Source organism: Cynocephalus volans, chromosome 9 (assembly GCF_027409185.1).
Source record: "Cynocephalus volans isolate mCynVol1 chromosome 9, mCynVol1.pri, whole genome shotgun sequence".
Lineage (NCBI taxonomy): Eukaryota > Metazoa > Chordata > Mammalia > Dermoptera > Cynocephalidae > Cynocephalus > Cynocephalus volans.
The window spans coordinates 55,540,900-56,117,615 of record NC_084468.1 but is presented as its reverse complement, the minus strand read 5'-3'; the positions used below and the strand labels follow the sequence as shown (position 1 = coordinate 56,117,615).

The 576,716-nt window shown below is 34.5% G+C and overlaps 1 protein-coding gene across 4 annotated transcripts; it reads left to right on the top strand.

Moving 5' to 3' along the window:
* Nucleotides 1–190,846: 190,846 nt before the first annotated feature.
* EPHA5 (EPH receptor A5) lies at nt 190,847–541,267 on the top strand. 4 transcript variants are annotated; one of them, XM_063108760.1, is made up of 18 exons: nt 190,847–191,030; nt 219,227–219,291; nt 264,476–265,139; nt 371,710–371,865; nt 375,921–376,256; nt 451,929–452,053; nt 457,788–457,947; nt 465,047–465,149; nt 493,001–493,066; nt 501,521–501,588; nt 502,902–503,027; nt 503,740–503,925; nt 517,424–517,485; nt 518,952–519,161; nt 521,965–522,114; nt 529,050–529,243; nt 533,050–533,205; nt 541,162–541,267. In XM_063108760.1, the coding sequence occupies exons 1-18, from the start codon at nt 190,847–190,849 to the stop codon at nt 541,265–541,267; spliced, it is 3,117 nt and encodes a 1,038-aa protein (XP_062964830.1). The 4 variants fall into 4 exon arrangements, with proteins under 4 accessions (XP_062964830.1, XP_062964829.1, XP_062964832.1 ...); XM_063108759.1 differs by having other exon boundaries at nt 465,044–465,149; XM_063108762.1 differs by lacking the exon at nt 493,001–493,066.
* The last annotated feature ends 35,449 nt before the right edge of the window (nt 541,268–576,716 follow it).

Sequence of the window (576,716 nt, the reverse complement as noted above, 5' to 3'; positions counted from 1 at the left end):
CACATGTTATTTTGGCAAACTTCTACTTTAATACTCATGTTTGCCCTCCAAAGTCCTTATATAACTTTGTATTACAGTACTTTCATTTTTCTATATATTTGTTTACTTGTTTCTCATGACTTTTAGATTATGAGCTATTATGTGTAGGAAAGCTGTTTTGTTTATCTTTGTACCCCAACAGCCAAGCACAGTACATCGCATGTAAGTAGGTCTTTACTATTATTTGTGGAAAAAAAGAATGAAAACTTCCAGAGTCATCCAGCGAGATCATACAGATCATATTTACTTTTTCACAGCACTAGTGCCTTCTTCTATCATAGAAAATGTTTCCAGGTAATGTATACATATTTTATTGTTCAAGAGTGTATGTGTGTGGGTGCGTGTGTATGTCCTCCATTAGAGAGTGATCTTCTTTGATAAAAACTGTCTTATTTATCTGTTTTATCCAGTACCCGGAAGAGTGCTTAGTCCTAAATAGTTATATGTATTGTTTATTGAAAGATTGCTCAAATTGTCTGATTATTATAGCAAGGCCAATTATAAAGAGCATTATTCTGACATCTGCTTAAATGAGAATCACAAGTTATGCAACAGGCTTTCTTCTTATTTGCTTGTGTAAATGAGAGTCTGAGTTGGACATCTTTTATTTGCACAGTTTTCATCACAATACCTTAGGTTGATTAATTTACATGACCTGCATATATATCAGGCTTCCTGTTCTCAGTAGTATAAAGTAAAATGTTCATGGTACTATAGCACAACTATAGCCAAGTACGTCTTAAAATGAAAAATTTAAATTCTTTCCAAATACAGTTTAAGTACATGCAGAAAACAGACCCACAAAAATGTAAGATAGGCAATATATAGATAAAAGAATCCAGAAATATGTATCTATCTATATATACCCATATAGTTAAATTCTGGCTCTGTCATTTTTTATAGTTCTGTGACTTTGGGCAAATTACTTCATCATTTGTGCCTCAGTTTCCTCAACTATAAAGAGGAAATGATCATAGTACCTACTCTGTTAGCTATTGTATGGATAGAATAGTATAATTCATGTAAAAGGACCTTACAAAACTTGCTCAAAGATAGAAAATTCTCATAAACTTAAGCCATCATTAATTAGCTAGATCAAATAACATATAGGACTCTTGATTTGAAAGATGCTATATGGGAAGATGCTTACTTTAAAATGCTTATTGCATTACCTTAAAAGGAGCACATTTCCTGTTATCAAATGTCATCTTTATCTTTATCAAACACATAAATAAATACAATAATTAAATTTGTAAGTATATAATAGTTATTAACTGGTTAGGTACAACACATCTGAATATAGTAAAAAGGTCAGTAGTGTTGTGTAAAAGATGTTAGTACTTTCACATTGGAAAATCTTTTTATTGCTTGGATTTTTATCGCTTCATAACTGAAATTCTCTGAGTTTGATAAAAGCACTCTAGCAATGATGGCTTAGTATCAAATTTGTAATAAACTATATAATTTTTTAGTTTAAGAAAAAAAAATGCCAAATAGGAATATTGTTTTCATTTGATCAGATTGTGTCAAATTACATCTTACCTTCTTTAGAGATTCATGTGAATTTTTAATGCACAAGAAAAATCCACAAACTAGAAATTAGAAAAGAATGAAGCTAACACTGTTTGAATACACTATTTGCATTATTATTACATATAAAAATATCTTTATTGAGCAGAACAATTAGCATATTCCTAAAATATGTTTAAAATTTTTCAACTCAAACAATTTATTGAATTTTGTGTTAATATTCAAGTCTTGTTTTCTGCAAATTCATATAAATGTTCAGTCAATTGCATACCTTGTAGCAATGAGAATGGACAAATCATAACATTTTAACTTTTACATGGTAAAAGAGAAGTCTATTCTATAGATATCAGCAATATCTGATCATCAACTCTCACCCAAAAGGATGCTTTTGACATATGAAATTAAGAACAGGCGAAGAACTTAATATGTAGAACTGATTACTGATTAGTCAATTAATTTAACATTTTCAAGATACACCATACTATCACTACATCTAACTATGAACTGAGATTAGAAAAAAATATAGTACATGATTTTCAAATTATTGATAAAATTTATTTTTACCATATACCCTTTGTTCCATATAATAGGTGCTTAATAAATAGTATCAGAATATGATGAAACCACTTTATTTTTTTCCTAAATTATGGAGTCTCTAGGGCTATTTTCTAATATTTTGCTTTCTAAGTAATGCATAAATGAGTCTTAATGAGGAATTTGAATCAGGATATTAGGTTAGGACAGTAAGAAAGAATTTATGATCTGAGCATTGGAAAAGGGAACACACAAGTCTTAGAAATAATATAGTAAAGCTGAGTTTAGAAGACAAAGAGGAAAAAAACAAAACAAAAACAAACAATCAAAACTCAGGAAACAATTCTATAGTACAAAGAGAGTAAGAATGAACAATTAAAGTTTTAAAAGTACACAAAATCCATTTAAAAAAACTTATGGAAAGCAGCATAAAAAACAAACAAGAGAAAATAAATTTTTTGTAAATACATTTTAAACTGTTGTAAGAAAATGTGGATATATAGACATTCCAATGATGAAAATAAGAAATGATTAAAACTCATCGAGTAATAAAAGTTAAAAGGGACAGGAAGAGATGGACAGACTTAGGCATTTTCATATGTTAAAAAATCTTGGCTCTATTATATATTCTATGGTGTATTGAGAGATTATTATTATAATAAACTGAAAGTAATGACATGTTCATTAGAGAAAATTGACAGAATTTGGTGTAAATCCAAGTATCCAGATGCAGCATTTAAGTCAATGTTTATAATTTACTTTAAAATCTTTTGCTTTGAGAGAATATTCAAACAATTAAGGGTGAGTTATTTTCTGCATTTATACTTAAAAAAGAATTTCACCTTTGTATAATACTTCATAATTGAAGGGAATAAGTGAGTTTTAATAGCAAAATTAGTCAATTCTTATTCATTCTTACCACAAATGTGGCTTGTTATGATTTTTATTATTAGTTTTTGTGTATGTTTATTTTAATTTTTAGAATGAATCACTTTCGGGGCATTGCCACCTTCAGATAAAAAGGAAATTGTTACTTTCAGATGGAAAGGAAAACTTAGTGAAATCATTAAAGTAGGAAGATAGAAGAAATGATAAATTCTATGTGAGTAATAATTACTCATATTTCAAGTTAATTTATACTTCACAAGGTTTTCATGAGTTTCCCTCAAGCTAGACCAATACTCCATCTAGATTTTTGTAGCAATGCCATTGACAGAAAATTTTTGTCATAGAAAGTTGCAGAATCTAATTCAATCATAATCAGTAGATCTTATTTTTCTTTTTCCCTGAAGACATTTCTTTGCTAATTTTTTTTTTCTTTTTTTAATATTCAGTTTCTTGGCACTTGATCTTTTTCGGGAGAGTGGTCCCTCTTAGGCAGTCTCTGTTCAGAAGGAAATGGCCATCCTCAAGCTATCCTCAATGAGGAGAATATCCACCCCAATGCTTGTAATAAAAAAGTAATAAATCTCCAAATTAGTTAACTCAGAAAAGCCTTGATTTCTCCATCTCTAAAATTAATATTTACCTTCATTAGAGTAATTAATTCACACAAATAAAAGGCCATCTTTGTCCTCTTTAAAGAGGAGACCTCATTAACCTAAAAAGTAAATGTAGAAAGAGTTAAAGCAAAATTATTAGAGGTCAACAGATTTCTAGGTGGAGTCAATTTCTGAAATGATAGCTCCGGAAAAAAATTAAATCTTCTTTCCTTACATACCCTAGTTATCTTCTTGGCTTACTTCCGCAAACAATTCATTTATTGACTGCATCACACAGAGTAAAAAGCAAATGTTTTGGCCAGGGGGTTTGCCACCAATCTACGTTTCCAAACACGTGCTCCTAGTATTTTTTTTTTTTTTTTTTTTTTTTTTTTTTCGTGACCGGCGCTCAGCCAGGGAGTGCACCGGTCATTCTTATATAGGATCCGAACCCGCGGCGGGAGCGTCGCCGCGCTGCTAGTGCAGCACGCTACCGAGTGCGCCACGGCTCAGCCCAAACACGTGCTCTATAAAACCATTAAACATGTTGTTGCTTAAAAATACTTTACATAATTCAACATCTTTGGCTTCTCTCTTAGTGATTCTGAAAAAAAAAAAAACCTTTTTTCCCCCCTTTCTTGAATTTTTTGTGGTAAGATGGTTGGAGTTTAAATCCCTGCTCATCCGCTTACTAGTGTTGTGAACTTGGGTACATTAGTCTGTGTTTTAGTTTTCTGATCTGTTAAATGAGGATAGAAATAGTAGATACATCACATGAATAAATGAGTTAATGCCTATATGTATTTATTATGTATTTTTTATCTATCAAAAACAGAGTATTTTACTTTTTAGAACCTTAAAGAGCAATACAAACATTAGTGGGCCATGAATAGTTACAAATAAGCCATACTAGAAAGAACTGGCCTGGGTTTTTTGACTGAAAAGATAATTATTTGAGCCAGATTCAATGCTGTTTCCATAAGTTTACTACTAAATCAATCATCAAGAGGTTGGAACAATGTATTCCAGATAATGCCAGGTAAAAGAGTGGGTGAAGATCATCATTGGTGCCTCCCCAGTTTTTCATGGAGGTACTTCTCACCCTGTGGTTGTTTGTGTAGCCTAGAGACTAAGAGCCAGAGCCAGGAAGTTCATTGAATTGCGTGCAGCAAATTTGAGAATGCACTCAGGATCTCTATCTAAAATAAAGGGAAGTGAGATTAAGCAGAGGGAGAAGGTTAACTGCAAAGGCTCAGATGATCCCGGGTGGTCTATTGAGTTGTCTGAAATTGAGGTAAATGGGCCAGGCTTTGTCGTTCCTTTAACAAACAGTCATTGGATTTGTGCTGCCCCAGGAAGGGTCATAGCGTTCAGGGTGACAGCGCTGTTTCTCTGAGGGCAATCCCGAGAGGAATGCAATGGGGTTATATAGCCAACCCTCCATGAGCTGGGGAAGCCTGTGCCTCAGTCCTGTAGGAGAGATCTAGTGAAGTGTCTTTGTCTCTTTGAACCACCTGAAGTTTGAATTCTGTGATGACTGTAAGATAATTTCCAAGTTAGAGAAGCCAGAGACATTGCTTTAGTAAATTTTATATAATGTGAGAGGAGACCTGCTCAGAGTTATTTACTTCTTATTTCTTACTATATCATCTAGTTTACAGGGGTCTGTCTATGGCTTGTAGCAGATTAATTTGTGGTGATTCAAAACCAGTAGAAAATGTACAATTAAGGTGTTTACCACTAATTTAATCTGGTGCAGAAGAAACACATTTACATGATCAGGAAGGTAATTAAACAAGAAGATAGGAGGAAGTGAAAAAAAAGGAAGATTTTCCATTTTAACTAGTTTTCCATTTCATCTTCCCCAGTAAATGTATACATGTTTCCTATCACATTCCAAGCTAAGATTGGAGTGATTCAAACAGAGTTAAGCCAATTTCTACACTCAGATCACCACACAAAACTTTAACAAAACTGTAATTGATTTCAGTAGAGTTTTTACATAAATATCTATGGGCAGAATTTAGCCTGTGTTCTCATGTCTATTATAGCTGAGTTTAGTTTACCAATAACTTCAGTGAAGGATGTGATTAAAACATACCTTATATACAGATGATCCTGTATTTATGGTGAGGTTACATCCCCACAAACCCATCATAAAGTGAAAAATTGTAAATTGACCAATCATAAATCAGGAACCATCTGCATGTTTAAGTTGAGGAGAAGTTTTCTCTTCTCTTTCATGCTTATGAAGTGAAATCACTTCATCAGGTCAATCTAATGCATGACAGGTACTATTCAAATATAAAATTTGTAGCTTTAATAAAATTTTATTAGACATAAAAATCCTACTGAAACAGTCCAGGGAGGTTAGAGTGTTTACAAATGGCTGGGAAAGAATGTAAAAGAACAAGCTGCCCTATAACGTTCAAATCTATTAGTTGTGATTTTAACATTTGGTTCCTATATGTCACCTTCAAAGCTAAAAACAAAAGAATTAATAAATAAAGTGTCATAAAGCAGGAGTAAATACAATATACTGTTGCTTTATTTTTGTCTAAGTTTAAAGTTAAACTCTTTTTTGTTTATGTCAATTGATGAGTTGACCACCACATCCCCATTTAAATTACAAAAGCATGAACTGTAGGTTTAGAGAAAGATACTAAACCTGCCCTTTGGAATAATAATCAAAACACATTTTAATTTTAATTTTTATTTATTTATTTATTTTTTGTCTTTTTCGTGACCCCTGCAGCTGGAGCGTCGCCGCACTCCCAGCGCTGCACTCTCCCGAGTGCACCACGGGCTCAGCCCTAATTTTTAAAACTGAAATGGAAATTCCAAGGTGACAGGTCAAAAGAAAGTGGCATTTATTTATTTTTGACAGGTCAAAAGGAATTAGTATTTATTGGTTTATTTTTTAAAAAATTAGAATAATCTAAATATTGTAGTGAACATTCAAATAAGCAGGAGAAACAAAATCTTAAATATGACCTCTGAAGTAAGCACAGAGAACTAATATTACTGACCTTCATACTTAACCCTTAACAGGCATAGTGTGTTAGGTGATCACACAGGTTAGTTTTCAGGAGACTCAATAGACTGAAGGAACTTTGATTAAAACACAAACACATTTCATTTCAGAACACACTTATTTACATTGGAATTAGGATATAACATTTCAGAATCTTAAGATTTTCCAGAGAACTGAATTTTGCTCAATAAATGATTATCATTTTAAAAATACATATAAATATAATTAAGAAGTCTTAATAAAAATGGTTATTAGTGTTTACTGATTAGTATTTTCAAAATATCTACAAGTAAGCATGTAGACCAGTAGAGCTTTTAAGATTCTGCCATTAAAATTTCCTAGAGATGTTTTCCCCCTTAATATTTTCACTAACATTAATTTATTGCCTTCTATCTGCCACCATTGAATCTTTACAACTGCAGATATGTATTATTATCCCAGTTATTTTATAGATGAGAAAACTAAGATTTAATGAGATTAAATAATAACCCCAAATCATACAACTATCAAGCCCAAATGTCTTTGATTCTGCCATGTTCGTTCTTACACATGAAGCAATGTAATGTCCCCCCAAAACTTAATCCCCACTGTAACTATCGAGGGTGGGAAATTCTAATATGGTAGTCGAAGGTGGGTTCCTGAAGAGGTGAGTAGATTGTGAGGACCACGCAATAGTGAATGGATTAATTCATTTGATGGTGTAATGGTGGTTTGGGGCATGGTTCTTCAGGCTTTAAAAGGAGGGCACAGGAGGAGCTCATTCTCAGCTCTGACATTCTGCCATGCGCAACTCCTGCACCACTGTCACCACCAGTGAGGAAATCACTAGATGTATTCCCTGGACTTTGGACTTCCAAGCCTCCAAGAATGTAAGCAATAAATTTCATTTTCTTTATAAATTACCCAGTTCAAAATATTTTGTTATCAGCAACAGAAACGGACTCATGTACCCAGCCTCAATATACTCATATTTATTCTAATAATAACAGTGAAGGCTACTAAATGCCTGCTAAACATCAGGCAGTGTGTCCAGCACGTTATGTTCACTACTCTAAATTTCTATAACAACTCTGAAAAACAGTATTTTTTACATTACAGCTCAAAAAGTTTCATTAACTTGCCCATAGTAGCACAGTTACCTAAGGTGGTGGCATCTGAACATATAAGTTAAAGGTAGTGACATATTATTTAAAAGACTAATAATGATATTTATTTAAAAATAAAATATCACAGTGTTTTATTTAAAAGATAAATGATTTTGGAACAAGAACTAGGACAATGAAAAGAAGAAACCTGGGAGAGGAGTCGAGAAAAGAGAAATAAATCTGAATATAAAATGAGAGGAGAGTTAGGGGAATGATGGAAAATTCTATGAGCTCTTTTTAAAAATTTAAGATTTGAAAATTTACTGTGTGACCTCATAGTCATGTCATGATTTGGAAGTTAAAAGAGCAGAATAATAACAAAGCCACACATGGATATTGTAAAAATGAATTAGATAATGTTAACAGTGTACACTGAGCTCCTTAGAGAAAGGTCTGTAAATGCAACATATTAAAAACAAGTGCACTGAGGCTCTTTTGGTCTCTGACACAATTGATGGGAATACAGAATATCTCTCATTTGCAAAGAAAAGAGAGTAGAGAGGCACTAGAAAAAATGGAGTCTAACACACAGAGGCATTTTCTGTGAGCAGTCTATGTTTGCAGTTAGACCCAGAAATCTGACAAATAAAACCCAGAAAAGAAAAATAGAAAACCAGTTCTTGTGAACTAATTCAGCTAATAAGATTAAGAGCACAGTACTTAAAATACTGTGTACAGGAAGTCAAGGAAGGAAGAAATTGAAAGCAAAGACTTGGTAACTGATAGGAAGCTGAGCCTTCCAAATCAGTGAGCTTAGAGTTTCGTTCACAGTTGTGCCCAGGAGAAGGATTTATTTCTGGCTTTATACTGCCGTTTGAAGTGAAATAAACTAAAAGATCCAGGAAATTTGGGATTGTTAAGGGGGATGTGTGCTGTTCATTTGCAAAACTGGGGCATTATTCAAAATTTTCAGGAGAAACAAGTCCCCAAATTAGGCAGATTGGAAAATATAGATGAGTTTTTTAAAGCCTAAATTATCTAAAACTATAATTAAGGATGTGTGTGTGTGTGTGTGTGTGTGTGCATGCATGTGTGCATATACATACATAATCTGGGTTACCAGATTTAATAAAAATACAGTACACCCATTTAGTTTGAATTTCTGACAAACAACATTTTTTTTTAAAATATAAGTATGTCTCCAATATTGCATGGGACATACTTATATGAGTACTAAAATATTATTTGTTGTTTATCTGAAATTCCAACTTAACTGCCATACTGTATTTTACCTGACAACCAAGATAAAGCATTGGCACAAATATTGGGGAGGAGTATTTTTCAATGTTCATGCACAGAAAGAAATGAAACTTTTAGAAGAAAAAATGTTTTGTTTTATTTGCTTGTTAATTAACACGGATGATTCTTTAAAAGTAAAGATACCCCCCAAAATGATTTATTTTCATCAAATTGACTGAAATTAGCTCAGATCCTCAGGTATCAAACCTGACAACTAACGAGAAATATTTCTCAGGAGCCTGAACATAGATATTATTTAAAAGCTGATGATCTCCCCAAATTGTAGCTCAGTCTCACATTGAATAAATATTATACTAAAAATCACATATAATTGACATTATAGTATGCATTAGTCTGTTTCTGTTGCTTATAACAAAATATCTGAACTAGGTGATTTATAAGGAAACAAAATTTATTACTTACAGTTTTGGAGCCTGGTAAGTCCAAAGTCCACGGAACACATCTCGTGAAGGCCTAGGTGGTGGCAGTGATCAAGGGGTTTCACATGGCAGAAATGGTGGAGCAAAGAGAGAGACTCTCACATACTCAGATTTTAAAGCCCTCAGAACCACGCCCGTGACGGACATTATTAATGCATTCCTTAGAGCAAGGTCCTCAGAATCTAATCACTTCTTCAAGGCCCCACCTTTCAATTATCATAATAGGATTTCCCACCCTCAACATTTACAGTGGGGAATAACCTTCAGTGAGGTTGTAGGGGTGGGGAGGACATCCAAACTACAGCATAGTGCTTGATATAATTTTTATATATGGTGTGGATGTTGACTTATGATGTTAAGCGTATGGTCATGACTGGTCCTGTGTAGAAAACTGGCGGGAGAGGCCCTTAAAAATGATTTGAATGTGGAGCTAGGGAAACGTGATCAAGCTATGTCCCACAGATGCTGCAGACATCACTGAACATATGAGGGAGAATGTATTTGTGGAGTGGGACAATTTGAGTTAATTTACATGGGTATTGTGGAACCTTCCTCATAATAATTCATCCAAGGAGAATAAGAAATTAGCAACACAGCTTTCAAGAGATTTTGAACCATGGTTGGCTGTTACCTTGTGTAAAATGACCTCAGGCATTTTCAACATTATTTTCAACATTAGAGATTATGGGAATTCTTGTTAGAAAATATCGTTAACCTTGAACTGTAAGAGGTACATAAGGATTGTATATGCACTCTCCCTATTTTCTCATTATGTGCCCCTTTTTAACTATGTTTAACAAGATACAGACTGAATTCTGCCACATATACAAACATTCACTAGTAAGCAGGCACAAAAATGGTAAAACAACCTGTTCTGTAATCTAAACAAAGCCTCAACTCTCCATCCTTTTAGGTGTTCTGAGGGTGTCTAGAAATTTTCGCTAGAGGCAAATGCTTCAATATTCTTCAGGCACTATGAACCTAAACTTATAGTCAGAGTCAGGAGGGAAAATTCTCTAAGCAGCTGTACACAGGATTGGACTGAATCCTAATTTAAGAGGCTCATTGCAAAGACCATTGACTATATTCTTTCCTGCAAAAAATAATCCTTATATACATTTTCTACATTTTAAATATCAGTCTTTACACCTATAAAAATAATTTCTAATGTCCATCTTGCTAATCAGTAAAACCTCTGCTTGGTCAGAGATAAAGAGTTCTAAAACCCTTTTGTAGCTCCTTCTGGAATGTGAACTTCTGGTTAGTTTAGGATAGTTCAATTGTTGGCAAACTACTGAAAAGGTATTGATGAAGCATATGTGGCATACATATGTCTACAATGTATTTTAAGGAAAATTTTAGTTACTGAAAAATACCTACATCTAGCCCTGAACATGCTGTGAACAAAATGAAAAGAGAGGTGTCACTGAAATGTGTAAAACCATAAAACCCCAGAAGCACACCATTAACATGACGTGAGGAGGACCATTTTCTGATTTTGTCAGAGCGGCGCTTAGATTTGGCATTTTGTGGCTCTTGGTGGTCATTAACAAAGAAATTTACTACACAAAGAAGCTGAATAACGTCTCTGAATTTAATAATGGCAGCAGCACCCTTCTCTTAGCTTGCGAAGCAGCACAAAGCAGGGACAGCACCTAACCGGACTGGTGTGGAGCAGCAGCACATTGGCACTGCCGGGACGATCCGTACAGAAGAGTTTAATACCTAAGACAAATAGGAAGTTATTCAATGTGAACCTAGCTGACCTGTTAGTAAAACCTTACTAATGAGATCAAATACATATAGACTCTAAAAGCAAAGGAAATCAGCAAGATATCTTGATCAGGAGGACACACTTCATATTTAAACCACTTCTGTCAATCTAACACAGGCATTGTGGGATTTCCACATACATGAGATCCCTTTGAATGCTCCCTCAATATTGAGGGAGTCCATTCAATTAACAATCAGAAGCAAAGTTGGGTTCTATTGCTAATGTGACTTTTTTAGTATCCATAAACAAATGATGCCTTTAAAATTCTAATTACATTTATAAATGTCTTCTGACCCACCAGTAATTTACTAGATATTAGTAGACTCAGAACAGAAATAAGCAACTTTAAATTATTATAATAGTCTCCACACGAAAATTATACATACATTTTTGAATACCATTTGCTCATAAGGCTCTTCAAAACACTATAAAATTAGATTAATAGTTCCGATCCTTCTAACCATGCAGATATATTCTGATGCTTCATTTTTATACATAAATTAACAATAAAGTGAAGAAGGGAAAATTTACAAATAAATTAAATATAATTGTCTTCTAAAGAATATTTTTAGATTTGATTGTCTTCCTCATAGCGAACATATCCTTAAGTGATTCTTTGATTCAAAAATATATATGATAGCTACTTCCTTAAGAAATATTTTTGAATTATTCTTAACATAGTTATGGTTTTTGGTGTATGCGTCTTGGTGTGACTGACTACAGTGTTATGATGTATACAATAGCATTTGACAGAAAATAGATCTGATACGAAACATAACCAAAGATGACTAGAGGTTAAATATCCAAAATTATTTCATTTTGAGAAGGCCTAATTTTAAATTGTCTCATGCCCTATTCATGGAGTTGTGTCAGGGTGAGTCATTATTTCTAAATATCATGGGGGTTTGAAAAATCTATTCCAATAAAGGAAAACATTGCCAATAAATTACTCCCAACTATGTAATATGGATTAACAGAAAAGAGATTTCCTAGCAGATCTAGGTGTTTCTATCTAGCAAGTCAACTTGACAAACAGTACTATAAAATGTAGAAACCAGCTATAATTAGGGTCTCAGGGTCTCTTCTTTCCTTCTCTCCTAGGAAGAAATGAAATTATAAAAACCAGTAGTTGACTAAGTAGGAAACACACACACACACACACACACACACCCCCACACACACACAGAGAGCGTTGGAGAAAATATGCCAGGAAATGAAAAATATGTTTAGATTTTGTTTTCATATTACCCAAAGATATTCCTTGAGGAAATTATTCTGAAAAGATAAATTTTAAGTTTGTCAGATGTTATTCATTATTTTTTACTACAATTGGCTAGACGTGGTTTAGAATGTTAAACACCTACGTTGTAGATAGTGTTAACTAAGTATTTTGGAAGCAGATGATAAAAGAATATCTCTTAATAGAGTACATTACTACAGGAGAAAGTAAAAGAATACTCAAAAGTAAGTGATATTTAATGCTTGCAATACCTGTAGTGAAAGAACATCAAATTTTATAGTCTTAATAGCAAACTCCATAGACATTCAGTTGCCTTATCCTACAATCTCATGTATACCCTTGAATAAAGTGTCTGTTTGTGACTATATATTCTGTGGTGAACCTTCTAAAAACACCACAGAGCATGCACTTCTGTGCACTGAAAAGATTTACTCTGATACAGAGGTGATATTTTTAATTAGGAAGAAAAAGCTATTTAATCCCAAGAATTTACTTGTTTTTCCATTTGTGGGCTAGAAGTTCTTGGCCTCCATTTTTCTTTTTCTAACAAGGGATTATCTTCTCAACATTTCTTCCTGCTGTGCCAGTCATAGATTTATATACTTTGAAAACGTAACAATGTCACATATTATGTAGAGTATATACTGAAATATAATAAAGACAGCCTGAATATTTTTTAAGAACAATAATAACTTGGATTTTTGAAACATTGGAAGACTTTTCCATGTTCGGTTGTGATCCTGTGCAAATGTGTTTGTAAAGACAGACCCTAGGATACGAATCAGGTGGTTATTTTATGTATTTTGGGTTTTTTTATTGCTATTTCAAGTTTTTAGGATTTGAAAAAATTAGAAGATGGAATCCTTTTTTGAATTTTTATTCTTTTTTTGTCTTTTTTTTTTTCTTCCTCATCACTGCACCTGAGATTAATTCAATTCACACCTCTATTGAGCCACTGGGATGTGTCAGACTGGGGTTCAGCCTCTAGGGTCGCAAAAATGAAAGAGATAAGCATGGACTTCAAGGGCCACAAGCTAACAAGAAAGACAGATGCATAAATCTGTATCCAAAATACAGGAATCATCAGAAAAATTACCTCTGGTAACACTCGGTTTGGGGAAAGAATTGCCTTTCATATTTCCTTTTTTTCTTAAGATGAGATTGCTTATTGTGTAGCAAGCTCACCACTAAAACCTTGCAACCTGTTTTCTGTAACCCAAAACATATATAGCAAGATTTTGCTTGCTTATTTTAGACTTCTTTTATAGTGCTCATTTTAGAGAACAAGACAAGAAACTCTTTAATAGACTAACCATGATTAATAGCTATTTATTCAATTGTTATTATATTTGGGGATCAAAGTATTAAAGTGATACAGAAAATGTTCCTTGTAACAGAACATGAAAATTGTCACCATCGTGGAGCATATGCTCTATTTGTGGCTATTGTTCATACAAATAATTTTTAGTAATCTTATTTAATGAATTTAAAAAGTTAATAAAATTCTCCAAATATAAATATAAATATGTAAACATTAACTATATAGACTAAAAATGTAAAACTATTGTACATCTATATAAAGTATTAATAATTTGTACTACTTGCTTCAGATATTTTTAAAGAAATAAAACATTTTACGTAGATTTGAAACTCCATATATTCTCTCATTACCATTTTTCTTTGTTAACATACCCCAGAGATATGAATATGGTGTGAATTTCTCATGTGATATGTATACATATATACACATCTATAGAAAAAATGTAGTATTGTTTGGCATGTTGATTATTACCACCTTTTATGAAAAATATAGTGGTTTTTTCTAGTTTGATTCTATGTTTTGATTTTGAGATATATTCCTTTATGTTATATGTACCTGTTCATTCATTTTAACTAAAGTCCATAGTTTATCCATATTTTTTGAGTTTTTCACGTAGTCTACTTTTTCCCTTCCAGGAGTCCATCTTGTATACCATGTTACATTTAATCATCATGTCTTCTCAGGCTCCTCTTGACTGTGACATTTTTTATTCATTGTTTTCATTGATTTGATTACTTTAAAGTTTTGAGAAGTACTGGACTGATATTTTGTTGAATGTCTCACAATTGGGATTAGTCTGATATTTTTCTAATAATTCGACTAAGGCTATGTGTTTTGGGGAGGAAGATCAAGGAGGTAAAGTGCCATGATCATCACATCACATGGAAGGTACTTACTATCAACATGACATCACCGTTGATGTTCACCTTGACACCTGGCTGAAGTAATGTTGATCAGGTTTCTCCACTGTAAAGTTATTCTAATCTCCCCCACCCTTTCATACTGTACATTTCAGAAGAAAGTCACTAGCGTAACCCATATTTAAACACTGAGGAGTTATGCTCCACTTAATTGAGGATGAAGTATCTACAAAAATTATTTGGAATTTTTCTGCACAGAATGTTTCTCTATTATCCCTCACTTATTTATTCAATCGTTTATTTATATTAGTACGGACTCCTGGATATTTACTTTAAACCTTGAGATATAATCCAATACTAGTTTATTTATTTTGTTGCTTAAATTGTTCCAGCTTTGGCTATTGAGAGCTCTTTAGGTGACTCCTGTGTCCCTTTGATATACATTCATCATTACATGTTTTGTTTTCGTTTGTTGTCTCTTGTAGTTTCCAAGCTCTTTACATGATGGATCTGACACTGGAATTTTTCAACAATGTCTGGATCCTTGAGTAAGATAATCTAGACTTAAGTCCAAACTTTTCTGTATGTTGAATAAATCTATCTCTCTCTCCCCACCCCACCTCTACCATCTGTCTTCCCACCCACCAAGTCTGTCTTCATATGATAAAGTGGAGGTCAACATAACAAATGTTCTCCCTACATCACAGATAGGATTACATTTTTCAAGTATCAAATGCAATGAATTTGTTAGTTAATAACTGTAGTACTTCACGAAATGACTACTAAAAATATTAATAGCACCTTCTATTTATTAAGCACCTCCTACAATCAATTTAATAGCTTATTTACAACATTATCTCCTTTAATTCTCACAAAATTGTTATATATTAATGTACAAGTCCACAAGATATGTTGCAAAGACTCAGGTTGCTTATATATATATATATTGGATATATATATCCAATATATATCCAACAGTAAAACTTTATACTGGTCATCCTAAAACCCTGGGTTGCTGTACAACTTTAAACCAATATATTGTTCTTTGAATCTGATAAATGGCTACAGTTATTTATCCAGATGAGTATTGAGAAAATATCTTAGCAAAAATGAGAGACAAGAAAATGTCATTCCCTGTCTCAGCATGTTCAAGTTGGTGACCAGAAGACTGAATTTGCACTGAAGATGCAATTCTTTCTTTCATTTTTTTCTTCCTTTTCTCTCTTCTACAATATTTTGACAATATTTTAATTTATGAATAGCCTTTGAAAATTAAAAGAATTCACATTAATATTTGGATCAATATCCAAAATCTTGCCTTCTCTTGAAAAGTTAGAAGATCTGGCAAATCTGTACCCACATTTTTTTCCAGCGAAAATCAGTTGAAAATTCTGGCTGTTCTCTCAGGCAGGCCATACGGTCTTCAGTTCACCAGTTTATTACCATTTCCTAGTTTAACATACAAGCTTGCTTCAGTTGTTGATTTACGTTCCTATTCCAGGTAAATACAAGAGTTTTTGTTCTAACATTTCAGTCCTTTGAATTGAAGTTTTAATTTAAGCACCCGTGCCTATTTGAGCTGTCAATCAATGTAACAATGGAAACCATACGCTGATGCCTAAAATATGGCCAATAGCTGACTTTCTTGACCCTTCCTTGCTTACTAGAAATTGGAGCATCAATCATGTAGCATATTTAACCTGACAAATGAGCAATTGGTCATTTTGACTGGCAGCTTTCCAATTCTTCCAGAACTGGCAGAAACAAAGAAACAAAAACTCAAGGAGTCATTCAGATTAGGAACTATGCAGTATGTTTTATCACCTCATCTTCAGAACCCTTTTTCTCTAGGTTTTATTCATCTGGATTCAGAAAGTCAGATCATCAAGAACTATGCGTAATGTTCAAAGATGAGTATGAATGGTGAAAGCCTTTTCGTGTGCTGAGACCACCTGAAACTAGTGGGCCCTCCTACCTGATAGATGTTGCGTTTCTTTAGCTTTATGAGAATCCTTTTTAATTAAATGTAATAAATCTCTTGCTTTTCAAGTGGCAGGTGTATGGCTTGTTACTTTTTTATGTCAGGAATACATAAAAAGGAAAGGACGACAGAGCATTGTGCAAAATTAGGACTTAATCCCTTATTAGGCTGTCAAGGTCTAAAGGAAGAAACCCATGCTGGACAAAGGCTTCTAATGCACAGACCTTATCCAGGAATAAATAAGAATGGTAAATATTATGTATTTTATAGATGTAAACATGGGCTTAGAGAGGCTAAGTGATTTTTTTCCAAGACTACACAGTGGTGGTAGAAAGTACTCATGGGCTTTGGGTCAGTCATGAGCATATATCCCGGCTCCATCATTTATTAACTGTGTGAACTTGGCAAAATTACTTAAATTTTCTCAGGCTCATTCACACCACCTATAAAGTAAGGACAACCATACCCATTCTGTAGGGTTATTCTCATGATTAAGTGAAATAAGTCCTGTAAGCACTTAACCTACAGTTCCTGGCATATTTTTTTTTTAAAAAAGCAAAGAGAAAACATTTGGTTGAATATATTTAATTTATCTTAATTAAACATTTCTTAATTAATTAACCAGTATTTTATAATTTTATTATTCAGACCTATATTTCTTAAGTAAAATAAATAATTAGACATCATATGAAGCTATTACTTTGGATATGGCGTAAAGAGTGTCGCTTATACAAGTGTGTATAAAATGCAAAATAAAACTAAACAAAAACTAAAACCAAATGGACAGGTTCATAAAGCAGCACTGAGCTCATTTTCAGACATACTGTCCAGATGTCAACATTGATGCTCCTACAGAAAGCTGTTAAGTAAATGAGAGAAACCCTTCAAGGGACTGGTAGACTACTGTAGCCTCTGTCTGCTGTCTTAACACAACACAGCAGATGGAAACATTAGAAAATACTATAGTGTGAATATGTTCCTGAATGTCTATGTTAATGTGGAAGCATACATATATTGTAACATGTCACTGTGCCATTGGCAAAAAGTAATCAGTGGGAAACAGAGTGATTCCAAACTGACCATATCACTATTTTAAAAAATACTTTATAGAAAAGATAAATACATGTCTAACTGGCGTGTTGGGATATCAGATGAAAAATGTAGCTTTGCAAGTTTCTAATTCAATTAAAGCTTGAATCAATAATCACCAGCATTTTAGAGTGATTTATATGGATTATTAAAATGAGATTAACCCCTATCTTTATAAATTAGATGTCAAAAGGAAAAAAAGGAAAACCTATGTAAAATACAGAGAAAGCATGACTGCTAAGTAGTCACATATTATATCACATCTTATTTATTCGTGTAAGTATTCATTGATCTATTCCTTCAATAAATATGTATTGTGAACCTATTATTTGCCACTTTTAGTTTCTAAAGATAAATTTGTGAAAACAGAGTCTCTGCCAAAATGGAACATACATGCTGGTAGATTCAGTCAGACAATTAACAACTAAACACTTAAATATATAACATGGATCAGGGTAAAGAGATAAAGATTGTGGGCAGGACTATTTTGATAGGATTATCATGGAGGAGGTAATATATCTAAGCAGAGATAAAGAAAAATGCAAGGGAAGAACAATGCTAATATTCAGAGAAAAATATTTCAGGCAGTGAAAAGAAGAAAAACGTGGAGAAAGAATGGTGTGCTTGAAGTACATCAAGTTGCCTTGATCCATAAGGGCAATGGAGGGAATATTATATGGGGTTAGGGACTTAGGCAGGGGCTGGATTCCATCCAGTCATCTGATCGTAGTGGAGCTTAGATTTCACTCTAATGTGATAGGAAACAATTACAGGTGTGTAAGCATAAAAGTGATATGAAGCAAGTAGTTTTTAAAATATATATATTATTAAATTATTATATGGAGAATTGCCTGTAGGAAGCAGCATTGGAAACCAGGATCCCAGTCTAGAGGCTGTTGCCAGCATCCACATGACAACTGGAGACAGTGCCATTCCAGTGCTCCTCTTCCTGATGCAAACTGGTTTTCATTGTTAATAATCTCTATACTCTTGTAAGAGTCGATTACATTTTTTCAAAAATATCCTCTCATTTCAAGTTAATAGAACTGGTATTACACTTCATTTTGCAAATTAAGAAATCAAGATACAAATATAAGTGCTCTCTCCAAGGATAATTATAACATGAAGACTGTGGCACAGAACATTCTTATGCTTCCTAATTCTCTCTCTATATATATCCTTAAATATATCGAGTTCTAGGTTATCTACAATAACAAGTTTAAGCTATCCTCAATCTAAACTCTATTATTTTACAATATCCAATTTAATACATCTATTGCATGATGTTTAAATTGTATCTGGCTTGCACCACCTAATACTGTACCTCTACATGTTTACTAAAATGTCTAGGAAAACAAGCAAAAAAATGTCAAAAACATAATAAAGCAAATTGAATTAGAGAGGCAATTGATTAAAAAAATTAGAATAGTATAATCTCTATCTACAACAGAATTAAAAATTATGATTGGTTACTGATACTCCCTTTACAGTCTAATATCCTAATACCTTAATACCCCAGGTCCCATAACATCTACTCACTACCCCTAAGACTCCCTAAGATAACGAGCATGCCAATAACTCAGAGCAGACAAACAAAAAACTGAGCACCTGTCTCTTTAGAACAAGTACTGCCATTTCAATCTTCTTTTTTTTCTTCTGCATATTATAGTATGCATGGCATTCATTCTAAGAATATTAAAAGTTTATCACACACACACACACACACACACACACACACAAACACAAATTTAAACAGAACTAAAATGTGGAAAGTGAAAAGTACAGTCCTTTTTCCCAGCCTTCCAAATCATGCTATCTTTCCAAATCATACTATCCATGAAACTGTTAATATTTTTATGTGTAACTTTCCAGAAAATGTTCCATTTGTGTGTGTGTACTCTTCTTCTTTGTGTTGGAATTTTGATTTTTTTAAAAATAATACAGTGAACATCATTGCACATATGTGCTAGTACTTTGCTGGGTGGACCTGAAGGAAAAACTTTTTATAAGTCAATTGATGGTACAAAATATTTTTGCATTTTCTATTTTGTTAGATACCTGAACATTGCTATCTCTTCAAAATATTAAACTTCCAAAAAGAAAATATGATAGTTTCTCTTTCTCAGGATTACCAGATTGATAAATGAAAAACATCAAAATAAGGAATGGATAGTCAAGCCAAAGAGAACAGAATGCAATCCTTATGGTCAAAAGTTTAAATTGCTACTACTATGACAAGTTTAAATGGTGCCACATATATTGCTTTCATTTGCATATCTTTGTCTTTCAAAATGTTTAGTAATAATTTTAATTGATTTCCTGTAAAACAGTTCTTCAGACACTTTGTTCAGTTTTCTATTAGGTTTGTTTGCCTTTTGCTCCTTGATCTGTGAGTAATCTTTTTAAATTCATAAATTAAAGATTTACTCTATCATACATGTTGCCTTATGCAACCTTGTAAGGAAGACAGACTGTTTCCTGTTTCCATTCATCCTTATTGACCCATTCAGAGACTGAAATATCTAACAAAGGAAGGAAACTTGAAGTGACACTTCATTTAAAGTGAGAGATTTGCAGAAATAAATTTTCTTGGAATGCGCAAATATAGGAAGAACACTTGTAGCATTCTGGGCAATGTGGAATTTTTTTATTTGAACAAAACCTTAGGAAAAACAATCAGTGTAGTAGAGCATTGTCTATCCAAATTGTACTTGATTAATTTCCTCTGGACCTGGAAGTTAGTCTAGGAGCTCTGCACCTCAGCCTGATTCCAGGTTGTGAAATTGAATGGAGAATTCCAAAACAACCAGGAACATGAATCCAGGACACACACACATGAAACTGCAATACAGCATTTGCTTATATCATTCTTCATCTAAAAAGAGCAAAGAGAAAACAACTAAACTTTAGGTCTATTGAAAAAACAAACAAAAAGAAAATACTTTGACAAAGGAAGAAGGAACCCATTCTAATGATCTTTCAGAAAATACTTCATTAAAATTAGTTTTAAGAAAACAGTTTGGCATTCTCAGTAACATTCTCAGTAACCAACCAACAAACAAAAAAGTGGCCTCTACTCCTCTATGAAACAGAAGGCAAAAGCCATCCATTTGTTTTTTTTCAAAAATTATGTATTGAGTGCCCACAACATATTCAGGTGGGCATCTGACTACAAAAGTGGACAAAAGCAGACAGGGGGCACCTGCTTTTATGGAGTTTATGTAGGAAGAGTAACAATGACCAAATTATCACAAAAATAAATATTAAATTAAAACTTTAATTAGGAGATCGTACTATGAGTGTATGTGTATAATTGATGAAATGCTTCCCTGAGAAAGCAACAATTGGATTAGGAAAACATCTAAAGTAAGGGTGGGGATTAACTAGGTAAAGTCTAAAAAGAAAAATGACATGTGTGAAGACCCTATTGCAAAATTTGCATAAAGGACTTAAGAAATTAAAAGAAGGTCTGTGAGATGAGTACAGAGAATTGGGAGTAGAGTAGGAAGGGCATTACATGAGATGACGATGACATAGTAGTGAAAGCTAGATCTTGTCAGATATTAAAGAACACAATAGTGATTTCAATTTTTATCCATGAGCAAAAGGATGCCATTTAACTTAAGTACAGAAATGACATGCTAAGATTTGTTTTTGAAAATAATCACCATATTGTAGGAAAAACAGATGGCAGAAGGATGAATGGATGATGAACTATAACAGAAGCAGAGACACCAGAAAGAAAATAATTTCAAGAGACTATGGCAGCTTGCACAAGGATGGTTGGCAGTGAAGCTGGAGAGGTATAGAAAGAATAAGGCATGTTTAGGATGTCAGATCAACCAGAATTTACAGTGGATTAGAGCAAGTTAGAAGAGAGTGTCTGATATGAATGTTAGATCACTGGCTTGCGTAAATAGATGAATATTGGTACCATTTACAGAGATTGGGAGCAGTAGAAGAAATAAGGTTTGTAAATTTTATTTTCCATCAGGGAAAAACCGTTGGTTTGTTATAGGACATAGTAAGTCTGAGCTATCTTTAAAACATTTGAGTGCAAATGTCATGTGGTCATTTAGATACACTGTTCTGAAGCTCAGAGGAAATGTCCAGGCTAGAAGTATAAATTTACATATCATCAGCATATAGAAGGTCATTAAAACCCTGAAATGAATAAGATAATCAAGGGAAAGACAATAGAAGAGAAGGGAAAAGAATATGAAAATAGAGATTGAAAATGCCCCAAGTTTAACAGCTAAGTAGAAGATGACAGTGGAAGAGAGAAAAAAATGTTTGCCAAAAAGGTCAAAAAAAAAGTCTATAAGAGTATATAGGGTTATGAACTCTAAAGAAAGAATTTTCAAATGTAGGGAATTATTAACAAAATAGAATGCTTCTGAAATGACAAGAAATTTATGGAATTTAACAACATGGAGGTTATTGAATTTTGCAAGAGTTATTTGAGGGAAATGACAAGGAAATGAACTCAGAATGAGTCGATTGGTGTACAGGAGCAATAAAAGTAAGGAAACAGAAATGAACTTTAAAAAATTATTTTAGAGAGCATGATTGAGGAGAAAATGTAAGAAGACCAAAGGTTTAGGGAGAAGGTGTGTGTGTCTATGTATGTGTGTTCAATTATTTTTCTTCTATCATTCAATAACAGAAATTTTAGATACTGTAAAATGGAAAGGATCCAGTTGACAAAGGAAAAATATAAAAGAGGGAGAGAAAAAAGAGGGTTGGTAGTATAAGCTTTCTGAGAAAACAGCGTAGATGAGAATCCAGCTGATTTGGAGGAGTCACGAGTTACTCTGTTATAGTAGAACAGAGGAGGAATAGAATGAGTGCATGTATAGATAGATGGAGTTAAGTGGGAGCTGTTGAATTAATTTAGAGAAATCAATGGGCTAAGAAAAATTTGCATAGTATTTCAAGCAAGCTGTAGGAATAAGATTCTGTGGTTATAGAGTGAAATACTTCTTTTAGTCATTTTAGTGTTGTCAGATTACAGCACACTCCACTCTCTGAGCTTGCTACTCAGGGTTAAGTAACTGAGGTAAAGATAGCACAATTAGTTTGGTGCAGGAATGTCAATGACAAAATTGAGGAGCTCTTGTATTGGATGGGTGGTTCATACAGATGATGAAATCACCCATTGTGCAGAGGAAGGCAGGAAGCCATGGTAAGGACTACAGGTAACAAGGAGAGAGGGGTGGATGGTAGAGAGAGAGAGAGAGAGGCTGTAAAAGAATGAAGTTTAAAAATTAATGGAAGAACACATAGTGGAAGCCACAAAGGGAAACGAGAAGACATCACCCCCAACACCTACACCCCAAAAATATAATATGTAGATGAATCTCTTAGAGTAGACACCAGATTAGTTTGAGCCAATGAGGTGAATAATTGTTCACGGTAGAGGATGAGAATAAAGAGGCTTTTGCTGGTTATGGAGTTCCAGTAACAGAAAGCACTGCAATGTCTGGGGGTGCACAGGAGGGAGAGTCACACTTGTTAGCAGTAAGGGAATACAGTGCGTCGTGGAGAATGTGGGAGTGAACTAACTAGATGGCTAGATGTGGAGTGGTGCTGACAATGGATAGTATTGGGCCTAATGGCCAGAGAAGTACTCTTCCTTGTTAATAGACCAAGAAACTGCCAACTCCATAAGAAGCACAAATGTAAGAGAAAAACAGAGTATAAAAATAGAAACAAAGATACTAGTCTGAATGAAAACAAGGCTGGAAAATATCAAAAAATAGGAGAGCTACAGCTAGAGTTATGGGAGAGAGGGGAATATTCACAAAATAAGAAATACGGAAAGCCAAAGATTATGGATTTTTTTGAAATACCATTGTAATAAAATATGTCAAAATTAAAGCAAACTTTTTTTTTTTTTTTACATTTTTAAAGTGTTGAAAAATAAGTAAGAGATCAAAAAAGTACAAGGAAGACTTTTACCTCACTTTTTGCAATAGTAGTCCTAAAAGACAACTTAAGAGCCTGGTAATAGTCAAAATAGCACAGAAAATTATAAAATCAAAATAATTCTAATTTTGTTTAGTAATGAACAGTATGAATCTTAATCTATTAACAAGAAAACATCAAAATATCAAAAAAGATATCTCAGTGGAAATGATTTGTAGATGTCTCATTTACATATTTGTCTATTATCTCAGAATTCTGAAATCAGAAAAGGAGTACTTTTTGAAGTACCCTAATATGTATGTATATATGTATGCACTGCATATATGAATATACAGTATATATTTGCATATATAGTATACATATGTACATATGTATATGTATATCTGTATAGACACATATAACACACATACACACATATTCAGAGACACTAATGAATATGTGTGTATGTATGTGCATTTGTATGTACACATGTTTCTATATACCTAAAAATAGAAAGGATATGTAAATCTGTTAACAGTTTTTATTTCTGTGTAGGGCATTTGGCACTGGAAATCAACTTTCATTTTCTTTCTTATGTAAATTTTAATGTCTAATTGTAATTTTCCACTGCGGAATCATGACACAGTTGATATGAAATTCCAAAGCAAGGTGTCAGAATGCAACTATTTAAAGCAATTGTCAGCCAGCAGGTCATTGTTTAAAAGTTCAGTGGAAAGATCCTGCGTAGAGTGAACTGCTGAAAACCTGCAGCAGCCTCTGGAAAGTTACAGTTGAGGGATTCAAGCAGGGAACAAATGGTTCTCGAAAGAACCCAGCGAAACACCCATGAGAATGCTGTGCTTGAAACATCAACCAGGTCCAGAGTACAAAACTAACTTGGTGATAAGAAGCATGCCTTTCAAGGAAGAATATTATTCTCTGAATTCTTTTCCCTCTTGGTTTCGGAGAATTAAGTCAAAAATATAAGAGGTGATTAAAATGAGAAAATAAGTAAACACAGCCTCTTACCAAATGCAATGATGCAACCAGCAAACAGCAGGGCTTAATGTGCAATAAAAGAAAAAGCTTACCCTGGAATGGCCTGCTAGATTGAAGGAAGATTGTGGAGTCCTTGAATGTCATGCTAAAGAATGAAGATATTATGGTATGACTGTTTGAGTAAGTGGAAAAAACAGAACACAAACTTTTTTCTCTACTCTTACTGAGCAACCTCTCAACACAGAAGCCAGTCTTCTGTGTCCCAATGTGTAAGGATTTCTCCCCACTGGCAAGCAAGCCAGCAATTCTGCAGCAAACACCACCCAGATGCCCTCCAATTCCATTCTGACACCATCTACCTGGAAATAGAGTCAAATCCCACAGGTTGAGGCCTCATTTCCCAATACTGCCTCCCCTGCTTCAGATACTAGTCCCAAGTTCAGGCCTCTGGAACTTCTAACCAACCTGCTACGAATCAGAGTTCCCATAACACCTTCCTTGGGTTTGATTAGTTTGCTTGAGTAGCTCACAGAACTCAGGGAAACACGTACTGTGGGATGGGACACAGAGCTTCTATGCCCTCCACAGGTGTGCCACCCTCCAGGAACCTCCACGTATTCAGCCATCCAGATGTCTCTGAACCCTTTGCTCTTGGACTTTTATGCAGCTTCATTACATAGGCATGACGGATTAAATCATTGGCTACTGGAGATCAACTTAACCTTCAGTTCCTCTTCCCATCTAGGAGGTTGAAGGGTGGGACTTCAAGGTGCCACTGGAAGGGTAGCACCTTGGTCTTCCCTGTGACAACACTCATCCTGAAGCTACCTAGTAGCTGCCAGCCATCATGAGCATAAGGGAAGACTCCTATCACTTTGGAGATTCTAAGCATTTTAAAGAAGTTGTATGTCAGCAGATGGGAACAAAGATCAAATATATTTTTTCACAATATCACAATGACTAACGTGGAAGTCAAGACCATTTTAACATGGAATCACAAATCTGGATTAACATGAGTTTCAGGTTCTCCCCAGTACATTTATTGTACTTTTTAAATTTACTTTTACCTCTATTTCTTATAGCATTTATAAAGTTATATAGTAATTATTAGGTTTTTGTCTTTCCCAGTGAACTGTGAAATTCCTGATGTCAGAGGCTATCTTCTCTGAAATAAGAACAGGTTTTGGAGGATGGAGGAAAAAAGTAAGCTATTATTTGGAAATAGAGGTGGTGCCATAAAGGAGAAATATTGAAATTTAGTAATATTGTGGAAGAGGAGTAATTATCATAAAATCGATCTTGATGTCACACAATTAAGCAAGATTTCTTAGAAAGAATGTGAAAAACAAATAAATAGGTCAAGAATGGAACTCTGAGGTCTACACATTTTTTAAATAAGTCAATGAAAATAGATTTTTTTTTTTGAAGAGTCTAATCATCCAAGTTCCTTGTTACATTTTGTAGAATGTTTATTTCTATCATTCAATGATTGTCAGTGTGGAAAATTAGGTATACTGAAAATATTATAAAACTGAAATTTTACCAGTTTGATAGATATTCATATGTCATTTCAGGTTGGGCCAAAAGTAATACATAGCAACGATGTCTACCTGTATTAAGTGTTTGAGTATACAGATGAGCTCACTTGTGTAGGGTCTTGTTTTTCGCTTTTGGTTTAATGTGTATGCACCATCTGTTTAAAAGCCATAAACTTTTGGCTAAAATTTGTTGTACAGTTGGAAGCACCTAGCACACCCATATACATTTCGACCCACTGAGGGGTATTTTTCAACTTTGACATTCACTTTCGGCCTCTGTGGCTGAAGTCGTAAGACAAACCAGTCTATGTGAGTATAACAAAGGGAGTGAAAGTGCAGAACAAAGCTGTTTTGGGATGGGTTGCTATATTTATCTTCTCCAAAAATACTGGCTGAAGTTCACTGAACTGAGGAAAGAGTCAGTGGGCCCCTCTGCAGTGCTTTCTAGGTGAAGAAGAGGATTGCCATTACAAGCAAGGGAGTGAGTGCTAGCTGCCTAGGGGAGATGTTGACAGAGCTAGTCCGGCATGCCCAGGAGGGACCACCCTGTGCTCTTTGGTGCTTCCAAAGGTAGTATAAAATCTGATTTGCTGACAGATTTAGTCATCAAATTTTAAAATTATTAAATACTCTTATTTATTGTGATTTTCTAGGCATTGTTCTCCTTCAGCTATTTCTTCTTACCAGCTCTTATTTGTCCCGTTGGTTTGTTCATGGAGTAGCATCAGCATTCATTTCCATCTATGATGTAAAGAAAAAGTGTCTATTTTCAAACTGAGCTATTTTTTAGATAGGCTTGTTAGTATGACCTTATAATCATGCACAGTCAAAAGAGGCTGTGATGTTTCTTCACTTCAAAATAAAAGTGGAATTAATCTCTGGGGATTTCAATCCTATTTCCTTTTTATAAATACTTTAATCTCATCCTAGAATTAATTTTCTACCTGTATCCACAACACAAAAAAAGATAGGCTATTGCCTTCTGTAGAGTTAAACTGCTATTAAAAATAAAACAGATAAACAGCATTTTCACTTTTAGCATTAAGAATTTGGATCAAAATTTTTAAAGGTTATTTAGTACCATTACATGGAAACTTCATGTGGCATCCTAATCAGAAAGTTAGAGTATTTTCTCAAAGAACTTTAAAACTTGTTTTACATTCAGGTTTAAAAGTTAGATTTACTTGTTTTTACTTATTTGAGCAAATTTTTTTAAGTGTCTACCAAATTTAGGGGAAAAAAATAAATTAAAAAAGTCATGCATGCAGGTTAGCCCAAAACTAGATGAAGACTGAGCCGTATACATGAGTTGGACACAGCTGAAGTGGCTCTCATATTCTTTCAAATTTTGATTTCCAGGGGGTGAAAATACAAGTTATAATAAGGCTTTGGATAGGAAGAAGAAAAAATTACCTGTACAATATTGTTCTTTTTTACCACTGTTGCTTATCTGTACTCAGAAATAAAAATAATAATAAATTAGAAGAAAGTAATGGGAATGTAAAAAAAAAAAAAAAAAAAATCCTTTCGCCTATCTAGTTTTCAGCATTGCTTAGTCAACTACTATTTCAAAATTATAATTTAGCTATTTTGGGAATTATATTCATATTCAATGTTGTATAAAATGTTGTATAATTGAATTAAAATGTTAATAAGTGTTGGTTTACATGCCCCTACATTTCCCACTTGTCCACTTTTCTTAGTGAAGTAAAGAAATATTAGGGGCAAATGGTGGTAGAACTGTTGACATGTTAACAGTCTGACACATGTTTAGTGAAGCTGTGGCAGTGACAGGCCCATGTTAGAGCAAAGAATGGAGATGGCTCAAAGCCACCTCTCCATTTCATCTCGTGCTGGCTTTTGCGGGTCTTTTCTAGATGTCAGGAATAAAGTGGGGGGAAAGATTAAAAACAGACATGACATTTTCTCTTGCACTGTTGACATTTTAAAAAACCATATTCAAATGCTTCATAAGTCAGAAAGATCTATTCTAAAATTAAAGCACAAAATATCACTTTCTGAGTGACTGTACAAAGAATACAGGGTCTGGTTTTCTTCATATGCAAAATATCATTGAATGTTGGGGATAACTTGCTGCATTGTTCCATTTTCACACTTTCCATAAAACCACTCCTCAGAAAAGGATGAGCTGTCCACAGTAGGATGCCAAGAGAAGTGTTATTACTGTTTTGAAATTCTTGATATTAAGTATGACTTCCATTAATTCATGTTGACTACTTCTTTTATTTGCCAGGCATTGTGCTAATTAGAGATGCTTAATATGGAACACACAATTGCTCTCCTTAAAAAGCTCATTGTTAATATTGGAGAGAGACAAGAAAATTAAAAAAAAATAATTTTATTAAAATGAGATAAGTATTAATAGATTACTTGGTGATTCTTTAGAGAAAGATAAAAAAAATGGAAGATTATTGCACTTCTTCATTTACTTTGTTAAGCGGCTAGTTTTAATGAGTATAGAAGGCAGCATTCTAAGATGCTCCTTCCAAAAAGTCCCAGCACCTGTTGGGCACACACTTTCTCCCAGTTTTTCATTTCAATCAAATGCTAATTTAGGTACTACTTGAAGGAATTTTGCAGATAAAAATAATGTCCCAATACAATTGACCTTAAGATAGGAAAATTATCTGGGTAGGCCAGACCTTATTACATGAGCTCTTTCAAAGCAAAGAGTTTTCTATTCTGGTCACAGAGGAGGATGTCAAAGAACTGTGTTCTAGCTGTTATAGAAGAAAATAAACATCCATATTGTTAACTGCCTATGGCAAGGAATCAAAGATGGCTTTGAGGAGCTGAAAGTGGTCCCTGGTTTATACCTAAGAGGAATATGGAAACCCCAGTTTTACAACCACAAGGAAATGATTATTCTACCAATAACCAAAAGGAATTGGTTATCCTATTAATAACCAATAAGGTTGGAAGAGGACCTCAAGCCCCATGTAATAACTACGGACTCAGCCAGCACTTTGATTTCAGCCTGATGAGACCCTGAGAAGAGAATCTAGCCACACTGTGCCTAGATCTGTAAACTACAGAAACTGTTAGATAACAAATTTGCACTGCTTTAAGCTGCTAAGTTTCTTGCAATTTGTTACTAAATAATAGATAATGAATACAGTTACGTTTTAAGAAATAATACTTATGAGACTATATACTTGACAGCAATTCTAATATTCTTGGTGTAAAAAAGTAACTCATCCATCAAGGGAGAAACTAATTGAAATTTTGCATTAGCAAAAATGATAGAAATTTACTTTACTTATGAAGTGTCAGTAACCTAATAACATCTTTATATATGTCATTATAATATTATGTATAGTATATTGAAGTGACAATAAAGAGATAAACTGCATCTATTTCTTTTTAAAACTGTTCAACTTGATCTTGTTTTCTAAATCACCATCTACTATAAGTTTAGATGATGATATGTACTTAATTTCTTTTCTTCCTACATATCTCCATCATCAATTTTCCAATTATTTTAGAAAAGAAAATATGTGGCCATAATTGAGCACCAAATAGATGAGTCAATCTTTTAGGCAGCAGAGTTTAAGAGGAGAGGTCATGAGTTTGGGTGTTGGAAAGATTAAATTGTAATAATTAAATTTATATGAGCTTCAGTTTTCTTATATTAAAAAAAAACTGCTAAAACTATTTCTCAGTTTGTTGAACAAGTTAAATGATACCTAAAACTCTACCTGTTCATGAACATGATATTACTCAATAGATGGAATAAAGCACATTGGCTAAACCATGACATGAACTAGCTTTAAAATTTAAACTTCATTTTAAAAAACACTAAAAAAGATCCAGTTCTGTGGATTCTTCCTTCTTGATGTTCACGTTCATTTATTCCTGTCCATTCTTACTTTTGCCATCCTAATAGATAATTTATCAATTTATATCTGGATAGTTACAGCCTTATATCCTCTCTCTCTACCTCAGTTCAAACTAAATATATTCTATCCTGTGAAAAATTTTTCTTAATCTGGACTCTAAAGTGTACGTGAACTGCTGTAATTGAATAGGAAATTTTTTGAATTAATGCATGTAGTTATATTGAGAAGAAAAGTCCCTTAACTTTGAAAACATCTCAAAATCTCAAATGAGTTCATGATGTAAAAATTAATCACTGCCTTCTTAAAACATGGCCTTTATCAAGCCATTTCTCTGATCTAAAACACTGGCAGTTCCTCATTATCAACAGATTAAAGATTTTGATCTGGTTTTCTTTATAACTTTTCTAGGGCTGATCCTCACCTATACATTCTCAGGTCTCCTTTCCCTTCAGTTGGAACCACACGTGGGCTCAGACCTCGTGCCTATCACAGTGTTCTGTGAATACAATAATCTGACTATCTTGTTGAACCTACTTTCAAATCCTTAGTGTAGTGCTTTAGTTCAATAGATGTTCATTGACTTTTTCTATGGATCAGGCATTGTACAGTGCTCTTCAGTTTACCTCTCCATATCTACCCATATCTCCAAAGCCAAGATCTGTCTTAGGACCTTGCTTATCATAGCTATTTCATCCAAAATACCACACCTATCCTCTTTTGCAATTTTAATCCAGTACATTATTGTGTTCAATTCACAGTTACTTTATTTATACCATTTCTATCATCATATAGTAGTAACTGTGCCTTCCTTCAAATTTCTAGAGTGTTTACAGTTAATCCTGCTTTGTACTGTTAGTTATTGTTGTTATTAATATGCATATGTCTTACCACAATGACACACAACTAACCTGAACTTGTCATGTATATCTAGCACAGTTTTATACACACAAATGGTACTTGGTACTTGCAGATTTACCCGAAAATAGTAAAATCAATATTGCTCTTAATCATCGCATTTGTCTTGACAGAGTTTCTTTCATTATAAAATAAACAAAATTAAAAAAAAAATCTTTGGGACCCACTGTTTCTCTTTTCTTCTGTTCCTTCATCACACAGCTGTCATTAAGGTCAGTTTCTCCTATCTCTGAACACTAAAATAATCAATAGGACCTATCTGGCTAAACTTAAAAATAAGCCCATGAACTATAGAGAGTTTTGAGTAATGGTTAACTGCACAAACTAAGGTGTAGACAATCTACTTTTAAATTCTATCTCTTCTACTTTCTAAATTTTTGAGATTGAGCAAATTTCTTAACAAGACAGTGACTTAGTTTGCTAATCTAGAAAGTGAGAAAAAAAAAGTCTCCGGCATGATTTAATGTTAGTATCTGTAATGACGACTCCATAAGCATCATTCTACATATACATGGACATAGAATGGTTTGACAGTTTGGTTTTGTTTGTTTGGGAAGAGCCTCCTCTCAGACAACGGTTGTTATAAAGTACATTTTCTCCTACAGGAATAGCTTTTCTGACCGCTTTCCATTTCCAGGAAGCTAAGAATTCTGAAAGATAACTTTCATTATTACTATGTAAAGTGTTCTCATTTTGGTTATTACCACATTTGAAAGATATTGTTTGCTTCCTTATAGTCCCTCTGCACTTACTAGTTCTGTTTATTAGTTTTGGAGTAAATTCAAGATTGTAGCCAGCTTGGCTTAAGTTTTAAGGAGATCTTGCACACCAAATAGAGCATAGCTGATTTACTATATAAAATCCCTCTGTCAGATTACACTTCCCCTAGCCTTTTCCACACTTATTTTTTAGTCTCTGTTTTCACTCAAGTGTATAAAATCTATACCTCTAAGGAAGTAAACATAAAAGCTATCAGAAATGACTTTGCAATTTGTTACGTAAAATACTCATCTCTGTATCAACATCAAGAACACATTTATTATTAAATGTTTATTTAAGAAACTATAAGAAGAAAATAAACACTATTTTGAAAAGCAATCTTCTGGGAGTAGTAATCCTCTTGCCATTAGATAATTCCTTTTAGATTAAATATTACTTCTAAATAAATATTAATATAATATGTTATTTATTGTGATTTGGCAATATCTAGTAATTTTAAACTGTCAAAGTCACAAGACCCATTTGTGAAAGTGTGTTGGAGAACTCTTTGCACTGAGCAGGCAGAATTTGAATAAAAAAGGATTAAAAATTGACTATCATTTTTATAATCTTTTGAGTCCTATAAATTATATTACCTTCTTTAATATTCTAATGGAATTATGAAAAAAGCTATTTTAGATGGTTTCCAAGGTGGAAATATATTTGAGGATTGTAAAGTACATGTTCAAAGTAACATATACTCTATGCGGTAAAATTCAGATGTGAACTCAGCATATTTAACTTGAGATCCTTCCATTATCTCATGCCGAGCATTAGATAGTTACATTCCTCCATGGCTGGGGAATCACTTTCATTTCTATTTCATTACTTTGAATAAATTATGGCCTAAAATGTACTATGTAGGTATGCCCTTAAAGAACATGTTGTATATTCCAAATACAGACACATACCTATACTTCAAGTTGAAGTTATAACACATTATCTCCACTAAAGAAGACATTTCTTCTAATAACTCCCTAGAGACCAAAGTAGTCTATTGGATTTCAATTTGTCCCTATCACCTTGTAAAACATGAATATATGTAGATATAGATTTTTTAAAATAATTTTAAGGATTCAAATGAGACTTTATTTATCTTAGGATTCAAATTATTAGAACCCCAAGAATAATATTGTCAGATTGATTCTTTCTGTATACCAATGTTGTTTGCTACCTTCTCATTCTGTATATTCTCATTTACATATAACATGACTTGAGTTCTTCTCTTGACATGAGAGTATTTGAAAGAGCAGTTCAATCACAGTGCTAAAATTACATCAAAGTTAGACATATTTCCCTTTCTAACATTTCAACTAGATGCTTTTTCTGGTCTTCATTTCTGCTGCTACTCCCCCATTGCTAATGTTTGCAGTTGCCTGAACTGAAATCTGAATGGTAATTGTATGTATTAATAACTTTTGCTTCATGGTTGATTAGTCTTCTCTGTCTGTATTCTACTTCTCACGAGAAAGTTTGGGGTATAGTGAATGTTTAGAAAACTAATCTTTACCCAAGAAAATTATAGGATGTTCAGTCCTATAAAATTCAATGCTTAAGAAACTTATAAATTAAAATCAGTGGTTTCTGACATATTTTTCAAAGTTCACTGTACTTTTAATGCTAAAAAAAATCTATCAAAGCTTGTGGAAAAGCCAACTCTGTAAAATACAGCTATTTTTCCAGTGAATGCCTCCTGTTCAAAACATATTCTTGAGGTTACTTTTTCAAGATTTGATGTCAGTAAAAAGCATTTTGTCTGCTGATTCACAAAAATAAATAAAATAATAAAGAACATATTACCATTTTCGTTAAGTTGTTAAACTAAAAGAGAAAAAAGATATATCTTTGAAGATATAATTAGAGATTTGGCATTAAGTACTAAAGATACTAGTCCTATTAAGTGCCATATGTTGGGATTACTATCTATTATAAAAGAAGTGATTTTGATGTTTTAATTATGTCATTGAGCTGTGATGAGAAAATGCAACAGAACAGAACACTGTATAAAATAGCTAGATAAAAACTATAGCAAACTTCTCTCTTGAAATTTTTATTTAGGATAAAAGAGGAAAAACTGTATTTCGTTTCCAAAGGAGGCAGAGGTCATTTAATGTTGCCTCAATAGAATTAACACTAAGTGACAAGTGCTTTGTTAGACTAGAAGACACATACAGCACTAAAGCTGGCTTTGTTTTTATCATAGACTTAGATATATAAGGAAATGGATTGGGTGATGGGCCAATACTTTATCCATCAGGGTTTAAAAATATGTTTGCATATAGATTCAAGTAGCGTTCAACAAAGGTATAGATAGGATTGTCATTTTAAAAACCTGTACTAGGATGAGAAAATGTTCTTCTATTCTGACTTCTAGGATGGAGGGCAGGAGGTTATAGATGCTGTTGAGGCAGACCTTAAAGGCAAAATTTTCAAACCCAAGTTGTAATGAGATTTATAATGTATCTTGGCAATGAGGAAGATGACTGACATCAGCTGAGAGTTCACACGCTCCTTTATTCATATTCCTCTTCTCTTTGCTTCCCCAGAGAGAGTTTTTGAGAGTTTTTGCATGGTATATTTTTTGTGTGCTGTGGAGGAGCATTGGTTTGGAATTCAGAAAAACAATGGATGTACAGACATTTTCCTCTATTTTTTTCTTCATATGGAAGAAAGGAATAATAATAATAATAATAACAACCTCTTAAAGTGTGAATCTAATGTCTGTGAAAAAAAAATTAAGGTGTTTAATTCATCAGCACCCATCCAGGGGAACAGAAACTCCTCTCCACATATTTACAATAGAAAGAACTTGTTATGCTGATCAAGGAAGATCTATGAAGTCAAACTGGGGATGGTGAAGTATTAGCACCAGCAGAGGACACTGCAGACTCTAAGTGAATTATGAAGTGGGGAAGTGGTAACTGGCACCTTGGGAGTGGGTGAGCCAAAGCCTGCCGGAACCACTGAGGGCCTGTTTAGTCATAGCTGGAGCCAAGGGGGATTATCAGAACTGCCAGAGAAAGGAGGAGAAATACTCTGGCTCTCCCTTAGTTCTACTCTTCAATCTCTCACTGCTGCTTCCAAATGGCTTAACCCAACCACTAAGTCTGCTACCACAGGAACCCGGAAAATGTAGCCTATAGTGTCAACTCCCTGTTATACAGAGCCCAGCACCAGGGAGGTAAGGAATGGATTCCAGAAAAAATACGCAAAAGGCTTGTTCAGGGTTTACATAACATGTGCTTGCTAAATAGTGCATCTCTGATATCTTCTATTACTTAATCTAATTTCATTCACTTTTGAAATATTTGTATAGTATTGTATGTTCCAAAAGTAATTTGTTTTTTTGTTTTTTTTTTTGCCTTTTTTGTGACCGGTACTCAGCCAGTGAGTGCACCGGCCATTCCTATATAGGATCCGAACCCGCAGCGGGAGCGTCGCTGTGCTCCCAGCACCACACTCTCCCAAGTGCACCGTGGGCTCAGCCCCAAAAGTAATTTCTTATTGGTAAATTACTTCCATAGAATATTAATAGATTTTGTGTCAAGAAAAAGTATGTTTTTGCTTAAACAATAAATTTAACAAAGGGAAACAGGATTCTTTATTTGGGGGTTTGGGAATCTTATTCTGAATGTGACTCTTGAAAAACGTAATTCAGTACTTAGTCGCCTAAATTTATTTGACCTCGGAATCTTTTGTCCTTGATTGAGCATTTTGATGGGACTGAGATCTTTACCTGTTCTCTTGTAAGCCCTAGTAAATTTATGCAATTTTGATGTGTGTTGCTTATTTGATGTCACTTTGGAATAGGCCATACCTAATAATACAGAAAGAAAATATCAGGGTTAGGAATTAATTTAAAACCATGTTTGATTCCAAATTCTCAGAGTATTCACTGATATTTAATGGCACCTGTTTCAAAACAATTGATGAGCACACAGAATTGTTTCTGGAATCATCATGGGCCCAGATGGTCAGACTGTGGTGTGGGCTATTTCTACCTAGAGAAATCTAAATAGAAACTGATTCTGACATCTTATTTTCCCAGACTCATCTCTTGCTATTTCCCAGTACTCCTTCAGATCTCCTTTTTTATCTTCATCTTCACTCTTACCACTCTTACCCAAGGATTTCCTTTGACCCAGTGATTTTGCCTGCAGTAATCCCTCTGTTGGAATGCTTTGACATCCCTTTGCACCTGCCACAAGTCAACTAGAGCTTTAATTCTCAATTCAAATGTCACATACTTAGCAAAATCTGTCCAGATGTCCCACCATGCAAAATTAATTGCTCGTTCCATTTAGTTATGATTGTACTTGATATATGCCTCCTATTATGACACTTATCACACTGCATTATAGTTAGCTAACGTAAATCATAAAGTTAGGAATTACATTTTATGCTTGCTTATATCCTCAGTTCTTTGCATAGCAACTGGACTTTGTAGCCACTTAATGAATATTTGTTAAAGCAAGTTAAAGTTTGGCTTGCAAAAGTATCAAAAAACAAAACAAAACAAAACATAGTTTGGAAATTACTATTATGCTGTATTTTCTGGAGAACAACTTGAATTATTTAATTTACATTGTATGTAATGCCATACCCGTGATTACACCTCCTATTAAAATATTATTCCATGGACAAACTCATTTAGCCCTCGATCTCCACTAAGAAAATTTGTTATGCACCTCAATACCTCTATTTTGGTATTCATCTAAGTACTTTCCCTCCTGTGTACAAATGGATAACCCTCTATTTTACCCCCAAGGCATATTCAAGCTTGAAAAGGGCTATAGTAATCCAAAAAGAGAAGTGTACACTGTTCATTCCAGCAAACCATGACTATCAAAGAGAATGCCAAAGGGTGTTATTCATTAAAAAATGAATTAACAAGGCTTTCTGCAATTTTGCTGAAGATTTTTCTTCTACAAAAGACTAAGAGAATGCATGATGCAGTGAATTCAAAAGCAAAAAATACATTCTGGCAACTATTCAAATGCAAATTCAGCTATGCTGAGTGTTCAGGTGACAGCATGGGTATTTATATATTGTCTATCATTGTAACAGTGAAGCACTCAGACAATCTAATTAGGTTATTAAAATTACCTGTTTGAGAGAGACTAGATTTCTCTGAAAAAGCTTCTATATAAAGCCATTTTTTGAATGGCAGAGAAAGGTGTACCAGGATCTTTTATGTAAAGGGAAGACTCATGAAAAACAAAAACAAACCAAAACAAATTGAAATAGATGAACAAAACAAACAAACACAAAACACAAGGAGTTTATTGAGTCAAGAATTATTCACAATTTCTGTATAATTATTTAATTGTGAGTTGAGATTATTTCACTTTAGCCCATATATTATGTTTCAAATTTATGACTCTCCCCACAACACATTAGTAGTTTAAACCATTCTTGCATTTGCAATGGGCTTGTTCTATCAAAATCTATCATGGATCTTTCCAGTGTCCATACCATTATCTTTTAGTGACTCATAGATTTGCCACTGCTTGTAATGCTTTCCGCTACAAACATCTCTAGAAATTTCAATGGTGTCAATAGAAAGTGAAGCATATTCTTAAGAGATATGAGCACTTTCTTCCACCTAAATATCAGATAATATGAATTATGATGAATCCTTAGTGTATTAGTCCATTTCTGTTGCTTATACAAAACACCTGAAACTGAGTAATTTATTTATTTTTTATTTATTTATTTTTTTTGTCATTTTCGTGACCAGTACTCAGCCAGTGAGTGCACCGGCCATTCCTATATAGGATCCGAACCCGCGGCGGGAGCGTCACTGCGCTCCCAACGCCGCACTCTCCCGAGTGTGCCACGGGCTCGGCCTTGAAACTGAGTAATTTATAAAGAAATGAAATGTATTGCTTACAGTTTCAGAGGCTGGGAAGTCCAAAGTCCAGGAAACACATCTAGTGACTGCCTTCTTCCTGGTGGGGGACACCCTACAGCAACTCAAGGTGTCACATGGTAAGAATGAGCTGAGAAAGAGAAAGAAAAACTTCTCACCCATTCTCCTTATAAAGCCATCAGAACCATGCCCGTCATTCCGTGAATGGACAAAACCATTTACAAGGGTATAGTGCTCACAATCTAATCACTTCTTAAAGGTCCCAGATTTCAAATACCGTAACAGCATTTCCCACTCTCTTAGCTCTGTTACAATGGAGCTCAAGTTTCCAAAACATGAACTTTTGGGGGACACATTTGACCCACAGCACTTACAAATTAATTCTCTTTATAGGTTCTACCCAAAGATATTTTTAATACTTGACCCTAAAATTCTCAAGTTAAAAAAACTTCAAGTAAGTTTTGTTTCAGGTAAGGTGGGCCACTAATTCTACAACTCTTAAGGAATGTCTTCTTCCTCTCATCTATTAAAATTGCACAAACCATAGGAATGACAGCAATAGCCCATTAACACTTTCCATTTAATTATGGTAGCTGAGATGGTTTGTTTTCTGTCCAGCATAGTCACTGTGAAAATAAACACTTGTCCACATAACCATGTTCAAAGAGTCAGAAACAAGTTGGAAAATAAAAGTATATATTGGGTCTCAAGGAATTTGGACAACAACAGCGATGTGATAATTAATATGTTCTATGACTTTTTTGTTAATCATCCTTTGTGATAAGGAAAACATTGTAAGAATATTTAGGTAAGAAAACAATATCAAAGTTTGTTTTTGTAAGTGAAGTTGGGGTATTATTTTGGTCCGGTTTCATTTAGAATGACAGGATCATTTGCAATTTATCAATATAAAAATAAGTGGAATGAACATTTCTGGGTTAATGCACATTTTAGAATAGACTGATTTTGAGGGTTATTTTTTATATAAAAATGTATTCATAATTTCAGCAATTCCCATAGTGTAAAGCTGACATTTACCTTCTTGCAATTTGCACAGAAAAGATTTAATAAAGTTTAAGCAACACTGATTAACAGAAATATTTAACCCATGTAAAAGAAGAAATCTTCTTCACGAGTTGGCAGTCTCCAGGCTGATCATCAAAATAATACTGTACAATGGCCCAATCTGCTTTTGCAAACCTGTCTTTTTCAGCAACCTACACATACTTTCTGTGCTTCAGCTAACATGGTGTTTTTGGAATTTCCGGGACACACTATGCATTTAATCATCTTTGCCATTTTGACTTTGCCATTTTTTTTTATTTTAGTAGAAAATAATATAATATAATATAATATTTTCTACTACTATTTTGTAGTTCAACCCTAATAACAAATAATATAAATCATACTAATAAAATAATGTAGTATATTATTTTTTACTACTCTTTTGTAGTTCAACCCTAGTAACAGAGTGAGTGATCTCAATCCTCAATGGGTCAGCAGATGTTTGGCTTTATGTCCCTTGCCTCATGAAAGAATAGTAAGTGTGTGAATATCCTAGGCGATGACACCTTAAGGTATTCTAGAGTTGTTTAGTAAAATTCTAGTCTCAGATAAAGTCCATTTCTATGCTCCTGAAATATCCAGGGAAAAAGACTATCTCATCTAGTCTGATACTCCAGCCACTTGACTTTCTCACTCTACATTTAGTTGTTAAAAGTTTCCTGGTATAAAAGATAACAAAACAATCAACAATTACATATTGATAAAATTGTTATCTCCTTTCCAAATTATGATGAGTAAGGCTTTTTTTCTTTCTTTATAAAGCTGCTTTGATATTTAAATTCTGAACTTACTTGCCTTCAGAATCCATGGAAAGATGATCCTCATTAACCATGAATTTGGACCCAGACATGACGTTTAACCTCTATTTCCTCATTTATGTAATGGGGTTAATAACAGTACCTACCTCAAAAGTTTTTTGTTATGTTTTTAATGAAGAAATAATAGTTAATATTTGTAAAATACTTGGGAAAGTTCCTGGCACACAGTCAAGTATACATTAGTGTTTGCAAAAGAGGGAATGCATTAGTGAAAAGCACACAGAAACCAAAGTTGATAATTTTTAAAAATAGCCAAAAGTAAAATATTGTGCAAGGAAGGAAGTGGAATAATATTCTATTACATGGCTTGACTGAGAGCAGTGTTTACATAGTCATAAAAATATACACACTGAATATTCATCTCACCCCAAATTATAACTACAGTGGGAGAAGTGGGAGGGAAAACCACATGTGTAATGTTTGTGTATGTGGTGGAAGTATTAAAGAAATGAAGCAATAGCTGATGTCTAAAATTGGAAAAAAAAATTTAAAAAGGTTAGTTGATGTTTGCAAAATTAAATTATGAGAAATAGGGCATGTTATCAACTGTCCCAGGCAATGATGTTTGCCATTTTAACTTTTTAAGTGATGTATCAGAAAACTGAAACATCAACATTTTGAGCTCATAATCAATGATCACTTTTGGAAGGTGGATGATGATTTAGTAGTAATGGCAGGCAAAAAATTGCAATCCTCAATCCCATATGACTCTGCAGTTTAGCAATAGGCTCCTGACACTAGCATCTGAAGTTTTCCATATAGAAAGTTTCTTCATCTAATCTTCCTTCTAAATATAAACATACCCAAGACAGGATCACGGATTATTAGTTCTTAATGTAAGTTGCTTACCTGATTGTAATTTTTTTCCACAAAATATAGAAATCCATCATTTATAGCACATGAATGACAGCGAATAAACAATGGTGCCAAATGAAAATCTTGAAGTTGCAAAAGAAAAAAAAAAGACTTATTTTGTCATCTTTACAGTTTGTGTCTTTCAAAAACCCATGCAGACAAATCCACAAGAGTGAACAACAATTTTTGAAGGCCTTTGGTCTATTGTTCAGTTTCCCTGGGAAAGGTCTATGACAAATGCTGTGAGAACAATGGTTTAGTCAATGTGTGAAAAAGAGTGGCAGACTCTGCTTCCTACCCATCACTGGCCAAATTAGGCCACTGACAGCAATAAGCTGGATAGCATATTTTTTTACCTCTTCTTTTCTTTTTTTTATCAACTTCTAAATTAAAATATTCTCTGGATTGAACAACTTCACACAAAACTGATTTGTGCTGAAGAAAAGGAATGTTGACAAAACTGATGTACTAATTGATCCACTATGATGTAGAGAATAAGAATTCTAGCAACTAAATAAATATGTGCCTTTAAGCAAATTAGAATTTCTTGTAGACTTGGTTTCCTGATACATATAATGAAAAGATTGGAATAAAATTTCAGGGTCCGTGTGAGTTCTGAAATTCCTTGATTTTCTGAGTCATCTCCTTAAGCAGGGCCCATACTGGACTTAGGGTCAGGCCTGTCTTTCAGGAGTAGAGGTCACTATCATTAACATCAATGGAAGTCGCTTGTGGTCCTTTAAGCCTGCGTTGCTCAAATATTATATCTTCTGAATTATTCCAAGAGCAGAAGGAACAGTTTGATGTGAATAAGAGGGTAAATGCTAGTGCCATAATTCTCAGATGCCTGTCACAAAAATTAGAGATGGAGCTCATTGCAATCAGGGATGATTTCTGTAAAGGCGTAATAAAGAGAAAAGCTGTCACTGAAAGTGGTTTTGAGTAAAGGAGGAGTCCAGAAGAAAGAAAGAAATATTATTTTGAAATCTGACAGCATTTTCCCTTCTGAAATTCCAGTTTACATTGATTAACTCTGCAGTTTACTTTGTTAAATGTAGGCAGAATAATGAAAGGTATAATGTCAAGGACTAAAGAGAAATACATATAAGACTGTCACATCATCATCATCATCAATTATATTGTTGAAAACCTGAAGAGTGTATGGCACTATGCTATGAATAACAAGTTCTCTTCTCCCAACTTGGCTCGGAATATATTTCCCCGACAGTCTCAGGGGGAAGAAAAAAATCAATCTGTCTTCACTCTTTTTTTTTTTTTTTTTTTTTTTTAAAGATGACCGGTAAGGGGATCTTAACCCTTGACTTGGTGTTGGCAGCACCACGCTCAGCCAGCGAGCGAACCGGCCATCCGTATATGGGATCCGAACCCGGGGCCTTGGTGTTATCAGCACCGCACTCTCCCGAGTGAGCCACGGGCCGGCCCTGTCTTCACTCTTGATACTCTATCCCTTCAGATGATGGGGAATATAGCCTGAAAGTTACCTACCATCCTGAGGAAGGTAAACACAGAAGTATACTTTTTACCTCACCCAGGTGGCTCTTCATTTTGTGATACATGATTTTCTCCCATATTATGTATTGTGAATACAAAATTGTGACAAAATAAAGTTTTACAAAGAGGTTCTACTCCTTTACACATGTATACTATAATCTTAAAAGTAACTGGAAATGTAAAAAAATAATAGTTATAAAAGCCCAGTCAAAGCAATAGTCAAAGACATAGTAGACCAACTTGCAGAATTATTGAAAAGCATAATTTCTTGTATTCAAGATTTAATACCGAACAGGATAAATGCAAATAAACCCATATTTATATATACACTAGTATAAGTGCAAGGGGAAAAAATTAAGTAAATACTTTGAAAAAGTAAAAAATATATATTGCCTGCAAAATATAGGGAAAACCAAACTCTGTTCCTCTTACTATACTTCCAAAACACAATCAACACAGATTTCTGTGACCTCTGGTTGCCAAGAAGTGTGTAGGGATTTCTACCCACAAAACAATCAAATGAATTTGGGTGTCCTCCAATTCATTGCTGAAACTTTCTGCTGTAGATAACATCAAATCCCACAGGTTGAGGGTTTGGTCCCATGAGACTTCCCCCACTACAAACACACTTCAGAGGCCAGTCATAAGGACAGGTTGTTTTACCTGTGCTTCTTACAGATTAGCTATAAATTGGGGTCCCATGGCCCCATCTTCTGTTGATTAATTTACCAGAGCAGCTAACAGAATTCAGAGAAATACTTACTTACATTTTTTGGTTTACTATAAAGGATGTTACAAAAAATACAGATGAAGAGATGTATAGGGCGAGGTTATGTGGGAAGGCGCATGGAATTTGCATGTCCTCTCCAAACTTGCCACCTCCTAGAACTTTCAAATGTTCAAATATCCAGAAGCTAACCCAAGCCCTGTTCTTTAGGGTTTTTACGGAAACTACATTAACTAGGTACCATTGATTCAATTATTGGCCATCAGTGATCAACTTAACATTCAATCCCTCTCCCTTCTCTGGAGGTTGGGGGTTGAGGCAGAAAGTCCCAACTCTGTAATCATACCTTGGTCTTTCCTGTGACTGGCCCCTATCCTGAAACGTTGTAGGGGCTACGAGCCACCAGTCATCTCATTGGCAGACAAAAGGCACTCACTAGTCCAGGAGATCCTAAGGATTTTAGGAGCTAGACAAAAACCAAATGTATATTTCACAATGTCACACCTACAAATAAAAATATTTAGACTGATATCCAATTTCGTGATGCAACAATGAAAGCCAGAATTCAGTGCAGTAATATTTTTAAAGTGTTCAAGGAAATTAATTGTGAGCCTTGAATTGTGTACTGCTGAAATTATACTTCAAAAATAATGGAGAATAAAATGAGTTTCAATCTGAATTTACTATCTGAATTTACAGTCCCTAAAAGTGCAATGATACCAAGAAGATGATTTGTTATGTGAGAAAAAATAAGCAGCAAAGAAAGTGGTAAACATTTATTTTCAGATAATCTACAAAAAAACATAAATTATACAAAGCAATAATAAAAAAAATAACTTGTGGACTTCAGAAAAGAGAGACACAATAAATTAGAAAATAATAACACATAAGCCAGGAAAAAGGTAAAGCTTTCAGAGGTAAAACACTCTAAGATCTTTGCATTGTTCCTGAGAAATAAGATATTGATAGAGACCCCTTCAACCTAGACTGTAGACTGCTAAAAATTCCAAACTTAACAACAAGAAAAAGCTTCCTGAAGTCATTCGAGGGATGAGATCAGTGGGCAACTAAGTAGCCTTAACTCTAAGATCCTCCAAAAGGAGAACCTGAGCCCTGGCTAACCTGTAGCAGTACAAAGGAGGAAAACAGGTCAGAAACCACACAAGAGGCTAAGCAGAATTCAACTATTTTTTTAAAAAATTGATAGAGGCAAAGTGTGGGCTAGTATGAAAATAGATAACTGTGTGAGTCAATGACATAAAGAGAGTTTATACAGACTTGCAAGTCCTTCTCCACCAAAGTTATGAGAAAGACGGGGTACTGGGCAGAAGACTGCAGAAGCCTTCCTTTGGTGATGCAATCCTGCAGGATGGATGCAGCCATTGATTCAAATAAGGAAAGACTCCCCACCCAAAACCATCACCCCAAGAAAAGAAAATCATCATTGAGGAAGAGCAGAAAACTGCATTGTCCCTAAAATACAGGTGAAGACAGAAGACAATGGGGTGGTATCTTTAAAGTATTGAGAAAAAATTAGAAACTGTCAACCAAAATTTTCTGTAAAAAATGAAGATAAAAAAGATTTTTTGAGACACAGAAAATGAAAAATTTATTTTCCAGTAAACATGCATTACAATAAATGTTAAAGTTCTTCAGGCAGAAGGAACATAATGCCAGACAAAAACTTGTATCTACAAAAAGAAATAAAACTTCATATTGTAATTGCTCTACAAATTCATGTATAAAGCAAAAACAGTAAAAATATATTGTGGTATTTACTGGGCATGTAACAGTAAAATGTATGACAGCTGTGACACAAAATATGGGATGGAAGAACTGGGAATATAAGGTGGAAAGTTTCCTATATTATGCATAAAGTGGTATATAATACTATTTGAAGGTGAGATGTGATTAATTCAAGATTTATAGTTTAAACCTTAGGGAAACTTATAAAACAAGGTTTAAATGAAAATATAAATAATAAGCCAAAGATGGAGATAAAATGAAATAATACATTGTTAAAATTATTTTAGCTTATATTAAGTGAAACGAGTCAGACACAGAAAGAGAAATATCACATGTTCTCTCTTATTTGTGGGAGCTAAAAATAAATAAATAAACAAATAAACTCGGAGGGAGGAGGGAAGAAGACACAACAGTTACAATTCCTTGAAGTTGATACGACAAGTGAACAGATATGAGGTTGTTGGGAGGGAGGGCAGAAAGGGAGGTGGGAGGGAGATTTTGGTAATAGGCCCTAATAATCAACCACATTGTATATTGACAAAATAAAATAAAATTAAAAAAATATATTTTAGCTTATTCTAAGTCTTGGTATCTGGTAATGTAAGTCTTCAAAACTTTGTGTACAAGATTTTTTTGGCCAGTCTTTGACCTTTGCATTTCTATATTAATTTAAGAATAAGACTTTCAATTTTCACACCTCCCAAAAAAAAAACTATTAGGATGTTGATTGAAGTTACATTCATATTCAAAAAATTTGAGTAGAATTGACATAATTACAATAGCAAGTCCTCTAATCCAAAAACATGACAATCCTCATTTGTTAAATAGGAAAATACTAAAATTTGTCTTTATAGATTGTGAATAGTAGTAAAAATTGTATTAAAATGTATTTCCTAGCATAAGTTTTAATTATTTGTTAATCTAAAATTAAACAGTACTTGCTTTAAAATGTGACAATTCTGCACTTTTTTGCTTTGACCTTGAAATTGTCTCCATTCTAATATGTACTTGCATATATAAATATATAGAACTTCCTAATTGGTTTTATTCTTCAGAATTTTAATTTTTGGTGATATTTTAAATTGTATATTTTTCATGAATTTCATGTCCTATTTGTTTTTATATAGAAATATAATTGATTTGTTTCTAGGAACCTTGCCAATTCATTTATTAATTGCATTAATGAGTCTGTATTCTCTTTGGAGTTTTCTACATAGAAAAATTATGTCAATTATGAACAATGACATACTTACTTATTCCCAATATGTATACCATTTATTTATTTATTTTACCTTATTTTACTGACTGGAAATTCTGATCAAACATTAAATATATGTGATGATAGCAAAAACCCGCATTCAGAAGAAATCCTGATTTCAGAAGAAAATACTGCAATCCAACATTTTTGTTTTGGTTTTTATTTTTCCCTTGTTGTTGGTGTTGTTAGTTATCTTTTATTAGGTTAAGAGATATCTCTTCTATTCCTACTAAGATTTTTTCATTATGAATATATTTCTCTTCTATTAAGAGAGTCATATCACTTTTCTCTGTTACTTGTTAACGTGGTAAATTACTCTGATTTATTCTCTAATGCTAAGACTACTTTATATTTTTGATGAGCGGATTATATATGTACTCATGTGAGTACATATTCACACTCATCAGTGGTTTTGGAGTGGCAATATTTGTTTAGGAATTTTGTATGAATATTCATGCAGATTATTAGCCTGTATGAGTATTTTTCCTTTCTTGTAATGTTTTTGACATTTTTAGGAACCAAAAATATATAGGTCTCAAAAAATGAGTTCAAAATTCTCAACCAATAAGAAATCCGGCCAGGATAAACATAAAAAGAAAAAAAATAAGGATAAGGAAATATATATTTTTATTAAACTTGAGGACTTCATTTTCTCTAAAAGTCTAAGCTGCCTTGATTTTGTTAAAATTTAAGATATTGAGAGCAAATTTTGCATATTTTATAGACCAATTTATTTTAAGATGCACATTGTAACATCTAGCAAATCTGGCTATAACTATGACTAATTTGAGAGGTGAATTGGACAACAGTGTACATTCTTTGCCAAATGTTTAATGTGTCCTTGGGGCATACTTAATTTTAGTCATGTTCTGATAAGTTTCAGATATTGTTAGGCAACATTTAGAAGAAAATCATATACATTCTTGAGATGCTGAGTTGCCCATCCTATTGACCCTATGTTGAAACATGTTAGAAATGTGGTGTTTTGAAGGTGTGGACATGTTTCTGAGGATGCAATCTCCTCTATCAGGGGAAACCTATGCTCCTGTCCTATGCTGACATTGAAGTGGAACAGGAAAAATTCTCGCAGAAGATTTCAAGTGAAATATTCTAACCTTGAGGAAGAATACAAGTCTTCCTAGCCTTTCTCCCCTCCCAGAGAGATAATTATCACTGATCAAAGCCTGAAGATTGTTCTCCAAAACTAGACCTGGGAGTCACACTCAGTGAGAAGAGTATATTTCTGGCTGTTTTGGAATGGGATGGTACTTTTGACTGTTTTATGTTGCTATTTTCTTTCACATTCTTTCCCCAGTGAGGATGTGCACATCTTCTTTCTTCTTTCAACACTAAATGAGAGAGTGGAAATGTGGGTCACAGAAAGGATAAGTCGAGGAAAATATTATTTAATTTTGGTTGTATATCAGTCTTATTCTAAGGGACAAAAATATTTATTTTTATTTTTATTTTATTTTATTTTATTTTATTGACAGCTGGCCAATATGGAGATCTGAACCCTTGACCTTGGTGTTATAACACCACACTCTAACCAACTGAGCTAACCAGCCAGCCCAAGAATTTTTTTTTTTCTCATACCAATGATCATTTATTTTCCAGAGGTTTCTCAGTCCTTCCTAGACTTTATTTATTTATTTTTTTTAAAAATTTTATTTTGTCGATATACATTGTGGCTGATTATTGCTCCCCATCACCAAAACCTCCCTCCCTCCTCCCTCCCCCCCTCCCCCCCAACAATGTCCTTTCTGTTTGCTTGTCGTATCAACTTCAAGTAATTGTGGTTGTTATATCTTCTTCCCCCCCCCCCCGGTTTTGTGTTTGTGTGTGTGTGTGTGTGTGTGTGTGTGTGTGAATTTATATATTAATTTTTAGCTCCCATCAATAAGTGAGAACATGATATTTCTGATGATTTAATAGTACTTCAGCCTAATTCTCTGAAGAATGCAACTATGTAGTGATTTGGGACTAATACCCCAAGAAATAAACAACAAATTTAACTGAAGCATCTTAGCTGCTAGAAATACACCTCAGATATCTAGAAGGCTGACTTGTAGTAGCTAGGGATATTATCAAATCTTTTTCTATCAAGCACATAGCCAATAACTTGTATTTATTTAATTATAAAATACTGTAGAATACATTTAGTGCCATAAGAGAGTTAGAAATAAAATGATCCAAGAAATCCAAGGAAGAAGAAAGCACAATGAAGAACAAAAGTTAAAAATAAAGGTCTACTTGAGAAGAAATACGTTCATCAATACTGTATTAATTGCATTAAAAATCCACTCAAGATCATTGCATGAGACAGATCATATTCACATAAAGGATAACTGTGTTAAAAGATAATGTTTCTTTGTCATGTACACACATACATACTCATATAACCAAGAGAACTGTGCTGAACTCCTCTATGTGGAAAGAGGAAAATATGGGGAATAAGAGAGAGAGATGCAAGGTCATTGTTGGTGCTAGTGTTATAATGTGTATCAAGTATTAGGACTGAACTTTTAGACTAAGAACATATGTTTATGACTCCCAATTAATTAATGCCTTGTTATCCTTGTGTCTCTAAAGCTTTGGAACAGAATGTAGTAGAAAAATGTAGAAAAACGTCATCTCCTAATCCTCAATACAGAAAAAATTCTTTCCTTCGCTTATAAGACAGAACATATTACCATTATGTATCCTCCAACATAGAGCTTCCTCTAAATAGCATTGTATTTCTTATTAGTAATTGCATGCCCTATAGTACAAAACAGAGTACTTGGAAGCACTAGGCACTCATGAAATATTTTTGAATTAGGCATCGGCAATAAGAAACAGAATAAGCTAATGGCACAAGAAATTATACATTATCTGTGAAGACAATGCAATTTTTGTCTATTTTCAAGTAATCAGTATAGCTTTGCTGTTCTTTTCATTCATTTGCAGCCTTTTTTCCATTCTCTTACTGACTAATTCAATATCCTTTTCACATTCTGATTAAGAATGCTTATAGCCAGTAAAAATGGATAAAAATAATATATTGAAATGTATTGTTGTTCATAAAGGTAAATGTGTTACTTTCTCTTAATTGCCTTCTTTCTTCCAATTTGTATTCATAGAATTATGGTCACGAAATACTTTATTGATTTAATCAGTTAAACAAAAAAACAGATGGTCACTGAAAATGTCAGTCAAATCATTTGCCTTCCTAAATTGATGAGTCAATTCCACTAAAATGGCTATTCTGCTACATAATTATTCATAGAGCTACATTTGTAACTGTAAATGAAATAACTTAAAGCCAAAAGAAGTTACTGAATTACAAGAGTGAATGGCTCTTCCTATACGAATGTAATGTTCTATTTACAATCACATCTGATAAGAGGTTAATTAATTCCTCTATTTATTACTAAGCTGGTTGATGCATAATAAAGTAAAACTTAACTCAGTGCTCCTGTTTCTTGAAAGATAACTGTCAAAGTATATTACTCTGGAAAATTTGATTTGAAGAGATAATATATGAGAGTACTTCAAAAAGTTCATAGAAAGATTCACATTGTCCTTCAATTCTATTTTCCATGAAAATTTAGAAGTACCCTTATATCAAATTTTAAACTAAAATTGGAGAGATAAGTAATATAGAGAATTTTAACTAAGATTTTTAAAAACTTGTCTAATATAGGTGGTTACTCTGGTCCAGTTAAAACAGTATTGTAGGATGCTGAGTGATGTTGAGCATTTTTTCATATGTTTGTTGGCTATTTGTATATCTTCTTAGAGAAATACCTACTTAGCTCTACCATCTCACCCCAGTTAGGATGGCTAAAATCCAAAAGACTCTGAACGATAAATGCTGGCAAGGTTGCGGAGAAAAAGGAACTCTCATACATTGTTGGTGGGACTGCAAAATGGTGCAGCCTCTATGGAAAATGGTATGGAGGTTCCTCAAACAATTGCAAATAGATCTACCATATGACCCAGCTATCCCACTGCTGAGAATATACCCAGAGGAATGGAAATCATCAAGTCGAAGGTATACCTGTTCCCCAATGTTCATCACAGCACTCTTTACAATAGCCAAGAGTTGGAACCAGCCCAAATGTCCATCATCAGATGAGTGGATACAGAAAATGTGGTATATCTACACAACGGAATACTACTCAGCCATAAAAATGAATGAAATACTGCCATTTGCAACAACATGGATGGACCTTGAGAGAATTATATTAAGTGAAACAAGTCAGGCACAGAAAGAGAAATACCACGTTCTCACTTATTGGTGGGAGCTAAAAATAAATAAATAAATTCACACACACACACACACACACACACACACACACACACACACACACACAAAAAAAAAACCCGGGGGGGTCGGGGGGGAAGAAGACATAACAACTACAATTCCTTGAAGTTGATAGCAAACAGAAAGGACATTGTTGGGTGGGAGGGGGGAGAGGGAGGAGGGAGGGAGGTTTCGGTAATGGGCCACAATAATCAACCACATTGTATATCGACAAAACAAACAAACAAACAAACAAACAAACAAAAAAGCAGTATTGTAGGCAAGGAAATATGCACTTGTGTGGACTGATATTTCTTTTGAGAAATTACCTAAGATGTCAAGAGAAACATTGAAGCAGCTTGTGAAGATTGCTTCTAGGAAAAAAAGTTACACCTAAGAATTCAGACCATCTGTAGGGCTAGATCACAGACCCCTCTGCCCTGTCTTGTGTGGGTCCTGAGCCAGGTAGTTGGAAAAAGATTCTGGCAGCCGATAACAGGATAGACATGCTTTATTTCAGACGCGAGCTCCACTGCCAACAGTTCAGAGCTGCTGCCTTATACGGAAAGTACACAATAGTGGCAATGAACCAAGGAGTATATGGACATGCGAGCACACTAACTCTACTCCTATGTAACTTGTTTACAACAGATGTGCTGAATCATACCCAGCTGGATATGAGGCGAGAGGGCCTGACTAAACTAACTCCACTTTCCTCACACCATCTAAAGAATTTTTCCTTGATACAACCATGTGGAAGGGAAAGTCCATGATATGAGTAGGTTAATAGACAGTATCAGTGAGTGTATAGCGTACCAGAACTTTCATAGTTCTCCTTCAAATGTTTTATGAGAAAATGTATTTTTGATTCCTAAAAGTGATTCAGATCATAAGTTTAATTTATTTGTTTAGTAAACAAATATTTATTGAACATGCACAATGAACCAGGCATTGTCCTAAGTTAAAGTAATGTTCTTCCCCAAGGAGCTTAATAGATGCAAAAATAAATTATAAGTAAGCACACAATTATTATACAATGTGATAAGGGCCATTAGCCCAATACTCTACACAGGAAAGCTTAGCTAACTGTCTCAAGAAAATAAGAAAAAAAATTCAATAAAGATTTGTTGTGGAAATGTAGGTCATAAGAATTCAATTAAATTTAAATGATAAATGAAAATTCCCCTTAAAAAGACTAGAAACATTTCAGGCAAAATCAATTATAAGGAGATATAATAAGTAGATGATAGATATAGGTAGGTAGGTAGATAGATAGATAGATGTAGAGATATAGAGAGGCTGCAAAGATCAAGGTGTGCATATCCAAGGTCATATTGCCACCAGTTCACTGGTTACTCACTAAGTGGTTTTATTTACTCCAAACTTAATGAACTTCTCACTGAGACCTTGAATTCGTGGTTTTGAACATGTTTTTGATAGGGATATAAGAGAAGAAGAGGGTAGGATGAAGAAGAGGGTAAGATAGGTAGCATCCATATGTCCATATCAGGTAAATGATTTGCATTTATCTTGTAGAAAATATAAGCTATTTTTATTTTTACTCAAGAAAACAACAAGTTTCTTGAGGAGAAGGGAGCAAAACCAAAGATAGGAGATATGATGACGACAGCTGGAGCAAAGGACTTGTGGTTCTTATAGAAAGCAGGTAAAGAATTTTAGTAAAGTTTCCAAAGGGTGATCGAAAGGATTTAGACATCTGTTGGATTTGGGAAGATCAAGCAACACAAAATATTTTTTTCACAGCTCCTTGTTTTTGCATATACTGTTTTATCCACTGAGAGACTCTTATTATTCAAGTTGTATCTCTTCTTTAAAGAAATTGATGACCACTGAGCCCAAATAATAAATAATCAGGCATTTCTTTCACAAAGAAATATTTTTCCTTTATAGAACTTTTGCTATGTTTCTGACTACATATAAATAAGCATTTTTATGTTTTTCAACTCTATTACTATAATTTAGCATGCTGCAAAGGACATATAATATGCTCTATTTTTTGCTCTGAATGAAATTTATTTAAGTAAATGAAAAATTTCAGGAATTAATGGATGATGACGTACTTTAGGAGGAGAAACAAGCTACAAGAAACAGAAGTTTTTAGTTCTGTATGTGATGAATTTGTTGGATCATTAAAGCAAAGATTTTACATGACCATCTGTGAATACTACCTGGGATATTTTAAGAGTTTTTAGAGTGAAAATATGGATTCAGAAATCACCAGTTCTAAGACATTTGAAGCATGAGGATTAAATGGTATAACAAAAGAAGAACATATAAGTCAACATAATGACAGAGCTTTGGTCAGAACCTGAGTAAAATCAATACAATGAGTTGGACACAAGAAAACATCCAGATACTTACAATGATGAATAGCAACAATTAAAGACAGAGGAGGACAATTGGAGAGAATACTACTCAGAAGAGACTTCAACTAAAAAAACAAAGATTAAAAATGTGTGCTTTGTTGTACTTAGTCTTAAGGACAAAAAATAAATATGTTTTCTGTTATCAAAATTTAGTGGAAGAGGGCTGAGCCCGTGGCGCACTCGGTAGCGTGCTGCGCTAGCAGCGCGGCGACGCTCCCACCGCCGCGGGTTCAGATCCTATATAAGGATGAGTGGTGCACTCCCTGGCTGAGCGCCGGTCACGGAAAAAAAAAAAAAAAAAAAAAAATTTAGTGGAAGAAACGAGAAAGTAAGGAATAAAGTACAATACATATCATGAATTTTAAAATGGTGATATCTAAATACTTAGAAGAAAGAAATTATTTTGACAAGGTGGGTCATGTAAGACATGCCCAAAGTTGTGTTATCAGGATTATTATGTTATATGACCACCAGTTGTCCTGGTAAAGGTGGAGGTTTAAGCAGTGAGGCCCCATGTAAAAAGAACAGGAGCAAGAAAGTCAGAGTTTGTTTAGGAACCCACAAGTAGTTCAGAGTGAATGGATCACAGAGTCTAAGAGAGGGGCCTGGGTGCTAAAAAATTAAGTGGAAGCCATACCACAAGCAACCCTCAGTTCTAAGTTAAGGAGTTTGGGCTTTGTTCTAACAGTTATGGAGAAACATTGGCAAATTTTATGCAGGGGATATACATTGTCAGATTTTCATTTTATAAATACCAGTATGTCATAATCATAAGAGTGAAAAATATTGGAAGCAGGACACATCTTTAGGAGTCTGGCCCTTCTTTCAAGGTATAAAGTCACGAGATTCTAAACAAAGATTGCCAATATGTGGAAACTGTCTGTAGAGGTGCAGAAGAGAGGTCAAATTGTAAAATTTTAGGGTTTTGTATAGTGTCTCTGACAAGTCTCAATATGTCAGAGCTCTAGGATTTTGAGCAAAGCTGTGAATCTTCTGAAAATAACTATACTACTTTAAAGAAACAGCTTTTGGCTTGCCATTGGGCCCTGGCAGGAATCTAAAATTCTGAAAACTGGACTGATCTTTATGAACTTGATGTTATCTGTTCCAGAAAGCCATAAATATCTGAAATACAGAAAGGTTCTGTCATCAAATGGAAGCAATAAGTACAGATAGTCCTTGCTTTGCATGATTCCAATGTGCACAACTTTCAGTCACCACAGTTTAGTTAAACATCAGTCCCCCAACAACACAGCTCAAATTCCCAGTACCATTGCATATTAACTTTGAGTAACTGTATGAAATACAATCTTCACTGCTAGCACTTCAATCCACAAATAGCTTTATAAATAATTGATGTGCATTATGATCAGTGACCAATCGTGCCATTTTTAAAAAAGGTTTTAGTTCTGTATGTGATGAATTTGTTGGTACATTAAAACAAAGATTTTACATAAACAGTTGTGAATTAATGATTGGTCACTGGAAATATGTTATTCAGTTCACACTCAGACAGGAAAGAAAATAGTTATGTTGTCTTCTCATCTCCCAGTAGTAAATCTATGCGACTATTGACAACAGTTGATAGTTAAGAGGGAATTGACCAACAAAGTTGAAAGAGTAACAAAGGAACAAAAAGTGATAACCCTTGAGATGAAACTTGAATGGAACATAAATAGGTGATAGAAGAAATAGCTGAGTGTTGACACTGTTGCACATTGGACAGACCCTGGACATGTAGCCAAAGGAAATTAGCAAAGGTGAAGTCAGCAATACAAAGAGGCAAAGGATGAAAAGGATGATAATTTCCTTGAAAAGAACTATGACAATCTACCAAGGAGTAGAAAAGATGCCCACTCCATATTGTAAGTTACATGACAGAGAATAAAGCGAGCACTGTTCAAACTATTCCTGGGAATTTTTTACTCTACTAATGTTTCTAATGCTTAAGTTATAGTGCACTAAATTTGTATTTTTACTATTTTTTTAATTCCCTGTAGATTCACTACTAACAGTAAGAGTTTTGAATGTTCTGACAAAAATTTAAAGATCACAGAATACTCACAACTTTTCAAGCTGATGAGGTCAGCTTTTAGTCACTTTTACAGTCCTGTATGCACTGCCATGCAAAAATTACTAAGAACTGAAAGCCTTCAGAAATGAAATTTTTGTCACCCCCTGCAGGTAAATAACCCCAAATAGCTGAGGGCAAAAGCAACATGGAATAGGCATTGGATGAATGAAGCAATAAATAGCACCTGGCCTGGCGGTCAGTTCAGAAATGGGGACTCACCAAGGTCAAGGGCTCAGATCCCCATACCAATGAGCCACCAGAAAAATAATAATAATAACAATAATAATAGTGGTAATTGTAACAACACATATGCATACATTAACCAATTAGTCCTTTACCCTCTTCCCTTAATTTTATTTTCATAGAGCTAATGTTTTTGTTGGTTATCCTCACAAATTTGGTTCACAAGAGATTCAGGTTGGGATTGTGACTGAACTCAAAGAGGAATTAACATCAGTTAGAGCTAAAAATAGAGACTGGTGAGACTTTGTGTCTGTCCTCTTTGGAAGAGGAGATAGTGTCTTATACAAGTGCTAGCTGCATCATTTTAAACAGAAATATGTCTTCTTGTCATTGTGCATAATCTAGAATATGAAGAGAAACAAGTGATGAGACTGGAAGAAGTGACATGAATAGATGTTGAGTAATCATAGGTAACTAAGTGGGTCATATGCCTATTTGCTCTCAGCTCTCTGAAGTTGGGCATTGTATAAAGCTATCTGCCTGGGCTAGGGGTGGAGCTCAGTATGTATTTTACTCCTAGTGATTTATCTTCCTTTCTTTTGCTCCCTTAACTTTTCCGAACAATCTGGGAACTGCTTCTCCAACTCCTACCAACCACCAGGTCTCTTATCTATATTGGAAGAGACTATGATTGTACAAACTGCATTTTTCAAGCTTGTTACCAACTGATTTCTCTTTCTATACTGTCAATGGCAACCACTAAAAGGAGATCTGAAGATGTGAAACGCAGAGAAGAAGTGATTCTTTTTTTTTTTTCCCCCTTCTGGGTTTTGTAGCAGACTGTCATGTCTGTGCTGTTTCTACTAGCTCCCAGTGGCAGCATCAGAACTGAGTTGGTGCACAGGCTTCAACAAAAAAAGCCCCAGCTGTCTGGGTTCCTTGTACTCTGTAAAACTATTTATCTTTGTGCTCCTGCATTATTAATGCAAGTGATATTGCCTTCTTTTCTTTTTTTAAAATTTCTTTACTTGAAAAACTTACAGTGTCTTCTGTTTCCTGATCAAATAGGACTGATGATTGCTTGAATACTGGGCTTTGGGAATAAGAAGGAATCAATTTCTATAACAATCTCCTAACTTAACAATTGTCTGGATGGTGAAGAATAGGTTTATAAGTGGTGATGATGTATAATTAATAATGCCAAATGCTGCCAATATTTCAAGCAAACTGAAGACTGTAAGGGAAACATGGAATTTGTAATTAGGCGATCACTTTCTGTATATTTTACCTAAACCACCCTTTTGGCTAGTTCAGGGCTCTCATTATCCTAAGAGCGAATCTGACACTGATTCGGGATTCCTTTTATAATGAAAAATAAATCTGAGTAATATCTTTAAAAAACATAAATCCACGTTAGTAGAAAAAGAAGTTGTAAACCACTCCTTCAAAATTCTGTGATGAAGGAAGGAGATTCACAGGGTGGTATAATAAAATGCAAGCAGAATTACTTTTTGATGATCAGAGATGCGGGAAAAATATGTCATATCTGAAAACAGAAGAGAGAGAATATACAAGAGGGAGAGAATTAAGATGCCAGCAGAAGGAGAAGGAAGATTAATAACCAGTTCTTAAAGGAGGATTGAATCAAGTGCAAAGATGGAGCTACTAACTTTGACAAAGATGGGTCACTTGTTTCTAGGAGACTGTGACAGAAGGAAGGCAGAGGTAAGATGCAGCTGTGGGAGTGGAAATGGACCAAGCAATTCACACAAGGTGAGTTGAGTCTTCATGTAATCAACTTTGTCCATACAAATCACACTTCAATCCAATCCTCATTGAAAAGCAAGGACAGAGTAAATTAAAGTTGGCAAAGCAACAAGAAGAAAATCAAATTCATTGATGATAAGAAAATAGAAGTCTCTAGGAGTATTAACCAATCAGCTTTCATAAACAGTCATATGTAAACCATGAATCTGTCTTATATTAATTAGGGCCAGTGCACATACATATATTGTTCTGTATGTAATATTATATGTAACCTCTAATATCATTTAACTGTTCTACCCATGGTTAGTAGTGTTTTCAAATAGGATAGAAGCAACTGAAAATATATTGTTGTATATAAAGTTTTTTAGAACATTTTTTTCTTAATCTGTACTTTTCATATAAAAATGCATAAACTATACAATTCTAAACATATTTAGAAACATTCTGTTATGGTATGAGAGCACTAGATTGGAGTGTTGTGCCTACCTATATTTATAAAGCTCTAGACAAATCATTTGCTCTGTTAGGTTTCTAATGCTGCTGTAACTAATTACCACAAACATAATGTTTTAAAACAATACAAATTTATTACTAGACATTTCTAGAGATCAGAAGTTTGAAATGAATTTGACTGGGCTAAAATCAAAGTGTTGGCAAGGCTAATTTCCTTCTGGAAGCTCTAGAGGAGAAGCCATTCCCTTCCTCTTTCCAGTGTCTCTAGGCTGCCTGCATTTCTTGACTCATAAGCCCTTTCTCCATCTTCTAAGCCAGCAATGGCCCCATCAAGTCATTTTCACTCTAACAACTACTCTCATGCCCCTTTCTTTTATTTATTAGGACAATTCTGATTATATTGGGCCCATTTGGTTAATCTGGGATAATTTCCTGCCTCAAGATCCTTGGCTTAAACACATCTGTAAAGGTAACAGGTTCTAGGGATAAGGTTGTGAATGTCTTTGGTGGGGGATGGGTGGGACACATTTTTCTGTCTACCACATATTCCTTGTCTGGATTCTTTTTTTTTTTTTTTTCAAATCTGCAAAATAGTATAGGCACATCAAAAGATGTTGAGAGTAAAATGCCACATGTATGCACACACACATATATGTATATGTTCATATGCATTCATATTCAGGTCCTTTGCATATTTTTTCATCAAGTTGAGCTGTATTTAATACCCTTATATATTTTGAATAATAATCCCTCACCAGACATATGGTTTAGAAATATTTTCTCCCCATATTTCTGCCTTTTCATTTTGTTGATTTTTTCCCTTTGCTTAGCAAAGGGATATAGTACTTTTATTTTTGCTTTTGTTTCCTTAACTTTTGATGTAAAATCCAAAAGAACAAACAAAACCATTACGAAACCTTATATCAAAGTTTTATTCTAAGTTTTTTTTAAGAATTTTATGGTTTCAGGTCTTATGTGTTATGTTTAGGTATTTAATCCATTTTGAGTTTATTTTTGTGTATGGTATAAGATAAGGGTCCCATTTTATTTTTTAACATGTCAATGTCCAGTTTTCCCAGAACCATTTATTGAAGAGACTGCACTTTTTCTCCATTGTGTCTTCCTGGTGGTCTTGTTGAAATTAGTTGACCATATATACTAGGGTTCATTTCTGGACTCTACTATGTTTTGTTGGTGTATGGGTCTATTTTTATGGCAATACCATGCTGTTTTGATTACTATAGGTTTATGGTAATTTGAAACCAAGAAATGTAATGCCTCCAACTTTGTTTTCCTTTCTTAAGATTGTTTTTACTATTTGGGGTCTCTTATGGTTTCACACACATTTTAGGATTTTTTTTTATATTTATGAGAAAAAATGACATTGGAATTTGTATAGGGATTGCACTGAATCTGTAGATCACTTTGGGTAGGATGAAAATTTTAACAATATTAATTCTTCCAATTCATGAGCATGAAATATCTTTCCATTTATTTGTGTCTTCTTTAATTTCTTTTACCAGTGTTTTATAGTTTTTAGTATTTTATAGTCTTCACTTTACAGATCTTTCACCTCCTTGGTTCATTCTAAGTATTTTTATTTTTGGAGCTTTTGTAAATGGGACTGTTTTCTTAGTTGCTTTTCAGATAGCTTGCTGTTAGTGTATAGAAACAATATTATTTTTGTTTGTTGATTTTGTATTCTGCAACTTCATTGAATTTGTTTATTAGTTCTAATAAATTTTTTTTTTGGTAAAGTCATTAGGATTTTCTACATATAAGATCATGTCATCTGTAAACAGAGACAATTTAACTTCTTCCTTTCTGATTTCTTTCTCTTGCCTAATTGCTCTGGCTAGGACTTCCAGTACTGTGTTGAACAGAAATAGCTAGAGTACACATCCCTTCTTTGTAACCATATCTTAGAGAAAACCATTTTAGTTTTTCTCCACTGATTATGATATTAGCTGTGGGATTTTCATAAATAGCCTTTATTATCTTAAGGAAATTTTCTTCCATACCTATTTTCTTAAGAGTTTTTATCATGAAAGGATATTGAACCTTGTTAAGTGCTTTTTCTGCATGTATTGAGATAATCTTTTGGTTTTCATCTTTCATTCTTTTAATGTAGTATAACACATTGATTGTTTTGCATATATTAAAACAACCTTCCACTCCAGGGATAAATCCCACTTGGTCGTGGTTGCATTTTTTTTTTTTTTTTCTAATTTGTCTTGAGGTCTCTCTCATGAGAGTGGCTATCCTGATGGGGATTCGGGGATTTGGTCATGAATGTTTACAATGCTCCTTCCACAGGATACTTTTTGTTCCTGGTAGATGTCCTAAATGCCCAATTGTCTGACCTGTGAACAGGTGTCCCTCTCCTGGAAAATTTGTTCAAACTGGCACATGCCCTTGTTACTCTTGCCTGACCTGCATCCAGTTTATTTCTACCATGATAGCTACTCTCTAGGACGGTCCTGAACAAAACAGAAGTTAGGTTTGAGTGAAGTCAGGTAAAACACAGAGGAGGCAACTCAACCAAACACACAAAATAACACAAGCAGTTTATTACTTGCCATACCCAGACAGAAGAGGGTAGTATGCCTCACAGAGCCAGCAAGAAGTGGGGGATCTGAGACATGCATGCTCCACCACCAGATGGGGAGCAAGAGAAATGAAGTCACACTGCTGCAGAAAGGGGAAGCACCCAGACAGGCAGGAGAATAGGTCAGCCATCCACCAGATCACTGACCTACCCATACCAAAGACAGGACCCCATGCCAAATAGGCAAAAGAACAGGCCAGCCACCCACCAGACATCCCCACCCTACCTGTGCAGAAGGCAGAACCCCACACAATGCCACCACTGACAAGGGAGGCAAGTAGGCAGGCAGGAAAATAGGCCAGCCACCAACCCAGCCCTGCCCATGCAGAAGGCAGACCTTGCTTTCCATGGCACTACCTAGAGACTTCACACAGCTTTTGTGGTTATGGTCCACAGTAGCCAGTATCACAGCTAATACTGTTGCAACTAAGGCTTGCTGCCTTAATGAAATCCACAACCATTGTGCAGGTGGCCCACTACACATTTGACTTCATTGACATAAGGAGATCACGAGATGAGCCTGGAAAAAGATGAAGTCTTTCTCCTCACAGTCCACTCCAAAGTACTAGAAGAAAAATCCGATCTATCAGATGACCAGAAATCAATGTAGATATACTAGAAATATGAAAAAATCAGAAAATATGATACCGCCAAAGGGATCCAGTAACTCCCAAGTACCAGACCCTTTAGAAATGACTGAAAAGGAATTCTGAGTAACTATCTTAAGGAAACTTGATGAGATAAAAGAGGACACTGTAAGACAACACAATGAAATGAGAAAAAACATCCAGGATATAAAGGATGAAATTTGCAAAGAGATTAATACCTTTAAAAAATGTAGCCAAACTCTTGGAACTGAAAGACACACTTAATGATTTTTAAAAAAACAACTGAGAGGTTAAGCACAAGATTAGAACAAGCTGAAGAAAGACTATCCAAACTCAAAGATGGTCTTTATGAAATAACTCAGGCAGACAAAAAAAAAAAAAAAGGAAAAAAAGATTTAACAAATAAAAGAATTTCTAAGAGAGCTTGCAGACAACTTTAAGCAAACAAACATCTGAATCATGGGTGTTCAAGGGAAGGAGAAAAATAAAGGCATTGAAAAATCTATTCAATAAAATAATAATGGAAAACTTCCCAAGAGAAAAGTGTCAAGTCACTTATGAAGGTGCTACCATCAGACTAACAGTAGATTTCTCAACTGAATCTCTATGGGCAAGAAGAAAATGGGAAGACATATTCAAAATACTAAAAGAAGAAAACTGTCAGACAAGAATTCTATACCCAGCAAGGTTATCCTTCAGAAATGAGGGAGAAATAGTATATTTCCCAGACAAACAAAAACTGTAGTAGTTCATCACCACACAACCAGTCCTGCAAGAAATTCTCAAGGGATTCCTGCATCTGGAATCTGAAAAACAATAATCACTACCATGAATACAAAAGCAAGAACAAAACTCACCAGTAAAACACAAATGCAAATGAGAAAGACAAAAGAAACTAAATCTTACCACTTCAAAATAAAAAATCACACACCATGGAAGACCAATAATCAAGGGAGAAGAAAGAAACAAATGATACTCAAAACATCTAAACACAAAGCCATAAAATGCCAGGAATTAGACAATATCTCTCAATAACAACCCTAATCATAAATGGATTAAACTCCCCACTGAAATGACACAGATGAATAGACTGGATCAAGAAGAAAGACCTAATTGTATGCTGTCTTCAAGAGATTCATTTCACCAGTAAAGATGCACACAGACTAATAACGAAGGGATGGAAAAAGAGTCCACACAAATAGAAACAAACAAAAAAAAAAAATAAGCAGGAGTAGCTATTCTTACATGGGATAAAATAGATGCTAAACCAAAAACCATAAAAAGAGACAAAGAAGGCTGCTATACAATGATAAAGGGATCGGTCCAGCAAGAGCATAACAATCATTAATATATATGCATCCAACACTGGAGTACCCAGATATATAAAGCAAATGTCTACTAGACCTAAAGAAAGGGAACAAGAGAGGAGAGGAACCTTTGAATCAGAGGCTTCCCTGGTATCTAGGGCATTATTTAAACAGGCTGAGACATCCTTAATAGAATATTAGTAAACCAAATTAGAAAATATATCAAAAGATTGTATACTATTGTAGTGAATCCTTATAATTGAATATATGCTGGACTTTCTAATACTGAAATCAGGGCTTACTCACCCTGGTAAGGTTCTGTGCCTGGAATGGGGTTTTTGCACAACTGTTTCTCATATTTTTCTAACCATTTTGGTGTGGATATTTTCTCAGTTGCCCAGTGTGTGAGTTTCTCGATTAACTTCTGGATTTTTCTCAGAGGGAATTGATCCACATGTAGATGTTTATTCGGTGAATTCTTGAGAAGAGGGAAAGTCAGGAGCCTTCTAGTCTAACCATCTTGCTGACATTATGCTGCACAATCACCCTAGGAGATACTATTATTTGCATTTTAAAGATGAAGAAATTGAAGCCAGAAAGATTAGGAAACTTGCCCAAAAATTCATGCTAGTAGATGACAAAGTCAGAGTTGTAACACTTGTGGTCTGGCTTCAGAGAGCATTGTCTTTATAGCCTTTCTATTGTTACATTAATAGCAAGGTTAAAGAAGACTGGACAACATCCAATCTTAATTCTGATTGATAATTCTTATCAGAGAACTTTGTTACCTTATCTTGACAGTTAAATGAAAAGGGTATCGAATGTTAAGCATTGTTCTTTTGCACATTATCAGTTGTTTAAAGGATAGAATTTGACTGTGAAATTTCTGGTCTTCCTCAATTGTCTGATGACTGCCGAAAAAAAACCAAACACATATTGACTCACTAGAAGAGATCAATAACAGCTGTATAGTGGAGATTACACCATTCAGCAATCAATGTTACATCAATATCTGTAGAAGGAGTTAGACAATACTGTACACTATGTTAGAACTATGCTGTTGCAATCCTAGAACTGCTCTTTAACCAAATCAGCTGGGAACACAGAGTCAGCACAGATGGTAAACAGTGAACACGGTCTCTATCAGCAGATGACTTCATGCCGTGTGCTAATGACACAGGCCAATTAGGAAAATAAATACCAATGTTAAAATATAAGTCTCATAAAATTGGATTAGAAAATAAAATCCAAAGTGATGTTTTGTCTGGGTACATTTGAATAATCAAACATGCATGTTTATTTCTAATAATTCTAGAAGACTCACAGAAATATAATTAAGAAAAAAATATTTGAACACACAGGTTCAAGGAGAATATAAGATAAGAGTAATACCAATAACATTTAAGGAAGGAAAGCAACAAATCATCAGTACCTGACTTAGCAAAGCAGAAAAGCTGAAATCTAAGTGTGTGGGGTTGGGAGCGGTAGGAATCTTGCAAAAATTCAAGTTACAGAATCCCAGGAAGTCTTAGAAATTGTAGTTATCAACTTCTTAAAATGGGACGGAGGGAGTAGAACTGAAAAAAGTGAATTAGTTAAATATCTTCACAATAAGAACTTAGACACTACCATTTTCTCTCCCCCCCAATATAGAGGTAATTGATCCATCTGCACCCTAGTAGAATGTAGGAAGCTTATTACAGAAAGCTTAAAAGAAAGAGATTAGGAAATTGGTCAGATATACTAGAGAACAGAAATAAAGCACTATAATGAAAACAGAAATCAAATAATGTCTGCATAGTGAAAAGGGAAACTTCTTTGTTTCCTTGTCCACCAATCTCCAAAAATATTGTTAGCTAGGCTAATATTTCTCCAGACAAGACAGAAGCTTGGCAAATTGACCTAGGAAAAAATTCTAGAAGTAAGGACATGGCAGGGGAGAGCACCAATGAAATGGTAGGATGCCCAGCTATTAGGTATGGTGGAGATTAAACAGTAAACATTCTCTGCATCTATATTGTGTGCCCCATAAATATCAGCAAAAATCCAAATGTCCTGAGATTAAGAAAATTCTTCAATACGGAAGTCAGAGACCAAAGCTTATTAAAAAAATCCATTGGAAAAAGAACAATAGAACAGTATAGTTGTATATGTGTGTGAACATTTACATATATTTCTAAACATATCACAAATATAGTTTTTGTATATATATACATACACATACATATATATATACACACAAGCACACGTATAACATACAGAGTGAAATAGCCTCAGAGTAATTAGATAGCCTTTTGCACCCAAAGATCTGCAACAATAAGATATATATATATATATATATATATATCTCATATATATATATATATATATATATATATATATATATAACTTTAAAGGTCAAGTAATTTAAATATTTTTAATTAAAAATAAGATAGATTTTTTTAAAATTAGTAAGAAAGTAAAAGATAAAATTGCATTAAATAGAAAATATAACAAAAATGTCAAAATATGGAAAATAAAATTTAGAAACAGGAGAGATCAAATCAAGTGTTCTGGGATTTTCTGAACAAATTCTGTTAAAACTGTATTTTTTGTCATATGTGACCAGTTAAGTTCTGTTTAATTACCTTAGTGGTTCACTAATGACTGGACAGAGATTTCCATGAATGCCTGGAGCCAATAAGTCTGCCAGTCTCTGTTGACTTTGTTGAGGGTCTCTGAGTTTGAATGAAGGCCCATCAACACTGAGCCAGGAAGTTAACACCTATGACCTAACCTTCATTTCTTGCTGATGCCGGGCCTCCAGGTTAGCCAGAAATGAGGGCATACAGCGCTCAGGACATATGCACAGCCCTGTGAATGTATGTGGCCTTCTAGATTCTCAGGAATAGATCAGCATTTTTCAAAGCCTCTGTGGATATCACATTCTTAGATTTTTCTTTCAAGCTTTTTTTTTGTTTGACTATTATTCACCCCGAATATTATTCACTGCCTCAGGCAGCTGTGAATTTAAGCAACAATTTTTTTTTTTTTTTTTTTGACAACCCAGGGCAAAGTCTATTTATACTTGATGAACTCGAAGTCAAATAAAAACAGCCTTGTGAGTGGGGTCTTCCAATGAACCACAAGATAGGTAAATAATGACAATTCTCTAGGAGTGTGGCTCGAAGGACCTCCAACTTGGCTCTGCCTCCTCCAGTGATTACCAGGCTGTTGATTTTTACCTTGATTGTGGGGTGTCTATTTTCATACCTACTGAGGAGCTGAAGGAGGAAAAGAGGATACGACAAGACACAATGCTATAGAACTCACTGTTCTTAAAGAAATTCAACTTTTGGTTTTTTTTTTTCTTTTTCTTTTTTTGCATTGATGCTCCCCAGATTCCTGAAAGACTTAGCATAGTTTCCAGAGTTCTGAAAATGTCGATTGTAATGAAACGATTTTTACAGTGTTCTTACTGCTTTTATGAAGAATAAAGTTTTCGGAGGCCCTTCTACACCACCTAACTGACGACCTCCATATACAGGAGTTTATAGTAATACTCTCAACGTTAGTAATTTTAAAGTAGCTATATTACCTAATGCAGCAAGATAAGATTGATGCATATTATGTCATCTCAGCCAAGGTACCACATTGAAATCTAAAACAAGCCAAGTAAGAGCACAGAAAATCAGAATTTATAGTTGCGGCAGCAGAATGATAGTATTGTGTTTGAATAAAAAGAATTGGTGAAATAGTGACTTGCTTTTATGGTGGAACTCTTGAGGAATAGAAAGCAGGTGAGTAACTAAAATAATGAAATACAGTGTTTTCTTAAAGAGTGTGAAAATGTGCTTTGAGAGACATAAGTAGTAAAAGATAGAACTGTTATATAACTATTGCCTTGGGAAGTAAGTTACTTTATGGGCTATAATTGATTGTAACATAAATCAAGATGATAAGCCAAAGGGCAAAAAGTTTACATATATCAACTATCAATGAAGAGAACAGCTTGTTGATTAGAACAGGATATTGTCCAAAGGGAAGATAGGTTGCATAAATAGCTTCCATATTTTTTTTGAGTCAGTTGGAATAAATAATATGTAATAAAAGTACTTAAAACAAACTGTACAATAACTCTATGGTGTGATTGTAAAAATATGGTATATGTAGTACAGAAAAGAAAAATATGGAAAAATTAAATATAATATATATTATACGTATTTTATACAGATGTGTATGTTTGTATTAATCGTGTCTTTTAATTCTGTATTTTTGATGCTTTGATATCTTGCAGCCTTCTGCATGTGTGCCTTTCACATACAAACCAACCAATTCAGAGCTCATACTCCCAACTACATTCTTTACTGGACTTTTACCCTCTGGCCTATTACTTCCTTACCCTAATCACTCAAGGGCCAGGGATCAGACAACTAGGAACAGAACTATGCTCCAGGGCCCACTAAAATTATTCGAACTAGCCAATCCTAACCTTGCTTACTCTGCTGAGCCCATTCCTTCCTGCAGAAAACTCAATGCAGTCTCCTGCACCTGTATTTCTCTTAATTACTCTGCCACTTGACCATATCTAATTTTTAAAAAACCCTGGATACCTTTAAAATTTATTACATATATATGTAAAAAATTAGTTCTGTGAGTGATTTGTATATAATACTATGGGCCAGTAAATGAAAGATCAAAATAGAGATCTTTAGCTTGGGGACATCATCTGCTCACTTTGAGTATCCAGATTGCTGCTCCAGTTTTCCTTACTGTTTGCATTTGGTATATGTTAATCTGTGAAAAAATCATACATATTCTTTCTCATAAAAAGTATTTAAAATTTTATATTTATAGATACATATTTCCATGAGAAATCTTTTTTTTATTATGCATTTTCATGGGGTACAAAGCTAACCATCAACACCTGTGTCCAAGACGTGATGATCAGATCATTACTATCAGTATGCCCATTACCACAAACTGTCGTTAATTGGTATACACCCCCCCGACGCCCCCCACCTCCCTCTGCCTCCACCCTTCCATCCCCCCACCCGCAGCAACTCTAGATATGTTCTCTTCCTCTGCAAGTCCCAAGCACCACTCTGGTCTTTTCTTCCATCTTTCTTTCTTAGCTCCCATGTGGTATTTTTCCTTCTATATCTGACTTAATTCATTTAACATAATTTTCTCCAAGCCCATCCGTGTTGCTGCTAATGGCAGAATTTCATTCCTTTTTATAACTGAGTAGTACTCTGTAGGGTACATATACCACATTTCTCTTATCCAGTCATCTGTCAATGGACATTTAGCTTGATTCTGTATCTTGACTATTGTAAACAAAAGTACGATGAACATGGGAGTGCAGGTATCCCCTCAACATGATGATTTCCATTCCTTTGGAGATATACCTACAAGGGAGATTGCTAGATCTTATGATATATCTATCAGTAGTTGTTTGAGAAACCTCCGTAGTGGTTGTATGAATTTACAGTCCCACCAACAGTGTAAGAGAATTCCCTTCTCTACACACCCTCGCCAGCATTTGTTATTCTGTCTTTTTGATTATAGCCAGTCTAACTGGGGTGAGGGGGTATCTCAATGTGATTTTAATTTTCAGTTCCCTGATGATAAGTTATATTGAGCATATTTTAAGTACCTGTTGGACATTTGGACGTCTTCCCTTGAAAAATATTTATTCAGCTCCTTTGTCCATTTTTTAATAGGATTATTTGTGTGTTTTTTTTACTGTATAGTTGTTTGAATTCCTTGTGTATTCTGGATATCAATCCCTTGTTGGATGTATAGTTTACAGATATTTTTTCCCATTCTGTAGGTTGTTGTTGCACTCTGCTGATTTTTTCCTTTGCTGTGCAGCAGCTTAGTAGTTTAATATAGTAACATTTATTTAATGTTTCTTTTGTTGCTTGTGATTTAGGGCCCTTATTCATAAAGCCTTTGTCAAGTCCTACTTCCTAAAGTGTTTCCCATAAGTTGCCCATTAATAGTTGTATAGTTTTAGATCTTATATTTAAGTCTTTAATTCATCTGAGCTGATTTTAGTATATGCTGAGAGGTGCAGGTCTAGTTTCATTCTCCTGTATATGGATTTCCAATTTTTCCAGCATCATTTATTAAAGAGGCCTTTAATATAATCTTGGTGCCTTTGTCAAAGATTGGTTGGCTGTAAGTATGTGGGCTGATATCTGAGCTCTCTATTCTGTTCCATTGGTCTAAGTGTCTATTTTTATTTCAGTACCATGATGTTTGGGTTACTACAGCTTTGTAGTACAGTTTGAAGACAGGTAGTGTTATGCCTCCAGCTTTTTTTTACCCCCTCAGGATTGCTTTGGCTATTTGATGTTTTTTCGTTCTTCATATGAATGTTAGGATTGTTTTCTTCTATTTCTGTGAAGAATCTCACTGGTATTTTGAGGGGGTTGCATTGAATTTGTAGATTGCTTTTGGAGGTATAGACATTTTCAGTGTTGATTCTTCCAATCCAAGGGCATGGGATGTCTTTCCATCTTTTTGTGTCATCTTTAATTTCTTTAGGTAGTGATTTGTAGTTCTCATTGTAGATCTCTTTCCCCTCCTTGTTTAAATTGATTTCTAGGTACTTTATTTTGTAGGTAATTATTGTAAATGGGTTAGCTTTCTTGATTTATCTTTCTGTTAGTTAGGGGAATATAAATGCAACTGATTTGGGGCATTGATTTTATGTCCTACAATATTACTGAAGTTTTTAATCAACTCTAAGAGTTTTTTGGTAGAGACATTAGGTTTTTCTATATATAGAATCATGTCATCTGCAAACAAGGACAGTTTGACTTACTCTTTTCCAATCTTGATGCTCTTTATTTCTTTCTCTTGCCTGATTGCCCTGGCTAGTACTTCTAGTACTATGTTAAATAGGAGTGGTGACAGTGGGCATCCTTGTCTTGTTCCTATTCTTAAGGGAAAAGCCTTCAGTTCTTCCCTGTTCAGGATGACATTGGCAGTGGGCTTGTCATAAATGGCTTTTATTGTGTTGAGATACTTTCCTTCTATACCTAATTTATAGAGAGTGTTTAACGCAAAGGGATGTTGAATTTTGTCTAATGCTTTTTCTTCATCTAGTGTGAAAATCATATGGTTTTTATCCTTGATTTTGTTGATGATGTATATCACATTTACTGGCATGTATATGATAAACCATCCTTGCATCCCAGGATGAATCCCACTTGATCATGTATATTTTTGATGTGATGCTGTATTCTGATTGCTAGTATTCTTATGATGATTTTTGCATCTATGTTCATAAGAGATATTTCCCAGTAATTTTCTTTTTCTGTTGGATCTTTGTCTGCTTTTGGTATCAAGGAAATGCTGGCCTCATAGAATAAGTTTGGGAGAGTGGCCTTTGTTTCAAATTTCTGGAAATGTTTGAAGAGAATTGGTATTAATGCCTGTAAAGGTTTTGCAAAATTCAGCAGTAAAGCCATCAAGTCCTGATCTTTTCTTTGTTGGGAGACTGCTGATTACTGCTTCAATCTCTCTGCTTGTTATTGTTCTGCTCAGCGTTTCTATTTCTTTTTAGTTCAGTCTTGGTAGTTTGTATGTGTCCAGAAATTTAACCAATTTTCTCCAGATTTTCAAATTTGTTGGCATATAGTTGTTTGTAATAGTCTCTAATGATTTTTTTTTGTATTTCTGTGGTATCAGTTACAAGGTCTCCTTTTTCATTTCTGATTTTTATTATTGGGTTCTTCTCTCTCCTTTTTTTGTGTTGGCCTAGCTAATGGTTTGTGCATTTTGTTTACTTTCTCAGAAAAACTTCTTCTTGTTTCATTGAACTTTTGTATTGTTTTTTGGTCTCCATATCATTTAGTTCTGCTCTGATCTTAATTATTTCTTTCTGTCTACTAACATTGGGATTGGATTGTTCTTGTTTTTCTAGTTCATCAAGCTTTAGCAGTAGGTTGTATGCTTGAATTATTTCTATAATAATTTTTTTTAAATATAAGCATTCATAACTATGAATACCCTCTTATCACTCTTTTTGCAGTTTTCCACAGGTTTGGAAATGATATGTTGTTATTTTCATTGTCTTCTAGAAATTTTTTGATTTCTTGTTGAATTTCTTAGAGGACCCCTAGGTCATTCAGGAGCCTATTGCTTACTTTCCATGTATTTGTATATAGTCCTGAGTTTCACTTATTATTAATTTATAATTTTAATCCATTGTGGTCTGAAAGTTTCTTGGGGTGTTTTCAATCTTTTTGTAGTTATTGAGATTTGCTTTGTGAACTAGCATGTGGTCTACGTTGGAGAATTTTCCATGTGCTGATGAGAAGAATATATATTCTGTAGTTGTTGGATGAAATGTTATATAGATATCTACCAGGTCCAATTGTTCTAAAGCGCAGTTTAAATCCTGTGTTTCTCTTTTGATTTGTTGCCTGAATGATCTGTCCAATGATGACAGATGAGTGTTCAGGTCTCCCACTATTATCTTATTGGGGTCCGTCTCTTTCTTTAGGTCTAATAGTGTTTGCTTTACACATCTGCGTGTTCCATTTGGGTGCACATATATTTGTGATTGTTGACCCATGCCCCACCTGTGTAGAAGACAGGACCCCCACACCACACCACTGCCAATGCAAGAGGCACCCAGGAAGGCAGGAGAACAGGCCAGAAAGTCATCCAGACACCAGACCCATCCACGCAGAAGGCAGGACCCCATGCCTCACTGCCACTGATGGGGGAGCACCCAGACAGACAAGAATATAGGCGAGCCACCCACCCAGACCCCCACCCAACCTGTGCAGAAGGCAGGACCCCATGTGCTGTCCCACCACAATGAGGCTTCAAACAGCATCCAAAGCAGCCACCACCATAGCTAATACTGTTGTAAGGATGATTCGCTGCCTAAATAACATCTGCAACCACCATGCAGGTGGTCTACCACATATCTGAGTTCATGGACACAAGGGAGTCACTGGAGGAGCCTGGAGAAAGAGAATGAAAGCTTTCTCCTCAAAGTCCACCCCAGAGTAATAGAAAAAGCAACAGGCTTACCAGATGACCAAATATCAACATAGAAATAGAGATATGAAAAAAATCAGAAAATGTAACACCACCAAAGGAATTCAGTAACTCTCAGGTACGAGACCCTATACAACAGGAAACCCTTGAAATGACTGAAAAGTAATTCTCAGTAACTATCTTAAAGAAACTCAATGAGATAAGAGAGGACTCTGTAAAACAATTCAATAAAGTGAGAAAAAATATCCAGAATACAAAGGATAAAATTTACAAAGAGATTAGTACCTTAAAAAAGAATGTAGCAGCACTTCTGGATCAGAAACACATTCAATGAAATAAAAAACGAAACCACGACGTCAGCAGCAGATTAGAATAAGCAGAAGAAAGAATTTCTGAATTCAAACATGATCTTTATGAAATAACTTTATGATCTGTGTGAAATAACCAAAAAAAATTTTTTTTTAAAGGATGAATCTCTCAGAAAGCTAGCAAACAACCTTAAGTGCACAAACATCCAAATCAGGGGTGTTCCTGAAGGGGAGGAGAAAAGTAAAGGCATTGAAAACCTATCCAATGAAACAATAAGGCAAAACTTCCTGAGTAAAGGGAGAGACACAGACCTTCAGATCCAGAAAGCTCAAAAATCCTCAAACAGATCCTCTCGAGGACACATTATAGTCAAACTGGCAAAGCTCAAAGATAAAGACAGAATCCTAAAAGCAGCAAGAGAAAAGTGTAGAGTCACTTATAAGGAAGTTCCCATCAAACTAACAGTAGACTTCTCAACTGAAACTCTACAGGCAAGAAGAAAAGGTGAAGATATATTCAAAATACTAAAAGGGAAAAACTGCCAGACAAGAACAGTATACCCAGCAATGATATCCTTCAGAAATGAAGAGGAAAAAGTGTATTTCTCAGACAAACATAAACTGTGGGAGTTCATCACCACATGACCAATCCTGCAAGGAATTCTCAAGGGAGTCCTGCAACTGGAATCTGAAAAATGATAATCACTATCACAAATACACAAGTAAGAAGAAAATCCACTAGTAAAACACAAATGCAAATAGAAAATGAAAAAGGAAGTAAATCTTACCACCTCAAAAAAAAAACTACAAATACTGGAGACCAATCAGTAATGAAAGGAGAAGAAAGGAACAAATGATAATCTAAACACCTAAACAAAATTCATCAAATGCCAGGAATAAGACAATACCTCTCAATAACAACCCTAAATGTGAATGGATTAAACTCACCTCTCAAAAGTCACAGATTGATGGATTGAATCAAAAAACAAGACCTCACTATATACTGTCTTCAAGTGACTCATCTCACTGGTAAAGATACATACTGACTAATGGAGAAGGGATGGAAAGAGATACACCACACAAATGAAATCCAAAAACAAGCAGGAGTAGCTGTTCTTATATCAGATAAAATAGATTTAAAGCCAAGAACCATAAAAAGAGACAAAGAAGGCCAATAAATAATGATAAAGGGATTGATCCAGCAAGAAGACATAACAATCATAAATATATATGCACCCAAAACTTGAGCACCCAGATATATAAAGCAAGCACTATTAGATGTAAAGAAAGAGATAGACCCCAATATGATACTAGTAGGGGTCCTGATCACCCTCCTCTCATCATTAGACAGATCATCCAGACAACAAATCAACAGAGAAACACAAATCAACAGAGAAACACAGGATTTAAAATGTGCTTTAGACCAATTAGACCTGGTAAATATCTATATAACATTTCATCCAACAACTACAGAATATATATTCTTCTCATCAGCACATGGAAAATTCTCCATGATAGTTCACAAAGAAAGTCTCAATAACTATAAAAAGATTGAAATCATTCCAAGAACCTTTTCAGACCACAATGGATTAAGACTAGAAATTAATAATAAGTGAAACTAAGGACTATATACAAATAGATGGAAATTAAACAACAGGCTCCTGAATGACCCATGGTCATTGAAGAAATTCGACAGGAATTCAAAAAATTTCTAGAAAACAATGAAAATAAAAACACATCATTTCAAAACGTGCATGAAACTGCAAAAGCAGGGCTAAGAGGGAAGTTTATAGCAATGAATGTTTATATCGAAAAATTAAAAAATAGAGGGAATTCAAGTATACAACCTAACACTAGAGCTTAAGAACTAGAAAAACAAGAACAATCCAATCCCAAAGAAAGAAATAATTAAGCTTAGAGTAGAAGTAAATGACATGGAGACACAAAAAACAGTACAAAATATCAACATATTTATGATTGTTATGTCATTGTTATGTTCTTCTTGCTGGATATAGCCCTTTATCATTATATTGTGGCATTTTTTTTTTGTCTTTTTTATGGTTTTTCATTTAAAATCTATTTTATATGATATAAGAACAACTAGTTCTGCTCAATTTTCGTTTCCATTTGTATGGTATATCTTTTTCCATCCCTTCACTATTAGTCTGTATGCATCTTTACAGATGGGGTGCATATCTTGAAGACAACATATAGTTGGGTCTGGCTTTTTGATCCAATCCATCAATCTGTGTATTTTGAGTGGGGAGTTTCTGCCTTCAGTGTAGGCAGGGCAGGGCAGCAATAGTGGGTGCCCAGGTTTTCTGCCTGCCTGGGGCCTCGCTGGCATCTGAAATGGGAGTTCCTGCTTTTTGCATGGGTGGGGCGGGGTGGTGGTAGCAGGTGCCTGGGTTTTCTCTATATGAGAAAACTTAATAGAAGACCGTTAATAACACATAAGTTTTCTTGTATCACTCAGTTGAATATATTTAAAAAGAAACTTTGTTAAGTCACCTTACTAGAAGACATAAGTAATGAAAAAGGTGTCTGTGATAGAATCCTTACTCTTAGGGATCTCAGCAGGACATAAGGCAAGAATGTCAACTATCATGTAGGACATCATAAGTGCAAAAAGAGATGTATAATGTGCTGGAAGAGATCAGATCACTTCCAACTAAAAGGATTCAGAAGAGGTAACAATTAGAAAATAAGATTCAAACTCAACATCAAATAAAGAGTTAAGCCTTGACAGGCAGAGCAACAGAATCAAGAACATTCTAACAGAGGCAGCAATATGACCAAGAATAAAAAGGGAGAAAATGTGGACACAGGTTAGTTATGGTACCAGCTGACTAGACCATTAGCAGATGTTCGAAAAGAATGGTAAGATAATTTTTGAAACTGTGAAGGATAAACTGAAAAGCATCTTGAGAGTCATAGCAAGCTGTTTGAAATTAAGAAAAATATCTTAATGTGGTTACTGTTTTAAGATGAAGACATTTCACTCTCCTTATTATTAAGCTGGAAATTTGTGCTAGATTGACAGCATTCAGGACTTCAATGCTTGCCCTTTTCCTTGAGCCATCATGACTTCTGTCATGATATTTTGCAGTGTGTTGCAGGTTGGATTCCCTGGAAAATAGACATTGAGGTGGAGATTAGGGCAGGAAGTGATTTAGGAAATGCTCTTAGACTCAGCACCAGAGAATGAAATGTTACATGAAATGTAATGAATTGAAACGGAATTGGACAGATGGAGAAGGTGAGCATTGATGCAGTCTTCATGGAATTTTCAACTGACCTTACAGGGAGGCTTGAAAATGCAATTACTTTTCAGAACTATTCTTAGCTGGGTGAAAATGCCAGGCTATAATACTCCTGTATCAATCAGTCACTAAGTATAGTTATCCCTGGAATCCATGAGGGATTGGTTCCATGACCTCTGGCATATAACAAAATCCATAAATGTTCTAGTCTATGATATGAAATGGCTTAATATTTGCATATAGCCAATGCACATCCTCTCATATACTTTAAATCAACACTAGATTACCTATAATACCTAATACAATGTAAATGCTAAGTAAATTGTTGTACTGTATGGTTTAGGGCATGTGAGGAAAGTGGAGTTGGTTTGGCAGGCCCTCTTGCCTCATATCCAGTTGGGTATGATTCAAAACATCCATTGTAAACAAGTTGCTTGGGAATAGAGTTAGTGCGCATGAACATCCGTGTACCCCTGGGCTTGTGCCATGTTGGTGTACTCTTCAGTATGGAAGACAGCAGCTCTGAACCACTGGTTGGTGGAGCTCACATCAAAAATTAAAGCATGTTCACTTTGCTGGCAAATGCTTGGTTTTTCTTTCACTTACCTGACTCAGGACCTGCACAGGATGGAGTAGAAGGGTCTGTGATCCAGCTCAACAGGGCATAATGACAAGAAAAAAAGTCTGTGAAGGTTCAGGACAGACATAATTTTTTTAATATTTTACATCCAGTTGGTTGAATCCACTGATGTGGAACCCAGGGGTACAGAGGGCTGACTGCTAACTGCCCCAAGAAGGAGACAAGACCTTGCTAGGTGGCTCTCTTTAGCTGAGGCAATTCCTAAAACAGACTAACACTCAAGGCTGCCTGCCAGTAGCACTCACAGCAACTTGGGTAGATTATCCTTTATTCCTAAAGTGGGGTCTGAATAGCACATAATACCACCTAAAATACAGTGTCTTCCAGTCCAATTCTGGGTCTAGCCATGTGGTATAATTTGGCCAGTGGATGTCAGTAAAGGTAACAAAAACAGAGATTGAAAAGCACTTAGAGATGTGCTGAAGAGTTTGTCCTCTTGTTCCTCCTACTCTGTAGTTAATGTGAGAACATGCCTGGGCTTGCATGCTAGAAACAAAAGAGTGGCGGATCCAAGTGCCTCAAGCCATCCCAGCTGAAACCATCCTATGTCAGCAGTCACCCAGCTGACCCCCCACGCCTGTGTGAGCCAGGATCTACACAGCCACTTATACAACCATTGGTAGATTACTGCATGTTTATTGCTATATGCTACTGAGATTTTGTGGTTGGTTGTTATTCTGCATTGTCATTGGATTAAAGAACTGACATGTTAGCTAAGTACAAAAAATTATAATAAACTATATTTCCAAACACATTTTGGTGTTAAAATTTCTCTGTGGACTAAGTTCATACATCATTTCATAGGAAGTCTTCTTACAAAGTAATAGATCTCAATAGATCTGTGGATATTTGACCGTGGCAGATAGGGACAAAAAAGTATTACACTTGTTCAGTCAGGAGGTGTGCATGACAGCATATCTGCTCTATATTTCTTCTTTGATGAAGCTCCAAGGATCTATAAATCAGCAGGCAGTCAAATGTAAAGGATAACATATAGGTAGAAACCCAAAGAGTTACTTATTAGGAATCATACATTTTTGTCTAGATGAGAAAACATTAAGTTAATTCAATTAATTCTAAAGTTGTTACCAGGAGGCATATCCAGATTCTTGGTCCATGAAAGAAGACTCTTTCATGGGACTGGCAAAAGGAAAGAAAGAGGACAGAGAAATAGGACATAGGGCTTTATTACCAAGCGAGGGCAGTGCCAGGAGAGTGTGCAGATATTTACAACAACGAGAAATGCAAGCATCTCCAACTTTCTCCCTCCTCTTTCCACAGCTGAAAAACCCTAATGGCCCTATTCTGCCCCTTTTGTTCCTTCTTGCGCACAGGCGCAATGGTATAGCATGCTGATTGGTAGGGTGGTTAAACTGTTTCCAGTGCATTATGTGTCCATTAATCGCCAGATAAAGAGGCAGGCAGTGCCGACCTGGTCTAAGTATGAGCAGCCTCCCTGAGGCATGTCCCCATTCTATTTCTGCTTCAAAGTCATCAGTTTATATTTTCCATTGGATATCCCTGAATTTTCTAAAACAATTAGACTTTACCCTTTCTCCACATTTAATTAACTCAACTAAGTAAACAAAATTATATTATTCCAGTTATTATTCTTTTCATTAGAATGTCAGATTTACTTATTCTAGATTGGGTAAAATACATGACAGAATTCTGAAAAGTGTCATAGCTTGAAAAGAAATTAGTAAGTTAGTTTCAAGATCCATGTTTAGTAATTCAATATGTATCACTAAATTAGAGAGAAATCAGTCAATGCCAAAGTGTCTATCATCTTTTTATATTTGTAGAGTAAATAACAATTGGTTATATCTATGATTATATTACCTTTTTCTTACTAAATGTCTTTAGAAGAAAAGTGATTTTAATTTGCTTGTCAATTTCAATGTGGGCGCAGGTAGTAATCAAATGACTTGTTTATGAGTTCTTTTATACAAACTAAAATTATATAGTAAGTTGCCTGGTTAATTCTTCAGTTTTAATTATTTGACTACCTAAGAATAAATTTGCCCACAGCCCTTCATTCAAGCACATACATAAAGTATTATTTAATGTTTCAAGCTATTCTTTCTATCATAAAAAGTAGTTTATCCAAATGAGATGCTAAAGGTTCCTTTGTAGAGTGCTCTTATATCTTTTTTTCTTTCCATCTAACCCATTCAACCTTATATTGCTAGACACAATTTATTAAATATAATGGTGTCAAAGGCACTACTATTTTTCTTCAGTTACTGGTTTTAAAAAGCTGAACACTGAAGTATTTCCTAAGTTTTAAAATTACATAGTGTAAAACAGTTAAAAATACTGGGTTTGTGCTCTGACTTTGACATTTGTCAGGCTTATTTAATTTTTTTATTTAAAAAATTTTTTTCAATTGACATAATAATTTTACATATTTATGGGGCACAGAAAGATGTTTCAACACATATATACATTGTATAATGATCTAATCAGGGTATTTACTATTTCAACATCTCAAACGTTCATTGTTTCTTTGTGGTGTGAACATTAAAAATCCTCTCTTCTAGTTATTTTGAAATATACTATACAATATTGTTAAATATAATCACCCTTTTGCACAATAGCACATTAGGACTTATTTCTCCTATCTGTAACCTTGTATCTGTTAACCAATTTCTCCCTATTCCCCTGCTCCATCCCACCCCAGCCTCTGGTAAACACTATTCTACTCCACTTCTATGAGATTTAGATTCCACAAATGATTGACCTCATGTGGTTAAATTTGATAAGCAAGTATGCTTCCTTTGTAAAATAAAAGAAAAAACCTACTTCCAATAATTATAGCCATAATTAATGACAGTAGAGTATTTTATAAACTACAAAATATAATAAATACATATATATATGTATATATGCATGTGTGTGTGTGTGTGTGTGTGTGTGTGTGTGTGTGTATAAAACTTTTATTTTGGTAATATAGGCAATTAAGAAGATAGCTACCCACATAGTGATCTGAAAGTCTTCATGTCAGGATTAGATATTGACTGTATACAACACTGTGTTTAGGGAATTCCTAAAAGGAATAGGCCATAACAAAGATCCATACCTTTTAATAAAGCCCTGTGTGGTCTGAGCCTCCTACCTCTCCAGCCTCACTTATGTCACTCTAGGATCCAGTCAGGTCCTCGAGTCCACCAAGCTGATTTCGATCCCTAGCCTTTCACATGCTGGCTGTATAAGGATCTCTTCATTCCTTGGGTTCCAGCTTGAAGCCTCATCTCCTTGGAGAAGGCTTTTTTGACATCTGTATCTAAATGATATCTTCTACCACTTCATGTTTTTCTCATTCCCAGTACTATTGTTTTTCCCTGATTGCACATATTATAATTCATATTTCTTTGCTGTCTTTTTTATTACTCATCTGTTCCATTGGATCCATTAATTTATTGTTGTTATACAAGCCATAAGTATATTACTCAATGCATAACAGATGCTCACTAAGTATTTGGAGAATGAATGAAAAAGAAGAAAGGAACAAAGAGAAAATGGGAGGATTAAATGAAAGAATGTATAAAGATTAAGAATACACAGAAAATCTTCTAAAGTCAACAATAAGTAGAACAATTACAATAATATTTCCAAGTCTGTTCTATTCCAGAAAATAATCAATAGAGATTTGAAGTGTAAAAGAAAAAAAAAAAAAATGTTTGCCAATATAAGAAATTTGCACTTGGGTTAAAAGGAAGAAATTTAAAGGACAAATTGATCTCAGGACCATGATATGTCAGCAATCACCTTTCTGGAGAGGCTGTTGTAAAATCCTCTGACAGTTAACATAGAGTTTGCCTAGTCCAGCTCACCTATTTGAATACATCTATTCAATTTATTCTTCAACCACATCGAGGTCACAAATTCACTCCCATCTCATTAATACTGTTTTATCACCATAAATCTATTTATGTTCTTCTATCTCTATTTGATCACTTTGGATTCATTAATCTATCTTCATGAATGCTGTTCCTACACTGTACACACTTGGGAAAGGCACATTCTATTTAAGTCTAACTCTCTGCTTACTCCAAGTTTGTCCTCTGTAGCTGAATATTGTTGGTAAAAAGCCTACAGCTATGCTGATAATTCTCAATTTTAATTCATGGAATTTTGCCCATGCATCTTAATGGACCATTAATGTGGTCAGCATTGCTACAACAGTTCCCCAGTATATTTGCTTTCCCTCTTTTTCAAAAGACTTTTTTCATTACCTCTTTCTCTCTCCTCAAAACTCATTTACCATCTCCTCCTTTTGTATTCTCAAATGATAACTTTGCTTCATATTTTATCAATGAAAAAAAAAAAGCAATCAATCTCAATCTCTCTTACCTTCCCACCATGAAATCTAATCTATTAACCCATCTCTTAACTCTCTGCCTTCATCGCTTTTCATGGATAACTTAGTGTTAATGATTTCCCACATTCCCATTAAAGGCTGACCTTTTCACTTATTCTGTTGATCTCATCACTTTCCATTTTATCAAAGCTTTGCTTCTGAAATTATCTTCTTTTCTCTATTGCATCACCAGCTTTCCTTCTCTTCTAGAAACATAGAAACAGAATCAAGAACATCCTACTTCTTATAATCATCCTTTGATGAAATATTATCTATATATATCATCTAATTTCTCTGCTCCCCTTCATTAAAGAAAAACTTATTGAAAGAGTTATTTATGGCTGTTGTCTTTACTTCAGGTATCAGGCAGGAAAGCAGAACTGGAAGTGTGTGTGTATGTGTGTTGTATTTGTTACAGGGACTTGGCTTACTCAAAGATGGAAACTTATTAAGTTGTCTCTGTAGGGCTGCTGTCATGAAATCCACAGGCAGGCTGTTAGGAAGGGAAGGTCACTAGCAGGATGGAACCTGTGAGCATGAGCCAGAAATCTACAAAGACACACTGAAATCCGTGTGGTTTCTTGTTACCTCTGTCCTTGGTGACAAGGAAAACCTGCAGAAACTAGAGGCTTTTGTCAAAGAGCTAAACATGTACAGCTGGGCAAAGAAACTGAAGAAGGACTTAGGAAAAAGTAGAGCAATTGCAGGCCCAGCTTCTGCTTCACAACAAAGATGTGAGTCAGCAGATCTGCAGTACGTATGTGAGCTACAAAACGGCCGCTACTTCTCTTCTGCCTTTTAAATCTTCCAAGAATCTCCCTTGCTGCTCACTTTAATGGAAACATACAATAAAGGAAGTTCTGAGAAATACCAGTTTCCAAGAAATTCTGGGAAACTCGGTTGACACATTGCAAAGCTATCACAATTCCCTGTCCACATTTCACACTCAACCACAGGACACGGATAAGGCTTCTTACCTAGCACTACTCTGAACCTGATTTCTGTTCTGATTTTATAAGACCTCTCAGAAGTTTTTGTATGGTTATTGATTTAAGAAATTAATTATAACTTAAATTTTAGAGGGATTCTGGGTATTAGGTTTCTCTCTGATTCTAGGAAACACCCTCCCAATAGCAGGAGAAATGACTGCCAGAAGGAAATTTTCAGCCAGTGGTGCCAGAAGTTATAATTGTCATCAAAGATAAACTAAGAAGCAATGGGACCTCTACCATCTTCCCAGAAATACCCAGAATGATGTACAAGCATATTCTAAAATCAAGAAAATTAATATATTGTACTCCCTTGTTGGAATTAAATACCAAACAACCCTGATCCTGAGAGGTGTTCCTCATAGCAATGGGCTGTGACTAAAGCCAGAGTCATACACCTTCTTTAAAGTCAACATGAGATAATTTGGAGCTAAGATTTTAATTCAGATGTTGCTAGCGGTTGGCATAAAGTTATTTATCAAAATTTTCTTAGATAATGTTTCAAAATGATCTAAGAAAAATAATAAATAATGAGAGGAAGGGGATAAATTGAATTTATCTAAGGAGGTCTATATAGAGAAATTATTATTCCAAAGTATTATCTATTAAATGAAGGCAATGAGAAGCTAACAACTTCTGAATCAAACAATACTTAACTAAGTTTGTATAAAATATGTCACTCATATTATTTATTTTTAAAGGATGTGACTTTTGTATATTATTTGAATTTTGAAAGCATAGATTACTTTTGTATTACAAGTTAATTAATTTCATTTCTAGAACTGTGTATTTCAGAGAAAAATTTAGCAAAAATTAAATAAAACTAAATTCTCTGTGTTTGTGTGTTTGTGTGTGTGTGTATTTGCAATGGGTTAAAATGCAGCCAATAAAAATGCAATATACATTACTAATACTAACCTGGAAAGAAGCTACAATGTATGTGTTGCTCGCAAATATGTATTGCATTTCTTATTTTCATATAAAATATATATATATATATATACAATTTGCATGTACATTAAAATTTTAGCAGAAATATTATAATGTCAGAGAAAATAACTGGTGAGAACTTAAACTGAAGAATAGATTATGAGTCAATAACAAATTTCACATCTTAATTTATATAATTCATAATATAACCTTAATTTCTCATAATAAATTGTAATTATAAATTAAAAATGAAATAAACAATCCAATGTCCTGATTTGTTAAAAACTCAGAGTTCTCTGAGTAAGGTCTTGATCTGTGTTTTCCAATTGGACCAGACTTATATGGACCTATGGGATTCACTGGAGTAACTCCAAACAAGCCGGAAGTGCATTCATTTGAATCTCAGAGAGAAAATCACTGTCCTTAAAGGAGTTTGGTGGATCTGCAGAACTTGGATGGCAAAGTGGCTCTAGGAGCAATATGTAGCCAACTTGAAGCTTTTCTCATTTGCTCCCACCATTCTCACCATCACCCTATGTGTGGGAGGAAGGAAAACTGCCTCTACGATGTGGAATCTACTCCTGAATGAGCTGGTGATGAACATCAGGTATGTCTAGTCATCCAGAGGGTACTTGTAGTCAGCCATTTGAGGAGGTCATCTGTAGAATTCACACCACAGCTGCTTACAATAACATACATTTATTATCTTACAGTTTTTTTGGAAAGGATTCCAGGTGCAACTTCGAAGGTTCCTTTGCTGAGGATCCCAGAAGGCTGCAATCAATCACGTCATTGTCCAGGCTCCATTCTTTTCTGCATTTCAGATTCTTCTTCCAAGGTCATGTGGCTGTTAGCAAAATTCAGTTTATTTCCACCACAGGGTTGAGGTCTCTGTTTTCTTGTTGGCGGTCAGTTGTGGGCCACTCTCAGCTTCCAAAGGCAGCTGCACCTCCTACCAAATGATCCTCTGACAGGCTTTCTCATAGCACCGTAGGTTAATTTTTTAAGGCTGTCAGGAAAATCTCCCCTTCTGTCCACTAACATAAATTCTTATAAAATGTAACAAAATCATGGGAGTGACTAACCTATCACTTTTGCCTTATTTTATTGTCTAAAAGAACAGCACATGTTTTGCAGCACTCAAGGGGAGGAAATTTTGCAAAGCATGATTCTTTAGGTTTCACTGCAGGATATGTCTGCCGCAAGGGTTGACATCAACAAAGTTTAACACAGCATAAGGAGGATAGGATATATAAGCATATAATGTTTTAATTATATGTGAGAGATGGCATCCTTAGCTCCAGTGAATATCTTCTACAATGACAACGGGGACTCATAGCAGGAAAATCTCCTTCCTTCCTTCAATCTGGAGAGGTCTACAGAGTATCCAAAGCGAGACTAGATTTCATTTCACACACACACACATATACACGTGCATGCGCATGTGCGCACAGAAAGAATGAGATTTTGCAGAGTAGAAGTTCACTTTTTCTTTTTCCTTTATATATTTAAATACTGAATAAATATTTTCAGTGAGTATACATTATTTTCTAATCAAAATAATCATATTTCATGTTTATAATACATCCATATTTGTTAAATTATCTTTTACATATGTTAGCAGCTGTTTATTCTCTGCATCTAATGTTTTATCCCCATGAGTATAAGCTGCCTCTATTTTTACTCCACTGTCTTCTGAGATATATCTCAAATTTTGATACCATACTGTGCTAACTAATTTTATAGGTCAACTTGATTGCATCAGAGGATGCCCAGACATCTGCGTAGATATTACTTCTGGGTGCATCTGTGAGGATATTTCTGGAGATTAGTGATTCAGTTGGTGGACTTACTAAAGCAGATCACATCCCCCAGTGTGGGTGAGCATCATACAATCTGCTGAGGGCCTGAACAGAATAAAAGTCAAAGGAAGGGGGATTTTGTGCCCCCCTCCCCTTTTTTCTGTTGCCTTACTGCTTCAGGTAGGACATATCATCTCATCTTCTCTGCCCTTGAACTGGTATTTCCATTTCTCCCCTGGTTCTCAGGCCTTCAGACTCAGACTGAATTATACCACCAGCTTTCCTGGTTCTTCAGATTGCAGACAGTAAATCATGGGATTTCTCAGCAACCATAATCTCATGAACCAATTCCTCATAATAAACCTCCTTTTATATATGTGTAAAGGAGATTATACATATAATTTCCATCCTACTGGTTTTGTTTCTCTGGAGTACGCTGACTGACAAATACATATACAGAGCTCTTAGCATGTCATTTCAGCCTCTAATGCTAGATATCTTTGAAGATGAACCAGGAGAGAGTTACTTAGAGATTTTAAGAACTAAAGGTAAAGGCCCTAAGATTGTTAGATTGCTTGTTTTTTACCTATAAAAGAGCGTGCTGGTAAACAGATCAGAGAAGAGCATTAGGGTGATGACTTTAACTGTATTTAAGTAAATTATCACCCTAACTATAGGACATTACTCAGTTACTTAATTGAGTTTATATCAATTGGAAACTGAATTAATTTTAAGGATTTCTGCTAATAAGAAAGGATTTATATATTATAATGATTATAATATTTATTTTCTGTGTTGTATTAATAGTAATAATTGTAATCATCATTTATTGATGGCTTCTATAGACAAAGCACTATACTAAGCACTTATATAACCTGTATAATCTCATCCTCACAAAAACCTAGTAACGTATCCTCACAGAGTTTAGTAAAATGTCATGAATTACAGGGCTAGAAGCTGCAGAGTCCACATTCAAACACAGGCCTTATTTACTTTTGGTTCGATTCTGAAACTTCTCCATGACTCATTGTGACATAAGAGGAAATATATATTTGGTCTCTGTCCCCAGTTCCTGACACAGAGCTCCTAAAGCACTTGTAATTCCTTGAGTGATATAGGTGACAGAAGCACCTTACACAGAGCTCCTAAATCCTTTGGAATTTCCTGGGTAATAAGAGCATTTTTTGTTCTAATGAAGCAACTCTAGGATTACTTCAGGATCGGGACTGGCCACCAGAAAGATCAAGCTATGATTAGAAGGCAGGAGCTTTCAGCCCCATGATCCATCCTCTGGGAAAAAGAAAAGGGCTGGAAATTGAATTAATAATCAATCATCCTACGTGATGAAGCCTCCATAAAAATACCTGAAGTATGGAGTTTGGAGAGCTTCTAGGTTGGTGAATACATCCACATACCAGGGGCCAAGAGAGTGGCCAACTTCATGGGGACAGAGCTCCTGTGCTTAAAACAGTAAAAAAGCTGTTTAAACTCATAAAGAACACATTACCCACACTAATGTAATCGTTCCACTGAAGTAAAAGTATTATTGACTTAACCTTAGAAGTTTCATCCCTGAATATTTCTTTAGGAATCCAGGTTATGCCAAGGAGTAATTAATTATAATTGCTTTTGAGTTCTGTTAATATATCGTGTGTTTTATTTCCAATCTTTAGTCGTTTTCTTATACTATCATATTACACCAATAATTATAATCTACTTAGACACAAAAAATCTCAGAATTGGCATGAATCTTTGAAATCATCCCATCTAAATCTTTCATCTCACAGAAGAAAGAGAATGGGAATGATAAAGTAAGTTGGAAAATCATGACCATAAGGAAAAAAAGATGGGTGGTACACAGTGCAAGGAGGCAATGCTATTTGTTAAGAGCACTGACTTTGGAACTGGAAAGATGAAAGTTCAATTCCCAGGTCCAATACTTGGCATTTGTGCAACCTTGAACAGGTAACATTTTCTTCCCTTGGATTTCTATCTCACTGGATTGTAAAGAGTTTTGAATAAAGCTTTTTACATAGCAGGAATCCCATAACTATTACCTGCAGGAATGTATTATTGAATTAGTTACAGCTAACGGAAAAGAAATTGTGCTAGATAATTTCCACTTGTCTCTCAGATACCCTGAGATATACTTTCTGATATCACCATTCTTATAGCCACTCTGACATAATATCTTGTAAGAGCTTTTAGTAACTTTTTGTTGTTTCATTATATCTTATTTGCAATCATTCATCCACTTATTTTTAAACTGCTCAGTGAGGAATTACTATGTGCCCGACTTTTTTCTATATTCTGTGGATATAAGTAACAAAACATTGGAAATTCTTACTACTTAACTCTTCCCTGTCTCTAAAGAGTTAGAATTTTATAGAATAAAGCAATAGGTTCTCTTGCCCTTTGGCTTCTGTTTGGGTTGGCCAATGAGCAGTATCAGCAGCTTATCAGGGACAGTAGAGGTACAATGAGGGCTTTTATTTTTATTTATTTATTTATTTATTGTGACCCGTAAGGGGTTGGTGTCACCCACACCACGCTCAGCCAGTGAGCGCACCAGCCATCCCTATATAGGATCCGAACCCGCGGCCTTGGCACTCCCAGCGCCTCACTCTCCCGAGTGAGCCACGGGGTCCGCCCAAAATGAGGGCTTTTATTTTGCAAGTTTCCTCCCTGCTGATAGCTGCATTCCCACAACACTAACTCCAGTTACCCCTACAGGCCTTGCATGGTGACAGGCCTTGCATGGTGACAGGCCCCCACTAGGCTTTACCACTCCCTATTGGTTTTCATTAACCATGTCTTCACTTTTGATATCATCCCTTATATAACCCATTTGAGCATGCTATCTGTCTTCTGCTTACATCCTGATACACACACTTCAAACCTGGAACATGAATTCTCTTACATGCCATGAGATCACTCTTGATCAGGGCCCTCTGGGAGCCTAGGACCCAGTACATTCTAAGAACTAAAACTGTGACTGAGAAAATTTATTTTACTGCCTCTCCACAGTTACCAACATGCACAGAGCTCTGGGAAATACCAGGAATAGGAACGTGCTTCATTTATCTTTATATCTCCACAGTGCTTTGTACTTCTAAAACTTCTGTGCTAAAATCAGTTCTGCTAACCTGTTAACCTCACACTTCGCCTGCTATCCTTCCTTCCTAATGACTTTTTATCACCAGTTCTTTAGTTCTGTTAAAGATAAGACCATTCTCCTAGTCACACAGACAGGATATGTTGCAGTACCTTTTAATAACTTTGTTTTATTAAAATGATGCATTCATTAATTTTTAAAATGACTAATTGACCATTCCTATATGCCAGAAAACTTTGTACGTCCTTAAACATAAGTAAAGACAAAACATGGGAGCTATATCCTAATAGAAAAGTAAGCAAGTCACCAAATTCACGAGCAAGATTGTTTTAGATTACTATATTACTAAGAAGGGAAAAATAGTGATGTGGAAGAGAGAATTGTGAATTGCCATAAAGGAATTTTTAGGTTGATATGTTAGAGAATAAGATGTTGGGGATGAGGTGGTATTATGGAGCTAATATTTGTACTCCCTCCTCCAAAGTTCACATGTTGAAGTCCTAACCCCCAATATGATACTATTAAGAGGTGGGTCCTTTAGGAGGTAATTAGGTTTAGATGAGGTCATGAGGATGGAGCTCCCTTAAAGAGATTAGTACCCTTGTCAAGAAGAGGAAGAGAGAGAAATTTCTCTGCCCATCCATATGCACACACTGAGGAAAGGCCATATGAGCACACAGCAAGAAGGTGGCTGTCTACAAGCCAGGAACAGGCCCTCACCAACAACCAAATCTGCTAGCACCTTGACCTTGGGCTTCCTACCCTCCAGAACTGTAGCAAATAAATGTCCATTGTTTAAGCCATCCAGTCTATGGTGTTTTGATATAGCAGCCTGAACTAACTAAACAAGGCAAGTACTTTAGGTAAAATCATCAGGAAAGGTGACTCTAAAGAGGTAACATTTGAACTAACAAGTAAAGACTGAGCCAGTGCCTGCCATGCAACAAAACTGAAAAGAGTTGCATGTCAGCCAGAGAGATAAACAAATGCAATGTCCCAGAAGTAAGAAAAGGCTTCGGACGCTCCAGAACAGCAAAAGAAAAAAAAAAAAAAAGGAGGCCAGTATGGCTAGACATGATGAGCGTGAGCATATAATGAATTGTAGAATTACAAGAAGCAGACCGTGTTTGGCTTATTACTCCATAGTAAGAAATTATAATTTTATTATTAGTATAATGAAAAGTTATTGAAATATTTACACTGGAGAATTATGTGATTTTAGATAAGTTTTTTGTTTGTTTGTTTTGTTTTGTTTTTTAAGCTGGTAGGGATCAATGGTGGAATCAGAGAAAACAGGTAGGAGGCTATAGCCATTATCCAGGTGAGAAGTCCAGATGGTGCTGTTGAAGATGGAAAGCAGTAGAGAGATTAAGGATCTATTTTAGGGGATTAATTATAGGGGATAAAGGAAAAGGCAATATCTGGAATGACTTCTATGATTCACCTTTGGCAGCTATGAATCATAGAAGTCATTGTTGGTGGCATTAACGGAAATACGGAAGACTGGGAGTTGCCACTTTCTGTACATTTCATTTCTAAAATGTTTCTAACATGTGAATACCTCACAAGCCATTTCCTCAGCAATACCTCAAATATTCTTATATAAAATATTAACACACAGTTAATGTATTTATGTTGCTGAAGTAGAGTTCCAGAAGGTTCCCCAACCCCTACCCTGTACCCAGAAAAACCTACAAAGAATTGCTCCTGGCCTTACAATCATGGTTTCTGAAACTGACTCACGTCTAACCTTATAAACTATTCACATTTCATTATATACTACTACATATAAAAACTTAATGTTATCCGTATTCACATTGCATTTTTCTATATTAATTCTTTTGTACCTCCTTTCTCAGTGTAGAATGAATTTCTAGTCATTCCCATGTCCCCGTGTGCTAAAATCATTCTTATTTTTCAGGGTCCAATGCAAATTCTATCTTTTCTATCAAGAAAGATCTCCTGGAAGTAATTCCCCTCTCCTCTAAGCAGCTGTAACATTTTATTTGTCCCTTTTTATGACCCTTAGCTATTTCTGTTTGTATTACCTTTTATATGATTATGGAATATTCCCTACTGTAATGTATGTTCATTAACAGAATTCTGTCTGATTAAAATTGCCCATTCTACATAGCATTTACCCATAGTAGCCTCTCAAAAATGTTAAGTGCCTAAATAAACAAAACATTAGATGTTTAATAAATCTAAACGTCTCAAATTGAAGCAAATTAATAGTGATGGGTCAAATTAATTTATAATATTTGTTGAATCAGTGGAATGTTATCAAGATATTGGCCAAGGTTGCCATTTTCTTTGAAATTTAAGCAAAATTGGATATTTCCACCTACCTACTTCCTATAGGAAGTAGAACAACCTTCTCAACATTTCTGTGAATTTCTAAAGGCTTCCAGTTAATACAGATATTTTGACTCTGAGTTCCTGCTCCTGCCAAGGACCCAACTCCTTCTGCCCATCAGCTCTTCCTATGGCTGTCTTTTTTGTTTCACAACTCAGTTACATTTTCTTGATTAAAATTAAATACTAAAACAAGCACAAATCAAAACAATAAAAATAGGCAAGTATGTGTGCCTAATTCATCATTTGGGTAAAGAAGAAATTCTTTACAACAGATTGCGGCTCTCTATATCCAGCTCTAGACTTCTTCCCGGTTCCCAGCACCCTTTAGCCCAGAGTATACTGCACCCTAATCTTTGGGATTCTTGCTTCCCATGTTCCCCACCCAAAGCAAACAGAACTCAGATTCCCTCATCTATTATGCAGAAGAGTTTAGCTCATCTCCAGCTCAGCCCCAGACCTTACTTTGCCTATGTGAAGAATGCCTCTGATTGAAGAAAATTGACAACTTTAGCCACACATAAACACCACCGGCAGAGTTTTAAATCTTCAGATTTTCTTTTACTTTCTCTCTCACCAGTCTCTGTAAGTGGGCAAAAAAAAAACGAAGATGAATATTTTTCCCCTGATAAAACTTATGTAAAAAACACGTGTATTTGAATGTACATACATTCTCACTGTCATTTTAGAAGCCAAAAATTTCTGTTCGACAGAAATTTTAAGTTTAACAATTTTTTTTTTTAACTATTGAAGTTCGGGTCTCCCAAAAATAAGGGCTTCCATACTGCTAATTCACCAGTAAAACACCTTACAAAGTAACGTACATAAACCTACAAAAGGAGAAAAATAAGTTAATTTAGGAAACTTTTTATGCATATATTCATTTACTTGATCACTTATTCTGACAAATGTTAATAAGCGTTTACTATATAGTGGACTTGGTGCATGGCACTGGGAATAGAACAGTGACCCAGAGAGTCATGACACTGCTATTCTGGAACTGGTAGTCTGGCAAAGATGACAGAAAAGGAACAAGTAATTAAAAGGTCCTCATAAAAATGGTGGGATAATACTGGAGCATATAAGAGGTAGAAATGTTTTATTCTGGAGGAAACAATCTTTACCTTGAGAGCTACAGAATGAGTAATAATTAGTGAGACTAATGTTAATCTAAACATAATGTGTGTTAAATGATGGGTTAGATAACTTTGTGGTTCTAAATGACTGAATTTTGTTTTCTGAACTTCATTTTATTCATTTTATTTTACTTTTTAAACATTTTATAAGTAAGGTATTTTTCATGCTCTTTTAGTCACCAGCAGTGCCAGCTTTACATTTATTCTAAGGATGTAAAATATACTTTAAAACGTATTCAGGACAGACGTCAGGAGCTTTTGGGATGTAAGGAACTGAGGGCAGCCCATGCTACTGATGCAGACACTGCCACTGCACAGGTGGCCTGCCAAAGCAACTGCTGCCACAAGGGCACCTCATCACCGCCACAGCAGCAATCACTGCCACCATGCAGGCAGCCTGCCAACCACTTGACTTCATTGACACAAGAGTTTCACCAATGGAGCCAGGGGAAAGAGATGAGTGAGCACAGACATGTGACCCAGTGGTCTAAACCACATGGAGAATTACGCTGCCCCATGTGGTAGCACACCTGAGGATAGGACATATATGCACAGCCTACACAACTGCCTTGATTCAGGGAGAGACACAAGTCGAACCCCAGGAGAGTAAGGAGAAAAATTCCAAATCACCACCAGCTCATCTCCCAACTCGGGAAAGCTAGGACCCAGGAGGAACCTCTTCCTATACAAAAGAGGAAAGAAAAACCCCACTCAGAGTCACCCATTAAAACTGAGGAGATTCAGTTTACCCCAGTGTGCCCATCAGGGTCACAGGACACTAACTTGGATGCCAACAAGCTTGCCCAGTGTCACCCACACCAGCCAAAGTGTAACAGGGCACCCATGTGCTTCTCTCAAGAACTCAAGAGCTTGCCCACATTCTCGACAAAGCAAGATAGTGTCACTAATCTCAGCAAGGAATCCATAAGTGCCCTAGTGCCTATGCCATGGAGGTACTCACATGCAGCTTGAAGAACTCATATGGAGACCTCTGTCTGGAACCAATAATAAAACAGCATACTCAATGGTCAATATAAAACACACCTATAGGAGGAAGTGTCTCTCCTTAAAGCCCACTTCAGAGGAATAGAAGCAGCAACTAATCTACCAGATGACCACACATAAATGTAGGGATACTAGATACTAGAAATACAAAAAAAAAAAAAAAAAAAAAAAAAAAGCCAAGAAAATATGATATATGATACCATCAAAAGAATACAATAATTCTCAAGTACCAAACCACATAGAGCAAGAAAACTTTGAAATGACTGAAAAAGAATTATGAACAACAATCTTTAAAAAACTCAATGACATACAAGAAGACACAGGCAACACAATGAAATGAGAAAAAGTATCCAGGATATGAAGAAGGAAATATACAAAGAGATTAATATCTTAGAAAAGAATGTAGCAGAACTCCTGGTACTGAAGGATTCATTCCACAAAATGAAAAACACAACTGAGAGCTTAAAAAGCAGGTTAGAGCAAACAGAAGAAAGAATTTCTGACTTTTTTTGTTGTTATGAATATTCATGAGATACAAAGCTGATTGTCACCCCTCGTGCCCATGATATGAGGGCTGGATTCATACTGGCAGTATACCCATTAACACAAATTGCATTTGCACCCCATGTCCCCCAACCAATTATTCCATCTTCTCTCTCCCTCCCACTTTCCCCCCCACTCCTCTGTGTAGCCCAAGGAATGCTCTCTCACTCTACAAGTCCAACACACTACTGTGGTCTTTCTTTCCTTCCTTCTTTCTTTCTTAACTCCCACATATGAGTGAGTACATGTGGTATTTATCTGTCTGTGCTTTGCTTATTTCACTCAACATAGGTTTCTCCAGGTTCATCCATGTTTTTGCAAATAGGAGTATTTCATTCTTTTTTATGGCAGAGTAGTATTCCATGGTGTATATATACCACATTTTCCTTATCCAATCATCCATTGAAGGACATTTAGGTTGGTTCCATGTCTTGGCTATTGTAAACAGAGCTGCGATGAACATGAGAGTACAGGTATCATGTTGACATGATGATTTCCATTCTTCTGGGTACATACCTAAAGAGGGATTGCTGGATCATATGGAAGATCTATCTGTAGTTGTTTGAGAAACCTCCATACTGTTTTCCATAGTGATTATACTAATTTATAGTCCCACCAGCAGGGTAGGAGTGTTCCCTTCTTGCCATACCTTCACCAGCATTTGTTATTCACAATCTTTTTGATTATAGCCAGTCTAACTGGGGTGAGGTGGTATCTCAATGTAGTTTTAATTTGCCTTTCCCTGATAACTAGTGATGTTGAACATTTTATCATGTATGTGTTGGCCATTTGTATGTCTTCCTTTGAAAAATGTCTATTCAGCTCCTTTGCCCATGTTTTAATTGAGTTATTTGGTTTTTTACTGTATAATTGCTTGAGTTCCTTGTATATTATGGATATTAATCCCTTGTCAGATGCATAGTTAGCAAAAATTTTCTCCCACTCTACAGGTTGTCTTTTCACTCTGAGGATTGTTTCCTTTGCTGTGCAGAAGAATTTTAGTTTGACATAGTCCCATTTGTTTAATTTTTTCTTTTGCTGCTTGTGCTTTCGGGCTCATGTTCATAAAGTCTGTGCCACGACCAAGTTGCTGAAGTGTTTCACCTATATTTTCCCTTAGGAGTTTTAGTTTCAGGTCTTATACTTAAATCATTAATCCATTTAGAGTTGATTTTATTGTATGGTGAGACGTGCATATGTAGTTTCATACTTCTGCATATGGATATCCAGTTTTCCCAGCACAACTTGTTGAAGAGGCAGTCTTTTCCCCAATGTAGATTTTTGAGGCCTTTGTCCAATATCAGATGGCTGTAAGCCTGAGGGGTGATTTCTGGGTTCTCAAGTCTACTCCACTGGTCTGAATGTCTATTTTTATGCCAATACCATGCTGTTTTGGTTACAATAGCTTTGTAGTATAATTTGAAGTCAGGCAATGTTATGCCTCCAGCTTTATTTTTTTTCTCAGGATTGCTTTGGCTATTTGGGGTCTTTTATTGTTCTCTGTGAAGGGTAAAATTGTGTGTTTTTTTCTATTTCTCTGAAGAATGCCATTGGTATTTTGATGGGGATTGCATTGAATCTGTAGATCACTTTGGATAGTATAGACATTTTCATGATGTTAATTCTTGCAGTCCAAGATCATGGAATATATTTCTATCTTTTTGTGTCTTCTTTAATTTCTTTCAGGAGTGATCTGTAGTTCCCATTGTAGAGGTCTTTCACCTCTTTGGTTAAATTGATACCTAGGTATTTTATTTTTTTCATGACAATTGTAAATGGGCTTACTTTCTTTATTTCTCTTCCTATTAGTTCATTGTTTGAGTACATAAATGCAACTGATTTGGGGGCATTCATTTTGTATCCTTCAATGTCACTGATGTTATTAACCAGCTCTAGGAGGTTTTTGATAGAGTCTTCAGGTTTTTCTATTACAGTATCATGTCATCTGCAAATAGGGAAAGTTTGACTTTTTCTTTTCCAATCTGGATTCCTTTTATTTCTTCCTCTTGCCTGATTGCTCTGGATTTTACCTCCAGTAATATACTAAGCAGAAGTGGTGAGAGGGGGCGTCCTTGTCTTGTTCCCATTCCTAACAGAAAGGCCCTCAGTTTTTCCCCATTCAGTATGATACTGGAGATGGGCTTGTCATAAATGGCTTTTACTGTGTTGAGATATTTTCCTTCTATACCTAATTTGTTGAGAGTCTTTATCATGAAGGGATGTTGAATTTTGTCAAATGCTTTTTCAGCATCTGTTGAGATAATCATATGGTCTTCGTCCTTGAGTTTGTTTATGTGATATATCAAATTTATTGACTTTCGTATGTTGAACAATCCTTGCACCCCTGTGATGAATCTCACTTGATCATAGTGTATATTTTTTTAATATGTTGCTGTATTCTGACTGCTAATATTTTGTTAAGGATTTTTGCATCTAGGTTCATTTAGGATATTGGCCTGTAATTTTCTTTTTTTGTTGCGTCTTTATCTAATTTTGCTATCAGAGTTATGTTGGCCTCACAGAATGAGTTTGGGAGAGTAGCTTCTGTTTCAATTGTTTGGAATAGTTTGAGCAGAATTAGTATCAACTCCTCTTTAAAAGTTTGACAGAATTCAGCTGTAAAGTCTGGACCCAGACTTTTCTTTGTTGTAAGATTGCTACTTACTGCTTCAATCTCCTTGCTTGCTATTGGTTTTTTCAGGTTTTCTATCTATTCTTGGTTCACTCTTGGTAGTTTGTATGTAGGTACTTATCCATATCTTCCAGATTTTCATATTTGGTTTCATACAGTTGTTTACAAGAGTCTCTCATGATTCTTTGTAATTCTGTGGTATCACTTGCAATGTCTCCCTTTTCATTTCTGATTTTTGTTATTAGGGTCTTCTTCCTTCTTTTTTTTGTTAACCTAGTTAATGGTTTGTCTATTTTATTTATCTTCCTGAAAAAAACTTCTGTTTTGTTGATCTTTTCTATTGTTTTGGGGGTCTCTATTTCATTTAGCTCTGCTCTGATCTTAATTATTTCTTTCCAGCTAGGTTTGGATTGTTGTTGTTGTTCAAGTTCTTTGAAGCATAGTGTTAGGTTGTTTATTTGAAGTCTTTCCACTCTTGATGTAAGCATTTATTGCAATACATTTGCCTCTTACTACTGCTTTTGTAGTATCCCATGGGTTTTGGTATGATGCATCTGTATTTTCATTAGTTTCTAGAATTTTTTTGATTTTCTGTTTAATTTCTTCTTGGACCCATAAGTCATTCGGGAGCCTATTATTTAGTTTCCACGTATTTGTATAGTTTCCAGAGTTTTGCTATTTATTAATTTCCAATTTTAGTCCATTGTGGTCTGAAAAGATACTTGGAATGATTTTGATCTTTTAAATTTGCTGAAGTTAGATTTGTGACCTAATATGTGGTCTATCCTGGAGAATGTTCAATGAGCTGATGAGAATTATATTCTTTAGTTGTTGGGTGAAATGTTCTGTATATACCTGTCAAGTCTAGTTGGTCTGCCATGTAATATAAATCCTGTGTCTCTTTGTTGATTTGTTGCCTGGAAGATCTGTCCCATACTGAGAGAGGGGTGTTCAGGTCACCCACTGTCAATGTAATAGGGCCTATTTCTTTCTTTAGGTCTAAGAGTATTTGTTTTATGTATCTGGGTGCTCCAGTATTGGGTGCATATATATTTATGATAGTTATGCCTTCTAGCTGGATTGATCATTTTATCATTAGATAGTGGCCTTCTTTTTCTCTTTTTATGTTTTTTGCTATAAAGTCTATTTTATCTGACATAAGAACAGCTACTCCTGCTCATTTTTGGTTTCCATTTGCATGGTATATCTTTTTCCATCCCTTACTTTTAGTCTGTGTGTTTCTCTATTTGTGAGATGGGTCTCTTGAAGACAGCATATACTTGGGTCTAGCTTTTCAATCCAATCTGTCAATCCGTGCCTTTCTAATGGGGAGTTTAATCCATTCACGCTTAGGGTGGTTACTGACAGATATAGTTTAGTTCCTGTCATTGAATTGCTTTTTGTTTAGATGTTTTAAATATCTTTTGGTCCTTACTTCCCTTTTATTTCTCTTCTTCAATGTTAGTTGGATATTTGAGGTGGCGTGATTTATCTTCTTGCTCTTTTCACTGGCATTTTTGTTTTAACAGCAGGTTTTGCTCTTTCTTGTGTATCTGTGGTAGTGACATTCATTATTCTGATTCCAGATGAAGAACCCCCTTGAGAATTTCTTGCAGGGCTGGTCGTGTCATGGTGAACTCCCACAATTTTTGTTTGTCTGGGAAATACACTATTTCTCCCTCAGTTCTGAAGGAGAGCCTTGCTGGGTAAAGAATTCTTGGCTGGCAATTTTTTTCTTTTTTAGTGTTTTGAATACATCATTCCACTTTCTTCTGGCCTGTAGGGTTTCAGTTGAGAAGTCTGCTGTTAGTCTGATAGGGGTTCCTGTATAGGTGACTTGACACTTTTCTTTTGCTGATTTTAGAATTCTCTCTTTGTTTTGAGCTTTGCAAATTTGACTATAATGTGTCTTGGAGAGGATCTTTTTGGATTGAATCTGTTTGGGGACCTTCGAGCTTCCTGGATCTGAAGGTCTGCATCTCTCCCTATCCTTGGGAAGTTTTCTATTATTATTTCCTTCAGTAGGTTTTCAATACCTTTTCCTTTCTCCTCCGCTCCTGGAATACCCACAGTTTGGATGTTAGAGTGCATGAGGTTGTCTGCTATCTCTCTTAGATTTTCCTCATCATTTTTAATTCTTTTTTCTTTTTTCTTGTCTGCCTGGGTTATTTCAAAAAGACCATCTTTGAGATCTTAAATTATTTCCTCTGCTTGCTCTATCCTGCTCCTTAAGCTCTCTGTTGTGTTTTCTATTTCAATAAGTGAATCTTTTATTTCTAGGAGTTCTGCTACATTCTTTTTTAAGGTATTAATTTCTGTGTAAATTTCCTCTTTCGTATTCTGGATATTTTTTCTTGTTTTCTTGTGTTCTCTAATTGAGTCTTTTATTTCTTCAAGCTTTCTTAAGATCATTGCTCGGAATTCTTTTTCAGACATTTCTAGGATTCCCTGTTCTATGGGGTCTGGAATTTGAGCTTTACTGTATTCTGTTGGCTGTGTCATATCTTCTTGTTTGTTCATAAGTTCTAGTATTTTTTCCTTGATGTTTGGTCATCTAGTAGAGGACTTGCTTCTTCTGTTACCCTGGGGTTGGCTATGAGGATAAAGACTTCCCCATCTATTTGCAGGCTCTACTGGTGACTCTTCTTATATCAATGTAGTCAAGTGAGTGGCAGGTTGCCTGTAGAATGTCCCTGGCTGCTACTGTGGTGGTGAACTGTCCTTGTGGTGAAGAAGGTGTGGCAGTATTTCTATTACACCACCTTGTTTCCTGTTCTAGCTTTCCATGGCTGTAGACTGATCCCTTGGTACTGTGCAGATCTCAGCTCACCTCATTGCCTGTTGGGTTGTGTTTGCTGCCCTTCCCCCCAATGCCTTAGACTGAGCCCTGATGCTACATGGGTCTTGTCTGTCCTCCGTGGCTGCTGGGCTGTATGCAAATCCCACTGGGCCTTAGACTGGGCCCTAGTGCCACAATGGTCTCATCTTGGATCACCTCAGTGGCTGCTCAAATTTCTGATCTTGAAGACAGTCTTTTTGAAATAACCCAAGTGGAAAATAAATAAATAAATAAACAATGAAGAAAATCTAAGAGAGCTAGCAGATAACCTTAAGTGTACAAACATCTGAATCATGGATATTCAAGAAGGAAGGGAGAAAGGAAAAGACATTGAAAACCTATTCAATGAAATTATTGTGGAAAACTTTATAGGGTTAAGGGAGAGACATGGACCTTCAATATAGGTATAGGTACAGGGTGAGACATGGACCTTCAGATCCAAGAGGCTCTTAACTCCCCAAACAGATTCAATCCAAAAAGGTCCTCTCTGAGACTCATTATAATCAAACTGGCAAAACTCAATGACAAAATGAGAAACTTTAAAATAGGAAGAAAGAAGCATCAAGTTACCTATAAGGGAGTCTGCATTAGACAACAGACTTCTCAACAGAAACTCTACAGGCCAGAGGACAATGGGAAGATATAACAATATACTAAAAGAAAAATACTGCCAGCCAAGAATATGATACCTAGCAGGGCTATCCTTCAGAAATGAAGGAAAAATAGTATATTTCCTAGACAAAAAAAACTGCATGAGTTCATCACACATGACAAGCCCTACAAGAAATCTTCAGAGGAGTACTGCATCTGGAATCTGAAAAATGATAATCACTACCATAAGTGCACAGAAAGAACAAAACGCACTAGTAGAACAAAAAAGAAAATGACAAAGAGAAAGAAATTATATTATACTACCTCAAAAAATCAACAAACACCTAAGACAAACAATAACAGGGGAAGAAAGGAACAAAGCATATTTAAAACACCTAAACAAAAATCAATAAAATGCCACTCCAATAAGGAACAAGCAGAAAAAGAAATCAAGATATCAAACCATTTACAATAGTCACCAAACAAATGAAATACTAGGATCAATTTAACATAAGAGGTGAAATATCTCTACAACAAGAACTGCAAGTCACTGCTAAGAAATTAGAGGACACAAAATGGTGGAAAGACATCCATGCTCTTTGACTGAAAGAATTAACATTGTGCAGATATCCATACTACCCAAAGTAATCTACAAAGTCAATGCAATCCACATCAAAATACCAATGATGCTCTTCACAGAAATAGTAAAAACAATCCTAGCATTTATATGGAACAACGAAACACCTCAAATAACCAAAGCAATTCTGAGTCAAAAAAAAGCTGGAGGCATTACACTACTTGACTTCAAATGATCCTACAAATCTATAGTAACCAAACACATGGTTCTTGCGTAAAAACAGACACATGGACCAATGGAACAGTATAGAGGACCAATAGAACAGTATAGAGAAACCACATATTTACAACCAACTGACTTTTGGCAAAAGCAACAAGAACATACACTAGGGTAAAGACTGCTTCTTCAAAGATGGTGCTGGGAAAACTGGACATCCATATGTAGAAGAATGAAACTAGACCAGTAACTCTCACCAAATACCAAAATTAACTCAAAATGGATTATAGAATTAAAATAAGACTGGAAACTGTAAAATTCCTAAAAGATAGCACAGGGTAAGCATTTCAGGAAGTAAGACTTGGCATAAACTTTATGAATAAGACCACAAAAGCACAGGCAACAAAAACAAAAAAGTAAACAAATGAGATTATAACAAACTAAAAGGTTTCTGCACAGCAAAAGAAACAATTAACAGAGAAAAAATAGGACATATGGAATGGGAGACAATTTTTGCAAACTACACGTCCAGCAAGGGATTAATATCCAGAATATACAATGAACTCAAACAACTTAACAGTGAAAAAACAAGTAATTCAGTTTAAAAATGGGCAAATCATCTGAATAGGCATTTCTCAAAGGAACATGTACAAATGGCCAGCAGACATATGGAAAAATGCTCAACATCACTCAGCATCAGGGAAATGCAAAACAAAATCACACTGAGACATCATCTCACCCAAGTTAGACTGACAGTTATCAAAAAGACAGAATAACAAATGCTGGCAAGGATGTGAAGAAAGTTCCTACACTGCTGTTGGAACTGTAAATTAGTGTAGCCTTTATGGAAATCAGTGTGGAGGTTCCTCAAACAACTATAGATACAACTGCCATACAATCCAGCAATCTCACTGCTGGGTATGTGCACAGAGGAATGTAATCATCATGTTGAAGGGTTACCTGCACCCCCATGTTTATCACAGCTATATTTACAATAGCCAAGAGTTGGAACCAACTTAAAAGTCCATTGTGTGATGTCTGGATAAGGAAAACATGGTATATATACACAATGGAATACTACTCTGCCATAAAAAAGAATGAAATTCTGCCATTCATAGCAACGTGGATGAGTCTGGAGAAAATAATGTTAAGTGAAATAAGCCAGGTACAGAAAGAGAAATACTTCATGTCCTCGCTCTAAGTGGGAGTGGAAGAAAAGAAAGAAAGAAAGAAAGAAAGAAAGAAAGAAAGAAAGAAAGAAAGAAAGAAAGAAAGAAAGAAAGAAAGAAAGAAAGAAAGAAAGAAAGAAAGAAAGAAAGAAAGAAAGAAAGAAAGAAAGAGATCACAATAATTCTTTGAACCTTCAAAAGAAGAGAACAGAACTGAGCCCATCAGAGATGGGAAAGGGGTAAGAGGAGGGGAGTTCAGTGAGAAATTGGTAAAGGGCTACAAAAAATGATTACATTGTGTAATGTATAATATACTAATTTTCCTGATTTGAGCATTACATAAGGTATACGTGTATTGACGATCAACATTGTACCCCACAGATATGTACAATCCACCACATTTCAATAAAAAGAAAAGAAAAAGAGAGAAAAATAAAAATATATATATTCAATTGTTTTCTTTAAATCCAAGTAAAATCAAAGGCAATTATTAAGTAAATACTATTAAGGGTAGTATAAAACTATTGAAAAATTATAAATGTTATTAAATGGTTTGAAAAATGCTTCTGAGAAACATTGTAAGAAGAGCTATACATGGAAAATATAGAACTTCAGCTTTATCAAAATACAACAAAGTTATTTAAATTTGACATGAAAAATAATTTAATATTTTATACACAATTATATATATGTGTGTGTGCATATATGCACTTACATACATAAATACATGTATATTTAAGACTGTATATACATTTATATTTAAGACTGGGTGCATATAAATCAATATTCTAAAAACACATATTTCAGGATAGTAGACTGAGTTTTTGTTTAATTTGTAGGTTTTTAAAAATATTATTATGGATTTTTTTTATTGCTTTTTCAATCCTATTTCCCTTCAGTGGTAGAAATAATAAAAGAAAAAATAAGTAGTTGTCTATAGGTTTTTGTCTGCTCACACTGCTGTAATAAAACATCTTACACTGGGTGGCTTAAATAAAAGGAAATTTTTTTCTCACTGGAGGCTGGGAAGTCCAAAATGAAGGTGCTGATTGCTATGGATTGAATGGTCCTCCCAATTGCATTGAGGTTTAAATTATTTCCCACAAAGTTCCAGGTATTGGGAACTTGGCCCCCACTGTGGCAGTGTTGAGCAAGCGAGAAGTTCTACTGTGATGATTGAAAGGTGTGTCCTTGGGGAGGTGATTAGATTGCAGGACCATGCCATATTGAATGGATTAATAATGGTAGTCAGGGGCGTGGTTCTGAGGGCTTTAAAAGGAGAGCAAGCGAGAGTCCCTCTCTCTCTCTCTGTTCCACTATTTTATGCCATGTGAGACCCCTGCACTGTTGTAAAGCCACAGCCAAAGAAGACCCTCACCAGGTATGTTCCCTGAACTTTGGACTTTCCAGCCTCCAAAACTGTAAGCAATAAATTTTACTTTTGTACAAATCACCTAGTTCCAGGTATTTTGTTACAAGCAACAGAAATAGACTAACACACTGGCCAATTCAATTCCTGGTTAGGGCCTTCTTGACTTACTGACAGCCTCCTTCTCTCTGTATCCTCACAAGGTGGGGAGAGAATAAGAGAGAGAAAGCTTCCGGTCTCTCTTCCTCTTCTTATAAGGACACTAATTCCATCGTGAGGACCCCACCCTCAAGACCTCTGTCTTAGTCCATTTGTGCTGCCATAACAAAATACCTGAGACTGGATAATTTATAAACAACATAAATTTATTTTTCACTGTTATGAGGCTGGAAAATCCAAGACCAAGGCTCCAAAAGGTTCAGTGTCTGGTGAATGTTCGTTCCTAAAAGATGGTACCACCTAGGTGTCCTCACACGGAGGAAGAGACAGATGCAAAATACATTCATTCCATCCCCATAGCCCCAAAAGATCGTTATTCCAGCATCAACTAAAAAGGCCACAATCCAAAGTCTCATCTAAATCAGTTATGGATGAGATTCCAGGTATGATTATCCTAAGGCAAATTGCTCTCCAGCTGTGAAGCTGTGAAATCAAACAAGTTATGTGCTTCCAAAATACAATGGTGGAACAGGCACAGAATAGACATTCCCATTCCAAGAGGGAGAAATGAGCAAGAAAAAAGGAGTAACATGTCCCAAGTAAGCCCAAAACCCAACAAGGCAAATAACAAGACATTAAGTCTTGAGACTTGGCAATAATCTTTGACTCCGTGTCCCACCTTCTGAACACACTGTGGTGAGGGTTGGGTCCCTAAGGCCTTGGATGGCTTCATCCCCACAGCTTTGTCAGGCTCAGCCCACATGGGAGCTCTCCTAGGCTGATATTACAAGTTGTTGGCTCTACAGTTCTGGGGACATGGGGCTGGCTTTGCCTCCATAGCTTCACTAATCCAAGTCAGGGCTCTCTGCAGTAGTCCTGACCCTACAGCTCCACTAGGCATTGCCTTAAGTTGGAATTTTTTTGCAGCAGCCCCATCTCTGGGGCAGTTCTCTGAGACATCTTTCAAAATCTAGGTGGAGATACCCATGCCTCCACAGTTTTTGTGCTCTGTGTACTTGCAGAGTCATCACCACATGGATGCTACCAAAGCTTACCCTTTGTGCCCTCCAGAGCAGATGTTTAGCTTTTTTTAGCTACACTCTTTACCTCATCTGTGTTCTAGTGCTTGCTCCAGTGATTACAATATTCATCCTTCATTCATCACAGTGTACCTTTACTTGATATTATATCACTCCACATTTAATGTGAGAACCTTGCAACGATATGCTTCCATTACCTCAGTCCTTTGTACTAGTGTACCTTTAACTTTACATGTGCTAAAACTCATCAATGCAATGTTATTATATTTACTGTAATTAATCAATTGTATTTTGAACAAATTAAGAAATGAGGAACAAAATCTGTTACATTTCCCAATGTATTTACCTCCCCCAGACCTCATCCTTCAAATGATCCACGTTTCCTTATGATATCATTTCTGTTTAGCATGATTCACTTACATTCCATTTCTTATAAGGAAACTTTTCTGGTGACAAATTTTCTGAGTATTTTTTTAATTTAAAGATATTTTATTTAGTCTTCATTTTTGAAGGATACATTGAGCATAAGATTCTAGATCAGTTCAGTTTTTTTGTTGTTTTTTTAGCAATTTAAAATGTCACTATTTGCTGTCGTGCTTACATTTTTCTGAAATCATCAATCTTTCATTTTGTTTTCCCTCTGTGTATGAGTATAAGCTGTCTTTTCCCTGTAACTACTTTTACATTTTTTCTTTATCTTTGTTCTTGAAATCTTATTCTGATATGCTTATCGTGGTTATCATTATGTATTTCCAGCTTGGGGTTTATTGTTCTTCTAGAATCTATGTGTTGATATTTTCATCAAATTTGTAAAAACAAGCCATTATTTCTTTAAATCTTTTTTTCTGCTCCCATCTCTCTTCTCTCCTTTGTTTCTCAGATTATATGTTTGTTAACACTGCTTGGTATTGTCCTGTAAGACATGGAGGCTCTGTTCATGATTTTTAAGGTGTTTGTTTGTTTGTTTGTTTGTTTGTTTGTTTGTTTGTTTTTAATTCTGTTCTTCAGTTTGTATAATTCCTATGGACCTGTCTTTGGGAATTTTGCTGTTTTCTATTTCTGTCTAAATACAAGAATTTACTTCTGGAAGACAGTTTTACCAAGTGGCGACTCACCTTGATCCTGACATTGACTTTTACAATCTCCATTCATCTCACAGTTCCCAGGAATTTGCTTTCTGCCAGGATTAGTAGAATCTTGTGCTGGGCAAGTGAAGCTTAATATTTGGCCAAAAACTGAAAAAAGACTCAATAAAACTTTATGTGGCCCATTCTCTCTGTGCAGGTCTCTGCTCCCTAGTACCCTTTTTTTTGTGAATTCCATTAATTTATAAGCAGCCATTAACTCCAACCTCTGTTTCCCCCACCCAGCAAGACCACTAGTCTATGAGATGCACTTCCCTGTGTTGAGGTTTCAAACATGCCCAGTGCAAAAACACAGGATAAAGGTACAGCTCACCTGACATGTTCTCCTTTTCTCAAGGATGGGAATCCTAAGCTGTCTTTTGTTCAATGCTAGAAAATATATTTTGTCCTGTTTTATATTTATTTACAGCAGGGGGCTAAGTTTTATGTTCATCATGATCAGAATGAGAAATTTCAAGTTAATGTTCTGGAAACATCTGGGATGAGATTATAAAGGCCTCATTTATACGTTTTAAAAAAAAGGCAAAATTTTAAATGTGAAAATATTATGCTCATTACAATAAATGTTTACATTCAAAATTTTGTCTCTTTTTATATAAATGAAGCCTTTATAAATTGTTGATTTGGTGCAGTTTGAACAATTTTCAGAAACTTTAGTTACATTCTAATGCAAATACATTTTGTTATTATCTAGTGATATCTTGTTATTTTAACTTGTAATTTTGTGCTAATAGGAATTATAATATGAATGTCAAATTGATCAACACTGTCCCTGCTCCCAATACACTTATAATTACATTTTAAAATATTTTTATTAATTCTTTGAGGGCAGAGGGAAAATTTAAATCAATTATATCACATCTTATTCTTTGAGTACAATCAAGATTTTTTTGCTGTTAAATAATATTCACTTCAATTTTGTAGAGCATATCTCCTCTTTTTGATTCTTTTCCCTTAATTTTAATTTCAGATGGAATCCATGTAATGATAAAGAACAAAGAAAATGGAAACCAGACTAAGAAAAGCTAATTTTAACACATATTCTAATGCAATTAGATGTTCCCATACTATTTATTTGACTTCAAAGCTAGACTGAAAGTCTGATCACACTTGCAAAAAATTTCTCTTATTTTAAAATGTAATTCCATATTTACTTTCACTTTTTTAAATGATAAAAAATTGCTTTTTTAATTACAGAATGTAGGCAACAAAGCAATTATATGATTTGAATTGCTGGAAGGAGATTTATTAGAACATAGCTAATATAGAATCTCCTTCTTTATTAAGTTTAAACCTCAAATCTCTAGAACAAGCCTTGAGCAGGGAATTAATTGAGAATGCTTCTATGGAAAATTAAATATTTTTATAGTACCCGTATGCTTGTCCACTTATAATAAGCACCATGTGAAACTGGGGAACAGACCCCCAGTTTCCCCTAGCTGTTCCTCTGACCCCCATCATAATAGGCCTCGGCTGAGGGAAGGGAGAAGCAGCAAAAGAAAAACTACTTGACCAAGCAGGATAGGCTGGATTCTTCAGTGTAGCAATAAAGTACAGTTAACAATAAGATAGGAATAGTTAGTTAAATGTATACTTTCCTTAGGCTAAAACTTGATTTAAGGTTTAGGATGTTTGTTCCTTAATTGAATGTTCTGTGGCTTATGATAACATCTCTAATGCCAAACTCCAATTGTTTCTGAAGATCACCTGCAACTACAAGCCTGCTTTGAAGTGTATATACCCTGGACCCTAAGGTGCCATGAAAAATACCAGTCAAGATGCCAGGAATACTTGTGCTGACTTCACCCTGAACCAATTAGCTTCCCACATGTATCCCTTGACCTCCACTCATGAGTTTGTTGTATAAATGCTTGTGATTTTAACCTATCTGGGAGTTTGAGGTCTTAAAGCTCCTTCAGCTGCCACACACTCCTTTGGCTGGCTATTCAAATAAATGCTGATCTTTATCACTGCAAAATTTCACATGAGGGACTCTTTATTTTGGCACAGTGGATGATGAACCCCCTCTTGGTTTAGTAACACATGAAGCAAAGCAATTATTTGTTTTTGATTCATCTCCATGCACATCAGCATGGCTTTTCCAAGTATATTATTTGTTAATTCAACAAATAGCTATTGGACACTCTTTTTATGACATGTATGTTAGGCAACAATAATGCAAAGATGAATAAAGTGCTGTCCTTGCCCTCAAAAAACTCAGGGCAATAAGGATGCCAGAAATAAATACTTATTTATGATGAAGTACCATAGTTACAGAAATAGATGAATAAACAGAGCACTGCTGGAGCACAGAAAAACAAACCCAAATCTATGTCTTATGTTTTAATTCAGCAACTCTTGTTGAGAGCTCCCTAGATGTTAGGCGGTGCAGTAGGTATCACATTGCAGCAAAAAGAATGTTGAACTTGGACCATAAGACTAAATTTGATGTCCAGTCCTACTATTTCTTAACTGAAAAATCATAGGGAAATCAGTTCCTCTTTCCGAGGGTGGTTTCCATTATCTACATGATAGGATTAATAACATCTAATTTTAAGTTGATTATGAAGATAAACTTTGATAATAAATGGGTTAACATCAATGAAAACTATAAGCTTTTAGACACCTATAAGATTACGTGGTTTTAATGTAACCATTTGTCTCATTCTACCGTCATATCATCTTTATTTTTGTTTTAAAATACAGCACATATAAAAAGAGTATATAAAACAGAATTATACTGTTCAATGATTTACCACAATGCAAATACCCACGTAACCTCCACCCATGTGAAGACTCATTGCCGGAACCCCAGAAATCATGCTCCTTAACCCCAATCACCCCACTGAAGATGGAACTATTCTTTTATTTATTTATTTATTTTTAGTGTATTTTTAAGTAATTAATAGATGGCTTCTCTATTTTCTTAGAAGATACTAGTTTTTAAAAATACTTAATTGACAAAGATTGTATATATTTAAGGTATACAACATGTATACATATACATTGTGTAATGATTGCCATAATCAAATTAATTAGCATATCCATCTCTACTGTATTAGTCCATTTTCTGTTACTTTTAAGAGAATACCTGAAACTGAATAATTTATTTTAAAAATGAACTATATTTCTTATAGTTTCAGAGGTTGGGAAGTCCATGGTCCTGGTGAGGGCCTTCTTGGTGAGAACTCTCTACAGGATCTCATGGCAATGCAGACAATCACATGGTGAGAATTGCAAGAGCTCTCTAACATGCTCACTTGCTCTCTTTGCAAAGTCATGAGTGCCACTCCTGTGACAACCCAATAAACCATTAACCCATTACTCCAGGAGTGGATTAACTGATTTATGAGGGCAGAGTCATCACAATCCAATCACCTCTTAAAGGTCCCACCTTTCAACACCGTCATAGTCTGATTTCCCACCAAGTGTCTGATTTAACACTGTTACAAATGGGGATCAAGTTTCAATGAGTTTTGGGGGAACATTCAATCCACAGCAACCACCTATGCTGCACCTTAGATCCCCAGAAATTCTCCATTTTAAAACTGAAAATTTTTGTCCTTTGACCAACTCTGCCCTTTATTTTAATCCCTACCATGTTTTTGAAATATTCTTACCAATACAGCATGCATTCCTAAATACTATCTTTGGTTAACTTTTAATTTTAAATAGATAGAATCACACTGTATATATATTCTTTTGTGTCTAGCAAAGATATCTTTGTGAGATTCATCTATATCATTGCATGAAGCTGCAAATAGTTATTTGTATTGCAATTTAATATTCCATTTTATGAATATAACTTACTCATTGAACAGTTGATGAGTATTTGAGTTCTTTTCAGCTGTGAAAACTATGAGTTCACATCAATGTATACAATTCCAATCTAGTACTACACAATTTATTCTAGCTTTCTCCCCCCAAATATTTAACTCTCTTCTCTGACAATAAGAAATCTTGTTCCCATTATCCTTAATAACATAGCTTTCATGATCAAACCCTTTTATGTAACCAAACTCTGGCCACTACTGATACTCTCCATCCTGTCTAAATAACCTCTTCACCTGTGATATTTAATTCTGGGTGTCAACTTCATTAGATTAAGGAATATCTAGAAACCCGGTAAAGCAATTTTGGGGGTGTGTCTAGGAGGGTTTTTCCGGAAGAGATTATCAGAACCTGAGTTGACTAGGTGGGAAAGATCTGTCCTCAATATAGGAGGGAACCATCCAATCCACTGGGGGCCCAGAGAGAATAACAAAGGAAAAGATGAATCACTCTCTCTGTTTGGAGCTTTTATACATTCTGCTCTCCTGTCCGTGGGCACAGAACTCGACTTGCTTCAGCTCTTGGGTTCCAGGACTTACACCAATGGCACCATCAGCTTTCCTCGTTCTAAGACCTCCAGACAAGAACCAAGCCACACTACCAGCATCCAGTTTATGGCCAGTCTATTGTGGGACTCCTCAACCTTCACAGCAGCATGAGTCAATTCCCCTAATAAATCTCCTCTCGTATATGTATATACATATCCTATTGGTTCTGTCTCTTTGGACAACCCTCACTAATATATCACCCTACTCAGATTCCAGCACCCACACTGGTATGTGCCCACAAATGGAAGCCTTTTTCACACCTCCTGCACTTCAATACCACATGGCAGTGCGTCTTATGTTCCAGGGAGTCTCCTTCACCCTGCTTGGACTCTCATACCCGTCTCTAGACCACAGACTCCCCTCATCCTCAGCCACCTACTTTTCTTGGGCCTTACTTAATTGCTTTTGGACAGAAACTTTTAATAAGAAAAGAGAAAGAAAGAAGAAAAAGAGGGGAAAGAAAAGAAAGAAAAACAGGAAGCTAGGCATTTTTTTTCTAATTTAATAGATAATGCAAACTTTTTTAAATGGTTGTACCAATGTCTACCCCAACTAGCAGCACTCCATACAATTTATCCATGTAATTTATAGTACAAATCAGAACACATTTGAAAATTAAAAATTGGCCCTTTAAATAAGCATACTGGGACAACTGGCTTTAGCCAGGATTTTCTTGGGACAAAGTGGGATATGCTTGTCAACCTATGCATTAAAGTTTCTATATTCATACATCCTCTGCAAGACTTGATATTGTGATTAATTTAATGTTAACCCTTTAAGCTGTTGCAGTAGTGATCCCTCATTGCAATTTTAGTTTGCTTTCTCCTACTTACTACTGAGGCAGGCCACATTTTAATGTTTATTGATCATCTGGGTATCTTCTTTGAGAAAAGCATACACCTGTACAAGTCTCATCTATTTTTGAAGTGGGCTGCCATTTATCCTTGATTTTTAAGTGTTATTTTGAAATTCTGAATTACGAGTCTTTCACCTTTATTTTTCAACTCAGAAAAAATTCAGTTTTAGTAAATGCATGCAAGATACATGGGAAGTCCATGAATCACTTTTGGGTGTTTTGCTCATCTAGGATTTTGAAACATGCCAGGCCTGTGGTGCCAGAAATTAATTCAGCCATCATACCCAAGTGGAGAGAACATACTTCATATCTCATCAATCTATTACTGATACATGATGTTGCTGTCGAGGGCTGGCATTTTGCATTAACACAAGCCCAAGGAGTCTTCAAAAAGTTCATGGAGAAATTTTTTTCCATGAACTTTTTGAAATACTCTCATATTGTGTCCACTCTGCAGTGATTCCCCACTGCTCTAATTCCATGCACAGGCCAACAAGATCATCCTCTCTATTCCCATTCTCAGGTTTTGTTGCCCAGAACAGAAAGCCTGGGTCAGGAAAATGGGTTTAGGAGAGTTTCCAGAATTATACATAAGCTACATTAAAACATTTATCCTCTATGATCTTGATCTCTCTGTTTTGAGCCTACTACTTTATGCTAGGTTACCCCACATTCTGTACAGGTCATTTGATTAAAGAAGATTTGTTCTTTATCCTTTCCACTGAGACTTGATTGAGACTGCCCTAGGTCAGCTCAACTAGTGGCTTTAAAGTAATAGAAGCTGGCAATGGTCACCCATATGCCTGTGAACTTTCTGGGTGCTAGTTTCTGCATTTCCAAGGCTAAGGACATTTCTTTTTCCAGAACACTGGAAGGAGGATCTACCTAGAATCATAGCACACAAAAATTACAAGTGAATTAATGCTCTTTTTCTCCCGAGACAGCTCTCAGTACATGACCCCTGGTATACAAAAAATAGCACAGAGATCTCACCCCTTAAGAGAGAAGAAAGAGAAAAATAAAAATCAATTCAATCAAGTGACAGTAACATTTTATATGATAAAAAGATTTGTAATGCCAAAATGTTTGATGTGGATTAATGATATCAATATAAAATAGCTATAGGTATAAAGCATGTGTAGCTCTTGCTACTGTGAACATTAAAATTGAAAAAAAAAATGGTTTCTGTGACTGTTGCCAGCCTTACTGTAATATAATACACTATTATCCTTCAGCTGTCACTCATAATGGGATTTTAATTTAATTTTAATATTATGTCTTATAGACTTTTATTATTCTCTGTTTACTTAGTGAATCCAGCAATTATTTACAATAATGAAACTGTAGGTTTAAAAAATAGCTCAGTGAATAACATTTAGTTAACAAATGCTGGAGTGTTTGCTATATGTTATTCTTGGATCTGGTATAGGGGATCTGGATTAAGGGAAGAATTTACAATACTTCAGAAATAATGTTTAAGTTAGTGAAGCATGCTAAGATTATGATTAACTTGCCAACACCTGGCCGGAATGATGTACAACATAAGTTCACAAATGGTGAGGAAGCATAAATTATAATTTGGTGGGCATTTTTCTTTTGAGAAAACTAAAATTTTAATCTAATGAGTATCTGAAATAGGATTTAGCAAGTTGTATAACTTATATTTTTAAACTACATGCATCTTTATTGGTGTGTGCTTGTGTGTGTGCATGCATGCAAATGTAGCATGATATTAAAACCTGGACCTGGAGTGGGTTGAGAAGAAATAAAACAGAATTATAAAATGCTCTCTTTCCCAATACACAACAAAATTAAAAAAAATATCAAAATAATAATTTCCTATATATACCAAAATCAAATATACAAGAAGGAAAAAAAATGCAGGGAAAAGAGGTAGCTGGCAATGAAAGAAATAAAAGATTTTGGGTCAGGACTAGTTGGCCTCTTCCAAGCAAACAGCAGTGAGGAAAGCAGGTGAATGGAATTAGTCCTGAGACTTCTGACTAATGTATTCCCATCTCAAAGTCAATTGGAATGGACATGATTGAGGTATGAGTAAACTGCTGTGGGAAAAAACAACGAGCATAGATGGTGCTGCATTCTCATGGTACCAGGGAAAATGCTACAATAAATGGCAAAAATGGCTTCTGATCATGCCATTTTTCAGTCATGTTTAGGTATTGGGAAAGTGAACAGAAACTGATTTTATGCATATATATACATATGTGTGTGCGTAAATATATATACATCTCCTTTCTTTCTCTCTCTCTCTCTCTCTCTCTCTCTCTCTCTATATATATATATATATATATATATATACAAGTATGCATAAACATATACATGTAATAGCCTCTATAAAGAAAAAGACTGGAAGGGACATCTCATTACCTAACCTCAGCAATTAGTTCTGCAGAACATAATAAGCATGTCCCCCTAGAATTTTCAGAAGCTGAATTCAGCCCAAACCAAGCTCTTCCATTCTGCAACATGTGCTTTTGGGACATGTAGCTCAGGTTAAAGAAAATCGACTAGAGAGAAACAGTCCTAGTACTGTCCTGCTAGGAAAGATGACTTGCTTCCATTAATGATTCTTTTTTAAAATTATCTTTTTAAGTATGATCTTACTTTAAAATATATTAGTCTGTCTATTTGTTTTTCAACCATCCATCTATTTATCCATCCATCCGTCCACGTATGCATGCATGAATATAGCCATCCTTCTCTACGTACAGAGAAATGTCTGTAATGACCTTCACCAAATAGTAGTAATAGATTTATCCCAGAGATATGTTTGAGTTATTTATTGTTTTATTCTGTGATTCATTTTGTAATTTTAGAATTTATTTATCACTATAAAAGATAAAATAAAATAAAAATAAAATAGACAGACAACTGGATTTCCTAAGTGTTACTGAGAAATAGAGCTCCCAAAAATAATTTCAAAAAGACTGCATTTCCAAGCTTTTTAAAAGAGAAAGAGAGGCTCAAATCTTCATTTTGAGCAGTAAACACAGTAGCAGCCAAAAAACAAGGTGTTTGAAAGTGAAGTGAACAGAGAAATACCGTTTGCTAACCTACTTCTAATACTTATCTTTGCATTTTTTATTCATTGTTTTCTCTATTTTTAATTTGAATTTTCTCTTTTGCTGTTATTCAACTTTTATTTCTGATTCAAATGCAGAAAAGAATTTGTGTTGAGATAGATATGTTGGTTGCATCCCTCCTGGTTGGTAGGATTCTGTGTGTGTGTGTGTGTGTGTGTGTGTGTGTGTGTGACAAAAACAAATCAAGACATTGTTTCAAGGGGTTTTGAAAACAATAGAAATTTACATTTACATTTATAAATCACTATCTTTCAATACAATTGTAGGTCCCAAGAAGGAAACTACCCAGGACTCATGAATTAAAACTTAACTTAAGTAGATTTATTTTTATTAGCTGTAATTCTGTACCTCTACCCACAGATCCTAACAGCTGACAGAGATGTTATGTTATTATATATTACAAAATCATATTTTTTCTATTTTTTTGCTATTGCAAAGTGCATAGAAATTTGTAACATTTTCAATTTCCATCTGTCTTTGAAACTAACCCCTAAACCAAAGTAAAGTTGGATATTATTAATATTCCTTATCAGCAGATATTTCAGTTTTAATGCATATGGCTCTGCAAAATGCCTGTGGCCCATCCCCCAAACCAATATCCATAATCTTTAGTTCTTTCAATAGTAGCCTTAACATGGTGGACATCCACTTCAACATGCTAGATCAGTGTCTATTGCCAAAGTCAGTTCATTTAATTCTCAACCAATATGCCAAACTTTAATGATGTGCTATTATCATCGACTGTAAAAAATTACTATTCACATTTTAAAGTTTGAAAAACAATTTTCTAAAAATTTACTAATGATCTGCCAAAGACATTAATAAATGAAGTAAAGTTGTAATAATACAGAATAGGCTTAAGTCTTTTTGTACTATTAAATTCTATAAAAGAGCAATTTAAAATATTGTTGAATACTTCAGTTGTGCAGCATCTATTTAATACTTCATTATTGTGTGGGTTGGCTCTAGACCTTCCTATATTCCTTAAAGTGTGCATATAAAGATATTAACCCATGCTGTTTTGGTAAACCCAAATTCTAAACCTTCTAAAGAGAAAACAATGATGTTTCCTGGGGTCTTAAATGCTAGTTGTAGCCAGTATTTTTCTTTGATCTGTAGTGAGGAAAATACAACTAATTGTTGCTTGTTAGTTTTGATGAACTCAATTGACAAGAAATTTCCAAAAAGCAGTAAAAAGTGTCAAAAAATGGTTTTGTGAAATTCTTTTGATGATTTACATTCCTTGAAACAATGTATCATAAGTCATTAGGCTGCTCAAAAACTGTCAATGCCGCAGTGTGATCTTATCAACAATCAGAATTTCAGTACTGGCAGGGAAGGAAGCAAGGCTCATCTCCAATCATATTATAGATGTTAGAATTTAGGTTAAATGGTTTTGTTAAAGTATACAATTAGTGATACAGTGTAGAAGAGCTCTAGTTCTCTCATATCCCTTTTCACACCCCTGCATCTCAGATTTAACTTTTTTCAAATCTTGAAAAATTAACATTAACATAAATTAAACTTCTAAACTTTTACTCTGCTTCAAAGCTTCAAACTATATATGGGTCACTGACAAAATATAATGGCAGAACAAAATTAAAACTTTGAACTAATTGCATTGTTTAGTTTTCTGGCAAAACCGAGTGACAGATTGAAGAATAAAATAAACAGACCGTGTAAAATATGCAATAAATTGTTTACAAATAAGAAAGCTCATCATTTAAGGATTTGTTTTTATAGCTCATGTGACTAAATCACATATGTTGATGGTTTACTTCCAAATGTGGTTACTGAATAAATATTAAGAGTAGAGGGCACATGGAGTATGCTCTATTAGAAAAAATACTTCTTATTTTCTACTTTGGAAAATGGCATTAGTCAGTCTCAGCTTGTACTTCTTGCCAATTGCCTTGTGTCAATACTTTACAACTCACACAATGGTGAAATGATCTGTAGAATATTAATTATTTTTATTTATGTTTGTATATATTTCTATTATTATACATTATTTATTAACTTAAAAATCTATTCTGAAAACAAGAATTCACATACAACTGAAGAAGTAAGTTGATTTTGTTGTTTTGCTGTTAGCAAAGCCCAGATGATTAAATATATTTTACCATTACTTTTTTATCCCATACTGTGGGTAGTTATGTAAGACAAATATAAATTATATTACGTTAATGTGGAATTAATAGCAGTAACTGCATTTTCAGGGATTTTTTGAATGCATTGTTATGTCTTTCCATAAAATCGAAATTTTTTTATTATTGTCATTTCAGAAGAACATACTTGACATTACAATAAAAATGTATTTCATATTTAATAATTGTCACAAAACTGGGCTTTCCTAACTAATATACAGTGCCTTTCAGGAGAGAGTTTAGCTGTGGTGTATAAGGACATTCATTCTCAGAATAACTACAGTGATTCTTTCTGGAGTGTCAAGTTAAGTTGGTGGTGATTTTGAAATATTTTCATATTAGAACTACATTGATATGGCACCTGTTTGTAAATATTTACATGTTTTGTAAGATAAAGCTTATTATTTCAAACCCAAATTTTTCACTTGTCAAGGCTGCTTAGGATATGCCTCCAGATAACTGGAGGTAAGCATTTTATTCTCTCCTGTCACAAGAACTACTTTAATGGAAATATTTGAGAAGCAATGTAATATAATAATCCTAGGGTCCCAGTATCCTTATGATATAGAACAAATTTTTCTCCCAAGATTGACCGACAGAAAAACCTTGCATAGAATAGAAAGATTAAAAGTTGATATTGGAAGAACTTTCAAGGAAGATGGCAGCATTTCCTCCAATTCTTACATTTTGTGAAAATGGACACAGCATAAAATGAAGATAGAACCAGGAAAATCTGTTATACATACCAAAATAACAGCAGTATTACAAGAAATATAAATGCTAGACATTTTACTTCTCATCTTATGAACAAGAGCATAGAGAGAAGGATGAAAAGCACTGACACCCAGTATATGACAGAGGGAAGAGGCTGAGCAATTGTAGCCACAGCTGAAGGAATCTGCTCTGCAGAGGCAGAGCCCTGCCAGGAGGAAGCACAGACATCACTGGGCCACGAAACCGGTGTGAATGGCCATGCCAGATCAGAGAAGAGATTCTGCACAGAGGTAAAACTTTTTGTTGAAAATTTTTATCTACTACTTGAAAATCTGTCATACTCCATACTGTAGTTTAACCATTCTGGAATGAAAAATGTGGTTTCTCTCAAATGCCACCAAGCACAATGTTGGGAAAAGTGCCCAGGTCACATTTGAGGTCAGGGAAACCATGTTATGACTTATTAGCAATATTTCTTATTAGAACAAGTGTAGGAAATGACACCAAGTGACTCATGTATTTTATGACTTTGACATAAATTAATTGACTTCTATACTGATTATTTCAATTTAAAATATTTTTTTCTTTTTTCTTTCCTTTTTTAAAAAATCTTTATCTCATTGACATACTTTGTATGGTACATTTGTTTTTCCTTTTGTGGCCTTTTGGGATTTTCTATTTCTTTGTAATAATTTTTTATATTCCCTAAATTCCATTGTAGGTTTCTTTATTATTACTATTTTACTTGGCACGCAGTAGAGAGAGTGAATTTGAGAACTTGAATTTTCTATTTTGAAAAAGTTGTAAGCAATCTTCAACTTGAATCTTCCTTCTCAATTTGCCTTATTCTCTCTTTCTGGAAACTTTATTTAATAGTGAGATCAAAAGTCAACTGATTATGAACTTTAGTCATGTACAGAATATCTTTGCAGCAATACCTAGACTAGTGTTTGATCCAATAACTGAGGACTGTAGCCCAGCTACGTCAACGTATCAAAATACCACCACAGTGAGTCAGAATATTAAGTGATTAAGACCATACTTTCTCTGCAGGAAAATAATTTTGAGAAACCAAATCAATAACAGAAATCTATTTTTACTATAGGGAAGGATTAAACATATATTTAAAATCATCATTGGGACATTTGTCACAGAACTAGACCACTCTTATGACTATTCCGGAGACTTCCTTTAAACCATGCTGAAGCCTCACTGATAACATTTTTCCTTTCTTGTCCTTACTAACAGCTGGATTGTTTATCTTCTTGTTCCTCCTCCTGCACTTCTTTTCCTTCTCTTCTTCCTCCTCTTCCTCTTTTTTCTCTTCCTTCTTCCTCCTCATCCTCTTTATTTATTTATTTATTCCCTTCTTCTTTATTTCAATTTGATGAGTAAGCAAGAACTTTCTGTTATGACATGTTCTTTTAAAATTGTTTCAATAAATTAGATAATAAATGCTTAAAAGAATACCCTTACAAAGTGTACTTCCTTAATGGTGGTGTGAATCACAACATGGGATTCTTAATGATCATTTGGGAGACACTCTATTATTAACCAACTTATTAGAGTGGATTTTTCTGCAGATGGATTCTGCATTTTTGCAGATGGAATCACCATTTTTTGCTGATTCCAAAGTCTGGCATACATTCACACAATACCTTATGCCTCAAAGACATTTCTTTAACATATAAATATTTTATTAAGTAAATAATTGACTTAGCAAATTTTCATGCAAGATATACTTTTACAAACTGGGGAAAATATGTCTTTAGGAGGCTTTTTGCAATGTTAAATTGTTCATTAAAAAATAGATTTCCACTTGCTCAACCAGGTGCTTTAGGAACAATGATCAGTAATAGCATTTAATAATTAAAACTATTGAATACTTACAATGAACCAGGTAATTTGCTAAGGGCTATACATAGATCACCTCATGGATTCTTAACATCTCATATTATCCTATGAGCTAGTGATAAGTAATTTCAGATAAAATAGCAAACATCCTAATAGTACGTAGCCAAGCAATGAGAAAACTTTATAGGACAGTATTGAGTTCACTGAAGTTCAGGAACCGGAATGTGACTTCTATTATTTTTCCTATTTGTAGAGAAAAAACCGAGGCATAGAGAAGTTCAAAGTCCTTCCCAAGTTTGGTATATTTAGAATATGTTCAACCTATAAATGTTCTAAATATATTAACCAACAGAGTCCAAAGTTCCATGTTACCCAGGACTAATCCTAACTCAAGGCAAAATGTCTTTACATGGTTCGTGTCCCACAAACCACGGTTCCAATACCAAGATGACTTTGCTGCTAATTCCGCTTGTCCTGATAACTGGATTTTTGTGGCCTGGATTCCACTCGAGCTACACTTCTTATGCTTTAGTTCAACTTGTTTCAGTGTACTGATATTTTTTACTTGATCCCAGTTAAGCCTGAACTTGACCACGTAAATAAATGTGTTTATGAGTAAATTCCCTATTACTTGAAAGAGCTTAGAAAATGTGGATTGTTTTAAGAATTTATAACAACAAATAAAAACTTTCTTTTCAATAAGGGAATAGGAAGTGCAGATGAATATTAGGGCCATTTCTCTCCATATTACAAATCATGCATTTGTTTTTGCACCTTTAGTTTTAATGCTCATTAATGCTGTTTATAAATAGTAAAATGTTGCATGTTGATATTAACTGGTAGAAAAGATAGTAATCAGAACTGATAAAAAAATTAAACTGTGGTATATATACACAATGGTATATTATTAAGCTATAAAAAGAAACAATATGCTATCATTTGCAGCAACAAGCATAGTGTAGTATATGTATGTACTGAAACAGCACACTGTATCCCACAAAATAAATATAAATAAAATTGAAAAGAAAAGAAAAAGAAAATCTGATTCATTAATTTCAGATATATTGGGTAATTCAAACTTTTCAGGGATAGGAAAAAACATACAGTTATACAATAAACTCATAGGAAATTAAGATTGTATAAAATCCGATTTCTTATAATACTAAAATGGTTTATACTTTGAGACTCACAGAGAAACACTTACCAACATAACTAAATAAAGATTTTTGCACAAGGCCAGAACTTATCATTAGTTTGATAAACTGGAATCAAACAAAAACTCCACAGCTGAACCAGCTCCTTGTGCTTGAGATCGGAGTAAATATGGGCAATAAGAAAAGGATCTAGACGTTGTAACAATATTAAGGTGAAATAAAGGTAAATAAGCTAGCAATAAGGAATTTCAGGCAAAATAGCAAAAATTCCAGCAGATGTATATTGCCCAGCATAAGACATTTTGACTGGGCAACACTGAGCCCCATCACATTTCAGAAACTACACATCCTATAAAAGGGTATTAGGGTCCTGTTTAAAAATATAAACATAGGTGAAGACTTCAGTATTTTGGAGGATAACGGATAAAAGGAAGGTGCAGTGGTCAAATGAAGGAGAACAGTTTACCAAAAGAAAGTTTAAATAGAAATATAATTAAAAGTCAGATTCTCACTGCCTGTGGGAACCAGGCAAATTGGTCTTAGGGAATTTTAGAAAAGACCAGAATGATTAAATGATATTTAGTTCATTTCCCATACATTTTTATTTATTTTTTCCAGCTTTATTCAGGTGCAATTGACAAATAAAAAGTATGTATATTTATGGTGAACAAGTGATGTTTTGATATATGAATGTACTGTGAAATGATTAACACAATCAGCTAATTGACAAATTTTTCACCTCACAAAGTTACCATTTTGTGTGTGTGTATGGTGAGTACACTTAAGACCTACTCTCTCAGCAAATTTCAAGTATAATACAGTATAATTAACTATAGTCACCATGTTATATACTAGATCTCCAGAATTTATTCATCCAGCATAATTGAAACTTTGTACCCTTTATACACTTCTCTTCATTTCCCCCATCCCACCCCTGGCAGCCACCATTCTATTCTTCCTTTCTCTGTTTCTATGAGTTTGACTTATTTAGATTCCACATATAAGTGAGATCATGCAGCATTTGTCTTTCTGTGTCTGGCTTATTTCACTTAGCTTAACATCCTCCAGGTTCATCCATGTTGTTGCAAAAGACACATTATATATATATATATGTATATACATATACACTCTATATAAACATATATATATATAAACATATAGATAAACATTTTGATTCCATATGTTGGCTATTATGAATAATGTTACAATGATATATTTAGTTCTGGTTTTAAATCAACATAAACCCTCAGAAGATATTTTGAATATGATACAAAAAATTGTTTTCTAGAAATAGAAAGGAAAATTGGTTAGTTCAATATATCATTCCTCTGTTAAAGGTAGTCCTTGTTAGGCAAAAATTTTGTTAGTCAATTTGAGTATCCTATAAAGACTCTCCTTAATATCTCACAGTTAAGTAGAAAAATTAGGAGCAAAGTCAGCAGACAGGAATTAATATTTGGGAGTCCCGCAGAGACCACATCCCCATGGCGCCAGCACACGACTGAGCAGGTAGGCCTCAACACCACCGGACCCCCTCCCCAGCCTGGCCAAGTGCATGCTGACCAGAGAGGCACCTCCCCTGAGAGACCTGAGACCCATGGCAACCACACACCTGAGCCACCAGCAGGCGGCCAAGCAGACACTGAGGCAGCCATGCCAAATCAGCAGCACTGTCAGGATCCTAGCCAGACAATAGAGTTGAACCAATGGACTGTGAAATCCCTTGCCACAGTGACTAAACATCAAAGGAAAAATACCAGAAATATGAAAAATCAAGAAAGTATACCACCTAAGGGTTAAAACTCTCAAGCTCTAGATTCTATAGAACAAGAAGCCCTTGAAATGTCTGACAAGGAATTTTGAGTGATAATACTAAGGAAACTATATGAGATACAAGAAAAGTCAGCTAGACAACATGACAAAACAAGGAAAAGTATACAGGACCTGAAAGAAGAAATGCACAAGGAAATAAGTGTCCTGAAAAAGAATGTAGCAGAGCTTGCCAAGCTGAAGAATTCATTCAACAAAATAAAAAAACACGACAGAGAGTTCAACCAGCAAGCTTGCAGAAGCAGAAGAGAGAACTTCTGAGCTTGAAGATGGGTTGTTTGAAATAACACAAGCAGACAAAAAAATAAAATAAAAAAGAATTAAAAACATTGAAGGTAATCTAAGAGAGATATCAGACAACCTTAAGCACTCAAATATCTGAGTCATGGGTATTCCAGAAGGGGAGGAAAAGGGAGATGGCATTGAAAACATATTTAACAAAATAGTGGCAGAAAACTTCCCAGGTAGAGGAAAAGTCACAGATCTTCAGATTCAGGAGGCCCAAAGATCCCCAAACATATTCAACCCAAAAAGGTCTTCTCCAAGACATGTAATACTCAAATTGGCAAAACTCAAAGACAAAGAGAGAATCTTAAAAGCTGTAAGAGAGAAGCATCAAATCACCTATAAGGGAGCCCCAATCAGACTAATTTCAGACTTTTCATCACAAACCCTAAAAGCCAGAAGTGAATGGGATGATATACTCAAAATACTAAAAGACAGAGATTGCCAGCCAAGAATGCTTTACCCAGCAAGGCTATCCTTCTGAAATGAAGAGCAAATAGTATATTTCTCAGACAAATAAAAACTGCAATTCACTACCACATGACCACCCTTACAAGAAATTTTCAAGGGAGTACTGGGTTTGGTACCAGAAAAATAACTAACACTGCCATAAAAACTCAAGAAAAATCAAAACCCACTAGTAAAATAAAAATGCCAACAATAAAGAGAAAAAAAAAAAGTTCATCTACAACCGAAGAAACCAACAAATACAGAAGACAAACAATAAATCAGAAAGAAAGGAACAAAACAAAAGACACCTAAGACATCCAAACAATAATCAATAAAATGGTAGGATTAAATCAACACTTTTCAATAACAACTCTTAATGTAAAAGGCTTAAATTTCCCAATCAAAAGACACAGACTGGCTGACTGGATTTAAAAGGAGGACCCAACTATATGCTGCCTTCAAGAGACCCACCTCACCTGTAAAGATTCACATAGACTAAGAGTGAAAGGATGGAAAAAGGTTTAACATGCAAACAGAAATGAAAAACGAGCTGGAGTAGCTACTCTTATATCTGACAAAATAGACTTTAAACTAAAAACCATAAAAAGAGATAATGAGGGCCACTACATAATGATAAAAGTATTCATCCATCAAGAAGACATAACAATCATAAATATATACACACCCAGTGTCAGAGCAGCCAGATTTATAAAGCAGATGCTATTAGACCTAAAGAAAGAAATAGACACTAATAACATAATAGCAGGGGACATGAACACCCCACTATCAATATTGGACAGATCATCTAGGCAAAATATCATCAGAGAAACACAAGATCTAAACAACACTCTAGAACTATGGGACTTGGTAGATATCTACAGAACATTCAATCTAACAACCTCAGAATATTCATTCTTCTCATCATCACATGGATCCTTATCTAAGATAGATCACACATCAAGTCTCAACAAATTTTTAAAAAATAGAATTATCCCATGTGTTTTTTCAGACCATAATGGATTAAAATTAGAAATCAATAAGAAATGAAATTCTGGAAACTATGCAAACACATGGAAATTAAACAGCATTCTACTTAATGACATATGGGTGCAAGAAGAAATCAAACAGGAAATCAAAAAATTTATTGAAACTAATGAAAACAATGATATATCATACCAAAACCTGTGGGATACTGTAAAAGCAGTATTAAGGGGGAAATTCATCAAATTAAATGCTTACTTCAGAAAAACAGAAAGATGGCAAGTGAACAACATAATACTTCACCTTAAAGAACTAGAAAAAACAATAACGATCCAAACCCAAAGTTAGCAGACAGAAAGAAATCATCAAGATCAGAGCAGAACTTAATGAAATTGAAACCCCCCAAAATGATTCAAAAGATCAATGAATCAAAAATTTGGTTTTTTGAAAAGATAAATAAAATTGACAAACCATTAGCATGTCTAACTAAAAAAAGAAGTGAAAAGACCCAAATAATAAAAATTAGAAATGAAAAAGGTGATATTACAACTGATACTTCTGAAATAATGGGAACCATTAGAGACTACTATAAACAACTATATGCCAATGAATTTGAAAATCTGGAGGAAAAGGATAAATTTCTGTACACAGACAAATTATCAAAACTGAGCCAAGACAATGTAGAAAATCTGAACAGACCGATAACAATAAAAGAGATTGAAGATGTTATCAGAATGCTCCTGAAAAAGAAAAGACAAGGACCAGATGGATTCACAGCAGAATTTTACCAAACATTCAAGGAGGAATTGACACCAATTCTCTACAAACTATTCCAAAAGATTGAAACAGAGGCAATCTCCCAAACTCATTCTATGAAGCAAACATCACCCTAATACCAAAACCAGGTAAAGATAGAACAAAAACAGAAAACTACAGGCCAATATCCTTGATGAATATAGAAAATCCTCAATAAAATACTAGCTAACAGAATACAGCAACACATATGCAAAATTGTACACCATGATCAAGTGGGATTCATCCCAGTGATGCAAGGTTGGTACAATAAATGTGATACACCTTATCAATAAAATCAAACACAAGGACCATATGATCATCTCTACAGATGCTGAAAAACCATTTGATATAATTCAACACTCGTTCATGATAAAGACTCTCTACAAGTTAGGTATAGATGGAAAGTATCTCAACATATTTAAAGCTATATATGACAAACCCACTGCCAATATCATCCTGAATCGGGAAAAGCTGAAAGTTTTTCCATTAAGAACAGGAACTATACAAGGATGCCCACTCTCACCACTCCTTTTCAACATAGTGTTGAAAGTACTAGCCAGAGCAATCAGAGAAGAGAAGGAAATAAAGGGCATCCAGATTGGAAAAGATGAAGTCAAACCGTCCCTGTTTGCAGATGACATGATCCTATATATCAAACAACCTAAAGCCTCTACAAAAAACTCTTGGAGTTGATAAATGATTTCAGCAAAGTAGAAGGATACAAAATCAACACACAAAAATCAGTAGCATTTCTATTCTCCAATAGTGAACATGCAGAACGAGAAATCAAGAAAGCTTGCCCATTTACAATAGGCACCAAAAAAATAAAATACTTAGGAATAGAGTTAACCAAGGATGTGAATAATTTCTATAATGAGAACTACAAACCACTGCTGAGAGAAATTGAAGAGGACACAAAAAGTTGGAAAGATATCCTGTGCTCTTGGATTGGAAGAATCAACATTGTGAAAATGTCCATACTACCCAAAGTGATGTACAAATTCAATGCAATCCCCATCGAAATTCCAATGACATTTTTCTCAGAAATGGAAAAAACTATCCAGACATTTATATGGAATAACAAAAGACCATGCATAGCCAAAGCAATGCTGAGCAAAAAAAAAATAAAGCTGGAGGCATAACACTACCTGACTTTAAACTATACTACAAAGCTATAATGACAAAAACAGCATGGTACTGGCATAAAAACAGACACACTGATCAATGGAATAGAATAGAGAATCCAGAAGTCAACCCACACACCTACAGCCATCTGATCTTTGACAAAGGCACCAAGCCTACACACTGGGGAAGAGACAGCTTCTTCAGCAAATGGTGCCGGAATAACTGGATATCCATATGCAGGAGAATGAAACTAGACTCATACCTCTCACCTTATACTAAAACCAACTCAAAATGGATTAAAGAATTAAAAATATACCCCCAAACAATAAAACTTCTTAAAGAAAACATAGGAGAAACACTTCAGGAAGTAGGACTGGTCACAGACTTCATGAATACGACCCCCAAAGCACAGGCAACCAAAGGAAAAATAAACAAATGGGACTTTATCAAACTAAAAAGCTTCTGCACAGCAAAAGAAACAATTAACAGAGTTAAAAGACAACCAACAGAGTGGGAGAACATATTTGTAAAATATATATCTGACAAAGGATTAATATCCAGAATATACAAGGAACTGAAACAACTTTACAACAAAAAACAAGTAACCCAATTAAATAATGGGCAAAAGAGCTAAGTAGGCATTTCTCAAAAGAAGATATATGAATGGCCAACAGACACATGAAAAAATGCTCAACATCACTCAGCATCCGGGAAATGCAAATGGAAACCACACTGAGATACCATCTCACCCCAGTTAGGATGGCTAATGTCCAAAAGACTGTGAATGATAAATGCTGGCGAGGTTGTAGTGAAAAAGGAACTCTCATACATTGTTTGTGGGACTGCAAAATGGTGCATCCTCTATGGAAAATGGTATGGAGGTTCCTCAAACAATTGCAGATAGATCTGCCACATTACCCAGCCATCCCACTGCTGGGAATATACCCAGAGGAATGGAAATCATCAAGTCGAAGGTATATCTGTTCTCCACTGTTCACTGCAGCACTATTTACAATAGCTAAGAGTTGGAACCAGCCCAAATGCCCATCATCAGATGAGTGGATACGGAAAATGTGGTATTTCTACACAATGGAATGCTACTCTGCTATAAAAAAGAATGAAATACTGCCATTTGGAACAACATGGATGGACTTAGGGAGAGTTATATTAAGTGAAATGAGTCAGGCACAGAAAGAGAAATATCACATGTTCTCACTTATTCGTGGGAACTATAAATAAATAAATAAATAAATATACAAATAAACTTGGGGGGAAGGAAGAAGACATGATAATTACAGTTCCTTGAAGTTGATATGACAAGCGAACAGATATGAGTTTGTTGGGAGGGAGGGGGGAGAGGGAGAAGGGAGGGAGGTTTTGATAATAGGCCACAATAATCAACCACTTTGTATATTGACAAAATAAAATTTTTAAAAAAGAAATTACTATTAGTCTGAATTATCCATTTTCAACAATGTGATAACCCTTAAAACAACACAATTCCTTCATATGTATGCGTATTTATTAAAGAGAAATTTCTATAATTAATTTTTCAAAGTAGAAAAGAGAATAATTAAAAATAAATTTGAGATTATCTTTCATTAATATCAACTCTGAGCAGTTATAAGGGATTAGAGTGGCTCATTCTACAATGAATAATAAAATTAACGATTCCCCCATCACATATCAAAGTAGCTATCCCCCAATGAGGTAGAGAATGCTTGGTGGGAAGTTTTTATGGGCAAGTACTTGGGAAGTGCTGAGTTTGTGTTCATAGCAGCAACACTTCAACATCATCACACTGAAAATACTGTTACTCCAAATGTTCTATTTCTAGTGCTCTTTTAGCCATAAATTCACCCATTTAGCAAATATTTACTGAGTACTTAGTAAAGAGCTAGGCACCATTGTAGGCAAGTGTGTATGCAAGACATACAGTACAAAATTAGAGACAAAAAGAAGATATTTGATAAAACCTCTTAATTCAACTTTGTTTTCATTTTGTTATTTTCCTATTTTAATTATATTTAAAATTTATCTTTACTTTGATGCACAAAGATATTCGTATTACGCACATTAGAAACATTCTTACATGTAGCTGAATTTTTGCTGCTGTCTGAGTGAAAAATGTCAAGGATTTCATTTTCCTGGTGCATATTTTGGAACTTCATTTTTGGTTTTCCTTTAAAGTGAGCTGTTCTTGCCAAGCCCCTTACAATGGCTTTCTTGGGGAAGACAAGAGATAGAAGTGTCCAAGTCACGGTATACGAAAGCAACTGAGCATGTGTTTTACCTGGAGCTATATTTTTCCTTACATAGCCTTCTCCATCTCTCCTTCCCTACAATAATGACGAGGGTACAAATTCCTCTCTAATCAGATTATTTGTTGTGAGTTCTCCAAGGCTCTCTATATCTGCTTCTGCTTGTGTTCACATCAAATTACCTAACTTTAATGCTCTATATAGTAAAATTTTCCTTCTTTTTAAAAAAAGATTATTTATTTATTACTATTATTGTTTTTACATTCTAGGATGTTGTTGTGGAGAATTTGAGGGGGGAGAAGGAGAGGGGAAGGGAGAGGAAGATAGGGTGGGAGGAGGAGGAAGGGGGGGGATGTGGTCAAGGCCTGTGGCACCCCCCTCATTCCAGCAGGGAAGACCAGGGGGCTTCCAGCAGCAGCTCAGGAGCCTGGGATGCTTCCAGCAGTACTCAGCGGTTATTGTTGGGCTGATTGTGGATGTTGGGGGTGTGTGGCTGATGCCCACAGCTTCCCACTCCCTGGCTTGGGAGTCCAGGGGGCTTCCAGTCCTTCTAGGTTTTATAGGTGTTCTTTGGTGAAATGAGACATTTACTAGTTAATATCAAACTTTTTCTCTGGTCTGTGGGTATTCTGTTTTTTCTTTCAATTCTGTGTTGGAGTATTTGCTGTTCCCACCACTTAAACTCTGTGCTGGAACTAATTTGTCGTCCTTTGCTTACTTCTAAATTGGAAGAACTTCCTGTGGGTCCAGCACTTGAGCTCTGCAGTTGAACTAAATTGCTGGTTTGCTGCTGATTCTCTGGGGAAGGCTTTTTGTGCAGCCCAGGGTTTAACTGTTGACGTTTTATGTACTTCCTGGTCTTGTGAGATCCAGTATGCCTGGGTTGTGGAAACTTTGGTCTGGGCCTGAGTCTTTTCAGCAAACTCTACCCCCTGCAGGTCTATATTCCTGACCAGTCTCCTCTGAGTGGTCCTGCACTGATTGGGGGGGGGGGGGGCAGATCAGCTGTCCTTGCTGTGTCCCAGTGTTCTCCTGGTGGGCCCATCTCCCCCACCACCTGTACTCCAAACATTTCCCATGGTACAGGCTGTGCTCTGGTCCCTGTGATGACTCACCAGCCTCTGAGTGGTTCCTGTTTTCAGTTGTTGTGGCTCCTTGCTCCTATGTGGGATCCATGGGAACCCTATTAGTAGTCTTGCTGTCCTGAGGGCCACCAAAGCCCTTTTCTCCTCTGCCACCTCCAAGCAACTTCACAGGAACGGCACAGCCACAGCTTTTGCCAGCTCCTGCTCCATGTTCTCACCAGCTCCAGCACTGAAGTGGCCAGGCTCGAAATGGTGGGAACAATCCTTTTTATCTCTCATCATGGCTTCTCCTGCCTTCCTGCACTCTATAGATCTCTCCTCCTCTTCCCCACAGCTCTAGCAGCCCCAGCTTGGCTATCGTTGCTTTCTAATAGTTATAAATTGGTTGATTTGTGGGAGAGGGTGATGCTGGGGACTGTCTATTCTGCCATCTTGACTGGAAGCCTCTTCCCTTCTTTTCTTTCTTTGAATCTCCACACCATATTTATGAAATAACTATCCTATTCCATCTACTACAATAGGTAACGAGCCTTAGAAATATCCTTTTCACATAAGTTCAAACATTGTTACAATTAACATAGCAAATATTGCTTATATCATCATAGACTGAAGACTTGTTTTTAAATAGTTTTTTTTTCTTTTTCTTTTTTTGCTGGCCAGTACATCTTCTTAAAATAATTTTTATATGACCACTTTAATAAGGTTGATTTTACAAGACTGTAGGAGCATACATTTATTTTTTTCTATGTTAGCTGATTAGCATAAAGGAGGCAGGGCACCTATCTCAGAGATGGTTTTTTATGCTCCACATTTTATTCATACGAGCTAGCACTCTTAAATTGTGTCTTACTCAAGGGTCACTGTGAAATGCTTCATGTAAACTTACAAAAACACTTTTAGCATCCTTGAGATTGATTGAATCATAAATATACAAGGAAACTCAGTCCATAAAACATCACCTGACTGTTAAGTTCAATCTATAACGATTCAAACTCTTACTGTATTTGTACTAACTAGGTCTGTCCATAATACCAAATGTAATTCCAAGAGGTTTTCTTTCAGAACTCAGGATGTTTCAACACAAAGAGGAAATAACTCAAAACATACAATACAAATGTTTAATTAGTAAAAATAGCATAACATTATTATAAATTATCTAAAATCTATTTTCTATGATTCTACAGAATATATTCTCTGTTTTGATTTTCACAGAAATACTGGAAGGTAGACAAAGCAGGTGTTCAGAGATGTTAAAATATTTTCCCAAAGAAATGGAATTAGCATCACAGCCTGATGACTTTTAGTATAATATTCTCTTCAACATATCAAACTTCTATTGAAATTTGATATGATACAATGGTAATCTATAGATAAGATGACATCATATGAAAATATATTATAATGCAATATAGTGCAATTTAATTATATTATGTAATAACTCAAACTATTTGAAGAAGAGTATTCTTTTAGCTGGGAAAAAATGCATTCCACCACTCAGAAAGGAAGAATGCTGGAGATGTGTCAGAAGACACCACGAAACCTTTAAATCTCCTCCTGTGAGACAAAAGAGTGATGAACTTTTCTGCCTCTGTGAAAGGAAGGGAAAATAATAGTTGGATAGTTTGGGGCTGTTTGTGCTCAGTTTTTACAACTCAGGAGAAAAGAAAGGATCACTTGCTTTTTGGGTAGAAAAACTAGTTTAAATATAGCTCTCTGGTATTTAAAAAATATTACCACTTTTATCTATCTGGCATCCCCAGGACTCAGTATACACAATGCTCTTACAAGTAACTGAGCCCAAATAGCACAAGATTAGTTTTGTGAAATAAATTGGGATGGCAAGTCGCAAGTTGTCTGAAGTCATATCAATGACCATGTTCCTGATGTATCTAATATATTGTATACTAATGTCCACTAATTTTATTAAGAATCTTATTTTTGCATCAACCATACAATCTCAAAAAATGGCTTTTGTTGTTATAATTTTATGTCCACCATTTGATAATTTTAATATTAATAGCAGTGGCTGATAAAAGAGTGAGTTTCAGTGACACTAGCCTTATATTGAATAAAGAGGCTGAATAAAATTCATTCAAGAGAACAATCAAATGCACTTACGAAAATCCCCCAAAGCATAGGTTTATGAACAAAGAAGAGGATATTAGTTCAATATATCAAAACATGTGACATATATAGGCAACCAAATAAATTGAAGATATATTTTACACGCTGCTACATATTATGGATGAGATAAGGGCTATGGGTTTGCAATATTTTTCTCAAGATGATGATAAATGAGAGAAGATTATTCTTGGAATCTGTGTATACCATCCAAACAAGAAAATCATCTCCTTGATTGATAGAGAGAATTTTCTACAATGAATAATGATTGATGCCCACCAATTTATTGTTGCACAGGAAGTACATTTGGTAGCCTAAAACAATACAATACAGTGATATATATATATGTATTCCATGTATTTCATATTCCCACACAGCAAAGATAAAAATTAGCAACAGTTTGAAGAGAAATGTTATTCCACAAAATATGAATATTTTCATATAGCTAAAGTGCATAGATATTATGGAATCTATTTACCTTACATCCGGTATGTTGACTAGAGAATAGGGCATTTTGAGTTCAAAACTTACAAAGTACAAATTTGAAAAGAAACTTGTATTTTGGCATGTAGATTCCTTCATCAACTAAATACATTTACCAACTAAATTCATTTTTTAAATATTTTGAAATAAAAGTAATGAAATATTTGCAAACCATGATGTAAATTTGTAGGCTGCCAAAAAACCAATGTGTTCAAAGGCTTGTCATAGTAACATGTCCACGGATCAAAAATTCTTAAGATTAGCATTTCCTACTTTTAGCACATAGAAAGATTGTTAAATTTCTAAGTCAAATATCCAGAGTTAACGACTTACTAAATCTGTAATGGAGCTCAGCAACCAGAATCTCAAGTTATTCTGGTACAATTGCTCCATAAATCAAACTTTGGGGGCGGGGCGGGGGGACTGCCACAGATAATATACCTTCATAGAAAATGTTTATTTGAATAAGTAAAAATAAATTAGATATTAATATTTCACCAGATTTTTCTTCCATTTTTGAGAGAATAGAAAGAGTACCTTCAACAAGATAGGTTAAAGATCCTCATCCTACTGTAATAACCTAGTTATTATGATCACCTTAAAAGACAAGGGGCAAAGTTACAGAGGTAACACAGAGGAAAACGGCCATTTGTGCCTCCTCCCCACAAAGGAACAAATCGGAAAATGTATGAACAAAGAAACAGGAAAAACAAAACAAATAAAGTAAAACAACAGCAAATAGCAAAAGCAAGATTCTTATACTTGAAACTAGAAGCCTACCAGTCACAAAGAAGAACAATTTTATGCTCCTATCCTGTGTATCACTAGTTCCTACTCAAAACCACAGAGCAGATAATATACAATACTTTCCTTGAATCCAATTTTAAGTGCACCAGACTGGCAAGTGCTCTGAAGCAATTTCAAAGGAAAATTTTCAAAAGGTGTAAGAAAATCAGAGTCAATTTTTCTGGGTCTACCTCAGCTTGATCAAACAGAATCTTAACTTGAGCCTAAAGCTCCGCTGGCCCTGTGATCAGTCATGTCTAGACATGAATGGAAGGTCTGAGTCAGTTACCAGCTGTGTGATGCCTTCCATGGAAAGTACTCATCCAAAGAGAGGTAGTCAAGGCTTAGAAGCTTGAGCCAAGACAAAATCTCAGTGCTGGAGGAGAAGATACAGTGAGTACCTTGAGTACATTGTGGAGTCAGATAATATTCTAGGGAAGTTCTCAAGGAATTCATTCAATGATGCACATTTATTCGTGTAACTTTTACAGCATACTTTATATGTGTCCAGACACAAATATTTCTTATTAATTTAGACCCGCTTATCTTTGGTTTAAATTATATGTAATAATACTACTACTACTATTCAAAATTAGATTTACCAATATTTTACTTGTTTACCTTTCTTTTTGTAACAATTTTTCCTCTGTCTTTATTATTTTTCTTGCTGATGGACATCCTTTAGTCATTTATTCACTGAGGATCCATGAGTAATGAATTCTATTAGACCTTGCAAATCTGAAAATTCACTCTTCCTTTCAATAAAATCTCAGTTTACATAGAATTCTGGGTTGACTTATTGTATCTTCAGGCACCTCTTACCTCTGTTGCTCATGATAAGCCTATAATCAGTAGGAGACTTTCCTTTTTTATGGCCTCTGTTTCCTTCCTCATAATTAAAGAAATTATACTTAATTTTGATATTTTGAAGATTTATTACAATGTATTCATCTAAGGATTTGTATTGGAATTACAGATGATTTTTTAATCTGAGAGTTTATGTCTTTTCTCTATTATAAAATAATGTCAGCCACGATGTTTTTCAATTGTGCCTCTTCCCCATTCTGTCTCTCTTTCTGGAACTCCTATCAAATGCAGGATATAGCTTCTCTTTATAGGTGTATCTTCTTATGTTATATTCAGATAATTTCTTCAGATTTTTATAAGTACAAAATCTTTCTCCTGAAAAGGTAGTTCACTCTTGTATTTGTCTAATTTTTTAATGACTATGTTTTTCACTTCTAGAATTTCAATTTGATTTTTTTCTTTCAAATTTACCTGTTTTTCCCCCTATACCATCCTATCAATTTCTTTTTTTTTTTCTATTTTAATACATTTATTTTAAGGTCTATTCTCTGTATTTCTCTGTATTGTTGTATCTATGAACTCTTTTTGTCATTTTAAGTTTTCACTCTATTGTTTTGTAATTCTTAACCATGAGCTTATTTTTAGCAGGTATTTATACCATGGGAATATCACAGACCCTGGGTTATACTGGCTTTTTGGAGGAAGGAGCAGTTTTATATTTGATTCTGCTGCAGTAGTGTCACCCTGGAAACAGCACCCATGTTCAGCTAAAGCTCAAGGTTGTGAGTGCTTAGAGGTTAACCTACTTCAGCTCAGTTTACAATATTGACTGAAGTCTCCTAACTGTGTTAATTTTCTTCCCTATAGCATAAACTCTTGTTGTAGAAAGAATTATCTCTTTCAATTTTTTGTCTGTGTCTTACACATCATAGATACTAAATATATGTAAATTTTCAACTATATTGATTAGTCAGTAACTAAACATCATCAAAACTTCATACAAAAGAAATTAATATTATAAAACTAATGAAGTTGTAAGAGCTCATGGTTTACGTTGTAAATCTTATCAACTAAATAATATTCGAACAAAGAAATTTACAATGCATGTTTAATTTCTTCAATATTTTTAATCTATTTTTTCTTTCATACAAGTACAGAAAATAATACAAAATACACTTGAATAAAAGCCTCAAAGTTAAGCTATTTGTAAGGTATAATGGTTTTGTTCCCCCAAGCCTTCATGCAAATATTTGTTTCCCAAGAAAGCCATTATAGCATACTACTTCTCCTCTAATAAGAAAATGATAAGCTTATACTGAGAGAAAAGTAAAATTCCTAAAGGATAAGGTACATTCTGAGTACATTAATTACAAAAACAGTTTTAAATGCTAATCTATGTATGAAACAATATCCAAAAATGAACCTCCTGTTACATTTGTCCTACAGTGAAATAATACAAGATGTTAGGAAGAAATCAGGCTGTTGCTAATCAGTTCCTGAATAAAGGATCACATTTCTATAGTTTGAATCATCAAAGAAATCTGCGATAAAATAAAACAAACATAGATATAGCATTAAAATATTTTATGCCTGCCTATAGAAAGTGTATAAATGCATAGGCAGGTTTTCAATCGAATAATAAGATGTTTGCTGAGATTCCTTACAGAAAATCCATTCATCCAGACCAGGACTGGATCCTCCGTCATAAAGATGAAACATTAAAATCATAAGCATTTCTTTCCATCAGAATAATTTCAGAGCAGTAGGAAAATAAAATCGCATCATATGGGCCACCTGGACTTTTGAAATAACAAGGGTCTATTTTAGACTTAATCTGAGGGAGAATAATTACAAAATTACTAGTCTTGCTCTCGATATGGGGTGGCTATTATTTGGGCTTCACAGATAACTTAATCTGAGGCACCAATATATCTTCTTTAAAGAAAATAATTAGACATTATACTCTTTGGACTATGATCAGTAGAGTATTTCCCTTAACTTAAAGAGAGTGAAAAATCTCTCAAATTCTCTCTTTCTCTCATTTCTTTATGTAACTACAAAATTAAAGAGTTCCTCTAAGAGATAAACATAACAGATTTGCATAAAACCTAGAAGCACGTCAAGGCTAGACAAAATAAATAAATGTCCATAGTGCTATAGCTCAGGCTCTTGGGTCTGTTTGTCGTCATTCAATCTCCCATCAGCCACTCGCTGCAGGACAGTTCTCTAGGTGACCTTCAGGAAGACTCAGTTCACCCTCCTTCCTTGCTTGTAGTTCTCAACAATAACTGTAAAATGTGCTGCCCCCATGGTATATAACCCAGGGCAGACTGCTTTTTGAGGTCTTTCGGCTGTGGTGCAAGTGGGGCACAGGCAGTCAAGATTCTATTTGCCCCATGCAGCTTTCCTGAGCTTTGAGAGACCAGCTTGCAATGAATCCTAGGCTTCTGTTGTCCCTTGCTGCTTATCTGTAAGTAATAAATCTGCTTCCTGCAACTTGTTGTGTGTGGATGTTCTGTCGCACTGGATTCAGTCAGGTTGATAACCAGTGCACAGTGAACCTGCTTTGCAAAATTGGCACAGAGAGCAGGATCTAGTCTGACAGAACCACGGCTTATTGGCAAAGCAGGAGGGGCGATACTTACCGCCCCCCCCCATGCACCCACCCCCCGTACCTGGCCCAGAGTGGAGATGTTAGCCTGGGGTGCAGAGGCTGGACATGCACAGCACCCAGTTCCCTGATGTTGGGCACTTATGTTGTTGCTCATTCCCAGGACAGTAGAGCTCGGGAAGTGGGTATTCAGATGGAGCCTGAGGCATCTGTGAAGGAATTGACACATGCAATACAGGCTTTCACACACAGGGAGACTCACTATTTAATGGAAAGATATGGAGAAAGGCCAGGGTAGTCTCCGGCAGCCTGGATGATATATTTGTTTGATAATGGAACATTGCAGACTCAAGTGTCTTGGACTGAATGGTGCAGTTAGGGATGGGGCCAAGGTCTCTTGATCTCCAGTGGAGGCCACTGGACCTATATTTCTGTCAAAAGAAAGGGAGAAAGAGGGGAATTCAGGCTTTTCTGATGTTCTTGGCTATTGGAGCCCACATGACAGTATTTGTCCATCTTCTTAGAGGAAAACTAAATTGATGACATCTGGAGGTTTGGGGATAAATGTGGTGACCCATAGCACTTATCTGTTTGTGATGCTTTATCTGTTTGTGGGTGGAACCCTTAGGGCCATTTCAAGTGTTGGTGACCGGGCTTTCCACTGCTGAGTGCCTTATAGGAATTGACATGTTAGCTGCTGTGGCACAGAATATCATTGCTGCCCGAAGGGGCATGCCTCACACAACTAAGAATTCCAACTGTAATATTGGATGTGTTCACTCCTACCTGACACCTAAGCTATCCAAGCCCTAATGGGTTATTCAATAAAAACAGTGCTGCATACTGAGTAGGAAAAATGATATGATTGTGTTAATTCAGGACTTGCTACAGATGAAAAGGGTATAAACCACCCTGTCACAATGTAACAGCCAGTTTGCCTGGTCAAAAAAACCTTCAGGGCATGGAGACTAACAATGTGAACACCAGGCCACCTGGGCTGGAAGCCAAAGAAGTATTCCTGATACCATCAAGCAAAAATTGCTAACCCTGGTGACACCCACTAATAAAAAGGTGGCCCAACAGCTGGTAAGCCTCTTTGGGTACTGAGACAGAATTTACTTTGCCTTGGTGTCCTTTTGACCCCCTTAGTCAAAGTGACCAGCAAATCCACCAGCTCTAGATCAAGCTCTTTGCAGCAGCAGATGTGGGAAGCCATTCAACAAGCTGTGGCCTAGACACCATCTTTTGAACCTTTAAAGCCTGCTACCCGACGGAATTGCACTTGTCTGTAACCTTCCTGCATGCTGACTGAAATCTGTGGCAACAAAAAAACTGCCTCTGCGGTGCACAAGCTGCTCAGATTTTGGATCATAAATTGCCTAAGGCAGCCTTCAGATATACTTCTTTTGAATGGCAACTCCTTGCTTGCTGTTGGGTACTAAAGGAAACTGAGCATCTTACAGCTGGAGTGCCACGTGTGACACTGCAACCTGAACTGCCCATTTTCACTTGGGCATTCACAAACCCCACTAATATAATTGGAAAGGCTGAATACAGCTCAAATGTCAAATGGAAAAGGTACATTCAAGATTGGGCACAGCCAGGACCCCAAGGGACTAGTAGGCTCCATGAACAACTGCCTAGCTTACCGGAAGGGACCAAGCAACCCATAGGGGATGATTTGGCACTTCCTGTGGCTACCTGGAGCCCAAGACTCAGAGACAAGCCTACTGACGGTATGGCATGGTTTACTGATGACTCTGAGAAACAATAAGCAGACAGTTCCACTGGGCTGTGGCTGCCATCTGGCCAGTGGATAGCCATCTTTTGACTGAGAGTGGACATGATGTTCTGCTTAATGGGCCAAACTACATACAGTTGTGATGGCTTTGCAGGCAACCCTCACCACTACGTCTTGCTGCATTGTCACTGACTCATGGACTGCTCTCAACAGCCTAGCCATCTAGACAGGAGAATGGCAATGAAGTGACAGGATTATTAAAAGATTCCCTCTGTGGGGACAAGAACTATGGCAATAGCTTGCTGCCTGGAAGGGCCAAATGTATGTCACTTATGGCAACACTGGGGCTACCATGACATCTTTGAGAGAAACTTATGTCATGTTTTGGAATAACGCATGGGACTTCACTCTGACCAAGAAACATCCATCACTGCCTAATCAATACAAATCGGGACCACTGTTATGGAATATGACAGACTTTCCAGGTACCCTGTCGTCTGCGGGCCAATGGAGCTATCTAATGATGGAACAGCTGACTCACAAAGCAACTTAAGAAAGGATACCAATTTGATTTGCTAATGGGGTGGTATCCAGTCTGAGTACAGCAATATGGACCCTCAACACTGCACTCCAACATGACAGAAACATGGCATTGCAGCACATATTGAGAAACACTGAGTTTGGTTTGGCTCACTAGCAATGAACTTTGGGAAATTTTACTTTTGCCCTCAGTTTTCTCATCTGCATAATGGTGCTCATAGGAATGTTAGGTACATTAAATTGAAAGAGATATTGAGAGAAAGAAAGAGAGAGAGGGAGCATTTCACCTAATCAATGCCTGATCCAGAGAAATCACTCAAATACTTTATATCTTTGCTATTTTTCTTCCAACTGTTATTAATATTGCTGTTGTTTCTATTATTATATGAGAAACTGAACTTGCAAATCCAGCATTATGAAGTAAAAAATTATTTTATAAAGAAGGTCCAATTTAAATGCTTCTATTTTCATGAGGAAAATAACATCAATAAACAACAGTAATTGTTCTGTAACTTGGGCTAACCAACTTCTTTGAGCTATAGTTAAGGGATTATTCGTTCATTTGGTCATTCAACAAATACTTACAGAAATTTGCTATGTACCAGGTCTTGGCTGGATGCTATAGACACAGCAGAGAGCAAAAGAGACTGATCACTTGCAATCATACAGCATATATTATTGGAGGGGAAGAGTGGGTAAACAAGTAAAAATATATACAAACACATACATATATATGATGTTTATTATATATAACATACACATATAATGTCAGATAGTGATAAGTGTTATGGGTAGAAAATACAGCTGGCTAAGGATACAGAGAAAATTGGGAAGTGCAAAAAGAAATTAATTCAAATAGTATGGTCAGAAGAATTTGCTCTGTGGAGGTAATATTTGTAAAAGTGACCAAACGAAATGACAGAAAAGGCCAAGAGAGTATTGTGGGGCAGAACATTTCAGGGAGCATGATAACCAAGGTACAAGTCCTGAGCACAGAGTGTGTTTGGCATGTTTGTTGATTATACCAACCTAACAACTTGGTTGAAATTGGCCAACATGGTATAAGGTTTTCATGTAATGTCTGGCACATATTTAGGCACTCTCCATGTGACAGTTTCTATTATGAAATGATGGGTGAGAGTATGCGCCACATGACAGCATATTTTGGGTGGACTAGAAATAAATGGAGACAGAAATTCTGTAGTATAGAAGCAGTTGAGGGCCCTGGAATATAAGGAAGCAGCAAGAAGAAACAATAGGATATTAAACAGGAGACAAGGAAAGCCAGATTTTAAAAAAATAGTCATTTCACTATCTCGACAAAAGATAGGAGCAGAAATGTCCATCTTCCTTGAGGTTTGTAGGATTAAGCCCATCATGTTTTCCTAAATCAGCTTTCAGCACTCCTAGGCCAGCCTCCCAACAAAATCTTGCATATATATATAACATGTTAAAAATGTACCAGGGATTGAATATCTCCCTCCAAACTCATTGAAGCTTAATCCCCATTGTAGAACGGTTAAGAAGGTGGGAAATCAAACTAAAGCAGTGTTAAAAGGTGGGGCCTTTAAGAGGTGATTGGTTCGTGACAATTATGCCCTCTTGAATGGATTAGTCCATTCGTGGAGCAGTGGGTTAATGATTCAGTGGGTTTTCATGGGAGTGGCAATCATGGCTTTATAAGGAGAGTAAGTGAGCTCATTAAACAGCTCTCACCATCTTGCCATGTGATTGTTTGCAACCCCATGGGACTCTGTAGAGAGTTCCCAGAAGAAGGCTCTCAACTGATGCCACCTCCTGACCATGGACTTCCCAGCCTCCGAAACTGTAAGGAAAAAAATTTCATTTTTTACTCATTACCCAGTTTCAAGTATTTTGTTATGAGCAACAGAAACTGGACCGATACAAAATGCAAGTGTAATTAATGTGCTATACAGATTTAAATAAATATACATTTTGTCTTTACCAAAACCATCTTTAACATTTGGAAATTGAAATCTTATCATTTGTTTCAGGCCTTTAAAATCATTTTAAAACTACCTCCCTCCCCTGAAGCTCCCTTCCCTGAAACCTCTGGCAGAAATAATATTTTGTTGCTTTTAGCTCCCATAATCCTTTGTACCTGTGTGTATATGAATATATGTATGTATATATATGCATTCACATATATATATAACAATATCTCATATTATTTTCTACTCATGCCGTATATTTCTTCTTTTTCCTAAGTGACTGTAAGCTACTTGAAAAGAACCATGAGATATTATTATAACATACAGTTTAAGAAGTTCTGGAAAACTACTTTTAAAACTCAGAAAATTTTGAATTAAATGTCTTTAATGCATTAAAGGCTCTCTGAGCATTGCATACAGGCACATAGAGTTAGTTGTCAATAGTTATGCAACTTAATTCTGATATTGTTTCTCACAGGACAAGAGAATATTCATCCTTCATATTTTTTCATGTCAAATAACAGTAGATAATAGTAACAATATGTCATTTGGAAGAGACAAATTATCCACTTAATAAGAATGACTTATCTGGAAAGGATGACAAAGAATCTCGTTCATACAAAAGGCTGTGATCATTTTCTCTCTGGTTGCTTGCTGTCTGACTGTTCTAGATATATCATTTGCTTAGCACAGAAGTATCAAAGGTATTGTAGGTAAAATAGGTAAGGGAGTTTCTTCTGGTTAGGCCTGGTCTTTTTGTTTTAACTCATGAAAACTACCACTTCACAAAACAAGTAGATGGTATCATTGAGCATGTTCATTCTTCTGTACTGCTGCTAAACTCGGTATGAAAAATAAATAGTGAATCCTCAGAAACTCCTTGTGAGGTGTATTAGCCAAGTTTTACAGAGAGGGGCACTGATGAATGGTCTAAGGCCACATTAAGAGTCTGAACCGGAGCTGTCATTAGAACTCCTGAGCATCTGCCAACAAGCCTGTGTTCCAAACAGGAGCCCAAGTCAGTCTTAATCTTTATGGAGTGACATCATTAACTACAAAGAACACTTTTAACTAAAGGGACTTCTAGGCTACCATCAGCATACGAGTCAAAGGAAAACCACATTTCCTGGTAAAAAGAAAGGATGAGTGGGCCGAGCCCGTGGCGCACTTGGTAGAGTGCTGCGCTGGGAGCGCGGCGACGCTCCTGCCGCGGGTTCGGATCCTATATAGGACTGACCAGTGCACTCACTGGCTGAGTGCCGGTCACGAAAAAACGACAAAAATAAATAAATAAATAAAAAAGAAAGGATGAGTGATGTACAAAGCTAACATTTAAAAATTCCTTCAGAATTACTTTTAAGAGAATTTGTCCAATTAGAATTTAAGGCACAAAAACAGATAAACATATTTTTTGTATCACTGACTCAACCAGCCTTCTGTATTTTCCATGTTATAATTATAAATTATGAGCAGGAATCTAATCTTGAGTCTAATGATAAAGGTATTTGAGGAACAGGTGAAGTGGACCTGAAAGAAATGGCTGAGGAGCTTTCTGGAATGGACTTCGACCCAATTCTAAACAGCCAGCTTTCTTCATAAAGAGCTGGTGATTCTAGAATATTAACACCTCTGATGTACCCTCCATCCCAGTGCCTTTGAGTTCTGTTACGGCATGGATAATAAAATGCAAAAGCGACTTCACTGAAAGATTTATAGCTTGGCTTCCCCTCTGCTCTGACACCGTGTAACTCAGAGGATAGCACAGTGTTCTCTCCCAGTTTCCTCCAAACCATCTTGTTCATTTGGCACCAAGACTCTTGTACACAAACAGCAGCTTTTGGTAGAGTGACAGCAGCTCATGGTAGGAGTACCCAGTACCCAGGAGGAGGAGCCCAGAAAAGCAGCAATACATTTGTAGAGACCCCAAAGGACAAAGTAAAGATGAGTAGAGAAGTGCGAGTGCCCAGAGGGAGGCAGTAGCTGTGGTGGGGCAGTTGGTGGGAGCAGACTTGCTTGCAAGAAAATGTGAGACACTCTCTGAAATACCAGGCAAAGGATTTTGTTGAGCACTAATGTTTTTCCATTTCCTCTAGGGATAAACTTCCAGTGTGATTCCCTATCCACTCACAGGCTAGTGAAACTTAGGGAAAAAAGTTCAAGGTAGATTTAGTGTAACACTGCTGGTTTCTATGTATATATTATGCAATATTTGGAAGTTAACTGATTTTTATATATGAGCTAGTCACATCTTTTGACTTAACCAGCCAGCCCTGACATTAACATTAACAAGTCTATGTGGTACACTATATTCTTAGCATGATGTCAAGGTTATAATTATAGAGCCAGACACAACTATCTTTGTCGGGCCTTAAAAACTAATGCCACCTTAAGTGACATTACAAGTGGCACCATTATGGGCCCACAAGGGCATATTAACGTGGCAGCCTAAGATGGCACCGGGAGGAAGTAGGGTGGGAGTGTCTGCGGGAACCTTGCCTTAGCCCTTATTGGCCAAATACGCACTTCCGCGCTCGCTCGTGAACACTACATGATTGCAATAGCTAGGCATTGAGACAGGATGCATGCTCTCGTAACCTTTAAGCTGATTGGAGGATGTAAAAAACCTCCCTTCCCCATTTGCCTTTAAAAGCAAGTGCTTGTGTAATAATAAACGGAACTGCTCGACAGAACCCCCGCTGAGTCTGAGTGTCCTTTAACTGGGCTGGTTGGGGCCAGCAGCTGTGCTCATCTCTCTTCACGGCTCTCTTCCTCCATCTCCTCTCAACCGGGACAGGGAAAGAGGAATCTGGGCAATCTGCCGGCCCACCAGAAGGGACACCAAGGGAGAGACTGATAGCAAGGCAAGGGCTGTTCGGGTCAGCCGGTGGCGTACCCGACATATCTTCTAAAAGATATGCAGAATCCAATCAAATATTATCTTAATGCCTATGATAGTTGTAGATCTGGCATACAAAAAAGTAAAAAAAGAAAACATGATATAATGATATAATTCTTCCAAAATATCAAAGAGATAGAGCACAATTAAATAGGGATGTAAGGATTCCAATGAAAAGATGTGTCCTGTAGAGGCAGATGGGAAAACATCTTAAATATCTCAAGAAAGAAGAAAAAATGTAAAACGTAACTGAACAGTGACAGTTATATACAAATTTAGAAGTGCTTGAAGGATCATGTGAGTAAATCATGTCGTAAGAACTAGCTGACAGTGTAACTTAAACCCAGGAACATGAGCTGCAAGAACTCCTGCTTCTTAAAGTTAGGAATTCCTTTTTGATGTCACTATACATATGATTTTAAATGTTCCATAGATATCAAGAGCAAAAGCCTCATACTGTGCCTACGTGAAGAGATTCTCTGGTCAATAGAAACTTCAAGACATTAACTTGCTCCAAACACAATAATCACTTGAAATCTGTCTTTATTTATATTTTGGATGATAGGAAGGTTACCCATTTTATGTGTCATGAGCATCGTTACATACCCAGGAATAGAGTGGTAAACAACAGAGTCTGCAACTTCATGGAGTTTATAATCTAGAAAAGAAGATGGAGAGTTATCAATTAACCATAACCATAATACGTATTAGGATATTGTATTTAATCAAATCTGAAATGACATCAATTTCATCATAATAAAGTGTGTTATTTTGTATCATTAAGAAAGAAAAAGACCCACTGATAATTAAACTGTGATACAATGCTTTCTTATCCCTTTGACTTTTTATTTTTTATGTTTTAAAAGGTTTATTTAGGCTGATTTCCATCATATATGACTCTAGATCATACATATAAAAGTGCATCTAAATGAAATCAACTAAATAATGTTTTCTAAAAACATTTTTCTATTTACAGTCAAGCTACTGTCACTGGTGTTTGTGTCACCCACTCCCACAAACACACAAGCACTATCACTCAGATATCAGAAATACTAGTGCTATAGGATTTCTTAAAAATGAAATCCATTGCGTTTCCAAAATTTTTTCCAAGTCACTGTATTCCATTCTGCAACTTTGGCACCGGTAATTTCCAGCTTAGCATGTGAAAGGCAATCCTGGTGCACATAGTTCAGTAACAATAAATAACCTGTCTTCATTTGTTGTTGGTATCTTTCTTTTTCAAGTATCATAAAAAAATTAATTGTTGCTTTACAGGTAAACTTTGAGAAGCAATCATTCCTCCTTTACTTATACTTGCTGCATTAGCAAATCCATACCACACCGTTCCCATGCTTTTCTGCCTCTGCAATGTGCATTTTGTACATTTTGAATAAGAACACCAGTTTAGCTAAGAGAACAACAGACTTTACTATGTTTAAAACTACTGAGATGACGAGTTTAAAAAGGATTTTAAAAATTTATCATGTTCAATGACAAAAGGGCAATAATAAACTTATAAGTAAAATGTTTTGAAGAAGTTATAGTTATATTGTACAGATTGTAATGTGTTTGGGGAATAAATAGCTCTAAGGCAATGGGTTAATAAATGTAGGCAATTCTCTTAACAAGTTTAGCTTTAAAGAGAACAAAAGGAATTCTGCTATTGCTTAGCTATAAGAGTAAGTGGGATGTAGGATTATTTTTAAGATCTGGGGGGCTGAACGCATTGAAATGCCATTAGGAAGGATCTAGTAAAACAGGAAAACTGGCAAGCAAAGAAAACAAAAGGAAAGATCAATACTGTACAATATCTGAGAAAGCTGTAGGTGATGAGTCAGGCTAAGTAGCCATTGTGAGATCTATTTTTCCATTTGAGATTAGGTGCAGAATAATGGTTAAGATCACAGATTCTGGAACTAGACACCCTTTATGAAAATATCACTGCTTACTTCTGGGTGGTCTTGAGCAAGTTAGTTAACCATGCCATGGCTGAGTTTCTTCATCTGAAATATGGAGGTAGATAATAGTACCTATCTCACAGGATTTTTGTAAGGATTATGTAAATTGATATTTGTACATTTCTTAGAATTGTACATAACACATATTCAGTATTCATAAATCTTTGCTTTTATTATCCTCTTAAACACATTTCCATTATTCACACTGAGATAACTTGCTACTTCAAGTTAATGCTTACTATTTAAAGGTTATTGGATCAAACTCATGACGTCAGTGATGTTGAAAGTTGTGGAACATATGCTTACTGGTATTTTTTAACTGAATCATGCCTTTCTTTACCTTCACAATTCTATTACAAATCAAAAAAGCAGAAAAGCAGTTTAATAAACAGACAACTCCAGTCCTCACTTTTGACCTCACCGTTTAGAACATGTGGATTTTCAAAATGTTATATGCTTTGTGGTTTGCAGAAATGATTTTCTGATATTTCTCATATTAAAATTTAGAAATGTACTATATATTCACATTTAATTTTCTTTGAAGGAGTTTGGAGTCCAGTAGAATCATGCATTTGCCATCCAACAGAGTTAGGGTTTGAGTGAAGGTCTGGTCACTTGCTACCCATGTGAAATTGAACAAGTTACTGAAATTTCTTAATCTCCATTTCTTCATTTACAAAACTAAGGGAAAAAGTATTCACTCAGAAAGTTCTTGTGAGCATTAAATGTGAAAATATATGTAAAGCACTTAATAGAGAACGTGATACATTGTAAGTGCTCAATAGTATTTGTTGAGGTCCTCAGTGCTTTTATTAATTTATTGGCAGTGTTTTAAATAATTGATGATGTAAAATATAACAAGGTAAAATCTCCATTTTGTATACATAGAAAGGTCAAATAATATACTATTGACAAATAATAGGCACATAATGCTTGCAGCATAAATGAAAGCAGCAATACAGTACTTACTTTTACCACATAGAAATGTCCCAGTGGCATTCTGGTATATAATCCAAGAGACATGCTTGGGGAAAAAAAAGGTCAGAAGGAAAATCATGTTATTGAATAACTTCAAAGAAGGTTGTGCATCTTTATTCTAAAAGCAATTTTAATTAATTATGGAATAAAATAGAATTCCAAAGTTTGAGATATCATGTACTTGTCTATCTTTTCCTATCCTCAAAGAGAATGTGAAATTTACCCTGGTAATATTTTCCCTAGTCTAAACAGTGTGTGTGTGTGTGTGTGTGTGTGTGTGTGTGTGTGTGTGTGTGTGTGTGTGTGTGTGTGTATCTATATCTATACCTATATCTATCTATCTATATATATATATAACCAGCAAAACCCAAATATTAATATTTTATTTTTGTATCTTCTTAATAACATAATTCTATTAGAAATTATCACCACATTGATATCTTTAATTCTCTAAGGGGACTCAATCATAGAACTGTACATTAAGATATAAAAAGGATATGAATATCGATTAAATCTTGATTTTTCAAAATTAAGGTTAACACTTCAAAATATATGATCTTGAAGTTCCTTTCCAAATTTGAAAGGCTATGACTCTATAAAAATCTATATAATAAATATGATAAAAATGCAATATTATATATTTATAACAATATACTTTTTATTCAGTTTTAAATTTAATCATTAAGGCTGATTTTTAAGCTGCTAGTACTGGACAATTAAAACACAAGTTAAAAAAAATTCACATTTGTTAGTTTACTTGTAGCACTAGCCTAAGAGATACACTAAATATCTCTTTTGCCATCTCTTTCTGCTCTAAGATTTAGGTATAAATTTACATATTCTCAGCAGACTGAATTTTGACAATTCTGCTCTGAAATATTTCTCAAATATATCTCCTTTCTCTAGTCTTGGTCTCACTGTCACTGCCCTCTTTTCTTCCATATAATTTCTCAAAACAAGAACTATAGATAACATCAACGGCAAACAAACCTACAAACAAAATGAAACAAAAAACCCATTGACTTTGGTATAAGAACAGAAGAATATAACATGATTCCGAAGAAAAGAATGCAGCCAGTCCTGGGAACGGCGACTGAGAATGAAAAGGTAAGAGAACCCAGGTAGTACATTTTCTCTTACCTCTTGTGTCCCTATTTGTTTTCCATATTTTTCTCTCCTTCCTCTCTCTGCTTCTCTCCCTGCTTTTCTCTCTCTCTCCACCCCATCCCCCCCCCCCCCCCCGTGTGTGGTCATTTTCTCTGCTCTCCAGTCTTCATAGTGGCATATAACTGTCCAGGATTCCCAGACTTACATGTTATAGTTCCACTGCACAAAGGTTTCTCAGCCCCATAAATTCACGAGAAGAAAATCTGATTGGTCTGACTTGGTCTAGGTAGACACCCTGGGTCCAATTATTCTTGGTCAGGGTATAGAATCATTGGTGTCATTTTCCAGTGCAGTTCCTTGTGCCTATACATTTAATCCTATGGAAGAGAGATTCATTTCCATATAGGGCAGCTTCATTACCCAAAAATGTCTATCACAGCATCTGTGTCCCCAGACCTTCACGTTATAGTGGAAACTTAATTTTCTAGCCTGATTTTTGTATGGTTTAGATATACTAGGAATCTTTTATAAATACCTTTAATACTGAAAGTTTTGAAGTCACGAAGTTGTAGAACTAGAAGTTGAAGAAACTGTATTCCAAAAAGGTGGAAGTGTTTCTCCCCAAGTTGTTCTGATTCTACAGTGGATGTAGGACTTAAATTAATTCTTCGCATTCTCACCATATTATTTCTTGGTAACCTAACTATATCACGTCTTATTAGATAATAGAGCAAACCTAAAAATGTCTCTGTTTCATAAGAATATATTTTAAGCCTTATATTTTATTTTTATTACAACAGAAATAAGCTATTTCATTGTATCACTTTTCTCCCAAAGATTTAATAATGTTTTACAGTCTTCATCTTTCCAGTCACACTCTGAAAATATGTTGGTAACATTTTTTATTTTGTTGCCAGCAGATGAAAATGGGCCAGAGAAATTAAGGTGCTTTATCAAAATTCTACATTGTTTGGCCATAGTACCAAAATTGTTGACACTCAGTAACCAGTAGACTGAAACTTTCAGATGTCTCTTTAATACTTATGCTGTGAATAGGGTAATTCACAAGGCACAGTACTTAATAGTTTATCATCATATAGATATAAAATCATTGAGTGTGTGTTTGTGTGTTTGTTTTCAGAATCCCACTTACAGCTGCACTTCTGAATAGCTTGTTAATAAGCTGATATTCCCCACTGGAAGCCACAATTAACAAAGAGGTTTCAGAGATTGAATTTTTCATAGAAAACTTTTGGCAAAGATTGCTAAAAATAAGTATAGTTTTCAAATGACACCATACTTTTGATAACTTAATTATTTGCATTATTTCAATGTATATTTTGAGCTAGTAGTAATATCCATCAACACCCTTCAATATGCCAAATTGTGATTTGTTAAAATAGTAAACAAGAATAATGGCCTACTTTCAATTAGTTACATTCATAGTGAATGCATTTAAAATTTGATTTATGAGGTAAATTATTAGATGTGATTTGCAAAAGACAAATTAATTAGATTTTTGAAGCTTGGATAAAAAATGTACTGAATGCTATTTATAGAGCTTATTACAATGTTTACTACGCTTTTTTACTCTCTTCTGTATTCCTTGTTAATTTGATACTGAAAGATTATCAATTGAATTAAGAAAACAGCAACAAAAAAACTTCACATTCTTTTCCTCCACTCAAAGCCTGTATATTGCTAATGAATAATGATTATATATGTAAATTATAATTACATTAAATTTTAGAGGATTTTGGAGAGTAAAGTATCTATATGCTTTATTTTGCATTTCTTCATTTTTAAATATCATTTTTCTGCCCTCCTTTTTAAATGATAGCTTACAGATATTACTCTAATCACATGTGATAAATACAGCCATTTAGCTACAGATAAATGTCTGCAATGTATGATGATGAAATTTATAGGTATATTTTAAAATCAATTTTATCAGAGTATAAGTTTATTTTTACTTATAGAGATATTTGATATGAGCTATAAAAATGAAAGCCCTTTTCGAAAGCTTTTGTTTTATATATAAGAAATTAATTTAGCTTACAATTTGAGTGGATTGTTTATTGATACAACCTTACTGCTAGTGGAAGAGGCAAATAATTTTGACCAAAAAATACAGTGAATTTTAATTAGTATTTACAATAATGATTGATTAACCCTCTTCAATGTACAGCATCTTAGTAAGACAATTTGAACTTCTATTTTCTCAATTTTACATGGATTAATTATTGCATTTTTAATTCTCTCATGACCCAAAATAGGAAATGTTGAAAACAAATTTTTCTTCTCTATAGCTTTTTATATGTACAGGAGACACAAACAGAAGGAAAGAAAGGAGGTAATTTTATTCCTTTACATTTAATAAATATAAAGGAATAAAATTAAACATTAATTTAAATTTAAACATTTTAATAGCTTTATTAAAAGTGAAGTTCATGTGCCGTAGATTTGACTGAATGTAAATGTACACTTCAGTGACTATTAGAACCTGCAGAACAATCCTGAAAAAGAGTAACACGAGTACACATCTTACTTTTTTTTCCTGGTTTTACAGGGAAAGCCGTCTTTCGTCATTCAGTATAATGTTAGCTGTAGGTTTTTCACAGATATCCTTTGTGAGATTGATTGCACTCCCTTCATTCCAAATTTGTTGAAGAAACATAAATCAGTGTTAGATTTTGTCAAATGCTCTGAGTCTATTGAGAAAGTCATGTTGTATATTGCAATAATTGATATTCAAAAATTAAACAAAACTTGCGCACCTAGAATAAATCCCACCTGGACATGTTGATAATATTTTTTATATCACTAGATTTGATTTGTTGTTGCTTTGTTGAGGATTTTTGCATCTATATTCAAGGAAGATATTGATTTGGTTTTCTTTGTTATTTTCTTGTTTTGCTTTGCTTTGTTATGTCTTTGTTTTTTATGTCAGTGTAAATCTGGTGTCAGAGAATGAGTTAGAAAATAGTCTCTCTTCTTCAATATTTTTGTTAAGAATTAGTGTTATTTATTTTTTAAGTGTTTGGTAGAATTCACCAGTGAAGCCATCTGGGCCTGGGTTTTTTCTTATGGAGATATTTTTAATTAATTGTCATAAGTTGTGAGAAATTTAAGTTTACAGACTTTTTTATGTTTAAATTTCCTAAAAACATGTCATTAATAATTAAAACATTAATAAAAAATATTAAAGCCTTGAATAATAGTCTGAGTTATTTATAGAATTGGGAATAAAACAGTTATTTTGAAGCTAAAGTAAGTAAGAAGTTAGAGTTTTACGGTACATTAGAGACAATTATTAAGGAACTCATTTTTAATTGAATTAAAACCTACAGAAAGTAACCATTAAATCCTTTCTTCCACTTCTAACAGTGTGCAACATAAAAATAAAATTTCATTTTGTTTTTTTTTTTTAATTTTTTTATTTTATTTTTAACTTTTTTTTTTTTTTTTTGGCAAGAAATGCTACTTTATTTGTCTTACAGTTGGCAAAAATACAATTATTTTGGGTCTGAATCCAATGGATGCTTCCCTTTCTGGTCTTAATCTATGGAAGAGGGACCAGCCTGTAATGAATCAATCAACTTTGGAGGTGACATGAGATGGCTACAGAAGTGTCTGAATTCTGCAGCTGCCAAAATGTGGATGATCTATTAAAATGCAACTGTTGGTTCTTGAAGTAGCTCACTGAGAGAAGTAACTTCTTCCCTCTTCCACTGATTGTTTTATTTTTTAATGTTTCATATGTTGTTGATCATACTGTATTGTGTGGTATATATGCATGTGCTTTAAATAGGAGTTACATTTCCTCTTCTTCTTATGAAGATATAGAAAACCTGGAGATCTTCTTTCCACATTGCAAGATACTTTATGTTTTATTTCTCAATTGTGGTGTTTCTGTATTTACTAATTTTTAATGATTTAGTTAATATTTTATGGAGCCCCACATTAGAGCCATGAACTAAATGTTTATGTCCCCCTAAAAATTCATATGTTGAAATCCTAACACCCCAGGTGATATTATAATAATCTCATAATGGGATTAATGTCTTTATAAAAGAGACCCCAGAGAAATCCCTTACCCCTCTGCCTTGTGACATTACAGTGGAAGATGGCTGTCTATAAGGAAGCGGGCCATCACCAGACACCAAATCTGCTGGCACCTTGATCTTGGACTTCCCAGCCTCCAGAGCTATGAGAAATAAATGTCTGTTGTTTAGCAGCCAACTAGTCTATAGTATTCTTTTATAGGAGCCTAAATAGACGAACACAACTATATATCTACATCCCCAAAGAAATTTAAGGTTAGGTCATTTGAATTATTATAGTTTTGTGCTATGATACATATTTTTCATGTCATGAAAAGTGGTAAGTAACAATTTTTAAAGATGATTAAGCCAAAAATGTTTCAGATATTACAGTTTCTATGCAGTTCTGAAAAGGTATGGCTAAATAGGGAATCCAGTACTGTTGTATATTTATTATTACAAAAGTGAACTTTATTGTTTAAGATGTTGCAAGGTATATTAACAAATAACTTGTGCTACAATATTATTCTGCTCATAAATTGAAGACTTCTTCCCAACTTAATCCTAAATGATAGCTAAGAAGTCATATTCCTTATTTACTGCTTTGATAATTTCATTCAACTTTTCAGAATTACAGCCTTCAGCATCAGGACAAATTTCTTTACTCTTGGACTCCAGTTTTGCTAAATATGTTTAATCATATAAATCTCCTTAAATTGCAGGTAGCTTTGCTGTTTCTCCTCTAGTTAAATTGTGTGAGCAACTATGCTTTCAAAATTATTTATTCTAACTCCTCAGATTTATCTCCCTGAGAACTGACATAAATTATATTCTGCCCTACATATCAGTGAGGGAAAGCGTCATCTGTTCAAAATTACAAATGTATATCTTTGGTTCTCACAAAACCGTAAGACTCAGTTTTTCAACTGAAAACTCTTCACACAAACTAGTCTTTGAAATTTCACTTCCACTCTAGAGTTCAGCTAGATCACAAATAATAAAACAACAAAATAAGCCTTTCTGTAGCTTTTATTTTATGCTAATAATGAAAGTAGCTTAAATTTGTTTAGTGCCAAGTATGTACAAAGCAACAATGTATAGGCAGTTTTATATACAACATATCATTTAATCAGGAAATTTACTTATTATATCCATTTCACAGCAGAGTAAATAAGTTTCACCCAAAGCTGCACAGTTAGTAGTAAGACATCCCCAGTCTGACTGTAAATCACTGTGAATTCATTTTTCTTTCCACCACATTAATGTTACCTATACTTAACCTCTGTTTTCCAAGACCAGAATCATACATGAACTAATTCACATAATTTAATGCAAATCCTAATTTCTTATAGTTTCTTTAAGAAGACTGGGGGTGGGGTTGAAGGGTGGGCTTGGGAATAAGGAAAACAGAATTTTCCTTAATATATATTAAATTTCATGCAATGCACTAACTAGTTATAATACGTTGAGCCTGCTGAATTTTCCTAGTCACCTTTTGAGGTAGACATAATTAATCTCATTTTAGAGTTGAATAAACTGAAGCTCAAAAAGGTTAATTGGTTTGCACAAAGTAACAAAGCTAATAAAGAAGAAGAAAAATGCAAACCTGGTTTTCTCAGATATATATAAGGAGGCAGATATAAATCTATCTGCCTCCTTACTCACACATTGATGCTCCTTTTGATTAGCATCATGCATTAAATAATAGCTAATAATTTTGTATGGTTTTCTCCCCAAGGTTTCCAGTCTTATTCTCCATAAAAGTACCCATTCTTAGCCTTGATTTTCTGCAGTAATTATCACTGTCACCCACTACTCCACACAAATACACATGCTCTACATTATGAAATTCACTTGCGTTAATCTTTTTAAACATTCTAACATGGAAAGTTTCAAACATATACAAAGAAAATAAAAGAGTACAATGAATCCTCATGCCTCCATCGCTCAGCTCCGAAAAGAATCAACATTCATTATCAATATCCTTGTTAATTTATACGTCCACCCACTCCTTATTCTCTCACTCAATTTTTCAGATAAAATTTGCTTTGCATAAATTGAAATGAACAAATACTAAATGTGTAATTTCAATAAATGAATGTACATGTAACTCACGTTTTTTATAAAGATATAGACTACTTTCATCACCCCAGGATTCTTCCTCATGTCCCTTGCCAGTCAATTGCTCTGGAGCCCAGAGACAACCACATTTCTGATTTGTTTCACTATAAATCAGTTTTGCCTGTTCTAGAACTTCCTATGCATGAAATCATAAAGTATGTACTTTTTTGTGTCTAGCTTCTTTGGCTCACCGTAATGTCCATGAGTTTTATTTGTGTTGCTGTGTGTATCAGTAATTTACTGTGTTTTGTTATTCTGGAGGAGAGGTTCTGCATATTCATTCATTATGTGACTATCCTAACCATCATTTATCTATTCTCCAAATAATTGGCACATGGGTTATTTATAACTTTTTGGCTGTTACGAATAAAGCTGTTGTGAACTTTTGGGTACAAGTGTTTTTTGTGAACAAATGTATTCATTTTCCTTGGTTAGATACCTGGAAATGGAAGTGTTATTTTTCATAATTTTTGGTAGTTCTTTTTCTGGACTCAGGTATTTTTCCATACATGCATTCACTGGTCAGTATTCAGCCAATGCTCTACAGAACTCTGGAGGGGTGTGTGTGTGTGTGTGTGTGTGCGTGTGCGTGTGCGTGTGCGTGTGCGTGTGTGTGTGTGTGTGCGTGCGCGCGTACCTTTCTCCTCTCATACTCTGCTCTGTGAGCTTTAGCTGCCTTGGCTCCTTGAGCTCTCAGATTCACCTCCTTTACTCAGAGAGCACTGATTTCTGCTTGCATTACATTCTCCAGACAGTAAGCTGAGGCAATTGTGTAGTTCATCTCATTGCTATCAGGGATCACTTTTGCATTGCAGGATGTGACTCATTGTGTCATTTATTTTGTCTGGATTTTTAGTTATTTCAGGCAAAAGGATAATTCTGGTTCCTTTTGCCCCATTTGGCTGCAAGAAAAATTGGTCTTTTACATTTTACATCTGCACCCTTTCATGTATATTCAAGTCATCATCTGGTGTTATTTCCTTTCATCCTGAATTACTTTATTATTTTTCATATGGAAGTATCTTGATTTTGGTTTGCCTAAAATACCTCTTTTTTCCCCCCTTTATTTTTGGAGATTTTCTAGATATAGCATATCAGGTTGACAGTATCTTATTCCTTGATTTTTTCTTTTCTTTTTTTCTTTTTTCCCAGTACATTGGATATATTGTTCTTTTGTAATTTAACTTCCTTTTTGTTTTTTTCTCCAAATGAGAAGTCAGTTAATTCCTGTGCCTGTGTTTGTAATGTGTCATTTATCTCTGGCCCCAGTTAGGTTTTCTTTTTTATCTTTTGAAATTGAATTTCATAATGATGTGGCTTGTTAAAGTTTTATATCTTACTTTGGTCCTTCTCTAAATTTGTGATTTTTTTTTGCTATAATAATTCAAATAATTTTCTGCACTATTCTCTCTGCCCTCTCCCCTGGAACTCTAATTACATATATGCTAGAGTCCTTAATATTTCTTTTATTCAGATTCAATACTTTTAATTGATTTATCTTCAAGTTCAGTGATGTTTTATTTTACTGCTTCTTCTCTCATCAATTTCATGTAGTAACATTTCATTTCAGTCATTGTACTTCTTAGCTTTGTTGCTATGATTTGGTTCTTTTTCTTAAAAAAAAAAGCTACCTTGGGGTATAGTACAATTCACTTATTTAAAGTATATAATCTGATAGTTCTTAGCATGTTCACAGAGTTGTGCAATTTTCACCACAATCAATTTTAGAGCATTTTCATCACATAAAAAAGGATCTCCATAACCATTAGCAATCATTCCCTATTAGTCCTCCAGTCCCCCAGCCCCAATCACTTATCTACTTTCTGTCAGTATATATTTGCATATTCTGGAAACTTAAAAAAAAATATTTCTTCTATCTAGTGTAATTATATATCCTTTGATCAACATCTCCTGATTTTCCCTAACCACCCATGCCTCATGAAACCACCACTCTACTCTCTACTATGAAATCAACATTTTTAGATTCCACATATAAGTGAGATCATCAGGCATTTGTCCTTCTGTGCCTGTCTTAAATGTCCAAAAGGTTTATGGCAAAAATGCTCAAGATCACTAATCATCAGGGAAATGCAAACCACAACCTCTCGGAGGTATCACCTCACACCTGTTAAAATGGTTACTATCAAAAAGACAAAAGATAACAAGTGTTGGTGAGTATGTGGAGAAAAGGGAACCCATAAATACTGCTTGTAGAAATGTAAATTAGTACAGCTATTAAGGAAAACAATAAGAAGGTTCCTCAAAATTTAAAAATAGAACTACCATATGATCCAGAAATTTCACTAATGGGTATATATCCAAAGGAAATGAAAGCAGTATGTCAAAGAGATATCTGCACTGACATGTTTAATGCAGCACTATACACCATAGCTAAGATATGGAATCAACATAAGTTTCCATCTACAGATTAATGGGTTAAAAAAGTGTGGTATATATATATACAATGGAATACTATTCAGCCATAAAAAGAGAATAAAAACCTGTAATTTGTGGCAACGTAGATGAACCTGGAGAATATTAGGGTTTTTTTCTTTAATAATTCTAATCCGTTGATATTCCTCATCTGTTCATTCATTATGATTACATTTTTCCTTCAAATCATTTCACATATATATGTGTGTGTCAACTGGCCAGTTTGGGGATCCATAACAGTGACCATAGTGTTAGCAGCACTATGCTCTAACCCAGGGAGCTAACTGACCAGCCCCTCACTGAGCATATTTTAAGAGCTACTTTAAACTCTTAGATTGTTAACTGTAATATCTTGATAATTTCAGAAATGTTTCTATTGATTGCATTTTTTCTTCTGTGTAAATGTCATATTTAAATGGCATATTTTTGCATTCTAGTGATTTTTGAATAGATATTATAAATTGTACATTGTAGAGACTCTATATTTTGTTATAATCCTCCTGAGAGTGCTAATTTTTATTTAAGTAGGCATTTTATTTTATGAACTCAAATGGTGTCTCCCCTTTGTGTGTAGCAATTGGAATTTCCACTCAGATCTTTCAGGTTTGAGCTGCTATATTTTTGTCAGGACCCTGTACTCTCTCATGTTTTAAAGTATTTAGTGTTTTATCAAAATTTGTGCAGATTTGCACATTTTTTTGGTTTTTGTCTCCTATCCAACTCCCTTTTTTCTAGTTAACTCCATAAATTTACAAATGTCTTGCCAGCACCAAAATCTGTCCTCTGACAATTTAAACTAATAAAACCATGGTTTTCAACTGCAGAAGCAGTGCTCATTCAGAGCTTACCTTCAGATAAAAATATGCAAACTGAGAAATATTACTTGTTGCAGTTTCTATTTAAGAGCAGACTCCTCTCAACTTTCTGCTAGATTTCATCACTACATTGCCTCTAAATATATATTTTTTCTTTCTATTTTGTTATTTCTATCTGCAGGAGGGTTATTCTAACTAAACTACAAAACTTGAACTCTATTAACCTTTTAAAATATTTATTTACATATAAATTATCCCACATAATTTTGTGAAGCAGGGTAATTTGTGAAGTAAGAGATAAGTAAAATTTTGTGAAGTAAGAGATAAGTAACTATTCTAATTTTTTACCAATCTCTCACATTTTCTTATCTCCCAAATTAGTTGATTGCTTTTCATTTCATGAAGACCAAAACTGATGTTATTTATCATAAATTTTTTCCAAAACCAGGTGAAAGAAGACATACCTGTCTGTTAGCAATTGTCTCTGAAAAAAATTTACATACTACATACATGATTTTATAGGTCCATATAAATATAACTGCATTTAGTTGGGAAACATTTTTTCACATGGAATGGAAAATTTTGTCCCACCTTTTTGCCCAAATGAATGTCATTTATTCTTTAATACTTTATCCAGTGGACTTTTTCTAGGAATATTTTCCCAAACTGTCTCACTTCTACAATAGGTGGTTTACCTTGTCTGTCTTCCTAACAGACTGTGAATTCCTTGAGGTCAGGTTCCTTCTATACACCCATCACTTAGCACAATATCTTTCAAAAGTAAGTGTTTAAATAAATTTATTAAATTGAATTAAACTTTTACTAAGCAGGATTATATCATCTGTTGTGTAATTTCTTATATTTTGTAAGTCAGTATGATAACTTAAAAATGAATATTTGGAAACTTTCAGGGTTTCTCTTGTAAATTCTTTCTTTTGACTACTCTTCTCAAAAATACTGAAGCATCATAATGTAATTTTTTACATTTTTAGCTCATTCCAGTCTTTACTTCATTCTACTGGAACTGGTATAAAATAATAAAAACTACCCACACAGTTTTAAAATTATAAGTGAATAATATCCTATTCAGCCCAATCTGTCATCATATTTATTTCCTTGAAGGTAAATGGGCATTCATAACTGTTTAGTTTTTATGTTATTTGACCATTAAGTTCATTTATTCCCTTACTGCAATTGGGAGCAATTCAAAATACATAAGCATTTTATATTTTGATTAAATGTTTCCTTTTGTGTTCTTAAATTAATCAAAAGTTTTGTCTTCTTTTAGAGTGCAAAATATACAGTACATATAAGAAAACAGCAATTTTGAAAACTATGAATACATTTTTCTAGCAACAATGCATTCTAAAGATACTGTTTAAATAGAGTCATTCAGAATTCAAAATATGTTACTTAGACCATTGTTTAGTATTTGTTGCTTTTACTCCTTCCAAAATTTTTACATATCACCCAAATTTCTTATAACTGATACAAGGTTTTCATTAAAAGAAAATAACCTAATTAATATTGAAGATCAGTTTCTACATGGGAAGAAAGAGCATTTGTTTACCAAAGAAAAAAATAATTAAAGAGCGGGCACCATAAAATAATGCCAAACAGGATAGTTAATTTCTGGATGGAAGATAACTGCTTCTACAAGTATATATTATTAAAGATAAACTGAAATAAATGATGGACTGACAGATATTCAATTTAACTCTTTTTAAATCTACACTCCTACATGTACACAACACATATCCCCAACAGGATTTCAATCATCCTTTTCAACCCAGTGTTTAAACATTAGAGAGAAAAGGAAGAATTAAAAAAGTAATAATAAAAACTATTTGACTATTCATCACGGTCTTAAAGGTTTTGTTTTATTGTGAACCATCTGAATTGCTACCATTTTGGAGGAGGCTGTACTATCTGCTGGGAACACTGCTGTTTTGTTGCCTAAAACACAGCTAGCAGGTGGTAAAAATGAGGAAAAGACAGAAGATGAACGTGTGCCACTTAAGAAAGAATAGCTTGCTCTAGCTAGTTCTAAAAAATATTAAATGGCAATTCCACAATTTCTAAATGGATAGAAAATGATATCCAACTCAACAATGTCTTAAAAAAGTTAAAGTGCATTTTACCAAGAGACTATAAATATTGTTGTTTATATTCTCTACAACACTAAGCTAGTAACATTTAATAATAATTAGTGTTATTACTGAGACCCTCTCACTCTCAAAAGCTGTATAAGCTGGCAAGGTGGATTAGTGACATGTTTCATTTTTGTTATATTGGGACTCTCTGAAATAACATTCGATTCCTGCCTGAGTTGACTCAGCTCTTCTTCTTTCTTCTTCTTCCTCTTTTTTTTTTAAATATAGATAAAATTGCTTGGTCTAATGCTTACTGAAGGCTCTCCTTTGAATGATTCTTTAAATACTCAACTCTAATGTCCTGGGATTTTTTTTTTTTTTCCTTTTTTTCCCGCTCAGGACTTTCTTCAGCCAGTTACCTTGCTCATAGACCTGCGTGTAAGGGGTCTGGTGACCCAGCCTGGCATGTGAAGGGTTTTTGACCCAGTCTGGAAAAGGCTTGCGGGGTCTGTGAGCTCCAGACCCAGCCCTTGCTCGACAATTGGCCCAGTTGGCAGGATTCTGACAGAGCCAGAGCGTCACAACTGGTGTAGTTGTGTAGCTTTACAATTGGCATCAAAACAGTATTAAAAGCCAAACAGAGCGTGACCCTAAAATGTCTTGAAAGAGTGACAGGAGGAAATAAAAAATTAAATTTCAGTGTTCACCACTACTATATAGTGCCAGTCAGTAGACAGATGTTCCATATCCTTAAACATCTAGAGTATTTTTAACAACTATAATCCTACTCTTAGTATTAATTTTTTAAACATAAAAATATAAATGCTAAGAAATCTGGGTGTTAATTTACTTCTGCTAGAAAGATCTTTAATAGGTGCCAAGTGCTAGCACTTGCGGAAAGATCCTTTAATGCCTGTTGTCTTCCAGGTACTGTTATATGTGAGGGTACTTCCAAAAGTTCATGGAAAAATAGAAATAAAAGGTAATATGAATCTTTCCATGAACTTTTGGAAGTACTCGCATATATTCTGAGGCTAAAACAGCAAACTTGCTTTTGTCTTTAGAGAAGTTACAAAAGCGCAGCTCTGTCTAGTTCTTGAATCAATTCCTGAGCAAGCATGTTTGATTAGTATGTGGGGCTAGCAGGAGGTGGGATCTGAAATAAACCTTGCTGCTATGAGCAGCTGTGCTCGATGTGTTCTAGTGAGTTCAAGGTCTTCATTATTTATCCTTGACATGGACTTTTAATTTGGATTATTTTGTGTCTAATTTAGGGTAGAATCTGACCCTAAATTCCAATCTACCTACCTTTTCACACAAGATTCAGAAAGCCTGCTTGACCAAACGTGATAACTCAGAATTATTTCTAGATCTGTCTGGTTCTGAGTACTGCCAATGCCTAGGCAATTTTACCACTTTACTACAATGGTTAGCTCACCTTACCTCACACTCATCTTAATCGTTTAAAGCAATAATCAGCAAATGAAGCTCTGAAGACCAAGTCTGACACTTCCCTTGTTTTTGTAAATAGAGTTTTGGAACACAGCCCTGACCATCCGTTCACATATGGCTGTTTCCAGGCTATGATGGCAGACTTGACTAGTTGCAGTGCAGACCATATGGACCACAAAACCAAAGATATTTATTGTCTGGCTCTTTACAGAGAAGTTTGTTGAGCCTTGCTTTAAAGCTTCTATTTGAACAGTTGTTGACTATAGACATGACCTTTCTGACAAGTAAATTAGGAGTTTTGCTACCAAACATTTTCATTGTTCTTCTGCCCAATGTCTTCCTGTGGTACCAGCATATCTTCCCAGGGAAGCTCACCTAACGTATAACATTAATTTATTTCTTTATTATTCACTGTGCAACGTTCCCTGATAGGCACTTCCTGGCACAATGATTATTATGATGGTGAGACTCACAAGACAGGATTCTCTTCTTCATAGGCACTATCCTATTTCTTTTACTTCTCTGAAACATAGACAATCAAAGTTAATTAATTACTCATGCTAGATTAATAAATCTTTTAACAGAGATAACCTTGTGTCTTTTATTACTCTCTCTACCTGGGATTCTTTTTTGTTATCTTTTTCCTGTTTCAAAGCTCATTAGTTGGAAGTCAATGGGATTAGGTTTAATTTCTAGCTCCATTGCTAAAATCTGTAAATATATTAACATATTGCATTCTGAAATTGTAAATTACTAAAATAAGTTCAAAATAAATACATTAGGTTCAGTCTGTATAACCAACCACACTGACTGCAGTGAGGCTGCTCAGCTTTTTATTTTACATTTTCCAAAGTTTATTTGAAAAATATGGTTTTATATCTCAGGTACACACACATATAAACTTTATGTAGATATGAGCATATATATGACATTTCAAAGCCTGTAAATCATCAGTATGCACTTGCCACACTCAGTATCATCTTTAATACTGAGCACATCCACAGGTCCTGGCACATAATAAAGTGCTGTATGGATGAATCTGGTAACTAGAGTTTTCCCTCCATGCTGGAAACCATGCCATCTTTACTGTTAGTAGTGCTTAGGCAGAGCATGTAAGAGTCCTTTTGAAATGCTGATCACATTCTATCTTGGTTTTTGCTGGAAAAATCATGTCTTATTTTCATGGACCACCCCCAGAGTGACCAAGTATAGTTCATTAAGTATCTCTGATGCTTCATGCACACCTTATAAAGGCTTTTAAAAAAATACATTTTAGAAAAAATTGCATAAAAAAAGATCCATTTGCAAATAGTATTGACCCTGCATTAGATATTTAATAGCATGTTAAAGTTCAAAAATATAACAGTGCAGATATTCCAAAGGAAATTCTAAAAGCGGAGATTTTAAAAAGGAAAGAAAAAACAAGCAAAGAGAAAAACAAGGAGAACAAAGAAAATAAAAATATTCAGGTAAAATTGCAAACATTTGTGATGCTCCTTGGTATGATAAATAAAGCAGTGATTCTGAGGAATTGCAGACCCTTACTTATACTATAGCACATGTATCTTCTAGATCCCACATTTGCATATAAATTATATAAGATGAATATAATATTTAGAAATAAATATATAATATTTATTTAATACATGTAATAGATTACATATAAATAAAACACAGTATTTACCTTAGTGCACTGAGAAGATAAGTCTGTGAGATTAAATAGGATAAGGAGCATGTACGTGTGTGTATGTATCTGTATTGCTTATACAGAGAAATATTGGGAAGGATAGTTCTCAGATTAGTAACAGTGACTTAAACTGAACTGGATATATGGGATAGTTTTCATTTTTTTCTTTATACTTTTGTATATTGCTCAAAATATTCTTTTGAGAATGTGTTATTTATATTGTGAATGTATTATTTTTATAATCACAAAAAGCTATTCTTTCTAAAAATAGATCTGATAGTCTCTTTCTTGCCCTACCAATAACTACATGTTGATTAAATTTATAAAGTTCAGTTGCTTAGTATAGCATATAGTGTCCTTCATGATATGACTCTACCTAACTGCCTAACCTCATTTTCAGACTCTATACCAAATGCTTTAACAATACCAGAACTTAATTTTCCAAAGAGGCCATTTTCTTCATGCTTTCATGACTTTGTTGAGGCTTTTCCTTGTTTCTTTCTCCACTTTCTCACCCTCCAAGCCAGTACTCAAGCAATATTGTCTAGTCCACTCAACCTCTGTGAGAACCAATCCAAAGCCCAGAGAGTGTAACCAGGCCAAATACAGAAAGTAATAATGACTATTCAAAGTCCGCATGTATCCAGTTATATATTGCTACATCTCTCTATTCCCCAGGTCTAAATCCTATCAAGTATAGATCTAAAATTTTTACTCTCTCTTCTCTTTGATCTGATATCTCTGTGAGGTGATAGCTAAGAGGACAAAACAAACACATATTCAAACAAACAGAAGCAACTTCTTTTGATCATGGCCTGATAACTTCTGGCCCTTTGGGTAGTACTACACAGTCTTCTTTCCTACTAAACCTCACTAACCTCCTCACTTCAATTAATTCAGGCAGTCCCCTCTGTTAAAACAGCAATTCACAATATATTAAACTACCGCTTCTTATCAACAAAATTCCCACATTATGGTATCTCTGGAAATGAAGAAGCATTTTTAAATAAATGGATTGCTGTTTTAGTATTATGGGATAGTTCAATTGATAAATAATTCTTAATTTTATAGTATTATATAAAATAATGTGTCTTGCAACCAATATCATCTTAGAATTGATTACATCTTAGCATCTGTGTGTATGTGCGCATGTGTGTGTGTCTGTGTGTGTAGTTGTCCCACGGTTTTTGGTCAAGTCCTGTAGAATATAAACTTCTTAATAAGAGTGAATATTGTATCTCTGGTATACTTGGCATTTACCAGCCATTCAATAATCATTAGTAAAAGATTAAATAACGTTTCATCCACAGAAATGTATGTGGATGCATGTGGTCTCATTGGAATGTCTATACCAATACTTGAATAACCTAATAAAACCTAAAACATTCCAAGATCTGCATCTCAGAAGAGTAGACAATTCTCCAAAGCTGAGTAAGAGCAGGGAAAACTTAGGTCAGCCTATATATTTCTGATTAGAAATGCAAGTAAAAATGAGAAAACTTCAGGAAACCTAAATTCAGGTCTGCCAAGAATTTTGCAAAGAAGCATGATCGGTATTATCAGGAAGCATATGTTTAAAGTCTAATTGATGTGGGGTGGAAAGTGATCTGTTCTGAAGTTACCACCTTTGGTTAACATGACAACAGTGTTTCTGTTATTTTCATTTTTCTCTCTCTCTACTTCTCTAGCTCCTCTATCAGACTTCATAAAAAAAGAAAACTTCTCCTGTGAGTTCAAGTGTTGATATATGTTGTATGCTGAATAATGGTCACCCCTAAATGTCAACATTTGAATCTCCAGAATCTGTGAATGTGTTAACTTACATGGTAAAAGGGACTTTGCAGATGTGATTAAAGTTAAGGACCTTGTGATGAAGAGATTTCCTGAATTATTTAGGAGTGTCCATTGTAATTACAAGTGTCATAAGAAGGAGGTAAAGGGAGTTTGAATACAGAAGAGGAGTGTCAGAAAGGGAGAGGCAATGCGATGAGGGAAGCGGAGACTGGAGTGATGCAGACGTGGACCTAGGAATGCAGGCGGCCTCCGTGGAAACTGCAGAAGGAATCAGCCCTGCAGACAACTTGATTTTTACCCTGTGATACTTGCTTCAGACTTCTGCTCCCCAGAACTGTAAGAAAACAAACTTGTATTGTTATAAGCCACTCAATTTTTGGTAATTTGTTACAGCAGCAATAAGAAAACAAACACAATGTTCTGTACAGTTGTTTTTATCTCTTCTAAAGATCTATATACTCCCCGAAGCGATCTCATCTCTGCCTGAAATTGTAGTCACCATCTGCAAGCAGTTGATGCTAAATTCTGTCTCTGGGGTGAGGCACCTTCACCTTGATCTCACACAGGCAACTGTAATACAAAAGTCCCAGACTGAAATCATCTCTTACTATGACTGTGCCCTTCTTTGTACTTCCTGTCATAGTGACTGATACAATTCAAGAAAAATTCTAGGAAGTTTGACTCACCCTTCCCTTCACAAACTACATTGAATCCATCACCAAATTTGAAATTGTACACCTAAGTTGCTCCTGATGCAAGCTTAATTTAGGCCCTCCACCTCTCTTACAACACTATTGCAACAATATCATTTTTCCAAATTGCTGCAAGAGGAATATTTTTGAAAAAGCACATAGGATTATGTCAATTCCCTGCTCCGAATTATTAATATATTCTGTTATTAATAGAATAAAATTTATGTTTGGTAAGATATTTGCCTTCTCCTTTGTAGTCTTGTCCTGATATGGAAGAGTATCCCCATTTTTTTTTTTTAATGCTATTGACTTTTCCAGGCTGAAACAGCATTATCTTAGAGAATGTCCTACATTCTGGATGTGTGTGATTACTCTCTCATGATGATGTTGGCCTTGTTATTTTATTCCCTATATTTTCTATAAGTGAATTTTAGGCCTGGAATAGATTGAGAGTAAGCGTTTTGGGAATTAATACTTCATAGGTGATGCTGAGTATTTTATATTTCACTACATTATGAAGACCATGATGTGAGGATGTAATTTTATGAGTTAGTTATTCTGTTTGTTCACTTTTCTAAGTTGTAATTTTAAACTTGCAAATAACAATTAATGTATGCAGGGGCTGGCCCGTTAGCTCAGTTGGTTAGTGTGAGGCCTTGTAACACAAGGTTGAGGGTTCAGTTTCCCCTACTGGCCAGCTGCCAAAAACACAAAAACCAAACAAAAACAATTAATGTGTGAATGACAAATATACACTCTGTTCCTATCTTGTTCTCTAAAATATTCTTATGTAATGCTCTTAGAATCCATTGATTATATATGCTTGAATGGATTATAACACAGAGTATTATAAAGATGTTGATTTTCAAATTCTATCATTTATTAGTTTTCATTCCTCTCTAAGGAAATTCTTCCATTATGTTTATCTTTGCCTTTATTATCAACTCATGAGTAGTTATTTATTCAATCTGCTATAATGAAAATGATATATTCCTTTACTGCTTAAATCAATTTCTACTATTTGCCACTGAAATCACTGATTGTTACTGATAATTTGAGACACCTTTATAATTCTAAAATGTTTTGATCTCATGAAACATAGTAAAATCAATGGCTTTAACAAGAGAGAATAAGTGTTCATGATTTTTCTATATCATAGAGGAAAGAGATAGCATCTAAGCACTTACTGTATGAAAGCACTCTTCTAGCAATTCTCCTGTATGTTTTCTTCGGTCAATCCTCACAACGTATTATGATTTGAAGCACTTAATCTCCACCCTTTACCTACTATCTTATTTTGCGAATGAAGTAATCAATACTCTGAAAGGCTAATTAAATTGCTGAAAGACACATAATTAGCTGAAGATGACCAGAATTGTTTTTTTAATTTTTTTTTTTTTTTTGATGACCAGAATTTAAACTCAGGTCTGTTGGCACACCATACTGCTTCTCTAAAGTTCTAGTCACCTTTATTTTACTGTCATGACTCATAATAGTGATCATTGTATTAGTCAGGGTTTTCCAGAGAAAAAGAACCAATGGGATGCATATATATGAGAGAGAAAAAGACAATGCACATGGGGGGTGGGGGGGGGGAGAGAGATGAAAGGGGGAGAGAAATCTATTTTAAAGAATAAGCTTGCACAATTGTGGTGACTGGCAAGTCAGAAATCCACAGGACAGGCCCTAGGCCCAGGGTCGAGGTGAAGCTTCAGTTTAAGTGTGAAGGCAGTCTTCAGGCAGAATTTCTTCTTCCTCAGGGACCTCAGTCTTTTTCTCTCAGGCCTTCAACTTATTGGATGAGGCCCATCCACATGATGCAGGATAATCTACTTTACTCAAAGCCTACTGATGTAAACATTAATCACATTAAAAAATACCTTCACAGAAACTTTAAGACTGGTCTTTGACCAAACGTATTTGTACCATAGCCTAGCTAAGATGACACATAAAATTAGCCATCACAATGATATGCAGTGGATGTGCTAAATTTCTATCTCACTTGTATATGTTTAGAGTGCCAAACCTCACACATTTGATGTCCCCAACAGTCCTAACTGTTTTTTCTCATTGGAATAGATCTCTGCATTTAAGTTCATTAAAATTTTTGTTCGTGTGTGTGTGTGTGTGTGTGTTATGGATTTATTGAACTGTTTCTGTTTGCCCATTCCTCAATGATATGTTTACTATTTATTAAGAGATATATGTTACATTTTAAACTAAAAGCAATAGAAACTATAATGGCTTTAGGTTATAGCTTCAAATTTTAACCCCCAAATTGTCTTTATAGATGTACACTCTATGCTGCTCTTATGCACTCACTCTTAGTGTTTAAAACAATTTTTATAGTAAAACTTATGAGCAGAGACTGTTCTTCCATGAAAGTAATAGTGACATTGCACAGAAAAAAAAAATGTTTAATTGAATTTCTTTCTCCAAGGAGGAACATTGGGCTCTAGAATGGGAATACCAGAGAGGCACAAAACTCCACTCAGTCTTCATTTCCAGTCAATATCTTTAGTGGATATGCTCTCAGAAAGGACAATGCAGGTTTCCAGAAAAGCAGAAAAAGGATAGTTAGTTTCCCTGAAACAGAAACTCCCTGGCTATGAATCACATCTTTGTATCAATTCATTCACTGGGTTTCAAACTGATATCAAATTCCTAAAATCCCCACATTCTTTTATGAATTATTTGGAATCTCCCAAATTTTCCACCTCTAATTCTCCTGCCACTTTACACTAAGGTGATGATTCAGCATATTCAGTAACTGAGAAAAAGTAAAAAAGTGAAAAAACTGAAAAAAGTAAGTGAAAGAGCCTGTAAATCCTTTCTTGGCTATGGCCCAGGTACCACTTCAATTTAATCCTGGCCATTTCTAATTCTTCCCTAATTCTTCCTTTTTTTTAGACCTGCTACTTCCTGGAGACATTTGTATTTGTACTTTAATTCTGTAACTTTGACAGTTAGGGCTATGTCTCAAACTTAGTTCTTCAACTGCTATTTGTTTTTAGTAGAATGTCTAGCTCTTCAAGATTTAATTTCTAATCCTGATTACTTGGCTGGCATTATATTCAGATCTCTTCCAATTCCTTGCATATAAACCTTGGGCACAAACTTGTTCTATAAATAATATAACGACTCACAGAGACTAGTAATGATAGGAATGGGATCATCTGAACATGCATACGACATCTGCAACAGCAACTCATTCCTCTAGTGTGTTTTTAAGAATTACTACTAATTTTTTAAAAATTCTATAATTGTTTATCATTTAATTGGAAGCTTTGGTATTGCTTAGAAAAATTGATTATCCTATTGATTCCGAGGAGCATAGAAACAACATGGTTACTTTTTATTTATATTACAAATACTCAAAGAAAGATAAAACAGATGTGAGGAAAGCCCTATGGCTCATAGTAAATTTGTGTAAAAATGACCCAGTGGCATTACATGTTTGGCATTGCCTCTGACCTTCAATATAGCCTAGAGTTTCAGAAAATATTCTTTCACTAAGAATGAATGAAACTGAAGCATAGAATTTCAAGGAAGAGCTTGAGGCCTCAAGGGATAGTGCACAGATTAATAGGACTGGATGTTGATCAAAGGGGCAGCCACAAGCTTTCTCCTGACCTTTTCCCTTCACTCCATGGCATTTATATGAGCTTAGACTGCAAGTATTCTAGAGATGGAAGAAAGCAGATCTGGGCAGAGCTCAAGCTGCACTGAATTTATTGCTCCAAAAAAATGTAGTAAGTTATTTTTTTCTCTTTTCCCCCCCGACCTCTGACATAGCCAAAAAAAAAGAAAGAAGAGATAAATGAACCACCTCAGAGTAAATATAAAAACCTAACAATGTATTAAAAATTTTATATAGGTAGACATAAATCTAGTTTTTGATACTAAAGTATAAAGCTATTAAGTTAATATGCGTTCAATCCTATTCATCCTAACGAAGAGGACATTCTTCAGGGTGGTTTTTATAGAGAAAGTTTTAGGGGGTACCAGGAAAAAAAAACTACAATGAAAACCACCTCTATATTCAGCAATGGTATTTCCAATAATTTTATTATTAAGAGCTCTTCCTATACAAGTATTGTATTTCTATAGTAGTAACAAAATTAACATACCAAGAGGTATTCTTATATACTATGACTTGTGTAGAACTCATGAATTTCTGAGAACTTTACTCATAATACTTTTTGTTTTCAAAAAATGTTTGTATTAATGCAAAATTAAAGTATGCACACATACACACAGAACATATACCACGCACGCACACAAACACACACACACACGCAAACCCACACACATGTAGGCACTTTGATGCTTGTCACAAAAAGAAAAAAAAATCACTACTGCAGATGCTGTTGACGCCCGTCCCGTATCTTCTCACCCCAACTGAATTCAGCAGTTTCATTAGACAGTTCCCAGATCATCCTAAACCTTTCATCTTAAACCCTTATTCCCTCTTGTCTGTCTGAGGACTTAATTGGCACCTGGAGAACTGACATGGATGCCAGTAAGTTTTAGAGAGTTAATATCCCTCAGGCAACCCTGGAACAACGGGAAATGGGGTGGTTAATGAATAAATGCAAGACCTCCCTGTCTTTGGAGGGATGATTGTGAAGATTGTTCCACGCAGTTTCCTAGAGGGTCCATAGAAGGCAGAGGACCAGTAGCCTACAGCAGTAATCCCACTAACAGAATCCTCCTTTCTCTGCCTCACTTTCTTTACTTTCTTATGTTTCTTGCATCATTTCTCACATACATTACCTGTATCAACGTTCTCATGTCTGAATCTGTGTTTAGGACAACTCAAACTTGGCATAGTGGAACTGAGACAGGATAGGGATAGTCCTGTGAACCAAACCAACTCCATTTTCCCTGCAGAGGACATTTTGCTACTTTTTCACTCCTTAGTCATGGGCTCTCCTGGGTGCATTATTACCCCATGGCCCTGATAAATGTAACTGAAAGAAACCTGTTGGGCAGAACCACCCTGATAAAATAAACTGAGATAAGAGGGGAACAGAAATACACAGAATTGCAAAACCCCTTCCCCAAGGTTTGTTAAAGTAAACTGTTAACTTTGTTTAAAACTTATCATTATCTACCTATTCTTTCTTTTCCCCATAATTGTAAAAAGTTACAGATTAACCTTAAGATCCCTTTAGGAGTTCCTGAATGTGCACAAAGCTTCAAGGTGACCACTACAACAACCCTCCCTGGGTGGCAACTATGAGCAACAACATATTGGGTCTACTGAGCAGGTGTCCCTGACACATACAAGAAGAACAGAATGGACCACCTCCAGAAGCACAGAATGAATGATGCTGGCCTGCACCCCTTGTCCCCATTTCCTATAAAGGACCCTGAACAGCTGGCTTCCCTGTAGCTACCTCCCTTATGCATAAGTCTATCTTCTCTTTTAATATTGCATTGCTTACTTTATTGCCGGGTGCACTGTTCATTTCTATGACTTTAGGAACCAAGAGACTAATTCGGTAACAGAACAAACACATATACTTTGTTCATTTGAGTTACCTCTGTTGTTGAAATAATTAATAATAAAGAAAGAAAAACTGGTCAACTTGAATTCTAGCAAATTGTAAAATGACCAAAATATACTGACATATTCCCCTCTCCCAGGTTTAATAAGGTATAGTAGAGAAATAAAAATTGTATATATTTATTGTGTCTAACATGATGTTTTGACATATGTAGACATTGTGAAATTATTAAATCAAGCTAATTCACATATCCATCACCTCCCATACTTATTCTTTTTTGTTAAGAATATTTAAAGTCTACTGTCTTAGTGATTTTCAAGTATGCATTATTAATAACTATTGCACAGCACGGTGACTACAGTTAATAATGTACTGACTGATTTTCAATTTGATTATATATATATATATAGATAGATAGATAGATCAAAATCCCCACGATATATAACATTACATTAAACCTATCTAAATAAAAAATCAATTGAATAACACATAATTTTTAATGATATAGAATAAAACATAAATTGCATGATAACGATATAATTGGAGGTGGTCTGTTCATTTTAATAAGATTTCAACTGCTCATCTTTGTTAGTTGTTAAAAAATGAAAAGGAAATAATCTTAGTAAATATGCTTATCACTATCATAAGTACTATGTTCTCTCTTGAAAAGTTTATGCTTGGTTTAAATTTCAAAGCTACTTAACTATCTTCAATGAATTCCATTCCCAGTAAATTTTATTTGTCTTTAGTTTCTCTCTTCTTGTCATAAAGGACAAAGCACTTCCCTAAGAGAAAACATAATGGAGGTGATTCACGCTACCTGCCTTAAAATAAATGTCTTTATTTTCTTTTAAATTAACTTGGGATATTTATTATACCCATAATAAAAGATCACTTACAGTACATGAGAGTGAAATTGTGCATTCGGGGTTGCCCACAGCCCAGCTCATTTTGAGTAATTGTAAATAGTAATACCCATGCTTCTTTTCATTGGCTAATGCTGTAAGACAGCATCTGTCACCAGAATCCTCATATAAACTCACCATTGCTACAGCATCTGTTCCATCACACAATGTTCTATTTCTGTGTCTCGCACATTTAACTAGAAAGGAACAAATAGTCTATTTTAAAATAAGTTGCCAATGTTTCTAAATGAGAACTCAAAGCATCTTTGCCAGAAATGTATGTGATACAACAGAAATAAACTCTGACTTTTGACTTTAAGAAATATAAAAAATGAGTTAATCATTTTACTTATATTTAAATATTAGAGTGTACAATTAAAAAATTGGAGAATGATCATTGGATTAAAAATGCTCTACTTTTTAAAATCTTTTTTTATATGTGTGTACTAGTTTTAATTTTGGATTTTAAATCTATTAATGAGTAGCATAAAAGTATGATAAATATTTTTGGAAGTTGGTAGACTTAGCATATTTAATTTTCTGTGTCAAATACTTCTCCTGGCACATAGTGAATTAAAATTGAAATATGAATTTGACCATCTATTCATCCATTAATTTATTCAGTAAATATTGATTGATCACACTATATGCTAGGACATAGGAATAAAATAATAAGGCGGTGCCTGGTTTCATAGAATTTTTCATTCTAGATGAGGAAAGCAGAGTTAAAATATAAAACATTAAAATATATTACAAGGCTTAAGTGCTGTGAAGAGAAATAAAGGAGGATATGGGAGTAAAGTAGCAAAAGAGGGTACCACTTTAGAGAAAGTGATCTAGAAATAAGTTTCTGTCTAAGTGGAAAATACCTCAAGTGAAGTTAATAATTGGAGTCAAAGATTAAGGAAATATACAAATAGTCAATTTCCCTTTTAAAAAAGATAGTTAAAAAACATCTTGAATGGTTAAAATATAGTTATGTACATGTGGCAAAACCAAGTTAGAGAAGTCATTCCAAAGAAGGCAGAAAGAACATGATTCTACACACATTTTCTAGCTACTTCTGCAATCAAAAGGAAACATGTAAAAGTATGTAAGAAAATCTCAAGTAGGCCAGTCCCTAATGGGATCACTATAGTGCTTCAATGCAAGCATTACATTTTGATGCAAACCCTATACATAGCTTACACGACTTAATGGAGGAAAGACTGTTTTTTCTTTGTTTAAGAAATAATGCACCATAAGTTATTATGATGATATTAAATTATTCTTCTTACTGCTTTACAACTATCTGAGAACATTTTGCATGAGAAAAAAATATGTCCAAATATAAAGAAAGCCACCCAATGTGTGAAAGGTAGCAGCATTTTGTGGCACATGGTGTGTCACTCAATGAAAGAAAAGACATGACAAAATGTACTTTAGTCATTTATTTATTCAATTAATTTATTCAAACAATATTCATTTCAGACTAAGCAGATATGCCACAAAATAATCAAGAGCTTTGGGTTTTTATTGCTGTCCACAGAACACAAAACACTGTCATTGTTTCACTATGTGTGCATTTTAATTAAACAAAAACTAGAAAATAGTATTTGATGGGTAGAACGTATGTTGTATATAAGCAGAGCATCATGTTAAATTTAAAGCAAAATTTTAAATAAAACTATATTAAATTATGTAGAATTTACTCTCTGAACAAATACATCAGTAGGTGAGTAAACCAACGGAAATATTGGAGCAAATGTAACCTCTTACTATAATGTTAAGATGTGATCTTTTCTTTCAAAATGTTTACAATCTAGTTATAACAATAGCAAATACTAAAACATTGAGGAAATACTACAGAGGTAATAATTAGGTATTATATTTAGGACTGACTCTACAAACTATCTGCTGGTGTATGTATATTGTGGTAATTACACAGGCTCAGGAATAAAAAGACATAAATATCTATCTGCCACTGCAATTTCATAACAGGATAATTTTGAGCTCATTGTCTACATCTCTAAATAATGAAATATGGGAAAGAGAGAAAGATTCAAAAGAGGTAAAGTATGTGAAAAGTTCCTAATACTCCTTTGGTTTTTGTTTTAGTCACCTTTACCATAGGATTTCAGAAGGATAAATTTATTGATTCCTTTATCTCTTTATTGAAAAGATGTTTATTAAGCCCCAGCTACAAGGCCAGAATTGTTTTGGGTAGTGGACATGTAGCACAAAACAGACAAATCTCCTGCTCTGGGCAAGCTTACATTCTAGGGAAGGGTATAGTAAATTAAGAAATAAGCAGATATAAAATTTCAGATAGTTGTAGGCAATAGGAAGAAAATAAAGCAAAATAAAAAGAGGCAGAATGACAGCCTGTAGGAGAACTATTTTAAACAGGACAATCTGGGAAATCCTTTCTAAGAAATGACATTTAATAAGAGATCTGAATGACATGAGGTTTTAAGGTAAGAGAATTTTCAGAAAGTGCATAAATCAATGCAGACACACCCAAAGTGAGTGAGTGAGTGAGGGGCAGCATAGTGGGAGATGAGATGGGGGCTTGTGGAGGAGTGTCTAATATGTAAAGAGGGTGGGACTAGTCAGAAAAGGCTTGGAAAGAATGCAGAACTTTACCAGGCTCTGGAAGGAAAGCTGAGATTAGTGTAGAGAGGAAAAAGTAGGACTCCATCATGGGGAAACATAAAAAAGTAAGGGAGTAAAACAAACTTATCAAAATATCAAGGAAATTGTGTCATAATGGGAGCTATAATAGAGATAGTGAGCCAAAGAAATAATTTAGAAATAAGCAGCCACTAACCGGCTGTTTGATATAAAAATTATCCTGCAAAAAATAAGAAGGATGGTTGAAAAGATGAGCAACTTAGGTGAGGTCCTGCTAATCAAGTAATGGGTAAAAGGCATCAACAAGATTATGTATTAGCCAGAGTAGGCTAACTGATTTAACAAACTACTAAACCTCACTGGTTTTATATAGGTACTTTATTTCTTGCTTACATCACAGAAAGAACTGAACTTCATGGGGATGCTGCTCCACACAATCATCCAGGCCTCCAGAATCCTTCCAGATTGTGGTTTCACTCACCTCTGAGTCCTAGAATTCTTCATTCAGCCAACTGATGGGAAGAGCATGGCTTAGATATTGGAGGGTGTTTACTGTCTAGTCCAGGAAGAGGAGCAGATTACTTCATATTCAATATGCTGGACATAACTGATGTGGCCACACATCACTACAAAGGAGCCTTAAAAATGTAGTCCATTTGTGTGACCAGAGAAAAAAACAAAACAGATAAAACACAGTCAGAGATAGGCACACATTTTAGATATAACTAGATAGCTCAAAGGAAATGTAATAGAAAAGAATTAATAGCATATATACAATAAGTATTACAAAGAAAGCATAAAATGTCCAATATCAGAGACACTACCTCTTTTATTTTGATGTTTCTATTATAATAAATATGAAAAATTGTCATCATTTATGAAAAAGACTTTGGGCAAACATCATTGTGTTGAAGTATAACAAAATGTTCTAGATTTTATTAAAATATCTTTTGAATTGAATTTCTTCTTTTCTGGTTTTCTACCCACTCGTAGAATACATTGATGCAGATCATGGCACTTGGATAATGGGATTATTTTTAATCATTTGTTTTCTCCATGTTCCCTAAGTGAATAATGCTGCTTCATTATGTCCTCATTCTAAGATGCAATATGTGTATGCATCTGTGTGATTTTTATCTATTGAAAAACTTTTTTTTTTCTTACCAATTAGAAACAAGGAGAGCTTGGAGTGAGAAGGTTTTCTTCCTAACTTAAGGCAGCTATGCTATGAAAACAACAATTTGGGATCTAGAACTATTGGGAAGCATCAATGATAGATTTTTCAATATAAAGTAAAATTCTTTACAGATAATATACTAGTTGTCACTCCAGAAAAGATGTTAAAATCACACATGGCCTTACAAATATGAACAATGTACAGAGGCCTATAATGACCCATAGAAACTGGTCAAATTTCCTGTGCTGTAAACATAATTCATCTACATAAGTAGCAGTAGTAGTAGCAGTAATTTTAATAAAGCAGTTACACTTTACAAAAAAAAATAATTTTGACATTGAAGACTATCCTCAAACACACAATCCATTAGGTAATAATTCTTCTAATCTAGAAGACATAACAGACGCATTGTTGATTTCGTTCAGGAATACCAGTAATTAAGTTTATTTCAGAAAATATCTATTGGTTTTGCATCAAATCTAAAATCCTCCTGTCATTCTCTCATAATCTCTCTCTCCCCCACAAGATACAAGGACACTATTATCTGGTGGCTGAAATATGACTGGATCTTATCATTACCAAGTTGTAATATAGACTGATGTTTTAACAGTAGTTCTCATCTAAAGCAGTTTTTAAAATAATTTTTTCTCATATGCCCCATAAGAATTTAGAATAAAATAAGTGTTCTCAAGAAAGTTTACAGGTTGACGATTAAATTGTAACACTTTAAGATAGCAAAAATATTAAAATTTTGCCTCTTTTAAATATTGGCATTTTAAAATAAACATGTTATGACAGTCTTTCAGTTACAACCGATGGGATCTAAATATCATAATGATTTGATACACAGCTTCACTGATTTAAAAGAAACACATGAACAAAATATATTGCATGTTTTCTTTCATCTTTAGATCATAATTTAATCCCAATTCTTGTGTAGGTTTTTATTCAAATATATATAACACACTTAAGTTTTTGTTGAAAGTATTTTTTTCTAAAAGAAAAGTTACTAAATTCAAAATCATTTAAAAATTTTCCTATGAGCATAAGACAGTACATGTTCTCAAAAAAAAATTATTTTAGCTTGACATATCTTTACTGTCACATATAGATGTATTATGCATCCAAGGATGAGTATTATCTATTGTGAGAAAATGCAGGGTTCAACATCCATTCATTCCCTTGTAGAAACAAAGGAGGTCAGAGCATAAAGAAATTATGTTCATATGAGGAAATACACAGAAGAGATGGACTTGTTATTAGCATGTAACTCAACTCTTTGATTCTTTTCTGAGTTTTGGGTCAAAAATCACATGTCGATTTCCCATTAAAAATATTTTTTAATAATCTGTCTCTGACAACTAAACTTGGTTCTCCTTTGATTTTGTTGAAAAGCATGATTTAGAAAAACACCTGGAGGGCCGAGCCTGTGGCGCACTCGGGAGAGTGCGGCGGTGGGAGCGTCGCGGGTTCGGATCCTATATAGGAATGGCCGGTGCACTCACTGGCTGAGTGCCGGTCACGAAAAAGACAAAAAAATAATAATAATAAAAAAATAAACACCTGGAAAAGTATTTGTTTTCTAGTCATCAGAGTCATTTATTTTCTCAACCCTGATACTAATATCTAGTTTATCCTGTGTACGTCTGTGTGTGTTTGTGTTTCTGTGTGTGTGTGTGTGTGTGTGTGTGTATGTGTATGTGTGTGTGTAAAATTCTGGAAAATTTCACATCCTGGTACAATACAACATAATTAGTGTTAGGATGGGTGAGAAATATTCCTTTCTAGTAAAAAGTAGGAATAATTGACAAAGGGGAGGTATGAAAGGAACTGCTTCACTCAGTAACCATATCAGGCTTAGGAGAGGATACAGATGGAAATAAAGACCAGGAAATGAATTTCCTTAAACCGTCTGTTCTTATGTTTTATAACCCCAGGGTACATATACCCCAGCTGGAAGATATCTAAGGAGGCTATCTGCAAAGCAGGGACAATCCTTTGAAGGGTTTACACACACACACACACACACACACACACACACACACACACACACACATTGATTCCTTGCCTAGCCTAGTCCATTTTCTGAGTGGTCACATGTCACAGATGGCATGCAATGTGCTCTGTGTATAGAAGTTCTATATCCTGAAGAGATTGACAGTGTCACACTTCATCTTTTATTTGCCTCAGCATTTTGTGACTTCTTCAAGTTTTCACACACAGTTGAGTGGACTTACACACTATAATTTATAGTTTTAATTGACTTTACTCACAAAATGGACAAGTGGCTTACACAGATTTTTGCCAAATAAACATGTATTAACGGTAATATAGGCTTAATGATCCAAACATGAGCAAACATGAAAATGTGGCAGCACTTATATTTTTAACCAAGTTCAATATTTTGGTAGGCCACACCTCAAGACAAAACAATGATGGTCTAAACTGAAATGACAAGAGGTCAGCAAAAAGTTTCTAAATCATCAAAAAGACAATTTAAAGAATGAATATACATATTAAATTAAAATAAATTTCAATCGTATTTAACTCCTTTGTATTTTGTGATCATTGTATATAGTGCATGAGCAAAAAAGTAGGGGTTTATAATTTATAAATAAATAAACATGTTTTGGGATATTTGTCCAAAAATATTTTAATGATGGGGTTTGTTATCAAAAAACTTTAGGGCCACTGGGCTAGAGAAAGAGATAGTGTTAGCTTTTGTATATGCTGGAAAGAACAGTAGCCCAGTAACCTACTGTCTAGAAATTTTATCAGCATTATTTTCCCAATATATTTAGCACTAAATGGGAAAAAAAAAGAAGAATCAGTGAGGTTCTGGGATAGTCTATTACCAGTGATGCTTATGACAACTTAATTATGCTGCCATACATGTTTAAATAGTATAGATGATATTACAATTTTCATAATAGTTTATATGTAAATAATTACAGAAGTCATTCTTAAGCAACAGAATACAAAGATTAGGAAAATGTATGGAAATAGATACAATTTTCTTTTAGGAATAGCTAGTTTCTCAGCAACATTCTAAGTCAATGTAAATTCCAATGGAATTCCCATAATATTTGAGTCAGGCTGAACACATCTTTGTCTAAGACTGTTATTCTCACCACAGGGAAGCAGAGGACCGTGCAGAAACAAATAAATAGGTCCTCCCTAATTTCAAAAGCTGGCCACATATATATTCAACAATTCCTTTACAGAAATAGACTTTGCATTTTAGAATTTGTGTATGTCCTGTAGAGCTGGGTGGGTAGTCTGTTTAGTAATTACATTACTATTAATTTATATGCATCAGGTTAATGAACATTAAAGAATTAATATTTTCCTTTCACTGATGACCAAATTATAGATACTTAATTCCTAAAAGATGCATAACTTGACATACCATTGTGTTTTAATATAATCAGTGGGTACCTAAAATGTCTTCCATTTGACTTTCTTATTTCAGATATGAGAACTGCAATCAGACGGGAAGAACAGAAAGAAAGTGCTACACAACTCAAAGCAAAATTTATACAACTTAGAGCACCTAAATACCTGAAAAAGAACCAGAATGAATAAGTGAATTTGTCTGCACTAATTAGCAATTCCCAAGCTATGGGAGATGTGAGAAGACTGGACTCAGGTTGAGGCTGAGACTAACTTGAAAGCAGTTTATAAATCCAGTTCTAGAAATAGTTACAGGAAAGAATTGTAAAAATTGTGAAAATGGCTGTTCATCAGGTATTGAACTTTTCAACCAATCTTGTAAACACAATTAGAGCAATTTTACCAGTAGCTGTGTGTGAATTTGAATAGCAATTAAACACAGGCGTACAGTTTCATTAGAAATTGAATGCATGTCTTTCTAAAATACGTTAACTAAAAGCAAGCTGCTTTTTACTTACATAAAATAGTGAAGCTTATTTCAGCAACTCATCACTAAGACAAGGTTTGGTTTTTGCTTTTGAATTTAGGCTTCTATTAAAAATTGATACCTAGGTTACCATCAAAAGTTTTTCATTAAGCCAGAAGGAAAAACTAAAAACTTACTTCACTAAAAAAAATAAAATAATAATAAAAATAAAAGAAAGAAAAGAAGAAAACACAACATAAATTTAGCTTCAAATTTAGTCTTTAATATCATACTGACTTTTGTGATTTCCTTAAGGTAATGCTAAAAAAAATTTAAAGCATTTCATCTCAATTGTGTCTTCTTTACTAGTTTTGATACTATTCCGAAATAGAATCCATAATAGATTGTTTAGTAAGAAGACGGGAAAGAGCAGAGAGTGGGGAATATATATTTGTGTATGCATTTATATAAATATGTGTATTATTTTAATATAGACTGAAAATATGTATGTCTTCTAAAATGCAAAGATATTTAAAAATCAGCATTTTATTATCAGTATTTTGCAAGTAAATATACTATGACCTTAGAGCTTGAAAATATTCCTAACACATTCAAATATGTATGAATTAGACATAATTCTAATACATAGTGGTTACCACAAAATTACAAAGTATGATAATTTATGAAAAGTTCTTACCTATAAATCGTGAGGTAGAGAACATTTAAAAATCAACTTATTTCAATTCACAAACATAGTTTGAATACATACATATCTCAGAATATTCTAGGCATTGTCAACAAAAATGACTATCATATGTTTTCTGCCAGTAAAGATTTCACATAGTAAAGGAAAGAGTCATCAGACCACTAACTCTAAATGCTACGTTGGAAGAAATACACAAATACAAGGGAGGAGAGTCATTTTTTTTATTAATATGTAATTGACAAAAATTGTATATATTTGTTTTATACAACGTGATGTTTTAATATATGTATATAATCTGAAATGGTTAAATCAAGCCAATTAACATATCATCACCTCACATACTTATTTTTTGCATTGTGAACATTTAAGATCTACTCTCTTAGCAATTTTCAAGTGTACACTACATTAACTATAGCCACTATGCTGTGTAATAGATCTCCCAGACTTATTTACCCTGTCTAACTGAAACTGTACCCTTTGACTATCATCATCCCAACTACTAGCAATTCGTTCTTTAAGGTTAGGGCTTATTGGTAAATGCTTGAATAAGAAGTGATATATAAGTAGTTCATTATAGAATGGAAGAAACTCCACAGACAGAGAAGTCAAAAGGATACAGCATTCCATTTCACTGCGAACACCTTCTTCCATCTTTTCTCCATCATTTCAAATATTATCAAAATTATTTTCAAATTTTCTTATCTGTTAGGTTTTGTTTGAAAGGGCATTTTCTAGGAGAGATTATTCATGAACCAACAATATTAATAGCTTTTCCTGTTATTCAGCTTAAGTATTTTCACTTTAAGGAAGTTCAAAATCAAAGAATTTAAGCTGTTCATATTTATTTCCATAATATTATATTTGAACCAATGCATAGTTTCATTTCATTCTTTTCAAAACTCCTTTTTGTTCCACTGACTTATTCCTTCTATAGTAGTTATAAAAATAGGCTGCTAATTTCAATTCAACTAATTAATTTTGACATATTTGTTTACAAATCACAGGAGTTATATTACTATGAAAACTAAACTGTTTAAGACTCTTTTACTCATTTTTCTTACATTACTTACCTACCATTTTTCTGGGTTCGTATTTAATATATTTTGAGATCACAAACCTCATGTTTAAAAAAATAAATTTATCTCTCCAGATTGTTTAAACTTAAACAGTCTATTTTGGAGTTATGATTAAACAGTTATTTACATTTATTAACATCCCACCTCTAGTGATTTCATACATTTATATTAGTTTTTAGCACTTGAATGTTAATAGCCATTCCTTAGCTCACATTTCATTCATCTCTTCTTGATATGGAAAATTTCTTACAGAAATTTTTAAAGAAAGATATTCTTGGGTTTATTCCTTCGAAGTTATACATGGTTCTGAATGTTTCCTCCACATATAAACATGTCTTTGTTGGGCATAACATTTTTGAGTTGTAATCATTTTTCTATTACATCTTTATTGACTTTATTTCACTGTCCTCCTGCATTTATTGTTGCATCAAAAACAATGAAACCCCATGTTTTCCTTAGGGAAAAGTTACTACAGAAATTTAACAATAAAGTAAATGAACAATTTACTGAGAAACATTTTGTCAAAGGAGAACTATTTTCTGCTTTGGAGAGTTGAATAGCAATGATATTCATCCCTTGTCAAATCTGGAATATTTCAATTGAAAGATTTTACAATCATTTTAGAAGGAATGTTGGCAATATCCAGTTAAGATTATAATGTCCACACTTAACAATCCTTCAATTCCATTTGTAAGTAATAAGCCTACACAAACTCTAACAAAACATGTTCAAGAATCTTTACTGCACTGGCAACAGTAGAAAAATGAATAAACTGTGTATTGATCTATATATCGGAATGCTGTAAAACTACATAAGTAACTGAAAAATATAATTCTTAGACAAAAGAAGAAACTGAAGAATATTACATATAATATGCTAATCACTTACAAAGTATTTTAAAACATACAGTCTGGATTACTTTTTATTTTAGCTTTATTTTTATCAAGGTTATACACAAATGATTGAAGATGCACTTAGGTCTGTAAGATTTTTTACACCGTGGTTCATTATCCCTACCCTGACTCAACTATCTTCAGAATCAACCATTTCAACCATAGCTGATTATCTTTACATACCACACTATCTCTTTAAGTAATGTCGATACTTTAGCATCTCAATGTATTATAATGTTTATGAATTATCTGTTGATTTTGCAATAACAAAAATGAAGATTTCATTTTCTTTCATCATTCCCTTCTATACCCATTTCTTCCCATCCTCCCATCACTTCTATTTATCAAAAGTTTTACTAGATATACATTAACTATTTACATTGATATTACTATGTTAATGCTATTGACAAGTGAATCAAGATGTATCTTATGGTTGTTTGCCCCTTTCTTGAAACTTTGTTTGCCATGAAAAACTGTCTTTATATTTCTACCTATCACTAAAATAATCACAAATTCTTTGTCAATTGTATTAAACTCTTTTCCTTGCATTAAAGAAATCTCTCCAACAACCCCTGATCTTCCCAGTCAGGACTGGTTGATTGGCCTCCAGGCCTGGGGTACAGATCTCTACTTGGGATCATCTTTGACCAAATTCTGAAAATTCTATTCTCCTTATCTTGGTGCTGCAGATATATTTTCTGAATACAATATGTTATTAGTTCTCGGTTTATAACTACGTTTTGATAGAGCATATCATCCAGTACCTTCCTAAGAGAGGTTGAATGGGCAGTACTAAACAAATATACATTTATTCAATTCTCATACCTCATACATACTGATAATTCAGGTGGAGGTAAAATTCAAGGTTGGAAATATTTTTTCTTCTGCATTTTGAATACATTGCTCCATGTGTTATCCAGTGTTGCTGTTCACACACTTAAAGTGATTCTGATTCCTGACTCTTTCTGTATGTCTCAGTTGATGTTTGTGCGTCTCTCTCTAAAAGCTAATAGCATCTTCACTTTTTCATCATTGTTCTGAAATGTCATGTCAACGTCCCTTTGCATCAGCCTGTTTTTATCCATTTACTAATCACTTGATATGTGGTATTACTGGCTTTCAATATGCAAACTCATACCCTTCATTTGTACATGTTTTACTTTAATTATTTTTTTGATGATTTTGTCTTCCATTCTCTTTTCTGTTTCTGGAATTATTATTTTAGAATAATACCATCTTAGAATCTTTTGACCTTTTAACAGGTCCTCTGATTTTCTTATATTCACTCTGCTGTATCCCAGGTTTTTGCCTCCTTGCTTCATTTTCCTCAAGTATAATCAACCCTTTTATTGAATTTTTCATTTCAATCATATATATTTAATTTTTAAAAGCTCTTTTTTTGTATTGATACATTTTTATGTCCTGTTTCTTGGTTGAAAGCGGACCGGGCCAGGAAGGCTGGCAGTTCTGGAGTTCAGTGCACAGAGGCCAGGTGTGTTGGGCACGTGTCTCTGATGATCTCATCTCCTGATATTCATATCCTTGTGACATCCCCTCCCCCTAAGTATGGGCTGACCCAGTGCCTTATTTCTAATAAATTAAGCAGGCCAAAGTGATAGAATATCACTTCTGGAGCTAGCTGCAGCAGATTTAAACTTTTACCTGGCTTGTATATTTTTTCATCTTCTTGGCTTGCTCACTTTGATGAAGATACAAGTTTAAGAAATACATGTGGCGAGCATCTGAGGAGAGCCTCTGACTAAGAGCCTACGAGTTACTGAATCATGCCAACAAGAAAGCCAGTGAGCTTGGAGGTACATCCTTCACCAGTTGGGTCTTGAGGTGACTACAGTTCCGTCCGACACCTTAATTTCAGCCTGTGACAGAGCATGAACCACAGAACCCAGGTAAGCTGTTGCCAGTTTCCAGATCCAAAGGAACTGTAAGGAGATAAATGTGTTAGGATTATTTGTTCTATAGCAATAAAAAACTGACATAGCATATGATATTCAGGATGCTATACTCTTATCTTCATTCTGCCTGAGATAAACTACAATAGAGGCCTTCTGTTTTACTTTTTCAGTGAATAGAATTCCAGTTTTGAATGGGGCAAGGAAGAGGGCAATCTATCTAACTGTAGAGATCAGGGACCAGAGTCTGGAAAAACAATTCTTTTTAAAATACTCTCAACTTAAACTCATTTATTTATTCTATTATTCCACTATTAGAGTTACCTAATGCCATAAATTTCTGAGCTTCCTTGGAACTGGTGGTAAAAATCAAGTTGCTATGTAGTTTTCCTCCTGTTGATTTAGAATTCAACTTTCTTGAACCTAGTAGATTATTTACCACTCATCTATTTGCTGTCCAGCTTCCAAAATTATTTTTCTGTTGTCTCCTTTCCTGTTTTTTTGCTCTTTGTAATTTTGTTTGTTTGTTTTAAAAATTTATTTTATGAGTCATTTTAGTAAATTTTCAGGAGCCATCTAAAATGGATTCACTCTACTATCTTTGCATAATGCACAGATTTATCACTACCTTTTAATGATTTTAAGCAAATATTGAAGTTAGCATTCATACATATGGGGTTAAGGGTACATAAATGTTTAACATGGTTGTTTTCAATTTTTTGTTTTTAATATTTTAATATCAAATTTAAGTTTCAAAATCCTGTTAAAATGTTTGGTCTAGACTATAGAGTTCTTGAGTTTTCATAGTATTACACTGCTTCATGACGATAAATTAAAGTGTTAACCCACTTAAAGCCATGAGAAAATCCCAAATGGGAAGATAGAAAAAGGGACTTCAAGTAAAACTCAATACAAAATAATTAAGATGGTTGATTCTTGCTTGGCAAATGCTTTTTTTTCTTTTTTTATGAAAACAAAACAAAAAACTACACACACAAGTAAATATGATATTTTTTCCACAGTGTGCTTAGAGAAACCAAGTCATAATCCTATGCCCATATGTGTGATGATGTTTAAAAAGAGATCTGTTTCTGTTTCTTCAGACCAGCCGCCTGACATTTCAAAAGATAAGAAGTACTCTTCAGTTTGAATGAACACATAAATATCTCTGCAAATGTATTTGAATTCATCTTTTGAAATATCAGTTTGGGACCAAGCGATATGAGTTACTTATTTGGATATTGGAATACAGTATTAAGAGTCTGAACCAATTTCTTGAAAGAGATAGAATGATGCTGAAGAGTATATTTTGAGTAAATCAAGAAAGTAAAAGTTTGTGTGGGTATTACTTCATTAAGGTAATTTGTTCTTGACTCATTCTTGTTTTAGAATACTTAAAGTTTAAATACAGAAATATGTTATAGAATTTATATATATCAAGATATTCCTTCGATTGTCTGAATTTTTCTCATAAAATTAAAAAAAATTCAATATTCCATTGGCTATTTCACTTTACTGTTTTGTGTACATGTTGAATATTTTTGTGTCCTAATATTTTCTCTTTAAGGAGATTTATTATACAATTGGATCTGATTTATCCTGCTTTTTGTTGGATAAGTTGGAGGTGTAATGGACATGGCTATAATCCCACATCATTAAAACTGATGATGAAAACTAACTTACCACACAGGCTAACAATTATACTCGTGGGCATTTACCCCACAGATATGAACATTTATTTTCACTTAGAAACTTGTATTTGAATATTCATAGCAGTTTTATTTGCAATAGCTCAAAGCTGGAAACTGACCAAATGTCTTTAAGAAGGGAATGGTTAAACAAACTCTGGTACATCCATACCATGTGTCTTAGTCCATTTTCTGCTGCTATAACAAAATACCACAGATTGGGTAGTTTATAAAGAAAAGAGATTTATTTGGCTTGTGGTTCAGGTGGCAAAGTCCAAGGGCATGGAGCCAGCCAGCATCAGCTATTTGGTGAGGGCCTTCTTGTTGTATCATCCCATGGCAGGAAGTAGAAAAGAGTGCATAAAGAAATCCCATGCATCCTTCCCCAAATCTCCCCCCAATATTAACATAATACACATTTACAATACATAATCAAAACCAAGAAATTGACACTGGCACAATTCATAGAGCTTGGCAATTCACAGGAAAGGCAAGTCAGCATATAAGACAGAGAAAATGAGGGCTGACTTTATCCTTTCATCTGGAGCTGACTCCTGTGATAACTAACATACTCATATAACAATGGCAATAAACCAGAGCCCTCATGACCTAATCACCTCTTAACACCTCACAATGGCAATTTAATTTCCACATGAGTTTTAGAGGGGACATTCAGACCATAGCACCAGAGAAGGCTACTCAGCAATAAGAAGAAATGAGCTATTGATATACAAACAATGTGGATGAACCTCAAGGAAATTATGCTAAATAAAAAAAGCCAATCTCAAAAAGATACATAATTCATCATTCCATTTATGGAACATTTGCGAAGTATCATAATGATATAAATGGAAATTGATTAATGATTTCCAAGGCCTAGGTATGGGGGGGTTAGTAAAGTGCATGGATATAGAGGGGTAATATGAGGGAGTATTGTAGTGATGGTACAATTGGGTATCCTGATTTTCCTGGTAGTTACGCAAGCTAAATATGGGATAAAATTGCATAAACACATGTATACACACACATATGCCCTCTCACAAATAAGTATGTGTACAACTTCTGAAATCTGAATAACCTCTATGAATTGTGCTAATGTCAATTTCTTGGTTTTTATTATGTATTGTAAATGTGTATTATGTTAACATTAGGGGAGATTTGGGGAGGGGTGCATGGGATTTCTTTACACATTCCTTTGCTACGTACGTCCTGTGAATCTATAATTATCTCAGAACAAAATGTTCACAAAAAGCTCACTTGAAGTAAAATAATTTTGACAGACAAAACCATAAGAGAAAATGTGATATTGCAAAAGTTTACATTTTGGAATAATGACATTTTGAAGGTACCAATAATATTCACTTCTACTTACCTCTGATGGGAGGTCAGCCTGCAGGAATGCTCCGTACACGTGCCCATGACCAAGAGCTTGGAAGTGTTCTATTTTGTTTGTTTGTTTTTTGAATACTGAAGGGGGCATTTCCATTCTGCCTTTTCTTGGTATTTTTTGGTTAATCTTCATAAACATGGAATGGAATTTGATTGTAGGGTGCAAATAATACTAGAAATAAATTTTGTAAAGGTAAAGAAGAGGAAGACATGTTTTCCCTATGCCTTTTATTCTCTGGAAAAAAAATAATTGTTTAATATTTTAAATATAAATTTTTTATGAAATAACACACATATCAATTCTCATATTTTTTTCATTTAATAATCAAGTTCAGCTTTAATGATAAGAATTATTGGTGGATTCCAAACCGTGGCTTCAATTTATAATTTATGACTCATGCTTAGGCCCATTTATTGAGTCATGTTCTTCCTGAGTGGCCATCAGCACTGATGATTAAATACATTTTAATTTATCAAACAGAAAGGCCTGATAGGATCTTTAATATAATCAGCAAGTTTTACTACAAACATCAGTAACATTTTATATTTGCCTTATGTCCTTTTATCAATTTAAAATAATGATATATGCTTATCCTATCCATATAGCTTTCCATATTTTTATAAAAGTTTATAAATTTAACAAGAAGGAAACATGATGTAAAAAAGTGTTATTTCAGAAGCTTGCTCCATTTTGAGCCATTAGAATTAGGGAAAGCTCTTTATGGATATTTTGGTTTATGATTGCTGAGGATCTGTGGGCAGAGAGAAATTGCACAAAGAAGCGTTTACTGAAGAAAATGATTGTGGAAATCTTCTTCTTGGCTTGGAAGATAAAAATTTAGGAGCTTGAAGAAGGTAGATATGGAGAATGGTCTTCAAAGAGGAAGGAAGCCAGGAAGATGACACCAGGAAAACATCTGATGAAAAATCAATTCTCTGTCATATCTAAGGCCGTGAAACTTTAGACATAAAACTTTAGGGATTCAATTATCAATTTTTACTGATTCTGTCATTCGGTCTTTCTCTCTCTTCACATATTTTAAGAAAATTAGCTATTGAGAACCCACACATATGACTGTAGAGAAAGAGCGATGCTGTTGATTATGAGGTAAGCCAGTATAGAAAGAAACAGGAGCAGAACTGCAGTCAATGAAGTGGGGGTGCTGGAAAATTCAGCAGGAAAATGCACTGAAACATGAGGTGCACAACAGAAATCATGCCTCCCGGAATTTTCAGAATTATTAGAAATGTGATTATGCCACAGAAAATGATTAGGTCAAACAAGTAATTTCCCCTGTTTTTAGATAGGGGCAGAAGCTAATTGGAAAAAAAATTGGCAATATAAAGTTATTCATTATCACCAACTTTCTACTCTCTTCTGTGTCTCTCTCTCTCCCTTTATTGTTTTCTTTTCCTGCTGTGTGTGTGTGTGTGTGTGTGTGTGTGTGTGTGTGTGTGTGTGTGTGTGTGTGTGTGTGTGTATGCTTCGGTGCATACAAATTTTCTTCTAGGATTTCTTTTTACTTCTGTTTTTCTAATGTTATACAAATATTAAATACTAATTATAGAAAATGCAAAAATTAAAAGTAGAAAAATAAATACAAATTATCCCGCCAGTCATAAATGAATGTCATTAATGGCATACAGCTTTCCAAACTTAAAAAAAAAAAAAAGTAGTTTTTATTATGCCTTTATAACTTGATATTTTAGAGCTATTTTTTTATGTACATAAATATTCTTCCAAGCATTTAAATGGTTCTGAGATAGGAGCCTCTCAGTTTCCCTGGGTTTGGGTTCCAGAACAAGCCTCTGGGTTTCAAGGCAATCCTTGAGGTCCCAGGCTCCCTCGTCTAGGTGGTCCCCTGGAGGAAAGCTACTGTTGCAAGTTAGAACCTATTTTCAGAAGGGAAAAATGAGACCACAAGTGGCTGGCTTATGCAAATCTAGTGGCTGAGTATACTCATTAGAGAGGGGCTATATAACCCTGGCAGGCAGGCATGCTCAGTATAGTGGAGTTTATCCTCTGAATGACCTCCCACTAGAGGTGCTAGAGAGCACAAAATGTTCTTGAATATGTCTTGTGCTAGTGATGGGATTTGACCAATGAACGGTCCTCCAGAAAGAGACCAACTGAACATTTGCAAGACCAATGTTATATAACTGGGAACCACCCCCTTAACTGAATATCCATTAGACAGTGAAACTATAAAAGCTGAATCCCAGCAGAAGGTGGTGGGACGGGGGAAGGGGTGGGGGGTGGGGGAAGGGCTGTTGCTCACTCTCCTGGAGCCAGCCTGCACTCTGCCTGTGGAGGGTATAGTTCTTTATTTTTGTATCAAACTTTCAGCAAGCATCTGCTCGTTCTCTTGAGCTAACTTGCTCTCTGTACTGAACTTTAAGTATGTATTTCTTACTTTTGTATTAAATTTGTTGTGGACCCTGCTCAGTCTCTGCAGCAATGCCTCACTCTCTCTGTGAAATCTGTATCTCTTATTCATTATATTAAACCTGTTTGCATTTTCTATGTGACTCTGCTCTTGGATTCTTTCCTGTGGCAGAATCAGGAACCTGGTAAGAGGACAGGGTGGGTTGAGGCTGACTGCCACCCCCGCCACCCCTCCTCTGACATCAGTTTCATGACGTTGTGTTGTATAGATACACTGCAATATATTTACTACTTCTTTTGAAGACTAGAGTATTTCTGATTTTTATCATTTAGCAAATCTTAACTAATTTATTTGCTTAAATTTTAAAAAATGTAATTGCTAGGTCTAAAACTAGCCATATTTTAAAGGTACTTGATGATATCGTGAGACAACCCTATGATGCTCCAGATTAACATTCTGCAGCAGAGTATATGAGTACATGAGATTATCATTGCTAACTTTTATCTAGAAGCCTGTTCCATAGACAAATAACAGTGGTATCAAAAGCCTGGTTGCATATGTGCTCCATTTTCACTTATGCCATTGAGAAAATTTATCAGTTTTTCCCCTTTGCAAACTAATTATTTTATGAACTGTGTTCATGTAAAAATCAATTAGTTATAAACTTCAGGTCTGTATATGCACTGAGTTCAATATAAAATATGAAAACTATTATAGTTTATTTTTCACATATTGGCAAATATTTCTAGAGTCTAGAAGATGGGTTAGAATAGGTGGACTTTTAACTCTCACAGTAGTGTCTCTTCAATATTCTGACTCTCCTGTGCACACTTTTCCTACTTCCCCAGTCACGAGAGTTCAGTGTCCACATCTTCATATGAGGCCAGTTGTCCAAGATGTTGAATGCAAACAACCACAGAACTTTCTGGCAAGCGATTATGGCTCATCATAAACTGCAGCAGACTTGGCCTTACATTATGCTGCAATGTCTTCAATCCCAGCACACTGACATAGGAATGATTAAAGAATAAACCACCACCAACAACCACTGCGGTTCTTTGGCTCACTGTAATTTATTTGAACATCTTGTTCCTTCTTTGCTACAAAACTCCTTATTAATAATCATGGACAATGTGAGGACTTGATTCTATTCTCAGTATTCATAGAAAGGAGAAAAAATAAGTGCTGATTAGGATATCAACATGCTTAATGAGTAAAGTTTCTGCTGAGTAATACTTTAATGTATTAACTAATAAGATAAATTATATATTTAAGTTCTCATTAATTTATCAGAATGCTATTATTCATTATTTTTTAAACTGAACACCCAACTGATAACTGATGAAATTTAAATAAAACTTAATCTCACATTAATAGGTAGACTTATAGGTCTTTAGTAGAGAGAGGGATTCTAGGACTTCAGGAAAAATATGTCTAAGAAACAAACAGAAATAACACCAAACAAAAATTAAAATATTTTCTGTCCTATGTTCATTAAATTTAAATGCAACATATAAAATAATGGATATATTATAGTATTATCTTGGTTTTGAGCTCCAAGGGCTATTAATTGCTTAAATATATTTTAGTCACTATTTACCTTTGGAACCAAAATAATTAACATTACCATACGTCTATTCTCTTTAGCAAATCATAGATCTGAAAAAGTAACTTCATTAGGGTATCTCATAGTTTCATTAGGAAATCTTATAATTTCTCATCTAGAATATATCATGAGTTAAAAGTTTGCTTTGCTTTTGTTTTTCAACAAATTCTCCCAAATAGAGAATACAGATAAGTGTTAAAAACATTGAAAATGATAGTTAAAAGTTGCTAGGATTACATAATATTTTAGGGAAAAATGCTCTTGGGTTAACATAGTTTTATTTAGAATATTTTTGTAAACACTATTGCTTATGTTTTCTACCATGATTTACATGGTTATTGTGTAATCTGCTTGTGCTAGTATTATCTGACCACAGACCTCAATCTTGTTATTTTTTAAATTTGGTCCACTGTCCATTGTACAAAAACAAGCCATATTCATGTTTTCATATTTACAAAAAAGTCTTTTTCTTCAAGTAATGCTTATTTATAAGCCTTAGTTTCTTGTTTTTTTTTTTTTTTTCCTATTCATTTATATGACCCGCACTGTATTATTTGTTACATTGCTTTTGGATTTAAATGAACGTGAAAATTGCAATATTTTTATCTATTAATTGCTCCCATTAATGCAGAATTTTGGAGTGGTTCTCTTTTTCTTTTTCTGTCCAACTGGTTGTCACATATATTCTTTACTTCTGTTACATTAGAGTTTTCTTGAATAGAGCCAGTACCATGGGTTGAACTTCCCATGTCTTACCAGCTGTGAGACTACTCGGCTCACCTAAGCTCATTTTCTCAGTTTTCTTATCATTAACATGGGGATAATAATTACATCAAAATCATGATTAAAGCATCAGCATTAAGTAAAATAATTAATATAAAAGCATCACATAATATTTCACACACAGCAAACCTTCAGTAAATACTAGCAAGTCTTTCAGGAATGGTTTTGTTCTATTTTGAATGCAGTGAAAATATATTCAGGGTTATTAATATATTGAACTTAATTATAATATTAACATTTGTTATGAGGGAGTAAACTTTCAAGGTTCCTTATCAAGGTTAATTTGAATATTCTTCCTTCATGAAAGCTTAGTACTAAATCCATGTTCAAGCAGAGATCTAAGGAGACATCTGCCACTTTCACCTTTTGAGACCATAGTAGTCATCCCAGACAGTGAGAAATGCAAACAATAGGACATCTAAACCAATACTGATGTCCATAGACTTCTGTTATGCAAAGCAATAAGTAGGAAAAAAACAAAACAAAACAAAACAAATCTCATTTTCGTGCAATGCCATAGGCCAGTATAAGTGTGCTAACATAATTTACATGCCAAGAAATCAGCACATGGCCAAATGTAAGATATCCTCTGAGGCCCAAGCCAAACCACCATCATTGCCTTCTCTGATTAACCCTCATTGGACCAAAAAATGGCTTTCACTACTGTTATAGGGGCTTCATGTTGTAACTGTTCATTCTTTCTAACATATGTAATAAATATTATTAAACAGCTACGAGAAAGATGGCTGCTAGTTAAGGAGGAGAATACAAAAGACTTTGCATTCTGTATTTTCAATCATTTAACAAGTTAGCAGTCCTGAGTAGCAGATCATGTAATTATGACCATAATGACTAGTGTCCCAGACTTTCTTTGACATACCTGGCTTAAATTCTGTCTCTGTCCCTTTATATATACTTGGACAATTTTTTCCAGGTTTCCATTAAAAAAATATGGCATTACGTTGACTGACATAAACTACAATCTATGGATACTTTGAAGAAAACCAAGTCATTTCTTGGTGAGAAAAGAAGGAATGAGGCTTGAGTGCCTGACTCCCCTTGGACACTGGGCAGGATTTACATGACAACAATGTGTGCATTGGGGAGAGGAGGATGTTGATATTTTGGGGAAGGGATAAATGTTCTGTAGAATAAAGTGACAGGCATAAAAATCAGAGAGGCATGAGGCAATTTAGAGGAACACTGAGTTGTAAATTTTAGTGTAACATAAAATAGAAAATTTGTTTAAGACCTTTGCAGTAGCAGGCTTTACATTCTAGGCTGAAGAAATTTGGTTATTTTCTAACCAATAGTAAATAATTAGAGATAGATGAGCAAGGAAGTAACACAGAAATGCAAATACTATGGAATAGAAGGGAGTTTGAGGACCTTCTCCAAATCCCTCATTTTATATTGATGAGATTCTAGGCCTATATAAGTAAAGAAACTAGCTCAAAGTCCCATTAAATACCTATGTCTCGTATTAGCTTTATTGTGTATTCCTAGGCTTTAGATATCTTAGTTGATGTTCTGTTTAGATATTTTTGAGTAGCTCAACTATAAATGTCAGGGGGCGGGGGAAGGCTTACACTTTGAATGGTCTTCAAATAGAAAGATAAATTTTAACTTTCTGTCTTACTGTGAGGATTTTGCCAAACTAAAAGACTGATTCACTGCCATTCCTTTACATTTGTTTCATGCATTTGGAGCACGTAATAGAAAGAAGCTGTTTTCAGGCTTTTGGGGCCAAAACATTTTAGTAAAAAAAAAAATCATAATAATAAAATAAAAAATGAGCTTCCACCTCTTTACAAAATTGGGTCACTGCTGCTTTACTCTTTCATCTTTATTGCAAATATATTCAAGAAAAAACAAATGTCGTCAGCTGAAGATTGTGAGAAAATTACTGTGAAGACAAACACAGCTCTAAATATGCCAAAGCTAGTGAGCAGAATTACCTTTATTAGGTTTGAATACAAGCCCAGTCTTTACAGTGGTTACTACACCAATTCAAATGAGATCCCTTTCTTGTCAAATCACACTTTTTTTCTAGATGCTTTCTTTGCAGTCTTTTTTTTTTTTTTGTCTTTTTAATGTCACTATATTAAAACAAACCTTCAGATGTTATCTGTCTGAAAGAATTAATGACTAAATTGAAGGAAAATGTTAAAACAAGGAAAGACAATGGAGGTGAAGCATATAGTTAATTGTCTCAAACTATTTTTTCTCTGCAAGTCTCTCAATACAATAGAACACAAGAAATTAAAATAATTAAAATTTTAGAAAGCCCTAAAAATATTTGACCCATGTTAATTTCACTGGAATTAATCGCATGTAACTGCATATTATATAATCTCTAAAACGCTGAAATATTCCATCAATGACATAAGTGAATTAAATCATCATATCTTAAAGTACCTGGTACGTTACAAATCTCAACAGCTAAATTCTCTGAGTCCCTGAAATCTTAAACGGAGCTACCGCCTCTCTGTTTGGATATTCTACCATTTATTCCTGAATAAAATGTTGAGTAATTATCCCGCTCCAGCCTCCAAGTATTGCAAGAACAGAAAGGGTCAGAAGCAGTGAGCGATAGGGGTGTTTAAGAAACTAGCCACGGACCAGCAGAGGCAGCGAATGCGGGGCTATGTGACGACACGGTTGTTGATGCCACAAGCCTATGAGGGGCAGCAGGCAATATGCCAAACCCAGAAACCCGCTTCTCTGAAGGCTGCCAGCTGAGCTAGGGTTGATGTTCCTTCCCGCCTCCCGGGAACCCCGGTCTTCGCAGGCGTCGTCAGGAGGATTCTGCGCCCTAATTACCCGGGGAGGAAGACGCGCCTTTCCCGGAGACCGCTAGGCAACACTCACCACGGCAGCCTCCAGGTTACTTCCCTCCGTGGGTGTGTGACTTCGTCTAAACAAGTCACACTTACAGTAGATGCTCACTGGCGAGGCTGCGAGCCGCGGAGGGCGGGGGAGCAGAGGAGAGGAGGAGAGGAGGAGAGAAGGAGGGTGGGAGGTGCAGAGCGGGGAGGCAGAGGAGACGCCGGAGCTCCAGACACAGCAGGAGCGCGCGGTGGCGGTGCAGTTTCAAGCTCGCCTTCGCAGCCGCGCACACACACCGCCTCCTCCCAGCGCAGCGGGAACCGCAGCCGCCCCGGGCCGCCGCCGCAGCCGGGCTCGCGCTCCCGCCCGCTCGCCGCGCCAGGGCCTCCTCTCGTCAGCACTCAGCCCGCAGCTGTTTCCTTCTGCCTGCCTCTTTGAACTCTCTGGATCTTTGCTTTTGCTCGCCTCTCTCCTGTTTTCCCCACCGTGCGTTTTCTCAACTCCTCTTCTTTTATCCTTAACCACCCTGCTTTTCCCTCCTGTTTTATTGGGAATTTCGGTTTAAGATGACTTGGCTTCCTTACCTTCGTCAATTTCAGCACTGAGGACTGAAAAGGAACCTTTACCTTTCCCCAGTGGCATTTAAAAAAAATCGCAATCCTTGAAAAGTGTTAAGAAGCAAAGGAACAGGACGCGGGACCCTCCCGTCACCCTTGAGCCCAGTCCAAGAACTGTACCAGCAACCAGAAATAGGATTTCATTTAACTCCACTGAAGGCGAGGGCGAGAGGAGCCCGAGGCAAACTTCAGCCGTCTCAGCGGATCCGTGGTTCCCGCATTTGGAGGATCCACGTGCCAGAAGGCATAGGACCCCACGGGGGACCAGGAGGAGCCCTGAGTCTCCCTCGCCCCCTCCGCGAGGCCGGAGCTGTGGACTGAGCCGCGCGGGACAGCAGCGGCCGAGGAGGCGAGGAGAAGATGCGGGGCTCAGGGCCCCGGGGTGCGGGACGCCGGCGGCCCCCGGGCGGCGGGGGCGGCTACAACCCCAGAACTCATGTGTCCCTGGCTGGCTGCTACTCCGCACCTCGCAGGGCCCCCCTCTGGACGTGCCTTCTTCTGTGCGCCGCGCTCCGGACACTCCTGGCCAGCCCCAGCAACGAAGGTAGGGAAATGGGGGTGGGGACCGACCTGGGGCGGAGGGGCGAGGCGGGGCCTGGGAGTGCGGTCGCGGCGCGCTGGACGCTGCTGCTGGGGACTAAATCTTACTGCACACCTTGAATTAATATTTGTCGTCCGCTTTCGCTGGCCTTTTCCTTTCCTCTCTGCTGTCTCTGGTTGCATTGTTTGACATTAGCTGCGGGATGCTGGGAGAGGAACCTGCATGTGGACAGAGTGCTGGTTGGGGGGCTGGGAAGTTGGAAGCCAGGGAGAAAGGGGGATCTGAGACCCGCGCCGGGAGGTTGGGTGCGGCTGGTTCTCACTTAAGGCACGTAGCGAAGTGACATTTCGGGCTTGAAGGAGTAGGAACTGTTTGAAGTGTAGCGACAAGGATCTTGGGAGCGGTGGGGCTTTTAGAAACCGTTATCCGTTATTTGAGTCCGGTGATAGGAGACGTTGTGGGGGTGGCTGGATGCTTTTATTTTGGGGGAGAGTGCCTGCTGGGAGCTGTTATTTAGGGCATAACCAGCTGCTATTCTGGGGTGGGTGGCAAGAGATTTTATTTCCCGAAGGAGGGGGATGGTGAAGGACAGAAGGTAGCCCACACTGTCGGGTGCCCATCTCTTTGGGGGAGCTCACTGTCACACTCAGGCAAAGGTGGAAGAAGGCGCGAAGGTGGGATGGATGGCGCGGGAGAAGCGGGGGATGGAAGAAGTGTCGCCACTAGGAAGTTGCTGCTGGGATCCACTGGGACATGTCTCCCAGAGGGAAAAGACCTGCTCAGGCCCGAACCGGATCCTGGAGTATCCAGCCCCCCTCCCTACCCCCAGTCCTGCGCTCCGGACCCATAAGACTGTCCCCGCCGTTTCCTGGAAGAGTAGGGTCGGGCGCGGGAGCAACCCCTGTGTCGCTCTCGGGGCTCCGAGGGCCGTGCTCAGACCCGCTACCCGCCCCTGCGCCTCTCGGCCCTCGGCCTCAGCCTGCGGATCCCCTCCGGCTGCCTTGCTCCTGTCTCACACCCGGGCTGCGCTCGCGGAAGTGGGGGGAACAGCGCAGCATTTCAGATCCACATCAGGGCTACTAGGAGCATCAGCTCCACCACGAAAACGTGGAAACCCCACGCCCTTGGCTAGAAGGCTGGGGTTTCGGTTCGGGGCTGTGGATGCGAACCTTGTGGCGCAGAACCTTCAAGACATTCCTTCCACTCCTGGGGCAGGGGACGCTGGACCGGAAAGATGAAGCTGCAGTGGTGTGTGTCCTCGTGACTTGCACGGGTTCTGTCTCGGCTGTAGGAGAAGGCGCTGAGCTGGTACCGAGCCCTGCCAGCTCCCGAGGAACGGTGCCAGAGCAGCTCGGATCGAGATCCCCCCATCCCCACCCCATGAACTTTGTCTCTTTAACCCCTAAATTTATTTTTTAAACTCTGATTAAAGGATGTGTATCTATCTATATCTGCCTATCTATACATATGCATGCAATCTTCCATGCTTAAGCCAAGCGATTTACAATTTCCCTTCCCGGTAAAGTTGAAAAAGTGTTTTCTGGAGTCGTAGACCTTCTATTAACATCTCATGTTAGAGTCATTCTGTTAGAAGTCCTGAGGATTTTAACAGGGTTAGAATCCTTTTAACTGCCTTATTCAAGCGAAAGGGGCATCCTGGTTTAGGTTTAGAAAGGTTTACCAGTGAAATCATTCATCCTTCCCTGTTTCCGTTATATTTCAAGTCTTTTCCTCCAGGTGTGATGGGGGCGGAGAACCTGGAGATAAAAGGGAGTCAGTCGCTACTGGCTAGAGAACGGGAAGAAGAGAATTCTCAGGGAAGGAACAAGGGCCAAGATGGTGCGGGTAGGGGGTAGGAAGAAGTAGAAGCAAATGAAAGAAGCGAGGGAATCCTACGGGTCTCCTAAGGAGTAAGCGGGGCTCGATCCTGTGGAACATGGCCTGGCTGATATTACAGATTTGACACTTAGGGGTTGTATTTTCTTACCCCGGCTAGTAGAACACACAACAAAACTTGGGCTGCAGTGAGATGCGGGTTGGAGAGGTACTTTACCACCCGGTGCTCTGGAGACACCAAGAATAAAAGCATGCCTATTTGGGGCACATTTTGTGATACGTCACTATTATACATAGTTAGAAATAAAATATTAATATCCATAGCTTTATCTAATTCATCCCATCTCTACCCAACACAGTTTTCCATCTTTCCAGTTAGTATCATCCCAGATCTTTATTTTGGTTCTTCTGTGAAATTTACATTCTTTTTGTTTTTCCATGCTAGTGCTATTATAAATTGAGCAGCAAGATATATTAAAATATTTATAACAGCAGTCTTTTAATTTTTTTTTATTTTTTAGTTACTTAAGTATTCAGATGAGAGTTTTTCAGTTTGTTTTTGTTTGTTTCTGGAGGGAATTTGGAAGGTCAGTGTCGCAGAAGGAATTGAGGTATATGCTAAACTCATTAATTTGCTTTCTCTAATCTGTAGATGGTTAGTGATTTTCCAAACTGTCATGTGTATATATGTGTATTATATGAATGCTTCCATGATGTGGGGGGAAAAACCTGCTTCAAAGCAGATAGAAATAAATGTGTTTACCTTCATAATTGGTATTCTAGTCATTTTTTAAATTTAACTTTGATAGACATCAATAAGCAGAATTGAATAGAAGCCAAACGTATATCTAAAATCTTGGATTGATATGAAATTTATTTATTTAGAATGTTAGAATATGTTGGATAACAGACAATAAGAGGAAAATTTACTCTTTAGCCTGAATTCTAAACAATTTATACGATAGATGTATCTTTAATTGCCTTATTATATTAGGCATAAACTACATGTGGAATGAATCTTTGTTCTACAGTATGATATACAAAACTCTTCTATTATAAAATAATTCAGAGGCATATTTATCAAAAGACTTGTCTCAGATTGATCAAGCAGGACAAATATTAGCAAGTGTAACAACAAGTGAAAATTTTAATAAATTTAATAAGTAGAAGAGACGTGTCCACTTTTATGAATTTTGGAAGTGGCCCTGAACTTATTCAGTAACTGCCACTTTTTGCTGTCTGGAGATATATTTGTAAACAAGCATCATTTGACAAGTGCTTTTCGCAGCAGGGATTCTTGGCCAATTACTGCTGAACAGCTCTGCATTGAAAATGATTCACCCGCAGTGAATCAAGCTTAATTCATTGAAGCTACAGTCAGTACTGCCCCAGTAAAGTGCTTCTGACAGTTGTCAGCAGTTTGTGTTTGAAAAGTCCAGTTTCTTGTCTCTGAATGTTTTGCATGTTTGAGAAAGCTGTATGGAAGTTTTCTGGGAAAAGAAACCCATGAGGGGGAAAAAAAAGCTAAACCTCTTGAAAAACTATCATAAAATTGTAAATGTTTTCACTTACAAGAGAGAAAAGGAAAAAAAAGTTTGTTTTAGAATTTTTCATTGTTTATAATAGGACCATGCCCATAAAACAGATTGGAGGACATAATAGATTTGTAAAACTAAATGGCTTTATTTTGTGGCCTTGTCATCCTGTTGTAATTCATTTCCTTTTAGATAAATCTGCAGGACCCCCCAGAAAAAGACAGTAAAATCATTCCCTCACCAGGACACTACTGAGCATGAAAAGAGAGCCATTAGCCCTATTTGAATCATAGATTGTTGGAACCAGAAGGGACCATGAAGAGTTTTGTCTTTTTGCTTAATAAACCATGGAAAGGGGTGGGGGTGGGGGGGACTGTGTCTTGACATTTTAAGCTCTTTATGAGGCTGATGAAGATATTCTTGGGTGTCAGGGTGACAGGTAAGATGATTTCATGTCCTCATATGAGATGGAGAAAAGGGTGGGCAATTCTGCACTTACAGTGGAGATTTCTGCTTGATTGGAAATATTCTTGTAATATTAGTACCTGTGAATATTGTTAATTCTTCGTTCCAATCCACATAGGATATAGTTGTTATGAGAAAAGGGTTCACTTTTGATACTTAGAAATGAATTTATTTACCATTATTTGTATTATTATTCTGCCCTACAAAATGTGACCATTTAGAATGTGTGGTTTCTGTATCTTGACATAAAATATCAAAATGAAATCATGCAGCTATTTACAGACAAACATTCCTAAACTATTTAATTAAACATTTTATTAAACATTGCTACTGTTGAGAAAATGACTGTGGTTTAGTTATTTCCACTACACTTTTGGTGATTGACTCTACCACTTGAATCTCCTTTGTTTGGAGTGCTTTTTCATGTTTGCTTGAATGTCTAATTAATTTCTCTTTCACTTGGAAGAAACCTTTCTAACTGACTGTAAAAATAGAGTATAATATGCATGATTATATTAACTATAGCTATTTTTCCTTTTGTGAGTAAAATCGAAAGTTCTTTTATAAAAAAGTAAAATATGCTGTTCATATTTGAAGAAATAGCTACTGTAAAAAGTACTGATAACTCCTTATAAATTATTTTTTCAATTTAAATTAGCAGATATATTTTCACTTTGTTAATGAATAGTTTAAGTAAGCAGAGGTATCTAATTGTTTGAAGATTGTTATGGCATTTTTAGCAACCAAAATAGTTTTACAATGGTTTTCATAAAGCATCAGAATTAACTGAAGTTTGAATATCAAGCCTTGCTTATTAATCATTAAAAATTGATTGCAGTATTTACCTTTTCTTTTTCTTTTCAGAAAGAGTGAATTGTGATTATAAAAGCAGTATGAAAGCTAAAAATATAAATTGTTACCTTAGAGACTCAGAATGATTCTTGCTGTTTTAATATCTCTGGTGAGTATATCTCAGTAGGAACAGAATGGCTCCTATGATATGCTCTACGGGGTAAATACATATTTGGTTATTTTATCAAAATTTGTATAATCAAAGCATAAGTAGAGATTTCTTCAAAGGAGTTATTCTAGTCTATTGTATACAGACACACACCTAGTGGAATAGTTAATTGACATTAAAAAAATTATTATATGTTCTATTCCAGTCTAACTAGTATACATATGTTTCTGTGGGTGTATATAAAGGCAAATAAAAACAAAATGGATTCTAAAGGCTATGTAACCACAGATTGAAATGGTTTATATTTTTTATAAAACATTTAATAATACACATCTTTAAAACAGTTAACAAAATGTCTTTATTCAGTGAGATGCTTTAGATATAGGAGACAGACAAATAACGGGAGATTTACCAATGTATTCTTAAAAATTTTTAAAGCACTATATAGCAATTGGAAAACTGAAAGATTGACAGTTATTCTCTGTGAAAATCTTGTCTGAATTATTGGTTCCATTGAAAATGCTTATTTCAAAATAAAAATAACCCATTTTTATGTATTTGGTTTTAAACTTCCAAAAAAATTATCATGAGTACTTAGGAGAGGCTCTCTTTATTTTATATTTACTTTTCCCTTTTTAGTTTCTGACTTTCCAGACATTTGTTTATTCAGACTTAATGAAATACATTTTAAAGTGTTTGAACAAGGCAAAAATGGGTTGCAGTATAAGAATTTTAAATATAAACTTTAAACAACAACTCATTTTTGATAATCCCTTTGTTGACATATGCAGAGTGTCCTTGTAATGAAGAACTTTTCACAAAAGTATTAGGATCACTGATGCTATTGTAAATTGTACTGAGAAATAGCTAAGTTCAAATCAAATTACAAATAGATAGTGGTACCTGTATTCTTGAGTATTAAAACTTGATTGGAATTTACGTATTTCTTTTGACTCTGTAGATTTCACATGCAGAATATTTATTTATTCCAATTATTACATAAGTGAAAGATGCTGCTCTAATTAAAAATTCATATTATAATAACAATGGAAAATATTTGACCAAATGGTTTAAAATATAATTCAACTCAATGAATCTCATGGGAAATAGAGAATTTTAAATTCCCACTTAACTTCTTTTATTACCATCTTAAAAATTCTTGCCTGATCTAATCTATTAGTGCAAAGAAAAATAAATAAATACGAAGAAAAAGCACTGTAAGATACTTCAGAAGCTGAATTGTGCCTGATAAAATGTGTGGTAATTTATGGTCTTACTCTTTTTTCTTTTCTTTTTTTTCCTAAAAGCTCAAAATTTTCATCTAGCATCCCTAATGAAAATCCCAGGTATTACAAGGCCGTAAAATAAAACTGTAATATAGTAGGTGCCCCGCTTGGAGTATTTAAAAACTCTGTGGCTTAGTATGATGACATTACTTAACTGACATTTGATATTACTATGATTTTTTGAATAATTTTTGTTTTTATCAATTTAAGGAAACCATAAAGAGTCATTTCTGCTATTTAAAAATTGCCCCCAAATTGTCCAAAAATCCTCTAAAAAATTGTGTGAGTTTTGCCTTTACAGTGCCATTTAATTGTATGACAGTTCAAGTGAACCTAGTAGGTTCTGTTCATAATTAAACTTTCTGGTAGCTCTTCTGATCCTATGGAGTCCAGTACCTTTAGATGAGAGTGATCAACTTATGTGTTACTTTATTAATATCATTCAAATTACAGATGTTCCCGGATTTATGATGGTTCGACTTAAAGACACGCAAAACTTAGTTGAGCAAAAGCAAAACCTAGCTTGTGCCTTCTTTCCTCTGTAGCTCCCAGTGACTTTGTGTTCATGACTTTAATAGTTGTGCTTTTGTTAAGCAGAGTAGAGTAACTTGGCTGGGATGTTGCTGTGTGTGCCCATGAATGTGTTTGGGATTGTGTGTGTAAAGGTTGTGACGAGGCTGGAAGGGTGGACAGGGATGTCTAGGTGATCGCCACAAACTCAATATTAATAAACTGATTCTATGGGTTTTTTTTAACTGTATCTTTAAAAATACTACACCTACAAAAACCTACACAAACATATTCTAATTTTATATTTGTTTTACTCTGACTCTGAAGATATAAACCCCAGCCTAATGAGAAAAATAGCTCTTTAGTTCATTTTGTTTTACACATTTAGTTGTTTTTTTTTTCTTTCTATTTCTCAGTAAGATTTACTGTTTTGTTGAATCATGCCAACCACTTGTGGCATTAGACACCCCGCAGATTAAATAATTGGGATTAAAGTGTCTGTGATAATTCTAATTATGTTTTAGTTGCTGGACTCTTGCCCAGGCCATCTTCTCCACCCATCAAGCTTGTCTTCAGTTCTAAATAAACGGGGCCTACAACTCTATGAAGTAAATGATTCTGGTTAAAAAAAAAAAAAAAAAAAATCGAAGAGCCAAAACCTGAGGGTTGAAATATTTTGCATATGCTTTTTGAGAAAATGTTCCTACTTGGAAACATGTTTCAGGCTAAGTATTGGAAGATTTAGAGAAAATACAGTCTGTTCTTTTACTCAGAGATGGGTAGTGTCTTTTTTCTCTTATAGTAATTTCACACTTTTATTTTCATCTGTGAAGTCTCTCCCTTTCTCTCTCCTTCTCTCTCCCTCCCACCTTCCTCCCCCACAAAGTCAGAACAAGTTAATAGGGTAAAAGCCCAAGCCTGTGATGTTCTAACACCCCTAAGGAAGTCATGATTTCAAATCTGGTGTTAAGAAGACAGTATCGTCTTCTCATAAATAAATCGTGGGACCCAGTTCCTAAAGGTAAAGAACAGATCATGTCAAACCCAGTCATACTTTTTTAAGCTGAATTCATAAATCAGACATACAAGCGTTTAAGACGTCTCAGTCAGTTTTGCCTTTCTTATAAGACAGCTCACTTGTTTGCTTTGCACTGGCTGTACCTTCCCATTCCAGGATGCTTGTTAATGTCTTTTCAAAGGAAAGACAAACTCAGCAGGCAGATCCGGCTGGCACCAGTTCAGCCCAGCAGTCCACAGCAGGAGCTCGCTCTGTGAGCCAAGTCCTAGCTTTCACCCAAAGCCCTGGCCTTGTGTACTACTAGCAGGGAAGGTGAGGCAGACTGCCCAGTCTTGTGGGAGGTGACAATGGACTCTCTTCTCACTCAAGAGTGTAGGGAGGCAGTGTAGTAACGCAGTAATGAGTCTCCTAAAAGGAGATACAACTCGCCTTCCCAGATAGGAAATACTTGAAAATTGCCATGTCTGAAGGATTTTAACCATGTCTAGTTTCAAACCATCCTATTTGATCTTTTGAAGGGAGGGGTGGTGGGAAAAGGAAACAACAGAAACAAAACAAAAGAACTGCTTTAATCATGCAGATTTGGAGTTACTGTTTTTGATTTAAGCCTGTGAAAAAAAGTAGGGGAAAAATTAGGTGCTGTGGAATTAAAGTCAACAAGAAAAACAAAAACTGGTTTTACAATTAAAAACAAACAAACAAACAAACAGGTTTTTGTTTTTATTTTTACTAGTTTCCCTCATTTAGTAATTCTTAATTTTGTGGACTTTTTAAAAAAAAAAATTTAAGTTTATTTATCTGTGATATGATAATAATGGTACTAATTATTTCACATAATTGTTGTGGAGAACAAATGAAAGGAAAGAATTTTCTAACTGGTAGAGTACTACATAAATGTAAAATTCAGAGCTCCAGAGGAAATGCAAGTGTAACTGTCTAAATACTCTCCTTAGCCCATCATGTTAACTCTACAGTTTTCTGGGTATGAATCAAGATAAAAGTTTATACTGTATTATTTGAGGGAACTTCCTTAAGAAAAAGAAGACAAAAATACCTTACGTTAACAGAAACATGGATTTTGTGAACATTTTGCTAAAGGCTCAGGAGCATGAAAGTCATTGAAGTCATGTCACTGTAGGTCCTGTTACAATTTTAATTAACTTCATGGTAGTTGTGCCTCTTACTACTGTGCGGGAGCTCAGAATGGAGAGATATAAAGACCATAAAGCCAGCTCTACCACTTATTATTGATATGGTCTTGAACTATCTGCCTCAGATTCCACATAGTTAAACTGGAGAATTAAAGACATATTCATAGTGTTCCTTCGAAAATAAAATAATATGTACTTATGATGCCTAGTAAATTCCAAGAGTAAAGTGGACATACAACAAATTTTAGTCCCTATCTTTCCCCCAATACTACATATGGGCCATTTGAGATGTGATTTCACAATCACAGGTCATCATCTTCCTTGAATTGGATGATTAAAGAAAATCTGGAATGGGAGAATAATGAAAGGAATGACATATGCAAATTTTCCACATAACTATCCAAGATGAAAATCAACCACATGACATTGTCCTCATTTTCTATTGGTTTTCCTCATTATTCAATAAGGAATATTGGGATTTCATTAAGAAATAAAGGGAAAATCATCAGTACAAAGATCATGGCTTGTGCATCTTACGTTTTATGTCATTTTCCCACAGGTAGACTGGCAGAGGACAGATGTTTTCTATTAGCCACAAAACATATCTAGAGATATCTTCAAGTATTTTTGATTTTTAGTTCCAGCATAGTACGTTATTGGTTTTACCTTAAAAAGTATATACGAGGGGACTTCAGAAAGTTCTTAGAAAGACTCACTATTTTTTAATTCTATTTTTTCCATGCATTTTTTAAATATCCTTGTGTGTGTATATATATTGTGTGTCTATATGTATTTATTATATATATATAATAAATATACATAGTAAGTACACATGGAGAGAAAGTCATTAAAATGATCTGAAAGATACTGCTGAAAGTAGATAGTCGAGAGAATTAAATCCTTAGAAGTTTCTTGAAACAGATGTAAATTACCACCTCTACTTTTAGTTTGTAACATATAGTTTTCTAATCTGTTCAGTTATACACAGTTTAAAATATTCTTTGAAAATATAATTAGGTTTTTATATTTTCAGAAAAGTTTTAATAAAACTCTAGGAGGTTTTTTTTAACATAGGTGAATATAAACAGATATAAGGCAGTTTGGAATGTACTGTATTTAGAGCTGCTTGTGAAATGTATGTGTGTGTTTGCTTGCTCATGAATGTATGCTTACATGTTCATGCTTACACCTGTATACAGTAATCATAGCTAACATTTATCATTGACTCACTGTGTGCCAGACATTGTTCTAAGTGGTTTATATGTGTACTAATTTATGCTCCCCTAAACAAACCTGGGAAATAAGCATTATTATTATTATTAGTGTTATTCTCACCATTACCATCATTCTGTTTTCCACAGGAGGAGAATGGGGTGAGTAGGGAATAGTTACATCATTTGCACAGATTTACAACTGTGAAAGTGACAGAGCCTGCATTAAACCCAGGCAGTCTGACTGCAGCAATGCTTTTACCAACTCTTCTGTGCAAGAGGAATTTATTGTCCTCCAGACCTCCACTCACTCTTGCCTTTGCCATCCAAATAATGGCTTATTCCAAAGACACTGGGAGGTACAGAAAAAGAGTATACAAAATTTCTTGTGGCATTCTGGAGGAATTTCCTGTCATGCTTACTCAGAGCTCCAATTTTTCATTCTCACTAAACACTTGATCGTCCTGCTCTTTCACACTGATTTACCACGTGTTGACATCTCTCTTCCTCATTGTCCAGAGCCCCCCAGCACAAAACAAGATCCCATCCCACATGTTTCTTTCTTTCCATTTTGGAGCATATATTCTTTATCTTTTACATTTTTTTTTCTGTAACTTTAGTATGTAAAAAAGTAAGCTCTCAATCCCTTGCCCAGACTAGACTCTAGATAGATCTTGCTTTGCATTCCACGACCCCACTGGGAAACTCTCCTCCAAAAAAAAGTGCTATCTGTTGCTGATCACTACCTCTTGCTCTATTAGTAATAGAGGGGAGTTTTGAAAATATGACTTTGCCCTAACTCACGACAGGTTACTTGAATTATTATAGGCAACATTACTTCTTATTACAAGAGAGGGGACTAACAGTTTCTGTGGAAAATGTATTCACATTCGTCTCTTGTCCAAGCCAACCCCTTGGGTACTTTTTTCCCTTTTACTTATAGGTTACATTAAATGTTTTATAATCTACTTTTATCTAGTTTATAGTATGGAAGTACATTGTAAACTACTTTTATGTAGTTTATATTATGAAAGTACATTATTCCATGTGAATTTCATAAAAAGCCTATAGGATAGATTAGAGAAAAATCATTATTATAAATGAAGGAAATGAGACAGAAAATTTGATCTTTAAAAAAAAAAAAAGAACTGAATAAGTATCAAAGCCAGTCTTCTAACTGCAGAATCAGTGCAACACTTTTGGAGGCAGTTGCACAGGCTCTGGAGATCAACCACTTAGAATTGTATGACCTTGGGAAAGCTAGAAAACCTCTCCATACTTATTTTTTCTTATCTGTAAAATGGGAATATTAATATAATACTGTTTAGAGTTGTAAAGATTAAGTGTGTTCCCATCAACAAAGTGCTTTGTAGAAGTTTTGGTATGTAGTAAGCAATATAAAAGTGTTGGGTATTATTTCTGCTACAAATAGTGTGGATTGGCACTCTGACATTTAGCAAGGTCTAATTTTCTACATTTGTCAGTGAGTATTGTCTAATATTTACCGTAAATGGAAATACCAGAAAAGCACTTGAATTCAGTTCAATAGCTCAAGCAGCCCTTATTTACTCCCTGGGTAAAACCCTTCAAAGGCCTTCCAGTGCTCTTAAGACAAAAGCTAAAATCCTTGAGCCAGTGTACAAAGTTCTCAGTTATTTGCTCTAGCCCATCTCTCCTGCCAGCTCTTTGTCCCTGTACTCCAGTTCTCCTGTGGTGGTGAACTGCTCTCACTGCAACTGGAGTCTGTGAACTCAGTCAGAAAAACTCACTGTCTTCCTTCACCTGGATAATTTCATCTTTATGCCTAGGTTTGTACAGACCCATTTCCCCAAGATTGCATGTCTATCTGTATTCAGGTGTAGCCTATTACACTGTATTAGTCCGTTTTGTGTTGCTATAACAGAATACCCGAGACTGGGTAATTTATAAAAAACAGAGGTTTATTTGGCCTGCGATTCTGGGACAGCTGCATCTGGCATGGGCCTCAGGCTGCTTCTACTAATGGCAGAAAGTAGCAGGCAGCTGGTGGGTACAAGCAGATCACAGGGCAAGAGTAAGCAAGAGAGAGAGAGGAGATGCTGGGGTCTTTTAAGCAACCAGCTCTCTCCGGAACTAATAGAGTGAGAACTCATTTCTCCCCCAACCTAGGGAGAGCATTAATTCATTCATGAGGGATCTGCCCCCCTGTTTCAAACTGCCACACTGGGGATCAAATTTCCATATGAGTTCTGGGAGGACAATACATCCAAACTCTATCACACACTAAGATAGAATTGTGTTTTTACTTTTCTGTACCTTTTTGATCTTTCATCAGAATAGAAAGCCCTATAAAAAGTAAAGGTTAGCCAGAGAAAAAGTTCTCTTGTGAACTGAGAATTCACTATTAATAGAGATAGCATGATTGCCAACCAAATCAAGTTAATTCCAAGAAAACTGGCTGTAGAATCTCTCTCTTTCTCTTTCTCTCTCTCTTTCTTTCTTTTTGCATTTACCACATGCATCAGTATGAAGAAGGCTTTGCCTGTCTGTAAGCTCATTGAGAGCCAGCTCCAATGCTTGATACTCCATATGGAACATCACTGAAATATGTTATTCTCCACAAATTTACGCTTAATGAACGAATGTTATTAAGTAACTTCTTTGTTGCCTTAAAGTCACTGTTTTTAACCACACTCAGTCTCACCTCATTACTTTATTGCTGTGGAGCCAATATGGCTCTTTTCCTAAATATCTAACGAATAGATTTTAGAATCTCTGGTATTATAGAGTCTCTTCTAAACTGAGAAGCTGCCAAATAAAAGACTGTATGATTTGCCAACCAAAGCATGTTAATACAAAGAGATTTGTCAGTAAAATACTTTAGACTTCCAAAAGTATCAGTGAGAAGAAAGTTCTACTGAGATTAGCAAACTTCTAGAAAACAATTAGTAGATATCCTGTAGTCACTATCTCTTTGTAATTTAATCAGCTACTGCTTGTTTTCCCCCACTTTCTTATGACAAATTCCCAGAATTCGTATAACTTGAGCCACTATCAGCCAACATAAAATTTTTCTGCTTTAAGCATGACTTTCTTTTTACCTCCAGAGAAATAATTAATATAAAACATCTGTTCGTTAATTATTTTGACTGTCACTTATGTTATGAAGCACTTTAGATTTACAACTTGGTAGGAATTCTTAATATTGCAAGGAAAATAGCAGGAAAATGGATGCCATCAAAATGTGAATAGAATGGACTTAAAACAGATTTATGAGGAGAAAGTTTAAATTGCATGATAAATAGCTCTTTAAGTATAGTTTGATTAGTGTCTGGTTAATGTATTTAATTAAACAAAAAATAATGTCTTTTCATTTACTCTAAAATAATAACAAATATATCAAAAATATAGAGGTTTAATATTGCATTCTACTGAGCTATAAGAATTCTTTGAACTGAATCTTTCTCTAGATGGGAAGTAAAAATAACTGCTATGCAGACTATTACCACATAATTTCCTTTAATTCTTATAACAACCCTGTGAGATTGATATCATTATTCCAGTTTATGGAGGGAAATTGAGTTTGGGAAAAGTTCACTTATTTGCACTAGGTCACACAACACGTAAATTGACAGGATAAAAATCAGTAGTGTATGATGCTGGAGTTCTTGGTTGCACCCACTGTGCTAGAGATTACATTTTTTGACTGTGCATAGTATTATTATTTGCATTTTATTTATGTACACCATATTTTAAGGAAAGAATCATGATTTATAAAAATCATATGCTTCATAAGAAAATCAAGTAACATAAGTGTAATAGAAATATATGTATAAGGAAACATGGAAAACTCATATCAAGAAAATCTCATTATTATCAGTGCTAAAGCAATTGAATTAAAAACTTAATTATAAGCTTTCAGTTACATAGTTCTCATTTCCTTGTAGAAAACCTGTCAGTTCTTTATGGAACGGACATTTTTTTTTTTTCTGACTATGGGGTTTGAGAGAAGCTGGTTGCAGGTGTGTTTTTGTTTGGGTATTGAATGATGCCGTGAATAATATTCTTAGTTTTCAAAATTTGCAGAACTGATTTTCATCTAATAGGTTCTTATATAAGTTATTGTGGAAAGCCAAGGACATAATGTTAGCAGAGCCTTTTTTTTTTTTTTTTTTTTTTTTAGCAGCAGAAACTCTCATACAAAAGAAATCACTGTATAAGCCCAATACATAAAAGAGATAACAATAGAATCATTGGATTTCCTCACTAAGTTTTTCCCTCCTCCTTCCCTTCATCTGCTTTGTGTCTCTGAGACATTTCTTTGGTACTTCTGGGATCAATATGGGCCCAGTTTGAGAACCACTGTGTTAAAATATAAAAGGAGTAGGGCCGGCCTTGTAGTTCACTCAGGTGAGTGCGGTGCAGATAGTGATGAGGCCGTGGGTTCGGATCCTATATAGGGATGGCCGGTGGCTCACTGGCTGAGCGTGGTGCGGACCACACCATGCAGAGGGTTGCAATCCCCTTACCAGTCAAAAAAAAAAAAAAAAATATATATATATATACACAAATATATATGTATATAAAGGAGTATTATATAGAACATCAGTGTGATATAATCCTGACTGGGAGCTTTCTAAAAAAGTCTAGCTAAAAACAAATTATAACATGTGGTAAAGTTTACTTTAAACCAACTTTACTCTTAACCCATAATCAAAGCCAACATCAGAACATTTTTAAATATACCATGTCTGGACATAACTAAGCTCTCTGAATGAAAATTTATTAAAGCAAGTTCTGTAGAAATCTATACTTTTAGAACCTGGCAATCTGTATTTTTAGAACATCCATAGATAATTCTGATTTTTTGTCCTTGTTAAACAACCCTTGCTTGGAACAGAGGCGGCACTGGGACTGGTGCCAGTCTATGATGATATTAATATAAAAATGGAGAGTTAGCGTTTAGAGACTGTTGTTGCAGTTTGACATTGCCACAGCAACCTACCTGCTGTGTGAAATGTAGATTCACTTCCTTGAACCAGGGCTTAGCCCAGTTCTAATGTTGTCTAACTGTGAGTATGAGAACCACTGGGGGGGGGCTTTCTAAAATGCAGTATACCAGGCTTCCCATAATATCTTGATTTTGTAAATTTTTGAAGAAGCCAATTTAAAAAAAATATTGCAATTGATATCAAGGTGGATGATAGAAATATCATATTTCAATAAAACACCAAATGGGTGTGTGTATATAGATAAAACATTTATACTCATGCATGACTGATATTCGGATAATTCTATCTAAATGTCTTCTATTATTAATCTCTGGAAAGGGTAATAGGAAAATGTTTTAAGGCTAAAGGTGATGTAGATGATTATCAGATAACACTATGTACAATAAGAAAATACAAGGTGTTAGGGAGTTGTAAGAGCAAATATCAAAGTGCAAAAGGAAAACAATTATAAGTCTGGTTTGATGTATAATCATTGATATAACCATTTATTTCAAAATGGATCCTCAAGATGTATGCTTTGGTCACTATTTCTCCTTTACTTTCCCAAATAATATTAAACTCATTTTGAATGAGTATACATATATATACATATATCCCTAAGTGCCAAATGTTAACTCAGATAATTATACCCTAAGACAGGGGGTATAAATGAAGTATTTGACAGGTAATATAAATTCAAACAAGTTCCTACTCTGGAAGGTGGAGCAAACCGCAAGATACTTCTTATTCACTGATGTATCTCCAGAACTTAGGACAATTTTTGGCACTTAAGTAGATATTTAACAAATATTTGTTGAATGAACAAACCCTTGTTGTAGGTTTTATATATTCCTTAGAACTTGAACAAAAGTTAGGGAAGTAAGTTGCACTTTTTCTCATTTGTTTATATATTGTCTGTATTGCATAGTATTATTTAGGTTACCAATACAACAGTGGCTTAAAAAAATAGAGTTTTTTTTAACAATTTTTATTTTTTAATTTTTTTTTTCTGTTTGAATGGCAGAATTTCATTCTCTTTTATGGCAGAGTAGTATTCCATTGAGTATGGATGAACTCAGAGAAAATTATATTAAGTGAAATAAGCCAGCCACAGAAAGAGAAATATTGCATGTCCTCACTCATAAGTTGGAGTTAAAATAAAGAAAGAAAAGAAAAAGAAAGTAAGAAAGAAAAAAAGAAACAATCACAATAATGCACTGACCTTTCAAAAAGAAAAAAGAGAACAGAACTGTGGTTATTAGAGGGGCAAAGGGGAAGGAGGATTGGTGAGAAGTTAGTTAGGGGTCACAAAGATTGATTACTTTTTGTAAAGATGTAATTATCCTGATTTGATCACCACATTTTTGTACAAATGTATTGATATTCAATTCTGTACCCCACAAATACGTATGATCAATTATGTTTCAATAAAAAAAATGAAATAAAAAAGAAATAAAGGGCCGGCCCCGTGGCTCACTCAGGACAATGCAGTGCTGATAGCACCGAGGCCGCGGGTTCGGATCCTAAATAGGGATGGCTGGTGTGCTCACTGGTTGAGTGTGGTGTGGACGACACCAAGCCAAGGGTTGCGATCCCCTAACCAGTCAAAATGAAAACAAACAAACAAACAAACAAAAAAAGAAATAGAAAAATTAAAAAAAAAATGTTTGAGAAAGAAATTTAAGAGTAGATGTCTGGTGGCTTGGGTTCAGTGGCTTAATGATGTTAGGACAGGAATCTTTGTGATTTTCTTGGCCTATTTCTCATGCCTATTGCCTCACGGTTGCAAGAAGGCTAATGCATCTGCCAGCATCACATCCAATTCAGAACAAGAAGAAGGGAAAGACAGGACCCAGGAACCATGTCAGCTGCATTATTCCTTTAGTTAGGACAATAAAATTTTCCCAAAATCTGGTGAGAAGATTTCTGTTTATATCTCATTGGCCAGACTTATGGAATGAGGCCACCAGATTCAGTAGAGGCTAAGATAATAGAGATATGATTATCATTATTTGCTAAGACCAGTAATGATCCATTGTCTGGTATGGGGCACATTACCACTCCAAACACAAGGAGATTGAGATACCAAGGAAAGAGAAAGGATGTGAGTAATTCATAGGCATAAAATAGTGTCGGCTACAATACCACAGAAGAATGAAAGTACTTTTATTTTATTTTACTTTTTAAAAAAAAAAATTCTTTTCCTTAGTAACTTTTGTAAAAGGACAAATAGACAACTACTGAGGCTATATTTTTACCAAAAATGGATTAAAAGCACCAGGTTAAGTAGGCAAAATTGATTACTACTACATTGATCTTATACCTTGTTAAGATATACAAATCATTGTATTTTAATAGACTGATTTAAAAAAATATTTTCCTGCTATCATGAATACTGGTAGCTATTTTGAGATGGATAATTAGATGTGGGTACTAAATATTTATGTTCAGCTACCAAAAATTATTTGGCATCATATTTGTTGTACTTGTTACTACTTCTGTCTGTATTGCTATATATTTTGGCTGGTTTTCCATGACAAAACATTAACCAAAGATTTCTTGTATATTAGTCCGTTTTGTGTTGCTATAACAGAAATACTTGAGACTGGGTAATTTATAAGGAAAAGAGGTTTATTTGGCATACAATTCTGGGACTGCATCTGGCACAGGCCTCATGCTGCTTCTACTCATGGCAGAAAATGACAGGTGGCCGGTGGGTTCAAGCAGATCACATGGTGAGAGGAAACAAGAGAGAGAGAGAGAAGGTACCAGGGTCCTATAAACAACCAACTCTTGTGGGAACTAGTAGAGTGAGAACTCACTCATTATTCCACCTACCTAGGGAGAGCACTAATCTGTACATGAGGGATCCACCCCCATGACTCAATCAGTTTCCAACACTGCCGCATTGGGGAACAAATTTCCACATGAGTTTTGGAGGGCACAACACATCCAAACTCCATCATCTTGTAATACACTTATTTTCTATTTTAGATAACAAAGAATCATTATGTAGAGTTTATATCAGAATTAAATTTTTAACTAAGCTGCAAGGCTGAGGTGAAAATAATGACTCAAGTTGTCAGCAAAAATTTGGGTCACTTCCTTTATACAAAGGGCTACTGGGTCACTCAGTTGTTTGCTCATTTTGGCAAATGTCATCACCTTAATATACAGACTATGAGTTTGTGAAAGTTTTTGTCTATTTTAGTGCTTGTTCAGATGTAGTCATTGTTTATTCTACCCTGAATGCTGAAAAGCTAATGATTATAGAGACTGTTTTGAAGTTTGATACATTTCAGTGAGGCATTAGTGGGATAAGAGTTCATTCAAAACAAATAATCAGATTTGCATACATGTTCCATTCTTTCCTATTGTTTTTTAATGCCCTTTTTGACTTTAAGGACAAAGTTTGTTTGGACAAATATATGCCTTATTTCACCCCAATTAACATGCTTAAGGCAAAATGAACAACAAAAAATTAAGACCAAAGGATTCATCAGTACTTTGAATCTTATAACTTACTGTTGGAAATTTGAGACTTATCTTCTTCCTCCAGGAAAAGCGAATCTCTGCTCGATATATCTGAAGATTTCCATCTTACATACAATACGATTAGACCACTATTATAGATGCTGGCTTCTGTAATATACTATTTACAATACAGTGATTTAATAATTCATAGATATATAGTAAAGCATTTCAGAGGAGTGAACCAACCTTTGTATTCAGCCAGCCAGACACTGGGGCAAGTGTGATATAGAAGCAAGATCAAAAGCTTTGGAGTGAGACTTGGATTTAGGTTCTAGCTATGTGCTCGTTAGCTCTGGGACCTTGGGACATTGTCTTATTAGCTTTTCTCAATTTCAATTTCCTTATCTTTAAAACGGGGAAAATAACATACTTAAGGATCTTTGCTAGGATTAAGTGATATAAAGTATATTAAGTGCAGTCACATGTAATTTTATTAGTCTCAATCACTGATGTTACAGATATGAAAATTGAGGCTTTCACAGTAAAATCATTTCCTCAAGGTCACATGGTAGAAAAACCAGAATCATAGGACTGATAAGTATTCTCTGTGCAAGGAACCATTCTCAAAGTTAATTGTGAATAAGCACATTTATTTCAAATGTTAAAAACTTAGAATATTTTTTTGAAAGAAATAGCTTCAGCTATTTTCTATATACATGGTGGTGTGAAACTAAGAGAGTATTAAGTGAGAGCATTCTGTGATGTACAGATTTCAAGCCTCCTATGACATCTAATGTTAATTTTTCTCTTTAGAGTAAAAATAATCTGTAAGATTTGACAAGTTTGGTTCCCACACCTGGGAAGGTAGCCACTGAAAACCATATGGTATTGCTCTTTTCATGCAACATGTCCTGTGAACGTAGCAGACTGCTCATTAGTCATAATTTAGCTGTCAGTGGATTTCTGTGTTAGCTATGTCTAAACACTTTGTACAGACTAACCAGTGGATACTAATTCTAAATTCCTTTTGCCATCTCCCTGAGTTTGCACTTTTAGAGCGTATTAGCAATTCAAAATTTTTACTATACATTTCTGATTGATTTTGCTTCTATCACAGTAGTATGCTTCATGGTATGAATATTCTACTGCTTCATTTTTGAAGATCAGTAGCTAAAACTTCATTGTTTATCATGATGAAAAGTATTTTGGAGATTTTGTAACAAAGAATTAAAAGAACTGGTTATTCTTCACAGGCAACAATGAAGCGTAATATATTAATATCGAAAGGGACAACAAAAATTATCACTTTTAGAAATCACTTCAAACAAATAATAAGAGAGTTTAAATGACTTAGTTATGAACATCATTGGAATTCCATGAATAGAATTTTGGAGGTATTAGGACATGATGGAAGGAAAACAGATTCTGTAATGAGAGAGATGAGTTTGCCTTCAAACTCTGCCACTTAGAAGTTGTATCAGTTAGGATGACCCCGTCTGCAAATAACAGCAAATCTCTTCCCTTCTGGACTAAGCAAAAAAACTGATTTTCTTTCTCCCCATTAAAGCAAGTGCCAAAAGAGGCAAGTTTCAAGTTTAGATGGATTAGCAACTCTATAGTATAATTTGCAACCAGATAATTCTCATCCCTTCACTCTGCCAACCTTAATCTGTAGACTTTGCTCTCCTGCCAATTCTCTTTATTTTCTCTAGATGGTTGTATCAGTTCCAGGAGATACATCCATACCCAGTAATTTACAGCAGTCAGGAGTTTTCTTTACTAATGCTTTCTACCCCAAATTCCCTTCCTTTGCAGATCGCCCTCACAGCTCATTGGACATAACTGAATCAACAGTGGGACCACATAATTGGAACTGGAATAAGTTCATTATCGCTAAAATATAGAAATAGAATGAGGAAAAAGCTTGAATGAAACAGGAGAAGAAAATAGAGTAACCCTGAAAGGACTTATATTAAAATAATAAGACACAGTTATAAGATTTGAGGTAGGGAAGTGACATGATCATATTGCTTTAGAAAGGTACTTCTGGATGTAGTATTTTGAAGAAATATTCAAGGATCATGCCTCTCTACTAATAAAACAGTTAGGAAATTATTCAAATGAAAAATTATGGCAAGGATTTGGCTGGACTGGTTACACTGTGGAATGAAACACAGCAGGCAGTTTGGAAAGTTACACATAGGATATAGTTAGAATCGGGATTTGGTCAGTGATTCAATATGGGGGTAAAGGGGAAGGAAGACAAGGGTGTTTCAGATTTCTGGATAGAGGAACTAGTTCTATAGCATTTCACTCACTGAGATAGGGAATATGGGAGGAAGCATCATTTTTTTCTTCTACAGGGAAGATACTTTGTTCATTTTGGAACAGGCTAAATTTAGGGTGACCACATGCTGTGAACTTGTTAATAACCAGCAGGCAATTTTCAAAATTGATGGGAATTTTAGAAGAGAGAAATGGATAAGATATATGGATTTGGGAGGTCATTAACATTTAGATCATGATTGAAGGCTTGAAAGTTCATTAGCTCTGCTATAGAGATCCTTATATGGTGGTATATGCTAATATTAGCTTTAAAACCAATCAACAAACAAAAAATAAACATACTAGGCACTCTCCATCCTTAATAGTCCAATTCAGTATGTATGAACTGGCACCAAGACTTTTGTTTTCTCAAAAAGCTCCTTTTCTTTTCTGATGTTGTCTTAAGAATCATTAGTGTAGTGTGGGGAATGAAGACAATCTACAAAAATATTGATCAAAATCAACATTTAAAGGGTTGGTACAGAGATAGTAGCTTATAAAGGAAACAAGAAGCAGCCAAAGAGGCAGAAGAAAACCACAGTAATATGTTCCATAGAAGATAGAAGGTGAGAATGTTTGTCCATGAGGGTCATGGCCCAATACTGCTAAAATATTAGGCAAGTTATTAGCTCAGAGCTATATGATTACCGTTAGTGAACTTGGTGACAGAGGTTTTGCTAGAATAGTGGGAGTTGAAACCAGAAGAAATAGATAGGGGTATTGACAACTCATTCAATAATTTGAATTAGGAAGAGGACAGATGTTACACTCTCTTTATCACCTCTCTCCCCCTGGGTGATGGAGATGCAAAAAAGGATTACTCAAAGCCCATTTCTTCGGAGCAGTGAGAAGCCCCAAAGGGGTTAATTTTCCAGGAACCCTCAAGAGAGAGGCATTCCTCCTGGGAAAAATAACACCGGACTGGGGTTCTTTCTCAGTATTTATTCTCCAGGCCAGAAAGTTACAGAAAAGGAACATAGGTGGAGTTATGGCTAAGTATAGTTTAACAATAGAATCTGGTAACATCAGTGAAATAACAAAGTGACATTCCATAATGTAATTTGCAAAAGGTTAAGTTGATCCACCAACAAAAGCTTGTTCTTAGCAACTACTGTCTTTTCCTACAGCAATTTCCTTAGTATGTTTACATAACAATAAAGCAACTTTAGGTTACCTTGCACCAAGGATGTCTTTCCTTGAGCCCCCAATTTTGCTGTCTTACAATTCTTTATCTACAACAGAGACTTTAGCCTGGGGAAGGTTTCGTGTCTTTTGCAAGCTTAACATTTCTATATGTAATTTTAAAAGTTAGACTAAACATGAAACTGCAGGGCTTTGGAGGCTAGGCCCTGTGAAATACATTTGCTTTATAAATGTTAGTATCCTCCACAGACAGAGATAAGGCATTCACTGGAAGGGAAAGTGAAGTTTATTTTTCAATGTATTTTAATTAGAATTTTGGCAAAATTCTTTGTGGTTCATGTGCAAGAGAACTAATTACCCAAAGATGGGTTTGTCAGGTAATGTTGATAGCTCAGTTGAGGCCACTGTTAATTTAGGATGGAATCAGTATCTTTGGTTGCATGATTTTTCTCAAGCAGAGTTTGGCAGCCATGGTTCATGTACAAAGAAGATAGATTCATTCATAATTAAGATTTAGTTCTAGTCTTTGGATGTTCAGGGAGATAGGAGGCTGCAATAAAGTGATCTTATGTCCAGGTCCTTAGCGGGGGACTTGCTGCAGGAAACAATAAGTATAACTTAAGGTCTGTCACTAAGATCTCAGTGAAAGTTTCATGCTTTCTTCATGTTGGGGCTCTGAACAGGACTACAACATATCAGTGTTCTTATTGAGCCAATAGGTTTGTTGAGATAATTAAACATATATGAATTGTCTAGTAGAGCACTTGACATGTATTGAGCATTCAATAAGTTCTTTCCCCATATTCTCTATTCTTTTTTTGAAAAAAAGGCTACGCGCATGGGTTGCTCAGAATTGCTAAATAAACAAATACTTTGCCATTTGTTGTCCGAAGAAATTCAGTTGGTTATGGATTCCTGCCTTCCAGTGAGGAGATGCCAAAAATCTATATAATACCCCTAAACCTGTAACATAATTTTTATCAAATATACGACAAGCAAACAGAAAGGACATTGTTGGGGGGGGAGGGGGGGAGGGAGAAGGGAGGGAGGTTTTGGTGATGGGGAGCAATAATCAGCCACAATGTATATCGACAAAATAAAACTTAAAAAAATAAAAAAAAAATAAAATAAATAAATTTACTGATTTACCTTTCCAATGAGAAACACATGTTCTCTCTCTCTGCACTCTTTTTGTCAACTGTTGTTAGTTCCCTGTAGCAGCTATCAAATTATAAAATTTAGGCTGAAAGCAAGAAATCACATCTGTGCTGAATGGGACCATGAAGAGAAGCTGGACAGCTATTTATCTGGGGTTTGTTCCCACAGATTAGTTAAATTTTTGTTGTAATTGAATCTAGTAGCTTTTCTGATATGATTAAGTGGCAATCAATAAACAAGTATCCATCAAAAGTCTATTGTATGCAGTGGACCTTGATTCAATGCCATTAGAGAAAGAGAATGCCATTCTATCTCCTACTAATCCAAACTATTCTTTTCATACTTTGGTGGATGTCTAACTGCCATTATAATTGTGTTTGTTAATGTAAAGATCATGGAAAAAAGAGAAACGATGTGAGAGTAAGAATATGCCTTTTGGCTCTAATTTACCTTCATGTTATCAAGGATGACACATTCTCTTATGGCCTTGCCCCTGATGGTGGTGAGATCAAACATCTTGATCTGTCTTTCGACTCTTCAAAGTCTGAACACACATTAATTCCAATGTGTCTTTTCCCTGGAGAATCCAATAAATTTTCCTATTCATAGTGACTAGTATTAGGAAAAAGCAGTGGAGTCAAAGTGTAGAGCAAGTTGTGATTCTTTGCAAGTTATAATCATTGAATTTTAATCTCTAATTGTTAAAGTGTGTGAAGTTGAAGACTTAGGAGTCTTTTTATGCATATTCCACTTTACCCATTTTGTTTTCTCCTTGCTTCCCTTGAATCCCAACAAAAATAATGAGTTGGTGATCCTCTGCCTTTTGTGAAAGTCTTTAAAAGCTTTTATCTGTTCAAGAAAGCATTGAAAAATTATTAATGTGAAGTGATAAAATTAAAGCATACTTAGGACTATTTTGAGTTAGTTTCTAATATAATCTATTATTTGGTTTGGCAGACAGTTAAGTGATTTTTACTTTTTAAAAAGTTCCCGTATTAGTGAAATTTCCCCCCCTGTATGTTAACTTTAGGAATTTGCAATAGAGCACATACTCATTGACTCCTGTAGAGTTATTACTCCTGGAAAGTCAGTCTTCTTAATTACTGATTAGAATACCAAGTGATATGCACATCTTCTCATAATTATACAATGGCTGAGGGAAAATGACTTTGAAGTCTGTCTCTCAGTTGAATCATGTGGCTCTATTTTAAAATACAAAGAATGGAATAAAAACATTTTCCATAAAATTTCTGATATCTAATTAATGTCTTCCAGAATAACTGTGGTATCAAACATTTCCTCTAATTATATTCATTAGGGGCTTCTCCTGGACAAGTTTTAATTAAGTTGTACAATGAAGATCAATACTCATTGTGTATTCATTGTAATTTACAACGAGCATATGTACTGTTCAGAACAATTTCATTACTGTAATTGTAGCACAAAACATACTTAGTGACTGTGCTCCATTACTGTCAATCCTCCTTTTTAATAAATTTGATAGTGAAATTGGGAAATGAATTTCTGAAAATTCAAATTTATATATATACCTTGTGTCTAAACTTCTGTTTTTTATATAAATAACTTTTTATCTTTTATGTTTCTATTTTTTTATAACTAGTAGGGCAAGTGGCAGAGTGCTTTGTCACTTTGTCATGTATGCTATCATGAATGTGGAGAAATTACTAGAGCGTAAATAAGAATACATGTAATAATTATATTGGATATGTGAAAAATAATTTAGGGGCCTTGTGTAGTCAGAGTATTCTTGTTATTTCCCTAAATAAGACTAAATTTTTAAAATATTTTTTGTTTTCTTAAATAGGCATATTATTTCAGTTCATAAGAAATGCTTCTAAATATGCTAACCTCTGTTAATGAAGATCATGATGCTGCTGATGTACTGCACAAAGAATTATGAAAGTAGAGGTTGTCAAGTAGAATCAATAGGTGTATAACAGGGCTTCTCAACTTTGGCACTTGTGATATTGAGGCCTGATAATTCTTTCCTGGATGTGTTGCTGTGTCTTGCAGGACGTTTAGCTGCATGCCTGACTTCTTCCCATTGAATGCCAGTAGCAAATATTCCCTCTACACCCCAGTTTTTACAGTCAAAAATGTCTCCAAACATTATCAGATATTCATGTTGAGAACCACTGGTGTATCCTGATTCAGCCACACCCTCCTGATCTGCCCACTGACCAGATGATTCATTCATAAGACAAACAACTATTCAGCTGTTCTGTGCTCAGGCTAGGTTCATAGGCATCAGTCAAACATGGTGTTTTTTTAGATTTTTTTGAGATAAATAAGAACTGGGTGCTAATAGAATATTCAGTAATAATATCTAACTCAGAGTTAGAAAAGGGAGGATCAGAGATGGCTTCTTGAAGAGGGTAGTTCCTGAAATATGTTTTGAAGGACAAATGAAAATTTAGCTATTTAGAAGGGGAAAAGGGCATTTGAGACAGCTAAAGCAGCTTGTTCAAAGCTTGGAGATAAAAGAAAGACATGCATTTTAAAATTTGTGTATAAATTTTAGTTACTTTCTCTGAGATATCAAATCCTATTTTTTATGCATTATATGAACAAGATTAAATTATAGTAATCTGAAAGTAATTGCCTAAAACACCTATTTTTACTTTCTTTTCCTCAATTTCCAATTCAGTAATGATATATGTAAATATCTTCTTTGCATTATGAATTTTATGAAATTATTTGTCTCATGGAGGAAAGCAATTTTAGACAGTAGTGGGAAGTGACATACATGTATTTCCTGTTAACCTCCTAATCTGTCTGAAGAAAGCCTTTTAACAAGACCACTAGAAGTAAAATTATATAGATTCCTATTGCGGTTATTTTTATGTATTTTGTAGTATATTACAATATTGAAAACTCCCAATAGATTGTATTAACAGTCACACCAGTATTTTGGGGTTATTCATTTACTTCCACACATGTTTTGAGGGGGAAAAAAAAGGTAAAATGGTAAAAAGAGTAAATGAGATTAAAAGCTAATTCAAGTGAGGGTAACTAAATTTTGAAAAGACATCTGGAATTCTGTTAGTAATAATGAATATTTCAAATCTACATATTACAAGGTCTACAAGGAATGCTGTGTTTCTCATGGCAGGCTGGTTATGAATTCTTAGAATTCCTATGCACATCGGTTTGCCACCACAGGATTAAGTTCAGTTTGACTGCCATCATAGTAACACCCTTAGTTTGCTGATTTGCTCCACTTTATCTAATCTACACAATAGGCTGCTGCTCAATATCAAAGATATATTCAGTGAATCCTTAAGATGAATAAACATAACAGTTCAGGTTCTGCACTCCCCTGATATTTAGTCATGTCTAGACACAACCCTAGTGTCCCAGAAAAACTAAAATGAGGACAAGGACATTTAAGTTTAATGTAGCCTTATTCCCATGGAAACCAGAAAAGCCGACAATAGAGTAAAAAGAGAAGAGGATGGATCTAGCTGAAAAATTAGATCTTGTGGAATGACTGGCAGGATTTGCAAGATCAGTGGGTAGTAGAAAAATTTCGGTTTATTTGTTGTTTTTGTTGTTTTAAATAAGTTTTTCAGTTAGATAATTATCTCTCTAAAAAATTAATAATTTCACAAATTAGTTTACTTATTTATTATTCCATAAAGCCAATGTGATGATGTGTGTAGGCTAAAGATTATATGGCATAGAGAGAGAAATAAAGAAGTATGTTTAGCAACAATTACAAATATATATGTTAATATTATATGGTATTCAGTATGTTTCTGTATTTTCTACAGATTTTAAGTTGTTGATTTGTTTCCATGTTACTTATAGACTTTTAAATTGATTTATAAGAAACTTATGTTCACAAGTGTACATTTGTCTCATAATTTGTTGCTTGTGTGAAATAAAATCATAGATAGTAAGTGTTAAAGGCACAGAATTTCTGTAGAAAATCTCAACTTCAATTATGATTCTGATATATCTTATATTCTCTTAAAATAATGATTTTATCTTACATTCTCTTTAAATATAATTTTATGTTATATTATCTTCAATGTATTACAATACATTTCCTAGCCTATCAACTGTTACTCGTTTAGTACCCCAGGCTTACATTTTCAGATAGAATCATCCTGTTAGGATTGGTGGCATTTCATAATACTGGGTCTCGAATGTAGTTTAAAGTAGCTTTAATTAGGAATAACCCAGGCATTTGCCTTTTGAGTCCATGTGTCAGGTTCATTCAAAGTGGTTCAGTTGTACAGAGACCAAAGTAGATCTATGTGAGTTAGGTATAATAGGTGGGAAAGATAATGATTTGTGATCCAGGTCTAAAGCCCTGAACTATTTTCCAGGGACAGTATATGAAGGTGTGTATGAGTGTGCATGCACGTGCTTATATACTCACGCATGGCTTCATTTTGTAGTGATGGTATTCAGACTTCCATCTTGGGAGTTTCCAAATATCTTAGGATTTCCACACATAATGACTCTGACAGTTCTATTTTAAGCACATTTTAGACTATGGCTAGGTTTAGGTAGAAGATATCTTTGGGAATGCAGTGGACTCAACCATAACAAAAACCCCAAGAACTGCTACAATTTCCTTGTCTTGGTTAAAGTTGTGTAGATTTATTTCTTAATTAAACTTGTAATTTGGGTTACAGATTTTGGTTAATATAAAAAAAATGTTACAAGCTTGGGAACAGTTTACTATTGTTTAGTGTAAATTATTTGTTAATTGCGTCATAATAGGTTTCCAGAAGAAAATAAAATACATCTAGGTACAATTTTACGGCTGCAACTTAATCTCAAGACCTAAAAAGCAGCATAGGAAATTTGTTTTTATGGGCCTTTCTTTCACTCTTTTTCTTTATCTTATTATTAGTTCTTTTTATTTGTCTTTGTTTGGCAAAAAAGCATTTAAGGTAATGATTTATGTATATATGTTTGTTGTAATTGTTCTCCAAGTGTTTATTAAAAATCACATGTTCTCTTTTATACCATAATGTTTTCTTTAAATTATACCTTTTGTGTTCATCATAATGAAAACTCAATCTAATTTTAGTTATGTAAACAATATGCACTTTTAATAACACCATCAAAATAGGGATACACTGTATGTTTCACTCAGTTTTGTGTTCTTTGTCTTTCAGTGAATTTATTGGATTCACGAACTGTCATGGGGGACCTGGGATGGATCGCTTTTCCAAAAAATGGGGTAAGTTTTTATGAAATTTTCTCAAAAACTCAAGCTACATGCATAGGCATCATGCTTAATGTTACATGAGGTTGAAAATTCACTGGATATATTTCTTAAGAGAGGAGGGGTTTGCATGTATTAGGGGTGGGAGGAACCTCAAATTAGTTCTGACAGGGAAAAAGGTAACAATAGGGAAGTGTTTGCAATGACTGAATAACAAACATATTATCTTCCACTTTGACAATTTCTCCACAGAGTAATGTGGAGTTTCCTTCAACATTCAGGAAAATTTCAGATTGAAGCAACTAACAAACTTTCAAAATTAATTAATATAAAAAAGAGTATTTGATTTGCTGCTGATTTGCAATTATCATGGTGATATTATATGAGAAATAAAATTTAACATGTCTATGACCAGTGTTGATTCAAAGCTGGGACCAATTTATTTTTTATTTCATTTTCAGAATTAGGGAGTGAAAATATTATAAGAAATTCCTTTAAATTCCATTGAGATTAAGATTAAAAATTTCTCAGATGATTAGATTTTTTTTTTTTTTCCATTCAAAGGTTGTTTTCCACTTCTTGGATTTTTCTTCACTGAAAACTTTTCAGATAAGATGTTTTTATTGGAAGATTTTTATAATTAACAATATTTTTTAGTAAATAATTTTAATGTGTCCAATAAAAATAGTCTTTTGAGTGAAAATTATATGTAAGTTTATTTTAGCAATATATATCTCAAAGTGTCTATAATACTAAAAATCATACTACCTTTAGATTAAAAAGGTTCCCAATTACCTTCGACTCAATTCACAACACATCCATGTTATCAGATGGAAAATAAAAATATAACTAAAATGTTGTGATATAAGATCATCACATTACACAGAAAATGTTAAATTTATTGTGTGACTTACATTAAAAATCAATTTAGACTTTGAGAGTTTTTTTTACCTAATAAGTTTAGTATTTTAATATTTTCTAGTTTTCAAGCTAAAAGTATACAGCCTTATTATAGAACCATGTTGAGACAAAGGCAGATAATATTTTCTATTATCCTCTTTAAGAAAATTATTTAAACAATTTGACTACTTAAAACTATTATAATATAGTGTATATAGGCAATTAGTTAAAAATTATGCACGCTGATAATATTTTTCATGACATTGGAGGTTAATTTCAGTTTGAGTAATCAAATATTATAAAAAATCTGGTTATAACAACCTGAATAGCTAAAAAATATATATTTTTTTTAATTAATGAGAAAACCAGGTGTGTTAAACAGTCCTTTAGTAAGAAAGTTATTATTAAGGAAGTAAAACAAGTAGTATTGATATTCTTATTCATCATAATATATACAGGAGTACTTCAAAAAGTAGCAAAGAAAAATGGAGTTAAAAGATAATACAAACTTTCCATGAACTTTTTGAAGACCCTTCTTATGTTAACATCTTAGATCTCAGTATACTGTCCTGTTTTTCATCAATTTGATATTTGTTTTAAATTGTTAAAAGTTATGATTATATTTAGAGATACAATATTTAAAAAGCTATACTACTACATAGTTAAGATATTTGAATATAAAGGTAGGGCAAAGGAAAAAACATTGTACAACACAGATACAGTAAGTGTCAATGTAATGGTATATATTCTAATAGTCTGTGCCTCATATCTTTCTTACACTTTTCTTTCTTCCCTTTCTTTCTCCCCCTACCCCCAATTTTTTCTTTCTTTCATCTGTCATTACCTCTGTACAAGTAAATGTCTGGCTAATATCTATGAAAACGTGTGTGTGTGTGTGTGTGTGTGTGTGTGTGTGTGTATACATACACTTTATTTCATGTACCAAAAATGATTTATTGAATAAATATTTTAAAAGCCCTTTCTGAGAAAATGGCTCACATGTTGTGTTGAAATTAATTTTTTAGAATCCTGAGAATATATGTAATATTCTCTTTGAATTTGGTTTTGCCTTTTTCTCCTGTTTCCACTCAGAAGTTATTTAAAAGAATTTTCACAGAGTGTATCTGTGAGAGTATAAATATGATTTTGTAGTTTATCTTGCAACAAGAAATAATTTTGGGGGAAAATTAATCAATTTGTACATGATTTCTGTATAAAACCCCATAGATTTTTCTATAAAAACATAATCACTGTATAAAAAATGGGATCTTTCTAATCATTCTAATACCTACATGCTTTTTTCTTTCTATTGTAACTATTAGTATAGTGCTGATTTTGCTCAGTTTTTTAAACAATGAGTATCTTTTTCAAAATTCTCATAATTTTTTAATGAGTGTGCTCCCTTTGACATAGCTGTATCTGATATTAATATTGAAGAAAGAGATGATAATTTAGAGGAGCTTAGTGAACATGTATTTGTTCAAGTGTGGAAAATGTATGTGGAATCTAGGCATTATATTTTGTATTATTTCACTCAAATGCAAAAATTAAGAAAATAAAAATATATAAACTCCTAATATATTTTAGTAGGCTATACCATTTAAGATTAGATAAGCAACATAATCCTAGATGAAATACAGATCATCAGAATGAGGTCAACAAAATTTGTAAAATAAGGACCTCCAAAAATTTTCACCTCAATGAAGCTATAAGAAAGTGGAAAAAAATTTTCACAATTAACTTTCTCAGAACCATGGAAATCAACCAAAATTTTGGAGCAATATGGGGAATATTAAGTAAAGGAAAAAATGACTGAATCTTGTAAGAATAGCAAGGTTTGTGGCATTTCAACTTCCCCTATATCCTTTCTACCTCTCTAGCTCTGAGGTAGCCTTGAAAAGCCAAAACCTGCTCTCATGGTGAAAACCAGCAGCCTGGTAGACACTGGAGGGAGCAGAATGGGGTAGGAGATACTATAAGTTTTAATTCTAGAGAAATGTCATTATTTGACCTGTCGATATCTTCCTGACGGACTACAATGTGAGACTATCTTGATTCAACCTGACATAGAGCTCTCCCAGTCTAAAAACTTTTCCCCAGGTAGGTATTTATCAAAAGAGAGGCTACTGCCTAACTTTTTGTCTGTCTGAGAAAGTGGATAAAAATTGGGGGGGGGGGGGGGGGGGGGGGGGGGGGGGGGGGGGGACAAATAATAGGCTAGCTAACTGAAAAAACTTGAAAGGAATAGCTGGAAAATGAGATGTTCATTGGGACTTTAAAATATTATAGCATATTATTGAGAATCTAGAAGGCACATGTATAGGGCTGTGCACATGCCTGAGGATATATGTATCCTCAGGAAAGATATGAGAAAGGCCTAAGTTTTTACTGCTGACTGACCTTGAGGATCTGCCCAAGCAGGAACAAGCAGGGACAAGTAGGAAGTGAAGGCTAAGGCAGCATCTTTAGTTACTTAGTGTAATATTGAAAACTTGTTCCACAATGCACACATAGACCCTCAGCAAAGATGTGGACAGTTAATGGTTATGTCCAAGCACTAGTTTACAAGTAAGCACTAGCCATTTGATGGCTACACATGTCAAAGAAAAGGAGTGTACAGAATCTACAAAAGTTATTAATCACCCAAACAACCACAAACCCCCAAAAGTGGGGAGAATCTAATTTGCAGAGTTGTCACACTATATTATTTAATATGCCTAATTTTCCACATAAAAATATGACACATGCAAAGAAGAAAGTGTTGCTGATATGCAAGACAAAAGCAATCAATAGAAGCTGTGCTGAGAATGCTTCAATATTTGACTTTCTAGATGAGGATTTTAGTTGACTATTTTTAATATGCTGAAAGAACTAAAGAAGATGATGTCTAAAAAACTAAAGGAATGTGTAAGAATGATGTTGTCTTATCAAATTCAGAATATCGATGAAGACAGAAATTATTAAAACAAAATTCTAGAGTTGAAAAGTGCAATAACTGAAATGAAAAAAAAATACTACAGAGGCTTAATAACAGATTTGAGCAAGCATAAAAAAGAATCAGCAAACAGGACATCCAATCTGAGGAACAGAAAAAAAAAAAGTAATGAAGAAAAAAATACATAGAACTTCAGAGACCTAAGGAACAACATAGACATAATGGGAATCTCAGAAGAAGAAGAGAGGCCAAAAGGGTCAAAACAAACATTTGACAAATTAATGGACATAAACTTCCCAAATTTGATGAAAAAACATTAATACACACATTCAAGAAACTTGAGAAACTTAAGTAGAATAAACTCAAAGAGATCCACAACTGGACAGTTAAACTGTCAAAAGCCAAAGAAAGACAATTTTGAAAGCAGCAAGAGGGAAACTCGTGTATAAGAGATTCTCAATACTATTAATAGCTGATTTCTCAGTAGAAACAATGGGGCCAGACAGAGGTTGGATGGCATATTCAAAATGCCGAAAGAAGACGACTGTCAAGCAAGAATTCCATACCTGTAAAACTATCCTTCACAAATGAAGGAGAAATTAAAATATTCTCAAATAATGAAAATCTGAGAGAATATAAATTATCAGAATTAAATACTTTCCTCCAGAAATATAATCTTAGAAACAGGTTATACATATTGGAATTCAACTATTTTTCAGAGAAAACTGCATCTTTATTTTCTTTTAAAATTTTGTCTCTTATCCTCTCTACTTCATCTTCAGAGAGAAACATATAAGCTAAGGAATTATGTGTTTTTTCCTCAGGTGTGATAAACTCATTTTAAGAAGTAACAGTTAATTTTAGAATAGTTTATGATATAGTTTTATGATTTGATATAGTATTTTAATAAAGAACACAATGCTTCTGTTTGAATTTCTGTGTTTGTAGATATAAGGCTTTTTAAATCATTTGATTTCAAATTCAAACAGTATGATTTTCACATTAACATAGTTTTCAAAAGTCAAGTATGATTTTTATTAAGTGGCCTTAAATATTGTTTGTGTGCAGATATTATGCCACATTCTGTGATTCATATAAAACTGGGCCAGACAAGGGCCCTGACCTTCAGTGAGGCTAATATAATTTAATCTTATTCCTCTATTCATTTAAGAAATATTTACTGTGTACCAACTAAGTGAAGAATTTTGTTTTAGAGACTAACTGTTGATTCTTCTCTTATTTTATGGGAAACCTTAGTTTTGTAGTATTTCTATACAGTCACCTCTTCTTATCAGAATTCCTAGATTAAACTGAAGCAATCTTTTTCAAATATGTACCTACAGTAATGGGGATATTGCCTAATAAAGGTTCTGTATTTGTAAATATGTATTTAATTAAATTGAATTGGCCTTGTGGGATTTCAAAACTCTTTATGCAAAATAAAGAAGCAATTGTGTGAATATTTGTTGAAAGTGCTATAATTTATTCACTTTTTTTCAGAGCATTCTTCTAAATTTCAGACCTTAGGAATAATATAATTATTTCTCAGGCAGATGAAGAACCATTCCCCAAATCTAGGCATAAGAATTGGGCAAGAATTTAAAGGATGCACCTTATTCATCCCTCCTAATCAAGCACATGTACCATATACTTGTTAAAACAATCATCGCACCTGTAATACTTTTTCTGTATTTGTGTTCTTTATTATATTATAAACTCCTAGACTTCTTGTAGCTATTTCATATTTACTACTCTACAGTGTTTCTAAAACTTGGCTCAGTTCCTGGTTTGTAATAGAACTTCAATAAATATTTATTGGAAGGATAACAATTTGTTGTTTTTAATTAATAAAATGCATTACTAAGGTATAGTTTTGCAATGCAAACTAAGTAAATGACTGAAAAAAATCAAAACAAGCAAACAAACAAACAAAAAGCCAAACAAACCAAATACCTAAAGAAGAATGTGGCCCAGTGTTGGAAATCAGTAAATAGACTCTCTTTGACCTTCTGCTGCATTTCTATTCCCCTTATACTAAGAAATCCACCAGTGCATAAGTGTTTTTGTTTGTTTGTTTTTGCATATAAGTATATGTTTATGAATTCATTGTCAGCACTTAAAATTGTGAGATTTCATATAAAATCTGAATTTCCAGTTTTTCCGTTTAGTTGGGTGTTTCAGAAAGCCAGAGCCAGGAGCCTTTCATGGCCTCAATAGTCCAAAACTGAGTAAAGACTAGCTTTAAGAGAATAAGCAAATTCTTCTGTTTGACTCACTTTCTACCTGACACTCTTCTCTCATTTAAGTTGCCAGTTTGTGATTCTGGCATCAATGAAGAGTCTTTTTTTTTTTTTTATTACACAAGCATCAGTATTTTTTTCTTTTGTATCAGGAGAGACTTTATTTTTTAAAACTTCTCTGGTTATTACATGCTAAAACGGTTTCCATGTAGTCTTCGAGTACTTTACTGTTAACTAGGAAATATCATTAGAATTTGGGCTTCTGCATGTCCATTATAGCCACTACATATGTGATAAGCAGTATGTGTGCATGTGTGCGTGCACACATGTATATGTATGTGTATCTGTCTGTGTGTCTGCCTCATAATAGTAACTATAAGTCTCCTTCCCTTTTTTATCTGGACATATCTAGAAGTACTATGTTATTGCAAATTTTATGCAAATTTGCTGCATTCATTCATTGAACAGATATTTATTGAAAACTGTGTATATGTCACTATTCTAGGCACTCGTGCTGTAACAGTAAAGAAAAAGAAAACAATAATGAAAAAAAAGTAAAGATTAAAAAGATTAATCATGAGAATGATTAATCAAAGAGAATAAGGTGGTAGATTAATTGTTTGCTAGTCCTACCCTTTCTTTCTATATATTTGCAAAAGTTGTAGAGAGGTAACGGTATTTGCTCAAGGTCATTCAAGTAGTTTGTGACACAGCTGGGAAGAGTGTGTGTTCTTTGGTACATGAAGTGCCAAAGCACTCTTTTTAATTGTCTTGCCATGAAAAAATATACTTTCAGTACATAAACATATGTACTAACACTTAGTACTAACAATGACAATGCACAGAGAGATATTTAGTATTCTTTTCATAGATGAGGAAGAGGCTCAGTAAGGGTAAGTGACTTGCCCAAAGTTATACAGTAGGTAAGAGACTGAATCCATTTCAAACCCAGGTTTTCCAGGATACTGATTATTTTAAAAGAGGTGAGCTTTTCCAAATAGTTAGGTCTTCAGAGACATGACTAGGTTCTGGATGGTGCCCAGACTTTTAGTTTATACAGAAGTATTGGTGTTGAATAGAAAATTCACCTCAAAGAAAGTTTTAAATGGATCAGAGTGGGTTGTATTCTATTCACTGAAAGACCGTAAGTGTTGGAACGATATATAGCACATAGGTGCTCAAACATATAAATTACATTTGTTATATTCTTTGTATATATCTATATAATTATAATTACACACAATTAACAGAATTAATTAACTTGTTTCCAGGCTATGTCTGTAATTCACTCTAATTTTCTGGATCTCTGTGAATCTCAGCTTTTCTATCTGTTAAGTGGGGTCGTTGGCTATTTATGTCATCTATCTCACAGTATTGTTTCCAGGATAAAATAAGATAATGCATTTGAATGCTCTGTGTGACCCCGAAGCCAATAAAATAGAAAGGTTGATGGCTTATTTAAAAGTTTCTTCTAAATAGCTTATTTTCAAATATAGCCAGAAAGCAACATTTTGGCAGTTAAAACAACCATTCAGCTACCTGGCGTAAGACTTTTCAATGAAATAAGTAGAATGCAAGAGTGTTCCTACTTTAACACCCCAATATGGGACTCAATACTTCAATTTCACTTTGAATAAAATTAAAGGGAGAAGAAGAGTTTAATTTATATTTTTAATTTTTCTACAACGGGTCTTTAATTCTAAACAGAAACAACAAACAAACAAGCAAAGCATAGACTGACTTTGGGTTTAACTGATGTAAAGTATAGGTGGTTTATCTCAATTCTAAATTTCACTGATTTTTTTGAGTAATTATATTTTCCTCCTCCAGATCAGCCTGTTTTAAAGATCTCATATTGAGATTCTAAAAGTTTTTCAGCTTCAACTGATAAGGACACAGTTTCTACCGATTGTAGTAATGGGGCTAAGGAATGAAAAGGCCTGGAGATTCATTACTTTTCATTATAGACTCTATAGTTATCCCTCCATTATTTATGCTTTCATCAAATTTTATTTAAAAATATTTATACACTTTATTATTATTTGATATATTTAAGTTAATAGACTATTTTTTTGGTTGCCAAAAAATGAGCACAAACTACCGAGAGTTCCTGTATAACAAGTTAACATCTTCTCTACCCTCTTTTCACTACAATTAACATATTCCATTAATGTGGTACATATGTTACTATTGATGAGCCAATATTGATGCAGTAGTATTAACTAAAGTCAAAAGCTCACATTAGAGTTTATTCTCTCTGTTGTACATTCTGTAGGTTTTGACAAATACAAATTGTCATGTACCTACCATTATAGGATGATATAGAACAGTTTCACTGCCCTAAATATGCCCTCCCTCCCTACCTCCTTCCAAATCTTGGAAAATACTGTTATTTTTACTGTCTTCATAGTTTTACCTTTTCCAGAATGTCATATAGTTGGAATCACATGGTATGTAGTCTTTTTAGGTTGGCTTCCTTCACTTAGCACTATGCATTTAAGGTTGTCCTTGTCTTTTTGTGGCTTGATAGAACATTTATTTTTGTTGTAGAATGTCTCTCTATTTTTTTAGATACCAAATTTTGGGATTTGGAGAATTAACTCTGTCTATAAACTCAAGAACTCGATGTCTGCAAGTCCCCACTTTCCCATTGTGTCAAATGTGTAGTAGTACATTTCAAGTCTAGACTTTAGAAAAAAGATTAACAAAGACTTTAAACATTTTTAAAGCATTTTTCTTAAAGGTAGAAGTTGTGCTTTACATAAATCCCACTTCAATTAAAATTTTGAATTATTCAGAATGGATTAACAACTTCATAGCAATAATCTGTTCCAATTTTCTGATCGAATCATGGCTGAATAACAATAGAATCGACAGACTCCTTCTAAAACAAATATTATCCCACTTAAGCCTTTGCTCTCTTTTACTTTCTACCCTTAAAGCTTATAGTCATAGCTTTGCCATCCTATCTGTACACACTCTGAAGATGCATTTTGCTTCCTTCTGATTACCTTAGAGTTAGTTCAGTCACTACCTGGAACATTTAATATTGATTAATATATATAGTCTCAGCATGGATGTGAACATTATTGTTTCCTGGAAATTTTTAGCAAGTGTTTCCAAGGCTTATTCTTATGAGAATAAAATGAATAGTTATGGTATTTTTTTAGAATGGATTATGCTGTTCCGTCTCAGAAATTCCACTATTGCTCTTTTTTTCCATGTGTTATTGTTGTAGATGATCACAAGATACACCTGCCTCCTTCACTGTGGTAGCACCAGCCTTTTCCCCACTGAGTTGTCTGCACTTCCCGCAGCACACAGTGGAGAAGCCTCCACTGTCCCCTGAGCCTCACCTCTAAGTTGTGTTGCAAGTTCTGCTTTTATTTTTCCTCTGTCTTCTTCTCCCAGTAAAATAAAGAGGATAAACATTACTTTAAAATCTTTTCTTCTGCTGATCTTAGAGGCTATTAGGGTTATTCATAATTATTTATTCATTTAAGGGAGATTTCAGAATAGTGACTTAAGTCATATTTGTACTAAAATGGGGACAGTGTAACATGCTCTCTGCCTGGGGGAGAAAGAAAAGGCAATAGCTCTACATGACAGATACTTCAAAGCAAAAGTTTATGGCTTTTCTTGTTTTATTGTCACTTTGTCCTATCTTCTAATTTCTTTGAGACAGAGATCCTGCACACTTAACTTTTAAAGTTGAAAGTAACTCAGGTTTAGATTACTCAAAATGGACTCTGACTACATCATTAGAGTTTTATGGGGGTTCTCCTGAATTAAGACAAACTTAAGCTGGATTTTCTTTTCCAATACTCAGATTTTGGCAAAAGTGTGGATGTAATGTATGTATGATTCCCTGTCCCCCAAATTAATGGAAAATAATGAGGAGAAAAGTTTGGACTCTACTAACCCCTTGTATTTTGGTTATGATCACGGTGAGTTTTGCCAGAACTTTATTTCTGCTTTACTGAAGAAGAGGAAAGATAAGCACAAGCGCTGAGGCCCACGCTGAGCTTGGAGAGGCTAATAAAGATTAAAGTAATGCTGAAGTGGGTAAAAAAGAGCACATCAGTAGATATACAGAAGCTCTTTATTTGGACAGTGATAGAAAGGAATTCTAAAGGGGATGGATATTATAATATATAATGCAAATGCAAGTATAATGAAGAACAAGCCTGATCCAAAGTAGTTTTGTATTCATTATTTTTAGAAAAACAGAAAGCACGCCCAATCTGTAAGGTCATTAAGATAAATAATTTAAGGAATTCATGGTAGTCATTAAGCATACGCTGAAGTTTAGAAGACAAAATTTTGCATCTAGATTTCCCACATGGAAACTTAGCATTTATAGTTCTTTAAAATGTCCAGCTCTGCTTCTGCACATGAGGCAATTGTGTATTTAGTCTCTGATGTATGCAAATAGTTGCTGTAGAATGAAGTAGCAGTAGTCACAGTGTATTTCTGTGAAGGATTGAGATACACATGGATTATTTGTTCATTAGATATCACTCTGATTACACATTTAAAATCAATATGAAATAATGCAAATATTTTCTTCTTTTGAGGCTATTAAAACACTTTCTTCACATTACAGGGAAACTCATAAACGTAAGCTGAAAAATGACCCTTACCCATAATATCCTCTTGTTAAATCCCTTCTTAACCCAAATGCAATTGGCTAGTTAAATGTTCCATTCTTTAGATCTTGACTTAAGTATTATTTCCTCAAGAAAATACTTGTATGGCTCCAAGATGAACTCTGTCCCTCCCTTTTAGCAGCTCATGCTGGAAGGTCCTTCGTCCCTCCATCCCAACCACCATCTATTCCCCCCACCACCAGATTGCAATATGTACAGTTATGTTATCCATACTCATTATTTTGTATAGCTTCGTATCCAGCTCTTAATTTTTCTGATGTATTTCTTATTTGGATTGCTTTTTCCACTTGTCTGTATTACAAGCAGGGAGCACAAATGTGAACAGTTTCAGGACATTTCTAAATAGTCATGAACAAGCTACGTTTACCTTTTAATTCCAAACTGTTTCATATTAGGCCCTAGTATTTTCCTTTCCCCATTATGTATAAGGGGATTTGTAGGTCTCTGTCTAGATTTTTCTCTGCCAAATGACATAGTCCATGCATGATCTGGGCCTATAGTTTTGATATGTGAATATAATATATTTCTTTTTACTCCCATCTTCCCATTCATTAGTGAAGATGTTAAATAAAACTAGGCCTTGCAGTCGTCCCTGGGGCCCAAACACCAGGTATTTTTCCAAGTGGTTTGATTGCTATTTATCATGATGTCTTTTTTTGTTTTTTTACTATCCTTCAGCTGTTTTCAATTCATGTGACAGTGCTCCCATGCAAGTCAATTTGAATTAATTTTGCAAGCAAATGCTTTATGGTTCTGAGTACATAATCTCCCTCTCCCACAGAGAAAAAAATATACTGTAATCATCCAGCATTCCTGTTGATTATTTCCATTAAAGGCAACAGGGGAAGAGAGAATGCTCAAGACTCCTCTCGTATTTGAAGTTTTTTGAGGATTTTGCTATTCATTGCCTTATTCTCTCTCTTTTTCCTTTATGTTATTCAGTACTTGCACCAATGCAGAAAATGATGGTGCAAACTGCTCAGCCTGGAATTTTGGTTCTTCGGAGCCGCACTGCTGCTGTCTTTGTGATGTTATATCCCATCAGACTTGCCCCCAAATGAACTGATTTCTCTCTTTTCAACTCCCCAAAAGATTCATATAAATTTCAATCTCTAGTGTTTTGCACAATTACTTAAAATACATTTTTCTACCCTCCATACAACCTTTTTTAATGTTAATCATTTTTTCCAGGTCCAGCTCAAGTTATACATGAAACCTTTCATTACCCCCAGGTAGGGTGGCCACTTCCTAGGCTGAATCAATATAGCACTTATCGTGTATTGAACACACTGGCAATTAGATATTTGTAGTGTTACCTATTGTTTGTGGGAACACTGTAAGCTCTGTAATGACCTTTTTCTCTTTTTCACTACCATGTTGCTTTATGCCTCAAGTATAAATTCATGTTAACTGTACCTGTCACTAATTAATACGCAATTAGATATCTAATCTTTAAGAAGTAGTGATTGTTTGGACCCAAAAGACTACATTTAGATTTTTAGTTAAAAATGGAATAGTGAAAAAAATATGTCGAAATTTGGGGTTCTTTCCTATTTATTTGTTGTCACACAAGGCTCAGCCAAGAATACTTCTAAGTATATAACTTTTTTTTTCCCAAAAGACTATTATGTGCCATGCACTGATATTACACTGGTAAAAAGGACTCAGGTCCTCTCCTCAACACTTACAATCAATAAATTTTGAATGATGTCCCCTAGAGTTGTGAAGTATAAAACCCATACAAACATATATACACCTCTGGGGACTACCTCTTTATTGAGTTTGACCCAAATTACTAATTTATATTATAATTTCAAAATCTGGCTCCATCCTTTACTACCTGATATGTAGCAAGTTAATCTCTTTCTTTCTCTGTTCCATCATCTATACTTTATGTATACTACTAACTACTGAACAAAATTGTTATAAGGATTTGAGTGAGTTAATGATGCAATGTTTAGCACAATGCCTGGCCCATATAAAGCACTCAGTGTGTAATGTTGCCATTATTCTTGTTCTTGGTTTCTGTTCCAGGTTCTTGTTCTTGCATTTATTCTTCCAAAGAGGTAGGTGGTGGCTGTGATAAACTTATAAGGTCATTATGTTTTGACCATTAACACATAGCTAAAACTTAAAGATGGAAAAATGTATTCACTTGTTAAATTAAGCATGCAGGTAATTTATCAATACAGACTTGAGTGGTTTCACTAAAAGTCACTCTGGCACTTTACTTTGTGTAAAGTTTCTTAAAACATTTAATTCCTTTTCACTGATGAACAATTCAGTTTCACAAATCAAAGCAGGAATGCATACTAATTACAACAAAAGGGAAAATTCACAGTGAAGGCAGAAAATGATTACGAAAAACAGACATTATCACTTTGTAGATTCTTTGATTGTGGGTATACACAAATCTTTGGAAACTTAACACTCTTTGAAAATCTTTTGTATCCATCATTTACTCAGATCTAGAGCAGGGGAACAATGATGGGCATGTACCCGATAATAAACTTGATCTTCACAACTTAAGTGTTATTCTCCTTTTTCTCTTAAATAAGGTATGGAGGGAATATTTGACTTATAAATTATTAAAATAAAATACTGTAATTACAGGGATAGTTTCCAGGAGGTGTTCAAACTTTGTAAGCTGCTCAAATAACTAAGGCTGATTTAGTTATTTATTATTCTGTTGGTAAAATTTCAATTGGTTTCAAGTAACATAAACTGACTTCAGCTGGCTTAAGAGAATGAATAGTATTTATTAATTCCGAGAATAAAAGATTAATTGAATTTTTGAAGTAATGGTACTAAGGGGTTGGGCATCTCCCAAGGACAGGCAGTGGTGGCCCTCTCTCTCTGGTTCCTGCTTCTGACCAGTTATTTCTTCATTCTTCTCTCTGCAAACAACAGATTTCTTTGCTTCACTTTGCACATGGCTTCCCTACAGTTCCACATTTGACCTCCCATATAAAAGAGACGCAGATCACACTGACTGGGAATGTTACAAATTCCACATAAAAAGATTTTATGGGTTCTTCTTGCTTCAGTTCCGTCATGACAGCAAACAAGTCTAACTGGGTTGGGGACAAAGGATGGAATCATGCATTGTAAGTGTGGCTATAACTGTTGGGGGCTATCTCTGCAGTAAGGAGAACAGCTTTAAAAAGAAAGTATTGGGACTTTATCTCACTGAGTGTCTTTTGAGAATTCTGATGAGGAGCATTTCTTTAAGTATAAAGTTATTTTCCCATATAAATTTGATTTAATTATTAAAATAGTTACCAATATGAAATATTTTATTCTCAAAATTTGCAGTGAAATGAGTTGTCTCAGTATATAATTTCCACCATTTCTCTAAAGACCGATCTATACAATATATGAAATTTATCCAGCACTCAATAATCTTATTTAATGGTCTATTTGATTTATTTAAAATCTTAGTAGTAATACTTGCTCCACTGTTTGTATATTTTGGACTTCACCGCAGTCTCTGATTGTGTGTCTTTTAATTATCATCCTTTTTATTTTCTATAACACAAATACCTCTATTCCTCCATGCTATTTTGACTGCATAATAATCACATACTCCTTTCTATATTCAGTTATTATGAGTAGGCGTAAAACTAATAAGATCCTATTAGCTCTTTGTTTCCTTAGAGCCCAAGAAAATCACCCTTGTGATTGCTGACCTGGTTCTGAAAGTCCCTATGCTACGTCTAAAGTTGTCTCTTGCTTAGAAGCAAGTTATAGATGCAAAAATACAGAAACAAAAGAGGAAGACAAACTTTACTCTCAGTTTATATTGCTTTTCTTATGTAGTATTTCTTTACATGATTTTAAATCTTCCAAAATGTTATTATGACTATTTAATGACATAGTTTATGATTCTGAAATTATTGAGCAAATATAATTCAGCTTTATTTTTTAACATTTGCTCTAGAATGTAGTTAATGGAAATGGCGTGCATATACTTCATAAATGTATAACACAATCCTTCATGTAATCCACTCTACATTATATGCATCAGGATAGGACAGGTGCCAAAGCTGTTGGGAGAAGTTTCATTTTAAGCAGAGTTTTGTATAGTTGGGCATGCATGGATTTTAGTCGATTATAACATGCAAATGTACGATAAGCCAGTGAATCACAGCCTCTGCTGTGATTAAAAATTATTCAAATAATGCAAGATTATTCAATTTGTGTCACAAATCCTTCCAGTCTGCACAATTAAGGGCATAACCATGAGTATAATCCTGAGAGATAGTCACTTCATTAAACAAGCTTCTCTGGTTTACTGTTTGCTTTATTTGATATTGGATCAAAAAGTGAAATTTTTAAAAGTAATTAACAGTAGTGATAGTATACTGCATTTACCTCCCCTTATAATTTTTCACTTCTTTTACATTCTTAAAATATATATATCAAGGTTATTATGAGCAAAATGGCATATATTATTTCAATTCTAATATTAGGAAACAACGTGGCTCCAGAAACTGGTATTGGCATGTCATTAACCTGTAACGTTCAAGGCAAGTATCATTTCATCAGATGTGGATAGTGCTTTCTAGCTAGCCAAACATCAGTAATTTTCATGAGAGCATCATTCATTAGTGCACTGAATTTCATTTCTGACCTCTACATATATTGTGTTGTCCTTTGAAAGTAGAAATGGAAATGAAGTGACAATATCGTAAATGCAATCAGTAAAACATTGAAGTGAATTTTCTCCTGTGCAGCTCCCCAAATCTTCAGATGGACAATTTATGACATAGCTGTGAAAAATAATAAGCAAATCATAGGATTTTATAGTTGGGGTTCTTCATAGTATTAGACAGGTTTGGCCAATATATTTCAATACTTTAAAGAGGTTATTAATTCAGATGGTGTAAAACTGAAAACTACCATCACAAAAACAGCATCAGCAAGAAGAGCAAACAATAATGGCAACTTGAGTCTATACTGATTTAAATTTGTGACTTATTCCAAACTTTAATTACCTCAGTTTACTCATCTGTTAAAAAAATGTTGTTGATAATTTTTAAGATTTTTTGTAATGCTCAAAATTTATGCTTTTATTGTTCTGACTTTGATTTGAAGTTTCAAATGATGAACAATTGTAGTATGTACAAAGGTGTTAACACTAGATTAGTTCACAGTTGGAATTTTTGTAAATGTAACGAAGAAATCATTTGTATGGTAAAGTTGGAAAATTGAGGTGTGGATTTGAAGTTTGAGAATTTAGATTCCAAATTACTGATTTCTATTTTTCTAAAGGAGTAGTATGTTATCATATGGTCAGACACAGAAAAGGCAAGGCTCGTGTAGAAGATCTCTCTCTCCTCTTCAAACTACACATGCATTTACTAAACAAGACAAACTTTTAGGATGCAAATAATTAAAGAAGGCTAAAGTATCTGAAGTGATGCCCAGTATTTCCCAAAGTGATGTTTTACTGAAGATTTTCTGGAGTAGGAAATAGGTGTGGTTAAGCCTAGGGGTTCTATACTCAAGTAAGTTTGGAAAATATTTAATTAAATGGAATTAAATGGGTTTCTCTATCTGCTGCATTATACCAAGCCTTTAATATACTAATGGGCACTTAATATACTTAATGGGCACTCAGATTCTCCCAAATTATTTGATCAGGAAACATTTCACTCACTATACTTGGAAACATCATTATGAAAAATGTTCAGCAGAATGTAGGTTTAGGAAACATTTTAATTCAAGCAACAAACTTACTCTCCTTTGAAAACCTCTCTGAATACAGTGATATAGACAAATAGGAGTAAAGGAGCATTTTTGCCACTTTTATCAAAATAGCATATGGAGCGGTACCTAAGAATTACTTTCTTACACATGCCTGGAAATTTTGTCTAAGACATCGTAGAAACATTTAGTTAGACTGCCATGGGAAATTATAGCCTATACATAATTTCTAGTATGTTGGTTGGGCCAGATCAGGCTTGTTCTACATTCCTATTTCAGAGATTCAGTGACCTACGCATGCAAGCCATGTTTAGGGAGGATTTCAAATCTACCTTTTCCAAGAGGGTCAGTGAAATAAATTCCCTTTAACTTGCATAAATGAAAACTAAATAATTTACTTAGTTTACACTCTAATTAGACATCTGTATAATCTCATCTATCGCTCCATGGTTGGACAGAGAAGACAGCTATGCAAAATCCACAGAGAGTTATATTGAACTAATGTCTTCTAAAAAAATGTTTTATATTTTCTCTAAATCTGCTGCATCACACATGGTCAAATGAATTTTCTAAATACAATTTCGATTTGAAATTGTATGTGTTTGCATATAACCTTAGAATTATGCCTTTGAACCTAATTTATTGCTATATAGTTGTGTACTCATTTGTTCATTCATTCACTGAACAAATATTTATCCAGCAAACTATGTACTAGAATTATGCTAGGCACTCAGAATAAAAAAAGGACACAAACATTCACTGAGTTTTTTAAAAATGAGTTCTAGGACTCGAGGTTATATCATTATACAATGAAACACATAAAGCATTACAAATCTTATAAAGATTTATAACAAAATGAAATTTGAACTTTGAATTAAAATGAGTAACATTTATATATTTGATCAAAATAACAAAATAACTAATGATGATATTTTCTATGGACTCTGGGAAACATAGTAAGCAATTCCTATATTCTATGATATGTTAGGCTTCTATTACAGTATTTTTAAAACCTGAAAAGTTCAAAAGTATTTTATATTATTTCATTAAATTAATACATTTTGTTCTTCCATTGCCAGTGATAAATTTAAATATCAAGTCATGTTTTACATAATGCCTCTTTTCTAAATGTAAAATTATTACTCAAGGTGTGACTTAGCTATATGTGATATTCAGTTAACATTTATTGAAATTCAATATTTAAATAAATATTAAAATGACTGCTATAACAAATCTATATGTTGGGATCTGAAAGTTGGTTGTGTTAATAGTGTGATGCCAAAATCAGCTTTATTTATTTTTAAGGGTGAATTAAATCAATTACTATAATATTGTGCAAAATTTCGTATCATGAAATCACAACCACAGTAACAAGATTTTTAGTTAAGTTCATTTTTGCAGTGGCTTCCTTTTATGAATTAGGTCAAGTAGGTCAGTTATTAAATATTTCTAGAGATGAGAACATTGATTTACCTCATAGGAAAACTGGGAAAGAAGTATTATGCACTGTTTAAGTGTTTGCTATCTTAATATTTCTGAATGTGATAGCTGACTCTGTGTGGTAATTGGAGAAGGTGACAGGTTACTTCCTGTATTACATACTGTACGACTGCATCTGCACATAAAAAAAGATGCACATGTAATGAGAAAATATTTTATACATATGTGTTTTCTGTTCCCCTACAACATAGTTCTATGTATTTCTTTTATATTCAATAATTTAGGTACTAGTATGTGCCCTATCATAAAAGACAACTTAAAAGTCTTTAATGTTTTCTTTTATAAATCTTAAAGACTATTAGCTCTGTAGTTAATAATAAGACAAATCATGTTCAATAAACATTGAAATCTTAGATGGTCATTTCATCTATGCCAATTACGATTTTTTTCTATAGCAGTTGATTTAAAATGCCTGTATTGCTTATTGAATTTGTAAGTTCTTTTACTTATAAAATGACTTTCAACAGTTGGTGCCTTTAAAGACATCTATCTCCAATTTATTAAAATATTATGAGAGATATCACAGTAGAATTTATTTTGTTATTACTTGAAAAGGAAATTTACTGTTAACAGTAAATGAAAGTTTTGCTCCTGTCTATAGGCAGCATGTTACAAATCCACCAATGTGTGGCAAACACAGTCCGCAGTGAACTTGCGAATAACTAATATGAAAAATATTGAATAATGACAAATCAACCAAAAAGTGTTGAATTTTTGTTCTGAAGCATTACCAATTTTTTTTGTATTTAAAATAATTCAATAAAATCTTATTATGTCTTGTAATTATTTTATCTTCTCTGACTATCTTTTCCAGAAGTATAACAATTTTTCCTCTTTTATTCTTACCTTCATTATATTATAAATTACTAAATAAATGTCTTTTTTTTTCATTAAATTCTTTTCTCTTCTCTGATCTATATTAAAATTAGCAGTAATGGAATGTGAGATTAGCTGTTAGATCATGGATTTTACCTTAAGTTTTTGTCCATTATACATTAGTTACTGATATTACAAATATATGCATTTTTGGCATTTGCTAATATTTTGCTTGAAATTTAGTAATTTTTTCAAATAAACCTTGAATTTTATTGTTAACTATACTTGCCATAGTGTTGTCAGAGCACATGGTTCATTGTTAAATTGCTTAGTCCATTTATTTATAAAAATAAGATAAATATCCTGTATTACTTACAACTTTTCATATGGTTTCATTAAAAAAATGTTAAATTTTTGTATGACACATAACAATAGATATAGTCTGTTATCACTGTATGATGAGGCAGAGATATTACCATTCAGGCAATCATTAAGTCACTGACTCCAGAGTTTTTATGACTCAGTATCCATAGAGTGGCTATTATGAATATACCTAGAATTCCAAAACCCTGTAGCTCCCTGCTTCATGTAGCTATATTGTAAAGCTGTAAGAGTGCATTTATATTTCCCTTACATCACTTATCACAAACCTGACATCACATCATATCATATCATATCATATCACATCTTCTCACTATCCTATGCTTCCTGTAATAGCATGTGAGGTATAAGAGAGTAATTGTCTTTCTTATTCACTGTTGTGTCTCTATAGTACAGTAGGTAACCAACATAATTGTTGAGTTAAAGAATGAAAAAATAAATGCGAGGTTGAGGTTGGAAGGAAAATTTTAACTCACAGGAATATGGGTTCAGGTCTCTGGGACTGTTGCAAAAGAACTATAAGCATCAGACATTCTCAGTTATAACTTTGAATATGATTCCCATAGAAACATTATATACATTGATTATATGTTATATATATGTTGATAGCCTTTGGTGAGACTAGGAACCTATTTTCTCAATAAACATATTTTATTGTGAAGATGATTTCCAAGTTTCAAATAGGTTATTTACAAATAATATGTGAGTGCTGCCTTTTTATAAACTACACTGCCTAAACCCATGTTATCCAAATCAGTTGATAAAAATTGTCATATAATGAATATGCTCTTAAAGTTAAATATTAATATACTGTTTTGACAGTTCTCAGCTTTGCTGAATCTTCTCTCCATGACATGCCAACCACTCTGCTCCTATTAATAATTAAAGTTACATGAGCTTGAAGTTTAAATACTCTGCACAATTTACCTCAGAAGCCAGACAAAGTTCATTCTAGGAGGCATCGTTTAGTTCTTTTTCACAGGCAAAACCCAATTAGAATCTCCTAGAATTATAGAGGAGTTATGCTGTTTATCTGTCAGCCAGTGATTTAAAAATTAAACACTTGAAATCAAACCCATAAACTACTCTCTACTCTCTATTATCACTATCATTTCATTAAAAAAGATAATCCTCAAACCAAAAAATAAACATATAATTCCAAAATAAATAATAATCTATTAAATTGAAAAAACTTGGTTTTATAAAATACTTATTACATTTCTGTTATTTTCTTAAGAGTTAGTGAAGACTTTATGATGGTCCATTAGCTGACATTTGAAAATGAAGTAAAATTTGTATCTTCATTTACAAATAAGAACACTTGGCTTCCTGTCCAGGGATTTTTCAAATCTGACATATTGTCTCCACCTGGAACATACTTTGGAAAACTCACCTAGGTCCATATGTGAACAAACAGACTAAAGTGTAATTGTTTTTCTAGAAAAACTTTTATAGGGTTATGATGTTTGCTATTATTTCTAACGCAGTGTATCTACCCAGAAACTTGTTGGTAGATCTAATAAAAATCTGTAATAAGTTTACAGTTCTTACTTTACAATAATCTTACTTCGAAGGGTACATCAAATCAAATACTGTTTAGAGTTGATTCCAAACAAAAGAGAGTTACTTTTCTGTAAGATAACAGAAGCTGAACAGAATGCAATTATACAGGACTAATATAAGGATGCCTAGAGCAAGTCGGGCCTGACTAAATAATTTTAACCTTAAGACATTCATTTCAGGTTTAATCATACTTCTTAGGCTTTACCAAAATAGAATCTAAGTGAGACTTTAATGTGAGAACTTACTGGATTGTAGCCTCTCCTTTGAATTTAGAGTAATGATGGTGATGCCCAATTCACCTTTTCTTTGTTTTCCTAAATCTCTAACACACTTAGAAATACATCCATATACAGACACACATAGGTATACATACACACTCAACCTAGTATTGGATACTGAAAAGCACCTAGAAGATGCCCAGGATTAAATCTGTAAACAGGTCAGAAGCCTAATACAGACAGCACATGCTAGAACCCTATGGAAGAGTTTTCTGGAAAACCCAACATTTGAACTCATATCCCAGCTCCAAGCACCTGACTATATTTCTAGTTCTTGATGTTAATTTTTCTCCTGGATTGTGAATTCTGAACACTTCTCACTTTGTTTTTGGTGGCTTCATTCATTTCTTCCACAAAATAACATTTATTGTAAACCTGTTTTGTAGACAGATATACATTGTAAATGGAGAGATAAAAGACAAACTTCCTGTTGCTCATAGTCTAATGAGAAAACAGGCTGTAAAAATATTAATTCATAAACATCATCACTGACTTTCCATGTGCCAGTTACTCTATTGGGCATTAGAGATTCAAATGTGGATATCTTATCATCTCCATTTTCAAAAGGTTTATAGTCTAGTTAAAGCCACTTTGCCAGTATATTTTTTGACTCCATCCCACTTCTGACCACGATGACATTTGCTACTTCTGGGTCTAGGTGTCCTCCGGGTTGATGCCCATTATCATAGCAGATAAATATGAAGAAAGAAGCAATTTGTGCAAACAAGTGATGTTCCTCTATGTTTTTGTCTCATCTTACCTTGTGTAACCTCATTAAAAATCACTGCCGTATTCATTATTCAAATTAGGGCATATCCTGATTAAGGTGAGAATCATTTTTCCAAGACCAATATCTGAGGTTAGCAGTTCTTTCAATTATTTTCCTAGTGAATTTCAGTATATTGTGAAAAAAATGGTGACTTTCTTTATAGAGATACTTATGAACGTCTTTTTAGACACGTGGAAGTATTGAAGCAAGTTCCTCCCTGACTATTCAGTCCTTACTTCCTGATCTTCCTCGTGACTCTCTCTGAGAAGGAAAGACCATAAGATTTTTGGTTTTCCATTCTGCTCCCATAACATGGGGAAAACACTGAGGCCTTTATATGTTTATGCAAATCCATTATTTAGTTCCTCAAATTACCTGGATCATTTCCTGAAAATATTTCTTTAAATTTTCTTTGTTCCAGAAAACTTTAATTTCTTTTCTCTTTTAGCATACCCTTAACCAAACAAAACTTCAGCCAAGACCATGGTCTGTTTCCATTTTACAGCAGTAAATATATAACCTTTCAAGAACTGAAATATCATTTAGAACTTCGATTCTTATAAAAGGAAAGGCTTACATCTACACCTACAGATCATCACACATCATGGAAAACTGCATGATTTTCCATGTGGTGTGACTGCCATAAATAAAATGTAAAGACTAAATAAAAGGTATATATAAAAACTAAAGAAAAAAACAACTAAAATGTAACTTACATCTCTGTAGGCAGGATATGAGAATGGCAATCATTTGTGCAGAGAAGAAAGCCTGAATGGGATTCAGTTATCTTGAAGGAACATTTGTACTGATTTGAGTTTAATATATTTAAAAGAAGAGTGTGAGTTTCAAGATGGCGGCGGCTGCGGTGGCTGGCGCGGAGTAGCTGAGGTGGAAAAGGTGGCCACTGGGCCTCAGGCAGCCGGGAAACTTGTGGACCTTCCTCTGGCCATATCTTAAGGGAGGACTGCTGCTGCTGGCCGGTCGTGGGGGCTCAACACCACTTTGCCCCCGGCAGGAGAGGCTGCCTCATTTACAGGCAACAGCTTTGAAGTGTGGAGCAGGAAAAGAACTGATTCTTAGCTGCAAAAGCGAGTCTTGAAAGAGGGAACACGGCGCCAGGACTGCTGTGGATGCAGCCAGGATCCCGGAGGCTGGGGCCGCACTGAAGGCGGCCAGCTGCCCTATTCAGGATTCGAGGTTTCAGGCCGGCATTAAAGAAGATTCCTGGGAGCGCCCGAGCGGCGCAGCGACTGAACAGCCTGAGGCGGCAGCGCCGAGAACACGGAAGGCAACAAACTAGAGACAGAGCGAGCGCCCGACCTGGCACAGCACTTTTCAAGATGGCGGCGGCTGCGGCGGCTGGCGCGGAGTAGCTGAGGTGGAAAAGGTGGCCACTGGGCCTCAGGCAGCCGGGAAACTTGTGGACCTTCCTCTGGCCATATCTTAAGGGAGGACTGCTGCTGCTGGCCGGTCGTGGGGGCTCAACGCCACTTTGCCCCTGGCAGGAGAGGCTGCCTCATTTACAGGCAACAGCTTTGAAGTGTGGAGCAGGAAAAGAACTGATTCTTAGCTGCAAAAGCGAGTCTTGAAAGAGGGAACACGGCGCCAGGACTGCTGTGGATGCAGCCAGGATCCCGGAGGCTGGGGCCGCACTGAAGGCGGCCAGCTGCCCTATTCAGGATTCGAGGTTTCAGGCCGGCATTAAAGAAGATTCCTGGGAGCGCCCGAGCGGCGCCGCGACTGAACAGCCTGAGGCGGCAGCGCCGAGAACACGGAAGGCAACAAACCAGAGACAGAGCGAGCGCCCGACCTGGCACAGCACTGTGAGTGATCCCTGGCACAGCTCTGTTCGGGGGGTGGATGCTCATGCGGCTCCTGCCTGCACCACCAGGCCACTCACTGCCCCGGTGCTGCCTCCATTTTCCCAGGTGCGGGCAGCTCCGCCCTGCTCGGCCATCACTGAGCCCATTTGCTTGGCCTGGCGTGGGGCTTTCCGGACCCTGCGGGCCAGACTCCTCTCCCACTCCCTCCGCGGTTCTCTGGCGGGGCTGGGGGTGTGGGGCGTCCCGACCAGTGTTGGGAGAGCTAGGAAGTACGGGCGGGCCGACTGTCACTCCACCACACCCTGGACTCCGGCCCCGGTAAACTTCCTGTTACTGGGAGGCAGATAACATCTCTGCGACCACCAGTTTGGAAAAAAGCCTAACGAATTTCTGGTTGGGAATAGTGTGGTAGGAGAGTTCCCAGGTCCGCTTGAACCTGCCGGAGAGCAGGCTGCAGGCGGGCACTAGACTCGGTTTATACCGGGGGGATACAAAGGTGAACAAGACCCGAGAAAGATCTACACAGTGCTACAAAGGCACCCAGAGAGACCGGTCGTCTGTGCCTAGCAGAAACCTGGTAGACTTCCTGGGCGAGGCGGTGCTGAGCAGGGTCTTGAAGGCCCAGCTGATAGACGAGGGGTGCAGAAGACACTCCCCAGCCCAGCACAGTGTGCACAGAGGGGGGAGACGTGCGGCCAGGGAGGCGGAGACTCAACAGAAACCACACACCCGGTGGGGTCGCCACTGCACGATCTAACAGCCTGGGCCAGAGCACACGGAACGGGGAGAAGTCCTGTACAGGAAGTGAAAGCTCAACAGAGATCACACACCCTGTGGTACGTGATCCACCAGCCCAGCAGAGTACAAGGTGACCAGAAAGGTGGATCTCCGGAGAAGCCCAAGACCTGAGGCAACCACACACACAAGACACTAGAGGCCAACTGAGCAGTCACGGCGGGAGCCATACCAAATTGGCAACCACAGCAACATCCTAGTTAGTCATTAGTCTCAAACCGGTGGACTGTGAAACCCCCTGCCACAATGAATAAACACCAAAAAAAAGACACCAGAAATACAAAAAATCAAGAAAGTACACCACCAAAAGTTAATAAATCTCATACTCTAGATCCTATAGAACAAGAAGCCCTTGAAATAACTGACAAGGAATTTCGAGTGATAATTCTAAGGAAACTGAATGAGATACAAGAAAACTCAGCTAGACATCATGATGAAATGAGGAAAAGTATACAGGATCTGAAAGAGGAAATATACAAGGAAATCAATGTCCTGAAAAAAAATGTAGCAGAACTTGCTGAACTGAAGAAGTTATTCAGCGAAATAAAAAACACAACGGAGAGTTTAACCAGCAGGCTTGTCGAAGTTGAAGAGAGAACCTCTGAACTTGAAGATGGGCTGTTTGAAATAACACAAGCAGACAAAAAGAAAGAAAAAAGAATCAAAGACATGGAAGAAAATCTGAGAGAGATATCAGACAACCTCAAGCGCTCAAATATCCGAGTCATGGGTATTCCAGAAGGGGAGGAAAATGGAGATTCCATTGAAAACATATTCAACAAAATAGTGGCAGAAAACTTCCCAGGTATAGGAAAAATCACAAATCTTCAGATCCAGGAAGCTCAACGATCTCCAAATGTATTCAACCCAAAAAGGCCTTCTCCAAGACATGTCATAGTCAAATTGGCAAAACTCAGAGACAAAGAGAGAATCTTAAAAGCTGCAAGAGAGAAGCGTCAAATCACCTATAAGGGAGCCCCAATCAGGTTAACATCAGACTTCTCATCACAAACCCTAAAAGCTAGAAAGGAATGGGATGATATTTTCAAAATACTAAAAGACAAAGATTGCCAGCCAAGAATACTCTACCCTGCAAGGCTATCCTTCCGAAATGAGGGGCAAATAGTATATTTCTCAGACAAACAAAAACTGCGGGAGTTCACTACCACAAGACCACCCTTACAAGAAATCCTCAAGGGAGTACTGGGTTTGGTTCCTGAAAAATAACTACCACTGCCATAAAAACCTAAGAAAAATCTAAACCCGCTAGTATAATAAAAATGGCATTCATGAAGAGAAAACAAGCTAACAAAAACACTATCTACAACCTAAGGAACCAACAAACAAAGAAACCAAACAGTAAATCAGAAAGCAAGGAACAAAAGACACCTAAGACAACCAAACAACCAATAAAATGCTAGGAATAAATCAACACCTTTCAATAACAACTCTTAATGTTAAAGGCTTAAATTCCCCAATTAAAAGACACAGACTGGCTGACTGGATCAAAAAGCAGGACCCAACTATATGCTGCCTACAAGAGACCCACCTCACCCATAAAGATTCACACAGACTAAGAGTGAAAGGATGGAAAAAGATTTACCATGCAAACAGAAAAGAAAAACGAGCTGGAGTGGCTATTCTTATATCTGACAAAATAGACTTTAAACTAAAAACCATAAAAAGAGACAATGAGGGACACTACTTAATGATAAAAGGACTGATCCATCAAGAAGACATAACAATCATAAATATGTACGCACCCAATGTTGGAGCAGCCAGATTTATAAAACAAACTCTATTAGACCTAAAGAAGGAAATAGACACTAATACCATAATAGCAGGGGACCTGAACACTCCACTGTCAATATTAGACAGATCATCTAGGCAAAGAATCAGTAGAGAAACACAAGATCTAAACAAGACTCTAGACCAATTGGAATTGGCAGATATCTACAGAACATTCCACCCAACAACCTCAGAATATTCATTCTTCTCAGCAGCACATGGATCATTCTCCAGGATAGATCACATAGTAGGTCACAAATCAAGTCTCAATAAATTCAAAAAAATTGGAATTATCCCATGTATCTTCTCAGACCACAATGGATTAAAACTAGAAATTAATAACAAACAAAACTCTGGAAACTATACAAACACATGGAAATTAAACAGCATTCTACTTAATGACATATGGGTCCAAGAAGAAATCAAGCAGGAAATCAAAAAGTTTATTGAAACTAATGAAAACAATGATACATCATACCAAAACCTGTGGGATACTGCAAAAGCAGTATTGAGGGGAAAATTTATTGCATTAAATGCTCACTTCAGAAGAATGGAAAGATGGCAAGTGAACAACCTAACACTTCACCTTAAAGAACTAGAAAAACAAGAACAATCCAATCCTAAAGTTAGCAGACGGAAAGAAATCATTAAGATCAGAGCAGAACTGAATGAAATTGAAAACCAAAAAACAATTCAAAAGATCAACGAATCAAAAAGTTGGTTTTTTGAAAAGATAAATAAAATTGACAAACCATTAGCATGGCTAACAAAAAAAAGAAGAGAGAAGACTCAAATAACAAAAATTAGAAATGAAAAAGGCGATATTACAACTGATTCATCTGAAATACAAGGAATCATTCGAGACTACTATAAACAACTATACGCCAACAAATTTGAAAATCTGGAGGAAATGGATAAATTTCTGGACACACACAAGCTCCCAAAACTGAACCGTGAAGATGTAGAAAATTTGAACAGACCAATAACAATAAAGGAGATTGAAGCTGTTATCAGAAGGCTCCCAACAAAGAAAAGCCCAGGACCAGATGGATTCACAGCAGAATTTTACCAAACATTCAAAGAGGAATTGACACCGATTCTTTACAAACTATTCCAAAAGATTGAAACGGACGCAAATCTCCCAAACTCATTCTATGAAGCAAACATCATCCTGATACCAAAACCAGGTAAAGATATAACCAAAAAAGAAAACTACAGGCCGATATCCTTGATGAATATAGATGCAAAAATCCTCACTAAAATACTAGCAAACAGAATACAGCAACACATACGAAAAATTATTCATCACGATCAAGTGGGATTCATCCCAGGGATGCAAGGTTGGTTCAACATACGCAAATCAATAAATGTGATACACCATATTAATAAACTCAAACACAAGGACCATATGATCATATCTATAGATGCTGAAAAAGCATTTGATAAAGTTCAGCACTCATTCATGACAAAGACCCTCTATAAGTTAGGTATAGAGGGAAAGTATCTCAACATAATTAAAGCCATATATGCCAAACCCACTGCCAATATCATCCTGAATGGGGAAAAGCTGAAAGCTTTTCCTTTAAGAACAGGCACTAGACAAGGATGCCCACTCTCACCACTCCTATTCAACATAGTGTTGGAAGTACTAGCCAGAGCAATCAGAGAAGAGAAGGAAATAAAGGGCATTCAGATTGGAAAAGATGAAGTCAAACTGTCCCTGTTTGCAGATGACATGATCCTATATATCGAACAGCCTAAAACCTCTACAAAAAAACTGTTGGAATTGATAAATGATTTCAGCACAGTAGCAGGATACAAAATCAACACACAAAAATCAGTAGCATTTCTTTTCTCCAATAGTGAACATGCAGAACGAGAAATCAAGAAAGCCTGCCCATTTACAATAGCCACCAAAAAAATAAAATACTTAGGAATTGAGTTAACCAAGGAGGTGAAAAATCTCTATAATGAGAACTACAAACCACTGCTGAGAGAAATTAGAGAGGATACAAGAAGATGGAAAGATATTCCATGCTCTTGGATTGGAAGAATCAACATAGTGAAAATGTCCATACTACCCAAAGTGATATACAAATTCAATGCAATCCCCATCAAAATTCCAAAGACATTTTTCTCAGAAATGGAAAAAACTATTCAGACATTTATATGGAACAATAAAAGACCACGAATAGCCAAAGCAATGCTCAGCAAAAAAAATAAAGCTGGAGGCATAACACTACCTGACTTTAAGCTATACTACAAAGCTATAATAACCAAAACAGTATGGTACTGGCATAAAAACAGACACACTGACCAATGGAATAGAATAGAGAATCCAGAAATCAACCCACACACTTACTGCCATCTGATCTTTGACAAAGGCACCAAGCCTATTCACTGGGGAAGGGACTGCCTCTTCAGCAAGTGGTGTTGGGATAACTGGATATTGATATGCAGGAGAATGAAACTAGATCCATACCTCTCACCGTATACTAAAATCAACTCAAAATGGATTAAGGATTTAAATATACACCCTGAGACAATAAAACTTCTTAAAGAAAACATAGGGGAAACACTTCAGGAAATAGGACTGGGCACAGACTTCATGAATACGACCCCAAAAGCACGGGCAACCAAAGGAAAAATAAACAAATGGGATTATATCAAACTAAAAAGCTTCTGCACAGCAAAAGAAACAATTAAAAGAGTTAAAAGACAACCAACAGAGTGGGAGAAAATATTTGCAAAATATACATCTGACAAAGGATTAATATCCAGAATATATAAGGAACTCAAACAACTTTACAAGAAGAAAACAAGCAACCCAATTAAAAAATGGGCAAAAGAGCTAAGTAGGCATTTCTCTAAGGAAGATATCCAAATGGCCAACAGACATATGAAAAAATGCTCAACATCACTCAGCATCCGGGAAATGCAAATCAAAACCACATTGAGATACCATCTAACCCCAGTTAGGATGGCTAAAATCCAAAAGACTATGAACGATAAATGCTGGCGAGGCTGCGGAGAAAAAGGAACTCTCATACATTGTTGGTGGGACTGCAAAATGGTGCAGCCTCTATGGAAAATGGTATGGAGGTTCCTTAAACAATTGCAAATAGATCTACCATTCGACCCAGCCATCCCACTGTTGGGAATATACCCAGAGGAATGGAAATCATCAAGTCGAAGGTATACCTGTTCCCCAATGTTCATCGCAGCACTCTTTACAATAGCCAAGAGTTGGAACCAGCCCAAATGCCCATCATCAGATGAGTGGATACGGAAAATGTGGTACATCTACACAATGGAATACTACTCAGCTATAAAAACGAATGAAATACTGCCATTTGCAACAACATGGATGGACCTTGAGAGAATTATATTAAGTGAAACAAGTCAGGCACAGAAAGAGAAATACCACATGTTCTCACTTATTGGAGGGAGCTAAACATTAATATATAAATTCACACACACACACACACACACACACACACAAATCGGGGGGGGGAGGGAAGAAGATATAACAACCACAATTATTTGAAGTTGATACAACAAGCAAACAGAAAGGACATTGTTGGGGGGGAGGGGGGAGGGAGAAGGGAGGGAGGTTTTGGTGATGGGGAGCATTAATCAGCTACAATGTATATCGACAAAATAAAATTAAAAAAAAAATAAAAAATAAAAAAAATAAAAGAAGAGTGTGCATATACATTTTAACTTGAGGGAAGGGGAACAAACTCTTGTATGTGCATGTGTGTGTGTGTGTCTGTTTCCTCCTCTCACTATAAATATTTATGATTCAATGTACTATATCATTCACATTTATTGTATTAGTATTGTTAAGAAATTTTTATAGAACTCTGACTGTATATTAAATTTTTTTTTTTTTTTTTTGTCTTTTTCGTGACCAGCACTCAGCCAGTGAGCGCACTGGCCATTCCTATATGGGATCCGAACCCGCGGCGGGAGCGTTGCCGCGCTCCCAGCGCAGCACTCTACCAAGTGCGCCACGGGCTCGGCCCTGACTGTATATTAAATTTACCCAAGAGAGACATTGTATGTGGTGAGAGGTCAAGAGTCAGGACTCTGAAGTGATATTGCCACAATCAGAGCTCTGCAACTCATTAACTTTCCTAGCTTTCCAATCTAAAAAATAATAGCTTCCTCATTGGACTGTGTTGGTGATAACTGTGTTAAAACATAAAATATTTTGGAAAGTTCTAGATACATATTATGTTCTCAAGGAATTTTCAACAATTATTATTATCATATATTATTAAAATACATATTCCTGGGTCCCAGAATTCTGTAGATCTGATGTAGCCTGGTGTAGATTTCAAAGAATTTTCATTTTAACAAACCCCAGAGTGCTTATGATACAACTGATGATTAAACCAGTGTTTGGAATAATTGAAGAGACACTAGCACAAATGAATATTTTAAAAAGAAATAAAAAGAAAAAAGAAAAACTGAGTAGGTTTACATATAAAAATACTAAGCTAAGCCAACGTTTGCCGGGTGTATATATATTTTTATGTAAGCATGACCTCATTAAGTTGAATGGAAATTCTGTGCACATAGATACTTACTTAGGAAAATCTGGCCTAATGTATTAATGAGACTCACTCAGTATATCTCTTGCTGAATGTTTAATTCTGTCAGCTTTCAGGTATTTTAGCTGAGGAAAAAATGAGTTAAGTTGGATTAAAGAGAAAAAAGTTACCTCAGTCATTACTCATTTTTCATTTAGAGATAAACTTTCAAAACCAAGCTGCATAAATCAAATTCAATTATTTAATGTCAATATACAGGTTTTGTAGTTATATATTCTTTATGATTACTGACTCTAAATTGAATAAAATTTTTTCTGTAATTAAATATCAAGGTTCTACTTTTAATGTTTTTCTTCTAACAAAAATAGTCCAGATTTAAAAAAAAAATGTTTAAATATGTGTGTGTGTGTGTGTATATCTAATACTGGTTTTTGAAAGCCTGAATAATCTTAACTTCTCAAATATAACTCCTAGTCTTTGTTAAAGAGATGGCTTTTCAGTTATGCAGAAACGTTAAACTGTTTATAACAGATTAGTGTAAATACCTATGAAGTATTATGTCATCAAGGATTATACAAATTCAAATCTACAGCAGATTGTCAATGTGATTAGTTTATTTTTTATGGGCCCCTTTTTGACAAACTCGTATGACTATTACAAGTATGTATTTTTCTAATGTATCAGCTCTACGTAGTTATAATGGAGTGTCTTAAATGGGAACTTACGAGAATTATAAATACAGTCATCTTCTAATAAATTTAGGAGTATACTTTGTCATTAAATATGAGAAAAACATAAGCTAGCAAGCATATTTAGGGCACATTAGTTTCTCTGTAAAAATCTTTGCAGAAATGAATTCTGTCAGCAATAAGGTTGTATAAAGCCATAAAGTAACTACTTAGAGAAAGATTGTCAAGAAAGCATCATGACTTGATGATGCTATGAGGTGGTCAGCTCTGAAACATGGTTCTAAATTCTTTTGAAAATGACTGAATTAAAAATACACTAAGAGTTTCAATTAAGGCAAGAATTTGATTATGAATACTGAGATCTATAAAACTTTTTTCTTTGCTTTTTAAATTTTTCCAATAAGCATTTGCTTTGTTATATTTTGTAGTAATTAAATTTCTAGTTATGTTCTTTTGATACAATTTACTTTATAAAAGGGTTGTAATCAAATACAGAGAATTAATGAAACGCTGCTACTTATCAGCTGTATATCAAAGTAACTTCACTATTTAGTCTTCTGACTTCCCTTCTTCATTTTGGCCAAGTGAACTGGAATCAGTAGGGTTCATGTTATTCTTTTTCGGGGGTAAATGGAAGAGAATTTGTGTCCCAGAGTTGGAACTTTACATTTAGCCCAACTAATTAGATCTCGTTCCTTGGCAAGATAGGACTTTCAGATACCGTTTTACAACTTTAATATCCTATTTTATATAAAGAGAAGAAAAATTTAAAAAGCAACTGGTTAGAGAAAGCCTCAGTATCACATGATGTAAACCCTGCTTTTATTTACATGAATCATTGAAGCTTTTAAATGTTTTTTATTTTGATTATTTAATAAAATCTTACAGTCTTCTGAGACCTCTATGGGCTTGCTGTCACTTCATAGTTATAATTAGGAAGAGAGATACACAGTAAAATGAAATTCACAGTGATTCAAGTAGTACCCTTTTACACTAGATTCAATTCTCTTCACTATAAAACCTTTCATGAAGCTGCCGGCCCTAAACAACAGTGACAGAATTGAGTTTAACCTTCTTTCTTTCTCTACGATTCTTCTGGTGGGAGTTATTATTCAGAGCAAAAAAATAGGGGCCAAAGCAAAAGACTGACAATATTTCAGAGTTGACATGCCAAGTGTTCTTGACTAAATTGCTTCTAGAAAAAGGAAGGAGAAATAACTGTCACTCAAAAGTACTTTCTGTTCCCCTCCTGGAGACCCCAGCACACCACTGAGAAAAGCAGTAAGAGTGAAGCAGATGGCTCTTGGTATTTTCACTCATTCATTTTTTTTTCATTCATTCATTTGTTCAATCTTTTATTTTTGCATACATACATTCAATCAATATGTATTGAATTTGTACAGTTCCTCAGGCATAATTCTAAGTGCTGCGGGGAGGGAGGAATACAAAAACAATTGAAGACAGGTTTTATTGTCATTGAGATATTTGGGGAAACAGATATGGAAACCGACAATAAATAAATTAGGTACTGTGAGGTGTGTGCAAGGGGTGTAACCAGAATTTATGCCATTATGATATGGTATCCCACTAACTGGCCAAGCCTAAGCAGTTGTCAGACAGTACTATAACTTAGAATTTCCCAAAATATGGGAATGTTCAGCAGAATTCCTATGTTTGCTATGAATAAAAGAGTTATTTGGTGGTACAAGTGTGGGAAATATTATATAAAAGTAAGTAGGATAATTTACTGTGTAGCTTTGTTATAAACATGTGCATACTGTACAGATTTAACTTTACACACGTTCAGAGTTCTCAAAGCTTCCAATTTAATGTCTTGAAAAAAGATGAACTAAGAAGAGCTCCTTAGTTGTCTCTCTAAAGAACACTTCTGTTTTCCATGAAATATTGATGACATTCTAGTTGCATAGAAAATACTTTGAGTGATATTACTTGAATAACTACTTAAGCTTTAATTCAAAGTTAAAGAGAAACAAAAATGAAATATGGAGTAGAATTTTGGAAATAAAAAAATGTGGCTGTTTCTTTGAAAGAATACCAAAGAGACTTCATTTACTTCATTCATTGGTTTGCCTAGGAATTAGTGTTTTCCCACACTCTTTTCCTTATTTTGCAAAGCATCATAGCGTCGTGAATTAAAATATGAGCTTTGAAAGCAGATAAGTCTGAATTCCAATTTTTGTTTATGTTATTCATTAATTTTGTACCAACTTCTCTTCAAACTTTTCTTCCTATATCTCTCAACTTTTTCTTCTCCTTTCCTCTCTTCTATATGTGTGTATGTATGTGTATTAAGTCCTATACAAACTGTGTAGGTTTGTTTATTCACCACCTCTGTGATACCTAACAGAGACATCACAAGATCTTTCTTGTCACCCTTTTATGAACACACTCTATTTTTCTTGCTCCCTTGTCCCCCATCCCTAATCTCTGGTAACCACTAAACTCTTCACTTTAAAAATTTTATTTCAAAAATATTATATAAATGGAATCATAAAGTATTTAACATTTTGAGAATGATTTTTTTTTTTTTACTCAGTGTTCTTTCCTAGAGATTCATTCAAATTGTTGCTTGTATCAATTGTTTGTTTCTTTTTATTGCTGAGTAGTATTTCATGGTACATTTGTATTATACTTTGCTTAACCATTTGCCCCTGGAAGGTCATCTGGGTTGATTCCAGTTTTAGGCCATTACAAATAAAACTGCTATGAACATCCATATACAGCTATTTGTGTGAACATATGCTTTTATTTACCTGGAATGAATGTTAAAGAGTGAAATTGCTGCACTGTATGGTAATTGCATAATTAATTTTGTAGTAAACTGCCTGTTTTCCACTGTGGCTGTGCCATTTCATGTTCCCACCAACAAGGTATGAGATCCAATTTCTTCACATCCTCATCAGCTTTTGGTGTTGTAATTATTTAAAAGAACTTTTTTTGTTGTTTTAGTCATTTCAGATAGTATATAGTGATATCTTATTGTGTTTTTAATTTGAATTTCCCTGATGGCTAATAACATTCAACATCTTTTCATGTACTTATTTGCAATCTGTATTTCCTCTTCAGTAATGTGTCTGTTCGTGTCATTTGTCCATTTTCTAATTGGTTTATTTATTTTTTTACTGGTGAGTTTTGAGTCACCTTTATTTTTGAAAGTTAGCTTTGCTAGATATAGAATTCTTGCTTGACAGTTTTTTTTTTTCTTTCTGCACTTTGAATATGTCATGTTACCCTCTTTTGGCCTCCATTGTTTCTGAGTAGTCAGATAATTATATTCTTGATCCTCTCTACATGATGAGTTGTTTTCCTCTTGTTGCTTTCGATTTTTTTTTTTTAATGACTTAGCTTTTAGCAGTGTGTGTAGGCATGGATCTTTGGATGATCACTAATTGTATTCAGTGAACATTTTGGTTTTATTCATTGTTTTCCATCAAATTTGGGAAATTTTTGATATTTATTCAACTGTTGTATCTGCCATTTTTTTTCTCTCACCTCCGTTTTTGGACCTCTTATTTCATAGATGTTGATATACTTTATTTTGTCCTAGAGGTCTCTGAGGTTCTGCTCATGATTTTAGTGTCTTTTTCCTGTTAATTTTATACTTTTGTCATCATAGGATTATATGAAGGTAACACAACATAATTACAGAATTGTTTTATTTATTTTAAGGTATAGTTTAACTGTTTTTTTTTTAAATTTTGTATTTTTCCCTCATCATTATATATTTGTGATCTTTATATAACTGAATTACTATTAATTCTTGTATGTTGATCTGTAGTATGGGTAGAACATGTTTTATTCATTTCTAATGAAGGTTGTGTAAGTAGTTTCTGTTTGGTCATTACAATGTTTGAGGCATCATCTTGGAACATACATATTTAATCACAAATGAAGATTCTGGGTTTTTTACCATGTATTGCCAAATAGCTCTTCAAAGTTCACTACCAATATGTACTCCCAGCAGCAGCATAGAAGAGTTCCTGATTCCTATAGGCTTTATAACACTTGGTTTCATATCTGTCTAGTTTTCACCTAATAAACATGTATTTAAATGTACGAAGCATTATCATATATTCAATATAACCAACCAAATGGAATGCAGAAATATTAGTAAAGAGCTTGAAGTATCCAGGAGCTGTCTGGGTCATCTATGGAAAGGACTAGAGTTATAGCAGACAAACTATTACATAGCAGACAAACTATTACATAGCAAACAGAACAATAAATGGAGGTCAGGGACATGCATATCCTGTGATTACAGATATCGACTTCATCATATCAAGAGTCTTCTTTGCTCATCTACAAATACATGAGGAAGTGCCAAATAATAACTGAGATTTGTTAAGCTAAAAAGTTCTATATTTCCATGTTATAGCTAGCCTTATGTGTTGTCTACATTGGCTCTATTAGTGTTGTCATCAGAATATATTGTTGCAAGGGCTTGTGTTGATAAGCAGAGAAAAAGGCAGTTAATAGCTTCTTTTAAGATATAAATCATACTGCATAATTAATTCCATTATTCCCACCTATGGTTACTAACCTAATCAAAAGGTCTCAAAATGATTAAAGGACAATTTAGGAAGATAAGGAATAAGCATAGGCAGAAGACCCCAGTAGGAAGAGTAAATGTAAGGACTTCTCTTTTCCACTGTTGCAATTCCATTAACACTGCAAAGATTTTATATTTGCCTAGAATTCTTAGCTCTCTTAGAAGCATTCATTTTCATAGTAATTCCTGCATAAATATTAAGTGCAATAAAATATACAGATGGAATTGACAGACAAAAAGTTCTCTATAATTATTAGTCAATCACTGTCTTTAGAGAGCATGCCTTGTTATAAAATTCTACAGACTGATGTTGATCAAAATTAGATTTGCAGTAAACTAATGATCAAAAATATCAAAATAAACACTGAAAGTTTGGCATTGCTATTGTAGAACTATCACTAAACATTTTAAATTTCTATATTGTTTTTTTTGTTGAGATTAGTTTTTTGGCCAGATACAGAATAACAAAGGCAGGAAGAAGAATTTGAAGTGGATCTAAGGTTGTTCCTTCTTTTACTGTCATCTGGAAGGGGGAAGCACTGAGATTCTGAAGAATAAAGTTGTTTCCTATGGGAAGTTCAAGCTGCTGACTGGACACAGAATTTCATTAATATGGCTGTGACAAGTGGATGGAGTCTATATTATTGCAATATAATCACTTAAACTTGAATAAACTCGCAGCCCTAATGTGGCTGTTTCCCAACAAAAAATGAGATGGAAATTTGTGTTGAATAGCCAGTAATTACAGGAGCATGATTAATGTTAGATACAGAATTGATTTATTTGTGCTGTTATCAAGGTCTACACCACAAGCATAATATCATCTATTGAAAAATGAGGGCAGAATAAAGAACAGAGAGGATAGGTGGCATTATATTTTATAGACTGGATATATAATCCAGAGTTGGAAATGATTTAATGAAACCTCCCCCTCCCCAAGACTAGCAAGGGTATAATTGTATTTATTTTGCCTGAAACATTAAGTGCAGGGGAGGTTAATTTACTTTATTTCCATTAAATTTAATCCCAGGTGGAATAGTTTTTTTTTTTTTTTTTCTGATTTACTGAAACTTTCATACTGTTTAGAAAAGAAAGCTTCACACAGAATTTATATCTATTATAGAACAGTATTTATATTAAAGAGTGTAATAATGTTCCTTTAAGTTTTACATGTTACTGAGAACATATACATTTATCATCACCGCACTTTCCCGAGTGAGCCACGGGCCGGCCCTGAACATATACATTTAAATAATGCTGGGAAGACCATCTCTAACATCTCACAATGACTTTCATAAAATAATTCTTCATTGTGTGTGTGTATGTAAAATGCTGAAGAAATACTTGACTCTCCTTAGATCTTAAAATCTCCATGGTAAGTGTGTACTCCAACTTAAGCAAGTATGTAGTTGAGATCACAGTCACTGTTTAGAAAGGTATAAATGCACTGGCTGTAAACTTTTGTAATACTACACAAAAGATTATTTACATCACCTCAAATTTACATGATAGCAAATGTCAGACCGACCATCTCTTGGTATTATGTGATAGCAAGTATACAGTGGGAGGCTACTGTAGCTTAAGCATGGAGGTGTCCCAATATAACAGTGGTACTATAATGGAGCTAAAGTAGATCAGTGGTTTATAAAGTTATTTGTTTTCAGTTGCTTATTTTAAAATTATAAATCATGGCACAAAATCACTGGCAAATTAGAAAATATGTACCATATGTAATGACACTGCTTTTTGAAAAAACGCTAATGAGATCATTTAAGATTTTATTCAGTTTATTAATTTGTTGATTTCAGGCATGCCTACCCACTTAGCTCATTCTGTCTTTTAAAATCATTATTGACGAGTTGATAAGTTTGAATTTGTTTCCGTAGATACATTTTTCAAGGAAAAATGCCAGATTTTAAAACTGATTTATGACACATTTTATTATTTTATACAATAAAACTATAATATGTCTTTTTAAAAGTGGAATAGCAATAAATATATAAGCAGCCCTGAGATGTATGTTTTCCTTTGGTTTTTAGATTATGTTCATCATGCTATTTAACTAAGAAATATTTCTCTATTTGTGTATCTTTTATCTGATATGCTGCTTTGATTTTTTCAATCCCCAATTCATTTTTCTGCACTTGGATAATTAAAAAAATAAATGAAGAAATGATCCATCTTTCTTTTTAAAAAATAATTACTAACTCCAATATTAAAGGGGAAAAAAACTATGAATTTTTTTTCCCAAGGGAAAAATAGCTATGAATTTTTTTTTCCCAAGGGGAAAAATCTCCTCTTTGCCATTCACATTTAGTGTTGTTTATAGATGCTCAATTGTCTATGGATTTCCCTGTGAAAATATTTATATAAACTAGAAAGTTGCAAGCTCTTTCTCAAAAGTGATTTTATTTGTATTGTGAATTGAATTTGAACTTATAAATATTTTTTACTATTCCATGGGCAATAAAGTAATCAACTTCAGTTTTATTTCAAACACAGAAAATTAATTGTCACTTCTAGCGGTATTGCTACATCATACTCATGAATTTTAAAGGTGTTTTAAACAACTCACACTCCTACTTGATTCTTCTTCTTTTTCTCACTAACATACTATCAAGGAAATGTAACAAGATTTTGATTCAAATTATTTTTGCTGAAAGTTGATATATTCTGTCATATTTATTTGACTAAAGAACCATAGCTATTAGATTAAATTTCTGAAGCTCTATGCTACATATTTTATCCTTTCTAAACCATTTTTTCTTGTGGTTCTGCATAAAAACAGAGATGCTTCTATTGCCCAATAGATTTCCCATGATCTTGATCCCAAAGTCAGGAAACTGAGCAAGGAAGGAGGGGGGCTCTAATCCTCCAGCAAGGGCCCACAATTACATCTTTTGAAAACAAATATCTAGTTCATTAGGTAATGAAAAAATTTCTCTTTTCTTCGTCAAAATGACCTCATGTGGCCCTATATTTTATGCTTTATAATTTTAACCCTTATAAAGGGGAAAATATTTATTATAATCAGAGAGTTCTAATCATAGGTATTAATTTGGCATTAATTAGTATGTGAATCACTCTGGGCCTCAGTTTATGTCATCATCAAAATAGCGTTATTGGTTTGTATAATTATGTTGTGCACACAGTGTGTAAAGGGAAAACTGATATTAAATATGGCTGTATTTCTAATCTATTCTTTCTGTTCTATATTAGCTTAGTTTTCACACATTTCAGGATCACCTTTGAATGAAAACAAAATGTCTTTCAAAGCATTATGACCCAAGATGATGATTGCTCATTTATTGGACTCTTCATTGTTTAAGCATTTGGGAGACCAAGGGAAAGGCAGGCGGGCTGGGGACTGATATTTGTACTCAACATGCACTGGTCTCATAATACAGTATTTCATCCTAATGAGAAATGGCTTCTAGTTTACAGTAACACATCAAAGGCAGTAATAACAGACAGACAGACAAGAAAGTCTTTTTCCCAACAAGACTAAAACACATCAATTTTCTGGCATTAATCATGTTCCTAAGTCACTTAACCTTTGAGGATTTTCTGGTCCAGTTTCTCTCATAGGAAATGTCCTGGACTGAATGTATTAGGTAATGACAGACTTCTGCATGAACAGACAAATGAGCTCAAGTGTACATCTAATAAGAGGGAAGAACATAACTATTTTATGAAAGCATAGAAAGTCTTGTAAAATGCTATAGAGAAGAATATCAGTAATTGTTTGTCATGCACCTGGGGAAGATGTGAAAACAAGTAATTCAGTCAGGTTCAAACTTGAGCATATTTTGCCTAATTTTAGTCAATATGGTGAAATATAAATATATATGTGAAATAAAACTAAAAATCTGATATTAAAATGTAAATTAATACAATAAACTAGACACAATAAACAGATAAAACAAAATAGGTTTGCTATGTTTGATGTTTCTGATTTTTCATAAAGTATTTTATCTGATTTTGGCAGTAGCGGAAAGCATCCAGAAGTTCTAGACTTTAGGTAAACATATTTTGAGTTGGCAATTGGAGTGTGTTGCTCACTGGTTAAAACGGGTAAAATGCCTGCTGAATTCCAAATGTTCCCAGGCACTTTCTAAGATCATGGGCAAGTACTGCTCTTTTAAAAACATCAATGAATTAGTAATTTGAGGTCAGGATATCTTCAGTGAAGTTAGCAAAACATAATGTGTAAGCAAGACAATCAGCATACACACATGCACTGAAAATCATAATTAATGACATCTAAAATTATTTTGAATAAAATTTGAAGCCTAGGATTTATTTTGTCTTCGGGTATTTCAAAAGACATAAAAAATGTGATATCGAATAATAATGAACAGCTATCTCTATATTCAAAGAAACATTTAAATGATAAGCAAGGTCTTCCTAGAAAGTTATGCTTTGATCATGTCAGAGTAAAGCTGGAGGCAGTTGATTCCTTGCCAGATTTTTACATCACTCTGCCAAAGAAAATCACTAAGATTGCCAATATTATTTGACTGAAATATGAAATAGGTATAGTGACATTAACTGATATGCTATATTCTGGACTTTTAATTTGTACAGAAAGGTAAATAAGACTAGTGAGTGATGAAACAAAAAGTGAGTATTTTGAAAACATGCGCTCAGGGATAAAATATCTAAACTAAGCTATAAGTTATAACTGGTAAAATGTAATGATAATAAAAAAATAGTTCCACAGGTTAAAATGCAAAACTAAACTCATAATAATTGTATTAATGATTGGAGTAAGGAAATGTCTTTAAATAAATGCTTAGAGCTTTTTAATAAAAAAATTACTGAAGACTAATTTTCAAAAAATCTGCAATTTTATAAACTTTCCTTCTAAGTTGAATTTATAAAATTTAGACAACTTACACAGAATAATATTTTTTGTTGTTTTTAACATAATACAAATTATATAATCATTTCTTTACCATGTTTGAATTATTTCAAATTTTAAATTGGTGGGGTCTCTGGACTATGGAGGGATATGTAAATGTTTGATATGAATTCATTCATTACGTAGAATCTACTTGGTGCCCAACTCTGTGTCCTGTAGTGTCAGACTCTGAGATACAATAGACAATAAGACAGTCATGGCCCTACCCTCATATCTGTTTTTCTGAGTATTCAGATAAATAGAGAAGAAAAGAAAGAATTGTGTTTGGTTAAATGATGCCTGAAAGAATATGTGAATTAACTTCCACAGAATGGGTTTAGCAGTTAATGCAGTGAATCAAGTAATCACACACATAAATCCACTATCAAGGACAGAGACATGCTGACATGAAGACAGAGGAAGTTATGGGCAGGATTGATGCTCATGTGGTCAGTGTCATCCTCTGTGAACTTGGGCAAATCCTTTCTTTTGTCTGCTTTTCAATTTCTTATTTCTAAAAACACAACAATTACAACAATTCCTTGAACTTGTTAAGACAAATGAACAGATATGATGTAGTGGGGGGTGGGGTGGGGAGGAGAGAGTGGCAGGGGGGAAAGGGGAATGGGTAAAGGGACATAAAAATCAACTGTAATATATATTGAGAAGTTAAAATTTAAAAAAAGTGAACAGTAGGACCAGATCTTTTAGGTCCCTTTCGAATATTTTATATTGCATATTAGATGACTAGGGCAGAGAGTTTCAATTCTCACTCTGAACTGCATAGTCAGTGTGCCAGAGGTTGGATTTCAGTTTATACATCTAGGTATTGTAAGATGGGGGATTAAAATTGGGGATTCATGCTGGTAATCTTTCCTCCGTATAAGACCAATCAAATATTTTTATTCTAGTACAAAGTTTCTTACCCCTGCCCCTCAACCTCACTAGATTACTCTTGATGTAGAAGCAAGATAGAGACATACTAATGAAAACAGAGCTGGACAATGGGCACCCCTTGTTAACTTCAAAAGTCAAATCCATTCTGTTCACATGATGCTTTCTGCTTAGGATTTAGGAAAATAACATAAGGGGAGGTTCTAGTCTAGGCTGTGTGTCCTTAGTCAGTATTTTCAAGTTCTGAAGGAAAAAGAGGTAATCTTTAGGCTGGGGGATGGGAAATGAGACAGGTAGGAGACGGAAGGAGCTTGGGCCAAGAAACTTAATAGGGCACTGAGAGGCAGGCAGGGAGAAACTAGATCTTTATGGCTTGGATTAGAAAAGTTGGTAATTCCATGATACACATGGATATGAAAATAAATCCTTTTGCTATCCTGCTTCTCTGATGAATGTGGTTGACATGGCCAGGCACAGGTTTGGAATGCAACTGGCTTGGCATTTTCAGAGCCCAGAGGAAAAGAGTAAGCCCAAGCGTCTGGGAGAGAAATTAAGCCAACCCAAGCTGACTGTGTAACAAGTTTTTAAATCTTAAGGCAAAAGAACAGAAAATAAGGAGGATGCAAACACAGAAAAAGGCATGGGCTCAGAGGATGGGCCTTGGGGAGTTGCCAGAGCTGAAGAGCATAGCTACAGCTGCCATGTTGAAGTCAGTGGCCCACTTTCAAATATACCCAGGCTCATCACTTGTGGTAATCGCGGGATCAACACATGCTTTTATTAAACCATGAAATCATAGGAATTCAAACAAAATTGAACAGAAAATAGTATGTTTTCTATCTGTGCTCTTTATTAAATTACTGTAATCTCCTTGACACATTTGCAAAAGTGTCTGGGAATATGCCTGCCTCATTCTTAAATTCGTGGTGAGTGTCATTCTCTCTTCATCTCCTTATTTCTTTTTCATACGTGATTTTTACGGGGGGCAGCAAGATGTCTTCTTTGTATTAAAAGGGAAGAAAACTTGGAAGAATTCAAAATTTTATTTCAGACCTAAAATAAATGAGACATTTTTGTTCATTCTTTAGTGTATTTGTCTAAATGAGAGCAAATATGGGGGATGAATGTAATACCTATTTGATGCTTTGAATGGCTTATTGCCATAATTATTTAAAGTCTTTCTATTTGATCATTAGAAATATAAAATGTAAGTCTTCATTTCCACTTTGGATACTTGAAAAGAAAAGAAAATCTCACCATGACAGATCCTAAATTCAAAGAAAATTAGTTTTTCTTTTCTTAATTGAGAATATTCAGAGAAACAAGATGCTCATGAACATTTTTTGAAATTATCACCTGAAGCAGTAACTATTAAGCTGTTTTGGCAAGTGCTGCTTGTTTGCATTTTTAATAATATTTGTGGTATTCTGGACTTTCTACAGAAAAAGACTAAATTACTTAGTTTACAATCTTGGAGGATGCTGCTATTTTGCTTGCTTTTACTTGCTAGCAGGAACCTACTGGCATAGATGATGCAGGAATAGGGCTTTTACAAGTGATTCAAGGCAAAGGATTTAAAATCAATTTGTGTTTTGTGTTTGAAGATTACTATAAAATAAATATTTAACACAGAAATAATGCAGCATTTTGATTTTCTTTTTTTACAGAAGGATATTGATACTTATTTTCCCTTTTTCTAGTACAAATAATACATACATACTTAATCCTTTTACAGTGAATTGATCATTTTTACTCTTTTTGCTTGGCTAGTTTAAGTGTTCTTTTGCATGAAATATTAATCTTGACATTTGGGAGCCATTCATAATAAAGAGATTGATGGACTTGCTTGGGGAAGAAAATGTAAGTAGTTTAATGTAGTTTAATGACAGAGTGATAGAGCTAGTTTAGAAAATCACAGGCTAAGTAGAATTTATACACATTTTGGGAGGACAAGAACGAGATTAAATGAAGGAACTACGGCTTTGCATAACACCATAATGTGAAAGTTGTTAGGTAAGATAATATCTTGATGTTTCTTTCTTGTGAGTTTAAGGATCTCAGAAGTTTTACCTCATTAGCACCTTTTACTTATGGCTGTCTGATGGGAGCTAGAATTTCAAGAGAGTCCATCTGATGTACAAGATTTATTCGCAACCCTTCTTCTTCCACAGTTTTCACGTCTTTGCCAGTTGAACAGAATCAAAAAAGGATGCTATGTTTAATTTTATGTGTAAAGAGATGAATTTCTAGGAAGTGTATTGTGTATAATAATGTCTGAAATCATACATTCTGAATTTATTGAAAGTCAGTGTGGTTTCATTGCTTTGTGAGTTTCAGGGGCATTTTAAAGATTTAAAACAAAATTATATATAGTTTTGTTTTTTTTTTTTTACCACAGATTCAATGTATGTTTAAGAAATTCCTTAAGTTATAAAATCTTTACGAAGAATAAACATTTGGTTCTATACTGTTTAGGAAGTGGTTGTGGTACACTGAAATTCTCAAAACTGGAGTATTTTACGGGAAAAGAGTTAGGCTTATATCACTTCTTTGACTAAATAATATTTTGGAAGCCATATAAACCACATATGCTTTAAAAAAAAAACAACAACTCAGGTTCTGAAATAAAATGATGCATTGGTAAGAAAGAACTAATATGTTCCTCGGCTATACCATGAAGTCAGTTAGTATTCAAAATGACAAGGCTATTCATATTATGATCTATAATTTTATCTCCATTTTATATTTGTCTCTATTTGTATATCTGTGGATAAATCTATGAAGAAATATTTAGCTATCCAATTCATGAAAGAGTGCTGACTAGATGGGTTCAGTGAAATAAAAATCCATTATTAATTTTAAACTAATAGATTTTTTTCCACTTTTATCACATTGATGTATTATTTGTAACATGAAAGAGTTAAATAAATGACTGTTTTCATGTTACATTTTTCTCCCTTCTTTCCCACATTTTCTGTCCTCTTGTTTTCTTTTTTAGTTCTTTTTTCCTCTTAAACGTTGTCTACCCTATGTGTTTACATACTTATCTTTCTTCCAAATATACACACTTTCCCTTCTCTACTTCTTGTTTGCTTTAGGTACATTTAATTTCTTAATAAATTTTTACTCTGAAATACATGGTTTCTTTTTCTGGGGCGTATCATTCATAAGTGTTCATCTTTGAGTTATGGTGGAGACTATTCTGAATAATAATTTTTAACTTCCTTAATTTAAAAAGGGAAATAAAAACTTTTGTGATTCTCCTCTCCCAAAGATTCATATTGAGCTCTTCCTCTCAATACTCTATATCAAGGCTACAGACATTTCGAAATCTGAATTAGTTTTCTTTGATGATTTTTGCTCCTGGCTACTTTCTATTTCATCGTTTTTAAAATCTTTCTATTTTATATTGTACAGTGGGAAGAGATTGGTGAAGTTGATGAAAATTATGCCCCTATCCACACATACCAAGTATGCAAAGTTATGGAACAGAATCAGAATAACTGGCTTTTGACCAGTTGGATCTCCAACGAAGGTGCTTCCAGAATCTTCATAGAACTTAAATTTACTCTGCGGGACTGCAACAGCCTTCCTGGAGGACTGGGGACCTGTAAGGAAACTTTTAACATGTATTACTTTGAGTCAGATGATGAGAATGGGAGAAACATTAAGGAAAACCAGTACATCAAAATTGATACCATTGCTGCTGATGAGAGCTTTACAGAACTTGATCTTGGTGACCGTGTCATGAAACTGAATACAGAGATCAGAGATGTAGGACCTCTAAGCAAAAAAGGATTTTACCTTGCTTTTCAAGATGTCGGTGCTTGCATTGCTCTGGTTTCTGTGCGTGTGTACTATAAAAAATGCCCCTCTGTGGTACGACACTTGGCTGTCTTCCCCGACACCATCACTGGAGCTGATTCTTCACAGTTGCTCGAAGTGTCAGGCTCCTGTGTCAACCATTCTGTGACAGATGAACCTCCCAAAATGCACTGCAGTGCTGAGGGGGAGTGGCTGGTGCCCATCGGAAAATGCATGTGTCAGGCAGGATATGAAGAGAAAAATGGCACCTGTCAAGGTAAGAGTTTGCCTGCGGATCTGCAGGGGCTGTCTGCTTGAGCTGGATCATGTATATGTATGTCCTCCAATGATTATGAGCAAATGACCTTTTACTTTGCTAATTTATGGAGATTATTTCTCTCCAAGTTTGATTTCTCTCTTCTCAGAATTTTAAAATTTCTGGCAATGATGAAAGATTAAATGTAATATTTTATTGGCTATACATAATTAATGCTCAGAGAGTGTCTGTCTGACTTGCAGTGTAATATTTCATATTCATTTTGCTTTTAGAAGTTTTATTTTTGAACAACCCAAACTGAGGGATTAGTAACTTTCTTTGCATGATTATTGTCTCCTATTGCTATTTTCTCTCTGTGAAGTTGTTTCCTAATCTTTACTTGCTATATAAAACTTAAAGGCAAAATCTTAAATGAGACTTATTTTTGCATGCTTTTCACTGCCTTCTAGAATCTTTTTAGAAATAAGTTCAGCCATATGAATGTCACAGCAAAACATTTGTAAGCTGACAAGACTTAGTTTACTATGTTGTTATATAAGGTTGTTATGACATGCATGCTTTAAAAAATTTACAGATCAATTTTAAATGCAAAATAAGCAGTGTCCCACAAAAATAACTGTTTAGAGATAAAGCCAATACAAAAAGGTCATTTCAAAGCAATTTGCACTTGGAGATTTTTTTCCATTTTAATTTTTCTTTTAAATTGAAACTTGATCATGCATGCTTCCCTCTTTTTTTGAAAATGCCTTCATTTTTCCCAGTGTGGTGAGTTGCCCTTTTAAACTTGGATAGTTATCAATGGCTCTCTGGAACATGATAGAACTTTATGAGTTTGTGAAAAAGAAGAACAGCTTAAGGGGAAGAACACAAACATTTTCCTAAAAGAAAATTATTTGTTCTTATGAATCTGAACTTTTTACTATGATGTGTGCGTACTAAATAGGTATTGGGAGTTAATGTGTATTAACTTAGGGAAAAACCAATGCTGAGCTGTCTCTTAGTCCCACCTAGTAGCTTCAGATGCATTTTTTTCCTAACTCCACTATATATTATGGGACTCAAACTTGCTTGTTTGTCCAGGCTCGACTGTAGATTGATTATAGGTACAGGGAAACAAAACTAGGAAAATTACCCGTAAATCATGATGGCTTTGGCTAACTAATTCTCTATGGAAATACGTTGCACTGTACTTCAATTTCCTTTTTCAGCATTAGTTCCTATCTTGTATCCTTACGATACCATTTGCAATTAATTCTATGGTTCTTTTTTCCATGTAATCTACAGCTCTCTACATCTGATTTGTGTATATATGTATATTTGTACATATACACACACACACATACTCATACTCATATGTATCTGAAAGTTTTGTTAAACTGAAATTACATTTCTGAAATTTAAATGCTTATAAGTTTGTCAGAGAAATGAATCATAGTTTGTTCAGGATTGGATTTAAAGGTAGGTTCCAACTAACATTATCTTAACTTTTCTTTTTGAGCAGCCATAAGGTTTAAGGTGAACTTATGTGGAACTGTAGGATCAGAAGCAGGAGTTAAATACAATCCATTGAATACTTTTCAGTCTAAAATATTGTAAATATGAATCTTACTGATTATTTCTAAAAAATGGTTTGTTAGTATTGTAAAGCAAATCCTCTATTTGATTACTTATTTACATCATTTTACAGAATATGCAGTTTCTCTAGTTCAGACCACAGTGACCTTTGTCTTCATGCAGTCTTACAGAGGGCATGAGAGGCCTCTGCATTTTTAAGAGGATAAATTTTGATTGTTGATGAGATTGAAACATTCTGCTGGTACTTATCATGAACATGTCTTGGGAGAGTAGTGTTCTGACAGAATGTTTCTTCATGCAAGCATTTGACACACATCATTTCTTCTTTCCTCACACTCTTAATAATTGAGTAGAGGCCTAATTGAGAGACAGTGGCATGAACTGAGAGGTTGCATTGTAGAAAACTTTACTAAAATGGACTCTGTCTTAATTTGTGCATTTATCACCCCACTGTGGTGGTAGGATCAATGGCTGCACGTGTCATGCAGTCTGTAGACTACACAGACCTGAGGGTGTTCTGCACAATATAGTGTATACGCAAAATGCCTCTTGGTGTTTTACAATGTACAAAGAGTATGTGGCCACTAAAGGAGGAATTAGGAAGAATTTCAGATGTTTATGACTTATTGAATGACTAACTCATTGAATGAATACATAAATGTTTAAGGTTTGCTTTGGACAATTAAAGTATAGCAGATATCTTGAGATATTTATATGTATTCATAATATGTATATGTAAGTGTAACTATGTGTGTGTCATATAAAATGCCACCATGACTCTAACTCATGCTATGACCTTAACGTGCTATCTTCAGATGTGCTGTAAGTGGGGATATTGATGATTTGGAACTATCCCTCTTGATAGGCCAGAAGTCTACTATTCTTGAATCTCCTTCCTACTCACTACCCAGTTCCAATGCATTATAAAGTATTTATAGAATTTACCACCCAACTATCTCTTAAAATCATTCACTTCTATTACCTTTTTCCTTCTATTTAGAAACATTCCTAGTTGGAACTTTGTTTTTAAATATAATGAATGGTTTTATATATAGTTTTGATTTTCAAACCCTGTGTATGTATTACCTATAGAAATATGAAAATCTGTTGTTGTTTCACACAGTTTCACCTTCCCCCCACCACACAGACACACACACTTTATACACCTCAATAAATTACTTTAAGAAAATGTTTTTATAAGAGCCTAAAACCCTGCATGGTTTTGCTCCTATTATTTCTCCAGACTAGTCTTAAATTTAAATAAATAGTCATATATTTTTCCTTTATAAAACCATTTAGAGTTATGATTTTGTACCTGTTTGTTGATTTATTATTTGATTAATGATACTCCCCACCCCTATTGGACTATATACTCCTTGTACTCCTTGACAGCAGGGGTGATGCATGTTAACTCAAGGAATGGTAAAGAAATCAAAAGGCAAGGGGAAGGAAGAGTGAATTCAAAAGGGAGTCAAGAAATGTACAAAGGCATAAGAACACTGTTTTTTTAAAAACTGTGTTTTGTTGATTGATTTTGTTTGTTTTTATCTGTAGAAAATCTCCTTGGTCTGGTAATAGACAAATATGCCCTTTAAATTGATCCTTTCTTAGTCCTAAGACTCTCAGGCTGAATTCTCAACTTCCGGGTATTAAATCATATATGATTGGTACTCCATTTATAAACTGTTATAAGGGCCATCTTAGTAAATATTATAGGACCCAGAATACTACATATTTAAGTATAATTATAATATGACCTTACTACCTAATGACATCTAAGTATTTAGTTTCTTTGATAACCAAACTATGTTAGGATTTAAGTAAGGATAAAATTATATTAAGAAGCAAAAATTTGAATATATCTGTTGTAATCATTACCACATATTAATATTTACTGAGTCTGTGCTGGAAAGTGACTGGGTAGTCGCTGTCAGAGCATGCCCATGTAATGTAACCTGTTATATGTGCAGGGTACGGTGGAGTTGACTCAGGGCTTGTTAGAGAATAAACCTTTAGGTTCAGAATGCTAGGCTGCTCATTAACATGTGGCCTCTACCAGACGACAACGAGTGATACAGAAGTCCTGGTAAATTTAGCAATTCGTGATCTGTCATCTTCATACAACTGCCTTTCATTTATCTTCGTGTAAGAGAAATAGACTACCTGACTCATAACAATCTGGTTTTGACGAGGTAACAAAATACACTGGTTTCTATTGTATTAGTTTAAAATATAGTGTATATTTATTTTTGTAAGCCTTACTAATACGCCTAAAATTTCAATAATAAACTGTTTTATGTATACAAATTTATTTGAAATGTTTTTTTTCAGAAATAATGTCCCAAATCCATTTATTCAAGTATGTTTCCCTACTTGTTATTTATTACTATTTCTGATGAAATTCATGCTTTTTTTTTTTTTTATTCAAGAGTCATGTGAAAAAAAATTTTTTTTTTTTTTTTTTTTTTGAGTACAAAATGGTTAGCAAAAGCCCATTTTGGAAGTTTCTGCTTTTTATTGAAGTGAATGTGTTTGACAGAAGTAATTGAGTTCACATGAATCAAATGTTGCCTGCTGAGTTCTCTTGTGATTATGTTGCTGACTTACTCAAATGCAAGGCAAGACCACTAATCTTCATCAGTTGCTACTGGAATGAAGTAGTAGTTTGAAATTAGCCTTAGATAATTATAGTTTCACTTATATCAAATGGAGGAAAGAGATTTAGATTGTGGGTCACTGCCAAAACCAGTCAGTGTGAAGAAGGTATATAGTGCATGCAGAAATACAGGGTAAGGGGGGTAATACGTCAAGTGCTATGGAGAAAAAGCACTTATTAATTGTCCAACTGGGAGATGATTGCACAGCAAGGAAAATGTAGTGAAAATACCCAACTCATGAAAAAGCCTTGATTCAGAAACAGTACAGATACAGCAGGGTGTAGTGTGTCGATCATTCATAGTTCTGGTGCATATTTATGATTGAAACAAAATTGGCCGGAAATATAGTGTATTAGGTGTTCATGTAATTATGCATTGGAGAGCCTAGTTATTTTTAATTAGGCACATTACCAAAAAACACCAGAGGGGTTGAACTTTTGGTTCCATTTGGTATATTATATGCAATGAAAGGAAACTAATTTTAATTTCAGAATTTGAACCCGGGATAGCAATTATGGAAGTACAAAGTTACAAAGTATCAGTGTGGGGTGTGTGTGTGTGTGTGTGTGTGTGTGTGTGTGTGTGTGTGTGTGTGTGTGTGTGTGTGTGTGTGTGTGTGTGTGTGTGTGTGTGTGTGTTCTGCTGCTGGAAAAAGCCACAAAGGCAATTAAGTAGTTAAGTCATTCACCCATTTGCAGGTACTACATATGAGAATAATAAAAATAGGTGACTTTTTTTCTTTTGAACTGCTCCCTGGCGTACTACACTTGGATTAGTTCTATTAAAGTTCTAGAGCATACTCTGCATTTGGTTTTTGTTTTGGTTTTTTCTAAGTGAAGATTTCTCAGGTACTGGCACTATTGATATTTTGAGCCAGATACTCTTTTGTTGGCAGGGGTTGGGAGGTGTTATCCTGTTCATTGCAGAATATTTAAGAACTTCATTGGTCTCAATCCACTAGATGCAGGAGGACGCCCCACCTCCATTTTTACAGTAAAATATATCTTCAGATATTGCCAAAAATGCCCTGGGGGTAAAATCACTCCCACTAAGAGCCGCTAATCCAAAAATTCTCCCTCTCCCAAATGAACATATGTGCCACTAAAGGTAAATGTTTTCAGATACGTATATGGACTGGTTACCTTTATAAATGTGAAAATTTTTGTTTTAATTCTATGGAATGAAGGACGTGTACATTTTGAAATGTGACTAGTTTAACTTGAATACGATGGGAAATATGCTACTGGTGAGAGGCAGCATATTCTAGTGGTTTAAATGCAGATTCTGAGTCAGGATGCCTCGATTCAGGTCGTACCTCTGCCATTTGCCAGCACTGTATCCTTGTGCAAGTTACTGAATCTCTCTGTTCCTTGCTTTCCTCATCTCTGACTACCTCAATAGCAATCTTGTGAGATATGACGTGAAAATCACTTTAGCACAATTCCTAGCACACTACTTATTCAATGAAAATTAGCTATTTCTTATATCTCATTGAAAAATGTATTTATGGGAATATGTGTCTTCTATTATAAAATAGATGATATCTAAGGATTAGAAACTTTAGTTTTCTCTAACTAGGTAGCATATTCTTTAGCAATTTTATTTATCAAAGGATAATCCTACATTGGGTAAATAAAAAAAACGTGAATGTCATAGAACCTCTTTATAAAGATTTTGCTAGAGATGCAGCAAAACTGAAGTATTTGCTATCTGTTTAGATATTTTCATTTGTTCTTTAAGTTATTACTGTAGCAGACTCTGGATCCTGCAGTTAAAATTTCTGTATCCTAGGAATGCAGACATATATGCATACAAACATGCATATGGAATCACATCTATAGTTATAATTTATGAGAATTTCTAATGGTAGTGTGTGAGTACCTAGGGGTGGAGTATGCTGTTTTAGATAGGACAATAAGAAGTTTTTCTGAAAAGGGGATGTTTAACATAGACATAGAAAAAAATCATGCACAAAGTATGGGGGACAGTATAGCAAACAGAGGGAGCTTCCCCTGCAGAGCTTTATTTTAGTTTATTAATTTCGTATATATCTGTTTTCCTTCTAAAGGTATAATTTTAAAAAATATATTTGCATGTTAAAATCTGAGAAATGGAAGACCTGCTAATTTCTGAACTTACTGGCTAAAAGAACCTATTCTTACACATATTTTACGATCTTAAAGATAGAGCGTTCCTAATAAATATCTAGGGTCACATACATGCATATCAAACATAAAACAATCCAATTTAATTATGCGTGATATTGGTGGGTGGCTATTTGTAAATTGTTACATCTATGGAAAATATGAAAGCCTTTTTTATTTTTTATTTTTATTTTTAAGAACTTAGTGTTTCATTGTTCCAATAATGGTTAGTAACTAGTGAATCTTTTGCTGTATGTGGATAGAAAAATAGGACTGGCAGCGAAAGAAAGAAAGTAGAAGAACAAAACAAGTTATAATCCTTCCTGGTCAAACTTTTAACCTTGTTTGGCATTCTGACTTTCTCACTCATAGAAAAAAGTGTACTAGTGAAAGTCTTGAGGCTATATAAACTTTTAGTTTAGAACAAGTAACAAACACTGTAACTCATCTTTACAGAAATAGTAATAATTACTTTGTAAATTTTTACTTTGGATAGGTCTCTGGGATATTTCATTATGATAATGACAAACTCCATACTGTAACTGTGCAAATTAATTTTAACATTAATGCACTTGAGCTCATCATGATCATATGAATACAGAATTAGTGATTATATTGTATGTCCAAATGTCTCATACTTGTGCAAGACATCTCTTAATAATAAACACTTACTAAAATGATATGCATTGGATAAGCTAAGCCCCTTTTTTTGTAATAAATTATTATAGAAAGATAACTATCAGAAAAATATTTTAATGATAAAAATCTTACAAAAATCTTTGCGTACCTTAATACCTTACCTATCTTAATTGATATATTCAGAACTGATTTAAAATCCATGACATTTAAATGTGCTAGGAAACCAAAACATAGTCCTTTTGTATTGTTTGCTTCTTTTATTTTTCATGTACCAGCACAGGTACTTATATAAGTATATAAATCTGATAACAAAAATCAGTACAGCTCTCATGGGAAAAGTTGCATGTACAGAAAAATTCAGTGCAGTGCTGAAAACTCATTGTGATTTGGCAAAGATTTCAGTGTCAACTCTCAGATTCTTGGGAACTAAATGTTCAAAAAATGAATGCAACTGATGAGAAACAACGCAAGTAGTCAAAACTTGCATAAAATCATTAAATAGACTTCAGATATTAAAACTGACCTGTGAATAGCGTCAGGAGATATTTGTGTGTGCAGTATATTAAGTTGATACAGGTTTTAGTTCAAATCTTACTCTTCTAATTGGTGGATGTGAAGCTGTGGCCAAATTACAAAAGCAGATTGAGCCATACTTTCCACCTCTGTGAAATGTTAGATATTATAACATATTCCTGTAAAGTGTTTGTGTAAATGCACATAATATCTGCATACTTGGATATGGTACGTGAACCAACATCATTGACATCACCTGGGAATTTTTAGAAATGAAGAATTTCTTCATTTTTAGGAATGAAGAATTCTCAGACCCTGCTTCAGAAGAAACTGAATCAGAGTCTACATTTTAGCAGGATCCTTTAGTGTTTTTTAAGTACATTCAGGTTTGAGAAGCACTGATTTAAAGGACTCTTGGAGTGCTCTTTTCTTCATTTTACAGATTTGGAAACTGGGGTACAGATAAATTAGGAACTAAGAGTTCCCAGCTACAGGCTGTACAGTGTATGCCCCCTAACTTCACTGAAGCTTAATCACCACTGTAACTGTTGAGGGTGGGAAATCCTATTATGGTAACTGAAAGGTGGAGCCCTGAAGAGGTGATTAGATTGAGGACCGTGCCCTAGTGAATGGATTAAAAATGGTGGTCAGGGGCATTGTTCTAAGGGCTTTAACAGTAGAACACATGAGAGGTTAGTCTCTCTGTGTTTCTACCATCTTGCAGTGTGAGACACCTGTGTCACTGTTGCTACCACCAGATGTGTTCCTTGCAGTTTGGACTTCTGAGCCTCCCAAACCATAAGCAGTAAATTTAGTTTTTCATATAAATCACCCAGTTCCGGGTATTTTGTTATAAGCAACAGAAATGAACTAATACAGAAAACTGGTACCAGAGAAGTGAGGTGTTGCTTATAACAAATACTTGAAAATGTGAACGGAGCTTTGGAACTGGGAGTTAGACAAAGGTTGGAGGTGTTTGGAGGACTCAGAAGACAAAAAGACAAGGGAAAGTTTGCTACATTTTAGAGACTGTTTAAATGGTGGTGAGAACAATGCTGATAGAAATATGGATGGCAAAGACGATTCAAAAGAGGTCTCAGATGTACGTGAGAAGGGACTTATTGGAAAGTGGGGTAAAGATCATCATTGTTATGAACTGGCAAGGGAGTTGGCTGCATTCTGTCTATGCCCTAGGACTTTGTGGAAGTTGGAACTCAGGAGTTGTGAATTAGAGTATTTGTTGGAAGAAATTTCTAAGCAGCAAAGCATTAAGGAGATTGCATGGTTACTTGTAATAGCCTACTCTGAGTTATGGAAGCAAAGGCATGACATAAAGCCACAATTTAAAAGGGAAGTAACATGTAAAGATTTGGAAAATTTGCAGCCTGGCCATGTGGTAGAGAAGCAGAGAACATTTTTAGAAGAAAGATTCAATGATACTAAGAAGATTAGTACAAAAGGAAGGGAATATCAAGAGATGTGGGAAAAGGCCCTGAAGGCATTGCAGAATCCTCTGGGGCCAACTCTTCCATTTCAGGCCCAAAGGCCTAGGAAGAAAGAATGGTCTTGAGGAACAGGCCTGAGGCACCCTTCACAGGCTCGATGCTCAGGGCCACCTTGGGAAGCTGCTTCCAGCACCAGCCCCCAACTGCTTTGGCTGCTTCAGCTGTGGCTAACTTGGGCCCAAATGTGGCTGGACTAGAAGCTTTGGAAAATACAAGCTGGAAGCCTTGGTGGTGTCCACACAGTGTTAGGTCTTGTAGGCTTGCAAAGTGCCAGAGTTCTGAAAGCTTGGGAGCCTCCACCCCAATTTCAAAGGATGTATGGAAAAGCCTGAGGGCCCAGGAAGAGATCTGTCTCAGGGGCATGGTCACTGCAGACAGCCTTCACTAGGGCAATGCTGAGCAGAAACGTGGGGTCAGAGTTGCACCAGGAAAAATACCCACTAAGGCCATGCCTATTGGAGCCGTGAGAGCGGGACTGCCATGGACACCCCAAACTTGTAGATCTACTAGTGTGCAATGCCCACCTGTGAGAGATAAAACATCACCTGAGAACAGGAAAGCCATAGGAGTGGAGCTGCCCAAGGCCTTGGGGACCCACCCCTGACACCAGAATGCAGAGGACATTGAACATGGAGTCAAGGTACATGATTTGCTAGCTTTGAAATTTAATGCCTGCTCTTCTGGGTTTTGGACTTGCTTAGGACCTGTTACCTCTTTCTTTTGGCCTATTTCTCCCTTTTCGAATGAGAATATGTACTCTTTATTTGTCCCACAATTGTATCTTCAAGTAGATAACTTGTTTTGAATTCATTGATGGGACTTAGAGACTTTGGACTTTTGAGTTAAAACAAGTTAGGACTTTGAAGATGAAGTGAATGTGTTTGTATAAGAAAAGGACATGAGTTTTGGGCAGTCAGGGGAAGAATGCTGTAGACTGGATGTCCCCTGCAACCTTACTGAAGCTTAATCACCACTGTAACTGTTGAGGGTGGAAAAACCTATTATGGTAATTGAAAGGTGGAGCCCTGAAAAGGTGATTAGATTATAGGACCATGCCCTGGTGAATGGATTGCAGTGTGAGACCTCTGTGTCACTATTGTCACCATCAGATGTGTTCCTTGGAATTTGGACTTCCGAGCCTTCAAAAACATAAACAATAAATTTAGATTTTCTTATAAATCACCCAGTTCCAAGTATTTTTGTTGTAAGCAACAGGAATGGACTAATACTGTACATAAGGCCAAGAACAGGTGGAACAGGTAAATATTTATCCTAATCCCTTTCTATATGGCAGTACTTCTAAAAGTTCACAGAAAGATTCCTGTTACCTTTCAATTATATTTTTCCACGATCTTAAAGTACCCTCAAATATGTGAAAATATTGCACTATGTTGTTTTAGACCTATTATGCATTAACTGTACATTTATCTCCCCCTCAAGATGTTTCTTAATATAGTTTTATCATGTAGATTGTAATTATATAACTTTTGACAGTATTAGATCTAATAATATTGATTTCTCTTTTAATTTCTGCTAATTGCATCTTGGCTTAGGAATCACATTTTACTATCAGTTCTTTCTACCATTAACATAAATAGATAATATTTGTTACACTAGAGGAAAAATCAAACAACAGAAAAATAGAGAAAAATGTACAAATTGCACTTATGTTCTAATCACTCCAATTTATGAATTATATGTTTGTTTATTTGATCCTTATTGGTATGTTTGTCTTTTATTGACTTGTAGGAATCCTCACATAATTTAGCATTTCCCTCTACTGATATGTATTATTGGGATCAAATTTTACCTAATCCTTCTGTTCCCAACACTTGCAGTACAATGTGATCATTTTAAACAATATTGTTGCTGGACACAGGAAGAGAAATTTTTATTCTGTTGTATGCATGCTGCTGGCCAGCGCATCATCACTTTTTAAAAGTTGCCCAGTTGATTGTAATGTGCAGCCAAGGTTGAGAAGTGTTGTAATATTTGAGATTAATGCTCTGTGGCTTTCGGTGGCTCATATTAATTTGTACTCCAAAACCTCACCCAGGGAAGGACACTGATTTTGATTCTTGAATAATGTGATTTCTTCTCCCCATCAAGAGGTCACTCAGACACAAGTCTCGGTGTGCTCCTGAGTAAAAGAATGAGCAGATGTTTTTACTCAGTGTCCTCTTGAGGGTGGAGCCAACTCTTCAAGGTTTCAGGCTCTCCGAAGGGATCCCCATTATGGCATTTGTCCTGGATCCTGGGGCTTTAAACTCCAAGTTGCCCAGTTTCCTACAGCGCCCTCAAGCTGGCCTGCAGGGCAGCTGAGGTTTAGCTCTGGCACTGAGCACACCAGGTTTTAGGTTTCTCTTTGTTTCTTCCCCCTGTGGATTGCCCTTCACAGACATTTTTAATTTATTAATTTTCTTCTAATTTCCCTGCATTTAAGAAAACATAACAAAAGAATCCCAAAATTTATTCTATTTAATCCAGCATTGCTGGGTGTTTGTAGTTAGAGCATTTCCATGTTTTCTTAGACATTCACTTGGTTAGAACTGGAAGCTTTTTGTGAACTAATACATTCTAAACTTTATAGTCCCGTAAGTAAACAATGCTGAAATGTAAAACTTTCAATTTCGAAAAATTGTTGTGGACATATAAAAGATAAAATTAGTGAATGATATGTAATTCTCTCATTTGAACCTCCCCCATACTAAATTTAAAGTTATATATTATGTCAAAAATTAAGACTTTTTTCCAAAGATACATTTCATTTATATTTTATTCAACACTCATGTTATTTTACTAAACAGTTAATATCTGAAAAAATAATAGTAGTTAAAACTGTCTGAAATGTTTGGCAAATAAAGTAACTCTTTTACATGTCTTTTATTAATAAGCATTGTCATTTTAACATTATACTCAACAGAGGAAAAGATATAATTTTTATTTTCCTTTTTCTGCAAGTAGCATTAGAATTAAAATGATTTACAAGACTTCGGGGGAAAAAATCCCTCTATTTCTTTATGTTCTTTTTGTCTTCTCTGACCACAATCTCTCAAGATTTACCAAAAAAAAATTCTAAAAATTAATTTACATAAAAAGACATCTTGGCTTTGAGAAAGAAGTAGAAAAGAAATATATTTGGGTAATTGGGAACAAAACTTATAGATAAACTGTTTTGTTTAAAATAATTTTGGCACAAACTATCCAAAATGGTACCTCAAAATTAAATTTTACTTTATTATCCAATGCAGTTATTATAATTAAATCATGTCATCTGTATAAAAGAAACATAAGATATGAGTTTAGAGGTGTCGTGTTACTATTGTTTACTACAGTAAGATTAATCGTATTTCTGCACAGTACAAAAAACTGGAAATATGATACAGATGAAAATCTTGATATATTTCATAAGTTCTCTATTCCAATAGTATATGTAAAATGCAGTAATCCTTCCATGCAGAAACAAAACAAAACATTTAATTTTAGGGGAAAATAATGTATTTTTTAGCACACCATATTTCATTAATAAAAATATAACATATGAGTTGTAACTTTTATGATGGTCAGTAAACTAATAAGGAAAATGAGGTCTGGGTTTGAGGGGGAGGAAGAGATTAACGTGTCAATGTCACACAGTCACCATATTTTAGATTTAGGACATGAATCTTTGATTTAACTTCAGACTTTTTGTTCTGTTTTGTCCTTTGTACAGTATATAACTACACTTAATCACAGTGATTGATTTGTAGTTTGTAATGGCATATAGCATCAATGATAAATCTGAATAAAAACTTCTTAAACCCATATTAGGATTTATATGTTAAATGTTTTGTGTTTCATCTGTACGGATTTATTTAATGCACCTCCTTTAGCTTTGAAAAACATGCTTAATCACTTTCAAGGGTTGCATAGAAAACTATCTAATAACAAGTGTAGCTTAATTTGTATCTATCCATCATCTGTCTATTATCTATGTATCTGCCTAACTGATCTTATATATCTAGTTTATGCTGCTCATAGAAAAGTATGCCTTTTCCTGAAATTGTGTAATTGACTGCTTTTAAATTTAACCTATACATTAGTCCAGAACAACATGACAATTATTGTAAAGCAGAAAGGCACGGAGTCACTAACCCTGGCATAGTTCCTTCTAGAAAGTGTATCATTAGCAATAACAATAAAAAAGTGAATTCTAAGCTATCCATGGTCTCCTAACTGGTTTTCTTTATATGAAAATGCTTTTGTACCCTTTCTTATCTCTACTCCCGGCTGTGGACTACATCTTCCAGTGTTTGATTCTCTGTGGTGTTTAAATGCCTTGTCTACATTTAAAGCTGACCAGTAGGGTTTCATCTATAAGAACCAAAGGGATTTGTTGATATGCTTTGATCTTTTCTGAGCTTGGAGATATTCTGCTCATTTGAGTGCTGTTAAGGTGTAGTTTAAAAAAGAAAAAGAAAAGGAAAGAAAGAAGAGCCACAGTTTGGGGGAAGTAACAATTAGAGCAAATGATAATTTGAATGATGGATAACTCCATTTCTTTGATGGAATTGTTAGCAGGAATCAGGCTTGGAGAATGAATGCTGGAAAGTTCCTGCTGTGCGATTGTAAAGGAGAATAATAATACACTACTCCATATGCATAAGGGTTTTCCTCTGATGCATTCAAAGCACTTTTAAAGGATTCCATTAAGACATTTCTAAAACAAACAAAAAAAGGGACTATTAAAATTATATTTTTCATTTTATGGATTGGGAAAGTCATGTGATGTGATTTCACCAAAGTTTCCCAGTGTTTCCCTCATGCTTCCTTTTCCCAAACTAACTAGTTTTAATCCTCGCAATCTGAAAGCAACATAGTTATTAGGTCTTCTGAATGATTTCGCAATATTCACTTATTCACAATATTTTCCAATGCTGAAAGCTGTTTTTAGAACCAGACTGACCCGTATTATTTATTTATTTAAAATTCTCTTTAGAAGGTTTTGTGTGTCATCTGTTTTTGCTCTTTTGGTTCAAGCATGATTTAATATGTCAACACTGGTTTGCTTAACTGCATTTGATTGTCTTCCATACTTTACTTAGCACTAGACGGTCGCCTTTCAAGCATGCTGCTGCCCAGATAAATGAAATGTCACAACAGTTAGGACTCCTTGTTTTGTGACAGCAGTAGCTTTCTTTGACACAGTCAGTGGTTGGAGAGGAGGGTGGGGAGGGAATTTAAACAGTAATAATAGAGCTGACTTAAGTCAAGTTGGTGCCCTTCAGGCCCACACAGACAAGCAACAATAGAATAATGAACTTAAACTTGGGGGAGCTTCACTCTTTATTCAGGTGAAAATGGATTTAAATCCAGAATAAGAATTTTTTTTTTCCACTATGGACAAGAGGAAAACATCTGTTAGCAGTTTCACCAAAATAACACTCAAAGATAGCACTTTATTATTATTTTTTTTAGTTTGATTTCTTCCATACTCTATTGCCAGGTCCAGAGTTGTTATTGCTCTCAGTACATAATGTTAGAAACCAATCCATACCAATAATTTTTTCCACTGTCTCCCACAATAAAAGTATTGTGTATGAGTTCAAAACCTGGATTAGATTTTAAAGTTTGGAGGCTTATGAAGTCTAATACTTGGCACAAAGAAAATCTTCAATATATGCTAGTTAGCTTTAAAAGTTTAAGGCAATTTCAGTGAGAGATAACCCTTGATCAAGTGCTATTTTTTATTTGTTTGTTTTTGTTGTTGTACTATCACTTGTTAGTATTTCTACCACCACTCGGGGATGGTGACTTCCTTCTGGGATGGGTAGAATGCTGGGAGATGGGAGCACGCTCTGTCTGTTCCAGTGTACACCAGGTCAGCTACTCATGTCAAGGCCTTTAAAGACTAAGCTTTCTGAGTGTTGTTTGTATGAGTGTAAGGGTGAAAATTTTGATCTCAGTTTAGGAGATAAATAAACTAGTCCAGGGGCATGTTGCAAGTTACTAAATGTATGTTGCAGGAATGGCGAGATCATGAATAAAAAGCCTTGATCAGGAACTGAAGAAAGAAGAAAGTAAGCATTCAGGAAGCACAGAATTGGGTGAAAAATCTGCCTTGGAAAAATCTGATGAAGATGAAAGTCTTAACCAAGGGCAACCTGTCATTATCAAGGGAAAGACTGGCCAGAGCATTCCCACGATCAGACCTCAGGAGGGCATAAGTTATTTTCTCTGACGTTAGAACAGAAAGAAATTAAAAAGAGGAGAAAAGGACCTAGTTCCTAGAAAATTCAGAAGTGGGCCAAAGTGAATAGTTTGACTTTCAAGTGGAGTGTAAAAATAATATACTAGAAATAATAGGGATCCCAGGAAATAAGATGTGAGATTCTGAATATCAGACTTGCCAGGTTTTTTTTTTTTTTTTTTTTTTTTTTTTTTAGCTGGGATGGAAAGGCAAGAAGAAGAGTTGACACATATGCAAAGAACTGCTACTTGCCTGTACTGTTAAATGTTTTATTCATATTCTTTCTTTTAAGCTTGACCACATCCTGTGAGCCACAGTTTCTGGGGCAACAAAAGCTCAGAAGGTTAATTTTACTAAGATCATACAAACTAAAACTAGGAGGTGGCAAACTGACATTTGAACCCAGGTGTGTTTATTTCAAAGTCTGTGTCTTCCTACTATATTATATACTCTCCATTAAAATGCATTCAAGACTCAATTATAGTACCTTGACTAGAATCACCTGTGGGCTCCCTTGTCTGTGTGAGCTGCACCATAGTGCACAAGAAAGAGACATACCCCACAAAGACCTGGGAGCCACCAGAGCTGCCCCTATTTTCAGACCTCAAACCGAGGAAGTGGAAAGGCAATTTAAGGTGGCTAGAAAGGAAGAATAATGTCTGGGTAGGAGGATGGAATGAAGAAGCAAAGCAAGACGGAGTGAGCAAAGCAAAGCATGAGTAAGAACATGCAGGATTCTGAAGGTCTTACCCTGGACGTAGAGGCCCTATAATTAGGCTACACAAATAGGCCGGAGCCAAACTACAATTTATAACATGTCTTCTATTGGAACACCCAGGTGGGGGTGAGGAGGAACCCTTGATGTAGCCCAATATTCATGCTGTTTTTGAGAGAGAGATCGTGTCAATAGGTAAAGAATTCTCAATTCATTTCTGACGTTTTTGCTTTTTATATTCTTGAACACATAAGTTACCTTGCCTTACTTATCTGTTCCCATAAACAGTAAAGGAAAACTTTTTTTTTTTTTTTTTTTTCCTTTTTTAACATTTTGGCCTTTGGAGTATTGAAGTGTCATTTCATTCAAGGTTTGATTTTGTTTGTTTTGTTTTGGTTTCATTTGGGGATGTGGATGGAAGTAATAAAACAAAATTAGACTGTAAGAGTCTAATATGAGTGAGGCGGCTTTGCCAGGATTCTGACTGGGGAACATCCCCTGCAGCTCATGAGCCTGGTCAGACCTTTAGAATTTGTATCTCCACAATAAATAAGCTAAAAGATTCTTCACCTACCACCAATTCTGAAATTACACAGCTAGCAGGCACAAGCTTTCTGGAGAAGACTGCCATTTTGAAGTATTTTCATGTCATTCTTGAAAGTTGAAAAGAAACAGGATACAAAACAAAACAAAAACACTATAAAGCAAAAAAAAAAAAAAGCAAACATATCTTCATAAGTAAAATAGCACAATTAAAATAAATTGTTACTTCTCTGTTGAGTGATCTAAATTACACAGACTGATAATAAAGGAAAATGTTTTTATGTTCTAATGAATAAAACAGAACTGTTATAAGGTAAATAAGTTATTCCTGCATTATTAGACCTCACTGCTTGCCAGGTATATAGAAAACAATTTAGTTCTGACAATAACTCTACTAGATATATTCTGCTTTTATTTTATAATTGAGGCTGATGTAGATTAAATATGACTTCCAAGAATGCTGAGTTTGTTGATAACTTCAAATACAGTTTTGTTAGGCTTCAATGTATAATTGGCTTTGAGAAAAAAACAAAACAAAAACAAACAAAAAAACCCCCCCAACATACTGACTTGTCTAAATTCTCAGAATGCATCGCATTTTCTTTTTTAATTTAAAGCTCAATTACTAAAGTTTTGTGGGGGAGAAATGTATAGCCAAAAAACAAAAAGATTATAGCATTGATTTACAGAAAAATAATCACATTCCGAGACCAATATTTGATAAATGTAGGAGAAGGTATAAAAATAAATAATTCTATTTAGATATATATTTAGTCAATAATGCTAAAAGAATCACAACTGAATTCAAGATTGAGTAATTATTGTATAACTTGAATATGTGACTTACTTTTACTGAGAAAAAGTTTAAATTGGGTACAGTTATAAGACGTTGCTAATATGTGATCACCTTTAAAGTACAATAGATGACAGTTTTATATGATTCAAATAAATATACCATATATACAATCAAACACTATCAATATTTGGTTATATGTCCTCATATTTTACACCATGCAAATAATTCAGAAATTGAGGGAAAAATGACTGCAATCCCAAATTCCCTAAGAATAATCTCCCTCCCCCTCATTCTCTCTTCCTTCTTTTCTTCTCCCTTCTCTTTTTCTTCTATTTCTATTTTTAGTAGACATTATTTTCATAATTCTGAAGATAACTTTTATGTTTTTCAATGTATTTGAAGTAAAAAAAAATAAGGTTGATGATCTTTCTTTTTTTCAGTCTTAAAATGGCAAATATTGCTAGTTTTATATAACAGAGCCAAAATGGGGGTATATGTCCAGCAACAGAAAACTATATATTCACTTTCTCTATTTCGTCCAACCAGTTTCTAATTCATAACATAATTCTTAAATGCGTCTTGGAATTTGTAGATTGATAAGTGCTGATTACATCAATGTTTCATATTTACTGTAAACACAGAAGGGAGATTTTAAATTAAAAGAGCATCTTATGGAAAGGAGAGATACACAGCTAAATGTTGCTGGGGTCTCCAGTAATCTTAAGATTTCTCTGTTCTTTCCAAACAAGTCTTACTTGCTTTAGTTCTGGAAACAAAAAGATTTGTCTTTTTATTTGCATTCTGCCATTTCAGCTTCTCTACTAAAGTGAATATATTCTGTTTAAACACAGGAAAGCTTTGACTATGTCAGCTGTTTAGGTTAATTAAAACATACTTGGGAAATATTTTTCCTAACTGAAGTGATATTTGACCTTGAAAAACTCTGAGTTCCAACTCTTAGACAAGATTTAAAATCAGGTTGTTTTATTTAGTTATTTATTTTTATTTTATTTTCTCCAATTCTTAATATTCTTTTCTAAAGCACCTTTGCTCTTACGTTGTTTTGCTTACATTTACTTACATCCTTTCTTAATTTCTTTTTTTTTTGTTTTCCCTCCATTATAAATTATCTCTAACATAAATTCATTCCATTCATTAAATACCTTTCCTGCTTGAGAGAACCTTGAATTAATTCCTAAAGAGAAAGGTGTTTTGGCTGTTGTTATCACCTTCTGCCTCTTTCTTCCAAAAAAAGACAGTTTGTTCTGTTAACTCAGAACCAAAAGACAGAAGATGCTCCCATTATATTAAGACGTAGCCTGGCTCAAATATTTGTTAAATGTATGTAGGGATTTTTCTGTATAATAAACCTGAAAGGACGAGTCGACACCAGTTGACGATCCACCAGAGAGAGCTGGTTTATGAGGCAGCACACACATATATATAGGGCTTTTAGGGAAGGCTGATTGGCTTAAAATACAATCCCTACTTAGCATACTGCATGGGGCTTGGGGTGAGCTGATTGGTGTGCTATTCTCACCAGCGAGAAGGAGAATACGGAAGAGAAGGGCAACCAGCGCCATGATGGGGTGTGGCCGAGAAGGACTTATGTGATCAGGGTATGATCCCTTGGGGCATTTGGGTTCTTACAAAACCCATCCTTTTTCTTCTGCCATTAGAGATAATGATAAAGATGTTGATGATATTAATAATAATGATGATAATGATACATTTCCAAAACTTATACAGCAAGTTCTATGTACCACACACTATTGTAAGCCCTTCATGTTTATGATATAATTTGATCCTCTCTCACACACACAATACACGCATACATGCACACATGCTGCCTGTGAGGCAAGTGGTATTTTTAGGTTTTAAAGAAAAACACAGTGAGATAACAAGGATAACAGTAAGTAGTGGAGTGTATAAAAACCTAGGCCATCTCTAGGCCATTTGTTCCAAACTCTCTGCCCTTAGCTACTGTTGCTTTGCGTTGCTTCGCCCCCCCCCACAGATTTGTCACCCCACTTCCCCTGGGTGACAGAGATGAAAGGATTACTCAAAGCCCATCTCTTCTGAGCAGTGAGAGGCCCTGAAGAGGTTAACTTCCCAGGCACCCTCCAGTGAGAGGCAACCCTTCCTTGGGAAATTAACCCCGAATTGGAGTTCTCTTCCTGCATTTATTTTCCAGACCAGGAAGTTACAGGAAGAGACATAGGTGGGGTTATAGTTTAATAGTATAGGCTGGTAACTTTCAGTGAAACAAGCCAGATGACATTCCAGTAAGGCAATTAAGTGGTCCTAACAACATAAGCTTGATCTTAGCAAACATTCCTTCCTATTGCAATTTCTCAGTATCTTTACATAACAATCAGTAACTAGTCTGTCTTTGAGCCAGCAACCTGTTGTGCCACAATCCTTATCTTGCAACAGAGACTTATAGCCTGAGGGAAATTTCCAGTCCTCTGCAAGGTCAATATTTGAAACTGCAAGGCTTTGGAAAACCAGGCCCTGTGAAGTACATATGCTTTTTAGTATATTCCACAAACTACTACACCATTCCGCTAACAGAGAAACTAGCATACTGTGTTTTACAAGCATTGTTTTTATCCTCTCTCCTAAGTTTGCCTTCATTTTCCTGCATTTAAAAACAGTTAAAAAGAAAAAAAAAGTTCTGCAAATGTAATAATTATATGACTGATAAATGAATATTTAAAATAAAAGACTTTCTAACAGTATTCTCATAGGATGTTCTTTTGATTAAAAATCTCAAGAACACTTAGGTACTTCACACTTTTTTCTTATAAAGAGAATAATTCAAATACAAAGAGTTTCCATTAAGGATGATATCTACATATATTAAAATGTCTAAAAATAAACACAAATTTTTATGAACTATGATAGGAATATTTTAATTTAATAATATATCAATATTAAAGGTGGTAGAAACCTTTTTCTACTAGGTATTCAGTTTTTGTTCATACTAGTTCCTCTTCTTTGCTCTGCTACTTTTAAATATGAAGTAGAGAAAAGACTGATGTGCATAGAGGTATGCTTTGTCACAGCTGAACATTTTGAGGGGTCAAGGGAGCTGTGTCACACCACCCAAAAATTGAAAATGATCTTTATTATCAAGCTCATGCAAGAGATTTTTTGAAATAGGGATTTGAGATATTGTTTATTTAAAAAACACATCTAAATAATAGTTCAAATCCTATGCTTAAAACATGAAAGATTGGCATATTCAGTTGAAGATGATTTCTCTCTTCTCAGGTATCACTATTACTGTCCATCCAACAATATTTAGTAACAAAGAGAAAAGCATTATATTTTGAATAAATCGATGAGTTTATGTTTCGAGAAAATACTCCCATTACAAATTTTGGTTATACCTTGTCCATTTAGTTCATTTTATTATTTTAAGAGGAAGGAAAATTCTTAGGTATATGATTGGAAAGACTGGATATAAACTGGGATTTACTGAGTCTCATCAGATTGATCGCATCTTGATATTTTAGCTGACTTTTTTGTGAGGTTAATATGTATCATTAGTATACTATATATCTATATTTATTTATAACTACCATACTATACATATATGTATATATATTTAATCTGCCTTTTGGGAAAATGTATACTACTAAAAATATAATTTTCTTTTTTCATTATTTTATGTGAAAAAGAATAACAAACATATTGTTCTCATGTAACAGAATCAAATTTTACATGTTCTGAGGGGTGATAACCACAAACCATAGGGAAAAGTGCTGGACCACACTCAAATTAGCCTTATTGTTCTATAATGTCTTCCTGGAGTACAAGGTTAATTAGTACCATAGAAAATATGCATTATTCATCACTGCAATCAGGCTTTTATTCTGCTGGGTCTTTATCAACTGCAAATTGTTGTTCTTTTTATAACAAAACCTTGATAAACTATTGTCATATTTAATTTTACTGAATTATATTGGTGATATATACATTAGTCCATGCACTTTAAATATTCTGAAGATATCATTCCAATCTAGAAAAACAGTGAGATTAAAGACTAATGTCCTCTTCTGTAGTACATAAACTTTCAACACAATGAACATAAATTATTGATGCTTATTGTACTTTTCTTTTTTTTACTTTTAATTCATTTTCATTGTATCCAATAAAGAAAGCTTTAATAATAGCACGTTTACTGGCAATAGTTTCTCATTAAATTACCTTTTTAAAAAAAATGTCTTATGTTTTAATTTCTTCTCTCTCATTAGAATATAAACTCCCTGAGAGCAGGGATTTTGTATATTTTGTCCATTGTTTATCAGTAGCAGATAGAACTTGCCTATAGCTTAACATATTTAATGAATTTAATGAACATGTGTGTACATTTGCAAATAAGAATATATGTCTATTGACTAACCATTTAGTAGGAATTCTATTGTAGGAATAAAAACAAGGAAAAAACATCTTCTCTAAATTCCAGTTTCTATAGTTATCCTCATTTGCAGGAGACAAAGATAGAGAAGAAAGGAAAAGTGCAAGTAATGGCAAGGTTGAAAGAGAAATTATTATTTATTATGTAATTCAAAGTTTTAGAGTCAATGGATAGCTAGCCAGCAAGACTCCCAATTGTCATTTTCCTTTATTTGAAACCACCTGAGACTTTTCAGTAACTATAGGTAGGTTGGTAAATTCTTCCTTAACCTCTTTTTTCAGAAATCAGACCATTAAGATTACATACAAAGAACAGAGCTGCAAGCCAGTTGCAGGACATATTGGAATTCAACTTTAGCTTTTCTTCTTTCCCCAGGGACCACACAAGTTATTTGCATGGATATCTCTGTAACCTTCACTCATCTGGAGACTAGTTATCAGAAAATTTCAACTGCAGCAAAGAACTTCAGCTTATTACTTTTTGATAATTTACCCATAAACAAATTATTTTCTTTCCCCATAGGGTAAGATTAGGAAAACTTTGGGGTGTTTTTTTTTTTTTTTTTTTTTTTCCCAATTGCCAGTCTCTTCTGATATCCTAACTGTAATGATTGAGTCTTACTTTCCAGAGGAAAAGAAAATAAGAAAATATTTTATGAGCAAGTAATATCTAATTTCGCTTATCTGATTCATAGTTTTCCATATAATTTAGTTTGACTCTAAAATTTAAAATGGAAAGTTATACAAGATGTAGTCAAAAATACCTACTTCCCTGACTTAGCCTAATAAAGAATTGTGGCATCTGGAAAATTAGTCATAAATTGTTTGTCCTATGGAAAATTTATATGCATCTAAGATACCATATTAACAATGTTGGTGTCAATCTACTAAATTATTATTTTTATTTTCAGAACTCATTGAGGGGTTTCTTTTATTTATTTATTTTTTCACATTATTTCAGGAATGTTTAGTACAAAACAGGCACTGAATAATTGGGGAGGAAGACCATTTATATACACTTCATACTGTCTAGAGGGAAAAAAAAAGATTTTGAAATATACTGTCATACATGAAAATTCGCACATTATGAAAACATGAATACTTTCTACCTTTTCCGTTAAACATTGTTAACTTAAATGATTTTGCTAGAATTTTAAATGTCTTTGTATAAAGAATTACAAATCATTGTTGAAATTCTTGAATATTTATCTCATGCCTTTAGCATATAATTCAAGTTTTTCATTTAGAGACCTTCCATTAAATTGGTATTAAATAGTCAGTGAATTAACTGTTCCTAGCCTATATTTCATTTAAGGAACTAAAATGCATTGAAGAAATTTCTAACTCAAACCTGGTAATGAATTTTAGCCTACTTCAGTTAAGATTTAAAAAAAAAATTAAAAATGACCCCATGGCTAATATATTTTAACTCTCATTACTTTTAGTCTACATGATCTATATAAACCTGTGGAGTGAAAAATAACAATTTAAGTTTCAAAGGACCCAGATTAATAAATGAGGACCTAAATAGTTGATGATATTTTGAATGCCATCTCATCCAGAAACTGATGGCCTTGGAAAGTCACTTTACCTGCCAGGGCCCCAGTAGTTCAATCTTTGAAATGAGAGATTGACTTTGTAGGAGAGGTAAAAATAATTTTCCCTCTATCCTTCAGAATTCTTAGCTGGGACCCCTGGAACAGAAGAGAGATTAACAAGAAAAAAACAAACAGAAGTTTGTTAGCATGTATACCTCATGTATACTTGGCAGATACCCAAGAAAAAATGGGTAATTCTGAAAGAGATTTATCAGGACTCTGGTTTATATAGTCTTCAACGAAGAAGAATACAATTTAGAGAAGTGACAAGACAAAGTTAAAGGACCTAGGTCTCTAGGGGCAGCAATTTGTGGAAAGGCAAATAAATGGGGAACAAATGGTAAATAACAGCTCCTTGTTAAAGTTTGTTATGTAGATTCCTCTGGTGCCATCTCAAGGCTGATAATAGTCTAAAGTTGTCTTAGGTGATCAACCTTTGTGCTTCTTGGGAGAGAGGGGAGGAGAGACACCTTTGTAAATTTATGTCCTGCTTTTAGGTAAATGGAGGGCAGAGTGCTTTTTTTTTTTTTTTTTTTTTTTTTTTCCTAATCTGCTTCTTTTCAATTGCCTTTATTTCAAAATAATCCTTATGCCAAAGTGATATATTCCATTACCCTCCAACTAAGTATGGTGCTTTTCAAAATGCATTTCCTGGACATGTTCTTTTGGCCCCTAAGGGTCTTCATTGAGATGTTTACATTTTATTTTTTAATTTGCAAAAAATCTAAAAAAATATAAGTATATACTAAATCAGTACTAAAAGATTTGCATTTTCCTTAAGTTTATACTTGAACTATTTCCAATAATGCTTTATTCACCTTTGATTTACTTAAATATTAATTATTCAGAGTAAAGGTAAAATAATGGAGCCAGGTAAGTTGTAAATGAGGCACAACCAAATAAAACCCAAGTGAAAATAATGCTCATTGTTTGAATAAAATATTCACAGCCTTTTAAATATAGATAAGTTAGAAGAGAATTGAATCATCACTTTGTGTTGAACTCAAAAATTCCCCATATAATGTCAGACAGTATAGTAAAAAGTAGCAATTTCATTTTAGCAAAATAAAATACACTGTCAAATTAATTACTATTAATTTAAATTATATCGGATCTGTAGTTTTATTTGTATGAGAGTACTTTTAAAAGTTCATGGAAAAATGAAAAAATGTGAATTATTTTTTAATTAATTATGACCCCTCATATTAATTCTGTAAAATTATTTGGTTTAGTAGTTATAGCTGTTATAAGCTAATAATTTTATTTTGTAATAAAAATATTAAGAATTTTTAAGTAAATACTGAGAGATTAAGTTTTTTTTAAAGCGACTGAACATTATTCAAATTTTAGAATTGTTCTAGAAGGATCTCTAAGTCTCTTTCTTCTTGCAAATCAATCATTTGATTATTATCAGGCTTAGTACTTCAGTGTATGTACATTAATCATCAGCTAAATACTCTTTAGAACATTTTTGAAATATTAATAGTGAATATTAATTTTTAAAAGACAAGAATAATCTTTTACTCTTGGTTGCACAATCAGTATTTTCACTTGTCTAAGTTACTCTTTAAATGAGAGTCACTGTAGAATTATTTTTAGCACTTAAAGGTGTATCTGCATTGACAGGCTAACTCAAGAGGTCTTATTATTATTGGTTTGAAATTGCTAAGTCTAGAAAAAGCAGAATTCATCATTTTAGTTTTCTTAATTGACACATGATTAGTTGGAGATCAACTCTAAAAAAATGGGAATATTCATCTTTGAATCACACTGACTAGAACTATTAGGCAATGATATATTTGATGCAATAAACCTGAAGGCTATTTTTATCAACTGTGGTGACAATAAATACAATGAATAATAATTAAGAATTGTATTTTTCATTTTGTAACTAGGAAATATTTTGAAAATGTTATAAAGTACCAATTATACAAGAGTACTTCAAAAAGTTCATGGAATGATTTTTATTATCTTTCAATTCTACTCTTATGTGACTTTTTTGAAGTACCCTCACATATAGCAAGACATTCCAAATGTAATTAGACTTACTTTTAAAAAATATTCATGCAGCTCATAGTATAACTTTATTTCAGCTATACCGCCATAATCCTGTGATGGCAGATGGCAGTTAGAATATACATATGTGTATTCTCAACTGCCCAATTGCCTACAGTTCTACACAAAAACACTTCATTTCTGCCTTCTAGTTATTCAGTCATATGTGCTAAGAACAACACTGACAACATTACTAATATAATGGAATAGTAGAAATGTCACATTCACATGCCAATTTGCTTATTTAGTTATTTTGTAGTTAAAAAAAAATTCCCATAATGGTTTTTGAGTAATATTAAAAAAATTTTTAAAGATCCAAAGAAAGCACCATATCTGCAGGCTATAAAAGTTAGCTTTATATAACAATTTCGATCTTAGATTAACATTTAGAAATGCCAAATAAAATAATTGTTTCCCACATTAAGCTACCTTTTCTAGTTTAAAGTCTAACTGACTATAAAGTAGTTACTATAATATCTGATTATATTCAAAAATGTAATCGTTTCATTTTTAATAGCAAGCTTTACCATTTTACACCATGCTCTACATAAGAATATCATAGCTACAGGCTCTGGAAACATGCTGCAATGGGTTATAATCAGCATTAAGGGCAACTTAATCTAACTCTTCTCCCACATTTTCCTTAGTTTGTTAAATATCAAGATTTAGGCCAAATTATTGCCTACATCTTGACATTAAGTATTGTCCACATATTTGCCAGTGAAACTCAAAGACATGTTTTCTAATGTATCCTTTCTATCCCCCTTCTTAAGAAAAAATCAAACATGCACACTTTTAATTGCAAACACTAAAATTTTTCTTTCCATAAAACTTGAATTTACGTATTTTTTTATACAGTGGAAGTCCTTAGAAGTATGCAGTTCATTAATTCCTGTCAACATTTTGCACTGCTCAATTAATGGCTGAGACCATTCAAAATATGTACTGTTGGAGCAATTGTCTGACCTGTGTGTCTGTCTCCGCCTGCTTAGAGGGCCTGTCCAGGCCCACCACACTCTGGCTCCTTGAAGATGAACTGTAGCTATACCAGGCTCAGTTCCTGGCTCACCCGTACGTTTCCTGCCTCTCCTCTTCTACCTGTAGTGTCTGTTACTGACCTTTCCATGGGAGGGATAGAGAGAAAAACCATAGCCATCATTTTTCTGAGTGTAAAACTATGAGAAGAAATTTGAAAGTAGTAAAGCTGTCTGTTTTGTGATTTATGTACAGTTGGCTTCCCATATCCAAGTTTGCATCTGCGGATTGACCAACCGCAGATCAATTTTTTTTTTTTATATAACAATATAACAATAAAAATAATACACAAAAAAATGATTCAATATAACACCTATATAAATAGAATTTATATTGTAATAGGTATAACTAATCCAGAGAAGATTTAAATAATATGGGAAGATGGCTACAGGTTATATATAAATATTATGCCATTTTATATCAGGGACTTGAACATCTGTGGATTTTGGTATCTGAAGGGGTCCTGGAACCAATCCCCCATTGATAACAAGGGACAACTGTATGTATACCAAAAAACATCGGGGTGTACTTGAGAGTGTTATATGAGAAACTCAATAAGTAATGTGACAGGAGTTGAATTATGTATTTGAAGAAGATGTGGAGTTTAGATGGAGCTAGAGATAAGATAGGAAGATTAGATGTAGATATCGTTATACTGATGTATAGATAGAGATATCTCTGGAAGTAACCCATTTTCATGCACTAAAATTATTTATATTTAACTCATATTTAATTATGCAATAATTATTAATTGAGGCCAATTAACTGCTACATATTCTACTAATTTCTGGTGATGCAAAAGCGAACAAAGAACAAAAGATTCCTGAGTTCATGGAGACTGTTTCCAGTCTAATTGGTAACATAACAGTCTGGTGTGAGAGAAATGTGACGATTTGTAAAGGCACTTCAACTCTGATGCTAAGTGCATACTACCCATTTGATCTTTTTCCTTTAAAGTGATTTCCAGAAATTGTGGCTAAGTATCTACTGATATTTTAGAATAAAGGTTGCTAGTTGAATTTCTTTATTTATTAATGTTTCTATCTAAAATTAAGCCTGAGGTGAAAGTAATCTAGTCTATTTCAAATTAAAGTATGAATAATGGTGTATATGCAAAATTTGCTTAAACTTTTATTATAGAGGGAGGAATAATAAGTAAATTGGCTTTAAATTATAATTATGTAAATTAACAGACTTGGAATGGCTTTTCCTGTGTTCATCTCTAAACACCGCATCAATCACCTGTGAGCTTCAAATAAATGCATAGTAACTTACTTTATATGCTACTCTTATATTACACATAATATATAACAGATATTTTTATCTCATAAAATGATGTAATTGTCACTAATTTATAAGTGCCTTTGAAGTGAACTGCCTAATTATCCCATGAATAAACATAGCAAAAAGTATTAATTAAAGAGGATACCTTGTAAATACTGAGGTCTGATAGTCTTTTTAAAACAGGTATTTTCATACAAATTTTGAAAACCAATATATATTCAATTAATATAAAATGTACTCAAGTAAATAGATTAAAATTATAGTGACAACAAATTAAACCTAATTCTGTGTTCAGACATTAAAATAATAGTAATTAAAAAGCAAACAAACAAAACCTTACCTTTAGAAATGATTTTTAGCAAATGCTTCTTTCTTTAGTTGGAAGTATAATGCACATACAAATATTTTATTAGCAACAATGTTAGAAAGTTTTATATCTATTCAAGAACAATGCAATTTATTTTCTCATTTTTATGGAGGATAAAATTCATCTCTTTCTGTGTGGAAAGAGAATGTCATTCAAAGTGATGGACACAGAGTGAGGTGGCAAGGGACCAAGCATTTGCATCAAGTATGAAGTCAAGCTCTGAACTCCCAGCGGTGCTACTGCAAATGCCCGCCTGTCCTAACTTCTCCAACTTTTCGTGTCTAAGGTGAAAGAGTTCCCAAGTGAACAGAGTTATAAAATAAGTGACAATCCATGGTAGGAAATAAGGAAAATAAGGCAAAGTCTGTGGTAACAGGAACTTTAGTTTCTCATTTTTATGTTTTACCCTAAAATATGTGCATAATTTAGAGATGACATTTAACGATAGGATAAATTTGCTTTATTTGGATAATTCAGTGGTTGGCCTGTGTACAGGTGCTACCCATTCTAAATTTTTATGATATTTCTATATTTAAACACTAGCTTTTTGAGGCTCAACAGGTAGTTTTATTGTGCTACATTCTGCAGAATATATCATCCTTTTATCTACCACTTGCTTCTTAAGTACCTGATATACTGAATGAATCGGAGTTGAAAGAGATGACTGTAAAGTTGCTGTGCCTCTTTGGTGAATGATAATTGCACGTTCCACATACTACGTAACTTGTCTTTATCTAATTATTATACTTTACTAGTTTTTCCATGTAGATGGAGAGTTCTGCACTGGGGATGTTTCTAGAAAACAAAGGTTTGGGCCAAATGTTGGCAAATGTCATGCCCTTGAATAATTTTCTGTAGTTATTTCTAACACAACTCTCACTACCTTTGGATGATAAAGTGAGATCACTATTAGGTTCATTAATAGGTTTTTAAAAAATAAATGTTATGCAGCACTAAATCTAATTATAAACTTGATCCCTTCATAGGGTGAGGGGAAGAACTGGCACAATTTATTTGAGGAATATATCACCATAATGCTTCCATCTCTTTGCAGAGAGGGTTAGGAGAAAAACACTGAGACCTGAAGAGATAGTCCCACTAGGTAATAGAATGTTCAGGTAAGCTCACATCTCCACGTTGAGTTAGAGAAGTAATTGGGAGAGAGATTAGAGCATATCTGTATTAAAAAGTTGCCGAGGGGTGGCGTTCCAAAGAGATGAAGGTACATGGAGGGCTACTCAGCTTGCGCAGAGACCAAAGATTTGGAGAGCTGACTATCCAAAGTGTTGAGCAGAAGAGATGCTGTAAAGTGCAGTCTGTCAGGTTTCAGTGGGCAAGAGTGATTGTGATGACTCGTTTTTAAACTTCTCTGATCTACTTGTTTTGTCCAGTTTGTCTGTGCTTTATGTTGATTGGTCCCTTCTAATGTTGCTCAGTTCATTATATTGTTTTCCTGGACTTACCCTTTTCTATGGCTAGCAACACTTCTTTCCCCAATTTAAAACTTACTTCTTTGTGGGATAGTGTTTATCCAAATAACACCCCTGTACTAACCTCTCCACATTGTCCCTTGAAAGGAAACAATGTCCAGTAATACCAGGTATTTAAGTATCACAATTGCCCTGCTTCTGATCTTCGACTGAAGGTGAAATCCTGAAGAGCCCATTGAAGTTGTAGGGGTTATATAGGAAAAGTAGTTAGTGATGGGACTTTTACAGAAACACTTGGTATCTCGAGTAATACTGGTGCTTTCTGCCGTGGCATTCAATACTCTCTGAGCAAATGACTTTTAATGGCTACACAATAATCCATTGTATGTATAAACTAGCAATTTATTTAACAATTTTCCCATTTGGGACATTTAAACTACTTTTTTATTTTTGCGGAATGACATTTTAATAAATTTCTACTTACACAAATATTTGACTATATTTATATTTTTTAATATAAAGACTTAAGGATATAAATGTGTCTTTGGATATTTTCAAGGTCATGAAAAACATTAAAATATACCTTCCAGAATTGTTATGATAAGTATTATTGCACAAATAATAAATGAACACGAAGGACACACTCTCTTAATTTTACTTTTCTCTACTTCTAGTTTCTTACACACACATACGAGTACTTAACCAAATTCATATACATAACCTGAAACCCTTTGCCAGAGAAATAGGTTTACACCCACAATTGCTATACAAACTTTTCAGTTAGCATATGGCTTATTATACAATTAAAGGTAACAAATTGATAAGCATGTCTTTTGCACTAGGTATCAAAATTCTGTTCCTTTATTCCACGTATTTCTGGGTTGAGTCATACTTGGATATTTTAGGTGTGATTGGGTATAAGTTTAAATATCAAGCCTAAATTCTGATAAAGTAACTCAAATAAGTATAATGATATCATAAATAATAAAACTATTATATCTATAAATAGTATATACTGGAAAACTATTTGCAGAGTGATTTTGGAAGAAAACTTGTAAAGAAAAAAAAAGCATTCCTTTGTACTCTTGGTTTGAGCCTGGGGAAACATCATTACTTAGGGATGAAGTTTAAAGAGGAACATGAGGAATTCAACACTTGTTCCTAAAATGGTTCCTAGTTAGTAAAACAAAGAACATACTGCAAGATACAGATCTGAGCTTCATAGTTATTCTTATTGAGTAATTAAATTATTTTCTTCCTTGTTCCTTAAGAACTTTTTCTATTTTCTTCAGAGCTCTATAGGAGATAATAATTGACTCATTAGAAAATGATCCATATTTTATAGTTTTATTGCTATATGGAATTTACCAAAAGCTGCACACAAGTAATTTCTTTTTTTTTTTTTATGGCTGGCCAGAATAGGGATCTGAAACCTTGACCTTGCTGTAGCCAATACTGCACTCTAACTAACTGAGCTAACTGGCCAGCCCCTCGTAAGTTATTTTTAAAGATGTTTTCTGCTAGAAAAAGAATTTTAAAAAAAGAATATTTTAATCTTTTCATATTAATATTTGCTTTAATGACAGTCTTTTTATTAATTCAAAAAATTACTTTTAAAGAGTTAGGAACTTGATGCAAAAAGTAGAAATAATATTAATTATTTTTACGAGTCACATTTCTAACAGGAAATATAGAAAAAGATTTTGGAGTGTTTGTTCTAGTTTGTTGATTTTGCAATATAGAAATAATATTTGGAAATATAATTTGACTTTGGACACAAATATTAAAACACACAGAAAGAGAAATACCACATGTCCTCTGATGGAGTTTGGGTGTGTTGTCCCCTCCAAAACTCATGTGGAAATTTGATCTCCAATGTGGCAGTGTTGGAAACTGATTGAGTCATGGGGGCGGATCCCTCATGAATGAGTTAATGTTCTCCCTGGAGGAGGGGGGATTAATGAGTGAGTTCTCGCTCTATTAGTTCCCGCCAGAGAGCTCGTTGCTTGAAAGGACCCTGGCACCTCCTCCCTCTCTCTCTTGCTTCCTCTTGCCATATGATCTGCTTGTACCCACCAGCTGCCTGTCACGTTCCACCATGAGTAGAAGCAGCCTGAGGACCATGCCAGATGCAGCTGTTCCAGAATCATAAGCCAAATAAACCTCTTTTCTTTATAAGTTACCCAGTCTGAGGTACTTCTGTTATAGCAACACAAAACGGACTAAAACATCCTTACTCTTAAGTGGGAGCTAAAAAATAAAAATAAACAAATAATAATAATAATAAAAAGGTACAACAATCACAATAATTCTTTGAACTTTCAGAAGAAGGGAACAGAACTGAACCACCAGAGGTGGGGAAGGGAGTGGGGCTAGCAAGAAACTGGTAAAGGGTGACAAAAAACAATTACATTCTGTAATGTTGAGTATACTAATTATCCTGATTTGAGCATCATGTATTATTGCACACAGGTATGGATATTCAATGCTGCACCCTGCAGATTTATACAATCGATTGTGTTTCAATAAAAAAAGTTAAAAAAATAAGCTCTTGTTTTGCCACAGTTAAAAACTAGAAAAAAAAGACTGTAAAATATGAATACGAATGATAAACAATATTGTCTGAGAAGCAAACCTCTCTTCTTTAGTCTTTCTTAAGCCTTGGTGCTTAATTAAAAAATATTAAAGACAGTTTCACACATCTTAAGTAATTGCATGTGTTATTTCAAAAACAATGCTGTAGTAGTCCATTTTTAAATTTGTGATACTCTATTAAATCTATATTAGTACATATTGGCTTAGAGCATTTGGGGAATGTAAAACTTTTGATTTTTTTTCACTTATAAATGAGATGTATTATGCATTTTACTCTTAAGTGGCTTATAATTTTTGTAAGTGGGCCATACTGTGCGCTGTAATCACTAAGGATTTCTTTTTAAGGTAAATTTAAGACAAAGATTCTCTCACAATTTTTCCCATTCCACTACTTCAATAAATTTTTCTATTTCTCTTTGTTCCTTCCTTGTCACTTTCACACATGAAAGAATGTTTTTAGAAATACATTTTCTATTACAAAGTTAAGAGAAGTGAGGGAAGGTAGAAAGAAGATTGTAGCAGGAATGAAGGGAGGAGCAAAAGTTATTAATGTATCTTCAAAGAAGATATTTGTGATGTAGAATTATGATAATCACATGTTTTCATAGGTTATTATTATTATTTTCTGAAATAAAATTGGTTAGTTGAATGTTGTTTTTCAAATATTTAAGCATTTTCTCTCTTATTATGCTTAGGAAATTTAAGCATAATTTTTTTAAAAAACTCCATAAGATAAGAAAAAATATTGGCATATTTCGTGTTAGAATATATGCGGAATATTAATCAATAAAACAATAGATTAAAGCTAAAAATCACTAGAATATTACGCCCTTAAAAGTACATACAATATTGCCCTTAAAAGTAATATAATACTGCAAAGTTGAAAAATTCATTGAGGGTAGATTTATTTTATTTTATTATTTATATTAATCTATTTTCTTTAGATCACTTAATCAACAATGAGTTTAAAAAGTGTAAACATACTTTTTAGGATATTATTCTTATTGATAAGGCATTTCTGCCTTTCAAGACAAGTACTTCCCTAAAAGAATTTGTTTTTTGTAAGTTGAATGATAGTTATTTCACAAAATTTGTTGGCATTTTCCTAAAGGTAAGATTAAAAAAAAAAAAATTAAAGAATGAAGATTGTACAATAAAAATAAATATGGGTAGATTTAGTGTTAATTATTAATAAAAATATTTAGTTTCCTGATGCACATTTGTTTATAGTTGATATTTAAAATATAATTGTGTTCCAAATATTTGATATTTTATGACAATTATTATATAATTATTTGATATTTTATGACAATTTGTGAGTAAATCTAATCTTTCTTATCACAGAACAGAATTTTCTATGATTAAGGGTAATTAAATCAAAGGCAATAATACTTTGGAAGGTGGAATTACGTTAGGTGTCCCAAAAGCTCTGTATATTTAATTCTTATTATTCGAGCAAAATAAGCTTATTTTCATTCTTCTTCTTCAATAATTCTTGATGAAATCACATTTTAAAGGGTGTTTTACTTCTCCAATGAGCTAAGAACCTCTAGCAAAAATTAAAAGTTGTTTGAAAGAGACAATTGCCACCTGAGATGCAGACACACTTTCTCTAGGGCAGATAAAAAGAGGTGGAGTCATGACCATAAATTTTACCCATGACAAAAGAGGGAGAGAGCCTTTTAATGATGTAAAACCTATTTTTGATGAAAAATAGAAAAGTTCTTTAATGTAAATTATTTACAAATGTAAGTAGATCTCTATTCTTCCTGTACCAAGATTTTGCAAGTATGCAAACTAGCCAATAATTCATTATACCTGTGGAAAAAAAGTCGAAGAGGATTAGTTGACCAGTAAGCAGAATCTCAAACAAGAAGGTCAGAATAAAGGATAAATATGAATCTGAAAGTACAGGACAATGTTGATTAAAAGAGAACATAAGTTATAAAAAAGTCCCTCATTTCCTCAAAGTAGAAAGATGCACCAATTCATATCTTGAATTTCACTGCAAATGGAACACACTGCTCAACCCCTTTGGTGAATAGGTGCAGTTATATTCTATATTTAGTGCTTATTGCAAAATATGCTCTTAGACATACACATTCATATGTTACATGTTGAATTTCTATATGATTCATTTTAAAGAATGTTGCATTTTTATTTCATTCAGTTTTCAATCATAGAATGTCATACACTGACAGTTTAACATCATCAATTTTTTTATTTTATTTTTTTATTATTAGCATGTTCATTATTACAAATTATGATTTTTCTTTATGCCCTTTACCTGATCTATCACTCCTTTAAACCCCTCCCCCCCCTCCCCCCCATCTCTAGTATCCTTAGATTTGTTCTCTGTTTCTGAAATTCAACGTATTGTTGTGGTCTTTTCTTTCTTTCTTTCTTTCTGTCTTTCTGGCTTTCTTATCACCAATTTGTACTTGAATATTTACTTTTCCTCATCATCAAGTCTTCTCTTAGGTTATCTCTTTTTCCTTAACAAGGTAGAATACTCAGACAGCCCAAATTCTGATGTTATTAATATTCATATTATTAACTTATATCTGGCACTTTGTTACATGTTTAAAATGGATGTTTTTGCTATGGTGGGGAGTTTTGGGTTTGAAATATTATGGTCATTTCAAAATCAAACATTAAAACTTAGAAAAGAACTTCAGGGTTTTGAAGTAACCTTGTTGACTGATGAAAGATGGTATTCCTGAGAAGTTAATTTCCTCTGGTAAATCTTCTACCAACGTCATCCATTTTTGCATTGTATAATGAAATACTTTTAAGAATTAAAACTTTTCAAAAAACAACAAGAAATTTATTTTATAATGATATGAAAAATAAGGTTATCTCTTTTTCTTTTTGCTTTCACAGTACTTTGGAAATAAATATTTTCAAGCTTCTGTTAATTGCCAGATTTTGACGAATGCACAAATAGAAATGTGGAGTAAGTGCTTGTATGTGGGTGTGTGTAGTCAAACCATATGTGGTTATTTTATATTAAGTATGTGAGACCCATAAGAGGCTGACCATGATTAAATATACATTCCTAAAATTTCCACTTAAAACAATAAACCTACATTATTAAAAAAAAATTACAATAAATAAATATTTTAAAAATCCATTTTCTGAGGCAATCATTATATATTTTAAGTGGTCTTTAGCGATGTTACAGTTTTGGTAAGAAAAACAATTTATGATAATTAGCATGCTGTCAATTGCATTTCACTCCTGTTAAAGACTTGAGAAGTGCAATATATATAGACAAGCCTTGCAACTGACAGGAACAGGAGTTGCTAACCAGCAGATGTTTCTAGCCACCTCAGAGCTTTAGGGCCTGTACACTCAGTGCCTCTACTGTGAATTTAAATTGGAGTAGCACTTGCTGCCTCTCTGGATTTCCATCAAAAAAAAAAAAAAAAAAAAAAAAATGAAAGAAAGAAAGAAAAAAGAAGGTGGGTAAGTAGAAATGAAGAAAGGGCATGAAATTGATTTAGCAAATGGTTCACCACTGACATTGCAGCTTATTTCCTCAAAAAGTTTGTTATGGAAAGGAGTTTCAGGAGAGTCTCAGTTTCTTAGAGTGGATTTTTAAGAAATCTTGTGAGGTGTCACGTTGTGCATTGCAACTGGGTATGAAGAGCATTAAGTGGCGTCCTGCAAAATATCTATATACATCTGCCAGAGAGAATTGTGTTTAATACACACTGCAATTTAATACATTTAGACTGTTATTATATTGTGACATGTACACTGAACATCTTTGTTGCATGAATGGAATTGCTAAACAGAAAGACGAGACCACATTGTTTTCCATGTTACACAGTCATGAGAAAATAGGGGGCAGAAAGCTCTTAATTACCATATTTCCATGTTGTAAAAGTAGGGCCCCCACAGAGGTCTCTTTGTAATGCAAAGGATAGTGGAATTATGAAAGACAAGTTTGAAAGGATATTTTGAGGAAATTGTACAATTCGTGGTTATAACCCAAGAACTGTCTAAATGAAACATCATAGCATTTCTAACATAATGAATTTGAAGAAAAGATCATCAGGGAGGAAAAAAATGAGATAGAAGTAGTCTCCTAGTTAGGTCTCCAAGGAAGAATAGGAAATAAAAAAGTATTTATAATTTATTTGAAATTATAAACTTAACAGTTTTAATTTAAACTAATATTTTACTTGTATTGTTTAATTTTCATTTCTAATGAATCAGCCTTTTTAGAATAGTTTTGGTTGTAGTTTCAATGCCAAATATATATTTACCATATAGTGTATAATCTAGAGTTTAGGATTTTCCTAACTTTACAGATTATCTTGGTCTTTTAAGTTATTACTGTCTGTTATTCTATTTCTTTTGCCTTACATATATGTACATTTTCTAAATTTGCTGAAAGCAGAATATTATATGAAGTATTGGTTATAAAAATAAGGTAATAGATAGAATCTTACATTTTAGGAAATAGAGATTGACCAAAAATATTGAAGTGGAATAAGACAAATTGGTATGTAAGCAAAGTGAAAATTACATAAGGCCATATTAGAAATATCTGATTAAAATCTCCTGGAAAACATCAATACATCTTTTCTAATATTAAGCTCATGAGTTTCTTTCTTATAAAAGTGTAGAAGCTTAGAAATTTAGTGCTTTGTGAAAGCTTAAAAACAGTTATCAAAGTGAAATTGGGTTGAATATATTAGGCACTGAAGTTAAAATGCTCTCTCCACAAGATTACATAATGATATAAAATTTAGCCTGCTAAAGTTCTATTAAGTATGATCCATTTAGCAAACTGGTCACCATTGACATTGAAGCTTATTTCCTGAAAAAGTTGGTTATGGAATGGTGATTTGGGAAGTCTTAGTTTCTTGGAGTGAATTTTTAAGGAACTCTGTGAGTTGTCTGTACATTGCAATTGGATGTGAGGAGTGTTAAGGAGCTCTATGCAAAATATATATATACTTCTGCCAGACCTTTTTCTAATATTTTTAATTAGTAGTATAACATTTGATGATAGATTCTGTATAATGTATAAGGGAAAGTTATAGGCTACTATAAGATTTGTTTCTGGATGGAACTATGCAAGATTGGGTCATAAATTAACAGTAAATATATTCTGAAATCAGTTTCAATAGAGAATGCTGTTGGCAATACCAGTAATGAGAAATAGAGACAGCTAATAAATAATGCTGTGTCCTTGCATTGTTAATTGTTTCTGAAAGCTATATGTGTATCAACCTAAATATAAATATATTGCAATATATTGCTTAATCCTGGTATTAATTCATTTTTTTCCTATTAAAGCAGATATTTATGTACCCTTGTAAGGTCAGGAACTTCATGAAATGTATAATAAATTTCAAAAGAACATCAGCTACTCCATTGAGTGATTTTAATAACTTGGTACATTTAGCTAGGAAGAGTTTAAAGTTTATAGCAAAAGGATTGTTGGAAATATGGAATGACCTTAGCTATTGTTTGCACAGTCTTCTAAAAGGATATGATAAAAACAAACTCACATGTATACATGGCCAGGTCACTGGAAAGTACAATGTATGGGAGTTAATTGTGGATTTACAAGTCCAAAGTCAGATAGAAATGAGGGAGAAAAGGATTGTAATCTTGACAATCTCCTAATGTAATGTTTAAATTTCCAGCAATTGGAACTCTAGCAATTACCCACAACTCAACAGGAACTGTAATTTAGAAAGGTTAGTTGAAGTGGTTGTAGCATTTTGGTCAAAGCCCCTCTGTTGGGCTGAAGAATTTCTTTGGGTACTTTGATTTTGAAGTTAAGTTTGGTGTCTGTGCTATTTTTCTAAGAGCACCTGCAATTAATATGTAAGAAAAACAGTTCTCTTGAGTTATTTGTGATGGTGAAACCACAAGGTGAAATATAGATGCAGAGGTTAAATCTGGACTGAAAAAAATTTGTTTTGTTTTTTAGAAAATCTACAAAGCACAGCCAAGAGTAAATAGGGTGAATAATAAGTGATAAATTAGTTCAACACTTAGCACTGGGTCCTTACACAAGGGATCCAGGACCCCCAAAATATGTATAATCAATTAGGCTTCAATAAAAAGAAAATAGTTTGAGAGGAAAATTTCTAGTAATTTTGGAATATGTTACAGTACTTGTTTTGGTTTATTAGCCTGTGGATTTTTCTAAATGGATTAGTTCCGAACACATACTGTTGATATAATTTAGTTCCTACAATTTTGTGTATAAAAATCTCTCTCACTACTCACATGAAATTTTTCTATAGGACAGAAATGTGAGGAATAGCTTTATTTTCCTCCAATTAAAAAGTAAGCATAAAAATAAAAGTAAGCATGTTTTCATGTGCTGATTTCTAAATATTTTCATCAAAAAGTGCTAGCCTCGCAAGTCCTTAGTTTTCACACTGATTAAGAACAGGACATGTAGTTTTGGTATTTTCTGCCACTCCTGGTTTATGCTGATTTTTCCTTATCTTCCCATAAGAGTGATATGTTGAGAATTTTATCAATAAATTAGCCAACCTTGTAGTTTTTTTTTAATAGTTCAAGTTCCACTCTAGTTCCTAAAACCTAACCATAATGTAATTTCTTGCTACCTGCTTTTTTAGAAAAATAATTATATATCTCCCTAGAAGAATAGGAAGCTACTTGTGTGCCATAATGGAGGGATACTGAAATATTGTGTCTCTTATTAATTTTTTTTAATTCAAACAATTGATTATGCATATTTATGGGGTACAGTGTTGACTATCAGTATTTGTGTACAGTATGTGATGGTCAAATCAATATTATTAGCATGTTCATCGTTACAAATTGTAATTATTCTTTGTGTCCTTTACCCAGTTACTTCCTAACCCCCCCTCCACCTCTGGTAACTATAGGTCTGTTCTCTCCTGAAAGTTCAACATTTTATTGTGATCTTTCTTTCTTTGCTCTCACTTTTGAGTGAGGACATGTGGTACTTCTCTTTCTGTGCCTGTCTTATTTCACTTAACATAATTTTCTCCAAGCTCATCCATGTTGCTGCAAATGGCAGAATTCAATTCTTTTTTATGACTAAGTAGTATTCCATTGTGTATACATACCACAGTTTCCTTATGTAGTTGTCCATCAATGGACATTTATATTGGTACCATATCTCAGCTGCCAATATATTGATCTGTGATGAAAACTAAATCGGTAACTCTTACCAGATAATATTTAAATTTTAAGAGTGGTCTTCAATTCTTTCACTCAAGGAAGTGAGAAATAAAGCATTCAAAATTAATGACGTGGTATATCTCTAATGAGATGAGGTGGAATGGAATTTTATCTGAGTCAGATGAGATTTCTGAGGGGTAGCCGGACCCTGTTACATGTAGAAATAGGAGGTGAATGGTGGCTAGGGCTAAAATGACAAAGAGTAAGATGAAGTAGAAAGCAAAAAAGTGTGTAAGGGTGGCTTTGTCTATTGAGAATCTGCCTCAAATTCATTCTACTAGGCTTGTGCCAATATACAGGATAGCAGATAGTAGGTTTGTAATTCCTGTTGCCCCTCAGAAGGATATTTGTCCTCAGGGAAGAACATAGCCTTTGAATGCTGTGGCTATTACTGCAAATAGTAGAATGATCCTAATATTTCAGGTTTCTAAATAGGTGTGGAATCCATAAAGGCCTCAGTCTACATGTATAAATAGGCAGGTAAAGAATATGGATGCTCAAGTGACGTGCGTATATCAGATGAGCCAGCTATAGTTTACAGCTCAGCAAATATGGGTGATGGAAGGGAATGCTGTTGTTGTGTATGCTGTACAGTGTATAGCCAAGAAGAGTCCTTTGATCTGAAGTAGTAGGTATATGCCTAGTAGTGAGCCGAAATTTCAACATGCTGGTAGGTCAATAAATGAGTGGTTAATAGTTTTGGAAAGGGGGTGGGATTTTCGAATGTTGGTCATTAGGTTCTTGTAGTTGAAATACAACGGTGATTTTTCATGTCACTAGTCATGGTTTATAGCCCATGTGAGAATTATGATATATATACCTTATTTTTGTTGAGTATTCCTCTTGTCATTGGCTTTATGGGGTTTTCTTCAAAGCCTTCCTTCACCTGTTTTTGGAGGATTGCTGTTGATTAGTAGTGGGGGGATTGGTTGTGGTATTGTGGTAAATTTTGCTGGATCCTTTTTAGGGCTAATGGTGTTTTTGGTTTATTTGGGGGGGTATGTTGCTGGCATTTGGGTATACTACTGCTATGGCCACTGAGAAGTACCCTGAGACTTGGTGCTCTAACGTTGTAATTTGGGGGACCTTGTTGTTGGGGTTAGTGATAGAGTTGTTTGTGGTTTTATGAATAATAGACTATGATGGAGTGGAGTTTGTTGTTGATTTTAAAAGCACAGATGATTGGGTGGTTTTTATCAGGGAGGCGATGTTTCTTCCTGAGGATTCTGCAGGTGTGGCCGCATTGTATAGCTATGGAGATGATTAATGGTGGTGGCTGGTTGGTCTTTATTTGTGAGTATTTTTATTGTTATTGAGATTACTCGGGGTGGTTAGATAATTAGTAGTGCTGTTGTCAGTATTGAGATCAAGGAGGGAGAAGGAGTAGAGTTCGATTAGGGCTTTTTGATTGGAGACGGCTGTGGCGTCTAGCCTTGAATATGGGTGATGTTTTTTGGAATCGTTTTTTCCAGTCATGTTAGATCTAGTATTAGGGAGACTACATTTTGGCTTGTTGATAGGTTGAGATGTTAGGCGGTGGATAATTATTGGGAAGAATCCTAGCAGGGTTGAAAATTTATGTGTGTGTGAGGGGGCTTTGAAATTTAGGTTCTGTGTGTTTAGGTTTAGTTCTAGTGCTGAGAGTTTGAGGTAGAAAGGTATGGTCATTTGGGGAATGTTTGTAGAGGGGATGCTGTTAGAAATAATGAATCCTGCAAAGATGCTGTGAATCGCCAGAGGTTTGAGTAAATTAGGGTGGGGTTATTTTTGTTAATATTTATCAAGGGTGAGAAGCGAGGCTGTCCCACTAGTGCAAATAAAATGACTGAGTACTGTAGAAGGCTGTGGGGGTGGTTGCCGTGAGTGTAATTGGCAGAGCTCAGGCATTGGTATACGACGCGTTTGCAGTTTCGAGATTAGGTCTTCGGGGGAGAAACGTGTTAGGAATGGTATACCTGTGAGTGCAAGGCTTCTAGTGGTCAGAGAAGCTGACGTAAAGGGTATGACTTTGAATTGGCCTCCTCTTTTTCGAATATCTCGTTCGTCGTTTGGGTTGTGAATGATGAATCCTGAGCACGTGAATAGTACAGCTTTAAAAACATGGGTGCGTGCGGATGTGAAGAAATGCTATAAGCGTGCTTGGTTGATCCTGATTATAACTACTATAAGCCCTAGCTGGCTTGAGGTGGACGATGCAACGATCTTTTTGATGTTGTTAAGACGCAAATAGCTATAAATAGCGTGACGATGCCGCTTAGGCATAGTGTGAGTGTTTGAATTGTTTCATTGCCCTCTATTAGTGGGTAAATTTGAATTAGTAGGAAGACTCTTGCCACGACTATTGTGCTGGAGTGAAGTAGGTTTGAGACGGGTGCTGGGCCTTCTATTGCTGAGGGTAGTCATGGGTGTCGGCCAAATGGAGCGGATTTACCTGCTGCGGCAAGGAGAAGACCTGCTAGCAGAAGGAGGCTTGAGTTTTGTCGAGGATAAATACTTGTTGAAAGTCTCATGAGTTTGAGTGTGCGAGGAATCATGTCACAGCCTGGACGAAGCCGGTATCTCCGATGCGGTTGTACAAAATTGTTGCAGGGCTGCTGTGTTTGCATCTGCGAGGTCATATCATCATTAAGTAAGAAGAGAGGACATAATGCCACTCCTTCTCACCCAATAAATAGTCGAAATAGGTTGTTGGCGGTAACTAGGATTAGCGTGGCAATAAAGGATGTTAGTAAATATCTGAAAACTTTATTCATGTTAGGATCTGGGTATACATATTATAGTGAACATTCTATAATTAGCATGTGACGAAAAGTGCTGCTGGGACGAAGATTATTGGGAAGTAATCTAGCCTGAAGCTGAGTGACAGTTTGAGTGTATGAACAGTAATTCAATGTCAGTTGGAAATAATTGTCTTCTGTCTGGAATAAATACATATAAGAGTGGGCATGAGACTAGTTAGAAAAATAAATTGGATTGAGGTTTTTACATAGTGGGGGTTGGAGTCGGTATTACATGTGTTGGTGGTAGCTGGGATGATAGGAGTGGTTAAGGTAATAAGTGAGACTGCCATTGAAGAGGAAAATAAATTTACCACTTTTATTTGGAGTTGCACCAGTTTTTTGGCTCCTAAGACCAATGGATATTAAAAGTTAAGAAAGCCATAGTTTTAAGTATGGGGGCACGCACTAGCAGCTTTTGCGTTCTTTTTTGGTAAATAAGAGGTTTTCAGCTTCTATTATTAGATTAGGGGTATATACCACTCTCATTAATTTTGAATGCTTTATTTCTCACTTCCTTGAGTGAAAGAATTGAAGACCACCCTTAAAACGTAAATATCTGATAAGAGTAATCAGTTTAGTTTTCACCAGCCATCAATACATGAACAGCACCGGAGGAATTAAATTCAGCAAGTTTTGGACAAAGGACAGCTCTGCAGATGGAGCTCTAAAGTAAATATCAGCCCAATGATTCCATGAGAAACATGTGTGACTAAAACAATGGGGATAGTAGAAGGGAGAAAAAGGTAAAGGAAATGAGTTTAAACTATATCTTCTTCAGACATTAATCACAATGTTTGAACTAAAGCAAAGCTTTTATGTACAGTATATTTAATTAGTTGGTATATTTAATAGATCAGTGTCTCTATTGTCCTGAAGATTTGAGATTTTCTTAAAAATATAATATTTCTTAAAAGTATGAAAGAACTCTGTATGATAGGCTTGCCTTTTGAGAATTGTGGTATAGTTGGGAAAAAAAATGCCAAGAATGTTTTGGTGCATGTTCTCTGTGAGCCCCTTGCACAGTGAACAGTGTGTCTTCCCCATGCATGGATATGTAGTTGCAAAAGTCCTTAAAGAATTTTTTTATATGAAGTGCAAGTATCTAAAGGGTTTTTTTTTATATGTTAATATAAAATCTAATTTCAAGAAGAGCTAAATGCATTCTTTTTCCTTCAAACTTGAGGGAATTCAAGTATATCCTAAAGATCTACAAATATTCACAAACATTCAGGATTATGTTGGAGAACCCGAAAGGTTTCCAAAGTGTGCAAGAGAAACTATTGAGAAGCACAGCCTTAAAAATTAAAACCTAAACTTTGTACACTTAGCGTCAATAAAATCCTATGCACAAAATGCAAAAATAGGTCCTTCTCAGTAGTAGGAGAAAATTTAGAACTGAGCATATTAATGTACTTAAATTCTCATTGAAATAAACCATAAAATAAAAAATATATAATTGAAGTTATGGACCTCCAAGTTTACTTGGATCATGGTAGAGAAATGCATCTCTACTGAGTCTATAGCATACTCCTATCCTAGCAAACCTAATGCTATTAGGAAATGATAGCTGATGACATTAGAACGTGACTCAAAATCCCAAATAAACAGAAGAATTAAGAACTCTGTGGTATTCAGTTGAAGGTAGCTGACTTTCTGGTAATCAGTGTTAACTAGATTGCAGATATTGACCAGGTTAATTCTGAATGTTGTCATACTGAATGGTCACCAGAAATGTCTTATGATACTACACTCCAGTAGGAGTCTAGAGAAATTTTGCTTATTAACAACAGCAAAGCAATTGTTTCTAGGCACTTAGGTTTATCTTCAATTTTCTGGTATATCAATCTTTGCTTAAAAATTATTTCCTAGAATGGTTTCTCTCCCAACCTTTTGTGGTTCATTCCACGCTGTGGTTTCCAAGAAATATACCACAGATCAATACATGTATTTGGCTTTTAGTATAATGGAGGTGCATGGAATTGGTGATGAGTTGAGGCATTGAAAGAGTTTAAATCAATACAGCGTGTCTTAGTGGCCTAATGCTCTTGTTGCTCTCACTTTCTGCTCTTACTCAATGCATGCATTTATACACTTGTGAGGAATTAGGAAGTGGCCATATGATCGAAGGACCACTGTGAACAGACTAAATTCAGAAACATACCTGCTAGCTAAGCTGTGCCATGCCTCAGCACATTTCACTCAGTTTATCCCCTGCCTGAGAATGATGCCTGTGCCTATGAATGATGCCTCTGAACAGAGGGACAATGAGACTCTACCCTGGATACCCTATATAGCTATGACTGTGGGGAACATCAGTGTTTTGTATTTGCTGCTGGTAGATTACGTAACAAAGCGTTTGGCATTCCAACAATGCTGCTGTCATGAGTATAAGTGCCTGAGAGGTCCTTTCTCTTCTTAGATAAATTTTTTTCTTTTAAAACTCATTTGTTTTTAGGAACAGGGAACTTGAATTGCTATTTCTTTTAAAGTGTGTACTTTTTCTCTCTTAACAATGTCACAGTAGGTACTGAGGAAATTCTTTGCCCATCATTCCTATCCTTGAAAGTCATATGGGAAAGATACAGTTTGAATTCTTACACTTAATTGGTACCAATAAATGCATTGTAGTTGCTAATGGAAATTATTTAAAGTTAAATTTTCCTCAATATGAGACTTTTAAAAAATTCTCATTAAGAGTTTAGTGATTAGTGATTTAGTGAATTAGTGATTTAAAGACTACATGGACGGACAAAGGATCCTCAAGAGGTTACTTGAACAATCAGCAAGGAGCCATTTAACCAAAAGCAAAGCATTGCATTTTACTTAGAAACCTTTTTTCCAAACCACTGTAAGAATATCACCTGTATTCTATATTAGTTCATTTATGCTCAGAATATCCTTTGAGTCATTTCACAGACACGAATTATTAGTCTAAGATACTTATGTGAACATAAAGCTTCAGGGTTAAGCTAGGGATTGTTGTATTACCTTTGTCATTCCTCAACTTCAGTGACATAAAATGCAACTTTGCACTTGAAGAAGGGCACAGAAAACTGTCAATAAAATGAAACCAGAAGAAACACCATTAATTTCTCCTATCTCTCTCTCCCAAAGTAGGCTGGGCAAATGGAAGATATGGATAAGGACTATTATCATAACAGTGATAAATACTTCCATGTAATGACTTCACTGTTCGTGCATCAAGGGAAGATATTGTAATTTTCAGAATAAAATTATTGGAAAATAATACTACTCAGCCATAAAGAAGAATGAAATTCTGCCATTTGCAGCAACATGGATGAACTTGGAGAACATTATGTTAAGTGAAGTAAGCCAGGCACAGAAAGAGAAATACCACATGTCCTCACTCTTAAGTGGGAGTTAAAAAATAAATAAGAAAGAAAGAAAGAGAAAAGAAAGGAGGAACGTGAAGGAAGGACAAACGGACGAACAATCACAACAGTACGTTGAACTTTCAAAAGGTGAGGACAGAACTGAGGTTATTAGAGGCAGGAAAGGGGAGGGGAAGAGAGGTTAGTTAGAAATTGGTTAAGGTTCACAAAGAATGATTGTTTTGTAAAGACGAATATACTAATTATCCTGATTTGATTATCACATATTGTACACAGGTATTGATATTCAACTCTGTACTTCACAAATATGTATAATCAAATATGCTTCAATTTAAAAAAACCAAAAAAAAAAGAAAATATTTTCAGAACAAAACAGGGAAGGAAAAAAAAATCGTCCTCTTCCTATGGAGTGAAATTACGTTTTGATAGAAGACAATGACTATGTATTCATTTGTGTAGGGAACCCAACTTTCGGAAAATGACATTACTAAACTGCTTATAGAAAACAACCTAAAAGAAATACAAAACAGGTGTCTGGATGAATGTGTCAATTTTCCTTCAGAGATTCCTTATTTGAAAATGCTTATGTGACTAGCAGTGGCCAAATGATCATTTTGCATTCCCTGAGGGTTTGGGGGTTACCTGAAAAAACAGTCAATTTGATTCAAAAGAATGAGCTGTATCTTCCAGGGTTCAATAAATTATAATATTTCACATTTGCCTAGCATATACAAGTCATAGAAATCAACCTTTCTCATTGAACTGCCAACTCTTTTCTTTTAATGGGAGGTTATATTTAGACATTACCACATTGATTATTTATAAAATTAGGTAATCTGTTTATGCATCAGCATGGGAACTGTCAGGACTTTTATTTTTGTGAATAAAAAAGAAATTTTAAAATCAACATCCTCGCATAAAACATATACCTTTTCAGTGATCAAGACATTTTATCGTATCGGAGATCAACCGTGTAAAAGAAAACTGTCAGCAATTGCAAAATCAATTCAAAATTATTGTTTTGCCGCTATAAGATATTAATACATTCACTCTAGAAGTCACTGGGATTGCTGGCACTTTTTTTTTTTTTTTTTCTGGAAGGCATTCTAATAACTACAGTACACCCACAGACCCATAGGGGTTTTCACATAAGCCCATGGCCCTTGCACATGTTCATCACACTGGGGAACCTGCCTGACATGCCTGCTGGCTAATATTTATTAAAAATGAAAAGCCTGTGAAATTTCCATGAAAATACTGTTTCGTGGAGAGACCACAGAGAAACCTCAAAGCTGCTGTTGGGAGAAAGAATTATGGGAGATTTTCCTGAAACAAATGATTTCCTGCCAAAGAGGAGCAGAGTCACTGCAGAGTCCGCTCTCAGATGCGGATGGGGAGCGTCCACTGTCCACGGCTGGTGTGACAGCTGTTGGAGTTGACAGTTTAAGTGCTTTCATCCAAATCTTTATGGGTTTGCTTTGAAATGATTGTCAGATTTATGAAAAGGACTTTACATTTTGTATGTGCTTCATATATTTTTGTAAATGAGTATCTGAGATCACTCAGCAGATTCTAAATTTAAAAGAGAACAGACTTATAGTTTAGTGGGAAAGGGGGATGGGGTGGGGGATAGGGAGGAATTGGGTAAAGGACACAAAAAGTAATTATGATTTTTAATGATGAATATGCTAGTATCGATTTAATCATCACATACTATACACCTATACTGCTAGTTAACTCTGTACCCCATAAATATGCATAAATAAAAATATTAAAAAAGAAAAATGGTTGTTCATCAGTCGATAAATAAATGAATGAAAAAAGGTGACTGAAGAAAAATAAATGAGACATGGGTGAAATTTACCATAAAAAGTTTTGCCTTAAAAAACCACTATTTAATAAAATTGAAAAATAAATTCACATGAGGTATTTATTATTAGCTGTTTTAGAAATAATCTTTATCTTTTATTGTTAAGATTTTTCTGATGGAAAATTTGCTTTGAGCAAGCTTTAGCATCTTGAGTGAAATGCTAGGTCTCCAGGCAAAAAACCTGAGTTTAAATTCCAGAACACTCTCCAATTATTTTCCTTTCTTATAAAGTGGAAATAAGAATAGCTTTCTAAAAATGATTAAATGCATTAGAAATATATGTTATACTACTCTTTGTTTAGTGTGCAAAGGTGTTCAATAGATACTATACACATACACATATCTAAAATGAATGCCAATAAAATGATATATCCTAATTATACACTATTTTATTTTTCCCAAACAGCTCCGGTGTTCACTTTAGGTCTTATTTTTAGCAATGATTTGTGGAAAATTTAAATACACGTCAAATGTAACTTGACACAGCTGTGATCTGTTATGAATAATAATAAATGCATGTATAACTGTGCTTACACACACCTAATGGAGAAAGATAGAAAAAAAAAAAAAACTTTGAGAACTGCAGATTAAGAAGTTTGGCTTGGGATCCTTAGAATCATTTCAGTGATCAATCAATGATGTGGGAACATTGCTATTATTTTTTTAATTCACTTTACTCCAACCTTTCATATCTCCTTCCCTGTTCATCCACCTCTGAAGCCCCAAATGGTTACTACAATGTTGCTGTATCTCTGAATTTTTCCTCCTTGAACGGTGCTCAGCTGGCTCTGCCTTTCACTTCGTCATCAAATCTTCTTATTTATAACAAATTTTTCTGGTTTTTGATTCATATCCACATACAAATTTGCTCTATCTCTCTACTAGATCTCTTGAATTAATGACTTAGTAAGATGGTCTGGATGAATTTAGTGTTGTGATTTTATTTTTTTTTCGGTTCTTTTTATAGGTGTGGCCTCATTGCCTAGGTCAAAGGCTGGCACATCATAAACACTTGCTGAATATGTGGTTATAATAATAATTATAAAATTATTATTCGTTAAGTAATTGTAGATCAGAGTTGGTAAAAATATTTAGCTAATTTTAATTTTTCATTGACATTAGATATAGATTATAATTTCTGCTTCATAATGATCCCTAATGTATCTGCCTCCAAACATTCATAATTAAACTTATGAAGTGCAAATAAAAAGTGAGAGAAAACATGTGTACCCCAATCTAAATGAAAATGAGAAATTTTTCAACCATAACCACTTTTGCTATGTTCCTTTTCCAAATCTGTTTTCATTTCTAGTCCCAATAGTCATCTAAAATATTCCATCAAATTTTTAATGATTTTATTAATCAGTCCTATTTTTCTAATCTATTTTTAAACATTAGGACACCTCACCAAACAAGGAACTAGAGAAAATGAGTTCTGCAATTGCCAACCAGAATTTATATTAGTTCATTTTTGAGAGAGGAAGTGAAAGGAAACTTGCTACATATGGAATTGGAACACAATATTGAATGTTTTTTAAAGCACATAATGCTCAATTATTACTAACCTTAGTAGTTACAATAGCTATTAATAAATATATATTCAGCCCAATGCAAAAGAGCAAAGATGGAGCAACTTCTTTTCCTGGACCATAACATAACATAACATACAGCAATTACATGCAGTTAAAATAAGAACAAGCTAAGTGCTGAAGCTAATGGTCTATTTGCTAAATTTTATCCATACCCTGAAAATAGATTAGAGGTAAAACTATAACAAATAATATTATTATGCTAATTCTTAAAATTCTTAGAATTCTCTAGACTCTATGAAATTGTTCCTCATGTAACTTGGATCACCGTGAACATGATACTGTTGGATATATTATTTTTACCAAATGCAAATATATTGTTAATGCTAGAAATGTAGTTTAAACTTTCTAATTCTATATATCTCTTTGGCCCACACTTGTTCCATGCTTATTTTCTCGGAGAGGAGAAATTATATCCATCATGCTGAGGCTGTTTCTAATCCTGCCATGTATTCCTCTCAGTGTTCTCAGCATGTGACTGGACTTCCACTAGTGAGAGGGTGAATTGTCCCTGGCTTAGCCCTGCCACTCATGGAACAACATTTTATTGACATCATAATAGTTCTTGCAGGATCTCTCGAGGCTGTTCCATTTAATCCAGTTGGTGGTGAAATAACACATATCCACACTTGCCATCAATTATGCTTTTTCAAAACTGATATGTCAGTAGAAAGATGTATTTTCTGTACAAGCACTGGCTACTGATATTTTATCTAGAATACAGGTCTTTCTCACATTATAAAATATCAGTGGAATTTGGTGAAGTCTGCACACATTCATCAGCATCAGAGTATTCTTTTAGTTTCATTTTTTAAAAAATGAAACTTTAAAATCCTACTACTTCTAGTTGACAGTCTGAACATAGCATATATCTCTTTGTAGCATTAGTTTGGCCTCATGATTTTGAATGTAAAAATTCAAACTAATGACTGTCACTTGTCAGAATATTACAATGATCTCTTAAGAGCTTGATGAAGTAGCCCAGCTTTTAACAATATGTTAGAGTATGTAATATGGGAAATTCAAAATAAAGCAAATGTGATTTGAGAAAACAGGTGATAGAGTTTTACTTAACTTATGTTTTGAGCTGATAGCCACAGGCAGGTAGGTGGACATTTTTTGGGGGAAATTTGGGATCTGGGATCAAGGGTATATATTTAAACAATTATATTTAAATAAATGTTTTGATTCATGGTAATGTGTCCAAACACAGCCCTCAACATTTCTTCTCAATAGATTTCAAGCTGCCGTTGCCTTTTCTTATTCGTTTCCCATCTGCTAATTCATTTCCCATCCTGCTCAACTATCAGATTTTATTGAGGAGCTACGTTATTTCTCACATGTATCTCCTGTAGCATGTTATTAACTCTTAATAAAAGTTAATTTAAAAAATATTTGGTAAATAATCATTATTTGGTGAATCAAACAGAGCTGAATTTTGTTGATGTCATAAATAATAGAGCCCCAATTATGGCCAACTACATCATAAGGCCCCATGAAATTAATAAAAGCGATAAATAAATTAGAAGTCATCTGGATGGTTTTAATTTTATATATATGTGAGCTTTCAAGTGAGGGTGTGTATCTCTAAGATTTGAAGAGGTGCACCTTTTTTTTACATTTTTTTTTTCTTACTTGCTTGGCATCTTCAAAAGGTATATGAAATTAGAAGCACAAGAATAAAGGAGGATTACTTTTTTAAGTGAACATTGACATTTGTAGGTTCATAATAATTTTCTTCTGTGCTGGAGACAAGATCTTTCACTAAGAGATATTTTTCCTGAAAGTGTAATGAAATTCACAGAGGTCGTTTTTAGGTTTTTATATATATACTTTTTTTACAGCTGCTCAGAAATGTACCTAATATATAAAATGAAATCAAACTTCACTAGTGTTTTCTATTAGGATGGTGCACGTTGCCATATTACTGAAAGATTTTCAATTTTGTGGGAAAATAAGTTATTTAAATTTTTAGGCAGCTGTGAATCTCTTCATACATAATTGATTTCAAAACATTCGAGGCCCTACCTCTGAACACTTTGATATATGCACTGCAATATTTATACAGCCAGAGAGATTAAGGGGCCCAATCTTTCGCAAATATTTATTTAGCACTTTATGCAAGCTACTGTGATCCACATTTCTTCACACATAACATTTTAGAAATAAGTTTCAGTCTATTCTTTTACCAAGTATTTTGGCTTGAGCCCTGAATTGACTGGAAACAATCAGAAACTGAATGTATCAAAAAAGAAATTGGGGAAGACTAATAGTTCTTTCTGAACTGACTAGAACCTCAATGAAGTAAAATGTGATGCAATAATTACTGGAAATGTGACTATGAAGAAAAAGAAGTTTAGAAAGAAACATGATGTCTTGGCACAAGTATTGACAATCACCTTTGTATCTCATGAATATTCATAACCAATAAAAAGATTTGCATAAAATACAAAAAACAAAAAAAGCAGCAGTAGGTGAAGAAGTCAACATAAAGTAACAATCACTTTAAGCCATTTGTCCTTCAAGATGCCATTCTTCTTTCACGTTTCCACATTTAAGTCAAATAGGTTTCCAGTGTTGAACGGGTCTCCAAAAGTAAGACAATGGCTTGGATGACCCATTGATCCATTTACTGGTTCAAATTCTCATGATTATATATCCAATTGACAATTTTTCTTTCTATGAGTTTAATGTAAATTTGTGTGAGAAGAGAGATATTTCGTGCTAACTTATCTCTGAACTCATCACTGAGATTTTAAACCGACTGTACTCAGAAAACAAAGTGAAGAACACATAATATTAATTTTAAGGCATTTTCCAGCTATTATTTTCACCCTTTCTCCAACCACAGGTTTCTTACCTTATCTAAAATGGATAGATGCCTCCAAAGCAAGTGATATTTGAAAACTGTACAACCCAGCAGCTAAGCATTTCATCCTTAGAACAATTAAGATAATATGTCCTGGAAAATGTATCTATTTTGCTGTCGTATTTGTTATTTTCTAAAATAAAATTTTATTTTTTTTCTTATTAATTGTGGAAGATATTTAAACCAGTAAAAATAATTTTGGTTTCTGCTTTACAATTTAACACACCTAGAAATATAATTTGAAAAGGAAACAAAACATGCAGAGAAAAACCCTTGAACATGATTGATATTCTTAAAAAATCTTAAATAGTGTTATGACCTGACACTAAGAGATTCTTTATACTTTTATAAGTATTTTTGTCGCACAGTGTGAATTAATCACTAATTGCCTTTGTGTGATGAGTTGAAATCGGTCCTTTCTTCCTCGTCATTGCCTAAGACATCTCACCTCCCACTTCTTAAAGAGGTCGGGGCTCAGGCCTTTCCTTGAATCCTAAATGAGATTTGTCAGTCAAGCGTAGCAAAATCTAATCTCATCCAAAGAAAAAGAAGAAAACAGACCAGAAAATGATCTGATTTTCCAATTTCATGGCCAAGGTTACTCTGGGAAGTGATGAAAGTGGCATTTAAGCCCGTAACTAAGGTGGTATGCCAAACTTAGCAGTAATAACGGATAAACTGTGTGCAAAGATATTGCTTTAACAATTTTACAGTTGCTAAGTGTGAAAATTGTAATGTGGTCAAGCTCCAGGAATGCATGGCAGTTGGTTCAAAGAACTGGAACAATGCTCAACTAGAAAACATTCTCGGCTCCTGTAACTCTAAAATACTGATGAAGTCAGCGTCTGCTTTGGCTGTTCCGACATCAGGCCACAGGGCCAAACAGCTTCATTAGTGATGTCGGTGTCTTTTTTTAACCAGTGCTCTCAATGAAAACACAATGTCACTGAGGAGACAGGTAGAAATGTATTGAAGTGCAAATCACTGCTCAGCCTGTTGAAGATGAACATCATTTAGTGTTCTGTGTCATCGTTCTACCAGTTTGTAGGCAAAAAAGAAAATTACCAAAATACACTTGCAAATAGACACTCGATAAGTATTTTACTAAAATTTTTAACGTGTAATTTCCTACATGGGAATATCTACATTGTTGGGGTCTGAAATTAAAATCAGGCTTACTAAACTTTATTTGTTATAAGCGCTGAGTGATATGACCAATAGAAGTAAAAATAAGGAAGACTATTGTAGTTATTTAGCCTGACATTTGACCCTGCTTATTCAATAAATATATTACAAAAAATTCAAGCATATTAGAATGCGACTTAGGAAATATGCTATAACACATGCTTGACATACTATAATAAGTACTGTATGTGACTTGCAGACATTAAATAGTTAAGAAAATAGTGATAATTCACTATATGTAGACTCCCACCAACAGCAAATTATGAAGGAAAGGAATATGTTGCTTATTTTGTTATTTTCCTACCATATTCTCCTTTGATTAAGGAAAGTCAATTGCTGTTTATATAACGTAAACATACATTCTGTGTTTCCCAGAACAGTTCTGTTTTATGCTATTGTCTTTGGATAATTATGAAAGACTGATTCTTTTCACTCTTAAAAGTGCATTGATTTGGATAATAAATTATATACTCATTGCATACATCTATATGCACACATATAGAGCAGTTGCCTTTTCTGAGAGTAAATATAATGTGTTCTTTATCCTAACAGGAAACTTTAGATCTTGGCTTTTTTATGGCTTATACTTTTGGCATTGATTCATCAATATTGTACTCAGGAGAATATTTAGTAGTTGTTCTTTTTAATAGGAACTTAAATGCTATTGGGTATTAGTGTCAAAAAATAATACTTATTTTGACCATTATAGATCACAGAATATCTTCTAAGGACATCAACATATTTTGAACTATTTAGAAAATATTAATCAAATGAAATATTCGTTTTCACATGTGAAAATGGATGAATATCAGCAATTTACAGTTGTTCAACATATTTTCACATTGATTCAATGACTGGAACAAAGAGAAATATGAACAACCTCCCTGCCACCCATGAAGTAAAAGTTCTGAAGAATTAGTAGACTGCACCTAAAAATAATCTTTACTTAATTTTATTGTTTCTCTCTCCTTATACTATGTTTAATTCAATTCAGTAAAGCAAAGAAAAACAGTAATTTGATGATAATGATTATTATTACTATTGTTGTTTATTAAAAGTTCATTCTCTTTGTTATGTTTTGAGAAATTTTTATTTTAGTATTTTTGTGGATTTGTTTCAAATTACAAATGTTTTAAAATTGTGACATTTATGAAGTAATAATATTACTATGTGGTAATACAGAGCATTCTAAAATGTGGTGATATGTTTAGTTTTGTAAACAAATGTAAACTGTGCTTCTGGGACTTTTGAGCAGCATTGTTCAAAGACACTTTAGGGGATTATCAATCCTAACATGGCAGCGATTTATCTTAATTTTACTTTGTGTAAAGGAAATATCCTTGTATATCAAAGTTTAGGCATGCACAGGGAATTTAAACTTTAACAACAATCTTACTATGTAAATATGAAAAAAATTAAAAATACTGTAATCCTGATCTAGTTTAAGCCTCTGTCAGTCTCTTCTATATCAAAACATTTGAAATAGGAATTTTAATTGTTTTTATCTTTTCTATTCTCTTGTAAGTAAATGTCAGTTTAATTGTAGCCCTACAGATTATGGCATGTGTCACTTTTATATTAAAGATTGTTGTTATTTTAACCCTCTTTCCAGAAAAAGATCACCTTAGAACACTTTGATACCACTAACTCTTTTCCAATCTGAATGCTATTGCTTTCTTTTATTTTAATTGCCTCTACATTTCAAATAGCACACATTATCATTGTTGTATAAATATTAATTACAATTCTTGCTTATATTTACACATTTTTGTTGCTATATTTTATCATTCCTGCATCTAGGTCCTTCCATCTGTAATCATTTATTTGCTGCCAGAAAAAATATATTTTAGAATTCCTTAACTCTGTGTCTGGGGTAATAAATTTTCTCAGATGTGTTAAAAAGTCACCTTAAATCTTGAGGATGTTTTTGCTGACTGTAGAATTCTAGTTTGCCATTTATTTTGTTCCATATCTTGACGACATAATTCCATTATCTTCTGGCTTCCATGACTTCTATTGGAAATTTCGTCGTTAGTCTACTTTTTCTCCTTTAAATGTAATCTGACGATTTTCTCTTGCTAATTTTCAGATTTATTTTGTCTTTGGCTTTCTACACTTTTATTGGCTGTATATGTCAAGAACTGTGAAAGATCTGCTATTTTTACTCTACTTGGAAGTTAATTTTATGAATGGTGTCAGAAGACAGAATACTCCTAGGTCTGAGACAAAAGACTATTTTTCACAGCATTAGCACCATCCAGACAATTAGCATTTGTGCAAATTCCCTAGGCCCAATTCCCACACAGTGATGAAAAGAGGCTGGTGACACCTACACACGTCACCTGCACATTTCCAGTGAGAAATCTTTGATTTTAAAAAACATAAGAACTTATAATTTTACCTTTGTTGTATTGGAGCATACAGAAACCTGTTCTTTGCTACCTAGTGAGGCAATATCTCTTCATCCCAGGCTTTGTGCTATACAAAGGCACATGTAGATGGTCCAGAAAATGTCAGTCAGTGCCTCTCGTAAGACAGAAACATGAAACATCTCTCAATGTGTATTGCTTTTTATTTTCCTGCTTGGAATAAGAGTTTCTTGAATTCGTGTTTCACATCTTTCATCACGTTTGGAAATTTCTCAGCTATTACTTTATTAGACAATAATTCTGACTCATTTTGTCTCTCCTTCCTTTCTCTGACTCCAGTTAGAGGAATGTTAGTACATCTCAGTACATTTTCTCTGTCTCATACCTTGTCCCTTCGTTTTCTATTCCTCTCTTTTTCTGTATTTCAATGTGGATCTTTTTCTCTTACTTATTTTCTGATTCACTAATTTTTTTCTACTTTTTCTAATTTGCTGTTATCCCATCCATTGAGTTCTTAATTTTGTTGTGCTTTTGTGTTTCTTAAATGTTTTCCAAATTTCTGAAAAAAATTTTATTCTTGTGTGTTTTTTAATTGAACATATATAGGGTTATTTTTAAATAGTTGTAATCATAGTTATTTAATATTCATGTTGATAATTGCAGGACCATAGTCCCCTGTGGATCAGTTAATAATATACCTTGTTGTTTTGGGCTGGCTTTTATACATATTGTCCATATTGTCCTGTCTCTTGTGATTATGTGTTCTATATGTTATTTGCAAAACTGTGTAATTATTTGACTTAATGGAATATTTTCTCCTACAGAAAATGTTTACTTTTTACCCAGGGCCTGTGGTACTAGTAATCTGGGATCATCCAGTTTCAGGAATTGAGATAAACAGAAGCTGAGTAGAATTCTATACAAGATTGCCTTCTGGTTTTATCTAGACTATAGCCTATCAGGGTCACTTTCTAATGCAAGTAGTATTTAACTGGAACCCCCCCCAGGCACTTTCTTTGACTGGCCCTGGATTCCAATTTCTCCTTTTCTGACTCTATAAGGCTGTCAAAGGGGCCACTTAAACTTTCAGTTTGATAAACACCAAATTCTTCTGGGAAAAGTGTCCCAAAACATCAAGCATCATAATCAAAAGAGGAAATAAATCAGAGGGTGTTTTTGAAATCTGTTTTTGTATTATAGAAGATCTCTAAACTGGCTTAATCAGCACATTTCATTTAACATAAGACCAGAAAAAAAAAATTATGGATTGTGAACTGTTTTAGACCATGGAATATGTCAGAAAGCCCAGCGAATGTATATTGACTGACCTTTTTAAAAACAGCCTTCCTGTCTCATTTGCTCATTTTTATTACCTATTCTTTTGTTCTCATCACCAAAGTAATGGCAGTAAAGTCGTTCGTGTATTTCTTTTTCTTTCTTTTTTCACTTGCCTTTGAATCTTCATTATCTTGTCCATTTGATATATAGGCAACTGCAGGTAGCAGAGAAGTCCACAGGGTATAAAAAGTCAAATTTATCTCAGAATGCCTCTGTCATTGCCATCTGTTTACTCCTGTGTTTGTAAAGCACTCTTCTTCCCCCACTTCACACAAACACCTACACAGACCTCTTTTTCTCCTTCTTTCTCTGCATTGATTCATCACACCAGGCATCTGAGAGCATCTGTTATTACAGTTTTCACAGTGGTGAACACTATATTTAAGGTTGCAGTGACACTTCCATTACAGAATTGTTGCTTCCAGTCACATGGGGTCTTATGAATGATTATTCTGTTAGGGGAAGAGGTTGACATTTTCAATGAATGTATTATGCATACAGGTTACTTTGCAAGTTGGGCCAGAAATAGTTTTAGTTGTCTTAAATTAGTAAAAATAAAAAAGGAGTGTTACCGCTTAGAAAATAGCACTTCTTTTGGTGATTGATAGAAATTCAGTGGTTGTTTAAAATAATAATACCAACATTTGTTTTTTTTAAGAATTAGACTTTAGGGATCTTGAAGTTTATAGACATTGCAATTTATTCTTAACATCTAGTGTCATAGACTTAGAGTTTCAGTTGCTAATTTTGAAAACAATTAGAAAACTGGTATTTAAATCCCTTTAAGAATCAGTGGGCAGTTGCTAAAATATCTGCAGATATGTCTCACTCAGAAGATATTGAACTGCAGAGAAAATTAAGTATTTGAAAACAAACAAGAGCCATCAGGGAAATTCTGAATTAGTCAGAAATTCAAAAATTAGTCAGTCAGAAATTAGTCAGAAATTCAGAAAAAAACATATTACAATATGGAATGAGATGTGTTGCTTTATAAGCAGAACTGAGCACATCCCCACTTTAACCACGACTCTAAATATCAGCACAGCTTTTTCCCAATGCTCTGTATTATGTCCATGACAAACCATATAATATACATTTAAATTAGTGTCCAGTATAGTTGCAATTTGATTATTAAATTCTCTAAATGCCTCTAGCATGAATTTTATATGTAAAATATGGCAATCAGAAGCAAGCATCTTAGTGCTAACAAACTCTCACTGCCTTACCATATGCTCTTAAAATAAAAATTTTAAAAATACAGTAATAAAATGTTTACCAAAGTGTGGTTTCTAGGACAGGGGTCATCAAATGCAGGCACATGGGCCAAATCCAACCCTGAGCCTATTTATTTACGTATTGTCTATTGCTGCTTTCAAGCTACCACTCAGAGTTGAGTATTTGTGACAGAGACTTTATCGCTTGGGAAGCTATAAATATTTGTTATCTGATTCTTGCATACCCCTACTTTAGGGTCTTTTTGAGAGTGGTAAATGGGACATGTTAATATCCTAGTCTTGTTCTAAAATTGACTCATGCAGATGTGTCAAATTGGCACTAGTGGCCAACTGTTATTGGACCACTGATCTGTTGTTGCTAACAGGATTTCCTTGCAGACCACGGGAGCTGGTCCTAGTAAATGGAATCTTTGGCTCATAGGCAAGCTCCTATTGTATCTAAAAAGAGTGGAAACTGATATCTGCTGTACATAGACATATTTTGCCATTTAAAAAGTCACCCACTTATCATTTCTTTGTGTCAAGAACATTTAAAAGCCTCTCCTCTGGCTATTATGTAATACACAGAACTAAACTGTTAACCATAGTCACCCTACTGTACAATAGAACATCAGAACTTCTATCTAATTCTAATTTTGTACCCATTGCCAACCTTTCCCTGTTTTCCATTCCTCCCCTCCTCTCCCCAGTCTCAAATGACAAATGCATGAGGTGATGGACATACTGTCTACCCTGACTTGATTATTATGCAACATAGATACGTATCAAAACACTGGATTGGATCCCATAAACAGGTACAATTACAACGCCTCAATTAAAATAAATTTTAAAAACTTAATTCTATAAAAAAATAGAAAGTCACTCAGTGTTTAAAATATTTTCTTCTTTCCATTTTTTCCTTGGTCTCTACTGATTTTTACTTATTCTGAGCTCTAGAATTCCTTGTTTCATGTTTTCTAATTAACTTGTACCCTACTATGTCAATTTTTTTTTGTGCAGATAGTTAAGTTAAATAAACCTGTTTTCCCTTCTGGACTTCTAGATCCAAGAAAATGGCTGATAATTTATTTTATATAAGCACTATTCAAGCCTTGTCATCACGTATTGCTATATGGCTTCATTTATCTGCTTTAGTGTTAGTGAAGACATCAATGTATGATCTTAATAGTTACCTGACCAGGAGTGAGAGTTACTTTGGTAAATGGAGATCCCATCTGTTTGGGGGCTACCAGATCCATGGGGGTTACCTTCAGTAAGTGATTCTATTTGAAATCCCATCCAGGCTGTATAAGCAGAAAGAATAGAATTGAGACAAATTAAATGAAGAGCAGAGAGAAGGAATATATTTACTAGAGGATCATAGATGCCCGATTCTTTGACATCACATTGCTTTCAATTAACCATATCACAGATTTTAAGGCAGAACAATATTGAGCCTGAATAAAATGACACTTCTTTGATTGCAAATATATTAATAAGAACAATAGCATCCACGGTTGTTTTATGACCACAAAGTAGTTTTTCTGTCACGATTGAACTTTCTGTCCTTATCTGTTTAAACATAGTTTAGAGAAGGAACACAGATTTGAGATTTAGAAGAAGGAAAAAAACAAAACACAAAGAAAAACAAAACAAAACAAAATGGTATTTTTTCTTAAAAGAAGAAAAAAATATTGACGTGAGAGGAGAAAAGGAGGGGGGGAGAGTGAGACAGAAAGAGAGAGAGGGAGGAAGGGAGGGAGAGAGAGAAAGACAGAGGCAAATGGTATATTTTCATGGTTGTCACTGTCTCCAGTCATCTTCAGAATTTTTCCTTTGTAAAAAAGTGTTTTTTTTCCTCTCATTAAACTGAAGTCAGCAGCCAGACCTGAGTAACACTTCAAAAAGGACATTTCATTAAAAAAGTGATTGCTATGAGATTCCGGGGTAGGGGTGTTGGTGGAGGTGCTTGAAAACTTAGACCATGAAAGAGAGGGGTGTAGAAAAGGAGAAAAAGAAGAAAAAAGTCATACAAGAGGGAAAACTGGGTTAAGTACATTTGACTTTCTGTCCTGAAACCTGGCAATCTAAGAGCCTAGGTGAAACCAGCCAGGTGTTAAATAAATTCCTACAGTACCTCAATCATTGTATGATTACTGGTGGAACCTACCACCTTAAATTCATGTTTGCTAGAATCTTTTGAAATGTTTCTCTCCTTTCTATTAAAATGTAACCTTTTCTTCTGCTTTTTTGATTTACTATTTTTTTTTAGATTGTCAATATATGAATTACTTTTCAAACATTTACTGAAAAGACATCCTGTGAGCACCAAACTTAGAGAGCAGTAAACGATTCAGAGAGGGGAAACAAATGACTGCTTACTGAACTATAGTGTTGCCAGTGACAAAGTTAGGCTGGTGTCATATCCCATTGTTCATATAAGCATGTGGTACAAGAGACAAGTTGATTCTTTTGGGGAGAAAAAAATAATAATTTTCTATGCTATTATTTCTTCCACTTGGAAAATGTTATTTTTCAAAATACTCTTCATGCTTTAAGAATATATCCTTTGGTCTGTACAATGAAATTTAGTATTGACACATTTTTTGTTGCTACTCGTTCATTTAAGACATCCATGTTAAGATTTTGTATATTCTTGACATTTGTTTTGGTGTGATTAATTTCATGCATGGTGCTTTGTCAGTGTCTTCTTGCCAATGAAACATCCTTGTAGAAGGTTCCAGTACATAATTGCCTATTTTTTCTGTTGTTGTAAATTTTAAATCAAAGGAATGCCTCGCAATAGAATAGCCTTTCAAAATTATCTATTGGGTAAATAATATAGTAGGTACATGGAAATTTGATTGTAAAATAATGTTTAGTGATATTTACCTTATAATGTAGCTTATTGTATGCTTATAAAATAAGATAAATATAAAATGTTATATTGTCACTAATATGGTTCACAGTGACAGCAATATGAATGGCAAAGAATGTAGCATTAGCTGAATTATTCACGTTTTGAAAACAATATGCTTTTAAGAAACTTTCTTCTTGCCTAGTTTAAAGACTCCTTATTTTTTCGTAAACTCTTTTTCTCTAATATCATTCAATTTGAAAGTTTCTTCCAGTAAGATTACATCTGTATTGATTAAATTGCAGATGTATTCAACCTCTTGGTGGAGCTAGAGAAACTTACCATTCTTTTTATCTGTTTGCAGTATAATTTTAACAAACTTTAAAATTGAACATGATTGTAGAAGCAAATGAAACTATCACTATGTTTCTATTTCAAATCTGCCTACGAATAATTAATTAAGAAAAAAACTTTTGTCAAATCAGTCATTATTTGTGTCTTCATGCCAACTGCCACATAAAAGGCCTATCTTCATTTCCTTAATATTGTATTTGAACAAAGTTTTTCTGTCTTCTTCCACTTCCTTCTTACTCATTTTGTTTGTTTGTTTCTCATTTTGTTTGTTTGTTTCTCATTTCCTTTGTTTGTTTCTCTTTAAGAATTTTAATCTTTTTTTTTTTTTTTTTTAACTCTTCTAGCATGGCTCTTTTGGTCCATTCTTGGAGAGAATAATAATAGGATGGGAGGAAATAAGTGAAATCATACATAAGTACCTATCACAGCTATAGTCTTACTTACTCTCCTAAAAGAGGAGAATGCATTTGTCATCTTTCTTGAGTCCTATGGCTGCTTCTTCCAATCTCTGAGCACCTGGTAAAAGTAACAAAAAGTACTCTATGGTGAAGTCATATGTGTACTTCATACCATTTGTTCAGTAGTATAATAAGCTAGATTATTCTTGCTCTCAATTTCCACAATTTATGGTTTCCCTTAATAAAACTATTTGTCATTAAAACATTTAACTAAACCTTTTTGCAATTATTATTTATATGTTCAACCTGTATCATCTCTTGGGATAAAAACCATCATGAGATCTGAATTTGTTTAAAAATAAGTCAGCTAGAAGCAGGTTTGCCTCTTGATTTTTCTGTCTTGTGGTTGTAAGTAAGTGAAAAAGGATTTAGTATGTGTATTTGAAATATTAGAATCCAAGCAAAGGTGGAGGAACCTGGCCTTAAGGAAAATGAGAGGGAACCTCAGCAGCAGGTTTTGGAAAACGTTACTTTTCTCTACCAGTCATAGTGATTGCTTACACTTTTGGGGCACCTACTACTTGGCGGCCACACTGTTTTACATGCATTAATTTTTAAATCTCAAATACTCTGGTAAAGATGCACTTATCCTCATTTTAGAGCTACTGTAAAGCAAGGAGATACTAACTTGTCAAAGTTTCCTTAGCTGGTAAATAGGACAACTGGGATCTGATCCAGTCAGTTCATGTTCAGAACCTCTCTTTTCCTCGCTATATTATAATGTCTCTTCACCTCCTATTGGTTTATTTTCAATCCCAACATTAAGCTAATGACTCTTAGCCTGTGTATTAGATGGGGTGCAGGCTACCCTCTGTAACAATGAGACAAATCACAGCAGCTCAAACAGAAGAGCAGTTGACTTCTCTCTCAGGTAGAAGTCCAGAGTGAATTAGGCAGGCTTAGATCATAAAGGATTAGATCATAAAGGGATCCTGGCAGGCAGAATGTCTCTACAGTCATCAACATGAGGTGTTGAACACTGGATCTAAAGTAACTACTACATTTCTCACTATTCTTTCGGTCAGAGACAGGAGACTAGAAGCGCAGGGCAGTGGCTTCAGCTTCGTGGAGATATCCGGGAAGTTATACATCACTTCTTCTCATATCCAATCTGCCTAAATATGATCACATAGTTACATCTACCTGAAATCATGCTGAAAAATGTTGTCTCTAGCTGGGTAGCTATGTACCCAGCTTATCCTTTGGAAGTTCTAGAATTGAGAATGAAGAATTGGTTTGGGTATGAGTTGTCTCTCTACTCTGGACTCCACCTGTCTTCTTTTTTCCTTTACAAATTCTAGAGATGATATCTTATTGTCTACAAACTGGCCCATGGATTAGCTTCCCCATATCAGCTAACTTTTAGATATCGTATTAATGAGCTAAGGGACAGGGCACAAAATTGTTGGAAACAGTGGAAATTACTATTTCCATATCCATGGCTATGGATTGGACTAAGAAGGGAATGGAGAGTGGGAAGATTGCTTATTCAAGGTGCATCTTTAATCAAAATTGTCTGTTAACATCGATAATCAGTCTTGTTAACGAGTTGCTCAGAGCAGAGTGATATCTTTAATTAGGAACCTAAACTTTTTGGCTGAAGTTGGTGCTGCCAGAACTGCTTTTGTTGGTTTATATTTAATTTTTCTATTTTTTGAACCTTAGCAAGTTAAACTTAAGTTTTGATACTTTTGAAATATAGATTTAAGTTACATGGCAATTACATAGTCATTCCCTAGACCTCTCTTGTGATTTACTTCTTTGTTCCACATGGCCCCATGGATTTTTTGTTTGTTCAGATATAAGGAAACTAAGGGCCAGCTGAGCAACAGTGCATTCAAGTCAGGTCTTCCTGACAAAACTCCTCTTCTTTTGGGCATGTTATTTTGTTTTGTTAAAATGAGAAAAGTGGAGAAATACACAAAGATGGCGGCGGCTGCGGCGGCTGGCGCGGAGTAGCTGAGGTGGAAAAGGTGGCCACTGGGCCTCAGGCAGCCGGGAAACTTGTGGACCTTCCTCTGGCCATCTCTTAAGGGAGTACTGCTGCTGCTGGCCGGTCGTGGGGGCTCAACGCCACTTTGCCCCCGGCAGGAGAGGCTGCCTCATTTACAGGCAACAGCTTTGAAGTGTGGAGCAGGAAAAGAACTGATTCTTAGCTGCAAAAGTGAGTCTTGAAACAGGGAACACGGCGCCAGGGCTGCTGTGGATGCAGCCAGGATCCCGGAGGCTGGGGCCGCACTGAAGGCGGCCAGCTGCCCTATTCAAGATTCGAGGTTTCAGGCCGGCATTAAAGAAGACTCCTGGGAGCGCCCGAGCGGCGCCGCGACTGAACAGCCCGAGGCGGCAGCGCCGAGAACACGGAAGGCAACAAACCAGAGACAGAGCGAGCGCCCGACCTGGCACAGCACTGTGAGTGATCCCTGGCACAGCTCTGTTCGGGGGGTGGTTGCCCACGCGGCTCCCCGACTGCACCACCAGGCCACTCACTGCCCCGGTGCTGCCTCCATTTTCCCAGGTGCGGGCAGCTCCGCCCTGCTCGGCCATCACTGAGCCCATTTGCTTGGCCTGGCGCGGGGCTTTCCGGACCCTGCGGGCCGGCTTCCTCTCCCACTCCCTCCACGGTTCTCTGGCAGGGCTGGGGGTGTGGGGCGTCCCGACCAGTTTTGGGAGGGCTAGGAAGTACGGGCGGGCCGACTGTCACTCCACCACACCCTGGACTCCGGCCCGGTAAACTTCCTGTTACTGGGAGGCAGATACCATCTCTGCGACCACCAGTTTGGAAAAAAGCCTAACGAATTTCTGGTTGGGAATAGTGTGGTAGGAGAGTTCCCAGGTCCGCTTGAACCTGCCGGAGAGCAGGCTGCAGGCGGGCACTAGACTCGGTTTATACCGGGGGGATACAAAGGTGAACAAGACCCGAGAAAGATCTACACAGTGTTACAAAGGCACCCAGAGAGACCGGTCGTCTGTGCCCAGCAGAAACCTGGTAGACTTCCTGGGCGAGGCGGTGCTGAGCAGGGTCTTGAAGGCCCAGCTGATAGACGAGGGGTGCAGAAGACACGCCCCAACCCAGCACAGTGTGCACAGAGGGGGGAGACGTGCGGCCAGGGAGGCGGAGACTCGACAGAAACCACACACCCGGTGGGGTCGCCACTGCACGATCTAACAGCCTGGGCCAGAGCACACGGAACGGGGAGAAGTCCTGTACAGAAAGTGAAAGCTCAACAGAGATCACACACCCTGTGGTACGTGATCCACCAGCCCAGCAGAGTACAAGCTGACCAGAAAGGTGGATCCCCGGAGAAGCCCAAGACCCGAGGCAACCACACACACAACACACTAGAGGCCAACTGAGCAGTCACGGCGGGAGCCATACCAAATTGGCAACAACAGCAACATCCTAGTTAGTCATTAGTCTTAAACCGGTGGACTGTGAAACCCCCTGCCACAATGAATAAACACCAAAAAAAAGACACCAGAAATACAAAAAATCAAGAAAGTACACCACCAAAAGTTAATAAATCTCATACTCTAGATCCTATAGAACAAGAAGCCCTTGAAATAACTGACAAGGAATTTCGAGTGATAATTCTAAAGAAACTGAATGAGATACAAGAAAACTCAGCTAGACATCATGATGAAATGAGGAAAAGTATACAGGATCTGAAAGAGGAAATATACAAGGAAATCAATGTCCTGAAAAAAAATGTAGCAGAACTTGCTGAACTGAAGAAGTTATTCAGCGAAATAAAAAACACAACGGAGAGTTTAACCAGCAGGCTTGTCGAAGTTGAAGAGAGAACCTCTGAACTTGAAGATGGGCTGTTTGAAATAACACAAGCAGACAAAAAGAAAGAAAAAAGAATCAAGAACATGGAAGAAAATCTGAGAGAGATATCAGACAACCTCAAGCGCTCAAATATCCGAGTCATGGGTATTCCAGAAGGGGAGGAAAATGGAGATTCCATTGAAAACATATTCAACAAAATAGTGGCAGAAAACTTCCCAGGTATAGGAAAAATCACAGATCTTCAGATCCAGGAAGCTCAACGATCTCCAAACGTATTCAACCCAAAAAGGCCTTCTCCAAGACATGTCATAGTCAAATTGGGAAAACTCAGAGACAAAGAGAGAATCTTAAAAGCTGCAAGAGAGAAGCGTCAAATCACCTATAAGGGAGCCCCAATCAGGTTAACATCAGACTTTTCATCACAAACCCTAAAAGCTAGAAAGGAATGGGATGATATTTTCAAAATACTAAAAGACAAAGATTGCCAACCAAGAATACTCTACCCTGCAAGGCTATCCTTCCGAAATGAGGGGCAAATAGTATATTTCTCAGACAAACAAAAACTGCGGGAGTTCACTACCACAAGACCACCCTTACAAGAAATCCTCAAGGGAGTACTGGGTTTGGTTCCTGAAAAATAACTACCACTGCCATAAAAACCTAAGAAAAATCTAAACCCGCTAGTACAATAAAAATGGCATTCATGAAGAGAAAACAAGCTAACAAAAACACTATCTACAACCTAAGGAACCAACAAACAAAGAAACCAAACAGTAAATCAGAAAGCAAGGAACAAAAGACACCTAAGACAACCAAACAACCAATAAAATGCTAAGAATAAATCAACACCTTTCAATAACAACTCTTAATGTTAAAGGCTTAAATTCCCCAATTAAAAGACACAGACTGGCTGACTGGATCAAAAAGCAGGACCCAACTATATGCTGCCTACAAGAGACCCACCTCACCCATAAAGATTCACACAGACTAAGAGTGAAAGGATGGAAAAAGATTTACCATGCAAACAGAAAAGAAAAACGAGCTGGAGTGGCTATTCTTATATCTGACAAAATAGACTTTAAACTAAAAACCATAAAAAGAGACAATGAGGGACACTACTTAATGATAAAAGGACTGATCCATCAAGAAGACATAACAATCATAAATATGTACGCACCCAATGTTGGAGCAGCCAGATTTATAAAACAAACTCTATTAGACCTAAAGAAGGAAATAGACACTAATACCATAATAGCAGGGGACCTGAACACTCCACTGTCAATATTAGACAGATCATCTAGGCAAAGAATCAGTAGAGAAACACAAGATCTAAACAAGACTCTAGACCAATTGGAATTGGCAGATATCTACAGAACATTCCACCCAACAACCTCAGAATATTCATTCTTCTCATCAGCACATGGATCATTCTCCAAGATCGATCACATATTAGGTCACAAATCAAGTCTCAATAAATTCAAAAAAATTGGAATTATCCCATGTATCTTCTCAGACCACAATGGATTAAAACTAGAAATTAATAACAAGCGAAACTCTGGAAACTATACAAACAAATGGAAATTAAACAGCATTCTACTTAATGACATATGGGTCCAAGAAGAAATCAAGCAGGAAATCAAAAAGTTTATTGAAACTAATGAAAACAATGATACATCATACCAAAACCTGTGGGATACTGCAAAAGCAGTATTGAGGGGAAAATTTATTGCATTAAATGCTCACTTCAGAAGAATGGAAAGATGGCAAGTGAACAACCTAACACTTCACCTTAAAGAACTAGAAAAACAAGAACAATCCAATCCTAAAGTTAGCAGACGGAGAGAAATCATTAAGATCAGAGCAGAACTAAATGAAATTGAAAACCAAAAAACAATTCAAAAGATCAACGAATCAAAAAGTTGGTTTTTTGAAAAGATAAATAAAATTGACAAACCATTAGCATGGCTAACAAAAAAAAGAAGAGAGAAGACTCAAATAACAAAAATTAGAAATGAAAAAGGCGATATTACAACTGATTCATCTGAAATACAAGGAATCATTCGAGACTACTATAAACAACTATACACCAACAAATTTGAAAATCTGGAGGAAATGGATAAATTTCTGGACACACACAAGCTCCCAAAACTGAACCGTGAAGACGTAGAAAATTTGAACAGACCAATAACAATAAAGGAGATTGAAGCTGTTATTAGAAGGCTCCCAACAAAGAAAAGCCCAGGACCAGATGGATTCACAGCAGAATTTTACCAAACATTCAAAGAGGAATTGACACCGATTCTTTACAAACTATTCCAAAAGATTGAAACGGACGCAAATCTCCCAAACTCATTCTATGAAGCAAACATCATCCTGATACCAAAACCAGGTAAAGATATAACCAAAAAAGAAAACTACAGGCCGATATCCTTGATGAATATAGATGCAAAAATCCTCACTAAAATACTAGCAAACAGAATACAGCAACACATACGAAAAATTATTCATCACGATCAAGTGGGATTCATCCCAGGGATGCAAGGTTGGTTCAACATACGCAAATCAATAAATGTGATACACCATATTAATAAACTCAAACACAAGGACCATATGATCATCTCTATAGATGCTGAAAAAGCATTTGATAAAGTTCAGCACTCATTCATGACAAAGACCCTCTATAAGTTAGGTATAGAGGGAAAGTATCTCAACATAATTAAAGCCATATATGCCAAACCCACTGCCAATATCATCCTGAATGGGGAAAAGCTGAAAGCTTTTCCTTTAAGAACAGGAACTAGACAAGGATGCCCACTCTCACCACTCCTATTCAACATAGTGTTGGAAGTACTAGCCAGAGCAATCAGAGAAGAGAAGGAAATAAAGGGCATCCAGATTGGAAAAGATGAAGTCAAACTGTCCCTGTTTGCAGATGACATGATCCTATATATCGAACAGCCTAAAACCTCTACAAAAAAACTCTTGGAATTGATAAATGATTTCAGCACAGTAGCAGGATACAAAATCAACACACAAAAATCAGTAGCATTTCTTTTCTCCAATAGTGAACATGCAGAAGGAGAAATCAAGAAAGCCTGCCCATTTACAATAGCCACCAAAAAAATAAAATACTTAGGAATTGAGTTAACCAAGGAGGTGAAAAATCTCTATAATGAGAACTACAAACCACTGCTGAGAGAAATTAGAGAGGATACAAGAAGATGGAAAGATATTCCATGCTCTTGGATTGGAAGAATCAACATAGTGAAAATGTCCATACTACCCAAAGTGATATACAAATTCAATGCAATCCCCATCAAAATTCCAAAGACATTTTTCTCAGAAATGGAAAAAACTATTCAGACATTTATATGGAACAATAAAAGACCACAAATAGCCAAAGCAATGCTCAGCAAAAAAAATAAAGCTGGAGGCATAACACTACCTGACTTTAAGCTATACTACAAAGCTATAATAACCAAAACAGTATGGTACTGGCATAAAAACAGACACACTGACCAATGGAATAGAATAGAGAATCCAGAAATCAACCCACACACTTATTGCCATCTGATCTTTGACAAAGGCACCAAGCCTATTCACTGGGGAAGGGACTGCCTCTTCAGCAAGTGGTGCTGGGATAACTGGATATCGATATGCAGGAGAATGAAACTAGATCCATACCTCTCACCGTATACTAAAATCAACTCAAAATGGATTAAGGATTTAAATATACACCCTGAGACAATAAAACTTCTTAAAGAAAACATAGGGGAAACACTTCAGGAAATAGGACTGGGCACAGACTTCATGAATACGACCCCAAAAGCACGAGCAACCAAAGGAAAAATAAACAAATGGGATTATATCAAACTAAAAAGCTTCTGCACAGCAAAAGAAAGAATTAAAAGAGTTAAAAGACAACCAACAGAGTGGGAGAAAATATTTGCAAAATATACATCTGACAAAGGATTAATATCCAGAATATATAAGGAACTCAAACAACTTTACAAGAAGAAAACAAGCAACCCAATTAAAAAATGGGCAAAAGAGCTAAGTAGGCATTTCTCTAAGGAAGATATCCAAATGGCCAGCAGACATATGAAAAAATGCTCAACATCACTCAGCATCCGGGAAATGCAAATCAAAACCACATTGAGATACCATCTAACCCCAGTTAGGATGGCTAAAATCCAAAAGACTATGAACGATAAATGCTGGCGAGGCTGCGGAGAAAAAGGAACTCTCATACATTGTTGGTGGGACTGCAAAATGGTGCAGCCTCTATGGAAAATGGTATGGAGGTTCCTTAAACAATTGCGGATAGATCTACCATACGACCCAGCCATCCCACTGTTGGGAATATACCCAGAGGAATGGAAATCATCAAGTCGAAGGTATACCTGTTCCCCAATGTTTATCGCAGCACTCTTTACAATAGCCAAGAGTTGGAACCAGCCCAAATGCCCATCATCAGATGAGTGGATACGGAAAATGTGGTACATCTACACAATGGAATACTACTCAGCTATAAAAACGAATGAAATACTGCCATTTGCAACAACATGGATGGACCTCGAGAGAATTATATTAAGTGAAACAAGTCAGGCACAGAAAGAGAAATACCACATGTTCTCACTTATTGGTGGGAGCTAAAAATTAATATATAAATTCACACACACACATACACACATACACACACAAACCGGGGGGGGGGGGGAAGAAGATATAACAACCACAATTATTTGAAGTTGATACAACAAACAAACAGAAAGGACATGGTTGGGGGGGAGGGGGGGAGGGAGAAGGGAGGGAGGTTTTGGTGATGGGGAGCATTAATCAGCTACAATGTATATCAACAAAATAAAATAAAAAAAATAATAAAAAAAATAAAAAAAAATAAAAAAAATAAAAAAAATAAAAAAAAAAAAAATGAGAAAAGTGAAAGATGAAAACAATATTTTAATAAGCCATCCCATTGTAGGTGACTCTTATGTTTCTGAATGTGACTTTTAGTGTGTATGTCTTGATTTTAAAGATTTAAAGAAAAAAAGGCCTATTTTGTGATGATTATTTTCAGTGTATTATTGTAGGTATAAAAGGGTGGGAAAAAAATACATTTAAAGCTCTGATTTTTCCATTCTCAACATATACCTGTAGTAGCAGAAATTGTGCTAGAATAGTTACTTTTTGTTTTTCCTGGATATTTATTACTTTTTCTCTCTGTTTCTTAAGATCTGAAATATATGTGTAAATTTTACTATTCAATAAAAAATTTAAAAAAAAAAACTATTAAGGAAGAAATAAACTAGCCTCAGAACTCCCAATAAAAAACTCTCACTACTTTTATATAAGACAAATTCAGAATTGTGTCTTGTGGTTGAGCCTAAAATTATTTTGGGGATCTTAGGTATACCGAATATATAGAAAAGTCCATGTTTAATAAATAGGCTAGAAGTAGAAGGTGGTTCTAAACTAAAAGTATAACTGAGCCCATATGAAGACTGTGAACCTAAACCTCTTTCCGAGATATTTATTCTGAGGTCTTTTGTTTAATTGGGATTATATCCTATATTGTAGGTAATCATTCTCTTGCAGATTTTGCTACAGTTGCAGATTAATGCCACAATAGCAAGGTGCAATGTAATTTTGCAATCTGAAAAACTTTGATTTTTCTATGTCATATATTTTTACAAAATATGTATCACTTATCACATAGTTATATAGTAACTACAAGAATTAATGATGCACATTCATTTGTTCCTTGACTTTAAGATGACAATGTTCCAATTTAGATGTGAAGACATGCTCAGTTGAGTTACAAAGAATCTGTTGGAAAATAAGTGGCCCATATCCCATTTTCTTATAACTGAAAATGAAGTTTGGTTCAGTACTTTATTTCCACCACAGGGAAAATACAGGTATTCAGTATCTCTCTCCTGTGAGAAATATGTTCTAATTTTTGGATCCCAAGGGCTTTATGGAAAATTTGTCCCTTTAAGTCACAGTCTGACCCAATTAGTATATGAAAATGATTAATTCACCTACCATTTAAAGGATGTTAAACTGGGTTGTTATCATGGTGACACCATTCTAAGACATGCACAAATTCTGCATATCATGAAAAATAAAGCATAGAATACTTGAAACCAAACTTCATTAATTTCAGTTTTTATTTCTCTTTGAATGCCGTAAACCACTCTTAAACCAAGTTCTAAAAGCAAAGATTTTTATAATTTTATCCTTCTAAAACTTCTCCTATGTGAACAAGGAATTTAATTTTTTCTGTATTTTAGAATTCCCTTTACTCAAAAGGGTACAACAGTTTCACTTTGTATGGATGAAATTGTTGAATTTTTGCAAGTTTATATACTTTGGGATTGTTTGCAGTTTGATTCAAAAACTAAATTAATTTATTTCAACAATATCTTTTTAAAAAGTATATTTAGAATTCATAGACCCTGCAAGGTTTTAAGAAAAATTTTTGTCTCTAAGAATACAGTAAAATTGACTGCTCAAATAGCTGTTAGATTAATATTTGAGAAAGTGTAAAAAAATTATATTTTGTCTGACACAATTAATAAAATAGTATATATGGTTTCACTTACTGATTAGATCAGTAGCAGTGGAATCTCTATATTATGAATATGGGAATTTATTTTTACGTAAGACCTTGTTAGAAGCAGTGATTTTCTTGCCAATTAATAAGGAGACAATTACAAGGGATTTTGTTGCCTTTCATACCTCAAGGAAGTTAAATGAACTGAAAGAAGTCAGATCGCACAGCACTCTACCCCACAGATATGTACAATCAATTATGTTTCAATTAAAACAAAAATTAATTAAACAATAAAAAAAATCACATTGATAAATTGTTTATCTGCTTCAAAAGAGTAGGATGGGGCAGTTGTCTTCTCAAACCACTACGAGGCAGTGACAGATCCACCCTTTCTAAGATACAGGAAGTGTATTATGATCCACCATTCTAAGTAATAAGAAATTTATGTTACTAAATAGAGGCATAAAATACAAATAATTATACAATAATACATTGATCAATATGAAGTATGTTAAAACCTTGTATCAGTGCAATATTTTATTTCTATTACAATTATTCTGCTTTAGTATTTTTAAAAGTTCTTAAAAAACATATGTCTCTACAAACTTTCAACGTATTTTTAAAAAATGTACAAAGACAAAATAGGTTTTCCTTTAAAAATGTGTTACTGTAAAACCATAATACTTAAATGGGTAAATTTAATCCCCAGATAAATAACAATATTAATTAGAATTATTACTAATTAGATTGTATCCCTGTGAGAACACTTGCAAAAGTTTGGTCTCTGCTTCCAATTCAATTTTTCTAAATTAGTCCTACTGTTTTACTTTTGCCAAACCCATAGTCTGCCCTCTTGTATACAGCACACATTTTAATACTATGACATTATTATTTATCAAACTCAACTCAATATTAAGTAATGGAATCTTTAGCACATTGCCCTGACATTTTACACATACTGAGTTTTTCTGCAACTTTGAGAAAGAGAGGTTTTAATAGTTTGAACAAAGTATACAATAACGAAGGGTAATAAATGACCTAGTCTAAGATAATTTATAATTCTACCATTGATAGGCTGAGAAATTGGATGATTACATATGTTCTAAACAGATAAGGTCAATAAATGAATTCATCTGTTCCTTCAGCTTTCAAAATTGAATTTACTTGGGAACTCTTTCTGGGACATATGTATGTTCAAAATTGTTCAACTTTGGGAAAACAGTCACCCTTCTGTTCTGTGCATGCTTTTCACCTCAGTGCTTCATCCATCTGTGTCCTGTGGTTCAGCATTTTCTCTCCTATCTCCATCCTACCACAGACATTGGGGATCTCTAATCATGACAAGGGGAGCAGAGCAAGGCATCCAAGATTACAATGGTCTCATTAGCACCTAAATGATATTAATAAATTAGAAGAAGATCCCATGGTAAATATAAGGGAAAAGGATAAGATAAAACAAATTCATTATTTGATTTCAGTTCACACCTAAAAATTCATGCTTAATTGTGTGATTTACCATGGGACTTTTCGTAGCAAGTGGACTCTGTCCAACAGGAAGGACAATCTATTTTGGGGGGCACTGATAAAAGGAACATGAGTGAATAAAATTCAGGAATTTAGAAATTTTCAAAATGCATCAAAGGAAATATGATCATAGATTGTGTCCGGGTAGCCATTTCCACTGAAAGATAAACCAGAACTAAGAACAAACTTTCTCTCTCAATAAATAAAATCCATATTAGCAGGTTGTTTCCTATAATGGCCACTTATTCAGGGAATATAATATATCCGCTTAAGTATGTTTTATTGTACTCGATACAGTCTGTCTCATCTAGAATAATCTTGACCCAAATATGTGAACAGCGCTTCTGTAATTAAAATGTGCTGATTACCTTAGGATGTGTGAACAATCTGGAAGTGTAGAAAGAAGAGATTTTATGTTTGAGTTTTCATTTTGCTTATTTTTTTTAAGTTGAGAAGTATTTCAAAAAGGTAAGAGAATACCCTTTTATTTTGTTTAAGCAGTATGTTTCATTTGAAGATTTAATGAAAACAGGAAGTCCTCTTAATTAACATCATGTAAACAACTCTTCTCAAATATCTTCAATTTATGTGTATAAACAAATTATTTTACAAATCTCAAGCATGTGGCCATAATAATGTGATTATTTATTATTGAGCTTTTACTTTGATTTTTAAAAATATAAAATACTTAAAATTTCATTAATCTAAATAAAACATGTCTTTTAATTTCATTCAAAATATGGAATTACATCCACAGCATATTATATAAACACTGATTATTTTCTTAGCTTTCTTTGACAGAATAATTTAATGGAAAGTATGCTATCTGGTTGGACATTTGAGCCATTCATAAATTGTTGACTAAATTAATCATGTTTGGGCACAGACATTTTGTGTTGGCTATCTTAATTTTATTACTGATATTTCTGGAGACACCTTTAAAACACAGTAACACAAAATGTCTAATGAAAAGCACTCATTCTTAGCTAAATTCCTCTCTCTTGTTCAATACAGCCTTTCATAAAGGTCTTCCTTGGTGGAAAAACTCTTTTCATAGTTTAATTTTAGAGTTCACAGTTTTAGGTATAATGCTCTGCGCCTCATGACATAATAAAAGAAAAAACTAGATAATATATTGCTGTCTTATCAGACAATAGTAGAGAATGACACAAATCTGAGTTCCAATTCAGACACTTCTAGTGTATCACTTAACGCAGTGCATGTAATTTTGCCAATCCTGAGTTTTCAAATATTAGAGAAAGGATATTAATAGTTATCCTGCCTAGCTTATGTAGTTATAACACATTGATTACCAACCACCAAATCCACATTCCGGGGAGGAAGGAGGAAAGGGCAAAAAGGAAAGAAGTTATGCCTTCCAGTAAAATCAGCATTCTTTAAAGCACTTTCCTAGAAGTGCTTTTAAACACACAGCTTTAGTTACATCTCATTGCATTTTCTCCACTTTGATTCTCCAAAGAGAGCTGATAAATATGGTTTTTTAGCTGTGCACTTTGTCACACCCAATATACAGAATCTGTTCCTAAGAAAAAAGGAGAGAATGAACAGGCAGCTGGCTGTATTCACCATACTATCACTAACCATTGCAATGCATGATATACATTAGGAACCTGAGACTTACACAGGTTAGGTTACTTGTATAAAGTCAGATACTTAAGAAAATTGTCAGAAGTCTGTTATTCAGAATTTGCCTTATACCCATTTCATTTCTCTGTCAAGGTAAGCTATTATCCTGGTACAACTTCTCAATTTATTCTGGATTTCTACAATTTATTCAATTTAACAATTTCTACAATTCATGCTGGATTTCTAACTGGCCATCCCTTCAAAGAATCCTTAATTCTCTGTTGACCATATTCCTTTTGTCTCCTATACAAACACACACACATATCACAAACATATACATACAATGCACATGTTTATACACACATGTACAAGGGCTCTGTATTTTCTACCAATTGGATTTTAAATTTCTTTGTCTTATTTTCAGAGCCCTTCGTTCTCATAGCCTCAACTGCTCACAGCAACAATCATTAAATCTTTGCTCTGTTAATCTGTTTCTTTTACCTGAGCTAAAATTACACTTTATTTTAAAAATTACTGATCATAGTTCTAATCCCAACAGCTCCATACATTTTCTCTACATAAGTCATTCTTGAGTTTCCTCCTCATAAGAGTTTGTACTAATTATATCAATTCTCTTTTTAAAAAATTCTGTGATGTATGTCTTTCCCTAGCTAGATTATAAGAAATTTGAAACCAGAGTCAATATATTACACTACTTCTGCATTCTCCTGGAACCTGGCACAATAAAGAATATATATAATATTATGTTTTAAAATTGTTGATAGACATTTTAATTGCTTTCTCAAATATCTTATTTGTATATATTAGTGTTAACATTGGGTATCAGTGTTTCTAATTTGTACATTTTTAATGTCATTTTGAATTACAAGATATTGCTTTCTGTCCATTAATAACACCTTCCAGAACTTCATAAGAATAAATCACTGACTTCCCTAGAAAAATATTTATATAATTATCATCATTACATCAATTTAATTTATTGAGCTCCAACGCAGTATATATGGCAGTAGAGAAAGGATTATGTATGTTCAGGTCAAAGCTCCAGTTTCAGATATACATGCACACTTGTGTGATTCAAAGGTTGAAAAATTATCACCTCAACGGGGATTTGTTAAACTATGACATGTATTAGTAAATAGTTACATATATTCATTATGTATGTATCTGCCATATGCACAATGAAAATTATTATGAGTATCTATGGTAAAATGATCAGTGTCCTTACAATCTTTCTCTCTCTCTTGGTTTTTCTCCCTCTCTCTGCAGAATCTATATAACCTAGTATGTTACATTTGTTTGTGTGAGTGTGTACATTTGCATGCATTGTATTCATATCTATACACATATATACACACATATACATATGTATACATATATATGTTTATAAACTTCAAAGAAAACAATACTTTTATTAACATTGATATTAGTAAATCAGTATAGTTATTCATCTCATATAAACCGGATTGGGCAAAAATTATGCTTTGAGAAGCCTGCTTGGACAATTGCTTGGGTATTAGAAAGATTGTGGATTTCTGCAAATGTGCTTATATTCTTTCCTTCTTTTCATAAATATTTCTTGAGCACTTATGTGTTATACATTCTTCTAATTGCTTTTGTTATGTCATATAACTGTTCTTAAGAGAAAAAAACTATTACATTCACTACAAAACCAGTTTTTGAGATTGTAAGATATTTTAATTGGCAACAGTTTTTAAACACTCTAAAAACTTCAGAAATCACCTTAACATTTTCTGAGTGCTTTCCTAGACACATCACTTGCATGACTGTTTATCACTGACATTGTGGGCAGCAGGTTAATTGTAATTGCACGGTCACCTGGACTATCCTATAATTTGAAGTGGAGTCCCTCTGCTGTGTCGGGCTCGGCAGTATATTATTTCCAAGCATTAATGCCAGGATGCTCTTTAAATTGGCAATGGAACTGGGAAAGAAGTGATTTACGTGCTTGATTTAGTGCTCTCCTCTTGCTGTCCGCTTCAGGCCACTTTCCTAGGAATAGCAGAATGTGAACAGAATTAAAATTCAGATGTAACCAAAGATAATAAAAATAACATGAAATGGAAAGAACTGAAAGGAATCCCTACTCTGCATATTTGTTGACTAGTATGTACTACGAAAATCACTGGTATCTGGAACTATTTATTTCACTCTTGGAAATTACTGAATTAAACATTAAAAGGTTTAATGAATGAGTGCCTGTGCATATTGAATTCTCTGCAGACATTTTCAGGCAATAAGAGAGACTAAGACTTTTTGTTTTCTCTTAAGGATAAGAAAAGGATAGAGGAAGAAGTGACTTAACCACATGTCTTGAGTGCACAAAATGTACTTCAGTAGAAATGTTATAGTATTTAAAGTAAGAAATAATGTTTCTTTTTTTCTTTGCAAAGATTAGTGCCAAAATTGAAGCACATTATATTTCTCTTTATCTAATTTTGGATTAATTAGGCTAAATTTGGAAGCTGCCTATTCCTTCTGTGGAGTGTTTGGCTCACAGCACCTAATATTTTTTCAATCTGTGAGGCTTAGCTGAGTCCCCTTTTTCTAATTATATTTGCAAGCATTCACAGCAAGCTTATTATCTCTCATTAAGTAAGAAATGGCTTAGGAAACATTTTATGTCCTGCCATTTTCTGGTCAAATGATTTCCTTTCTAACTGACCATATTTTAAACTTCTATCACTATAATAAAATGAATGAGCTGATAATATTAAACCATTGAACATTTAATTATTAAACTAAAATGTTTAAGAATAAGAATATCCGGTACTTTACTTCACAGTACATTTCAGTGTTTCAGTTCCTAGCAGAGTTAATACTCTCAGATTTTTAAACCATAGGCGTTATTGGTTGAAAAGATAGATCTAATTTAGAAAAGAAATACCTAAGTTTTTTTGTTATTCTTTCATTAAAAAGTAAAGTGGAGACTCCACTCCTTATCCTGAGTCCTAAACCTCTTCAAAGGTAAACACTATCCTGAAGTTATACCTTTTTATAATTTACATGCTCTCTCTGTGTGTGTATGTATCTCCAATTCAATACGTAATATTGTTTTGTTGGTTTCAGAAAATTTAGATAATTGGTAAATATTTCATGTATAATTTGACTCATGTTTGTCCCATCAACGTTATTTTTCATGTTTTATCCCTTTGGTGAATATAGATCTAATTAATTTAATTTCATTGCTGTGTAGTATTCTGCTATAGGTTGTTTCTAATTTTCTTCACTATTGCAAGTAATAACACAGTAAGAATCTTAACATATGGCTCTTATATGTGAGTGTTACTGTAGGAAATACAACAGTACTTCAAAACATTCATGGAATGTCACTTCTCACTGTGTGATAGAGACACAAAGATTACTCAGAGCCCAAATATTAAGACCAATGAAAAGCCCAAAGGGACTGTACTGAGAAAAACTCCCTCAAGAAGGAAGAAACACGGCACAGCCCCCAGTCAGTATTTGCTTCAGCTTTTTTTGTAAAAACAAGGAAATACAAGAGAAAAAACAACTTAATCATTTATCCAAGGAATGAGCGGAAATTGGCTATGGGGCATTCTCTGGAAAGCATCTTGAGAAACAAAGGAAACAGAGTGAAGCTGGAAAAGAAATGACCTTAATGTTCTTATCTAATCTAGCAGAACATCCTTGAAGATCTTTTCTGTACTAAGGGCTTTTCCCCTTTGAACAATCCCTGTTCTGCCTCAAATCTCTTATCTAAAGGCTTTTGCCTTGTGAAAGTTCCCTGGTCTTTCTCAATCTTAACATTCGCACACTCATCCACAGTGGAAAAACAGAGTTAAAAGATAATAGCAATCATTGGATGAACTTTCTGAAGTACAGGTGAAATTTAGGCAGATACTACCGAATTTCTCTCCAAAGTGTTCTTGTTCTTAGGACTATGTACAAATTCTCATTTTGTCACTTCACCAATTCTTGATAATATCAATATTTTAAACAATTTGCAGACTGATATCTATGAAATGGTAGCTAAAATTTACACTTTCCCAACTAGAAGTAAGAGTGAGCATCTTTTTTATGGTTAGTACCAGTAGAGGTGGTTTGTTGTTGTTGTTGTTTGTTTTTCCTTCTTCTCTGAAGTCTCTGTTAATATAATTTGAAAGTATACTATTTGGATCAACTAACAGCCTTTTTTTCTTATTGAAGATAAAGAAACAGATGCAAAGGAAGAAAATAAGTGAGACACTACAGTTTTCCACTAAGGTGAAAGTAAAGCAGCAGGAAATTGTCAGTCATTCCATGCAGTTGGTATATGGGTGATATGACCCTCGCATATGCGGAGTGTGCCTTTTGTGTTATTTTTGTGACCCTAAATTGATATTAGAGATCAGCCTAATTTTCTATTCTTTTTTATTTTATTTTATTTTTATTTATCAATATACAATGTAGTTAATTTTCTTGTCCCTTTACCAAACAATTCCTCTTTCCCTCATCCCTCTCTCCATTCCCCCCCCCCCTTTAACATCATATCTGTTCACTTGTCTTAAGTTCAAGGAATTGTTGATTGTTGTGTCTTCTCCCCCATCCTCATTTATTTATTTATTTGTTTGTTTCTTTATTTTTAGCTCCCACAAATAAGTGAGAACATGCTGTGTTTCTCTTTCTGTGCCTGACTTATTTCACTTAATATAATTTTCTCTAAGTCCACCATGTTGCTGTGAATAGTTGTATTTCATTCTTTTTTATAGCAGAGTAGTATTCCATTGTGTTGGATATGCCACAGTTTCCTTATCCACTCATCTGATGATGGACATTTGGGCTAGTTTCCTCTCTTGGCTATTGTAAATAGCACTGTAGTAAACATGGGAGTACAGGTATCCCTTCGACATGATGATTTCCATTCCTCTGGGTATATTCCCAGCAGTGGAATAGCTGGGTCATTTGGTCAATCTATCTGCAATTGTTTGAGGAACCTCCATACCATTTTCCATAAAGGCTGCACCATTTTGCAGAACCACCAACAGTGTAGGAGGGTTCCTTTTTCTCTGCAACCTTGCCAGCATCTATCATTCTCGGTCTTTTGGTTATTAGCCATCCTGACTAGAGTGAGATGGTATCTCAAAGTAGTTTTGATTGGTATTTCCCAAATGCTGAGTGATGCTGAGCACTTTTTCATGTGTCTGTTGGCCATTCGTATATCTTCCTTTGAGAAATGCCTATTCAGCTCCTTTGCCTGTTTTTTAATTGGGTTCCTTGTTTTTTTGCTGTAAGTTGTTTGAGTTCTTTGTATATTCTGGATATTAATCCTTTGTCAGACATATATTTTCATAACTGATCTTGAGCTACAGTAGATATTTATTCTAACAAACAATGGAAAGTTACTAAGGAGAAAATTGCTTTGCCATTAACTTGTGTTATTTTAGACTGCCTGGTACTCCAAACCCATAAGATGAAAATCTTTAAGAAAACACAAGAAATAAAATTATTTTGAGACCTTTATAATTCTATGAAATCAAGTTAGAATTGAAATTGTTATGTTGCTTTAATGTTTTTGCCCCTCCTGCAATTTAATTATATCCAGGATAAAAGGGCACTAAACTCTAAACTATTTGAGATTAAATACTCTGTCTTGTTGCCCTTCGTGTTCCTGGCACTTAGCACAGACGTGCGGCATTAACCGTAAGTCCCGGTATGTCTGAGACAGTTATGGTCTTCTCTCTTTATATGCCCCTTTTCACTCTCATTGTCCCATTTCTGATGACAATTTATGTGATCAACAATAACATTTGATAAATGAAAGATAATCATAACTATCATCAATTGAATTTTTACTATGTGCCAGATATTGGGCTCAATATTGACATGATTCATTTCAAACATAGATGAGATAGATAGTATAATTATACCACTTTACACAAGGAAACTGTAATTCAAGAGGGTAATTTGCCTAAGTAGCTGGTAGAGTTGGTTAAAGGAAGTCTTGATCATCTGTTTATCATCAGATCGTGCCTAAGATAGTAGCCATCTACCAAGAGATTTCAAAACATCTTTGTTACATGTCTGAGAGAAAGAGAGAGAACAAGTTCTGAAAAAAAAAAAAAAAAAAAACCCCAAACAAACACATAGTACTTGTTTGAAGAAAAGAAATGAAGAAATTTTATAAGCTATAACTTTGAATATTTGTATACCACTCCTAGATCAGTATATTCATGGTTTATTCGTGCCAGGAGGCTTCTCTTTGAGAAAATGATGAGTTTGTGTGTTTTTAGTAAGGTCCTTTTGTTTTAGTTCCTACCTGTTTTTCATTTGAGAAAGTCCGTACATTAATGTGAACATGTCAAAGCAGAAATCACTGCTCATTAGAGTATAGTAAATAGCTTTTCCAAGGGTTCCAATGGGTGCAGTAGGTAACTTAAATGGGCCACAGATGTGTATCTGTACTGTTTAAGAACAGGTGAATACTTTTAACAAACAGATTGATAACCACCGTAGGCAGGAGAAAAAAATATATTGTATGAAAATGTTTCAGCCTAATATATGAAAAGGTATATAGTATGTTTATGATAAGATTTAAATCTGTCTTTTCTAATCATATTATTATTTCACAGCCCTGGGACAAAATAATCAAAGAATAATGAAAGACTTGGAATGAATGAATGAATGAATGAAATTATATTACATTTTGCAAGTCATAATGGGGGCTTTTAAAATAAATCATAGCATTTCCTGCCAAATGCCACTCCATTAATATAGCAGTTCCAAGAAATATGTAGACAATAGTCTTTAGATATATGGAAAATTAAAGAATTATAACTATTAAAATATCTTCTGCTACCTTCAAATATAGGCTTTTTAAATTTTTTTTAAGGCACAGGATACATACTATAGGACTATACATGAATCTTTAGCGATGGTAAAGTATATGACATATTTCTAAGAAGAGAAAAATGTGACACTGACTCCAAAAAAGATGCAATTTTTGATATGTAACATTATGGAGTAGAGCAGATCTTTATTTGAAAGATTAGATACTTGTAAACACAAAATTCAGGAGCCCCTCCTTTGGTTTGTAGAAACAGCTAGTAGATCTGTCATATTTATTTATGTACTCAGGGTTTTAGCTGCAATCTGCCCTTTTTCTTGTGTAAATATTGGTGTGACAACTCTAAAAACTCCTTCACTGATATGGAAAATTACCAGGATTTTATTCAAAATTTAAACATACTGAAATTACAGAACTTAAAAATATCATAAAGTATGCTATTTATACACCTGCAGATATTTAACTTCATTTATCTATATGTTATTTTTTAATACTCCATTTGACTAATTCAAGTGATATACCACTGTTTCCAAGCAGATATGTTGGAATAAATACAACACAGCTCAGGTCTTCTAGGAACTTATAGTTTGGAGAGAGAAAACATAGACGCGGATAATTACTACAATAACTAAGCAACGTGATAAGTGATGTGTAAATGTACAGACTATACATAGTATAGGAATGCATGTCTGAGTATAAAAATATAAGGCACCAGTAAATTATATTACATGTTAACAATCTGGAAAAAATACATCTTTTTCCTCACAGTCATTTCTAGCTAGGTAGACAAAGCACACTATCCTATTTGCTTTCTAGAATTTGTCACTAGATTTCATCCTCTTTTATTTAGTTACTTCAAAATATTTTCTCTTTTTACAAATCTTATTCACATATATTCATATTTCATTACTCTACATTCTCTGTAAAAATTCTATTTGTATTGTTTGATTACCTGATTACTGTGACCAATCAAAAATATAATGAAAGAAAACATATAGCCAAAAGAATAGTGAAAACAACGTGGCGATTAGTAAGATTTTTACATATGTTAACAACTTTGCCTGGAAAGAGAGACCAAGCCATTCTTCTAGTGAATTATGTTGAATTATTTCTAAGCATTTCATAGTTTAATATTTACATCTAAGCTTTCCAAGAGTTTTTGTGAACCTGGCTTAATAACCTTCGCTGTTGTGATATGAAAGTGGAGCATCGACCATTTCTCTCCTTCTTTATTCTAAGTTGGGAAAAGGACTCCTTTGAACCTGAAACCTTGCCTTTAGGCATCTTATGTATTCAAATCTCTTCTCCATTAGTTTTCTTTTACTCAGAATGAGATAGAAGCAACTAAAAAAATCAAGAGGAGCCTAAAAATTCACCAAAGCTATTTGGAACATACTTTTTATTATCTGTGTAAAGCCTATGTTCTGCATTGATAGCTCCTGGTTTCTGATATCGGAAAGATTTCATAAAGGAAAATAGTTCAGAGCATCAGATTTGTAAACTCAATTTACAACTGTTTTTCTATTTGCATGTTTGGTTATAAAACATTTTTCATCACACAGTAAAAAAAACTTGCTTTCTCTCTGAGCCTGTCTTTTAACCCAGTTAACTGGATATCTCGTCACATACTGTTTAGAAAGGCTGACAGCCAAAGAACTATAGGAAAATTAACCTCCATTGCAAAAGCAAAAAGAAATGAAATATCAGGCCAAGTGAAAGAGTACTACTAATCTTTGTTGTTATACTTTGTTCCTTCAATGCCCAAGCACCACATCAGCATTAAAAATTATTGAAAAATACTCAAAATATTTTTATGCTATATTTATCATTTTTATGGGTGCCTAGCAATATGTAATGTAACATAATATAGCATGTTATATATTATATATTAATTGCTATATTAAATGTTATGCCATATATGATATCATATTAATATACATTACATTATATATATAAATATATATATTTCATATATATTATATGAAATATATATATTTCATTACTCTAACCATCAGTGCCATGTGACTTAGTATTAAGAATGGAGAAAAGCATGAAAAACATTGAAACCACTGACTGGTCCTAAATTAGCAGCCACTTAATGATGGTTTTCCTTTACACCTTTTGGCTCTTTTTTGTTGATCATGCTTTTAGACTCCTTTGATGCACTCTCAATTCCCATGGTATCTTTTATAGCAAGTGTTTTAAAATAAAACATGTAATATAAGACCATCTCATTTAGACTGTTGTGTAAGTGATATTGCATCATTTAAAGTGCAGTGAATTGGATGACTAGGAAGTAGAAGTGAAGAGCTAATGAAGGACAGATCACATGTGAATGCCCAGCCTTTATGGATCAATGACTGTGGTATGATATGAACAGCTATAAATCAATCATGAACTAAATAGCTCCTTTACTGTCTCTATTGCACTAACTAAAAGTCTGTTGTTCATGCATTTGTGTTCAAGAAGCACAGAGGTCTCTGTAATGTAAATATTGGATGAGCCGGGTGACATTGTAAACCTGCTCTCCACTACTAACCATGGAGCTCAGACCATATGTTATTAAACAATCAACTTGTAGGTCTTAGTACTCCAGACAGTTAATTGTGATGGTAGAGTAGGTTTGGAGAAGGGTCAGGATTGCTCTTTCAATTATATTTAAATGCAGAGAAACCTTTTGCTTGCCGGTATGAAATATAGATGAAAATGATGAGAAAAGTCCTAGAGGGTGTTGACTAAACCAGGTGCAAGTACTGATAATATGTACATTTATACAGTTCATTTACAATGATCAGTTGCCTAGAAGAAACCAGAAGACCAAGGAGGAAGCAGAAAAGCTCCATCTTGTAATACTCTCATAGAATTGGGACTTAAAAGATGCAGAGATTCTTTGAAAGATGCAGAACACATACAAACAGTACCAAGACAGACCTCAGACTTTCCAGCGCTCCTGGCACACTTTAATCAGTTAGTGAGATCTTATACCCTTTTCTGTTGGTTTAAGTTCAAAAGGTATGTTTTTGAGAGTTATAATTACTTCACTAAAAGGAGTAAAAGGAGTTTTAGTTGGACAATAAAATGTGAAATGAAGGGAAAATTAAGTTACATAATAATTTTTCAGAGTTAGAGCTTCACATATCAAGCTCTGGCAGCTCTAAATCTGAGAAGCACAGAGAGTGGGCTGAACAGCTGCTCCAGAACTTGCCACAGGCTCGTACTCTACCACATGTTTACATTAGGCAATGGGAAATGGATTTGTCAGGGTGAGAATGGTAGCTGGTTACACAAAGAAGAGTAAAGGAAATGTTTTGTTTTGAGTCCTTATTGGCAAACTTCAGCAACATTGACTCTCAAATGATTAGCACCGGAATAGTTTAGGATTGGCATTTCTGTAAGTCTTACTTCACAAGCTCAGATTTGTAAAATTTTGGTAGAAGTTTAGATATAAAAAAAGTAAGAAGTAACTATAAATGATGGAAGAAAATATAGTAGGGACTACAATATGAAACAAAAATGTTTACATATCAGATTTTATCCTTTGCTTTTATTCCCAAAGATACCTGAAACATATCCCCTCTTCAGAAGCTTTGCCAATCCACCTCTTTAAAGGGTTTGCAGGAACACTTTCTGTCTCATTGTACATCTCACATAAGAACACAATGATAAAGCTCATGGACGTGGGGTAAACTAGGCTTGTTAAAACCAGGCCTCACCTTTTATTTCTCTTACATTCAAACATTGTTGGGTCTTTTTCATATAGCCAAATTTGACTTCAATTAGTGTTTGAAACATTTGGAGATTGAAATTAAAGTACTGAATTTAAAACATGAAAATGGAAATACAGAGACTAGATGTGTATGTATGTGCATGTGTGTGTGTATAAGAGGACGTGAAATGCAAAGGTTGCAAACAAACCAAAATATGGAAAAATGAAACATAAAAGCTACTAAATTTGTGATTTGGGTGCTCTTTTGCTAATTTATGTATTACAAAATAAATTACATAAAACATCTTGAAATTATCTGAATTTATATGAGGGCCAACAGAGTCAAACATCAAGCTTGAAATGTCGTAACTCTTCAAAGGCAAAATAATTCTTTGTTCATTGTTTTGAGTAAAGCTAATGTAAAATGATCTATGTGTTATTTTGTCTATCACTTAAAAATGTAGCAGGATATTCTTTTTAAAAGCTAAATGATTTATCTTTTAGTGTGAGTTAATTTGTTTACAAACTTTATCATTCTGAGTGGCTAGCTATTTTAATGTAAATTTTGTGTACCTAGTTCTAAAAGCAGACTGTATAGTGCTGTTTATAAATTATAGAGAACTTTTTACTCTTTTAAACTATTTATGTTGTGAATAAATATGGAGTATAGACAAAAAGAAAATGTTTTCCACATGAAAAATAATGTATCATTAATTTGTTTCAATGCTAGCTAAAATAATGATGAAAAGAATACGAAGAGCTAAAAAGTCAATAGACAAAGCTGACAACTAAAGTAATTTTAGAAGTGCAAAATAAGGCACAAATATGTATAATCAATTATGTTTCAATAAATAAAAAAAAACAGGAAAAGGGGAAAAAGAAAACAGAAGGTGAAAAAACAGACACAGCACAATACAATAGTAGACTTAAATTCAACTATATCAGTAATTGCCTTAAATATTAACTGGCTTAACTCTACAATTAAAAGGTACAAATCATTAGAATACAATAAAAAAAGCAAAACAACTTTATACTGAATAAAGTTTATTCAGAATAAATGAACATGCAAAATTAATGTATAGCATTTATTCTGTTTACAAGAAACACATTTTAAATGTAAAGACTCAGGTTGAAAATGAAAGGATGAATAAAGATGTGCTATGCAGAAAGGAAGCATGTGGAGTAAAATGGCTATTACTAATATTGCATAAAAATAGACTATAAGGCAAAGAATATTAGTAACAATAAAAGGATACATTTCGAAGTGATATAGTTATTAACTCCTCAGAAAGACATAGCAATCACAAAAAAAGCCTCCAAATACATAAAGTAAAATTTGACAGAGTTAGTAAGAGAATGGATAAAATACAATAACAGTAGGAAAAAATCTAACATTTTCTCTAAGTAAGGAATACAAGTAGATATAAAAGCAGTACAAATATAGAGGACTTGAACAACTATAAACCAACTGAGCCTATTCAACACTTATAGAATACCACACTAAAAACAGAAGAATACACATTCTTTACAAGTGTAGTCCAAGATAGACTATATTCTACAGAATAAAATAAATCTCAATAAATTTTAAAAGATCAAAGTTGTACTGAGTATCTTCTGACCACAATGGAATTAAAATTGAAATCAGTAATACAACTTCTATTTAACATTTTACTGGATCCCCAAACCATTGCAGTAAGGCAAGAAAGAAAAATAAATGACAAATAGATTTGAAAAGAAGATAATTATCCCTTTCATAGATGATATTGTATAGAATAGGCAGAGCAACTGCTAAAATTAATAACTGACTTTAGCAGCTACTAAAATTAATAACTGACTTTAACAACTACATTAGTCAAAGTTTTCCAGATAAATAGAACCAATAGCATACACACACACACACACACACACACACACACACACACACACACACACACACACACACGAGTTGACCTTTGGATAACATGATTTGAACTGTGCAGGTCCACTTATGGATTTTTTCCATATATACTGTACTGTACTGTAAATGTATTTTCTCTTATGGTTTTCTTAATAGTATTTTTTTCTAGCTTGCTTTATTGTAAGAATACAGCATTTAATACAAATAACATACAAAATATGTGTTAATTAAGTGTTTATGTTATTGGTATGCATATATTTATTTATTTATTTATTTATTTATTTTTTAATTTTATTTTGTCGATATACATTGTAGCTGATTATTGCTCACCATCACCAAAACCTCCCTCCCTTCTCCCTCCCCCCTCCCCCCCAACAATGTCCTTTCTGTTTGCTTGTCGTATCAACTTCAAATAATTGTGGTTGTTATATCTTCTTCCCCCCCCCCCGTGTGTGTGTGTGTGTGTGTGTGTGTGAATTTATGCATATTTTTGACTGCATCAGGGGTTGACACTCCTAATCCCTGCATTGTTCAAGGTTGAAATGTAATAGGAATTGACTCACTTAATTATGAAGACTGAGCAGTCCTATAATCTGTAGTCTGCAAGCAGGAGAACCAGAAAAGCTGGTAGCATAATTCAGCCCAACTCTGAAAGCCTGAAAACCAAAAACTCTGATGTCCAAGAGCAGGAGAAGATGGATTTCTCACTCAAGAAGAGAGATTGAATTCACTCTTTCTCCTACTGTTTGTTCTGTTGGAGACCTCAACGGATTGGATGATACACACCCACATTAGTGAGGGTGAACTTCTTTACTCAGTCTACCAATTCAAATGCTAATCCTTTCTGGAAACGCCCTCATAGACAAACTCATAAATATTGTTTTACCAGCTATCTGGGCATTTCTTATCCCAGTACAGTTGACACATAAAATCAACCATCACTAGTTTGCAAATACAAGGATAATATGCCAAAATAGGTTGCATTTCTTACACTATTTGTGAATGACTAGAAAATGAGAATTTTAAAAATCCTATTGACAATGTTACTAGAAAGCATAAAATACCTGGATACTTAGGTATAAGTTTAACAAAATGTATGTAAGACTTTTCACTGGAAACTACAGAATGTTGTTAAGAAAAACAAAATAAATGGAGAAACTTATCTTTAACAGATTGGAGCCTCATTCCTATTAAGATGCTCAGTGTCCTGAAATTTATGTACAGGCACAATGCAATCCCAGTTAAACTTGTAGTAGGTTTTCTTCCTAGAATTGGCAGGCTGATTTTAAACAGTCAAAGGAATTTGCAAATGAACTTGGTGAGCCAAAGAATTTTTTTAAAAAGAGAAAAAGAACAATGTAGAATGATTTATAGTACCTGACTTCAAGATTTACTTAAAGCTGCTATAATCAAGACAGAGTGGTACTGGTGAAAGGCTACACATATAGATTTATAAAACAGAATAGAGAGTGCAAAATTAGTCCCATACCTCTATGGCATTTTTTTTTTAATGGCTCGGTCTAGGTACACTGACAATTCACTAATATTATTAGCAGAAGAAAATTGAAGGATATGGGTCACATGCAGGGACTGGACTAGTATGGCTATAGAAGCTTGTGCAAGATTTCCTGTAACTGCCTTTATTTCTCAGAGAAACAAGTGGAGAGAGCATCTGCTAAAAGAGTGAATGAAAGTGGGAGCAGAGAAGTATGAAGTAGCTTCCTGGGAAAAGGGAGGTGAAATGTGTATGAACATGTGTTATGTCCATGGGCATCATTAAAGATCCATTTCACATTATCTTAAATTAAAAATGACATCAGTCAACGTGGCTTTGTATTCTTTTTACAGCTATATTTATCTTCACTTGTACATAATTAAGTGAAAGAGATTGCGTAGGTTGGGTTGAGACACTAGCAAAGTGAAAAAGGTGGAAAAGGAATTGAATATGTTTAATAAAATCCATTAGTGTGGAAAGTGACAGTGAAATGGTGGCAGTATCAATGGAATTTAGGAACTTGTTGAGCTGAAAAATTGGACTAGTCAAGGCACTAGAGGAAGTAAGATAGGATTATAAGTAGTTAGAAGTTGAAGAATGTGATGTTTGAAATTGAGATTATGGAGTTTGCAGCTATTGATAATCACAAGGTTTGATTTGATTATTGGAATTATTGTTTGATTATGGGACATATTTTATTATTGAAGATGAGGTTAAGGGACTGGGGGGTTTGGAATGCTTGTGTGCATGGGTATTTTAATTACCAAGAATAACTACAAAAATAATGTCAAAAAAATGATAATGAACCAAAACCCCAAATCTTCAATGAATGGATGGGTATATAGTTTGATGGCATGCAGTTTGATGATGAGAGTTCTGGGGAGGAGAATGGGAGTGTCCTGCTATTATTGTTGCATGACAAATCTTCTAAAACTTAGGTGATCAAAACAACCACAACCAGTCATTTTGCTTACAAATCTGCAATTTAGACAGTGCATGGTGCAAACAGCTCATTTTGCTCCACATGGTGTCAGCTGAGGCAACTCAAGAGTCTGGAGGCTGGAATACTCTGCAGATTCACTCACATGTCTAGAGGTGGGTTCTAGCTGTTGGTTGGGGCCTTAGCTGTGATTATGTGCTAGAATACATACATGTAGCCTTTCCATGTGGCCACTTGATTTTTTTAAGGATACTGACTGGATTCCAAGAAGTACTACAAGATGCTTAGGCAGAAGCTGCATTACCTTTTATGCCTAGTGTGGAAGTTGCATACTGTCATTTCTGCTGTAAATATAGGCCTGCCCAGATTCAAGGGGCTGGGACATATATCCCACCCATTGATGAGAAGAATGTGAATATCACATTGTGAGGAGAGAATGTGGAATGGAAAATCTGTGGCAGCCACTGTGGTTAAAAAAAAAAAAATCTTCCACAAGGAAAATGGTCTGGAAAGTGCAATGAAGAGCCAGATGGACACCTACCCTGTATATAAGCCCACTGACAGGAGAGAGAAATAGCTACCTCTGTACACTTAGTGTCATCAGGAGCAAGCCATGTGTTCATTAGAGCAAAAATGTAAAGATACTGTAAAAAAAGATTGAGGAGACTTTGCTCATAATTTGAAGTAGACTAATAATCATAACAGTAGGTATTCAGAAATTATGGAAGTGAATGAAATGGGATCAAAAAAAAAAAAAGGCCAAGGGCGGGGGGAGGATGTACAGAGCTATATAGAAAAGACAATTTAAAAGTAAGGGATGAGATGGGATGAGATAGGAGGTATGATGATATATGCAAAGCATTTATGACAAGGTTGGCATATAGCAGGCACCCGGTAAATGTCAGATATTGACTTTCATTATATGGAAAAGTGCTTAAAATTTTTTGAAAGACTCCACTATAATGTGGTTCATCAGAATTAAGAATAATTCCATTTTTATCCTTAAACATTCAATATAGCTGAGGAATAATATATAAAAAATAAAACCTTCCTACTATTTGAGTGTTCGTATAAATGAAAATCTATCAAGAATAGTTAGTAGCTTCTTACAAACCACATTTGTAACTTCTTATTACTTTAGTCTAGGGCCCTAAAATGTGGGTAGAGAAAACACATATGTCATAAATCATCAAAATAAGTTCTCCCAAATGTCGTATTTCCTAACCACAAATTGCTCCAATTGTCCAAACCGCACAATAATTTCAGACTCCCTCTTTCTCTGCAGGCTCAGAGCCAAATCTGCACAGCATGCTTAGTCATAGGACTAAAGACCTTCAGTTCTAGTAAACAATCACACATCTGGCTTTGAAAAGTCAGTTATTTTTTTTCCAGATTTTGCCAGCATATTAATTTTTAATGTTTTTTGTATATGATGAATTCAGAAAGTTAGGTCTGTTCATTTATGTTTCATGTTTATGATGTCTTTCTTGATGTTTAATGATTCATTTATAAGGCCAATATAAAACACTGCAGCCTTTGTTTTTAAAATGTCTATTAAAATTAACAATTTCTGACATATTTATTTCTTTATTCTTATTGTTTTTTATATAAGCTCACCTATCACTAGCAATGTCATGCTTAATGATATGTTAAATAGTAACTACTGTTAATGGTAGATTTATTTTTTTTTACCAAACCTGTACATTCTTCATCTGTAAGTGATCATTTCCACTCCCATGGTTAAACAAATATATCACTTCATTTAGACAGACTCCCATGACCCCTTTTCATCCCCCAACATTGAGTGTTCTTCTTACTTTTGTTCTCATAAATCCATCTTATAGCACCTATCAAATTTCTGTCTTTTTTGTCCTTACACATACCTTTGAATAGCATATGCCTGTCCCATAGCACTCAATAAACACTGGGAAAATTTCCAATTAGTTGTCACACATTTTCATTTCTCTACTGCTTCTTTTCTAGTACACCTCTCTTCTACTGTGTATTTTAGCCAAGTTTACATATGCACATGGAGCCCTACATTGTGTTTTTGTCTAGGATTTGGAAATAAATAACCTTATGCAAATAATTTTTATATATAGGCATTGTTTAAAAGCCAGGGTATTAGTCTGAGATAGTGAGTAATGTTCTATATCAATAGAATAACTTGTTGCCTTAAAAATGTCATGTAAATTATCTACAATGTCAGGTAAGATTTACAAAACTTATAGAATTTGAAATTGAATTGTCTTTGCTTAACAGTAGGTGTGGTGGTGGTTACCTCTTTCATTGTGTGTTAAGATTATAAGTTTCTATAGAATTGAGGATATAGTAGTGACAATTATTAAAAGATTCTTAGTGTCCTATTAAGACATACATATGTGCACAAGTGCTGTTTTTTAAAAATTGATAATTGACACATGATGATTGTACATATTTATGGGATCCAGTGTGGTGTTTCAGTGCATGCATGCATTACATAATGATCAAATCAAGGTAATTACTATATCCATCACGTTAGAATTTATCATTTCTTTGTGGTGATAATATTCAAAAATCTTCTCTTCTAGCTATCTTGAAAAATATACCACATTGTTATTAGCTACAGTCACCCTACCATGTAATAGAACATCAGAATTTGTTCTTCCTAACAGTATCTTTGCACCTGTTGACCAACTTCTCCCAATTCCCCTTTCCCCTTCCCCCACCCACACTGTGTTTTACAGCACAAATTGAAATTTCAGAAGTTAATGTTTTATAAAATTCATTGTGTGTAGTCACATTGATGCAGTCTTACCCATTACCATACAGATAGAAAAAGCAATCCTAACATTCATGTGAAAAAATAACAGACCTTGAATAGCCAAAGTAATCCTGAGGAAAAAAAAAAAAAAAGCCAGAGGCATAATACCACCCGACCTCAAATTATATTACAAAGCTATTGTAAAACAAAACAGCACGATACTGGCATAAAAACAGACACTCAGATCAATGGAACAGAATAGGAAAGCCGGGAATCTACCCTCATACTTACATCTAACTGATCTTTGACAAAGGCAACAAGAACATACATTGGGTAAAAGACTGCCTCTTCAATAAATGGTGCTGGGAATATTGGACATCCATATGCAGAAGAATGAAACTGGACCTGTACCTCTTACCATATACCAAAATCAACTCAGAATATATTAAAGACTTAGATATAAGACCCTGAACCATAAAATTACTAAAGGAAAACATAGGGGAAATGCTCCAGGAAGTAGGACTGGGCAAAGACTTTATGAATAATAGCCCCCAAAGCACAAGCAGGAAAAGAAAAAAATAAACAAATGGGATTTTATCAAACTTAAAAGCTTCTGCACAGCAAAGGAACCAATGAACAGAGCAGAAAGACAACCTATGGAATGGTAGAAAATATTTACAAGCTATACATCTGACAAGGGATTAATATCCAGAATATACAAGGAACTCAAACAACTATACAGTAAAAAAACCAAATACTCCAATTAAAAATTGGGCAAAGTAGATGAATAGACATTTTTCGAAGGAAGACATACAAATGGCCAACAGGTACGTGAAAAAATGCCCAGCATCACTAATCATGAGGGAAATGCAAATTAAAACCACATTGAGATGTCATCTCACCCCAATTAGACTGGCCATTATTAAAAAGACCAAGAATAACAAATGCTGGTGAGGATATGGGGAAAGAGGAACTCTTCTATACTGTTGAGGGGTCTTAACACAGCATATGGAAAACAGTATTGAGTTTTCTCAAACAAATAGATAGAACTACCATATGATCCAGCAATCCCACTACTGTGTATATATCTATAGGAATGGAAATCATCACATTGAAGGGATACCTGCACTTGCATGTTCATTGCAGCTCTGTTTATAATAAGCAAAATATAGAACCAACCTACATGTCTATCAATGGACAGCCAGATAAGAAAAACATTTGTACATATACACAGTGGAATACAACTCAGCTATAAGAAAGAATGGAATTCTGCCATTTGCAGCAACATGGATGAGTCTGGAAATTTATTTTAAGTGAAATAAGCCAGACACAGAAAGAGAAATGTTGTATGTCCTCACTCATAAGCGGGTGCTAAGAAGGAAGGAAAGAATGAAAGGGAGATAAATAGTAAGAAAGGAAGGAAGGAAGGAAGAAAGAAAGAAAGAAAAACACCACAATAATATGTTGAACTTTCAGAAGGAGAGAACAAACCTAGGGACACTAGAGACAGGGAGGAAGGAGAGAGAGGGATTGCAGAATGATAGGTCAGGTAAAGGGCATAAAGAAAAATTACCATTTGTAGTAATGAATATGCTAATAATAGAAATAAATACATAAATAAATAAAAATAAAAACTGATTATCACCTCTGATCATCATTAATAAAAACAAAAAACAAAAACTTTTTTAAAAAAATACTGACGATGTGTTATCGCATGCTTAAGATACATTCTTGACCTATTGTACTGAGAGTTCAAAGATATTTTATAAAGATGTTCTTGAAAAGGTATAAGTTAATCAATACCATCCCAAACAAATACCACCCTATCCCCCTACTCCCCACATTTTATTGAGTAATGCTACATTAGTCAGCTTGGGCTGCTATAATAGCCTAAGTGGCTTAAACAGCAGAAATTTCTTTCTCACAGTTCTGGAGGCTGGAAAGTCCAAGATCAAGGTGCCAGCCTATTCAGTTCTTGATGAGGGCTCTCTTCCTGGCTTGTGGAGAGCTCCCTTCTTGCTGTGTCCTCGCATGGCCTTTCCTAGGTGCATACATGTGTAGAGAGAGAGAGAGATCTCTTCCTCTTCTTCTAAAGGCACTAATTTGATCATAAGCCCCCCCCCATGTTCTAATCTAATTGTAGTTACCTTCATAAGGCCCCATCTCCATATACCATCACCTGTGTATTAGGGATTCAACATATGAATTTTGAAAAGACACAAAAATTCAGTCAATGACAAATGCTCTTTCTTTAATATAAATGTGATGTTTCATGCTGTAAAATGTAAGTCAATATGGTAGGTTCATGCTGTAAAAATGTTAAAAAGTAAAGAAAGAAACTTAAAACCTGATGTTCTATAATTTAATTTTATCTGCTTTTATTAGCCTATTTCATCTGTAATTTTTAAATTAGTCATTTCATATTCTTTGAATGAGTAATTTGAAATTATTTTTAGAAGAAAGTTCCTAAAATTATGATATTATAGTACAAAATGCATTAAAAAATTAATATCTCCTACATTTCTATGAAGCCCTCAAAGAAAAAAAAAACTAACTTTTTGAGTTTTTTTATATTTGAGGAGGAAAAATTTATCATGAGTCAAACATCAGATTTATACAAGTTTATGCTGGATTCTACTAAAAATATAAACATTACCTCTAGTAATGTAGTCTCTTAAAGTTTTAAAATCTAATGAAGTGGACATTTAAAATTTTTTTATACCAATTCTAGACTTATGTTCATACATGACCATAGAGTGGTATTTGTCTGAGTCTGGAGTGTATGAAGTTAGGAAAGACTATTGTCAGATATTTGAGGTAACAGTAACAGGCGACGAGGTAAAGGCTAACACCACCAAAAAATGCTTTCAATGGCATGTTGTTATATAAGGTTTATTTTTTTCCTAAAAACAAGTTATTATTTTTTGAGAGAGTTTAATAATGTATTTGACAGAGCATAATATTGGAATCAAGGGCCAAAATTCTAGTCTTAAATTTCTATATGACCTTCAGCAGGTTATTTTATTTCTTTGTGCCTTGAGGAAATAATTAGAAGTTAATGAATACAAAACAGCTAGATAGGAAAAATAAGTTCTATTGGCGTACAGTTGAGCCAGGCATCTGTAATTAACAATAATTTACTGCATGTTATCAAATGGCCAGAAGAGAGATTGAATATCCTCATCACAATGAAATGATTAAGTTTTGTGATGATGAATATGCTAATTACCCTGATTTGATCATCACACATTGCATACATGTATTGAAATTGAAATTCAACTCTGTACCCCACAAACATGTATTTTCAATATGTTTCAATGAAAAAATAATTAAAAGTCCTGAACTGAAATTTCTTTCTTAATCTATACCTTGGATTTTCTTTAGGAAGCCTTGACTTGTACTTTCACATAAATGTTAGCATGGTTCCCTCAATGGAAAAAAGAAAAAAAAAGGAGGGGCATGGAAGGAATTACCGCTGAGCATTAAACACAAGCCTAGTATGTGTTTGGATTATGTGAAATGTGTGACAGTCATCCCTAAGGTCATTTCCAGTTCTACAGTCCTGTGGTTATGAGATTATGAGAAATATTTATCTATTTTGAATTAAAGTGACAGACCCAGAGGCAGCTAAAACTCAGTGATCATTGGCATATTAATGTTTTAAAGAGCTATCATTTACGGAGTGCTTAATCTCTGCCAGGCATTATTTATGTTTTTATATATGATATATAATCTATTTATATATTTATGTGTTATACACACCACATACATTTCAATTAAACCCTTACAAATATTCCATGAGAGAGGTATTATTTTGTAGATAAGGAAATTTACTCTTCAAGTTATAAAGTGTCTTCTCAAGGGTCATATAGATACAATGTAAAAGTTCAAAAAGATTTGAACATAGCTCTGTGTGACCTCAAAGTCCATGATCCTATAGCCATAGAGAAGATAGTGTGTGGCCACATGGACTGAAAAAATTAGTAACAGGCACTATGAAGAATACAGTAATAAGAAAAAAGTAGTAAATAAAGGTTTTTTATTAGCAGCCTGGATTATCTGAGATTGCATAGGATATAATGAAATGTTCTCTGTGATGCTTAATCCTTGCAAATGGTTAATTGGCAGCAGAGCATTGGTAAGAAAGCTTAGCCATGTTACCAGATCCACCTGCACTGAACTCCCAGATTCTCCACTTGTGGGTTTTAAGAATTTAGGCATGTTGCTTAGCTTCGTACCTAAAAAATGGAAGTATTATTACTACCAACTTCATATTATTATTATACCAGTTAAATAATCTGAATCTATATGAGTTTTACTCACTGACTGGCAGTAATGTACATGCTGAATAAATGTCAGTTTTTTGTATTAATATGTCTACTGTTATTATCATCTTTTTGTCTTGTGGTCACAAAGGAGAGAATGTCCTGAGAAATGGTGGCAGAATGCTATTCATAAAATAACAATGGTAAAGAGATATGCTTTAAAATATAATCTAATTTCAGTTAAGATATAACCTGAAAGTTTACGTTTTATATGAAAAAAATCAGGAAGCTGCTTTCTAATCATCCCTGAGATGAGCCTTTTAGAGACTTTTTTATTTATTTATTTTTTTCTGGCTTCATTTTTCTTCCTACTCTGGTTTCTGAAAAGAAGCCAAGACCTATTCTGGTTTTGAAATTGAGATTTCCAGATAGCTAGGACATAAAAATAAGCTCTGGGAATGATTGAATAATTCTATAGCTCTTGTCATATTAAACAAAGAAAAAAAAAAGTTAACTAAATGTAGATAAATACAGATAATGAAATATATAATGCTATGTAGTATATTTGAGAGTTTACTTGGGTGAAGCTTTTAAAAATAAGGTACATTATTAAAGGACAGTTTTTTCCAAGTTATTTTGGGTAGAAATTTCCTATTCTGTGAATAAAGAATTATGAGCCTAAATAATGACATCTGAAATTGCTGAATTTGAGAATTGCACATTGAAACTTAGGGACAAATAGATGATTGCTTTTACCAAATGAACTGCATTAGCCAGTTGCTTTTGCTAATTTACAGATTTTCAATTCAAAAGAGTAACATTCCATAGATATAAACTGAACATTTGCAAAATGGCTTGATTCATTTTAATTCTCAGTGTACAATTTGGAAAAAGAAATGGTTTGGAACAACTGCATGCCTTACATGTCCTTTATAGGTCCTGTATTGTATTTATATTCATAGCTACAAATATGCTATATCCTACATGCCAAGTTGACTTTCTCACAATTAGGGTACAAATTTTTAACATTTTTTAAAGGCAAATTATAGTTTTAAAACACTTCTTATGGTTTATCTATATCTATATCTATCTATGCTTTTTAAGGAACTGCATTACTAATGTTTTAAATAAACAAATTATAAGGAATCTGGGCAGTAATTCTCTGACCTGACTGAGAAATAAGTTTTCTTTTGTTGTAGTTGTTGCTTGATTTTTAAGGAGAAAATATAATCATTAATGCATTTGGGTACATATAACAGTTTATTGCTTATTTCAAAACTGTACATATTTAATCTGTAGTTTTTCACATCTTATTGGAGAAATAATTTTGTTACAGGAGTAGTACATTATTCTGAATTTATGAACTAAAATGTAATGCCCAGTGGCACAAGGGGAAGTGTTCGTAACAGAAAGCACTCTTTCCACCTTTACTGTCAAGACCAAGACCCTGAGCCAGACCTTGCATATCCTTTTATAACAAATGTTGTCTTGGATGCTTTTGTCCCTATATGGAAGTTTTATTGCAATAACTGGAACCTATCTGCTTCATGTTTCATAACTGTACTTATTTTTTGACCATACAGATATGAGTTAGCCAAACCAGGTTTCACTACCTGATTCTAGACATATTGCATACTTCAAATCAAACACATGCATCATTAATCTTTTCTTTCAATTATAGGATAAATCATCTAGCTTGTTTTTACACTATGCATCCCACCTATCGAGGCAACAAACATTCATGTTAACTAGAATGTTGTTAACAAAAAGCACATGGATTGAACCATCCAATAGTGAGGAAAACACCAAAGGCTGATACAAAATTATTTAATAACATTGCATAAATATTTAGTTAATATTTTTCATCATATTCAGTATAAAACATTGTGAACAAAAAGCAAAGTGAAAAAGCCTAAATGTCATTAGATTTAATTAACTTGTACACAAATATTATATTTGCCTGTCATGAGAAAAAACTATATGTGGGTACTTGGGCATCTTTTAATTTAGAGAAAATAATGTATGTTTATTATCAATAAGAAATACTAAAATTTTTGTCATAGGTTTAAGTAAGATAGTATTCATCCACAAATTTCTCTTTTTACATGATTTTCCATAATTAACTCTTTCTCACATCATTTCCTGGCTTTAACATTAATTTTTCTTGTGAAGATATAAAAGAAATATACATTTTGGATGGCCAATTAACCTGTGAAAATACATTGAAAAATTTTGCAAGGGATAGTGTTAAATTTCAGGGGCTCTGAAAAATCATGTAAGAGTTTATATTCTCAGTGTTTTATGATCCAGTCATCCCCGGGTATTTTTGGCTTTAGTGTTTTTACCAGTTGAAGGGTTAGTAAAAGAAGCACCAGAAGCTTTATCATTTAGAATTTAAAAGTCATTTAATTTGGTTCAATTTAATTTCTATTTTCTGCTTTTCTAAAGTACTGTTCACAGAAAACCAGATTTATCAAACATATTTGACAGCTTATGAAGCTTCCTTACTTATGAAGAATTTAAATTGTGAAAGACTGTTCCAAAGTACCAATTGTTCATAAGATCAAAATGGCATAATAAAACAACTATACACAGTATCTGATGATGTCAAAATTAACTCTTGTTCAGATAGATATGTTTTATTTGTATCTATGGAGTAGTAAGGATAAAAATTTAAGAGTAGAGAAGTTACAAGGCTTAATTTAAACATAGTTTCTACTAACTTTTCCTAACCTTTCAATGTGTTCTTTTCAATTTTATTCATGTTTACAACAGACATACTTCTCTCCAACTCCCAAATCTTTATCTAATTAAAATTTTCGATGAGGTGGGAAATATGTAATCAAATGTTTAAAATGTTTTGCACATACACATGCACACCTTCATACATACACTATGCACACTATTATTGAAGCCCTCATATCTGATTTAATACACATTTATTCATTTGGAACAGCAAAACTGCTCAGCATATTAAGTATCTATTGGAATTATAAACTTATGGAATATAGTCTTTAACACCAATAATTAAAATAAAAGTTAAAATTATCTATAGCATTTATTACTGTAGAAGAATCAATAGTTACAGGGAAAATAAACTATGCTTTGAGAAATACTTTGGATTCTATTTTACTTATTTTAACTATTCATCTTATACAGACTGTTCCTAGAAGCTTTTGATGAATTGCTGAAATGATGTGGCTTTTATTTTAGTGGAAGTTCAATTGGATAAACACAAAATAGTAATATTTTGATTTACAATTGTCCACAGCTTAGGGGCCATGTGTCAGTCCATTCCAAGCCAAACATAAGCTTCCTGTTTTGTTACTGTCCATGTTCCTAAGGTGGAGAGAAGTACCACATCACTGAAGGATGTCTTTCCATGAATTTCTCTTCCACACTTGGTATTTAGATTTGTAAAACCGAAATTACAACTTCACTATTTTATCTTAGTTGGGAAGCCACATTATTTGACAGGGAATAATTTATAAATAAATAACAATGAAATCAATGTATTTTACTTGAGCATGACAAACATTAACTCCTAAATTATTTAGTGAATTCATCATATCTATATTTTCTTCAGTATTTTAAATTTTAAGCATTTTCTGACTATGCTATTAGTTACAAAGTATATAAGTTCCAATCTTAGAAATAAAGCGAAAAGTGATATTTGGTACATAACAAATTTTTACTAAACTTAAGGATATTCTGCTCTTTTCTGAGTTCTAGAGGAGGTGATAATCTCTTACTTTGAAATATGGGAAGGAAGTCAGTATTGCTATTGATCATTAACACTACATGATAAAACACTTCTATAAAAGATATAGATTTAGAAGTATAAAAATGTGAAAGTAATACAACTCTAAACAATTTCTAAAGTCACACATCATTAATTTATTTTAGATTGGAAGAAATTATATTTTACACACACACATTCTGTACTAATGGTCCACAATTTTAAGTCTGTGTGTGTGTGTGTGTGTGTGTGTGTGTGTGTATCACACTTCTTTTAAACTTACGTTAAACAATCTTCTGGTACCTCATTTTTAAAACTTCATTACAAGATCGAATTTGACTTAGCTTATATCCTCTGATAATTCATATATATTCATATATGATAGAGCTATGTAAAAATGTTGCTTATAGTGATTTTCTGTCACTCTCAATAAAGAATAATTGGATAAATTCAATAACATTTCTCAGGTGAATTATATCTTGAACACTGTAGACAATAATGGTCTGTGCATTTTTTATTGCATTTCCGTTCATACTTATATAAAATATATAGAATATATGTTAAAATCGTCTGTTTATTTTAATTCTAATGGATAGAATTATAATATTCTAAATTACTAAAACAGTAACTATTTTCTAAATTACCTTAAAAATATTTTTATCTCAGTGGCCGTGTTTTGGAGTGTTGACTTTGAATTAGTAAATGAATACACTTACATTTCCCAACGATTATAAAGGGAAAAATACGATGGAGACATCAAGAGTAATTTAATCAAAAATAAACAGTATGAGAAATCAATCCAAATTGTCATTTTAATGTTTTGTGGTAATTTTGAGGATCTTTTAAAAAAATTCCTAATCAGATTATGCAGCACCTTTTCACGATTCACAAGCGACAATTTCTATTCATTTGAATATTTATGACAAGGTTTTTCTGTTAGTTATAAAAACTATTTTAATAGATGTTATTATCATCCTTGTTTAGAGGTGATAGATATGAAAGCTAAAGTTTATTGGTTTGTGCAAAACTTCTAAAGTAGTGAGTGTTGACTGGAGTACATATTATTTTTTACTTATTGGGACTTAATATAAATAATTTAGTGTAATCAGCTTGTATTAAGTTCCTGATGTGTCATTTAGACCCTGAGAAGGATATAAAAGTACTATTTACACTGATAAACACTGATGAATATATCCTCAGTACAAAGAACCATGCTACATGTGATGAAAATCAAATGAACAGTTTCCATTCTATAGAGTATTTATATGAGTTGAGAGAGGATGAGAATTCATACAAATAAATATTATAGCAAAAAAGTTGCTATCTGTCATAGGAGAGATGCTGAATAAATGGTTCCAAGGTCTAAAAAGTGAGTAGGGAAAGAACATGCAACCTTGGGGATTAGCGCATGCATTGTGGAAAAGGTAGCATTTACAATGATCCCTCAAGCATGGATTAAAAATAATTACTAAATATAGTTTCCTTCCCTCTGGGGACTTGCCAAAATAGTCTCATAAAACATCTTAACATAAGGTGCACTTTTTGTCTCCTACTCTTTGCCCAATTTAAATGAACTTGCATAATGTTTTCCAAATAATACTTAAGTAATGTGTAGGATCATGTGAAACAACTTAGCTTCAGAAGCTTTCTTTATTTTTGGATGAAATACATTGAGTTAAAATTTGTGGACATTTTACTACTGCCTAAACAATTATTTGTTAAGTATCCTCATGATTAAAATGCAAAAAATAGTTTTGCTTCTATTGTTCACACCCTGCTTATTTTCTTTCTCCCCAAATACTTTGTAGCTTCATGGGTGTGAAGAACAATTTTTATTTTCTCACCACAATCCAAATGTGCCTTGCTACAGTGCCTGATACAAAGTGTGCACTCAAAACACAGATGATACCCTCCCTGTCTTCCAAATGCTTTCAGATTAAATTCAAATTCCTTATTATGGGATACAAGTTTTTTTGTTTTTGTTTTTAAATTGTATTGTTTATTTCTTTATACTTCTTGACTTAAGGCCGAAAACAGTTTTCCTGCAGAGTTCAGAGTATGGGAAAAGGATTTCCTCATGTGCAGGAAATAATAAGTAGTCTGTGTGAATGGAGACTGGGAGTGTGGTAGGATACCACATTTGAAGGATTTTTAAATATTGTGTGGAAACTTGTGGGCTATGCTAGCATTTTGTGACGAAGCTAACTGGAGTTTCCTAAAGGCCAAATGCTGCTGAAAACAACCTTAATTGCAGTCTTAACAAAAGCAGTTCGAGTGAGCTATTTCAGTGGAGTGGAATATATCAACTTGTGATTTCAAGTGAGGAACTGGAGATGCATCATAAGGAAACATAATTAAATAAATTGTGTTCTGAAGGTGACACAAAACTATTTGGTAGCTACGGGCATAATTGGAATCAAGTGAGGTTGATAGTTTTGTTTTGCTTTGTTTCTGAGCTTGTCAAAACAATTGTAGACACTTGGAGGATTCATCTCAGAGAGCAAAGGGAGTTCCTAATTCAAGTAAAGATATTTTTCTTTGATACAAGTGTACTTTAAAAGATTGGTGTAAAAATAGCGTTAAGAGATAATACAACACTTTCTATGAATATTTTCAAGACCCTTCATGTGAGAAGGGATACATTTTCATTTTAACAAAAAGAACATTAGAGAAGGTGGGTATAATTGTGTATAGGTTTGGTGATTTGGTGGTTGGAAAATGAGAAACTTCTTCTCTCATGACTTCTATTTTCTCAGTACACAGACAAATTAATGCATCACTTGGTAGTAACAGAGAATAAAGCTTGTGTGGAGTTTGAAGAAAGAGTGGAAGCTACAAGATAATTATGTTGATGTTGGGAAACAGCGTTAACTAAGGGAATAATACTAAGATTGTGCAGCACAGTTGTATGTCCTGTTGGGAATTGGGGCCATAATGTGAAAGCAATGGATAATTAGTTTGTGATATTTTTCTTGGATAACATTGAACTGCACATTCTTTCTCTCTCAGCATCTATTTGGAATTCTTTAGCCACTCACATTAAATAATGCCTTTATCATTACTCATCAACTTCCCCAAAACACATTTCATATCTAGTGTTCTTAATCTGAGAAAATGGCACCAGTATATTATATATTCTATGCTGTTTAAGCCAAACACCTTAGAGTCATTCTTATAACTTTCCACTAACTCATCTGACCCATTAAAAATATCATGAAAACTAGATGATTTTCTTGAATTTACCTACTCTTAATCTATCACCATTGGAACTATTCTTGTTAAGTAATAATATCTCTTTTGAGCCAATTCAACAGAAATGAAAGAACTTCCTTTCTTGCTCTTCTCCAATCCATTGCCTATGATGCTGTGAAATGATCTCTTAAACACCACTTCGATCTCCTTATTTCCCTGCTTAAAACTTTACATTTACCATAAATATATATACAATTTGAATGTGACGATTAAACCTTAAAAAGCTAGGGGGGGAAATTTTGCAGAGACCTCCTCTACCTATGAAGTTTCTAATATTTAATAAAGCCTATAAGGTTTTTGTGATCTGGTGCTCTCTGCCCCATAAAAATCCATCTCTTCCATCTTTTCCTGCTATCTTCCTGATCAATTATTTAGTTTCCTCCATCTCCCTATTTGTCCTCCACTTCACATGGTCCTTAGAAAGCATTTCTCCCTCTAAGGCTCTGCTACACTCCTACTAAAATTGGATAATTTTCCTAATCTTTCAAATCTCAGCAGAGACTCAGTTTCCTGAGGGAAGTCTTCTTTGATATTGCAGTTTAAGTTAGGTGTCTATTTATACTCCCATAGCTCTTTCTCTTTCCTAGCATAATTATATTTATAATTATTCATGCAATATCTTCAAGACTCATGAAGGCAAGACCATTTCTACTTGTTTACTTCTCAGTACCAAGCAGAATTTCCAGCCCACCACATCTGCTGAAAGCATTTTGCTGAATGACCGAACAGGAAAATACAGTTATCTACTTTTTTCTTACATTTATATTATTTCCTGTTTTCAAAGCTCCCGTGAGGGGGTTGAACAGCAGTGTTATATATGGTATCATATAAAATTTTTAAGTTAGAAGGCACTCATTAAAAAGAAATGTCTTTTGTTTCATAAATGATAACTGAATTCCAAATACACAGAACATGTAGATTGACATTTCATGTCTTTGAAAGCAAATAGTGTTTAAAGTGAGAATGGTTTTACTAAAAGGATAAAAGAAGAAAAATTGAATAACTTAGATAAGTATGGTATTCACTGCTACAGCAATCCTATTATAAGAAAAATAATAATTTAAATCTTCTCCTAATCATTTAACTACAAGAATGTCCCTAATACTATCAAAAAGCTCGTCTTATCTTTCAAATACCTTCACATTCTCTCTGCATTTATAAGAGCATTAAGGCTTTACTATCACTTTAATTAGGTCTACTGAAAAAAAGTACCTTTTCATTTTTGCCAATTCCTGGTTTTTCACAGTGATGGCAGAGAGCCTTAACATGGATTACTAAAACCTGAAATCATTTATAGCACATGAAAATTTGTCCCAATTCATTATGTCTATCAAAAATTTCCATTGAGGGCTGAGCCCGTGGCGCACTCGGTAGCGTGCTGCGCTAGCAGCGCGGCGTCGCTCCCGCCGCCGCGGGTTCGGATCCTATATAAGGATGACCGGTGCACTCACTGGCTGAGCGCCGGTCACGGAAAAAAAAAAAAAAAAAAAAAAAAAAAATTAAAAAAAAAAAAAAAAAAAAAAATTTCCATTGAAATACAAGTTCGTCTTTGAGCTTCAGCAAATGTGCATTAATGCTTGAATAAATACTCTTCAGTATATGGGGTGAATTATGAAAATAGGAAAAAAAAAATAAAGTTTAATAGTTTTATATATAGTTAGCCCTAACAAGTATTCAAACCATCAGTTTCTTGGTCTTCAAGTGGCCCATGCTGAGCAATTGTAATGTTAAAGTTTGGCCTCATTAGCCAGTGAGAAGAAAGAATGTGATGAATGTCTAAAGAATCCACAGAATCAAAAGATTTACTTCATGAGCACTTATTTACCTGACCACCAACTTAGAAATGTTAGCAAAAATATCCGGGAACACTTTCTTTGTGTGATTCTAAATAGTTCAGTTGTGACCTTCATGCCATGCCATTTATTCATACCTGTATTTCAAACACTTTTTGACCATGTATTGTGGTAAAAGCTGAGACAGGTACTGTGAATGCAAAACTGAATAAAACATATTTTTCACCCTTTGTTGTTCACTCTGAATTGTATAGTACAAGAATTTCTGATGTTAGAATAGATAAGTGTTGAATCAGTAAGACCCTTAAAGTAAAATTTTCAAAGGGAGTAAAATGTAAAACAAATGCCTAGAATCTGACTCCTCCTGAAATCAATATAATATGGATGATACACCAGCTCATTTATGGATTCTCTCCAATCTAACAGAATCTGTGAAGCAAAAACACCTACTAATTAATTTATTTATGAATTCAATATCAAAATTTTGAGCACCTATTGTGTACTATACCATTCTAGGATATATGGGATAAATTGCATTTCATCAACACAGTTGCACTAATTATCAAGTAAGTGAAAATTGCACTCAAAACATTGCTTCAGTTTTAAATACATATAAGTATTTGCCTTTTATGAACATAATTTCTTATCATTTCCTATAGCATAACAGTCATTTAAAATATGTCCATTCCATACATGTTTAATTTAAATAGTTTGAATAAATACTTGATTGTCTGAATGAATAGACTGGTATTTATGAGCCAGAAGCTTATGAAAAATTCTTGAAATTAATGCAAAATTGTGTTATTTGTAATCTGTGTATACTAGTCAAAATAATAACATTATTCACAAAACAAACACTGCATCTGTTCCAGGGAAAAGCTTAGTCTCTTATTTCTTTTGACAGTGTGCAGACCTGGGTTCTTCAAAGCCTCACCTCACAGCCAGAGCTGCAGCAAATGTCCACCTCACAGTTACACCCATGAGGAAGCTTCAACCTCTTGTGTCTGTGAAAAGGATTATTTCAGGAGGGAGTCTGATCCACCCACAATGGCATGCACAAGTAAGGAAACCCATGGATATTTGGTGATGCTGACTTTCACCACTTTAAAAAAAAAACAGCATGATGGAGCCTGTTAAATTCTGTTAACATTTCCCCTTAAAACAGGCATAGTGTTTAATCTTCTCAATATGCCTTTCACTAAATTTCAAGCTCCTTGAGTAAGCATTGAAAAATTTGACTCTTATCACTCGCTGTTAGAAGCATTCATTTTCCCTAACTTAAAATTCATCATCTGAGACACAGATAAATATTTTTTTCTTTTTCTTTTGTGGTTCATTATAATGATAATGATAGCCAAACATGACTTTGATAAATCCGCTTCCTGTTCATTCTAAACCTTTTTTTTTTCTTCTTCTTCTTCCTAAGCTAGTTTTCTGATCACATAATTATGCAGTAAATTACACCTTCACCTTCTTGTTCTAACCTGTCCAACTAAGCTGCAAGGGCCAGTGAGAAGGTCATTTATATAGAGAAGACAGGAAACACTTCAAGAATGTGAAGAACTAGGCATTGAAAATCAGATTCAAAAGTCATATCTAAAACCAATGTTTTAGCTAGGATTTTCAAGCAGCTGTCATGTTTCTTGTTAGTGAGTGTCCTTAACTATTATTAATGACATATTTGTTGATTATATAGGTATAGTGATGAATATTAAATATTTAATTTCAATATTTGCAGTGGATGTATCCACATTTCTCATTGTTGTTGGTGCTTTTGTTTTTCTAGTTTTTCATATTTTTCTGGGACTGTAACCCTTTTGTGTATTTGTTTGCTTGATGACAAAGTTTTCAGAGTTTTTCCACAGGCAAAGTCTCTATGGCAAATCAAACAAAAACAGAAAGTGAAAGGGACTGAAAGTAAATCCCTTGCTCCTCATAATATTCAATTTCTAGGACCTGCCTTTTTTTTACTATTTTAGGTCCCAATAAGTTGTAGTTGCTCTCAGAGATATTCACAAAGATGTCCGATATTTTAATGTTCATCTCTAAATATAAAAAGAGAGTACAGATTCCTTTTTATCAAATAATCACAAATTGAAATTTCATATGAATTTTGTAATGTCTAAATTTCATAGTGTCAGTGAAACATATTTTCAGAATTTCTCAAATCATTGATATTAATCAGCTTTCCATTAATGAAGATCATTCCTTCAATCCCAGTACCGATGATTTTATGAATTAAATGATTACCAGTGAAAAACGATTTATCTTCAAAAAAATAAGTGACATTATTATATACACTTTGAGGATGATTCGTTTAAATGGAGAAGATATAAACTATGACTGAATGTAATACATTTTGGTTACAGTGGAGATATAAACAGTTAACAAGGAAAAATGTTGGCTAGGCAATAGAGTGGTAAATTAAGGAAAGAAAAACATCTTGATTAATTTTCTGATGAGTATTTTCTTTAAGTGGTCCAGCCATAATCTTTCTCTTTTTCGGTACAAATGTGAGCCTCCCTTTCTGTAAATTTGTTAGATTTGAGAATGGCAGGGGACAAGGAGGCTGTGCTTTGGTGGCAAGGACTGCTTAGCACTCTTTTAGTACCAAAGCCCACAGGCAGGCTTCACATTTTCTCTGTCTCCAGGTGTGTGAATTTCTAATACTATGTCTCAAAAGAATGTATGCATTTCTCAGAAAAGGCTATTGGGACTCATGTATAAAATTTTTCTAATATATAATTTCCAAGTATGTAAGTCTGTTTTTAGTGTCATTCATAGTACCACAAATACTGCACCCCATATGGCTTGATTGATGTAGATCTCAAATGTAGATCTTTAGCCTCACTTTCCCTTTTGCTCTTTGAAATTGAATTTATGGTTCAACTCCTATATATATATGTATATATGTATATATTTTTTAATCTGGGAAGCAGAATCGTTTATACCTACAGGAAAAAAAAATAAACAAAAATAAAAACCAAGCCTCTGATGAATCTGCTTAAATCAAGGGTCTTTGTCACAGTTCTTCTTTGGTTCATATATCATACCTGTTACTGGGGCAGTGGAATTTCATTATATTTTTTTAAGTGCATGTTAGTATAAGACTCTACATTTTGCCTCTACTTTAGGGATTCCCTTGAGTTTGCTTCATTTTGACTTTAGAGGCATATGTACCCCCATCCAAACGTTGTGGAGCTGTTAGTAGTAGAGTCAAAAGGAATGGAATAGTCAGACTGATGCATTTTTATAGGTTTACAGGAAAGGTGTTAAATGCAAGTATATTTCAGTTGGCAGGAAAAAATAATCAGAAATTTGACATCTTTCTAAACCAGACATATTTTGGCTGTCTGTAACTTTTTCTCAGATGTTAAGCCTGTGACATTTTGATCTCAAATTACATTTTCTCCATAACTTTCCACTTTAAATAACTTAAGTTTGTAGTACTCATATTTCCATATTAAGTAATCATTTCAACTTAAAAGTGACTATTTTACATTGAGGTGTGTAAGGTTGTACATTTAGAAATATTCATAAGGTTCAACCATACATATAGTCAATGTGGGGATAGTTTTGGAAGAAAATGTCAGCTCTTTAGTTATGGGGTTCTTTCATTTAAATGGCATTTTGTACAGCTAAATTGTTAAATACTAGGTAGCTTTCTAATTACTTTTAAATTTAGTTCTCAACAATCATGACTTAATAAAAGTTAGGTAAAAATTAATGCTAATTTTTATATTTAGGACAAATAATGCATATTAGAATAACTAAGCAAGATCATCTTAAGTATCTTAATTTATGCTTATGAGCCATTTGACTACCACCACACTCCATTTTATTCCCTGTAGGGAGAGATGTACTAATTAAGTCTCTGAAACAGACACAATTATATTTTCTCTTTGAAAACATCTGATCCTATAATAGTAACAGCTGGTTGAAGTTTTAACTCTAAATATCTAAAAATTGACTACAGAGTTAGTCATTATGCAATCTATTTTAGTTATCTTTAGTATACTGATTATTGGGTTTGGAAATAGTTAAAATAATATACAAATAACATATTGTTGCCTTTTACCTGAGAAATCTTTTAGGCAATTTTAAATCTGTATTTCATTACTAAAATTTTAGTGGAAATATTCCACCTTATTGAAATTAGGTGATTCTAATATATTTTTTAAATTACACCCAATTTCCATTAACATATGGATAAAATAATAAAGTATCTAGGGAATACATTATGAAGTTAGAAAAGTTGCACTAGTAATGTTCTAAGATGCTATGATTCTATGAACATATTTTACTTAAATGTATATCTATCCTTATTGTGAGGGGTTATTGGAGATTGAAATTTGTTCTGCTGATCCTCCAAGATCTGAACACTTTATTTTTCCTGTTGTAGTGACTTTGAGGGTTATTTTCTAAATAAGTTTCAGATTTTCAATTAAGGAAATTTCATAACTTGTAGAACCATAATATGAAAAGCAATATCAAAATATTAGGAGTTTTACTCCAGATTTGACCAACTACTAATATCCTACGGCTTTCTTGACATACAAGAGAGTATTTCAAATTCTGTTGGTGATTTATCAAGTAGATATGTAGTCTACTTTGTGGTAAGCTAAGACTATGTTTTTACTTGCTGCAGAATTTATAGTCCAGAGCCATACTGAAAAATAATGTTTTTACCTGCGCTCATTGCTTAGTAGATCTTCATGCTTTTATTTCCGAGGTTGCATGGCCTATTATCAATGTGGAAATAATCAGTTCAATCCCAAGGAGATTCACTTACTACTTTTAAAATATACAATTGTATCTAAAATCATTTGTGCATACATAGTTTTACTCCATAATTACTTCTGTGTGCACTAAGAAAAATATCTGCTTTTATTGAACTTAGTGTTATAAAAATGTCAAGACAAGACATTTTTCTAGGCATAAAGTCCCATTGTCGTGCCCACAAAACTGTAGAAGATTTTTCAAAGATAACTACAAATTATGCTTAAAAGATTGATTGCAAGTCTATTTTTTTTTCCTCCAGACCAGGGATTGGTGTGGTAAATGATGCCTAATTAATATCATCTTAAAGTATGTTTTTCTCACTTTGCAAACCAGGACCCCCCTCTGCTCCTCGGAATGCCATCTCAAATGTTAATGAGACTAGTGTCTTTCTGGAATGGATTCCGCCTGCTGACACTGGTGGAAGGAAAGATGTGTCATATTATATTGCATGCAAGAAGTGCAACTCCCATGCAGGTGTGTGTGAGGAGTGTGGCAGTCATGTCAGGTACCTGCCCCGGCAAGGCGGCCTGAAAAATACCTCTGTCATGATGGTGGATCTGCTTGCTCACACAAACTATACCTTTGAGATTGAGGCAGTGAATGGAGTGTCCGACTTGAGCCCAGGAGCCCGGCAGTATGTGTCTGTAAATGTAACCACAAATCAAGCAGGTAAGTGCCAATCAAATTGTGTGTCTTAGGCCTACTTCTGTCAGTTATCTCCACAGCTGAGGGCCGAGTTGACTAGGATCTGTGAGAAAACTTCCCATAAACCAGAAGGTCAGGACTGAAAGTATAACATATCTCAGAGTGATGTTTTTAGTTTTTAATAAATGAAAGCTTTCTTAACAGACATACATCCACAGCCAAAAAAAAAAGATATGTTTTAATTGAATTTTTCCATTAATAATACTTTTTTGGATCAAATCCATTTGTAGAAAAAAATTGTATAATTTCACACAATGCAATTTTATAGCTGAAATCTACATTTTTTGCTGTGTTGTTTGAAGTTTTTTTTTCTTTTTTAATTGTTAATTTAACATGTAATCAGGCAGATTTTATTTGCTTGTTTGTTTGCTTACTTGCTATCACAGCAGAATTTTCTCTGCAGATTGTAACAGTCTTTTCTTATTATTCCTCTTATTACTATAACAAAAATGCATGGAATGAATTTTTTCTTTAATAAGTCCATTTATGAAAATTAGAATAACTATGAACTATTATACAACCCCATGAAAATATACCTCTGTTCCATATTGGAATCTTGGAATTAAGGAGTAATTGTTAGGGAGTAGGGCATACCGTCCTGTTTGAGCTAATAATTTCCCTATATTTTTCCCTCAAATATTCATTTTTAAACAAATCATTAATCATTATTTATAAAAACCTTCTTGTAGGTTTTTAGAAGACTTCTTTTCTGATAAAATTATAAACTATGGCTGATTTAATAATTCAACCTACTATGTGGAAAGAATTACTCCAAGCCTAAGAGTAATTTATTACTTGTGTTTATCCAACAATGCATATCTGGGAGGGGAAGATAAAGGTATAAAAACCAAAATATTGTAACTTTCCTCTGTTGCCTGCCTGGCCTCAACTCACAGTCCAGGGGTGCAGTAAGCATGTCAACTCATTAGTACCTGAGGTGGGCTTTAGTTGATGAGCACATCCTTGCCACCAGACTAACAATGAAATAGGATGTGTTTGATGAATCAAATTAGACTTAGTTCATATAATGTTAGTATAAGTTTGAAGATTATCAAATTAGAATTAGTTCGTATAATGTTAGTATAAGTTTGTAGGAATTATGGGGTTGATGAGGGAATGTGTATATATTTTTCTCCATATACTCCCTAACCTAAGATAGAACTAAAAGAAGTGCTGAAGAGCTGGACAGGAATAGTGAAAATTAATTTTTCCCTCAGTGTGGACTCAGCTGCAGACAATACTGGCATACGTTGATGTTTCATCACAGTATCGAGATTCACAAGTAAATGTGAATTGCCTTCCCATGTCAGAAAAATAATGGCTTTAAACTTATGCATTCAGGTTTCTTATAGAACATCTTTCAACCTTACTTTGTTCTACATGTGAGTCTTGCATTACCATACTGAAAGAATATTGAACAAACACTAAGAGTTGTGTTCTTTGGGAAAACATTTTCTAGCTTGTGTAACCTTAATTTCCTTGAAAGATATTCCTTTGACAAGCTAGATACAGGAAATGACTGTTTGTTTTTTAAATGGTGTGCTCAATAAATATTTGCTCTAGTTGTCTTTGACTTGCTGGCCTGCTTAGGCTCTGAAGTGTGTTATTTGGACCTTGAATACCTTAAATACCAAGAAACATTAGTTTTCATCCAGCTGGTCAAGGAATGGCTATCATGTAAAACAAACATTTGTCTTTGGAACAGACATTTTGTTGACTTTTGGTTTCTGCCTTTTTCCAAGTTCTCTCAGTACATAGTGTAAAATCCTGCAAACTTACCAAAAAAAAAAAAAAAAAAAAATCTAAATCTAAAATTTGTCTAAGTATCAGCATTGCAGACCAACTAAGTCTGAATTCCCACAAAAATTGTATACTTTGAGTATTTCCTAAAAAGTGTTTTAGTGTTGTGCTGACCTGTGGCGCACTCGAGAGAGTGCAGCGCTGGGAGCATAGCACCGCTGCCGCCGCGGGTTCCAATCCTATATAGGGATGGCCGGTGCACTCACTGGGTGAGCGGCGGTGCGGCCGGTCACAAAAAAAGACAAAGAAAAAAAGAAAGTGTTTTAGTGCCATCCTTACTGATCGCTCAAGTACCAACATCACAGAAAATGTGTTTTATAGTAGTTTTTAATGTCTGAATATTTTTTAAACATTATATTGAAGAAGGTTATCTGTACCTCATTTGATTTTTACATAAAACTTCTTTCAGCAGAATTTAACTTTAATTTCACACTCATGTAAGAATTGTTTTCTGAGAAATGCATTTCCTTCTGAAATAATTTATTTTGAATTTGTAATTGGCCTCAACAGTTGTCCTGGCATTTTCTGATTGATATGTTTTGTTTGTTTGTTTGTTTGTTTTTGTAGACAGCAATACATGTATGAACTGTCCAGATTCAAAAAGTGCAAGAAGAAAAAAAGTTATTTGTTCAAGATGAAAATTTTGCATTAAGCTAGGAACTGAACTGAAATTGGTTAGCTAACCTGGCTGATAGTCTATAAAACAGTAGTGATTAAATGATTAATTTATAGATATTTATACAGTATTTAAACATTTTCTCGTATGTCATTATGGAGTCTGCCATCTTGCTTTTGAAGAAGGAATCTGAATTTAAATGTTACTTTTTTGCATGTAATTTAATAGTCAAGTCAAACTACAAAGTTTTAAGATAAAGGCAAATAATAGAATTAGTTCAAATTTATGGTTCTTGTAAAATATGGTTATGGTACTGAGATCAACAGGAAAGTAATTTTAAATTGTTGTGATAATTTTCTTGCTCAAGAAAAATAAACATACAGGAAAGTTAGAAGAGCAAGAAAAAAAGTAGATGTTACATGAAAGTAATGGTACACTGGCTATAGGAAAGGGAAAAATGACAGGAAAATAAAATGTGAATATATTAATTGTATAATGATTTCTTAGACGTCGAATTGCAAAGGATATAAAATATTGGATATGAGTATTGTGCATTATTAAACTCTTAAACTTAGAAATGGCATAAAATTCATTGAGTTCTTCAAGTGTTCTAGTATGTTAATATCTTTCCTATACAATACATTCTTTCAAAAAATTGACTTAAACACAATAATCTTTCTTTGCCAAAAGAGTATTTAAATTTATTTATATGACAACATTTCTATAGTTCTTCTGTTTTATTCCTTTAGAGAATCTAAAATATGTCTTTTTAGATAGATAGACACATAGAGAAAGAGAGGGACATATCAGCACATAGTATAAAAATTAGAAATTCTGTCGAAAGCAGTAACTTTGAAAGTTTCATTATCTGCTCACAAAATAGTGTGCTTTTATTAAATATAAAAGCACATAGATTTTTAAAGTTTTTAATAATTTTTTTTTGCCCTAGGCATATTTGTTTGTTTTCTTAGTTGCAAACAAAATCTACTATGGCTGGTTGAAACAAAGAAGGGCATTAATAAGAGATATTAAGTGGTTCATAGATTCCTTGAGAAGAATAGATTCAAAGAGTAGAATCTAAGTTTTCTGGAGCAATGCCTAAAACTCTACCACACATCTGGCCCGATGAAGCTAAACATTGCCACTGCAGCTGTCAAACAATAAATGGCAGGCACTTGAATTTATTGCAATTGCTACTGCCACTAGTAGAATTGCTACCTGTGGGTCTCAAACGTGCAACTACCGAAAAATCATCAGTACTGCCACTAGCAAAATCTTCATGTTTTGCTTCCAACTTCACAGCAGAAAGCAAAATATGAAACCTTCATGAAGAACCTGGTTCCTCAACTTGCCCGTTTGAATCAAAATCTTGCCAGTCTGTTTGGTGTATCCTAAGCCATGTATCTTTATCCTAGCAGAAAGGAGAACTAGGTTTTTTGAGTCCTGATTTCTTTGTTGGAGAGACAGGGTTCATTACTTGCATTTTATAAACATATACATTGCCATTCAAAAGAAAATGTATTCCAGTGAATTTGGCAAACTTTACTGAATATTTATTAAAATTTAAGTGAAAAATTGTACATATAATTTTTAAAACAAGTTATTTGTAATATTTGGGATAATATGGTTTTTCAAGTAAATGAGATTTGTCCATCCTTTTTTCCTCTGTCTCTCATTCTCTGTCTTCTCTCCCATCTCTTCTTTTGTTCTTTCTTCCTTTATTCTCTCTTTTCTTTGTTATATATATTTTAAGTGTCTTGAGTCTTAAGAGATGAATTACTCATTTGCCTCAATTCATGGCACATTTCCATTTTTGAGCCACACAAGGCTCTTACCTGGTTTATATATTTTCTTACATACCTACTTTCGCTTTAATCCCAAATCCATTTGCAATTTTCATACACTAAAAAGCAACCATTTTGTTATTTTTTCATAAATATTATTATAAAATGTTTATTTAATATTGCATGCATGTGTTTTTAATTTAATGGTTCTATTATATACTTCATTCTGTCTAGTAACTTTTTTCGCTGTAGTCAAAATATTTCATAGATCCACCTATGTTGTTTTGACAGTTTCATGTGCTGCTTGTAACTGTCATGTATCCGTGGTATATTTCACATAGACTCACCCGGTAACAGAGACCCAGGGTCTCTGACAACCCGAATTCTGGATGTTTTATATGTAGTTTAAATCCTAATGTAGTGATTTTAATTCAGTAGACACAAAGTTGATTTTCTTAAAAAAAAAAAAAAGAAAGAAAAAGAAAGAAAGAAAACCCAAAACAGTAAAACTAGTAGACTACAATTTCAGTTCTTTCCCCCTTTCCCTACACAATATATCTAATATTGTGTTATTATCTTCAAATGAAATTTACAGAGAATAAATTGTGCTTTCTTACATCTTCTGCATAGAACAGCAGATATTGGTTCAAGTTTTGGACTGTGGAACAAGACTTTCTGGGTTCTATCCTGTCTCTGCCACTTCCTAGCTGTTTGATTCAGATAAATTACTTAAATATCCCAGGGCCTCGCCTCAGTTTTATGTTTGCAACATAGAAACAATAATGGTATCTATGACATAGATGGTTATGAGGATTAAATGAGTTAATGTCTACAAACAGTGTAATTCCTGGCATGTAATTAGGTTACTATAAATGTTACTATAGTCATATTTAATAAACTTTTCAATAATACTCCAAATAGTGTGACTCAGTGGTATAAAGTATGGGTTAAATAGAATTTAGACTTTCTGAGTATTATATACACGGAGACTAATTGGTGAGGTAAAATTGAAAGAGGATAAACCATTTAAAAGCAAAAAAAAAAAAAAAGAAAGAAAAAGTAAGAGGATAGAACCCACTAATTCCATGGATAACAAAAGACAACTGCTTCAAGCTTGGAGGAGTAAACCAAGCAATTTCCTTTTCCAATAACAGCTATGTCTTCAGTGATTTCATAAAACATTGACTTTTATATTAGTATCTAAGTTTGTCTAAACTTGACTAAAAATCCAGATCAGTAACATAAAGAAATACAGCATAACAATATAACAGCATCAAAGTAAGAGCAAAAGAAAATAGACACATAATTTTGATTTTCATTAAGATATATTTGGAAAAGATACAGATTTTGCCAACTACATTATTTTTATCTGTGGATGAATATTAATTTGATAAACGATTAAGGTTGCTAAGGTAAAATAAAATATCTAGAGACAAATGCTTTGTTATTACATATGAATATTTCTGTATTGGCCTCACACTGATGCTCCTGTGACCAGATTAGCATTCTGAGTATGACTGCCAGCAAAAATCTTTTAATTTTGCCAACAGAGAAGCTTCCTGTCTACGCTGAAACTTGGCTTAAGTGAGGCTTAAGTTCTCTGCTTGTTACCATGCCTGTTTGCTGTTTTGAAAACAGTTCAAAGATGAGATTCTAATTCAATGAATATGTCCATAATTCATCTCTGGTTTATTTAATAAATATCAGTGAATGGAGTAGAATATTTTTAGAAGCCATCAAAATTCATGTTTTGTTATTTGACTTTAGAATCTTCCCAGACTCACCTGGTTTCTAAAAAGACACTCCTGGGGCTTCTGTTTCTCCTCTTTCTCCCTTGTACCTATTGTGGTTAGGACAATGTCAGAGGCAATGACTGCTGGAATGTTTCAGCACTTGCTTTACTTGCATTTCCTTATTTGATCCTAGCAATATCCTCATGACATAATATTATTATTCTTCATCTTTTTAGGATGAAGAGACTGAAGTTTAAAGATGTGAAGTGATTTCCCCAAGGTCACAGATCTAGTAAGTGAGGGAATAGGAATCTGAACCAAGGAATCCTTACTCTAGAGCCATTATGCTCTGATTTACTACAAAATATTGCACATGCTATTTCCTCTATCTGAAGACTATTTTCTTATCCCATAGTTCTAGATAGCTCAGTTTTCAGATTTGCTTAAATTGCTGCTTCCTTGAGAAAGCGTTCTCTGCTATCCAGTTTGAGCATGCTTCTCTAATGTCACTCTGAACACGAGGTACATAACTATTTGTTTTCTTGTCTGTGTTTCTGGAATCTTTCCCTGGGGAGCACGACAGTGTCTAGTACTTGTGCTTCTTGAAATAATTTATAAATGAATGGGTACAATGGTTTCTCTATATCCAAATCAGTGTTATGATTCCAGTTATTTGTAGTGATGTTTATGTAAAATGTATTTTAAATATTTTTGGAATTCTTCAAATAATTCTCTGCAAAATTTTTTGTTTGTTTCTGTCTGTTGTCGTTACTTTTCTTGTGTCAGTTTTGGTTGCAAACTGATTCTCTATTCACCATAAACATGGTCAATGATCCATTTCCCGTGTAAACCATCCAACATTCTTGTGGCGTGGCTCAGATCAGAACAACTCAGTTATTGATCTATTCAATCATTCATCTCATTGGCATGTATGCTATGAACTTGTTTGCATAAAGATGCATATTATAAATTGATATGCATAGGATATTAATTTGTTTAAAATGTCACTCTGAAGTGCTATTTACCTTTATTATTAGTCATAGGGAAAACAGTTTTTAAAGCATTCCTAATGGTCTGGTATCATGTAAATCTTAGTGTGCTGTGTCAACAAAGCATAATACTAAACCCACAGATGCACAGTCATGTTTAAATCAAGTATTTGCATGAGTCCTCTATTATTTTCTAAATGAAGTTCACTTTGAATACATAAACTTTTTTTTTTGCACAGCATATTGAATTAACTTCTTCATGTGGTTCTCCTGAAATTGATTGCCGTGCATTCAAACACCATGTACTTATTCATCACCTCCTGTATTCATTATACTCTACTGAGTATTCTGAAAGATACTAAAGTAGTCAAACGCTCCATCCTTAGAGGATTTTATTTTCCCACTGAAGAAATAAAGCATTGAAGGATAAAGGCCAATAAAATAAAACAGATAGAAAGGAATTAATGGCAATTGTGCATTAAGCTCAACAGCAATAGCATCAAATTAATTACCTTTGAGTGACAATATAGATTGACTTGTTGACTTCACATTATCTTTTTTTTCTATTTCACCTCCTTTATCACATGTACATGTTTGTGGAGGCATTCACTCAAATCCCCTTAGTCATGGTAAACAGTTGCATTTATTAAAAAAGATGATAAACCATTTTTCAACTGTTCTTATGTCTATTTAGATGGTCAGGCCTTGTTTGGGGAGCATCAGCACCAGCATAATCAGTTTTTACTTATAAAGACCAGTTGTTCAATGATATATTAACACAAGTGAAATGAGAAAAGAACTGTCTTGAGATTATTTGACTATTGAGGCATTTTCATTTACTCTGTTTTAGTTGATTTTATTGATAATTGACTGCCCTCACATGGTGAGAGGAAGCAAGAGAGAGAGAGAAGTGTGGTGCCAGGGTCTTTTAAACAACCAACTCTTACAGGAAATAATAGAGAGAGATCTTGGTTAGGTCCCCCCTCCCCCAGGGAGAGCATTAATTGGAATACAATCAAAGCTACTTATGTGTTTTGTAGTTTGGCACCAAGACACTTATCAGAATGAGCATCTAGCTTGAGGAGGTTTTTTGAAGATATGGAATGTTATCCATTAAACAAGGTATACTTTGAGTGCTGGCTTTTTGATCTTATTTTTCATGAATTTTCCTCCATTAGTAAGAAAAGAGAAGGTACTTTATTGAATCTTCAAGTGTAAAAGGCCTGAAGATATGACCTGTATTGAAAACTGATGCTTAAATTATGGCTCAAGGAAGAATTTCCTTTAGACTTGTGGAATGAACCAAACAAAAAATGTAATATTATTCCAATAGTGAAGTTTCTCTATTTTAATTATATATGTCTGTTTAAATTATATGAATTTAGAGATTCTTTGTCTATTGTTTATTTCTTAAATGCCTTATTTTTTCCCTGATAAAATAGTAAACGACATTTGAAATGAAAACTCTCATTATTTTATGATTTATTAACTTTTCAGTTTATTTTTTCTGCCATCAACAGTGTATTCCCATGAAAAAGGCTTCATTTGTTATTACATGTATTTAATTAATCCTTGATATACTATAAATCTAAAAGGAAATATTTCTATTTTAGAAAAAAGAAAAACTTTGTTTCAAGGGAATAAATTAACAAAATATTTATTATTGGCAATGATAGGAGTGGTGACAGCTTTTTGTTTTTGTTTTCACTATTTTAGTGAATTAAAATGTATGAGAATAAAAGGACTCAAAGACTGAATGAATAATTTTTAATATCTCTCAATATGATGTTGACATTGTACCCTTCAGAGGGAAATGAGACATTCTGTATTTTTGGTATTTACATCTATAGCTCTAGGGACTAGCACTAGAACATTAGTGGCTTGTCCCTTATAACTGTGAAACCACACACTTAAGATAGTTGATAGGGACATTAAATGGCATGCACCCTTACTTTTTTCTCTGCTTTTTGAATCATTCTCATTATTTCTAGCTCTATCACTACTTTACCTCCTTTAAAGAAAAAATTCAATACTGTATACTGTATATCACAGTGCTGTCTTTAATTGAGAGAGATAGTATTCATGTAATTGGTTATTACAAGTCAGCATATAAAATAAACATTCTACTCTTATGTATTTAGAAAACTCTTCACAAGTTTCTTCATTTATTTCCATGAGATGAAATTCTTGAGCTCAAAATTGTATAAACTGTTATATAGACTAACCAATACTGTATTGATAAACAACTGTTTTTTATTTTGTTAGAGTATACCATCAATGGTGCAACTAAACTTTAATTTAATAGCAATCTACTATCCCTTGATTTTCTTATTTGTTTTTGTCTAAGTATTTTTTTTTATTTCATATGTAATCAGGATTCATTTTTAAATTATTGATTATGTATTCTTTGAACTTGTTTTAGAGATGGTGACGGTAATGATGATGACTATGGAAAGAAATGTATCATGACATGCTACATTGTTCTAAATTTTATAGGGATTTGTTAACTAAATTTTTTAATACCTAAAATATTTTTTAGAGAAATTAGAAATAGAGACAGAATCTTCCTTTTACTTTTTTTTTTTTTTCCAAAAGATGACCTCTAAGGGGATCCTAACCCTCAACTTGATATTGTCAGCACCACACTCTCCCAAGTGAGCTTACTGGACATCCCTGTATAAGGATCTGAACCTGTAGCCTTGGTGTTATCAGCACCACACTATCCCGACTATCCATTATAAAATTAAATCCATCATAAAATCCATTATATTTCTTACTCCTTATATCAACTCTTTGAAATATGTAAGTTGTATACCTCTTTTATACACAGTTAATAGACCAAGCATTTAAATTCATAGTTGTCTGACTCTACAGCAGCCAAGAACCTGCAAGTAACATAAATTTACCTAGAATGAACTTACATAATACAGAGGATATATTTTATCACTAAAAATCCCCAGCTGCATGAACAGTTTGATCATGGGTCTAGCTTCATTCTCTGAAATTTGCACAGATTAGCCCTCTTTTCAGTGGTCTTCTTCTCAGTCTACTTTATCTTCAATTGGAATTCTCCCATAGTAGCAAAATGGCTGTAGCAGTTCCAGACCTCATATATACATACCACACTGCCCAGGAGAAAAGAAAACTTCTCTTCCTCTATTTATCAACTAAAAGTCCTACTCTTCACTCTCAAGTTCCAGTTAAGAGAACACATACATTGAACCCATCACTGTAATGAGGGATTAGGTAGGAATAAACCAGTTGGCTCCTTCCCACAGACTTCACATAGAATTCTCCATGGACCCAGATATAGAGTCAGTCTTATTAAAACTCTATACCTGTGCACAGTAGAGGATAGACAGAATGAATTTGAATATTAGAACTCAGCATGTTTTGTTGCCCATGTGCAATGTTCTTTGTTCTAATCCATAAGTGTTTTGTGAAAGGCTGTCTGTTAGTATTTCAAGTATCTTCATAAGTAAGATCTATTACTCCTAGAACATTCAATTCTCCTTGTTTTATATATATATATATAAACACACATATACACACACGCACATATTTATATATATACACATATTTTTTTTCTTTTTCGACTAATTTTTGTAATTTCTTTGTTCATTTTTTTACTCTTTCCATCAATTTGTACATTTTTATTCCTCAAAATTCTGCCCTATGACCTTTTCTCTTTTTAGTTAAAAAAAAAGTATTATGAGATTTCATTCTACTAGCATACTAGACTATGTGCCAAGTAACAAACCACTCATAAACTCAGTGATCTAAAACAATTACTATTTATTTTTGCTCTTGAGTCTACAGATCTATAGGTATTCCATCTTGCCTCAGCTTGCTTACTCGTCCATATATAGTCAACTGCAGGTTGGGTGGCAAACTATATTCATTTCCTATGTGTATTAGTCTGTTTTGTGTTGCTATAACAGGGCACCTGAGACTGGGTAATTTATAAAGAATAGAGTTTTATTTGGCTTATGATTCTGGGACTTATGATTCAGGCTGCATCTGGCACGGGCCTCAGGCTGTTTCTACTCATGGAGGAAAGTGGCAGGCAGACAGCGGGTACAAGCAGATAACATGGTGAGAGGAAGCAAGAGAGAGAGAGGTGAGGTGCCAGGGTCTTTTAAACAGCCAGCTCTTACAGGAACTCATAGAGAGAGATCTCAGTCAGGTCCCCCTCCCCCAGGGAGAGCATTAATCCATTTATATGGGATCCTCCCCCATAACTCAAACTGCCACACTGGGGATCAAATTTCCATATGAGTTCTGGGAGGGCAATGCATCCAAACTCCATCATTCTGCCCCTGGCCTCCCAAAACTCATGTCCTTCTCACATACAAAATACGATCATTCCATCCCAACAGTCCTGACAGTCTTAGCTTTCTGCAGCACCAACTTGAAAGTCCAAAGTCCAAAGTCTCATCTGAGACCAAAGGCAAAAATCCTTCTGGCTGTGAACTTGTAAAAAATGAAAACCAAATTTATCTACTTCCAAGATACATGGTAGAACAGACATTGGACACACATTCCCATTCCAAAAGGCAGGAATAGACCAGAAGAAAGGCAAAACAGGCCCCAAACACATCCGAAACTCAGCAGAGCAGACATTAAGTCTTACAGCTCCAAAATAATCTTCTTTTACTACAAGTCCTGCATCCTGGGCACAATGGGCCATCTGGGCCCCCAAAGCATCAGGCAGCCTTACTCCCACAGCTCTGCCACGTGCAGCCCAGTGCCTGTGGCTTTTCCAGGCTGGTGTTGTACATTGCCAGTGGCCTGGCCCTAGATTTCTGGAGTCCTGGCGGCAGCCCTGCTGCCTTGGCTCTACTAGACATTTCCCTGGTGGGGGATCCAACCCCACTTTTCTGATCAGCATTGCTCTAGTAGATGGCCTTTCTGGTGGCTCTGTTCCTGTGGCTGGTCTCTGCCTGGGCCCCCAGGCTTTTCTATACATCCTCTGAAATCTCAGTGGAAGCTGACGTACCTCTGCTGCTCTTATGTTCTGCCAGCCTGCAGACTTAACAAGATGTGGACACCACCAAGGTTTCTAGCTTGTGCTCTCCAGAGTTGCTGCATGAACCACACTTGGGGCTGCTTGAGGCCGGGCTGCTCCAGCCATAGCAGCTGGGATGCAGGGAGCAGGTTCCCAAGGGCAAAGGTGCCCCAGGTCTGTCCTCCAGGACACTATGGCTGCTGTAACACATTACTACAAAATAAGTGGGTTTAAAAATACAAATTTATTACCATAAGTTCTCTAAGTCAGAAGTATGAGGGAGTCAAAGGGTTAAAATCAAGGTGTCAGCAGAATAACGTTGCCTTTGGGGGCTCTAGGAAAGAATTCATTTCCTTGTCTTTCTTGCTTCTAGAGGATGCCTTCATTCTTTGGCTTATGGCCCCTTCCTCCACCTTGAAAGTTTACATTTTTGGTTTAAATCCTTGCATTGCCTCACCCTGACCTCTTCTCTGCCTCCCTCCTGACTTTTACGTGTCCTTGTGATTACAATAGGCCCACACAGATAATCCAGATTAATTTCCTTGTCTGTTGATTAGCAAACTTTATTCTATCTGCAGTATTAATTCTTTGTCATGAAATGTAATATATTCATAGGTCCCATGAATTAGGACATGGACATCTTTGGAGGACAATTATTCTGCCTTCCATAGTAACTCTGTTGATCTTGGCTGGACTCTCTTGCATCTAAAGATCAGCATACTTGCTAATTTCAAATGAGTTTGGTTGGGATAACTGGGCTTTTCTCCTTATGGTCTTTCAACCTGTAGCAGGCTGCCCTAGGCTTGTCTCTTGTAAAAGTCAGGATTCCAAGAGAAATAGCATGTGTCTTAGTTTGCTTTGTGCTGCTATAATATAATACCAGACACTGGATAATGTATAAAGAACAGAGATTTATTTCTCACAGTTCTAGAGGCTGGGAAGTCCAATGTCAAGGGGCTTGCATCTGACAAGGGGCTTCTTTCTGTATCATCCCATGGTGGAAGGCAGGAGAGCAAGAGAACACAAGTGTGAGAGAGAGGGGTAGAAGGCTAAATTTATCCTTTTATCAGGAACCCACTGGTGTGATAACTAACCCACTCCTGGGATAATGAAATTCATGACCTTATTACCCCTTAAAGGTCCCACCTCTCAACACTGTTACATTGGGGATTCAGTTTCTAACACATGAAATTTGGGAGATGTGTTCTAACAATAGCAGCATGCCATCATGTTCATTGCTTTCTACTGGCTAAAGCAAGTCAAAGGGCCAATCCAGTGAGAAATCAAGGTATTATACCCCTAGTTGGAAGAGCTACAAAGTCACCTAACAAGCAGTCTAGAAGTTGAGAGGGGTAGACATTTGGGGCCATTTTTGCAAAATCTACCACTGTTGGAGCACCCAAGGATTCTCTTCTCACTCTGAAGTCATTGTAATGACTCTGGTTTATTATCTGAACAGGGAAACTCTCTTTTTGCCTCTGGCCTTTAGACATGTTGTTCTGACTGGCAGGTTCACAACCTTCTTTTCCTCTCTAATTCTACTGAGTAGAAGACCACTTAATCTTTTTATACTTCAATTTGTTATGGGGTTGATCCATTGAGAAACAAGAGAGTTAAGTTTCTTTCTGCCTTATTGCCATCTCATGTGTGTGAATATATACCCCACTTATTTTGGGTCCCAATGGAGATTAAAGGGCTATCACTTTTTAGTATTTCATTCCTTATTTCTTGCTTTTCTGTTCCCAGATGTGGGACATATGTAGGAAATTTGTGTGGGATGGCTCTATGCACAATTGCACTGGGGTGGCTTGCCTACAGTGAAAAGAAAATGCTACAAGAAGGGGTGTCTCCATCCTAAGTGTCTGACTTTAATAACAGGACTGTTGGCCCATAAGAACTTAAGGAAAAGAAGCAAGCTGGACAAGGAGTCTATGCTTACAATCAGATATTACTAGGTCATGTTTGAGAGTTGTCATAATCGCAGAGACATCTTTGATGCTATTATTCACTTCACATCCCACTTTGTAGAATCAGTAAATGTTAACTATTCTATACCTAAATACATCTATACTTCAATTATTTTTCATCCATTCCATTGCTAACACCATGATCCAAACTACCAGTATTTCATAACTAGATTACTGCAACGGTCTCCTAATTATCCTCCTTAGTTTCTCTCTTGAACTTCTGTAGTTTATTTTCCACATAACAGATGCCTTTAAAATGTCAAATGATGTTACTTGCCTGCTCAAACGCTCCAATGGATCCCTATCTCATTCAGAGGAAAAGATATAGTCCTACAGGATCTGGACCTTTATCATTTCTTTGGCTAACCTCATCTCGCTGTGCTTTCTCACTCACTCATTTAACTAGGAACACTTGCCTCTTCGCTAATCATTGAACATTCCAGGAGTGTTTTAATCTCAGGCCTTTTATATTGGCTTTTGCCTCTGCCTAGAACAGTCTTCCGTAAAATGCCTGTATTTATCCCTGCATTGGCATTATGGATGCCTTTTGCTCAAATATATTTCCAGAAATGTTTCCTGGGTGTCCTATTTAAGATTATGTGCATGTATATGTACATGAGTGTGCACACACACGCACACACAAAAACAACTTCTCTCACCCTAGCCTTTCTTATCCCACTTACCAGTATTATTTTTTTCCCACAGCGTATATTATTTTCTAACACTGTGTAATTTACTTAGTTGGGATATAATTTTTGTCTATCTGTGAAAATGAAATTCCATTACAGGAAAAATTTAATCAAATATGTTTACTGAAGTATATTCAAATGCCAAGAAATGTCCCTGCACATAGAAAATATTTGATAATTATTTTGAAAGAATGAATGAACTAATGAATGTATGACATTACTGAAAGATATCTTTTTACAAATATATTTTTCTCAGTAAATTTCAAGTTATGTTATCAAGCAAAATAGGCACCTTTAACTAATTCTCAAATCATTTGCTGATCTCAGATTGAAAGATGTCATTACATAGTCTGACAGCATGGGATCCCACGTGGGAAACATCCATCTTTCTCCTATTCCACTTTTTGTTTGGTTAGCTCCTTCTTAATCTTTATTACCTAACTAACATAATGACTTCTAGGAAGCTGTTTTTGAATCGTTATGTCTGAGATAGGTGTCTCATTTCAGTTTTTTGGAAATTTTATCAGTCTTATACAATTATGTTGTAACTTTTTTTCTTATTTATCCTTCCCACTGTGCTATAAGATCCTTGAGAGCAGAGGTTATGTATGTTTTATGAATTACTGATCCTTACTGGTTAGTATGGTTTTAACATCAAACAAGTTTTCATAATCATTTAAAAATTAATAAATAAATGAATGTAATTCATTGAAATGTCATTAATTTCAAAATCAGGAAAAATGTAGTATCTAATCTAACCATCAAATTTGTTTTAATGATGTTATTTCACTAATAGAAAACTTTTCTCGTCTAAATACTAATACCTGATTTACTAGTAATTTTTCGTTCTGATTTACTAGTAGATTTTTTCAGATGTAATTATCCCAATTTTGTCAACATTTTCCTTTTGTCATAATTTCTACATTTGGAATAACTTTGCTTTAATTTTCCCTTAAAATGCTTTAAAAAGTACTTCATCATGTGTACATTATTTAACCTTACCATTATTTCATAAGTCGTTACATCAAAACCATTGTTAGGTAAAACTATCACAGCTTTTGGCTTTTCAATTCTTTGTAAGATTGTGTAAATTACTATCTATTAGGTTATGTTATGTTAATTTTTAAAAAATTTATTTTCGGAATTGAAACATAATTGATTATACATATTTATGGGATACTGGGTTGGCTATCAGTATTTGCATACAAAATATGATGATAAAATCAATATTAGCATGTTCATCATTGCAAATTGTAATTATTCTTTGTGTCCCTTACCCAGTTACTCTCTAATCCCCGTCCCCTTTCCCTTTCCCACATCTAATAACTATAGGTCTTTCTCTCCTTCTGAAAGTTCTTTTTTTGTTTGTTTGTTTGTTTTGTGGTCTTTCCTTCCTTCCTTCCACTTGTGAGTGAGGACATGTGGTTTTTCTCCTTCTGTGCCTGGCTTATTTCACTTAAACATAATTTTCTCCAAGCTAACCATGCTGCTGCAAAAGACAGAATTTTATTCATTTTTATGGCTGAGTAGTATTCCATTGTGCATATGGACCATACTTTCTTTATCCAGTTGTCTATTGATGGACATTTAGGCTGGTTCTATATCTTAGCTACAATGAACATGGGAGTGCAGGTATCTGTATGACATGATGATTTCCATTCCTATGGGTATATACCCAGTAGTGGTTTTACTGGATCCTATGGTAGTTCTATCTGTAATTGTTTGAGAAACCCCCATACTGTTTTCCATAATGGCTGCACCAATTTACAGTCCCACCAATAGTGCAGGATGGCTTCCCTTTCTCTGCATCCTCACCAGCATTTGTTATTCTGTCTTTTTGTTACTGGCCAGTCCATCTGGGGTGAGATAATATCTCAATGTGGTTTTGATTTGTATTTTCCTTATGATTAGTGATGATGGACATTTTTTCATGTACCTGTTGGCCATTTGTATGTCTTCCTTTGAAAAATATCTATTCAGCTCCTATGCCCATTTTTAAAATTGGATTTTTTTTTAACTGTGAAGTTGCTTGAGTTCCTTGTATATTATGGATGTCAATCCCTTGTTGTATACATAGTTTGCAAATATTTTCTCCTGTTTGGTAGGTTGTCTTTTCACTATGTTGATGGTTTCCTTTGCTGTACAGAAGCTTTGTAGTTTGACATCATCTCATTTGTTTATTTTTTCTCTCATTCCTTGTGCTTTTGGGGTTTTATTCATAAAGTTTTTGCCCAGTCCTGTATCCTGAAGTGTTTCCCCTATGTTTTCTTCTAGGATTTTTATAGTTTCAGGTCTTACACTTAAGTCTTTAACCTATCTTGAGTTGATTTGGTTATATACTGAGAGATAAGTATCTAGTTTTATTCTTCTACACATGCATATCCCATTTTCCCAGCACCATTTACTGAAGGGGCTATCCTTTCCCCAGTGTATGTTCTTGGTGCCTTTGTTGAAGATCAGTTGGCTGCAACTACATGGGTTGATTTCTGTGTTCTCTATTCTGTCCCATTGGTCCATGTATCTGTTTCTTTATGCCAGTGCCATGCTGTTTTGGCACTAATAGCTTTGTGGTACAGTTTTAAGTCAGATAGTGTAATGTCTCTAGTTTTATTAATTTATTTTTATTTTTTTGCTAGAGATTGCTTTGGCAATTCGGGGTCTTTTTTTTGTTACATATGATTTTAGGATTGTATTTAAATTGTCACTGTTCACATATGACATGATCCTGTATAAAGAAAAACCCATAACCTCTACCAAAAAACTCCCAGAACTCATAAACAAATTCAATAAAGTTGCAGGATACAAAATCAATACGTGAAAATCAGTAGCATTCTTATACACCAACAAGAAACATGCAGAAAAAGAAATGAAGAAAAGAAGCTCATTTGCAATGGCTACAAAAAGAATAAAATACCTAGAGATAAATTTAGCCAAAGAGGTGAAAGATCACTATAATGAGGAATATATAACACTGCTGAAAGAAATTAAAGAGGACACTAAAATATGGAAAGACATTCCATGTTCATGGATTGGAATAATTCATGTTGTGAAAATGTCCATACTACCCAAAGCAATCTACAGATCTAGAGATTCAATGTAATCCCCATCAAAATACCAATAGATTAGGTTAATTGGGTGCCTTAAAATAAAAGTGACTGCTTCTCCTTTGTGTTACAATCAATTTCTTGAAGCAGATTTCATATATTTTCTTCTTTTTGTTTTTTAATTTCTAAGCATACCAGTCATTTTAAATTGGTTCCAAATAAAACAAAATTGCAAAAATTATTCTACATATGAGAAATCTGATGAGTTTTGATATTTAATTACTAATAATGAATAAAATTGAATATCCATCAGTGCACATTTGCAGAACTCCCACACTGGGAGTTTACATTTGTAAAAAGTTATTACTTCATTTAGTATATGCTTGTGGTTTCTTTCATATATTTCATGATACTCTGCTACATGTTTTTGTTGTTCTCTAAAATGAGTGAAAGACAAAGCTTCATGAGATCTCTGAATAAAACTACATTTTTTATTGTTGCATAGTTATGTGCTTTTTAATTGTAGGAAAACAAGTAAAATAGCAGATAAATTATTTGTTTAACCTTAATTAGTTAAAAATATTATAGATAGACTTTAAATTTGAGTCATGACATATTTTGGGGATTTTTTCTAAATCAGTTTTGATGTCTATATTTATGAATTTTGACTGTAGTATATTTATACTTTTCCTACTCCGGGATCACATTATCTGGCAAATATTGAATCCCAAATGTATTTCTACTCAGGGTAAGAGAAATATAACTTTGTGCAAAATAAGTAACTAACTTACAAAAGAAAAATTGCATGAAGATTCTGTGTGACTTACTTTGCAGACAATGATTTTTACATTGCAGACAATGATTTTGACAACATTTGAATGGATTTAAATTTAAATGAGGACTGTAGAAGATGAAGAACTTGTCAAAGGCTACACAATTATTGGAAGGTCCGGTGCTGCAGTACTGTGGTCTGGAATCTTATCCAATAATTTTTGCATTTTAACATCATTGATTTATTTGAGTTTCTTACCTTAAAATAGTGAAATACTGATTTAAAAATAGTTAAGTGCTGGTTTCTCATAACTTGAAGAGCCTTTATTAACAGTAGCAATGTTTGTCATAACTTTTGTAGAATCATTTTTTAAAACTTGTGACTGACATTTTAATGAACTAAAATTCAGTTTGGGCATAATGGTTTACTTCACTGATATTACAGGAACCATGAATTCCATGTTTAGTATAAGCTTATAAGAGATAGATACCTAAGTGTCTTGTGAATGACACTATTAAATGCCAAAGTAAAGAATCATCTGTGCTGAAAGGCTTTCCAACTTCCTTGAAAGCTGCCTAAGGTATAGAGTGAACAAACCTGAATCATCTAGGAACACATATATTGTAAGTGGCAGAGAGATCCTATCCTCATTAAAAAGAAATGAAGTAGAAGAAGGAGATGTTGTCAATACTGTTTTAATATACACTGGTACTCACCTCTATATACTATATACTGAGCTTTTGGGAAAATGTTTTAAAATTATTTTCTCATAGATCACAGGTAAATATACTATTTTGTACTCTCAAAATTGCATTTAGCAATAGTGAATTTCTTCAGTTACCTGGGTAAAGAGGTTTTTTTTTTTAATTCTTCCTTCTTTGGAGATAGGGATTTCTGTTTAAGCGTCCAGTTCCCAGAATAAAAGTAATGGCTATCGTAGATGATAAGGTATAAAAATATGGCCACAAATTTTTAAAGCTTCTTCCATAAACAGGTAAAGTCTATTTTTCTAATCCTTGAATCTGGGTGGGCTTTGTGACTTTCTTTGACTAACAGAATGCTGCAGAAGTGATGTGTGCATTCTTTTGCCAAAGCCTCTGAATGTCTACAGCTTCTCTCCCACCCTCTTGGAATGCTGAGACCACCATGCTTAGAAAATCTTGGTCTAGCCTCATTGAGGATGAGAGAACGCCTGGAGAGAGGAAGCGCTCCAGCCATCTCAGTCCCTTCAGGCTCCCCAGCTAAAGACCAGACTTGCAAACTAGGATATAAGGACAAGACTAGTGCCCGCCTATTCTCTAATATGAAAGCAGTCCAGAGAGTAAATCTAGATAAGACCAGCAGAAGAGCCATCCGACCAATGTTTAGAATAGTGAGAAATGGTAAATCATTGCTGTTCTAAGTCACGAAATTGGGGATAGTTTCTTTACAGCAAATTTAGCTATTTAACCAACATTGTGATGCACTTGCAAAATGCCTAGCACCACTCTGAGCATAAAATGAAAACTACTCCACCATCATTTTCATGATTTCATTTTTACTGAGGGAAAACTGACATATAAAGAATGTAAGTTACATACTTAAGTAGAGAAATCAGAATTTGAACCCAGGGAGTTTTACTTGAGAAGTATCCCATTAACCACTATGAGTATGTTAGTTCTCAAAACATAATTCAGAAATCAACTCACAATTTATTCTTAAAATGTAAAAGGTCAAATTTCTCCAATAGCCCTGTTAGATGTATGAATATGTGTGAATGTGCTTATCTATTTATCCATCTGTCTACCTATCTGCCTACAATATATCATCTTATGTGTGCTTATTCTTGGTTTCTCCAGTAGAAGACATGTTCTGCTTGACTAACTGCATAATTATTCACTATCGATTATATTTTGTCACTGTATCTCTGCAGACCTGATTTGAGTTTCTTTTATGATAATATTTTCTCAATAACTATTGCTCTAATTTTGTTCCTTTTTATACTTCACCCTATTCTCATGTCCATATTTCAAAGCTTAGGAAGTTTAGCTCTACAGTACATCATGTTTTTTAAACATGCCCTACTTTTGTAGCTGTCAATGAAGTTTTATTGTAACCATTAAATGTATCATTTTGTGTCTGAGGTTGCAAGGCTTATATATCTTTCATGAAAGTCATGATGTGCAGCTTTCTAGGCAAGACAGTTTGATCAAATGTCTTTTTTATACTCTACCCTTATATAATATGTTTTAATGGAGTTTTGTATGAAGAACATAATAAATAGTCTTTAAAATAAAACAAGATAATGCTGAGTAAGTATTATTGGTTTACTTGTTATATATTTAGTTAATCTGTATATCAAAAATATGATTAATGAGAGCAGATTAGAAGTCCTTTAAAAGAATGATAATATTACACATTTACATTTACTGTAATATGTTTCCTGTGTGTTTCCATGATTTACAGTGACACATTTTAATCCCCATGAATAAACTACATTAAAATAAAAACAAACACAAACATCAAAATTGAATAACCAATTAGAAATATAATATTAAATCTTGAATAGTGATTGGATCTGTCCTCCACTTAGAAACTTCTCAAGCAATGCAGTTTTTAGACTTAAGTTTATTTAGCCTTGGTGGGTGGAGGGTGTAGCTGTGCATTTCATCTCTTATTGCTAATTGTTGTTGGTTTGTTATTAGGTGACGAAAAGTCTCAAAATGTTAAAATTTGGTAATATGGTATAGCATGGTGGACATATTTATGATTTAAATCAAAGAGTACTGATCATGTGGAAATTTATAATGAATTGTTATGTTTATTTCAAGTATTTATAGATATTTTATCACACATAGAATCTATGACACTGATGGCAAATTGATGACTTTTCACATTATAATTATTGTGAAGTGGTTGAATATTATATTTTAATGCTTACATATTATATAAAAGATTTAGATATAATTTTTTTTAATCCATCTGCTCTCTATGACTGTTGGCCTTGAAAGTCATTACTTCTAACTAATAGTTGCTGAGTATTTAGTGTATTCCAGGCAGAAGGCTAAGTTATTTACATTCAGTTCACATTTAATTTTCTGTTTTCCATATGCAGAGTCTTCATATGAAGATAAGAAAACTAAGGAAAATAAGTAATTTTTTAATAGTATAGTTAATGATGAAGCTGAGATTAAAACCATGTCTGGCTATTTTCAGTCAGAGAGTTAAATTCATATTTGGTAACAAGGATATAATATAAATAGCATGCATTTGAAATCTGAGACTACATGGTATTAAAATTCTACACAGATAACATAATTTTGTACAACACATATATTTAGTCTTCCTAAATATATTTTCAGCACTGGAATATACAAATATATATACATATATATGTGTATGTATTACTTTAAAATGATGTGTGCCTATTTATTTTCAAGACATTACATTACAATAAAAATAAAACTGGAAAGAAAGGTCAAGAACACATTATTTTCAAATTTCCAATGTTGATATTCAAATATAATGCCAGATAAAGGACATATTATTTCAAAATATGATTTGAATAGGGTTCTCTATACATGACATTAACAATACATACAAATTCCCCTCCCATTTTTTTTTTTTTTCTAGTGTACCAACCAAGAGGTTTATGTTGGACTGGGTAAAAATATTTTAGAATTAACAAATATATCTTTTCTTCATTGATTTTTCTTTGACTTTGCTGATTTTGAAATACTTTGTTTCTTAGATTTCCTTTATAAACATGATTATTTCCCCAGTATTGGCTTTATTGGATTTAGTATTTCACTGCCATGCTAAAAAGGAGAAACTAAAAATGCATAGGTAAATGAATTTAGGCTTTGATTTTATTTATTCTATGTTTGGAAAATTTTGTAATGGTAAATAAAAGAATATTGTTATGCATATATGCATATATGTTTCTATTATAATTTTCCGTATGTGAGAAATTATCAAAAAGAAAAGATAATTATGCCTTAGAAGTAAATCTCCCATATATGACCAAGTTAGAGTTAATAACTGATCTGACACTGTTATTAGAAGGGGTATCCTCATCTCTAGCTAATCAGTCATACTTTCATTGTACAATTGAAAAAATAAAATATTTATAATTATTGTGAGATATATTAAAGTCCTCAGAGAGCAGTGATTTGTGCATTATGTATTTCACAATTGAGAAAATTTGTTAATTTTCCTTAAACCTACATAATTTTTCAATTTGTTTTTTTGCTTTCATATTCTTAATAAAAACATAACTAATTGTACATACTTGTGGGGTACAGAGTTGAATGTCAATACACGTGTAGAATATGCAGTGATAAAATCATGATAATTAATTCATTCATCATTACACAATGTAATCCTCCTTTGTGAACCTTCACCCATTTCTGGCTAACCTTCCGCCCCCTCCTCCTTTCCAGTCTCTGATAACCACTATTCTGTTTTCTCGTTTTGAAAGTTCAATGTAATATTGTTATTATTTTATCTTTCGTTCTTTTTCTTTAATTTAATTTGTTTTTTTTTAGCTCTGACTTATGAAGGAGGATATGCAGTATTTCACTTTCTTTGCCTGTTTGTTACACTTAACACAATTTTCTCCAAGTTCATCCATGTTACTGAAAATGGCAGAATTTCATAATTTTTCATAGCAGAGTAGTATTCTGCTGTGTATATATACCACATTTTCCTTATCTAGTCATCTGTCGATGGATATTTAGGTTTGTTCCAACTCTTGGTGACTGTAGATAGAGCTGCAATGAACATAGGGGTGCAGCTATCCCTACGACATGATGATTTCCATTTCCTTGGGATATACACCCAGAAGTGGGATTCCTGAATTGTATGGCAGTTATATCTGTATTTGTTTCAGGAATCTGCATCCTGTTTCATAATGGCTGCACTAATTAACAGCCCCACCAACAGTGTAGGAAGTTTCCCCCTTTTCCACATCTTTGCCAGCATTTGTTATTCTCTTTTTGACAATAGCCAGTGTAACAGAGAAGAGATGATATCTCAGTGTGGCTTTGATTTGCATTTCAAATGCAAATGTGGATTTTGTGATGCTGACAATTTTTTCATGTGTCTATTGGCCATCTGTATATCTTCCTTTGAGAAATGCCTATTCAACTCCTTTGCTTATTTTTCAGTCAGGTTACTTGTTTATTTTATTGTAAGGTTGTTTGAGTTTCTTGTATATTCTGGATATTAATCACTTGTCAGGTGCATAGTTTGCAAATATTTTCTTCCATTCTGTAGGTTGTCTTTTCTCTCTGTTAGTTGTTTCATTTGCTGTGCAGAAGCCATTTAGTTTGATATAATCCCTTTTGTCTAGTTGTTCTTTGTTCCCTGTGCTTTTGAGGTCATCTTCATAAAGTGTTTGCCAAGTCCTACTTTGTAAAGTGTTTACCCTGTAAAACAATGTGTCTGTTTTTATGCCAGTACCATGCTGTTTTGGTTACTTTAGCTTTGTAGTATAAATTTGAAGTCAAGTAGTGTAATGCCTTTGACTTTATTTAATTATTTATTCTTTTGCTCAGGATTGCCTTGGCTATTTGGTGTCTTTTGTTGTTCCATATTAATGTTAGGATTGTTCTTTTCTATTTTTGTGAAGAATGTCATTGGTATTTTGATGGGTATTGTGTTGAATCTGTAGATCACTTTGGGTAGTATGAACATTTTTACAATGTTGATTCTTTCAATCCAAGAGCACAGAATGTCTTTCCATCTTTTTGTGTCCTCTTTAATTTCTTTAGGCAGTGATTTGTAGTTATCTTTGTAGAGATATTTCACCACCTTGGTTAAATTGATTCCTAGGTTTTTCAATTTTTTTGGTGACTATTGTAAATAGGCTTGCTTTCTTGATATCTTTTTCTGCTAGTTTTTTATTGGAGTACAAATATCTTACTGATTTTGCATGTTGATTTTGTATCCTGCAACATTATTGAAATTGTTTATTGGCTCTAGGAGTTTTTTGGTAGAGTCTTTAGGTTTTTCTATATATAGGACCCTGTCATCAGGAAGAGTCTGACTTCATCTTTTCCAATCTGGATGAACTTTATTTCTTTTTCTTGCCTGATTGCTCTGGCAGTACTATGTTGAATAGAAGTGGATATAGTTGGCATCCTTGTCTTATTCCTTTTCTTAAAGAAAAACCTGAATTTCAGGAGGATGTTCGTGGTGGGTTTGTTGTATATGGCTTTTATTGTGTTGAGATCTTTTCTGTCTATACCAAATTTGTTGAGTCTTTATCATAAAGGGATGTTGAATTTTGTCAAACACTTTTTCTGCCTCTATTAAGATAATTGTGTGGATTTTGTCCTTGAGTTTGTTGAAATGGTATATCACATTTACTGACCTGCATGTGTTGAACAATCTTTGCATCCCTGGTTTGAATCTCACTTGGTCATGGTGTATAATTATAATTATTATTATTATTTTTGGATGTGCCACCGTATTCTGTTTTCTAATATTTTGTTGATGAATTTTGTGTCTATGTTCATGAGAGATATTGGCCTGTAGTTTTATTTTTTTTTTTTTTTTGCATCTTTGTCTGGTTTTGTGTCAGGGTGAACATAGAATGAGTTTAGGAGAATGGCCTCAGTTTTGATTTTTTGGGATAGTTTCAAGAAAATTGGTATTAATTTCTCTTTAAAGTTTGGTAGAATTCAGCACTAAAGCCATCCAATCTTGGGCTTTTCTTTGTTGGTGACACTGGTGATAACTGCTTCAATCTTGTTGCTTGTTATTGGTCTGCTCAGGTTTTCTATTTCTTCTTTGTTCTGTCTTGGTAGTTTGTATGTGTCTAGAAATTTATCCATTCCATTCAAATTTTCAAATTTCTTCATATATATTTGTTTATAATATTCTCTAATGCTTCTTTGAATATCCCTGAAATCAGTTGCAATGTCTCCTTTTTCATTTCTGATTTTTGTTATTTGTGTCTTCTCTCTTCTTTTTTTTTAGTTAACCTAGCTAATGGTTTGTTTATTTTGTTTATCTTTTCAAAAAACAATTTTTCATTTCATTGATCTTTTGTATTGTTTTTGGGGGGTATCAATTTCATTTAGTTCTGCTCTGATCTTAATTATTATTTTCTGTCACTGATTTTGGGATTGGTTTGTTCTTGTTATTCTAGTTCTTCGAGGTGTAGCATTACATTGTTATTTGAAATCTTTCTATTCTTTATATGGTGTGTTTATTGCAATAAGCCTCCCTCTGTACTGCTTTTGCAATACCCCACAGGTTTTGGTATGATGTATCTTTATTTTTATTAGTTTCTATAAACTTTATTTTATGTTTAATTTCTTCTTGGGCTCACATGTCATTCAAGAGACTTTTGAATAATTTCTATGTATTTATAGTTTCCGTGTTTTGCTTGTTATTGACATCTAGCTCTAATCCATTGTGATCTGAAAAGATACTTAAATTGATTTCAATTTCAAAAATTTTGTTGAGACATGATTTCTTTCCTAAAACATGGTCCGTCTATCCCGGAAAATGTTCCATGTGCTGTAGAGAAGAAGTTATAGTTTGTAGTTCTTGAATGTTCTGTAGATATCTGCCAGATCCAGTTGGTCTAATACGTAATTTAATTCCTGTGTTTCTATTGATATGTTGTCTTGGTTATCTCTGTAAAGTTAAAAGAAGGGTCTCAAGGTCCCCTATGTTAATTGTATTGAGGTTGATCTCTCTCTTTTGGTCTAGTAGTGTTTGTTTTATATATATGGGTCCTCTGGTGTTAGGTGCATATATATTTATGATTGTTATGTCTCTTTGCTGGATAGATCCCTTTATTGTTATATAATGGCCTTCTTTTTCTCCATTTATAGTTCTGGTTTATAGTCTATTTTATCTGATTTAAGTATGATGACATCTGGTCATGTTTGGTTTCCATCCCTTTGCTATTAGTCTCTGTCTGTCTTTACAGGTGAGGTGAGTCTCTTTAGGACAGTACATAATTGTGTCTAGCTTTTTAATCCAGCCAGTCAGTCTGTGTCTTTTGATTGTGGAGTTTGATCCATTTTAATTAAAGGTTGTTATTAAAACTTATTGCCTTATTCCTGGCATTTTATCAATTTTCTTAGGATATTTTAAGTATATTTTGTTCTTTTCTTTCCCTTTTATTGTTTGTCTTCAGTGTTCACTGTTTTTTTGAGGATGTAAGGTAGTTTCTTTCTCTTTCTCTTTTGCATATTTGTTCTACCAGTGTATTTTGTTCTTTCCTGTATATCCATGGTAGCAATTATCAAATTTTGGATTCTAGATGCAGGACTCCCTTGAGGCTTTCTTGTAGGAATGATTGTGTGGTTGTGAACTTCTGCACTTTTTGTTTGTCTGGAATATACACTATTTCTCCTTCATTTCTGAAATATAGCCATGCTGGGTATAGCATTCTTGGCTGGCAGGGGTTTTTTTGTTTTGTTTTGTTTTTCCTTCTAATGTTTTGAATATGTCATCCCTTTGTCTTCTGGCCTGTAGAGTTTTGCTGAGAAGCCTGCCATTAGTCTGATGGGGACTCCCTTATAGGTGAGTTGATGCTTTTCTCTTGTTGTTTTTTTTAGGATTCTCTCTTTGTCTTTCAATTTTGTCACTTTGATCATAATGTGTCTCAGAGAGGAACTTTTTTGGATTGAACCTGTTTGGAAATTTTTGAGCACCCTGGATCTGAAGTTCTTGTGTCTCCCAATTCCTGGGAATTTTTCTGCTATTATTTTGTTGAATATGTTTTCAATGTCTTTTTTCTTTTCCTCCCCTGTGGAACACCTATGGTTTGTGTGTTTGTGTGTTTAAGATTGTCTGATAGCTCTCATAGATTTTCTTCAGCTTTTTGGATTTCTTTTCCATTTTTTATTTTTATTTTTTTGTTCACCAGTGTTATTCAAAAATACTATCTTTGAGGAAATTCTTTCTTCTGCTTGCTGTAGCCTGCTGCTTAAGCTCTCTATTGTGTTTTCTATTTTGTTGAATGAATTCTTCAGTTCTAAGAGTTCAGCTGCATTCTTTTTTAAGCTATTTATCTCTTTGTAATTTTCCTCTTTCATATCCTGGATAGTTTTTCTCATTTGTGTAGTCTAACTGAGTCTTGTATCTCACTGAGTTTTTTCAATGTGTTTTCTTAAGATAGTTTCTTGGATTTCCTTTTCAGTTATTTCAAGGGTTTCCTGCTATATAGGGCCTGGTATTTAGAATTATTTTATTCCTTTAGTGGGATTATATTTTTCTTGGGCTTTTGGGTTTTTGTTTTTTTTTTTTGGTTTTTATTTTTTTGTATTTCCATTATCTCTATGTTGATGTCTGGTCATCTGGTAGAGCAGTTGCTTCAACTGTTACTCTCGAGTGCACTTTGTGGAGAGAGACTCCCTTCTGTAAATGTGTTTTATATTAACCATTGAGTACAGTTTTTTATTTAATATTGGTTCTGGGTAGGTGCAGAAGTGTAGTCTTCATTGAATTTTTTTGGCTGTATTCAATGTTGGAGTTGCATATGAGTGCCTCTCTAGCCCATGCACTGGGGCACTTAGTGTTTCCTTGCTGTGGTTCATGATACTGTGTTGTGTCATCAAGGATGTGGTTGAGATCTTGAGTTCTTCATAAAAGTGCCTGGGTGTCTTATTGCTCTTTGGCTGGGGTGGATGATTCTGGGCAGGATTGTTGGCTCCCCAGCTGGTGTCCCATGACCCTGATGGGTACACTGGGATATACTGTATCTCATCATCTTGAATGGGTGACCCTGGGCAGTATTTCTATTTCCTCATTCCTATAGGTGGAGGCTCCTCCTGGGTTCTTGCTTCCCTTGGTTGGAAGATGAGTTGGTGGTGGTTGGTAATTTCCTTCTGTACTCTTATTTCTCTGTCCTAGGTTTCTGTAATCTTCAGGGTCTCTGTGTGTATCTCATTCTTAGTCAAGGCAATCATGCACACTGCATATAGCTCTGACCCCCAGGTGCACAACTGCAGGATAGCATAATTTCCCCTGTTGGTTGGGCCACAGGGACATGGGTTTACACTGGCTTACCTCTTTCCACCAGGTCCACTCATGATCCTCCTTGTGTCAATTTGTGATGGTGGTGGTGGGTCCTGTGCACAGCTGGTCTGACTGGTACTATGGTACTGGTGTGGATGGTTACTGGTGGCAGCAGTGGTGGGAAGTCCCATACACAGCTAAACTGGCTGGTGTGGGGCCAGCAGCATGGGCAGTTTACAGTGGTGGCAGTGGCAGGAGTCACACTGTATGCAGTTTATGGTGATTGTGGTGGTAGTGGTGGTGTGTCTTCTTCTGTGGGAGGAGTTTGCCCTGAGTTCCTCTAATTGGCCATCATGTCTCCCTTGGTCTTTTCTCTTTCTTCTAGTTTTCAGTGTAGTGATGGGATAGGATAATTTGTGAGGGTTTGATCAGAAAATTTGAACTGAAGCCCATTAATAAAATGTGTTATTTCTCTTACTTTGTTTCTAGATCCAGTTTGAATTAGGAACTAAACTAAATAATGAACATGGCCACTGTAGTCCTTGGATGTATGTAGTATACAATTGGCCTCTGTTTAATTTCCAGAGAAAAGAAACATAGTAACTCAGAATTCTGCTTATGCAGTTCTTGTTTAATTTGTTTGCAGGTATTAGAATGTGAAAATACAATTGATTCTTAATCTCTTGAAAAATACCATGTGTGACATAGGCATTTAAAATTAATAAAGGGGAAAGACTTTTTGAAATTTCAAGTTAAAGAATATAATGGAAGAGTAAATTTATATTCAAATTTTGATTAAAGAATATGTTAACTTGCTTTCTTAATGGTGGTAGTCATCTTGCATACCAAATGGAGTAAAATGGGGCATAAATAAATCTTATAAATGAAGGGTTAACTGAGTAAATGATTGAAAAAATAATGTACAGTAATATTTACATTAGACTTATTTCCATGTATACATTTACTCTATAATAATTTTGAATACCTACTATTAGAAAGGAACTAATGTAGGTAATACTTGAAATGAAGAAATTAAGCATAATTCTTGCTTTCAGTGAGTATACAGTTTAATAGGGGAAATTATATATCTATACAGATAACTAAAAGATAAAATTAAAAGTAGATCTATTAGGGAGATTAATAAATTAATGTGGACATTCAGAAGAAATAGTATTTATTTCTAGATGAGAGAATCGAAAGGCTTCACAAAGAAGACAGTATTTAAATAAAGTCATGAATTTTAGGTAGGACAGCTGAGATTGAAAAGAATGCATTGGGCTTTGGAAATATATTGAGAAAGTGCAGAGAAGGAGCATTGTCAAAGATGCATAAAAGGGACTTAGAATGGTCTAGTTTGTGCTGTGAGACAGTGAAACGATATGTTTGAGAAGGTAAGTTGGTGCAAGATTGTGGAGGGCTTTAACACCAGAATAGAAAGATTTTATTTAATTTTCTATGCATTAAAGAGCCATTAAAATTTCTTAGTATAAAACAGGCTTTGCTTCACACATTTTTAAGATAAAATAATTGAAAAGAATCATTTGAAATGTAAAAAAATTAACTTACAATGGATAGTTATGTTGTCATTTATCATAGTACAAAGACCTCCTTCAAAAAGGTTACTCTCACGCCATCCTCCTTAGAAATAAACCTGAATAGCGTACATTTATATATTACCCTGGTATTTCAAAAATCATTAGCCACCTGATGTAGCAGATGTAGAGTAGGCCAAAGTAGACACTTTAAATAATCTTTCCTGTTAATTCTGATATGGTAGGTGATAAGTTATGCTTACAAAACCTCTGCCTTAGGCTATGAGACTCTTCATTGACCACTGATTTATGCTATGAGACTTTTTATTGAAAAACAATAATACATGTTGTAGGAAAAAAGTACAGTAATTTCAAATTTTGAACTCTTGACTCCTCATCTGAGATATGCATTTTAGAGTGATTTTTTAGCAAATACTAGTTCACAGAAATAGAATATATTCTCAAATCAGAGAGAACTATATTTCCAAAGTGGAAGAAATAGGGAGAAAGAAATAATTTAATGTATAACTTATAAAGTACTTACTATATTGTTTTTATCACTTCAAGCATTCAGTTCTTATAATGACTCTGTGATGTAGGCATAGTGTTTTCCCCATTTCATTTAACAGACGAAGACACAGTGTAGGTAACTTGCCTAAGTCAAAGAGCTTATAAGCAGAAGATTAAGTATATGTTTATATATATACTGTGTATATGTTTATATGACATACAACACAGGCAGGCTTGTTCTCCATTCCATTAATCAAAACAGTATGCAATTTCTTCATGTAAACCTCAGTGTGCCATTTCCCCTGTCTATTCTTAACTTGAAAAATTAAGGAGGTATGTTTATTTCAGTTTACAAGTAGAAGTACATGTAGCTTATTAAAATGTCTATTTCTGGGCCGAGCCTGTGGCGCATTCGGGAGAGTGCAGTGCTGGGAGCGCGGCGATGCTCCCACCGCGGGTTCGGATCCTATATGGGAATGGCCAGTGTACTCACTGGCTGAGTGCCGGTCACGAAATAAAAAAGACAAAAAAAAAAAAATGTCTATTTCTCCTACATCTAAGAATTATATTAGTGTTTTCTCGAGGTCAGCTCTCTGGTTATCATTTCTTTCTCTCTATCCTTCAGTTGGTTACACTGATTTACATTACATCCTAATAAAACAATTATATTTATCATATATATAATATTTATTGCCACAATGAGATAGCAAATAAACTCTTGGGATTACTCATTTTCAGATACTGAGCAGTTTAATCAAATTGAAAGGAAGGAAGTAATGACTTCATGTATATCAACTTGCTTCTGTGACTTGCAATTCAAAGAAAATTTTCATGTATTACTAATCAACCTCAGGAAAGTGACATATTACAGATCAATAAAAAGTGTGTGGATGTGTGTGTATTACATGGGTTTATATTTTATTCTTTTTCTTCTCATAGCTGATATCATCTGATAGAATCATATTTGACTAAAATAATTGTGTTTTTATGCACCTTTTAGGTTGATTAGAATTTTAATTAAACATTTTCAAGATCCATTAATTAATTGGCTTCCTTCAAGTTCTCCTATCATAAATTAAGCAGGATGAAAGATTAGTTAAAAATATGAAACCGTCTTATGACACACTAATCATCATTAACATTTAACCAATGATTCCAACACAAAGTCCATGGTTTTCCTTTTTATTAGTCTATAACGAATTGGAGAAAATAGAACAGCCTCCACATCATACTTAGAATCATATGGTATTTCATGCTGTCATTCCTTTTTCTTCCACTCCAATGAAGGAAAAGAAAATTGAAGTGCAGGGTAAAGAAGGGTTCAGAAATGGAACCATAGGATTGATGCTGTGAAGCCTTCGGAAGAAGGCAAAGGCTGTAAAGATCTGTCTCTGGTATAGAAATTTCCTTTGCTGTCTTCTTAGAGGTCTCTATTCTTCTAGTGCCAGACTAGCTGAGCACTGTGAGGGCATTCACTCTGATTGCCCCTATTTTTAAACAAATTTGCATAGTAGTTATTCATACTGATTCATGGTTCTCCTTTTAACAAGTTTCTCTCTCCTTCCAACTTTCCTTTTGACACCCTCTACTATTCAGTTTAAGGGGAAGAATAACATACTTGTAAATGGCTCTGAAATCTGATCTTTACTTGAGGAGAAAAAATCTTTCTAAGTTCAGTTAATAAAACTAAAGATGTGTAACTAAGAGAACATGTGTAAGAAATGAGTTTGGGACTCAGTTTTTAGTTCTTATTATGGACATAATTTTTCTAATAATCTCAGTAGCTCTTTGGAATGAGAGAAAACCCATTATGTGCTCGGAAAAGTTGTTTTTAAATTCAGAAATGGAAAGAAGGTTAAAAAAATTGGTCATCAATATTTTTCTTGCATGCAACAGTGATTTTTTTATGCATTGATATGACTTGCTCACAGTGTTAAGATAAATCTACCTTACTCACATGAGTTATGAGCAGATCCCTGTTCCTTATAAGAAGTTACTCATAGCAGGCACTCAAGGAGTGTCACCATTTGTGATAGGTATTCTCAAGAGCTAGAGAGAAAAATTAACAAGGAATAAGAAAAGACAGGCCTGGTATGCGGCTGTTTGCTTGTGTGAACCCCAGTAAATTGATTTGTGAACTGCAATTTAGGTGATGTTCCACTAACAAGAATATTAGTTTTCTCAAAATGTGTGTTCCTATGAGAGAGAGAGAGAGAGGTAAGAAAGAGAAAAGGTCCAATATAGACATCCTTCTACTTAAAAATAGGTCAATATCTGAAAGACTATTCATAACACATTTCTTCAAAGTGACTAGGATTTAAGTTTGCAATTTCAAATGCAATTTCACTATGTAATACTTGCAGTCTGTGCTTTAAGGTTTTAAAAACAAGTTTTGCTGTCCTGTCTTATGAATGTAAGCATCGTTATCAATAATGAACATCATTTCCCAAAACATCCACTTTGGAAGTTGTTGGGGTAATTCAGTCCTTCCTTGATAAACTCCAATTGTCATGATGTATTTTTGAGCAGTTACATTATCTGATAACCTCATTTTAGTAATGAATACATTCTAAAGGCTGTTGAACCTATGGAAACATCTGTGATTATGGAGCAAAATTACCTTACAGAATTTTTATCATCCTTGGCTTTTAAATAGAACAAGTCCTAGCCATTTTTCCTCATTATCATTTTCTCGTGGATGTCTGACATTAATCTGAACTTCTAGACACACTCTGAAAATATTGTTCATTGGATAAATTACTTTTCTTCCATATTTGCTGAGGGTTTATGGACAATTTCATAGGACCAGCACTTTTTATTTATTTTTATTATTTTTTAAGATAATTTATTATACATGTGTGGTACAACATTGATTTTCAATAATTGTGTACAAAGTGGTGTTTAGATCAGTATAGTTAGCTTGTTCATCATTACAATCCACAATCATTCTTTATGTCCATTGACCAATTCCTCATTAGCCACCAACTCCCATTTTCCACCTTTAGTTTTCTAAAAGTTCAACATATTACTGTGATTGTTGTTTGTTTCTTTCTTTCTCTCTGTCTCTCTTTATTGTTCATTTGTTTATTTATGGATTCAGCTCCAGGTTATAAGTGAAAACATGCAGGATTTATCTTTTTGTACCTGGGTTGTTTCACTTAGAATAATGAGAACAGGCTCATCCACATTGCTGAAAATGGTAGAATTTCACTCTTTCTTATGGCTGAGTATATATACCACAATTTCCTTATCCAGTTATCCATCGATGGATGTTTAGGTTGGTTCCATCGCCTGGCTATTGTAAATAGAGCTGCAATAAACATGGGAATGCAGGTATCCCTTCAACCTGATATTTTCCAACCCTCTGGATATATCCCAAGTAGTGGGATTGCTGGATCATATGGAAGTTCTATCTGTAGTTCTTTAAGTAACCTCTATACTGTTTTTCATGATGACTGTACTAATTTACAGTCCCACCAACAGTGCAGAAGTGTTCCAACACTTTTTAAATGATGCAAAATTTGCTCTTTGTATTTCAGAACTTTCTTACTGTCCAATGATTTCAACCCATACAAATGTCATCATCAATTCTAATCTCTTTTTTACCATTACAATAATATACATTTTTCCTCCAGCACTTTCATTGCTGCCATTTCGTTTGCAATTAAATACATGAAATGAAAAATGTTCCTGAAATACTCGTATTTCATAACTAAGAAAATGACCAGCAAACATGTGTGATAATTAGTAAATAGATGACTTTTACTTAAATGATAGCCCACACCTTCTATTATCACTAGAGCTTAGCCTGTTCACATCAAGTTAAGTCACAATTATATGATCAAAAGTAGCTTGATAGAGAAAGCATTGAATGAACAATCAAAGCCTAGTGGACAATCAACTAAAATATTATATTCACCCCTCTCTCTTTCTCTCGCATTCTGTCTTTCTGCATCTCTGTCTCTCTCTCCATCTTTCTGGATACATGTAAATTTAAATTAAAACTTTTCTTATTTCTCAAAAATTTCAGCCAAGTTTTGCTTTGAAAATACATCTTAAACACTTGTTTATTTACAGAATCTCAAATGTAGAGTGTTTTAGAGATTCGGTGGAACCAGAATGCTATGATTTGAATGTTTCTCCCCTCCAAAGCTCATGTTGAAACTTAATCCCCATTGTAACAGTATTAAAAGGGTAATCCAACTATGGTATTTAAAAGGGGCCTTTAAGAAGTGATTGGAGGGGCTGGCCCATGGCTCACTTGGGAGAGCATGTTGCTGACAACACCAAGTCAAGGGTTAAGATCTCCTTACTGGCCATCTTTTCTTTCTTTTTTTCTTTTCTTTTTTTTTTTTTTTTTAAAAGAAATGATTGGATCATAAGGGCTATACCCTCATGAATGGATTAATTCATTCCTGGATTTATGTGTTACCGTGGGTGTAGACTGAGGGTTTTATTAAGAAAGGGAAGTGAGAAAGTAGACACACTTTCGTACTCTTGCCTTATGATGCCCTGAGCTGCCTTGAGACTCTACAGAGAGTCCCCACCAGAAAGAAGGCCATCACAAGATGTGCCACCTTGATCTTGAACTTGCCAACCTTCAAAACTGTAAGAGATAAATTTCTTTTCTTTGTAAATTAACCAGTTTAAGGTATTCTATTCTAAGCAACAGAAAACAGAATAACACAGGAAAAGCCATGCTGTTTCTATTATGTAAGTATACTCTGCTCACAGTAATCTGAATTTAGGTACTATTAATTCAGTCAAATTAATAAGTATTTTGCTCCTATTCTTGGTCACTTTGAAAGAATCCAGTGATTTTCCAGGGCAATCTTATTGGTCTAAATAGTTACTGGAGAATTAAAAATCTTAACATTAATTCTTTTTCACATATTTTAGACAGAAAGACATATGGCAGATTGTAAAAACATGTTTAAAAAATCTCATTGCTTAGTGGAATATTTATAATTTATGTAGATTTTTCACTCTGTTATTTTTTCATTATAGTTATTACACAAACAACTTAAGAGCATATTATCATCCATAAATATTTTAATTAGAATTTTTAAGTGAGTGTTATTTTTTATGTATTCTGTACAATAAAATTACAGAGAAAAACAGTTTACAGTATGTGTATCAAAAATAATTATCCATGGAACACAATATTAAATTATTTAACTTATAATAATTGCTTATAAGGCAAAGAGAATTGAAAGAAAAACATTTCATTGCTATCCCCCAAATCATGCTCATTTATTACCACAAACTTTCTCCTTTTAAATTTGTCTGAGTTACTGAAACCATTGTTTATATGAACAAAGACTGGACAACAACGTTCCTAGAAACTATTACTTAGTGAAAATGGAAAACATAGGAAAGAAAAATAATGCTGACCAGATCAGCACAACTTTATTCTTTTTTGAGGGAAATTTTTCTTCTTTTTCTTTAAATATATTTAAGTTATTGTACCTGAAATGTATAGATGCTAAATAAAATGCGCAATTAATACAGTGCACAAACTGCTTTTAGCTGTGCATCTTTTGAACACTCTAATTCCCTTATCATTTTTGCTATAGTCCTTTCAAATTTAAAGACAAATGTTACATTTTAGTTTCTTTGCTTGCCTTCAGGGAAAATGATGTTATGTTTTAAGTGAATGTATATGCATTTACTTTCTGATTTTCAGTTTATTTTTTCCAACAGGCATAGAATGTTTATTTGGTTTGTTTTATTTTGCATTTTGGCTGAACTAGCTAATAGATTTTGTTTTAAACAGTAATCAGTCTCTATCACAAGTTTACTTAAAGTAGCTACTCCTCCCCTGCCTTTTGCCAGTGTATGTTTGTGTGTTCGTGTGTGTGTGTGTGTGTGTGTGTGTGTGTGTGTAACTTAATGGAGAATATTACACAATAAGTTTTCTGACATACCTCAACATTTAAAACAAAATTTTATATGAATTACCTTCTCACTTACTTAAGAATAGGTATGTTAATATATTTGATATTTATTATAAAAGTTCAATATCTCATGTGGAAAAAATATGTATTAAGCTTTATTTAAAGAATTGTGCAGAAATTGGTTATAAAGTGTAACTTCTGCCACATTAAGTAGCAATCACTGAACTGATTAAAAATAACTTACCAGTAAAATACACAGGCACAATCAGTAGCATATTGGATAAAAGCTGAAAGTGCATGAAACTTTTCAATGGAATTTTTTTTTTCTCTATCGTCCACTATCCTAATGAATCTAAAATATTTCACTGGATATTTCCCCACCTACCCAGACTTCACTGTAACCCATAAAATAATTTTAAAGAGGTGAAACATTAGCTTTAACTAATAAAATAATATGGCTTTGTTGGAAATTCAAAGAAGAAAATGGTAATAGTTAAACAAGAAAGAAAAAAAATAAAGATTCTTCTGGCAGCAGGAAGTCACCTGAATAGCCTGTGTCTGATTTCTCCTACAAGCTTTCGCAAGCTCTCATTTGTGGTCACATTCATCTTTCTTCACTGGCAACACACAGTCATTCATAAACATCTGACAGCTTATTTATATGTATGTGAATACCTGACCACAATGTTAGGCCTATTTGGGTTATTCCAGGAATCTTACCACGTCAGTGCTATTGTACAGACATTTTTTTAAAAACCTAGTGTTAGTAGTTTCTGACTATTGTTATGAAAAATTGCCATAACTTTAATAGTTTTGATAAAGTAGCTTTGCCATAGTCAGGGATATATTTGATTCTAACATTGTTGTTTAATTTTCTTATGGATGAATTCAGTTGTTATAAGTGTAACCCTCTTATTCAAATGTCATATTAGGGTGCTGTAACTATGTTCTTTAAGTCTATTTCATCTACTTTGAATCCATACTAATTCAAATCTACTTTGAATCCTTTAACCTAGAGCCTGCTATAATCGATTGCTAGGAAAAAGGAATGTGTTTATTTTTGTATAGATTTGGGATTGTAAAATGTGCATAAAATGTAATAGAATGATAGTTTTAAAAATTTTGTCCCAAACTATTTAAATTTTCTTTTATAGAAAAAAAGATGTTGACAATTTGAAGATACTTTGAAACATATTGTAAAAAAAAGAAATATATATATATGTATGTATGTGTATATATATATATATATGCTTTTCCCTTTTCTTCTTCAATTATTCTTTTTTAATTAAAAAATAAAAAGGCAGTATTGCCATTTAACCATTCAATGTATATGATGTAAAATATCTCACCGAAAGAAGCTGCTTCTCGTTCAAAGGCAATTGAAGCCACCTGTTCTGTTAGCAGGGCTTTATCCTGTAACAATGGGCACTTCTGAACAGCCTCTAGGGTGCTTTGTAAGTCTTTGAAGTATCATTAGAAGGTCTGCAGTGAAGAATAAGGTTTCACTGTTCATGCTCCAGGCCTTAGTCAAAATGGGAAAGACGTTTCTTCTCATGCATGAATATCCTTTAGCGATTGTATTAAGTTATTCTTATTCATGTTTCAATTTTAAGATAGAGGACAGAGAAGGAAAAAGCAATCAAGGACTTGTACTGATGAATTAGTTGCCATAATTATTTTGAGCTTTTTTAAAGGAATATTATACTTTGTTCTAAGATTAGATAGTGAACAAATTAATCATTTGGGAGATTAAATGAGGAAATCAATATGTAGGTGACTTCATTTTGTCAAGAAAAATGGACTGCTTTTCTAGTATGTCATTTTCATTTTTTAATCCAAACATTAGAACAGTCTTTTAATTATCTCTAAATTTAATTATTTGATTTGATTTATAATTAGAAGAGAGATTTGTAATATTTCACATGATCACATATTATTTGCCATTTTGCTATGAATGTGCAAGTGAAACAAGTGACACAGGTTGACATTGGTCTAGACATCTGACTCTTCATGTGATGGTCCTGCGTGGCTTTGCATGTGCAATGCTAACATAGATCTAGGCTCACTGGACATTAAAATACAGAGTAATACAAATTTTCTGTGTTTCACTTTCAAATGTAATATTTATAATGGTGAAATGATTCAAAGAAATAAAAGTACACATCAGTGATACAGTGTACTTAACAATAGGCTGAAACATATAGACACATTTCCCCTCATTAGCTTAAATTCTTTCTCTTTCTAAAAAAATACATTAAAATTTCTGTAGTTAAATTCCGACTCCAATTTCTTCTTGCTCACACTCTCCCCAGAGGATGCCATCATCCTCAAGTGGGTGTATAATGTGTGTTTTGAAGTTTTACTGCAATTTTAGGCAATAATTTTTTTTTTTAAAGTACTTTAAAATTTTATGTAACATGGCTCTTTTGCATCTTGCTTTTTCATGCTTTTAAGACCTATCTATGTTGATACCTGTGTTGTTTTCTAGAGCTGACATGACGGTACCACTGAGGGGCTTAAACAAGAGAAATTTAATGTACCACAGTTCTGAAGGCTAGAAGTCTGTGATCATGATGTTGACAAGGCCATGCTCACCCCTAAAGCACTAGAGATGACCTGTTCCAGGCTTCTCTACTAGCTTCTAGAAATTCTTTGGCTTGTGGCAGCATAACCCCAAACTTCACAAGTCATTCTCCCTGTGTGAGTATCTCTGTGTCCAAATTTCTCTTTGGACACAGTCATATCAGATTAGGGCTCATCCTAATCCCGTCATTTGAACTTGATCTTCTGCAAAGACCTTATTTCCAAATACGGTCACATTCCCAGGTACTGGGGATTAGGACAACAACTTCTTTGGGGGGGACACAATTCAACCCATAACAATACCTATATATCAACTACTATATAATTGCTGTATGAACATACCACTGAAGGACAGTTTGATGTTGTCATCTTGTTTTTCTATTACAAACAATCTTTGTACATATCTCCTTTTGCTCATGTTCTAGAGTTTTATTGGACCTGATACACAGAATTAAATTTCTTCTGTGGCAGCAGTTTTCAAATTTCCCACAGAAGTATATTAATGTATAATCTCAAAAATGTGAATCACTGCAAAAGACTCATTCCCAAAACTCTCATTAGTACTTGATATTATCAGATTTTTAAATTTTGGGTGTTAGATGTATTCCATTATGTTGTAATCTGTATATTCCTGATTTTAAAAAAAGTTTTAAAACATTTCATGTAATTTTGGGCATTCAATTTTACTCTATAAATTGCCTAGTCATTTCTTAATATTTTTTATGTGAACAATCCTTTTTCTTGATTTACACTCACTAAATAATTGTTTAAATTGTTTTTAACCAATTCAAATAACTTTATTAATCTTTTTTTTTAAATTGTCATATTATTTTTCATTTTAACCTGTTCAAAATTATCAATCTGTTTGGTATAATTTGTATTTTCTGTGTCAATTTTTAAAAAATCCTTTCTTGGAGGGTGCTATAAAGACATTATTATATAGTCTCTCACCTAAAAAATTGTATTTGGATTTTCATGTAAAGATCTTTATTTCAACTATAATTTATTTTCTTATATGTTATGATTGGGGGGTCATTTTAATAAAACTAATTTGATTTCTCAATGGCACTTTTAAAATTGAATTTATTATTTTCTTATGCATTTTAGTAACACCTCAGTAATAAATAATGCACTCATGTATACATGGCTCTTTCCCTAGATTCTCTTTTATGGGGTTTTTTTGGTTTATTTATAATAATTATTTATAATAATTATGAGGGAACGTTAAAAAGCTCATGGAAATATTTGTATTATGTTTCATTCTATTTCTCCATGAACTTTTTGAAGTACCCTCATACAATGTAATAATCATGATAATTTTATAATATGTTAATGATTTTTGTATCCTCTTTCTTTTTTCAATGAGGGAGATTGTGGCCATTCTTTGTTATTGTTGTAGGCTGACAATACTTTTTTTTTCATCCATGTTGACATAGTTTTGATTGTCCTCTAGAGCAGCCTGTTATCAGTATAATTTATAGTTTATTTATAGATTATCTTACTTTTTTCTCTTGTGTCTCTTAAATATTTTGTTGTCTGTGTGGTTTTTACAGTTTCCATATAATAAGAAATTGATGTTGGGAAACTATTTTCATTTATAGTCCTGGAATACATTATGACTTGAATATGAGGATATATTGTTTCACCTATTTTGGAAATTGGTTACCATTATGTCTTTAAGTCTTTTCTCTTCCTGGTTCTTCCTACTCTCTTCTTTTGTAACTTTTATTCGATAAATAGTAGTTTTTGTAGTTATGTCGCCCATGTCTCTTCTCTCTTATGAAATTATTTTGAAATATTTGTCATTTTGTTGTAATTTTTCAGTCCTATCTTCTAGATTTTTCTTCATCTTTTCTTGTCAGAAAGGTTAAATTTATTAAAGGATTACCAGAAATTTCCAGTTATTTTTTAGTTCACTTCCTCTTCAATCAATGTGCTTTTCACAAGTCAATGTGGTCATCTATGGTGAAGAATTCAACACTTTAAGGTGTCTGTGTTGGCAAGAAATGGTTTATGAATGCATATTTTTGATTTAAGGTTGTCTAAGCAAAAATAATGTGCAGTAAGATTTAGAGGTCTTAATAGTTTTTGTCAATTTCTGCTTGAAAAGAAATCAGTGAAGTTTTATCACATGTCTAGGCTTCAGAATTAGAATGCGCGCGCGCGCGCGCACACACACACACACACACACACACACACACACACACACACACACACACACACACACACACACACACACACACACACACACACACACACACACACACACACACACACACACACACACACACACACCATAGGTATCTCCTCCAAAGCCCTTCCTTTCAAAGTAGCAGCTAGGTCAAAAGGAGCCATAATTTTGTTTGACATCAACCATAAGGATAGCTGCAGTATAACTGAATGCAGTAGCATTAATTTGCAGAAGTATTTGGAATATCTAAGTGAATGCCATGGTGTTCACCCAACAGCAAATATCTGCATGAAAACTACTGTTGTATCTTGACTGGTTACATTTACCCCCCGCCCTAGTTCACTGTTTGCAATGCAAGCAAAGAAATCTTTTAAAAATGCAAACTTGGTAATGTCACTTTTAAATTCTATTAAATATACCCAGTTGGTATTAGAATAAATTCAGACTCCATAATATGGTTTATTGGCTCTATATGATTTATTCCTACTTACCTCATTAGTCTCATGTCTCATTCTCCAACTTCACAGTTTGTGTTCAGCATATCAAAACATGTTTAAGTACCTAAAATATCATGTGCTGATCCCCCAATCCCCCTACAACACACATATAATTTTTTTCTGTCCTTAACATACTTCCTTACACTCCTTTAAATGTGTAATTTCTGGACATCATTCATATCTTGATTTGTAAGTCATTTCCTTTGGTAAAGCCTCCTGATTCTCCAAGTTTGAAGAGGTGCTCTACTTAGTGTTCCCATGCAACACTATTCTATTGCTGTCGTTGCTCCCCACAGTGCTTCATAGTAATAATCTGTTCTAGCCTGTATCTCTCACTACAATCTGAGTCCTGTGAGTTCAACAAACTTTTCCTGTGTATTTCTTTTTTTTTCTTGTTTTTCCTGTAGTGTCCTAGCACCCACTAATGTTCCTAGTAAAATGTAAAGGGAAAAACCCATATTTATTGAGTAAGTTTATAAGTGATTGAACATTATATCTCAAATAGACAATTTTTGACCTTACACTAGTAGATGTTATATAAAGATATTTATTCATGCTAATACAATAAAGCTGACAATAGTAACATATTTTAAAAGCAAGAAAAATTGATACAATTTAACTAATCAAACATCTATATCCATTGAAAGCCTTGTAAGCCATGTTAAAAAATTGTTATTTTGTTAAAAATATTATAAGCAGGTAAGCAGAGGATTGATATGATCTGAATTTTGTTTTACAAAGATCATTTTGACAATTATGTAAGTAATAGATTTGTGGTTAGAGTGGAAGAAGGAATAACAGTTAGGATATTATTGCAGGATCCAGGAAAGATGGTAGTGGCCCTGATGACAATGGTGGCAAAGGAGGTCATATACACAAGATGTTAAATTTCAGAATGAACTCAGTATTTAATAGGAGGTTCAGACTCCAAAGACTACAGCATCCCTAATTGGTAGAATTTCCATTTCTTAAGCTACTAGAGGATATAAAAGAAGAAATTGTCAGCTTTGCTCCTAAGGCTATACTAATATGTGGATTTCAAGTAGTTGATTTTAAGAACACTACGTGAACCAAGGTTAATCTAAACTGTTTTGAACAATTTGCAAGTAAATTTAAAATGCACACATAACACAATTTAAACCATAAATCAAAATACTAAACTCCAAAGTGTTTAAAATAAAGATTGATTTAAAGTTACCACAGCCCTTGGTTTATTTATATCCTATATCCCAGACATAGGACAAGGAAAATAAGAAACCCTTGCAGAGTAGAAAGAGAATCTGAAAGAAGTATTTTATGTTTAGCAATATTAAATAAATGATAAAATGTAGTAAAATTGCTGTATGCAACTCTTCTAAAACCTATCACTTTGCTTGTTTTTCTATATTGGTTCAACAGAATAAAATGTGTGGAGTGCTAATTCAAGCAAAAACCAAAAAAGATATGTTTTTGTTAAGTATGCATGGACATAAGAAATATCTAAGGACATAGAATTTTAAGTTTCTTTGAAAAAATGCAAATACTCCTAAAATCAACCAAGCAAAATGCATCAGAATTTGGATTTGCTATTTTTCTATTTGATAAATAGTGGTGAGGTGGTTATATAATATAGCAGAAATACAAATGAGAAGGTAAAAATTGGCTACAGTGGCAAGAAAAAGAAATTAAATAAAATGTGTTCCTGATCCAGAATAAGAAAATAAATCTACAGATTGTGCAATACTTCGACTAAACTCATGACAACTAAACAAGGTTAATTAGTATTTCTAGACCTCTGATTAAAACAAACAAGAAAATAAGGATGCAGCTAAACACAACAAAAAACACTAAACACACTGGTTTTGAATGCTAACTGTGCAGAACTGAGCCAATCAACCTGTCAAAACTTTTTTTTTTTTTTATTTGGAAAAACAAGATAATATGCATATAAAAGTGAGTGTCTGTATGAGTCCTTCTATCAGTGTGCTGTGCATATTAAGCATTCAGTCAATAGAGCTTTGATTTTCTCTTTTCTACTGAGATTTCTCGAAGATTAAATGAGATGACTCAAATGAATGTGCCTAGTATCTATAGTAATAATATTATATTGAGCAGTGCCTTATAATAGGCACTGGCTAGATTATATAAATATGACATCCTTAATCTTTATAACAATTTGAAGTTAAAGATATTATTTTCATTTTATGGAGATGAAAAGAGATTCCGAATGGGTAATTTTGTCTAAATTACTCAGCTAGAAAGTAGCATAACTGTAATTTAAGCTCAAGTTTTGGCTATTCTAAAGGTGAAACTTTTTCCACTATAATATACAGACTCAATACTTGGGAGCAACATTAGAAAAAAATACTATTTAAGTACCCAGGTCAATGATGTAAGCCTTTTAAGTAACAGTCAATGACCTCTTATTAACAGAGGTTTACTGTTACAGGAACCAAAGCTACAGAAAGCCTTCACACATACATATGTACCCCTGCTCCCAAAATGAACACACCAAGAAGCCTGGAAATATAAACTTCTTTTTTTTAGGGGAAATAGGTTATCATACTATTGTCTCTCAACTGGAAATCCACCTTACTATAGACTGCTTTGCCATGTTATCACTGAGACCCAGCAAACATGTTTCTTTTTTGCCCAATGGATTCCTATCATAGTCCACCAATTGGAGGCAATAGACAGAGATTGGAAAACAGATGGAGGGCAGAAGGGAAATTGTCTTTCCTATTTGCTTGCTGTTCCAGGCATCATTCCCCAGTAATTACTCTTTGACTCCACAGCAGCAGGTGGTTCCAGCCACCATTTTCTCTAGACAATTCCAGGGCCGGCCACATTGCCTCCCTTTGGAGGTCTTCCTCCAAGCTCCTGAGATACCAGCTGCAGCCAGTCTTCTTGGTTCTAATATTCCCCCAATTTTCACTTCTTTGACCTAAGAATGATAGGTGCTTCCTGCAGTTATTGTCACTGGGTAAACTTAGTGTTTCCTTTTTCTCTAATTCAGTATTACAATACCAATGTAAACAACTTCCTGTACTAAATACTCTCTGTTATGGAGTTTCAAGATGGCGGCGGCTGCGGCGGCTGGCGCGGAGTAGCTGAGGTGGAAAAGGTGGCCACTGGGCCTCAGGCAGCCGGAAAACTTGTGGACCTTCCTCTGGCCATCTCTTAAGGGAGGACTGCTGCTGCTGGCCGGTCGTGGGGGCTCAACGCCACTTTGCCCCCGGCAGGAGAGGCTGCCTCATTTACAGGCAACAGCTTTGAAGTGTGGAGCAGGAAAAGAACTGATTCTTAGCTGCAAAAGTGAGTCTTGAAACAGGGAACACGGCGCCAGGGCTGCTGTGGATGCAGCCAGGATCCCGGAGGCTGGGGCCGCACTGAAGGCGGCCAGCTGCCCTATTCAGGATTCGAGGTTTCAGGCCGGCATTAAAGAAGATTCCTGGGAGCGCCCGAGCGGCGCCGCGACTGAACAGCCCGAGGCGGCAGCGCCGAGAACACAGAAGGCAACGAACCAGAGACAGAGCGAGCGCCCGACCTGGCACAGCACTGTGAGTGATCCCTGGCACAGCTCTGTTCGGGGGGTGAATGCCCACGTGGCTTCCGCCTGCACCACCAGGCCACTTACTGCCCCGGTGCTGCCTCCATTTTCCCAGGTGCGGGCAGCTCCGCCCTGCTCGGCCATCACTGAGCCCATTTGCTTGGCCTGGCGCGGGGCTTTCCGGACCCTGCGGGCCGACCTCCTCTCCCACTCCCTCCGCGGTTCTCTGGCAGGACTGGGGGTGTGGGGCGTCCCGACCAGTTTTGGGAGGGCTAGGAAGTACGGGCGGGCCGACTGTCACTCCACCACACCCTGGACTCCGGCCCCGGTAAACTTCCTGTTACTGGGAGGCAGATACCATCTCTGCGACCACCAGTTTGGAAAAAAGCCTAACGAATTTCTGGTTGGGAATAGTGCGGTAGGAGAGTTCCCAGGTCCGCTTGAACCTGCCGGAGAGCAGGCTGCAGGCGGGAACTAGACTCGGTTTATACCGGGGGGATACAAAGGTGAACAAGACCCGAGAAAGATCTACACAGTGCTACAAAGGCACCCAGAGAGACCGGTCGTCTGTGCCTAGCAGAAACCTGGTAGACTTCCTGGGCGAGGCGGTGCTGAGCAGGGTCTTGAAGGCCCAGCTGATAGACGAGGGGTGCAGAAGACACGCCCCAGCCCAGCACAGTGTGCACAGAGGGGGGAGACGTGCGGCCAGGGAGGCGGAGTCTCGACAGAAACCACACACCCGGTGGGGTCGCCACTGCACGATCTAACAGCCTGGGCCAGAGCACACGGAACGGGGAGAAGTCCTGTACAGAAAGTGAAAGCTCAACAGAGATCACACACCCTGTGGTACGTGATCCACCAGCCCAGCAGAGTACAAGCTGACCAGAATGGTGGATCCCCGGAGAAGCCCAAGACCCGAGGCAACCACACACACAAGACACTAGAGGCCAACTGAGCAGTCACGGCGGGAGCCATACCAAATTGGCAACCACAGCAACATCCTAGTTAGTCATTAGTCTTAAACCGGTGGACTGTGAAACCCCCTGCAACAATGAATAAACACCAAAAAAAAGACACCAGAAATACAAAAAATCAAGAAAGTACACCACCAAAAGTTAATAAATCTCATACTCTAGATCCTATAGAACAAGAAGCCCTTGAAATAACTGACAAGGAATTTCGAGTGATAATTCTAAGGAAACTGAATGAGATACAAGAAAACTCAGCTAGACATCATGATGAAATGAGGAAAAGTATACAGGATCTGAAAGAGGAAATATACAAGGAAATCAATGTCCTGAAAAAAAATGTAGCAGAACTTGCTGAACTGAAGAAGTTATTCAGCGAAATAAAAAACACAACGGAGAGTTTAACCAGCAGGCTTGTTGAAGTTGAAGAGAGAACCTCTGAACTTGAAGATGGGCTGTTTGAAATAACACAAGCAGACAAAAAGAAAGAAAAAAGAATCAAGGACATGGAAGAAAATCTGAGAGAGATATCAGACAACCTCAAGCGCTCAAATATCCGAGTCATGGGTATTCCAGAAGGGGAGGAAAATGGAGATTCCATTGAAAACATATTCAACAAAATAGTGGCAGAAAACTTCCCAGGTATAGGAAAAATCACAGATCTTCAGATCCAGGAAGCTCAACGATCTCCAAACGTATTCAACCCAAAAAGGCCTTCTCCAAGACATGTCATAGTCAAATTGGCAAAACTCAGAGACAAAGAGAGAATCTTAAAAGCTGCAAGAGAGAAGCATCAAATCACCTATAAGGGAGCCCCAATCAGGTTAACATCAGACTTTTCATCACAAACCCTAAAAGCTAGAAAGGAATGGGATGATATTTTCAAAATACTAAAAGACAAAGATTGCCAGCCAAGAATACTCTACCCTGCAAGGCTATCCTTCCGAAATGAGGGGCAAATAGTATATTTCTCAGACAAACAAAAACTGCGGGAGTTCACTACCACAAGACCACCCTTACAAGAAATCCTCAAGGGAGTACTGGGTTTGGTTCCTGAAAAATAACTACCACTGCCATAAAAACCTAAGAAAAATCTAAACCCGCTAGTACAATAAAAATGGCATTCATGAAGAGAAAACAAGCTAACAAAAACACTATCTACAACCTAAGGAACCAACAAACAAAGAAACCAAACAGTAAATCAGAAAGCAAGGAACAAAAGACACCTAAGACAACCAAACAACCAATAAAATGCTAGGAATAAATCAACACCTTTCAATAACAACTCTTAATGTTAAAGGCTTAAATTCCCCAATTAAAAGACACAGACTGGCTGACTGGATCAAAAAACAGGACCCAACTATATGCTGCCTACAAGAGACCCACCTCACCCATAAAGATTCACACAGACTAAGAGTGAAAGGATGGAAAAAGATTTACCATGCAAACAGAAAAGAAAAACGAGCTGGAGTGGCTATTCTTGTATCTGACAAAATAGACTTTAAACTAAAAACCATAAAAAGAGACAATGAGGGACACTACTTAATGATAAAAGGACTGATCCATCAAGAAGACATAACAATCATAAATATGTACGCACCCAATGTTGGAGCAGCCAGATTTATAAAACAAACTCTATTAGACCTAAAGAAGGAAATAGACACTAATACCATAATAGCAGGGGACCTGAACACTCCACTGTCAATATTAGACAGATCATCTAGGCAAAGAATCAGTAGAGAAACACAAGATCTAAACAAGACTCTAGACCAATTGGAATTGGCAGATATCTACAGAACATTCCACCCAACAACCTCAGAATATTCATTCTTCTCATCAGCACATGGATCATTCTCCAGGATAGATCACATATTAGGTCACAAATCAAGTCTCAGTAAATTCAAAAAAATTGGAATTATCCCATGTATCTTCTCAGACCACAATGGATTAAAACTAGAAATTAATAACAAACAAAACTCTGGAAACTATACAAACACATGGAAATTAAACAGCATTCTACTTAATGACATATGGGTCCAAGAAGAAATCAAGCAGGAAATCAAAAAGTTTATTGAAACTAATGAAAACAATGATACATCATACCAAAACCTGTGGGATACTGCAAAAGCAGTATTGAGGGGAAAATTTATTGCATTAAATGCTCACTTCAGAAGAATGGAAAGATGGCAAGTGAACAACCTAACACTTCACCTTAAAGAACTAGAAAAACAAGAACAATCCAATCCTAAAGTTAGCAGACGGAAAGAAATCATTAAGATCAGAGCAGAACTGAATGAAATTGAAAACCAAAAAACAATTCAAAAGATCAACGAATCAAAAAGTTGGTTTTTTGAAAAGATAAATAAAATTGACAAACCATTAGCATGGCTAACAAAAAAAAGAAGAGAGAAGACTCAAATAACAAAAATTAGAAATGAAAAAGGCGATATTACAACTGATTCATCTGAAATACAAGGAATCATTCGAGACTACTATAAACAACTGTACGCCAACAAATTTGAAAATCTGGAGGAAATGGATAAATTTCTGGACACACACAAGCTCCCAAAACTGAACCGTGACGACGTAGAAAATCTGAACAGACCAATAACAATAAAGGAGATTGAAGCTGTTATCAGAAGGCTCCCAACAAAGAAAAGCCCAGGACCAGATGGATTCACAGCAGAATTTTACCAAACATTCAAAGAGGAATTGACACCGATTCTTTACAAACTATTCCAAAAGATTGAAACGGACGCAAATCTCCCAAACTCATTCTATGAAGCAAACATCATCCTGATACCAAAACCAGGTAAAGATATAACCAAAAAAGAAAACTACAGGCCGATATCCTTGATGAATATAGATGCAAAAATCCTCACTAAAATACTAGCAAACAGAATACAGCAACACATACGAAAAATTATTCATCACGATCAAGTGGGATTCATCCCAGGGATGCAAGGTTGGTTCAACATACGCAAATCAATAAATGTGATACACCATATTAATAAACTCAAACACAAGGACCATATGATCATCTCTATAGATGCTGAAAAAGCATTTGATAAAGTTCAGCACTCATTCATGACAAAGACCCTCTATAAGTTAGGTATAGAGGGAAAGTATCTCAACATAATTAAAGCCATATATGACAAACCCACTGCCAATATCATCCTGAATGGGGAAAAGCTGAAAGCTTTTCCTTTAAGAACAGGCACTAGACAAGGATGCCCACTCTCACCACTCCTATTCAACATAGTGTTGGAGGTACTAGCCAGAGCAATCAGAGAAGAGAAGGAAATAAAGGGCATCCAGATTGGAAAAGATGAAGTCAAACTGTCCCTGTTTGCAGATGACATGATCCTATATATCGAACAGCCTAAAACCTCTACAAAAAAACTGTTGGAATTGATAAATGATTTCAGCACAGTAGCAGGATACAAAATCAACACACAAAAATCAGTAGCATTTCTTTTCTCCAATAGTGAACATGCAGAAGGAGAAATCAAGAAAGCCTGCCCATTTACAATAGCCACCAAAAAAATAAAATACTTAGGAATTGAGTTAACCAAGGAGGTGAAAAATCTCTATAATGAGAACTACAAACCACTGCTGAGAGAAATTAGAGAGGATACAAGAAGATGGAAAGATATTCCATGCTCTTGGATTGGAAGAATCAACATAGTGAAAATGTCCATACTACCCAAAGTGATATACAAATTCAATGCAATCCCCATCAAAATTCCAAAGACATTTTTCTCAGAAATGGAAAAAACTATTCAGACATTTATATGGAACAATAAAAGACCACGAATAGCCAAAGCAATGCTCAGCAAAAAAAATAAAGCTGGAGGCATAACACTACCTGACTTTAAGCTATACTACAAAGCTATAATAACCAAAACAGTATGGTACTGGCATAAAAACAGACACACTGACCAATGGAATAGAATAGAGAATCCAGAAATCAACCCACACACTTACTGCCATCTGATCTTTGACAAAGGCACCAAACCTATTCACTGGGGAAGGGACTGCCTCTTCAGCAAGTGGTGCTGGGATAACTGGATATCGATATGCAGGAGAATGAAACTAGATCCATACCTCTCACCGTATACTAAAATCAACTCAAAATGGGTTAAGGATTTAAATATACACCCTGAGACAATAAAACTTCTTAAAGAAAACATAGGGGAAACACTTCAGGAAATAGGACTGGGCACAGACTTCATGAATACGACCCCAAAAGCACGGGCAACCAAAGGAAAAATAAACAAATGGGATTATATCAAACTAAAAAGCTTCTGCACAGCAAAAGAAACAATTAAAAGAGTTAAAAGACAACCAACAGAGTGGGAGAAAATATTTGCAAAATATACATCTGACAAAGGATTAATATCCAGAATATATAAGGAACTCAAACAACTTTACAAGAAGAAAACAAGCAACCCAATTAAAAAATGGGCAAAAGAGCTAAGTAGGCATTTCTCTAAGGAAGATATCCAAATGGCCAACAGACATATGAAAAAATGCTCAACATCACTCAGCATCCGGGAAATGCAAATCAAAACCACATTGAGATACCATCTAACCCCAGTTAGGATGGCTAAAATCCAAAAGACTATGAACGATAAATGCTGGTGAGGCTGCGGAGAAAAAGGAACTCTCATACATTGTTGGTGGGACTGCAAAATGGTGCAGCCTCTATGGAAAATGGTATGGAGGTTCCTTAAACAATTGCAAATAGATCTACCATACGACCCAGCCATCCCACTGTTGGGAATATACCCAGAGGAATGGAAATCATCAAGTCGAAGGTATACCTGTTCCCCAATGTTCATCGCAGCACTCTTTACAATAGCCAAGAGTTGGAACCAGCCCAAATGCCCATCATCAGATGAGTGGATACGGAAAATGTGGTACATCTACACAATGGAATACTACTCAGCTATAAAAATGAATGAAATACTGCCATTTGCAACAACATGGATGGACCTTGAGAGAATTATATTAAGTGAAACAAGTCAGGCACAGAAAGAGAAATACCACATGTTCTCACTTATTGGAGGGAGCTAAAAATTAATATATAAATTCACACACACACATACACACATACACACACAAACCGGGGGGCGGGGAGGAAGAAGATATAACAACCACAATTATTTGAAGTTGATACAACAAACAAACAGAAAGGACATTGTTGGGGGGAGGGGGGGAGGGAGAAGGGAGGGAGGTTTTGGTGATGGGGAGCATTAATCAGCTACAATGTATATCGACAAAATAAAATTTAAAAAAAAAAAATAAAAAAAAAAATAAATTAAAAAAAAAAAATAATAAATACTCTCTGTTGAAATATCTGCTATGGCTACTATTTTTCTAACTAGACCCCACCTAATGCAATTATAGGTTTTGTGAAAATAAAATTCATCTATATTTCAGAAAAAAATTGGGCAGTATTATGCAATTCAATTAGGAAAGATTAATGTATGGATACACTTTATTTTAAAAATAATGAAAAGCAGACACATCTATGAAGTACAATGTCTTAGTCTAGATATGTTGTAAATAACTAGGGCAAATCCCAGGATACTACAACTGGACCTTCATATCCACTACATTTGACATTTCAAATTCAATCTTCTAAAAGGCAAGTCTCCAAGGTGTTTGAGGTTTCTAGCATTGTTCTTTGAAAAGAACTGTTGGAGAATATAGTTTGTTCAAATAGGGACTTTAAAGAGTTTCTAACTTCTGAAGTTCACTATAAATGATCATGGTCTGGTGAACTTAGTAGAGATCTGAGACTTGAGAGTTGCCAACCCAAGTGTTAAGCAGTGACTGTGTGCCTACTGGCAAGTCACTTACCCTCTTCTGCATTTCATTTTCTTCTCACCTTACAAACGTTGCCAATTCATGATGACTTTTCTATACTATCATAGGCAACACAAAATAGCTACAAAATTTCTTGTTGCTATTTCCAAGAATTACTATGGTTGTAGTGGGAATATTAATTTTATTATGCTTTGCTGCTTATAGAAATTCAGGATTTAAAAATGCAACATATTGATATGGAGTACATACAAACTATTATTTAAATGCATGAGTATGTGTGAATACTTACATATTTAAATGCCCAGTTTCTACACAGACACACACACACACACACACACATCCATACAGGTGCACAAAGCAGCACTCATATAAATATTTGTGGAGTCAGTATAGCATAGAGGTAAAGAGTAAATCTTTGTAGTCAGACTGTGTCTCAGTCAGCTCAGGCTGCCATAACAAGATATCATAGACTAGATGGCCTAAACAAGAGGAATTTATTTTCTCACAGTTCTAGGGGCAGAAAACTCCAAGATGAAGGTGCTGGCTGATTCATTCCTGGTGAGGGCTCTCTTGCTGGCTTCCAGACAGTTGCCTTCTCATTGTGTCCTCACATGGCCTTTCCTTGTTGTAAGCATGGAGAGAGAGAGATCTCTCTTTCTCTTTTCCTCTTCTGATAAGGACACTAATGCCATCATAAGGGACCCACCCTCATAACCTCATCTAACCCTATTTATCTCCCAAAGGCCCCATCTCCAAATTCCATTACATTGGGGGTTAGGGCTTCAATATATAAATTTGGTGGCAGGGGGAGGGAGGGGGCATCATTCAGTCCAAAACAGACTGCATGGAGCTTCTCCTTACAAACTAATGACATGAGACATTTTACTTTGAATTTATTCCTTAGCCTGTTTACCTGTATATTAAATGGAATAATAATAGTATCTAACTCATGTAACTGTATGAAAGATCAATGATGTAATCTATGTAAAATGGTTAGCACAGTACTGGTATTCAGTGAAAACTCCATATATGTTAGAATAAAAAGTTCATGATATTGCACTTACATCACAACAAAGATATTATCAAGAAGTTTAAGTGACCTGGCTAACTAGTGTGTTCTCTTGATAATTACTCTATTTAGCCTATATCATATTCTTGAATTGTGAGTGTTCTAACAGCTTGATTTTCCAAATGTTCCAAACAATTATCTAAATATGTTCTGCCGAAATGTCCACGTCAGTATTTACGTATAATCTACTATGTTCTTTTTAACACTTGTAGAGTATTCCATAGAATGGATATACAATGATTTATTCTTTTAGGTCTTTCAAACTGCTCTTTTTTCTCCTCCCTTACTCTCTCCCTTCCTCCATATTTTTCTTTCTTTCTTCCTATCTTTCCTTATTTTTTTCTGTTATAAATAATACAACAGTGAATATTACACTAGAGTGAATAACACTAGATAATAATACTATTCAATAATATTAGAGTGAATATTAGAGTATGTTTATCTAGTGGTAAAGATAAATTCCTCTAGGCATATACATTTTAAATTTAAGTAAATACCATGAACTTACTTTTCAAGAAACTTGTGGTTTTACAAAAAAAGTAAGGAAATATTGATTTTCTCACATCCGTAATACTATATGATGTTTTTAGATTATTTTAAATTTTGCCAGTGGATAGGCAATGCTTTAGTTCACATCAAGATGAGCACTTTTTTTTTTTCTTGTTTACTGGTCATTTGTATTTTTCTTCAATTACTTACTCTATAGCATTAATTTTTATATTAGGGTATTAAAATATGCTGGTGGTAGAAATAATATAGTAACTTGAAATTATTAAAATCAATATGCTAGTAAATTGACAAGGATTATCCATTTTTAAATTGTTAACTTTTTGTCAGTTATACACTAAATTTATTTCTGATAGTTTATTTGTGGAAAAATAAGTTTGGAAACAATGAGTTACTCTCATCAAAATGACATGTGGTTGAATAGAAACAGAGGCCTGGACAGACAACTACAGACAAAGTCCAAGACCTGTTCACTTCTAATACGCTTGATAAGTTACATGCAGTGCAGCTCAATCAGTTCCTTTGATCTTCCTCCCCAAGCTGCCACCCTAAACATACTGACAGGGGGATGGGCCCCTAGAAATGGCTTCTGAGATCAAGCTTTTCCTCTTCCTTTCTCTCTTCCTCTTTCCCTCCACTTAGGCATCAGAGAACCCTGCTCAAGGTGGTACCTTTCTGATAGAGTTTGGACGTGTTGTCTTCCCCAAACTCATGTGGAAATTTGATCCCCAATGTGGCAGTGTTGGAAACTGATTGAGTCATGGGAGCAGATCCTTCATGAATGGATTGATGCTCTCCCTGGGGGGTGGGGCAGCAAGTGAGTTCTCCCTCTGTTAGTTCCCACAAGAATTAGTTGTTTAAAAGACCCTGGCACCTCCCCTGTCTTTCTCTCTTGCTTCCTCTCGCCATGTGATCTGCTTGTACCTGCTGGCTGCCTGCTGCTTTCCACCATGAGTAGAAGCAGCCTGAGGCCCATGCCAGATGCAGCTGTCCCAGAATTGTAAGCAAATAAGCCTCTGTTCTTTACATATTACCCAGTCTCAGGTATTCTGTTACAGCAACACCAAACAGACTATTACACCTTCCCTCCCCCAAAGACTCCCCTTGCTTTGCTAGGACTGGATGAGCAACAATACATTTAAAATGGAGAGAGCAGCAGACCTGGCAGTGAGCAGGGTTGAACCTTAACATGAATGTCTGTCAAAAAATAGTATTTAATATATGTATTGAAATACCACTGAAAGAACATGTTTAATTGAAGTGTAGTTTATAATAAACTAATAGGAAATAACTTTGTATCTCCGGACAAGAACAGAGAATTCCTACCTGTGTCTGTTTCTCTTTGTGAGGATTTAGGAAAAATATAATAAATTATATAAAAACAATAGATTCGTATTTTTTATAATTTTACTTTTTCTATATAATTATTACTACAATTCTATAGAAATAATTCTAAAGTTCAATGCTTATCCAGATCTTTGTGCTCTGGGATCTCCTCTTATTACAAATGTTCCCTTTTCGGTATATTACTCATATACCTATTAAAGAGACATTTAATGGATAAGAGTCAGAGAATACTGTTAAAAGAAAAACTTTAAGCAAATTCAATTTAGCAAAGCTTAATTTGAGCAAGAAAAGAAAAAAATAAAAATGATTCACTAAGTGAACAGCTCCTAGAGTTAGAACTGATTTAGAGGAACTCCAGCCAAAAACACATGATCAGTTAGATTTATAGATAGAAAAAGGGAAATGATGGTACAAAAAAAGGAAGTGAGATGCAGAACAGTTGACTGTCTGCAGTTGGCTGAGATTCAGCTGTCACTTCTAAGTTAGGTTTTCAGTTTGCTTATCTGTTTACGTGCCAAATTAGGTTGCAGTTTGAACATTAGAGCTCAAGAGTGAGTGCAGAGGCTTTCTCAGGCCAAAACGTTTTAGTGTGATTTAACAATACGTTTATTTATTTTGTTCACTAATATCTATGCAAAATTATTTAGTAATATTCATATGTCGTGATGTTAATGGTAACATTTCTGAAGTTAGAAGTAACATTTTCATATAATTAAAAAATTATCGATATTTAAAAACATCCATTTTAAATACCTACATAAATATTTACAGTAACATTCACAAAGGCCCTGTGTCAGAACATTTCATCATATTAGTGACAAGTATTTCTGAAGGAAGATATTATTTATTTTCTGATAATTATGATATAAGCAACTAGCACAAACTACAAGCACTACAAAAAGATAAATGAAATATAGTTTAATACCATATCAACACACATGACGAAAACTCTTATAACATAAACATATGTTTTACTTTTTAGAATCATCAAGGGCATTTATTTTACCTATTCAAATAAATGCAGTTAATCCCCAGCATTTGGCTTTCCTCTTGGTAAATACAAATATAAAATAAAATAGTCTAACTATAGGCATATTGTATATTGAACAAAGTACACTGCTGAAATTACTAATATGAATCAAAGTAGTTTTTGAAAGAAATCATGAATCATCAGTTCAAAGTGTGAAGACAAATTAAAATACTCTTATCTGTCATATAGTGACTTAGTCATTGATTCATATACATTTTCTTCTTAACTCAAATGCTTTCATGTCAGCATCTTGTAATTTCGCTAAAATTTAGGAAGGAATTTCAACCAGCACTTGCACTTGCATATGAACTTTTGAACTATTAAGAGTTTTAAAGAGTGATTGATTCTGATACTTGGTATCTTATGGGCAAAAAAACTTTTCTCAGTTGAAGAAAGATTTTGTACCCTTAGGAATTAGACATAAAAGGAGCATGCATTAATTAACCTTACTTCTACAATAAATCTCAGCAGTACCACAATGCTAAATACCTGGATTTTTGTTGTAATACAGTTTTTACATTTATGAATGTATTCAATTATTCCAAGTTTCCCTCCCTCCTCTAGGACATAACTACTGTACTATAGTATAGTAGTACCAATAGTTAAGTATGAGGACTCTGAACCCAGATTCCCTGGATCTGTAATGTTGTGAAGTTTATGTGAATTGTTATATACAAGGGTTTAGCATATTTTTAGTTAGTTTAATGTATAGAGTTATCCAAGATGTATATGAGTATTAACTATTACAGCTACTTTTACATATAAATCACCTCAATCCCTCCATTTTATTTGATCCCTCCTCCTCATTTGTAGTTCTGAGTTCTCATTCCCTTTTCACAATTACACATTATAATCTCTTATGATTATAATGATCTTGAATTTTCTTTTCTTTTTTTCACTCTTTATTCCTTTTGAGTTGACATCCTTTTCTTTTTTTTTTTTTCAAATAAAACTGATAGCCGTCTTGTAGCTAGCTATTGTTGATAATTAGTTTTCAGTTCTTAGCCTACTCGATATCCTGTGGAATTAATCTTTACTGTTGGTCTTCAGACTTTAAAAATGTTTCGAGTTGTGTTGAGCAGAAAAATCTGGATGGCTGGCATGAAATGCATCTGGTTGGATAGTGAGAAAAGGTGAGACCAGAAGTATCACCAGCACCACCAGCAGTAGGGTCAGCAATAGGAATCGCAAACATTTATCAGGTGACTCCCATGTATATTGCTTGTGTTAAGATTTGGAGGCATAACATTGTAGAAGACTGGTCACTTTTTTAGGAGTTTATATTTTATTTAAAGATACTATTGACACTAAAAATAAAAGAAAAACATAATAATAACAATAATACAAACTATCTTAATTATAAAATCAGTTATACAGCATTAATCTGGCTTTCAACTCTTATTCAGACCTATTTTCCTGCTTTTTCCCATCACACATGTCCTTTGTAACACCAAACATCATTGAGTATGATACGACTTTAAAAAAAATTCTTGGTCTTTATACTTATACTTGTTTAGTCCTAATGGTTCTTGGCATTTCCGTCCTATGGGAAAAAAATTATTTTATGCTTTAGCCCACATATTTCCTTATTTAAATCCTTTTATAACTCTCTTCAACTTCATGTAGTTTTTCATTACCTTCTTTGTGTTTCCACAGCCTTCAGCTCATATTTTATGAGAGAAATGTGAAAAGGCATTTCAAACAATATGAAATATATGTATACACACATATATGTATATATGTGTATGCATATACACTTGTATGCATGTATGTATTTATATTCACATGTAAATTAACCTTAATATCCATAATTATGTGTATAATTCTAAGAAGTGAATCAGCTTGATTAACTGATATGAGTTATATGAGCCATGACTGATATGAAGCTTTTGCAGTAATCTGAGTTCAATGGAACATTTTGAGGTATTGATATGATTATTCTTGATGTCCTCTTGATCATCAAATGAATGGGTGTATAGATAAATCAATAATATTTTGTACATAAATTTCAAGAAAGTATGAGCCTTACCTATGTTGTTCACTGTTGTTTTCCCAGCAATTAAAATATTACGTGGCACATGATAGGCTCTCTACAAGTATTTAAGTCTTTTATTACTATCTGTGACTTGTTCAGAATTTGGCGTATGTTTCTTAATAAATAGAAGAATCTAATGCCTAACCTTAATGTTTGGTGATAGACACCTTTAAGGCTTGTTTGGAAAGGTTTCCCAGAATTTGTAAGAAGGATGGCCACTGTATACAAAAAGAAATAGGCTTGGATTGGCAGAAAGCCAGAGGTCCTTTGTGAGAACTTATAAACTCAGTGTGATGGCACTGTTTGCCTTGTTTCCAAGAATATTGTGAGCTGAGATTCTGGATTAAATTTGAAAAAAATGCCTTTGTAAAACATGGCTGAAGAGGGGAAGTGAAAACAATAAATTGTAATAGTGGTAGTTTTTCCTATTAGAAATTATTGATTTTTTATATTTTCACCTTGTTTACATATTCATGAAATACTACTTTCACTATATTTAGGCACACGTACAAAAATTAGGACATCATTCATAAATTACTGGCAATGAACATTGTTAAAAGCGATTTATTTTCTCCCCTACCATGTTATTGTTATGGAAGTATACGGATCGAAAACCGAGTACTATATACTCATGAGAGGATAAAAAGAAATGAGTATTAAATTATGGGGAGAAACAACCTTTGGCATTGTATAATTCATCTAAGAGTTATTAAACTTTCCACGTCCCAGTAGGTGCAAGTTAGTTATGGATAGATAATCTCATGTCTAAACATTAGTTATGGTTGTGGTAATCTCATATTTATATGATCTCATGCTGATTTGACTGTTTAAACATGTGCATTTTAAAATAGGTACTGTACTGCTCAATCTGAGAATAATTTACTGAATTTTGTGCATATTCAGAAATGAAAAACAAAATACATTGAAAACCAAATAGTCAGCTTTTAATACACATGCAGTGCCAAATTATTTTTGTTTAATCGGTCTCTTTGGACTGTATCAATCAATACGTCCATGTTTTTATTGGGAAATTATTTAATCATGAAGAGAAATAATCATTTGATCCTCTAGGTAAGTAGGAAGTTTAAAATATAATGGGCATGGCAATGTCTCAAGAAATTGTATATCACTAGAGATTGGTAACATTATTTTTGGTGATTGTTTTTAGCACCTTGACTGTAGTTGGTCAGAAAACAAACGTTTCTTCTAAGTGTTAAATGCTGTCTGAAGAACACAAAACATTCATTTTCAATAATTTAAATACTGGATCCTGATTTCCCAAGTTTTACTTATTCAAAACAATTCTGCCTCAAAAGATGGACCTGCCCAAACTGACATACCCCCATACATATAAATCAAATTAAGCAACTCTCATCACTAACAAATTACCTCAGCAAGAAGAACTTTATGTTGTATATAGTTATTTAACACTAAGTGTTGTCATCTTTGTTCATTGGTGATATTATAGTGTCTACTATCACTGAGGAAAAGTTTTTAATTCAATTCTAACATTATAATAAATGTTTAAGATTAGAAAACAGAAACATCATATTTAAAATTTTATAGAATAGGTAATTTTTATTAATGTAAGTATTTACTTAGACTGATGGTCAGTACACAGTACCACCTGTCAGAGAATTGGATCCAACAGTTCAGGATGAATAATTCCTTTTCTTTCCAGTGCATCATTTCTATGCTGGAAGAATGGTTTTAGGCATCAGAGAGAGTAATAAAGAAAGTGTGCTCTAGTGCCCTAAGTTTACACATAAGTGGCTCAGGGATTTGCCCCTAATACTAAGATAGTGGCAGGGCTAGAGGGAAGTTCTCATTAATTCTAGCTTTGGAGTTTCCAGCAACCCCAAAAACCTTTCAGATAACAGGCATGGGAAGTAGTAAAACAGTACATCATCTAGAACAGTCCTTTATTTATAAACCCTTAATTTCTTTGGGGGTATTTCTAGAATCTGTCAATCTAATTAGATACTCCAGCTCTCTCCTTATGGCCGTGCAAATCAGCATCAAGGCCTGTAATATTTTGATATTTTAGTATCTTCAACACTTAAAAAAATTCCTTTGAAGATGAAAAAGACTATATAAATGCTATTATGACTATTTGTTATGCCTTCAAGCATACATCTTCATCTAAATGCTGCAAATATTATCCTTAGCCGATATGTGTGCTCTAATCAATAAAACTGCTTCTACTCTGTGCTGAGAAACCTATAGCAGTGGATACAAATCATGTACTGATCTCAAACAGCTATTACACAAATCTAAAATTCTCAGTGACAGTAAGTTGTGGTAATAAACATTCATGAACTCACCCAGGGTATATACGTAATTTATGGCCAAACATTATGATTTGGATAATATAGATGATTTGCTCTTTTATGTGGTTTTAATATGTAATATTGATAGTTAATGGTAAATTTCTGTACCTACATATAACACAATTTGCACATAGTGAGGGCAATGGAGGAAGTATAAGAAACTATATTTTTGTCTTGTCTAATTCGTTTACTTTATTTTAATCACTGCATCTTAACAAAACATTGTGTTTGGCTGTATTTTTCATTTTCTGGAATAGTCAAGAAAAGTCACATAAGTCATTCTGAATAAAGTATGCCTTGGTTGGGTATTTCATGGTCTTATAGAAAAACAGTCAGCATTTTGGTTTCAACATAACAATTTATTAGCAAGATGGGTTGCAACATTATGTGAGGCAGTAATCTTAATTCAAGGGGGAATTTTCTGCTCATTCCATTGGAATTTAAAACAGTTGATGAAAGGTTGTGTTAGTTCCTGTAGAAGACAAGTGATAAATGGAGAAGTAATTTGGAGGTGGAGCAAAGAAAAAAGATGTATTTTAAAGATATTTAGTTATGTTTCAGAGAAAATAAGATCAATTCCCAAGAAAAAAATCCTGCATGAATGAATGCAAATAAGATATTAATGTGCTGACTATGTTTAGGTAGCCCCAGGGAAAGTATTTGGATATGTATACCTAAAATATAAAACATGCATTGAACAATTTTATAATAAAAGTGTTACCATAAATATATTACATTAACCTAGTATTATGGGGGAAGGTGAAGTCCATAAAGAGATACATGTTAAATACAAGAAGTAAAGTGAAAATCGGAATATGTATAGGTTTGGTGGGCTGAATAATGCCTCCCCTTCCCCCCCAAAAAATGTTTATTATTTATTGTCTAGATTCTCTAAATATGTTACTTTACATGTCAAAAAGGACTTAGCAAATGTGATGAAGTTAAGGATTTTAAGATTGGGTGATTTTTCTGTTTGTCAGTCTGTGCCCAGTGTAATCATAAGGTTTTCATAAAAGGGACACAGTAGAGTTAGAGTCAGATAAAAGGAGATGTTACTGTTGAACCTGAGGCTGGAGTGTTGTGCTTCGAAGATGGTGGAAGGTGCTGAAAACCAAAGAATTCCAGCAGTCTCTAGCAAATGGAAAAGGCATAGGAACAGATTTTCTCTTGAAGCCTCCAGAAAGCACACAGCTCTGCCAACACCTTGGTTTTAAAATTCTGGCCTCTAGAACTGTGAAATAATAAATTTGAGTTGTTTTAAGCCACTAAGTTTGTGGTAATTTGTTATAACAGTAATAGAAAACTAATACATTAGGATATTATGGCAGGATTGTGTTGAAATGTGTCTGGGTGTCTGGATGAGTGGAATCAGGAGTCACATGCCTATAATCTGGCCAACATAACATCCAAGGGAATATCAAAGACATTGGCATAGTCTTTAGACTTTGTTTCACCAAATCGAGGTCTAATAATTAGACTGTGCTTTAGAATATTTTGTTGTATATTTATGCATATTTTAATATGTAGTCTTCCCAAAATTTTACCTAGATTATGTTTAGATTCTATTTTTACCGAATAAGAAAAGTGTTTATATTATCAAAGTCACTTTTAAGGTCACCAAAATATATAGACAATATATTAAAAATAAATACCATAGAGTGCACTTAATGAACTAAGAAGAATATGCTTTAGTGCTCAATGACACATAATATTTGTTTATTTTGTTTTAGTTTAAATATTTAATATCTATATATGATGATTTGAATTAGTGGGTGAAAATGGTAGATATAATTTTACTGCATCTCTCTTTGAATTAACTCTACTAAACACCATGTTATGCTATTAAATATAGAAGCAGCCCATGAAGTAACTTTAGCATCACACATACATGGGCTTAAATCCCAACTCCACTACTTATGAGCTTTTGGTACTTAAAACATAGAGGCACTAAATTTATTTACATAAGTATTTGTATAATTTATGAATTTAAGTGGTAAGTTAATTTACCTACTTTATATAAATAAGATACAATCTGCTGCAGGAAGATATAACAGCAGTAGTGGGAAGTATTAAGTGAAAGATTAATGGCAAATGAAAAAGGGAAAATGATGAATAGATTGATTGAAATGAACTTAACACAGCTGTCTAAGCTAGATCGATGATTCCCAACTTGGGTATCAGAAATATTCTGACTTTTGTTTCTCTTAATTAGCTATAGACATTCTCTGTAAAGATGTGTTAATAAACCTTACTTCCATTATTTTTAAATGATTTTATTTGATCACAAGTTGTTCTCACTTGTTTAACTTCTATATCTCTGGTAATTTTGTACATTTACAAACATGATATTACAGCAGTCAATTATACATAACTGTGTCTTTGAAAATATACTAAAATCATATTTATTGCAATACTTAGCAGTTTTCACCTGCCTAATTCCTCCTTGTATTCACAAAAATTGGTTATTCTTCTATCATTTTAACTCATAAAATGTATAGTTAGACATTCAATTGAAGATGGGGTCAAACTTATAATATCATGAAGACTTTTTTCAAGTTGACTCCCTTTTGTTTTTTAAATAAAAGCTCATACACAAGTGAATGGCATTTGTCAGTTTTATCCACAGATTTTGAAAAATCAAGATTCCATTATGTTTTCAATGACAATATTACATCTTCACTACTTGTCAAAAATATCTTGTACCAGTTTCCTGTTTCATTGGATTCTTGATTGGTTGGATCATTTTTTATTGGGCACACACACCATGTGCTGCTGCTTTTTCTAGTTACAGAGAATACAAAGATAATTGAGGTCATTCACTGTACTTGAGTTGTATAATCTGGGAGGCAGGCAAAATAGATCCTCAGAAGAATGGTCTGGCTTTCTATATCTGTGGTATTTAATACTTTTCCCAAGGAATTTATTCTTAATATTCCTTGTTTTATGATCACTGGCCAGGACATGTGGAATTGTTGATTGCAACAGTTGAACACACTAGTCAATAGCTCATATTATTTTTTCAGTAATATTAGTAAAGAAGGAAGGGAGGGAAGGAGGGGGAGAGAAGAGTTGTTAATAATGCTCATTTTCCTTCTGGGGGTCCTCTTGAAAGGAGATAGATGGTTTGATTTTTGAGAAAGGAATGTGCTGGAATAAACAAGGAAGAAACTTACATATGGGTCCTCTAGATCTCTGCTGTTTTACTCTACATGCATCTTCTGTTGTTACTTCTCACAAGTTATTGTTTACTAACCATGAAGTATCAAAGTTTGTGCAATATATATTTTTAAGTATATATAAACTAGGGGATATTTATGGCTATCTGTGTGGTACTGTTTTCCTCAAAGTGTTTAAATATGCATTTCTGAGTAGAAGAGAAGATTGAATTTGCATTTAGCATTCAGGGAATTGCTCAAAATCCATAGTTCATCTTATCTACAGTGCAGCACATGGAGAGCAGTCATTACATGTGTTCTGCTAATGATTGTGAGGATTATGATTTATCTTGGGGCATTTCCAGATGACAATTTTGGGGTTTCATCAGGACAGAAGTACATATAGGGTCTTTTCATATATTTGAATGCTGTCATATAGGAGTATTATGGTAGATAACATGGTTGTGAACCATTGCTTTAGGTAGTACAGCTCAGAGTAGACACAATTACAGATCACATAATGCATACATTATATATGACAGTAAGGAGTTGCCTAATTTTTGTCAGGGAATGTTGTTTACATGTTGTTTTCTATAATCAGCTTTGCAAAACACTAAGAGAAGTGAACAAAAATGAAGATGTTAAACTATTCAAATGAAAAATTAGATAACATGAATAAACTTTAACATAATCTGATGTGCAATTACGTATTAAATGTAACATTTCTGTTATAAGCCAATCTTTCTTCATTCTATGGACTAATGCTTAAGAATCAAACACTGAAGCAAGACTGCTTAGGTCTACCAATTTCTGGTAGGCTGAACCTGGACACATTACTAAACTTTTCTGTGCCTCACAAGGCAATGATAATAGTTCCTACTTCCTAGGGATGGTAGAAGATTGAGTGAGTTAATGTATATAAAGTGCTTAGACTATAAATTGTCTAGCACATAACGTTTAATATAAATGTAACATATTTTCATGGTATAGTAATTACAGTAGCCCCTTTATCCATCTATTCAGTCATGCCTGTGTTTGTTCATTTATTTAGCGAACATTTGTTAAACAATTGTCAAAGTAAAATTCGGACTTAATTTCTTTCTAATAACTGAAAATTTTACAAAATGCACTATCTTTGGCATTTTACAGCCAGGATTATGTATATTTTATTTTCACTTTTGGTAAATATGAACACAAACTCCTGTTCCAGTGGAATAAAAAAGTGTGGACCTTATGCTATTTGAACTTCTGATGACAAGTATATAGTGCTATATTTTGTTGGCTTTAAGAATTTCTCTATGTGACCCCAGTAAGTACATGTGACAACCATTAGCTGAGATTTTCCACAACTTGGACAATACATGGTTTGATTTGCTAAAATTAGTAACATGATAAGAGATGAGGAATTAAATATCTGATAACATCACTAATTTGGAACAGAATGTTGTGATTTGGCTTTCTTCTGGGTTTTAAAATGTTGACCAGCTGTAATCATTAATCATGCATTTTCTCTAGTTCCAGGCTGTCATGTTGCTGGTAGGAATTATGCTATTTAAAGATATTGTGATTGGGCTGTTTATGACAGCAGCTGATAAATGCTACTCAGGTCTCCCTGGTTATTCTGTAATCATAAAGTCTAATTTTTTGTGTCAACTGGTACAACTTCAGATTTTAGGGAAAACTTGGCACATAGCCTCAGAGAGAGTATATATTTAGGGGGAAAAATGTGATGTTCCTAAATTTCAATATAGTAGTAGAAATCTAGTCTGGTTCTTTAATCAATCAAAAGATAACTTATTATCATGATTCCTGGTGAATTAAATGATTCCCAACACTTATATGGCTAAATAAGATTGAAACCAATGAGAAGTAAGAAAGGAGAAAAAGTGAATTGTCTACATTTATGATGTGTTTATTTTGCTCTTTAAAACACTAAATCACATTGGTTTAGATCGTGAAAATCTTGAAGTAATTAAGAATTGAATTACAGTTTGCACTTTATGGCTTTGTTACTGTTAGTGGCTTAGTTTGTGGTTAATAAGACCTTATATAATGTGGATTTATAAGAGAAAATGAATTTTTTCTTATGAAAAAAAGAAAATGGGCTATGGGAGTTTGTTTTTTTAACCTAATTGCTACTTATCCACCTATAAAATGAATTTCTATACTCCATTATTGGGGTTTAGTATTGATAAAACTATTGAAAATTACATATGGGATTATATTCTCTTGAGGAAAGTATAACTGAATAATACTATGTTGATTAAAGTTTTCCAACTGTGTCACATTATTTGCTAGATATGGCCTCATTTTATCTTGAAATGTTACTGTAAGTACTGTTTAAATTCTGTTTCTCATTAAATGTGTATTGTGGCTGTTAAGATTAAATAATCATTGAAAATAACGCTAATTTGTGTATTAAAAATTCTATTATCGGGTAATAACAAGTAATAAATAGAAAACAAATTCTATGATAATTAATTTGGTGGTGGATTAATTTTGCTATCCAAAAAGAGGCATGTTGTCATTTTACACCTTGTTACGTTTAATGTTTGCTTTTGTAATTTGCATGATTGTTTTGGAGAACTGTGACTATAAATGTCAGTGATATAGTTCTCTATTTTTATTATTGATATTTTATTTTTTAATTAACAACATTGTAAATGTAACTTCAAAATAATATTTGAGCATACGGTTTAATACTATTAAGTGCGATCAGGTGAAAAATTACTTCTTTGCAATTGTTACTTTTATTTCTTAATGAAAACACTTAATTTTCTATATTTTATGGTTTTCAATTCTTTGCAAAAGCAAACTCTATCTAATGAGACATTTCAGTTCATAAGTTCTTTTTATTTATAAAAGCATCATCTCTGTAGAACTACTGACATTTAAAGCCAGATTTTTGTGAAATGGTCATTTCAAAACAACTGAGATCACATATCAAAAGATCCAGTTGCAGGCTTTTAAGATGGAGAGATTGTAGGGTTTTGTCTGAATGAGCAGATTGAATTTTTGAGAAAGAAACCTTTAAAATGCCCTTTTTCTTTAGTAGTGACCATGGGTACCAGGTGTGCTGAAAATGTACTGTAGTTGTTTTCCTTGATCCAATAGTATCAAATGACATAATAGGAATAAGGATGTATTAAGTATATAATTAGTGTATCCAATTTATATACAATGCATTATAGGAAATATAAACTATAACAATGATATATATATGTATATATATTTTGTAGGTGTGTGTGTATATATATATGTATTATAAAATATCTGTCTCACTTTTCCATGTTAACAATTTTTAATGTTTATAAGATAATTCAGCAACTGCATTTCTCATTTACTTTAGGAAATCTAGTTACTGTCTTATCTTCAAATGATAGATGAGTACTCTAAAAGAAACATAGCAAAGTAATCATATATATAGTTTCATTAAACCAGCAATAAAAGATGCACATGACTCTCTCTCTCTGTGTATGTAGTATGTATGCATGAATATGTATATATGTGTAAATATGTGTGTATATATATTCGTATACAGCAAGCCTTTGAATGACATGGGTTTGAACTACATGAATCCATTTCTATGTGGATTTTTTCAATAAATTCATGCATAACATACCTAACCAAACAGTTAAGTAGCCTACCTAACATACCTAAGAATAGGCTATCAGTAGTTAAGTAGTTAAATAGTTAAGTACAGCCCTACCCACTGACCCCCGTGCCCCAGTCCATTCATCTGTCCCCAGCCCAGGGTGCTGGGCTGTGCAGTGCAGCCAGGACCAGGGGGAAGGTTATAGGCAAATTTTCTGTATGCTGATATGGGGATCTGAACCGTTGACCTAGATTTTGCAACACCACTCTCTAACCAACTAAGCTAATTGGCTAGCACTAATTGGCAGATTTTCAAGGGCACCTAACCCCCTCATTCTGTGTGGTTAAAAGGCCAACTACATATATATGTGTGTATTTGTGTATGTGCGTATGTGTGTGTAACATTATATATAAAATAAAATAAGAATTTATCTATACCTACTTTTCTTTAACTGTGTGTGTGTGTATATACTTATATATGCAGTCAGTGGAAGGCATTTAATATGAATTGTCTATGAGCATGTGTGAGGGTACTTCAAAAAGTTTATTAAAACAATTGTATTATCTTTTAATTTTAATCTTTTTTTTTCATAAACTTTTTGACAAACCCTCATACACAGACACACAAAAATAGCAGATACATCGATTATGCTAATGTAAATGCTTTTTCATCTTAGAAACCATATGCTAAAGAAAAATGGACTAGATTTAGGTTTTGGATTTTGCTGTAATGCAAAGTCTCTGCAATTTCTACAGCTATATTTCAATTTAATAGGTTATCTAGGGTTTTTCTTCCTATTTTCTCCTTTCTCTTTTTCTGCCCTCCTTTGTGAAGAAGTGAAAGAATAGAAAATTTTGTGAAGAGGGTCACCAAAGATAGCAGATCTAACACCCAGACTTTCTCTGTTATTTCAAAAGTCTATTCTTACCCAGGAATATATTTAAACTTCAAATTATACTCAAGTTTTCATAATTATTAAACTGACATATATAACTGCTTATATATACATAAATATAAAATTGTGTGTGTGTATATATACATATGCATTATTTAAAAGATTTTGGTGTAGTTCTCATTTTAAACAAATAGTTAGGGGTGGTAGAATAGGAACTAAAAGTCAGTTGACTTTCAGTTCTTTACTTATTCTTTGTGCTAGAAATTTCTAGATTTCTCTGAAATGCTTCAGTACCATTATTTATTTATTTTAAGATTCCGTTATTTTCATTGTTATATACGTATTTAATATATGACATACTCGCATATAGTATACCAATACTGTGCTGTGCCAAAACCAAGAAGAAAGTGTGTCACTTTGAGGTCATATATACTGGAATTGAACTAGTAAGTAAGTGGATGGTGGATAGTTGAGAGCCACTGCTGGCGTAGGAGGTTACAGGTAAGTATGGTGAAGAGGTTAGAATGATCCATGTGATAATTGATTAGAGTTGGTGACATCAGTGTTTACTTACTGTTTAGCTTAATATGGGTATAGATGGTTATGTATAGAAATACTCATAGAATAACACAAGTTAATACGCACACATTTTTTCCTTGCTCTGTCCGCTAGACAGCCTGCAAGCAATGACATCTCAATGGCAAGGAACACACTTAATACCCAGATCTTGGTTTTTAATGCCATTCTCCAAGAAAATAAACCAGTGCTCTTTGGAGAAGTGACTGATTGTAGCACTAAAGCATTATATGCTTGGAGCATATGGTCTTCTAATGCTAGAAAGTAAGAAAGTGATGTAGAAAACAAACAAACAAACAAACAAATAGACAACCCACAATGAAAGGGGTATGTCAAGGAGACGTGGGAGCTCTGAAAGAGTTCTAATGGCCAAAGTGTTAACAATTTGAGTAATAAAATAAAGTGTAAGATTATAAACTAAAGTACGAAAAATTCCATAAGGCCATACTGATATAAATTATTAAATATATTAAAAAATGAAAAAGAATATACAAGTTTTCTGTGAAGAAGAATTCCCAATAATTTAAGCAGTTACTCTACCTTCAGGGAAGTGGATCATATATCCCTGCTTCTTGAGTGTCGTCTGCAAATAGAGACTTCCTTCCAAAGAGTACAATAAGGAAAGCTGGAAAACAGATAACTTTATAATGGAGAAATGTGGTAAACACTACATCAGTCAGGTGATCAAGGTTAAAATAACAATGATGGTATGTTGGTTGTATGTACCCTTGTTATGTAATGGAAATAGCAATTTACCTCTGTGGTATTCCTCCCAAAAAACTCACAACCCCAGTGCAATCATGAAAAAAAAAAAAAAAAAAAAAAAAACTATATTAACCTTAATTGAGAGGCAGTCTACAAAATACATGATCAGTGTGTCCCCAAACTGTAAAGGTCATTAAATTTACAAAAAGCCTGAAAATGGTCACAGCCAAGATTATCCTAAGGAAACATGATAACTAAATGTAATGTGGTATGCTGGATGGGATTTGGAGACAGAAAAAGACATTAAGAAAAAATTAAGGAAATCCGAATAAAGTATATACTTTAGTTAATAATAATCTATCAATATTGGTTCATTAATTGTGACAGATGTACTATATTAATGTAATATGCTTCTGATATGGGACACTAGGTGGAAGATATATGAGAACTCTCTTTACCATCTTATTATTTTTTCTGTAAACAAAAACTACTCTAAATTTAAATGTTTATTTAAAAAATTCAAGCATAGAAAAAATTAGTCTGTAATGGGAACAATTATTAACCAAAAAGATCTGTATCTTGTGTATTATACTGGTACTCAAAAGTCAGCTCCAATACAGAGGCTACAATACAGAAACTACTTGGAGTATTTCCACATATCCGAAAGCTACAACTCAGAAGTTTTAGAAATTATTTTGTTTTCTATGCAACTTGATTTCTTTAGTATTTTTTCCCTCTTCCTTCACAGTGACAGTAATAGTTTTATGATTTGACATTATCCATCAAAATTTTACAAGTAGAAATGCCCTAAGTCATTATTCTCATTTGATACTAGGCTTACTTAATAAAAAGATGAGGGGGCAGAGAATGAGCTGTCAGTGTCCCCACTTTCATCAGTTCTACCCAGATGAGGTCAAGATGCTCTGTCACAAGGGAAATTATTCCTGAACTATTTTGATCTCAGAATTGGTATCGCCTACTGAACCCCTGCTATTCTGAACCAGTATTTTAAAAAATATTTTTAGCCACCAAAAAAAACTAAGTTTAGAAAACAATGGTGTTTGTTAAATCAAGCAGTCTTAAGAACCTATGTTTAACTTTGATGGATGCAAGTAAATGACAAAGTATTCAACTTTAGGCTAGTTGTGTCTGTGTTAATTTTTTTTGATAGTTTCACTTGGCGATGATTGATTATGTTATTAAAGAACCTATTAAGGTTTAAAATAAAGCACAAATCTCAAACTAATATTATCTTATTATGTGCACCTAAGATGAAAAAAAACTCAGTTTTGAATGATACATGATGACATATGTTTTTGCCATTCATTCATTTATTCATCCATCCAACCAATCAGCAAATACAATCATCCCTCAGTATTGTGAGGGATTGGTTCAAGGAACCCCACGGACACCAAAATTCACAGATGCTCAAGTCCCTTATATAAAGTAGCACAGCATTTGCATATAACCTATCTACATTCTCCCTCCTACTTTAAATCACCTCTAGATTACTTTTAATCCCTAATACAATGTAAATGCCATGTAAATAGTTGTTATGCTGTATTGTTTTTTTTTTTTTATCTGTATTGTTGTTATTTTTTTTTTCGTGATTATTTTTGATCCTTGGTTGGTTGAATCCAGGGATGTAGAACAAAGAGATATGGAGGGCTGACTGTATTAATTAATTCTATATGCTAAGTAATTTTCTGGTCCTGGACATACAGCAGTGAACTAAACAAAATCAATCTCTACTTTCATGGAGCATACATGTTAAATATACTTTATGCCTAGAAAGGTGGCAATACCATCAATCTGTTAGATGAAAACTGACAGCTCTCTGTAAGAAATATATCAATCTAAAAGGATATTTGCACTGTGGTAAAGTGAGTGTAGAAGTCAGAAAACTTAGTATTTATCTGAATTTTTACTAAAGTGCAACACAACAAATATATCACGGTGATGGGAAAGAGAGTGTAATTTATGATTCACGTTAATTCATAAAGATATTCACCACGGAACAAAGTACATTCAAGAAACCTGCTGTTATCCTTTTTTTCTATTGGTTATGAATATTCATGGGGTACAAAGCTCGTTGTCACCACTCATGCCCAAGATGTGATGGCCAGATCCATACTGGTAGCATGCCCATTACCACAAATTGTGATTATACCCCATGTCCCCCACCCAATTACCCCCAACCGCCCTCCCCATCCCCTTTTCCCCCACTCCTCTTTGTATCCCTGTGCATGCTGTCTCCCTCTGCAAGTCCAACACACCACTGTGGTCTTTCTTTCCTTCATTCTTTCTCTCTTAGTTCCCAGTTATGAGTAAAACGTGGGGTATTTATCCCTCTGTGCTTTGCTCATTTTAAACATAAGTTTCTCCAAGCTCATCCATGCTGTTGCAAATGGGAAAATTTCTTCCATAATCCTCTGCTTCAGTAAATTTGCAACTTTGCTACAAATGCTGTGATGAACCAGGGGCCCACAGCTTACTCTTGCATGTCATCACATCTTCTGGATGCTTGGTCCACAGTGTTATATATGGCATCACTCTTCTCTCACTGGGAATCAATACAGACTTCAAACCTATGCCAAAATGTGAGTTTGAGAACTGCCAGTCAATTACAAATATAATGGAAATAAACAAACTTCAATTTCAAGAATACATTTAGACAATTATGATTTTATAAGCACACTATGTGTTTTGTAATGTTTCAAAAAATTTTGTGGTACTAGACATGTCTAAGAAACCAAGGTAAGGCTTAGAATATGCATCCTCCACACTTGAATATCCCTCATGTTCTGAAATTAAAAGAATAAAAATACACATTGAAGTACCAAGACATTATCACCCTGTTATGAGCATATAAAACACTAGACAGTTAACTTAACTTATATTGCTCTCATGTACATTGTATTTTATATTTTAACTTGATTGAAAGACATACTTCACCCTGAGTTTCATTGTTGAGTTTGCTGTCATGATCAAAAATTAAAAAAGAAAAAAAAAATTCCCAGCAACATTTGCTGAAGAGGCAGTCTCTTCCCCAGTATGTAGACTGGGTGCCTTTGTCAAAGGTCAGATTGTTGTAGGTGTATGGGTTGATTTCTGGGTTCTCTATTCTATTCCATTGATCTGTGTGTCTGTTTTTATGCCAGTACCATGCTGCTTTGGTTATTATAGGTTTGTAGTATAGTTTAAAGTCAGGTAATGTTATGCCTCCAGCTTTATTTTATTTATTTATTTATTTTTCTCAGGATTGCTTTGGCTATGTGTGGTCTTTTATTATTCCATATAAATGTCTGGATCGTTTTTTTCCATTTCTGAGAAAAATGTCATTGGAATTTTGATGGGGATTGCATTGAATCTGTGGATCACTTTGGATAATATGGACATTTTCATGATATGTAGGAGAATGAAACTAGACCCATACTTCTCACCATATGCCAAAATCAATTCAAAATGGATTAAATAATTAAATACACATCCTGAAGCAATAAAACTCCTTAAGGAAAACATAGGGCAAATACTCCAGGAATTAAGAGTGAGTGGGTACAGACTTTTTGAATATGACCCCCGAAGCACAGGCAACCAAAGGAAAAATAAACAAATAGGATTATATCAAACTAAAAAGCTTCTTTACAGAAAAGAAACAATCAACAGAGTGAAAAGACAATCAACATAATGGGAGAAAATATTTGCAAAATATATATCTGACAAAGGATTAATACCCAGAATATTAACAACTTTATAGCAAAAACAAACAAACAAAAACAAATAACCCAATTAAAAAATTTGCAAAGGGGTTGAATAGTCATTTCTCAAAGGAAGATATACAAATGGCCAACAGACACATGAAAAAATGCTCAACATCACTCAATATTCAGGAAATGCAAATGAAAACCACTTTGAATACCATCTCACTCCAGTTAGTATGGCTAATATCTGGAAGACTGAGAATAATAAATGCCGGAAAGGTTGCAAAGAGAAAGGAACTCTCACGCACTGTTGGTGGGACTGCAAAATGGCGTAGCCTTTATGGAAAATGGTATGGAGTTTCCTCAAACAATTACAGATACATCTACCATATGACTGAACTATTCCAATGCTGGCAATATACCCAGAGGAGTGGAAATCATCATGCCAAAGGGATATCTGTACTCCCATGTTTATTACAGCAGTATTTACAATAGCTGAGAGTTGGAACCAGCCCAAACGTCCATCATCAGATGAGTGGAGATGGAAACTGTGGTACATCTGCACAATGGAGAACTACTCTGCTACACAAAAGAATGAAATACTACTGTTCACAACAACATGGATGGACATAGAAAAATTATATTAAGTGGAATAAGTCAGGCACAAAAAGAGAAATACCACATGTTCTCACCTATTTGTGGGAGCTAAAAATAAATAAACAAATAAATATACAAATAAATAAAGGATTGAGTGGGGAAGAAGACACAACAGTCACAACAATTCCTTGAACTTGTTAAGACAAGTGAACAGATATGATATAGTGTGGGGGGTGGGGGGTTGAAAGAGGAATGGGTAATGGGACACAAAAATCATCTACAATGTATATTGAGAAGTTAAAATAAAAAAATTTAAAAATTTAAAAAATTTAAAAATAAAGGAATGGTATATATTATCTTAAATTTTTACCACCAATTATTTATTCTGTACAAATTTCTTGGTTCATTCTGTCTCAGGCACTGTTCTAGATGTTAGGGATTCAGTGGTGAACAAAATAAATAATATCCCTGCCCCCATAAAACTGATATAGTTAGGGGAACTGAAAAAACACCAAAAATATAGTTAAGATATACAGTACTTAAGATAGTGAAATGCAAGAGCAGAGGAGAAAAATTAAGTACCAAAGAAGCAAAGAGAACGGTGAGTTGAAAGTAAATGAGAGTGGGTTTGTAAACTAAACGGAGTAGTTGTGAAAGGCATCTATGAGGAACCCAAGAGAGGTGAGAGAGAGAGGCGTGGAGAAATCTGCGAGAGAAGCGCTTCTGAATGCTGGGAAGCCAAGTACAATGGTCATTAGGAAGGAGTGTGTCTGGAGTGTGGGAAGAATAGAAAGCCTGGGGCAGAGCAGGTGAAGAACAATGGAGGGAGGTGAGAGCAGAGAATGTGCAGCGTGGCAGACAGTTTCAATCTCGTTTTTCCTCTTGAGCTGAGACAGAGAGGCACTGGAGGGTTTAAGCAGAGGAGTGACATCTTCTTGCTTCTGTCTTAAAGTGATCAACCTCTCCCGCAACCCCAGTTTCACACTATGATTGGGTCTAGACTTCTAAACATTGTTCTTGCAGTCTGTTTTTCCAAGTGACATTTTCTGAGGAATGGGAAAAAAATAACTATGACAAATTGTATCATGTGATTGTGTCTGCACAATGCTAAAAATCAAAATACTACGAAGTTATATATTTATATGTATGTATATATGTATAATTTAGTTTCATCTGGTGTCTGCCACTACTCAGATAGGGATATCCCTCAGATTACGCACTACTCCCTATTCTAATGAATATGCAAACACTATTCATTAGTCCATGATTTCTTTCTTTTTTTCTTTCCTCTGTCTTTTGTAAAAGCTAAAATTGTAAAACTAAAGGTCATCTACATCAGAAAAATATTAGTCAGCACCTCTTTATTTTATCACACCCAGAGAGTCTGTACAAGTCTCAACATACTGATAAAAATGGACTTTGACTCAAATATCCAGATGTTTTTGGACCCAAAATATCCAGACATATCTAAAATAGTATATATATTTTTTCTATTTATATTAGAAAAGTAGTCATCTAATAGACACTGTAGCAAATAACAATGAACATTATAAGTGATTGTGACTTCTAGTGAAATATTTTTGGGAAATGGAAATGAAGTAAACTGTCACTTCTACTTGCTATTGATTTCAATATACACCACATATTTAATAACATATTTTTAAGAGAACCCACACTATATTTAATATACAAATTTATTAATGACTGTGAGACCCACATGATTTCAAAAGTAGCAAATTATGAAAAAGAGCCTGAGTGTTGTGGAAATGTGGTAATATATATAATCATGTATCTGTTAGCATAATAGGATATATTACACAGAGTCTATAAGTATTAGAGTCATAGAACATACAAAGGTTATCAAGAACATCTTCATTTTACAAAATACTAAAATAATTTATCTATATTTCTCAACTTTGTGGAGAAAATAGGACTTAATATTCTATGTTACTACAATTTTCTTAAGAGAAAATTCACAGTATATTTAGTTAATTTATATTTAAAACTTTATAATTTTCAAAAACTTACATAGAGAAAGTAAAATTTTTACCAGGTTAAAATCAAATTTAATCTTTTGTTATTTTTATTATACTACAGTCCAAAATGTGAATATACATAATACACAGAACAGGTTGTAATTTTGAGGCTCTATTAATCATGCTATGCTTTATTTGTATTATTTTTCAGCCCCCTCTCCAGTCACCAATGTGAAAAAGGGGAAGATTGCAAAAAACAGCATCTCTTTGTCTTGGCAAGAGCCAGATCGCCCCAATGGAATCATCCTGGAGTATGAAATCAAGTATTTTGAAAAGGTGAGACTAACAAAATAAAAAATGCCCTTTCTCCCTTTTTTTTTTTCTTTTCCCTTTTAGCAACTGCGATTATCCAATTTGTGGAAGAGTATGTTACAATTTTACGTGTAAATCAATGACAATTGATTCTGCAGTCATGATTATAGAAGCTAGAAGTGTACAGGGAGCACTCTATTCATGTTCTTCTATTGCCAAATAGTTTATGATGCCTGGATACTGCTGTGTATAGTCTACCATCAGCTTAACTAGGTTTCTCAGCATTAAAAGACGAAGTCATAGGACATTTTGAAAGTTGCAAACACTTAAGATGTTGATCTTCAGTAGGGACTGCATGTGCTACAAGGAAAATCATGTGTGCTTATGGCCGGTAACAGGGCATGATACCTGTACTACTAAGGAGGTATGGGTAGATAAGACCCACGTATAACATACAACTTTAAAAGATTTTTTACGAATATCTAACACTGTAGTACAAACTTTATTTTATAATTTGAGTGTAGAAAATCAGAAATGTGTGCCTCATATTCCCTATGTTTTCTTGATTTCTTCTTTCCTAAATTGTCTCTTAGGTTCATGCTTACCTAGCCTACCACAATAGTTGTTGAGATCTAAATATAGTAATGTTTCCTTTTACTCATTTTTGGACCCCCAACCAAGTGAGCTATTGATAAAGGAATCATTCAGGTGGAAGCTAAAGATGAACTTACAATTTCCAAAGCTGGACTGCAGTATGTGGCTTAGATATGTAGACACAGTAGTCTTTCTACCACTCCCTGCCCATTCTACTATGATTTTTCTATAGCCTTCATGGGAATGACATGCACTCCTTAAAGCAAGCTGAGTTCTGATAGAGTAGAAAATGATAGACGGGTGCCCAAACCAGCCTCTAAAAGGTGGCTTGGAGACCCTGACCTAGAAGTGTCGGTCCTATGGAAGCAGGAGTAGAAAAGAACACACGCTTAATGCAGACAAATAGATCCCAAAAGAGAAGAGAAGGACTGAGCTACACACACTTAATTACTTCTCCCAAAGTCACAGAGACATAACTCCTTCTCTTTCAGAAAAAAGTGAAGAGGATGGCAGGAACTTTCTTTCTGATGCCTAAGAAACTGCCCAAACTAGGACATTGGAGAAGAAAGGGGGACTAAATGGTTTTCCTTTTCATCATCGTGAAAAATGCTGATGGCTTATTAATTTAAATCACTTAAAAATCCAAGATTTTATGCAAATTCATAGATAAGAGTTTAGGCAAATATATTGAATGTTAATTTTTCATAGTATTATAAGGATTTTTTAAGGATTTGCATCTTTCATTCATTGATTCAGCAATTATCTGTGGAAAGATATGAAAAAGAATAAAACAGTAGTGTGGGGGGGGCGCTGGGGGAGGGCTATCTACATATTCTTTCTAAGTTTGGGATGTTTCTAAAATGTTAACATATAGATTTTACTAAAAGATGAATAAACAGTCAATTATTGCTTCTGAAATAGTCATCTTTTGGGATGACTTGCTGGCAGTATTACGTCTAACTATCAGATCATTAGGGAGCATAAATGATTATTCTTTTATTTCACACACAAAAAAATATGTTTTACTGAATACATTATTTACCAAGAAGGCAATAAGAGAATACCTTGGATTTACAATGTTTATTGTCAACAAAAATGGAACTAATCAAGTATAGTGATGTTAATATTCCTCACCAATTCCTGTTTCTCTGGGATTAGTAATCAAAAACACCACCACAAATTCCAGAGGTCTACAATTTAAATGTATGATATATCCACAAATAATTAGTGAAATTAAGGTTTACATTCCCTATTCAAGTTTTTGAAACCTATATTTAAAATTCTATACTAATGCAGAATTGCATTATGTAGAATTATATAAAAATATATATATATATAAGCACATGCTGAGTTTTACTGCAAATATTCTGTTTCCAGATTTTCATTGTGATTGAAGTTGATTTTAAAAGAAGTTGAGATGCTTAATGAAATTTTAAAACAACCAAACACCAAAAACTGTGTATTTAAGGTATGAATATCTTAGATGAAATAAACTTCAACAGCAGGAAGACTAAAAGTTTGTCAAGTAGTTATTTACCTGCATTGTTTTTCTTCCCCGGAATTAACTAGCTAGACCAATGTCCAGCTTTCTTTTTTCTCCTTAAAGAAACAATCCTATTTCCTTTTTTCTGTTATGAATACCTTCGACTGTTTTCACTACCACTCTTCAGCATATGCATGAGCCTCATTAAGTATGTGATATTCAACAGGAGCCAGGATTTATCTTCTACTTTTTTTTTCTTTAAGTTGCTGCTGCTTTTAGAACAAAGAGTTACTCGGCAAGTGGTGTAGGGGAATCTTTCTTCTATTAATATTATTTCTAGTAATTTGGTCTTATATTTAATAATTTATATTTAAAGCTTTATTAACATATTCTATTATCTGCATTACTCAAAGTAACAAAAAATAATTTGGGAAAAAGATTTTTGTGCATATCCTCAATAAATAAATAACAAGTTGCCTACTTACATGCTTTAAAAACAGCAAAATCTTTATATAGTATATTATTTTGGTGGAAATTATTAAATCCTTTTGGTCAGTGTTTTCCTTTTTACAATGAAGACATTAATTCCCACACCTTTTTGTCAAGACAAATTATTGAGTGTACCAATATAACACACATACAGTTTTTTTTTTCCCCAAGACTTTCAGGAAAAAAATAATGAGCTTTAATAATATGTATTGAGGTGGGAGTCTTGATAGGTTTCCAAAGCTCATTGTGAACCTTCAGAATGACACCACCATTTTATTGGATGGCTTTTGGCCAGACACAGGTGGCAGAGCTTTCCAGGGCACATGCATTTGCCAGCTGGCATTTCTGCCTGCGATTGCCCTGCCTTAATAGAGGTCATTGGGCTTCTCTGCTCCTGCCTGGTGATGGGCCCATTGCCATCTCTTAATTAAAGGCAGAAGCAAAGGGAAGCTGCTCCTTGGCACAGTGTTTGCCAGCTGGCTCCTTCTGCTGAGGCCCTCCCCTCACTGCATGTGAACAGTGTTTGCTAAGCAGCTTGGGAATGTAGCTCATTTGCTCAGCTGGGGCATGAAGGCAGCAAAAGCCACTGCCCTGAGTAAGGACTGGCAGCCAGGTGATTGTGGGTGTTGGAGATTTGTATGTAGCATTTGTAATATTAAGAAAATTACAATATAAGAGTGATTTAAAGGAGTGGAACAGAAGTAAATTTTGGAAGATACTTACATCATTTACAGTGTATATGTGTTAATTCGTTTTGACCCCTTAGACATATGCTTTGCTAAATTCTCTTCACTAATACAGTATTTGGCCAACTCAGAGAGACAGTGTACAATTAGACCCTAGATAACGAACAACTGAGGCATAGATAATATTAGTCTTCAAATCAGAAACAATGTTGTGTGATGTTATGCAATTGATATTGCATCATATATTATTTCAAGGAGCAGCATTTCAGTTTTATTTTAATGCTTTTTACCTTTTTGGAAAAAGTATTAATTTCTAATATTTTTACAAAATGTATTCATTGTGCCTTCAATAGTTAGGATTTGCAACCATGTAAGCTTTTAAAAATTTTGTTTTTACTTTTCAATGGAAGAATTTACCATCATGCTATAGAGTTAAGAGTAAATAAATTTACCGAGGGCCTATTATATTGCAGAGCTTGTGCTTGTTGGTATGCATATTATATAAATCTCTATCTCCTCGCAATACTCTTGATAAATAATTTTGTCCTCATTTTAAAAAAGAATAATCTGAATTTCAGAGTTATGTACCCACATCTACACATCTACTTAGTTAATGGCATTGCTGGAATCCTAATACTGTTATTCCCATGTTCTTTTTTTTTAAAAAAAGCTTTATTTTACACCATAAATTATGTTAATATTTTATGTAAAAATCATAATTATATCGGAATCTCATACTTTAGTTTTGACTACAATTTTTCACCAAGTTACATTCCCTTTAAACAAGTAAAAGTAATACAGCAAACAGACATTTAATCATTTGTTACTGAAAGTTACTGCTGCAATCATAGCCAAACTGGAAAGTAGAACATTATTGAGAAGTAATATTATTTATTCTCAATAGTACTGAGAAATAATAATATTACCAGGTTTATTCAGACTTAAACCAGAGCATGCTCAGATCAATCAGTAACCACAATAGTTTATAGAAGCTATTTAAAATTGTTAAAAGGAACACATCAAGAAATTGTCTCCTTACTGCCGTACTCCTAGCATATAGAAGGGGTAATAGAGTAGACAGTAGAGTAGATAGTAGAAGATCAATAAATGTTTGTGAATGAAGAAATTGACTGGTATTACGAGGTAAAGTTTTATAGGATTTAATTACCTACTTTGAATTGTTTGTAAAACTCTAATAAAATTTCCTAAACACTTTAAAGTTTAGGCAGTTAAATTAATCTGTGCATTAAAAAACTAAGGATCAATCATTTGAAACCTACTTGAATTAGAAATTAAACCATACTTATTCAGAGAGAAATCTGGATGTACTTAACTCTAAGATAATTTTACTTGTCTAAACATATTAAATGAGGAGTGAAAAATTGCTTTAAAAGAAGAATGTTTATAGGTTGTATATTTTACCTAGTATTGGTGGTAATACAGAAAGTGGTTAGAAGTCAACTTTGATGTGTTCAATTAAAAGAGTTGAGAAAAAAAATTAAAATAATAACTATAAAAATTAAAACATATATTTTACTTTTAATAAACTAAATAGTGTTTTCACACATATTGCCAGTTTCATTCTTGCAACATCTCTTTGAAGAAACCCAGGCAACAGTTTCTACCCCAGTTTTGCAGATAAGGAAACTGAGGGTTAAAACAAAACTGGACCTGTTGTATTTTAGCATTTGGTTTCAGTGTCCAGACTAAATTCAGTGCGGTAACTTTGGACAGATGATGAGGAATTATGGATGGTTAGTCTAAACATTTGTTAGCAATCAAAATAGAAACTGTTTTCTGTTTGTTTGTTTATTTCAGTTTCCAAGACCATCCCTCCAATATTTTTCATACTCCATCTTCATTCACTACTTACCTAGCTCCCCCTCCCTAAAAATAGGAAATTTTTAAAAAAAGAAAAAAAAAGTTTTGATTATTTGCTCTTTTTCTTTGATGCTTTCTGTTTAGACTTAGTGAATTGAAATTAAAGTACTCCAGTGAAATAATTACTTCTTCTCCCAAGCCCTAAATACAATTAGAATTCTGATTGACCCTAATTAAAGCATAACTCTAACCTTGCAGTGTGTGAGAAATTGTCAACATTCTCCATGAAAAGGCATCATGTTAGATATGCTCTAAGAAAATATTTCCAAGGAAAACAAGTACACAAATAACAATACTAAAATAATCTGTAAACTAATATCTCCTGCAAAATTGTATTTCAAAAATCTTACATTTTTATTTTTGCCAAAGACAAGTATGGTGGTGAATGGTTAGAAAGAATGTCACACACCACTCTGAGCCCTAGAAAACACTTTAAGATTCTGTATAAATATGGCACACCTAGGGTGTGTAGGAATTTTTTTTTGTAAAACATTATATTTGTACTAATAGAGCGTCCATTGGTTTTCTGGTTCATTTTCTGATCTATGATTTTAAGTTGTTCTGTCATTTGTAACTCATGTGTTGGCTTTTTTATTTTTAATTATATGTACACATGCAACCCAAGGACCAAGAGACCAGCTACACAATTATCAAATCTAAAGAGACAACTATTACTGCAGAGGGCTTGAAACCAGCTTCAGTATATGTCTTCCAAATTCGAGCACGTACAGCAGCAGGCTATGGTGTCTTCAGTCGAAGATTTGAGTTTGAAACCGTCCCAGTGTGTAAGTCATTTTAATTACTGTCAACTCATGTCTCTGTAATGGTTACCAGAAAAGAGTCAGTGGATCAATACCCTCACTGGGCACTCTGTCAGTCTTCCTCTCCCTTTCCCTCTCCCAGGCATGACCCCTTCAGGTAGGAAGCATCTGTCATGCTATTATGGTGGGTCTGCGGGTTAACACATTGGTCCCTGCTCGTCATTGCATTTAGTCTACTGGAAGGTGCTACATCAGGAGATCCTTAAGAATGTTTAGACTTGCTTTTAAAGACTTTCTTTCCACTGCTGCTATACTTTATTGAATTATTGCCATTTACTTTTTACTTGTTTTATTGAACTATGGTACTAGTCTTAGTCTTCCTATGAAAATTCCACAGAGAGCTTTCATTAACATTGAATTTGGAAAAAAAAAATGGTACTCTCAGAAATCAGCTTAATTTCTTAAAAAATTTAAATCTCTAGCACTATCTTAGAATGGAAAACCTGGAAACATTTCTTGAACACCCTTTTCATATCATTTTTCTCGTAAAATAGCATAAAACATTTTCCTCTAATTTTGACAAAATATTTATATTAATTACTTGTCCTAATGCAAACACATTAAAACAGAAATAGAAGACGATAAATTGCCTTGTTTATAGATGAAAGAACCAACACTATTAAACTTTTTTATGAGGAAAGAGTGTGTGTGTGTGTGTGTGTGTGTGTGTCTGTGTGTGTGTGTGTATATATGATTTCTAAATCCAATTTATAGAACTAGTAATTTTAAAATGAAGAAAATAAAATGCATGTTTTCTTTTTTTTTGGAAATCAACAAAATGAGAGTTAGTTACTAGGTTTACTTTGTAAAAAATAGTAGAATTATTAAGTTAAAATTTGAATAAACCTCTATAATATGGCCCTATAGAAAATCAAGATGCACTTCTGCTTAAAGCATGTTTAACTGCAATACCTGGAAAATAATTTGTATTACTTAAAAAATAGCTTTCTAAGAGTTAATCCACTGGATTTTACACAGAGAAAGGTACCATTTTGAAAAAATGGTGGATGACAGTTAATACTGGCTTAAATGAGTCAGTATTACTAAGAAAAGTCTGTTTTGTCATTTAGATATGTAAGGACAGAAAAATATTTTAAAATTACCTTGAGTGTACTTTTAAAAAAGTATTGTTTAATTGGTTACTCAATTCATAACAATGATACATAATAATGACACCTTGGCATACTTTGTTATTGACTTGCTTAATTTTTTAAAAAATATTATTTATTAATTTATACTATACTTCAGTCACTCGTATACAAGGAAGTGAAATTGTTATGAAGTGCTTTTCTTTTTCATCTACATTATCTTGTAGGTCAAAACATAGCCCTAAAACTAAATATAGATGGAAGGAATAATAGGTATGCAAACACATTCATTTTAGAAAGACTATTTAATGTGAGGATTTGGGTGGAAAATCTCCAACCATGCTTTCTCTCCCAAGCTTTAGTTTATGCTTTACAACTGACTTATCCTCTTTATTTTAAATTTATTGTGTATAAAAGTACAGTGCTTAGTATCCCCTAATGGTAACATTTTGCAAAACTATAGCATAAGACTACAATCAGTATATTGACATTGATACAATCCACAGCTCTTAATCACATTCCTGTACTCCTTTGTATAGGTGTGTGTTGAAATGTGTGTGTATTATGTTCTATACAATTAAGTCAGTTGTTTAGGTCCTGCATCTACCACAACAGTCAAGATGCCAAACAGTGCCAACATGATAAAGATCCCCTGTGTTGCCCTTTTATGCCCACAACCCCCTGCCTTCAGGAAAAACTCCCATGCTATCACTAATTACCAGAAACCATTAATCTGTCCTTCATTTCTAACATTTTAATATTCCAAAAATGTTTTGGAATCATGCAGTATGTGATCATTTAGTTTGGATTTTTTTTTTTTTTCACTCAGCATTATTCCCTGGAGATTCATCCAGGTTGTTGTGTGTATCAAATTTGTTTATTTTTTTACTGATTAGTATTCCATGGGATCTGTGTGTCACAGTTTGTTTAATCATTCATCTACTGAAGAATATCTGGGCTGATTCCAGTTTTTGCTATTACAAATAAAGATGCTATTTAACATTTTTGTACATATTTGTGTGTCAACATAAGTTTTCATTTTCTTGGGATAAATTCCCAAAAGTACAATCACTGGATCATATGATAATTTAATGTGTAATGTGGCAAAACTGGCAAACAGTTTTCCAGAGTGGCTGTATCATTTTACATTCCCATCTACAACATATGAGTCAGTTTCTCCATATCCTCATCAGAATTTGGTGCTGTCCCTATTTATTTATTTGTTAGTCATTTTGGATACAGTATTGATATCTCATGATGGTTTTAGTTTGTATTTCTCTGTAGTAAGAGATGTTTAACATCTTTTCATGTGCTTATTTGCCTGCCATGCTGTTTTAAATTTTCCTGATTACAGTATACCCATACTGTTTATTGAAAATTTTATTTTTTGTAAACTTTGATAAGGTTTTCCTAATAAAGAAAGTTAATAGATACTTACCGTGTGAGAGAAAGATTCCAAGTTCTCAGCCTGGCCTTCAAAAGACCTTATAATCTGGCTCTAACAAATCTTTTTGTCCTGAATGACTGTTCAAATATGTAGCTAAGGCAATAAAATCTAGAGAATATCCATGTCATATGGGTTTACAGCCAGGACTGTGAGAAGCAAGGTAAGGTAACTGTGATTTCTCAAGATATGTTACCTTAAAGATCACAGAGATAGTGGAAATGTATATATTTTTTAAAGAAACATTTTTATTTATTAAATAATATTAATGTTTATAATTGTTACAATTTTGTTACATTGTGATATGAAAAGAATTACAATGGGAGTGATTTATAGTGTGTTACATTGTTTGAAAATTTGCTTTTAAGTGTTTTCCAAACATTCTTTAGCTATTCTTTCAAAACTATATTATCAATCAACTGACTTCTAATAAACATACATGAAAAAATGGAAAACATGAGTGACTAGAGCATCATCAAGGATTGAAAATTTAACAATAATTTCAAATGTTAATCATGGTTCATACTGGGTCTAAGAATTTTTTTCAATGCTAAAGAATGACCAAGTATGAAGGGATTGACAGAATTGACAGTACCATATAAATTCTATATTTTCATCATAGTTAATATAATTAATAGTATTTTTTATGTTATCAGGACAAGGAATAAACAAGACAAAATCTTGATGAATTATTTCCTATTAGAAGTAGCTCATCTCACGAATTAATCAGTGCACATTAAATAGTCAATAATTAAAACCTACGATGGGAACTTAGGAAATGATTCAAATTTTTAAAATGATAATAAATGAAAATGCATTTTTTTTTTTTTTTTGTCTTTTTCGTGACCGGCACTCAGCCAGTGAGTGCACTGGCCATTCCCTTATAGGATCCGAACCCACGGCGGTAGCGCCGCTCTCTCCCAAGTGAGCCACGGGCTCGGCCTGAAAATGCATTTTAAATTCTTTCTCACAGCCTATTATGCAAAAAGATATGATGCTAGTGGACTTCAGATAAAAACATAGAAATATGAATGTTTGTGATTTGACATTACTTATAAAATATTTTTCCAAAATGTATTAATTTAAATATTTGAAATTTGTTGGTATACTATTAACAATTATTTTAATGCAAAATATTATCCCATACATGGGTGCATTATTTTAGTACATTATTAAATTAGGTTTTGGAAATTATTAAATATGAAGCATTCGACACAACCAAGAACCCATACTTTTTCTCACATTTAATAAATCCTTCAATCAGCCTGAAGTTACCCTGATTTTACCCCTACCTCTGAATAATCTTGCCGCCTTCCTGCAAAACCTTATCTGTGAGAGTTCTTGAACCAACACAGTGACACCAGAAAGAACTGTTAGAGTCAAATTAGAAGGGCTTTTGAATGCTAGACCGAGATTTGAATATTTTCTTCCGTAGGTAGTAGTGGATCATAACTGTTAAGTTATTATCACGGAAATATGATCAAATAATACTTTTGGATATTTAATATGAGTACATAAAAAACAAGGGTACACTTGAAACACTGTGAACTATGTTTCAGCATTTTGATTATACTCATTTGAATCAAATAGGTGAATATTGAATGAAAAGGCAGATGCATAAAGAAAAAACATAAAAGAAATACAAAAAAATGGTAAATTTTGGGCAAAATACAGGTTAAGAAAAATTCAGTGATCATTAAAAGAAATCAGAAAGAGATTTAATAAGTTTGGTTTGTTAGTCTGAGTTATGGTATGTTTATTTGTTGATGTGTTTTTGTTAATGTCCTTGGAGGTGGAGTGGTATAAGGATCAATTTTAAACATGTTTACTTTTATATCACAATAACATCCAAATAAAAGGGGAAAATAGGCTGTTTTTAAAAAGTAGAGTGATGCTTTGGAGAGAAATAAGTGTTGGAGATATAAATTTGTGACCCTTCAGTTGGTACTTGTTAACTGATTCCATGGGCAAAGAAATATCCATGAGAGGGAGGGCTAATGGGAGAGAAGAAGAGAGAAAGGCAGAAGTAGAAAAGCAAGGAGGATCAGGAGGGAGCATTCACCAAGAATCACTCACAGGGAAGATGTGGGAAAGAATGTGCAACCCATACAACTGATAAAACAGTGCTTCAGAGAGGGACAGAATGAAATCAGCTTGTCTGATACCAAAGAGACCGAGAAGAAAATAGTTTCAAGGATGAGGTATATGTTCAAAAAAATCAAATTCTTCATTATAGTACAGGATAAGGTAGGTGGAGAAGTACTTACTGCGTTTAGCAAATATATCATGCGTAGAACTCAAAGGCAGAGAAGAAAAGTTTCAGAGAGAATTTAATACTGTTGGCTCTCAGAAGATGAGTCTGGTCCCAGATCACTTAGTCAAGAAACTGGCAAATAGGAAATAATAAGAATGGTAATAGAGCAGGAAATAATAAACAGAAATAATATCCACTATTTATTTAAGGCTGTCAGTAATTGAAGCACTCTGCTAAGTGCTTTGTATGTATTATCCATAATTTTTACAGAAATATAATTATCCAGGGAAATTATCCCTAAGTGGAGATAAAGGAAATGTTAAATAGCTTTTTTTGCCCGTATGTGTTCTAAATATCAGACCTGTTTTCAAATTCAGATTGAACTAATAACAGTAAGTTTAGGTGTAAGGATGTATTTCTTCCAAAAGGAGATATCTGTTCAGGCTTATAAGTTGCAGAAAAGTAGTCTATAATGAAACAGAAATCCTTCCTGGAGGAAGAACTTCAAAGGAGCAAGGTCTTGGAAGAGACAGGAGAGGCTTTAACAATGGAGTTAGGTAAAGCAATCGAAGTTATGTACTTATATTTAATCAAGTTCAGATTTGATCACTCTTTTATCTATAAAATTTAGCATTCCTAAAACATGAGAAGTGAAAATGCATTAGTGCACTGAGAAAATAAAGAGGACTCATTTTTTATTAGCATATTCATTATTATGAGTCATAATTATTCTTTATGACCCTTACCTGACCAGTCATTCCCCAATCCATTTCACGGATGATTTTGTTAGGAAAATGATAAGAGAAAATCAAAGGCATTCAAGCACAGTTGCAGCCCACTCAAAATAACATTGGATTTACACAGTCCATGTCTGCAGGGCTGCATGGTTTTCTCTAGAAACAGTGTCCCCTGCAAAACAAAACAAAAAAACACAAAACAACAACAACAACAACAACAACAAAAACAATGGTAGTAGTAATCTTAGTTTAGAGATTAATAAAGCATATCTTGGGGAAGGCTACTAGTGACAGTGTGGTAATTTTGTCTACCGCATTTATACTCCATGCCAGTAACTAAATTCCTTACCACAGACCTCAGCATCAGAGAATAGGAGAAAACAGGGTAATGAGGCATTGAATTACAACTATTATTACCCAAAAAGAGAGAATATTAGGCTCTAAATTCTAGTCTGAAATGATTGAAAGTGCAGATCAGTGCAAAAAGGTGGTCAGAGAGTCACCAAGGGCAAGGCAACCAGAAAAGAAACAAAAGTGATTGGAGACCCAAAACTATTGGTGGGCCAAGATCTGGTAAGGGACTAAAAAACAAACATGGAAAGTATGATTGGTACTAGTTTGGGTGACTTAAAATTTGATACCATGGAGATGAACTAGTGCTACTTGGAAATTATCAAAATAATCATGCCCTTAAACAAGAAGCACTCTAGGTAGCCTATTGAGGAATGTTTCAGAACATCAGTAAAATTTATTTTGCTCTTTGTGTTTCTTATTTTAATCGGCATTAGTTATTACCACAAAAGAAAAATTCCTTTGCTTATTTAGGCACAACTACATAATCATTTCCATATTCTTCTTATTTTGGCAATTGTTTGTTAAAATATAAAATATTTCAAAATGTTAATCCACATATTTATAGAAAAGCTTATGGAAGTGCATCTAATCCTAATCCTAAGGTTTCTCAAAGTTTGAAATGTATGCCTTGACATTTTTCAAAAAGTGATCCTACTTATAAAATATACTTACTGATTATAATTTGCTTGAAATTATATTTTTAAAATTATATTTAGAATAATGATGTTATATTTAACTTCTGTCAGGTTATAATCACATTATTTTGCATTTGAAGCTATGTCTATGGGGAACAGTAATATGCAGACTCTAATGTTAGAGCTCATATACCTATCGGATTTAGATTAAAGTGTTTAAAGTCAAGGAGGAAGTTTCATTTCATCTTATAAACCTAAGGCCCCTAGATGAATACTATGCAAATAACATACATTCATTTTTTATGATGACAAGGAAATAATCAGTGACTTAGTGATGCTTTCGAATTTCCATTTGGAGAGTAAATATTTTCTCCTAAAGATGCCTTTTCAATTACACACTTTTGAGAAGAAATATTAGAGGGAAATCTCAGCCAAGTGTGGGTGAATTGCTTTAAACCATGAATTGATTACCAACTATTAAGCAGCTCTTCTTTTGAATGAATATGATCACTTTAACCACAAGCTCCATTCTCTGTGTCTCCTATCAGCAGTTGCAGCATCCAGTGATCAAAGCCAGATTCCTATAATTGCTGTGTCTGTGACAGTGGGAGTCATTTTGTTGGCAGTGGTTATCGGCTTCCTCCTCAGTGGAAGGTAAGAGAGGAAGCTGTGATTCTGAACTTTTGCAGCTGATCTCTTTCTTACCTTGATCTGACCATTTGGCTGTTAAGCACATCCGAAAACAAATCAGGCAAGCAATATATCAGTAAATAACCTCGGTGATGTTTAATGTATTTCTTGAGCTTAACTTGTCCATGTTAGTGCTGAGTTTTAAGCAACAATTTCTCTTTTTAGGCATGCTCCTCCACGAAAGACTTGTTATTGTATATTCTGTTGCTAATATAACTACATCACTTCTTCTGATATAGTGTTTTTTCCTAATCTGGACTTTTTTTTCCTCCCAAAAGTATATATGATTGCTTGCTTCAATTTTAATTAGTATTTGGGAAAGGCTATGTCTGTGCCACGTAGACTTCTGAAGAATAGGACTGATAATTCTGTTTAGCCAGCATTCTACTCTAACAGGGTGATGGATACAAAGCAGACGTATTGGCAAACAAGCATTTTGGGAAATCACCAAAGCTTTTCAGTGACTGATTTTATTTTCAGCATCAGAATGATTTGAACGTGAATACATCACTCATGGTGTACACTAACTTAAAGTGAATTTTATTGAATGTTACAGCAATAGATACATGAAATATGTATTCGATATCTACATTTTTCATTTTAGACAAAAATAAAACAAGTAGAACCCCCAACAAGAGCTTTTGTAGAAGGTGTTTTCTGACATTGAGCTGAGAATAATCAACCTCCCTAAAAACTAAATTGAATTAAATTTTTAAAAAGTGATAGAATGAGTATGCTCTATTCCTACAACAACTATCTTTTCATATCTTTTATCCAGGTCTTTGTGAGAAGGATAGTCAGTAATGAGAGCTGTCCATTTGAAAACTTATTTTAATAATAGACTATCATAAAAAAATTGATGAAAGTCTTCATGGAAATATTTAAACCTGACAAAAATGTGAAAACATACTGGAAGTTCCAAAAAGAGTCAGGAAATCAGTATTCATATTGATTTTGTTACTGTTCTACTCATCTACTGCTGGCTCTTCAGTACCTATTCAGCTCGTAGATATACGGAATTAGGCACTTTTCAATATACTGCAAATTGTGCTCATGATATGTGAATTACAGAGGTAGCAGATTGTTTTCATAAAATTGTGCTACTCCCTTTAAACATCCTTTCTCTTTGTATCTGAAAATTCCATTTCTTCTAGTTCTTGTTCATCTAAGAGTGCTCAAAATTTTCTTAGGAATATATGTAGTAATCCTTTGCTTACTTTTAATGTTACAATAATTTCTACCTGGGAGGCAATTTGTGTTCTGCTGAGGACCATTAAGCACAACCCAATCAGGGGGCTGGTTATCTAATGACCCACAGATTTCTTCTTTCTAAAGTCACTTGGAGAGAATGTCCAACCTATGCCCCTGTATTCTGGAAAATAAGCTGATTTCACCAGTCTTGTCATAAAAACTTTACTCAGATTTTGACTTAATAAGATAATCAGGTTGAGTGAATTGTAACCACTAAGAAGAGTACCATATGATAATGTGTCTTTTCTACCCTACAAGGGTAGATAACTATGATACACTTGCAGAGTTGTTTTTAGTACTATTTCTTTACTTCTGACTGAGATATGAGTTGGCTTCTTCCTTTCTAATAAGTCCAGTAAGAATTAGTTATATTTAGGGGCATGTGGATCATAAGAAAATACTGTATTTGCTGTGTCCACACTTCGGAGAAATGAATAAAATTGAAGAAAAGAACCAAGGTCTAGAATCTAATAAATTTATGTGTGTGAGAGTTTATTAAAATACACACATCAAGTATAGGAAATATTTTACTGTCGGCTTAGCACAATGTATTCATTTAAGTTGAGTATTTTTATTGTGAATTTGCTGATGACATTTGGCTATCATTTCTTACCCATATGTGATAGATATCTGTAGCATTCAATTAAACGTATGAAACAACATTCAATTGCCTTCTGTCTGGCAACCAATGAATAATATAGTCCTAGCACACACACACACACAGAATCACACAATCATATACACACTTGAATTCCATCTATACCTGAAATTGCTGTACAAGAATAAATAAATCTTAGTATAATTTCTCATTTGTACTGGAATCACATTTACACCCCAGAGACAGCTTAATTTCCAGCATAACTAAATCCAAGTATTGGTAAGAAATTTTCGGGTGTATTGTCTTGTAAAAGTATATTACTTTAAAAAATAGCAACTCTTTACCTATTAGTGCATTGTTCATTCATACTAAAATTATTTTTTAATCCAATTTAATTTTATAAAACACTTAGCCTAGTATATTGAGACTAGAAATATGCAGATAAAAGAAGAACAGATTTCACCAAAAAGCAATCCGAGGCTTATATTTTTTATAAGCAAATTTTTGCATGAAATTTTCACTTCTTTATTTTGTTGAATGTACATTATAGAATTTAAGGGGGGGTTGTGATATCTTTGGTCATGGTATTTCACCCTTCATGAACAAATTATTTTATGTTTGTGCTGTATAAATATACTTACTCAAAAGTTAAATTACATAATTCTTGAAAGTCTTTTCTTGTCTCACTTAAGGCAAATAATGTCACAATCACAGTTTTTGTCTGGACGAAGAAAATCTTATCCACCCAGTAATACCTAGATGGTCCTAAAGATTTGCCAAATAAAAGAAAAACTAAATGAAGAAATGTGACCAAAACCTAACACAAATTTTCATACTAGCAAGTTATTGAAAAAAACTTGTCCTGGGTATGGTGTAATGACATTGAATTATGTGTGTTTCTTTCTCTTCTCTATGCTAAAATATGATTGATAAACACACACACAAATATAATGAATTTATACTACCTTCTCACTTTGAACTTACTCTCTTTTATCACTTTTTAATCTCTTTGATGTGATATTGTAAACCAGATATTTGCTCCTAGGTAGTCTATCTTTTAATGGGAAATACTTTCACTTCTCAGTGGTGATATAAATAAGATAATTTTATTTTGATTTATTGCAAAAATATTAATATCATTTTTATTTAATATTTCTTGATAATTTATTATCATTTGGACCCAGGACAATATATATCTTAATGATCTATATTCACTGACAATTTATATTTTAATTCAGACCAAAGAAAATATAATCACAGTTTAAAACACACTGAATATTTTGAGACTAATCTATTTCATAGAAAAAAAATCATCTTTTTAAATTCTAAAATACACTCAAGGATAAAAAAAAAATCAAATATAGAGACTTTCTAATCTTTTTAGGCTTAAGTTGATTATGCAGAAATCTTTTGGAATTTTCCTACATGGACACATAATATAGACAGTAACAATCTTGAAGGAAAGTCCTATATAAAAAATGGCAAAGAATTATACCATGTTAGAATTCTTGGTAATTTTAGAATGTGTGTTATCTTTACCTTTTAAAGGTATTAAGTATCCCATAGGGCATTTTCTGCAGGGCTCAAACTCCTTTTACTGTTTTCTTTCCCATTAATCTTTAAGTGGTTTTTTTCATAGGGTTACAAAACAATTGACATGCCCTCAGCAAACTATGAGCTAATTATCCTAGGATGGATATAAATTAAACTTCTTGATATGCACAGTATATTATTATTGCCCTTTAAGCTTCTTCTTTTTATCAGTAATGACATTGGACACTGATAACTTTCTTATCAGAATTTAATTTGGGGTGTTTTTTCTCTTATATATACTATTTCATAGATTTAAGTTGTTTAATTGACCAGTCTTTCACCAATATTTGTCATCTCCACAGTTTTCCAGTTAAATGTTTAAGGAAGTCCTTTATTGTATTTTTTCCTCTCTTTTTCTTTCCTTTAAAGATAATCATTATTATGTTGACATTTTTTGTTTGTGTTCCTATTTCAAACATAAAATCTAAATTTTGAAAATTGACTACTGGACACTTCTTAGTCTGATATAAAGTTTAAAGTAATAGGATTTAGTGGCATAGAAAATACAAAGGAAAACATCTTTTAGTACACAAAAACAATTTTTTCTTCAAACCTTTCTCATTATAGCCTTCATGGATTAAAGAATACATTTTTAATACTACATTTTTGATCCCTCATTTACCATGTGTCCCTGAATTTAATTAAATTTCAAGAAAATTTTAGAGCTTTGCTTTTTGTTTTACATTAATTCCACATGTATACACGGAGGTAAAACACACACACATTACACACACGTCTGCATGCCATTGCTAGTAAACACAAAAAAAAAGGTAAAGCTTTTGCCAGTTTTGCAATTGGAAAACAGCTTCTGAAGAGAAAGGATTCCTTTTGCGACATGGCCTCACATATGATTTTAAATTTATTCACATGTCACTTTCATGCTATGATGTTCCTGAGATGATAAATTCAGTTTGAGGGGTAGCTTAATGCCTGTTAAAAAGGTTATTTGGAGGGCAAAAGAGCTTCTCTCGTTTGTCCTGGTCATGCTCAAATTCTGAGTATGGGCATAAAACTGCTAAATTCTATTTCCCTCTGTTTTCCATTAAACAATTGAAACTCAATCCATTTGAAATGTCTCATAATTTTCTGAAGTAAAAATTCTTCAGAAGTTGGTGAATACTCCATTTGGAAGCTCACTTACCAAAATTAGGATACTGAGGTCATATCGGAAACTTAGAGAAACAAGTAAATTTATGTAAAACACTGTGTTAGGTTTTGTCACTTAAAAATAATATTAAAATTTAATTTTTTAAAAAATTGTTTTCAAGTCCCTTCAAGTATAATAGGTTGTAAATGATATATTCTTCACAATCATCCATTACAAACATTTATTGAGCACTTATTGCACAAAAACACCAAGTTAAGTCCCAGGCACGTGAAATAAAAAAGCAATGTGCTTTCCTCATAGTGGTTCCACTTTGATTTAGTAGTCTGATAAATAGACAAAATTTCATAAAACAGAATTACAGGAGTTAGGGATAAGGAGAAAAGTTTTACAGTAAAATTGGAATTATTACCTTCTTGGTAACTTTTTTCATATGGTCTGATTTAATAATTCTAGAAATATTTTAGTTCTTGTTACATGCCTGGCACAGTTCTTACATCAGCAAAAGCAATGGCTTGAGAGTAAAATCCCCTGGACTTCAAAACTTTTCTTCAAGCTCATCTGGAACCAAATAAAATAGTTATGCAGGAGTTTTGAATGCAACTGTTTAACTTAGATAAGTGCCAGAGTTCTGCCTACTTCTGATATTAAAGCATTATAGCTTCTTAAGTGAGTACTTTTGAAAGGTTGTTAAGTATTCTAAAACCTTTAGAGAAGCCTCTTTGCCTAATAGAAGTAACATGATGCTAAAATTGATAATAATAATATTTTCTAACATAAATTACATGCTATCTACTACTAGGCACCATTCTGAGGGTTTTTACATGTACTCTCTCACAGTAATACCATGTCTCTGTACTAGTTCTGTATCAAATTTTTAGCAGATAAAATGATCTTCTTTCCATTTCTTGAACATAGTAAGAATGGTCATATCTTACGGCTTTTGCACTGGCTCTTCCAGCTGCCTAACACTCCTTTGCCCCAAAGAACCACGTGGCTTCCTCTTCATTTCTTTCAAGTCTTTGCTTAATCTCATTCTCTCAATTGAGCTTACTAAAAGGATGACCCATGGGTTATTCCTCTGCATACCAGATCTGGGTTTTGTTTTGTAACACTTACTGCCATTATATACCACACACATATATCTTCTGTTGATTTTTTATCTGTCTACCCTGCTAGGATAGTATAAAAGATGGTAAGGATTTTTATCTGTGCTTTTATTTTAATCCTCCGGAAAAGTGTCGAGAATATGGATTATTGTATGCAGCTAGTTAGTGAGGGCTGGGGGCTTGACCCCAGCCCTGACTAGGGCCCTTGCAGTCCACTATATACCTTCTCCATGACTTGTGCTCATTCGACTTTTGAACTCTAGTGTGCAAAGCCTCTGATTCTCTACTGCTGAAAATAATGGTATTAACATTTAAACACTTTCCAAACTTATCAGTGATATGAATATATTATCTCTTAAAAATCAATGTCAGTGGTATTTGACAATAAAGTAAATAAAGAATATGTTGGATTTTAGTGAATTCTCTCTCATCCTTCACTGGAAAATTGTACCCAGGAAATTGTATTTATGCTAAAATCACACACATCAAATGTGACCAACTCCATGGCCATTTTTGATTTGGGGAAAGCTGGTTAATTTTACTTTTGTGTACCGTCAAAAATTTTTTTCCTCACTGAAGTAATTTTAGTTCATTATTTTATATATCATCTCCCCAGATAGATATGCTTGAACACAGATTAGGGTGTAGGGTCCCAGTAAGTATCCAATGACTGTATGATTGGAAAAGTGAAGCTGGAGTTCAAGACTCTCAAAAATATGCTTCAAACTACCTTTCTAGCATTATCATTATGTGTCTTTTTTTTTTTTTTTGTGGACCGGTAAGGGGATCGCAACCCTCAGCACGGTGTGGTCTGCACCACACTCAGCCAGTGAGCGCACCAGCCATCCCTATATAGGATCCAAACCTGCTGCCTCGGTGCTACCAGTGCCACACTCTCTCGAGTGAGCCATGGGGCTGGCCCTCATTATGTGTCTTTTGACTTGATCTTCTTTGGTTGCTAATGACGAAAGCCAAATTCAAAGTGGCTTAATTCAAAAAAGAATTGTAGATCCTATAGCTGAGAGATTTCAGAGATTTTTTTAAAAATCTGAAGGCACTGATCAAAGTGAAGTTACTGTGTAGAGCTCTGGATGCTCTGATATTGATAGGTAGGGTGGAGGAGGAAGATCTCGGCAAAGGAGACTGAGAAGGAGTGGCCCGGGATATAGCAGGACACAGCTTTGACGTTAGGGCTCTTGCCTAGATCACTCCCAGATCTCTCATGGTACATGCTCAGACAGAAAACTTGATACGCAGCTCCATAGAGTAAATCAATCAATAGTAATGGGATCTTAACTAAAGAAGAGGATGGAGAAGTTACACTGCATGGCCCAGCAGAATAGGAGCACATACCTAAACCTGAAGATAGGGTCAGTTCCATATGTGAACTGAGAATAAGGAAAGAGGATCTCACTCCACTTTCTTGGAACAAACTTCCTACCATCTTTCAATATTTAAACCTTACCCACATGTCAAGACCCACGTCAACCTTTTTTTCTATCATAAATCCTTCTTCAGTTCCTTTTGCCAAACATTCTCTCCTTTCATTGAAGTCTTACCACAGTATATCAGTATTTCTAACAGAATTTAACACTTTCAACCACAAATTATAAGACACTGTGTAAATATCTTATGAGGTCTGAGAGTTAAAGGCTTCTGCTCACCAGTAAGTATTTAGAGGATAAAGACTTATGTGACTCTCGCACATAAACTAATTGAATGAATACCTCATAAATTATTGAATAAAAGATGAACTGTAAATTAATCTCCATTTGAAGTGCTTTGTCCATTTTCCCCTATTTATGTTGGTAGTTTTGAAAATGAAAAGATGTTAGTAACTCTAACATGAGCATAATAGAATGCCTAACCCTAAATATGCTTTCTTCCTAAATAATAAAATTTTGATGCCATCACAAAATAAATGCAATGATTTTAACAACTATCACATAGGAGTTAAGAAATCTTAACTAGCTTATGATGTTATTTATATGGCATCTGGACACGGTAATACAATGTCATAGTGTACCTGGTGATATCAAGCATCTGTAGCTTTTATAAACAGCAATGTATGTCAACATATTTGTATGTCCTGATTCTTTTCAGGTCAGGGGCATCAAGAATGCATTAATATATTTGGCATCTCTAACATAACTAGGCTTATATAGTTTCAGAATCTGATAAGTTTTAATAAAAAAGTATATAAAATATTTCAATTGAATACTATTTTATCTTAAAATAATGATAAATAGACAAACATTTGTAATTGCACATGCAATCACTGATTTTAGAAAAGAGCTCATTTAAAGTAAATATCAGTGGTTTATGAATTAACAGATGTGATTTTATAAAACCGTAATCTAAACATGTACTGATTTAATATCTGAGAGTTGTTACCCCTTCTATTTTCTCATGATTACATGCTTTTTTCCTTCAAAGACTCTGATTCAAAAATAATTAGAGAGCAGATCATAATTTATTAATAACTGACAAATGAGGGTCAGGGCAGAGTAATGCCAAGAAGCCTGGGAGCATAGCAACAACTGACTGTCCACTGAGGGAAGTAAATATTCCTAGGAAACTGAACCTAAGAGGGCTACTGGCTCCATTGCTCAACACTATTGAATATCCCACCTTCAATTTCTCACAGATCAAACATTTAAACATCACTGCAATTCTCAGGAAGTGATATTAAGGCACACATTTCAAAGGAAAAACTGTACTGCAGACAACATGTTAATATTGATTTGCAAAGACGCGAATTATTTTAGTGAAGAATCTAGAGGCTCTTAGATTTCACCTAGTATACAGCAAAGGGCAGGTCACAAACCTAACCACAAGAGCAAAATGCACTTTTTGTCTAAAGCTCCATTTGGCCAAGGCTTCATTTCTATAAGAATGTAATCCCCATCTGAAACAGAGAGCAGGCTGGCATGCCAGAAGCTGCTGGGCTCTGGCGGAAGACCCTGCTAGGTTTCTGGGAATTTTACCACATCTACAGAGCCCACAATAACACAGGCTCTCACAGGAACCTGATACCCAGGCCAGAGTGAAAAGCAATAGCACGGCTCTATGACAAAGGGTAGAACATCTATTCAACAAAAAATCTGTTAATTTCCTGAGCCATTTCTAGGAGTATATTCATTGCTGAGAAATGAAGCAAAGTGTTCCAAATGATTTTAAACACCAGCTAAAAGCCACATTTTTTCAAGATCTGTACTTTAAAGCTCTTGCACGAACCAGAAAACAAATAAATGTTTCTAATAGATTAGCAGTTCAGTCTGAAACTGCTGAATTTCTTATTATGCCGTGTGGAAGGACTGACTTCCGATATATCTGATGGCTGTGGTCGTTACAGTGCTACAAATATATCCCGATTATCTTGCTTACAAAATTCCTTTAATGTTTCTCACTCCTTGGTTCTCCCATTATTTCTTATTCTCTGGCTTTTTAATCTCACGTAGAAATGACATACTTTTATGTATTAGATCTCTGGCATGTATTTGCTCTCAGTAGTCTATACACGCTGTTCCGTTCTCTTGTGGCCACCACTTACAGATAAAAATGTCAGTTGGTTTTAGTTATTATTTGGGGCTCATTCACTGTTCTTTTTAATGACCTGTTATCTTTTCTTCCTGTTTGTTAGATTTGGTGTTGGAATCTGCACATACTTGATAGTCATTGTTTGTTGAGTTATTGTTCAGTGTTTTTCTATGTGATCACCAGTCAGGTGTGGCCACAAGAGGAAACAGAACTTCAGGATAACAAAGTTTATTATATTCTCAGATCTTAGAAACAGGAAGTATAGTATGTCACACAGGCCCATGTGAGGAACACCAAATTTTGGTCAGGAGGCAGAAGATGGAAGTGAGGGGAAAGTATGGGCCCGTGCCTTTATTAGGTATCCTGTGGGGAAAAGCAAGGCAGAGCAGAATAAATACTTTAAGACTAGGTACTTTGAATAATTCTGGCAGATTTTGGGCTTATAAGGGAGGTCTGTAGTTTCCTGGAACCTGGATGTTGGGTGATTAAGGCAGAGGAATATTGTCTCGAGTGGTGTACAAGACAGATAGAGGTTTAGTTCGGGATTGGTTCTTTTGCATAGCAAAGGCATGCTCCTAGCCCTGGGAGGGGCAGTCTCTCCCCAGCCAGAAATATTCCTAAAATTTCAAAATGTCATAATATACAGAAAGTAATATATAAATACAGTTCTCTTAGGCAAGAAATATAGTTGGGAAGTTATTGTTTTTGGATTTGGGATTTTTTGTTTGTTTGTTTGTTTGTTTTACCTCCTTCTTGCACCCCATTTCCTTCCTGGAAGGCAAGATATCATCAGGTTGGCAAGTTAAGACCTCTGTGTGTGGTGATTAGTCAGGAAAAACCTCTTTGTTTCTTAGATGTTCTTAGGTTGTTTTCAGACCAACTTTCCAATTCCTCTTTAGTGTCCCTCCAGAGTAAGCACAGCCCTTAGGGTTCAGTTATTCCCACGTACCTCACAAATACCTCTTTCCCACCCCTGAGCGTTCTCCATGCCTCTGACACTGTAGAATCCTGGTACTTCTCTAACACTGCTATGCCTATTTAACTTGATTTTCCTGAAGCAAATTCAGTATCTGTTGGTTAAAACTGATTTTTAACTGTAGATGATGTACAGGTCTTAACAACATTAAAAAAAAAAAAATCTATTACCCATGGTGAATTTCAATTGAAGTCATGCAGCTTTGATCGCTAATTTTTTTTAGTGGTTTAATATTTTGTTTAATACTTTCACTGTTTACTACAAAGAGATATCCATCTCAAAATATGGACAAATATCACACATAAGAATATATAACACAATCATAATATACAATCACAGAGCAAAGAGTTAAACAAACATTTTTAAAAACATGTAAGAATATAAGATTAAGTCAAATAATTTCTATGTTAACATTAATTTTTCCTAGTATACTGGAATCTTACCATAAATCCTCACAGCTAATGTTGTTCATGGGATCTTCATAAATGACAGAACCACTTTTTTAAGGATATCAGTTTCAGTGTAACTATTTAACCAGTACAGATATTAAACTTCTAGAATTCCTCTGATTTTCTTAATTTACTACAAGTACAATTATTAGGAAATACAAATCTATAGGACCCATCTTCCTCAGAAAACTTTTAAAATGAAATTTAGCCATTGAAATAACTAATCTGTACCTCACGATGTCAAAGATGATCTAACGAGGCATCATCAGATCAGAATGCATTCAATATTTACATGGTAATTGATTTTGAACATTGTTTACATATAAATTTTGATAGGACAAACATATGATAAACCAGAATTCTGCATGTATCACTTGCATGTTTTGTAGTACAATATAGGGACCTCTTTATTTATTTTGATGTTAATATGTGACTTTTTCTAACCTCGTCCTATTCTACTTGTTTCAAATATACATATAGGTCTGCTGGGTTCTCCTCTTCTCTAGTAATTCACAAAGTAGTGGGCCAAGATAAAGCTGGACATTTTTGAAGTCCTAACAATTTATATTTAATCATTCCAAACCTGAGCTAGTGTGCACCATTGCTCTCCCCTTCCAATAGGGAAGTAGCTACTTTGAATTCTCAGTAGATGTGTATTTTACCACCTAATATCTTTCTTTTTTTAAAAAAAAAATTTTATTTTGTCGATATACATTGTGGCTGATTATTGCTCCCCATCACCAAAACCTCCCTCTCTTCTCCCTCCCCCCCTCCCTCCCAACAATGTCCCAGTGGTGCTTACAACTAATTGATCACAACCACCTAATATCTTTCTGCCCAGGCCTCAGGGCTTCTAAATCTTCAATCCAAGAAACTGAAATGGGAAATAATTTCTTCCATACATCTCAAGTGTCTGGATGGAGCCTGTGCAGTTTAGCCCATTTGTTCCCTTCAGTTACTAAAGTGAGGGTGACTGTGTCTTGCTCCAAGTCTCCAAAGATTTGAAATTCTGCACTCTAAAAGGGCTCTTAAATAACCCAGCTTGGAAGCCCATCAAGGGATCATCTCAGGGCACTATATGTGCTAAAGTTAAAATCACTATCATTTCTGTTTCCATGTGCCCACCAATTGCATGGGATCTCCTTAGACCCAAATATTCTGCACTGCTTTAGCTGTCATATCCTTGGATGTGAGATTAAAGTCCACTTTCTTAGATTAATGTCCTGGTTTCTGACATTACCAAGATCTCTCATTACCTCCCATTTCTATAAGCTTCCCTTTCCTATAAGTTTCAATCTGTTCTTTACATTGCATGTTACAAAGTTGATGAGGTTAACTGATTGCCCTTTCTTACTGGCTACTATTTTACTTATGTATGCATTTCTTCATTTTCAGATTAAAAACTGTAAACATACAAGACAAAATGTATAAAGAAAATCAATCATACCACTAGAGGTAATCACTATAATATTCTGTCATGTATGTTTAAGAATTTTTACATACACAGTTGAGTTCATAATTTATGGTTTTGTCTTCTTTTACTTAATATTATAACATAAAATTTACCTGAATAATTCAAAAATGTTTTAAAAGCAAAAATGTAATGCCCCTTTGGTATTTGTATTAGTCCATTTCTATTGCTTATAAAATAAATATCTAAAGCTGGGTGATTTATAAAGAAAATAAAATTTATTGCTCACAGTTTTAGAGGAAGGGAAGTCCAAAATCCAGTGAACACTTATGGTGAGGGCCGTCTTTGATGGTGGCTATACAACAATGCAGGAGTCTTACATGGTGGTAAATGGCGGAGCAGAGAGCGAGAGACTCTCACGTGCTCTCCTTTTAAAGCCCATCAGAACCACTCCCTGACCACCGTTATTAATCCATTCACTATGGCATGGCCCTATAGTCCAATCATCTCTTAAAAGCCCCAACTTTCTATTACCATAATAGGATTTCCCACCCTCAAGGTACACTGGGAATTAAACTTCAGTGACTTTGGGCCAGCCAAAATTCTAATGTCTAACCTTCCTGTATGTTTCACTATTTTTTTTTCCTTTTCTCATTGGCAGTTATTATTTTGGGGGAGGAAAGTTTTTTCTTTGCTTTTTTTTTTTTTAATCTTTGTTTTTACTATTTCTGTCTTTAATGTCCTTGGAAAACATTAACATAATTCAAAGTAAACGTCAATGAATACGAATATTCTTAAGCTGTTGATACATATTGATAAATGGCCCTTCTAAATTATTATACCCATCAGCATTCACCTCAACAGTGCATGAAATTGCCTGGTGGTTCACAACCCAGTCAGTCATTGCTCATCTAATAGGAGAAAAATATTCCTGTATTTTTAATTGCATTTCTTTAAAGTTTTTAATTTTTTAATTTAATTTCTTTTTCTTAAACCCTCAACCTTAATATTTTCTTTATTAGTGTATGCTGGAAACATTGATATTAAACAATTTTCCACGAGGCTTTTCATATTCATCTTTAGTGAACTGGACTGTAAATATGTGACTATGGTAGCTGTTTTGCCAGCCTCTTTATTTTTGAGATTTAATTGGTTCATTAATAAATAATCAAAATGTATAGTCATTAGCTATTTTATTACCTGTTTTGTAAATTGCACATACAAGCTCTTTACTTATTAAGGCTAGTGGGATCTCAATGCTTCATACAGTAAAGATATATCATTAGAAGTGTCAAGTTTTGTTTGCTTTTTAGTAATGTTTATTTTGCATGGGATATAAAAAAACATTCTAATTTTGTGTGCTTGGGGATTTAAATTGGTATTTTCCACAGATGTATGTAAGTGCCCAGCAATGCTTATTACCCTTCTCTAAACTCTTACAGGTTTTCACCTGTAGCATGTACTAAATAAGTGTTTATGTAGGTATTCTTTTATCAATATAGGCTCTGGGCTATCAAAGCATTCAATTATTCTGTCTTATTTGTACCAGTATAACATAAATATTATAGTGTTAAAATTTATTTTCAATATTTGGTCAGGTGAATTCCTGTTGGGGATCATATATAGTCACAATTATAAATATTGTATATAAGTACACCTGTATGTGTGTGTATACACACATACATTTATACACAATTGATTTTTTAGTTCCCTCCATTACATCTGTTCAGTATTATAAACACGAATGAACTAGTACCATAATATGTGATTTTAATACTGCTGACCAATACTAATAGAAAACCAAATGTACTTACATGGAATTTGAACAGTTTGATATGAAAATGTAGCATTCAGCTTCCTCTTAATTCATTGTCATAATATGTTCAATTCTTATAATATGTTCATCACAAAATGCACATACACCTGAGGTTTTGGTAATTTCAGTATACTTCCACAATTATTTTTATTATTTGAGAATGAAATAATTAAGTTCAAACATTAGTCCTCATTTTTCCACATTAAAAGTTTAATGCTAATAGACGTGATTCAACTTTAGAAAAATACTGAACAGACGCAATGGAAAGAGCTCAAAAAAATCAGAAACTATGTATTTGGCTTATTACTTTGACTAATTTCCCCCCTTTTTTTGAATCTACTTATTTTTATTTTTTTTCTTCCAAATTTTATTTTATTTTGTCAATATATAATGTGGTTGATTATTGTGGCCAATTACCAAAACCACCCTCCCACCTACCTCTCCCCCCACCTCCTTTCTGTTCGCTTCTTGTATCAACTTCAAGGAATTGCAATTGTTGTGTCTTCTTCAATCCCCCTCCTGGTTTTTTTATGTATTCATTTATTTATTTTTAGCTCCCACCAATAAGTGAGAACATGTGATATTTCTCTTTCTGTGCCTGACTTGTTTCGCTTAATATAATTCTCTCTAGGTCCATCCATGTTGTTGCAAATGGCAGTATTTCATTCTTTTTTATAGCAGAGTAGTATTCCATTGTGTAGATATACCACATTTTCCATATCCACTCATCTAATGATGGACATTTGGGCTGGTTCCAACTTGTGGCTACTGTAAATAGTGCTGCGATGAACATTGGGGAACAGGTATACCTTCGACTTGATGATTTCCATTCCTCTGGGTATATTCCCAGAGTGGCATAGCTGGGTCATTTGGTAGATCTATCTGCAATTGTTGAGGAACCTCCATACCATTTTCCATAGAGGCTGCACCGTTTTGCAGTCCCACCAACAATGTATGAGAGTTCCTTTTTCTCTGCAACCTCGCCAGCATTTATCGTTCACAGTCTTTTGGATTTTAGCCATCCTAACTGGGGTGAGATGGTATCTCAGTGTGGTTTTGATTTGCATTTCCCAAATACTGAGTGATGTTGAACATTTTTTCATATGTCTGTTGGCCATTTGTATATCTTCCTTGGAGAAATGCCTATTTGGCTCTTTTGCCCATTTTTTAATTGGGTTACTTGTTTTTTGCTGTAAAGTTGTTTCAATTCCTTGTGTATTCTGGATATTAATCCTTTGTCACATGTATATTTTGCAAATATTTTCTCCCACTCTCTTGGTTGTCTTTTAACTTAGTTAATTGTTTCTTTTGCTGTGCAGAAGCTTTTTAGTTTGACGTAATCCCATTTGTTCATTTTTCCTTTGGTTGCCCGTGCTTTTGAGGTCGTATTTATGAAGTCTGTGTCTAGTCCTACTTCCTGAAGTGTTTATCCTGTGTTTTCTTTAAGAAGTTTTATTGTTTCAGGGTGTATATTTAACTCTTTAATCCATTTTGAGTTGACTTTAGTATATGGTGAAAGGTATGGGTCTAGTTTCATTCTCCAGCATATTGATACCAGTTATCCCAGCACCATTTGCTGAAGAGACAGTCTCTTCCCCAGTGTATAGGCTTGGTGCCTTTGTCAAAGATCAGATGGCTTTAGGTGTGTGGGCTGATTTCCAGATTCTCTATTCTATTCAATTGTTCAGTGTGTCTGTTTTTATGCCAGTACCATGCTCTTTTGGTTATTATAGCTTTGTAGTATAGTTTAAAGCCAGGTAGTGTTATGCCTCCAGCTTTATTTTTTTTGTTCAGAATTGCTTTGGCTATGCGTGGTCTTTTTTATTCCATATAAAGGTCTGGATATCTTTTTCCATTTCTTTGAAAACTGTCTTTGGAATTTTGATGGGGATTGTATTGAATTTGTACATCACTTATGGACATTTTCACAGTGTTGATTCTTGCAATCCAAGAGCATGGGATATCTTTCCATCTTTTTGTATCTTCTATAATTTCCATCAGCAGTGGTTTGTAGTTCCCATTATAGAGATTTTTCACATCCTTTATGGGTGAGGTGGGTCTCTTGAAGGCAGCATATAGTTGGGTCCTCCTTTTTGATCCAGTCAGCCAGTCTGTGTCTTTTGATTGGGGAATTTAAGAATTTTACTTTAACAGTCGTTATTGAAAAGTGTTGATTTAATCGTAGCATTTTATTGATTATTGTTTGGATGTCTTAGGTGTCTTTTGTTCCTTTCTTTCTGATTTACTGTTTGTTTTCTGTATTTGTTAGTTTCCTGGGTTGTAGATAGCCTTTTTGTTTGTTTGTTATCTCTTCGTGAATGCCATTTTTATTATACCAGTGGGTTTTGATTTTTCTTGGGTTTTTACAGCAGTGGTAGTTATTTTTCATGTACCAAACCCAGTACTCCGTTGAGAATTTCTTGTAAGGGTGGTCATGTGGTAGTGAACTCCCACAGTTTTTGTTTGTCTGAGAAATTTACTATTTGCCCTTCATTTTGGAAGGATAGCCTTGCAGGGTAGAGTATTCTTGGCTGGCAATCTCTGTCTTTTAGTATTTTGAATATATCATCCCATTCCTTTCTGGCTTTTAGGGTTTGTGATGAAAAGTCTGATGTTAGTCTGTTTGGGGCTCCCTTATAGGTTATTCAACGCTTCTCTCTTGCAGCTTTTAAGATTCTCTCTTTGTCTTTGAGTTTTGCCAATTTGACTATAACATGTCTTGGAGAAGACCTTTTTGGGATGAATACATTTGGGGATCTTTGAGCATCCTGAATCTGAAGATCTGTGTCTTTTCCAATAACTGGGAAGTTTTCTGCCACTATTTTGTTGAATATGTTTTCAATGCAATCTCCTTTTTCCTCCCCTTCTGGAATGCCCGTGACTCGTATATTTGAGCTCTTAAGGTTGTCTGATATCTCTCTCAGATTTTCTTCAATGCCTTTAATTCTTTTTTCTTTCTTTCTTTCTTTCTTTCTTTCTTTTTTTTTTTTTTTTTGGTCTGCCTGTGTTATTTCAAACAGCCCATCTTCAAGGTCAGAAGTTCTCTCTTCTACTTCTGCAAGCCTGCTGATTAAACTCTCGGTTGTGTTTTTTATTTTGTTGAATGAATTCTTCAGTTTGGCAAGCTCTGCTACATTCTTTTTCAGGGCATTGATTTCCTGTACATTTCTTCCTTTAGGTCCTGTATACTTTTCCTCATTTCATCATGTTGTCTAGCTTGTATCTCATTCAGTTTCCTTAGAATTATCACTCAAAATTCCATTCCATTTCAAGAGCTTCTTGTTCTATAGGATCTAGAGCTTGAGAGTTATTACCCTTTGGTGGTGTACTGTCTTGATTTTTCATATTTCTGGTATCTTTCCTTTGATGTTTAGTCATTGTAGCAGGGGGTTTCACAGTCCACAGGTTTGACACTATTGTCTGGCTAGGATGTTTCTGAGGTTGCCAATTTGGTATGGCTACCTCAGTCTCTGCTCAGTGGCCACTAGTCCCTTGTGTGTGTGGTTGCCTCAGGTCTTGGGCCTCTCCAGGCAGCAAGCTTTCTGGTCAGCATGCACTAGGCCGGGCTGCTGGGTCATGTGGCAGCACCGCAGGGTGTGTGGTCTCTGCCAAGCTTCTGCCTCCCCTGCTGGACGTCTCCCTGCTCTGTGCACACTGGGCTGGGCTGGGGATAGAGACAGGTGATGGCAGTGAGGCCTACCTCCTGGATCACATGGTGGTGGCACCACAGGGCGTGTGGTTTCTGGAGAGCTTCTGCCTCCCTTGCTGGACTTCTCCCTGCTCCACATGCACTGGGTTGAATCTACTTATTTTTAATTGATACTTTTTTTTTATTAAAACAAATGAGTGTTTAAAACACATTATTAGGACTTTGTTCATAAATATGATTTTTTAAGCTGGCAAAATTAGCATCACTTTTTTGTAATTTTATCTGCTCCCTCGTTTTCTCTCTACATTTCTCAAAATCAAGTAAAACTTAAGATAGCTGAGCACAAGCAGTTTCATCATGATAGTCATACACTCTTCTCTAAGAGGTCTCAGTCAGAGATAGACCTGATTCAGCTGTGAGATGATTTGGAGGAGAAATGCTCAGTGGAAGAAGCATGTAGTAACTTTATGCTTTTTGTAATTGAGGTAATTATTTTCTCAGTGTAGGCATCATCCTGAAAGAGAAAGAAACACATGATTTTGTCTGCTGTATATCAACACCATTATAATGCCAGAACAGAGCTACGATGGTGGTTGATTGCAAAGGTGAATCCAGGAAACTAGGAAAGATTTTATTTTCTGTGGAAATAAACTGAAATACCCAAATGAGAACAAACACAGGCTATTTTTTCAGAGCTTGCTAGAGAAAGGAATCAGCCAACATCACTTGGATTTGGCAGAGACTCAAAGGCAGGCAGGATAGTGTAAAAGCTTTATAATGGAAAAAAATGAAAAGCTTCAGGTGTGCCTGATTGGACGTTGTTGGCATGGGAAAGCTGGGAGGCTAACTAGCAGGGCACTCTAGGTGATTTGGCTTCCTCTCTTTGGTCCTAAGTTAGAAGTGGGGACAAAAGTTAGGGAAGCTGGCAGTTATTAAGGCCTGACCATTTGGTTTGATTGCTACAGAGGTTGTGGATGTCTTCCTGGAATGGCTACTGCAGATTGTGGATATTTGGAAAAAAAATTGAGAACAAATGTGTGGGAAAATATGAGATATGATTATCTCTTCCTGAATGAATACAAAATACTGTTAGAATAATGGTAAATTTGAGTTGCACCTTAAGGATGAAGATAAGTTTTAGAGTTGCTTGAGAGGGCATGATGGGAAAGACATGTAGGAATGAATTCACATACTGTGTGCAGTTTTCTGTGAATCTGCCATCTGTGGCCTTCCACAACCTCTCCTCTGATGCTCCCCAGCCCCATCTTTCATCCTTTCCTGCCTCATTAGTGGCATGAGCTTTCTCATATACAAACTGATCTTTGAAAAATAATGAAGTTAATTTTCACATCTACACACATACCCATACACATACAAAATTTTCTTTGTAGAAAATTATAATTTTACAATATACAATCATGTTTAATATTACTTATTTTTCATTGCAATTCCAGATGGAAATATGGCATATATGATTCATATCATATTTTTTTCATGTTATGAGTAACTGATAAGGCTTTGAAAAAATTTTAAAATGTACCTTTCTTCTTACTTTTTCCTATGCTTTTTCTTACTTTTATACAAATATTAGAGGAAGAGATGTCCAGGTGTCCAAGTCACTGCTAGACAGTAAGTTAGGAGGAAAATGCCATTACTTTTTCAAATTGACAGACATTATAAATAGGGCATTATTGGAGCATTCTAAAATAGGATGTGTACTCTACAGTGAATTTAGTAAAATTAACCTCTCAGAACTTCAGAGAGAGCTCCTTAATAGTCAAAAAGTGGCATGCTGGTTTTTCTCCCCCGCTTTAGTACTCCTGCCTAACGTAAAAATAAGTAAGATTTTCAGAAGTTCTTTTTAAAATTTTTTTGCTCTGATTGTATGGGTAGTAATGGAAATGGTAATGGTGGTGATGCTGGTCTTGTTTTTCAGGGGACAAAGGTAAAGATTTCTGAGTAGAGGTATCTCTTTCCAACCAGTTGTTATTGCCACTAATATCATATTCATGCCTTCTATAATTCTACAAGGTATTTATGGGGGGAGCAAAGAAGAAACCATATCTTACTTTAATTTTCTGATCAAAATTGGCCTTTATTTATTTTATATACATATGATTTATATATATATATGACTTATATATATATGTACAAATCATATACAAATAATATTATGATATACTCTAGCTCGTAACAGGTGAAAGAGAAAAATCTTTTATGTCAAATATTCACCATTTCTTGAAGGCTCTCTCCTGACGATCTGTGGAGAAAACCGAGCTTTGCTTTTATGTAACTTTACATAAGTCTGTGGTCCAGTACTTCAAAAGGGCAAAATGGAGCAGAATGTAAAATTTACGGTATTTTATTTTGTTTGAGATATTTTGGCTTCTAGAAAATCCAAGTAACTACTATTGAGATATAGAAGTACAAAAAAGTAGTGAAGAACAGTGATCTTAAAATCGAAAGAAACCCATAAAGATAAATGTTAGGAAAAAAACTTGTAATTTAAATTGATAGAGGATAGGATGAAATTTGCAGTTACTTAGCAAAACCCATCTTCACTTGTAGTAATATAAATCAACATTGTAAACAAATTGCAGATAATTAATTAAAGTACTTAATGGGGAACAAATTGTTTTTAAGCACCTTCAGGCACTGTAGAAGTTTTCATTAACAAGTAGACAACTAACACGCTAATTAGAAACTTTTCCCTTTTTATTCATTAAATAAATCCCCCCAAGACTATTATAAGTCACATCATTCAAAACAAGTATTTATTGAGTACCTGTTGAATCAGTGGTTTTCAATCCAAAGGAAATTTAAAATCAACTACCAACTTTTGAAAAATAATGATGTTTGGGTCCCACAATCAAGATGTTCTGATTTAATTGTTGTGGGCTTTTTTTTTTTTTTTTTTTTTTTGGTGTTTCCATATTCACCCTGATCTGTAGTCAGCTTTAGAACCACCATATTATGTGTGAGTAGAAAACTGTTGTTATATAATTTCTCTATTCATACATAGATTCTCAGTAAATATTTGCTAATAGTGAGAATGATTGTGTCTACTACTAAAGCAAAAAGTTTGCAGAAGGTGTTTAATATTTGATGAAATTTATTTTGAATACACATATTTACTGGAATAAGCAAATTGTGTCCAACATGTTTAATAACATTTGCTAGTTATATCAATGTCTTTACCTTGGGGCATTCATGATCTCTTGCCCATTAAAACGATTAAATGGCATGGATACAGAGAATCATCATTAAAGTATAGCTTGGGAAAAAAGAAATTGAAGTGTAGTCTAAATGTATCTCACCTCAAGTTTTATTTTGGCTTTCATTCAATTTGGTGTCCCTATGTCCTAACATAAAAGGTTCTCCTGTTTATGATGGTTCAACTTAATTTTTTTTTAATTTTAAGAGAAGTTTATCAGGACATAATTCCATCATAAGTCGAGGTTCATCTGCGGTTATTTTCAAAGTTAGAAATAAGGGAAGTTTCTGATTCAATGTTAAAGTGAATTAGTTTTTGTTTATGTTTCTGACGTTGTTAAGACAAGACGATGGCTTCACATGGAATGCTTAAATTTGTAGAGTTCTGGGATTTTCTTTTAAGGAATCCTTGAAATGTGTTTAATTTATGTAAGTTTTACCTCCTTTATATGGTTTAATCTCTTTTCTAAACATACATGTTAATAATATAGTAGAGTTTAGGTCACTGAATATTTTTAAGGCATATGTCTTTTAACACTTTAAAACAAAATTTGGTATTTTTTGCTACATTAAGGGTTACACTTACATAAAAGTATTTTAGTGTGGTGTACAATTTATTGTGAAATAATTTATCATTTTTTAAAACTTGGTTGTTGCTTTGCCTCCCATGGATTTGTCACCTCTTTTCCCCTGGGTGACAGAGCCACCAAAGATTACTCACAGCCCATCTCTTCTGAGCAGAGAGAAGCCCCGAAGTAGGGTTAATCTCCCAGAACCCTCAAGAGTGAGGCATTCCTTCCATTTGGGAAATTAACCACGAATTGTGGTTCTCTTCCCACCTTTGTTCTCCAGACCAGGAAGTTACAGAAAGAGAACATAGGTGGGGTTTTTGCTAAGTACAGTTTAACAAGTTTAACAATAGAAGCTGGTAACATTCAGTTAGGTGACATTCTATAATGCAATTTGCAACAAAAGCTTGATTTTAGCAAACATTCTCTTCTTAAAGCAATTTCCAGGTATCTCTACATATCAGTCAGTAACCTGTCTGTCTTTGAGCCAGCAACCTTGCTGTGTTACAATTCTTTATCTTACAAAAGAGACTATATAGCCTGGAGAAAATTCCCTGTCCTTTGCAAACTCAATATTTGAAACTGCAAGGCTTTGGAAAACCAGGCCTTGTGAAGTACATTTGTTCTATGCACACTTCACACTTGGTAATAAGCAGTGAGTCAAGGAGGAAAAAAAATAGGTTCATAAAACAGTGTTCCTCGTGGAAATTTTTTAAATTTTCAGTGGGGGGCAGGAGGAGATGAAGGTGGGGGATCAGGTGGAACGAAAGGAGCTGGAAGTTGAGGAAGGAGAAAGTGAGCTTCCAGGACTGTGTGAGACAGTAATTGGTACCACACCTAAACTTTACAGCCTGTTAGCAGTAATCCTGGGAAAGCTGTTTGCCCTTTTTGTGTCCCAGGATTGTCAGCTCTAAGATGAATATTATAATAGGGCATTTGAGGCTTGAAAAAGGAAACACAAGGAAAAAGCAAGATATGAGAGCGTGGGTCTTAAAACTTGATTAGGTAAAAATACAAGATCCACTGATGTCTCAAAACCAATATGTCAGAAATTGTCAGGACAATTTTGGGTACAGGGTCCTAGAGAGTACTGTGGAGACATCATTAATCATTGGTGAGGAATAATATTCTATATGGTAAGAAGGAAGTGGAAAACTGGAAAGAAGGTAAAATTACCAACTATAACTATGTACTATCCCAATTTGACTAGACTAGTGCTTGGTGATACTAATTTGATTGCACATATAAATCCTAGTATATGTTGTAGTTGTGGCATTCCCCTATAAGATACTCAAAAGCATTAAAAAAAAAACAATAAACAACAACAAAAAAAGTTATTTTCAACCAGTTAGTATTACTTTCTCTTGTAAGGTGAAATAATTTTATACCTTTGTGTAAGAAGTATGGTGAATGAAGAGTAGATTTTGGCACCATATATATGGTAATTATGCTTTTATTCCTTTCTCAGTTTTTACAAAATATTTCTATAGAGTTCTAGCCTTGTTTCATCAAGAAACAGTTCTAAATCTTAGAAGAGCAGCAGTGAATTAAGACAGATACAAAAGATATTTATCTTAGTCTGTTTGGGTTGCTATAACAAAATGCCGTAGACTGGATGGCTTATAAACAATATAAATTTTTTTTCACAGTTCTGGAGGATAGGAAGTCCAAGATCAAGGTGCTGGCTTATTTGTTTCCTGGTGAGGGCTCTCTTCCTGGCTTGCAGATGGCTGCCTTCTTGCTTTGTTCTCATATGGAAGAGGGGGCAAGAGAGCTCTCTCAAGTTTGTTTATATGGCCACTCATCTCATTCATGAGGTCTCTACCCTCATGACTTAATCATTTCCCAAGGCCATGCCTCCTAATAGCATCACCTTGGAAGTTAGGATTTCAACATGTGAATTTGGGAGGACATATTCAGTGCTTTGTAGTATTGCATCATGAGATATGTTGAGAAATGTATAAAACTATTAACGTTGTCAGTGTTAATTATGAGCAAACAATTTTCCCAGGTTTTTATGTTGCAAATATTAGTTATACATCTAAATTCTTTTTATCTTAAAACTGTAGGATGTGAATAACATTATATTGCAAGAAGCATCATAACTGGAATTGTTTAAATTATATGTTTAATTTACTTAAAATTATGAAGTAAAATAACCAAAAATAAAATCAGAGTAAACTAAAAGTTTTCTCATAAGGCTAGTTAATGTGACATTCCAACACAGTAGCCCAGAGGTTTTAGTATACTTTTATGCCATCATTTTACTTCTCATTGCACTGATTTTTACCTAATTTTTAAAAGGTCAATATTATATTATATTTGTTGTTACATAGACTCCACAAATATATTTTTATTTACTGAAAAAAATTTTATTAATCATTTAGTTTCTTTAAAATCTACGTCCAGCCTCATATATATTATTCGTACCTCATTCTTTACCCAAAGGCTATGTTATTATAATAATATAAGTTTAAAACTTTTGAACTGCTGATTCTGAGCCCGGGACAGTACAGAGAGCTTTGCATGTATTATCAAACCCACCTTCAAAGTAACCCTATGTGATATAGTTTTTATTATTAGCTCATTTTCACCAGACTAGTTTACTCAAAGCTATACCTTTTGCAACGAATATATCTAGGACTGGTAATAGTTTGACTACCAATGACATTATCTTAACCATTTTGCAACACAATGGTGTCAAAGTATGAGACATTTTTATTGCTCTTTGATAGGTTTTGGAGTACTGGTTTCTGAAGGATTGGTGGCACTTTTCAGTGTCATTTACGTCTTATAAGGGCACTAGCTCCGTCCTGTTTTCCGTAGCACTGAGTGCCATCATTTGATGTTGTTTTAATTTAAAATGGGTAAATGAAGCCTTTCTGTTTTCTTCCTTTTTATTTTATTTTACAAGTAAAGCAAAAATATTTTCCATCTAATTAAAGTACTTCTGTGAAAGTACTCTTCCTGCCTTTCTCTCATGCATCTATTGACATCTTAGTGTTTTCCTTATCTGCTTGTGATCTCTTGTTTAAAAAATTAGCTCACCATTTATCCAAAGCTGCAGTCATGCTTCTCTGATCTAGTGTCTTTGAGAATTTCTTCCCTAGAGGTATAATCACCTTGCTTCCATAGGAGGGAGGTTATCTTACTTACATTGACACACTTCGTACATATATTGATCAACTCTGTGTAAGGCCTGGCTAAAGTAATTTTAAATCTTATTTGTGTCTGGAAAGCTTCTGTTATCATATTTTAATCTTCTAAAGGATAAATCAAAATTTCTTGTTAAAATAAAGACCAAGAGTTTTTTTACTATAATCTTGAAAGGTCTAAACTATTTTAAACTTAGGTAATAATGATCTTGTTATAGCTGCATGCAGTTGCTTACAGAATTCCAGGTGCTAAAAACTGATGGGAGTGCAGGTGTACCCTGTGTTGAAGCAAATCTCACAGAAATTAGATTGGTTGCTATTTCTAGCACATTTTGGTTTCTATTTCTAAATTACCTCTGAGGCTTGGAAGCACTTTCAACCTGTTCTTATCTGAGTATTTATTGATTAAGGAAAGAATATATTTTTGATACCTTCTTGTGCCAAGGTGTTACTAAGACAGTATTCTCAGAGTTTATTTTTAAAGGGTTATTTGAAGGTTATTATTCATAGAAAAGAAATTTCCATTTTAAGTTTCTTAATAACATGTTAATGTACAGTATACTCTACTCACTAAATCCTTAGAAAATGTATTTTGTGGAAACAATTTTTTTAATTACATTGGCCATTCTGTATTTATATTCATTGATCTAAATATATTAGTAATTTAGTTATATTCTAAGTGGAAATATTTAGTACTGTAATATATGGATCATGAAAACATATTAATTCCTCTGAGATAATGAGAATCTTCTCTAGCACGTTGATTATGATACTACTAAGAATAATAGATACCTTTTTGCTCCCAAAATGTATGATGTGCCAGACACTGATCAAAGTGATATATATATTCTCTCACTTTATTTTCACAAAACGTATGAGAAAAGATGCATTATCATCACTATTTTGTACTTGTCAAGCAGACACAAAAAGGTTAACTAAGTTCCCTAAGGTAATTCATTTATGCCATCTCATAAGTCAAAGAAAGTATCAGTACAAAATCTATAACAATAATAAAAAATAGAAATATAAGTATTTGATTTTACATGGTTTCAAGTTTTTGATTAAAAAATTTTGAAACAGTAAAGTAGAATCCTAATGATAGGTAAGGTGATTTAGATTCTTCAGGACTGAAATTTGTGGACTTGGTGTTACAGTGAATTGCATGTTAGTGTATGTGTTTGTATGTGTGTATATACTAAATCATAAGACACGAAGCTTATTATATATTTTTTAAATTAAGAGAACTTTATAAGATGTTCTCATTATATTTACAATAATTAGTGTGCTCGTTGAGTGTTAGAACACTGACTAAATATTAAACAATCCCAAATCCTATTAAGTAATATTCCATCACAGTGGAGTTATTTCTTTCTTAAGAATGATTCTATATAAGTTTATATACTGTGCACACTCTTTCAACTAGAAGGACATTTGTACTTCATTAGGAGATGGCATTATTTTTTTTCTCACTAAAAAAACAGTTGGATACACCTGTGAATAATTTAAAATGATTTATTGAGTAGGAACGGTGCTGTTTGAAATTAACACATGCAGTATATTCAAACTTTCTATAATTGTATATCTCAGTAAATCCAGTTAATACCAATAATAGTAAAATATTGACTACTTACAAGTAATTCATTATGATTAAACTTTGAAGAAAAAAAAGAAAGACCAAAGAATCATCCTCCTCTCAAGAAACTGACAGTCTAAAAATGGAGGAGGAAAAACTTTCTTTAAAGGGTCAGATAGTAAATGGTTTAGGATTTGCAGGCCATACATTTTCTATCACTACTACTCAGCTCTGCCATAGCAACACTAAAAACACCATAAACAACAAGTAATGAGGTAGATGTGTTCCAATAAAACTGTATTTACAAAAACAAGTGGTGGATTAGATTTGGCCCATGGGCTATAGTTCGCCGACCACTAAACTGAGTGCTGAGACAAGGCAGAAGCAGTAGAAAATTAACCTACAAAATATTTTAGTAATTGTTTAAGACATTAGTGAAATAAATGTAATTATAAAGAAATTATCAAGATCTGTGAAAATATTTTACAGATGTTTTACCTACTCTTAATAGAATTTTAATATTTTGATTTACTGTAGGTCTGACTTCCAGTACCTCTACAGTGAAAATAATTATTTGGCATATTCTTTAAAATATATTGTAATAAATAGACAAATTGGAAATAAATGTCATAGTAGCCATTTTTGTTTATTAGGAGTCCATTTTAGTGACAGCCAACATCTCAGATACTTAGAAGTATTAAAAATTAAGTCACGAGTGCTACAAAGAAAATACACAGAAAAGTGTCTCTTTTCTTTTCAAAAAGATCCATTGGGATTTTATTTGGAAATACTTGTCTCTCTTTGCTAGTATTTGTAAATTTACTGGATGTTTATATTTTATTTTTCTTCTTTGTTTTATATGAAGTAGAGTACATACATTTCAAGGAAATAAGTTCAAAATAGACAGATTTTAAGCCAAAGCCTAGACCTGCTGGTATATGGTATCATTACTGAGCTCACATTACAGTTCTCTTGAAATCACTATAAATGCTATTCATTTTTTTAAAAAAAAAGCACTAAATAACTTCTATGCTATATTCTGCCATCAGTGTGCATGGTTTCTATCAATAAAGTGCATTTTATAAAACAACTTACATTGTATTTTCTGGATTTTTTACTATAAATATGTGGATTTTTTTTTTTTAAATCTTGAGTGTTGCAGTATCCAGAAAAGTGCATGTATTATATATAGTTTGCTTTTTTTAATATGGCAATAGCTCTGAAAATATGTATTTGGAGAATGCATTTTTTTAAATCTGAAAATGTAAATTTAAACTGGTAGCCTTCTATAAATGACTAGAGAAGTCACATAAGCATAACATTTTCAATAGGCTATGATAAGTAATAATACCTCCAGCATAAGTGAATCAAATAAGCAAGATCTTATTCTCTCTCCGAATTTGTAGGCTAGATGCAAAACATGTTCTTAAAGGGCTATTTAGAATATCTTCCAAATGTAAATTTTGAGGGAATTTCTGAGGAAAGAAATAATTAAATGGGCTTACATCTTTATTTGTATGTCTGTATTAATTGCATACAATTAATTCAAATACATTGACATTATATTTCCTACTGAATAATCATTGTAAGTAAAATAAAAATAACTGTATAGTACAACTCTATTGCTTAAAACCATAAAATGCTTCTTAATTTAAAAGGCATTGTGGAAGAAATTTAATTGTATGCATTTAGGGATTTTCTGTTTTGAAAAGCAAAGCAGACACGTGAGTAACTTCATAGTGTCTTTATGCTATATTTGAGGGAGTGGGATCTCTTCCTTATCTTGGGCTCTCTTGTTTGCTTTTCAGTTGCTGCGAATGTGGCTGTGGGAGGGCTTCTTCCCTGTGCGCTGTTGCCCATCCAAGCCTAATATGGTTAGTGTTTCTTCCCGCTTTCACTCCTATGTGATGTCCACCTCTATGTATTGCCGTCAGCATTCCTTTTCTTTCTCCATTTGTGTACATTTTAACAGTACACCGCTTACACCTTAACAGTGAGAAGAGTAGAATGAAACTAGTTCCCAAAGGTGCATCCTAGCAAGTGATTTCACAATGGACTATTTCAAATAAAATATCGTGCATATAGCACATCATCTCTATGTCAAGCATTAATACTTCTCTTTTGAGGCTTTCACTGTGGTTCTGATTTAAACTAGGGAGATGTAAGATTGTGGCATCTGTTCTACATTTAACATGTCGCTGTTTTTGTTGTTCCATTAAGTAAAAACCATATCACGCATGAAAGTAGAATGCTACTTCTGTCAAGGTTAAATCACCTCTTCTGTCTCCCGTAACCATGGAATGGCCATAATGTAACTGAGATCTTCTATTGTCATAATCATTGTGGACACATGTGGAATGCAAAACAAAACCACATGTCATTTTCAAGTGGTTTACCTAGTAAATTATTTTAGTTATTAGTAATGATATTCATACTTTGATACCAGTGAGGTTTAAAAAAAAATGCACGTTTTTGAAATCAGCATCCAAATGGGCTAGTCTTTATTTATAAATGCAAATCCTAAATATTCTTTTGAGTTATTACTTTAGGCTAGACTATAAAGCCAGAGAACGCTCTTCACAGACTTAGAGGGACTACTGAAATACTCCGAATAATTCCTTTCTAGATAAAAGAGTCTAAATTCTTGCATATTGTATTGAGCTGTCATTTTTAGACAAAATTTGCCAAGAAAAGATATTCTAAAATGTATTTTAGAGTATATAGGGTTTTCTAGGGACATTTTAAGTTGTTATTTTTATTCTTTAAGTATAAATTAATATTTTTTTATTAAAAACGTGTATGAATGAGTGTTCACACACATGCAAATGTGCAAAATGATGGAATGGATACCAATGATCTGAGAACAAGAGAGAATAAACACATGCTTATGAAATTCGGTGACCTTTTTCTCAATCTCTTGAAAGTTCTGTAGTTTGAAAAAGTTTTGAAGTTAATATGAAAGTACGGAATTGTTCCAAGTTATTTAACTTACACAGGAAATTCTTATGAGCATTGGACTTTAGTGATACACCAAATAAAAACTGAAATCTGGCAATGGCTAATATATAAATTAAATGGATTTACACTGTGATTTTTTTTTTTTTTATCATGCTGTTAAAAACAAAAATGGTCACAGATTTGCCTATTCTATTTCAGTCTCAAGTGTAGTTGTTGCAAGAGATAAATTATCACTGAAGCAGAATAGGCAGAATTAAATCTTAGGGGGGAAAAGCGATTATTATCTATATCTACCTTGAGCTAAATCTCAAAGATACTTCAATGGTAGTGTAAACATTTATGAGTCTATGACTTATAAAGTATTAGTAAAGACTAGCTAAATTGAAATGATCGATTTTTAAAAATAGTATCTTTTTCTGCTGTATAGATGGCTTCAGGAGGTTTGTAAAATAAAGACAAGAAGAAAAACAGGAAGGCAGAACTCTTCCTTCACAAAGCACACCAGGAAACAGAAGATAAAAACTTTTTTTCTGATATCTTCTTCAAATACTGTTAGGAATTCTGGAGGCATGAATGTGTTTGTGTATGTTCATGTATATTTGTCTCTGTGTGTATGCATATATGTGTGTTGTGCAAAAAAAAAAAAAAAAAAAAAAAAAAAAAGATTTAGCCACAAATGTGCTTAGGTACTCAATAAAATGCTAAAGTCCTCATGGAAATAGTTATGGAACAGCCAGAAAAAAATTTTGAATGCATTCTTATTAAAACAAAATAAAGCAAAAGAAACTTTAATTGAGCGTATATAAATTATACTATAAGAAAGTAGTCCAAAATTATTACTGGGCAAGAATGAAAGCTAAAAATGTTTGTATTGCTGCATTTTAAGAACTTCCATTTTACAATTTCAAGTCACCGTAAGGTTTCAGTTAAGGATGGCATTTGTTTAGATTAAAGCATTGGGGAGAAAGCAACCTTAGATAATGAAAATAAAGGACTGATAAAAATTATTTTTCTGGTAGAGTCAATAAAATACTAAGAAGTCTGAAATATTGTCACCTAATTGTGTATGTATAATCGTATCAGCATTTGTCAATTACCACGGAAATAATTTTCAAAGGACACCCTGTCATCCTCATTTGTGAATGGATATGTTTGCAATTATGGAGCAGAGATTTGGAGACATTTTAGATCTTGGAATCTCATTGTTTTTCTTTTCTTGAAAGATCATTTATGATATATGTGTGGTTGGTTTTGGCCTCAGTATAATATGATGCATATACATTAAAATTGCCCATTGTAAGTGCATTGGCTTTTAGAAATACCTTGAGATACCTTGTAGAAATCTAGGGTTCGAAGAGCATGATTTTAAAACCATTGATCTAGATCCTTGGTTCTGCAATTAAGCTACATTAAAGCTTCGGCAAGGCTCTGAGCTTCTGATTTTTACACTGTCATATTCCCCTCCATGAAACCACAATCCATTATTTTTCAAATGCATAATGTGCCATTTATAAAATGAAATTTGTAATTACATCTTTGATCCTTTAATCTCAAATTATTTTTCATCACTATAGTTGCCTGCTTTGTTGTGACATGCATGAACATAATGTCACTCTTCCAAATATTTTCCCTACTTTGATTGAAATCTACCCAGTGTTCAAAGCTATTTCTGTAAGATTTCTGAATGAAATTTCGATATCTATATTTTAAGCACCCTATCCCCAAGACTGCACCAATATTTAGCACAGATGTATTTAATCAGTGGCCTTTGCCTTTATGTAATCACAACTAGCTTGAAACTCTAACCATTGTTTGAGTTCTCAAAAAAAAAAAAAAGAGAAAAGCTATTTTTACAAACAACCAGTTGAATTGGTTGTTTTAATGTAAATAAGATATTAATGTGTGTAATTTCTAAAATAATTCTGCCATTTATTCCTGAATATTCACTTATGTTTATAACAGAAACCAATATATATTTACAACATAATATTTATTGTAAGTCAATCTGAAATATCACATATTCCCAAGTAGCCATATTTTGCATTTCTTAAATTTACACATATGTCAGATTATTTTCTTTATTCATTAGTCTTCATGCTTTTCGGTGTTTTCATGTCATTTACTACAATTCTGAGGGGTTCAAGTAGCAAGGGAAAGTTTTTCACTATGTTGAAAATGGGGAAGTTAAATTCTTATTTTGTTCATTTACATATTCTGTGATCTTTAGAAAATCAACCTCATTTTTTAAAGAAATACATTTGCTTATTTTTAAAATGTTTTAAATCAGAGATGAATTCTAGTTCATCTCATCATGACGATATTCAAATCTATCATAATGTAGAGATTAAAAACAAAAACAAAACAAAACGATTTCTTTGGCCAAAGGATCGTAAAATAAGAAGCAATTTAGCTTCTCACATGCCATTAATCATACAGTGATTAGTATCTTTGATTGAATGTGAAGTGGTAACATAGAAGGTTATGCCCTCATTGTGTGTGGCATCATCATCACATCGTTGCCATATCCAAGGAGAGTGTGCCTTTTGAGTATAATTCTCTAGAGAAGTTTATATGAGAATTTTCAGTAATTAATAATAAATTAGTTGCATTTTTTTTGGTCTAATTTAAATCTAACTATGGAGAACTCAAAATCCCAGTGTCCTGGTATTAACAGGATAAGATAATATATGGATGAGAGCCATAAGGTCCTGCTATTAAAAATCCCATGCCCATTTTACTGCATATTTACTCACATTTTTATTGAAGAATGCTATCTCGTAAAACAAAATTTTATCTATTTCCAGTATTTCTGAAATATATCAATAAACTGATGCTTATATGCTTCTTTATTTTATGAGGTTGAGTTGGCTGAGCTTTTATTAAAACTACCTTTGTTTAGTTGGAGAGAATCCTGAAGTGAAAAAGTCATAGTATTTTCCAAAAAGCTGTAACTTATTCTTTTCAAGATTTCAGCAATAAAATTCTGTAAATATATTATGCAATGGTTGAGATCACTGTTATGTCAAAACAAGGGAGTATGCATATATGAAGAGATGTGGTTTTAAATGTGGTAAATTATGAGTTTTTATTTTTTATGAGCAAAACATGTAAATGCTGTTGTTTGCTGTAATTTGTTACTTTTTGAGAGTTTTTTCGTTAAAGCATAAGAAAAGCATTTCTTAATCCATCTGGAAAATAGAGGAACAATGCAGTTGTGTCCATTTCTGAGCTGGACACTGCATATGCTCACTCTTTTTAAGAAATCAAAATGCAAACCCACTCCATCCACCACTGCGTCCCACCCCACCTTGTTTAGATTAAGATGAAAAAAGTACTCTGTGTTTATTTCTGTATTCTAAGGCAATGGAAAAATTTGATTGAGAGGAGGCTTTGTTGAGTAAGGATTTACACTCTCTCTTTGCTATTTTATTCACTCATCTTTCTTCATTGTCCACAGCAGTGTCAATTAGTAAATTACCGCTTTTGTGCATTGCTTGGTATTCTGGAGAGCTTGACATACATATCCCAAATTATTATCAAATCCAAAATTTATATCCAAGAACTAAATTATTCACTGGCACTTTCATTCATACATAAAGATTACTGCTTACTATTTCAAGTATTATGGAAATTTGAAATATCCAAATTTAAATGTTATGACTGAGGCCATGTTTTTAAGATCAGCATTAATATTATCAGGGGTATGTTACCCACCTACATAGGATAGGCATCGGAGTAAGTGGATTAATTCCTAAATTACCCATAAGGTCATTGCTATATTTATGTATCCAGCATCTCTCTAGGACTTTGTAATAAATATTAATTAATGAGTATGAGTTATGTCTACATACAATATAATCTTCATGGCCATCTCTATTACTAAAAAATAAAACCACATTGTTTTCTAGAAGTACATGAATGTAAATGATTAGAAGATGATTCCTCTAAATACAAACATCACAGAGTGCACACAGATATTGATATTCAAGTCTGTACCCCACAAATATGTATAATCAACTATGATGCTATAAAAAAAACACTACAGATGTTTTTAGTATAATAATTTCAAAGTCATTGAAGTTGTAGTATGAAGCAAAATCTTTTCCGTTCCTGAAAAAAAAGAAAATGTTTCCAGAAGGTTGGAGGCATAGTTTATGTACAGAGTGACATATTTATTGACTGTTTGTCTGATTGGTTAAAATTATGCATCTGGAGCAGGTACAGAGATGATACTGAGTGAATAGGCTTCCTGCAATGCTTTGTTAGTGAGGCTGAACCACTGCTTGAGTGCCAGTCTCTGCCAGCTGCCTTTTACTTGCTGTGTCTTGTTGAGGCTTATTTTAATGATGCTTTTGGGGGTTCCAGAACTTAATTTTATATGTTAATGTGACATGTGGCCGTATATGTTATAGACCTCCAGAGATGCCAATAGTAAAAAATATCTCCTTTCTATTACCCTCCTGACTCTCACCCCAGGTAATAAAAATGTTAACCGCTCCTCACCAAGGATATTCCCAAATCATTTTTTAGATGAGAGACAAAGTTTTATTTCCATTTCCATATGATGAATTTGCATGCAATTTAAATATCCATGAGGCTTACTTAATGATAAAGGCTACTTGAGGATACAATTTTAAAAGGTTATTATTTATTTATTTTTGAAGGTGGAAGAGTTGAAGATGGAATGTTTGTTTTCTAATGTTAACTGTGAGAATGTGTATACCTTTTAAGTCTCCTCAGAATTCCCTTAACGAAGTTTATTTTGTCAGTATTATCTAATTAATGTAAATCTCAGGATAATTTTACACAATTGTATTTAGAACATTGTTAAAAAGAAATACCAATAGCTGTTCTCTCCAGAGGCACATGCATTAAAGACTGAAAAGAATAATGTAATATCTAGCAAAATTATAAACAATGTTTTAAAATAACTTAAATCTTAGTTACCATAGACCAAATACAGTTTCAATATGATTTCACGTATTTGTTTTTTCTCTCCATTTCACTATGGTGAGGTGATTCAAGATGTCTTAAGGGCTCTTGAATAACAAATGCACTAAGTGTTATGAATAAAGTTTGAAAAGCGACCAGATCCCCATTGTGTATTTTTTCTCACCCAAGAACACTATTATTAAGTTATTAGTTCAAGTCTACTCAAAAATTAGCTAGCTGAACTTTACTAATAAATTACCAATTCCTTAACTTGACAAAGGTAATTGTGTTTTTTCAAAAAATGCCATAAGGATGGGTTGTGTTGACTATTTTTTGTAATATATATGTAATTACACACTAGGCAATGACATAGAATAAAATAAGTTTTATTTTTATATCCAAATACATAAATGTTTTTAAAATATCCTGGGATATTTAACCAAGGAATAATATCTGTTAGTACATATCTGTCGAACACTTCATTTATATCATGAGGTATTTTTCAACCAACTTTGTTATGAAAAGATTTTGTCAGGCTACCATTTTGGCTGTATTCTCTTAATGCAGAAATAAATGGAAATTTTGTTTTTAATACACTGAATTTTGTGGCAGGAGCTTATGAATAGCAAAATCACTTCCTTAGAGTTTCAGTAAAAATCATGTAAATATTTTCATTTTAGCCAGTTGTTTAATGTTATTTGGTTAATCATGTACCACATCAACTCAGTATTCACCAGCATATTTCCTCTCCAAACACCTGTCATTGTGTAGACACAATCAAAATATCATCCACTCATTCATTTATTCATTCATCAATGTGACAAATATTTTTATTGCCAACTCTGAGTCAGGTACAAGGTCACTGCAAGGTTTTATAGATGAATACTGCTTGCTGCCAGTCAAGAAGCTGACCAGTGATAAGGGAGCCAGAAACCATGCTCAGATGACGATGCTGCACTGCAGAGTAGACATCAATCAGGAGAGGGGTATAGAAAACCATTGCATAGAGGGGGATAGATTGCATTAAGTTGGAATATCAGTGTAAGAAATGTGATAAAAGACAAAAATTGAACTAAACTTTGATCATTGGAAATTGTTAGGAACGAACCAATATGTGCAAATGTATGGAAGCATGGAGAAATATCTTAAAGATTTTAGAAAAAGGTTCAAAATGAACAGTTGGAGATAATGCAGGAAATATGTGTTAGGGCTATGCTTAGGAATCTTTACCTTATTATTTTACTAAACATTTTCAGTAGACATCTAACACAATAGAAAAGTATCATATATATAGTAATGTCTAGTATAGTTTAGGAAAAGAGTTATAGAATGGAGGAGCAATGTTTTAGAAGCACTTACAGTAATTCATATGAAAAATAACAAGGACTTAATTGAGGAAATGGTAGAGCTAATGAAAAGGAAGAGAAGGATCATAAGATATTTACCTTATATAATACTTGGGATATGGCAACTCATTTGTCTTAAAGGACACAAGAATAAAGCTTTGATCTTAAGGGACCAAGACCGTGGCAGTGTTATTAACAGGAAAAGAAGGCAGCAGATCATGGTTGAAAGAAGAAAAGAGAAGTACATTGATTTCTTTTTCAGGTCTTTTGAGTTTGAATGCCAGTGGAATATCCCTATGAAATAAATCCATCAGGATAAGAATATACTCTCAAAATATATCACACCAGAGGGATAGATATATTAATTCAACTGATGGAAATGGATGGATTAAGAGGAGAGAACCATAAAAGTTCAGGCAGAGAATCTATGGAAATGTCCATAAATAAATGTAGAGAGGAGCAAAAAGCATCGTCATTAGGGATTGCCGTCCATCAACAATGATTAAAAACCAAGATAAAGTCATTGGATTTAGAGATTAAGATGTCATTTGTGAATCGTAGAAGTACAGATTTTTGTCAGTAATAAGAGTAGTTTGCAAGGACGAGAAAAACGGAAGAGACTAAGGTTTGGGGACTGAAGCTGAGACATGTTGCAGGTTGTGGTAAATTTCATGGTGAGAAAACAAAAAACAAAAATTAAAAAATAATAATGTAAGGTGTTGAAGGTGGGAAACTGTTGGATCAAAAGCACCTTTTGAGCAATTCATCTTGAAAGAGGCTGTGGCCTGTGAGCTGGCAAAAATAGTAAAAGAGGAAGGGAACAGAAAAATGTCTGATGAAGTGAAGTTAAAAAGTAAGCTTGGATGGCTTCAGACTTCTCAGTGAAATCTAGGCAAGATAATTTGCTAAGAGTAAGGAATACTGGCTGAGAAAATAGGTTTCATCCAAAAGGAGGATTGGTGTTATTTCATGTTACTAGTATGAAAATCAGTTTAGGGTTGCAATAATGTTAATTACGTTTCATGCTTCTGGGCTTGTCGTGATTGATTCACCACTTTCAGATGTGGCTAATTGTAGCTCACTTTGTTCCAGGAGGTGTGGCTACAGCAAAGCAAAACAAGATCCAGAAGAGGAAAAGATGCATTTTCATAATGGGCACAGTAAGCAAATTGTAAAAAATAAAAACAAAACAAAATAAGGGAGACTTTATTGTCATTTTGATGTCTTTTTAGGTTAGGGGATTTATAACTGAGCACAAATATTGTGTTAAAAAAAAAAGTTAGTGTTCTGTTAACATTCTCGTAAAGCATGTGGGCTTGAGCCTTGTTCACTGGCTCTAGGCAACAGCTGGATGGTTTATTCAATTCTTAAAAGAATCTTTTCATTATAATCATTAAAATAAAAAAGGTTTTGCTTAATATAAACAGCTATTATATTTTAAATCAAATTTTGTGGCTAATTCTAATTCTGAGCAATATAATGAGTAGAAATCTTCTATTAAGTAACACCACCAGGTTAAATGATTAAAATTTTTCCATTTTCTTCCTCCTTCTAGCATTATAGCAGGAATTTCCCTGAACAGATCTTGTAGCAATAAACTTGGTTCAAATGACTTGAAAAAAACTACGTCTTTAAGAAATACAGAAAATCAAGTTTTAACGATGAGCTTAAAAATTAGCCTAAATGAATTCTAATCATGGTATTTTAATATTTTCATTTTTCCGTAATAGTACAGTGTGAATTGATCTGCCAGAAAGAGTTCCTTTTGTTTTTGTTACTCTGCCATGACCATAAAAGCCAAAATCATTAAAGCCATAACTTATGCTGCAAATCCTTAAGTCCATTTTCTAGTCCTATCTTATTTAATATCACTGCCCTCAAAAAAACATTATGAGTATGGTATTGGTAGACTTTAAAGGTGATAAAACTGAGATTCATAGAACTTAAGAGTCTTGTATAGTCACGCAGTGAGAGAGATAGAGTAAGAAGTGGAAATTCTTTTTTTAAATTTTGACTTCTATGTCAGCCTTATTGCACTATATCACCAGAAAAGTTCTTTTAAATTATTTTCTGTAAAATCAAAATTAGTACTTTGTGATGATATTCCTAAGTGAAACATAGAATAACAAACAGCAAATTAACCATGAACGTTTCATTGCCCAGTTTAGTAAACAAAATTTTCTTAATTTGCCTCAGAGACCTATTCTCTGAATATTATCATTGAGAGATGATATATTTACTCAGATATGTTATCACATATACATTTCTTGTGCATGCCAACAATCCATATTTTTAAAGTGATAAATGTGATATTGCTGTGCAGATGACTCTCATCACTCAGGAGAGGGCCTACCTTGCAGCTCAGGTACTTCTAGGAACCAGAGTTTTAAACCATACTAGTATGTTAATAAGGTTTATAATTTTGCCCACTCATCGTGACTGCTTTTATTTTAATGCCCATTTATTTCTACAGTTAAACTGCCAGGTGTAAGAACTTACGTTGATCCACATACCTATGAGGATCCCAATCAAGCTGTCCATGAATTTGCCAAGGAAATAGAAGCTTCGTGTATCACCATTGAAAGAGTTATTGGAGCAGGTATGACAATGTGTTTAACTCTGACTTTTAACTTTTTGTGTGTTATAGCATAATACCTCAGTGTCCTGAATTAATACGGAAAGTTTTTAATCTTTCATAATTGGCATGATTCCAAAGTCGTGTGTAATTGATCATATTTTAATGCAAGCTTATATGTAGCTCACGCTTAAACCAGCAAATATTTGATTTATGAAATAGAAAAATAAAGCAACAAAAATATTTTTTCAAATAGATATTTCATCACCTACTATTATATATATGTATGTGTGCGTATATGTAATAAATTTTTAATCCCCCCAAATATTTACATAATTCAATTCATCTCTGGCCTAAAATTGTTCCTTTTTGCCCAACTATAACCTTTTCTTCCTTTCTCATTAATAGTACTATTGGAGTAGAAAGAGAAGGAAGAAAGTGATTTTTAGTCACTTGCTTTTAATTTCTTTCTGATATTTCCATTAAGGGTTTTGTAAGTGAGATGCATGAAGCTAATAACCCCTGAAATGTTTCATGATTAACTGGAGATGATTTTACCAACATATTATTTATTTCTTTTAAAATTTATAATCAAATTTGGACTTCCCATTTTGACTTTTTTTGTCTGTCTTAATATTCTAAGAGTGTGTTAGAGTATTATTAGAGTCAGAATTTCTCTATGAATTTGTGCATTTTTTCAAATGAGTTTGTGCCTTTTTTCCATCTTTATCACAAGGTGAATTTGGTGAAGTTTGTAGTGGACGTTTGAAACTGCCAGGAAAAAGAGAATTGCCTGTGGCTATCAAAACCCTTAAAGTAGGCTATACTGAAAAGCAACGAAGAGACTTCCTAGGTGAAGCAAGTATCATGGGGCAGTTTGATCATCCTAACATCATCCATTTAGAAGGTGTTGTGACCAAAAGTAAGTACATGGCAAATTATGCCTGTGTTGTAAGCATGTCATGAACATCTTTCTGAATAAGTGTTAATTCTAGATTAGAGAGAAACTAACCACGGTTGTGATGCATTAAATACTCTAAGTTTAATAATTTTTGTTCGGTATTTTGGTAGATTTTTGTCAAAGCTGATTTTCAATGTACCTGAATTTTTATTTATTTATTTTTTTCAAAATATATTTATTAACCTATTTACTACAAACTCAGAGCCAGAGAAAATGTGTCCAGATAAAAGAAGCAATAAAAGTATAAACATTTTTTTCTCCTACTGGTTCTTTTACTTTTTATCCTTATGAAATATCAAGTTCAAAGTTTTGACTGAGACATTGAAATTTAACATTTAATAGGATTATTACACACACAGGTGCCCTGTCACCTTTTAAGCCTTTCTTTGTGGCCATATGCATTTCTTTTAATCATTTTTTTTCCCATTAAGATTTCTTAACAGTTCTAGGGAAAGCAACAGCCTCAGAAGACTGGAAAACCAGTGAGACTTATTTTTTGTTGTTCTTAAAACAAATCTAGTTTTTACTCAGAATATTACATCTCTTTTAGATTTTTGTGTGTCTTGTGTGGTGAGCCTCCCAATAAAAAGGATTTCAAATCATTTTTTAGTCACTCAAGAAATTATGTGGCACGTAAGTGAGGTCTTTATTTTCTTTTAGCCCATTTTTTTCTTCACCATTCCTACATGTTCTGGTTCCTTCTTTATCCCTTACATCCTGCATACACCACTTACTAAAACTGTCTAAAAACTTTGGCAGGGATCATTCTCTAGACTTTCATTAAAGCCTTTGTTCATCTTCCAGTTTCTATTAATCAATTTTTAAATTATGTATGCTAAATGTGTGTACAAGCAATGTGTCTTCAGTAAATGCTCTTAACCTACTAAGCAATTTCAATCGACTGGATATCTATTTATGCCAATTTTTAAATATGGAAAACAAAACAAATCAGCAAGAACAACAAAACTTTTTCACAATAAAGAGGGACAAAAGAAACAAAACAAAAATACTTACATAGTGCATAGCAACTTAATTCCCGACTTATGATCCATTCACAATAGGTCACAGATGAGAGTGCAGAAACCCTTCACAAGTCCTAGGAAAAGACCACAACAAAATATATCATGTGGATAACTGAAATTTTGAATCAGCTCTTATTTCTGAGAGATTGTTTTTCTCCATAACTCAAAGAGATGCACACGCCAGCAAGGACGGTCATAGAGGAAAGTAGCGAAGGAGTAAAATAACCTGCAGACATGTGGGTTTCTACAGAACTTAGATGTGTTTCTTCCTCTCGTTGAGTACATCCTCATATGTTATTTGTCTTTTGATGGCTACCCAGAGAGGGCATTGCTAAAGCAAAAAGGCATTCTGAGGTCTCATCAGAAAAAATAAGTTGCTAAAGAAAAGTGAAAATCAGGGACAACAGAGAGGCAGGTAAATGGTAAAGAAAAACCATTTTTTGAAAGGAATAAAAACATAGAAATGTTTTACAACAATTGTATCTTGTGATGAATGTGTGGGAATATTTGAAATAAATATGATAGGAAGAATACAGCCACAGGTACAATAAAATAAAATCAGAATTTGAATGACTATATTCTATCTGAGGAGAAGGACTTTGAAAGGACACCAGTGACAGCATGTAGGGCTACATAGATACTGTAGGAACGTGAATCATAACAACAAAGATTCAGTAATGATTTCCTATGCAGGAATGGTATTATCTAATATAAAACATAGTTTTTAATGACAGTACTAGTAATAATAGCAAATGTCTGATAAATTTCATGTATTTATCTCATCCTTCACATGGCTGACATTTTTAACCCCCTAGGAATAAATTCTCACTGTGATTTCTCATTACCCAGGGTAAATAATAAAGCGCTGTAAGCTGCCAGTCTGCCTTCTGTAATAAGTTAATATGTAATGTTTATAACAGTGTCAGATCACTATTACTATCATGGGGGACAGTATTGCATACTGGTCAGGAACAGCAGCTATTGATCTAGTCACCTGATTTGAATTTTGATTCTGCTATAAAGTACTGTGTGGCTTTACACAACTTAATTAAACTTAGTTGAAACTTAGTTTCCTCATCAATGGTATAGGGTCAGAATACCTCATAATATTATTATGAAAATGACATGAATTAATACAGGTAAAATTTAGAATGGGCATGGCACAATACTTAATAAATATATAGTTATTACTTTTCTTTTTATCTCTCTTCCTATGCTCTTTACTCCTCCATATCCATTTTATTCTTAGTCCATTTTATCATCCCTCATAGTATGCCCTGCCTGCATTGTCTCTTTCTCTGAAACTTACACCCCCACATTCACTACCTTTTCAATTCCTTCAAAACCCTATTCAAATTCCTTCTACTCCTTGAAACAATCTCTCATCATTTTGCCCTGAAGTAATCTCTTCTTCTTTTGATCACGGTGCCTATGTAAGAATTTTTGCAACAGTCAATAATGTTAATTCATTTGGTCTAAAAATCTTATTCAACTCTTCCACTTAATTTTGTCTCTTTTGCATTTATTTTTCAGCATCATAGCTAAAAAATGTATGTATGCTCCTTAAAGAAACACCATGTCCTAAATACCTGTGTAAACCTAGCATATCTAAACCTATACCAATCCATGGGCACCATACTTAAACACTTTGAGTCTCAATGTCATATTACAAATGGGAAATAATATCTACCTTAAAAGATTTTCAGGCAAATTAAATTTATATATATATATATACACACACACACACACACATATATATGTATTGTGTGAATTTGTGCATACAAGTGCACATGTGTCTGTGTGTGTGTGTGTGAACAAAATTTTAGATACTGGTGTTAGTGAATAAGTATTTAATCTGTTTAAATGAGTGGACAACACTCAAAATTATTAGAACTAATATTCACCTACATTTATAGACCCTTGGTTTATTACAGAGCTTGTTTCATTGTAAATGCATCCTGACTGAGATAAAGTAAGACAACTTCCTATACTAACACAACTATATCTCTCGTATGTTTAGTATGTATTTGAAACTTTATTTTTAGAAGTTTGTGTCAGTATCAACAAATGATCATATCTAGATCATTTTTAGACTAAATTCTAGCCTGAAAAATGGTACTGCAGTTGGGAAAACATGTTTAAATTTCCAGTCTCTTAATCAAATATTCTGTTTGATGTTGCGGCCCATCTCTAGGCTACTCATATAAGGAATGCAAAATGTAAATACTTACAATATGTATTTTTACTTTTTGTTCTATGTGAATTTTAACTATATTTCCCCTTTATAAATGTAGTTCTTGATGTTCAACTTAGTAAGACTTCAACTTGTTTTTAATTTACCATGTTGCAACTCACTTTATTTGTGTCCTTAATTTCATGCTCTCTGATCTGATGCTAATTTATTCAACAATTATTCTCAACCTGCAGCATACAGATAATGAGACATAAGTGCAACTAAATCTTGTGATTTTTCTGATTGAAGCTGAGGTGGGTATTCTGAAATGGCTGTCCTCTGGGTGGTGTCATCATGAGCTTTCATCTTTCCTCTGCCACTTTCTCATGTGCTAGAAGCTTGGGCTCCCATTCAGGTTCCTTCTGTGATTTGCTGTCAAACAAGACATACATTACACACACACACACACACACACACACACACACGAGAAGTTTCATGACAAATGACGTAAAAAACCCACAGGTCCTGGCTTAATTGACTCATTTGCAATGCAAGGCACTTTAGTGTAATAGACACAGTGCCAGCGTTTACTATGTAATGAGATTCAGGAAAAACATAAAAAGGAGGAAAAAAGTTATAGTTTTCCCATTGCAGAATCTTTAGTCTTTTAAGATTGATTTCTTTTCCCACCAGTGGAAAATTATTATGCAAACTGACTAAAGGAGTATTCCCATAGAGTGTTAGAATTATTTGTAGTTTTATTTCTTAATCTAGAATCACGTACAAATAAGCTTAGCTCTCCTGTAAAATTAATAAATTTAAACAAAATATTAGAGAAATGTTATAGGAATCTCCCTCTCTTTTTCTTTCTTTGTCCAAGGAGATGGCACATTCAATGATAATTGACTACCTAAATTATCAGACAATTTTGACTTATATATATTTATAATTATCTTTCGTATATATTATTTCATTTTATCTTATAAGGTCATTTCCTTTATACAGACCCTTATTAAATATTAACAAGGGCTATCCCAACAGTCTTCAAACTGGTCTTCCCATTGGCATATTCTCACCTTAGTCCACTCCATACTCAGATTTTACTAAATCACTGCTTTCCTGTCATGCTTCATCACCACACAAGCAAACAAATTTACAAAAAGGCATATGCTTTGATACTTAATTTGATATAATTCTGACATATCTCCATATTCTACTATTTCTTTTCCAGAAAACTCTGTCTCGTTCTTGTTCTGCCCCTTCGAGATACTTCCACTCAGCCCTAGAATGTCCTCCCCACTTTCTACTTGACCTTAAAATTCAATTCAAATGTGACTTTCTCCATGAGATCAATGTCATTCATCTTAATTTTTCCTTAAGTACTGAGTGTCTGCCTGGCATAGAGTTGGCACTCAATAATGCTGATAGCTGAGTAAAAGTGTGCTTCCCAGTTCTACACTAGAATGCAAGCTTCAAAGTACGGAGGTTTTTGGTTTGCTCACTTGTGTATTCTCAGATCAGTGCTCAGCATCTGTAGCTCTTCATATAATTATTGTAGCTCTTCATATAATTAATGAATGAATGAATCCCAGCCAGAGGCAATCTTTATAAATGCCAGTAGCATTTCTATGCATTTTGTCATATTATACGTTATATCATAGTTATATCTGATATTAATCTCTTTGTAAATTCCCACCTTCATGTTCCAGATTTTTTTTCTTGTTTCATTGTGTTCTCTAATTGAGTCTCCTTTCTTCTCTTTGAGTTTTCTTAAGATCATTGTTCAGAATTCATTTTCAGACATTTCAAGGATTTCCTGTTCTATGGGTCTAGAACTCGAGCATTACTGTACTCCTTCAGTGGTGTCATATCTTCTTGTTTGTTTGTAGTTACAGTATTTTTTTGTTGATGTTTGGTCATCTGGTAGAGGACTTGCTTCTTCTATTACTCTGGGGTTGACTATGAGAATAAAGATTTCTTCCTCTATTTGCAGGCTCTACTGGTGACTCTTCTTATATCAATGTAGTTGAGTGAATGACAGATTGCCTGTACAGTGGCCCTGGCTGCTACTGTGATAGTGAACTATCCTTGCGGTGACAGTAGGTGTGGTGGTGGCTATATTACACCACATTGGCTCCTGTTCCAGCTTTCCATGGCCATAGACTGAGTCCCTGGTGCCACATGGGTCTTGGCCCACCTTGGCAGCTGCTGGGCCTGTAGGTACTTCTCTTCCCTTTGGGGCCTTAGACTGAGCCCCTGATGCTGTGCAGGTCTTGGCTCACCTTGGCTGCTGCTGGGCCTGTGCATATCCTAGTTATATCTACACATGTTTTGTCACACTTACTACACGATGACCTCCTTGAAACTGACATGGGCTTATAAGCCCCTTTGTGTTTATCGCAGGGCCAGATACACTAGGTAACTAAAAAGAAAACATGAGTGAAATTCAATGAGTGAATGAATAAATTGCAGTTATGTAAATATTTTGAACTAGTTAGAATGATATAGTTTATGTTTTAATTTAAAAACTATTCTATAAAACCATGGGCTTTTAAGGAAAAAAAAAATTCATAGGAAAAAAATTGCCTGAGAATCTTTTCACAAGATCTTGCATATATATATTACTACTAATACTATAATATATTACTACTAATCACTAACATTGTTTTAAGAATTTGTTAAGCTTAGTGCTCTCTATACATTATCTCCTTTAATCTGCACAATAATGCTATAGACACTAGTATTTGTTCTTATTTTAGAGATGGGAAAAATCAACTTTAAAGAGGTTAGATAACTTCTCCTATATCATAAAACTTGGATGAGATAATGCCAGATTTTAAGAGTTCTGACTTCAAAACCCAAGTTTCTAAACAATGTATATAAGTAACCTCATATTTTGTCATTCTGTACACACTTGACAAGTAACATTCATTTATTCAAAAATATTAATCGATCACTTAATACATATCTATTCTTACTAATCAGTAGGCATACAACAGAGATTAAACAGACTGATACTGCCTTTATAGAGTTTGCCTTTGGGTAGAACAGAAATTAAATGAACAAATACCCTTGTATGTTAAATAGAGTAAATCGATCTGGGTGAGGGGATTAGGAATTTCTTCTGCTGAGGGTTGGTGGTTTCTATTTTATTTAGGTAGTGTTTGAATAAAATGAAGGGGTGAGCCTTACAGATATCTGGGAGCAAAGTGTTACAGGAAGAGGGACTAGCAAAGCTCTAATCAAACTTGCCTGGAATGTTCAAGAAACAACAAAAAGGCAAGTGCTGCTGCAATGAAATGAGTTGAGAGGAATCTGGTAAGAGTTTAGACTAAAGATGTAGTAGGAGGATAGATGGTATAAGAACTCTTTGGTCCTGTGATGACCACCTTTTAATCTGATCTTTGAAGACTTTAGAGCCAAAATGTGATATAATCTGATTTATACATCAACAGGATCAGTCAGGCTGCTGGGTTGAGAATAGAAGGTAGGAGGCAGTGTTTACACAGGGAGGCCGTGAGGAAGCTACTGATATTATTCATACATCATTTGTGGATTAGCTCAGGGCAGTGATCCAACATGATGGGGAGTAGTGGCTGGATTCTGTAGCTATTTTGAAGGCAATCACAGGATTCAAATGGATTGGATGTAGAGTATAAGAAAAAGAGAGGAGTCAATGATAATTATGAATCCTTTGTCCTGAGTACCTCAAAGAAAGAAGTTGCCATTTATGGAGAAGAGTTTGGAAGGAGCAAGATTATGGTTGATAAAGTAATCAGTAGTTTGGTTGTGGACATGTAAAATTCGAGATGTCTATTTGCAGACAATTATAGACGTTGTGTATATTAAGTTGAATTTAACGTTAGTCCTGAGAAGTAAAAATAAAAATGCTTGAGGTATGAGCATGCTTCAATTTTATGTCTTCTATTACACAAAAGGAAATCAAATTCTATGAACCAATGATAAACCAAGATATAAATAAACGGTTTTAAAATTGAAGTAGAAACAGAAGCCAGCTTGTTAATTTGGCACTTGTTTGCTTTGTTAGGAAATAAATAGGGGTCAAATAAATACACTTAAAATAATTATGAGAGATTTACAAGTGCTTTTCATGAAAGACTCTAAATCTCAATCATCTAAAAGAAATGTAGATCTATGGAAACAGAGATTTACTGATTCATAAATTGACTATTAATGAATGAAACATTGTATTATAACATTGTTTTCATTATTAATAAAACAAAATTGTCAGATTTGATAGGTTTTAGATTCTCCACTTTGTCTAAAATGTCTATTTCTGACTCCATAATTAATTATCCACCTTTGCTAATGTCAGAACAATTCTAATCCGTTTTTAAATTGAGAAATGAACAGCTATTGAGAAAGCTTATGTCAAAGTAAACAAGCTGAAATAAAAGAGGATGATGTGGAAAGCTTGAAATTTCTACCTACAGAGATATTTTGCATTTCATCTCTTGTCTCAGATGAGGTATACAGGCTTTTGATTTTATCTTATATCCCCAAATTAAAATTATGTAATTGTATAAATGATTTGCTGGTTAGCCAGCAAATAAGACCCATAATAAAATTAAAATATTTAAGTACTCTAACTGCCTCATAGTTTTTGTTGTTGTTCTTGTTGTTGTTTTGTTTGTTTGTTTGTTTTGTTGTTTTGTTTGTTTGTTATTCTTACTACAAGCACAATATCATATTTCCTGGTTGATCATATAATTGATTCACCATATTTATGTAATCCCAAGTTTCCCTTGTTGTAAAAATAAAAGTAATTTCCAACAGCTGCAAGTGTTAGTATATTAAATGGAATACAACCCAAACAGGATGGCATAAATAAATAAAATTATAGATATGTAAGTATAAGCAGAGGGTTTCTTTTAATCATTTATGTTTCTAAGAGAAATCCAGTGAAAATTGTTTTCTGGTGAATTATGATGCTTCTGAATGAAATGCTCCCTGATGGCCCTAAGTGGAATCATGTGTTTATTGATGAGCTAATGGTTTCAGAAAGGCAGATGGTATGAATGCAAGTAAAATAATAAGCCTAGATTTAGCTGCAACTCTTGTGATGTGGCCATTTTAATGTTTCTCAAAATTTAACATGGTTCTTGGGATATTGCTAAAATGTAGAATCTGTTTCAATAGATTCCCTTGGGGATTGAGATTTTACATTTCTAACAAGCTCCCAGGCCATGCCTCGGTGCTTGTGAGGGACTACACTCTGAGAAGCATTTTACCTAAGTATGAGATATTTTATGGAAAAGGATTGCATTACAGGAAGTGGCATATTCTTTCCTCTTTTGGAAATTTGTGATAGATATTAGCACCAAAAAATCACATAATAAGTAAACAAACATTTTTTTTTGTGGTAAAAAACACGTATCATGAGATATAGCTTCTTAAATTTTTAAGTGTACAGCATGTATACAGCACAGTACTATTAATTCTCAGCATAATATTAGAAAGCAGATATGTGGAACTTTATCATCTTGCATACCTGCAACTTTCTACTCATTGAACAACAGCTCTCTACTTTCCTCCTTCCCTTCCCACGGCCCCTGGCCACTGCCTTTCTACTTTCCAATTCTATGAGTTTAACTAGATTAGATAACTCTTACAGGTAGAATTCAAGATTATTTCACAATAGACTACTTGGAACATATATAAGAAATGGCCATGTGTAAGAATTGAATATTTATTGAAAGAAGCTGAATTCCTACCAGATCTGCATCTATGGTTGAATAGTTTGGTATGACATAGTCATGATCACCAGTTTTGTATTAACATAAAAAAATAAATACTTGGGAGACTTTAAAATGAAATTCAAAACAAATATCTTAAAATCATAGGCACCATAGCATGGAAGAAAGGAGAACAGCCTTTGTATTTGGATAGATATAAATTTAATTCCTAACTTTGCTCCTTTTATGACTTGCTCTAGTCAACCTGAGTACTGTATTGAAACTTTCAGAGCCTCACTTTCTTTCTCTGAAAAAATATCTATTCTAATATCATGTTTATAGGAATTTTTAATATCAATTCATAATGGTATAGTGCCTTGTAAAGAGTAGGCACTTGATAAATTAATAATTGGAGCTCTTTCATGATTGTCAATAATAAAGGTTAATTCCAAAAATAATGTGTTTCTGTTACTTCTTAGACTCTGCCTGGCCTGGGCCCTCAGTAAATAATATAAAGTTAATATAAAAACTCCCCTCTGTGATTAAAGTTATGTTTTGACATGCTTTATGAGCTCTTTTTATATGGATTTTTGATAATATGCTTTCAAAATTATTGGCAGATCTACTCTTTGTCTGTACTTTGAGCTAGATAATGGAAATGATTTATACAGTTTTATTGAATTTACAAGGGTTAGAGTAAGCCACATTAATTATTGCTATGTCATTTTTGCAGGCTAGCAGGAACTGAGACAAAACATAAGCCAAACTAAATGTAATTAGCATTAAAATGACTCAAGCATGAAAAACAATCAAATGGGTCCTGAAGTGTCTTTATTCTTGTCAACAAAAGAAGATCATACTTGTTTGCAGACATTCATTTTAATTGCTTTTTTCCCATCACCTGAAATATGAGAGGTGTTTTAGGGTCCCTACCATATTTCTCAAATAACTTTTTTTGGTTTTGACATTACAACCTACACTGTCATAAATAATTAGTATGCTTTTTAAAAATAGGTGATGCTGTCTGAAAAATCTTACAGGATGAATACCAGGTGCCCATCTCCCCACAAGTAATCACTTTTTCTTTACAGATGTATATTATTCATTGTTAATAAATTTTATGATTGGCACATTCTCTTTAGGGTATAAATTTTGTCTTCTAAGTTCAGTGAATTTTGGGTTGAATTTAAAATACAAATTTACCCAAGAAAGAAGTACTTTTACATGGGAATTCTATCCAAATCCTGCTCACTAGACCTTAGGTGAGCAATGGTAAATATTTACCACTGGCCCGTAACTGTAAGAACAGAGTCTAAAATGTAAGAAGATAGGCAGAAGGAAGAAATTCTAGAAAATGAGAGAAGAAAGAAGCTGAAAGTGTTGTAAGTAGAAATATAGGGAAAGCCCCACATACATAAAGGGCATGGAGTAAAGCAGATAATAATAGACAATTTCATGTTTTGCTTTGATGGACAAGGTGTCTGCTCATGTGGTATGAACTGAGATTTCCCAAGTAGGGAAAGTTAAAACCATGTTCCCTGGATGTCTATTGGATTCAGTTTTTCATTTTTTTTTTAATAATGTGATAATCCCCTCAGTACATTTCTGTAAGAGGGGAGCACTCAGGCAGAGTCAAAGAGCCACACAAGGAGGATTCCTGGAATCACAGGATGATTCCAGAAACTCTATGCCTTTTAGTTACATCAGGAATAATGTTCGGCAGATGAATACTCTTTTGACTATAAATTTATTGAAATGCTTCTGTGCTGTTTGGTAAAAAGCTGATACTAGAATTACCTATCTGTCCCCTTTTTTATGAGTACTCATCTTCATCCCCAAATTCCAAATTCCTGAAATCAGGCAAATGAAAGGGTAATGTCCATTATAGCAGGTGCACCAGGATACTCCAGCATTGTGGCTGGTATAAACTCTGACACATAGGTACCCATGCCAAAACAGTTTGGCTGTCACCCCTGGGAGAAGTGTATTAGTTTTGGATTCTTGAAAAGAAAAGATTTCAGACAGGAATAAAACACTGAAATGGGCTCTGAGATGTGAGAATGGGACAAAAATACCAAAAGCAGAATTTTTAGAGTTTTAGAGATTGCCTGGGGTACTTTAGAATGGGTGGAGCCACATCATTAAAATAAATTTTATTTTTTTATTTTTATTTTTATTTTTTCAAATTTATCAAAATGCAGTGTAGTTGATTTTCACGTCCCTTTACCAATTGCTCCTTCCCCCTCCTTTTCTCCCTCCCCCACAATCAACATCATATCTGTTAACAAGTTCAAAATATTATTGTGTTTGCTGTGTCTTCTTCTTTTTTTTTTTTAATTGGAAACATTTCTCTATTTCGAACATAGATTACAGTTATACTAAGGAGAAAAAAAATTTATCTTTTTTTTTCTCATGCTGTCAGAGCCATTTGCAAATATAATCTAAATCATTCTTTTATTTTTCTACTAAGGTATTACATTTCTATCTAGTTTTAAAATCAATATTCCTCACTGCATCTCCTGCCACTTCCTGATTTAAAAGAAGAAAAAGGTCAAGGCTCTAGCCATGTCTGAACTTGATTGGCTCTTTCATGACAAGATGCCTTGGCACATGCTGCCTCTCTTCCTGGATACCAGTCACCTTTCGTTACACCAGTGACCCCTTTCGTTACACCAGTGACCCCTTCATTCTTCAGTGATCAGATCAGGTGACATCTCAAATGCACATTCTCTGCATATGTGATGTCTTCTCTAACGTAGGCATCTATAAACGTATGTGAAATGAATTATTTTAGACAAACTTTTTTTTATAACTTTTATAAACTTAAAAGAGGATGTGTCTGCCTTTGTAATGCAGTTATCACATTCTATTAGAGGGATGCTATAGTACTCTAAGGTACTCAGGTACTTCAAAAACTTCATGGCAAAATAGAATTAAAAGTTAGTTCAAACCTTTCCATAAGCTTCTTGATGTACCCTGGTATTTTAAAAAAAGATAATTATTTAAGTAAGAAATCAGACTGTCCTATCTTATTATTCTAAATAGTGAGTTTTATGTGATCTAGGAATGAAAAATCCTTTTTCTTCCCTGTTATTTCTTTTTTGTATGTAATTGCTAAACTTTATATGTATGAAGTGCAAATATATATTTAACATGGTATATGCATAACATGGTATATGTAAATATGCAAGCCCTAATTCTATGACCTGAATCAATCAATTCTCAAGTAAAATATGGAAGCATTTCTGGAGAATGCCATTAAGTTAATTATAATGCATTTCACAATTGTATAGATATTGTTTCAGTTCATAATATGGAAAGTTATTTAATGGACATATAAGTAATTTTATTGTTATTGGTCTCCTTTTTCTTAACTCAAAATAGTTTAAATTAATAGTTATTTTATGTAATTTGTTTTTATGAAAGAGTAAAGGAGCATGTTTTAAAATATAGTGAGGTTAATGTGGAATAAAATTAGCAACCATGTTTTAGCTATTTTCTCATATACCAGGAATTTTTTATCTTGTATTTTTTATCTTATATTGCAGACATACTGTGTACAAAATGTCACAGTTTTACAGGGGATAAGATCTGATCTATTCTCTTAGTCCACTTACATTTAGCAAGGAAGTTAACCCACAGATACAGTTGGTAAAATTTATAAAATAATAATTGTTAACTCTCACATAGCAAATTTTAAGCGGTAGACACTATTCTAACTGCTCTGGATAACCATACAACTTGGTGGATACTCACAACAACCTGGTGAGGTAGGTGCTATTATTATCCTCATTTTAGAGATGAGAAAATTGAGGCAAAGAGCTGATAATCGACTTGCCCAAAATCACATGATAGTGAGTGATTGTTCTGGGATTAATAGCCAAGAAGCAAGTCTCCAGTCTGCCCAGCTGTCCTCTAGGCTACACTTCCATATCAGCTGGGAAAGGAGAGGAACCTCTTCCATCAGAAGTGATGATTTCTAAAGAAGTTTTCACATTACAATATAAAGTAGAGTAGGGCTTTGAAGAATGAAAACATTAGGGTTGATAGGGATTATAAGTGTGTTGCAGAGAAGAGAAAGGAAGGTAGCCCTAAGAAAAGGAGTTACAAGAGCATATAGATAAAAGTAGTAAATAAGGTACAACATATACTCAGGGGACCATAAACAGGGCAGTGGACAGGATAGGAGTTTTTAGAATTGTGGGAAAGATGAATATGTTCCAAGTGCTTTGCTGGATATTATTTGCTACGTTATATCATTACCTCCACTAAAACAGAATTCATCCTTAAACTCATTTTCTACATAAATTGGTTCTGATATTGACAATTGTGTGCATGTTACATTAAATGTCAATCTTGTAATACTTTTTTCTCACCGACCCCACCTTGGATAACCGTACAACTGATGTTGAGTCTTGATGTCAGGAACTTACTTGCTACTAAAGAGGACATTTTTAAAATGAACATACACATAATTTAGATACTAAAAAAAAACTTCTGCGTAAGCTTTTTCTAGACAGGAATGCAAAATTAAAGAGCAGCAGTTTATATCACTCTTTTCTTTTCAGGTAAACCCGTGATGATAGTGACAGAGTATATGGAGAATGGCTCTTTAGACACATTTTTAAAGGTAGGATTTGGGACTAATTTAGTTATTCAAAGTATTACTTATATATTTGCCATGATGTTGAGGTTGAAATTGTGCCACTATAAAGCTAAAGTTTTAAATAGGACAGAAATATATGGAGTCAGAATAATTATACTCCAAAATTAACTTTGGTTTGAAAATTGTTCTTCTCAGAAAACTTATGCAAATCCAAATCCATATTAAAAATGAGTTTTATGGCTGTACAATTTTATGTAAGTATATGTGAATTGGTTAACAAAAAAAAAAAAAAGGAAAGAGGGCACAAAGGAGAGAAGAAAAGAAGGAAGAGAGGGAGGGAGGATGGAAAGAAGACGGGAAGGGAAGAGGAAAAAAAGGAAAAGGGGGAAGGAAAAAAAGAAGCTTTTACAATTAATTATTTAACTTTCTCAAAGTACATAATATCAGGCAGAGCAAGAAAAAACATGTAAAGGGTCTGCAAATCATTACTACAGGTTGCGTATGGTAGTTTATAAGTGCTGATAACCCAGCCGGGCCACTACTTGCACCAGCAGTCAACAGTTAATATTGTCAGAATTTCTGGGTTTTAGGAAAAAAAAAAAAATTTATGTGAGTCTCCAAATTTTAAATGTTGAAAATTCACATTATTAGTAAATAGCTTATGTTAGACAATATAACATATTTGCAGGCCTGATTAAACCTGTAGGCTGGCAGTTTGTAACTTCAATAGATTGACTATCACTATTGATTAGGAAGGGGGATGGACAATGGCATTGCTGACAGTTATAAGAGGGGCCTGTGCAATGATAACAGTTCACTGATAAGACAAATCTCCCTTCCAGTCTTCAGCCTCTACAGGATTCTATTGCCAAATTTCTTAACTGTATCTTCATATTCTACAGTCTCTTAAAGTCACATTACTCCATTATTTCAAAATAACTATGGGTTGAGTTTTATGAGCCTATGTGAATGCACTAAGTTCAGTGCCCTTGAAAAAAATGACAGACTTCCAAGAATTGCTAACATTGTCCCAGCCATTGCTCAGTCATCCCTCTCCCGTCTGCTGCTGCAGAAACTCCCTTATCTCCTCTAGCCACTTCATCTTTCCCTCATATGCCTATTCCAGCTAGCTTCTTTTAAACTGCCTCAAAATATGTGCAGCGTTAACCCAAGGCAGCTCCTACAGTGGAGGGATGAACAGACTCCTCTGATGACTGAGAATAAAGGTGTTACAATGCAGAAAAGGGCAACTAAATGAAATTTTTGACAAGGGCTTTCAAAACCTTTATCTGCTTGGACCAGGCAGAGGACAGATATACATTACCAAATTAACTATATATTTCCTAACATTTTCCCTTCTTCTTTATATAAAAATTGCATATGAATGTTGGTGGGTGATAGTATTAATTTGGGGATTGAAGGAAGATTCTTTCATATTTTCCCCCAGTGGTTGGGGGTGTTAGACTTGTATTTCTGCATTGTCTTTACAGAAAAATGATGGGCAGTTCACTGTGATTCAGCTTGTTGGCATGCTGAGAGGCATCGCTGCAGGAATGAAATACCTTTCCGACATGGGCTATGTGCACAGAGACCTTGCTGCTAGAAACATCTTAATCAACAGTAACCTTGTGTGCAAAGTGTCTGACTTTGGACTTTCCAGGATACTGGAAGATGATCCTGAGGCAGCCTACACCACAAGGGTAAGATCTAACAGAATGCATTTCTGAAACACTGGACAAGAGGCACTTAGTTTTTAAAGATTTTAAAGGAAATACCAAAAAGGGCACTTCTCCAACAAAGTCAGGAAGAGAGAGAGTGAAAGAGAATCAAAAGTCCAAGTCATTCTTATTTTTATGTATAAGCAAATTCAAACATTAAACTCGGATAAAAGTATTCACCTTCTAAGTCTCAATTCATTTTTTCCCTGAAGATACCTAAAATAAGAAGTCTGAGTTTAGAATGGATACAACAATGTAAAAATTACATAAAGTTTTAAATGTAAAATAAAGAAGTTCAAGACAGAATCTGCTACATTAAAAGCAATAAGTATGCATATGTTGTGTGTATACACATGCATATGAATACATAAAAGTATATAGCATTATTTGATTGTTTAACTCTCTGCACTATAGTGTCCTCACTTGTAAAATAAATATGGGAATATCTAGACCCTACATTTAAAAGATTTACATTGTGGGAAATAAGAGAGCTATTCCTTCAAAAAACTGTGATTTACTGGAGATGTTGTAATGCCTCATTACTTTTCTTAAATACTATGAAAACTGTTAAGCCCACATCTATGGAAAATCGGACACTAACACACATTGTCATAATTAGTGTAAATCAGTACTCTTTTCCAGCAAAGTAATTGCTTGCCTAGTTGATATGGTATATAATTGACACTTTTTCCTTTCCTGTGGAAAACTGTGAACACTGCTACAACAGAATTTTCTGGGTGGCCTATGAGATTGTATTTCTTGAGTTTGAATCCCTTGTGATAAACTATATTTGTTTCATTCTAAATCTTTTCAACATCATCAAGTTAAATGTCTTCAATGTCTAAACACTTTGTGAAGATGGGGATTTGTCATTGTATCCTTTTCACCATACAATTTGGTAAACTTTTGTTTCAATGCAGAACACCTCTGTCATCTCTTATTCTCAAATTAAGATAGATGTCTTACATGTTTTCTTACTCTACTTTTTAAAATTACATCTACTGATAGTCTAACAATAAATTCTTCTCATCGATTATAGGATTTCTTTTTTTTTTTTTTTTTACATTGTTGCTTTTTTGACTCATGGGTATTTGGGGATGTGTATTATACTGAGGGGCAAGAGTAACTTATCTAAGCAAACAAAGCCTTGCAAAGGTCAGTTTAAAAAATCAATAAATTAATTGATGGTATATCTTTCCTCTTCTAGACGTATTATCGGCATTATTTACATTAAATTAAACCTTGATTAAGAATTCTCTTGGGATTAGACTTACATTTAATAAACTTGGCCTAAACAAGATTGAGGTTATAAAAAGGTCCATTGCCACTGTGATTGGTGTCTTAGTTAAGAGTAAGAGGTAGATTTTTCCGTGTGTCACACTGCAGAGTCAGGGGAGAGACAGAAATCCTGAGACCCTTAAGACTTACTCCTCTGAAATGGGGTGTAGGGGCAGTTTGTGGAAAATCTGTATACTTGAGAGATGAGAATATAAGGGAACTTCAGGTAATATTGGTGGTACATATGGTCAGAGGACCAGGAGAAAAATGATGGGCTGAAGTTTAACATAATCAACAAACTACAACTCTAAAAGGACTATTAATCACTCATTAAAGAATGTCACAACTCTGTGCCTAGCTAGGACTCACAGTATGATCTTGCCTATGACTATTTAACAAAAATAAGTTTTAGGAAAGTCTTCTTCAAATGGTGTTCCCACATATCTAGAGAGCAAATAATTCAAACCTAGCTTCAACTCCCAGATTCATTTCTAGCATGACAAAAAACTGTTGTTTCCTTCTATATCTTGAACCTTTTGTTCATAAACAGCAATTTGAATTTTTTTTTCTAGTATGTGAATTAAACTTTTCTTCTTACATAATGGGAAGACATATGTTAGTCTTTTTACAAGAAAATATTCAAAACCTCCATCCCTCTCTCTCTCTCTCTCTCTCTCTCTTTCAATATATATTTGCTTATAGATGAAATATTTGGTTACCTGGGTTTGCCTGCTTTTAAAATTATGAGAAAAACATTTCACCTTAAAGGATGAAAAATATAAAAGTGTTTATTGTGTTAACTAAGAGAAATCAATTATACTGAACTGATTTTTCTTCCATGTAAAAAACCTCAAACTTATAATGTGGTAAGATTTTCCCTATAGTCCAATTTTAATAATTTTTAATTTGGTTGAATTAAGCAAGATACCCATCTCTTAATTAAACAAACACAAAAATATGCCCACAGAAAAGTAGGAAAAAAGCAAGCCTAAAAAACCAAAATAACACAATATCAAATAAAATGATAACTTTAAGCTTTGAATATATCTGATTGTCATGCACGTCTTATTAACTGTTACACTCCACAGGGATGCATTCAGAAACCTATACTTTCCACTTACAGGTTCTGTATTAAAGAAAAAAGAAAAGGCACCCAGGGAATTTGAATCCTTTACTCTCAGAAAGTCATGAAAGTATACCCTATTGATTTGCCTGACTGCGCCTTTCCCCTACTTAGAGCTACCATTCTGAGGACTGTAATTGAGATGTGGATCCTATATGTGTTCAGCAGTCAAACAGAATTTAAACTAGAAACCTTCCAGACAGCCAATTAGTAGTTAGTCTGCAAATGCTTAGGGGCTGAGAAATGTGAAAAGACACTGCATGCTGTCAAACAGATTCACTTAAAAATGTTACATCTCTTTCTAGATCTGTTCAGTGAGGCAGCAGTATTCCTGGATACATTTGAAGTATGTGGGGAATTTTTTTTTATCCTTTTCAACTTTAGGGAGGCAAAATTCCAATCAGATGGACTGCCCCAGAAGCTATAGCTTTCCGAAAGTTTACTTCCGCCAGTGATGTCTGGAGTTATGGAATAGTAATGTGGGAAGTTGTGTCGTATGGAGAGAGACCCTATTGGGAGATGACCAATCAAGATGTGAGTATGGAACTACTTTTTCTAAAGTTGAGAATTAAATTCTTTGTTCTCTGTGTCAAAACACTTATAATCCTTTTTCGTTTCTAAAACTGGCAGTTGCTTCAAAAAATGAAATACCTTGCTTACCCTCTGATCTGTTTTGTTGTTGAAATATCCTTTATGCAGAGGCTCAAAATGAGTTAGTACAAAGGATAGCAAGTTATACAGAAAAACTCAGTCCCTTGCCAGACACTTTTGGCTGTACTGTAGTGATGTTTCACTCAATTTATGTCAGAATCTTTTTCAAAGATGAAGAAAGAGCCATCAAAGAATGAATACTGACAGGCAAATTTCTATGATTTGCATTTGATAGAGGCAACTAATACTCCAAACAAAAGGATGGATGATATTGATTTAATAGTGGATGCACATAGAGGATAAAAAGGAATAGTCCATGTTTCTTTAAATTTAAATATATATGTGTGTGTATATATATATATGATCTAATATATCTAAGAAGAGTTGCATTGTCTATTTAATGTGGGGGAAAAACAGATTTTTTCCCACAATGGCAAAATAATTTATGCTTAGAATAATAGAATTCTAGTATTAAAGGGTCCATGAAAGAATCTTCTATTCAAGTTCAGAATGTTTATTACATAATGCCTGACACATGGCTCTTTGGTCTTTGCTTTTGTAATTTTTCATCATTACTAATCAATACATCACTGTCCATTTTGGATTATATGGAAATTTAATATTTTTCCTTCGAGTAACAATTACATAAACATCTAACATTTATTGAGCCCTTACTACATCCTGTGTACTGTTTTCAGTGCTTTACTAATATCTCATTACTTCTTTGTAAAACCAGTATATTGAACAGTCTTAGTTCAATAGTGTACTTATTTGAAGCATTTATTTTTTTCTCTTATTATTTCATTCATGCTCTATAAAATCTCCCTTCCCATGCCCTAGGTGTTGTTAGACAGATACCTTAGATCTCCAGCTGGATTTTCTTTATACAACAGTCTCATGCAAGTAATTAACATTCACTTTCCTATATAAAAATTCAAGTCGAGTCTAAAAGTCAACATCCATTTCAAAATGTTGTCCACTACTGCAGGGCCAGCCTGACCCTAGGTACCTAGAGTGGAAAAGAAGAATCTTCAGATTTTTGCTGCTTCTCCACTGCTAAAGTCTATATCTGGATTCTTCAGGACTGATCTGGGTGGAGAGGTAGAAGAGAAAGGGAAATGTTGTTTTCATAATGTTAGGCTGTTGATGCCTCCTGTGGGGCAGACACCTAGGCATTAGTTCCCTAAGGAGACACATGTCTGAGCTCTTCCGAAGACCCTGGACAAAAGCCTTCTCTCTGCAAGGCCCCTCAAGGGGGAGGATGTACTCCAACAGGCTTCCCACAGTTCCTCTCACCTGCCACCTGTTCCCCACCTCACAGTCTCTTACTGAACCATGCATGTGTCTGCTCTCCCTGAGGGAAACACACTCTTGTTGGATGCTCTACAAGGACTTCCTCATTTTTGATTACTACTGCGGGCTGCTCCAGCCAGCCAGCCTTCTTCACATTTCCTCAGGCGAGAAGCCAGGTCACACATCGGCTTTCCCAAGAATGATTTCATAGCATCCTTCTTTGATAGCAGCAGCAAATTGGGTTTAGGATTCCTGCCTCTCCGCAAGCATCCAGCAAGGAAGGCAGTGAGTCTCACCTTCTTGTAGATACCTGAGTACTACAGTTGGTTTTCTTTGTGTTGCACTCACTTAGCTACAGCAGGGGAGGGGTAACTCTAAATCTGAAATGTGTATCTCTAAATCTGGGAGAACGTAGTATTTACTGTCTTCAGCTTTATGATTTTAGGGGCAGGACTGTGGCAAAAAAATCAATTCCTGTTATATATGTTTATATTTAACAATTCATCTGGGAGATGCTATTATTAGTCCTGTTTTCCAATTATGAAATTGAGGCTTAGAGAAGTTAAATGACTTTATTAAAGTTACAAAAATAATAAAAGATATACCAGAAATTTCAACCCAGTTCTGCAAAATTTTTGTATCTAACAACCACACTGTCTCCAGTTGAATCAATGTCTGCTTCCTCCATTTCATTTCTAGTCAGGGATCCCACACCAGCCTTCTGACTGAATATAAAATATAAAATATTCAGTTTAATATATAGTGATTACTCTGGCTGGATCTATTCTAGACTAAGAGCAGACCCGTTTACTACTTTCTGTTCTCCATATAAATGCCAAATGATAACATGACCTACAGAGCACTGCATGGTTTTAAGTTATCACCAGGTTATTTCAATGCAATTCTTTCCTTTAATTTTTGTGAAGACTTTTGTTCTCTCCTGACAGTAAGCCTTTATGTGCTGGTCCCTACCATGTGTCTACTTCACTCAAGGGAAATATTTGTCCCTTATTTGCCTAGGGAATTCCTCACACTTGAGATATTTTAAATTCTGATTCTGTCACTCAATTATTTGTCTTTCCCAACTGTGCAGCAGATCATCCACGTAATTGGCCATTACGTCTGATATAGTTGTATCTGTCACAGATAAAATGATAGACCAAAGTAGACCCTGGTGCTAGGCTTGCTCATGCTTCTGGAGCTTATACTGATACACCTTGGCTCTCCTCCACAAGTCTCTCATCTTCCTCCTGAGACGAGCAGGCTAAGCCAAGTGTGATCTCATTTACCACATGGCTGAAGGGCAAGAATGTGCCAATTGCATCTCAACCTGCAATATGTCTGCAAAAATCTCACAGGTCAATCCCATAATCAAGGGCTGGACCAATGATACTGCTCATTGTGGGTAGGCACTATAAAGTTACAAGGATAAAAGTTACATAGATAAGTGAATAAAAGTTATTTTATTTGAAGTTTTATAGCTTCTTTGGCATTGTAGCATCATCCAGTCTTACTCTCATAGGTTCATTCTAAGAGAGTTTAGGACTTCCAGGGAGTCCCAAATCTAACACTGCCTGTCATAGGAGTCTCATATATCATAGACACAAGCCCATCATATTATCCATGCCATGCTCACTGAGTGGCTGGGAGTAACCTGCACAAAACATGGCCTGGAGCAAATGTGGTGAAGGGTTTTGGAGCACAGCATCTAGGTTTGTTGGTCAGTTACCATCCCTGTAGCGAAGACCTTAGAGACACATTTTCTTTGTTGCCATGCTCTATCCCTTTTGTAGCACAGACTTTCTTCTCCACACAGATTCAGGGAGCATCTGTTCCGTGTTTCAATGGGCTTCTCTTCCCGAGGGGGAGCTCAGAAGAGGCAGGTCACTGGTTGGACTACAGCCATTACAGCTTCAGTTGATCTCAGGACCTCACCTCATTCTTATCCTCTCCTTCCTCCACTATCTGATGACTTAACCTGGTGATTTAAACCAATCGTTCCTTCTTCGGGGGTTCACACGTATTTCTCCCTGCCGCAGCTGTGAGAAAGCAGCCCAACTGCTTCCTGCTGCTCGGTATCAATGATCCTTGACATCATGGTGGCTCCTCTTCTCTTCTGCTTGTCTCTGGGCATTAGTAATTCTTAACTGTTATATTTCAGTGGGACCATTGCTGTGTTCCCTGGCAAGAGCTACTGGGAACAGAGCACAACACTGAAGTCTCTGATTTAATACAAAACTTCAACATGAAGAATAGCACCCAGTCCTTTCAGAGTATTGTCTCCAAGTTGCTGCACCCACTGTGCCTTTAAAATACCACTCTAGCATTCTATGATGCTAGCTGCTTCTGGATGAGGACCTATGTGGACTAGTGTGCTGGACACAGCTCATATCAACTAGCAAATTTTAAGAACATTTCTACCTGGTTGAGATCATGTTGGTAACTGACAATTGGCAGAGAAAAAGTGTTTACATCACATAAGTGTGAAATGTTACAAATCTGTCTCTCCTCAGCAGCAACCAGCTGTTGCATAATTAACGGTACATCATGAAGTATGTGATACTCTATACATCCGTCACTGTGAAGGGCGTACTCTGGTTGGGTGATAAGCTATGTGGGCTTCCGTGTTTGTGAATCAAGCATTCTGCTGGCTGAGGCTCTGTGAGCAGGGAAAAAAAACTATATTTAGAATAGGTATATACACCTGAAAAGAAGAACCTACTGATGCTTACATGGTGGAAGGAACCCAAGAGAGCGAACTTGCTACCAAATGAATAATGCCGTATCAGGAGCTCAGTGTTGGGATTTTAAGAATTGGAAGGAAAGACAGCATTCTTTAAGTTGTGTTCAGACTATTGATTTACATGTCAATACCAAGAAAATGCATAGCTTATAGTAATATTTCAGATATAGCACATCTGAACTGGTGCCAAATTGTCTGTAAAAATTCTGGTTGCTGTTTTTTTTCTTTCTTTTTTTCATCTCAGCCATCCAGATTGACAAATAGAATAGTAATGAGGAAGTCAATTGTGATTATAATTCATTCAGTCATACGATATAAGTTGTATGGTAAAATGAATAGTCTAAATGACACTTTGGTAAATTTTGGTAGACTTCCAGCATTTCACAGACCACCAAAGTGTTAATGCTAGTCTCCCCAAAAGCTATGAAGAAGACAATAGTTTAAAATGAAAAGAAAAATCATTTCAAAATTCCTAAATATAAAATCTAGAGTTACAGTTCCAAATCCATTTTAAGGATAAAATCTAATGGTGAATTTAGAATTGATTTCAATTACTCAATTATGTGAGCCAAGTTCTAAGTTAATTTAGAGACAGGGTGATATATTTCTAAATATAAATTTACCAGGAAATAAAACTGATTAAGTAATCGATTCTGGAAATAACTTCACAAATCAAATAACTCATTAAGTTGCTTTAAAACTAATGAATTGATTTAATTTATTCATTTCTTAATCACATATAAAGACTAATTGTTCTGTAAAGGAAATTTTTTTTAAATAGGTGATAAAGAAAAAAATAGAATTGGCATGAGCTTCAGAAGGAAAAAGCACATTATAAAATAAATTAGGTTTTAAGTAAATAAAAATTACCCTTCTCCCTGCACAATGAAAATATTTTATGATTTAAACTACTTATATCAGGACTTTTTATTTTGGTGTATTTATGCTATTAAAAGAGAATAACAACTGTCCTTATTAGCAATGGAGACTCCATAAGCAAACTAATAAATAAATAAACTTCCTATTAATATATAAGTGCAAATGATAATTTTTATTTTTTAAAATATTCATTTATTGGATTGCCAATGAGAATTAGTATTTTCTCAATATTTATTTAGCATTTTTATTTTTTTCTTTTGTAAATTTTTGCTTAGTTTCTATTTCTCATTTATGTTTTATTATTTTACATCTCAATATGCATGAACTTTTAATACATTAGATATGTTAAGCATTTGTTATAGCTGTAAATATTTTCTTCCATTGCTTGCCTTCTAATTGATTATATTGTTTCTGAGTTAAGTAAGTTAACTAAGGTGTTAGGTGGCTCTTGGGTCTTTTGCCTGTAGTTACCCAATTATTTCTCTGACCATTTATTTTTCAGAGTCCTTAAGTACTTCCTATTTTTCTGTCTTAACTTAACTATTGGTGCTTCTCAAGAGCCCTTAGTCTATGTTTTTCCTGGGGAATATATAAACTATGCTGACTGCAAGCTGTGATCAAGAGCTTATGACCCTCACGCTTACATTATCAGCCCAAATGTCTCGTGCTGTAGCCAGATTCCTGAAAATTGCCATCTGGGTGTTCCTCAATTACCTCAAATAAAAGAAATCCCAAATTGTACCTGACAACATTTTCTACCCTCATAAATGTGCTTACCAGAAACGACCATCCAGTGTGATCAGCTTGAACTTGTTTGATCTCAATTGCTTTCCTCTCCTTACCATTCCTAAGTCATGAATGTCTCTTAAATTTACCATTTCATCTTCGCATGTGCCACTGCAATTGTTCAGATGCCAATTCCTTTATCATAAAGAGGCTGGGGTTTTTTTTCCAATTCTCAAAAATTGTCTTTTTAAATTTTCTTTTCTAATTGGTTTTTCCATTTATTAAATCAAATCTAAATTCTTTGTGGAAAAAAAGTAACTAGGTTTAATTGTTAGAGAAATATTAGGATTTTGAGAAATACATTCATTAATATTGGATTTTGGTATCACTCAAATATTTGAATTTCAATAATTGAATAAACCTGTATTGTTACGTTTAGTAGCATAAACAAATCTCTTCTGTAAGATATTTTTATGGCAACAGCAGAAACTTTACAAATGTTTTCAATGAAACAACGTCACAATTAGACTGATACTCATATATGTGGTCACAGTTTAAATCAATGACATTTGTAATGCCTGTACTACTAAACAGTCATTCCAAGTTACTGACAGAAATCAGTGGATGATAAACAATCAGACCTTGACATTATTAAATCATACATGAGACAGTTATGCTAGTTTAGCCTTTGACTTATATATCATTTACCATCCAAAAGTCTCTTTTGAAGTAAAATTGCAGTTTTATTACTTTAAGGAATGTGGGTCTACACATATCTTTTCATTCAAAAGACATTAACTTTTCAGAGGAATCACTAGAAAATTTAATCTCTATTTGATTCCAGAATGCAAGGACAAATAAAACATGAATGGGATGTTTTATGTCAATTAGTCTTACAAATCACCCTTTGTCAAGATTTTAGGTAAAAGTGATTACCGGTTTATTTTATTTATAGTATGTGAGAAAAGCCTATCTTTTTGTATTGTGATAGTGTATTCCTTTAATGTGGTTATATTTTGCAGCAAATGAAAGTAGTCATGGAATTTAAAGATAGCGATGCTTATTGTTTCTGCAGTAAAAATGAGATGTGATGAAAGTTGGACATTGGAAAATTTCTCGAGCTATTCTATACTAAATTTGTGGTGTTGGGGAACTGGTTCTGTTTTGCTTTATACAGGTGATTAAAGCAGTGGAGGAAGGCTATCGCCTGCCAAGCCCCATGGATTGCCCTGCTGCTCTCTATCAATTAATGCTGGATTGCTGGCAGAAAGACCGAAATAGCAGGCCCAAGTTTGATGAAATAGTCAACATGTTGGACAAGTTGATACGTAACCCAAGTAGTTTGAAGACACTGGTTAATGCATCATGCAGGTACAATGCCAGACCTGAGAAATTTTCTGAATGTAGCTGATGCCACAAATATTTCATCAATTAAATCATCCTTATATAAGTGTTAATCTATGAATCAATATGACATTAATTTATTTGCATGTAGTTTTTGAATAATGTTACTCTGTTACAATGAATGAAATGTAAGTGATTCGATTATACTTAAAATCCCCTATCCTTAATCTAATAGTGTAAACATGCCAGTTTCAGAAAAATGTGAATTATAGCCAGGTTCAGGTAGCATTAACAAACAAACAAGCAAACAAACAAACACTCAAATATTTGTATTTTCAGGTATTTTGAGTGGTAATTGCTGCTGGAAGAAATAAAATTATAAGATCATAGGGAAAACAATTAAGCACTAATATATTTTGAAACATTTCTAACAGTATTACCTTTTGATTTCTTTATAATACATTTCAGTGTCTGTCATTCAAATATGAGGACATTTCAGTGTTCTCATTTTGTGACCATTGACAACTTTTAGGATCCTTTTGTTCTTATCCAGTTGTATACAGATACTTGGCTAATCATTTAGTATGCACTTTGGATGAGACTTAAAACTGATAAATGAATTTGTGTGAGCAAATAAGCATATGTTTTACTTTTCTGAATAGCACATGAATTCATTTAAATAATGTATATTTGTAAAGCATTCTTTTCGCTTTATATGAAAAACAGAACTATCTTCTCAAAAAAATAAATTAGTTTGATTTTGTACTATAAAGTTTACCAAATTGTCATTTTTGCTATTCTGAAACAGTTGTGTATTTTTATACAAAAGAGTGTTATGCTGGTAACAGAATTGGCTGCCTATTAGCATGAACTAAATGAAAAACAATTTGCTGATAAAGTTACATAATTTCTATGATCCTGACATAACGTTTGTTTCCTAGATGAAAAATCATTTTAAATACAAATGAGGAATAAATCTTCAATTTCTGTTCAGGCATCATTAACTTTCTGTGGTAGCAACTGGAGAATGTATCTTCTTAGCAATTATTCCTTATGTTGTTCCCTAAATATCTGCTTTTAAATCGCTTATTGTCATGTAAAATATTAAGCTTTTTCTCATCTATTTGTTTGAATTATGTTTTATTGTCACAAATGGACATAAAGGAAATCATAAAAATAAATTCTTAATGTTTTAAATTGTATTAATTTATATTAGCATCATCATTGTAGTTTGAGAACAGTTTAAAAATTTCTAAATAATTTTCATATTTCTTTGTGTGCAATATATAGGATTCAGCTTTCTAGATTTTATTCAAACAGGTATAGCTTTAAGATGATACAACTCATTACCTTTCCTTTATTCAGTCATCTGCAAATCATAATTCTAGAAGATGTTAGTACCTGGTTCACTGTCTCTGTCTCTCTTTCCATCCCTACCCATGTCACAAGATTTGATGATTTCATTAACCATGTAGATGATATTTGAATATCTCTTCCGAATTATTCTCTCTCAATGATTTTGTTCTCTAAACCTACCTTGGACTCTCCTTCTCATGGTCATATTTTAGACCTTGCTGTTACCAAAAGTTGCAATCTTTCATAATTTCAACTGTTTCCTCTTATATTTTCATCTGCAACAATTCTTAGACCCCAGTTCTTAATGATTACAAATCACTTCAATATGTTTATTTATCCAACAGATAGTTACCTTTCTACTCTGTGCCATGCTGTGGGCCAAGTGCTGTGGATACAGCGTTAAGCAAACAGATCTAGGGATCTGCCTTTATGACACAACACACTGTAGGGAGAGAGAGATATCGAACAAAATAAAAACTTCAAAAAAAAAACAAAGAAGAGTGGTTTTGGAGTAGGGAGTGAAAGTAGAGTTCAAGAGGATAACTAGGAGGCTAGAGTGGTTGTTTAGGTGAGACATGATGGTGTCTTGAAATATGGGGATAATAAATGAAATAGAGAGGAGTGGCCAGAGGTGTAGTCTATTAGAAGGAGAATGGCTAGTATGCACAATGCTACAGTGTGAGGGAGTGAGGACAGGAAAGGGTGAACTGTTGTATCATACATTGTAATACATGAAGAGAACTTCAGGAGAAGATGGATGTGGAGAAGATGAGGTTTGTGTTTTTGGACATGTTGGATTGATATTCCTTTGAGAAAGAAATATGGAGGCACAAAGTAGGCATAGATAAGATACCTAGACTGGAGATAAAAATTAGAGAAAAATTGAAGCCACCAAAGTTGGTAAAATTGCCAAAAGTAGGGTGGAGTTATAGCCTTAGTAGAGAACATACAGGACCACCTCCTAGCCTCCTCCAAATTTTAAAGTCAGGAAAAGAAGGAATAACAGACAAAGGACATTGAGGAGAATCCAGCACACAATATGATGGTAGCCAACAAAGAGAGTATAATGATGCATAAAATGTTGAGTTAGAGTAGAATTTCAAGAGGTAGATGGTAGTAGTTATAGCTGAATGTTTCTGAGAGGTCAGTCATAGATCAAAAAAATGTCCACAAATTTTGGCAAAATAAAGGTCATTGCTCAACTCAACTAGAGCAATTTTTATAGAACTGGTTTTGAAGAAACTGCTCAAGTAGATTGAAGTATAAATGGAATGTAAGAAAGTGCAGAGACAGTGAGTAGAAAGAAAGGTATTTGTGTCATGTATCTTATGGTTGAAATTTACTTAAGTAAATTGATAGGTATGTAAATTATTTTTTATATTTGAGTACATGTACCTTCTGCCATTTTTCCTAATTATTTCCTTAGGATACATTTCTAGAAATCATCATTATAATCATCATCATCACCATCATATCATTATTATTATTATTGACCAAAGAATATGAATTTAATGTAGGTAAGAGCATCTCATGGTTTAGTTGATTTTATTCTGTTTTCATATGTTTTTGGGGTTACACTTCATTTTATAGGTTCTTCAACTCTTAGGTTATTTAACAAGTACCCTTATATCAGAGCATAAAATACAGGATAAATAGCTTTTGGATTGAATTCCTCTAGCAAAGGCTAGAAGCAGTTGGCTTTTCATGAATTATCATACATATCTATATGTGGTAGCATTTTCTATCTTAGTTTTATAACAAAACAGTACTAAGAAGTAAATATATCTAAATTAATGCATGAAAAATTTTTGTAGACTTTAATTTTTAGAGCAGATTTAGGTTCACAGAAAAATTGAAAGGAAGGTACAGAGATATCCCATATACGTGTGTGTGTGTGTGTGTGTGTGTGTGTGTGTGTGTGCGTGTGTGTAAATATATATACACTTCTTGTCCCCACACATGCGTATCCCTCCCCTATCCCACTATCAACATCCACCACCAGAGTGGCACATTTATTACGATTGATGAACCTGCATTGACACGTTGTTATCTCTCAAAGTTCATAGTTTATGTTAGGGTTCTCTCTCGGTGTTGTACATTCTATAGGCTTGGACAAATATATAATGACACGTATTCTCCATTATAGTATCAGACATAGGCGTTTTATTGCCCTAAAAATCTCATGTGTCCATCTGTTCAAATTACATGAAATTTTTAGCTATTATTTTGTTTCACAGAAAATTTACTTATGAACCCATTATAAGGTCTCATTAATTATGACTAAAAAAATCTCAGTGGACTGATTTTATGTTCTGTTTTATTTTAAATTGTTTCTTTCATGTTAGCATTTGTATATTTTTTCCCTTTAAATATAATTATAGACCCAAACATCCATTGAATATGAATAAACATTACAATAAACTTTGTTGTAAAGACTTAAAGTGTTACTTCTAATATTTGTATTTTATGTGTTTTAGAGTATCTAATTTATTGACAGAGCATGGCCCACTAGGATCTGGGGCCTACAGATCAGTAGGTGAGTGGCTAGAAGCAATCAAGATGGGCCGGTATACAGAGATCTTTATGGAAAATGGATACAGTTCAATGGACGCTGTGGCTCAGGTGACCTTGGAGTGAGTAATTTTACTGATAATTTTTATGTAATTGCTGGGGTGAGAAAAATTGTTCAGGGACCAATCTGGATGAGGTCAAGTGACATCAGTTAACTTTGTCCATGTGTGGCAGCTTTCAAAGAAGCCTCATCTTTTTAAACCTGTATTGTTAACAACTGCATGGTTAATGCTATTTGTGGCCAGTATATTTGCCTCTTTGTTTCAAACAAATAGCATTTGAGTATTTGAATAATTGGAATAACAGCTTTTTGGCAAAATACTGGTATTTTGTGTTGTAGAAAAGATGTTTTCTTGACAAGTTTTTATACTGCTACCTATGTTATATGAATGTAAATAGAAAACAAAACAAACTGTAAGCACAATTGGTGTGGCTAATCCTGCATAATGATAAGACATATTCCTAAATTTCGGCTCTCCAAGATGAATACCCAGGTAACAGCGGCTTAAACAAAGCTTCTTTGGCAGGAATCTCATTTAATATCTAAGTGGTGCATCTTATATTCTTTACAATCCAAGGATGTATTAGATCCTGCCTCTGATTTGCTGTTTGATACAATCTCAGTGGAACCAATTGTGCCCTTTTCTGTTTGCACGTTTAAGATATAATTTATCAAAAATTAATTAAAAATCACAAGATAAATATTAAATTAAGGTGTAAGTTGTTTGTATTTTATTCTATACTATGTATGTGTAATTATTTTAGCCTGTTATTTGTGAAAATAAACTGTCCTTATGGTGGTTCCATCTAAATTGCATTAACATTAATAATGTTTGAACCTATGAATATAATAACTTACTTCATATTACCTACAAATTCAAAGGTTAAAATATTGTAAGGGTTAGAAAATGATAGAGAATTTTAAAGCACTAAATCGCAGTCCTTATTTCATTCCTTCTCACGGTATGAACATTGAGTTCTCTCTCATCTTCTCTATTATTCTGGCATTCCTTACTTCATTGAATTCACTGTTCATCCCCACAGAAGGTAACAGGGTACCACCATTATCACCAGTTATTGTCACTTTATCAGCATTCTCTTCATTCATACCAATAACTAAAAAGACCTAAAATCACAACCACTCAGCTCGTTTCTTGAGAATCCCATTCTCACCATCACCACCCGTTCATATTTCCTTGAGGACCCATATGCTTTGCCCATTATTTCTTTGCACGCTTAAAGAACTCATTTGTGCTATATTTAAAATAGTATACTGAAAAATTTACTGATGATTTAAAATTATTTTTACATGATTGCTATTTAATTTTTCAGTAAAAAATGGTCATTTTAATTTATTAAAGTCATTTGTCATTTTATATTAAAATGATATTGTAGGTATTTCTTCTACCCAATGTCAGATTTCTTGTAAATATATAATAAAATTATTTGCATTAAACAATGTCTCTTTTTTTATTAAAATAGCATATTCATATACATGTAGTTATATCCACTACATTTTTGTTTCTCCCTTCACAGAATGGTTATAATTACAAATACTGGTTTGTGCATTAACTATTTATGTTTTACTTTATATCTTTGGGGCCCCAAAATACTATAAATATGTTGACTATTTTAGCATTATGGTTTCACTTTTTCTTATTTCTTTCAATTATTTTCTATTTACTTTCTATCTGCCCCTCTATTCCCCAAATCTCTTTATTTTGTATGTTTTCTATCTTCTTACAATGGATCTTCTCCAGCTTATTGCCTCTTGCTGTATTGCCTGCTTTCAGATATTTTGTTTTTTAATTCATTCATTCTGACCGGAAGAGTAAGGTGAAATTAGGAGTCTCACCAACATCTTCCCATTCAGAGAATGTTGGTTTCTTTATGTCAGTTGCTTCAAATTCCTGGGCCTATAATCATTAATACTTTCCTTACTAGGAATTGGGCCAGCAGACCCTAACTCTAGCAAAGCCGATTTTCTGGGGAGCATTCAGCACCTTTAAATAAGTTCTCTTGTTTACTGTGTTTTTGACCACATTTTTCTAATTGGTGAGAATATATAAAAACACTATGTTAAATAACTCACAAAGTAGGGAGTAATAGTTATTTATTTGGCCAAGAATTAAAAAAAAAAAAAAAAAAAAAGATTATGCCCTTTATCGAAAAAAAAAAAAAAAGAAAGAAAGAAAGAAAAAAGTCAGTCATTGCTAAGGACTAATGGTGAAGGAAACAGATTATCAGCAAAAGACAAAGACAAGCCCTGAAAACACCCTGATAATGATTTTCACACATGGCCTTTACTCAATATTTGAATATTAATCTTATAAAGTCTGTATAATATAATAATACAAAAATATATTATTCCTAGAGTTATTGCCAAGGCAAAATAGAAACTGAAAATGGAAGAATATGTTCATAGCTGTTATAAATGCTTAGAAAATGTGTAAAACAATAAATATAAGGCAAATAATCAAATTCCCATATGTAACAAAATGTGTTGTAATCTGTGGCATCAAATTTGTCTTCATAGTGGGTTGAGAAATATACGAGTAAAAAATACAGTTTTTCTGAACCACATACTTTGGTTAAAATTTTCTTTCATAAAGATTGAATTTTATTTATTAATTGTTTGCCAGTACATGCATGAATGGATGAATATGGGAAGGAAATGTAGAGTCAAAGCATGTTCAATGAAAGTGGTTTCTGAACTTAAATGTTTCTGCCTGCTGTTCTGTGTGCCTAAGCTTTGCTATTCTGTATACGGCGTTCATATTAGAACAGTTGTTGTAGCAGTGATGGTGCAAACTGTACTGTCATGTAAGTGCAGTGAGTTATTTTTCATAGGGGAATTATGAGCTTGAGGTGTGTTGTAAATTGAATTCAAATATTTCAATTAAGGACAGAATCACAGCGTTTTTGAAACTTCTTGTCAGACCAGTAGTGTCAACTTCTGGTTATTCAGAGAATGGGCAAAATCCAATGAATTTAAGTATTATACCAATTGTGTATAAGCTAAAGAGGTTCTTATTAGTATCAGCAGAATGGAGTCTTAAACTACTGAAATGAAAGTTTTCCAAATCTAGAGCCAAAATTTGTGCAGATTCATTCAACTAGATTTATTAGTTTATCAATAAAGTCAGTATGCATAATTTATTATACACTTAAGATACATATAGGAGTACTTAATATCCTCTATGTTGTACATAGTTAGGCTAAAACTGCAAGTCTAGCTCTCACAATGTTTCATCCAGTGAAAACCATTAACAGGACATGGGTAAATCTCTTCTTGCCAAATGTAAATACAGTCATGTGCTCCATAGCAACGTTTGGGTCAACAATGGATCGCATATATGATGGTTGTCCCATAACACTGTAATTGCTGTACCATATAGCCTAGGTGTGTAGTAGGCTATACCATCTAGGTTTGTGTAAGTACACTCTATGCTATTTGCACAATGACAAAATCACCTAACCATGCATTTCTCAGAATGTATCCCTGTCATGAAATGACGCATGACTGTATATTTATCTTGTACAATAGCTATATAAATGATTATAAGGATCTTCTAAGTTAACCCAAAAATGAGAAACATGCAACTGCGTGATATAACTATGACTAAGCAATAAACACTGAAGTTGAGTGAATTCATTAATCTCTCTTCTCCCTTCTCCTATCCAGCCGAAGTTGGTGGGGCTAAGTACCAGTAATATGGCTAAACAATGTGTAAAGCAGAAGGGAGAAGAATGACTCAGGGAATGAATCATCATCCACAAATGGATGAATTTAATCCTGAATAATCAAGAGTTGGGTGCAACATCAACTAGATACCTATTGTTATTCTCTATATTTCATTCTGCTATTTTGGCATGATAATATCAATGTTTTTTCATTGCTTTATATTATGGAATATTGTTTGAAAAAGTACTGAAATGTATTCCCAACAATGGCAATTCATTATATTTGGAGCTTTTCTAAAACTAATTATTTTGTCAAGAAAAATCCAAACTATATTTTATGTAACAACACATTTTTCATCATGTTTATATTCACAAGCCTATGCTGAAATATAGTTTATCATAATTAGAATTGGCCTTGCGTATTACTTAAGATTATATATGGTGATGATAAAATTGGTATAATATTTATAAAGGGGACACACTTAAAACTTTGCCTAGCTATAAAATTTCTTACATAGAAAAATGAAATGAAATAGTGTATCTTGCACCATTTTCAACTTTTTCTAAAAAAATCATTGTAAATAGGACAGCAACTTCATCAATAAATATAAAGTACTTTATTTTATCAAATTTCTCTTATTATTACTGCTAGTTTGACCATTTAATATATGCTTTAGGTAGTAAAGTGGGAATTGTTAGAAATAGCAAAACACATGAGGCAAAACTCCTTAAAAGAAAATACTTCAATGCACTTACCAATTTGGAAAAAAGTTATTTAACCATTATATAGACATTTTTCTAATACTATCTTAATTCTCATATGTAGTATCATTAAAAATATTAAAAAGGGCTTTTAAAAGAAACTGCTTTGCTGTTGAGAACAATTTTTACTTGCATAATCTTATTTCTCCCCCACATTTTCACCAAAAGTCAAATTTATAAAGGTATATATACATTGCATATATTATAATCATGCTATTGTTTAAATCTCTGTACATTAACTTGACAGTTTTTGAAATGACAGGTCAAATTTAAAGAAAAACAACATTGCCTTGAAGACACACATCATTGATGGCAGTGTGTAAAATGCAGTGCAATGTTTTTGTAATTCTGTTTCTCCCAAGGAGAGATGGGGTGGGGGAGATAGAAAGGAGGGAGAGAAGGGAAAGAAAAGAGGGAGAGAGAGAATTTCAATGTTCTGAACTTCATATGCATCCTAAGGGATAGTCAGGTAATACATTTATCTTGAAATAAAATTTTATGCTTTGTTCACTGGGAAAATTAAAATAAAAACAACTTTAAAAATATATATGTATGAAATGTTAAGAAGAACAAATTTTATTTCCTCATAAATACAAACTCTATTGCCACATTTATTGATCAAATGCAATTTCTCAAAACATTCACTCTTTAGCATAATAAAGATAAGAAAATTTTAAATTCCCAAAGCACTGAGCTAGAGTCTTTCTTATGGTAAACTCATTTCTAGATAATGAAATTATAATTACATCTAATGTAACAAGTTAAGGCAGCAAAAATAAAAATGTCAAATTTGTGACTTGATATTTATGCAAAACAACCAAGAGTTGGAATATGGAACACACACACATATACACATACACATACTTCAAATTAAAGTTGTTATTGTATATGAAATGTCCGTGCTATTTAAGTGGGAAAGCCTATAATTCTTTTTTCAGGCCATTCAGAATAAACTTTAATGGTTATTCTCAAAAGCTTGTTTCTAATAATTAGCATAGCAATTATGAATTGTGTAATTTCAGTACACATATGAAGGTAATTCAAAAAGTTCTTGGAAAATAGAAATATTTGTATTTTCTTTTAATACAGTTTTCATGAACTTCTTGAAGTACCCTCATGTTACATCAGTGGTACCCAACCTGGATTCATCAGTATCACCCATGGATTTATAAAGCATATGATAAAACATATCTTTTAAAACTTTATTTCTAGTCCTAATTAAATTCTCTAGTAGAGATTATTTTCAAGTTAAGACTTTAAAAATTTTAGTTCTTTTCCTCCTTTTTTTAGTCCACAGTTTGCTATTGAACACCCATAAATACCCACATCTACTCAATTCTTCATGATTTAAATTGTATGTGGAAACATGAAAATATCGATAAACCCTTAAGAGAAACTGCCATGAAGTATAGATTTGGTTACCATAGCCTCATTCAAAGAAGCATGTGTTTGGTTCCCTTCATTAGATATCTTCTTTCCTTTAGAATTTTGCATATTTTATGATATGTTTATAGAGTTTTCATTTTACAGATCAATTAATTGTTGCATGTAGTTTGGAGTATTTTGCTCAAAATCATATCTCAGAGTAATGGGAAATTAAGAATATGGTCTTTCTTGTCAGGTACCTGGTTTTAGCACTAATTCTGTTACCTCCTGGCTGTGTTATCTAGCCAAGTGATTTAAATTTTCTAAGGCTTTGTCTCCTCATTCATAAAAGGAAATTTAAAATATCTATGTCATAGGGTTATATATTTTCCTAGCATATAGTATGGAGATCACCTATTATTTTCGTATTTAGACTAATGGCTCTCGATGAGGGGAATTTTGCCAGTCAGAGGACATTTGGCAGTGTCTGAAGACATTTTGCCTTGTCTTAATGAAAGGCCAGAGGTGGTGCGGTGTTTCTGGCATTTAGCGGGTAGAGACCAAAGACGCTGCTAAGTATCCTACAATGTGCAGGATATCCCTGTCAATGACAAAGAATTATCCAGCCCATGTCAACTGGGACACGACTGAGAAATCCTGATTTAGTTGAAAAGAGACAAGATTACTCTCAAGTCTCTCTAGTTCAGTCTGTAATTAGCTATTTTATAGTCTACTTCATTACTAACAATAGTGGCTTCGTTTTAAAGAGAATTTTTACTGCTTTTTAAGTTTGGCTGATGACTGTCTTCCACATCATGTCTACCACTTTTATTATTTTTATGTTGTGTCCTGGTATCTCATAGTTATAATAATTTCTAAGTTTAATGTTTAATATTCACATTCTAAGAAAGAAACGTGTTTCCATCATAAATATCAATAGTGCTTTTTTTTAAATGCTACTTATCATTTCCAAAGACTCTCATAAGAAATCAAGAGGCTATAAAGAGAAAAAGAAACTTAAGATCTTATTTAAGTAAGCAATTATTTTTAATACTAATACACATAGAGCCTAAGCATTGTTTTATTTAATTTTTATTTTCTGAAAATTGAGACTTCTTTGAGTTATCTGAAACTATTTAATTTTACCTATAATTATCCTAATGTCTTTGTATCCAATTCTATTGAATTCTAAGAAAATCTAAAATTAATACACTTACTTAATGCAAAATCATTCCACATTTATCATAATGTGTTGAACAAAGTAAGTATGTAAAGAAATGAACATGGTTAACATCTCTGTCAGTTAGGATTATGAATTGTTAATACTCATTTTTTTCTATAATTAATGCATACCATTTGCCAAACATACCTGAATCATTATATTTACCAAATACATACTATAGGGGAATAGCATTCCTAAATATTCTATGAAATAACATTTAAAAATCATAGGCACTTTTCTTGTGCTTCATAATGCATTAATGAGTTTAGAAATATAAACACTTGTAAGTTTCTTTTGAATAATAAGCTTTTTTTTTTTTAAGAGTGCACAAAAAAATATCTTGTTTGAAAAGACTTTCTGATAGCATGTAATCTTCAGAATGCTCTAAATGTCAGTAGAGCCTAGAGGTCATTTGGTAAAGGAAGAAAGCTCTGGTACTTTAGGCTAAAGTAAAAAATAACAGAAAATATTGTTTTAAGAACAATGTAGTGATGATTATCCTCTAAAGATATAAAGTGATTGTATAGAATGAGTCATTTGAAGAGTTTGGTCTTCAACTGCTTAGCTATAAAATTTTTAAAGTATATTTTATGCTTACTTCTTTTAGCAAAAACTTAAGTGGTTACGCGTATTGTAGGTCCACATTTCCAAAACTGTTCAATGAAATTGTACTCTGTAAGTTAAATATTCATTGGTAAAATGTGCAAATTTGTTTTTCCACCACTCTGTGCCACTAAAATAATGATGTCCACAAACAGGGGCAAATATGTATCATATCACTCCTTGATATCAATATTTCCTTGACTACAGATTTTCGAGGTACAGTTTTAGAACCTACCTTTGGAAATTGGATTGTGTATGTCTAAATTGGGATTGTAATCTAACTAGTTTCTGTAAAACATTTGCCCCTTTGCCAGCGTGAAATATTGAGGTGTGCTACTGATTGAATCAATACATACATCCAATGTGTGCTTTCTTCATGCAGGGATTTGAGACGGCTTGGAGTGACTCTTGTCGGTCACCAGAAGAAGATCATGAACAGCCTTCAAGAAATGAAGGTGCAGCTGGTAAACGGGATGGTGCCATTGTAACTTCATTTTAATATCACTTCTTCAAGTGAATGATTTCTGCACTTTGTAAACAGCCCTGAGATTTATTTTAACAAAAAAGGGGAAAAAGGGAAAACAGTGATATCTAAACCTTAGGAGGACATTTGTCTCAGCCACAGAATTTGTAATCAGTGTTTTACTAAAATTTCCTTATCTTCCTCTTAGTGTCTTCATTTTTCATGAAGCAAATATAACCTGCCTAGAATAAGAACATGAGGTTAAACATTATCTTATGTTGCAACAACAAAATCCTTCCCACTACTTGTGCGAAATTTTGTATGTGGAACATGTAAGTAGATAGCACCTTTATAGACTGAATTGAGGCAGCCCCTTTTAAAACTTCCAGGGATCTACTTGAACAGAAAAGTTTTACAGCCATTTATGGGCTAACAAAAGCTGCAGTTTACTGAGGTTTACTTCAAGTTTTAATCGTCTATGTAAGTGTATTGAAGAGCAATATGATTAGATAATTTCTTAATAGATATCTTCTTTTGTAATTTTAAAATGCTGTTACACAGCGTTAAGTTATAGAAACTAGTGTATAAACATTTGCTTGATTAAGGAAAAGTACAAAACAGGGTGTATATTTATTTTTCTGTGTTATAAAATTTAGTTGCTCTTCTAGAGGCAATTAGGTAATAAATGTGTATATACTGTATAATTTGCAATGTACCCAGGAACTGATTTAAGTTGGAATTGTGTGTGTGCTTACACATGTGTGCTTTACCATTCTGCTTGCATTTTTAAATAATGTTTTAATTTTAGCAACTATAGGAACAAGTGTTCCATAGTGTAATATGAATAGGAGAAATAGGAAAGCAGTAAAACAAAATTTAATATAAGCTTGTGTCTCTTTTCCTCTCATATGTCCAAAGGCTACTAATCTCTTTATTCACTAACAAGAAATGTCTGTAAGATTAAATCCCCTTTGGCTTTTAAAAAACACTTTGTGATATCTGTGACAATGCAGTTCTTCTAGCCATTAATCTTGCACCCCTGTAAGAAATTTCACCTTTCTGAGTCCCAGAAAATATCTTGTCAAGCAAAGTTGACACTAAAGGGCACATTTTCAGCGGGATGTAGAAGGATTTAACTGTGCAGGTTTCTGTTAATGTTGTTAAATCCAGGCACATAGCACTAAGCGTCACCCTTAAGCATTAATCCTTTGTAACCATTTCCATTGTGGCTCAGCTCTAGAAATTTTGATACTAAGGCAGCAAGCAATGGAATGATGACATATACACACACATTTTTTCTTAAGAATTTTCTGTATTTCAAGACTTAAGTTTTATTTGTTGATTTCCTGTGTATTCATTTGGTAATTTAATTTTGCATTTAGTTACATGACATTACATTTATTTTGGTTAATCAATCCAAAGTATTATTTAATTGGACTTATTAAGGAATATAAGAAATGTCCTATATATGTTCTATATACTACACCTGGTGAAGACTATCTGTGGTACAAATTATAAAATTTATGAGAAATTGTTCAAAACTGAGCTCCTGAGTGAGATAACCAACATCTTTGTATTATATTTTATAAAAATCATGGAATGGCATGTGATTATTCAAGGAGTAGAGCATTTAAATAAGACATAGCCTACTCATGATTATTAATAGAAATCATATATCAGAGTAGCCTGGATCAGTGAAATCCACAGGAAATATATCTGTGTTGTACTAATAATACTCTATCTTTTGAAAGCACCATTCTACTTGAATATTAACACATACAAGAATAAACTTTTTTTGACATAACTTCTTCCTATCCTGCCCACATTTTATGTAAGCAGTAAAGTAAACTCTTTGCTGAAGAACACGGAAAAATCAAAATAAGAACAACAACAAAAAAAGAAAAGAAAAAATGTCTAAAAAATTTGTAAATGATGTATTGAGTTCTGTCCAAATAAGAGTCCACACACACTATGCTTAGAGTATACTGTTATTAGTTTGGTGAAATTTTTAGGGACAGTTGAGAGAAGTGGATTTAATATTCTCTTGATAAAATCACAAGAAAATAGGCATCATCATTATTAAAGATGCATTTGTTCATTTCAATAAACAGAAAATTAACAAAACTAATTTCTTCTGTACAAAATAATTGGAGATTTTGTTGCACTTTACTGAGTTTTGTAAAAGTATCCCAATCTAAGTGATAAAGTAACAATTGAGAAACTTCAAAATCAGAATAGACTTACTGATTTAAAAGGAAGACTACCACATATTTCAGAGCTGGTGGACTAGCTATAGTTGCTTAGGCAGAACAAAAATATTTTCTGAATTGTTTTCCAACTTTGTATGTTCAAAGGTAATTGGGAGGGGGAGCATATCTAAGTGACTAGAATTTGAAGTTACAATATATATTTTCTTTATCACAAAAGAAGAATATGAAATAATTCAGATCAAATTTATTTGCCTTCTTTGCACTCTTGGTGTTCATTTTGGAAAGTGAATCAAAATAAAAGTTAAAAAGCCATATATCTTTCATCCATATCTCAATTTGGTTGAGAATTTCTAAGAAATGTCATTATAATTTTAGAAGGAATAAAGAGACTTCCAAATAAGATGTACTCCACCCCCAAAGAGGAAAGAATGTCCTTTCCTCTTAAATGTCTGTTCACCACTGGATATGTCACCAATTGGAAAGTGCCAATCTCATTTATAAATGTGAGAAATGGAACAAACAGAGAGTGCAGCTCTGTGAAATGCAGTGAGGCTGTTAACCCAGGGCAAGGTTTGACAAATCTTGATTGTGTGATTTCTTATCCTAGTGGTTCATTTTGTCACCTACCAGACTACCAAAAATAAAGCATAGAATCAATAATTTTAGCACATGTAATAGATCTGTCAATATGTGATGTTATTGTAACTGTAAGTAAGCAGTATCTTCAGGACATGAGTCTTTCTCAGTGTTCAACTTTGAAACATAGGTTCAAGCAGGGAATAATTTTTAACTTACCTGTTAAAATCACTCATAGCTTGATTCTAATTCATATCAATCATAGCTTGTTTCTAATCTTGCCATTTTCTCACATGTACTATGACATATATTCAGTTGCTCTTTTTGAAATGTATTAATTTTATGTAAAAATGGAAAAATTTTGATTTTTCCATTTTTTAAAACTTTCACGTGCATAGTCTTTTATTTCTTTTGTTTTAACCACCAAGTCAGTGTTCTAAGGCTATAGGATTACCGTAAAAGTATATTCCGATATTTTATCTAAACTTAAGTGTGGCCAGCATTATTAGTTGCAGAGTTGCTTGAACAATCCAGAACATCCTTAATTCAGTTTGTAAAACCTTTTTAACCAGTGTGCAATGATGAAGACAATTTCACATGTGAAGTTTGAAATGGAATATTACTATTAGTTGAGCACTTATGTGTTTCTATGTTTGCTAATTAACCTCCTTGAGAAAGTTAAAAAAAAAATCATCATTCTTTCTCCCATTTAAAGTGGATTCTTGGAAGCACAAGCAGAGATACCTTGGAAAATGTTTTTGGCTGTAATGGTACATTGGATAGCAAACAGTATTTGAGTCAGGTGTTAGATATTTACTAGATGTATGATGTTGCATAGTAGAATAAGATCCTTTTTTATTTTGTTATTTCTAAAAATAAGAAAAAAGAAAGTTAAGTATGATAGTGAACTGTCTTTGCTTATGTTCTGCCAGATGTTTAACCTCAAAGTAAATAAAAAGTAGGTACAATATGATGATGATGCAATTGTTGATGGTGAATAAATAGAATCAATTAATTGATTGATTTGAAATTAATAACTAGAATAAGTCATCGTTTTTTCAAATCTGTAGCACAGCTGGTTACATGAAATATTTTTTTCTGTATTATGCTGTTAATTTTATAGTAATGTATCAAAAGAGAAATAGATAAGAACTTTCTTTTAATTTCTTATTCGTTTATGAAAAGGTCTTTTCATACATAAATGATTGAATGCTCTTGTTCAGAATGACCACGTAATTTTTGCTTAGGGGAAGACACCAGTTCTTTTCTAAAAAAATAGTCTGTTTATAATAATCAGAATCATATGTTGTCTGTTTCTCATAAATGTTAATGGAAAAAAAATTGAAGATGGCAAAATATGTCATGTTTACTTGGGCTGGGGACTGTATTAACAGTAGAAGTTTCAGTGGTCAACATTTTTGTGAATCTTTAGACTACTGTAGTTTTACAGTTAATTATTAAAAAGTGTGTAAATTACAGTTATAATAGTCTGAGAATAATACTTAGACTCAAGTCATTTGTTAATATGTTTATCAAAATCTCTTAGTTTCAGGCAGGTCAGAAGCATCTGTATAGCTATCTTATTCTATAATACTGATCGGAATATCTCAAGTCCCTGCCACAGTTAACTCAAAAAGGGTTAGCATTTCTGTATTTTTTCCCATTTGAAGTTCTATATGCATTTGGTTTGTGTACATGTTTTGTAGTGTAAGATATGAAATTTTATATTTTTTCAAAAAATAAAAAACCCTTTGAATACAGTTAAATCCGATTGTCATGCTTGACCCTCCTCCAAGACTTTGTATAATGATTTCAGTTAGTTCTGATAAAATGTTTGAGTTTCCTATGCTAAATACTTAAAAGGTGATGGATCAGTGTTAGTTTTCCTCAAAGAATATTCCTGAGTCTTTGTATTCAAATAATTTTTGCAGGTAGAGATTGACAGCAGGATTGTAGGACATGAATATCCCTGTGTCCAAACCTAATTAGGAGTTGTTTTGTGACGGTGTAATACAACATCATTTGGGGAAAAACAAAGAAAGAAAACTGTGCGCACTACCTTCAGAAGGAGACTGTCTACTGCCCAGCACCAGGATAAGACCTTCTCATCACCATGCATAGAGTGGAGGACTTTTATTATCACAGGAAGGGGTGTCATTAAGTACACACCCTCTTTCTTTTCTGTTAAGTATTATATCATACTGGTCTCTTTTTATAAAGAGCATAGCAAACAGTCTGCTGCATTCAAGAAAATGAATCATATTTGTACTTTTTAAATTTACGTCATAAAAAAGTGACATTATCCTGCCTATGGAAATAATCCATAACTCCTCTGCTTATGCATAAAATCACTATTACAAGGGATATTATTTAATATTTCAGTGTATATTCTCATGTAAATAACTGAGTTCTTTGTCACCACATAGACTGTTCTTGCCCCTGCTTTGCAGCAGAAGTAAAGATTCTATGAAAAAGGAAATTTTTTCTCAATCCTGTTGTTACTCTTGACCAGGTATAAAGGAAGCAGTGGCAGTGAAAAAATGTTAACGTTTAATGAAAATACACCCTTCTGTATTAGAATTTTTTACTCTTACTTTTGAGATATACGTATTACTGTCTCCTTTTTACTGCTGAGGAAACAATAGCTCAAAGCAGTTAAGAAATTGCCTAGGTCCTGACTGCTTCTTAAAGGCACGATGAAACTCACATTTGAGGCGAAACCCATGAACTTTCCGCAACGCTACTCTGATCCCACAATGTTGAACATGCTGTTGAGATAACAGAATCATTTATGCCAGCCTTCTAATTTCTAAAAATGAATTGCACATTTTCACCAAGTGAAGTGTAACCCTTAGGTGGGAATGAGTGATCACACCTCTAACATGTTTAGTTTTTGGTATGAGCCAAATTGTGGTTATCAGAAATAGTTTTTCTTATTTGTGATTCTACCACTGAGCACAATCTAACTCAGGGTATTTTTCTAGTGTACGTCATGGTTTTCACAATTATAGGCTCAGGAAATTGCAATAAATATTTATCAGCTATTTCCAGTTATAATACCTGAACTTCACTTAAGGAAAGTTGAAGTATACAGATGACTCATAATCAAGTTGTTATCAAACCCAAAGTAAAACAAATAAGTTGATCTGGATGAAAATCCACAGTAGCCATTCAAATCAGGCAGAGTTGTATGTAAAGTATTAAATGTAATTGAACTTCAATTCAGCAGTTTTGAAAAAATAAAGTGGATAAAGGTGGCAGAAATGCTAAAATATAGATAAGCGGGGTTTTTTTGACAGCAAGTTATTTGCTCTTAAATCATCCCTCTAGTTTTTAAAAAAGTTGTTTATGAAAAATATTAAGATGTGATGACTGGTTTCAACTTAAAGTTTCTAAGTGATGCTAAGTTTCTAGAAAGTAAAAATTAGTTAAGAATCATACACAATTTTTTCATATTGGATTCTAAACAAAAATAAAAAATTCTCTATTTATTAGCATTATTATGATAAAATTTAAGACCAAATCCCAAGTTAAAGATAATTCTCTAAAAGAATTGAAGAAGAAAGGACTTTTTCAATTTAAATATTTTACATATGGGGCAAGTTACTTTCATGAAATGAAATATACTCATCATGAATAAACAATTTGAGTTAGTAATACATGCTAATTTGAAGAGATTTTGCAAGTGTTCCAAGGTCAGTCTAGCTCTGCCTCTTTCTTCAGTTATCTTACAAGTAAGAGATTTGACTGTTTTTCCAAAAATCATGGTTGTTTTATACTGCTACTTTACTCAAAATTATTCAATAATTTAGTGTTTCATATTTGAATTTGAAAACTACATTGGAGGTAAATTTTTGAGTTCTTGCTTGCTCAGAATTGCATATTCATGTCCTCACATTTGACCAATGGCTTTCCTGGCTATAGAATTCTAAGTTCAAATTTTTTTTCTCCCAGAACTTTGAGGGCATCGATTGTTTTGGGTATCTATTGTACCCCGACACTAATTTTCCTTTCTATCTCAGTGACCTGCTTTAGTTTTTAGATATCTCACCAGGTTGCATCTTCCCCCCCCCAGGTTGCATCTTCCCCCCCCCAACCCCCCTCCAGTTTATGTTGTTTTTTTCTGCTGCTTACTTGGACTTTCAATCTAAAGACAAGCCCTCAGCTCAGGAAAATTCCCTTCTATTTGTTTGTTTGTTTCTATGTTTGTTTTCATTATCTTCCTTCATTGCTCTGTTCTTTCAATTTGAAACTCCTAATATCTAGATGTTGGATCTTCTAAATATAGCCTCCGTATCTTTAACTATCTCTAAATCTTTTGCTCTGTCTGCTGGAGGATTTTCTTGACTCTCTTCCACATAGACATTTGGTCTTCAGCTCCGTCCATTTTATTCTTCAGATACTCCCAGACTTACAATTTAAATGACCAAGTATTGACTGAAAATTTTACATCAAGCATAGAGCTCTCCTTTGGGTTTCATATGTGTTATGTAATTTTACTCTTGACATAACCATTTTGGTATCATACACATTTCAGACTTAACATACCCGAAAATGAATTCATAATCTCTCTCTCTACCACACCCTAAAAAATCAATCATGCTTCTCTTTCCCTAGGATCTAAGTATCAGGTTTGACTCACCTTCGCTGCCCACCTTCAACTGATCAAATTTTTTAATCACAACGGTAAATTTTACATGTTGTCCCAGCAGACCCATTATTCAAATCCAATATCACCTCTTATCTGAAATATAGTGAGAGTCTAACAGTAGTTCCCCCTCTATTAATTAGTGGCCCCTTCAATATTCATTTTATATACCTAATTTTGCCATTCTCATGTTTAAAATCCTTGGACTCCAAACCAGATAAATATAACTGCAATTCTCTCGAGGGCTATGAATACCTTTCCAGCCAAGACATTGTAACTATTCTCTAGCAACCTCTAACTTGACAATCTGGACCTGGCCTCTAGGCCTTTGTACATACTGTTTCAGTGTCTAAAATATTTTCCCTTCAAACGTTTCCTTCACTCATCTTTCATATCTCAAATACTAGCTTACTTTTTGGGTATATCATTCACAGTACTGGCAGTAAACAGAATAGCATACTCCAGTTAGGTTATTTGAGGCAAGTTTGATAAAGGGACAATTTACAAAAGCATAGGTAGATTTAGGAAATCAGTAATAGTGAAAGGACCTAGGGTTAGGGGAAAGCCATTACTCTTGGTAAGGGAATAGGAGTTGTTATAGAACACATGGAGGGTCAAATTATAGAAAGCACAATTTCAAAACAGCTGCAACCTTAAAGATCTCACTGTTGCACGCTTCTTGCCTTCTAAGTTGCTACTGGTGTAATTCATTGGCCAAAGCCAACCTGAAGACAAAGTCCACGGGAGCTCATTCGTGCCGTTACAGAGGTCAGCCTCACTGGGAAGAGAGCGCAGTGGAGAAAAGTGGAGAATGGGTTGGGAGAGAGAGACGGAACTGAGGAGGATTTTTCTTTGACCTCTAAGACACTTTAGGTTTATCTTTCTCTTATTTTTTTATTTTTTTTACATCAGATATATATGTTTTCTTTATAAACCTTAACAAAACAATATTATTTTGCAATATAGGTCTTCTATTAGGCTGTAAGATCCTTGGGGACAGAAAGAGTTTTTGTTTTCTTTATTTAACACCTGGCACATGGCACAGTGACTGTAAGACAACAGGCATCTAATGTATTATTATTCATAAATTTCTGTGACCCTTTTATAAGTCATAAAATTAAAATAAAAACTCAAGCCACCTAAACTCTGAATATCTGTCTAGAAATATATTTTATAATTTATAGATACATTTAAAAAACAGTCAGAAAATTGTGCTTTTAATTTTTTACTTTCGCCCCCCTTTTTTAAACATATATTTAAATACTATTTATATGGCTCATGCAAATAAATTACCTCGGAGTATACTTAAAATTAAAAATAAATAAATAAAATTTTAGTCAGAGTCATTTTAAAGATAAGACTTGAAGTGTTTCCACTCTAATAAAAGGGTCAAGGGCCGAGCCCGTGGCGCACTTGGTAGAGTGCTGCGCTGGGAGCGCGGCGGCACTCCCGCCGCGGGTTCGGATCCTATATAGGACTGACCGGTGCACTCACTGGCTGAGTGCCGGTCACGAAAAAAAAAAAAAAAAAAAAAAAAAAAAAAAAAAAGGGTCAAAGAAAATGATTTGTTACATTCTGTGTAGAGTAGTACAGCACTAACCATATCAGCTTTCAAGGCCAGACCAAACAAGAAATAACTGGGTTTCAATCATCCTTCTATCCTCTACAAATGTATGAAATTCAATTATAATGAATATTAATATCAAAAAAATATGTTAGAAATGTGAAGCATAAGTTTTTTCAGGACAAGTTAGTTTCAGATTTCTCAGTCCTTTGCTTGGCTAATGCTAAGGAAGAGGTGAGGAATTATTTTCTCATTTTGTTGTGAAACTCAGAATTTGCTGAATATCCCCCATATTTAATCATGAGCTTCCGCTTCGTGGCGTAGCAAAGTACATGACCCTGATTTTCCATAATATTAAAGAAAGTCTTCAGAAACTAAATGTATCTTGCTCTTTATTGAAGAAAATTTCCAAAAAATAAATGCTGCTTGCTCTTTAAGAAAAGTAGTCCCAAGGTCAAAATCAAATTGGTTCTGTAAACCCTGCATGTTTCATTCTCTCTTAGAGCTTCATAAAACATCCTAGAAATGCAAAGGCTGAACTAAGATTATTGCAATGATTCCCCGAATATTTGATAACAAGACCCTTTTAGCAAATAGCAATAACTAATCACTACTACAAGGTCATTCTAAGAGTGGAGTATCATCCATATGAACACTTCTCAAGTTAACTGTAATAATCTTACATTTTCTCAATTAGTGTTACTTTGGGAAAACACTGATCAAAAGAAATCCACTCTGAGTTGTATCTGTATCAGTGCATATATGAGGGGCTACAGAAAGTCACAGAAGGATTCATATAATCTTTTAATTCCATTTTTCTATGAACTTTTTGAAGTACCCTCATGTTTGCATAGTGGTCCATCCATACTCGTGCCTGATTTTTCTTGGCAACCAGTGCAATAGCACCATTATGATTAATCTGGATGGAGTTGGGTGGTCCCTAAAAAGTATAAAAACGAATTACTCAAATTTACCCTCTGTGGAACATGTATTGTATTTCATTAACTTCTGGCATTTAGAATATGGTCTTGAAAATCTTACTGAATAAAATATTTAAAAAAATAATTGAACTATGATCTTGGACCTATTATCCTATTACTCTGGTGAATGTGTCATTTAATATGAAAGTAAAAACATATGCAAATATCTTAAGCCAGTAGACTTAGGGAAAGGAGGAAAGGAACACTGAAGCTTGTCTGGGAGAAAAGAAATGTGTTTACAAACAGCTATTGATACAATAAGTGTCTCAGTACAAATCAATGTATCAACCCTGAGGGACTGAGATAAAAGACTGGGACCTAGAAACAAGACTAAAAGTAAAGAAAGCATTTTGGGTATGTATAGATAACATATGAGTGTACTTCAAAAAATTTGTGGAAAAAAAATATGAATCTTTCAATGAACTTTTTGAAATACCCTCATATATGTATACACACATATAAATGTGAGTATGTATGCATACATATACATTTTGTTAGACTTTAAACTAAAGATATGTGCAATGTGAAAAAATGGGAGAGGCATAAAAAATAGAAGTACATATATATGTAGTACTCAGAAAAGCAGAGAATAAAGGAAATAAAGGCAATATATATGGCAATTTTACATGGATATTTCTGGAGAAATGACCCAGAACCAAAAGTCATAAAGCAGGTATTATTGGTCTTATCTAACATTATTTAACATCCATGGGTGATAGCCATCAGGACCTGGGGAACACTGAAAAACTTCCAAAAATGTTAATGTATATTTTGGAAGGAAAGGACTCATAGCCTTCGTTAAATTCTCAAAGGGCTTCCTGACAATAAAATATTAAAAATCATTGGCTTAATGTAGTTTTTGGATATCCTTTAGCCAGTACCTGGAGGGAAACAATTTGTAATAGGATTCTCCTACTATTTCAACTTATTTTTTCAAAGTTTAATCTAAGTCCTAGAAAGTCATCCTGAGATATTACATCTAAGAGATTAACATCATTGTGGCTCTTGTTAAGTAGATAAAAGACTTTGATAGTAATAGTTACTGATAGAAAAAGATATTGATAGTCATAATGTAGTGGGATCTAGAGATAACATAATTTGATTTCTTTTTCTTTATGAATTAAATAGAAAATTGTATTAAACATTAAACAAATTCTATTATATTGCTAAAATAATGATATTACCATAGAAGAAAACTTTAAAAAATAGTAAGAAGTCACTTAAATACTCCATTATATGAGTGTCAAAATCTAATGGTCTCAAATTTATATGGTTTCAGAGTTATCCTTAGGTGGCATAATATGTCCATATTACTTCAGTGGCTGTCATTAGCAAGACTTTTACCTATTATTAGGTAAGTATTGATATTTTCAGTGACCAGACCAGATTTAATGGTTAATATAGATTCCCTTTCCAACACTAATTTATTCATTTTCCCATTCATTTAAGCATCTATTATTTGTTAGATACTCAAAATCTAGATCATGGGCTCTGGAGTTCTATAGATATGATTCAAGTGATGGTTCTGCCACTTACTAGCTCTGTGACTTTGGGCAAGTTAGTTTACACCTCTGTGCCTCAGTCTGCTCATCTGTAATATGGACGACAAGAAATTGATTCTCAGCATGTCAGTTGAGGTGAATATCCTGTCACGTGGATATTCAAGCTACTGTCTACCTCAAGATCAGCAAGTAAGAAGAATAGTCAATCTCTAATGGCTAAGGAAAGACTTCTTCAGAGAGCTTACATCCTACACATCCATAGGTGTGTACTTTCCAGTAAGGTAGCTCTCAGTCACATGTTTCTATTTAATTTTAAATTTAAATTAATGAAAATTAAATAAATTAAAAATTCAATTCTTCAGTCTCACTAGCCACATTTCACATGCTCAGTAGTCAGATGTGGCTAGTAGCTATCCTATTGGGCATCACAGATATAGAATATATCCATCATTGCAGGGATGACATATTGGACAACACTGATCTAGAGAACTGAGAGCCTTACCTGTTACTATGTATGGGGGATATTTTACAAGGAGCAAGAATAGAGTCAAGAAAACCAATTAGAATAGAGTTATAATAAATGAGGTAGATAAGAAATGCTTAAGCCAAGGAAATAATGGTGGGGGTGGGATGGAATAGAGAGGAGGGAACTACTAAAAAAAAAAAAATAGCATCAATAGGACAAATGAATGAACTGATGACATTTGGCTCGGAAAAGAGAAAGATGAGCCCAACGTTCTGACTTGAGTGGCTAAGAAGCCACTTACAGTGACTGAAATATAAAAGATATTATCCTGTGGACCAGGGTGAATTTCAACAAACCTAGCCTAATTCTTTTCATGGTTATATTTCTAGCCAAAGACAAAGACCCAGCTTCACATCTTATCTGCAGGCCCTGGATCTCAGCTATGACCCCAGTGACCATTCAAATATGAAAACATTCATATCCACACAAATAAACATTAGCATGCAGCACAGTGCAGTTACAATCTGTATCTGGAAAAGAAACATTTCTCCCAAGGAAAGCAACACAATTTTTATTGATAAAGCTCTGACTAAAAAAGGCATAGACATCAATCTACATTATCAAAAGAACACTTAGCTTAGGAGTTTAAAATTCCATTATTACCTCAAAGATTTCATCCCTAATAGAAGTTTATTAATTTGCTGTATACATCTGAAATTAAAGGAATAATTTTTGTGACTCGCCCAGAATACCAGAACAAAATAGAAAACTGGGCTGGCCAGTTAGTTCAGTTAATTAGAGCACAGCCTTATACATAAAACCAAGTGTAAGGATTCAGATCCCTGTACCAGCCACCTGCCAAAAAAAAAAAAAAAAAGAGAGAGAGAATTATACTTTTACAAAGGGGGAGTGGGTTGAGATTTCCACTTTTTGGAAAACAGGACACTACAGCTCGTAAGAGATGTTTTAATTTCCCCGGCTTCTAGAAGTCCCATCAAAGTCTTGGGAATTTTGTTAAGGACTTTACAATTCACATAATCAGATTACTGGGACTTATTATGAAAGCACTGGGGGATGATTGAATGATATAGTGGGAAAAGAATAAGCAGTAGCACTAGCTGTTCATTCATCTTCACCCACATTTTAATTTTCATTCCCTGAAGTCAGTGCCTGATGCAAAGTTATGTGCATGAGAGATGATCCCAGAAAGCAAGAAGGAGGAAAAGGAAAAGAATGAAAAGCCAAAATGATAATGCTGTAGAAACCAAGAATTCTATTTCCATCAGGATCTTTGGGAAGATTTAAGAATGACTCTCAGAAATGAGGCACCAGAGGGCTATACATTTTGCCCAACAGCTCCCATCCCACAAGGATTGAGAGTTGACCTCAGGGGTTTTAACGCCCGCAAACTTTTATGCCACACTTGTGCATGGGCTTTGCATGCTTTTGGCTTCAGAGATGGTCCTACAACAGAAGGTAGCAATATGCAGCAGACCATCAAGGTGCATGTAGTACAGTATAGCGTTTCTACCACAGGTCAGAACTAGCCACCATAGCTGTGGATAAAATCAGAGTCAGATGGAAGGAGTGTGACTCAGGACACCAAAAGTGTTTTCTGAAGTCCCACCTTGTACCAGTTAGTCCACTCAGGCCTTATATGAGGTTCACCCTTCAAGGCAGAGGCAGCCTCCTTGGCCTGTGACCTGTGCAGTCCTCAAGAGTCCGTGTTCTATGGGGCTGGACGCTTAGAGTGTAATACTCTGCAGTTACTGTCTTGACATTCTTAAAAATTTTATCTTTGAATTTGTGTTTTGTAAGTAATATCTGATAGGATAATTAAGAATGCATGAGTTGGAGAAGGGAGAGGATAGTCGAAGCCTCAGCTCTTGCATAGTCCCACCTCCCACCACCTCCGTGTGGAGGAGCCTAGGCTGCCTGCTCCCTGTGCACTGCTGTGCAGGTGCCTGGCTCCCTACCCGCTCTGGCCTGTAGGACACTGCTGCCAACCTATCATTCCCCTGCAGTGACCAGGTTACATTAATGGAGAGCCCTGTGTACTACCCCAGCCACAGCCTGGGCACAGGTACAGGGAGGATTGTTGGGTCATATGCCCCACAGTGTCTCAGAGTGGGGCATGACAATGGTAGTCCTAGTCTTGGCTGGCAGCATTGTGGCAGGCAACCAGTCAGGGACAAGCTTCTGTCTATCCCCATACCAGATACTAAATGCTTCCCAACACAGAGGTTGCAATCCCTTGGGGGTCACTCCTCCATCATGGGTTGGTGTTGTGAGCCCTTGGAAAATAGAAATTGACTCCCCTCAACCCCTGTGCTCCTCCTGCCCTGTGTAGTGTGTTGGTCCTGCAGCTGGCAGAAGGGCAAAGGTGACATCTTGTAGGCCACTCACAAGCATGCTGAGTTAACAGGGGATCCAGGGCACCTGTGAAGATATGCACTCACCCTGCAGTTATCCCCTTACCATAAGAGCACAACACTAAATAGCAAATTAAAGACAACTGGCTATTCAAGAGAGGGCCCAGCAGGACAAGAAGTTCTATATGAGGTTTCAAAAGATCATGGAAAAATGGAATTAAAAGATGATGTGAATCTTTCCATGAACTTTTTGATGACCCACTTCATACAGTATTTAAGTATCTTTCATGGTATTTTCTCTACTTTTTGAACATGGAGCCCTGTCTTTATTTTGCATTGGGCCCCAAAAATCACATAGCCAGCCCAGCCCTGTTATGAGGAAATGACCAGCCAGAATCTCTAAAAGGATACAACAGAAGAAACGAGCTGCTGCAACTGCATCCAAAGCCGTAAATGATACTCATCTTCACCCTCCACCACCACCAATTCTAGTTTCCCCTTGCTCTTAGCAAGCATTGCAGCCAGGCTGGTTTGCTTGCCTGATTGGGAGACACACTGTCAACCCTGAGTGTTCTGAGCCCTTGATTGGCTTGGTCTTTTCACACTCTGGCTGCTGCAATTGCCTATTCAAGAAGCACTGAAGCCTGGAGAAATGCTCCAGTGTCTTCCCCAAGTTTCAGACATATTTCTCTTTGTCCCTGTTATGTAAGAGTAATCCTAGTTCTTAGAATAATCAGGGTCAATTATTCCTGTTAATATAACATTTCATTTGTCTGTTGGTTCAGTAGTCGAAACTCAGGTTCAGTAGAGGAAATAGTCAATACAGCATAGCCCAAGATGAAAAAAGAGAAAATACGAATTTTGTAAGGTGGCCACTGTGTTAGTTTGCAAGTGCTGTCATAACAATAAGTACCACAGACTGGGTGGCTTAAAAAATAAAGATTTATTTTCTCCCAATTCTGAAGGCTAGATGTCATAGATTAAAGGCATGGCAGGTTTTGTTTCTTCTGAGGCCTCTCTCCTTGGCTTGTAGGTGGCCGTCTTCTCTCTATGTCTTCCCTGTGTCCTAATCTCTTTTTATAAAGACACCAGTTGATATTGGATTAGGCCCCATGCTAATGACCTCATTTTACCCTTATCTCTTGTCTTGCTACACGACTATGCCAGTTGTTGGGTTACAGCAATAGTTATGCTAAGGGTTATTGATAACTCATAACTAAACCCAAAATGTTTCATTATTTTAGTTATACCAAGTTTTCCATTTGTATTGTCAGAGCTATGTCCCAGACCCTTCAAACCCATTGTACTGGCTGGGTCACCAGACCCCTCACATGCGGGTCCATGTGAGCTCAGTTCTCAGATTCCTCAGCAAAGACAGCAGCTCACAGCAGATCCAGCGGCAGCAGCGGTGGCGGCCTTCTCAGGGCATCCCGGGGACACTGGCAGCAACAGCTTGCAGTACCAGCAGCAGAAGTGGCTTCCCTATAACCTCCCCGGGGGCATCCTAAGGGCAGGGGGCCCCCGTGGATCAGAACCACTCATCCTTTATACTTAAGTCATAACCCAGGACACCTAGGTGCCCATATGCAATTCCATTAGAAAATAACCAAGGAACACCTGGGCTCACATGCATATTTACATCAAATGCTCAGCAAGATTCTGAACATCTGAGGGGCCCTGACCATTTTCTTATATTTTCCCTACACCTCTTTAAAGAGTCTATCTTCAAATACACTCAGATTCTGACCTATTGGAGGTAGGGTTATCAGCATATGAATTTGGGGTGGGAGGACGGGTGTAAAGCTAGGGCTCACAGACCCCTCGAGTCTGTTACACAGACTGGGTCACAAACCCTCCACATGCAGGTCTACGAGCTAGGTAATAGGAAAAAGGTCCTGGGAGCCATGAGTAAAAAATTAATAAGCTTTATTCAGAGCGAGGAGGAGCTGTCAGAACTCTCAGAGAAGCACTATGGATCAGAGCTGCTAGTCCTTTATACTCAAGTCCATAACCCAGGACACCTGGGTGCCCACACGCAATTATATTAAGTAGTAACAAGGAACACCTGAGGATATTTACAGCAAATGCTCAGCAAAATTCTGAACATCTCAGGGGCCCTGACCATTTTCTGAACAATCCATCCCTTCAGGGTCCCTCGCTGTACAAATGATGCGTTCAGAATCTTCCCCGATATTCCCTTAGCGAGGATAAATGACCCTTACATTCATATAACCTATTATCTGTCCAATATGCCTTAAGGCTTGCTCTTAAAGCTTGTTCTGTCGTTTTGTTCTTTCAACTGTTAGCCTAGCCGCACATGTCTGGTTAGTAGTCATCATTGGTGTATAGTTCAGTGTACATTCAATGAGCATATTCAATAAGCTGACACACTGGTCAAACGAATGTATGTATGTATCCAGACTCTGCTGCCCGCAGCCAGAACACTATGGGCAAAAAGACAGAAGGGTTACTGGTACTAATAGGGGGAGTTCTCGCCCCTCTGGTAAGATGCATGCCAGTTTGCCATCCTGGGAAAGGATGGTTGCAGGAATAGGTATCTTAACTGGTTTATGATACCATACATTATCTGCTAGTACTGTTGGATCTGCAGGTTCTACATGTGACAGTATAGAGGAATTCATAATTGGCCATAATTATAATAAAAATGTGCCCTTTGGAATAGAGTGCTTATCTGTTCTAGGCCATGTTACCTTTACTCGAGTAGGACAGGTACTTGTCACCCAAGGTAAAATTTGCAAGTCTTTTTCTAATCCTTTTCCCCAAGGCCCTATTAGGCCTACCCAGCGTATATGGGGGCTTCTATTCTACAAGGCCATTCCCATTGTACTGTCTGTCCCTGTTGTAAACAGGTTGGGGCCAGTAAGAGAATATTTCTATTCTTGCCATATCCTGGCTTTAAAAGTTCATGTCTAGTAGCGACTTGCAGTTGTATAGGTGCTGCAGCCCTATGCAACAGAGTTTCCACTGGAGAGGGTCCACCTTTCTGGGGTCTCATTTAGAATCCTGACTGTCAGCCATAACCACTGTGTCCTTTCAGGGATGGGGGTTGGGCAGATAGCCTTAGCCCCTTTTTTAAAAGGCCATTGTTTTGCTCAATCATCCCCGCTGCCTGGGGATGATATGGCACATGTAACTTCCACTGAATAGACAACTGGGAAGCCCACTTCTGAACCTCATGTCCAGTAAAGTGTGTTCCACTGTCACTCTCTATGACTATAGGCCAGCCATACATGGCCATAAGGCTATTCAGTGCCTTCACAGTGTTTACCCAGTCTGGGGCCTTACAAGGCCATACAAGTAGAAGACCAGTAGCTGTATCAACAGCAGTGAAGATATACATGAAATTCTCTGACCTTGGCAGTGGTCCTACAAAGTCCACTTGCCATTGAGTCAGGGGCACCCTTCCTCAAGTTATTTGCCCATCTGTAGGGGGAACCTGACAGGGGTATGGACTCTCTTGAGCACATGCTGGACAGGCACAACAGGCATTCACTACATCTTCCCATTTTGTAGGCAAAGCTCATCTTTGAGCCACCATCCACATGGTCTTGCTGCCAACATGCTGCATTCATCGATGTTACCACTGGGCTACATCAGTAGCTGGGGCTTTCTCCAGCCATCTTACCTTAGCCAAGGCATCAGCTTCATCATTTCCTGGACTGTATAAGGGGAAGTGTCCTGTAACATAGAAAAGAGTTACTTCTTTCCCATGTCCCAATTCCCGTAATTCTTGTCACATGGCTTGTCCCCTAGGGGTTGGTGGCCTACCATCCACCGTTGATATTTCCAAGTAGAAATCTAAAGGATTAAACCTTTATATACAGCCCCACTGTCAGTACAGATGGTTAATGGCCCAGGCTCATTTTTATTACCATCCAAACAGCTCTTAATTCTGCCCATTGACTGCTTTGCCCTGTGCTGTTTTCATACCACATAGTATCTGGTAAGCAACAGCTGTCCATGATGCTGAGGGTCCCATGCTAGAGCCATCTGTATACTAAGCTTGTTCTGTGATAGGTTCCTGTCCCTCATGGAAAGATGTAGCCTCCACCTCCATGGGTAAGGGTTGTGTCAAAGTTTCCTCCACACCCTCTACCGGGCCTAGCACAGCTTGCAACTCTTTGGACAGAGGACTCGTTCACAAAGTGCTTCTTTGTTCTATATATGCTCCCTATTTAGACAGAGTGGGCATCTGAGCTACACCTGTTTTAGGGTTGGTTGCCCAAGTGCGCAGCCAATCTAGTATGGGATATGTTGTTCTTACTAGGACTTTGGCAATTCCTGTGATAGCTTCAGTGGCCATTAAGGCAGAATACACAGCTGCTAACTGTTTTTCTATTAGAGAACAGCGTAGTTCAGCACTTTTCCAGAGCTGAGACCAGAATCCTACAGGTGTTCAGAATCGGTCTTGTCTCTGCCACAAACCACATCCTAACCCCTCTTGAGTGTTATTTATGTCGAATTCAAAAGGCTTGGTGGGATCAACCACTTGTAAAGCCTGTACTTGCTGTATTGCCCTTTTTGTAGCCCAGTAAGCCTGTTCTATTTCCTCAGTCCAATCCCAGGGGGCTCCTTTCTTTGTTAATGCACACAGTGGGCATGCCATTTGAGCCATATGTGTAATAAAAGCTCTCCAATACCCCAGAAGTCCCAAAAATGACTGTAGCTGAGCTACAGTTGTGGGTCAAGAGTATGCCTGTATCTTGTCTATAATAGCTTCTGGGATGACTCTTGTCTTACCCAACCAGACCACTCCTAAGAATTTGAATGACAGCCCAGGTCCTTGTACTTTGGCTGTGTTCACAGCCCACTCACATTGTTCCAAATGGCTTAGCAGCTTTGGAGCTGTATGAGTTAAATCTGTACGAGAATCAGAGGTTAACAACACATCATCAATGCAGTACAACATTGCAACCATGCTGGGCTTTGTCCACTTAGCTAGGTCCCCAGCCACTAAACCATGACAGATGGTTGGGCTATGCAGCTAACCTTGGAGCAATACTTGAAAGGTCCATTGCCTCCCTTCCCAGGTGAAGGCAAACTGATCTTGGCTATCAGCCAAGATTGGAATAGAGAAAAAAAGCTCTTGCAAGGTCCGATACATAATGATAAGTTCCCAGCTTAGTCATCAGCTGATCCATCAAGTTGTGAACCGAAGGCATGGCTGCATGCAAAGGAGGCACTGCTTTGTTTAGTTCTCAATAGTCCACAGTCATTCTTCAGGTACCATCAGGTTTTTTCACTGGCCATACCAGAGCATTAAATGGGCTATAAGCTGGATGAATAATGCCAACTTTCTCTAACTTCAGTATAGTGGCTCCTATCTCTGCATGTCCTCCCAGTAGGCAATATTGCTTTACATTAACTATACATCTTGGCTGAGGTAATACCAGTGAGTCATGTTTAGCATATCCCCATAACACAGGCTTTATTGTCCATATTCATAGCTAAAACTCTCCAACTGTTGTTTGCAGGTGTGAGCCATAAAGTACATCCATACCCAAGATGTGTTCAGCTACTGGGGATATATATACACTATATACATGAAGGAGCAATCATCCTATGCTTAATGGCAGTGACACAGCTTTGACTTCAATAGTATGTCCTCCATATCCATCTATACGAACTGTGGCCCCTGGAAACATATCTGGATTGCCATATATCAGGCTACATTCAGTGCCTATATCAACCAATGCCCAAACACGCTGCACATTAATCCTTCACCAATGTATTGCCAATTCAACATGAGGCCTCCAGTCCTTGCCTGCCCCCAAAAGACGAGTACCTTGGCCTGTTCCCTAATCAAGCTGGAACATTTCACCCACCTACTCAGGAGCAATAAAAAAATACTTTAAATTCACCGAGCGCACTTTGCTACCTATTTCTGGATGTTTAGTGAAACTCTGTTCAGGGTGTAATTGCTGCCACAAGGCAAATAGGACCGCATTTGGCTGCCAGTCAGTTTTCTTGCTATCAACCCCTGCTGCAAGCAAGTCAAGCCACATCTGCTTACAGCTAATTTTTCTTGGTCCATCAGGATAAAATCCTGATCATTTCTTGGGGGTTGTGTCTTAGCCCCCTTTTAGACACTTTTGCTTGTCTGCTATCCTCTACTTCACCCAAGCTGGCTATTATGGTCATTACTTCATGTATAGGACCACCAATGTATGGGGCCAGTATGGCCATCAGTGACCCAAAGGACATTGACAGGGTATTTTGCAGCACTATGTCTCTCATGCTGCCTGTCAGACTTTCATTGTCCAGGCCATGGATGTTCACGTTAAACATGGACTGCCTCATCCCCAGCTCCCAAATTACTTGAACCAAGTCAGTATATGTTTGGCATTTACTCACAATTGTGGACAGTTCCCCAGCATTCACCCACATGGTTCGGGCAGCTGCATTCACCTATTCCTTTAAGGAGTGATTATCTGGCCCTTGTGCATATCTATGGCTATTCTGTACCCGCTGCCTCAGGGATGGGTGCATGGGGTTGGAGGCCAACTTCTCCATCTCCTCACCAGATCATATCACACTGTCCACCCCTAGGTCCTATAACAGCAACAGCCAAGCAGCTAGGGGCTCCCCCTGTTTCTGCTGGAACTGTCTCCCTAAATTAACTAATTCAACCTGGATATATAGGACATAGGTAGTGAATTCAGTCAACCTGTGGATCACCTGCCAATTGTCCACCTGGTCCTATAGTCTGCCTGTGTTTCGGTTTCTTGTGCACAACAGGTCATGCCTGGAGATGCACGGTCTCCCCCAACTCACCAGTGGGTTTGTCATTCTCCCTGGAGTGAGAGGCAGGGGTGCCCAGTTGCAGCACATCATCCTCCAGACAGATTATACGTGCTTCCAACAACTCTGCTTTCTTCTTTAAATCTCAATCAGTTTGTAGCATAGTGAGAAGTAGCAAGGCTCTGGTTAGCAGAAAAGTGGCCACCGGACACCACATACTCAAGGATAGCCACATTTCCTCCCCCTCCTAAGGGGCTCTCTGAAGCTGCATTGCTTCATGGAGTGCCTGGTCTATGCTGACTTGCAGTATAGTAAGCAGCAACCAGATCCCAGTCAACAGGAAAGTGGCCATAGGGTACTACACATTCAGGAGTAGCCACATCTCCTCCCTCTCCAAGGGGATTTTGGCTCCTGTACCTGCTCAAAAATCCTGCCAGCTATGCCAATGGTAAAGCTAGGGCTCACAGACCCCTCGAGTCTGTTGCACAGACTGGGTCACAAACCCTCCACATGCATGTCTGCGAGCTAGGTAATAGGAAAGAGGTCCTGAGAGCCATGGGTAAGAAATTAACAGGCTTTATTCAGAGCTAGGAGGAGCTGTCCTAGTAGCTTCTCTGAGAGTTCTGAGAAGCACTGTGTAGCAGAGCTGTTAGTTCTTTATACTCAAGTCCATAACGCAGGACACCTGGGTGCCCATACGCAATTATATTAAGTAGTAACAAGGAACACCTGAGGATATTTACAGCAAATTCTTGGCAAAATTCTGAACATCTGAGGGGCCCTGACCATTTTCCTATATTTTCCCAATGGGAGGAAACAATTCAGCCCTGAATAGTCACTATGTCTGATGATAAATATTATTTTCAACCTTTAGTCTCTGGAAATAGATATTCTAGCTATTGATGACAGAGCAGTATAAATTAGTTCTTGAATTATCATAAATATTACACTCTGGAGGACAGAACTATCATTTTGTAGTATTTTTTTCCCATCTCATGCCCCAGATGAGCCATTAATAGACTATTCCAAGTTTCTATTCGGTTGAGTATTTAAGAGTGATGTGTATATGGTGGGATTGGTGGATTCTGTAGTCATACACTCATGGTCACAAATTCTCCACTATAAAATGGATAGTGGAACCTTAGTCTGAGGTTCTGCTTGAGGCAACCCATGTCAGTAAATCAGGCATACCATAAGCTCTCCCACAATGACACTGGCAGAGACAGTGTAATCAGGGTAGGCAAACCTATATGAGGCACAGGTGTAGAAGATTAGAAGTGTGACAGAACTAATTTGTTACCCAGGTGATTTCCCTATAACTAATTTGTTACCCAAGCAAAGTGTCCATTGCTAAGAATGCAGTAGCTCAATCAGCTTTGTCAGGGTGAAATGCTGTTGGGACCCTGAATAACTTGTATCCCTGCCATCATGACTATTCTACTCATGAACCCATTGCACAAGCACTGGAGAAGCCAAGGATAGGACTCAGTGACATCTACCAGGCAAATCACCATGTGAACCTTTGTTTTTAGTGTCTTTTCTGCATTGGGTATTCTGTGGTGGGCATTAGTGTGAAACACAAAACTTAGCTCACTGTGTGCCCATTCCCATACATCCCATCAGCATGTTACTTCTCCAGATGTCTTTGCCTCTCACTTTCTGATTGCCTTTCCAGGACTCTAAGCCAACATGTCAAGCTGTTCACACTACCCAGACTCTATGTATACATTATTACTTCAGGCCACTTCTCCCTCCTTCAAAGTATACATCCAAGTGTACTTTTCACAGGTCTGTTCAACACAGTAACAGTCCATTTTTAGCTAACAGCAATAAAACAAGCTAAACAATTTGTGAAACAGGTCCCTGGTTTTTCTCAGTCATCAGCTAGTTGTGAGGATCCAGCCCTCCTGAATCATGTAGATATAAGCTGAAACAGTGACAGAAGTAGGTAACATGGAGACTGTACCACCACTTCATGAAACTTACTTAGGTCCACTGGATATGCTGCGGCTTGATTTAAAATGGACCTTTTCTATTGAATGATGGATTGCTGCTGCACCCAGTAAGCCTTAAGAATTAGTAGAACTGAAAACACCCAAAAGCTCTATTAAGTCATGAGGTCACTTATCATCAGTGTCTACTACTGCCCAGTAATGCATCAACGATCACCAATTGAAAGCTAGAACTACCGCATAAGCCAATGTTTCCACTTCACCTGTACTTTATCCCAAACCAGCTCAGATGAGAATCTTATTAATGTTACAGCATACCACTTACCACCATCAATAGGGGCTATGTTATACTCTGATGATGAGAAACTGCAATGATTACACAGATCAGATAATTAAAAGGACTCACTAAAATCCACAGGCGATACTCCTGTAAGGTTTTATTGAAGCTAAAAGATATAGAGCAGTTGAAGTGCAGATAAGCATAGAGGGCCCCAAAATCTTCTAGGCACAGTTCCCCAAAATCACACAGGATGCTCTTTGACTCCTGGTTGTGAACTAGCAAGGTCTATGTGGCAAATCTTGGTCTCAGGTGAGCTAAGGCTAAAATTTCCAGGAGGGTCTTTCATGCCGCATTGGACACATATCCAAGCCAGCTGCTAATGGATTTCTCCAGGTATATATCATTAATCTACACATCCCTAAATAGCAGGAACAAAGTGGCTCTGGGTGCTGCCAGGGGAGTTTCAAACATTAAATAGCAAATTATAAATGACTAGCCAGCCTATCTCATACTTATCTTGTCCTAGAGTTAGTACCAGACTTCCACAAATTCCCACAGATAACATAGATAAGCAGTTCGGCTTTAAGATAAGTTTGTCTTAAACAGTGACCTACTTTCACAATCTCATTCTAAATCACTGCTTACTAGAAATAACTCTGGTTTTAACTTCTTTGGGGGGGGGTGTGTTCCCCAAAGCAGAACCTGAGTCAAAGACATAGTTGTAAATTATTTATTAAAGAGATTCCTAGAAAGCAGGATTGAGGAGCAGAGAAAGTGAAATAGGAAAAAAGAAAAAAAACATCAGAGTGTGTTATTGATGTTTTAGCTGGAATCATCCAGAAGTGTAAAAAATTGCCTCCCATGACATGCTAAGAACACTGATTTGATCATCACATATTGTACACAAATACTGATAGTAAACTCTGTGCCCCACAAATATGTATAATCAATTATTTTTCAATTAAAAAAATAAAAGCTATGTGAAAGATTTAAAAGATTGCCTCCCATAAATGCCTGTTTAAGGCATGGGATGCTGGAGCACCTATCCATTAGTTCTCATCTACCTCGGTTGAGGGTTGCCCCTTGAGTTCTTAATCCCCCCTTTCTTGCAGGCTGCACTGATATGCAAATGGAGAGTCTGTGATAGCTTTGGAGAAGGCCATGGCTCTAGAGCTGGTCCTGTGGCAGAAATCTTTCAGGCAGTTCCACAGATTGTTGTATAACACTATCATCATTAAAAATTAAATTCCATAAATGTATAATTAAATAAATAATATGCAAAACAAAGGTAATTAATACTCAAAATCCATCATGCTCTAATTATTTTTTATTATCTACCTTCTTGATCTTAAGTTTATTGTATCTGTATGATGAAGTACTAGTATAATGGAGTGCTACTGCATATCTCTTCCATGAAGCCCATTTCATACATCATGTTGTAACTCAAAATTAGCCTTGGTGGGAACATTTGCATCATGAAAATCAGCAAATGGTACCAATCAGGGCTTGATTCCTGTTCTCACCTCCATTGCAGAAAAGTGAGGAGAAATATGCTAGATCCTATCAGAGTGATTTGGTATACTAGCAGAATAACAGAATTGGTAACTCTTGTGGTTGAGGTCAGAGATCAACCAAGGGAAGCTGACATTGATAATCAAAATAATCTGCATATTTCCACATTCTTCAGAATGGATTCCAAAGTGGTAGTGTTATCAGGCTCTAGTCTGGCCACCTGCCCCCAAACAAACCCTGGCTTAACTTGCCAAAATCTGTTACCCCAAGGCATGCAGCTCTCAGCTTAGGCTTGTCAAAATCTTGTTACCAACCCCCCATCTGGCTGCCTATCCCCAAATAAAAACAACCCAAAAGTAAAATGTTGGTGAAAAATGTAAGTTGGCTTTACTTCAGGAAAACTGGTGATCTGAGGAGAGATGTTAGTGTAACCCATCTGTATTAGTCCATTTTTGTATTGCTATAATACAATACTTGAAAATGGTAATTTATAAAGAAAAGAGGTTTATTTGACTCTTTATTCCTGGACAACCGTATCTGGTGTGAGCCTCAGGCTGCTTCTACTCCTGGTGGAAAGCAGCAGGCAGCCAGCAGGTGGAAGAACACATGGTGAGAAGAAGCGATAGAGAGAGAGGGAGGTGCAAGGGTCCTTTCAACAACCAGCTCACAGGAACTAATAGAGTGATCACTAATGCCCCCCTATCCCCCCACTGGGAGGGCATTAATCCATTCAAGAGAGATCCAGCTCCAGCTCCCAACACTGCCACACTAGGGATGAAATTTCCACATGAGTCATGGGGGGACAACACATTCAAACTTTATCACCATCTCTCTGGTAAACCTGAAGGAGAATGGCCAGACTAAAACTATCTCCCCAATTCAGATATACTGAGGGGTTTTTACAGAGCAGATTGAGGGGATGGAATGTGGGAAATAAAAGGCAAGAGGCAGGAGGACATGAGTTATTGGGGCTCCATGCAAGGAGCCGGGTACAAGGTCTTGACAAGGCTCCATTTGGTTTCTGTTTTCATCCTTGGTCTTAACTTACGGTCCAGGTGTTCCTTGGTTTCTCAGGGGTCTGGATAGTATGTGCCTTGTGGCAAGTTTGCAGCCCCAGGCTGACTGGAAAACAACTTTATGTGTATGTAAATAGTGTCATCTTGCCCCATAGCCAATATTCAAAATATCAAATAACCACGAGGGAACTCAGAGAAACATATGCTCAGAAAAAAACTATCTTTTAAATTTTCCTACAGCGTGTGGTTTTAGGTCCTGTAAAGCTAGGGCTAGGGCTCACAGACCCCTCGGGCCTGTGGAACAGACTGTGTCACAAACCCTCCACATGCAGGTCTATGAGCTAGATAATAGGAAAAGGTCCTGGGAGCTATGGGTGAAAAAGTAATAGGCTTTATTCAGAGCTCGGAGCAGCTGCCCTAGCGGCCTCCCTGAGCGTCCTGAGAAGCACCGTGTGTCAGAACCGTTAGTCCTTTATACTTAAGTCCATAACCCAGGACAGCTGGGTGCACGTGCATATTTACATCAGATGCTTGACAAGATTCTGAACAGCTGAGGGGCCCTGACCATTTTCCTATATTTTCCCAGCAGGTCCCAACATGGCTTCAGTTCTGCTCACTCCAACAGTAGTGAGTAGAAAAGTTTGCTTCTCCTTTAGTCTCCACGTGTCTCTCAAGCCATTCTACAGAAACATATATTTGACTTAGTGATTTTGAAGGGGGAAAATTCCAGCAATGAAAGGTCAAGGAATTAAAAGGTCAGGTATTGATAAGGCTACTATCCTACACCATTAATATTAGGATGATAAACAAACTTGAGTGGAAAAAAAATGAGACAGGGGTAAAAATCTTCAAAAATGAAGGGGCCTTTAAAACGGTTAAAAAGCTGAGTTGGTAGGAAACAATATATTTGAATGACATTTGTAAAGGGGAGGGATTTTGCATGGGGAGGGGGATAATGATGGGCAACCTGCCTATGACTGTAAATTTCCCAACTAAGAGTTCTCTTGGTAAGACTGGCACTACCCACCCCTCCCATGAGTAATACCCACCCTCATCTTCTCTCTCTCATATACACATACCACCACCGCCACCACAACCCACCCAGGACTACTTAATAAGAACAGCAACAACTCATAGTTTAGTGTTCACTATGTGTTAGAAAATGTTTTATGTCCTTAGGGTATAATATCTTTTTAAATCTTCACAGCAATCCAACAATTTAGATACTATCACTCCCACATTGACAATAAAGAAACTGATGCACAAATAAGTAACTAGGAAAAAACACTCATTAGGGGATAAAGCCAGGGTACACACACTCCTCTGAAAAAAAAATCTCTTCATCTTCTTGATCTAACTGAAATCTGTGGTTACCTCAAGACACTGGATACCTTGCAGCCATATGAAAGGGTGGATGATTTTATGCCCACAGGGCCTGTGAGCAAGGAGAGGTGGGTTCCTTGCTTCTCATAGCTGCTTCCAGACCATACCTTTTCTCTCCTCTTTCTAAATCTCAATTGTTTTGAAAAATATGACAGCAGAGCATATTATCTAATAATAAATCTTTTTGTTGTTGTTGTTATTGTCATGTACAAACCTTCCTGTCAGTTCTTATTCATTGAAAATTGTCACACCCAAACTCCTTACTACAGGTTTTGTCCTTTCATAGCAGGGCCCACTAGCACAAGGAATACATTTGTACTGGATTGAATTATGTCCCCCCCAAACTCACTGAAGCTTTCATTGTGTCCCACAAGTTTTATGTGGCAGAAACTTAGACCCCACTGTGACTGTTAGGAGGGTGGGAAATCCTATTATGGTAGTTGAAAGATGGAGCCTGAAGAGGTGATTGGATTGTAGGATCGTGCAGTAGTGAATGGATTAATAATGGTGGTCAGTGGTGTGGTTCTGAGGGCTTTAAAAGAAGAGGAGATTCTGTCTCTCTCTTGTCTCTCTGCTTCTACCATCTTGCCATGTGAGACTCCTGGGTCACTGTCACCACCACCAGATTGACTTTGGATTTCCCAGCCTCAGAAACTATAAGCAATAAATTTCATTTTCTTATAAATTACCCAGTTCCATGAATTCCATTTTTGTTATAAGCAACAAAAATGAACTAATACAACATTCATTCAAATTATTTTACAAGGTCCTGTATTAGTGTTCTCCAGAGAGACAGAACCAATAGAATATGTATACAGATAAATGAGAGGGGGTTTATTAGAGGAATTGGCTCACATGATTATGAAAGCTGAGAAGCCACATGATAGGTGGTATGAAAACCGGATGCTGGTAGTGTGGCTTAGACCAATTCTGTAAGCCTCAGAACCAGGGAAGTCAATGGTGTGATCTCAGTTTGAGGACAAGGCCTGAGAGCCCAGAGGTGCCACTGGTGTACGTCCTGAAACCCAAAGGCTCAAGAGTCCTGTAGGGTAGATGTTAGCCCTATTCCCCACTCCGTTCATACTAGAATTTCCCCCCCTCCTCCCCAGTGGGGGACGAAGGGGTGGGTAGGGGTTACTCCTGGTCAAGGTGGTTATACAAGGAAAGGCACATCCCCTTTAGATGGTTGAGGGCCTGCACATGAAAGGTGAAAGTGATTTACATTCTTACTTTGATCAGTTGACTATATAACTGCTGTGTGTGCTCCATGGTGGTACAGACTTCTTACTGACTAGCCACCATTGATGCCTCTCATAAGTCTAATAAATCAATGTCTCTACCTGCTAAACCTCCCAGTGATTTCTTCAGAATAGGTAAACACTACACAAGAATGCTCTCAGATTTGGGACTCCCACGTTATAAGTCCCAGGTTCTGATGTCCACTGACAGAACAGTAGAGTGAATCCCAACTCCAGCAAATGCAGAGATTTGACTTTTCTGTTTTTGTTCTCTCCAGGCCCCCAGCAGATTGGATGGTGCCTGAACATATTGAGGCCAGATCTTTCCCACCTAATCCACACAGGCTCATGTGCTAATCTGTGGAATCACCCTCAGAGACACAGCCAATAATAATGCTTTACCAGGTTTTGAGGTATTAGGCATTCCTTAATCTAGTCAAATTGACACTTAAAATTTAGCATCACAGGCCCCTTTTGTGTGTATGAATTTCAATAAAGGCACTCCCTTTGGGCAGATAAATTTTAAAAGGGGTCCCTTTCTCCAGACTTAGATTAGCCTCTATCCAGGGCCTGACTGGTAGTAGAGCCTGGGCTAAATTTCAGTCCACTGAATCCTTAGTTCCCAGAATGAACCAAACAAATAATTACTCCAATTCTTTTTCCTTCTAAATTTCTTATTTTTGTAATTGTCAATGACTTTATGTCCAGGAATTCACCAGAGATCTAAATAATGTATTATGAAAAGGTGCTGCTTTATTTAAATAGTCATTGACGGCCAAAATGATAGATTTTGCTGGATTTGAATCTGATACCATAGAGAGTCAGGGACATGATCATTTGAGAGCCTGTACCTCTCTTTCTCTTCCCCATCTTCCTGAAAGAAACAGCCATTCACTCAGTTGCTCAGGATGAAATCCGAGAAGTTATTACTCCTCTTTGTGCCTAAATCCCATGTATAATTTTTTAACAAGATATATTGATGGCTCTGCATTCAAACTATGTTCCAAATTTGACCATTTTTCATCACATCCATTTCTACTGCATAAGGTATTTCCTAACTGATTTTCTTGCTTCCATTTTTTATTCCTACTTAAATTCTTTATAAAGTTACCAGAATTATTTTTTTTAATTAAATTGTATCATGTTAGGCCTGCTGCTCAAACTCTACAATGGTTTCTTCCAAAATCCAACTTTTAAACATGTCTGACAGAATATTTAGACTGTATATTAAATAATTATCTGACCTTGTATCCTTTTCTCTCTATCTATATATCTATCTATTTCCTTTACGTAATCCTAGTTACATTGGCCTGGTCTTACTGTATCTCAAGCATAACAAATTCCTTTCACTTTCTGTTTTCTCTTTTTGGAGTACTCTTACCTGGATATTTCCATAATTCTCTTTATTTCATTGGATTTCTGCTCAAATGTCACTTTTTCTCCTTGCTTTGCATGACTTTATTTTTTACTCTGCTTTACGTATCATAACAGAATCTATTGCTATTTGAATTCATATATGTATTTGTTTTTTGTGCTTTCACCACCAGAATATGATCTCTCTAAGAACAAAGACTGTATCTGCTTTTACTGTTGCTGTTATTTCAATATCTAGATGAATAACTGACATTCAGGTATTTGCAATGAGAGAAAAATTGACTAATAAGTCATCATTTCAGAAAATGGGAATAATTTAGATGGTGTATTATTACACACACAAAAATGAAACAGATTGAATTTTCATTAAAAAATGAGAAGCAATTTGGTTAGAGGAATTATAGCATTTACTATAGTTCCCATACGTAACTATAATTATATAGTTAATTATCTATCTATCCTGCTGGATTATAATGTCCAGAGAGCACCAGATGGTATTTGTGCTTACCATTGCATAACACTGTGCCTGAAGGAAAAATCAGCTGCCCTGATACTTGTTGACTAAATAGATTAAAAAATGGCCTTAGGACTCAACCAGTTTAGGAAGCAAGTAGAGACATTAGGATACACCCAGGAAAAGAAATCAGTATAGTTTAACTAGGTAGTAGTCCTCATTAGACCATTTATTTTGTCTGAGGGAAATAAATGTTTCTGGAGAAATAGATAAATTTCATGTTTGGGGAAAATTGTGTCATTTCCCATAAACTATCATTATAAAGATGACGAAAATATTTGCAATTCCATCATAGACCTAAGGAAAAATTGAATGAGATGGTGGGTGTAAAAAACTTTGAATTAATATGATAAATATTACCAATATACTTGTAAATGCTTTTCATAGTGACAGAATTGATAGTGGACAAAAAGCTAAAATGTTTTTCATAAACATCCATTTATATAGTGAAATAAATGCTTTATACTTTACTCAGTTCTTTTTTGTTTTTTAACTTTTATTTTGTCGATATATATTGTGGCTGATTATTGTTCCCCATCACCAAAACCTCTCTCCCTCCCCCCTCTCCTCCCTCCCCACCAACAATGTCCTTTCTGTTTGCTTGTTGTATCAACTTCACGTAATTGTGGTTGTTATATCTTCTTCCCCACCCCCGGTTCTTTGTGTGTGTGTGTGTGTGTGTGTGTGTGTGTGTGTGTGTGTGTGTGTGTGTGTGTGTGTGTGAATTTATATATTAATTTTTAGCTCCCACCAATAAGTGAGAACATGTGGTATTTCTCTTTCTGTGCCTGACTCGTTTCACTTAATATAATTCTCTAAAGGTCCATCCATGTTGTTGCAAAAGGCAGTATTTCATTCGTTTTTATAGCTGAGTAGTATTCCATTGTGTAGATGTACCACATTTTGCGTATCCACTCATGCGATGATGGACATTTGGGCTGGTTCCAACTCTTGGCTATTGTAAACAATGCTGCAATGAATATTGGGGAACAGGTATACCTTCGACTTGATGATTTCCATTACTCTGGGTATATTCCCAGCAGTGAGATAGCTGGGTCATATGGTAGATCTATCTGTAATTGTTTGAGGAACCTCCATACCATTTTCCATAGAGGCTGCACCATTTTGCAGTCCCAAAAACAATGTATGAGAGTTCCTTTTTCTCCGCAACCTCGCCAGCATTTATCGTTCAGAGTCTTTTGCATTTTAGCCATCCTAACTGGGGTTAGATGGTATCTCAGTGTGGTTTTGATTTGCATTTCCCGGATGCTGAGTGATGTTGAGCATTTTTTTATATGTCTGTTGGCCATTTGTATATCTTCCTTAGAGAAATGCCTACTTAGCTCTTTTGCCCATTTTTTAATTGGGTTGCTTATTTTTTTCTTGTAAAGTTGTTTGAGATCCTTATATATTCTGGATATTAATCCTTTGTCAGATGTATATTTTGCAAATATTTTCTCCCACTCTGTTGGTTGTCTTTTAACTCTGTTAATTGTTTCTTTTGCTGTGCAAAAGCTCTTTAGTTTGATATAATCCCATTTGTTTATTTTTCCTTTGGTTACCCGTGCTTTTGGGCTCGTATTCATGAAGTCTGTGTCCAGTCCTATTTCCTGAAGTGTTTCTCCTATGTTTTCTTTAAGAAGTTTGATTGTTTCAGGGTGTATATTTAAATCCTTAATCCATTTTGAGTTGATTTTAGTATATGGTGAGACGTATGGGTCTAGTTTCATTTTCCTGCATATGGATATCCAGTTATCCCAGCACCATTTGCTGAAGAGGCAGTCCCTTCCCCAGTGGATAGGCTTTGTGCCTTTGTCAAAGATCAGATGGCAGTAAGTGTGTGGGTTGATTTCTGGGTTCTCTATTCTATTCCATTGATCGGTGTGTCTGTTTTATGCCAGTACCATACTGTTTTAGTTATTATAGCTTTGTAGTATAGTTTAAAGTTGGGTAGTGTTATGCCTCCAGCTTTATTTTTTTTGCTCAGCATTGCTTTGGCTACGCTTGGTCTATTATTATTCCATATGAATGTCTGGATAGTTCTTTCCATTTCTGAGAAAAATGTCTTTGGAATTTTGATGCAGATTGCATTGAATTTGTATATCACTTTGGGTAGTATGGACATTTTCACTATGTTGATTCTTCCAATCCAAGAGCACGGGATATCTTTCCATCTTCTTGTATCCTCTCTAATTTCTCTCAGCAGTGGTTTGTAGTTCTCATTATAGAGATTTTTCACCTCCTTGGTTAACTCAATTCCTAAGTATTTTATTTTTTTGGTGGCTATTGTAAATGGGCAGGCTTTTTTGATTTCTTGTTCTGCATGTTCACTATTGGAGAAAAGAAATGCTACTGATTTTGGTGTGTTCATTTTGTATCCTGATACGGTGCTGAAATCTTTTATCAATTCCAAGAGTTTTTTTGTAGAGGTTTTACGCTGTTCAATATATAGGATCATGTCATCTGCAAACAGGGACAGTTTGACTTCCTCTTTTCGAATCTGGATGCCTTTTATTTCCTTCTCTTCTCTGATTGCTCTGGCTAGTACTTCCAACACTGTGTTGAATAGGAGTGGTGAGAGTGGGCATCCTTGTCTAGTTCCTGTTCTTAAAGGAAAAGCTTTCAGCTTTTCCCCATTCAGGATGATATTGGCAGTGGGTTTGGCATATATGGCTTTAATTATGTTGAGATACATTCCCTCTATACCTAACTTATAGAGGGTCTTTGTCATGGATGAGTGCTGAATTTTATCAAATGCTTTTTCAGCATCTATAGAGATGATTATATGGTCCTTGAGTTTGACTTTATTAATATGGTGTATCACATTTATTGATTTGCATATGTTGAACCAACCTTGCATCCCTGGGATGAATCCCACTTGATCGTGATGAATAATTTTTCGTATGTGTTGCTGTATTCTGTTTGCTAGTATTTTAGTGAGGATTTTTGCATCTGTATTCATCAAGGATATCAGCCTGTAGTTTTCTTTTTTGGTTATATCTTTACCTGGTTTGGGTATCAGGATGATGTTTGCTTCATAGAATGATTTTCGGAGATTTGTGTCTGTTTCAATCTTTTGGAATAGTTTGTAAAGAATCCGTGTCAATTCCTCTTTGAATGTTTGGTAAAATTCTGCTGTGAATCCATCTGGTCCTGGGCTTTTCTTTGTTGGGAGCCTTCTGGTAACAGCTTCAATCTCCTTTATTGTTATTGGTCTGTTAAGATTTTCTACGTCTTCATGGCTCAGTTTTGGGAGCTTGTGTGTGTCCAGAAATTTATCCATTTCCTCCAGATTATCAAATTTGTTGGTGTATAGTTGTTTATAGTAGTCTCGAATGATTCCTTGTATTTCTGATGAATCAGTTGTAATATCGCCTTTCTCATTTCTAATTTTTGTTATTTGAATCTTCTCTCTTCTTTTTTTTTTATTAGCCATGCTAATGGTTTGTCAATTTTATTTATCTTTTCAAAAAACCAACTTTTTGATTCATTGATCTTTTGTATTGTTTTTTGGGTTTCAATTTCATTAAGTTCTGCTCTGCTCTTAATGATTTCTTTCCGTCTGCTAACTTTAGGTTTGGATTGTTCTTGTTTTTCTAGTTCTTTAAGGTGAAGTGTTAGGTTCTTCACTTGCCATCTTTCCATTCTTCTGAGGTGAGCATTTAATGCAATAAATTTCCCCCTTAATACTGCTTTTGCAGTATCCCACAGGTTTTGATATGATGTATCATTATTTTCATTAGTTTCAATAAATTTTTTGATTTCCTGCTTGATTTCTTCTTGGACCCATATGTCATTAAGTAGAATGATGTTTAATTTCCATGTGTTTGTATAGTTTCCAGAGTTTCGTTTGTTATTAATTTCTGTTTTTAATCCACTGTGGTCTGAGAAAATAAATGGGATAATTCCAATTTATTTTTATTTATTGAGACTTGATTTGTGACGTAATATGTGATCTATCCTGGAGAATGATCCATGCGCTGATGAGAAGAATGAATATTCTGAGGTTGTTGGATGGAATGTTCTGTAGATATCTGCCAATTCCAATTGGTCTAGAGTCTTGTTTAGATCTTGTGTTTCTCTACTGATTCTTTGCCTAGATGATCTGTCTAATACTGACAGTGGGGTGTTCAGGTCCCCTGCTATTATGGTATTAGTGTCTATTTCCTTCTTTAGGTCTAATAGAGTTTGTTTTATAAATCTGGCTGCTCCAACATTGGGTGCGTACATATTTATGATTGTTATGTCTTCTTGATGGATCAGTCCTTTTATCATTAAGTAGTGTCCTTCATTGTCTCTTTTTATGGTTTTTAGTTTAAAGTCTATTTTGTCAGATATAAGAATAGCTACTCCTGCTCGTTTTTCTTTTCTGTTTGCATGGTAAATCTTTTTCCATCCTTTCACTCTTAGTCTGTGTGAATCTTTATGGGTGAGGTGGGTCTCTTGTAGGCAGCATATAGTTGGGTCCTCCTTTTTGATCCAGTCAGCCAGTCTGTGTCTTTTGATTGGGGAATTTAAGCCTTTTACATTAAGAGTTGTTATTGAAAGGTGTTGATTTATTCCTAGCATTTTATTGGTTGTTTGGTTGTCTTAGGTGTCTTTTGTTCCTTGCTTTCTGATTTACTGTTTGGTTTCTGTGTTTGTTGGTTCCTTAGGGTGTAAATAGCGTTTTTGTTTGCATGTTTTCTCTTCATGAATGCCATTTTTATTATGCTAGTGGGTTTTGATTTTTCTTGGGTGTTTATGGCAGTGGTAGTTATTTTTCAGGAACCAAACCCAGTACTCCCTTGAGGATTTCTTGTAAGGGTGGTCGTGTGGTAGTGAACTCCCACAGTTTTTGTTTGTCTAAGAAATATACTATTTGCCCTTCATTTTGGAAGGATAGCCTTGCAGGGTAGAGTATTCTTGGGTGGCAATCTTTGTCTTTTAGTATTTTGAATATATCATCCCATTCCTTTCTGGCTTTTAGGGTTTGTGATGAAAAGTCTGATGTTAGCCTGATTAGGACTCCCTTATGGGTGATTTGACGCTTCTCTCTTGCAGCTTTTAAGATTCTCTCTTTGTCTCTGAGTTTTGCCAATTTGACTATAACATGTCTTGGAGAGGGCCTTTTTGGGTTGAATAC

Bases quoted from the DNA above. Each gene is read 5' to 3' on its own strand.
- EPHA5 (XM_063108759.1), top strand. From the start codon at position 190,847: ATGCGGGGCTCAGGGCCCCGGGGTGCGGGACGCCGGCGGCCCCCGGGC. The intron at 519,162-521,964 runs GTAAGATCTAAC...TTTCAACTTTAG, and splicing joins AGGCAGCCTACACCACAAGG to GGAGGCAAAATTCCAATCAG. The intron at 533,206-541,161 runs GTGAGTAATTTT...TTCTTCATGCAG, and splicing joins GTGGCTCAGGTGACCTTGGA to GGATTTGAGACGGCTTGGAG.